This window comes from Pseudophryne corroboree, chromosome 2, assembly GCF_028390025.1.
Source record: "Pseudophryne corroboree isolate aPseCor3 chromosome 2, aPseCor3.hap2, whole genome shotgun sequence".
NCBI lineage: Eukaryota > Metazoa > Chordata > Amphibia > Anura > Myobatrachidae > Pseudophryne > Pseudophryne corroboree.
The window spans coordinates 625541121-626111590 of NC_086445.1; the positions used below are offsets into that span (position 1 = coordinate 625541121).

General features: G+C 44.6%; 2 protein-coding genes, 1 long non-coding RNA gene and 1 pseudogene across 5 annotated transcripts; 2 read left to right on the forward strand and 2 right to left on the reverse strand.

The window, feature by feature from the left end:
* Positions 1–21323: 21323 nt before the first annotated feature.
* On the reverse strand, positions 21324–28688 carry APOBEC2 (apolipoprotein B mRNA editing enzyme catalytic subunit 2). The gene is made up of 2 exons (XM_063954847.1): positions 28385–28688; positions 21324–24661 (listed from the first exon to the last, which is right to left on the reverse strand). Exons 1-2 carry the CDS (start codon positions 28516–28518, stop codon positions 24097–24099), a joined length of 699 nt encoding a protein of 232 aa, XP_063810917.1. The 5' UTR covers positions 28519–28688; the 3' UTR covers positions 21324–24096.
* Positions 28689–198869: 170181 nt separating this feature from the next.
* Positions 198870–339345, reverse strand: BAK1 (BCL2 antagonist/killer 1). Of its 2 annotated transcripts, none has more exons than XM_063957225.1 (6): positions 339243–339345; positions 256875–256983; positions 245171–245303; positions 242004–242147; positions 201489–201669; positions 198870–199353 (listed from the first exon to the last, which is right to left on the reverse strand). In XM_063957225.1, exons 2-6 carry the CDS (start codon positions 256930–256932, stop codon positions 199255–199257), a joined length of 615 nt encoding a protein of 204 aa, XP_063813295.1. In that variant the 5' UTR covers positions 256933–256983; positions 339243–339345; the 3' UTR covers positions 198870–199254. The 2 variants fall into 2 exon arrangements, with proteins under 2 accessions (XP_063813295.1, XP_063813294.1); XM_063957224.1 differs by lacking the exon at positions 339243–339345 and adding an exon at positions 302450–302732.
* A 2036-nt stretch (positions 339346–341381) lies between these two features.
* Positions 341382–487098, forward strand: LOC135051032 (uncharacterized). 2 transcript variants are annotated; one of them, XR_010242001.1, is made up of 6 exons: positions 341382–341451; positions 482458–482521; positions 483661–483709; positions 484847–484983; positions 485109–485324; positions 486996–487098. It is a non-coding gene; the product is annotated as an uncharacterized LOC135051032 (long non-coding RNA). The 2 variants fall into 2 exon arrangements; XR_010242002.1 differs by lacking the exon at positions 341382–341451 and adding an exon at positions 437516–437798.
* LOC135052533 (5S ribosomal RNA) lies at positions 362511–362629 on the forward strand (annotated as a pseudogene).
* Positions 487099–570470: the final 83372 nt, after the last annotated feature.

Consider the following 570470-nt stretch of genomic DNA (forward strand, 5'->3'; position numbering starts at 1 on the left):
GACCTATGATGTCACAATATGTGCCTTTAAAACTTGGAAAATATTATTCCAAACATCCACTTCTCCCAGAGGAAGGCCCTAGAGGCTGAAATGCGTTGGAGCTAACACTGCAATCCAAAAACTGAAAAAGACAAAGCCTACAACAAGCGCACACTACGGAGCAGAGTCCCGGTCACGTGATCGGGGAAACCCGGAAACCAACTACACTGCCTAGCAACAGAAGAAAGACCAAGAGAAGAAGTCGGTGACGAGGTGCGACGGGGAAACAGAAGGAAACAGAAGGTGAGTCTCCGTATGCGGCAGGGGTCACTCTTGAAGTCGCTCCGCAGAGCACTGACAGAGTTTCCCCTTCACCCTAGACAGGTCAGCCTCTCGAACCCTCCGGCTTCCAGGCGTGTCTGAACCAGGACACACCGTGAGAAGCGGAGTGTAGAGAGAAAGACCAGTCCGGAGCAACCGACTTTTCCCTGATTAACCCCAAACACTCCAAACCGTGAAGAAACCCACGACTGGATTTTGTTTTTGTGTTTTGTTTTTTGTTTTAGTTTTTTGCTATTTTTATATTTACACACTTATCTTTTTATATGCATATATATTTTTCAACACGGACTTGAACTTTCCAAGGACAAAAACGAGTGTCAGCAGCTGTGCGGGACGCCGCAGGCTACAACACACACTCAATATACTTTAAGACAAAGAGTTTACCCATAACTCTCCTTTTGAAAAATATTGACAAATAATAAACCAGCACTATCATTAATGACCTTTATGTGGACATTTTATTTGTGAAAATATAACTATTCTGTGCTATTATACACCATTGGAGAAATCCAAAAACCTATTGAATATAATTAACCTAAGCACACTCACAGAAAGTATCACTTTCACTTAGACAACAAAACAAAAAGCTAGGACTGAGCGCTACACTATTGTCATGCCTTCAGCATTTGCTTTGTGTAGATCTGATTACTTTTACTACAGAAAGTTGTATTATTGCCCCATCTGGTGGTCAGTCCCATCAATTAATTTGACCCTCATAGCCTCTTGTAGCCAGTCTTGCAATGCATTCTGGGATGAAGAAGCTGGGATCAGCCTTTCTACTTCCCTCATGGTCCCAGACAGTCATGCTTTACATGGGTCCAACTCTCATATAGCATTCGATGGTGAGTTTGTATATTAAATGTCTCATCTCAACCTGTTTAGCCAGTGAGTAATGTTAGCTGCACTGTAGTTTATACTTGCACATGTAATCACATGTTTGCACAGCCCATGTTATATGTACTTGTGTATATCCATTTTGCTTTTCACATGCATATCATAATTGCATATTCTTGTTTCATTAACAGTTTTACCTCATTATCACATATCATCATATCGTATTGTACATCAAATCAACGCATCATATCTGTGATCCCTTTACTGAATAATAAAACACCGTTCTACAAACACCTCTTCTGAACAGATTATTGAAAAGTAAAGGTGGTTATACTGTAGGCTTCAAATTTGCCAGAAAGGGCTTAGTGAGAGGCTGAACAGTAAAACATCGAATGCTATATGAGAGATGGACTCTCTTACACTGACTCCGTCAGTAAATCATTGCCTGTCAGCAGTGGGGACATATACTGACTTACAGAGCCGTTACACTGCCAGCCACAGCTATCTGCATATGACAGCCACACAGTTTCTATACAGTCTACCAACTATGGCAGCTCAGCAATAGGAGTACCGCCATTTGACTACACAGAAACCTGTACAAGTCAGTGCAGCCACGCTTATAAGGCAACACAACAGTCTCTTCACAGTCAAGCAGCTTCATAACAGTTCAAAGATACTGACTCCTCAGAGATCTGCGACACAGTCTGAACAGTTACTTGCAGACAGCATTACAGCAGTCTCTACACAATCAAACATCTCTACCAGATCACCATGTCACAGAAAACGATATCCTCATACAAAACAAGGTCCCAAGTCTCTGGTTCCTCCAAATCCTTGTCTGTCAGTAATGCAGCCATCATGGCACGTGCAAAAGCGGAAGCCGCAAAAGTAAGGGCTAACTTTGCCGAGCAGGAGATGCAATTAAAAATCGAGAGCAAACGCTTAGAAGCAATCGGCGAGAAGCTCGCTGCAGAGAAGGAGGCAGCGGCTGCCATAGCTGAAGCAGAAATCTTGGAGACTGCAGAACTCCCTGATATAAGAAGAACCAATGTACTTGACACAGAGAATGGATCTCAGGATTCACTGCAACGCACATCAGAATACGTACGTCAAGTCTCAAAAAGGAGTAGCAACCCTCCATCTTTACAAGGTACGCATTCAGACTTCATGCAAACAAATCAAGTACACTCTACAGCGCCACCACCAGTGGACAACAGACCACACATTTGCAAGCAAGAGAATCCTAGACACTGTGAACCTATGAGGGACAACTCTTCCCCACCTCAGATGTCTGAATCTGCAAACTCCAAGAAAGACACAGCCTACTTCACACAGAAGCGGTGTGATACCAACCGTCGGGAACCAGACAACACTAACAGGTATGACTACACACCATATACCTACCGTGTTAATGTACCGACATCTCCAAGAGCCAATCAGGACACATTAGACTTTGCTAAATTTCTCACCCGCCGTGAATTAGTCACGATTAGTATTTCAAAGTTCAATGATCGCCCTGAGAACTTCAGAGCCTGGCAGTCCTCTTTTCAAAATGCTATCAGAAGAATAGACCTTTCACATAGTGAAGAGATAGACCTCTTAATTAAATGGCTTGGGAATGAATCTGCAGAACATGCTAGAAGGATAAGAGTGATTAACATTAACCACCCTGAGAATGGACTTAGGATGATCTGGGATAGACTTAATGAGTGCTATGGCTCACCAGAGATAATAGAGAGTGCTCTGTTCAAAAGAATAGACGATTTCCCCAGGTTACCCAACAAAGGCTATCAGAGACTCAGAGAACTAAGTGACTTACTAAAAGAACTTCAAGTAGCTAAATGTGAGGGAGATTTACCAGGACTTGCCTTCCTTGACACAGCCAGAGGCGTTAACCCTATAGTGCAGAAACTACCGTATAATCTGCAGGAACAATGGATCAACCATGGCTCCAAATATAAGCGGCAGAACAAAGTGCAATTTCCACCATTCTCAGTTTTCGTGGACTTTGTACACCAGCAAGCTATGACCAGGAATGATCCTAGTTTTGCCTTTACCTTGACAAATACTGCACCTATGGTACCTAACCCCCGCAAAACATCAGTTGCAGTTCACAAGACTAATGTGCATTATTCAGATTCTTTCCGCAGGTCTACCAGCTTTAATCGCCAAGAGACCACAGACAAAGATCCAGCCAAGCAATGTCCTCTGCATCACAAACCGCATCCTCTCCTGAAATGCAGAACCTTCAGAGAAAAGTCCCTGGAGAACCGCAAAGCCTTCTTAAAGGAGAATAGGATCTGCTACAAGTGCTGTTCCTCCACATCACACCTCGCCAAGGACTGCAAGGTTAGTGCTAACTGCACAGAATGCCACAACACAGACCACAATACCGCTCTACACCCTGGTCCTCCCCCATGGGCTTTGCAACACAGTTATACCGATACAGAGCATGGCGGGGAGCACAGTGTAGAACAAAAAGACACTGTTGCAGTCACACCAGAAATAACTTCACAATGTACCGAAGTCTGCAAAGATGCCATTAGCGGTAGATCCTGCTCCAAAATATGTTTAGTCAAAGTTTACCCCAAAGGCCATCCAGACAAAGCCGTTAAACTTTATGCAATCCTAGATGACCAAAGTAACAGGTCTCTAGCCAGATCAATCTTCTTTGAGACCTTTAATGTTAAAGGACCCAGCACTCCTTACTCCTTAAGATCCTGCGCAGGGAGTTTTGAGACAACAGGAAGGAGAGCAACTGGCTATCAAATTGAGTCCTTGGATGGGAAGACATGTCTCTCTTTACCAACTATCACAGAGTGTGATGAGATTCCAGACAATAGGAGTGAGATTCCTACACCAGATGTAGCTAAACACCATACACATTTGAAACGCATAGCACATCTGATACCAGAACTGGATCCACATGCCCAAATACATCTACTCATTGGGAGGGATATCCTACAAGTCCACAAAGCCAGAAGTCAGATTAATGGTCCACATAACGCACCTTACGCTCAAAGACTGGATCTGGGATGGGTAATAATAGGAGAAGTATGTCTTGGAGATGTGCATAAACCAGATTCTGTCAACAGCATGCTTACCTGTACTTTAGAAAATGGACGCCCTTCTCTGTTCCAGCCATGTCATAACCATTTACTCATAAAGGAATTACCACACTGTACCTTCATAGACTCAACTAGTGACAACCATATCTGTGACAACTATCAAGATCATCTGGGGCACGCAGTCTTCCAGAGAACAAAGAAGGATGACCAGGTGGCAATGTCCATAGAGGACAAACTATTCTTGGAAATAATGGAGAAAGGACTAGTCAAGGATGATGCCAACAGCTGGGTTGCTCCTCTACCCTTTAGAACACCCAGACAACGCCTTCCTAATGACAGAGAACAAGTACTCAAACGCTTCTCTTCACTTAAACACAACTTTCACAGGAAACCAGAGATGAAAGATCATTTCTTCTCCTTTATGGCTAAAATATTTGAGAATGGTCACGCCGAGATAGCTCCCATTCTTAAAGACACAGAAGAATGCTGGTACCTGCCAATGTTCGGAGTATATCACCCGAAGAAACCAGGTCAGATAAGAGTGGTGTTCGATTCCAGTGCCCAGTTTGAAGGTGTTTCTTTAAATGACGTACTCCTGACAGGACCAGACCTTAACAACAAACTCCTAGGAGTACTCATCCGTTTCCGAAAAGACTCTATTGCCTTCACAGCTGACATTCAACAAATGTTTCATTGCTTTCTTGTGAGAGAAAAAGACAGGAATTTCCTAAGATTCTTCTGGTTCAGAGACAATGACCCCTCAAAAGACATCACGGAGTATCGCATGAAGGTACACATCTTTGGTAACAGCCCTTCACCTGCAGTTGCCATCTATGGACTCAGACGTTCAGCTCAAGAGGGTGAGCTAGAGTATGGTTCTGATGTTAGACAACTTGTAGATAAAGACTTCTACGTGGATGACTGCCTAAAATCTATGCCAACAGCCGAGACAGCAATCAGCCTCCTCAAAAGAGCTCAGGAAATGCTTGCTTGTTCAAACCTGAGGCTTCACAAAATAGCTTCCAACAGCAAAGTAGTGATGGAAGCCTTCCCTTCCCAAGATCATACCAGCGATTTAAGAGACTTGGATTTAGGAACCGATTCCCCACCAGCTCAACGTAGCCTTGGACTCTTGTGGGACTTAAAATCTGACACCTTTACCTTCCAAGTAAACAGCGAAGAAAGACCCTTCACTCGCAGAGGTGTTCTCTCTACTCTAAACAGCTTGTACGACCCCTTAGGATTTGCAGCTCCTGTCACTATCCAAGGTAAAGCTTTGCTCAGAGACCTAACCTGTGAGTCAATTGACTGGGATGCCCCACTGCCTCCCCAGAAAAGAAACTTGTGGCAAGAGTGGAAAGATTCTCTATCTACCTTAACCAACCTCCGCATTACACGTCCATATGCCCCGGTGCCTTCTACAGCAGTACAAAACCAGAGACTATGTGTATTCTCTGATGCCTCAACCCAAGCAATTGCTGCAGTTGCATATCTTAAGACCATGGACATCAAGGGACAATGTCATATTGGATTTGTCATGGGCAAAGCAAAGTTAGCTCCACGTCCAGAACACACAGTGCCCAGACTTGAACTTTGTGCTGCAGTACTAGCTGTAGAATTAGCTGAGCTCATTTCATCTGAGTTACCAATTGGACTCTCTGAAGCAGATTTCTACACAGACAGTAAGGTAGTATTAGGCTACATATGCAACGAGACCAGACGGTTCCATGTTTATGTCAGCAATCGTGTGCTAAGAATCAGAAGATCCACCAATCCAAAACAGTGGCACTATGTATCTACTGCTCACAATCCAGCAGATCACGCTACAAGAGCTGTCCCAGCCAGTATCCTCAAAGACACTACATGGCTCAGAGGACCTGAATTCCTGTACAAGGCAGATTCGAACAATCCTGAAAGTAGCATATTCAAGCTAGTAGACGCAGACTCAGATGTTGAAATTCGTCCACAAATAACTACAATCCATACCGTAACTTCAGATTGTCAACTTCAGCCTCACAGATTCCAAAGATTTTCAACTTGGAAATCACTTGTCAGAGCCATTACCTGCTTAACTCACATAGTCCATTCATTTAAACGCAACGCATCTGTAAGTGTGAATGGATGTAAAGGTTGGCATCACTGTCAAAATGTTTACGCACCAGAAGAAACACAACGATCCAAGAACCTTATCATCCGTGTTGTGCAGCACCAAATCTTTTCCGGAGAGATCAACTGCATTAACAGTGGAAATCCTATTCCCAAAGACAGCACCTTAAAAAAGCTAGACCCTTTTCTTGATGAAAATCATTTATTGAGAGTAGGAGGCCGTCTTCAAGAAGCAAACTTGGAGACAAATGAGAAAAATCCTTTAATCATTCCTGGGAGTCACCACATAGCTTCTTTAATTGTGCAACACTATCACAACGAAGTCAAACACCAAGGACGATTGTTTACCGAAGGAGCTCTACGATCAGCTGGGTTCTGGATTATTGGAGCGAAAAGGTGTGTAAGCAGCACAATCTTCAAATGCATCATTTGCCGTAGACTTCGTGGTACTTCCCAAACTCAGAAGATAGCTAATCTTCCAACAGACAGACTTAGTACAGACCCTCCTTTCTCCAATGTTGGTCTTGATGTATTTGGTCCATGGACTGTCATCACACGACATACTAGAGGTGCGAATGCGAACAGCAAGCGCTGGGCGGTTGTATTCACTTGTATGAGCATCAGAGCTGTTCACATCGAAGTTATAGAATCAATGGACACTTCAAGCTTCATCAATGCCTTTAGACGCTTCATTGCTATCCGTGGCCCAGTAAAACACATCCGGTCCGACAGAGGTACCAACTTCATTGGAGCAGCCAAAGAATTACAAATTAATTCGAACATTGACACTAAAAGCATAGAGAGATATCTCAGTGAGCAAGGTTGTACATGGTCCTTCAACCCGCCTCATTCTTCTCATATGGGAGGTGCCTGGGAAAGGATGATCGGCATGATACGCAGAATCCTTGATTCCATATTCTTGCAAGTGGGAACTGCAAGACTTACTCACGAGAGTTTAACAACCTTCATGGCTGAAGTCTCAGCTATTGTCAACGGAAGACCATTGACTTCAGTGTCTAATGACCCAGAAGACCCACTTCTACTTACTCCGGCCACTCTTCTTACACAGAAGACCGGGATTACCTATGCTCCTCCTGGAGAATTCAATACCAAAGACCTGTTCAAACGTCAATGGAGACAAGTTCAAAGCCTTGCAAACACCTTTTGGGACAGATGGAAAAGACAATACCTTTCTACCCTGCAGTCAAGGAGCAAGTGGCAAGTTGCCAAACCCAACTTAAAACCAGGTGACATTGTGCTCGTCAGAGATTGCCAGTCACAACGCAACGAATGGCCTTTAAGTCTTGTCACCAAGACGTTCCCAAGCAAGGATGGGAAGGTTCGTAAGGTTGAGGTCAAGATCTGTAAGCGAGGAGAGACTAAGTTGTTCCTCAGACCAGTGACTGAACTATTCTTATTGTTATCTGTTTAGAGTTTAAAATATGGTACCAGTGATACCAGACGGGGAGTGTCATGCCTTCAGCATTTGCTTTGTGTAGATCTGATTACTTTTACTACAGAAAGTTGTATTATTGCCCCATCTGGTGGTCAGTCCCATCAATTAATTTGACCCTCATAGCCTCTTGTAGCCAGTCTTGCAATGCATTCTGGGATGAAGAAGCTGGGATCAGCCTTTCTACTTCCCTCATGGTCCCAGACAGTCATGCTTTACATGGGTCCAACTCTCATATAGCATTCGATGGTGAGTTTGTATATTAAATGTCTCATCTCAACCTGTTTAGCCAGTGAGTAATGTTAGCTGCACTGTAGTTTATACTTGCACATGTAATCACATGTTTGCACAGCCCATGTTATATGTACTTGTGTATATCCATTTTGCTTTTCACATGCATATCATAATTGCATATTCTTGTTTCATTAACAGTTTTACCTCATTATCACATATCATCATATCGTATTGTACATCAAATCAACGCATCATATCTGTGATCCCTTTACTGAATAATAAAACACCGTTCTACAAACACCTCTTCTGAACAGATTATTGAAAAGTAAAGGTGGTTATACTGTAGGCTTCAAATTTGCCAGAAAGGGCTTAGTGAGAGGCTGAACAACTATAATTCAACTATTTCTACAATCTGTAGTCCGGTCACCTACAAGTGTTAGCAGCTCGTCCACACTTTGAGAATCTCAGTGCGCAGATAAACCCTATAATAGCATGTTATCACTTTGTCCATCATGGCCAGAGACACACGCAAGCTCGGACTGGGCCACTGGAGAGCTGGTGAAACCACCGGTAGGCCCTCCCAATTCTTAGACATACCCTCTTTTGTGAGAGGGCGGAGCATTCGGCACCAGCACCGTTTACTATATCAATATCAAGGCTGCATTGTATACCCGGCCGTGGGCGTCAGGCTCTATCAGTGAGCACTGCAGGAGCAGCATTAGCATTGATTCCACTACCACTGGAATCAGCTTGATTACTTGAGCAATGGTCGCAGAGGATTCCATCAGCAGTCACTCCCTGTACCTGCACAGAGGCGGCTGCTTCCATCAGGGTGCACCAGCACTGATTCCACTTCCTGGAATCAATGCAGCAACATCAGCGCGGGGAGGAGTCTAACTACAGCAGGTGATGTCCAGTGTCCAGTGAAGTACGCAGTGTCCCTCATGGTGCAGCAGCAGTAATCAGTTTGCTGACATCAGCGGGGAGGAGCCAATCTGCATGCATGGAGCATTCACAGGGGAGCCAGAAAATGAAGAAAAGAAGTTGGATCCAGAAAGCAATGAAGGGACATACATTTAACATGTGTAAAGTATGTGTGAGAATACGTACAGAGTAAATGTGCTAAATAGTTGCTGGTGTCACCCACCTACCTGTCTGCTTATTGCATTACATCCAGCTTTGTGTCTTTCTGCCAGCATCCCTATACCTATCTGTCTGCATCACATGCACATACCTGTCTGCCCAACTGTGTCACATCCACCTACTGCCTGTCTGCATCACAACCACCTACCTGTCGGCCCAACTGTGTCACATCCACCTACCTGTCTGCCTGATTGCGTCACATCCACCTATTTCCTGACTGCCTGCGTCACATCCACCTACATGCCTGACTGCGTCACATCCACCTTTCTCTTACGTCCTAGAGGATGCTGGGGACTCCGTAAGGACCATGGGGTATAGACGGGCTCTGCAGGAGACATGGGCACTCTAAAGACTTTAGAATGGGTGTGCACTGGCTCCTCCCTCTATGCCCCTCCTCCAGACCTCAGTTAGATCCTGTGCCCAGAGGAGACTGGGTACACTGCAGGGGAGCTCTCCTGAGTTTCTCTGAAAAAAGACTTTTGTTAGGTTTTTGATTTTCAGGGAGCGCTGCTGGCAACAGGCTCCCTGCATCGTGGGACTGAGGGGAGAGAAGCAGACCTACTTAAAATGATAGGCTCTGCTTCTTAGGCTACTGGACACCATTAGCTCCAGAGGGTCGGAACGCAGGTCTCACCCTCGCCGTTCGTCCCGGAGCCGCGCCGCCGTCCTCCTCACAGAGCCGGAAGATAGAAGCCGGGTGAGTATTAAGAAGAAAGAAGACTTCAAAGGCGGCAGAAGACTTCAGATCTTCACTGAGGTACCATTGCTCCCACACATACACACACAGCGGGCACTGTAAGGGTGCAGGGCGCAGGGGGGGGGGCGTCCTGGGCGGCAATATTAACCTCAAGGGACACTGGCATATAGATTAGATACTGTGGAGACGGTATATTAAAAAAACCACACCACACCAGTATAAATAATTTGAGCGGGACTGAAGCCTGCCGCTGAGGGGGCGGAGCTTGATCCTCCAGCACTAACCAGCGCCATTTTGTCCGCAGCACATTGCAGAGAAGCTGGCTCCCCGGACTCTCCCCTGCTGAACAAGGTTACAGAGGGCAAAAAAGAGGGAGGGGGGGCACATTTAATTGGCGCAGTGAGTGTAATTATATATATTTATATAAAAGCGCTGTACTAACTGGGATTTTATTCCAGTGTCCGGTGGCGCTGGGTGTGTGCTGGCATACTCTCTCTCTGTCTCTCCAAATGGCCTTATTGGGGGACTGTCTCCATATAGATATATCCCTGAGTGTGTGGGGCTGTCGGTACGTGTGTGTCGGCATGTCTGAAGCGGAAGGCTCATCTAAGGAGGAGGTGGAGCAGATGATTGTGGTGTCTCCGTCGGCAACGCCGACACCTGATTGGTTGGATATGTGGAATGTTTTAAATGCAAATGTGTCTTTATTACATAAGAGATTGGACAAAGCAGAGTTCAGGGATAAAACGGGGAGTCAATCCATGGCTTTGACTGTGTCACAGGGCCCTTCAGGGTCTCAGAAACGTCCGCTGTCCCAAGTAGCAGACACTGATACCGACACAGATTCTGACTTCAGTGTCGACTATGATGATGCGAGGTTACACCCAAGGGTGGCCAAAAGTATTCATTATATGATTATTGCAATAAAAGATGTTTTGCATATCACAGATGACCCCTCTGTCCCTGACTCGAGGGTATGCATGTTTAAGGAAAAGAAACCTGAGGTAACCTTTCCCCCATCTCATGAGCTGAATGAGTTATTTGAAAAAGCTTGGGAAACTCCAGACAAGAAACTGCAGATTCCCAAGAGAATTCTTATGGCGTATCCTTTCCCGGTACAGGACAGGTTACGGTGGGAATCCTCACCCAAGGTGGACAAGGCTTTAACGCGCTTGTCCAAAAAGGTGGCGCTACCGTCTCCAGACACGGCAGCCCTCAAGGATCCTGCTGATCGCAGACAGGAGACTACCTTAAAATCGATTTTTACACATACGGGTGCCTTGCTCAGACTGGCAATAGCGTCGGCTTGGGTTTGTAGCGCTGTAACAGCTTGGGCAGATACCTTGTCAGCTGACATTGATACCCTAGATAGGGATACCATTTTATTGACCTTAGGTCACATTAAAGACGCAGTCTTATATATGAGAGATGCTCAGAGAGACGTTGGGCTGCTAGGTTCGAGAGCTAACGCCATGACGATTTCTGCTAGGCAAGCCCTGTGGACCCGCCAATGGACGGGTGATGCCGACTCAAAGAGGCATATGGAAGTTTTGCCTTACAAGGGTGAGGTTTTATTTGGGGAAGGTCTCGCGGACCTGGTTTCCACAGCTACCGCGGGTAAATCTACTTTTTTACTTATGTTCCCCCACAGCAAAAGAAAACACCACAATATCAGATGCAGTCCTTTCGGTCGCATAGGTCTAGAAGAGGTCGGGGCTCTTCCTTCCTCGCCAGAGATAAGGGTAGAGGGAAAAGAATGCCTGCTACGGCTAGTTCCCAGGAGCAGCAGTCCTCCCCGGCTTCTACTAAATCCACCGCATGATGCTGGGGCTCCACTGAGGGAGTCCGCGCCGGTGGGGGCACGTCTTCGACTCTTCAGCCACATCTGGGTTCAGTCAGACATGGATTCTTGGGCAATGGAAATTGTATCCCAAGGCTACAGGCTGGAATTCAAAGACGTGCCTCCTCGCCGTTTTTTCAAATCGGCTTTACCAGCTTCTTCCCCAGAAAGGGAGATAGTTTTAGCTGCAATTCAAAAACTGTGTCAACAACAAGTGGTTGTCGAGGTACCCCTAGTTCAACAGGGGAAGGGGTACTATTCAACCCTATTTGTGGTCCCGAAACCGGATGGCTCGGTCAGACCCATTCTACATTTAAAATCCCTAAACCTATACTTGAAAAAGTTCAAATTCAAGATGGAATCGCTCCGGGCAGTTATCTCCAGCCTGGAAGGGGGGGATTTTATGGTGTCACTAGACATAAAGGATGCATACCTTCATGTCCCCATATATCACCCTCATCAGGCGTACCTGAGATTCGCTGTACAGGACTGTCATTACCAGTTTCAGACGTTGCCGTTTGGGCTTTCCACGGCCCCGAGGATTTTTACCAAAGTAATGGCGGAAATGATGGTGCTGCTGCGCAGACAGGGAGTCACAATTATCCCGTACTTGGACGATCTCCTGATAAAAGCGAGATCGAGAGATCAATTGCAGAAGAGCGTGTCGCTGTCCCTGAGAGGGCTGCAGCAGCATGGCTGGATTCTAAATCTACCAAAGTCACAGTTGATTCCAACGACTCAGCTATCTTTCTTAGGCATGATTCTGGACATGGAACTAAAGAGGGTTTTCTCCCAATGGAAAAAGCCCAGGAACTCCAGAACATGGTCAGAGACCTGTTAAAACCGAAAAGAGTGTCAGTCCATCAATGCACTCGAGTACTGGGAAAAATGGTGGCAACCTACGAGGCTTTCCCCTTCGGCAGGTTCCATGCGAGGACGTTTCAGTGGGACCTTCTGGACAAGTGGTCGGGGTCCCATCTACAAATACATCGAAAAATAAGCCTGTCCCCCAGGGCCAGGGTGTCTCTCCTGTGGTGGCTGCAGAGTGCTCACCTTCTCGAGGGTCGCAGGTTCGGCATTCAAGACTGGGTTCTGGTGACCACGGATGCGAGCCTCCGAGGATGGGGATCAGTCACACAAGGAAGACATTTTCAGGGACTATGGTCAAGCCAGGAGGCTTGTCTACACATCAACGTACTGGAATTGAGGGCCATATACAACGGCCTACGTCAAGCGGAGAATATTCTTTGCGACCTACCGGTTCTGATTCAATCAGACAACGTCACAGCCGTGGCTCATGTAAACCGCCAAGGCGGGACAAGGAGCAGAGTGGCAATGGCGGAAGCCACCAGGATTCTTCGCTGGGCGGAAAATGACGTAACCGTTCTGTCAGCGGTCTTCATTCCGGGAGTGGACAACTGGGAAGCAGATTTCCTCAGCAGGCACGATCTCCATCCAGGAGAGTGAGGACTTCATCAGGAAGTTTTTGTAGAGATAACAAGTCAGTGGGGACTTCTACAAATAGACATGATGGCGTCACGCCTCAACAAGAAGCTTCGGAGGTATTGTGCCAGGTCAAGGGACCCTCAGGCAGTAGCGGTGGACGCTCTGGTGACACCATGGGTGTTTCAGTCAGTCTATGTGTTCCCTCCTCTTCTGCTTATCTCAAAAATACTGAGAATCATAAGACAAAAAAGAGTGCAGACAATACTCATTGTTCCAGATTGGCCTCGAAGGGCCTGGTATTCAGATCTTCAGGAAATGCTCACAGAAGATCCGTGGCCTCTTCGTCTCAGGGAAGACCTGTTGCAGCAGGGGCCCTGTGTGTTCCAAGACTTACCGTGGTTACGTTTGATGGCATGGCGGTTGAACACCAAATCCTAGCGGGGAAGGGTATTCCGGAGGAAGTCATCCCTACTCTGATTAAGGCTAGGAAGGAGGTGACGGTAAAACATTATCACCGCATCTGGAGGAAGTATGTATCTTGGTGTGAAGCCAAGAATGTTCCTACTGAGGATTTCCATCTGGGTCGTTTTCTCCGCTTTCTACAGAGAGGGGTGGATATGGGCCTAAAGTTAGGCTCCATTAAGGTACAGATTTCGGCCCTATCAATTTTATTTCAGAAGGAATTGGCTTCTCTCCCAAAAGTCCAGACTTTTGTAAAGGGAGTGCTGCATATCCAGCCTCCTTTTGTGCCCCCAGTGGCACCATGGGACCTTAACGTGGTGTTACAGTTCCTAAAATCTCACTGGTTTGAGCCTCTTCAAACAGTTGAATTCAAATTTCTCACTTGGAAAGTGGTCATGTTGTTGGCCTTGGCATCTGCAAGGCGGGTGTCCGAATTGGCGTCTTTGTCTCATAAGAGCCCCTATTTGATTTTCCATGTGGATAGAGCAGAATTGAGGACTCGTCCTCAATTTTTGCCTAAGGTGGTTTTATCTTTTCATATGAACCAACCTATTGTGGTGCCTGTGGCTACGGGTGACTTGGAGGATTCCAAGTCCCTTGTTGTAGTCAGTGCCTTAAAAATTGATGTAGCCAGGACGGCTCGGGTTAGGAAAACAGAGGCACTGTTTGTCCTGTATGCAGCCAACAAGGTTGGCGCTCCTGCTTCTAAACAGACCATTGTAATACGATTCAGCAGGCTCATTCTACGGCTGGATTGCCGTTACCAAATTCGGTAAAGGCCCATTCCACTAGGAAGGTGGGCTCTTCTTGGGCTGCTGCCCGAGGCGTCTCGGCTTTGCAGGTTTGCCGAGCAGCAACTTGGTCGGGGTCAAACACTTTTGCTAAATTCTACAAGTTTGATACCTTGGCTGAGGAGGACCTCATGTTTGCTCAATCGGTGCTGCAGAGTCATCCGCACTCTCCGGCCCGGTCTGGAGCTTTGGTATAATCCCCATGGTCCTTACGGAGTCCCCAGCATCCTCTAGGACGTAAGAGAAAATAAGATTTTAAACCTACCTGTAAATCTTTTTCTCCTAGTCCGTAGAGGATGCTGGGCGCCCGTCAGAGTGCGGACGAAGTTCTGCAAGACTTGTATATAGTTATTGCTTACTTAAGGGTTATGTTACAGTTTTGATCAGTCTCTGGCTGATGCTGTTTTGTTTCATACTGTTAACTGGTTCGTATGTTCCAAGTTGTACGGTGTGGATGGTGTGGGCTGATATTTATCTTGCCCTTGGATTAACAAAAATCCTTTCCTCGTACTGTCCGTCTCCTCTGGGCACAGTTCTCATAACTGAGGTCTGGAGGAGGGGCATAGAGGAAGGAGCCAATGCACACCCATTCTAAAGTCTTTAGAGTGCGGAGCCCGTCTATACCCCATGGTCCTTACGGAGTCCCCAGCATCCTCTACGGACTAGGAGAAAAAGATTTACCGGTAGGTTTAAAATCGTATTATTTCCTGACTGCCTGCGTCACATCCACCTACCTGTCTGCCTGACTACGTCACATCCACCTACTGCCTGTCTCTCTGCATCACATCCACCTGTCTGCCCAACTGTGTCAGACCCATCTACCTGTCTGCCCAACTGTGTCACATCCACCTACTGCCTGTCTCTCTGCATCACATCCACCTACCTGTCGGCCCAACTGTGTCACATCCACCTGCCTGACTGCGTCACATCCACATATTTCCTGACTGCCTGCATCACATCCACCTACTGCCTGTCTCTATACGTCATATCCACCTACCTGTCTGTTCTCTGTGTCACATTCACCTACTGCCTGTCTCTGCATCACATCCAACTACTTGTTTGTCTTGCTGTGTCACATCCACCTACTGCCTGTCTCTCTGCATCACAACCACCTACCTGTCTGCCCAACTGCATCACATCCACCTACCGTCTGCCTGACTGCATCACATCCACCTGCTGCCTGTCTTTCTACGTCATATCCACCTACCTGTCTGCCCAACTATGTCACATCAACCTACTGCCTGTCTCTCTGTGTCACATCCACCTCCACCTACTTGTCTGCCTGGCTGTGTCACATTCATTTACTGCATGTCTCTCTGCATCACATCCACCTACCTATCTGCCCAACTGCGTCACACCCACCTACCTTTCTGCCTGACTGCGTCACATCCACCTACTGCCTAACTCTCTGCGTCACATCCACCTACTGCCTGACTCTCTCTGCGGAAAGAAGGAAGGTTCAGTGTGGCAATAATTACAAATGTGTAAAAACTAGTTGCTGGGTGGAAGGGTATGACGTAATAAGTGTATGTATGTATGTATGTATGTATGTATGTATGTATGTGTATGAGAGAGAGTGGCATTGTGTGTGTATGTTTGTTACATAGACACAGTGTGTGTGTGCGTTAGAGACACTGTGTGTGTGTGTGTGTGTGTGTGTGTGTGTGTGTGTGTGTGTGTGTGTGTGTGTGTGTGTGTGTGTGTGTGTGTGAGACACTGGGCAGGATGTACTAAAGTGAAAATGCAGTAAAAACCCATTTTTTGGGGGGGAGGGAGTTTCCACATTTTTATATGTACATACCTCCGTCTGCTAGGTGTCCGCCACGCAGGATAACGCCAGCTTTTTCTGGCGTTACCCTGTAGAAGACTGTGGGGTCTCCTCCGCAATGTGATGTGAAGAGGGTTCTGTCACAGAACCCTCCCAGCTTCCCCAGGGCCGCCGCTGGTCTGCACATGCGCAGACAGATTCCCGCCCGGGTCATATGCGTATCAATGTGGTAAGTTGCGGGATGTACCATGATCCTTTGGTACATCCTGCCCACAGTGTGTGTGAGAGGCACAGAGTGTGTGTCAGTGACTGAGGGCCACAGACGGTAATTTAAATTGGGCACAGTCCTGTTTCTGGGAAAATTGGAGAATGCATAATATGTGTCCTTTGTGGGGATGGTCACACATGGTCACACCCCTCCCATTGATGACCACACCTACTAGTGGTTGACCACACCCTTTCAGTTGGCCCCTGCAGCTACATGTCCACGGTGGCTCTAGGGTTACCACCTCATCCCTTTAATTCTGGACACATATTAATTACACAGGTTCTGTGGCTGATTAAAACCAGGTAAAATGGAGTCTTGAAGTCAGCCAGCCACAGAACCTGTGTAATTAATATGTGTCCAGAATTAAAGGGATGAGTTGGTAACCCTAGGTGGGCCCTTAATGCCCCAGTCCAACATTGAACACACGTCTGGAAGTACATACTGTTGAAGAAACAATCTCCTCTAAATGCATGTGATAGGTGACTGGGAGTTTCCAAATGGTATTACAATCGAACAGATCAGCAAAGTCTTTTAACTTTGGAACATCTTCTTGTTGAATGCCAAGCACATCAGCACTTAAAGTTATTAACCCGAGGTTTATGCTGTCAAACCTAGGTGTGGTTAAAAATTACTGTGCACTATATGAAACTGCAGCAGTAAATTTGTGGATTACATCGTGGCCATTCCCATGGTTTTGATTACCTGGTCACTGAAAGCAACTGGATTCACAGTGTGAGAGCAGTCAGTAGGTGTTGTGGGGTTTGTACATTGGAGGAGTTCACATGACATGAAGTTATACTTGGTGCCAGTGTAAAAAAATTTTTTGATGGAATTATTTGTCTCCTTATCTATTATGGCCATAAATATTTCACCATTTTTAGCCGTGAGGTCAAATGCTCTCGCAGTGGAGACTGGTGTCTGGGGTGTTTTCTGGTGGAGCATACCAGTGTGAACATTAATGTGGTGGGATGTAGGGAAAAAAGGAATTTATACAGCGCTAATTGACAGAATAGTTTTCACAATATATTTGTTTAATATTCTAAAAAGTCAATTACACAATTAAAAACCATTCAACGCTAAAATATAAATGGAACTTCATAAACGTGTATGTCTCACTAATGTGACCTTGATGTATTTAATGACCCTTTTAATTCTTGCACCAATATTAATAACGTATATACAGTCACTAATTAGGACCAAGTGAGGATGGATCATCCAAATGGATATGTTTACCAAAGCTGTGTTCCAATTGAAAGGCTCCAGTAGATAACTGATTCGTATGGCAACGGCAACAGATAACGGAGTCCTGGTTCACATTGGACAACAAGAACCGATGATGAAGTCCTGATTTTGGCAAGCAGTTCTGTGTTCCAATAAATGAGATCTCCAAGAAGAAAGGTTGTAGACAGCTGCACTGCCGGTACTGGAGTCCTGGTCCACAGAAGGGGGTAAATCCACAAAGAGTCCTGACTGTAAACGTTTAGATGGTGGTGGTGCTGGTCACAATTGGTCCACCCAAGGTCTCAATCTGACGCGTTTCGCTGCACCAGGCAGTTTTATCAAAGGTAAACATATCCATTTGGATGATCCATCCTCACTTGGTCCTAATTAGTGACTATATAGACGTTATTAATATTGGTGCAAGAATTAAAAGGGTCATTAAATACACCAAGGTCACATTAGTGAGACATACATGTTTATGAAGTTCCATCTATATTTTAGCGTTGAATTGTTTTTAATTGTGTATTTGACTTTTTAGAATATTAAACAAATATATTGTAAAAACTATTCTGTGTCAATTAGCGCTGTATAAATTCCTTATTTCCTTACCTTGTTTTTTTAAGGGTTTGACTATCCCTTATCTATACAGCTGCTGGGTCAAGCCACTCGTCACAGCGCCTGAATATATATACTTGTTGTATATATTTTCTGCATTTGGCTGCTGGGATGTGCAGTGTAACGTTGTCTGTCATCAACTTTAGGCTTGAACCTGTACCAGCTGGCAAAATGATTTTGTTTTCCACAAGGATTGTTGTGTTTATAGAAAGCAGGACATTTGTGATGTTCATTGGAATGACAACCACCGCATTTAGTGTTTATTGCTGCACATATTGCCGTTACACTTTTAATGGACTGCTTATGTAGCCTACATATGTGTATAACAGTGTCCAGTGTTAATTCCTTCTCACGTAATAAAAATGCATCAGTACCATCATCATAAGTTCCACACATAATCCTGTCCCTGATGAGCTCACTTGCTAATGCCCCATAATCACGTTTCTTTGCTAGTAGTTTCAATCTGGCAGCACATGGATGCTCTCAGAGGGGCTGTGCACAGAAGGGTTTAAAGTCTGTCAGTCTATTATAGCATTATTCACTGGTAAGCACATTTCATCAAACATTTTTATTAGTGTCTGTGGATCCTTTTGATCCTCCCCCTCTGAAAAGGCAAATGTGTGTGCTTTGTTAAGAGTCTCATCCCCAGCTAGGTTGGGCAAGGTATATGCCCTTTCCTTCTTGGACTTGTCGGAGAGTCCTGCACAGCAGTATAAGCACCATTCCTTTTTTTTTTACTCGAGCCATACAGCCGCGATAATGTCATTGAAAACCAGTGGATTTGTCCGTCCGTGACCTTGTGCCATCACATCGATACTTCTGACTCCACGTAAAGTGGCCTGCAAATCACCACAGGACTCTGGAGAACTGCAGAGTGTATCTTAACTACCTGCAAGTTATGTGGAATAATGAGCCTGATTCCTAGATGTATAGCTGAGCAATAGTATACAACTAATATGCTAATGTTGCAGGTGGCATCTGTAGAAAAAAGATGCCTGGTGCTAGTATCTGTGATCTGAGTGCTCTGTACGAATATGCAATATTGGATCACCATCTGTAGTCGTAGTCCTTAGACATATGAGTAAGCCTCAGCTTACTCAGACTGGGCGCTGGAACCGCTCAGTAGGGGCCAGGAAATCTGCATCCAAACACGCAAAGCCTGAACTTGGCACTCTTACAAAATAGGGATCCCCGTTTTGTAGAAAAGTCACTGTAGCTGCCTCCGCTCTGCCCAGCACCTCAAAACCCAGCAACATGTTAATCATGTTGTGGCTGTAGGAAGACTGTAAGCAATCACATACCCTCCAACATTTTACATTCAAAAACCGTTAAAAATTAGGAAAAAGGGTGTGACCACAGGTAAAGCATAAAAAACTATACTGTACCAGCCAAAAAGGTACAGTTGGAGGGTATGCAATCACGTAGGACTCATTGTGCACAGGGGCATAACGGGACCCGCTCACGCATTCGTTTTACGTACATCTCTGAATCCTGTAGCAGCACTTCCTGTGTCCAGAGCCGGCCTTAGCTATAGGCAGGCTACACATTTGCCTAGGGCATCCAAGCATGTCTAGGGGCATCCAAGCATGTCTCTGCAGTATCTCATGCTGGGAGGGACAGTCTGCAAACTATCTGTTACTTTCTAAATGTATTCAATCAGTACTTGTCAAATAGAATGCAGACAGTGCCCTGAACTCTCTCCGACATGCTTGAATGCCCCTGACTTGTGAGATCTCAGAAAGCAGAAGCCCAGTAACTGCAATTCCTGGACCTGTGACATTTTCACTGCCTATATAAGGTTATTACTGGATGGCTCCTTATGATACCACATGTGTATTTTGGAAGCCTGCTCCACATAAATTTTACATCACCTATACTGCTTGTGCACATGGGGAAGGGGGACCCTGCTATCCTGTGTCCCTTATCTCTGTGCAAACCCCAGGTGTCTGCAGGGATATAACATGGGCAGTGTTCTCCCCACACTATATTTCTCAGTCAGTCCATGCCATAAAATGTCCCTGCCATCCAGCACTGTAACGTGGTCAGTAAGTTGCGTTGCGCTATTTCTATATGAAACGTCAGTGCAGCGTGACTTTCAGATGTGTCAAAGTGGAGAGCAGAGCATATTGCTCACGCAGTATAAAATAAAGGGCATGCAGTTGCCAGGAGTAACAGACACCAGCAAACACACTGAACAATGAAGAGAATGGACAGTTGCTACATGTTTGATACTGGTCTTTTTGCATAACCAGCAATTATGGCAGTATCTGGACTTTGCTGCCATCTGTGTCCAACCAGCAAGCTAAGATAAAGGATGAGGCTTGCAAAGGACGGCATACCCTCACCCTGTGAGGACACATCCCTTGTACGGGCGCCCCTTTATCGGGTGCGAGCGCAAGCACTCACACATCCTGCCACCCCCATCTCACAAAACGCAGTCATGGATCTAGGGAGCTGCATGGGCGCACACACTGACTGCAAGCACACCAGCAAGCAAAAGTAAGTTTTATAAAAAGAAAGGCTACTAGCATTACTATGGTGGGGCATATGTGTAAAGTGAATTGCTGTGTGTGATTATGTGTATTATGGGCATTACTAATGTGGGGCATATGTGTAAGGTGCATTATTCTGTGGAATTTTGTGTATTATTGGCATTACTAATGTGGGGCATATGTGTAAGGTGCATTACTGTGTGGAATTATGTGTATTATGGGCATTACTGTGGGGCATTATGCAGGGTTGAACTGGCCCACAGGGGCACAGGGTAACCCCCCGGTGGGCCCCACTGCCTGAGTGTTGCTGGGTCAGATGCAGAACTAGCGGCGGTGCTAGGGGGAACCAGCCAAAATGTTTCCTTGGGCATCAAATTGGCTAGGGACGGCTCTGCCTGTGTCACAAGTACTTCCTGTAAGACAAGTGAATAGAAACAATGCAATCCACACACAGCATACATCTACAGTCATGTTGTTTTTTCCATTTTGCCAAGTACCCATGGATGCCTATATGGACCAAAGAACCTATCCCAGAGGATTGTGCAAGTTATAAATGGATAAACAAGGGGTGCAGTGATGTTTTATTTCAATAAGCATTTATAAACCACCCCAGGTAACTATATTAAATCATATATGATAACAAACACATTTAGCATACCTATTTTCCAGTATGCTAATATTTTCAGCAGTATGCTGGACATTACCATATGGAATTTAGTAATACTTTACAATATTTAGAGAAAACATAGCATTCACACATGAGAGCTGAGGAATACATATCCTCACCACAGTCTGCTGGTACATCTGTTAGTATATTACTAATTAATTACACATTGCTAATTGGGGAAAAAAACTATTTACACATTTTACAGATAAAATGTCTAAAATATCTCATAGTCTGACTAAATAATTTTTAGTATTTCAGATCTGGGTATGCTTGGGTATGTGGAACATATGTTCAAACAAGCAATTATATTAAAAGATTGAGGAATATAATAATACTTTATAGGAAAATGTTACTATTTTAAATAAAGTTTGGGGAACACAATAGCTATTGTTTTTATACACCAATTTGTTAGTAAGCAGCATGGGAGAGAAACATGGCTGAATATGACCCCAACAAACTCCAATAAACAGAACACAAACGTAAAGTTCTTAATAGTCAACAGCAATTTAATTTGGACAATTTAGGAGAACAAAGAGAAATGTCCACAGCTACTATTACTTTTTTAAACCCCCACAGCATAATAAAACTGAAAATAACATATTATGGTTATTTTACATAATGCCAGGTTGAGCCGCATTGTCATATCCAGTTTAAAAGATGTCTAATAATAATAATAATTATTATTATTATTAATAATCATCATCATCATCATCAGTAGGAGGTATGAGAACATATTTTTACAGTAAAGTTGACATCTGCTGGAACCCAGTATTCAACCATGTAATCTATATAGTATGTACTGCATTCCACTGAGCTATTTTGAAAGATATGTGAATTTAAAAATTTTAGTGGGATTAATTTAAGGCTAAAAGTAACAAGAGTGAGAAGAGCAAACATGAGGTGAGAGGTCAATAAGTACATTTCAAATAGAAGGGAATTACAATATAATAGCAATATCGTTCAAGGGAAGAGAAGAATAGGTAGAAATGAGAGTGAAAAATTGAAGCTAAGAATGTTTTACTAAAGCTAGTAGCTTTAGCATGGTCAGGTTATTGGAAGTAGAAGGCTTTAGATTACTGCTATGGGACTGAGGGATGGAAGGCAATAACTACATGTGTACGGTGTGTGTTAAATAAAGGACAAAGTAACGGAAGGTGCCTGCCTTCCAGGCCAGCCTCACAAACAGCAGTGCAACACTGGACACTGACCCGGTAGATTAGTATCGATTACTGTACCCCTGTGTCCGGCTGTACCCAAAATCCAAGATTTCTCCCATGCTGACCCTCACCTTTGAAATGATCTCCCTCGTTCCATCAGACTATGCCCCAGCCTGTATTCCTTCAAGCGGGCACCGAAAACCCACCTGTTTATAAATGCATATCCATCAACCACTTATCCATGTCATCACGTAGTCTACCTCTAATTCTCCAACTCCTGCTTCCTGTCCTTAGATCCTCTTACATTTGCTCTGTAAAGGGCCCCGTACACTAGAAAGATAATGCCCGATTTCATCCAATTTTGGGCATTCGGGCTGATATATCGGGTGAAATCGGGCATTTTGGATGTGTTTCCGATCCGATCCGCGTTCCCGTGAGGTTCAGATTGGCTCCCCTAGATCGTTAGTGCTGCACTCGTGATATGTCGGTTCCCGCAGGCATGGCTGGGATCGCATACGATATATCGCATGCAAAATGTACCAAATCATATGGAATCGTATGGTACCAGTTCTGGGAAGCTCCCGGGAGAGTTCAAGGGAAATCGCCTCCGACTTCAGCCTCAGACATATCGCTGTAGTGTATGGGGGCCTTTAGTCTCCCCCTTTTCTTTAGATTGTAAGCTCAATGAGCAGAGCCCTCCTACCTCCTGTTGTCATTACCTACTTTTGTTACACACAAGTTATACTCTATAGCTCCTCTTTGGGCTCTCTGTGCCCGGACTACACTCCTTCATTGTTTCTATTTCTTCTCAGCCCACGCTAATAGGTTACCGATCATTTTCATTGCATCCCTTGCATCAGTGGCTGTACTGAGAGTTGTAGTGCTATATGTTACTTGTCTACTTTATTGTATGGTTCTCTGTACTGCACTGTTTTACCCTACACTGTCATTTTGTTTTGCCCTCTGTACAGTGCTGAAGGCCACTTGTGGTGCCCAAACTCCTGCACCGTCTGGCTTCTCGCACCCTATTACATTTACTCCAATATGTTTCTTGGGCTTCCAATTTATTCATTAAATAACTTCTTATGTACACTGAAAGTCTATATAGGCATTTTTTTTTTTTTTTAAAGAAGGGAGTAGTTATTAAAAATAGGCATATCAATTATTATTATTATTATTTATAAAAAAACGCGGGAAAAGGAACACACTAACAACCACTGCACCAATGTAACTCTATATACTTCTTATCCAAGCACTTTCTGCCATTATGCCAATAATTTATAATTAACATCAATTCCCTAATATACATTTGATGAATACTACAATGAAAACATCTCTTTTATTTGAAAAAAAAAACAAAAAACATTTAATAAATATGTCCATGGATGAGAAAGTGATTGAAGCAAGCTGAACATATTTGAGAATCCAAAGTAACACTGTAATAAAAATAAAAAACACGCTACTCCAAGAATATCTGCTTCCCAGCCATACACTGGCATCAGAAGTAGCACCGCTATCTCAATAACTCTCCTAATTTCTCTTCATAATATCTGGCATTCTCTTCTAAATCTTCCCAGGGAATGAAGACTCCTTCTTCACTCTTTTGCTCAACTTCACCTTCTTCATTCAGCACTATGTCTGGCTCCACAAAGTTTTGCCATACATGTGCATAATCACCACCCTTCATCATCTGCAGCTGGCACCCAGCTGATTTGATGGCACGCAATGCCCCTCGAATTTCTGACTCTTCCCACTGGAAGAGACGTGCCACCACCAAGTAAAGTTTCAAAGTCTTATTGCGTTTTAGGCATCGAGCAATGGCGGCAGCACAATTAACGCAGGGACTGGATGATACGTAACAGGTGACGCGTACTGGGCCAGAGGTTAGAAACTGTGGAAGGACATTGGTGAAGAAAGCTTCCTCTGCATGGGCGGAGACATGCTCATCTTCCAGGTACCCCCGAAACACCTGCCCTTCTCCTCGTTCTACAGTGTAGCATAACAGAGTCTTATTCCTGCCAGAACTATACTCCACATTCTTGAACTGGAACATAAAGGAAGAAGCGGGAATGCGGCTCCTGGGAATTATAAATAAGGCAGTATTAGAATTTGAACTTGGCTTTCAGCATGTTGTAATTCTTCTAGAAACTACAGTCATTTGGTTACCAATGGTAATGTCATAGAACCAACATCCTAAAGGGATTTTATACAGTGCTATATAATACGTCTCTTACAGTAATCTTACACAGGGACAGGGACGTGCAGTCAGGGGAGGCAGCGCCTCCCATGTCATAACGATTAAAATAATAAAAAGAAGATATTTATAACAGAGTCTGTGATAAATATCTTCATTTATTGTTTTAATAATGTGTCCAACCCCCCCCCCCCCCCCCCCCCCCATGAAAATGTTGGGCTGGGAGGCAGCGGGAGAGGTGCCTCCCGCTGCTAACATTAAAGTCCGGGCAGCAGGGGGCGGGGTGCAGCGATGGGCTGTGAAAGCCCATTGAAAAAGGATGGGGAAGCGGCACCTTTACTGGTGCCTCAATGACACGGGCGTGCATTCAGCCCCGATGAATGCACGCCCCTATCAGTCCCCCAGATGTGATTGGCCCAGCGGATCCGGTGCTGGATCCGGTGTCCAATCACTAGCGAGCCCCCTTCCCGGCTGCAGCAGGCGCCGTGGGCTGTGTGGGCGCCCGCTGCAGCCGGCGCCGCTGACTGACGCTAGAGGTCATAATTGACCTCTAGTGTCTGAGCGGCGCTACTATGGACTCATGACGTCTCTCCCATAGTAGAGAGGAGCCGGCGGACGGAGACGGAGGACAGCGCTGCAGGAGCGGTAAGTAATAGGGAAGGACAAATTCCATATGCAATGACAATATGCTTTAAGCCAATGTCAAATAACTTTTTATTTGTTATTGACTGCAATATAATCGTTCACCCTCAAGTATTTCTTTTGATGTTATTTTAGGTCATTTGGTGTACATTGCATAGCTCACTTGCAGAGAAATGAATCCACCCATGTGTGCTGCATTGGTCGCTATGCTGAAGGTAACACAGTGCATCTTTTTCTGTGATTGTGATGTGTCCTGCACAGAGCATCTGTCACTGTAACCTCTCTACAGTGTCACAGAAATTTACTAAGATATTTTTAGCTTTGCTGTAGGCATCTCTTATCATCTGTCACTTAACTAATCCAGAATATTTTGCAGCTGAAATAACACTCGTCAGTCATATCAGTGGCAAACGCAGGATTTGCATGGGGGGGTTTCCAGAACTGGGCGGAGCCAATCACGGGGGTGGGGACTGAGGTGACCCAGTATATGCTGGGTCCGTAAAACTAGTGTGTCTGTGTGTGTGTATATATATATATATATATATATATATATCTACACACATATATAGCCTGACCGCCGGCATACCGACACTTATTCTCCCTCGTGGGGGTCCACGACCCCCCTGGAGGGAGAATAGAATAGTGTGGCGCACGTAGCGTTTGGAGCGCAGCGAGCCCGCAAGGGGCTCATTTGCGCTCACCACACTGTTGGTAAGCCGGCGGCCGGCCTCCCGGCGCCGGTATGCTGGTCGCCGGGAGGCCGGCCGCCGGGAGATCGTAGTGAACCCATATACACATATACATAGCATATTAAACATGCGTACAATATATATATATACACACACATACAGTACACATATACATACACATGTATATATATATATATCATGTGTGTGTGTGTGTGTGTGTGTGTGTGTGTGTGTGTGTGTGTGTGTGTGTTTATATGTATGTATGTATGTATGTATATACATGTGTATATATGTAGGCACATGGATATATATGTACTATAATTAAAATAAAGTAAACTTTTATTGCACTTGCAAGTGCCACCAGGAAGACAGCAGGCTGCAGAGGATGCTAGACAGTCATTAATAATACTCATGCAGCTAAAAATAAATAAATAAATAAACATTTTTTATTTTTTTTAAGTGGAGGGGGGTTTCTGGGTACTCGGAAACCCCCCCCCCCCCCTGGGTGCACCACTGCATATAGTGGGATATTGAGTAAAGGCCACAGTACCGGTTTATTTGGGGGGTTGGAATTTTGGTGATATGTTGAAAGGGAGGGAGGTGAACAGAGGTGTTTAGAATATACAATGTTTAATTTGTCTTTGAGGGAAAATAGGCATATTTATCCTCTGTTTTACAAAATAGTAACACGCTTAAGAAAATGAGGCATTCACATGTAGAAAGCTAATCTCATTTATTCCAAAATAATAGGCAATATCACATTTTCAAACTGTGGCATGCAAATGATCCTATGTAATTTGCATTTTTTGCAGACTATTTAAATCCTGCAGTTTTACACCAGTACAATAATAACTGACTAGTAGCATGCAGGGAATCGTGAATACAGAAATGAATAGTAGTTACTGCACTATGTGAATGTGCATGAAAATGAATGAACTGATTAAAATGAATAGTTTTGGCTTGCAGGACATTTATCTAAAATAACATTATTTTCTAGAGCAGAGAATTGTACTTTAGTAGAAAATTGCTATACTGTATGTTAGATTTGTATTTTTGTGTCCACTGTGGCAGGAGCATGTCAGGATTATAAATGGATACATAGCTCCAAAAGTATTTATCTATTGTTTGCTTGGCAGCTGTGTATGAAACTAGAGAGGGTCATTGCTATGGGAGCATTAAAAACAGTAGGGAGAACTTAACTCTGGAAAAAGCGTTAGCAGCAGGGAAGTCATATTTTCCATTGACAATCTTTACTGTGATGTATGTAACTGCATCCCGCTAAAACAAGTAAAAAACTGCAATGCACTTATGAAATCTACGCAATTGATACACTTCTACTGATATACATAAATTTGTACAATCCATGCTGATTAAGTGATGCTGACATCTATAACAGGACTACAGTATGATACTTCCAGAAGTACATTACATAATTGCATACATACGTCCTCATCTGAATGTCCCTATACATGCGTTGTCAAATGCAAGAAAATAAGCAATTGTGGTCCAGATTTATCTGAGTGGATCCCGACAAATTGGAGGAGATCTAGGTGAAGTGATAAAGTGGAAGGTGATAACGCACCAGCCAATCAGCTCCCAACTGTCATTTTTCAAACACAGCCTGTAACATGGCAGTTTGGTGCTGGTTGGATGGTACTTTATCACCATGAAATTTATCACTCTCCGAGGCTTGATAAATCTGGGCCTATATATTTATTCACTTGCAACATAATTTTCTGTGAGTGATGTTTCATGTTATTTGTTTCGAACAAGCATTAATGCAGTTCCTGATCAATTCACTATCAAAATTACTCAGGGTAACATTTTCTCTGCAGACTACTTAATGCTATTTTAATATAATTCCACAATAAAACTTAAACCACTTAGCAGATATTATTTATTTGAATATTTGCACTTGGAAGAGAAGTAGATGCTGCCATGCTGCTTTGCTCAATGTGAAAAGTAATAGCACCACCCAGATTTCTATTGGAACAATGGCCACATAGGGAAAGAAATCTCAAGGATACTAACAAAGCAGTTCTCATATGGGAATGTCACTAGTCAGCATTAATGGAACTTAAAATGCTTTGGTTTTAGAATAAGCAATGTCTCAGAGTAATGTTGGATGAGGAAAAATTAAACTACATAATACTGTAAATGCAATTGTCTTTTATTTAACCATAATACTTTCTACAGATTAAAATGCACGCACACACGCACACACCTTAATAATATAAAAATAGTATAACTTTTAAATAAAGACATTTCTCACTTACCCTTCAACTATCTCAAAAGGGGGCAATTCTTCTTGCTCTTCCTTCTTTGCATTTCCTTCCTCTGGAGTTTCTGAGTTTTGAGGGGGTTCCTGTGGGACCTCAGTAGGCTGGGATTTATTTTGTTTCTGGGCCATGGTGAAGTAAGAGGAAAACTGTGCTTTTACCGATTAAGCAGGCAAATGTGAAAAGAAAGTCAAACTGAGCAGGAAAAAGGAAAGTACCACAGGAGAAGAAAGAGAGAGGGGGATTGAGTGGTTTGGTGTAACTGATAGAGACCAGGCATGAGCTGACAGTGGATCTGGGTGGAGTTCAGCTTTATCCGGGATCTAAATATGGCACATTGGAGTGACAGTGACAGGGTGACCGTTGTGGAATGGACATCCCCCACTACTTGACACTTATGCATTAACTATTGGCAGATAGAAACAAATGCACAGTATGCTTTATTTTTTGGAAAAAAGAACAATCACAACAGACATTACAATTTGCATGTGTGCAATAAGTATCTGAACACTTCTATGTTCTTCTACTGACATTTAGCAGAGCCGTAACTATGCGTGTGCCAGGTGTGCCTGGCACACAGCGCAGTCGTCTTGAGGGCGCAACGGCCAGCAGCTTGTAATGAGTCAAATTGACTCATTACAAGCCACCTCTGCTGTGCTGTGTGTGCCGCTCTGGAGAAGAGGAGAGGAGCAGCTTCGGAGGCAGGGGAGGAGGAGGGAGTGGGACTGGAGCCGAAGCAGCGCTATGTAATTGGTAGTGGTGCCGCTGCAGCAGTCCCTCTCCTTCCGCATTGGCTGCCCGGCACTGCTGTGAATGCTGGGATGTGCTTCCCTCATCCCAGCATTCACAGCGACGTCGGCCAGCCAATGCGGAAGGAGAGGGACAGCTGCAGTGGCGCCATCACCAATTACATTGCGCTGCTGCGGCTCCAGTCCCCCTCCCTCCTCCCCTGCCGGGGATCTGTTGCATGAAGCCTGCACCGAGGAGCCTGAGCCAGCGGGGAGAGATGGTAAGTGTCTGTCTGTCTGTCTTTCTATCTATTCTGTCTTCTGCAATGTGTAAAAAGGGGGACTTGCTGCCGTAATGTGTAAAAAGGGGACTTTGTCTGCCGTATTGTGTAAAAAGGGGGACACTGTCTGCCATAATGTGTAAAAAGGGGGCGCTGTCTGCTGTACAGTATAAAAAGGGGACGCTGTCTGCCGTACAGTATAAAAAGGGGGCGCTGTCTGCCGTAATGTGTAAAAAGGGGGACGCTGTCTGCCATAATGTGTAAAAAGGGGGCCGCTGTCTGCCATAATGTGTAAAAAGGGCACGCTGTCTGCCGTAATGTGTAAAAAGGAGGCGCTATCTGCCGTAATGTGTAAAAAGGGGGCTCTGTCTGCCGTAATGTGTAAAAAGGGGGACTGTATGCCGTATTGTGTAAAAAGTGGGACTCTGCTGTAATGTGTAAAAAGGGGAGGCTGTCTGCCGTAATGTGTAAAAAGGGGACGCTGTCTGCCGTAATGTGTAAAAAGGGGGATGCTGTCTGCCGTACAGTGTAAAAAGGGGACGCTGTCTGCCGTAATGTGTAAAAAGGGGACGCTGTCTGCCGTAATGTGTAAAAAGGGCACGTTGTCTGCCATAATGTGCAAAAAGGAGGCGCTGTCTGCCGTAATGTGTAAAAAGGGGACGTTGTCTGCCGTAATGTGTAAAAAGGGGATGCTGTCTGCCGTATTGTGTAAAAAGGGGGATGTTGTCTGCCATACAGTGTAAAAAGGGGACGCTGTCTGCCGTAATGTGTAAAAAGGGGACGCTGTCTGCTGTACAGTGTAAAAAGGAGGCGCTATCTGCGTAATGTGTAAAAAGGGGGCTCTGTCTGCCGTAATGTGTAAAAAGGGGGACTGTATGCCGTAATGTGTAAAAAGTGGGACTGGCTGCCGTAATGTGTAAAAAGGGCACGCTGTCTGCTGTAATGTGTAAAAAGGGGACTCTGTCTGCTGTAATGTGTAAAAAGGGGAGGCTGTCTGCCGTAATGTGTAAAAAGGGGGACGCTGTCTGCCGTAATGTTTAAAAAGGACACTCTGTCTGCTGTAATGTGTAAAAAGGGCACATTGTCTGCCGTAATGTGCAAAAAGGAGGCGCTGTCTGCTGTAATGTGTAAAAAGGGGGACTGTCTGCCATAATGTGTAAAAAGGGGGACGCTGTCTGCCGTAATGTGTAAAAAGGGGACGCTGTCTGCCGTAATGTGTAAAAAGGGGGACTGTCTGCCATAATGTGTAAAAAGGGCACGCTGTCTGCCGTAATGTGTAAAAAGGGGACTCTGTCTACCGCAATGTGTAAAAAGGGGGACGCTGTCTGCCGTAATGTGTAAAAAGGGGAACTGGCTGCCGTAATATGTGAAAGGGGCTCTACCTGGTGTAGTGGCGCTACTGTGCAATGTAATTTGAATAATGAAGACTACTGTCACTGTAGTATGAATTGGTATTATTTTGTGTCTACTCCCCTTCCCCATGAAGCCACTGCCCCTATCTTGCATGGGGGGGGGGGGGGGGGGCAATGCCGTTTCTTGCACACAGCGCTAAATGCCTAGTTACAGCACTGACATTTAGCATACAAAGACATCATATTCTTTTGTGACACTTTTGTGCAACATGTACCTACTGTATGTTTGGTGGGCGGCAATGTACAGTACAGGCATGTAACAAAACTGCTTGGCTTTGCATTGGTGCCCCTGGATGGTCCACCTTTCTGTATTGTATAGCAGTCCTTAGGATACTGTCTGTAATGTATGACTGTCACTACGTTACTCTGTATAATATTTAGGTAGCTACAATATAGGAAGTAATTCAGAGCTGATCGTAGAAGTGCGAAAAACGCACATCTACAATCAAAATCTCTAAAATGCAGGGGTGTGGGGCTAGTCCGCCCTGCATTTTAGAGATTTTGATTGTAGATGTGCGTTTTTTCGCACTTCTACGATTAGCTCTGAATTACTTCCTATATTGTAGCTACCCAGAGCCGGCCATAGGCATAGGCAAACTAGGCAATTGCCTAGGGCATTTGATATGCCTAGGGGCATCATCAGCTTATGCTGATTAAAATGATATGCGGCATGCCTATATTCTGTATGTAGCATTTCATATGCAGATACAGCCACAGTCTCACACAGTATATAGGCATGCTGCATATCAGTTTAATCAGCAAAAGCTGCTTGTGCATCCTAGCCACATAGCAATGCAAATAAGATGCATTTTCATAAAAAAAAGGTGCCCGACGTTAGCATTGATGCAAGATTTGTGAAGACACATCTGTATCCAAGCAGAGGCAGAGGTCACAGTGTTAGTGGAAGTGTGAGTGATGTGTGCATGTGAGTGGGTTGGTTGTGCTGTAGTGTTCAGAATATGTGTTAGGAGCATTATGTGTGTCATGTAAAAATGCTTTAATAATGTGCAACATATGTGTAAAGGGCCACTATGTGTGTCATTATGTGTATAAGGGCATTAATAATGTGCGGCATATGTGTAACAGGGTACTACTGTATGTGTGTCATTATGTGTATAGGGGCACTAATAATGTGCAGCAAATGTGTAGGGGGCACTATGTGTGTCATTATGTGTATAAGGGCATTAATAATGTGCTGCATATGTGTAAGGGACATTATGTGTAAAAGGGCATTAATAAAGGTTGTCATAATGTGTAAGGTGCATTATGTTTATAAGGACATTAATGTGTCTCATATGTGTAAGTGGCATTACTGTGTGGAATTGTGTATAAATGCATTACTAATGTGTGGCATTATGTGTATAAGGTGCTCTACTATGTGGCGTTGCATATAGAAAGGGCACTACTGTGTCGTCTAATGTAAATAAAGAGCAATAAGGTGTGGTGTAATGTGAATAAGGAGCAATTCAGTGTGATGTAATGTGAATAAGGGGCTCTACTGTGAGGAGTAACGTTTATAAGGTAAAGTGATACTACTGTGGGATGTAATATGAATTATGGACACTATCGCAAGATAAAATGTGAATAAAGTTGCAGCACTCTGTGGCGTAATTGGAATTGGGGTTACTATTGTGTGGCCATGCCCCTTCCCAGCAAGAAGATGCCCCTTTTTGGGCTGTGCGTCAAATGTGCAAACTGTTCCTATTTAAAATATAGGGGGTACAAGGACTGCTATGGGTGAGGGGTGATGGTGCTGGGAAAGAGGTGCAAGGTCAGAGGCAAAACCAGCGGTGGTGCTAGGGGGCACCAGCCAAAATCTTGCCTAGGGCATCATATTGGTTAGGGCCGGCTCTGTAGCTACCGCAATATTATACAGAGTATCGTAGTGACAGTCATTCATTACAGACAGTGGGGGTCATTCCGAGTTGCTCGCTCGTTGCCGATTTTCGCAACGGAGTGGTTAAGGCAAAAATGCGCATGCGCATGGTACGCAGTGCGCATGCGCTAAGTATTTTAGCACAAAACTTAGTAGATTTACTCACGTCCGAACGAAGAATTTTCATCGTTGAAGTGATTGGAGTGTGATTGACAGGAAGTGGGTGTTTCTGGGCGGAAACTGACCGTTTTCTGGGAGCGTGCGGAAAAACGCAGGCGTGCCAGGATAAAACGCGGAGTGTCTGGAGAAACGGGGGAGTGGCTGGCCGAACGCAGGGCGTGTTTGGGACGTCAGACCAGGAACGAAATGGGCTGAGCTGATCGCAGTGTAGGAGTAAGTCTCGAGCTACTCAGAAACTGCTAAGAATTTTCTATTCGCAATTCTGCTAATCTTTCGTTCGCAATTCTGCTATGCTAAGATACACTCCCAGAGGGCGGCGGCCTAGCGTGTGCAATGCTGCTAAAATCTGCTAGCGAGCGAACAACTCGGAATGACCCCCAGTATCCGCAGTCCGAAGGACTGCTATACAATGCCAGGCCCTACCCCCTCCCGCAGAGGTGCAAAAGCAGTGATGCTTTTGCACGTGGCGAGTAGCTCCCTGCCTACGCAGCCTAGCTGCGGGGGCAGGTGGCTACCCGCTATGTTTTGAGTTGCAGTGGCTGCATGTGACATCACGCAGCCACCACAGCCAGCCCCAACATCAATCAGAACACTCATGCTTTGTCCGGACCATGCCTCACCAACGCTGCTGACACGCCCGCGATTACCCCACGACCGCCGCAAGACCACCTCTGCTTGTCAGTCAGGCAGAGGCGATCGCATCAGTGAGATGCTTTCACTTCTCACGGTGGGCGCACGCGCAGTGTGGCTGCTACACATGCGCATACCACATAGGGCTTCAGCCTGCACTCACTGCCGTTGCAGCGACCAGGTCTGAATTAGACCCATAGTCTGTATTGTATGGCAGTCCTTAGGATACTTTATTATAAGTGGTCTTTAGGGTGCTCTCTGTATTGTATACTGGTTATTAAGATGCATTGACAGTCACACAGATGATCTTTGCTTTGTACAGGTGTTACTAGAATGTTCTTTGTATATTACATGATGGTCACAGGAATGTTCTTTGGGGCTGATATGGAGTCTCACACTGCTACGACCGGTGTAGCGTCTCTTGCCGTAGTCATATTTGTGACATCTGCCCTTCCCCTGCTGTATGCATTTGAAAGTGCAAAGACTGAAACTCCCACTTTGAGCATCTTTAGATGCTGTAATACAGCTTAGTGCATCTTCAAACCATCAGAATTTGCACCAGCCCCATGCTAGTTATAGACTCTCCATCAGAGTATGATCTCCCATGTGAGAGACTTAAGGTGCATACACACTGGGCGTTTTTGCCCAGTGTGTATGCACAGAGATGATCGCTGACATCGCTGGGCTGAAAATCGCTCAGTGCATACACACTGAGTGCTTTTCCCCCCTGCCCAGCGATGTCAGCGGGGGTGAACGTCTTTCCATAGCAGGACGCTATGGAAAGCCGCTCACCCCGCCGTTCATGAAGTGGGAGCGCCCATCAGTGATCATCACTCATTGCCGGGGCATACACACTGAGCGCTTTTCCCCCCTGCCCAGCGATGTCAGCGGGGGTGAACGTCTTTCCATAGCAGGATGCTATGGAAAGCCGTTCAACCCGCCGTTCATCTACTGGTAATACCAGTAGATATACGGCGGCCACCGGTAATGAAGTGGATGCGCGCATCAGCGCTCATTGCAGGGGCATACACACTGGGCCGTTTTGAGCGGAAAGCAGCTCAAAACACCAAAAGTGAGCTGCTTTCAGCTCAAAATCGCCCAGTGTGTATGGGCCTTAAAGCTGGCCATACACTAGACCAACTTTCATCCCACCACCCAACTAATTGGTTGGTTGAAATGGAAATCTAATAATGTATGGCAGCAAATGTTCAGACAAGTGGTTGAATCAAACTGATTTAGGAATGCTAAGCACATTTTCAATAGATTTTTGAGACTGTGCATCTCAATCACAGCTGCGTCTTTTGTGAGTACACACCATGGTCACATGTGCTCTAAGGATTTTTAGAGCTTGTTTTTAGCAACTCAGAATCAGACCCTTTGTATTTTAGGTTGGTCACAAGAATGTTCTCTGTATTGTCTCTCTCTATATCTTATGCAGGTAACTAGGATGCTGTTTATTTTGTGTAATGTTTGATAGGGTGCTCTCTATATTTTATTATTTATTAAAATTCACTTGTATAGTGCCAGCATATTCTGTTCCATTGCACTTTACATTTGGGAATATGATACTAATAAAACAAGACTCACAAGCTTGAAATCTATAGGGAAATAGATATATGCGTATACAGTAAGTGCTATATACTGTATATCGGTCCAGCCAGATTACAAAGGTATCTGGTGGGCTATATGATCCGGTCACACAGCAATGGTGGATGTGTGATTGTAGTAAGAGAACATGTATAAAGTTATGTGTGGACTGTGTACAGTGTAGGCCATAAATAGCTTACAAAGGTTATGTGAGTGGTTCTGGAATTTGCTAACCTTGCCTGAAGAGATGAGTTTTCAGGGAATTCTTGAAGATTTGGAGACTAGAGGAAAGTCTTATGGTGTGAGGGCATTCCATAGAGTGAGTGCAGCCTGAAGAAAGTCCTGTAACTGTGAATGGAAGCAGGTAGTGCTATGGATGAGAGAGGTAGATTTGGCATGGGGCCTTATTCAGCTTCACACGCTAAGGCATTATGCAAATTATCGGCCTAGCGTGCACACGCAGGCAGTGTCGGACTGGGGCGTGAAGGGCCCACCGAGGGAATGCAATGATAGTTGCCCATGCTTAGAGGCTTGGCTAACCAGTAGTGCATATTCTGGGCCCCTTGATACATACATATATACAGTTGTGCTCATAAGTTTACATACCCTAGCAAAATTTGTGATTTTCTGGCTATTTGTCAGAGAATATGAATGATAACTCACAAACCTTTCTTTCACTCATGGTTAGTGGTTGGGTGAAGCCATTTATTGTCAAACAACTGTGTTTACTCTTTTTAAATCTCTGACAAATGGCCAGAAAAGCACAAATTCTGCTAGGGCATCTAAACTTATGAGCACAACTGTATATATATAAATATATATATATATATATATATATATATATATAAACAATTGGAATAGGCGGCACTCATAGGACTTTTCAATACTGAAGATAATCAGACCCAGCAGTCAGTGTAGTCAACGTTTCAATTTAGTAGATACATTTTTGTCAGGACATAAATAAAAAACATATACAAGCTCACCTTATAAAGCTTCACCCAGTGCACAGTTCCTGCCGCCGCGTCCCGCGCTGGTCACGTCTGACGTCATCATTGCGCGCCCGTCCCGGGTTTCCTGACGTCAGGTTGCCAGGTTACAGGGAAGCACAGCGGCCAGTGTAAACAAACCCCTCACCATCAGATACTGTAAGGAAATGCGGCAATATTAAGGATTCTATCTATCAAACAAATATGTAATCAATTAAACCGTTAAGGCAGTAATATACATAAATATATTTTTTTCTGGTGATTTTAACTATACCGCAACCACTAGAGTCATATAAAGCAGTGGAGGCTAAGTTGATCGTTCAGTCCATGAGGTTTTACTGTATTCAATTCATGAATCCAGCGTGCCTCATGCTGCAGTAATGTTCTTGCTCGATCACCTCCTCTGGGGCTTTCAGGAACAAAGTCAATCATTTTATACCGTAATGTCGAAAGATTATGCTTAAACTCCTTGAAGTGCTTAGCGACCGGTTGATCAATTTGTTTACCATCCAGTGCTTGACGGATGGCACTTCTATGTTGTGCCATGCGTTCACGTAAAGTACAAATCGTTTTGCCGATATAAAATAAGCCGCAAGGGCAGCGTATATAGTATATGACAAAACGGCTAGTGCAGGTCAGGACATGATGAATTCTAAATTTCTTTCCCGTTCTGGGATGTGTGAATGTATCTCCTGGTTCAAGAAAACTGCAAGTGGTGCAGCCAACACAACGATAGTTCCCTGGCTTCTTGGTTAAAAAATGTTGTGACTTGCTACTCTTCAATGATATTAACTCCGTGATGTCCGTGTGTACCACCCAATCGCGGATATTTTTAGATCTTCTATAACAAGGTAGCAATTTGGTATTCTGCAATAAAGGAAGGTTTTTATCACTTGTGATGATTGGCCAATGTCTCTTAGCTACTCCAGTGATTTCCATACTGGATGTTGAATATTCATTTATAAATGTGATTCTATCTTCTACGTTAACATTCTTGTTCTTTTTCTTTAATAATTCAGATCTTGGAATAGACATGGCTCTATTCATAGCCATACGCAAGGTCTGTGCTGAATACCCTTTTTGCAAGAATCTCTTCGTCATGAGATTAAGTTGTTCACTTTCATCAGCAGAGTTGTCACAGATTCTCCTTACACGCAAATATTGGGAGTAAGGCAAACCCTCTTTTAGTGCTCTCGGATGATGACTTGAAGCATCAAGCAGGGAGTTGCAATCAGTTGGTTTGTTGAAAACTGTGGTGTTAAATTTTCCTTCTTTAATTTTTACATACACATCCAGGAAATTGATACATTGATCACTGATCTCAAAAGTAAACTTGATGTTAGGATCCATCAAGTTGATATCTGTCATCATATTGATTAATTCATCTTTTTCACCATGCCATAACATAAATATGTCATCTATATATCTATAGAACATACCTATTTTGGCAGACAAGTATGGATTACTGAAAAAAATATCTTTTTCTACTGAAAACATGAACGCATTGGCATACGGCGGGGCCACGCAAGACCCCATCGCGCAGCCAAGGAGCTGAATAAACATCTCCCCATTAAACAGAAAATAATTTCTATTTAAAACTAATCTTAAAAGCTCCAGAAGAAAGTCCAGATCTGGTCCCACATATTTGGGGTTGTTAGTTAATAGCCTCCTTGCTGCTTCAATACCTCTAGTGTGTGGTATGTTGGTGTACAGACTTACGATGTCTATAGTACACATCCAACATCCCTCCAGAGAAAACTCTACTTCACTCAGCTTGTTGAGAAACATAGTTGTATCTTGAAGATAGGTGCTTTCTGCCTGAATCACCGGTTGTAAATATATATCAAGATACCGGGATACATCATAAAACAACGAATCTCTTGCCGAGATTATAGGTCTCCCTGGTGGTGAAATGGGATCCTTATGCAGCTTTGGCAATAAGTAGAAAACAGGTGTGCGAGGAGATATTTTCAGCAGGGAAACAGCAGTACTAGAAGAGATATGATTGTTATCAACTGCTTCTTGAATACAGTAAAACCTCATGGACTGAACGATCAACTTAGCCTCCACTGCTTTATATGACTCTAGTGGTTGCGGTATAGTTAAAATCACCAGAAAAAAATATATTTATGTATATTACTGCCTTAACGGTTTAATTGATTACATATTTGTTTGATAGATAGAATCCTTAATATTGCCGCATTTCCTTACAGTATCTGATGGTGAGGGGTTTGTTTACACTGGCCGCTGTGCTTCCCTGTAACCTGGCAACCTGACGTCAGGAAACCCGGGACGGGCGCGCAATGATGACGTCAGACGTGACCAGCGCGGGACGCGGCGGCAGGAACTGTGCACTGGGTGAAGCTTTATAAGGTGAGTTTCTATATGTTTTTTATTGATGTCCTGACGAAAATTTATCTACTAAATTGAAACGTTGACTACACTGACTGCTGGGTCTGATTATCTTCAGTATTGAAAAGTCCTATGAGTGCCGCCTATTCCAATTGTTTATGCATTACTTTTTGGAGGGCACCTAGGTTGATGCTACTTGTAAGGTGGAGTGCCGGGCATTTGTCTGCATATATATATATATATATATATATAAAACAAATACTGCTAGTGCATGCATGATAATGTACCAGATTAATAACACTGTAGAAAGTACACCATACTCCTGTGCAGTATAATGTAACATATGCATAAAGTGTAATTCAAGTGCAAAATCTGATCCCCACGCTCTGCGCGTGCCGGCCAATACGATCGTATTGCATTGATGGGAACGCCTCTGCCTGATTGACAGGCAGAGGCATTTGTGGGGTCATCGGGGGTGGAGATGCAGCATTGCGGGGATATGGCAGCAAAAACAGGGGTGGGTCTGGTCCATTTTCGGGGAGGCAGCGTGATGTCACTGCAATACAAAACATGCCCACCCTGCACCTGCCTTTGCAGCCAGGCTGCACAGGCAGGGGGATATCCTTGCTATGTGGGGTCTGCAGTGCGATTGCAAATTAATTGCAATTGCATCGCCAGAGCCCATTAGCATACTGGGCGGCCTCCAGTATGCAATTCTAGGCAGTTGCAGTTTTGCTAAATTAGCAAAACTGCAACTGATTCTGAATAAGGTCCATAGAGCAGAGGGGTCGATCTGAGAACTATTTTGAAATAAGTGAAGAGATGTATGTGGGTATACAGTAGTTTTGTTAATAGCCTTGAATGTAAATAGAAGTATTTTAGATTAAATTAGGTAAGAAACAGGCAACCAATTTAAAAAGACTGACAAAGTGGAGCAGCAGAAGGCAAATGTTTTACGAGAAGGATAAGTCTAGCCACTGCATTCATAATAGGTTGTAGAGATGAAAGTCTGTTTAATGGGAAATCAGGCAGGAGATTATTGTAATCATCAAGGCGTGAGATAATGGAGTAAATTTACAAAGTTGGGAGTTCTATTTGAGATGGGATATTGGGGGTCATTCAGAGTTGTTCGCTCGTTATTTTTTTCTCGCAACGGAGCGATTAGTCGCTAATGCGCATGCGCAATGTCCGCAGTGCGACTGCGCCAAGTAAATTTGCTATGCAGTTAGGTATTTTACTCACGGCATTACGAGGTTTTTTCTTCGTTCTGGTGATCGTAATGTGATTGACAGGAAGTGGGTGTTTCTGGGCGGAAACAGGCCGTTTTATGGGAGTGTGTGAAAAAACGCTACAGTTTCTGGGAAAAACGCGGGAGTGGCTGGAGAACCGGAGGAGTGTCTGGGCGAACGCTGGGTGTGTTTGTGACGTCAAACCAGGAACGACAAGCACTGAACTGATCGCACTGGCAGAGTAAGTCTCGAGCTACTCAGAAACTGCACAGAGAAGTCTTTTCGCAATATTGCGAATCTTTCGTTCGCAATTTTGATAAGCTAAGATTCACTCCCAATAGGCGGCGGCTTAGCGTGTGCAAAGCTGCTAAAAGCAGCTTGCGAGCGAACAACTCGGAATGACCCCCATTGCCCATAGCAACCAATCAGATTCCAGGTATTATCTTCTAGAAGGTGCTAGATAAATGAGAAGTAGAATCTGATTTGTTGCTATAGGCAAAATCCCATCTTAAATAGAACTCCCATCTTAGTAAATTTTCCCCAATGAGTGCATGAATTAGAGTTCTTGCAGTGCCTTGTGTTAAAAATGGGGGTATTCTGGATGTGAGGCATTCAATTTGCCAGTTGTTGTGATCCCGGCTGTCAGGAGACCGATGCCGGAATCTCGACACCTGCCAGCCACAATCCCCACTCGGGTGGTGGTCCATGCCACCACCCGAGGGGGAAAATAACCCTCTGGCAGAATGAATGTGGGGAACAAAGGACAGGCAGTGTTTATTGTTGTGTTATTCCCAAGAATAGTTTATTAGGTTGGTAATTACTCTTGGCCAGTGTAATCATTATTAATTCTGTTTTTGTAAGACTAAGGTTAAGGGGGTAAGTTGACATCCAAAATGAAATGTCAGTAAAACATTCAGTAACATGGGCCAACACGGAAGATGAAAGGTCTGGAGAGGAATGGTAATTGTGAGTATTATCCACATACATTTTATACTGAATTCTTTAAGAGATGATTAGTTTGCAAAGAGATGTGGTGTAGATTGAAAAAAGCAGACGATCTAGGACTGAGCATTGTGGTAATCCTATGCACAGAGGAATCGAAGAGGAGGTGGATTCAGAGAAAATAACTCAGAAAGAGTGATTTCATAAGTAGGGGGAGAACTAGTATTTGTAATATGGACTTGTGGACAGTTGCACACAGGAGGCTACAGTAACGATGCACAGTCTCTGTAGAGTGTTGGAAAAGAAAGCCTGACTAAAGTGGGTCCAATAAATTGTGCAAGTCAAGAAAGTGTGTGAGGTGGATTTATGCAGGTCTCTTAAGTTGCAAGGAAACTGAGAGATGAACAGATAATTTGAGAGAGATTTAAGGTCAGCTTTGTGTTTATTCAAAATAGTCACTACATTCTTGAATAATGATGGATATACATCAGTAGAGAGAATGAGAGTCATATTTTAGTTATGGTTGGGATGAGCACAGGAGACAGAGCTCTACTGATTTGTGAGGGTAGACCATTAAAATGGGAGGTAGAAAAGTAGAAAGGTTAATAGAGAGTAGATACTTCATCTTCATTTGTGGATCTAGTTGAGAGAAAATGCCTGACAATTCACAGAAGGAATTGAGTAGGTTTCTGGATGAGGAAGGCTATTTCATTACAGACCTTATAAATCTTGTCCTTGAAGTAGGAGGTAAGGTCTTGGGCACTGACAGTAGCCGATGGGTGGGGTATGGGAGGAGTGAGATGCAATATAAATGTATTAAAAGGTCACTTTGGGTTAGAAGCTTGAGCAGAGATGACAGATTGGAAATATGTCTGCCAATATCCAGGACCTTTGAATACAAGTGATAGGTAGTCTTATATGTTCACAGTATGAATTTTGTGCCAGTGATGTTCAAGTTTATGTAAGAGTTTTTGTATGTGTCTTGATACTTTAGAAAGCCATAAGTCTACATGGAGTGTGAAGGGTAGCTGAATCCACTTCATCAAGGGCTATTTCTAGAATTTGGACAAGATGTAGTAAACTAGTCCCAGGAGAAGTGAATGTAGAAATTGATGAGCACAGTCGCTGCAGAGAGGCGGAAAGATGTTGAAAAATAATAGTTAATATTTCTGCAGGTGTGCTAGTGTTCAGTAACAGATATCTTGAAGTAATGGACCCATTGACCTTTCTACAATACAAAGAGCATCCCAGTGTCATACTGTCAAAGTCGGAAAAATATCATGCTACACGTTGCCATATATTCACCCCATGCGCTTGCCCGCTGCACGTGCACATTCTCTCCCGTGCGTGCAGATACTCGCAGCTGCGTGATGGCGCCTCCTCGGCCATGCGCTCGAGCGCGTGGTATGTGCATTTACGGTAGAGTTTGTGTGAGTCTAGCGGGCGACTCAATCGTTAAATAATAAATCCAAATAGTATGTTTTATAGATAATGTTCCCCTTAATAATAACTGTAAGTTTGTTTAATGTAACTGGTCGCTGGACAGAGGAATTCCTCTTTGCATGGTACGAAGGGTCAGACAGGGTTTGAGCAGTTGTGTTTGGTACCTAACTAAAGAACATTTTATTAGGAACAATCCGGTGCTGGTTAGGTAAAGATTAAATCGCTCCTGCGTATAGTTATGTCTATTAGTAGTTTCTGGACATTTACTATATTTGCGGTTCATTATCCATGCGGCAGGAATTCTGAGATTCCCTCCCACCTGAGCAGTTTGATATAGTCACAGCCCACCTGTTCAAACTAACCTATGACCTTTTGTTATAATGCGGAGGGACATTCCTGTGTCCAATGAACAATAAGATTGTAGGGCCCTTTGTAGTACACTGTATGTTGTGTATATAAGGGTCACTGTCCCCAGACCGGCCAGTACTCTCTCTCATCAACATTTATCTCTGATAATTGGAGGACTGGATCCGGTTGCGCTAGCGAGTGTTCCCCATATGGTATGTTTCTCTGTGGCCACTTTGTTACCCATGTAATGTTAGCCGTTCATTCTTAATCTATGTATTTATGTTTGCGATTGTGCCGCTATTGTATATTTATGTGTAGTTATTCTGCTTAGATATTGATGTTAGCCTGTAGTGTATGAACTGTTAACTGTTTTTTTCCCTTTTTACATAGCTAGACATTGTTAGTAAAGGTGTTGGAACCTTAGCAAGGTATCGTGTGTTTATTACATTGCAGAGGGTAATCGGAGCGTCTCAATCGCTCAAGCAGCTTTTATATTAGCAAGGTTAAGCAGCGTTATATCGCTACAGTATTTCAGTAGTAAGGTTTACAGTACAAACTCAATCTTTCAGTGTGTTGCATACAAGGTTTACTGAGTGTCATCCCGTGAGCGTCTGCGCCGCTCGTATTCCCCTCGTGGTCACGAGCGTCCGCTACGCTGTTTGCGTAGGATTACGGTAGTCGGCCGCCTATAGCGTGCTCGACACCAAGCGTTAAGCTGTGAGCGAGCGTGCCGCATGTGCGTCTCGACCACGGCTAAGCGTCCGCTACGCTAAGTGCGTACCCTTACGGTACCCCATACGCCAATTGCGTACTGAGTCTCTTACCCATATATATTGAATTTTATAAGGTAATAAATCGGCATTGTCAATTGGGGCCTCGTCCGTCCTCCACATATCCACACTAGTGCACACAGACTTTATCTGTCAGCAAAGGGCGGGAACGCAGTATCCCTTCGTATCCGTATTGGTGGTGAGGGATACAGTGGTGCTGACTAGATAAGCGTCTGTTACGCTACGCTGTAGGAGTGCTGGGGTGGAATCCGAAACCGGAAGGTAGGAAGGTAAGAACAATATGCTATTATCTTTTATAACTGTTTATTTCTGTTTTACGTACGTACGCACGCACGCACACACCTGCATTGTTGCGACTCACTCTCTTGTTGCCATTAGAATCGATTATTAGACACGTGCTGAGGAAATCTGGTGCTATTTAGTTGAGATTATAAAGGATAATTTTTAAGGGAATAATTGTAAAGGACACGCACACAGCATAGCAAATACTGTGTGGTGTACGGTAAGCGATTACAGTTGAACATCGTTTACATTTATAGAAGCGTGTTAGTTGCGTTGCTGTGGGCATATCTGGACTTTGTGCATACGTGTCACGGGCAACGTACGAGATTACGTACGCAACACAAAGGCATACGCACGTGGCGTGTTTACGCAACGGAGCATACGGATACGCCCACCGAGACTCAAATCACACGATAACATTGTTTTAGTGGGGGCGGTATAGTATAGCCACCTGATAATAGCACAGGTTTGTTCAGTTTCCAAAAAAAAAAAGCTTAGTTAAAAGAGAACCTTTTTCTATTTGCAATACTCAGGGATTGGACTACTGCCTGTATGAAAGGAATTTCTGTACAAAAAGATCAGTGTGCACATGAGTAAATAGGAGTGAGTGTGGAAATAAAGGTATTATTTTGTGAACCCAGAAATCGGGATCCCGTCGGAGACCACATCAGGTGAGTGGACACTTGGTGGCGTGGGACTGGCTTGCCTGCGTTAACATTATACAAGGTAAGAGGAGCAAGTAGTATACGCAGACAAAAGGACTGCGAAGGTTTAAGCGCAGCCCGGGGGGTTTTGCGTAGTACCCATATAGACACAAGTTGAGCTCCGGCTGAAGGTTTCGCAGCCTAAACAACCGATTCCGTTGGTCTTACAGCGTATAAATATTAAGTTCCTTATGCGCAGTGCGACTGGACCGCACGTAATTGTGTGCATTAGTTTGTTACCTTGATACCCATTAAAATTTACTGTGGGATCATAAACGCTATTTGTACATTCTAACGTGATTTGTGTAGGTTTTTGTTATTTTAAGGGAGTTTCGCTGTTCACTCAGGAAATCTCCAACAACCAATACTTACTGGGGAGGGTAGCATACTCCAACACGCCCCAGTAAATAGAGGTTACAAAAAGATCCCGCGAATTGGGTACGACCAGTGGTGGGCACATTGCTGGAACTCGTATTGGCCAATTGGGGCGTAAAGTGAGTGAAGGCACTAGTTGAACTTTCACCGTCGCCTTACCGCGGGCAACTTGGTTTGTTTTGTAAGAACTCGCTGAGACAGCAATATCTGCAAACAATGGGGGCCAATTGCTCAAAGAAGGGACGTCCAACAAGGGTTCACGTTGGTATTTGTTGGCCCAAAGGGTCAGCACGGTATATAATTTATGAAAAATACGGATCACACACACAGGTATTATGCAAAGAATGGGAACGAATGACAGAGGATGATGGGGAACAGTTTGCCCGGGTAGGCAGTTTGAACCCTGAGATATTGCAAAATCTAAGAAGGATAGGTCTAATAAAATCTGCAAAGCAGAGGATTAGACATTAGGATTGTTTACAGGTATGGCAACAGGAAAGTGAAATACAACAGGAATTAGCTCAGAAAGCAAATTCGAATCCTGATAGAAGTCTGATAGCAACGGCACCACCACCGTATATAGTAGGGGAAAAAGTGGCTGCAGAGAATGACATGCGGGTGTACGATAAGGGTGCACTTAACCAATGTAGTAGTGATAAGAATAAAATGAAAGTTAATGCAAATGTTGATACTAACGCTAACCCATGCAAGTTGTATCCCATTTTAAACTTCCCCCAGGAATACGACCAGGAAGATGAGCCCACTACGATTTCAGCTCTCTCTCTAGCGGCCACCATAAACGATACTTCAGTGGGTACCGCCCAACCAGTAAGAGTGGTATCAAAGGCCCATAGTTCAGGGACAGGTGAGGTTGTGTCTAGAGGTAAGTACGGCACTGTACAATATGCTGAAACTGTTGCACCACACACTGTAGAATCAACCCAGAGTGAAGTAATTAATCTTAATCCTGTTAGAGTGATAACAGTCCCCAATGGGAAGACCGACACAAATGGGGTCACACCCATCAGGAATATTGCAATGCACTGTCCCTGGTCCCGAGCAGAATTAAGAACAATTTTGTCTAAATTTCCTGATCCCAGAAAAGATTTAGCCGCATGTCAGAAGTTTATTAAGGACCTGGGTAACTCCACGGAACCTAACAACAAAGATTGGCGGACACTACTGAGGGCATGCCTGCCCTCTAGTATTGACCCTGTGAAATTTATAGCTGACTGTAAATTAGATGAAGAGGTACCCCTTACGGATGAGTATAATCAAGATAATGTAACCAGGATCAATCTGCAGCTGGGAATATACTTCCCAGCTGTGGTAAAATGGAACAAAATTTTCTCCATCAAACAAATGGAAGGAGAAACTGCCTCTGACTATTTCCACCGGGCACTGGAGGAAATGGCTAAATATACTGGGATCGTGGAAATTGAGGCAAATATACACCATAGAGAGGTAGCGGTGTTCGTTTTGATGGACGGTTTAAAGGAGGTATTAAGGAATAGGGTACAAACCACTCAACCTAACTGGAGAGGTATGTCGGTGGCCGCCTTAAGAGAGACTGCTGTTGGGCACGACAGGAACATCACAAGATGCAGGGAGTCACAGGGTGATAAACTGATGGCTATAAGTATCCAAGCCCTTACAACAAGGCCGCCTCAGTCTAAATCTCAGACCCCTGGTGGTAAGCCGTATATGGTAAAATGTTACAATTGTAGTAGGGAAGGACATTTTGCACGTAACTGCACCAGTAACCCACACAATGCATATAAAAACCCTAGACAACGACATGACATACGAGATTGGGATCAAGGACCGCAGAGACGGAGTTATGAGCCACACGCAGGGGAAACAAGAAGGTATCCCCCAAGAAGAGACTGGCAAGTCTCTGATAGTTCCCATTTACCCCCTTCACAGGTAATAGCTGCCAGCGCAATGCTGGGAGGTCACCACGCACCATAGGGGTGGGGCCACACCTGTAATCTGCAGCCAGTGAAATTAATTGCGAGCCTTGGAAGTGAACCCGAGGTCACAATTGATGTAGCTGGTAAATCTCTAAATTTCCTTGTAGATACGGGGGCGGCCAAGTCAGTGATAAATTCGACCGTGGGCATGAGAACCACTGGTAAAACAATTCCAGCCATGGGAGTAACAGGAGTAGTGCGACAATACCCTTTGAGCAAACCAGCAGAGATTACGATAGGGCCTTTGCATACCAAGCATTCTTTTCTGCTGGCTGCATCGGCTCCGACTAATCTCCTAGGGAGAGATTTACTGTGCAAAATGGGATGCGTCATATACTGTATTCCTGAAGGTGTGTTCTTGGACATACCCGAAAACCACGCTCAGGAAGCGCAGGATATGCTAGACTCCCCAACAAGATTAATGTCACACACTGTTGTTGTAAATAGGTGTCCGTCCAAGGTAGAAGAAATGACTTCCCAGATACCGGAGTCACTTTGGACCAAGGACGGACAAGACACTGGATTGATGGCAAACGTAGCCCCAGTAGTTGTGCAAGTAAAAGATGGTAGGATAGCTCCAAAAATCCCACAATACACTCTGAAGCCAGAGGTGGAGTTAGGAGTTTACCCTGTAATAGAGCGCTTGCTACAACAGGGCATTCTGTTAAGAACGTCCAGCACTGCCAATAGTCCCATCTTCCCTGTTAAAAAAGAGTGGGGGGAGGGGTTACAGATTAGTGCAGGATCTAAGGGGGATCAACAAAATAGTTGAGAGTCAATTCCCTGTAGTGCCAAATCCAGCTGTCATCCTTATGCAAATCCCTCTCACTGCAAAATTTTTCACTGTGATTGACCTCTGCTCCGCTTTCTTCTCGGTACCTCTGCACCCTGACAGTCAATACTTATTTGCATTTACATACAGAGGAGTTCAGTACACTTGGACTCGATTACCACAAGGTTTCATAGACAGTCCAAGTATTTTCTCACAGGCCCTGCATGATTGTTTACAGTCTTTCCAACCAGAGAGTGGATCAATATTGATACAGTATGTGGATGATTTACTGCTGTGTTCAGATTCACTGGAAGCGTCCCTGAGAGATACGAAACAACTCCTGTTACATCTTTCAGACACAGGACACAAGGTTTCCAAGGACAAGTTACAATTATGCCAGACCCGTGTGAAGTATTTGGGACACTGTCTAACACAAGGACACCTTACCGCTGATAGAATTCAAGCAATTCATGACATGACCCTGCCACAAACCCAGCAACAGATTAGAACATTTTTAGGAATGTGTGGGTATTGCCGTAACTGGATCCCAGGTTTTTCCATACTAGCCCTACCTTTGCAGGAGATGGTATCATCAAGCAAACCTGATCGGATTTCGCACACAGACGAGTCTGAGATGGCATTTGAGAGACTTAAACAGTGCCTAACGCAGGCACCGGCATTAGGTATGCCTGACTATGGGAAACCCTTTGAGCTGTACGGAACAGAGAGTGCTGGGTGCGCAGCAGGTGTCTTAACCCAGAAACATGGTGATGCCAGCAGGCCGGTAGCCTACTATAGCGCTCAGCTAGATACGGTAGCGCGATCCCTCCCCACATGCTTGCGAAGTGTTGCAGCAATAGCATTGCTAGTAAGTAAAAGCGAAGATGTAGTGCTAGGACACAACCTCACAATTCATACACGACATGCAGTGTCAGCCTTACTGAATTCGGCCCAAACCAGACACGTCTCATCAGCGCGGTTTACAAGATGGGAATTGGCATTGATGGCCCCCGTAAACATCACCATAAGGAGATGCAGCGCATTAAATCCTGCAACGTATCTCCCAGGTGTGCCTGGACAGGCACAAAGGGTGGAGGATGAGAGTGATGGTGAAGGAGGATTTAATACAGGGGATGACACGCATGATTGTATGGAATATTTGACCCAAAATTTCACGGCAAGGCCTGACATCAGTGACAACCCACTGGAAGATGTAGATTTTACTTTCTACACTGACGGTAGTTGTCACAGACAGACGGACTCGGGAGACTTGTGTACTGGATACGCAGTCGTAGATGACCAAAGTACCATAGAAGCAGAACCGCTAGGCCCACCACACTCAGCACAAGTTGCTGAACTGGTTGCCCTAACCAGAGCATGCGAATTGGCTAAGGGCAAGTCAGCCAATATTTACACAGATTCTAGGTACGCCTTCGGAGTAGTCCATGATTTCGGGGCCCTATGGCGCCTCAGAAATTTCATGACGGCAGCTGGCACACCCGTAGCGCATGCAGCCCACATCAAAAGACTTCTAACAGCGATACAGGAACCCGACAGAGTGGCTGTTATCAAGTGTAAAGCTCACACGTACAGCCAAGACTCGGTATCACTTGGTAACAGCCGAGCAGATGAAGCTGCAAAATCAGCAGCCAGTACCCCCATACAGACAGACAGCACACAACTGATGGTATTTAATACTGTAAATACACAGAAATTATATGAAATGCAAAATTTGTGTTCCCCACAAGAAATGGCAGTCTGGAGGTCAAAAGGATATGGCCAGGAGTCCTCAGGACTCTGGACAGATGGACAGGGTAAGCCAGTGGCACCCAGAACATACCTTCCAAGTCTAGCGGAAGCGGCACATGGGCTCACTCATCTAGGCAAAGAAGGAATGTGTAAGTTGGTAAGAGCTTATTGGTGCGCCCCAGGATTTTCTTCCCAAAAGAGCGATGACATGTCTCACCTGCTTGAGGAAGAATATCGGAAAGGCAATACCAACAGAGCCATCCCATATCCCTCCGACAGATGGCCCTTTTCAGGTAATACAAATTGATTTCATACAATTGCCACCTTGTAGAAATTTAAAGTATGTATTGGTCTGTATTGATGTGTTCTCAAATTGGGTTGAAGCTTTTCCCGCGGCCACAAATACCGCTGTATTTACTGCAAAGAAAATTGTGCAGGAATTTGTGTGTAGGTATGGTATCCCTAGAATCATTGAAAGTGATAGGGGTACCCATTTTACAGGTGAAGTCTTTCAAACAATGTGTAAGTTGATGGGAATTAATAGTAAGCTGCACACTCCGTACCGCCCCCAGGCGAGTGCGAAGGTGGAAAGAGTAAACAGCACTATTAAAAATAAATTGAGCAAGGTAATGACTGAAACAGGACTGTTATGGCCTGAAGCTTTGCCAATCGTATTATACAGCATCAGAACCACTCCCAGGGCCCCTCTTAATCTGTCTCCTTTTGAAATCCTGTTTGGTCGACAACCTCATGTTATGATTAACCCCCAGGATGATTTGAAGTGTAACAATGAAGTAACCGTAAAGTACTTGGTTAAGATGAGTAAGCAATTGAGGAATCAAAATGATAATCTAAAGTTGGTGATTCCTGATCTGCCAGACAGTAATTGTCATGACATTGAACCTGGGGATTATGTAATGATACGGAATTCTCTACGCTCAGGTTGCCTTATTGACAGATGGGAAGGACCATATCAAGTCTTATTGACCAGCACAACTGCATTGAAGGTTGCCGAGAGAGAGACTTGGGTCCATTCGCCTCATTGTAAAAAGGTCACTGACCCAGAGAGGTCCCGTGATAAAGAACAGACGGTAGAGGTTGTATCACTAGAGTGTCTGTTCAGGGAGGATTGAGACGACACCTGAGCGCTGAGAATAATAAGACCGGAAGCGTGTCGAGCCAGATTTCCTTTTCCCATTTGTTATTTTCTCCAGTTCCCACCTCCCTCCTATTTTCTTTCCCCCTTCTTATTTTTCTCCTTTTACTCCTCTAAGATGGACTTGCCCCAAGAGACTGTGATCCGGATTTTCCTGTTGACCATGATGTTGACCAGAGCAGTCTGTTTCGGTGAGAGTACCATGGAGGTCGAGAAAGGATCGGGAATGGGTTCTGATGACCAGGATGCAGGCGTAAATTTCCAAGAGCAACATAATCTCCGAGTAAAGGCGAGTATCAGAAAACGATCTGGTAGCATTGACAATAGAAGGAATTGTGAAGGATTGTTAGCTGAAGAGAACTGCACCTGTAGGCATTGTGACAATATAGTTGAGGATGGGTGCATAAAGAAATGTCAGTCCAGTTTTAATGTCCACATGGACCGGCATCCATTGAGTGACTATCACTCCTTAGTGGGTAAAGTGTTAAATCAGACAGACTGTTGGGTATGCTCTCAAGTACCTCAAGGTCATAGCAAATCAGGACTAGTACCATTCCCTTTAACTGTAGGAGAGGTACTTGAGCTAAGTGGTGGGAGGCCGGTGGACAAGAGGTTTAATATCTCTAGTCCTCCTAGTTTGAAGCTCCACCAATATCATGTGGCTAGGTCCTTAGTGTGCTTTAACATTTCCAATCCCCGAAAGCCGGGAAATTGGGAAGTGTCATGGAGTAATCAAACCATGACCTTTTCATAAAGAGCCGACAGAATGCCCATAGACACAGAACTTATACGCCAGATAGCCGACCATGGAAGATTTTTCCGGTATAGGTACACTCTAGGAAGTAGGACCATGCGAGTTGGAGAAGTATCACCAGGATACTGTGCATATATCGTACAACCTGATACATGTACTAGGCAGATAAGAGAGTTAGGGTTAGGAGATTTCACATGGAAAATTTGTAACATGGTAATGTCATATTCTGTCCCATATGTTCTCCCCGATGATGCATATTTCATATGCGGGAGGAAGGCGTATAAGTGGCTTGCCCCAAACTCAGAGGGATTATGTTATATTGGAAAAGTACTGCCTGAAGTAATGACTGTATCCCATAACAAAATGAAAGATATTCACCGCAGTGCCCAAGCTCCTTATACTCATACTCATTACGAGCACATTGTTAAACGGCACCTGATAGAGAGGACAGAGCATTCAGCCTCCGATCTGATCCATGAATCCACCGGGATTCAATTCCTACTCGCGTTAGATATCACTCGTACCGCCAGAGGAGTGATAAATTATAAATATATATCTGCGCTTGCAAATTTATTAGACAATATCACCGAAATGTATGACGACACATTCAGGTACACTGGGAAAGAGTTACAAGCTTACAAAACAGAACTGGTTCAGCATAGAATGATTCTTAATTACCTCACAGCTGTGACAGGCGGGTATTGTGTTACCCTAGCAACTCAATATGGAATAAAGTGCTGCACGTATATCACAAACAGCACGGAGGACCCAGCCGAGGTCATAGGCCAAAAGATGGATGACATTTTACAATTAAAATGGGAGTTTCGAAGGAAACACAATCTCACACTCGCTGCTGTGGGTAATGAGCTGACCAGTTGGGTGTCATTGTTGAACCCACGAAATTGGTTCTCGGGCTTAGGAGAATGGGCCCAAGGTATTATTATGGATGTAGGGAAATTTCTTTTGTGTATTCTGGGAGTCGTCATATTGGTTGGACTGATATTTAGATGCGTTCGGGTTTTAACAAAGTGTAAAAGTAATACCAGAGTGATGAGTTTAAGGAGCGAAGACACTATAATAACAACAACAAATTTGATTTATGACCCAACGATAGAGACAATGTTGTGATGAAAATGTGATTCCACGGTCCATTTCTTTCACCCGTTTCTCCTTTGTTTTCCTCCAAGGTACAAAGACATCCGCTTGGAAGAAGAATTTGACAACCTCTTTTATACAGACCATTGATGAACTATGCTACAAGCCCCAATTTCCCTAGTGACTTTAACTTTTACGATAGCCCAATACGTTAGAGACTGTAACTTTCATGGACACTGGAAAAGCTTTTGTTGCTATTTATAACAAAAGCATCGAGAGACATCAGACAACATGTACATCAAGACAAGACATCAGACAAGACCTCAATCAGCGAATGCATATTAAACTCACATAGTTTACGACTGCATTTATAATAATTGCTTCTTATCTTCACCTCTACAACCTTTAGGTAATGACACACATAGTCGATAGGGAATATAGAAACAGATATCAGCACTCACATACCCCCCATTCATGTATCATCAACTTAATGTGCTCCCCCATTTGTTGCAACCAAAAGCCGAAAAGAGCTCGGTAAAGTTTGACAGCCCATCCACAGACCCGTAATACGGGATAAGAAGGATTCAAATGTATACTTCGCAATACCTCGAAGCTTGATGTAAAACACGTACGGCACGATGATACATGACCCCTCAAACATGGATTCATACACACATGCTTCTACTATCTCACTAGGTCATACCTTTTTACCACCTTCTCCTCTCCTCCCTTTACCCAATCATAAAATGGTATTTACATGATGACATATATTTTTCTTTTTTGAACTGTTTTAGGAAGTGGCAGTTATTGATGACTGCCAAAGGGTGGACTGTCAAAGTCGGAAAAATATCATGCTACACGTTGCCATATATTCACCCCATGCGCTTGCCCGCTGCACGTGCACATTCTCTCCCGTGCGTGCGGATACTCGCAGCTGCGTGATGGCGCCTCCTCGGCCATGCGCTCGAGCGCGTGGTATGTGCATTTACGGTAGAGTTTGTGTGAGTCTAGCGGGCGACTCAATCGTTAAATAATAAATCCAAATAGTATGTTTTATAGATAATGTTCCCCTTAATAATAACAACTGTAAGTTTGTTTAATGTAACTGGTCGCTGGACAGAGGAATTCCTCTTTGCATGGTACGAAGGGTCAGACAGGGTTTGAGCAGTTGTGTTTGGTACCTAACTAAAGAACATTTTATTAGGAACAATCCGGTGCTGGTTAGGTAAAGATTAAATCGCTCCTGCGTATAGTTATGTCTATTAGTAGTTTCTGGACATTTACTATATTTGCGGTTCATTATCCATGCGGCGGGAATTCTGAGATTCCCTCCCACCTGAGCAGTTTGATATAGTCACAGCCCACCTGTTCAAACTAACCTATGACCTTTTGTTATAATGCGGAGGGACATTCCTGTGTCCAATGAACAATAAGATTGTAGGGCCCTTTGTAGTACACTGTATGTTGTGTATATAAGGGTCACTGTCCCCAGACCGGCCAGTACTCTCTCTCATCAACATTTATCTCTGATAATTGGAGGACTGGATCCGGTTGCGCTAGCGAGTGTTCCCCATATGGTATGTTTCTCTGTGGCCACTTTGTTACCCATGTAATGTTAGCCGTTCATTCTTAATCTATGTATTTGTGTTTGCGATTGTGCCGCTATTGTATATTTATGTGTAGTTATTCTGCTTAGATATTGATGTTAGCCTGTAGTGTATGAACTGTTAACTGTTTTTTTCCCTTTTTACATAGCTAGACATTGTTAGTAAAGGTGTTGGAACCTTAGCAAGGTATCGTGTGTTTATTACATTGCAGAGGGTAATCGGAGCGTCTCAATCGCTCAAGCAGCTTTTATATTAGCAAGGTTAAGCAGCGTTATATCGCTACAGTATTTCAGTAGTAAGGTTTACAGTACAAACTCAATCTTTCAGTGTGTTGCATACAAGGTTTACTGAGTGTCATCCCGTGTGCGTCTGCGCCGCTCGTGTTCCCCTCGTGGTCACGAGCGTCCGCTACGCTGTTTGCGTAGCATTACGGTAGTCGGCCGCCTATAGCGTGCTCGACACCAAGCGTTAAGCTGTGAGCGAGCGTGCCGCATGTGCGTCTCGACCACGGCTAAGCGTCCGCTACGCTAAGTGCGTACCCTTACGGTACCCCATACGCCAATTGCGTACTGAGTCTCTTACCCATATATATTGAATTTTATAAGGTAATAAATCGGCATTGTCAATACTTATATCACACAGATATTATCCTATTATTGACTGCCATACAATGCAGATAGTATCCTGGTGACCAATATACTATACAGAGAGCATGCAAATGATAAGTTTGTGATCTGACAAAGGAAAATAAATCTTAATTAAAAAAAATTGAGCTTAGTCTAGTGAATGCAAGATCAAGGCAGTGGAATCACTATAAGTAGAGTTGTCAGCCCACTGGGACAGGCAGAGATAGGAGGTTAAACAGAGTATTTTGGAAGCACAAGGAGAATGTGGACTATCAATAGGAATGTTAAAGTCACGCATGATGACGATGAGGATGTCAGAGAATAATAAATTAGGCAGAAATATGCTCATGAAATTGTTGGTGCCATCAAGGGGGACAATAGATCACAACATTCCAACCCCACCTCTTTTACTGTTTCCAGGACTGGAAGTAGAAATAATTATGTTATATTATATACTTTTAAAATAAATCACTGATTGCATAGAGTTCAAATGAAGGTATAGTGTATGGTGGACACTAGGATGCACTCAGTGTTTTATACTCAGTCTCCAGTATATCAGTAACAAGCATGCTCTCTGTGTTGTATTGTAGTAACTTAAGTGCTGTCTGTATTTATATGATGTTCACAAGAATGTTTTCTGCATTGTATTGTGGCCACTAGGATTCTCAATGTATTGTATTTTGCACTTGAATGCATTGTTTATTTTATTGCTACCTATTGAATCTCGGTCACCAGAGAGCTCTCTGCATTGAATATTGATTGCTAGGGTGTTCTCTATATTGAAGACAGTTAATAGGGTGATCTCTATATGGTATATTGGTCCTTAGGTTGCTCTCTATATTGTATGACAGTAACTAAGGTGCTCTCTGTAATGTATGATGGTCATAGGGTGCATTCTGTATTATATATAAATTACTAGGGTGTTCTCTGCATAGTATATTGCTCACTAGGATACTGTATACATTGTATGGCAGTCAGTACAAGGATCATCTCATAGTGTGTTTCCTAGTGTGATATAAGTATGACACTGGGGTGCTCTTTGTATTGTAGAGAGGTCAAAATTATGCTCCTTGTAGTGCATAATGGTCCTTAGGGTGCTCTCTGTATTGTATTACAGTCACTAGGATGCTTATTTGTTTATGGGTCAAAGGGGCTCTATTTACTATATGTTAGTAACAAGTATGCTCTCTGTACTGTATGTGGTCACTAGGATGTTCTCTGTACTGTATGTAGTCCCTATGATGTAATCCAGGGGCAAATGCAGGATTTGTGAAGGGGGGTTTCCAAAGGGAGGGGGGGGCAAGCATAGGGGGGTGGAGACTGAGGTATTATCCACTCTGTATCTTGCCGTGGTGCCTTCCAAAAGCAACGTAATATACAATATATATATATGTGTGTGTGTGTGTGTGTGTGTGTGTATATATATATATATATATATATACATACAAGGTATGCCCCTGGACCTGCTCATTGTAGTGTGTTATAAAATGAACTGGAGGGCATTTTAATGTTATATAATATCATACCTCCCAACTGTCCCGATTTTCGTGGGACTGTCCCGCTGTCCCACCCGCGGGCCGCAGTGTCCCGCGGTGGGTGGGGGGGAGTTGGGAGGCTCTGTCTCTCGCTGCCCTGCTTCGCCGCGCGTGTGTCCCTCTTTAGCAAACTGAGAATTTGGGAGGTATGTAATATGAACCGGGGCACTGTAATGTGGCACAATATGAACAGGGGAGAACTATATATCATAATATGAATTGGGGATATTGTGCATCATAATGTGTACTGGCAGCTCTGAAATGTGACATAGGGTGAGCTTAAGCACTTCTGCGATTCATAAAAGAAACTAGGGCACTACCATGGGGCATAACATTAAATAAGGCCGTACTATAGTTCAGAAAATGTACTAGGGCACTATTATAGGGCATAAAATGAACAACTGCTGCAGAGAAGTGTCTCTCTAGAAGCATTGGGATGGAGGCCCCTTCAAAATGTTGCTATGGGGCCCACAAAGTATATATATATATATATATATATATATATATATAAATATATATATATCCATGTGTGTCCTGCACTCACATCGAAAAAGGTCTACCTTTGGGGTGCTCCGAGCGGATCCCACTACAGTAGGTGGGTCCGCATACATACACAATAGTCCAGTAGCCTGGGGGGGCACTCTCCTCAAACAAAAGTCCAAAATGTATAATAATTCAACCATTCATGGCTTTATTCGGTCGACGTTTCGATTCTAAAGCAAGAATCTTTATCAAGACAAGCCTCTTTTGTATTCAGCTGTAATTAATCCAAATAACAACGGGTAATAGCTACAAGGAGTAAGACAAGAAAAGACAAAATCAGTCTCCCGGGCCCATACACAAAACAAAACCACTCAAAAACCTATATTGCCCCACTACAGTATGCAAAATGTAGTGAGTAAGGTATCCTAATGTTTAAACACCCGGAAATAACGTGTTAGAGTATGTGCCAATATCAGACCACATCCAATGAACAAACCAACCATCACCGCCAGACAAAATATAAAACAAAATAAAATAAAATACAAATAATACTCACTGGTATAATTTCAACTGCTCCACATCTGCTTTAATTTCAAGGCACAAAATAGCTTAATTCAATGGATCCCACTAAAAATATAAATGTGACCATAAAAAAGATATATATAAGGTCTTATTACGCAGAAATATCACCAACCAGACCTGCTGCTCAATACTCACTAAGTGTCAATAAGTGGACCGATTAGGTCTCCCGGAGGAAGTAAATCTACAGTGTTTGGATCACCCTAAAAGTACATAAAGTAACATCAAAGGGTGCCAAGAATATCAATATATGCACTAATCAACCAAATAGGAAAAAATAAATCCAAGAGTCACTCACCTACCCGGTATAAACACCATGTTCCACATCCTGGAGCTGGAGCAGTGTACACCAGATCGCACAACTGGTATTACCACCTCTCAGCCCAGCTCTTACAAGTGCAACGTGCTGGAACAACATTACTCCCATAGAGAAAAGCGTCTCAAGTCCGCCGCTGACGCCCATGGTGTGCGTTCCACGCACCGGAACCGGAAGTGGTATGCGTTCCACAGGCCGGAAACCCATGTAACTCAAGGACCTGGTGGGAAAACACTGAAAGTCTGTGCACATGAAAGTCCTCAACATTATATACCATATAAAAAATAGAATCCAAATCCAAAAGAACGTATGGCAGCCCATCGTTCTTCCATTAAAGCTGCCTTGGTCTCTGGTAAGAGCGATCAGCCAGTCGCAAGGCATTTTGCGCTGGCTGCCCATAGTCTCGCTTCATTAAAGTATAGGATGATTGACCATATTCCTCATTCCCTACGTGGTGGTAACCGTGGCCTCAAGTTATTGCAATGTGAGGCTAAGTGGATTTTCCGCTTGGGGACTCTTTCACCGAAGGGCCTTAATGAACATTTTGGGATCAGTGTTCTAGCTAGCAGTGTGTAATACTATATATTTGTCTTCTATTTTTTATATGGTATATAATGTTGAGGTATTTAAGCATAGATATTTTTTCATGCTAATAGCTCTCTTTAGATTTTTCATATGGTCTTGTTATATTGTTCTATATGTGATAATACTTAAGTCTCTACACTGGATTGGTATTCCGGTCAGCCATATATTGTACTTTTGTATCTTGTTGCTATGGTGATGGGTTTGGTCACATGACGCCGCACGCTTCTGTTTCAGAGCGGCATGACGTCATTTATTCGCGCGGCCACCGGGTGTGCAGTCCCGCTGCGGCATTCGCGCCACGATGGGTGGTACTGTCTATTTAAGGTAAGCTGTTCTGCTTATTTGTATTATACCTGACGAAAATGCCATTTTAATAAACGGGCATTGAAACGTTGTATTCTAAATACCTCTGCCTTTGTGAATCATTGGAGTGCCGCACCACCCTGTGTCTGCTATCTGCCTTTTGTGAGGGCACCCAATGTACTTTTCTCTACAAGTGGCTGTGCCGGACCCACTCCGTTATATATATATATATATATATATATATATATATACTGGGTGATGAAAAGTCTGTCAGTGCCACTACTTCTATACTGCATATTATCTGTGTATACAGTATGTACTGTATGTGTGTGTAGGTGTATATATATATATATATATATATAATACAGGCATATGTCGGCGGCACTCAATCAGACTTATGCGGCTGTGGTATATTCAATTAGTTTATATGGCCAACATGATGGCCTGGCCCTGAGGACAGGGTCTAACCCCCGAAACATGTTGGCCCAAGAAACTACTTGAATATACCACAGCCGCATAAGTCTGATTGAGTGCCGCCGACATATCCCTGTATTGCATAGTGGAACTGAGGTTTCACCGGGAAGGCACCGCAGCAGCTGTACAACAGAGAGGAGTGCCGGGGCTATTTGCAACATATATATATATATATACTGTATCTATAGTGGTGCATAAGTCTTCAGTCATTCCTATAGTCTGTACAGCCAGTTAGGGTGACAGAGAGATAGAGGGTTGCATGGTTACGGTGACAGGGAGATAGAGGGTGACATGGTTAGGGTGGCAAGGAGATAGAGAGTGACATGGTTTGGGTGACAGGGAGATAGAGGGTAACAGGAGGATAGAGGATGACATTGTTAGGGTGACAGGGAGATAGATGGTGACATGGTTAGGGTGGCAAGTAGATAGAGGGTGACATGGTTAGAGTGACAGGGAGATAGAGGGTGACATGGTTAGGGTGACAGGGAGATAGAGGGTGACATGGTTAGGGTGGCAGGGAGATAGAGAGTGACATGGTTAGGTTGACAGGGAGATAGAAGGTGACATGGTTAGGGTGACAGGGAGATAGAGGGTGACATGGTTAGGGTGACAGGGAGATTGAAGGTGACATGGTTAGGGTGACAGGGAGATAGAAGGTGACATGGTTAGGGTGATAGGGAGATAGAAGGTGACATGGTTAGGGTGACAGGGAGATAGAGGGTGGCATGGTTACGGTGACAGGGAGATAGAAGGTGACATGGTTAGGGTGACAGGGAGATAGAAGGTGACATGGTTAGGGTGACAGGGAGATAGAAGGTGACATAGTTAGGGTGACAGGGAGATAGTGGGTGAAGGAGGTAGTGGGTGACAGGGTACAGCCAGCCTCAACACCACCACCCCATCACAGGGTGCGTCCCAGCAGCACAGACAGCCCTTGCCTCACCAGTAACAGGGAATGCCTCCAACGACACAGGTAGTCCCCCACTCTCCCCACGCTGTCAAAGAGAATGACCCTCAGCGACATAGCCAGCCTCCTGTCCCCCTTACCTCCCGTCACAGTGGACGTCCCAGCTGCATAGGCAGCCTCCTCTCCTTCCCCCTCTCATCACATGGGATGCATCCCAGCAGCACAGGCACAGCCAGCCTCCTTCCCCTCCCCTTCCCCGCTCACCTGTCTGGGCTGCTCAGCGGGTCCACAATCCACATCCACCATACGTTGCGCGAGGAGAGTGTGCGTCACCTGGCCAACCCCGCTCTCTAAGGGGTACATTTACTAAGCAGTGATAAGAGCGGAGAAGTGAGTCAGTGGAGAAGTTGCCCATGGCAACCAATCAGCACTGAAGTAACATCTATAATTTGCATACTATAAAATGATACAGAGCTGCTGATTGGTTGATGGGGAAATTTCTCCACTGGCTCACTTCTCTGTTCTTATCACTGCTTAGTAAATGTACCCCTAAGTCCAATTAAAACTGCCTTGGAGGAGCTACGTGCTGATGCTGCAGCTTCCCCTAGCTTTAGATGCTGCCTGCTGCTAGCCCAGCTGTCTTGGTGCATGGGCAGCATCAACACACAGGCAGCTGCAGCATCAACACAGCTTCTCCGTCTTCCCACAAACAAAATATTAAATAAAAAACCCCGGAAAGCTGCAGCGATGGATTGGCAGCAGGAGGAGGGGGGAATAGGTATTACAAAAAAAAAAAACTGTGTGCGCTTGTGTAGTCTGTAGTGTAGTGACTTTCTGCATTGTATATCAGTTACTAGGGTGCTCTCTGTATTGGAAATTGGCCAGTATAGTGCTCTTTATATTTTACATTATTTATTAGGAGGATTTCAGTATTCTGTGTCAGTCACTATGATGCTCAGTATAGTATGGCAGTCACTAAGGTACTGTTTGTATTGATTTATAGTTATTAGGAAACACTCTATATTGTATGATGGATAATAGTATGTATTTTATATCGATCACTACATATTATGTGTGCTGGGAATTTCTCTGTCTTGTACAGTGATCACTAGGGTGCTCTATGTACTTTATGTCAATTACAGTGATGTTCTGTGGTCTATATTGTGGTCACGATACACTAGGAACATCTCTGTATTGTAAATTGGTCACTAGGATGGTCTTTGTATTGTATCAGTCACAATGATATCTAAATAAGAATGCCTTGTGTTTTGTATAGGAGCAATGGCATATCTATTATGTGTGGTGTGTGCGAAAAACACATGCCCCTGGGGTCCAGGGAGACCCACGCCACACACCCTGCACCCATGTTTTCAATACTTACCCTCCGGAGTCCCGTGTTGGCAGCAGCAGCACTGCAGAAACCCCTGGGAAAATGGCACGGCGGGCATTTACTCTGTTTCATGCATGCACAGTAGGAAAATAACAGGTAAATGCCCACCGTGCCATTTTCCTGGAGACCTGAGCATGCACACTAGACTCTGGAACAGTGCTAAGATGTCAGGTCAGGCTGGAATGTAGTATCTGACCTGAGTGGAGGTGGCAGAGGCCACTAACAGAAAACGACACAGAGGCTGGATATAAGGCCTAATTCAGACCTGATCGCAGCAGCAAAGTCTTTCTCTAATGGGCAAAACCATGTGCAGTGCAGGTGGGGCAGATATAACATGTGCAGAGAGAGTTAGATTTGGGTGGGTTATTCGGTTTCTGTGCAGGGTAAATACTAGCTGCTTTATTTTTACACTGCAATTTAGATTTCAGTTTGAACACACCCCACCCAAATCTAACTCTATCTGCACATGTTATATCTGCCCCCCCCCCCCCCCCCTCCACCTACAGTGCACAGTGGCCCTCATTCCGAGTTGTTCGCTCCTTAATTTTCTTCGCATCGCAGCGATTTTCCGCTAATTGCGCATGCGCAATGTTCGCACTGCGACTGCGCCAAGTAAATTTGCTATGAAGATTGGTATTTTACTCACAGCATTACGAGGTTTTTTCTTCGTTCTGGAGATCGGAGTGTGATTGACAGAAAGTGGGTGTTTCTGGGTGGAAACTGGCCATTTTATGGGTGTGTGCGAAAAAACGCTACCGTTTCTGGGAAAAACGCGGGAGTGGCAGGAGAAACAGAGGAGTGTCTGGGCGAACGCTGGGTGTGTTTGTGACGTCAAACCAGGAACGACAAGCACTGAACTGATCGCACTGGAAGAGTAAGTCTCGAGCTACTCAGAAACTGCACAGAGAAGTCTTTTCGCAATATTGCAAATCTTTTGTTCGCAATTTTGATAAGCTAAGATTCACTCCCAGTAGGCGGTGGCTTAGCGTGTGCAATGCTGCTAAAAGCAGCTTGCGAGCGAACAACTCGGAATGAGGGCCAAGGTTTTGCCATTACAGAAAAAAAAATGCTGCTGTGATCAGTTCTGAATTAGGTCCTTCTCACGGACTCCCTGGGTAGAAGGCTAAACACACTATGACAGTTGGACAAGAAATAACTATGCTAGAAATCTGTTGCTGTGAAGTTAGGGAGCGAGGTTACTGTAGCAAGGAGATAATAACTGCTAAGACTGGTACTTGATTACTGCAGCTTGGAGACAAAAGCTGAGAAGACTGAGAGTTTGTAAACCGTGACTTGAAGTTAATATCTGTGAAGACTGGACTCTGGATGACTGTTACTTGGAGACAATTGTAAAAGCTGGATACTGGAAGACTGTGACTTGGAGATGGCAACTGTAAAGACTGGATACTTGATGACTGTAACTTGAAGACAATAAATGGAGACTGCGTACTTGACTGTAACTTGAAGACAATAACTGTGAAGACTGGGTACTTGATGACTTGGAATTGGAGACAATAACTATGAAGAATGGGTACTTAATGACTTGGACTTGGGGACAATCAGTGGCAAACGTAGGATTTTTAGGGGGGGGGGTGTTTCCATACATCTATATACTGTAATGGTGGCAGCACTCATTAAAACCAACTTTTTTTTAAATAAAACTGAAACATAGAAGTATTTAATACTATGTTTTTTATATGACCGTGAGTGCCGCCGCCATTACAATCCATTTTAAGTCCACATTGGGGGGCACCGGGCAACTATACTATATACAGACCGGAGTGTCGGACATACAAAGTATATATTTATATGCCTATATCTATATATTATACACACATTAATTTATAATAAATATATACAGTGGGATGCATTCGATCTCCTGGCTGTCGGGATCCCAGCGCTCTGCATACTGGCTGCAGGATCCTGACTGCCGGGATACCTACAACTATTCTCCCTCTTGGGGTGTCCACAACACACTGGAGGGAGAATAAACAGCGTGGGGTCTCTTTTGCTCTTTTGCACTCACCCCACTGCCAGCATTCGGACGGTCGGGATCCTGGCGCCGGTATGCTGGGCGCCAGAATCCCGACAGCCAGGATATCGATACCAACCCATATACAGCACAAGCAACACATTCCAGCATCTACCCCCCCATAAACAGAGCATAAGCACCATCATTTCCATAGACACCACCATCCCCCCACTAGCACCACCACTCCTCCATAGATACAGCACAGATAACATGATCCCTCCACAGCACCCAAACCGCCTTTCCCCTCATAGCACCCAGCACAGACACCATTATATTATTCACACACCAGCATCCCCCCCCTTCATAGACAGGGAACACAAGCACCATCATCCCCCCACCATGGACAGCACAGACACCATCATTATTCAAGTCTACCCACCCCCTCCAGTCCCCTCATGCTGGTGAAAGATCTGCAGATACTCCAGACTTTGAGTGCCGTGACCCTACCAGCATAACTACCGGCACCTGCCTTCCCCCCTGCTCCCCGCACATATGTAAAGCACACAGACTTTGCTGCTGCTGAGTACGCTAAGTGTGGGACTAGGGAGTGATGAAAGTCTGTCGCCGCTGCCTCTCAAGCTCCAACCGCGTGAACAGCCTGGGCGGAGCTGATTCCTCTGCATGCAGCCAGCGGCCAGAGTCAGAGTGTATGGATTGGACGGAGGATGCAGCTGCACAGCAAATTACTGCCAGTGCCTCAGCTCGGCCGTTGGATAAAAAAAAATAATTCACACACATCGATGGGCTGTGTGATACATCGCCGGCCAGGGGGGGTTTCTAGGTACTCGGAACCCCCCCCTGGCGTGCACGTATGACAATAACTATGTAGACTGGGTACTTGATGACTGGGAGTCAGAGACAATAACTGTGAAGACTGGAGATTGGATTGCTGCCGGTCAAATACAAGAATTAAGAAAAGGAGATTTATGATAGACTTACCATTGTTAACTCTCTTTCTGCAAAGTACATTGGGTTCCACAGGTAAACATCGGGTGTAGAGTGGATCTTGATCCAGAGAGGCACCAACAGGCTAAAGCTTTAGGCTTTCCCAGGATGCATTGTGGGGCCTCCTCTATAACCCCACCTCAAGGCACTGTGAGCTCAGTTTTGTTAACCAGTCCAATGTAGGAGCAGGCAAAAGAGAAGGCAGATGTTAGTCACATAGAACCACATTCTCATGACAGGAGAAGGGACCAGCGGCTAATGCCATACAAACCCATAGAAGCTAGGTGCGTCAGGGTGGGCGCCCTGTGGAACCTAATGTACTTTGCAGAAAGAGATTTAACAATGGTAAGTCTACCATAAATCTCCTTTTCTGCAGCGGGGTACATTGGTTTCCACAGGGAAACATCGGGTGATGTCCTAAAGCAGTTCCTCAAGGGAGGGGACGCGCCTTAGCAGATATGAGAACCCGGCGTCCAAAGGAAGCATCCTGAGAGGTGGAAGTATCAAAGGCATAGAACCTACTGAACGTGTTCACTGAGAACCACATAGCCGCCTTGCACAATTGTTCAGTGGACGCGCCACGGCGGGCCGCTCGAGAAGGTCCAACAGACCGAGTAGAATGGGCAATAATAGCAGCAGGAACTAGGGGGTAAATTTACTAAGATGGGAGTTCTATTTAAGATGGGATGTTGCCAATAGCAACCAATCAGATTCCAGGTACTATCATCTAGAAGGTGCTAGATAAATGAGAAGTAGAATCTGATTGGTCCCATCTTAGTAAATTTACCCCAAGGAGTCCAGTCTGTGCATTCACCTATGCAGTCATCATTCTAATCCATATGGCCAGGGATTGCTTATTCGCATGCCAGCCATGTTTGTGAAAACCAAGCCATACAAAAAGGGAATCTGATCTCCAGATAGAGGCAGACCTCTGCACGTATATACGGAGAGCCTATATCACATCCAAAGACCGCTCTTTGGAGGACAAACCAGAAGAGATGAAGGTCGGAACCACAATCTCTTGGTTTAGATGAAAGGGTGACACCACCTTAGTTAAATAACCAGGACGAGTTCTAAGAACTGCCCGGTCACGGTGAAATATCAGGAAGGGTGGACGATAGGACAAAGCACCTAGGTCTGACACCCTGCTAGCAGAGGCAATAGCCAGTAGAAACAGGACGTTGACCATGAGCAATTTAAGGTCCACTGACTCAAGAGGTTCAAATGGAGACTCTTGCAGGCCATTCAGGACAACAGACAGATCTCATGGAGCCACAGGAGGTACATAGGGAGGTTGAATCCATAAAACACCCTGAGTGAAAGTATGAACGTGAGGAATAGACGCAAAGTATTTTTTTTTTATGAAACCACACTGACAAGGCAGATATATGAACCTTGAGGGAGGCCAGCTGAAAGCCGATGTCCAGGCCTTGTTGCAGAAAAGCCAGAAGTCTGGAAGTTCTGAATTTGTATGCATCGTAATTCTTAGCAGCACACCAGGTGAAGTAAGAATTCCAGACCCTGTAATGCAGAGCTGGCCAAACCAGTCCTCGAGATCTACCAACAGTTCACATTTTCCAGAACACCTAGCTGGTGCTCAGGTGTAGTCACTACTAATTAAGATGTGCTGCATTCATTCCTAACTGACCATTCTACAGATCTCCGGGAGGACTGGAAAACATGAACTGTTGGTAGATCTCGAGGACCGGTTTGGCCAGCCCTGCTGTAATGTATCCGTGCAAATGCCAGTTTTCGGGCCTTCAGCATAGTTTGGATAACTGATTTGGAGAATCCTTTGGCCCTCAGGAGTGATGCTTCAAGAGCCACGCCATCAAGGCCAGTCTGGCCAGGTCCAGGTAAACACAAGGGCCCTGAACGAGGAGGTCTGGACGTTGAGGAAGTAGAAGAGGACGCTCTCTCGATAGACCCTGCAGGTCAGAATCAATGCAGTCTAGACCACGCTGGAGCGACTAGAAGTAGTATTCCTCCTTCTTGTTTGAACTTCCGTAGTTCCCTGGGCATGAGTCATATTGGAGGGAACACATAGGGCACCTGAAAGTTCCATGAAATTGCCAGTGCATCCACAAATGCTGCTTGAGTATTTCTGGTTCTTGATCCGAAGACCAGAACTTTGTGAATGTATCGAGATGCCATCAGGTCTACATCTGGTAGGCCCCATTTGTCCACTAGGAGTTGAAAGACTTCCTGATAAAGACTCCACTCTCTGGCATGCACGTCCTGACGACTGAGGAAATCCGCTTCCCAGTTGAGGACTCCCGGAATGAACACTGACGATATTGCTGGTAAATGGCGTTCCGCCCAACAAAGGATTTTTGACACTTCCATCATTGCCATGTGGCTTCAAGTGCCTCCTTGATGATTTATGTATGCCACCATGATGGCATTGTCTGACCGTACTTGAACAGGCCTTTTCTTTAACAGAGGCAGGGCGAGAGACAAAGCATTGAACACTGCACGCAATTCCAGAATGTTTATCGGGTGAAGTGATTCCTCCTTGTCCACCGACCCTGGAAAGAGTATTGCTCCAACACCACGCCCCAGCCCCTCAGGCTGGCATCCATAGTCAGTAAGACCCAGTTGGGGATCCAGAAGGGACGGCCCCTGTTGAACTACTGGTCCTGTAGCCACCAGGTCAGTGATACACGAACCTCCGGAGTCAAGGAGATCATATGAGACCTGATCCGATGAGGTAGGCCATCCCACTTGGAAAGGATTAACCTCTGTAGAGAGTGGGAATGAAATTGAGCATACTCTACCATGTCAAAAGTCGACACCATCAGGCCTAGTATTTGCATCACTGAGTGTATCGACACTCTTGGGCAAGAGAGGAAATATCTTATCCTGTTCTGAACTTTCAAGACCTTCTCTGAAGACAGAAACAGCCGTTGACTGTGTGTGTCCAGCAGTACCCCCAGGTGCACCATGCTCTGAGCAGGGACCAGTGAAGACTTCTTCCAGTTGGTGAGCCATCTGTGGGCTTGTAGGAAGTTTACCGGCAGTGGCAAATGACTGATGGGGACATTATGGGAGTTTTCCAGGATCAGCAAGAAATCCTTACTCCCTGGCGATGGAAATGAGCTGTCATCACAGCCTTAAATTTGGTGAAGATCCAAGGGGCCGTGGCCAGTCCAAACGGCAGAGCCTGGAAATGATAGTGAAGGTTGCCAATAGCAAACCGCAGATATTGCTGATGCGATATGACAATAGGTATTTGCAGGTAAGCATCCTGTATATCCAGGGATACCATATAATCTTCGGGTTCCATAGCCAGTACTATTGAGTGCAGTGTTTTCATACGGAACTTGGATGCTCTCACAAACTTGATTTGAGGTTGAGTATAGGCCAGAAAGACCCATTGTGTTTCGGTACTAGAAACAAGGTTGAGTAGTATCCTCTGCCTCTCTGGGATAGAAGTACCGGCACCACCACTCCTGTATCCAGGAGGGAACTCACAACCATTTGTAGAGCTTGCATCTGTAATGGATTTGAAGGGATAACCATTGTGCAGAACTGGCGAGGGGGATGCCTCTTGAAAGAGACTGCATACCCGTGAGAGACAACTTCTCACACCCTTGTGTCTGAAGTGGTCTTTAACCAGACCTGGGTGAATCGCAGAAGTCGGCCTCCCACCCTGGGATCCCCCAGGGGGAGGCTTGTCCCATTATGAAACAGGCTTGTCGTTTTTAGAAGCAGGCTGACGGGATGCCCAGGGCTTCATGGTTTTGGAAGCACGAGATTGTCTCGGGTATGCCTGACCTTTTGCTTTCCCTTGAGGCTGAAAGCAGTGAAAAGTGGTACCTTTTGCCTTCTGTGCAGAAGGAGTAGTGTTATGGAGAAAGGCAGTCTTAGCAGCTGCCAAGTTAGCCACAATTTTATTGAGGTCTTCCCCATACAGGATGTCTCCCTTAAAAGGGAGTACCTCCAAGGTCTTTTTGGAGTCCAGGTCCATCTTCCATGACCTCAACCACGGAATACGGCAAGCCAGGATGGACATAGTCGATGCCTTGGCAGCCAACACACATGCCTCATAGGGTGCCTCCTGAATGTAATAGGCGGTGGTGGTCATGTGAGACAGGTACTGTCTGGCAAGGTCAGATATATCCTGAGGCAGCTCTTCCTCTAATGCCTGAACATATGCTTCAATTTCTTTTTGCAGCCCAAGAGGCTGCTATAGTGGGTCTAGGTACAGCAGGGATGTGCATTCAGGGATGCAGTGCCTCCCCTGTCATTAATGATTAAAATAACACAAAGAAGATACATGACACAGATTTTGGATTCTGAGGAAGCCGCCGAATTTCTGGTTAAAGGTGGGGAAATGCGTTAATCCGACCACAGATATACAAGCCAGTAAAAGCCCTGATCTCCCATGTTATATAGCTACCGGGATTTTGTAATATATGATTGAATGACATGCTGACGGGAGCTGTAGATCAGTCACCACAAATGTGACTATTGCTGCAAAGACACGTGACCGGGTAGATGGAGCTTCACACTGCGGTGGCCATATGTTGGTTACCCTCGGATAGGACCGCTATTGAAAAGGGTTCTGTACCAGCGGTTGTGAGAATTTCACCACGAGTGTGGACCCCATGGATGGGTAACAATATATATGCCAGTTTAAACCCGTTTAAAGCATTGTTTTGGCTGATAAAGTGACTTATACATTTGCTGGTTCAAGCACACGGAAAAACAGGTCTTTCTTTGTCACTGTGCGGCCAGGGCATTTCTATTCTAATGGACACAGTGATTTTTAAAGTATCCAAAAAAGTGTTTCTGCTGTTAATAAAAAATGTAAGCAGACCTTTTGGAACAAGCATGCTCTGAAAAATTTTGTTTTAGTAACAGGTCCTGTTTTGGGGATATTTATACCGGCTGGTTATAAGGAATTTTATATGTATTGTATCAACTATTTATGTATGTATGTATATATATATATATGTGTGTGTGTGCACTGTATATATATATATATATATATATATATATATGTTTCAGATAAAGTATAATAAAGCAGTTTAAATACTGGCGCTCTTTGTCTCCACTTAGTGGAATTTTCTCATATATACTTAGCTTCACGTGGGGTGAGTATACCCACCATAAGAGCAGCCGGGATTTAAAATAACTACTGGTGCTGGGTCAAAACTTTTTTTTTCTCCTCTCTCCTGTCCCTGTCACCCTTGTCCTGTCCCATCCTGGTCTTCCCTGTGCTGGCCCTGTCTCCCCTCCTGTCCCTGTCACCCCTGTGCTGTCCCTGTCATCTCTCTCTGCTGACCCTTCGTTCTGTCCCTGTGCCCACTGTCCAGTCCCTGCCAGTCCAGTCCCTGTGCAAAAAATTACAGTACCCTCTGTCCAGTCCCTGTGCAAAAAATTAGAGTACAGGTCAGTATTTACAGTACAGTATCTTGTCTCCACAGTTCCTGCCGTGAAACATGCCGGTAAAAATCAGCAAATCTGTGAGCCAGATAATTGCTAAGATGAAAAAAGAAAACAAGACAACACAACAGATGCAGGCTTGGCTGAAAGAAAGTGGTGTTGTACTTAATTTACAGACTGTGCGCAATCATGCTTTTATGAGGATGCTCCGCAGATATATAACTCCTTATAAATGCACATGGTAAGTACAGTAGAAGACTGTACATACAGTACTGTACTTTACAGATTTATTGTACAGTAGATCAGTGATGTGCGGTGAGGTCAATGGCTGGGGAGGCACTGGCTTCTCCAGTACATCCCCAGCAGCACAAGAATGCAAGCCTCAGCTCACTTTTTAAGAACAGCAGATACCGTACAGTACATTAGAGTACATTGGGGTGGGCTGCTACTGCAGCCATTGTGTATACAGTATACTGTAATTAAAGAACAGACCCCAAAGTACCCAGACAGCTCCAGGCCTACTAGCACTCTGAGCGAGACCTTTTGAAGCGCCCTCCCCTCTCCCCAATGTGTGCATCGAAGGCACGCGTGGTCCTAGCAAACTGGGCGTGGCCTCGCAACTATACAGTATTCAGTATTATGTTATTAAATTATAAATATATACAGTTTACCGTATTATCACCCCCCCCCCACACACACACACACACACACAATTGGCAGCCTTACACATAATGAACACAGTAGTGCTCCCAGTATAGTGCCAGTTACATGTAATGCCCAAGTATAGTGCCAGTTACAAGTAATGGAACCAGTATGGTGCCAGTTACACGTAATGCCTCTTTTAGTGCTAGTTACACGTAATGCTTCCTGTAGTGCCAGTTACACATAATGACTTGTGTAGTGCCAATTACACGTAATGACCCCCTGTTGTGCCAGTTACACGTAATGCCTCCTATATTATCAGTTACATGTACTGTTCCAGTAGTGCCAGTTACATGTACTGTTCCTGTAGCGCAAGTTACAGTACACGTAATGACCCCCTCTACTGCCAGTTTCCCAAAATGCCCCCTGTAGTGCCAGTTACATGTACTGTTCCTGTAGCGCAACAGTACATGTAATGACCCCCTGGAGTGCCGCTCTTCCCACTCCCCAGTGCTGCCTGCTACGGGGACAGAGGGATAATCACCGGGCGCGGGATGCTCCCACCACAAGCAGCAGGAAAATAGTCAGGGGGAATGAACTAGGGAGAAGAGTTTATTCTAAGTATTGGCAGTTCCCTTGTCCCGATGCCTCGTATGGGTGATTGGACCAGCAGATCCAGCACTGGATACACTGTCCAATTACGCTGAAAGCCTGTCCCTGTCAACGAGGCACTTGTACTAGTGCTACTTCTTCAGTTTTTACAATGGGCTTTTAAAGCTCACTGCTTTGCCCCGCCCCTCGCTATATCCTTGTTCCCATTGTCTATGGGAGGCACTGCTATCTGTCTAATGTATTACAATTATTAGAATACTGTACAATAAAGAAGATACAGTACTTACTGTATGACATACAGTAGAATATGTATCATACAGTAAGTACAGTATCTTCTTTGTATTATTTTAATCATTAATCACAGGGAAGGCACTGCCTCCCCTGACTGCATCTCCCTGCAGTAGATGTTATTTACTGTAGATTAATACTGTATACAGTATACTGTACTACAGTACTGTACTTGACATTGCAATCTCAACAGATTCTATAATTGCTGTATACTGTACAATCATTTTTGTCTGTGTATTACTGTAGGAGAGTCAAAAAGATTGTTGAAGAATTAACTCATGCGGAAGATTAGCATACTGCTGGACAAATAAAATGCATTCTTCATTCAGAATATAATCTGGACATCTCATGAAAGAAGGATGGAGTTTTGGTCAGACAAGGTACTGTAAAATACTGTACAACAACCCTAATTTATTTAGTAATACTGTAAGTCTTTAATAATACATTGAGTGACTGCATTGTCAACATTTCTTTTTGCACAGGATAAATCCCATGATAAGAGATGTTAATAAAAAAAAGCGAGTTGAACAAGCACAACGGTGGATTGACAGTGGTGATTGACAGTGGTGAAAAATGTAATGATGTAATTTTCACAGATGAAGCTTCTGTTTCTATGGAGAGGTTCTCAAGAATGTATTTCTGCAAACGTAACTTTATCTCATTGAAATCACATGCAAAGTTTCTATTAAAGGTCCACGTATCGGGAGGTATATCTCACATGGCTGCTGGACCTATGTGCGTTTTTGAAGGTACTGTACAGTGTTAGTTCTAAACAATGCAGAACAAATAATATTTTTCCATTCCTGAATTGTAAATTACAGTATACAGTACAATACTGAAATGTGTAGTTGTTAATGATAAAAATTTCTTATCTCTGTAGGGATTATGGCTAAGATCTACTTCCAAGAAAAAATAGTAGATAAGTGTTTGGTGCTAGTTATCAGACAATACTATCCATCTGGACATAGAGTATTCCAAGATAATGACCCTAAATATTCTGCTTCTTCAAAATTCATGGAAGAGAGAGAAATAAATTGGCAACGCACACTGCCAGAGTGAGTATTATTCTAATGTACAGTAACAGTATTCACTAATTATGGGCTAAATATGCATTTATTATAGTTGACTTTGTATTGATTGAATTACTGTATTGTACAGTATGCTAATAATTTATTTTTATGTACTATACTGTAGGTCACCGGAAATGAATCCTATAGAAATGGTCTGGGCACAATTGAAGAGGTTTATCAGGTGTGATGTGAAAGCAAAAAATAAACAAGAACTCTGGCTGGGATAAAGATGTTTTGGGAAGAAGTACTGACACCTGCCTAGAGAAATAATTACATAAACCATCTGGACAGAGTCTTGCCTGTCGTCATTGAACTAAATGGTCATGCCACTGCTATGTAGCTTCTCCAGTGCCTCCAGTACCTCTCACTTAACTCAATGTGCCCTTCACTGTCCACCTCACAACACGTCTCCCTCCCTTCAGTGTCGACATCACATACTGTATATTCCTCCCTGCAGTTCCTTAAATATCCATCTCTCAGCACTCTGTACAGTACAGTACTTCACTGAGAAGGGTCTGAGAAGAAGGAAGAAGAACTGCATCGAAGGATGTAAGCTTGTGATATTACTGTATACAGTACAACAGTCTTTGGTATCTCACTACCTGACATTGTCTCTCCCCTGAAACTGTATCTCTCTCCCACCCTCTCTATCTCTTTCCCCTGAAACTGTATCTCCCACCCCCTCTCTTTCTCCCCATGTTACTCTCTCTCTCTTCCCCTCTCATCTTTCTCCATGACACCATCTCTCTCGCTCCTGACTCTTTTATTACATGAAACCCTCTCTCTCGCTCCCTGCCCCTTCTCAATCCCTCCCTCTCTTTCTTTCTTGTTCCTCTCTCTCCTGCATGGAATTTGGTATTGACACCAGCAGGGTGGGCTTTCAAGATTTTGCTATGGGGCCCTCAAAGTTCTACTTTCACCCCTGCCTAACAGTACTCAATTTCAGAACTACAGTATACTGTACTATACTGTAGGCTGTTCTTAAACACAAGATTTTGAGAAACACTTTGTTAAGCATTGTTGTGACATGTGAACATATGAATATTAGTACAGTACTAGTAATACAGTACTGTAGTGTACAGTAACATTCTCAGTGAGAGGAGAGGGGCATCAAAACATTTTTAGGTTATGGTGACAAGATAAGATCTCATTTTGGTGCCCCAAAGTTGCTAAATGTTGTCCCTTCTGTGTTCTATCTAATTAAAAAAAATTGACATACAATAATGTACTGTAGAGTAGGGTATTGTGCACAGTATAATACTACACTATACTGTAACGCACAATATTAACTACCAATCAATATGATAATAAACAGTACAGTACTGCACAGTATCAATCTCTCCAGGGATACTGCACAGTGATGTTCAAATACTGTATTGTAGGGGGTAAATAATGCTACAGTATCAGAGCTCCGTCGGGAGCTCCGGTTCTCACAATCCGATATTTAATACGGGGGGTGCAGCAGCTGCTGGTGGGTCCATTCCGCTTGTTTGCGCTCACTTAAAACAATAGGTGAGAGCAAACAGGCGAGAACGGCAGGCAAAATGACTGTGAGTCCCCAGCGAGGCGAAAGCAAAACATGTACCGTACAGTATCTCACTGAACCATTCAGTTTTTGCCTCACCAGGAGGGGGGGGGGGGGGGGGCAAAAAAAGTGATCCTGCTGAATACAAGAAAGCAATTTCTATAAAACGTGTGAATAGTCCCATTTTCTGAACCTTCTCGCCCCCTCGGCCAGCACTGAACCCCACTTAGTGTACTAAGGGGGAAAATAACACAAAACAGTAAATTAGAAAAGTTTAATAAAACAAAAAAAAACCAGGAAAGAAAAAAAATCAAATGCATTGCAAAATATATGCAAAAATGTGGTCCACCACCCCCCATAAAATTAGCACCAATCACCGGAGTTGCTCTGTGAAAATAAAAACAATGTACAGTATTAGAACAGTAATACAGGTTTGAGTACTGTACAGTATTCTGTACAGCACTTTATCAAAGTTTATGAACAGTATGCATGTAAAATAACATTAGTATTATTATTATTATTACTGTACCCCTAGTCAGTTTGTCTGGCCCATACCGCAATGGGACCTGCTATCCAACTTGGTTGGTACCTGTTTTATGGGAAAAAAGATAAATTACTGTAATTACTGTTAGTTGTACAGTACATTACTGTACAGTACTGTATGTACTGAACTGTAATGTTGATACAGTAGGTACTGAAAGTGCACACAGTTACAGTACTGTACTAATGATCAGGCCAATGAGTCCTGCATGATGTCACAACTGGGCATCCATTTGCATGTGTCCACCTAGTTGTGATGTCAGTCACTGGAGAGCACTGCTGGAGAGTCACTGGAGAGCACCATGCCTGGAGGGGGGCACAAAAGGGATGCTTATACTGTTCCAAGTTCCCAAGGAACTCTATAAAGCACAGTTTACATGACGTCATGATGTTGCACAGCAGAGACATGGGGAGGCTCAGCCACATGAGCAGGGAAAGGCTGAAAGACAAGGGGAAGCTGAGGCACAGTGGGAGGTGAAAGATAAGAGGCACAGGGTGGGGAATAAGGTTTAGAAACAGTGGTAAAATGAGCCTTAACTTAACAAAACTGTCTTACCGGGAAGAGGCGGGTTTGCAAATTCCAGCGGTGGAGGGACTGCAAAAATCAAAACAAAACACTTTTTTGTCATTTTGGGATGATGTAATGTACTGTACAGTACTACAGTATTGTTAGTGTCACTCAGAGGGAATTTTGGGGTAGTAAAGCATACTTTATCTTGCTATGTACAGTACAGGAATGCTTACTTATTGATGGTACAGGGGTGCCGGCAGGAGGAAGTGGATGGGTGGGTGGGTTGGTGGTGGGCTTGTTGTGCCCTCGTCCTGGAGGCCTGTCAATGTGGAAAAATAATAAAACACATTGGCCCCTGTACAGTAGTTAATGTATCAAACACTTTGGCCACTGCATTAACATTGGGGGTCATTCCGAGTTGTTCGCTCGCAAGCGGATTTTAGTAGATTTGCTCATGCTAAGCCGCCGCCTACTGGGAGTGAATCTTAGCATCTTAAAATTGCGAACAATGTATTCGCAATATTGCGATTACACACCTCGTAGCAGTTTCTGAGTAGCTCCAGACTTACTCGGCATCTGCGATAATTTCAGTGCTTGTCGTTCCTGGTTTGACGTCACAAACACACCCAGCGTTCGCCCAGACACTCCCCCGTTTCTCCGGCCACTCCTGCGTTTTTTCCGGAAACGGTAGCGTTTTTTCCCACACGCCCATAAAACGGCCTGTTTCCGCCCAGTAACACCCATTTCCTGTCAATCACATTACGATCGCCAGAACAATGAAAAAGCCGTGAGTAAAATTCCTAACTGCATAGCAAATTTACTTGGCGCAGTCGCAGTGCGGACATTGCGCATGCGCATTAAGCGGAAAATCGCTGAGATGCGAAGATTTTTACCGAGCGAACAACTCGGAATGACCCCCATTGTCCCCAGCAGTAATCAAACAAAAGCATTCATCCCCACAGGAATAAAGCACATTGGCACCCCCACAGTAATCAAACACATTGTTCCCCGTAGTAAGCAAAATACTTGCTATTGTAATTACACATGCAACTTAAAATTGCATGGTAGAAATTGGCAAAGCACACATCTTATGGGCCCTACACATTAATTAATATGTCGCCATGGTGCCTGATGGCTGATACGGCCGACAAGTGACCCGGCAGACAGGGGGATAGGGGTTACTACCCCCGTCACCTGGCCCCATAGGAATGCATGCTAATATGGACGAGATTGTCCATATTGGCCTGCATGTACAGTATAAGCAACCCTGCACCAACGATGAATGAGTACGGGGCCACGCATCGTTCATCGGTGGTGCCTACACACTGAAAGATATGAACGATACTGTATCTCGTTAATTAATGAACGAGATCGTTCATATCTTTCAGTGAAATCGCCTAATGCATAGGGCCTGTTACTGTGAGTATGCCTCTTATTATTATTTTAAAAAATAAACATTTTAGTTTAAATGAATTTAAAAAAAAGTACACAATAAAGAGAGTATAGGATTTACTGGTTGTTGCGCTGGTCCCCGGTACAGCTGTAAAGCTATGGCGCCGGTCTCTCTCCTGAATTATCCTTTGACACCCTGGGTACAAAAAAACTGACAAGTGCCCTTAGACACATTACTGCACATACTGAATACTGTAACAGTTAATAATGGCTGGGGAGGTGCTTAGGTACATGCATACAGCGAGCTCAGTGGGAATGAATACTGTAGTAATGAGTGATACTGTAGTGGGGGGAGGTGCAGAAGCCTGCATTGAGTTTGACAGTGTAGGGACCACTAATTCACAATACCTGTACAAGTACATTAAGCTTTCATTTGAAAACTGTTTATGCTAAGAAATGTCAGGTATCAGTACACAATCTAAAGACAAAATCCATATAGTGTGAATTGGGCCGCAGCATAATGTATCATGACATTGAATACTGTAACAGTAAATAATGGCTGGGGAGGTGCCTAGGTACACGCATACAGTGACCTCAGTGGGAATGAATAGTAATGAGTGATACTATAGTAGGTGGAGGCGCAGAAGCCTGCATTGAGGTTGACAGTGTAGGGTCCACTAATTCACAATACCTGCACAAGTACATTAAGCTTAGATTTGAAAACTGTTTATGCTAAGAAATGTCAGGTATCAGTACACCCGTAGTAAGCAAAAAACTTGCTGCTGTATTACACATGCGGTTTCAAATTGCATGGTAGAAATTGGCAAAGCACACATCTTATGGGCGCTACACATTGATCAATATGCCGCCGAGGTGCCCGATGGCTGATACGGCCAACAGGCGACCCGGCGGCTGGGGGGGGGGGGTTACGGGGGGAGTGAAGTTTCTTCACTCCCCCATCACCCGGCCCCACAGAAATGCATGCTAATATGTACGAGATTGTCCTAGATGTACAGTATAAGCGACCCGGCACCAACGATGAACGCTAATTCGCAATACCTGTACAAGTACATTAAGCTTAGATTTGAAAACTGTTCATGCTAAGAAATGTCAGGTATCAGTACACAATCTAAAGACAAAATCCATATAGTGTGAATTGGGCCGCAGCATACATTAAGCCACACAGAATGCTACTACTGCGGATACTGATTGGCTATAGAGTATAATGTGCTGTACTGGACTGTACTTACTCATCATTAGCAACAGCCTCAGCAAATCCAGCATCCTAGGCTGTCTGGTCACAAGGTCACTCCACCTCCGCTGAAGTGACCTGACGCTGCGGGACCGGTCATATTTCAATAGGATTTCACGGTGGGCTCAGTCATAAGACCGCTGCTTGTCCCTGTTGTTGGCCAGTGGCCGGTCCCACCACCTCAGCAGGATTAGGAGCTCCCCTGGTAAATAGAAGCTGCCACGTGTCACCATTTTCAACAGAGTAAGTCCCTAGTGCATGACACTGGATGCAGTACACATGACAGACAGTAGGATAAACTGTGTGACCCCACTGGGGATCGAACCCAGGGAGCATGCACTACAAGCGCCATACTCTAACCGCTAGGCCACAGCTACCTTTGGTATGAGTAAGCACCCTTGGTGTATATGTGTTTTGACCTGTGTTTGGAGTGCGGTTTCTTCCAGGGCCTGTGTACAGCAGTATATAGCATAATGTGAATGGCAGCACAACAATGGAGACCATCTGGAAGTCTGAGATATTAAATCTGTTTATGCTAATAAAATCCAGAACTTAGAACACAATGTAATGACAAAATCAATAAACCGGCGTGAACGTGAAAAGTGAACGGGCGGCAGCATGGCTGGGGGAGGTGCTTTGGTACAGGCATACAGTGAGCTCAGTGGGAAAGAATACTAATGAGTGATCAATGGGGGGAGGTGCAGAAGCCTGCATTGAGTTGCATACTGTAGTGTGGGGAGCTGCCTGACTGTGAACAATACAGTGTAAATAGCGTCTCATCATACCGTGGCATAGAATACTGTAGAAGAGAATTTTGTTTTTTTCTGATATAAAGGGAAGAAGCGACACACCAAATAACTTTATTGAATGAAATCCAGAACTTAGGTGGTCATTCCAAGTTGATCGCTCGCTAGCAGTTTTTAGCAGACGTGCAAACGCTATGCCGCTGCCCACTGGGAGTGTATTTTAGCTTAGCAGAAGTGCGAACGAAAGGATTGCAGAGCTACGGCAAAGTTTTTTTGTGCAGTTTTAGAGTAATAATAATAATAATAATAATTTTATTTATATAGCGCTCTTTCTCCAACAGGACTCAAGGCGCTTTACAGACATCAAAAACAATGCACATGATACAGAGGATTTGAGTAATACAACAATAGACAAGCAACAAAGACATAAAAGAAAAACCTTAAGCCCACAGAAAGCATAACGCAGGATTGGTGTAGGCATTTTGGGTAATAACTTCCAAGGGTTGTGTATTCCACCCTCATAGGTACCAAGTGCAGCAGCCATCTTGGGCGCTCAGCGTAGGATTACCCAGGGTGGAATAGTCTACCCCTAGAAGAGTAGCTCAATACCTACTCAGCGCTTGCGATCACTTCAGACTATTCAGTTCCTGTTTTGACGTCACGAACACGCCCTGCGTTCGCCCAGCCATGCCTGCGTTTTTCCTGGCACGCCTGCGTTTTTGCAAACACTCCCTGAAAACGGTCAGTTGACACAAAGAAACGCCCACTTCAAGTCAATCACTCTGCGGTCAGCAGTGCGACTGAGAAACTTTGATAGACCCTGTGTGAAACTACATCGGCCGTTGTAAAAGTACGACGTGCGTGCGCATTGCGCCACATACGCATGCGTAGAAGTGCCTTTTTTGCCTCATCGCTGCACAGCGAATGAATGCAGCTAGCGATCAACTCAGAATGACCCCCTTAGTACATTATGTAACAACAAAATGAATGCGGCCAAATCCGACAGTTTTTAGACCCGTTTCGACAATTTCGACAAGCGTGGCGGCACAGCAGTGGAGGCCATCTGGAAGTCTTAATTCTTTGTAAGGCATATGAATATCCTTACAAAGAATTAAGGTTCAGAAAGGGTTGAGATTGCCTAAAGGATAAATAAAAGGGGCAGACTAGATGGGCCAAGTGGTTCTTATCTGCCATCAAATTCTATGTTTCTATGTAAGTCATATTAATGAGATACGGACCCAGTGGTACAGTGCATTATATATTTCTGTCCATTTGATAGCAAAAAAAACAGAAAATCTTTCAGAGATAATAAAGCTAATAAAATCCAGGATTTAGTACACAATGTAATGACAAAATGACTAGCTAGCATGAACAGGTGGCAGCGTGGCTGGGAGAGGTGCTTTGGTACAGGCATACAGTGACCTCAGTGGGAATGAATACTAATGAGTGATCAATGGGGGGAGGCGCAGAAGCCTGCATTGAGTTGTATACTGTAGTGTAGGGAGCTGCCTAGACTGTGAACAATACAGTGTAAATAGCTCCTCATCATACTGTGGCATAGAATAGTGTAGAAGAGAATTTTGTTTTTTATCTGATATAAAGGGAAGCGACACACCAAATAACTTTATTGAATGAAATTCAGAACTTAGTACATTATGTAACGACAAAATGAATGCTGCCAAATACGACAGTTTTTAGACCCATTTCGACAATTTCGACAAGCGTGCCGGCACAGCAGTGGAGACCATCTGGAAGTCATATTAATCAGATACGGACCAAGTAGCACAGTGCATTACATATTTCTGTCCATTTGATAGCAAAGAAACCAGAAAATCTTTCAGAGATAATAAAGCTGTTTATGCTAATAAAATCCAGGATTTAGTACACAATGTAATGACAAAATGACTAGCTAGCATGAATGGGCGGCAGCCTGGCTGGGGGAGGTACTTTGGTACAGGCATACACTGACCTCAGTGGGAATGAATACTAATGAGTGTTACGCACACCAGTGCTAACAGGAGTATACCGGTGTATGAACAGAGAGGGATGCGAGGCAAAACGAACTCACAGACAGTATAACACAACATACACAGGAGGTGATGGAATAACTAATAAACACAAAATGAACGGGGAAGCCCAAAGGCTCAGGAATTGGGTGTCTCCCTAGTGTCAGGAATGCTCAGATGGAATAGAGCGGACAATGAAGCGAGATGTGGTGATTTAACATGTGGAGCACCCAAAATGATGTTGCTAAGAGCAACAGGAAAAGCCCCAAAGGGTTACCAACGGGTGTGGGAATAAACTCCTTGGTCAGAGATAGAAATATAGACACAAGGAGAGTATCCACAATCCTAACCCCCACTTGCAGGGCACAGGTTCAGCTTACTGCCACTAAACTGACACCTGGACGCCCTGCACAGTGAGGGAGGATTAAGCAAGCAGGTCTGAGAGTACAGCCACAAACCTGCTGGGTTCACAGAATAGCAAAAGAACCCCAGCAGGTTAAACAACTGACTCCAGTCTTACTGCTAGGTCGGGATTGGCAGAATGAAGTACCGAATCCCAAGGCCTATTCGCAGTAAGCAACAAGTAAATACAAAGTCACACAGTACTAGCTAACTCTCTGGAACTGACTAACAAACAAAGATTCAGCAGCATTTGCCTAGCCTGAGAGGATGGTTTATATAGCAGGTGCTGTCCACGCCCCACTCAGACCTCACAGACTGTGAGCACAAAACCAGCGCCGGATTCCCTGCCGTGCACAGATCCTGTAACCACTACACAGTAAAAACCCGGACCGGAGTATCAGCTGCGGTCAGGTTACTTCGCTAACACTTGCCTCCCGGTTGCCATGGCGACGTGGCAGTACAGAACAGGAGATCCTAACAGTACCCCCCCTCTGCCGAGGGGTCAAAGAACCCCTACCACCGGGTTTATCGGGGAACTGCGAGAAGAAAGAGCGTATCAGTCTGGGGGCATGAAGATCACAACTGCGCACCCACGACCGCTCCTCCGGGCCATACCCCTTCCAGTGCACCAAAAATGACAGCCGACCCCGAACCATCTTGGAGTCAAGAACCCTTTCAACCACAAACTCCCTCTGACCCCGTATCAGAAGAGGAGAAGGTCTTCCACTGGAAGAAGGATTACTAACCGCCAGTTTTAAAAGGGAACAATGAAATGTTTTATTGATACCCAATGAACGGGGCAGATCTAACTGAAATGCCACCGGATTGATAACCCTGGTGATCTTATAAGGGCCGATGAACCGGGGGCCTAACTTATGAGATGGCTGTCTCAACTTCAAATTCTTGGTGGACAACCAGACAAAGTCTCCTAATTTAAAGCTGCAGGGTCTTCTCCGCTTATCAAAAACCCTTTTGGTCACTAATGACACATACACAAGGGCTTTCTTAACTTTCCTCCAAATACCCCTAAGGGCCAAAACCACAGAGGAACCACCAGGCGTGGAATCCAGGGGGTCAAAAGAATTGGCCTTAGGATGATGCCCATACACACAAAGGGAGGGAGAGATCCCTGTAGCAGAGTGAGCCACGTTGTTATAGGCAAACTCCACCATGGACAGATGAGCAACCCAGTCAGTATGACACTTGGAGACATAACACCTGAGGAACTGCTCCAAGGACTGGTTCACTCTCTCAGTCTGCCCATTAGAGTGTGGATGGTAGCCTGACGACAAGCTCACAGAAATATGGAGATCAGAACAAAATGCCCTCCAGAATTTGGCCACAAACTGGGATCCACGGTCAGAGACCACATCAAGTGGCAACCCGTGGAGGCGCACAACATGCTGCATAAATAACTCAGACAGGCGTCTGGCCGATGGCAACCCAACCAGTGGAACGAAATGCGCCATCTTCGAAAACCTGTCAACGACAACCCAAATGGCTGTCATCCCCGAGGATTTGGGCAAGTCCACCACAAAATCCATGGAAATGTGGGTCCATGGCTTAGATGGAATAGAGAGAGGATGTAATGGGCCGACAGGAACCCCTCTAGGAGTTTTATTTCGGACACAAACGTCACATGCCCGAACCCACTGATCCACATCCCTAGCCACCGAGGGCCACCACACCGCCCTAGACAGCAACTCCCGAGTTCTGGCAATACCCGGATGCCCTGCCGACCTCTTGGCATGGAATTCCAGGAACACTCGCTGTCTTAATTTAGGAGGCACAAACAAGAGACCTACCGGAAGGTCTGGAGGAGCCTGCTCCTGTGCTCTAAGGACTAATGACAAGAGGTCCTGGGTAATGCCCACTTTAATACATGATGGGGACACAATGGGCAATGGCTCCTCGGTGGTCTCTTGGACTGGAGCAAAACTCTGCGAGAGCGCATCAGCCTTGATGTTTCTTGACCCAGGGCGATATGTTATCAAAAAATTAAAGCGAGCAAAAAACAAAGCCCATCGTGCTTGCCTGGCATTGAGCCGCTTCGCTGACTCTAAATATGCCAGATTCTTATGGTCGGTGAGCATTGAGACCACAAACTTAGCCCCCTCGAGCCAGTGTCTCCACTCCCCGAGTGCATCCTTTATAGCCAACAATTCCCGGTTACCCACATCATAATTCATCTCGGCAGACGAAAATTTACGGGAAAAGTAAGCACAGGGATGAAGGCGATTATCAGACACCCCCATCTGAGAGAGCACTGCCCCAATACCTATCTCAGAGGCATCCACTTCTACCACAAAAGGACGCTCTGGATCTGGGTGTCGCAGCACCTTGGCCGAGACAAATGCACTTTTGAGACGGGCAAAGGCCGCTTTGGCCTCACAAGACCAGTGAGCAACATCCGCCCCTTTCTTAGTGAGTGCCACCAAGGGGGCCACTATAGACGAAAATCCAGCGATGAACCGTCTATAAAAATTCGCAAAGCCCAGAAAACGCTGATGCGCCTTCAAACTAGTGGGCTGCACCCAATCCAGGACTGCCTGTACCTTAGAACCCTCCATTTGGAAACCTTCTGAGGAGATAATATACCCTAGAAATGCGATTTGCTGGACTTCAAATTCGCACTTCTCCAGCTTCGCCCCAAGCTGGTGGTCTCTGAGTTTCTGGAGGACTAAGCGTACATGCTTCCGATGTTCCTCCAGGGAATAGGAGAAGATTAGGATGTCATCTAGATAAACAACTAAAAATCTATCCAAATATTCCCTGAGCACATCGTTCATGAATTCCTGGAAGACTGCCGGGGCATTAGAGAGCCCAAAAGGCATCACCAAATATTCATAATGCCCTGAGTGGGTATTAAAGGCAGTCTTCCATTCATCCCCCTCTCTTATTCGGATTAGATTGTAAGCACCGCGTAGGTCAATCTTAGAAAAAATGGTGGCAGTATGAAGCTGGTCAAACAAAACCGAAATGAGAGGCAGTGGGTACGAGTTTTTAATCGTGATACGGTTCAATTCCCTGAAGTCGATGCAGGGTCGCAACGAACCGTCCTTTTTACCCACGAAAAAGAACCCCGACCCAACTGTGAGGGTCTGATAAATCCCTTAGCCAAGTTCTCCTGAATGTACTCTGCCATAGCCTGAGTCTCAGGACGTGACAGGGAGTACAACCTGCTCTTGGGGAGCTTAGCATCCGGCAACAAATCAATGGCACAGTCATAGGGGCGATGGGGAGGTAGTACCTCTGCAACTTTTTTGGAGAACACATCCGCAAAATCTGCATAACATCCTGGCAATCCTGGCAAACTTAGCTGCGAGAGCCTGACTGGAAGGCTCAAGCAACTCCTGAAACAATCACTACCCCAACTAAGAATCTCCCCAGAGACCCAGTTAAATTGAGGGTTATGGGCCCTTAACCAGGGTAACCCCAAAACCAATGGGGCAAAAGAACAGACAGTCACATAGAAAGACAATTTTTCAGAGTGTGTGGCTCCAATAAACAAAGGAATTTGGCTGGTGCAGGAGGTAATTTTACCCTGGGACAATGGTTCCCAGTTTAACCCACAGATCTCAATCTCTGATGCCAAAGGTACTGAGGGAACAGAGTGTTCCAGGGCGAATTGACGGTCCATGAAAACCCCATCGGCCCCACTGTCAACAAAGGCCTCAGTCTTGACAGTTTGACCGAGGATCTCCAAAGTCACCGGAATGAGAAAAGTCTTTTTGGGAAAATCTGACTTCTGGCCTGACAGGATATTTCCCATCACCCTCAGGCCCTGAAGTTTTCCGGCTTTTCTGGGCATGATACTACGACATGACCTTTATTCCCACAGTACAAACACAAACCCTGCTGTCTCCTCCGCGTCTTTTCACGCGAGGAGAGGTGGGTAGCCCCAATCTGCATAGGCTCCTCTGAATATTCCTCAGAGTCTGAGGTTCCCTTGGGAAAAAAGGAAACTGCGGTCTCCCTTTCAAGCCTACGCTCTCTCAGCCGTCTATCCACCCGGATGGATAACTGCATGAGCTGATCTAAGCTATCAGGCGAGGGATATTGTACCAGTTGGTCCTTTATCTGGTCAGAAAGGCCCCTTCGGTACTGGTTTCTCAGGGCTGGGTCATTCCACTGGCTATCATGAGCCAACCTCCGAAACTCCGTACTATAAACCTCAGCTGGCCGTCGCCCTTGCTTTAGGACCGTAATCTGAGCCTCGGCTGAAGCCATCTTGTCAGGGTCATCATACAAAATGCCCAGTGCTGTAAAAAAAGCATCAACACTTTTAAGCGACGGACAGTCAGGCTGCAACCCATATGCCCAGACCTGTGGGTCTCCTTGTAGCAAGGAAATCACCATGCCCACCCGCTGAATCTCCGACCCAGAAGACTGGGGCCTAAGCCTGAAATATAGCTTACAGCTCTCCTTGAAACAAAAAAACTGCGAGCGATCTCCAGAAAAACGATCCGGGAGATTTACTTTCGGCTCCTTAACCCCTAAACTTGCCGCTGCTGCTGCGGGAGCTCCACTAGCGGCCTGCGGGGTGTTCATTTTAATGGACATCTCATTAAATTGTCGAGTCAGGACCTGCACCTGATCAACCACCTGTTGCAAAGTATTTTGAGGGGTATGCTCCATATTCCCACAAAATTTCAACAGGAGTAGGGCTGCTGAATATGTTACGCACACCAGTGCTAACAGGAGTATACCGGTGTATGAACAGAGAGGGATGCGAGGCAAAACGAACTCACAGGCAAAACGAACTCACAGACAGTATAACACAACATACACAGGAGGTGATGGAATAACTAATAAACACAAAATGAACGGGGAAGCCCAAAGGCTCAGGAATTGGGTGTCTCCCTAGTGTCAGGAATGCTCAGATGGAATAGAGCGGACAATGAAGCGAGATGTAGTGATTTAACATGTGGAGCACCCAAAATGATGTTGCTAAGAGCAACAGGAAAAACCCCAAAGGGTTACCAACGGGTGTGGGAATAAACTCCTTGGTCAGAGATAGAAATATAGACATAAGGAGAGTATCCACAATCCTAACCCCCACTTGCAGGGCACAGGTTCAGCTTACTGACACCTGGACGCCCTGCACAGTGAGGGAGGATTAAGCAAGCAGGTCTGAGAGTACAGCCGCAAACCTGCTGGGTTCACAGAATAGCAAAAGAACCCCAGCAGGTTAAACAACTGACTCCAGTCTTACTGCTAGGTCCGGATTGGCAGAATGAAGTACCGAATCCCAAGGCCTATTCGCAGTAAGCAACAAGTAAATACAAAGTCACACAGTACTAGCTAACTCTCTGAAACTGACTAACAAACAAAGATTCAGCAGCATTTGCCTAGCCTGAGAGGATGGTTTATATAGCAGGTGCTGTCCACGCCCCACTCAGACCTCACAGACTGTGAGCACAAAACCAGCGCCGGATTTTCTGCCGTGCACAGAGCCTGTAACCACTACACAGTAAAAACCCGGACCGGAGTATCAGCTGCGCTCAGGTTACTTCGCTAACACTTGCCTCCCGGTTGCCATGGCGACGTGGCAGTACAGAACAGGAGATCCTAACAATGAGTGATCAATGGGGGGAGGTGCAGAAGCCTGCATTGAGTTGTATCAGATGTAAAGGGAAAAAGCGACACTCCAAATAACTTTATTGAATTAAAAATAATAAATAAATACATTAAATAAATAAATAATTGCATGCCCTGCTGGGTATCTAACCTGGGGGTTCACACATTGTGGGCAGACACTGTATTCGTTAGGGCACAGCCAACCATGGTAAGTTTAAGCACCCCTGGTGTATATGTGATGTGTTTTATCTGATTTGCATTTTTTTTTAAAAGTCGGATTGAATCTGCACAGCATGGGGGCACAGCAATGGAGACCATCTGAAAGTCATTTTAATGAGATACGGACCCAGTGGCACAGTGCATTACATATTTCTGTCCATTTGATAGCACTAAACCTCAGATTCTTTCCAAGATAATAGAGCTGTTTGTGCTCATAAAATCCAGGATTTAGTACACAATGTAACGACAAAATGAATTGCGTGAACAGGGTGGCAGCGTGGCATTGTATTTTGTAGAAGGGGACTTTTATTATATAAAGGGAAGTAGCAACACACCAAATAACTTTATTGCATTCAAAAATAATAAATTAATACATTAAAAAAAAATGTGTGTGGATTGTGGTTTTCCGCCAGAGGAGCAGGCAGGTGGCGGCATCTTGCAGACTTCACAGACAGTGTACTACAGTACAGTATACTAAAAATTCTTACTGTATGTGTCAAAACAGCCTAGTCACTATATTATTACAAGTATTCCTCCCTTGATCAGGGCCTGCTCAAGGCCTACAAGCACTCTGAGCAAGAAATTATTAAGCGCCCCCTACCCCCTAATACAGTACACGCGCTCCTGGGAAAGTGGGCATGGCCTTGAAACTTTCTATTATCAAACTATAAATACTGTATATTTTCACACATCCCTCTAGACACACAATAAGCAGCCTTACACATACAGTACTGTAACACCCAAAGTAGGTTTCCTTATATACAGTACTGTACAGTATAATGTCCTCAGTATAGTGTCATATACACATATTGACACCAGTAGTGCAGTGCCAGATACATATACAGTAAATGCCCTTATTTATCAATGAGTGCTAAATTTCCCTATGATTTATATATTGCACCAGCCAATCAGCTCCTAACTTCCATGTCACAGGCTGGATTTGAAAAATTACAGTTAAGAGCGGATTGGCTGGTGCAATTTATCACTCATTGATAAATAAGGGCAAAAGTATGCCCCCAGCACTGCCAGATACTCACCGCCACTGCTTCCACTGGTCCCGGCCGCCGATGCCTCCTCTGGTCCCAATCATAGCTCGCCATCCAGCAGACAATCATGAGCTGCCACCAGTCCGTGAGCTGATTGGCTGACAAACCGGTGCCTTTTTTGACATAACTCTTAGAGCGGCTGATTACCGGCCCTAGGAGTCGGGCACCTCGTGCGCCCGCTCCTATGGAACATGCCTTGAGCTGGCCCTGCCCTTGGTGGTGACTAACTCTAATATCACCTGGTGGTGGCTAAACCTGAAACCCCCCAACACACACACACACACACACACACACACACACACACACACACACACACACGCACACACTCCATGCCCATCCTCCCTTCTTGTAGGGACATTCATGATTCCTGCCGGCAGGATTATGGCATTGGGATGTCGACTGATGTCAGGATTTCAGTGTTTCAACTGTCAAAGTCGAAAAATATTCCAGTACACACATTACGTACTAACAACACACACATGCCCGCTGCGCGTGCACTTGTTCCGCCGTGTGTGCACATATCCGCAATTTGCGTATGGTCGCTCCCGCGATCCTGCGCGTGGTATGGGTATTTACGGCGGAGTTTGTGAGCGCATGGAGGGTTATCAAAACATTACATATTTAATCCAAATAGTGCACATTGTACACATAGCCCCCCTGCACCACATCAGCAAGTATCAACAGTTTAAATGATTCCAGGACTAAGGGATTCACCTTTGCATGATAGGAGGGGACAGACTAAGGTAATAAGGTGGTGTCTGGTATCCAGCTGTAGGGTATTTTAAGGGTAACATTCCGGTGTTGGTTAGAGGAAGATCGCATGTTCCTGCATATAGTTATGTGCAGAAGTAGAATATAGATATAAACTGTATTTACTGTATATTATGTATGCGGCGGGAATCCAGAGGAGACCACCCACAAGAGCAGTTGAGAAAGACATCGCCCACCTTTTCAAATCAACCTATGACCTCTCCTGTAATGTAAAGATGCATCCCTGTGTCCAATGGACAAAGAGATTACAGTATCCATTGTATTGCTTTTGGAAGTAGTGTATAAAAAGCCTGTTGCTGCCTGGCCGGTCAGAAGACTCTTACCGCTATCTACCTGATTAGCGGAGGACTGGGCCAGGAAGCGCATGCGAATATTCTCACGTATGTACATTGACTGTAGCCATTTACTCTGTTGTATTGTAGTGTATAAATTGTATTGTTAACCCCCTTTCAGATATATACTCTTTGGTGTCGGAACCCAGTGTTTAACTACAAATCGGTGTTGTGTCCTCTTTTCCCTGCTAGGGTTTAAAGCGTATTACATTACCTAACTGTATAAGGTTTAAAGGTGTATTGATAAGGTGTGTACGCGCTGCGGGTACTTTGTACCGTCAGCGCTGCATAAGGTTTAAGGTGTAACATCATTGCATTGCATCGCTGCATAAGGTTTAAGGTGTAATATCATTGCATTACTACTAAGGTTTAAAGTATAACTCTGGGTGTGTGCGCGCTGTGGGTACTTTGTACCCCCCGCGCGGCGTTTGTACGCTAAGTCCGTACAAGGTACGGGACTCTGTATGCAAATAGCGTACAAAGTACGTAGAGTGCATATTAAGTCTAGCGGCCGCAGCGGCTCCATGGTAAAAATGTGTTTAAAGGTATAGCTTTATGGTTTAAGATAATATCGACATTATCAATTGGGGCCTAGCAGGTTAAAGCAGACTTTATCTATCAGCAAAGGGTGGACAGGTATCCTACGTGAACCTTTTCCTGGCCGTAGAATACACTGGAAAACCCTATCTTATTGCTGATTAGATGGTAGGAATAAAAAACAGAATGTCCTCAGCGCAAAAAAGGATAATGGAAACTAAAAAGCTTTGATTGTCCAATGAAAGTTTTATTAATAAAAATAAATAAAATATTGGTATGAATCATGCATTAAAAATAACTATATGTGAACAACCTATTACCGGTAAACATAAACAAAGACAGACTACAAGCAACATGTATTATTGTGTGTAATAGTGGGCAGAATACCATAGGATACAGTACTAGTGGATATACACACTTTATATGGTAACTACCACAACAAGAAAAGGGGAGAAAGGCACTGTGTAGCGACTTATTTCCTCTCCTATATTATTTTAATCCCAATATTTATTGGGAAATCCACATCAGGTGATCTTCAAGAATATTTATCTAGATCAATGTCCCATATCTGATGATTCCAAAAAGGGGGACTGAGAATTGTGCACAGTCATAGGTCAATTAGGATCGCAGGGATAATTCCGTAAGTCTTACAGTAGCAACTGTCAATACCTTATAGGGTCTCTCCACAGCAGTTAAAGTGTATGATGTCCGTGCTTATGGTGTCCCAAAGATGGATCTGGTACGGAGTCCGCCGGCGGATACCCTTACACGCCGCTCTTAGCGCTAAGCGGCGTTGTGAGGGATCGATGTGTTCTGCACTCTACGCGTTTCACCTTGGTCAGGCTTCGTCAGGATTGGCAGATGAATCGATCCGTACCCATTCGTCTCTTTATAGGGACCTCACTTAACTCACGGACTTGTTTCTTCCTCCCCTGTGCATTCAATCATTATGTCATTTCCTGGGAGTTTTATTTCTGTGTTCCAATACGTTCCACAGCCGAGGAACTTCCTGTATATGCGTTCCAACACGACAGTTCCTCAAATCCACTGGCTTTCCCCCCCCCTTTTTTTCTTTCCTTTGTCTAAGGAACATAAACCTCTTCTCTCATAACTTCTTTACAATTAACAACAACATAAAACGGTGCCTTTAAAAATTGATAATAAGTAATAGATAATAAATAAGTTGATAATAAATCTAAAAACTTGCTAGTGGACACTAAATATTCATGAAAAAAAGTGGGGGTCCATAGACAACAAAGACCCTTATTCTATATTCTATATGTCCACTAATTAAAATAATACATGATAAAAGTAATGATAGTGATTACCTCATCCTAATGTAGAAAGGGTGTAAGATCAAAATCTACATTTAGTCCCTTAGGGGTGAGAGTGCTCATATGATAGATCAATTTAGTCTCTTCTTTAATTAAATATTCCTCTAACTTCCCCCCTCGCCAAGGCACAGTGATCTTTTTTAGTCCCACAAATTGTAACATGTGCTGGTTACTATGATGTTTCTCTTTAAAATGTACAGGGACACTGTGATCCCTTTTTCCATTCTTAATATTACATAGGTGTTCCTGCACTCTAATATGTAGTTTCCGCTTGGTCTGACCTATATATTGTAGTCCACAGGGACAATATAATAAATACACAATCCCTGTACTGTTACAACTTATTCGGTCTCAAATTTTAAAGTCTATACCGTTTGCAAAAGATCGGACAGTTTCAATAATTCTGGTGGAATTCATTCTAGTTTTCTTGCAAGCCGTACATACACCACACCTGGAGAAACCTTTCTTTCCCCCCTCATTAGATCTTAATTTGGGGTTATGATGACTTTTCACTAGTGTTGATTTTAACGTGGGTGCTCGCCTATAAACTATATGTGGTCTCACTGGGAGTAGTTCTTTCAGGACTTCGTCAGATCGTAAGATGTGCCAATGTTTTCGAATGCTCTCCTCTATCCTACTGTTCTGGGCTGAGAACGTAGTGATGAATAGAACATCTTTCATAGAATTGGAGGTTTTTTGTTTATATTTAAGAAGTTCGGACCGATCTAAATGTCTAGTATCTTCCTTTATTTCTAGTAGCTGTTGTTTATCATACTGTTTATCTTCAAATTTCTGAATGAGGTCGTCTACTTGTACGTCAAAAACTGCATTTTTTGAACAGTTACGTCTAATACGCCTCATTTGTCCTCCCAGAATGTTCTTAATCCACAATCTGTGATGATTACTGTTTGCGTTTAAATAGCTATTACTGTCTGTGGGTTTTGTATATGTTTTCGTTTCCAGTTTGTCATTTTCCACATAGATGGTAAGGTCAAGGAAATGTATCAACTCTTCACTGATTGTACTGGTGAATTCTAAATTCACTTCATTAGCATTGATTTCTGGTATGAAATCCTCCAAATCACTTTTTGTTCCTTTCCAAACAATAATAATATCGTCTATATATCTAGACCAAAGATGTAATTTATCTTTATATTTCTCATTTGACCATATGTTCCGTGTTTCCCATTCCGCTAAGAAGAGATTGGCGTACGAGGGTGCGAATTTCGTACCCATCGCCGTTCCGGTACGTTGAGTGTAGAATGAACCATTGAAGTGGAAAAAATTGTGATTAAGTATAAATAAAATTGATTCCATAATGAAATCTATTTGTTCTTGTTTAAGAGTACCTTCTTCCATAATCCTATTTTTAACGTATTGACATCCAATATCGTGTTGGATACGCCAATCTCTTCTACTAGAAATAAAGGAAGATACTAGACATTTAGATCGGTCCGAACTTCTTAAATATAAACAAAAAACCTCCAATTCTATGAAAGATGTTCTATTCATCACTACGTTCTCAGCCCAGAACAGTAGGATAGAGGAGAGCATTCGAAAACATTGGCACATCTTACGATCTGACGAAGTCCTGAAAGAACTACTCCCAGTGAGACCACATATAGTTTATAGGCGAGCACCCACGTTAAAATCAACACTAGTGAAAAGTCATCATAACCCCAAATTAAGATCTAATGAGGGGGGAAAGAAAGGTTTCTCCAGGTGTGGTGTATGTACGGCTTGCAAGAAAACTAGAATGAATTCCACCAGAATTATTGAAACTGTCCGATCTTTTGCAAACAGTGTAGACTATAAAATTAGAGACCGAATAAGTTGTAACAGTACAGGGATTGTGTATTTATTATATTGTCCCTGTGGACTTCAATATATAGGTCAAACCAAGTGGAAACTACATATTAGAGTGCAGGAACACCTATGTAATATTAAGAATGGAAAAAGGGATCACAGTGTCCCTGTACATTTTAAAGAGAAACATCATAGTAACCAGCACATGTTACAATTTGTGGGACTAAAAAAGATCACTGTGCCTTGGCGAGGGGGGAAGTTAGAGGAATATTTAATTAAAGAAGAGACTAAATTGATCTATCATATGAGCACTCTCACCCCTAAGGGACTAAATGTAGATTTTGATCTTACACCCTTTCTACATTAGGATGAGGTAATCACTATCATTACTTTTATCATGTATTATTTTAATTAGTGGACATATAGAATATAGAATAAGGGTCTTTGTTGTCTATGGACCCCCACTTTTTTTCATGAATATTTAGTGTCCACTAGCAAGTTTTTAGATTTATTATCAACTTATTTATTATCTATCACTTATTATCAATTTTTAAAGGCACCGTTTTATGTTGTTGTTAATTGTAAAGAAGTTATGAGAGAAGAGGTTTATGTTCCTTAGACAAAGGAAAGAAAAAAAGGGGGAAAAAAAGCCAGTGGATTTGAGGAACTGTCGTGTTGGAACGCATATACAGGAAGTTCCTCGGCTGTGGAACGTATTGGAACACAGAAATAAAACTCCCAGGAAATGACATAATGATTGAATGCACAGGGGAGGAAGAAACAAGTCCGTGAGTTAAGTGAGGTCCCTATAAAGAGACGAACGGGTACGGATCGATTCATCTGCCAATCCTGACGAAGCCTGACCAAGGTGAAACGCGTAGAGTGCAGAACACATCGATCCCTCACAACGCCGCTTAGCGCTAAGAGCGGCGTGTAAGGGTATCCGCCGGCGGACTCCGTACCAGATCCATCTTTGGGACACCATAAGCACGGACATCATACACTTTAACTACTGTGGAGAGACCCTATAAGGTATTGACAGTTGCTACTGTAAGACTTACGGAATTATCCCTGCGATCCTAATTGACCTATGACTGTGCACAATTCTCAGTCCCGCTTTTTGGAATCATCAGATATGGGACATTGATCTAGATAAATATTCTTGAAGATCACCTGATGTGGATTTCCCAATAAATATTGGGATTAAAATAATATAGGAGAGGAAATAAGTCGCTACACAGTGCCTTTCTCCCCTTTTCTTGTTGTGGTAGTTACCATATAAAGTGTGTATATCCACTAGTACTGTATCCTGTGGTATTCTGCCCACTATTACACACAATAATACATGTTGCTTGTAGTCTGTCTTTGTTTATGTTTACCGGTAATAGATTGTTCACATATAGTTATTTTTAATGCATGATTCATACCAATATTTTATTTATTTTTATTAATAAAACTTTCATTGGACAATCAAAGCTTTTTAGTTTCCATTATCCTTTTTTGCGCTGAGGACACTCTGTTTTTTATTCCTTGAATTTATTAGTGAAGCTAGGTAGTGGCTTCACTCCTTTCAGCAGCAATTCTGGATTAACTTGCCTTTCTTTAGCGCAGTGTCACTACCCCTTTTCTGTTTGTATGCTGATTAGATGGTGTCTGCTCTGCATGGTTTGTAGGGCTGCAGGTGGGACCCGTAATGTAAATACACAAAGCTATTTTAAAGTCTGTGAATTTCTGTTTGGCGCCAAATGCGCACTCAACACAAGCATACACCTGTACTTTGTGTTTGTATACCTGCTCATATTGTTGCCATAAATACTGATTACTAGATTCATTTAGATCTGTACGGAGAAATTTGTTGCTATTTAGTTAAAACATAGACTAAATATTAAGGAAGTAAACGTAAAACACAAATACAGTTTGGCCTAGTTAAAAAGGTTTATACAGAAAGACAACTGTGTTGTGTTAAGTAAACGATTATAGGTAATATCGCTTACATTTACAGAAGTGTGGGATTTATGCTATTGCGGACGTACGTTTTTTGTACACGTGCCTCGGACAAAGTACGGGACTGCGTACGCAACGTAAAGACATACGCACAGTCGCGTGTTTACGCAACGTGCGTAAGGGTACGACTGCTAAGTACAAATTACACAATAGCATTGTTTAGTTTAGGGGCGAGACAGTTTCCACGCTACAATAGCACAAATTGCTCGGTTTCCAAAATTTAGTTTAAATAAAACTTTTTTTACTGTATTACCTCTGGTACTAAGGCTGTTTATCTGAATTAAAGTTAATTTTCTGTACAGAAAAACAAAAGTATATTTGAGTGAACGAACGTGAGTGTGCAAACATAATAAAGGTGTTGTGGACCCAGGGAATTCGGGATCCCGTAGAAGTGGTACACCGAGTGAGTGGAGACTCGGTGGCGTGAGGCAGCTGACTCATGTTAATATAGATTGAAGTACAAAGGAGCAAGGTAGCAGAGTACCGCAGACCAGAAGGTCAGCGAGGTTTAAAGTACCGCGGCCCAAGAGGTCAGCGAGGTTTAGAGTACCGCAGCCCAGGGGGTTAGCGAGGTTTAGCCATATAGGCTTGTTTTTGATACGCTCTGGCTGAGGTTTCGCAGCCTGAAAAAAATCGATTCCATTGGTCGTACGACGGATAAGTAACAATTTCCTATACGCTGTGCGATTGGACCGCGCGTTCGTGGGTGCAATAGTTAGCGCAACGTGATACTTTTTTTAATGAGCTTTGCGTAAAATCGCGGGATCATTAGCGCTGAATATAGCATACGCAAGCGTGATTTGTGTATAATAAAGGTTTAGGGAGGTTTCGCTGGTCTCTCTCAGGAAATCTCCAACGACCAATATTTACTGGAAAGGGTAAGTTATTCCCAGAAACTTCCACTAAATAGAGGTTACATAGGGGCCCTAGGTTGGGTACATTGCCTGCGCTATCAACAGTGTATGGTAGTACTGGCCAACGGTGGCGTGAGTGGGTGAAAGCACTCGGAGAACTTTCACCGTTGCCTTATATTGAGTATTTTGGTTATTTTTGTAGTGTTAGCAAAAAAGGACAATACCTGCAAAATATGGGGGCCAGTTGCTCAAGTAAGGGACATTCAACCAGGGTTCAGGTTGACATTCCGCGGCCCAGGGGGTCGGCGAGGTACATAATGTGTGAGAAGCATGGACCACACACAGAAGTTTTTTGCAATGAATGGGAACGTATGACTGCGGAAGATAGGGAACCATTCCCTAAGGTAGGCAGTTTTGAACCAGAGGTATTGCAGAATTTAAGGATTAGGATATGTCTGATAAAATCCCGAAAGCAAAGGGTCAGACACACAAACTGTTTAAATTTATGGCAGCAAGAGGGCGATATGCAAAGAGAATTAGCTCACGCAGCAGGTACCAAACCTAGCAGGAAAATGATGGCAACCGCACCACCACCACCGTACATTGTAGGGGAGAAAGTGGCTACAGACAATGGCATATTGGTATCTGATAAGAGTATAGTTGATAAATGTACTAATGCTAACCCGTGCAAGTTGTACCCCATTTTAAACTTTCCTCAGGACTGCGAGCAAGAAGATGAGCCCAGCACGATATCGGCACTCTCTCTAGCAGCCACCATACAGAACACTCAGGTGGGCACGGCCCAACCAGTAAGATCAGTAGTAAGGCCCCCTAGCGGAGGGATAAGTGAGGTCGTGTTGACAGGTAAAACGGTACCATACATTATGCAGAGACAATAGCACCTCAGATTGTGGAGTCAACTCAGAATGATGTAATTGAACTAAATCCTGTCAGGGTGATCGCAGTCCCCAATGGGAGACTGACGCCCAGGGAGTCACTCCCATCAGAAACATTGCTATGCATTGTCCTTGGTCCCGGACAGAATTGAGGACAATTATGTCTGAATTTCCCGATCCCAGAAAGGATCTAGTCGCATGCCAGAGGTTCATTAAAGAATTAGGTAACGCCACCGAACCCACAAACAAAGATTGGCGAACAGTGCTACAAGTATGTTTACCTTCCAATATTGACCCCGCGAAATTCATTACTGATTGTAAATTAGACGTAGAAGTACCTCTCACTGATGAGTACACTCAGGAGAATGTACGACAAATCAATCTGCAATTAGGAGTATATTTCCCTACTGTTGTCAAATGGAATAAAATCTTTTCCATAAGACAAAAAGAAGGTGAAACGGCATCTGAATATTTCCACCGAGCACTGCAGGAAATGGCTAGATACACTGGGGTCGAGGACATTAAGGAAAATGTACATCACAGGGAGGTAGTTGTGTCAGTATTAATGGACGGGTTAAAAGAGACATTAAGAACAAGGGTACAAACCACTCTACCTAACTTGAGAGGTATCTCGGTGGCTGCATTAAGAGAGTCCGCTATCGAGCACGATCGGAACGTCATTAAGCACAGGGAGTCACAGGGGGATAAGCTGATGATAGTAAGTATAAATGCCCTTACAACCAAACCGCATCAGCCAAAACCCCAGACCCCTGATGGTAAGTCACGTTTAGTAGTATGCTATAACTGTCGGAAGGAAGGACATTTTGCGCGGAACTGTAGTTATAAAGGCACACATACGGTATATCGACCCCCTAGACCAGGATATGAACCACATTATAATACACATAATAGGGATCAGGGATCGCATAGGAGAAGTTACGAGCCACACGCATGGGAAACAAGGAGGTACCCACCAAGGAGGGACTGGCAGACCTCTGAAAATTCTCAGCTACCCCCCTCACATACTGTAGCTGCCAGTATGCTGCGGGAGGGTCACAATATACAATAGGGGTTGGGCCACACCTGTAGTCTGCAGCCAGTGAAGTTGATTGCTAGCCTTTGTAGTGAACCTGAGGTCACAGTTGATGTAGCTGGTAGATCATTACCTTTTCTTGTAGATACAGGGGCGGACAGGTCAGTGTTAAATTCAACTGTAGGTATGAAAACCACGGGTAAAACAATTTCGGCAATGGGAGTAACAGGAGTAGTACAACACTACCCTTTGAGTAGACTTGCGGAGATTACGATAGAGCCTTTGCAGACCAAGCATTCCTTTTTGTTAGCTGCATCGGCTCCGACTAATCTACTTGGGAGAGATCTATTGTGTAAAATGGGGTGTGTCATATATTGTACTCCTGAGGGTGTCTTCTTGGATATACCCGAGAATCACGTTCAGGAAGTGCAGGATATGTTAGACACTCCACAAAGGCTAATGTCACACTCTGCTGGTATAGACAGGTGTCCATCCAAGGTAGAGGAAATGATCTCACAAATACCGGGATCCCTCTGGACCAAAGATGGACAAGACACTGGATTGATGGCGAATGTAGCTCCCGTAGTAGTGCAAATAAAAGATGGTAGGATAGCTCCAAAAATCCCTCAGTATCCTCTGAAGCCAGAGGTGGAATTAGGAGTGTACCCAGTCATAGAGCGCTTGCTACAACAGGGCATCCTAGTCAGGACGTCCAGCACTGCCAATAGTCCCATCTTTCCTGTGAAAAAGAGTGGGGGGAGGGGTTACAGGCTAGTGCAGGATCTAAGAGGAATAAACAAGATAGTTGAGAGCCTATTCCCAGTAGTGCCAAATCCAGCTGTCATCCTCATGCAAATTCCCCCTACTGCAAAATTTTTCACTGTCATTGACCTCTGTTCTGCTTTCTTTTCTGTCCCTCTGCACCCTGACAGCCAATACCTGTTTGCATTCACATACAGGGGAGTACAGTACACCTGTACTCGCCTACCCCAAGTTTTCATTGACAGCCCAAGTATTTTCTCCCAGGCTCTGCATGACGGTTTACAATCCTTTCAACCTGAGAGCGGATCAGTATTAATACAGTATGTAGATGACTTACTGCTGTGTTCTGATTCACTCGAAATGTCCTTGAAAGACACGAAACAGCTTCTGTTTCACCTTTCTAATACGGGACACAAGGTTTCAAAGGATAAGTTGCAGTTGTGCCAGACCAGGGTAAAATATTTGGGACATTGGTTGACGCAAGGCCTTAGACACCTTACCGCTAATAGAATACAGGCGATTCGCGACATGACTCTGCCACAAACCCAGCAACAGATCCGCACTTTTCTTGGAATGTGTGGGTACTGCCGAAACTGGATCCCAGGGTTCTCCATACTGGCTTTACCTTTGCAAGAAATGGTCTCTTCAAACAAACCAGATCGGATCTCGCACACAGATGAGTCCGAACTGGCATTTGAGAGACTCAAACAGTGCCTATCACAGGCACCTGAATTAGGCATGCCAGATTATGGGAAACCCTTTGAATCGTACGGTACGGAAAGTGCTGGGTGTGCGGCAGGCGTCCTAACCCAGAGACATGGTGATGCCAGCAGGCCGGTAGCTTACTACAGTGCACAGTTGGACACCATAGCGCGGTCTCTCCCCACATGCTTGTGAAGTGTTGCAGCGATAGCTTTGCTAGTGAGTAAAAGCGAAGACATAGTGTTAGGACACAACCTGACAGTCCATACACCTCATGCAGTGTCAGCCTTACTGAACTCCGCCCAAACCAGACATGTCTCATCAGCACGGTTTACAAGGTGGGAATTAGCACTAATGGCCCCTGTAAACATCACCATAAGGAGATGCAGCACACTAAATTCTGCAACATATCTGCCAGGTGTGCCTGGACAGGCACAAAGGGTGGAGGATGAGAATGATGGTGAAGGAGGATTTAGTGCAGACACTGACACGCGTGATTGTATGGAATACCTGAACCAGACTTTCACTGCGAGACCTGACTTTAGTGACAACCCACTGGAAGGCGTAGATTTTACTTTTTACACTGACGGTAGTTGCCACAGACAGATGGACTTGGGAGACCTGTGTACTGGATACGCAGTCGTAGACAACAGAGGTATCATAGAAGCTGAGCCCCTAGGCCCACCGCACTCAGCACAAGTTGCTGAGCTGGTCGCCCTAACCAGAGCGTGTGAATTGGCCAAGGGTAAGTCAGCCAATATATACACAGATTCTAGGTATGCCTTTGAAATAGTGCATGATTTCGGGGCCCTATGGCGCCTCAGAAATTTCATGACGGCAGCTGGCACACCTGTAGCGCCTGCATCCCACATAAAAAGACTTCTAACAGCGATAGAAGAACCAGACAGAGTGGCTGTTATCAAGTGTAAAGCACATACTTACAACCAAGATCCAATCTCACTTGGTAACAGCCGGGCAGACGAAGCTGCTAAATCAGCAGCCAGCACCCCCATACAAACAAATATCACATCACTGATGACATTCAACACAATCAACACACAAAAATTAATTGAAATGCAAAAGTTGTGTTCCCCACAGGAAAAGGCGGTCTGGAAGTCAAAGGGGTATGGCCAGGAGTCCTCAGGACTCTGGACAGGTGGACAGGGTAAGCCAGTGGCCCCCAGAGCATATCTTCCAAGCTTAGCTGAGGCGGCACACGGTCTGACTCACCTGGGTAAAGAGGGTATGTGTAAGCTGGTGAGAGCCTACTGGTGTGCGCCAGGATTCTCTTCTCATGCGGGTAAGAGAGCAATGACATGTCTTACTTGCTTGAGGAAGAATATTGGAAAGTCAATACCAACAGAACCATCCCATATCCCGCCGACAGACGGCCCTTTTCAGGTAATACAAATTTATTTCATACAGTTACCACCCTGTAGGAATTTAAAATATGTGTTAGTCTGTATTGATGTATTTTCCAATTGGGTAGAAGCGTTCCCTGCTACCACAAATACTGCTACGTTCACTGCAAAGAAAATTGTACAGGAATTTGTGTGTAGATATGGTATCCCTAGAATAATTGAAAGCGATAGGGGTACCCATTGTACAGGTGAAGTCTTTCAGGTTATGTGCAAACTGATGGGAATTAATAGCAAGCTACAAATTTCGTACCGCCCACAGGCGAGTGCGAATGTGGAGAGAGTAAACAGCACTATTAAGAATAAGCTGAGCAAAGTGATGGCTGAAACTGAATTGTTGTGGCCAGAAGCTTTGCCACTAGTATTGTACAGCATCAGAACCACTCCCAGGTCCCCCCTTTACCTATCACCCTTTGAGATTCTTTTTGGCCGCAACGCCATGTAATGATAGACCCCCAGGATGATTTGAAATGCAATAACGAAGTGACTGTAAAATATTTGGTTAAGATGAGCCAGCAGCTGAGGAATCAAAACAAAAATCTAAAGCTGGTGATTCCTGACCTGCCGAACAGTAATTGTCATGACATTGAACCTGGGGATTATGTAATGATTCGAAATTTTCTACGCTCAGGTTGCATCATTGACAGGTGGGAAGGACTGTACCAATTCTTACTAACCAGCACAACAGCATTAAAGGTTGCCGAAAGAGAGACTTGGGTCCACTCGTCCCACTGTAAGAAGGTCGCTGACCCAGAGAGAACCCGTGACAAAGAGCAGAGTGTAGAGAACATCGTATCACTGGAGTGTCTGTTCCGGGAAGGTTGAGAGGCAGTACTGTTGAGATGGCACCTGAGCGCGGAGAACAACAAGACCAGAGGCGGTTGTCGCACCAGTTTTCTTTTTTTCTTTTTTATTATTTTCTCCATCTCCCACTATCCTCCTTCTCTCCTTCCTTTTTCCTCCCCCTTCTTGTTTCCTTTCTCTTCCCTTAACAAGATGGACTTACCCCAAGAGACTGCGTTCCGGGTTTTCCTGTTAACCCTGTTGCTGACCAGAACAGTCTGTTTTGGTGAGAGTCCCAGAGAGGTCGAGAAAGGATCTGGAATGGGTTCTGATGGCGAGGACGGATTTGTAGAATTCCAAGAGCAACACATCACTCGAGCAAAGGCGAGTATCAGAAAACGATCTGGTAGTCAGGGAGTTCGGAGGCACTGTGAAGGGTTATTGGCTGAGGAAAATTGCATTTGTAGGAATAGTGAGAACATAGTTGAGGATGGGTGCATCCAGAGATGTCAGTCCAGCCTTAATATCAACATGGACCGTCATCCATTGAGTGATTACCACTCACTAGTGGGTAAGGTCTTAAACCAAACAGAATGCTGGGTGTGCTCACAAGTACCTCAAGGTCAGAGCAAGTCAGGATTAGTACCGTACCCTTTAGCAATAGATGAAGTACTTGAATTACGGGGTGGGAGACCGGTGGACAAGAAATTTTATATTTCTAGACCCCCTAGTTTGAAGCTCCACCAGTATCATGTAGATAGATCCTTATTATGCTTCAACATTTCCAATTACCGAAAACCAGGAAATTGGGAGGTGACATGGAATAGCCAGACCATGGCATTTTCGCATAGAGCTGATAGGATACCCATAGACTCTGAACTTGTACGCCAAATAGCCAACAGTGGAAGGTATTTTCGGTATAGGTATACTCGAGGAAGCAAGACCATGTGGGTTGGAGAAGTATCACCAGGGTACTGTGCTCATATCATCCAGCCTGATAAATGTACTGAGCAGATGGGAGAACTAGGGATTGGGTTTTTCACTTGGAAAGTTTGTACTATGGTAATGTCATATTCTGTCCCATATGTTCTCCCCGATGAATCCTATTTCATATGTGGGAGGAAGGCGTATAAGTGGCTTGCCCCGAACTCAGAGGGATTGTGTTATGTTGGAAGAGTGTTGCCAGAGGTCATGACCATAACCCATGATAAGATGAAAGACGTTCACCGCAGTGCTCAGGCTCCTTATACTCATACTCACTATGAACACATCGTTAAGAGACACCTCATAGATAGGACAGAGCACGTAGCCTCTGATTTGATCCACGAATCCACCGGGATTCAATTCCTTCTCGCATTAGACATCACCCGTACTGCCAGAGGAATTATAAATTATAGGTATATCCATGCGCTAGCGAACTTGATAGATAATATCACTGAGATGTATGACGACACCTTCAGGTATACGGGTAGGGAGTTGCAAGCTTACAAGACAGAACTGATCCAGCATAGGATGGTCCTTAATTATATCACAGCCGTGATGGGTGTGTCACTTTGGCAACTCAATATGGTGTGAAGTGCTGCACGTATATTACAAACAGCACTGACGACCCCACGGAGATTATCGATCAAAAGATGAACGATATCTTGCAGTTGAAGTGGGAGTTCCGAAGGAGACACAACCTTACCCTGACTGCTGTGAGTAATGAACTGACCGGCTGGGTCTCATGGTTGAACCCACGAAATTGGTTCTCAGGATTAGGAGAGTGGGCTCAAAATGTTATTATGAGTGTGGGAAAGTTTCTCCTTTGTATCCTGGGAGTCGTCATAATTTTTGGTTTGATATTTAGGTGTGTTCGAATTCTGATGCGGCGCAAGCACGGCACAAAATTGATGAGTTTAAGGAGCGAGGGCATTGTTACAGCAGCAGATTTAATTTACGACCCATCCATAGAGACAATGTTATGATAAGGATTGCAAATGAATTCCATGGCCTGTTTCTTTCACCCGTTTTTCCTTTGTCTCCCCCTTTGCCCAGATACACCGATCCGGAAAAGACATCGACCCTACCCAAGAACGATTATGAAAATGTTATGTGAACGTATTTTAGATATGTGTCTTATCTTCATCTCTACAACCTTCAGTTAATGACACACATAGTCGACAGGTGATATCCACATGTACTAGCACTCACATATGTTCCCCCTCCATGTATCATCGACTAAATGTGCACCCCATTTGTTGGAACAAGAAGCCAAAAAGAGCTTGGTAGTGTTTGTTGGCCCACTTACAGACCCTTAATACGGGATAAGAAGGATTTAATGTATACTTCGCAATACCTCAAAGCTTATCTAGAACATATACGGCACGATGATACATGCCCCTCAGACATGGATTCATACATACATGCTTTTTACTATCCCACTAGGTCATACATTTCCCGCCTACAACTCTCCACCTACCATCCAATCATCTGTAGATATTGTATTGTATATTTTTCTGTTTAGTGTTTAGATAGTGGCAGTTATTGTTGACTGCCAAAGGGTGGACTGTCAAAGTCGAAAAATATTCCAGTACACACATTACGTACTAACAACACACACATGCCCGCTGCGCGTGCACTTGTTCCGCCATGCGTGCACATATCCGCAATTTGCGTATGGTCGCTCCCGCGATCCTGCGCGTGGTATGGGTATTTACGGCGGAGTTTGTGAGCGCATGGAGGGTTATCAAAACATTACATATTTAATCCAAATAGTGCACATTGTACACATAGCCCCCCTGCACCACATCAGCAAGTATCAACAGTTTAAATGATTCCAGGACTAAGGGATTCGCCTTTGCATGATAGGAAGGGACAGACTAAGGTTATAAGGTGGTGTCTGGTATCCAGCTGTAGGGTATTTTAAGGGTAACATTCCGGTGTTGGTTTGCGGAAGATCGCATGTTCCTGTGGATAGTTATGTGCAGAAGCAGAATATAGATATAAACTGTATTTACTGTATATTATGTATGCGGCGGGAATCCAGAGACCACCCACAAGAGCAGTTGAGAAAGACATCGCCCACCTTTTCAAATCAACCTATGACCTCTCCTGTAATGTAAAGATGCATCCCTGTGTCCAATGGACAAAGGGATTGCAGTATCCATTGTATTGCTTTTGGAAGTAGTGTATAAAAAGCCTGTTGCTGCCTGGCCGGTCAGAAGACTCTTAATGCTATCTACCTGATTAGCGGAGGACTGGACCAGGAAGCGCATGCGAATATTCTCACGTATGTACATTGACTGTAGCCATTTACTCTGTTGTATTGTAGTGTATAAATTGTATTGTTAACCCCCTTTCAGATATATACTCTGTGGTGTCGGAACCCAGTGTTTAACTACAAATCGGTGTTGTGTCCTCTTTTCCCTGCTAGGGTTTAAAGGTGTATTGATAAGGTGTGTATGCGCTGCGGGTACTTTGTACCGTCAGCGCTGCATAAGGTTTAAGGTGTAACATAATTGCATTGCATCGCTGCATAAGGTTTAAGGTGTAATATCATTGCATTGCATTACTACTAAGGTTTAAAGTATAACTCTGGGTGTGTGCGCGCTGTGTGTACTTTGTACCCCCAGCGCGGCGTTTGTACGCTAAGTCCGTACAAGGTACGGGACTCTGTATGCAAATAGCGTACAAAGTACGTAGAGTGCATATTAAGTCTAGCGGCCGCAGCGGCTCCATGGTAAAAGTGTGTTTAAAGGTATAGCTTTATGGTTTAAGATAATATCGACATTATCACAGTGCTGGGATTCTGGCATCGGTATACCATTTGCTGGAAATCCCTCAGCTGGCATACAGACAGTGTCCTTTGATTTGTTTTATTTCATCTTTGGTATTTTTTTATTATTAATTATAATATGGGGGCATACTGTAATTACAGTATAATTTTTTCTTGGGGGGGTGAACGATTGAGTAGGGATTTTAAATTATGTGTTTTTTTCACAGAACGGAGGCCGTGCTGCCGATGCCAGGTGGATTCACACCCGTCTATCCATGGAGCTGAACCTCTGGAGGGCCCCAGTGGTACCCTCCCTCCCTTGCCAAGTAAGTACAGTACTTAAGTAATGTAAGAATTGTACAGTAAGTAATGTGTGTGTCTCTCTCTCCTCTACAGTCCCTCATCTACTGTACACTAAAAACTCCATTGCTCCCTATTGTACAGTAAAGAATATCCAGAGGTTAAAGTGAGCCAGAACGGGGCGGAACTGTGTTCCTTCAGTTCCATTTGGAGACAGAACCAGTTCCGCCTCCTCCGGCTCACCTAACCCAGGAGACGGCGAGCAGGGAGATGCCGGGCACCCACTGACATTGTGTTACCAGCGAGCGCTCGGTTCTTTCCCTACAACAGCAGCCGGAGGCTGGAGCTCAAGAGCTTCCGGCTCTGGCAGTGTGCGCTGTGTGCTATGAAAGAGACGTCATGATGTCTCTCCCATAGTTCCAAGGAGCGGGCTGCAAGGAAGGATGGTGGCATTTGGAGGGTGGATCTGATGTCACAAACTTGTGACGGCCCTGGCGTTACCCTAAGAAGGATCCGCCATCCACACGCTGCAGTTCTGGGCCCAGGTAAGACAATTGTAATATTGTCACCCACTGCTGTAACCCTCTCCCTCACATCACCCTCTTCCTGTAAACCATTGCTGTCACCCTCTCCCTGGCGTCACCCTCTCCCTGTTACCCACTGCTGTCACCCTCTCCCTGGCATCACCCTCTCCCTGTCATCCACTGCCTCCACTGTCACCCTCTCCCAGGTGTTACCCACTGCCTCTCCCTAGCATCACCCTCTCCCTTGCATCACCCACTGCCTTTCCCTGGTGTCATCCAATGCAACTCCCTGGTATCACCATCCCTGTCAACCTCTCGGTCACTCAACGCCTCTGTCACCCACTGCCTGTAACCCTCTACATCACCCACTGCCACTCCCTGGTGTCACCCTCTGTCTCCATCACCCTCTCACTGTCACTCACTGCCTCTCTCCGTCACCCTCTCCCTGTCACCCACTGCCTCTCACCTGCATCACTATCTCCACATCACCCTCTCTCTCCTGTCACTCTCTGCCTTTCCAAGGCATCACCCTCTCCCAGTCATACAGATATGGCATTACCTTTAAGGATCTGCCACTCAGTGCGGGCCTGTGGTGTCCTTTTCCTCAGCCTCTGCCACCTGTTCACCTGTCTCTGTGTTGGATGTGTCGGCTGTACCCCAGGCTGCTGAAGTTGGAGAGCTGAATTTCTGAACCACACAGTGAAGGAAGAGGCTGCTGTGTAGATGGGAGCCTGTAGGGGCTAATGTTTTTTTTCCCCTGTTGTGTGTTTTTTTGGGGGGGTTCACTATAAAGGCCAATGTATTTGTGTTTTTCTGGGGAAGCCAATGTGTTTTTGTTTTTTCCCTGTCAGTGGCTAATGTGTTTTTTTCCCTTTGGAATCCATTGTGTTTTAATTTAAAATAAAAATTCTTATTGAGGTCCAGTGTGTTTGTCTCTTTTTCTGTGAGGGACAATGTGTTTTATTTATTATTATTATTATTATTATTATTATTTTTTGCTATCGAGGCCAATGTGTTAGTTTTATGCTGTATTATGGCTCTGGGTAGTGTGTGTTTTATATATATGTATATATGTTTGTGTGTATATATGTATATATGTGTGTGTGTGTGTGTGTGCATATATGTGTATATGTAAAAATATACTGTACACGCATGTGTATATATATGTATACACATATATGTGTGTGTGTGTAAATTAGTGATGAGCGGGTTCGGTTCCTCGGAATCCGAACCCCCCCCCGAACTTCACCCATTTTACACGGGTCCGAGGCATACTCGGATACTCCAATATTGCTCGGTTAACCCGAGCGCGCCCGAACGTCATCATCCTGCTGTCGGATTCTCGCGAGATTCGGATTCTATATAAGGAGCCGCGCGTCGCCGCCATTTTTGACTCAGGCATTGGAAATGATAGCGAGAGGACGTGGCTGGCGTCCTCTCACTTTGTTTCAGAACTTTCAGGGGGCTGCAAATATCTTTATTCTGGGGACCAGCAGTATTATAGGAGGAGTACAGTGCAGAGTTTTGCTGACCAGTGACCACCAGTATTATACGTTCTCTGCCTGAAAAACGCTCCATATCTGTGCTCAGTGTGCTGCATATATCTGTGCTCACACTGCTTTATTGTAGGGACTGGGGACCAGCAGTATTATATAGGAGGAGTACAGTGCAGAGTTTTGCTGACCAGTGACCACCAGTATTATATGTTCTCTGCCTGAAAAACGCTCCATATCTGTGCTCAGTGTGCTGCATATATCTGTGCTCACACTGCTTTATTGTGGGGACTGGGGACCAGCAGTATTATATAGGAGGAGTACAGTGCAGAGTTTTGCTGACCAGTGACCACCAGTATTATACGTTCTCTGCCTGAAAAACGCTCCATATCTGTGCTCAGTGTGCTGCATATATCTGTGCTCACACTGCTTTATTGTGGGGACTGGGGACCAGCAGTATTATATAGGAGGAGTACAGTGCAGAGTTTTGCTGACCAGTGACCACCAGTATTATACGTTCTCTGCCTGAAAAATGCTCCATATCTTTGCTGCATTGTAGTATATAGTAGGAGTACAGTGCATAATTTTGCTGACCACCAGTATATAATATATAGGAGTACGGTACAGAAGGCCACTGTTCTACCTACCTCTGTGTCGTCAAGTATACTATCCATCCATACCTGTGGTGCATTTCAGTTTGGCACAGTTTGCTGACCACCAGTATATAATATATAGCAGTACGGTACAGTAGGCCACTGCTCTACCTACCTCTGTGTCGTCAAGTATACTATCCATCCATACCTGTGGTGCATTTCAGTTTTGCACAGTTTGCTGACCACCAGTATATAATATATAGCAGTACGGTACAGAAGGCCACTGCTCTACCTACCTCTGTGTCGTCAAGTATACTAACCATCCATACCTGTGGTGCATTTCAGTTTTGCACAGTTTGCTGACCACCAGTATATAATATATAGCAGTACGGTACAGTAGGCCACTGCTCTACCTACCTCTGTGTCGTCAAGTATACTATCCATCCATACCTGTGGTGCATTTCAGTTTTGCACAGTTTTCTGACCACCAGTATATAATATATAGCAGTACGGTACAGTAGGCCACTGCTCTACCTACCTCTGTGTCGTCAAGTATACTATCCATCCATACCTGTGGTGCATTTCAGTTTTGCAGAGTTTGCTGACCACCAGTATATAATATAAAGCAGTACGGTACAGTAGGCCACTGCTCTGCCTACCTATGTGTCATCAAGTATACTATCCATCTATACCTGTGGTGCATTTCAGTTTTGCACAGTTTGCTGACCACCAGTATATAATATATAGCAGTACGGTACAGTAGGCCACTGCTCTACCTACCTCTGTGTCGTCAAGTATACTATCCATCCATATCTGTGGTGCATTTCAGCTTTGCACAGTTTGCTGACCACCAGTATATAATATATAGCAGTACGGTACAGTAGGCCACTGCTCTACCTACCTCTGTGTCGTCAAGTATACTATCCATCCATACCTGTGGTGCATTTCAGTTTTGGACAGTTTGCTGACCACCAGTATATAATATATAGCAGTACGGTACAGTAGGCCACTGCCCAACCTACCTCTGTGTCGTCAAGTATACTATCCATCCATACCTGTGGTGCATTTCAGTTTTGCACAGTTTGCTGACCACCAGTATATAATATATAGCAGTACGGTACAGTAACCCACTGCTCTACCTACCTCTGTGTCGTCAAGTATACTATCCATCCATACCTGTGGTGCATTTCAGTTTTGCACAGTTTGCTGACCACTAGTATATAATATATAGCAGTACGGTACAGTAGGCCACTGCTCTACCTACCTCTGTGTCGTCAAGTATACTATTCATCCATACCTGTGGTGCATTTCAGTTGTGCGCAGTATATATAGTAGTAGGCCATTGCTATTGATACTGGCATATAATTCCACACATTAAAAAATGGAGAACAAAAATGTGGAGGGTAAAATAGGGAAAGATCAAGATCCACTTCCACCTCGTGCTGAAGCTGCTGCCACCAGTCATGGCCGAGATGATGAAATGCCATCAACGTCGTCTGCCAAGGCCGATGCCCAATGTCATAGTAGAGAGCATGTAAAATCCAAAACACAAAAGTTCAGTAAAATGACCCAAAAATCAAAATTAAAAGCGTCCGAGGAGAAGCGTAAACTTGCCAATATGCCATTTACGACACGGAGTGGCAAGGAACGGCTGAGGCCCTGGCCTATGTTCATGGCTAGTGGTTCAGCTTCACATGAGGATGGAAGCACTCATCCTCTCGCTAGAAAAATGAAAAGACTTAAGCTGGCAAAAGCACAGCAAAGAACTGTGCGTTTTTCTAAATCACAAATCCCCAAGGAGAGTCCAATTGTGTCGGCTGCGATGCCTGACCTTCCCAACACTGGACGGGAAGAGGTGGCGCCTTCCACAATTTGCACGCCCCCTGCAAGTGCTGGAAGGAGCACCCGCAGTCCAGTTCCTGATAGTCAAATTGAAGATGTCACTGTTGAAGTACACCAGGATGAGGATATGGGTGTTGCTGGCGCTGAGGAGGAAATTGACAAGGAGGATTCTGATGGTGAGGTGGTTTGTTTAAGTCAGGCACCCGGGGAGACACCTGTTGTCCGTGGGACGAATATGGCCATTGACATGCCTGGTCAAATTACAAAAAAAAATCACCTCTTCGGTGTGGAATTATTTTAGCACAAATGCGGACAACAGGTGTCAAGCCGTGTGTTGCCTTTGTCAAGCTGTAATAAGTAGGGGTAAGGACGTTAACCACCTCGGAACATCCTCCCTTATACGTCACCTGCAGCGCATTCATCATAAGTCAGTGACAAGTTCAAAAACTTTGGATGACAGCGGAAGCAGTCCACTGACCACTAAATCCCTTCCTCTTGTAACCAAGCTCCTGCAAACCACGCCACCAACTCCCTCAGTGTCAATTTCCTCCTTACACAGGAAAGCCAATAGTCCTGCAGGCCATGTCACTGTCAAGTCTGACGAGTCCTCTCCTGCCTGGGATTCCTCCGATGCATCCTTGAGTGTAACGCCTACTGCTGCTGGCGCTGCTGTTGTTGCTGCTGGGAGTCGATCGTCATCCCAGAGGGGAAGTCGGAAGACCACTTGTACTACTTCCAGTAAGCAATTGACTGTCCAACAGTCTTTTGCGAGGAAGATGAAATATCACAGCAGTCATCCTGCTGCAAAGCGGATAACTCAGGCCTTGGCAGCCTGGGCGGTGAGAAACGTGTTTCCGTTATCCACCGTTAATTCACAGGCAACTATAGACTTGATTGAGGTACTGTGTCCCCGGTACCAAATACCATCTAGGTTCCATTTCTCTAGGCAGGCGATACCGAAAATGTACACAGACCTCAGAAAAAGAGTCACCAGTGTCCTAAAAAATGCAGTTGTACCCAATGTCCACTTAACCACGGACATGTGGACAAGTGGAGCAGGGCAGACTCAGGACTATATGACTGTGACAGCCCACTGGGTAGATGTATTGCCTCCCGCAGCAAGAACAGCAGCGGCGGCACCAGTAGCAGCATCTCGCAAACGCCAACTCATTCCTAGGCAGGCTACGCATTGTATCACCGCTTTCCAGAAGAGGCACACAGCTGACAACCTCTTACGGAAACTGAGGAACATCATCGCAGAATGGCTTACCCCAAATGGACTCTCCTGGGGATTTGTGACATCGGACAACGCCAGCAATATTGTGCGTGCATTACATCTGGGCAAATTCCAGCACGTCCCATGTTTTGCACATACATTGAATTTGGTGGTGCAGAATTATTTAAAAAACGACAGGGGCGTCCAAGAGATGCTGTCGGTGGCCCGAAGAATTGCGGGCCACTTTTGGCATTAAGCCACAGCGTGCCGAAGACTGGAGCACCAGCAAACAGTCCTGAACCTGCCCTGTCATCATCTGAAGCAAGAGGTGGTAACGAGGTGGAATTCAACCCTCTATATGCTTCAGAGGATGGAGGAGCAGCAAAAGGCCAGTCAAGCCTATACATCTGCCTACAATATAGGCAAAGGAGGGGGAATGCACCTGACTCAAGCGCAGTGGAGAATGATTTCAACGTTGTGCAAGGTTCTGCAACCCTTTGAACTTGATAAACGTGAAGTCAGTTCAGACACTGCCAGCCTGAGTCAGGTCATTCCCCTCATCAGGCTTTTGCAGGAGAAGCTGGAGACATTGAAGGAGGAGCTAAAACAGAGCGATTCCGCTAGGCATGTGGGACTTGTGGATGGAGCCCTTAATTCGCTTAACCAGGATTCACGGGTGGTCAATCTGTTGAAATCAGAGCACTACATTTTGGCCACCGTGCTCGATCCTAGATTTAAAACCTACATTGGATCTCTCTTTCCGGCAGACACAAGTCTGCAGAGGTTCAAACACCTGCTGGTGAGAAAATTGTCAAGTCAAGCGGAACGTGACCCTTCAACATCTCCTCATTCACATTCTCCCGCAACTGGGGGTGCGAGGAAAAGGCTAAGAATTCCGAGCCCACCCGCTGGCGGTGATGCAGCAGCAGGGCAGTCTGGAGCGAGTGCTGATTACTGACATGTCGTCTACTGTCACTGCATATGATTCTGTCACCATTGAAAGAATGGTGGAGGATTATATGAGTGACCACATCCAAGTAGGCACGTCAGACAGTCCGTACGTATACTGGCAGGAAAAAGAGGCAATTTGGAGGCCCTTGCAGAAACTGGCTTTATTTTACCTAAGTTGCCCACCCTCCAGTGTGTACTCCGAAAGAGTGTTTAGTGCAGCCGCTCACCTTGTCAGCAATCGGCGTACGAGGTTACTTCCAGAAAATGTGGAGAAGATGATGTTCATCAAAATGAATTATAATCAATTCCTCCGTGGAGACTTTCACCAGCAATTGCCTCCAGAAAGTACACAGGGACCTGAGATGGTGGATTCCAGTGGGGACGAATTAATAATCTGTGAGGAGGGGGATGTACACAGTGAAAGGGGTGAGGAATCGGACGATGAGGAGGAGGTGGACATCTTGCCTCTGTAGAGCCAGTTTGTGTAAGGAGAGATTGATTGCTTCTTTTTTGGTGGGGGCCCAAACCAACCAGTCATTTCAGTCACAGTTGTGTGGCAGACCCTGTCGCTGAAATGATGGGTTTGTTAAAGTGTGCATGTCCTGTTTATACAACATAAGGGTGGGTGGGAGGGCCCAAGGACAATTCCATCTTGCACCTCTTTTTTCTTTCATTTTTCTTTGCATCATGTGCTGTTTGGGGACTATTTTTTTGAAGTGCCATCCTGCCTGACACTGCAGTGCCACTCCTAGATGGGCCAGGTGTTTGTGTCGGCCACTTGTGTCGCTTAGCTTAGCCATCCAGCGACCTTGGTGCACCAGTCATTTCAGTCACAGTTGTGTGGCAGACCCTGTCGCTGAAATGATGGGTTTGTTAAAGTGTGCATGTCCTGTTTATACAACATAAGGGTGGGTGGGAGGGCTCAAGGACAATTCCATCTTGCACCTCTTTTTTCTTTCATTTTTCTTTGCATCATGTGCTGTTAGGGGACTATTTTTTTGAAGTGCCATCCTGCCTGACACTGCAGTGCCACTCCTAGATGGGCCAGGTGTTTGTGTCGGCCACTTGTGTCGCTTAGCTTATCCATCCAGCGACCTTGGTGCACCTCTTTTTTTCTTTGCATCATGTGCTGTTTGGGGACTATTTTTTTGAAGTGCCATCCTGTCTGATACTGCAGTGCCACTCCTAGATGGGCCAGGTGTTTGTGTCGGCCACTTGGGTCGCTTAGCTTAGTCACACAGCTACCTCTTTGCGCCTCTTTTTTTCTTTGCATCATGTGCTGTTTGGGGACTATTTTTTTGAAGTGCCATCCTGTCTGACACTGCAGTGCCACTCCTAGATGGGCCAGGTGTTTGTGTCGGCCACTTGGGTCGCTTAGCTTATTCATCCAGCGACCTCGGTGCAAATTTTAGGACTAAAAATAATATTGTGAGGTGTTCAGAATAGACTGACAATGAGTGGAAATTATGGTTATTGAGGTTAATAATACTATGGGATCAAAATGACCCCCAAATTCTATGATTTAAGCTTTTTTTGAGGGGTTTTTGTAAAAAAACACCCGAATCCAAAACACACCCGAATCCGACAAAAAAATTTCAGGGAGGTTTTGGCAAAACGCGTCCGAATCCAAAACACGGCCGCGGAACCGAATCCAAAACCAAAACACAAAACCCGAAAAATGTCCGGTGCACATCACTAGTGTAAATATATAATAAGGGCACCTGGGCACTTAGTGTGACAAGCGGGCAGCAAGTGCCACTCATGCTGGGACTATATATTTATATCAATAATGCAGGGTGTCCTCCTAGCTTAATATAAACAATAGGTGGCACTCTACAGCCTTATAAATTAGTGTAAATCTGTACCCTGAAGGAAAAACTCACGTCTGTAAATATTAATACAGATTTACACTAATTTAAAAGTCTGCAGAGTGCTGACTCTTCCATTCTACGGGATGCCTTTATACAGTATAAATATATATATATTGATTTAGCTCACCTGCCTGCCTCTTTAATAGGGGCCCCGCTGTCTGAAGTGCCCCGGGCCCCCCATAGGCTTAATCCGGCTTCGCCTGCAGATTCCACCTGGCGAGTTTGCAGGTGCAGGAGGCGACGCCGGTGCTGGATTCTGGATCAGAGCGCAGAGAGAAACAGAGTAACGCACAGATGAGGAAGGCAGGAGACTTCCAGGGACTCAAAGCACCGAGCAACCAGAGTGCTCACAGGAGCATAGAGCAGAAGCACCTTCTAAGAAGAGCAGCATAAAGCACTGGCAGTGTTAGATTCAAATCAAACCCCTTTAAATGGGGAAGCATACTGGGATTGGCTGAGAACCCACTGAAAGCATGTGTTATTGGCTACACTGCGTGCATTGGTTTCCAACATGACAGCTCCTATAACTGCAGACTTACGAAAGAAGGCTCCTTTTCCTTGCTGAGTCCCTGCACATTGAGCTCCAATTCCCACACCTGCCGCCTCCGTCAGCCTCACCGCAGCCGCTCACACAGAGCAGCAACTGGACATCTGCTGCAGCACTGCCATTACCCGGACAGTGAGACCCTGGAACCGGGCATCGACGGAAAGACCCCGGACCCTGACATAATGTCACCTGGTGACCCTAGTGCCCAGCGTCTATTGCTCTTTCGTCTAGAGAGGAGGGGATCAGGACGGAGGCTGCACATGGGCATCCTCGTCTCTTGATGCGCCCCTGTATAGCAGTTATTAAGATGCTCTCTGTATCACTATCATTAATACTGGCATGACAAATATCACTATCTGATGCAATATAGTATGATAGCTGCTTGACTTGCAAAACATTTTGCATGGTGCATTCATAGTATTTTCATTAGTGATGAGCGGGTTCGGATCCTCGGGATCCGAACCCGCCCGAACTTCACCTTTTTTTTCACGGGTCCGAGCGACTCGGATCCTCCCGCCTTGCTCGGTTAACCCGAGCGCGCCCGAACGTCATCATCCCGCTGTCGGATTCTCGCGAGATTCGGATTCTATATAAGGAGCCGCGCGTCGCCGCCATTTTCACATGTGCATTGAGATTGATAGGGAGAGGACGTGGCTGGCGTCCTCTCCGTTATAGTAGAAAAGACTGAGTGACTTATAATTTTGGGGAGGATTGGGGACGGGGAGCAGCTGTTAGGGAGTACAGTGCAGGGTTTTGATTATACCACCAGTGAGTTTAATCCGTTGTTTCTCTGCCTGAAAAAAAACGCTCCACCATATCTGTGCTCACTCAGTGTGCTGCACTGCTGCATATATCTGTGCTGAGTGCACTGCTCACACTGCCTAATTGTGGGGACTGGGGAGCAGTTATAGCAGGAGTACAGTGCACAGTTTTGCTGACAGTGACCACCAGTCCAGTATACGTTTGTCTGCCTAAAAAACACTCCTGTGGTGGCTTTTTTTTTCTTCATACTAGTTTAGCAGTCTGCTGACAGTGTCCACCAGGTCCGTTATTATTATACAGTATATTATATATATATATATAGCAGTACGGTAGGCCACGGCTGTACCTACCTCTGTGTCGTCAGTGCACTCGTCGTCCATAAGTAATATAATACTATACTATAGTATCCATCCATCTACATTGTATACCTGTGGTGGCTTTTTTTTTCTTCATACTAGTTTAGCAGTCTGCTGACAGTGTCCACCAGGTCCGTTATTATTATTATACAGTATATATATATATATATATATATATAGCAGTACGGTAGGCCACGGCTGTACCTACCTCTGTGTCGTCAGTGCACTCGTCGTCCATAAGTAATATAATACTATACTATAGTATCCAATCCATCCATCTACATTGTATACCTGTGGTGGTTTTTTTTTTTCTTCATACTAGTTTAGCAGTCTGCTGACAGTGTCCACCAGGTCCGTTATTATTATTATACAGTATATTATATATATATATTGTCAAAGTCAAAAATATTACATAGAGAGAACATACAAACCACACACACATTTAAGTCGATATACTTGCAAATATGCGCAGCGAGCACAGCAATATATGGAAACACACGCATTTGCTCGGACATGGCACGGAGATGGATTCGGCGCTTGTTTCATACAGTACATGGTTATAATAATGTCAAGCACCAGACATCATGGAGATTTAGAATTGGCTGATGAATTGATGTCATGAATATGTATTATCTGAACAGAACCAGATGCGCCCATCATGTTTGGTATTGAAGCAAGCAGAATGATGTGTGGGTTAGTTTGATGCTGGTTGTGAAGTTGTGGGACATTGCAGCGGATAGATATGATTATATGTATAAAAGCTGAGATCACTTTGTTGAGAACAATGGATGATCAAGCCAACCTTTTACTAAGATTTTCAGGGCTGAACCTGATTAACATATACAAAGGAGAGAGAGAGACCCCTCCCCTAGGAACAGACACACAGGAGGATAGTTCCTGTCTGGGGGGGTTGGGGGTCAGTTTTTGCAGGTGGCCTCAGAGAACAGATGTAATGAAGCTACACTCAGAACAAAGCTCCCAGAAGCATGGCTGGATCCTCACCAGGCACCAAAGGCTAAGTATTGAATTCACATGGCTAGATAAGGAAATATAGACAGATTGCTTTCTGGTTTAAATAGGATATTGTAACTTGGTTGTGTGATTGTTGGGTGTTTGTGTGATAGATCTGGGAATCTGTGATGGTAGCTGGGACATTAGACAACCTGTAGCATAGCATTTGTGGTATTTGTTTGCCTATGGTGATTTAAAATAGATTGTGCTGGTTAGTTATAATATATCTTGTTAATCATAAATACCACCATGCAGTTACGTTTGAACATGTGCTGGTAGCAATGGCAGGCTGAGATGTGTGGTTACATTGTGATCTGGTCTTGTGATGAATATGCTCTGGTTATTGAGATACTGAAGTTGTTTGGAATGTGAAAGTGAATAAGATGGTTCTAGGAAGTTGGATTGAAATTGTGAAAGGTGATTTAGATGGTTTGGAATTGTAAAATCAGAACATATGCATTGTTCTGAGGCTTGGACAGTTTGGAATAAAATGGAGTCTTGTGTCTTCTGCTATGTGATTGTGGGGTAGCAGAGAGTGCCATGTGTTTGGACCTGCAAATCTAAAATGGCAGCTGCCGGGTATTTTCCCCTCCCCCTTTCAACCATGTGGTGCAGTCTTTGGAATCATGGGAGCTTTAATAAAATGGAGTCTAGCTTCTGTCCCATGCGGTATTGTAGGGTTAGGGACTGCCAGTATGGGTAAGGTCAAGTATTTTCTCCACAAAGATTCTCAGCATTGAATAACTGCGCAGCGATTGTTCCTCACATGTGTAAGCTTCGCTGCAACCATATTGATCTTCTTGTTATTGTGAGCCAATCTCTCTCTCTCTCTCTCTCTTCTCCTCTTTCTCTCTTATTTTCTCTTAAATAGTAATTGTATTATATTTCCTGTGTAGTTATCTGGTTAGGTAGTCTATGTTATATTGTAGTGTATGATTTGTATTTGTATTAATTCTTTTGCAAGTATATCATTCATAATATATATATTAGGCGTTGGACCCTGAGCACGGTATCTGTGTATTTCTTATAGTGTTAAGTATTCTCAGAGCGTCGGTGACGCTAGAACAGCTTTAAAGGTAATAAGGTTATACTGTGTTGCATTTACACTCTACCACTACACAGAGGTTTACAGTATAAGTACATTCCTTAAGGTATAGTTAAGGGAGTACCCTTGCGGTACTTTTTGCGCCAATTGCGTACTGTGTTCTTTAACCTTTAACGTGTTTTTAATAAGATAAATATTTAGCTTTGTTAGATGGGGGCTCGTCCGGGATATCACGATCTTAATGATGCACTGTACATTACAAACGCGGCTGTAATTGACCGGCTAATGATGGACATCTCGCAAAATGCTGAAAGAAAAAAAAAAAAAAAAAAAAAACATCCACGTTAATGTATTGTGGTATCAGTAAGACGCTGATAGGAAATTTTAAGGGACAAGGCGTTTCTCATAATATTTAAGATGCTAAAATGTATTTTTATTGTCGCAAAACCAGGTTCAAATGGATCGTATCGTGTTTGATTAAGATTAGATTGTTTATCTGTTTAAGTAGGTTTAAAAGTACATTTAAAAGTTACTTTGGGAGCTAGCATGGTGATTTTCTTTATAGCAGGAGAGGCCGCATGGTCTGTCCACCATTTTGTGTGACCCTCATGGAGGTGGAAGGGGGAGGAGCAGTGGCCATTTTGGGAAGGTCAAATTTTTTTATTTTTTTTTGAACGGCTGATTTTCAGTTGACTCAGGAAATAATCAGCCATCCATTGTCAAAAAGAAATCATCATTTAATGAGTTTTTTAATGCATTTATTTAATCTATATCATAGTCAATCATAAGTAATAGTGATTGGTACTTATATGTAAAATCTATATGCGTGTGCTTACATCAATGTATGTTATTAGATTAAATTTAGAATTGCATTTTCATCTGTGTACTTTCACATATCTCACCTTCCTGTTTGCCATTTGAATTGATAAACGTGCTAAGAGAGATTTGTCGCTATTTAAATAGTTAAAGTGTAAAAGTAATACATTAAGGGGTAAATTGTAAGACACACGCACAGCTTTACCTGAGATACAAGCAAAGACCTGTGTGGTGCTTGGTAGATGATTACAGTTAAAGATCATCTACATTGATAAACGTGCTAATTGTATTTTTGTGGCCAGCGTACACGTGTCTCTAACAAAAGACTGAGACTCGCGAACGCAACACAAAGGCCGACGCACGCAGCGTATATTACGCAACGGAGCGTACGGGTACGCCCACGTAACTCAAATCACAAGTGTTAATTTTTTTCAATGCGATAAATAGCGCAACGCGGTAAATAACGCAAGGCGATAAATCGCGCAAATCTATTCTAACATTCGAAATTTAAATTAACAGATCCTTCTCCTAATTGGTAACACATCTGTACATTGTGTACATTAGTAAACCTGACCGGTACTATTTGTGTACGAAGGTCATAAACGCTATTTGTACATTCTAACGTGATTTGTGTAATTTTTTTTATTTTAAGGGAGGTTCGCTGCTCACTCAGGAACTATCCAACAACCAATAGTTACTGGAAAGAGTAAGTGTTCTTCGGATCACCCTCACAGGTTCCAGTAAATAGAGGTTCAGGTCGCAGGGGCCCTGGGTCGAGTACGCCAGCACCATATCGGTGTGATCAGGTCGTATTGGTCGGCGTGGGCGAGTGAGTGGGGTACTCGGTAAACCGCCACCGTCAGCCTATTTTGAACATTTTGGTTTGCGTAAGGGTTGGCTGAATAAAGCAACACCTTCGAACTATGGGGGCCACTTGTTCAGGTAGGGGGCGATCAACCTCGGTTCGGGTTGATTCAGTGAACCGACCAGTCGGGTCGGCAAGGTATGTAATGTGTGAGAAATACGGAAGTCACACAGAAGCTTTATGTGATGAATGGGAGAGAATGACAGTACATGACGGGGAGAAATTCCCAAGAGTAGGTAGCTTCAGCACAGAAGTGTTAACGAATTTAAGGAGAAGGATATGTCTCATTAAATCAGCAAAGAGACGAATCAAGCATTATGATTGTTTGCAGTTATGGCAACAGGAAAGTGAAATGCAAAGAAATGTAACTTACATACCTAACTTTCATCTTGAGAGGAGAGACATGGCAATGGAGAGGATTATGGTTGCAGAGAAAAGGCACAATGTTGAACAATAAAAACGCACTTAGCAACTGTAGTATAGATGATAAGAATAAGTGTAATAAACATAACAATGATAATTGTAATGCTGTTAAATGTACAACTATTAACCCGTGCAAGTTGCACCCCATGTCAAACTTCCCTCAGGAATACGAGCAAGAAAGTGAACTCAACACGATGTCGGCACCACTTCCAGCAGCCATCCTACAAGACATCCAGGTGGACGCGTCCAAATTGGTAAAGGCAATAATCAAACCCCCTAACGGAGGGTCAGGTGAGGTCGTGTCCACAGGTACGTACAATGTTTTATATCACGCACAAACAAATGTACCCCATATTGTAAGACCAAAACAAGGTGATGTAATTGAGTTTAGTCCTGTCAGGGTGATCACAGTCCCCAATGGGAAGACTGACGATCAGGGAACCGTTCCCGTCCAGGACAGTGCAATGCGCTGTCCCTGGTCCCGGACCGAATTGAGATCAATTATGTCCGAATTTCCCGATCCACGGAAAAATCTAGTCGCATGTCAAAGGTTCATTAAAGAACTAGGAAACTCAACAGAACCCACCAACAAAGATTGGCGGACAGTGCTGAGGGCGTGTTTGCCCTCCGGTGTTGACTCTGCGACATTTATTACTGATTGTCAATTAGACACAGAAGTACCTCAAACGGAGGAACACAATCAGGAATGTATTAAGCAGATAAACCAACAGTTGGAAGTATATTTCCCTGCCGTTGTCAAGTGGAATGAAATCTTCTCCATAAGACAAAACGAAAGGGAAAGTATCTCCAGTTATTTCAATCGAGCACTGCAAGTAATGGCTAGGAACATTGGGATCACAGACATCAAAACATGCGCACAGCATAGAGAAATAGCGGTTAAGGTATTAATGAATGGTTTAAAGGAGGTATTGAGTACAAGGGTACAGACCACCAACCCAAACTGGAGAAATATCTCGGTGGCCGCATTAAGAGAGGCCGCTATTGATATTGATCAAAATATCACCAGATACAGAGAGTCACAAAGTGATAAATTAATGGCCGCAAGTATACAGGCCCTAACCACAAGACCACTCCAGCATAAGCCCCAAACCCCTGCGAGAAATTTAAATGTGGAAGTCTGTTACAATTGTCATAAAAAAAAGGACACTTTGCGAGAGATTGTAGATCAAGAGGAATACAAAAGTCATATCAATCCCCTAGACAACAACATAACCATGATATCCAAGGAAGCAGGGAAGCACAGGGAAAGCGGTTGATGGTGATGAGCATCCGAGCGTTTGAGGAGGCATCAAATCAACCAAAACCTCAGGTCACTGACACTTGGAAGAAGCCCCGGGTTTGTTATCTTTGTAAAGGAGAAGGGCATTATGCCAGCAGCTGTAATAACCCACATAAAGTCAGACCCCCTAGACCCAGAAATGAGCAAAATTAAAACACACACAATTATAAACAGGGACCATATAGGAAGAATTTTGGGCCACACCCATGATATGTGGTCAGGAAAGGTGATCATTAGAACTGATGGTAAGCCTGAGGTAACGGTTAATAAATTGGGAGGTCATTCCCTGAAGACACAGGAATGACCAGGTGAAACGTTGTAAATGTATCTGTGAAATGTTTCTTTTTCTCTCTCCCCATCTCTGACGAATATTGGTAGGATTCAAACATTGCATATATACTTGGTCTTTGCAGAAGTCTACCAAACCCCAGCATGACCTATCCGCATCAATGTATCCTGGCCAGATACAGAAAGTGGAGTATGGTGCTGGGGGGAGGGACTGCGCAAGGAAACCATTAGACATGTAGATATGACAGCCTGATGATCTGACAATGTTTTAAAATGTTTGAAAAATGTTTTTTTTCTCTTTTCCTATTGATGGCTATTGTTGATTTAAGTAATATACACATGCATATAAATTGTTCTCTCTCTTTGTTTTTTTTTTTTTGCTGTTGTTGTTTTCTCTCTCTTCTCACTCATGCTTTCATGTTTTAAAGATGGTATGTCACCCATCAGTTAGACAAATGGTAATGCAAGATTTTTGCTCCTTACAGAAAGATCGCTGGTTTGGAGGGAATATTGCATCACCAGAATGTTCGTTTGGAAGACTGAGAGACAGCACCTTTGAGAAGACAGCAGAACAAGAAGAACAACAAGACGAGAGAACTAATTATCGTAACAAGTTTCTCTCCCCCTCAAACTGATTTTCTGTACCCCATTACAAATTTCTTCTTTTCTCCTCCTGTAAGATGGACTTGCCCCGAGAGACTGTGATATGGATTTTCCTGTTGACCATGACGTTGACCCGAGCAGTCTGTTTCGGTGAGAGTACCAGTGAGGTCGAGAAAGGATCCAGAAAGGTTCCAATGACTAAGACGGAGGTGTAAATTTCCAATAGCAACACAAGCACCGAGCAAAGGCGAGTACCGGAAACGATCTAACAGCCATGTTATTTGTAAAATTGTTAGCTGAAAAGAAAACTGTATCTGTAGGCTCTGTAACAATGTAGTTGAGGATGGGTGCATTAAGAAATGCCAATCCAGTTTTAATATCCACATGGACCGGCATCCATTGAGTGACTATCACTCCTTAGTGGGTAGTGTGTTAAATAAGACAGATTGTTGGGTATGCTCTCAAGTACCTCAAGGTCATAGCAAATCAGGGCTAGTACCATTTCCTTTAACGGTAGGGGAGGTACTTGAGCTAAAGGGTGGGAGACCGGTGGACAGGAGGTTTAATATCTCTAGTCCTCCTAGTTTGAAGCTCCACCAATATCATGTGGATAGGTCCCTATTATGTTTTAACATCTCCAATCCCCGAAAGCCGGGAAATTGGGAAGTGTCATGGAGTAACCAAACCATGACCTTTTCATATAGAGCAGATAGAATGCCGACAGATACAGAGCTTGTACGCCACATAGCCAGTAGAGGAAAATCTTTCCGGTATAGGTATACCTTAGGAAATAGGATTACGAGAGTTGGAGAGGTATCACCAGGATACTGTGCACATATCGTACAACCTGATACGTGTACTAAGCAGATGGAAGAATTAGGGTTAGGAGATTTCACATGGAAGGTGTGTAATATGGTTATGTCCTACTCCGTCCCATATGTTCTCCCCGATGATGCATATTTCATATGCGGGAGAAAGGCGTATGAGCGGCTTGCCCCAAACTCTGAAGGATTGTGTTATATTGGAAAAATACTACCTGAGGTAATGAGTCTAAGGAGTGAGGAAACTGTAATTCCAATGGACTTGATTTATGACCCAACGGTAGAAACAATGATGTGATGAAAATGCGATTTCTACGGTCCGTTTCTTTCACCTGTTTTTCCGTTTTCTCCAAGGTAAAAAGACCCACTTGGACGAGGAGTTTGATGAGCCGATATACAGACAACAGATGGATTAAAGAAGAAGTTTTGACAACCTGATACACAGATTTTTGATGAACTATGCCATGGATCCCCAGTTTCCCTAGAAATTTTAAAATTACGCTAGCCCAACACTTTTGTAAATCTATGGACATTGACAGCTTTTGCTCTCACCTTATGGGCAAAAGCACAAAGAAGACTGCATTCAACAGACACCAAACAAGACCTCAATCGACGAATGTTCATTTACCTGACATAGAATACCACCGCATTTACCGTAATTATGTCTTTTCTTCATTTCTACAACCCTCAGGTAATGACACACATAGTCGATAGGGAATACAGGCACAGATATCAGCAATCACATATCACCCCCATTCATGTATCATCAACTAAAATGTGCTCCCCCATTTTGTTACAACCAAAGCCGAAAAGAGCTCGGTAAAGTTTGACAGCCCATCCACAGACCCGTACCACGGGATAAGAAGGAATTCAAATGTATACTTCGCAACACCTCGAAGCTTGATTTAAAACACGTACGGCACGATGATACATGACCCCCAAGCACGGATTCATACACACATGCTTCTGCTATCTCACTAGGTCATACCCTTTTTCTACCTTCTCCTCTCCTCCCCTACCCAACCATGTAAATGTATTAAACCCTGACATATATTTTTCTCTTTTTGAAATGTTTTAGGAAGTGGCAGTTATTGGTGACTGCCAAAGGGTGGACTGTCAAAGTCAAAAATATTACATAGAGAGAACATACAAACCACACACACATTTAAGTCGATATACTTGCAAATATGCGCAGCGAGCACAGCAATATATGGAAACACACGCATTTGCTCGGACATGGCACGGAGATGGATTCGGCGCTTGTTTCATACAGTACATGGTTATAATAATGTCAAGCACCAGACATCATGGAGATTTAGAATTGGCTGATGAATTGATGTCATGAATATGTATTATCTGAACAGAACCAGATGCGCCCATCATGTTTGGTATTGAAGCAAGCAGAATGATGTGTGGGTTAGTTTGATGCTGGTTGTGAAGTTGTGGGACATTGCAGCGGATAGATATGATTATATGTATAAAAGCTGAGATCACTTTGTTGAGAACAATGGATGATCAAGCCAACCTTTTACTAAGATTTTCAGGGCTGAACCTGATTAACATATACAAAGGAGAGAGAGAGACCCCTCCCCTAGGAACAGACACACAGGAGGATAGTTCCTGTCTGGGGGGGTTGGGGGTCAGTTTTTGCAGGTGGCCTCAGAGAACAGATGTAATGAAGCTACACTCAGAACAAAGCTCCCAGAAGCATGGCTGGATCATCACCAGGCACCAAAGGCTAAGTATTGAATTCACATGGCTAGATAAGGAAATATAGACAGATTGCTTTCTGGTTTAAATAGGATATTGTAACTTGGTTGTGTGATTGTTGGGTGTTTGTGTGATAGATCTGGGAATCTGTGATGGTAGCTGGGACATTAGACAACCTGTAGCATAGCATTTGTGGTATTTGTTTGCCTATGGTGATTTAAAATAGATTGTGCTGGTTAGTTATAATATATCTTGTTAATCATAAATACCACCATGCAGTTACGTTTGAACATGTGCTGGTAGCAATGGCAGGCTGAGATGTGTGGTTACATTGTGATCTGGTCTTGTGATGAATATGCTCTGGTTATTGAGATACTGAAGTTGTTTGGAATGTGAAAGTGAATAAGATGGTTCTAGGAAGTTGGATTGAAATTGTGAAAGGTGATTTAGATGGTTTGGAATTGTAAAATCAGAACATATGCATTGTTCTGAGGCTTGGACAGTTTGGAATAAAATGGAGTCTTGTGTCTTCTGCTATGTGATTGTGGGGTAGCAGAGAGTGCCATGTGTTTGGACCTGCAAATCTAAAATGGCTGCTGCCGGGTATTTTCCCCTCCCACTTTCAACCATGTGGTGCAGTCTTTGGAATCATGGGAGCTTTAATAAAATGGAGTCTAGCATCTGTCCCATGCGGTATTGTAGGGTTAGGGACTGCCAGTATGGGTAAGGTCAAGTATTTTCTCCACAAAGATTCTCAGCATTGAATAACTGCGCAGCGATTGTTCCTCACATGTGTAAGCTTCGCTGCAACCATATTGATCTTCTTGTTATTGTGAGCCAATCTCTCTCTCTCTCTCTCTTCTCCTCTTTCTCTCTTATTTTCTCTTAAATAGTAATTGTATTATATTTCCTGTGTAGTTATCTGGTTAGGTAGTCTATGTTATATTGTAGTGTATGATTTGTATTTGTATTAATTCTTTTGCAAGTATATCATTCATAATATATATATTAGGCGTTGGACCCTGAGCACGGTATCTGTGTATTTCTTATAGTGTTAAGTATTCTCAGAGCGTCGGTGACGCTAGAACAGCTTTAAAGGTAATAAGGTTATACTGTGTTGCATTTACACTCTACCACTACACAGAGGTTTACAGTATAAGTACATTCCTTAAGGTATAGTTAAGGGAGTACCCTTGCGGTACTTTTTGCGCCAATTGCGTACTGTGTTCTTTAACCTTTAACGTGTTTTTAATAAGATAAATATTTAGCTTTGTTAATATATATATATATATATATATAGCATTAGCAGTACGGTAGGCCACGGCTGTACCTACCTCTGTGTCGTCAGTGCACTCGTCGTCCATAAGTAATATAATACTATACTATCCATCCATCTACATTGTATACCTGTGGTGGGTTTTTTTTTCTTCATACTAGTTTAGCAGTCTGCTGACAGTGTCCACCAGGTCCGTTATTATTATTATACAGTATATTATATATATATATATATATATAGCAGTACGGTAGGCCACGGCTGTACCTACCTCTGTGTCGTCAGTGCACTCGTCGTCCATAAGTAATATAATACTATACTATCCATCCATCTACATTGTATACCTGTGGTGGGTTTTTTTTTCTTCATACTAGTTTAGCAGTCTGCTGACAGTGTCCACCAGGTCCGTTATTATTATACAGTATATTATATATATATATATATATATATATAGCAGTACGGTAGGCCACGGCTGTACCTACCTCTGTGTCGTCAGTGCACTCGTCGTCCATAAGTAATATAATACTATACTATCCATCCATCTACATTGTATACCTGTGGTGGTTTTTTTTTTCTTCATACTAGTTTAGCAGTCTGCTGTCAGTGTCCACCAGGTCCGTTATTATTATTATACAGTATATTATATATATATATATATAGCAGTACGGTAGGCCACGGCTGTACCTACCTCTGTGTCGTCAGTGCACTCGTCGTCCATAAGTAATATAATACTATACTATCCATCCATCTACATTGTATACCTGTGGTGGTTTTTTTTTCCTTCATACTAGTTTAGCAGTCTGCTGACAGTGTCCACCAGGTCCGTTATTATTATTATACAGTATATTATATATATATATATATATATATATATATATAGCAGTACGGTAGGCCACGGCTGTACCTACCTCTGTGTCGTCAGTGCACTCGTCGTCCATAAGTAATATAATACTATACTATAGTATCCAATCCATCTATCTACATTGTATACCTGTGGTGGGTTTTTTTTTCTTCACACTAGTTTAGCAGTCTGCTGACAGTGTCCACCAGGTCCGTTATTATTATTATACAGTATATTATATATATATATATATATATATATATATATAGCAGTACGGTAGGCCACGGCTGTACCTACCTCTGTGTCGTCAGTGCACTCGTCGTCCATAAGTAATATAATACTATACTATAGTATCCATCCATCTACATTGTATACCTGTGGTGGCTTTTAGTTGTGCGCATTAAAATATGGAGAACAAAAATATGGAGGTTAAAAAAATAGGGAAAGATCAAGATCCACTTCCACCTCGTGCTGAAGCTGCTGCCACTAGTAATGGCCGAGACGATGAAATGCCATCAACGTCATCTGCCAAGGCCGATGCCCAATGTCATAGTACAGAGCATGTAAAATCTAAAACACAAAAGATCAGTAAAATGACCCAAAAATCAAAATTAAAAGCGTCTGAGGAGAAGCGTAAACTTGCCAATATGCCATTTACGACACGGAGTGGCAAGGAACGGCTGAGGCCCTGGCCTATGTTCATGGCTAGTGGTTCAGCTTCACATGAGGATGGAAGCACTCATCCTCTCGCTAGAAAAATGAAAAGACTTAATTCAATATATATAATATATAAGATTCAATTCCTCCGTGGAGACATTCACCAGCAGCAATTACCTCCAGAAAGTACACGGGGACCTGAGATGGTGGATTCCAGTGGGGACGAATTAATAATCTGTGAGGAGGGGGATGTACACAGTGAAAGGGGTGATGAATCGGACGATGATGATGAGGTGGACATCTTGCCTCTGTAGAGCCAGTTTGTGCAAGGAGAGATTGATTGCTTCTTTTTTGGTGGGGACCCAAACCAACCAGTCATTTCAGTCACAGTCGTGTGGCAGACCCTGTCGCTGAAATGATGGGTTCGTTAAAGTGTGCATGTCCTGTTTATACAACATAAGGGTGGGTGGGAGGGCCCAAGGACAATTCCATCTTGCACCTCTTTTTTCTTTCATTTTTCTTTGCGTCATGTGCTGTTTGGGGAGTATTTTTTTGAAGGGCCATCTTGCGTGACACTGCAGTGCCACTCCTAGATGGGCCAGGTGTTTGTGTCGGCCACTAGGGTCGCTTAGCTTAGTCACACAGCTACCTCATTGCGCCTCTTTTTTTCTTTGCGTCATGTGCTGTTTGGGGAGTATTTTTTTGAAGGGCCATCCTGCCTGACACTGCAGTGCCACTCCTAGATGGGCCAGGTGTTTGTGTCGGCCACTAGGGTCGCTTAGCTTAGTCACACAGCTACCTCATTGCGCCTCTTTTTTTCTTTGCGTCATGTGCTGTTTGGGGAGTATTTTTTTGAAGGGCCATCCTGCGTGACACTGCAGTGCCACTCCTAGATGGGCCAGGTGTTTGTGTCGGCCACTAGGGTCGCTTAGCTTAGTCACACAGCTAGTCAGCTACCTCACTGCGCCTCTTTTTTTCTTTGCGTCATGTGCTGTTTGGGGAGTATTTTTTTGAAGGGCCATCCTGCGTGACACTGCAGTGCCACTCCTAGATGGGCCAGGTGTTTGTGTCGCCCACTAGGGTCGCTTAGCTTAGTCACACAGCTACCTCATTGCGCCTCTTTTTTTCTTTGCGTCATGTGCTGTTTGGGGAGTATTTTTTTTAAGGGCCATCCTGTCTGACACTGCAGTGCCACTCCTAGATGGGCCAGGTGTTTGTGTCGGCCACTTGGGTCGCTGAGCTTAGTCACACAGCTACCTCTTTGTGCCTCTTTTTTTCTTTGCGTCATGTGCTGTTTGGGGACTATTTTTTTGAAGGGCCATCCTGCCTGACACTGCAGTGCCACTCCTAGATGGGCCAGGTGTTTGTGTCGGCCACTTGTGTTGCTTAGCTTAGCCATCCAGCGACCTCGATGCAAATTTTAGGACTAAAAATAATATTGTGAGGTGTGAGGTGTTCAGAATAGACTGGAAATGAGTGGAAATTATGGTTATTGAGGTTAATAATACTATGGGATCAAAATGACCCCCAAATTCTATGATTTAAGCTGTTTTTTAGGGTTTTTTGAAAAAAGCACCCGAATCCAAAACACATTCGAATCCGACAAAAAAAATTTGGTAAAGGTTTTGCCAAAACGCGTTTGAACCCAAAACATGGCCGCGGAACCGAACCCAAAACCAAAACACAAAGCCCGAAAAATTTCCGGTGCACATCACTAATTTTAATTTAATTCAGTAATCAGTTAAGACACACAAAGAAAATAAACAATAGCGCTCTGTGATACAGTAAATAAAATGTATATCATCATACGGTTAATAACCAATACACATCCATATTAAACACAGACCAATTGAACAGTTTGTAAGTTTCAAACTCATGCAAATACAAAAAACCTTTCAAACGTCTGTATAAGCTGTATATTAGGGGTTATTCCGAGTTGTTCGCTCGGTAAAAATCTTCGCATCGCAGCGATTTTCCGCTTAATGCGCATGCGCAATGTCCGCACTGCGACTGCGCCAAGTAAACTTGCTATGCAGTTAGGAATTTTACTCACGGCATTTTCATCGTTCTGGCGATCGTAATGTGATTGACAGGAAATGGGTGTTACTGGGCGGAAACAGGCCGTTTTATGGGCGTGTGGGAAAAAACGCTACCGTTTCCGGAAAAAACGCAGGAGTGGCCGGAGAAACGGGGGAGTGTCTGGGCGAACGCTGGGTGTGTTTGTGACGTCAAACCAGGAACGACAAGCACTGAAATGATCGCAGATGCCGAGTAAGTCTGGAGCTACTCAGAAACTGGTACGAGGTGTGTAATCGCAATATTGCGAATACTTCGTTCGCAATTTTAAGATGCTAAGATTCACTCCCAGTAGGCGGCGGCTTAGCATGAGCAAATCTGCTAAAATTCACTTGCGAGCGAACAATTCGGAATGACCCCCATTGTAAACAGTGCAGTGATTGTCTAAAGAGTAATGCTATACCTCCTCTTAAAATGAGTGGACTGTTTATAAAGTTGTCCAGCATGTTTGTGCAAAATGCAAAAGCAGCTCTTATTTACTCTGCAAGCAAAAGAAGAAGAAAAAATGCACCCATTGCATTGTAACACGGTTTGTCCAGGTGCAACATCCTATTTTTACCTACTCTGAATCAGCTCTACAAAGTATGCTGGCAAATCTCAGGCTCCATAGCTTCTCTAATCTGCACACATCAATGATTCAGCAAAGCTGTGTTCTTAGCTGTACAACAGCTGTGGGGCTGTCAGTGCATAGTGCATGGTGCAGCCAAACTGCTGCTACAGAACATAATATACTGTACTGTAGGTAGAAGCGAGTGACCTTGCACAACAAACATCTTAATCAAGTGTCCTGACTTGTTGTGACGACACTCAGATCTGTTGCTGCAACAAATCTGTTCTCGTTGTCTTGCCCTAAAGAAATAACTACTCTCTAGGTAGCATTTTTTCTGTATCAGTTGGTAATAAACTTAGGGGTCTATGGCCCTCATTCCGAGTTGTTTGCTCGCTAGCCGCTTTTCGCAGCAGTGCACACGCTAAGCCGCCGCCCTCTGGGAGTGAATCTTAGCTGAGCAGAATTGCGAACGAAGTATTCGCAATATTGCGAAAAGATTTTTCTTTGCAGTTTCTGAGTAGCTCGAGACTTACTCTTCCAGTGCGATCAGTTCAGTGCTTGTCGTTCCTGGTTTGACGTCACAAACACACCCAGCGTTCGCCCAGACACTCCTCCGTTTCTCCAGCCACTCCGCGTTTTTCCCAGAAACGGTAGCGGTTTTTCACACACTCCCATAAAACGGCCAGTTTCCGCCCAGAAACACCCACTTCCTGTCAATCACACTACGATCAGCAGAACGAAGAAAAAACCTTGTAATGCCGTGAGTAAAATACCAAACTTTTGAGTAAAATAACTAAGCGCATGCGCTCTGCGAACCTTGCGCATGCGCAGTAAGCGACTAATCGCAATGTAGAGAAAATCGGCAACGAGCGAACAACTCGGAATGACCACCTATATACCATACCTCCCAACATGACCCTCTCCAGGAGGGACAGAATGCTCTGTTTCTGGACTTCCCTCTTAATATATGATTGCCATCACCTGTGCTGAAACACCTTTCCTATCCATTAACCTGTTCAAAACAGGTGCCGGTAATCATACATTAAGAGGGAAGTCCAGAAGCAGAGCATTGTGTACCTCCTGGAGAGGGTCATGGTGGGAGGTATGATATACTAAGCCTTGGATAGAGATAAAGTGGACGGAGATAAGGTACCAACCAATCCATTCCTAACTGCCATGTTACAGGCTGGGTTTAAAAATGACAGGAGCTGGTTGGTAGTTTATCTCTGTCGACCTTATCTCCACCCAAGGCTTAGTAAATAGACTCCTAAATGAATACTTTTGACTGGGTGTGTATATGGGTGGCTGTTAGGATCCCGGCGCTCAGTATATCGGCGCAGGAATCCCGACACCTAGCATACCGACACCTATTCTCCCTCTTGGGGGTCCACGCAAGGGGCTCCTTTGTGCTCGCCCCGCTGTTGGCATGCCGGTGGTCGGGAGCCCGTCGCTGGGAACCCGGACGCCGGCAAATCATACTACACCCATGTATATGTCTGTAATATGTATAACCACCAGCACACACACTTACAACCTTGTAACAAGTGTTTTGAAAACATCTACTTGTTGTGCCTTGCAAAAAATAAAAATTCCTACTTACTGTAGCTATTTGATGAATTAATGAACTTTTGTGGTGTAGCCAAGTCAAATTTAAAAAGACAGTTAAATTAATGGTAAACTACAGAGTGCTTGCTAAACTGTCTGCAAGAGATCATTTAGAGATGGACGCAGAGCACACACTGGGGGTCATTCCGAGTTGATTGTAGCTGTGCTAAATTTAGCACAGCTACGATCATGAACTCAAACATGTGGGGGGACGCCCAGCACAGGGCTAGTATGCCCCGCATGTCAGTGCCGCCCCCCCCCCTCCCCCCCCCCCCACAGAAGTGCACAGGCATTGCACAGCGGCGATGCCTTTGCACTTCAAGAGTAGCTCACGACCAGTGCAGCTTTAGCGTGCTGGCCGGGAGCTACTCATCGCTCCCTGGCCTGCAGAGGCTGCGCGTGACGTCACGCAGCCGCTGCGGGCCACTCCCCGCACGGACCGGACACGCCTGCGTTGGCTGGACCACGCCCATGAAACGGCGGCCAAACGCCGCCGTTTTGCCCCCTCCCACCCAGCGGCCGCCTCTGCCTGATTGACAGCAGCCCTGCTACGGCCTTCGGCCATCTGGCATGCGCCGGCGCACTACGGCACCGGCGCATGCGCAGTGGGCACCAATTCGCTCGGCTGTGATAAAAAGCAGCGAGCGAACGGGTCAGAATGACCCCCACTGTGCGAAAATTTTCTAATGCAGCAGGAGGTGTCTTTTGTAAAAGGACGCCTACTACTGGCTCCTGTAGATGCAGCATCGAATCATCTGCATGTACATGGGTCATCTGAAAAACCCCCAGGTGACTCAGGACATACTTGCCTACATCTCGAATGCCCGGAGAGGAAACTCAGATGGGCGGCGACAGGAGCTGGGCCGCACTAATAGTGCCATTAGGCACTGTCCCCTCACAGGGATAATGTCAGGATTAGCTTGTATTTGCATAGGGGCAGTGCTAAAATGACATGATTAGCAGATAATTGCGTCATTAGGCCCTGCCCTCTCCGCCAGGATTGTATTTTCTCTTCATTTATGTCTCCATTCTGCCCATTTCACTAGGAAGTGGGCAGAATGCGGGAGGGGAGGCCCACTCTTCTGGGGCTGCTGAGGACTACCCAAAAAAACGGGTGTCTCCCACAGGATCCGCGAGAGTAGGCAAGTATGATTCAGTATGGTTGGTATTTTCACACTGCTAGGGCCAGTGAGGTTGTGTCAAAAAGACTCAGACCCTGCCCTTGGCATACCTCACAAAATGGTGGTGGCACATCCATGTTTCTGCTCTCTCCTTGCCCCCAAATGGCCTCAGACTGTCACTCACCTATCGTCTTCATGGTCTATGCCTGTATGGTCCTAGTGTAGTAGCCTATGGACAATGGAACTGAGTCCAGGTTTAAAGTATATCTATGCTTGAGCACAGGTGGATTAAATAGAATCTCGTTTATTGTCAGTAAACTATCTGTACTCGGCCATGGATATCCATTAGGGTGCTTTGAGGACCAAGTTTGGGAATCACTGGCTTAAGGGTTAAGGAGTTTATACTAGAGATGAGCGCCGGAAATTTTTCGGGTTTTGTGTTTTGGTTTTGGGTTCGGTTCCGCGGCCGTGTTTTGGGTTCGACCGCGTTTTGGCAAAACCTCACCGAATTTTTTTTGTCGGATTCGGGTGTGTTTTGGATTCGGGTGTTTTTTTCAAAAAACCCTAAAAAACAGCTTAAATCATAGAATTTGGGGGTAATTTTGATCCCAAAGTATTATTAACCTCAAAAAACATAATTTACACTCATTTTCAGCCTATTCTGAACACATCACACCTCACAATATTATTTTTAGTCCTAAAATTTGCACCGAGGTCGCTGTGTGAGTAAGATAAGCGACCCTAGTGGCCGACACAAACACCGGGCCCATCTAGGAGTGGCACTGCAGTGTCACGCAGGATGTCCCTTCCAAAAAACCCTCCCCAAACAGCACATGACGCAAAGAAAAAAAGAGGCGCAATGAGGTAGCTGTGTGAGTAAGATTAGCGACCCTAGTGGCCGACACAAACACCGGGCCCATCTAGGAGTGGCACTGCAGTGTCACGCAGGATGTCCCTTCCAAAAAACCCTCCCCAAACAGCACATGACGCAAAGAAAAAAAGAGGCGCAATGAGGTAGCTGACTGTGTGAGAAAGATAAGCGACCCTAGTGGCCGACACAAACACCGGGCCCATCTAGGAGTGGCACTGCAGTGTCACGCAGGATGTCCCTTCCAAAAAACCCTCCCCAAACAGCACATGACGCAAAGAAAAAAAGAGGCGCAATGAGGTAGCTGACTGTGTGAGAAAGATAAGCGACCCTAGTGGCCGACACAAACACCGGGCCCATCTAGGAGTGGCACTGCAGTGTCACGCAGGATGTCCCTTCCAAAAAACCCTCCCCAAACAGCACATGACGCAAAGAAAAAAAGAGGCGCAATGAGGTAGCTGACTGTGTGAGAAAGATAAGCGACCCTAGTGGCCGACACAAACACCGGGCCCATCTAGGAGTGGCACTGCAGTGTCACGCAGGATGTCCCTTCCAAAAAACCCTCCCCAAACAGCACATGACGCAAAGAAAAAAAGAGGCGCAATGAGGTAGCTGTGTGAGAAAGATAAGCGACCCTAGTGGCCGACACAAACACCGGGCCCATCTAGGAGTGGCACTGCAGTGTCACGCAGGATGTCCCTTCCAAAAAACCCTCCCCAAACAGCACATGACGCAAAGAAAAAAAGAGGCGCAATGAGGTAGCTGTGTGAGTAAGATTAGCGACCCTAGTGGCCGACACAAACACCGGGCCCATCTAGGAGTGGCACTGCAGTGTCACGCAGGATGGCCCTTCCAAAAAACCCTCCCCAAACAGCACATGACGCAAAGAAAAAAAGAGGCGCAATGAGGTAGCTGACTGTGTGAGTAAGATTAGCGACCCTAGTGGCCGACACAAACACCGGGCCCATCTAGGAGTGGCACTGCAGTGTCACGCAGGATGTCCCTTCCAAAAAACCCTCCCCAAACAGCACATGACGCAAAGAAAAAAAGAGGCGCAATGAGGTAGCTGTGTGAGTAAGATTAGCGACCCTAGTGGCCGACACAAACACCGGGCCCATCTAGGAGTGGCACTGCAGTGTCACGCAGGATGTCCCTTCCAAAAAACCCTCCCCAATCAGCACATGATGCAAAGAAAAAGAAAAGAAAAAAGAGGTGCAAGATGGAATTATCCTTGGGCCCTCCCACCCACCCTTATGTTGTATAAACAAAACAGGACATGCACACTTTAACCAACCCATCATTTCAGTGACAGGGTCTGCCACACGACTGTGACTGATATGACGGGTTGGTTTGGACCCCCCCCAAAAAAGAAGCAATTAATCTCTCCTTGCACAAACTGGCTCTACAGAGGCAAGATGTCCACCTCATCTTCACCCTCCGATATATCACCGTGTACATCCCCCTCCTCACAGATTATCAATTCGTCCCCACTGGAATCCACCATCTCAGCTCCCTGTGTACTTTGTGGAGGCAATTGCTGCTGGTCAATGTCTCCGCGGAGGAATTGATTATAATTCATTTTAATGAACATCATCTTCTCCACATTTTCTGGATGTAACCTCGTACGCCGATTGCTGACAAGGTGAGCGGCGGCACTAAACACTCTTTCGGAGTACACACTTGTGGGAGGGCAACTTAGGTAGAATAAAGCCAGTTTGTGCAAGGGCCTCCAAATTGCCTCTTTTTCCTGCCAGTATAAGTACGGACTGTGTGACGTGCCTACTTGGATGCGGTCACTCATATAATCCTCCACCATTCTATCAATGTTGAGAGAATCATATGCAGTGACAGTAGACGACATGTCCGTAATCGTTGTCAGGTCCTTCAGTCCGGACCAGATGTCAGCATCAGCAGTCGCTCCAGACTGCCCTGCATCACCGCCAGCGGGTGGGCTCGGAATTCTGAGCCTTTTCCTCGCACCCCCAGTTGCGGGAGAATGTGAAGGAGGAGATGTTGACAGGTCGCGTTCCGCTTGACTTGACAATTTTGTCACCAGCAGGTCTTTCAACCCCAGCAGACCTGTGTCTGCCGGAAAGAGAGATCCAAGGTAGGCTTTAAATCTAGGATCGAGCACGGTGGCCAAAATGTAGTGCTCTGATTTCAACAGATTGACCACCCGTGAATCCTTGTTAAGCGAATTAAGGGCTGCATCCACAAGTCCCACATGCCTAGCGGAATCGCTCCGTGTTAGCTCCTTCTTCAATGCCTCCAGCTTCTTCTGCAAAAGCCTGATGAGGGGAATGACCTGACTCAGGCTGGCAGTGTCTGAACTGACTTCACGTGTGGCAAGTTCAAAGGGCATCAGAACCTTGCACAACGTTGAAATCATTCTCCACTGCACTTGAGACAGGTGCATTCCATCTCCTATATCGTGCTCAATTGTATAGGCTTGAATGGCCTTTTGCTGCTCCTCCAACCTCTGAAGCATATAGAGGGTTGAATTCCACCTCGTTACCACTTCTTGCTTCAGATGATGGCAGGGCAGGTTCAGTAGTTTTTGGTGGTGCTCCAGTCTTCTGTACGTGGTGCCTGTACGCCGAAAGTGTCCCGCAATTTTTCTGGCCACCGACAGCATCTCTTGCACGCCCCTGTCGTTTTTTAAAAAATTCTGCACCACCAAATTCAAGGTATGTGCAAAACATGGGACGTGCTGGAATTTGCCCATATTTAATGCACACACAATATTGCTGGCGTTGTCCGATGCCACAAATCCACAGGAGAGTCCAATTGGGGTAAGCCATTCCGCGATGATCTTCCTCAGTTGCCGTAAGAGGTTTTCAGCTGTGTGCGTATTCTGGAAAGCGGTGATACAAAGCGTAGCCTGCCTAGGAAAGAGTTGGCGTTTGCGAGATGCTGCTACTGGTGCCGCCGCTGCTGTTCTTGCGGCGGGAGTCCATACATCTACCCAGTGGGCTGTCACAGTCATATAGTCCTGACCCTGCCCTGCTCCACTTGTCCACATGTCCGTGGTTAAGTGGACATTGGGTACAACTGCATTTTTTAGGACACTGGTGAGTCTTTTTCTGACGTCCGTGTACATTCTCGGTATCGCCTGCCTAGAGAAGTGGAACCTAGATGGTATTTGGTAACGGGGGCACACTGCCTCAATAAATTGTCTAGTTCCCTGTGAACTAACGGCGGATACCGGACGCACGTCTAACACCAACATAGTTGTCAAGGACTCAGTTATCCGCTTTGCAGTAGGATGACTGCTGTGATATTTCATCTTCCTCGCAAAGGACTGTTGAACAGTCAATTGCTTACTGGAAGTAGTACAAGTGGGCTTACGACTTCCCCTCTGGGATGACCATCGACTCCCAGCGGCAACAACAGCAGCGCCAGCAGCAGTAGGCGTTACACGCAAGGATGCATCGGAGGAATCCCAGGCAGGAGAGGACTCGTCAGACTTGCCAGTGACATGGCCTGCAGGACTATTGGCATTCCTGGGGAAGGAGGAAATTGACACTGAGGGAGTTGGTGGGGTGGTTTGCGTGAGCTTGGTTACAAGAGGAAGGGATTTACTGGTCAGTGGACTGCTTCCGCTGTCACCCAAAGTTTTTGAACTTGTCACTGACTTATTATGAATGCGCTGCAGGTGACGTATAAGGGAGGATGTTCCGAGGTGGTTAACGTCCTTACCCCTACTTATTACAGCTTGACAAAGGGAACACACGGCTTGACACCTGTTGTCCGCATTTCTGGTGAAATACCTCCACACCGAAGAGCTGATTTTTTTGGTATTTTCACCTGGCATGTCAACGGCCATATTCCTCCCACGGACAACAGGTGTCTCCCCGGGTGCCTGACTTAAACAAACCACCTCACCATCAGAATCCTCCTGGTCAATCTCCTCCCCAGCGCCAGCAACACCCATATCCTCCTCATCCTGGTGTACTTCAACACTGACATCTTCAATCTGACTATCAGGAACTGGACTGCGGGTGCTCCTTCCAGCACTTGCAGGGGGCATGCAAATAGTGGAAGGCGCATGCTCTTCACGTCCAGTGTTGGGAAGGTCAGGCATCGCAAACGACACAATTGGACTCTCCTTGTGGATTTGGGATTTCAAAGAACGCACAGTTCTTTGCGGTGCTTTTGCCAGCTTGAGTCTTTTCAGTTTTCTAGCGAGAGGCTGAGTGCTTCCATCCTCATGTGAAGCTGAACCACTAGCCATGAACATAGGCCAGGGCCTCAGCCGTTCCTTGCCACTCCGTGTGGTAAATGGCATATTGGCAAGTTTACGCTTCTCCTCCGACAATTTTATTTTAGGTTTTGGAGTCCTTTTTTTTCTGATATTTGGTGTTTTGGATTTGACATGCTCTGTACTATGACATTGGGCATCGGCCTTGGCAGACGACGTTGCTGGCATTTCATCGTCTCGGCCATGACTAGTGGCAGCAGCTTCAGCACGAGGTGGAAGTGGATCTTGATCTTTCCCTAATTTTGGAACCTCAACTTTTTTGTTCTCCATATTTTATAGGCAGAACTAAAAGGCACCTCAGGTAAACAATGGAGATGGATGGATTGGATACTAGTATACAATTATGGACGGACTGCCACGGTTAGGTGGTATAAAAAAACCACGGTTAGGTGGTATATATTATAATAATAATACAATTATGGATGGACGGACTGCCTGCCGACTGCCGACACAGAGGTAGCCACAGCCGTGAACTACCGCACTGTACACTGGTTGATAAAGAGATAGTAGTATACTCGTAACAACTAGTATGACACTATGACGACGGTATAAAGAATGAAAAAAAAACCACGGTTAGGTGGTATATATTATAATAATAATACAATTATGGATGGACGGACTGCCTGCCGACTGCCGACACAGAGGTAGCCACAGCCGTGAACTACCGCACTGTACACTGGTTGATAAAGAGATAGTAGTATACTCGTAACAACTAGTATGATACTATGACGACGGTATAAAGAAAGAAAAAAAATACCACAGTTAGGTGGTATATATTATAATAATAATACAATTATGGATGGACGGACTGCCTGCCGACTGCCGACACAGAGGTAGCCACAGCCGTGAACTACCGCACTGTACACTGGTTGATAAAGAGATAGTAGTATACTCGTAACAACTAGTATGACACTATGACGACGGTATAAAGAATGAAAAAAAAACCACGGTTAGGTGGTATATATTATAATAATAATACAATTATGGATGGACGGACTGCCTGCCGACTGCCGACACAGAGGTAGCCACAGCCGTGAACTACCGCACTGTACACTGGTTGATAAAGAGATAGTAGTATACTCGTAACAACTAGTATGACACTATGACGACGGTATAAAGAATGGAAAAAAAACCACGGTTAGGTGGTATATATTATAATAATAATACAATTATGGATGGACGGACTGCCTGCCGACTGCCGACACAGAGGTAGCCACAGCCGTGAACTACCGCACTGTACACTGGTTGATAAAGAGATAGTAGTATACTCGTAACAACTAGTATGACACTATGACGACGGTATAAAGAATGAAAAAAAAACCACGGTTAGGTGGTATATATTATAATAATAATACAATTATGGATGGACGGACTGCCTGCCGACTGCCGACACAGAGGTAGCCACAGCCGTGAACTACCGCACTGTACACTGGTTGATAAAGAGATAGTAGTATACTCGTAACAACTAGTATGACACTATGACGACGGTATAAAGAATGAAAAAAAAACCACGGTTAGGTGGTATATATTATAATAATAATACAATTATGGATGGACGGACTGCCTGCCGACTGCCGACACAGAGGTAGCCACAGCCGTGAACTACCGCACTGTACACTGGTTGATAAAGAGATAGTAGTATACTCGTAACAACTAGTATGACACTATGACGGTATAAAGAATGAAAAAAAAACCACGGTTAGGTGGTATATATTATAATAATAATACAATTATGGATGGACGGACTGCCTGCCGACTGCCGACACAGAGGTAGCCACAGCCGTGAACTACCGCACTGTACACTGGTTGATAAAGAGATAGTAGTATACTCGTAACAACTAGTATGACACTATGACGACGGTATAAAGAAAGAAAAAAAAATACCACGGTTAGGTGGTATATATTGTAATACAATTATGGATGGACGGACTGCCTGCCGAGTTCCGACTGCCGACACAGAGGTAGCCACAGCCGTGAACTACCGCACTGTACTGTGTCTGCTGCTAATATAGACTGGTTGATAAAGAGATAGTATACAATACATACAACAATATACTACTATACTGGTGGTCAGGCACTGGTCACCACTAGTCACACTGGCAGTGGCACTCCTGCAGCAAAAGTGTGCACTGTTTAATTTTAAATTAATATAATATTATGTACTCCTGGGGGCTCCTGCTATAACAACCTGCAGTGCTCCCCAGTCTCCCCCACAATTATTATAAGCTTTGCCTTTTATACATTGATGTGCAGCACACTGGGCTGAGCTGAGTGCACACAGACTGAGTCACACTGTGTGACTGGCTGCTGCTGTGTATCGTTTTTTTTCAGGCAGAGAACGGATATAGCAGAGAACGGATATATTATATTAAAATAAATAAAAGTTAACTAACAACAACTGCACTGGTCACTGTGGTAAACTCTGTCTGACTCTGCACAATCTCTCTCTCTCTTCTAATCTAATTTCTAATGGAGAGGACGCCAGCCACGTCCTCTCCCTATCAATCTCAATGCACGTGTGAAAATGGCGGCGACGCGCGGCTCCTTATATAGAATCCGAGTCTCGCGAGAATCCGACAGCGTCATGATGACGTTCGGGCGCGCTCGGGTTAACCGAGCAAGGCGGGAGGATCCGAGTCTGCTCGGACCCGTGAAAAAAACATGAAGTTCGTGCGGGTTCGGTTTCAGAGAAACCGAACCCGCTCATCTCTAGTTTATACATGAAGCAGTGAAAAGAGTAGAGAAAAGGCCAGTGGAGAGGTTGCCCTTGGCAACAAATCAGCTTTGAATGAAGCTTTTATCAAGCACATTCTATAAAATGTATGGGAGATGTTAACTGATTATCATGGTAAACTTCTCCACTGGTCTCTTTCTCCACTATTTTCACTGTTTCATGAATAGACCCATAAGTCATCATCTCCTTAAATTGTGGACACACATCAACATACCTGCCAATAGCTCTGATTCATAGACAGGACTCAATTCTGGTAGTCAAAGAGGCTTCTCATGTCTTCCAGCATAGGTGGTCATTCAGGTACTAAATGCGCATGCGTATGCATCACAATGCGCACGCCCGTCGGACAACAACAAAGGGCATTGTTGGTCAGCGGCGGTGCAAAAAATCCGTTTGCACGGTTTGTTCGCAAGGTGATTGACAGAAGAAAGCCATTTGTGGGTGGTAAATGACCGTTTACTGGGAGTGTCTGGAAAAACGTGCCCAAGCGTTTTCAGGGAGGGTGTCTGATGTTAGCTCCGGCCCCGATCAGCCTGATGTGATCGTACTGTAGGAGTAAGTCCTGGGCTGCGCAGAGATTGCACACACTGAATTTTAGCAGCTCGGCGTACACATAGCATTGCACACTTGCACGGCGAATATACACTCCCCCTGTAGGCGGCAACTATCTGAACACAGGACAGCAAAAATCGTGATCAGATCTGAATGACCCCCATAGTTTGAGAGGAATGGTATGTCAATTTTGCAAAAAGGAATTTTGCTAGGTGTACAGTACATCAATAATACCTATAACATTACATTGTTAGAGAGTTGCAAGTGTGGAAGGGCAGTAAAATAGATTTTTTTTTGCACTCTCATGTCTAAAGGTACATACAGTACACATGGAGAGATTTTAACTATGAGAGATTTTGACTGAGCATTTTCCCTTGAACTGGCAGTAGGAGATTCCAGAGATTTTGACTAAATGTGCAAGCAATTTTGGCTATGGGCGATTTTGACTAACTCATTTAAGCAAGGGGATCCTTTTTCTTTTCCAGCGACCTAGCCAAAATTGACTTGCCTGCACAGTCTATTTTTAGCAGCGATAGCGACCTGACGGGGACACGCGTCGCTATCGCTGGCTGTGTACACACAGAGCGATATGCACTAACTTTCTGAGCGATTTTGACTATATAGTCAAAAACGCTCAGCTACATCGCTCTGTGTATGGACCTTAAGCCTTTTTTCTTTGGTTTTATGTATTTTAACAAGAGTCATGCTGCAGGGATTAGAGATGAGCGGGTTCGGTTTCTCTGAAACCGAACCCGCACGAACTTCATGTTTTTTTCACGGGTCCGAGCAGACTCGGATCCTCCCGCCTTGCTCGGTTAACCCGAGCGCGCCCGAACGTCATCATGACGCTGTCGGATTCTCGCGAGACTCGGATTCTATATAAGGAGCCGCGCGTCGCCGCCATTTTCACACGTGCATTGAGATTGATAGGGAGAGGACGTGGCTGGCGTCCTCTCCATTAGAAATTAGATTAGAAGAGAGAGAGAGATTGTGCAGAGTCAGACAGAGTTTACCACAGTGACCAGTGCAGTTGTTGTTAGTTAACTTTTATTTATTTTAATATATATCCGTTCTCTGCTATATCCGTTCTCTGCCTGAAAAAAAACGATACACAGCAGCAGCCAGTCACACAGTGTGACTCAGTCTGTGTGCACTCAGCTCAGCCCAGTGTGCTGCACATCAATGTATAAAAGGCAAAGCTTATAATAATTGTGGGGGAGACTGGGGAGCACTGCAGGTTGTTATAGCAGGAGCCCCCAGGAGTACATAATATTATATTAATTTAAAATTAAACAGTGCACACTTTTGCTGCAGGAGTGCCACTGCCAGTGTGACTAGTGGTGACCAGTGCCTGACCACCAGTATAGTAGTATATTCATTGTTGTATGTATTGTATACTATCTCTTTATCAACCAGTCTATATTAGCAGCAGACACAGTACAGTGCGGTAGTTCACGGCTGTGGCTACCTCTGTGTCGGCAGTCGGAACTCGGCAGGCAGTCCGTCCATCCATAATTGTATTACAATATATACCACCTAACCGTGGTATTTTTTTTTCTTTCTTTATACCGTCATAGTGTCATACTAGTTGTTACGAGTATACTACTATCTCTTTATCAACCAGTGTACAGTGCGGTAGTTCACGGCTGTGGCTACCTCTGTGTCGGCAGTCGGCAGGCAGTCCGTCCATCCATAATTGTATTATTATTATAATATATACCACCTAACCGTGGTTTTTTTTCCATTCTTTATACCGTCGTCATAGTGTCATACTAGTTGTTACGAGTATACTACTATCTCTTTATCAACCAGTGTACAGTGCGGTAGTTCACGGCTGTGGCTACCTCTGTGTCGGCAGTCGGCAGGCAGTCCGTCCATCCATAATTGTATTATTATTATAATATATACCACCTAACCGTGGTTTTTTTTCCATTCTTTATACCGTCGTCATAGTGTCATACTAGTTGTTACGAGTATACTACTATCTCTTTATCAACCAGTGTACAGTGCGGTAGTTCACGGCTGTGGCTACCTCTGTGTCGGCAGTCGGCAGGCAGTCCGTCCATCCATAATTGTATTATTATTATAATATATACCACCTAACCGTGGTTTTTTTTCCATTCTTTATACCGTCGTCATAGTGTCATACTAGTTGTTACGAGTATACTACTATCTCTTTATCAACCAGTGTACAGTGCGGTAGTTCACGGCTGTGGCTACCTCTGTGTCGGCAGTCGGCAGGCAGTCCGTCCATCCATAATTGTATTATTATTATAATATATACCACCTAACCGTGGTTTTTTTTCCATTCTTTATACCGTCGTCATAGTGTCATACTAGTTGTTACGAGTATACTACTATCTCTTTATCAACCAGTGTACAGTGCGGTAGTTCACGGCTGTGGCTACCTCTGTGTCGGCAGTCGGCAGGCAGTCCGTCCATCCATAATTGTATTATTATTATAATATATACCACCTAACCGTGGTTTTTTTTCCATTCTTTATACCGTCGTCATAGTGTCATACTAGTTGTTACGAGTATACTACTATCTCTTTATCAACCAGTGTACAGTGCGGTAGTTCACGGCTGTGGCTACCTCTGTGTCGGCAGTCGGCAGGCAGTCCGTCCATCCATAATTGTATTATTATTATAATATATACCACCTAACCGTGGTTTTTTTATACCACCTAACCGTGGCAGTCCGTCCATAATTGTATACTAGTAAACTATCCAATCCATCCATCTCCATTGTTTACCTGAGGTGCCTTTTAGTTCTGCCTATAAAATATGGAGAACAAAAAAGTTGAGGTTCCAAAATTAGGGAAAGATCAAGATCCACTTCCACCTCGTGCTGAAGCTGCTGCCACTAGTCATGGCCGAGACGATGAAATGCCAGCAACGTCGTCTGCCAAGGCCGATGCCCAATGTCATAGTACAGAGCATGTCAAATCCAAAACACCAAATATCAGAAAAAAAAGGACTCCAAAACCTAAAATAAAATTGTCGGAGGAGAAGCGTAAACTTGCCAATATGCCATTTACCACACGGAGTGGCAAGGAACGGCTGAGGCCCTGGCCTATGTTCATGGCTAGTGGTTCAGCTTCACATGAGGATGGAAGCACTCAGCCTCTCGCTAGAAAACTGAAAAGACTCAAGCTGGCAAAAGCACCGCAAAGAACTGTGCGTTCTTTGAAATCCCAAATCCACAAGGAGAGTCCAATTGTGTCGTTTGCGATGCCTGACCTTCCCAACACTGGACGTGAAGAGCATGCGCCTTCCACTATTTGCATGCCCCCTGCAAGTGCTGGAAGGAGCACCCGCAGTCCAGTTCCTGATAGTCAGATTGAAGATGTCAGTGTTGAAGTACACCAGGATGAGGAGGATATGGGTGTTGCTGGCGCTGGGGAGGAAATTGACCAGGAGGATTCTGATGGTGAGGTGGTTTGTTTAAGTCAGGCACCCGGGGAGACACCTGTTGTCCGTGGGAGGAATATGGCCGTTGACATGCCAGGTGAAAATACCAAAAAAATCAGCTCTTCGGTGTGGAGGTATTTCACCAGAAATGCGGACAACAGGTGTCAAGCCGTGTGTTCCCTTTGTCAAGCTGTAATAAGTAGGGGTAAGGACGTTAACCACCTCGGAACATCCTCCCTTATACGTCACCTGCAGCGCATTCATAATAAGTCAGTGACAAGTTCAAAAACTTTGGGTGACAGCGGAAGCAGTCCACTGACCAGTAAATCCCTTCCTCTTGTAACCAAGCTCACGCAAACCACCCCACCAACTCCCTCAGTGTCAATTTCCTCCTTCCCCAGGAATGCCAATAGTCCTGCAGGCCATGTCACTGGCAAGTCTGACGAGTCCTTTCCTGCCTGGGATTCCTCCGATGCATCCTTGCGTGTAACGCCTACTGCTGCTGGCGCTGCTGTTGTTGCCGCTGGGAGTCGATGGTCATCCCAGAGGGGAAGTCGTAAGCCCACTTGTACTACTTCCAGTAAGCAATTGACTGTTCAACAGTCCTTTGCGAGGAAGATGAAATATCACAGCAGTCATCCTACTGCAAAGCGGATAACTGAGTCCTTGACAACTATGTTGGTGTTAGACGTGCGTCCGGTATCCGCCGTTAGTTCACAGGGAACTAGACAATTTATTGAGGCAGTGTGCCCCCGTTACCAAATACCATCTAGGTTCCACTTCTCTAGGCAGGCGATACCGAGAATGTACACGGACGTCAGAAAAAGACTCACCAGTGTCCTAAAAAATGCAGTTGTACCCAATGTCCACTTAACCACGGACATGTGGACAAGTGGAGCAGGGCAGGGTCAGGACTATATGACTGTGACAGCCCACTGGGTAGATGTATGGACTCCCGCCGCAAGAACAGCAGCGGCGGCACCAGTAGCAGCATCTCGCAAACGCCAACTCTTTCCTAGGCAGGCTACGCTTTGTATCACCGCTTTCCAGAATACGCACACAGCTGAAAACCTCTTACGGCAACTGAGGAAGATCATCGCGGAATGGCTTACCCCAATTGGACTCTCCTGTGGATTTGTGGCATCGGACAACGCCAGCAATATTGTGTGTGCATTAAATATGGGCAAATTCCAGCACGTCCCATGTTTTGCACATACCTTGAATTTGGTGGTGCAGAATTTTTTAAAAAACGACAGGGGCGTGCAAGAGATGCTGTCGGTGGCCAGAAAAATTGCGGGACACTTTCGGCGTACAGGCACCACGTACAGAAGACTGGAGCACCACCAAAAACTACTGAACCTGCCCTGCCATCATCTGAAGCAAGAAGTGGTAACGAGGTGGAATTCAACCCTCTATATGCTTCAGAGGTTGGAGGAGCAGCAAAAGGCCATTCAAGCCTATACAATTGAGCACGATATAGGAGATGGAATGCACCTGTCTCAAGTGCAGTGGAGAATGATTTCAACGTTGTGCAAGGTTCTGATGCCCTTTGAACTTGCCACACGTGAAGTCAGTTCAGACACTGCCAGCCTGAGTCAGGTCATTCCCCTCATCAGGCTTTTGCAGAAGAAGCTGGAGGCATTGAAGAAGGAGCTAACACGGAGCGATTCCGCTAGGCATGTGGGACTTGTGGATGCAGCCCTTAATTCGCTTAACAAGGATTCACGGGTGGTCAATCTGTTGAAATCAGAGCACTACATTTTGGCCACCGTGCTCGATCCTAGATTTAAAGCCTACCTTGGATCTCTCTTTCCGGCAGACACAGGTCTGCTGGGGTTGAAAGACCTGCTGGTGACAAAATTGTCAAGTCAAGCGGAACGCGACCTGTCAACATCTCCTCCTTCACATTCTCCCGCAACTGGGGGTGCGAGGAAAAGGCTCAGAATTCCGAGCCCACCCGCTGGCGGTGATGCAGGGCAGTCTGGAGCGACTGCTGATGCTGACATCTGGTCCGGACTGAAGGACCTGACAACGATTACGGACATGTCGTCTACTGTCACTGCATATGATTCTCTCAACATTGATAGAATGGTGGAGGATTATATGAGTGACCGCATCCAAGTAGGCACGTCACACAGTCCGTACTTATACTGGCAGGAAAAAGAGGCAATTTGGAGGCCCTTGCACAAACTGGCTTTATTCTACCTAAGTTGCCCTCCCACAAGTGTGTACTCCGAAAGAGTGTTTAGTGCCGCCGCTCACCTTGTCAGCAATCGGCGTACGAGGTTACATCCAGAAAATGTGGAGAAGATGATGTTCATTAAAATGAATTATAATCAATTCCTCCGCGGAGACATTGACCAGCAGCAATTGCCTCCACAAAGTACACAGGGAGCTGAGATGGTGGATTCCAGTGGGGACGAATTGATAATCTGTGAGGAGGGGGATGTACACGGTGATATATCGGAGGGTGAAGATGAGGTGGACATCTTGCCTCTGTAGAGCCAGTTTGTGCAAGGAGAGATTAATTGCTTCTTTTTTGGGGGGGGTCCAAACCAACCCGTCATATCAGTCACAGTCGTGTGGCAGACCCTGTCACTGAAATGATGGGTTGGTTAAAGTGTGCATGTCCTGTTTTGTTTATACAACATAAGGGTGGGTGGGAGGGCCCAAGGATAATTCCATCTTGCACCTCTTTTTTCTTTTCTTTTTCTTTGCATCATGTGCTGATTGGGGAGGGTTTTTTGGAAGGGACATCCTGCGTGACACTGCAGTGCCACTCCTAGATGGGCCCGGTGTTTGTGTCGGCCACTAGGGTCGCTAATCTTACTCACACAGCTACCTCATTGCGCCTCTTTTTTTCTTTGCGTCATGTGCTGTTTGGGGAGGGTTTTTTGGAAGGGACATCCTGCGTGACACTGCAGTGCCACTCCTAGATGGGCCCGGTGTTTGTGTCGGCCACTAGGGTCGCTTATCTTACTCACACAGCGACCTCGGTGCAAATTTTAGGACTAAGAATAATATTGTGAGGTGTGATGTGTTCAGAATAGGCTGAAAATGAGTGTAAATTATGTTTTTTGAGGTTAATAATACTTTGGGATCAAAATTACCCCCAAATTCTATGATTTAAGCTGTTTTTTAGGGTTTTTTGAAAAAAACACCCGAATCCAAAACACACCCGAATCCGACAAAAATAATTCGGTGAGGTTTTGCCAAAACGCGTTCGAACCCAAAACACGGCCGCGGAACCGAACCCAAAACCAAAACACAAAACCCGAAAAATTTCAGGCGCTCATCTCTAGCAGGGATATGACTGATCTCTTTTGTGGTCCATCATTTTCTAGTGGTTACAGCATCCCTGTAGCCTGCTATAGTGATTGCAGTGTCTAGTCTGATTATCAAGTAGCAGAAAACTTTTCTAGCCACAGCTAGGTAACACCATCTTGATATGGCATTACCCTATACCAGTCTATGGAGAACATGCGATGAGGATCCCCACTGGGTCATCCTTCATTGCTCATGCAAGGCCCTTGGCTGCACATGTGCTTACTGTCTCAATTCCTTACCGAAGGAATTTTAACTTTCATGGGTACACCAGACTCTGTGGGTGGTATTCAATTATTTTCACTCCGTTCCACACCCGTTCTGTTTCTGCTGGCTCGTGTTGTGTAATCATTTTTGCTCACTACCCCTGGGGTAGCGAGGACACCCAGTTCTTTACGCAGCTAAACCTGACTACTATGGACAAGATACGCGCAATATCTGGGTTTACTTTAGAAAGGAGATTGGGCGTGATATATAATTTGAAATACTGCCCATTATGTTACTAGTTCTGCTCTCTGCTAATAGGGGACGGGGACAAATAGGGGTTAGAGGAGCACATCTCATCAGTCAGTAATAATATGACATAGGTATTACAGTTCAGAGGGTTACTATAGTGTTCCCATGTCTCATGGATGGGTGTGATTTATCTGTGCAACTCCCAAAAATTGACATATCTAATGGGCCAGCTTCTGTTTAATGCAAGTTATTAGCACTGTACTCATCTAGGAACACTATTTTGTTGACTTGCCAACTACTTTATCATGTATTGAATGTATGTCGGGTTATGAATGTAACACCTTATTTTTGGATATGTTTAATGGACTGCTCTACTGGGAAAAGACATCATTCCATCTCTATGCTTTCAACACCTCTGTCGTAATGTTCTGCTTTTGGTTGTAATTAGAGATGTGCGGCGGGCACTTTTCGTGTTTTGGTTTTGGTTTTGGTTCTAATTCCACCTTCGTGTTTTGGTTTTGGCTTGCTTTTGCCAAAACCACCCTTTCGTGTTTTGATTTTGGATCTGGATGATTTTTGAAAAAAATATAAAAACAGCTAAAATCACTGAATTTGGGGGTAATTTTGCTCCTACGTTATTATTAACCTCAATAACAATAATTTCCACTCATGTCCAGTCTATTCTGAACACCTCACACCTCACAATATTGTTTTTAGGCCAAAAGGTTGCACCGAGGTTGCTGGATGACTAAGCTAAGCAACACAAGTGGACAAAACATACACCTGGCCCATCTAGGAGTGCACTGCAGTGTCAGACAGGAGGGCAGATATAAAAAAAAGGCCCCAAACAGCACATCATGCAAAGAAGTAAAAGAATTGCAATGAGGTAGCTGTATGACTAAGCCAAGCGACACAAACAATTGGCCCATCTAGGCGTGGCACTAGGCGTGGGATTGCTTGCCTGGCCCACACACACTCACTGCAGCACTGCATGCACACACAAAAGCATCATTAGCAGCCCCTCAGCTCCAGCTGTCGCTACTGTTGGGATCTGGGAGACTGGTGTGTCTGCAGTCACTGACTCGCCCTCTTGCCTTTCCGTAGTGGTGCAGGGTGGCTCAATGGGAGTAGAAGAGACTGGTGGTTGTGCCAGCCCAGGTGTCAGCTAATGCAACCACTGTCAGTGAGAGGCTGAGCCCTGAGGTCTGCAGGTGGGACTTTTGTCCACTTTCTAGGTCACATGTGCTTAGGGCTGCTCCTGATCAGCACCGGCCGGGCAGAGACAGAGGGAGAGGTGAAGCACTGTAGTGCTACAGCATGACTGACTTGATGCAGGGAGAGTGGTGGGCCCCTGTAATAACCCAGGCCCCATAGCAGCTGCATTCCCTGCTCCTATGATAGTTACGCCACCAGCTATGATCACAGAACACTAAAATCCACGTATTTGCGCATAGAAACAGCTCAGTGTACTGCATTTTTGCAACATTGTGAAAGACACATCTTGAAAGACACATTGTGAAAGACATGTGAAAGACACATTGTGAAAGACACATCTATCTATAATGGGTGCAGGGTATGCAGTGCACACGAGCCCCTGGGTCTCACAGGTCAACAGGTGCAAAAGGTTGACAGATGAAAGGTTGACAGGTGCAAAAGGTTGACAGGTGCAAAAGGTTGACAGATGAAAGGTTGACAGGTGCAAAAGGTTGACATGACAATGATCGACACATGTTTGGTTTTTTTTCCGCATGTTCTCATAACATTTGCTTGATTTACTATCCACATGGACTAAGATTGAGAATAGTAACCTATGGTGAGCACAGCAATAGGGAAGCTAGCCACCTTGCCCGAAGCCTGGCAAGCATATTGAGCCTACAAGGGTCTGCGTTTGTACCGATGGTGGTCGCAGAACATGAAATACAAGATTTGGCCCAAAAAAAAACTTGTCACCCATTTTTGAGTCAACCATTGTCATGTTGATTTTTCTGAACCTGTCAACCTTAACCATTGTTGACCTTTTATACTTGTTGACCTAATGTACATTGATCATATGGGGTCAAGCTATTGATTATGTAGACATATTATACCATACCCTAGACAGAGTAGATATATTATACCACACCTTTCTAACAACTTAACATTCCGAGAATGTCTGACAATGGGGCAGATTTATTAAGCCTGGTGAAGTGATAAAGTGGAAGGTGATAAAGGACCAGCCAATCAGCTCCTAACTTCCATGTCACAGGCTGGCTTTGAAAAATAACAGAAGCTGACTGGCTGGTGCTTTATCACCTTTCACTTTATCACTTCACCAGGCTTAATAAATCTGCCCCAATGTGCCTGGATCCACTCAGCCAGACCTCCAGCTTTAATAGTATCATTAGATATGTTGTTATGCAGAAAATCATGTGCAGTTGTATGAAGGTACAAATACATACATATATAAAATGATCTACAGGAGAGAACAGAGGAGTCACATGGGCATAGATAGTTTTAAACCCGATTCTATCTATTCTAGACAGAGTTGTCTGTTTTGAGAGATCAGTAGATTGGCTGTCCATCTCTTTTCAGCACTATTTCCAGATACAAGCTATGTAACTGAACTGTAAGATCATTTTCTGCTTTAAACCTTGACATTTAATTTAAAACATTCAGTCTATTGCTGTTTGTCTATTTTGTGATTACTTTATGTCATATTTAACCCCATTTAATTAATTACGTTGATATTTTTATTTTAAACATACTGTATTAATTTGCTAGTGAACTCTTATTTTGACAATGCTAAATTTTAAAGCAGATAATGGGGCTGATTCAGGTTGGATTGCAAATTCTGCTAAGCAGCAGAATTTGCAATCCTTGTGATCGCATGCTGGGGGCCGCCCATCACAGGGCAAGGCCGCCCAGCATGCTGACCGCCGCCCCGCCTCCCCTTGATCAAGCAGAAACTGCGATTGCATGGCAATTTCTACTTGATTGCAGAAATTCGGGTTGCCTCCTGCCGACGCAGCTTGGCTGCGCCCGCAGGAACCCCATCGCCATCTTTCTAATTGCCTCTGTCCCCCGCAATGCTCTGTCTGCGCCAAGGAAATGGAGCATTGCAGCCACCCCACCCCCCTGAACGCCTCTGCCTGATTGACAGCTAGAGGCGTTTGTATTTTTCGTATGTGCAGGACAGGTGCAGCTCATGCGCCCGCATCATTATAGTAAGTTTTGCGGTTGGATCGCGATTAGCGATCCAACCTGAATCAGGACCATTGTTAGGAATGTATCAGTGGCTTACCTAAAATATTTGACACCTGAGACAGGTCCTTCATTTGGCACCAGTCCAGCATACCTCTCAACATGTGGTAACATGGACATGCGCTGAGATAAATGGCTCAGGAGGCACTGGATAGTACCAGAGCCAGATTTACACACAATGGGGTATATTTACTCAAACTCGTAATTCTCCCGATTTGGTGGGAGAATAATCACGAATGACATCGAAAGTGTAAAACTGCAACTTTTTGAATTTAGTACGACTAATTTACTAAGCTGCCGTATTCTGCATTTTCGGGTTTTCCAATGTCGATGTCATTCGTTTTTTTAGGCAGTGTTTTACGTGAGTGACTTGTAAAACACTGCCGACTTTAATACAATGAATCTCGGCCGGATCTGAGAGATCCGTGCTGGGCTTCATTGTGCACTTTGTTAAACAAAAAAATAAAGTTTAAATGTTAAAAAAAAATTGCGTGGGGTCCCCCCTCCTAAGGCATAACCAGCCTCGGGCTCTTTGAGCCGATCCTGGTTGCAGAAATATGGGGGGAAAAATGACAGGGGTTCCCCCATATTTAAGCAACCAGCATCGGGCTCTGCGCCTGGTCCTGGTTCCAAAAATACGGGGGACAAAAAGCGTAGGGGTCCCCCGTATTTTTAAAACCAGCACCGGGCTCCACTAGCTGGACAGATAATGCCACAGCCGGGGGTCACTTTTATACAGTGCCCTGCGGCCGTGGCATCAAATATCCAACTAGTCACCCCTGGCCGGGGTACCCTGGGGGAGTGGGGACCCCTTCAATCAAGGGGTCCCCCCCCCCCAGCCACCCAAGGGCCAGGGGTGAAGCCCGAGGCTGTCCCCCCCATCCAATAGGCTGCGGATGGGGGGCTGATAGCCTTTGTGAAAAGTGATTGATATTGTTTTTAGTAGCAGTACTACAAGGCCCAGCAAGCCTCCCCCGCAAGCTGGTACTTGGAGAACCACAAGTACCAGCATGCGGCGGAAAAACGGGCCCGCTGGTACCTGTAGTACTACTACTAAAAAAATACCCCAATAAAGACAACACACACACACACCTTGAAAGTATAACTTTAATACATCCATCCACACCTCCATATACACATACTTACCTTATGTTCACACGAGGGTCGGTCCTCTTCTCCAGTAGAATCCATGGTGTACCTGTAGAAAAAATTATACTCACATAATCCAGTGTTTTCGGCTCCTCGGTAACTCCTTTTGTAATCCACGTACTTGAAAAAATAAAAAAACGGATACCCGACCACGAACTGAAAGGGGACCCATGTTTTCACATGGGCACCCTTTCCCCGAATGCCAGAAACCCACTCTGACTGATGTCTAAGTGGGTTTCCTCAGCCAATCAGGGAGCGCCACGTTGTAGCACCCTCCTGATCGGCTGTGTGCTCCTGTACTGTCTGACAGGCGGCACACGGCAGTGTTACAATGTAGCACCTATGCGCTCCATTGTAACCAATGGTGGGAACTTTCAGGTCAGCGGTTGACCGAAAGTGACCTCACCGCTGACCTGAAAGTTTCTGGCATTCGGGGAAAGGGGACCCATGTGAAAACATGGGTCCCCTTTCAGTGCGTGGCTCGGGTCTCCGTTTTATTTTTTTAATCAAGTACGTGGATTACAAAAGGATTATCCGAGGAGCCTGGTACCCTGGATCTGGTGAGTATAATTTATTCAACAGGTACCCCATGGATTCTACTGGACAAGAGGACCGACCTGCGTGTGAACATAAGGTAAGTATGTATGTATGTTTGTGTGGATGCATGTAATAAAACTTTACTTTCAAGGTGTGTGTGTATTGTCTTTTTTTGGGTATTTTTTTAGTAGTAGTACTACAGGTACCAGCGGGCCCGTTTTTCCGCCGCATGCTGGTACTTGTGGTTCTCCAAGTACCAGCATGCGGGGGAGGCTTGCTGGGCCTTGTAGTACTGCTACTAAAAACAATATCTTACACTTTTACAAAAAGGCTATCAGCCCCCCATCCGCAGCCCATTGGATGGGGGGGACAGCCTCGGGCTTCACCCCTGGCCCTTGGGTGGCTGGGGGGGGGGGACCCCTTGATTGAAGGGGTCCCCACTCCCCCAGGGTACCCCGGCCAGGGGTGACTAGTTGGATATTTGATGCCACGGCCGCAGGGCACTGTATAAAAGTGACCCCCGGCTGTGGCATTATCTGTCCAGCTAGTGGAGCCTGGTGCTGGTTTTAAAAATACGGGGGACCCCTACTCTTTTTGTCCCCCGTATTTTTGGAACCAGGACCAGGCGCAGAGCCCGATGCTGGTTGCTTAAATATGGGGGAACCCCTGTCATTTTTTCCCCCATATTTCTGCAACCAGGATCGTCTCAAAGAGCCCGAGGCTGGTTATGCTTAGGAGGGGGGACCCCACGCAATTTTTTTACAAAAAATTAACACTTTCCCACCCCTTCCCACTGATATACATGCACGGATCTCATGGATCCGTGCATGCCTATCCAATCACGGCTCAAAAAAGCAGGTCTGTTTTTTTTAGCACTTTTTTACGAGTTGTATTTTTTTCACGGCAGTGTTTTTTTTTTTTTTGCTTTGCACTTCTTAGTAAATGCCCGAGATTCATACTTAAACAGCCGCGTTTTGACCGATGGTGTATTCATTCGTATTTTTTTTGTTGGACTTTAAAAAAAATATGAATGCCCTCATCACTGCCGAGATTTGAGTTTAGTAAATTCCCGCGATGACACTTTGAAGAAAAAATGGCATCTCGGTCAAAATCGGGACCTTAGTAAATATACCCCAATATATGAGCCAAAGGGTAAATGTGGGTATTATACACAGGTGCAGCAGTATAAACTCCTGGAAATTTGCTGAGTTTTGTTCAGAGATGTGTTGAAAAGCAAGTGCCTCACCTGCCATATACTTTTTACTCCAGAGTTTTGGCTATAAAAATTATTAGAATAATACAAAGAAGATATTTCTAACATATTTTTTGTATTTTTCATATACTTTATACAGTCAAAACTCTGGTGTAAACGTTAGTATGACTGGAAAGGCTCTGCCTCACCTCACTGCACATCACTGTATGGTAGCATGAATGACTGTGTGGCGCCCAACCAAATAGGGCGCGTTACACTGCAGGAAATGGAACGTGGCCCTAATTACGGCCACATTCCTGTGAGTCTGGGGGCGTGGTCAGCTGGACTGCCCCCAAACTAACCCCCCCCCCCTGCACTGTTTAGACACGGAATGTATTCAGTGTGTAACACCCACCTTCCCCCTCCCCCTCATGGAACAGTGCTGTCTTCAGGTATGAAGGCAGGAAAGTGCTCAAAAAGTGTAGTTGTCCCACCAAAAGCAGGACGATTGGAAGGTATGCTGGTCCCTACATGCCACACAGTGCCCCCCATCAGTGCACACTGCACAGAGTGGCCCTCGAGTACCCTCATTAGCGTTGCTGACGTGATGTGTCACATAATACATGTGCATGCAGAACACAGACCCGTGGCAGCTCCAGTCTGTGAACAGGTGCCGCTTTGCACCTGCTCTCTGCAATTGCAGAGTCAGACGTATCCTGTTTGGGGGGCCCCCAGATGGCACCCCTTGGTCCTGATACTGAGGGTTTACCGACCACCCCTCATTATTATGCCTGCTTTCAATCAAGGCTATTAGAGACCTAGGGGGTTAATCAGACCTGATTGCTCCTCTGCAAATTTGCAGAGGTCTGCGTTCAGATAGCCGCCACCCAGACAGAGTGAAAGCCCACCACAAGCAAATCTGCGTACGCTTTGCGAAAATCTTGGCGTTCGCTGGTGAGCTGCAAATCCGTTTGCACCTCACTCACCATCGAATGATTTTTCCAACCTGTGCAGTCTGTGCGTAGCCCAGAACCTGCTCCTACAGTGCGAAAGAATCCGACTGATCAGGGCCGGAACTGACATCCCTGAAAACACTTGGGAACGCCTGCGTTTTTTCTGACATTCCCAGAAAACATTCAGTTGCCACTCTCAAACACCGGCTTCCTGTCAATCAACCTATGTACGCCTAGCAATCAAAAAAGTTGCTGGATTTTTCAGCTGTTTGGTCTCGCCCATGCGTACTACGGTTCGTATGCATGCGCAGTCAATTGATAATCGCCCGGCTTGTGAATTTGCACAACAGCGATCAGATCTGAATAACCCCCCTAGTTGGGTGTGCAACACAAGCCAGCCCTTGTATAAATATTACCCTCTGAGTGGTGAGTGCATTTAACTGCAATCTAAAGGCCCATATAGACGGGCCGATGCGGGGAGAGATGTGTGCTGAGCGAACCGCTCAGCACACATCTCTCCCGCCGCTCAGCACAGCGCGATCTGTGCTGAGCGTGCGGGGGGAGACGGGGGGCCGCTCACTTCACCCAGCGGGTGAAGTGAGCGACCCGCTAGATTGGCCTGCACGGCAGGTCAATCTAGCAGCAGCAATAGCGATGCGCGTGGCTGCGCATCGCTATCGCTGTAAGGGGTACACACGGAGCAATCAGGCTTATATTCTAAGCAATCTAGTCAGATTGCTTAGAATATCGCTCCGTGAGTACCCCCCTTAATGGAGTGCTGGACATACTGTATACAATATGCTTGGAATATAGTTGACAACGGGCTGCAAACTTAAATATTTTGTTTAAAACATGAACAATATTCCCATGCTTTTATTTGCTAGACACACACAGAGTTGCAGTATATTATTGCTAGCGCCAATAGCGAAAGTCTTTCTGTTTTGTATTCATTTCTAAAATGATTTCAGTGATGTTTCTGAGCATAATTGTAAGAAGTAAAAATGAGTCTAAAATAAAGGTGATAGTACTGCATACCCCTTATTACCACCACAAAAACACTGTGTTTAATCATTTGGCTGGTATTGAAGATCAACATAATGGGCCTTATTCAGACCCGAACACAGCCACGCTTCTGTACACAGCGGCTGCATTCGGGTGGTCTGCACATGCGCACAGGAATGATGCGTCCGCAATGTGATTGACAGCGGTGGCCATTCATGGGGCAGCGGCGAAGAATGGGGGGGAAGGGGGGGGGGGGCGATCCAAATGAGGGCATGTTGTGACTGCTTTTGGGGCGGCTGCGTGAAGTCACATGCAGCTGCTCCGATTGAAAAAATGGCGGCCAATTGCCTGACAGCGCAGCCGGGCTTTGCAAATGCAAATGCGATCCTTAGCAATGCAAATGCAGTAAAAAGTGTTATACACTTCCTCAGGGCCGAAACTAGGATTTTCGTCACCCGGGGCAAGGCATGAATTTGGCGCCCCCCTCCCGCTTCTGTCAAATGGCCTCCCAGCAGCGTGTTCTATTATGTGCCCCCTGTGTGTCCCCATACGTTACATTACATCATTACACTACATGCCCCATACGCTGCACTGCATCACTACACATTGTACTACACCACAAAACATGCCCCTATACACTGCACTACACTAAATACCCTATATGCTATACTTCTCACACACACACACACACACACACACACACACACACACACACACACACACACACACACACACACACACACACACACACACACACACACACACTCCCCTCCCAACTGCAGTTATGAGGAAAGCAATTAGGACCCAGTGGAGTTCAGAAACTTGGGCCCAAAAATGTAGTGCATCAGATGGGGAGGCACAGGGGTTTCAGAGCAGCCAGCAGATCACACAAGTGACTGCCTCAAAATGGTGCCTCAGTTCTCACACTATAAGGCAGTCCAGTAATACATACACTAACAGCGAAAACTGGGGGCAGCCACTGGGGCTGGAGACTCACCACCAAAGCAGGAGGAGGCAGAGAGGACTGCGGGCTGTGCCTCATGGAACTCTGATCAGACAAGCCGTGCACACAGCGGGAGATAGAGCCGCAGGAAGATCCGGACAGAAGACCCGACATCAGGAGGGCTTCATACAGCAGCACGTGAGAGGAAAGTCCGTGGTGGGCAGCAGGAGGGAACTCCTCTCATTCATTCTCTTCACTGCGCTTCCCGCTGTCCCTCCACAGCTGCCTCCTATACCCGGAAGTCCGCTGTAGTCAGATGAGGGAGGGGAGGCGTGAGGGGAGGGGAGGCGGAACATCTGAAGGGCAGACTCGGACACGCTGCCTGCACCCGTGAGCAATGTCTACGGCATCGCTGCTGCAGCGGTAGGTCGGTGACACTCAGGGTGGATGCGCATTGCGCGCCCCCTCAACACCGGCGCCCGGGTCACATGCCCCCTTAGCCCCCCCCCTAGTTACGGCCCTGACTTCCTTGCTGCATTTGCGATTGTAGCACTGCGACTGGAGTTGCAGCCTGGGATCAAACACCGCAACCATCGCCTGTGAAAGTCATCTGTGGCAGCAAACTGAGTAATCGTCAGCTTAATCCAGCTGGCCGTCGCAGGGCAGCTTGCGAGGCCAAGGAAACTGTGCCTCGCAATGCAGTCCTTGACCTTCCAGTCCCAGAAAATGGGGGTGACACATTTCCCGTGTCCTGCAACGCCGGCCACCCCTCCCTCCGAATGCCTTTGCCTGTCAATCTTGTAGAGGTGTTCGCAATACTGCGATGTGATTGCAGGACCTGTTCTGTACATATGCAGAATGGATCCTGCGCATGTGTGGTTTCCCGATTATGTGATCCATACTAAATAACCCCCATTGTTTGGTGGCCCGTCAAAAGAGTTTCCTTAGCATGAAGGGCACCAACATTTAGGATTAAGTTAAGCCACTGTACTGTTAGTAGGGGAACAACAAGTGTGTGATCATGTGCTGTAGTTAAATATGTCCACCAGCTAGACAGTCATGGGAGGTTTCTTTTATTAACAGGGAAACCTGCAGTGTGTAGTCTCCTTGTCATGACAGAAACAAGCCCTGATTGATCAGGGTCAGGGGCTGGCTGGCAACTTTCAGCCTGGGGGCAGACTCAGGCAAGAGGCCCAGCTTTTCACAGGAATGCACCTGTCAGGCAGCCCTGGAACACTTAACTTGCACTGGTCCGGGGGGCAGATGGCACCCTGCCCAGCCAGCCTCTGATCAGGGTACAGCTGGAAGCTCTCTTTGAAGCATACTTGCCAGTGGTGGATTTTAAACTCCCCCCCTTCCCCCAGGTAAAATCTGCCACCCAGCTCAGTGTCAGCGAAGCCAGATACAGTCCTTAACTGCACTGGCTTCACTGTGACTGGCAGTGACTTCCTATTGCAAGTCCTACCTGTCAGTCACAGACACACAAAGCAGTCCCATTAGGAGGTGTTTCCTCCCTCTGGGACTGCCAGACCAGGCCTCTTTTGGCACAGCCCAATCCGGCCAATGCAGTCCATAGAAGTCGGAGGTTTGCACATGCGCAGTCGCACTGTGGCGTCTGCGCATGTGCCGGTCCTAGCACCTGCCAGATCCATTGTGCAGGTGCCAGGACCCGGCTGACAGGCTCTCTTCCTCTCCCGGCAACGTCAGCCCCCCTACTAAATGTAATTAGGATCTGCCACTGATACATACTTTTTTTCTCTCCTCTCCAGGAAAAGCCTGGAAAGAAGACACTACAGGCCACTTCGCCAGACTGTAACATCATTAAGCCCCGTCCCCACCATTGTATAATGCGATAATTCGCTGGTCCGTGGGGAGGGGATAGATGATGTAATTTATATAATTTAGCCCCGCCCCTCCATTATGGCATCACGATACCAGTGATTATCTCCTCATCCTGTCCACTTCACTAGGAAGCGGGCAAGATGTGGGAGAGCCGCCTACTCTTCTGGGGCTGTGGGTGACTACCTAAAAAATTAGGAGCCTCTTGCAACTTCCTGGAGGTTAGGCAAGTATGAGGAAGCATGTAAACGCAAGGTGTCCAACCACACTGAGGGCGGGATGTACTCAGGGGCGTATCTACCCATTAGCCACTACGGCACTCGCCAGGGGCGCCAGCTGAGCAGGGGGGGGCGGCGCCCGGCGGTGCCACCCTCGGCCAATGGGTGGAATCCCTTAAGCCGTAGTGTCTGGCAATACCTGCTGTGCCGAGCTGCCTGTTCATTGCCTGGGATGGAGGGCGGAGGATCGCTCAGCAGGCAGGAGCTGGCAACGGTGTCCGGCACCGCAATGCACTACACTGAAGAAACTGAAAATAAACTACAACTCCAAGCAACCCTTGCTGTTGGGAGCTCCCGGCGGCAAGGGCTGCTGGGAGCTGTAGTTTATTTTCAGTTTCTTCACACAGTTTGGTGCGGTTGCTGACACCGGCGCCAGTTCCTGCCTGCTGAGCGATACTCTACCTTCCATCCCAGGCAGCTCGGTACAGCAGGTATTGCCAGACACTACGGCTATCTGCTGGGATGTTGTGGGGTGGGCACTAGGGCTATGTGCTGTGTAATGAGGCTATGTATATGCTGGGTACCACTAAGATTTTTTTTTACTTGCACCACTAAGTAGTGCGCTGTACTGCACTTCTTTGCACTACTATTTGATTATACTACCTGGCCTTGGGTGGCATTGACTCCTCAGCCAGGCCAGGCACTGCTGATGTCTCATCAGTGTTATAAAAATTACTGTGTGGGCATAATGTGTAAAGGGGACTGCTACTGTGTGGGCATGATGTGTATAAGGGTTACTACTGAGTAGCGTAATTTGCATTGGGGGAACTATTGTATAGTCATGCCCCTTTCCCACAAGATCAAGTCCCTTTTTTGCACATGCACTTTCCCTATTTCAAATATGGGGGGCACCAGTCCTTTACTTTGCAAGGGGCGCCCGGACCCCTAGATACACCCCTGGATGTACTAACGAAAATATGTGGTAAAACTCCCGTTTTCGGGGGGTTTTACCGCTGTACTGAGCCCCGGCCGCCGCGTTTTCAATGCACAGGGTATCGCCATCTTTTGATGGCGATACCCTATAGAAGGCTATGGGCTTCTTACCGCCGGCCACAGCATCCCGTTGCCGCCCCGAGCCGCTGACCCCCCACCCCCCTGCATACCTCCATCTAGGCAGCCTGGACCTGGAAGTCAAACTCCTCTTCCCCCTATCAACACAGCCAGAAGTCCTTCCGGCTGCAGGGAGGAGGAGGAGGCACTCAGGACAGCCTGCTGCTGCTTCCCAGCCTGGGAGGAGTGTGGAGAGCCCACGGATGTGACGGAGACCCCCGCCACACGCCAGAGGCGTCACTCACCTCTTTTACACCCGGTGCGGCAGCGGAATGGGCGTGACTTCGTGGCGGGGGCGTGGCTTCACGCCCCGACCCGCATTTTCGTCACACTGGGGGTCCGGAAAGTGCGGGCTGTCCCTGGAGACTAGCGTGTCTCTGTTGCCTTCTCCTACACAGTGACAGAAGTCGGGTTGCTGCACGTAATGTTACAGTGCAGCATCCGACTCCTGTCACTGAACAGGAGCTGGCACTTTGGTGTCACCCCTCGGCGGGTAACACCTGGGTGCGGGCCGCACCCCCGCACCCACCTTGTGATGCCAGTGCCACACACCACCTCACAGGTATCGCGGGGGGCCTCTGTCACCACATTGTGATGTTAATCGCATATTTTATTACATATGCGATTAACATTGCTGCGATGGGTGGCGAGGGGTGGCGATGTATGTTAACACATCCTGCCCAAAGAGCCTGATTCAGTGTTGCACCCAATGTCGATGTTACCCGGAGTCAGAATTTTTTTGCTAGTGCACATCAACAAAAATCCCTAAGAACTCGGCACATGCGTTACACAGTGTATGTACAAAGGCACTGCTGCAATAGTGAAGCAGGATGTTTGTCAGAAATGTTTTGGAAAAGTGCTGGGCGTTCCTGGGCGGTGGCCAATGGTGCATCAGTGGCGGAGAGATCGTATTCCCCAGCGCACTTTAGCAATGTTCAGATAAGAAAAGTGGGCGTTGCAGGGCTTGCTCAGTCCATTGCACAGCAGTATACAAGAGGATGTTTAAACTGACATTTGCATATTTTCACACTTGAGAATCCATGAGTAATCGCAGCCATGCATGAACTGTGTACACCTCTGAAGAAAGCCTGGTGTAACAAAGTATATGCACACAGGTGAAAGCAGAAAGGAAAATGAGAATTAAACAAGATTAAAATAAGTTTTGTGTTCACATATATTTTATGTTCTTACAAATGGCGTGCTTTTAAACACAAATTGGTAAGTGTGCTTAATCATTTTTAATGTATTTGGACAGCAACAAACTCCCGAAGTACATTTCAGTGACAAGTGCGGGTTTATGTAGCATTACTGTATGTAGTAATACTTCACTTTTTTACGCAGCTATATGGAATGTATGCATAATAGCACTGAACAGTGGATTTTACATATACAGTGTCAATATGGAAATTTACACATTGGAGGCAATATTAACACTATAATGCATTTTAGTCTCAGGAAAGAAAACCAGGATGGTGTTTGCTCAAATATGTGGTCAAGCAGCACTCTGGCAAGGACTGGTCTTGTTTAATGACCCAAAGGATACCTCCTGTCTCTTGTGAGGCTTATCTGTGGAATGAGGCTTATCTGTAGGTCAGACACTCACTTTCTGTGTCCTAATAGGGAAGTGGCAGGAGTCCTAAGGATGCATTTAAATGTCACATTGCTAACCATAGATTATCAGATATGTATTTTGTAATAAAAATAAATTTTCAATACTTTTACTGATCTCTTACAATGTTAAATACTTTTAATGGCATATGTATTGTTTATCATGTAGAAAATCACATGACACATGGCAAATTCTTTTTGTATTGACTGGATGTCTGTTGTTATTGGAAGTGGCTAGATGACAAGAACTCTGTTTCCAGTTTCCACAACATGTCTCAGTAGTGTACAGTATATACTATATATCCAGTAGTGCATGCCTTAATGCCCTAACATTTCAAACTGAACATGATGTCAGTTTATTATTCTATATACAGAATAGCCAATAAATTAAGCTCATATTCCTGCAAGCAGGCCAGGCGACAGGGGAGGTCAAAGGGAACACCCGTACTGGGCCCCAAGCATCAGAGGGGCCCCAAGGATCAGGCAGAAAAAAAGTGACAACAGAGCCTGTTAATTATGTTGATACTGCCGCTCCACTCATCGGGTCAGAGCGGACAATCAGCATGTCCCAATCAACCTACCCCAAGTTCCTCCCCCACAGTCACTTGTCACTTGGTCTGGTCTCATCCCTTCTGTCACTCTCCCTGTCCCTGTATTTTGGCTCATTCCATGTGGTGTAATGTGAATATTGGCACATTCCGTGTGGTGCAATGTGAATTTTGGCTCATTCCGTGTGGTGCAATGTAAATTTTGGCTCATTCCGTCTGGTGTAATGTGAATTTTGACTCATTCCGTGGGGTGCAATGTGAATTTTGGCTAATTCCGTGTGGTGCAATGTGATTTTTGGCTCATTCCGTGTGGTGTAATGAGATTTTTGGCTCATTCCATGTGGTGTAATGTGATTTTGGCTCATTCCGTGTGGTGCAATGTGAATTTTGTCTCATTCCAGGTGGTGTAATGTGATTTTTGGATCATTCCGTGTCGCGTAATGTGAAAGGGGCACCAGTACTAGATAGTATAAGGGGTCCTACTATTGTGGTGCAAAATGTGTATAAGGGGTATACGGTGTGGTACAGTACACTTAAGGACATGCCTCCTTTGAGAGATCACATCCCCTTTTCCAGGGCGTGTGCATAATTACAGCCTTCACCTTTCCATACCCCCACTTCGAAATGTCCACTTTGACCACTGTATGTATATATATATATATATATATATATATATATATACAAAATGTATGAAGAATGCAGCACTCCAGGTGACTTGGAAAACACCACACTGAGGCAGTATAACAGCTTAAATAGCAACGATTCAATGCAATTATAGCATTTTCGTCAGGCTTACAAACAATGAATAAAACACATACGGGAAAAACCTATGAAATTAGTTACGACCTCAGTTGTCATTCACGCTTTGTTGTTTATCAAGTGATATGCCCCTGTGGGCTGTCATATATAGGATAAAATGGAAAGGGCCTTTAAGGAACGTATGACAGCCCACTGGTCAGCTATCAAAGCCTCAATAGCCACGGGCAAAAGTGATCAGCCAGTGGCGCATCACTTTTGCACTACCCGCCACCCTCTTGCCTCCCTGAGATATCGGGTGATTGATCAGTTACAGCCATCTCTCAGAGGGAGTAATAGAGGTTTGAAATTACTACGGATGGAGACACAGTGGATCCAGCTGTTGGATACAGTGTCCCCTCAGGGTTTAAATGACTTTTTAGGTTTAAGCTGTCTTATGTAAGTGACCAGATGAATATGTAGGTTCTAAATGAATACTTAGGTTTAAATTGTTATATGTGAATAAGCATTAGGTCCTGGAATACCATGTAGTTTTATGGTTTAATATACACTGTGATAGCACTAGATATATTACTAGTGAGGATGTGAACATTAATGGTTCTGTGATTGTTATTTTGAAGCCTGTATTCACGAGCGCCCTGTATATTTGTTATTTGCTATGCTGTTGCTATGGTGACGGGTGCAAATGGATGACATTACGCATGACGTAGGCGCCGCTGGGCGGGTAGCAGTCCCGTTTCCGAATGTACGGTGCCATGCACTGGGGTGATGCCGCTATATAGGTGAGTGTTTTATTCATTGTTTGTAAGCCTGACAAAAATGCTATAATTGCATTGAATCGTTGCTGTTTAAGCTGTTATACTGCCTCAGTGTGGTGTTTTCCAAGTCGCCTGGAGAGCTGCATTCGTCATACATTTTGTACATTATGTTTGTGTTGCAGGCATCCGGCGCAGTCACTTGCTGATGGGAGAGCCAGTACCATTGTCTCTGTGTATATATATATATATATATATATGTGTGTGTGTGTGTATTTTGGGGATCCATGTATTGGCACAGGTGGGGATGTTTGGAGGAGGGTCAAGGGGGTTTGGGGGGAGGGGGGCCCCAGAAATATCCGTGTACCGGGCCCCAAGATTTCTGATGCCGGCCCTGCCTGCAATGTATATAGAAAATACAAAGATGATTAAAAACAGGCGCTCTCTAAAGTATTAAAACTTTAAAAATACTAGAAATCCACTCCAATCTTTTGTCGCTCCCTCCAGATCGGTGCCCAAGTGTTAACGTGGGGTTGAAAAGACACTTACATAGCAGTTCAACCTCGCGTTCCTTTAAAGGTATCTTTAAACAGGTCTGGATGAAATTGATCCTATCACAAACAGCGGTCGCACAGAATGACACTTACATTTTGTTTCAGTCTCGAATGCACTGAAAGGTATCTTTCAAACGATCCCCATATGTAATAGGTAGGAAGCAGCCAAACCACCGTGCATAAAAACATACACAGGTTTTATTCATACACTGGAACAAACATAAAAGTTGCAGCAAAAATGTCCCATGGAGGATAAATGTTCGTCACAGCATGGATAACTTCAACGCGTTTCAAGGATTCTTTCCTCTTTATCAAGAAGTGCTGTGAGGGTCCTGGCTTTCCTAAATTTATCCTAAGACGTTTTTAATCACATGACGATCTTGACCAATTCCAGACAGAGTCCAATCTCCACAGGGACGTATAACACCTCGTGCCCCTATACACGTATCTCTGCATTTGCATAATCCAGGCTGAAGTATATTCAATCAGTGTGAACATCACAACAACAAATGTACAAATCAGTATACAGGTAAAACACACCTCATATATACTATATAAAACTCCAATCATATAACTCATGATCACCCGATGTTCTAGCGGTCATACGGACTTTACAATAAAGGTCAATGATAATCCTATATGAGGAATCATACCCGGACTAAATCTGCCCATGTCTGAACAGAAAAATAAAGCTATAATAGGCTATATAACATACCACAACAATGGTGGCCACACGGACTGAGGAAGTTACCTTAATCAGATGTGTGAGTTAATTAAAACACACTCTGATCATCTGGCGTAACCGGCCGGGGAGTATCTGTGTCCGCTACATCGATTGTCCCGATCACATGACCGGAGTTTAAACTAATCACGTGACTCCACAAACAGAATGAATGAATGAAACAGACATTGAGCACTACATAGTTACGGTCTGGGACCTCACCATCAGAAGGAAAACGGTAAGGGTTACCCTACAGAAAGGTGAAACTGAGCTGATAAAGGAAGTAAATAGAAGCACAGTTTTTAAAGAGGCAGCAAAAATAGAAAAATAATGCTACAACAAAAAGGATGTAACCTAAATACCTGATGAGGAGGTCTCATTTACATATGCTTATTCAAAACTATAATTCCCACAAGAATACAACAATATCCGCATATTCAATAGGTCACGGCTCCAAAGACAATAAGTATGCGTGCGTGGAGAATGATCTAAAACTTCATGTCCATTTTCTGTTGGTCCATATGGAATAATTATAGTGTCCATAGTAGCTCAAAAATTTTGAGTGGATAAGATAAGAAGCAAGAGAGAGAGAAAGGACAAAAACATTTTTGTTAGTGATAAATATACTTTTTAACCACCAGTAAAAAAATATATTATATGAACCACTTGATCTCAAACTCTAGATTTAACCCATTAGGGGCTAGGGTTCTAAGCTGATAGATGACCTTCATTTCCTCCTGAGCCAAAATCTTATCAACATTATGCGTTCTCCAATTCCCTTTCACTACTTTAATTCCCATAAAGCTTTTTAAACCCTTTAAATTACAGATATGTTTCTGTTTAAAGTGAGCTGAGACACTATGTGAGTCCAACCCCTTTCTTGTGTTCCTAGTATGCTCGGACAGTCTCTCTTTTAACATTCTACCTGTCCTACCAACATACTGGAGCCCAAAATGACACTCCAGCAAATAAATCACATTCCTACTGCAACAGGTAATGAAATCTTTTATGGGATAAATGGTTTGCGTTTTATTAGACTTATAATCTACAATTTTTCTATCCATATTGCAGCTCTTACACATTAAACAGAAACCACAGCGATATATGTAGTTAGCTAAAATATTTAAAATAAAATGTAAATAATACAAAATAATCAAATTACTCTTGGATTAGCCATGGATTACGTGATATATTTTGAATATATATTATTTATCATTGGCATAATGTTCTTTAAGCTACTTTAACAAGCACTATGTACATGACTTTATAACAATGACAACCAATGTGGAGACAATAGGGATCTTCCTGCAAATCATCGCTATTGTTAAGGATAAGAAGACTGATGCATGAAGTAAAGGAAGCCTGTGAGGTTCAAACAAGTGTAATTAGCGGCTGTGCATTATATACTTAGCAAATATTGTCAGGCCGTATGAGCTTGAATTTACATTCATGAAAACATATGTAGGTAGAAATTAGGGGTTACGCATAGGGGGACAATACTTACTGAAAGACTGCTCCTCAAATGTCTAAGTCTGAACTTTTTCTCGTAAGACGATGCTGGAGTGGATACGTTGTTACTGCCAGGAGCAAAGGACACCACTACACCACCAGGGACGCTCTGCCTTTTGTTGACATGTCATCCATGTATGGTGACATGTTAAATGTCGACGTGGTGGCTGTCGACATTCTAAGCATGTTGACATTTCGTACTTGTCAACATTCTTGTGCCAACGTTGTGCATGTCGACAGGATAGCTGTTGATTTAACATATCACATCCAACTTAAATGATTCCTCTCAGTTTTACTCTATATTTCTGCATTATCTTTGTATACCCATTTCATCTATCATTGTCCCCTATTGGCATACGACCACAGGTTTATAAATATTGAGGTCACAGAGGTTTCAGCTCTCTAACCTTTTGCCAGCTTGTGAAGTGTTAGATGTAATATGTCTCAGTTGGCCTAAGGTGTGCCAAGTCCAGTAGCCTTAGATATGCCAAGTCCAGTATCATAGCACCTGCATGCAATATCACATCAGCAGTTAATACCAGTATGCTCAAGTTTTAGGAGGCATGTTTACCAGGAGAGGAAATACACCCTGTAGTAATTTGCCTGTCTAAACACTATTTGTACTCAGTACCCTTTTACACTTGCAATAATAGGTGAACACAACATCATATTCATAGATAAGCAGGAGAACAGACATGGGGCCTGATTCAGAGATGGAGGCAATGTTGATTTTGTACACAGTGGAGTATAAGTTGCACTGCACATGTGCCATGATGGTCTTGTGACTGCGGTCGCAGAGAGGATTTTTGTAAGTGATTGACAGACAGGGACTGTTTGGGGGAGGTAACTGGGAAGTGGTGACTCAAAAGTAGATGGCGACCATATCCTTACAAGGATATCCTTACAAAGAAATAAGGATCAAATTAGGTTAGAGATAAAAATAATATAAAAAAAAAAAAAAGGGGCAGACTAGATGGGCCAAGTGGTTCTTATCTGCCGACAAATTCTATGACAAATTCTATGACAAATATCTGGGGTGTGCTACCATGGATACGATGGAAGGGGATGTACCTGGCTTCAAGCATACAAGCCTACCCTGGGGTAAATTGTTAACCCTGTCAGACGTTGATGCAGACCGTATTCTGTTTAAAGACAAGCTGGTCAAGTCGGTAAACACGGAGGCACCGGAGCATTTATACCACAGATTGTTGAAATTGAGGAAAAGAGAAACAGATTTTTATTACCACAGAGTTTCCCTCTCTGATTACTACAGGGACCGTAAGATACCCAGATGGTTCAGGATTCATAATATCCCTACTATAGGGAGACACAGTCCTGAATTTTGCTGTAAATGGGCTGCCATTCTTAACAAGGCCTCTTTCGACCTCATCTTACTAGTGATAGAGGAGGCTAATCGTGAATTAATGCTTGTAAGAAATAAGATCAAAGAGATGGAAGCGATTCATAAAGCAAACCTATTAGCCGATGACTCTTGTGATTGGATTGCAAAACTGGAACAACAAATTGAAAAATATAAAAGGGATCTCATAAAGTTCAAAACAGATAAAGTTGAAGTAGTCAATAGGGACTACGAAGAAAACAGGGTCTATGCATGGGTGAATTCTACTAAGGCAGAAGAGAGACAACGGAGACAGAGATTTAGAAGAGGTCCCAGAAGAAATCTGGGGGACACTGAGACATCAAGTTTTGGTCTCTCTTCCAGTAGCGATGCAGAGGCAGCAGGCACAAGCCGCGGAAATGAAAAGGGACGTCCCCCTTTTGGAGTGCGCACACGGGCTCAAAAAAAACAACCAAAAGTACAAGAACAAGAAGGGGAAGGCAGTTTGAAAGAATCTGCAAAGCCTCGTTCAAAAAAGAAGTAAAAGTATACAACCTCTCATCTAGATCTATTTTACCGGCTGAACTAAGTGTCTTGGAAAAGGGACTGAACTTTGTACCGACCAATAAGCATTCAGCTTTTGATGCCATAGTTGACATCAACAAGTTCAGTCGTCAGCTCCGCTTAAGAGAATACTTTGATTCGAAACTTGTGGACATTAATGTACATGAGAACTGTCCAGTAAAACCCAAGAGTTCATTTGACCCTCAGTCTAACAACAATGCCATTAAAGCTTTTTCTAATGCTTTGATTGCAAAAGCAGTTGATTGTGAGAAAACACAACCGGTTGTTATTAATAATTTGTCTCAGGCAGAGAAAAAGGCACTTAAAGATCTTTCCACCTATTCAGATATAGTAGTGCGCCCTGATGACAAGAAGGGCGCACTATTTGTGCAAAGCCTTGATGACTACAAAGCAGAATCCTATAGGCAATTATTGGACCCTGGAGTATATTGTGAGCAGAGTGAAGATCCCACACCAAGATTTAAAGAATGTTTAAAGCGTTTACTAGATGATGCAAGAGAAAGGGGACCTATTACAGATCAGGTGGTGTCAGCTTTTTGGATAGAACATCCGAAGACCCCCATATTCTATACAATGCCAAAGCTGCATAAAAGCATAGACAGTCCTCCTGGCAGGCCTATAGTGTCTGCCAGGGATTCTTTGTTTTAAGAAGTGGCTAAATATCTGGACTTATATTTACAGCCAATAGTGCAAATGCAGGATACATATTTGAAAGATACTAATATGTTTCTGTCCAAACTTAGAGCTTTAGGTAATAATTCGTCATCATGGTTTTTGTGTACAGCTGATGTGGTCAGCCTGTACACTAATATACCCTTAAGTAGGGGGATTGATGCTGTGAGAAACTTGTTGATTGACAATCCTCTTTATACTGGTCCTGAATTATCCTTCTTTCTGGATTTACTTTATATGGCCCTGAGCAGTAATTATTTTTTTTTTTTGATGACAGGTTTTTTGTTCAGACATTGGGGTGCGCAATAGGGAGTTGCGTAGCCGCTTCGTTTGCAAACTCGTTTATGTTTGGGGTGGAGAGGTTGATGTTCTCTGGGAGACAGTTTACGGGGAGCATACACTTCTACATCCGTTTCATAGACGATGTGTTTATGCTGTGGTTGGGGACCAAGGAAGAGTTTGAGCAGATGATGAGCACTGTAAATTCAGAAGATCCTAATATAAAATGTACTTATAATATACAGGAAACATCAATAAATTATTTAGATGTGTTGGTGACGTTGGAAGGTAGCCGGTTAAAGACTTCCATTTATACCAAACCAACAGATTGTAACACCATGTTAGAAGCAAGCAGTTTTCATCCAGTACCTTTAAAAAAAGGCCTGCCCTACTCACAATTCTTACGAGTATATAGGATTTCTTGTGAGGTGGAGGATGAACTATTTCATTTACAAAAAATGAGGACCAAATTTCTTCAACGTGGATATCACAGCAAAGATTTACACAGAGCCATGCAAAAAGCATTAGAAACCCCTAAAATCCTATAATCCAATAGTAGGATAGATAAGACCATTGATTCCCTGATTTGGGTTAATAATTTCACCAATGCTAGCCCTGGTATAATACAAGAGGCAAAACGGCTCTGGCCTGTGATACAACAAGATTCACATTTAAGCTCAATTAAAAACAAAAAGATTTTACCATGCTTTAGGAGAGGCAGAAACATACAAGATAGCATTGTTTGCACTGATATTTCCAGGCTTAAAATACAGGCCAGTAATTTCTTAACTAGGAAACCAGGAGTCTATCGCTGCTTGCGATGTACCACTTGCTCTTATCTAGAGCCTGGTAATTCGTTTGCACACCCACACACAGGGAAATGTATTCCTATCAGACAGGTGCTAACTTGCACCAGTAAATTTACAGTGTACTTTATTCGTTGTCCTTGTGAATTTTTGTATGTGGGGAAGTCCATCCGTCCCTTTAAGGAGCGGATGGCAAAACACAGAAGTGCAATACACCAGGCTCTAGAGGGGAAAAACATTGACCAACCTGTAGCCAGGCATTTTAAGCAATGTAAACACACACTGGCGCAATTACGCTATAAAATGATCGACCAAGTCCCTGAATCTAAACGAAGGGGGGACCTGGGTAGAGTTCTCTTACAAAGAGAATTTTTTTAATTAAACAAAGTACAGCCGCACGGCTTGAATAAATATTTGTCATTTAATAGCTTCATATAAATTTATATAAATTGGTATTTATGTAATTAATTTAATGCTCGTATGCATTTTTATGTATAAATGCTATGATAAACTGTGCCCAATGCAATGTTATGATCATGCTTGTATTTTTCTCTGACAGGTTATGTGATCGTTAATCTGTGTGTGGTGGTTGTCTTGGTGATGGGTTCACTTCCTGTCGATCCGGGCTGGTTGTCATAGCGGCGGCTGCTGCTTGTGACGTCAGCGGAATCCGGAAGACAGAGTGGTTTGACACGCAGCACACTGGTGGTTAGTTGGTGTATATAATGTAAGAATGTTTATCATGTCTGTATTCCTGATGACGATTTTTAAGTAAATCGAAACGTAGAAGTTAAGACAGACTTCTGTTTTTATTACCTGAGAGTACCGCCGACTTTAGAGATAATAGGATTTTGGTACTTACGAGGTAAATCCTTTTCTTTGAATGCATAGGGGGCACTGGAGTACTCTAGGGATATGGACGGTTCCACAGGAACTAGGCACTGAATAAATTAAAATTTGAGAGTACTTCCCCCCTCCATATCCCAGAGTACCTCAGTGTTTTTTTACTGAGCCGTACAGGAGCTATAGAGGTTAACGGAGAATTACATATAACAAACGGACAACAATAAAGTTGACACATAACGTTACTGACAACTATCAGTTGACACCAACCCGATAAACTTGCTAATTTGAACCAGTAGGTGAGAGTGTGTTACCATAAGATCCCCTGAACCTACCACAAGCCAGGTAAAACTGCTCTGGGTGGGCGTCCAGTGCCCCCTATGGATTCAAAGAAAAGGATTTACCTGGTAAGTACCAAAATCCTATTTTCTTTTTCATCCACTAGGGGTCACTGGAGTACTCTAGGGACATACCAAAGTTTCCCCCCTGGGCGGGAGAGCTGTTTGGCACCTGTAACACTAGACGGCCAAAGCTAGATGCTGATGCCGCAAAAGTATCAAACCTGTAAAAGCGCACAAACATGTGCACTGAAGACCATGTAGCCGCACTGCAAAGCTGTGTCGTAGAACTCCACGACCAGCTGCCCATGACATTCCCGGAGATCGTGTGGAATGAGCTGTTACTGATGTAGGCGGCTGTAACCTAACATGAAGGTAAGCCTGACGTATGGTCAGTTTTATCCATCTGGATAAGGTCTGCTTAGAAGGTGGCCAACCCATCTTGGCCGCACCATAGAGAATAACAACGTATCCGTCTTAGGAACTGTAGACGTTCGGAATACATAAACGCGTAATGCGCGTACCACAACCAAAATTCCAGAATCTCCTGTTAACACAGGAACTACTATTGGATGATTGATGTGAAAAGAGGACCCTACTTTTGGCAGGAAAGCGGGATTCCTCTAAAGATCCGCTCTGTCATTATGAAACACTAAATACGGTGGCTTGCATGACAAGGCACCCAAAACTGAAACCCGCCCTGCCGAAGCTAAGGCTAGGAGAGAAATTGTTTCCCAAGTGAGAAACTTAATATCCACTTGTTGTAAGGGTTCGAAACAAAAAGACTATAAGAAATCTAAAACCAGATTCAAGTCCCATGGCGCAGTAAGTGGAGTGAAAAGGAGGCTGTACTTTGAGGACACCCTGCATAAAGGTGTGTACCGACGGCAATAGAGCCAATCTTCTTTGAAAATAAATTGACAACGCAGATATCTGCACCTTTAGTGTGGATAAACGCCGACCTCCATCTCCGAAAACCAAGCTCTCCGAGGCCAATGAGGCGCCACTAGTATGACTGTGACGGACTCTCTTTTGATCCGTTTTAGCAACAGAGGGAGCAGCGGAAAACGGTGGAAACAGATACACGAGACTGTATGGCCACGTGATTGTGAGAGCATCCACCGCCACTGCCTTTGGATCTCTCGTTCTGGACACGTACTGGGGCGTTTGATAATTGTGGTGAGATGCCATCAGGTCCACTTGCGGGTAACCCTACTTCTGGACCAGCATGTGAAACACTTCTGGATTTAATGCACATCCTGGATAAAAATCCCGGCAGCTGAGATAATCCGCCTCCCAGTTGTCCACTCCCGGAATGAATACTGCCGACAAAATCACCACGGCCCAATTGAGGACTCGAGCTACTTCCCGCATTGCCATGCGGCTTTTCGTTCCTCCTTGTTTGTTGATGTATGCGACCACCGTCGCATTGTCTGACTGCACCTGAACAGCCTGAGCCTGCAGCATGTGCACTGCTTGTCGTAGCGCATTGTAAATTGCCCGGAGTTCCAGGACATTTATAGACAGCACTCTTTCGTGATCCGCCCAGAGACCTTGGAGCTGAAATTTTGAACTACAGCTCCCCAACCTCTGAGACTCACGTCCGCCGTGAGAATTATCCAATTCCAGGCGCCGAACCGTTTCCCTGCGGTTAGATTCTGTACTTTGAGCCACCAGAGTAGAGACACCCTGGCCCTTGGAGACCACCTCACCCTGCAGTGAATCTGCAGAAGCGAGCCCGACCATTGATTTTGGCATGCATTGCAGGCAGACACTGTACTCGTTAGGCCACAGCCAACCATTGCGAGCACATCCAGTTAAAAAGGACGTGAGTGAAGTCTTCCAAACTGAAGCGCTTCGAAAGCCGCCACCATTGTGTCTAACAGGCGAATGTACAAATGAACCGAGACTGTGCGAGGCTTGAGCACTAATTGTACCAGATGACGAATGACCTGTACTTCTGTTCGGGTAGGTAAATTCTTTGATTTACCGTATAGAGAATCATACCTAGGTATTGAAATCGTTGAGATGGAATCATTCAGGAATTCGCGTATACAATGGTAGGAAAACAGATTCCCCCCCCCACGTGGTCCGCGATCTATTCTCGTTTGGAACATAGCCAAAGTGGACGTTGTGCGCCACTAGCGAAGCTGAAACGCAAGAACCAACTGCCAACTTCACAGAAGCTGTAGGCAGCAAGAAGTGTAAGGTGGTCTTTATTTAGGGCCAACCTGAACTGGAGCGCCCTGCCACTACAGCCTTGTTACCTCAAATCCTTACCAAAGCAGGGCGAAGCAACAGCCCTACTGCTGTGTAGGGTACACTACGATAGGTAGTTAAACGCCCCATAATTGCAATTGTCTCTCATTGGAAATTGTTCAGCCTTCGCTGAGAAACTGACGTACTGGCCTGGTGCTATGAGGGCTGGCGGCGAATCGACCGCAACAATCTAGCTGAAACAGTAAATTTTTCCCTCTCAGGCAGTACATGCGCCCGCATTCCCCTCAAAGAGGACCGGTAAGGGTCTGTCTGTGCAGTCGAATTTGTCTGACACACTGTGTGACCGACTCTGCAGCGAAGCTGCTTGTTTGATTATGCATTAAACTTAGTGATCATGTACCCCGACCAGTAAGTTACACAACGGAAGTAATCTGTGTATAAACCTGCATTATTGTGCATGTGGTTTCCAGCAATAGTGAATCTTCCTGTAGAGACATGCTGTCAAAAACAATTAATAAATTAAATTCCTAACAACCCCTCATTCCCCCAGAGGCTGAGTGTTGTAGGGCAGCAACCTCCAGCAAAGACCCAGGAAGTAACGTTAAAAATGGTGTCCTACTATGTTTTTTTTTTTAACATTTTTTTTATATATATTACACCTGTTAAACCAGGATCTGAACCAGTGTCCATGCAATCACAATGTTCACTGTGGGCGGGAAGCCTAACCACTTGGCTACAGAGCCACCTGTAAAAATAATAAGCAAAGCTGCTGTTTAAACATCAACTCTGGTGATTAAATGGTTGCTGTAGTGCCTTGCAATCCAGATGGTACCTGAACCCACAATCCCTGGTTTAGGAGGGCAGTGTCCTATCCATTAGGGCACTGGGGATCTGGGGAGGTGAGGCCTGAACTCACAATGTTTGCAGTGCTCAACAGATACTGTTTAATAAGCACTGTGTGCCGACCAACTGCGCCACTGTAGTCTTGCTTATTGCAAAATAGATTTTTTTTATGTCAGCATATTATATATATATATATATATATATATATATATACACACACACACATATACAACAATGTATATTCACACATACTCAGACCTTATAAATATATATATATATATATATATATATATATATATTTTTCATATATGCATACATACACACATACACATATATATTATATACCCATATACATATATCCAGATATATCCTGATTCAGAGGTATAATAATTCTTAGAAGTCTGAAACTAAATGTGACCACTCACAGGCTTAAAAACCTGAGAAGTCTGCTGTTTAACCGCAGCTTAGTTAATGGGTCTCGTATCCAGTGTGGCGTGGCTGTAGATTTAAAAATACCTACAGCACCTTGTATTCCCAGGTGGCTAACCAGGCCCAACACTGCTTAGCTTCTAAGATCAGACGAGATCGGGCGTATCCAATTGTGGTGTGGCTAAGTGAATTAAGCAAAGCTGCTGCAGGTGAGCCTGAACTCACAATGCTTGCAGTGCTCCACAGATACTGTTTTATAATCACCATGTGCTGACCAATTGTATAACACATCTTACTTTACAACAGTGAACAAAGCCAGTATTTGGCTGACCACAGCCATGATTCAGATTTGCAGTCTTTGGGTTAATATCATTATAAACAGTTATGATAAAAATAATAGTAAGAGAAGTGAGTGTAGATCCATGAAATACACTGTTACAGACATGGTAGGGAAACTCTTTTAGTCTTTGCTGGTGTCTTACTCATTATGCAGACAGACAATACAAAATACAACTTGCGCGACTCAGTAAATAGCACTAAGGTGTCTCTATAAATATATATCTGGCCAAGTGCAGTGCACGCCAGCAATATGCCTGATCCCAAATTCCCCTTAACACCCCTGCGACTTCAATGGAGGAGAGATGTAATACAGGAAATTCTGGAAATACAACAGGAAAAACAACAGGAAGCATGGTTAAATATGTCCTCATGCTCACAGTATAACACAAAGTGCAGACTTATAATTATGTAAGCAGATTTAATAAACATACTATGTTGCATTCAAACCTGCACATATAACATGTATCCTGTTTAACAAAGACTTAATAGCCTATTGTAATACATATGCAGTGCTGCTGTATTCTAGTAAACATACTTTCTTTTATCAACAAGAGTTGAACATGAGATTTTATCCAGTGACCCTGACATTTCTGTGTGCAGGGAACATCACTGTGGCAGCAAAGTTACTCACTAGGCTATGGAGTCTGCCTTTTACAAAAACTCTCATTTGTGTGCCCCCCCCCCCAGTGGCGCTGGAAGCGGCGGATGGCGGCTGAAGGCAGCGGCTGGCGGCCACACACACACAGTATCCCACACAGCGGGGCGGCAGCGTGAGCTGACCGCCCCGTTCAACATACCTGGACCCTGTGGAGAGGGCTATGACGGAGCTTCTCTGTAAGTTCCGTCCAGCCTTTACTGCAGGTTTTAGTCCTGCATGTGGTAGTGAGGGAGCTCTTTCAGAGAGGACCGACACACAAAGCTGCTTCAGCAGCTTCCACTATCCCGGACCCTCGCCTTTCTGGAAGGGGGGAAGGGATGTGGAACATTGAAAAATCAAAAATAAATCCAATAATTGTGGAGAAACTCCACAGGCCTAGTTGCTCGGTGAGCACCGAAAAAACACTGAGGTACTCTGGGATATGGAGGGGGGAAGTACTCTCAAATTTTAATTTATTCAGTGCCTAGTTCCTGCGGAACCGTCCATATCCCTAGAGTACTCCAGTGACCCCTAGTGGATGAAAAAGAAATAATATATACATATATAAATGTATAAAGTGATTGGCAGCACACACGGACTCAGAATATGCACTGAGCTGCTTATACATTTTGGTTTAGTCCTTTCAGGCCAGTCCTTTGTAATGCCAGATCTATAAGAAACAAGACTGCAACAATTGCTGACCTTATTGAATCTGCAGATCTAGCCTGTATTACAGAGACCTGGCTAGATGAAAATGCAGCACCTATATTGGAGGCTGTGGTCCCAACAAACTACGCTGTCATCCACAACCCAATACTGGACCGCAGGGGTGGCTATCTACTTAAAAAAAAAGAACTTAAACTTAGGGTCCACCCTATTGAAATTACTTGCTCATTCGAATGCATTGCTGCCCGGAGTTTGACAGGATTAGGTTTCAGAGTACTTCTCATTTACCGGCCCCCTGGAGATGGAAAGATATTTCTACAAGAAACTGCAGACATTGTTGCTGGCCTGGTTCTGGAACATCAAAGATGGCTCATCCTCGGGGATTTCAATGCATGGGTGGATGATGAGCTTTCACGCCTTGGCCAAGACCTCCTGTGCACAATGAATGGTCTGGGCTTCACACAGGTCATTCCTTTTGCCACACATAAAAGTGGTCACACTCTTGATCTTGTCTTTCAGATTGGATTAGAAGTCACCGACCTAAAAATAAACCCAGTCATCTGGTCAGACCACCACTCCCTTTGGTTCTCAGTTGCAACCCCTCAAATAAGATCTCTGCCCGTGGAGTTGACCAGGTATCGTCCAAGGAGGGGTATTACTCCCCAGGCTCTTGCAGCAAATCTGGATCTCTCTGCTATACTCGGTGCCTGTGAAGATCCCTGTTCCCTAGTCCGTTATTATAATAGGGATGTTAGCTGATGCTCTTTTTGGCCGGCTGGCTCTGTGACCAAAAGCCCCGTTGCTGAGGGGGATAGGGTGAGCACACACCATATCACTGCCTGTGAACTGTCAGGTCCAGATAAGGCTGAGAGGGCACGATCCAGCCGGGAGGAATACTTTCTACTGCCTGCATATACAGGTTATATGCATACTTCTTACAGTGGCTTAGAAATTGTTAGCAGCAAGACCGGAGAGGTCATGGGCTAATATAAGTATACATTGTTGCTTGTGTATTAACCAAGCGGCGACATGCGCATGAATGACTGATACTAACATGCATGATTAATCTGGCTATTATTGGATTATATATGCTCATTATAACCCAGAAAGTTAGTAAAATCTGTTATTTTTAAAAGGAGCTAGTCTATTGCTTAAAATAAGTTTTAAGGTATATGGGGTGTTTTTAAGTGTATTTGTATATGATGCTGGCCGGCATATGTAAATTGTGTGTGTAATTTTCCTTTTTTTTTTAAATATCTTTTTATTGAAGCAATGTATATATCAGCAAACAGAATACAATTATCATTAAGGAAGTTGTACATATCATTTACTTATCACAATAAACTATTAACCATTAACACCATCTAGTTGACTTTTGTTTGTGGCGTCCAAGATCAAAGATAAGTAAATACAAACACTGCAGATATTGTACCTAATCTCCGTAGCACAGTGGAGTATCAACATTATAGTACAGTAAAACAGTTGTTTCTGTAAGGTAACTGAATTACCCAATACATACAACAATCCCCACCAAAAAAAAGAGAAAAAAGAAATAAAAATCAATAAAAATAGCATCTGCACCAGTCCCCCCACCCCCAGGACAGAAAAAGAAGGGCACTATAGGGCAATGGGAGCTCCCCCACTACCCTGGTCATGTACCACAGATTATTCGTGGAATTGCGATTTCAGGGGGGCAGACAATGTGGCCACATAACTTTCCCAAACATCAAAAAACTTTTCTGCTTTATTGTCCTTTTCTAATGTCATCCCCACCCACTCCATCCTAAACAGGTAAAAAAACATTTGTTTTGAATAAAGTCAGTGACGGGGGTCATTTTCCTTTTTACAAAAATAAAATCCACACCAGGTGGAATAAGCGCATTCTCTTAAAATTTCTCTCTTGAGTTTACAAACTCCTTTGCAGATAAAATATCCACCATCCAGGCTGGAATCTCTACAGTGCCATCAAAGGAGTGCCAAACTACAAAGCCTGCCAATATAAGCCACCTGCCTCCGTGGACCAGCTTTGAGCCAGTGGATGTAAAGGACACTGCTGAAATTGCTCGGATTTTGCATCCCACCACCTGTGATCTAGACCCGGCCTCAACCAAGCTTCTAATAGGTTGTATGGATATAATTGGTCCTGTCTTTGCAAAAATTGTTCAATGCTCTTTGCAGACAGGCATTTTTCATGGACCCCTAAAGGAAGCAATTCTTAGACCTCTTCTTAAAAAACCTAATTTAAATCCTGACTGCATGACCAACTACAAACCGGTATCAAACCTTCCTTTCCTATGAAAGGTTATTAAGAAAGTGGTTGCGAATCAACTGGAAACCCGCCTGACAACCCATGAAATTTATGATCCATTCCAATCAGGATTCAGGAGAAGACATAGCACTGAAACAGCCCTGGTGTGTGTTAAATGATCTTCTGATGGCAAGAGACAGAGGTGACTGTTCAATATTAATCCTTCTGGATCTCTTTGCAGCATTTGATACCGTGGACCATGGGCTTCTTATTGAGCGACTGATACATTTTTGTGGACTGGATGGCACAGTCCTAAGCTGGTTCAAATAATTTCTCACAGGCAGGTCACAGGGAGTATCGTCTGGAGTATACTCATCACCATCAGTGCCATTGCCATGTGGTGTCCCACAAGGTTCTATACTATCCCCCATGCTTTTTGCAGTATACATGCTCCCGCTGGGTGAAATAATCAGGCGCCATGGCCTGGTCTACCACTGCTATGCAGATGATACACAACTGTACTTGTCCTTTGCACCGGGTACGGATAACCCAATAGCAACCCTAAATGGCGCTCTAGCTAAGATCCAGGAGTGGATGAGCGCCTTTTGTCTGCGACTGAACCCGGATAAAACAGAGGTTCTTATGATAGGACCACAACATTAAAGGACAAGACTGCAGCATAGCCAACCAACTGGACTTACACTTGGGGATTCAGAATTACAAACCACTGATCATGTGCGGAATCTTGGCATTGTCCTGGATGGTGGCTTGACACTTAAACATCAGATATCAGCCACAATCAAATCCTCATTCTTTCACCTGAGGAACATAGCCAGAACCAATCACTTAATTCCCTCAGATGATCTGCCAAGAGTCAAACATGCATTTGTATCATCTTGATTAGACTACTGTAATGCCCTCTACCTTGGTCTCCCAGCAAAAGAATAGCACCGCTTACAGCTGGTGCAAAACACAGCTGCCAGGCTGTTAACCAACCAGTCCCGTTGTAGCCCTATAACACCCATCCTCTACTCCCTTCACTGGCTGCCTGTAAGATGGCGAATCATCTTCAAGATTGACTTACTGAGTTTCAAAGCATTACATGACCAGGACACAAGGTACCTGAAGCAGCTTCTGATCCCATACTGCCCGACTCGATTACTGCGATCTGTAGATGAAGAACTTTTAGCAGTACCTAGAATCTCCCATAATTCATCTGGGGGTCGAGCTTTTAGTCATGCGGCTCCGACTCTATGGAACTCACTTCCCTGCACAGTGCGAGAGGCCCCAACTATAGAATCCTTCAAAAGTAGACTCAAGACTTTCCTGTTTACTCAAGCATTTCCATAGTGTCCCTTCAGTATCTTCATGCTTCTGTATTTTATGGAAAGCTGTTCTGTACTTCATTATTTTCTGTACTATATTATGCTATGTATCTGTTTAGCGCCTTGAGTCCTATTGGAGAAAGAGTGCTATATAAATAAAATTATTATTATTATTATTATTATTATTATTATTATTATTGTAACTGTAGTCGGGAATGTAAATAACATAATAATCTTACCTTAAATTTACAAGATATATACCTAAGGGCTCAAGATGTTAAAGCTCCAAATCACCGGACCTCCATTGACCTCATCCGCAGCCGACCCGGCCGCTGACATGACCCCATAACTCGGCATAGTAAAAAAGTGTTTAAAACCCATCACCATGGAGACAAGAGTAAAAAACAGTTACATAGTAGTTAAACTTGAACGCACTGTAATATATCAGAGGGTTTGCCACATAGTAACAGATATCACTACTGCTAGAAACAGCTGCTGGGCTTCCCCCAGCCTCCACTGTGCAGTGAATGGATGCCACGTGCATTAGTGTGGCATCCATTCACCACCTTAGCCGGCACTGCAGCTCATTCCCCCATCCTCCCAATTTCCCGCAGGACACAGTGGCCCATGGGTGGGACAGCGGGACAGTCCTCGAATAGTGGGACTGTCTCGCTAAAATCGGATTGGTTGGAAGGTATGGTATAGCTGTGTGTGTGAGGGGTTTGCTTAATGCAAGCTTATGGTCAACATCTAAGCTATACATGAATTGTTACCTTTCTCAAACCAGCCACCAGTTCATGAGCCAATCAGAGCTCGCGGACCGGCAGCCAATCAGGAGCCGCCGCTGCCAGTCCGTGAGGTCGGATTGGCTCACAAACCAGTAGCTGGTTTGAGAGCCTACACGCCGTCACCGCCCGACATAGCCGCGCTCTCCTCCCTGCCCTGACCCCCAAACAGCTGAGACATGCCGCCGCCGGACGGAGCAGCAGCCGGACAAAGCAGCAGCAGCAGCAGTGAGCAGCACAGTGGGGTGGGGCATTTGTGTATCTGGCACTGTCGGGGGCATTTGTGTATCTGGCACTGTCGGGGGCATTTGTGTATCTGGCACACATTTTTTTGTGCGCGCACTCAGTACCTCTAAGGGGCATAACTACTGGGGGGCAGGATCATTTTTAAGTTGATAATTTTTGTATGGCCCCCAAAGGATTTTTATAAATATCCAAATGGCCCTTAGAGGAAAAAAGGTTCCCCACTCCTGGTTTAAAAGGAGAGTTATGGTAGACTTAACTCTTTCTGCAGGGTACATTGGGTACCATCGGGGTGTAGAGTGGATCTGGATCCAGAGGCACCAACAGGTAAAGCCTCAGCTGTCCCAGGATGCATAGGGGGCCTCCTCTATATAACCCTGCCTCCAGGCACTTTGAGCTCAGTTTTGTTAACCAGTCCAATGCAGGATCAGGCAAGAGAGAAGGCAGATGTTAGTCACATAAGAACACAATCTCACGACAGAAGAAGGTACCAGTGGCTAATGCTCTGTGGAACCCAATGTACCTCGCAGAAAGAGAGTTAACAATGGTAAGTCTACCATAACTCTCGTTTTCTGCAGCAGGTTACATTGTTTTCCACTGGGAAACATCAGGGATGCCCTAAAGCAGTTCCTCAAGGGAGGGAACGTGCCTTAGCGGATGTGAGAATCCTGCATCCAAAGGAAGCATCCTGGGAGTCGAAGGTATCAAAGGCATAGAACCTAAGAAAAGTGTTCACTGAGGACCACGTAGCTGCCTTGCACAATTGTTCAGCGGACGCGTCACACCAGGCCGCCCAGGAAGGTCCAACAGACTTGGTAGAATGGGCCTTAATCGTAGCAGGAGCTAGGAGTTCATCCAGCGCGTAAGCATGTGTAATCACCAATCTAATCTATCTGGCCAAGGTTTGCTTATCCGCAGGCCAGCCATGTTTGTGGAAACCAAACAAGATAAATAGGGCATCAGACCGTCTAATAGAAGTAGTCCTAACCACATCTAATGACATTTCTTTAGTGGACAAGTCCGAAGAGATAAAGGCCGGGACCACAATCTCTTGGTTAAGGTGAAAAGATGACACAACCATAAGTAAGTAACCAGGCCGGGTTCAGAGAACCGCCCTGTCTCTGTGAAACATCAGAAAGGAGGGGCGATAGGACAAAGCGCTTAAGTCTGAGAGCCTTCTTGCAGAGGCAATTGCCAGCAAAAACAGGACCTTGGTCGTGAGCCATTCGAGGTCCACTGATTCTAGAGGTTCAAAGCGAGACTCTTGAAAGGCTTTCAATACAATAGATAGGCCACTGGGGGGACATAGGGAGGCTGAATACGTAAAACACCCTCTAGGGTATTCAATTATCCGTAAATTTGCGTCAATTTTTCACCCGAAAATTTTCGCGCCAATCGGGCGAAAATTGCCGCAAAAACGCTCAGTTTTTCCACCTATTTAATTCCAAACGGGTTTCACGTGAAAATTCTTGCAGTGAAAAGTGCAGGAGAAAATGGGGAAATCAGCCTGTACCCCAAAAATGCTAAACTAACATAGGAAAATAGAAGAGAAGTGTATTAGAGATCACATTAGAGAGTTTTTGGGGACTTAAATTGTGTGAAATGGCTGTTATATGCATTTTTTTTAAAAATGCAAAAAAATGATAGAAAGCAAGTTTTTTTGAGCAAAATAAATGCTCTCATTAAATTTGGGGTACATGAAAATGGGTATAAGTATATATTTGGGTCATTATAGGGTACTTTAAAAAAAAGTGGAAACAGACCGATTACTCCCATCTGCAAGCCTAAAAACACATGTCCCACTCATAAAGCACCCCAATATACCTGTCCCATACCTTGAACCCCAATTTCCATCACGTTGTACTTTTTCACCCCAAAAATGACATGTCATTATTGGCCAATTAAAAATAATTAAAAACTTCAACGTGCCTAATTAGTAATTAAGGGAGGTGTCCCAGGAGTTCTGTACATATCCAAACATTTTTACCTTAAAATAGTGACTTTTCCCAACTTTTCACCTGCTTCAGAGTAGGTGAAGTGTAATTAGTGAAAAAATTATCACCGATAAATTTTCCCGGAAAATTGAATAGGCTGTAATTGCGTTTCGCGGGAAAAGTCCGTTGTTATCGCTGCTAATTGAATATCCCCCCCTGAATGAAGGTATGAACATCAGGTATAGAGGCAATCTTGCGCTGAAACCATACCAACAAGGCAGATATGTGAACCTTGAGGGAGGCAAGACGAAGACCTAAGTCCAAGCCTTTTCGCAGAAAAGCCAGAATTCTGTAAGTTCTATATCTATAGGCATTGTAATTCTTATCAGCACACCAGGTGAAGTAAGAATGCCAAACTCTGTAATAAATCCGGGCAGAGGCCGGCTTGCGGGCTTTCAGCATAGTCTGAATAACCGCCTCATAAAACCCTTTGGCCTTTAGGAGTGATGTTTCAAGAGCCACGCCGTCAAAGCCAGTCTGGCCAGGTCCAGATAGAAACAAGGGCCCTGTTGTAACAGGTCTGGTCATTGAGGAAATAGAAGGGAACGCTCTGTCGATAGACCCTGCAGGTCTGAGAACCATTGCCGTCTGGGCCACGCTGGAGCGATTACAATCAGAATTCCTCCCTTTTGCTTAAACTTCTGCAGTACCCTGGGCAGGAGTGACACCGGAGGGAATATGTAAGACAGCTGAACATTCCATGGAACTGCCAATGCATCCACGATCGCTACCTTAGGATCCCTGGTTCGCGATCTGAAGTCTGGAACCTTGTGATTGTGTTGAGACGCCATGAGATCTACATCTGGTAGAACCCATCTGTCCACCAGGAGTTGGAAGACCTCGGGACAAAGGTTCCACTCTCCAGAGTGAACATCCTGGCAACTGAGGAAATCCGCTTCCCAGGTCAGGATGCCTGGAATGAACACTGCCGATATTGCTGGCAGATGGCGTTCCGCCCAACAGAGGGTTTTGGACTCTTCCAACATTGCCATGTGGCATTGAGTGCCGCCTTGATGGTTTATGTAAGCCACTATGGTGGCATTGTCTGATCATACCCGAACAGGCCTGTTCCCTTCCGGAGGCAGAGCAAGAGACAGCTCCAGGATATTGCAGGAAGGAGTGATTCTTCCTTGATCCAATGACCCTGAAATGAGTGTTGCTCCAACACGGCTCTCCAACCCCAAAGGCTAGCGTCCTTTGTCAGTAGGACCCAGTTGGGGATCCAGAAATGATGGCCCCTGCTCAATTGCTGGTCCTGGAGCCACTAGGACAGCGACAGACAAACCTCTGGAGTCAGAGAGACCATTTGGTATTTGATCCGATGAGGTAGGCCGTCCCACTTGGAAAAGATCAACCGTTAGAGAGGACGAGAATGAAATTGAGCGTACTCTACCATGTTGAAGGACGACACCATCAGGCCAAGGATGTGCACTGTCGAGTGTATCGACACTCTGGGGTGACGATTGAAGTGTCTTACTCTGTCCTGGAGTTTCATGACCTTGTCTGGAGCCAAGAACAGTCTCTGACTATGCATGTCCAAAAGAGCCCCCATGTGCACCATGCTCTGACCTGGGACCGGGGAGGACTTTTTCCAATTCATCAGCCATCCATGAGCTTGTAGGAAGGGCACCATCAGGGGGAGATGACTGTGGAGCAGTTCGGGTGACATTGCTAGAATCAGGAGATCGTCCAGATAAGGGAGGATTCTGATTCCCTGTCGATGGAGGTGAGCCTTCATAACGGCCATGACCTTGGTGAAAATCCGAAGGGCTGTAGCCAGTCTAAAAGGCAGAGCCTGGAATTGGTAATGTTGGTCGCCAATAGCAAATCGGAGGAACTGCTAATGCGAGATGGCAATAGGAATATGCAGATATGCATCCTGTATATCCAGGGTTACCATATAGTCTCCGGGTTCCATAGCCAGAACTATTGAGCACAGTGTTTCCATACGAAACTTCGATACTCTCACAAACCTGATTAAAGACTTGAGGTTGAGTATAGGCCGGAAAGACACATTGGGTTTCGGAACTAGAAACAGAGTCGAGTAGTACCCTGTGCCCCTCTGGGATAGAGGATCCGGCACAACCACTCCTGTACTCAGGAGAGAACTTGCAACAGTTTGTAGAGACTGCACTTTTAACGGGTCTGAAGGGAGAGCTGTTGTGCAGAACTGGTGAGGGGGACGTTTCTTGAAGGAGACAGCGTACCCGTGAAAAACAACTTCCAGTACATAAGCATCTGAAGTGGTCGTGAGCCAGACCTGGGCGAACTGTAGAAGTCATCCTCCCACCCCGGAGTTCCCCAGGGGGAGGCCCGCCCTGTCATGCAGCAGACTCATCGGATATCGAAGCAGGCTGACGGGCTGCCCAAGATTACTTCACCTTGGGCTTTGAGGTTTTGAGAATGCAAGATTGTCTAGGGTAAGACTGACCTTTTGCTTTCCTCTGAGGCCGACAGGAACGAAAAGTGGTACTTTTTGCCTTCTGAGAAGAATTAGTAGTAGGGAGAAAAGCTGACTTTGCAGCTGCTAGTTCAGACACAATTTTATTTAGGTCTTCTCCAAACAAAATGTCCCCAGTGAAGGGGAGGACTTCCAAAGTTTTCTTGGAGTCCAAGTCCACTTTCCATGACCTTAGCCACAGAATGCGGCATGCAAATACACCCGCCTCAGAGGACACTACTTGTATATAATAGGAAACAGTGGTAATGTGAGACAGGTATTTTCTGGCATTGTCAGAAATATCTTCGGGCAGCTCCTCCTCTAGCGCCTGAACCCACGCCTTGATACCTCTTGCGGCTCAAGAGCCAGCTATAGTGGGTCTATGAACAGCCCCTGTAAGGAAGTATATAGTTTTCAGGCATTCCTCAATACGCTTATCTGTCGGCTCCCTCAGTGAGGTGACAGTGGTAACAGGCAGAGTGGATGACCCCACTAGGCGGGTGAGAATCCACTGGGGACGCAGTCTCCCATATGTGACACAGCTCTGCCGGGAGAGGATAGCGAGCCAAAGCCCATTTGGGAAAAGGGAATTTCTGATGTCCACTAAATGACCAGAATGGGATAATACAGTTTTAACCACCTGTTGCAGTTTAAACTTGTCAGTTTTCTTTGCCACAGTAGTGGAATCCTCATCCTCAGTGATTTGAAGTATCACTAGGGCAGGGACATCTATCAACAAGGGAGAATCCATGTCAGTAACACAGGATTCAGTGTCTGATAGGACCGTATGCTCCCCTGCCTCTACAGATGAGACATCAGAGAGGTTTGTAGATTGTGAGGAAGAAGCAGCCCGCTTAGAGTAACCAGGGACACGCGAGTGACCCGTGGTAGATTTGTAACCAGAGACAGGTTCAATTGCTCCAGTTGGTTAGACAAATTTTCCACACAAGTCGGGTTAACCATAGGGACAATTTGTGGAGGCAATGCCACAGGTGGTCCCATAAGGGGCGTAAGGCACTCCACCAGAGTATCCAGCATTGCAGTGAATGCTTCCCATAGTGGCCCCTGACTAAGTGCAGGTGCTGTGGACTGACTGGGAAATGCATAACAAGCAGTACAGAGATCATCATGTAACATTTTTTCCTCAGACAAAACTGCGGAGCAATCTCTGCATGTAGCAGGAGCTTCCGCAGATTTATCGCCCTTTTTTTTTAGACATTACACAATGTAAACAACGGGACTAACACAGTACAATATAATAGCCAGACAAATATATTAACCTGTGGATGAAGCAACAGGATATAATGTGACTGAAATACAGAAGTAATATGCTATACATATAGATAATATCTGTGTACACTATATTATTTGTCCCAAATGCACCTAGCCCAGGGTATAAAATACAGTGACAGTTATAGCTGGGGAACACTGAAAGTTAAACCACACAGCAGATACAGGCACACAGAGTCATAGGCAATGCAGAAATTATATAGATCACAACAATGCTGCACTGGACTTTTATAATTATATCACATCACGGTCCAGAACGGAGGATATAGCAGAATACTCGTACAAGGGTGGTAATTCAGAGTTGATCGCACCAGCAAATTTGTTAGCAGTTGGGCAAAGCCATGTGCACTGCAGGGGGGTGCAGATATAACATTTGCAGAGAGAGTTAGATTTGGGTGGGTTATTTTGTTTCTGTGCAGGGTAAATACTGGCTGCTTTATATTTACACTGCAATTTAGATTTCAGTTTGAACACACCCCACCCAAATTTAACTCTCTCTACACGTTATATTTGCTCCTCCTGCAGTGCACATAGTTGGTCATTCCGAGTTGTTCGCTCATTGCCGATTTTCGCTATGCTGCGATTTGTTGCTAAATGCGCATGGTACGCAGCGCGCATGCTCTTAGTTATTTAACTAAAAACTTAGCAGTTTTGCTGTTGTTCGTGCGACGCTTTTCAGTCGCACTGCTGATCGGTGAGTGATTGACAGGAAAGGGGCGTTTCTGGTTGGTAACTGAGCATTTTCCGGGAGTGTGCTAAAAAACGCAGGCGTATCAGGGAAAAACGCGGGAGTGTCTGGAAAAACGGGGAGTGGCTGGCCGCTCGCTAGTTCCGAGTTGTTTGCTCGCTAGCTCATTTAGCAGCATTGCAAACGCTAGGCCGCCGCCCTCTGGGAGTGTATCTTAGCTTAGCAGAATAGTGAACGAAAGAGTAGCAGAATTGCTACTAAATATTTTCTTGCAGTTTCTGAGTAGCTCCAGACCTACTCCTAGATTGTGATCAGCTCGGTCCGTTTAGTTCCTGGTTTGACGTCACAAACACGCCTTGCGTTCGGCCAGCCACTCCCCCGTTTCTCCAGACACTCCCACGTTTTTCCCTGACACGCCTGCCTTTTTTAGCACACTCCCGGAAAACGCTCAGTTACCACCCAGAAACGCCCCTTTCCTGTCAATCACTCACCGATCAGCAGTGCGACTGAAAAGCGTGGCAAGAACAACAGCAAAACTGCTAACTTTTTAGTTAAATAACTAAGCGCATGCGTGCTGCGTACCCTGTGCATGCGCATTTAGCAACAAATCGCAGCATAGCGAAAATCGGCAACGAGCGAACAACTCGGAATGACCACCATGGTTTTGCCCAACTGCTAACAAATTTGCTGCTGCGATCAACTCTGAATTAGGCCCAATATACTCTCCAATGTACACCTTTTCTCAACTAACGCTGTCTCTAAGACATGTAGGATACTTAAGTGAATGTAAAGTCCCAGCTCTGTATACAGGCGGCTTTACATGGGAGACCTTACAAGCTGCTGCTGCTATGCTGTAAGATGGCACCCAGTGTCTCAGTGAGGGAGTGAGGGAGAGTGAGGTAGCTCCAGGGCGGGAAATCTGCAAGGAGATGGCGCCCTGTGCCGGGGGAGAGGCTACAGGTCAAGTGCCGGCTCCCCTATGCTGGACTTCCACCCCAGGTACTGTAGAGCCTTACTAAATGGAGTTAATACACCATACCTGTGCTCTGAATGCCCCGGTGGTCTAGTGGGGTCCCTGCCCAGGAACAGCATCCACGCCAATGCCACGGTCCATCTCCCCAGACCGCGGACGGAACGCAGTTTAATGGCGGGTACCGTCTGGGAGACCCTCTTACCTCCCCCCTGTAGCAGCCATGCGATCCAGGAGAGCAGTCTGCGACTGTGCCCAAGTCGTGCCGCCGCAGGTACCCGGGAACCAGGCCAGCGTGAGTGTGCGGCACCACTTGGGAGGTGATGGAGCTGCAGCACTGAATGTCACTATGACTTAGAGGGCTGCCAGCCCAGAAGAAAAGTCATTTTCAAAAGCTTTCAGGGCTGCTCAGCGCAGACTCCCTGTTCAGTGACCTGCTGCTGCAGGCACCAACTTCAAAACTGAGCTCACAGTGCCTGGAGGCGGGGACAGCTACAGCTATGCATCCTGGGACAGCTAACGCTTTACCTGTTGGTGCCTCTGGATCCAGATCCACTCTACACGCCGATGTTTCCCTGTGGAAACCAATGTAACCTGCTGCAGAAAATAAGATTTTACTCACCGGTAAATCTATTTCTCGTAGTCCGTAGTGGATGCTGGGAACTCCGAAAGGACCATGGGGAATAGCGGCTCCGCAGGAGTCTGGGCACAACTAAAAGAAAGCTTTTAGACTACCTGGTGTGCACTGGCTCCTCCCACTATGACCCTCCTCCAAGCCTCAGTTAGGATACTGTGCCCGGAAGAGCTGACACAATAAGGAAGGATTTTGAATCCCGGGTAAGACTCATACCAGCCACACCAATCACACCGTACAACACGTGATACCATATTCAGTTAACAGTATGAAACAAAACTGAGCCTCTCAACAGATGGCTCATAACAATAACCCGTTATTAAACAATAACTATGTACAATTATTGCAGACAATCCGCACTAGGGACGGGCGCCCAGCATCCACTACGGACTACGAGAAATAGATTTACCGGTGAGTAAAATCTTATTTTCTCTAACGTCCTAGTGGATGCTGGGAACTCCGAAAGGACCATGGGGATTATACCAAAGCTCCCAAACGGGCGGGAGAGTGCGGATGACTCTGCAGCACCGAATGAGAGAACTCAAGGTCCTCCTCAGCTAGGGTATCAAATTTGTAGAATTTTGCAAACGTGTTTGCCCCTGACCAAGTAGCAGCTCGGCAAACTTGTAAAGCCGAGACCCCTCGGGCAGCCGCCCAAGATGAGCCCACCTTCCTTGTAGAATGGGCTTTAACTGATTTAGGACGCGGCAGTCCAACCGCAGAATGCGCCAGCTGAATTGTGCTACAAATCCAGCGAGCAATAGTCTGCTTAGAAGCAGGAGCACCCAGTTTGTTGGGTGCATACAGGATAAATAGCGAGTCAGTTTTCCTGACTCCAGCCGTCCTGGAAACATAAATTTTCAAGGCCCTGACTACGTCCAGCAACTTGGAATCCTCCACGTTACTAGTAGCCGCAGGCACTACAATAGGTTGGTTCAAGTGAAAAGCTGATACCACCTTAGGGAGAAACTGGGGACGAGTCCTCAATTCTGCCCTATCCATATGGAAAATCAGATAAGGGCTTTTGCATGACAAAGCCGCCAATTCTGAAACACGCCTGGCCGAAGCCAAGGCCAATAACATGACCACTTTCCACGTGAGATATTTAAGATCCACGGTCTTCAGTGGTTCAAACCAATGTGATTTTAGGAAATTCAACACCACGTTGAGATCCCAGGGTGCCACTGGAGGCACAAAAGGGGGCTGAATATGCAGCACTCCTTTTACAAATGTCTGAACTTCAGGTAGTGAAGCTAGTTCTTTTTGGAAGAAAATCGACAGAGCCGATATCTGCACCTTAATGGAGCCTAATTTTAGGCCCATAGACACTCCTGCCTGTAGGAAGTGCAGAAATCGACCCAGCTGAAATTCCTCTGTTGGGGCCTTATTGGCCTCACACCAAGCAACATATTTCCGCCATATGCGGTGATAATGTTTTTGTCACAACTGAGGGCCTGAGCTGACGGGAGGCAGCCTCAGTTGTAGGGGCTGAGATGTACCGGAACCTGGGAGGTTGTATCAGACCCCTGGACATGTAAGTAACATGAATAATAACTGCCCGAAGGCGTGACCACGACAACTTGGATAAAAGTCAATGATGTTTATTATGACAACTCCGCAACACAGCAGCAGTAAAAGAAAACATAAAAGTCAGCAAAGAATAAATACAGTTCCTGGGTACTACAGGGTGGCAGGAGCCACAGGGCACTGGTAGTGTGAGATAGTTCTTATAATCTTCTAGATGGAAAGTCCTTACCAGGCCCGACTGTAGCAATGGAGATAACCCAGGATTGTACCAGCTGGTGTTCCAGGAAAAGCTGGGTTGCTGAAGATAAAACGGCTGCTGTGGATACTGGCTGGAACCAGACTGTTGTTAGCACGGAGTGGATACTGGCTGGAACCAGTTAAATAATAAATGAAGCTTGAGAGTGATGCAATATGAATGAAATGTAGAACTTGAGAGCGGAGAAATAATAATACCGGTGGAGAGTGGTAAAGTGTAGAAAGGACACCGGCCCTTTAAGAGAAGCTGTACTCTGCTGGAAGCAGGTAATGTTGTAGCTGGAAACAGATGAATCCACAATGGATCGGAGAGTCAGGCTACACCGCAGGTGGAATGCTGGTGCGGGTCTCTATGGTGGAAGTCTTGAGACAGGAGCTGGAACCTGGAAGACAATCACAGGAGAGAGACAAACAGGAACTAGGTTTGACAACCAAAGCACTGACGCCTTCCTTGCTCAGGCACAGTGTATTTATACCTGCAGCAAGGAAGGGATTGGCTAGGCAATTATGCAGATTATCAATACTGAGAACAGATTGGTGGAAATGATCAGCTGACAAAATCCAAGATGGCTGCGCCCATGCAGACACTTGGAGGGAAGTTTGGTTTGTAATCCATGTGGTAATGAAAACAGTAATGGCGGCGCCGGCCACCGGAGACAGGAGGCGCCAAGCTGACAGGTGCACATCCAACCACGCGGACACAGCGGAGGCCGCGGCTGACGTAATCGCCACTCAGACACTCTGCATGCAGAAGCTCAGGGACGGCGGCGGAGGCCGCGGGAGACGCCATGCCAGGTGTAATATGGCGTTTACTGTGACCGCGTCTCAGAGTGACAGGAGAGGATACAGGAATGTAAACATCAGGATAACAGATGGGATCCGGTCCTGGAGCGCTGAGCCAGCCTTAGGAGGCATCTGATGGGTAAGAAATGGCGTCCAGATACCCGGATCGTGACAGTTTTACAGTTACATCTTTCCTGGCTTTAATCAGCGTAGGAATGACATCCTCCGGAATGCCTTTCTCCTTTAGGATCCGGTGTTCAACCGCCATGCCGTCAAACGCAGCCACGGTAAGTCTTGGAACAGACAGGGCCCCTGCTGCAGCAGGTCCTGTCTGAGCGGCAGAGGCCATGGGTCCTCTGAGATCATCTCTTGAAGTTCCGGGTACCACGCTCTTCTTGGCCAATCCGGAACCACGAGTATTGTCCCTACTCCTCGTTTTCTTATTATTCTCAGTACCTTTGGTATGAGAGGCAGAGGAGGGAACACATAAACCGACTGGTACACCCACGGTGTCACTAGAGCGTCCACCGCTATCGCCTGAGGGTCCCTTGACCTGGCGCAATATCTCTCTAGTTTTTTGTTTAGGCGGGACGCCATCATGTCCACCTGTGGCCGTTCCCAACGATTTACAATCAGTGTGAAGACTTCTGGATGAAGTCCCCACTCTCCCGGGTGGAGATCGTGTCTGCTGAGGAAGTCTGCTTCCCAGTTGTCCACTTCCGGAATGAACACTGCTGACAGTGCTAACACGTGATTTTCCGCCCATCGGAGAATCCTTGTGGCTTCTGCCATCGCCGTCCTGCTTCTTGTGCCGCCCTGTCGGTTTACATGGGCGACTGCCGTGATGTTGTCTGATTGGATCAGTACCGGCTGGTTTTGAAGCAGGGATTTTGCCTGACTTAGGGCATTGTAAATGGCCCTCAGTTCTAGAATATTTATGTGTAGGGAAGTCTCCTGACTCGACCATAGTCCTTGGAAGTTTATTCCCTGTGTGTCTGCCCCCCAGCCTCGAAGGCTGGCATCCGTGGTCACCAGGACCCAGTCCTGTATGCCGAATCTGCGGCCCTCTAGAAGATGAGCACTCTGCAGCCACCACAGTAGAGACACCCTGGTTCTTGGAGACAGGGTTATTAGCCGATGCATCTGAAGATGCGATCCGGACCATTGGTCCAACAGGTCCCACTGAAAGATTCTGGCATGGAACCTGCCGAAAGGAATTGCTTCGTAAGAAGCCACCATCTTTCCCAGGACTCGCGTGCAGTGATGCACCGACACCTGTTTTGGTTTCAGGAGGTTTCTGACTAGAGACGACAGCTCCATGGCTTTTTCCTCTGGGAGAAACACTTTTTTCTGGACTGTGTCCAGAATCATTCCCAGGAACAGTAGACGTGTCGTCGGAACCAGCTGTGACTTTGGAATATTTAGAATCCAACCGTGCTGGTGTAGCACCTCCTGAGATAGTGCTACTCCTACCAACAACTGCTCCTTGGATCTCGCCTTTATTAGGAGATCGTCCAAGTATGGGATAATTAAAACTCCCTTTTTTCGAAGGAGTATCATCATTTCCGCCATTACCTTGGTAAACACCCTCGGTGCCGTGGACAGACCAAACGGCAGCGTCTGGAATTGGTAATGGCAATTCTGTACCGCAAATCTGAGGTACTCCTGGTGAGGATGGTAAATGGGGACATGCAGGTAAGCATCCTTGATGTCCAGGGATACCATGTAATCCCCCTCGTCTAGACTTGCAATAACCGCCCTGAGCGATTCCATCTTGAACTTGAATTTTTTTATGTATGTGTTCAAGGATTTCAAATTTAAAATGGGTCTCACCGAACCGTCCGGTTTCGGTACCACAAACAGTGTGGAATAGTAACCCCGTCCTTGTTGAAGTAGGGGCACCTTGACTATCACGCGCTGGGAATACAGCTTGTGAATTGCCTCTAGCACAGCCTCCCTGTCCGAGGGAGTTGCTGGCAAGGCTGATTTGAGGAAACGGCGGGGGGGAGACGCCTCGAATTCCAGCTTGTACCCCTGAGATACTACTTGAAAGATCCAGGGATCCACCTGTGAGCGAGCCCACTGATCGCTGACATTTTTGAGGCGGCCCCCCACCGTACCTGGCTCCGCCTGTGGAGCCCCACCGTCATGCGGCGGACTTGGAAGAAGCGGGGGAGGACTTTTGCTCCTGGGAACTAGCTGTTTGTTGCAGCCTTTTTCCCCTACCTCTGCCTCTGGACAGAAAAGACCCGCCTTTTCCTCGCCTGTGTTTCTGGGTCCGAAAGGACTGTACCTGATAAAACGGCGCTTTTTTAGGCTGTGAGGGAACATGGGGTAAAAATGCTGACTTCCCAGCTGTCGCTGTGGAAACGAGGTCCGAGAGACCATCCCCGAATAACTCCTCACCCTTATAAGGCAAAACTTCCATGTGCCTTTTGGAATCTGGCTGCATCCCCTGTCCACTGCCGGGTCCATAAGCCTCTCCTAGCAGAAATGGACAATGCACTTATTTTAGATGCCAGCCGGCAGATCTCCCTCTGTGCATCTCTCATGTATAAGACTGAGTCTTTTATATGCTCTATGGTTAGCAGAATAGTGTCCCTGTCTAGGGTGTCAATATTTTCTGACAGGGAATCTGACCACGCAGCGGCAGCACTGCACATCCATGCTGACGCAATAGCTGGTCTAAGTATAATGCCTGTGTGTGTATATATAGACTTCAGGATTGCCTCCTGTTTTCTATCCGCAGGCTCCTTCAGGGCGGCCGTATCCGGAGACGGAAGTGCCACCTTTTTAGACAAACGTGTGAGCGCTTTATCCACCCTAGGAGGTGTTTCCCAACGTGCCCTATCCTCTGGCGGGAAAGGGAACGCCATTAGTAATTTTTTTGAGATTATCAATCTTTTATCAGGGAAAGCCCACGCTTCTTCACACACTTCATTTAATTCTTCAGATGGGGGAAAAACTACGGGTAGTTTTTTCTCCCCAAACATAATACCCTTTTTTGTGGTACCTGGGTTTAAATCTGAAATGTGTAACACCTCTTTCATTGCCTCAATCATGCAGCGAATGGCCTTAGTGGACATTAGATTAGACTCATCGTCGTCGACACTGGTATCAGTATCCGTGTCGACATCTGGGTCTGCCATCTGAGGTAGCGGGCGTTTTAGAGCCCCTGATGGCCTTTGAGACACCTGGGCAGGCACAAGCTGAGAAGCCGGCTGTCCCGCATTTGGCATGTCGTCAAATTTTTTGTGTAAGGAGTCGACACTTGCACGTAATTCCTTCCATAAAACCATCCACACAGGTGTCTGCCCCGCAGGGGGTGACATAACTTCTACAGGCATCTGCTCCGCCTCCACATAATTTTCCTCCTCAAACATGTCGACACAGCCGTACCGACACACCGCACACACACCGGGAATGCTCTAAACAGAGGACAGGACCCCACAGAAGCCCTTTGGGGAGACAGAGAGAGATTATGCCAGCACACACCAGAGCGCTATATACTTCAGGGACTAACTGAATTATGTCCCCTATAGCTGCTATAATATTTACTGCGCCTAAATTTAGTGCCCCCCCTCTCTTTTTTACCCTGTTTCTGTAGTGTAGACTGCAGGGGAGAGCCAGGGAGCTTCCTTCCAGCGGAACTGTGAGGGAAAAATGGCGCCAGTGTGCTGAGGGGGATAGCTCCGCCCCTTTTTCGCGGACTATTCTCCCGCTTTTTTAAGGATTCTGGCAGGGGTAATTATCACATATATAGCCTCTGGGGCTATATATTGTGATTGTTTTGCCAGCCAAGGTGTTTTTATTGCTGCTCAGGGCGCCCCCCCCCCCCAGCGCCCTGCACCCTCAGTGACCGGAGTGTGAAGTGTGTATGAGAAGCAATGGCGCACAGCTGCAGTGCTGTGCGCTACGTTGGAGAAGACAGAAGTTTTCATGCCGCCGATTTTCCGGACTTCTTCTTGCTTCTGGCTCTGTAAGGGGGACGGCGGCGCGGCTCCGGGACCGAACACCAAGGCCAGTTCCATGCGGTCGGTCCCTCTGGAGCTAATGGTGTCCAGTAGCCTAAGAAGCCCAAGCTAGCTGCAAGCAGGTAGGTTCGCTTCTTCTCCCCTTAGTCCCTCGTTGCAGTGAGCCTGTTGCCAGCAGGTCTCACTGTAAAATAAAAAACCTAAAATATACTTTCTTCTAAGAGCTCAGGAGAGCCCCTAGTGTGCATCCAGCTTGGCCGGGCACAAAAATCTAACTGAGGCTTGGAGGAGGGTCATAGTGGGAGGAGCCAGTGCACACCAGGTAGTCTAAAAGCTTTCTTTTAGTTGTGCCCAGACTCCTGCGGAGCCGCTATTCCCCATGGTCCTTTCGGAGTTCCCAGCATCCACTAGGACGTTAGAGAAATACATGTTCTTCACTCATTTAAAAAAAATTACAATTTCTTTGAGTGGTTTTTTGAAAAATGGGGTGGAAGAGGTATCAGCACACATTGTGTGTGCTGATACCGCTTCCCACCATGTATGACAGTGACAGGGGAGCTATGCGCCCCTGTCCATATCGGCACTGCTATCTAAAAGACAGCACTCCGATGTGCAGGGCAATGTATGCTGACCGTTCCGACACCTACAGCTATCGATTTTGACAGCTGCATGGTGTCAATGCCATATCTCCACAGCAGGGACAGCTCTGTCCCTGGTTGTGGCAGGTGTCAGCTCTGAGATGCTCACGGGAGATCTTGCGTGAGTAGAGATCTAACCCATGCCCAGTGAGCCGGCCTGGGGAGCGAAACAGCGCATCAGCCTAGTACTGATGCGCTGTGGATGCCTGGCAGGGATCACAGGAGGAAGGGAGTTTTCACTCCACCTCTCCGGCAGCCGAGATGTTCTTACATCTCGGCTCTAGTGCTTCCCGCTTCACCTAGGCAAAGAGGCGAGCGGAAAGAGCAATACCAGCACAATACCTTTCAGTTTCATACATCTGCCATAGGGATACGGTCGTTAGGTCGACCCAACTTAGGTCGACACTCATATAGGTTGACCACTGAAGGTCAAAATTGCCATTAGGTCGACATGGCCTCTAGGTCAACAGGTCAAAAGGTCGACATGAGTTTTTCACTTTTTTATTTTTTTCTTACTTAACGATCCACGTGGACTACGATTGGAACGGTAACCTGGGCCGAGCACAGCGGTTGCGGAGCGAGGCACCTTGCCCGAAGCATGTGAAGGCACATGGTGCAATAATTTTGGCTCCCCGTCACTTTACGGAGAGCACGACACCAAAAACAGTAAAAAAACTCATGTCGACCTTTTCACCTATCAACCTAGTACATGTCGACCTAACACCCATGTCAACCTAATGGCAATGTCAACCTTCAGTGGTCGACCTAATGAGTGTCGACCTAAGTTGGGTCGACCCAACGACCCATACCCCTGCCATAAATGTACTTTAAGAGCCTACTGTTTAAAAACATAAATACTGTCTGGAACCATCTTTAGAAGTGTTATTTGTAATACAGACAAGTCTGTTGACATTTTGTGTAAAATAATTAGACAGCCAATTGTTTACACCTAAAATGAAAAGTTTTTAAGTGGGTTTACTTTTAACGAGTGTGATTATACATTTTTGCCCAACTAGGTACCATTTTAAGATGCAGTAATTTAACGAATGGGGATTATTTACTATTACAAGCCTCGGCTTCCTGGCATGTTTAATCCCAAATTTCAATGGGCAATGCTTTTAACAGCACTATGCCCCTTGTTGATAAATTAACCCTTGAGCCTGAAGGGTTAATTCTACTAAGCTGCTGAAGACTCAAGGGTTAATACTACATGCAGAGGATTAACCCTTGCAGCTACATGCTTACCTTGTCACCATTTGTGGCATATTTGTTTTCAGGGGCTATTGCAACTATTAAAGTATGACCCCAATGTATGTAGGAGGGTTAGCCGTTGTAGCCTATAGGCTACAATTCACAAAATTTACCAGGAGAGGAGTCCTCCTGACAAAAATTGACCAAAAAGATAAATACACATAATTTGGGTCTTTTTCATTCCTATTGTATTTTTAACATCAACAGCATTAATGTCCAGCAATTTCCATTCAATTGTGTTCTCCAACATAGGCCAAAGGTTAGCTGGCTAAACTAAGCAAAAGAGAAGCGGCACAAACACGGCAGATATATCTATTTAAAAATGATTACACATACGTAACATATTAGCAATAACCAATCGAACCAAGTCGCAAGTACTTTCAATAGAAAATAATCCAAAACAGAAATTTCCTAAGAATCGCATGGGGAATATAATTTCTCTAAAGTAGCAGTTGTTAACAAAAAAGAAAAAGAAAAAACCTAAACTATGTGCAAAATAGCAACAGCAGACATGGAAGCCTCCTGCACAGTTGCACATGCCTATCCTCAGTTCCCAATCGGTATCTCCTTTTTGGAGTCCCTGGCTTAGATGATTGGTGCTCTGTGCCCATGTAAAGCCCCGATCAATCAGCCTTTTTGTTGAGCAAGTTCTCCAAATTCTCCCAATATATAAAACAGCCTTCTATACCTGTGAGTTGGATACAGTGCGGGTCTGATACAGTGCGTGTCACATACAGGACAGCACGGGTTAGGTACTGTGCAGGTTACAGTACGGGTCAGATACAGTGCAGGCTACAGTGCGGGTCGGATACAGCGTGGGTCAGATACAGTGCAGGGTGGATTCAGCGAAGGTCGGATACAGTGTGGGTTACAGTGCAAGTCAAATACAGTGTGGGTTTGATACAGTGTGGGTTACGGTGCAGGTCACACATAGTGTGGGTCTGATACAGTGCAGTTTTGGTTGGATACACCAATAGTGCACTGACTGTGATAGGGTGCCGGCATTGTCCCCAGTGCAGGGGTGCTGATGGTGTCCTCAGTGCGGGAGTGTCGGCAGTATGGGGGTGCTGGCGTTGTTCTCAGTGCACGTGTGCTGGTGGTGTCCTCAGTGCGGGAGTGCTGGCAGTGTTGGCAATGCATGAGTGCCGTCATTGTCGGCAGTGCGGGGGTGCCAGCGGAGTCTTCTGTGCCAACAGTGTCAGGAGTGCGGGGTGCCAGCCATGTCCTCAGTTCAGGAGTGCTGGCGGTGTCATTTAACCCATTATTGAAGTTTTTTAGAAATACAGTATACACCAGAAAACTTACATATCTTTATTGGGCAAATGATGCTATTTATACCCCTCCAAGTGCATGATTATGCGTTGGAAGGGCTTTACCAGAGGTTTTGCACTCAGGGGGTAATTCAGACCTGATCGCTAGGCTGCGTTTTCTCACAGCCTGCGATCAAATCTGAGCTGTGCATGCACCGCAATACGCAGGCGCAACGGACTGCAGCAACGGGGAACGCCAGTCAGCGACGGGATGGTGTGAAAATTTCCGAATGTACCGGCGATCGCAAGGAAATTGACAGGAAGGAGTTCGCTTGTGGGTGGCAGGAAAAACGCAGGCGTGTCCAAGCGTTTGCAAGGAGGGTGTCTGACGTCAAATCCGGTCCCGGACAGGCTGATGTAATCGCAGCGGCTGAGTAAGTCCTGGGCTGTGCAGAGACTGCACAAAATCAGTTTGTACAGCTCTGCTACACATGCAATCACACACTTGCACGGCTAAAATACACTTTCCCTGTAGGTGGCGACTATCCGATCGCAGGGCTGCAAAAATCGCTGCCTATCGATCAGGTCTGAATTACCGCCCGAGTCCCTATATATTTACCTTAAAATAAAGATTTTCCCTGCCTTTTAACCTACTCAGGGTTGTACGCACCAAAAAAAAAAAAAAAATGAGAGTTTCATCAGAAAAAGAAACGAGAGTTTGAAATTGAATTGCAAATGAAGTTCGCAGGACCCAACTCGCACCTAATTTAATTGACCCTATTCACTTAATATTTAATGATTACTTGGTATAATACTTTTTAACAACAATAAATATACAAGTAAGAAAGACTTTGTTTTGTAAAAAGGGACCTTTATTAATAGTTTCTGTGCTAAATGGCTTTTCCTTGAACAGCTCCAAGATATCCCATAACAGTTAACTCTTTAATCCCTGAGACAATAACGGAAATTTGTATCAATAATAGAGTAACAAATCATGCAGACCTTGTTGGTGATAATAAAAGGTTTGATATAAAAAGTGAAATGTCCTTATAGCTCAGGTATAAAACAGCAAGTCTTTCAGGTGTAAATAAGAGACATATGTGGCCTTTGGTGAGAAATATCCACAGGTTGTTTAGGAATTGAACCCTTCTTTGCTGCAGAATTCCTTCTCATATCACTTTCCAATGATGGAGTAACATACTCCAATGTTAACTTTTCAGAGTGCAGTACTCATGTCACGATAAACGTTTAATCACAAACTGCAGGATAAGGACAACTCCCAATGTCATGAGTACGTATTTCACGCTGTTATTTGTCAGTTTAAGAACAGCAGCCTGGGTGGAATACAAACAGAAGGTAGAATATATATTAGACGATATACACATTAACCCTTCTGATTACGTCATGTTCCTTTAAGCTTTTCCAATTTAAGTAATGTTATAAATTAACGCCTATACAAAAAACAGCATATTCTAAGCATCAGATTTGATGATGTTTTGTAAAACGATCATGCAGCAAACCTGCCACAATTCTGCCAGAAGAAATGCAGCATAAACTGGGGACGACCAGCCATGTGCTCATAGCACCAGTGCTATTTCCCAAAATGCTGGACAGTGGTTGCGGGGTTAAAAAAATACATATACAAAACAACAATTTAATATTCCTCTTTAGTGGTGCAATATAGGTCCCAGTGGACCTATCATGACCCATTTTTAGGGTTGTCAGGGCCCACTGGCACTGTATTTATTATAGTACAGTGTGTACTGGATTACAATAAATATAGTACACATTGGTGGTCATTCCGAGTTGATCGCTCGTTATTTTTTTCCCGCAATGGAGCGATTAGTCGCTAATGCGCATGCGCAATGTCCGCAGTGCGACTGTGCCAAGTAAATTTGCTATTAAGTTAGGTATTTTACTCACGGCATTACGAGGTTTTTTCTTCGTTCTGGTGATCGTAATGTGATTGACAGGAAGTGGGTGTTTCTGGGCGGAAACTGGCCGTTTTATGGGTGTGTGCGAAAAAACGCTGCCGTTTCTGGGAAAAACGCGGGAGTGTCTGGGCGAACGCTGGGTGTGTTTGTGACGTCAAACCAGGAACGAAACTGACTGAACTGATCGCAGTGGCAGAGTAAGTCTGGAGCTACTCAGAAACTGCTAAGAAGTGTCTATTCGCAAATCTGCTAATCTTTCGTTCGCAAATCTACTATGCTAAGATTCACTCCCAGTAGGCGGCGGCTTAGCGTGTGCAAAGCTGCTAAAAGCAGCTTGCGAGCGAACAACTCGGAATGACCACCATTGTGGTTATAAAAACACTTTGGGGGTCATTCCGAGTTGATCGTAGCTGTGCTACATATAGTCACGCAGCCGATGCGGCCCGCCCCCTCAACGGTCCAGAAACGCCTGCGTTGGCCAGACCGCTCCCCCTAAACGGCGGCTTTATGCCGCCGTCCAGCCCCCTCCCGCCCAGCGACCGCCTCTGCCCCAGAGGCGATCGCTAGGCAATGACGGCTGCCATGCGCCGGCGCACTGCGGCGCTGGCGCATGCGCAGTTCTGACCCAATTGCTGCGCTGCGACAAACTGCAGCGAGCGATCAGGTCGGAATGACCCCCTTTGTACTGTGTAGCTCTAATCACTAGTTGTATTGTTCCAAAAAATGTTAATAGCAACAGATTAAAAACCAACAGGTATGAAAAACCACTTGAAACAATGGCTTCTAGTGGTTTGGGCAGGAAGGGGGCACAGTGGTTAGCATGGCTGTCTCATATTGCTGGGTTTCTGTGTAAAGTTTGTACTCGTGTATGTGTGGGTTTTCTGTGGGCTTTCTAACTTCCACACATCAACGACATACCAATAGGTAAATTGGCTTGTGATGATATTAACCCTAGTGTGTATTAGAACATATATAGGCATATGTATCAATGCTTAGAGAGAGATAAAGGTGGTCATTCCGAGTTGATCGTACGTAGCAACTTTTTGCTGCTCTTGCGATCAACTTGACGCCGCCTATAGGGGAGTGTATTTTAGCATAGCAGGGCTGTGATTGCTTGTGCAGCCCTGCTATACTAAAACAGATTCCTGCAAAACAAGATCAGGGTTCGCTGCGTGCGAACGGGTCGGAATGACCCCCAAAATACCAACCAATAAGCTCCTACCTGTCAGTTTTCAGGCTGTGTTTAAAATATGAGCTGATTGTTTGGTACTTTATCTCTCTCCAAGCTTTGATAAGCTTTGATACATATGACCCATAGAATGTAAGCTCCACCGAGATAGGAACAGAATTTAAATAGATTTTGAATAGTAACTATATAAAATCTGTTCATATTCTGCACATGTTATATCTGTGCCCCCTGCAGTGCACATGGTTTTGCTCAACTGCTAACAAAATTCCTGCTGCGATCAACTTGGAATTACCCCCATAATACGGATGTTGTTTTTTTACCCCTTATACCCCAATAAATCACTTACCCAACCACCTTGTCTAACTATCCATCGTGCCATGCTACTCTCCACCAGATATCTAGCAAGCCATTGGCCAATTATCCGTAAAAATCCACGCTGTCCATTCTTCCAAATGTAAACAGCCATCCTATACCCAAAGCCAAGGAGTGTTAAAACTCGTCCCCAGTTCATTCCAGTCTCAAAAACACTGCAAAAGACAAGTGAAAATAATACATTTAAAGCTTACAGTTCCATGCACTGGAAAGAATAATAATAATAATAATAATAATAATAATAATATAAAGTGATTAAAGAAATAGGATTAAGGTAACACAGAATACTTGAATTAAATAAATGACAAATAACTCATTTTTAAATACTGTAAAAATGTAATAGGCATTAATGCAGTAGTATTCAGAAATGCTAATGATATATTATAAAATAGAAAAATGAAGAAAAGCCCACTTAGTGAGTTCTACACCAGTTTCCATAGCGTGTCTTGCATGACATCAATCTAGGTATGCCCAGAGAGGCTGTAAATGCACCTACTCGGATTGCATGATTCTACCTCTTGTGTCTGCATAGGTGGAATGAGGGCATTCTAATATACAGTAGGCAACTTATTTTTTACACAGTTTATAAAAAACTACAATCAGCTTATCTTCAAGAGGTTTACCTCTGAACCATACATAGGGAATATATTTCAACAGCCCAACGTATACTGTACATGTTCAAAATTAATCTGGAATATGGAAGACTTCATCTTACTCCTGACTCCCTAGCATGTATTTGTGCCAATTTCAGATATTAGAATATGGGCCCAGAAAAGAAACTGTTATTACCATTTCCTAGGCTGATATCTGAGGGTCCCCTCTTTCCAGGGGTACCAGATTTTTGAAAATCGGCCTTGCTTAGAAGTTGGGCCCTGAGATACCCAACTTCTAAGCAGTGGCCCTATCCAAGCCTGTTAGTTGCTCTTCCCAGCCAGATATCTTGGATTCTGTCTGACTTAGAGTTTTTTTGATGGTATACGACAAAAGCGGAGACTCTCCCCTTTAAGTGGACCTTGGCAGCTTGTTTCTACTATGCCCAGAATCAGAGATATCAGCCTTCCAGCAGCTGGTCCATGCTCCAGCTCTACACGCCGGGTATGCAGTTTTATATTTTTGTTGGTGGATTTCTCTGGCTCCTGTACTCTGATTCCCAAGTCCCCAGTACCTCCTGAAATGTGGGATTCTCTAGTGTTTAATTCCATCGAAAGCTAAGAAATCAATTTCCAGGAATTGGAGATATCTGCAGTCAAGCAAGCTGCCTCCCACCAGAAAATGATGAATATTAAGCCTACTCCACTATCCACCCCTCCCCTGGGTATGGAACACTGCCACAGCACCCTGTAAGTCATGTGCCTGGGGGGTAATTCAGAGTTGATCGTAGCAGCAAATTTGTTAGCAGTTGGGCAAAACCATGTGCACTGCAGGAGTGGCAGATATAACTAAAATAGTACTAGGCTAAAATAGTACTGTTCACATTCTGTCAACACTCACAATGGTATTATGTCAGTGTGTAGACATTGTGAAAGTTACTTGCCATCTGTTGCACGTGCTGAATGTCGACAGTCTGCATTTTAACATACCATACCCACCCAGTGGCATATATTATACCATTATGTAGGTGTTTAAGCAGGAGGCAGTAAATTTACCAGTTGTCGGTATCCCGGCTGTCAGTATACCGACCTCGGAATCCTGACACCTAGTGTAATACCGGCGGTCTGAATCTGGACCGCCAGCTGGAATCCCCACTTGGTTGGTTGTCCATGCCACCACCGAATGAGGAATATAACCCTGTGGCGACCACTGGGCCCGAAGAGTGGCGAGCGCAGCTTCGGGCCCTGATCGCCGGGATCCCGATAGCCGGGATATCATACTGATCCTGTTAAAGCTAAACATGGAAAATTGTTTCTGTCCCAGGACCAGACTGCCCATCTGGCACTTCTGGCAAATGCCAGAGAGGCTGGTGGGCTGGTCCTGTTACACAGAGAACCAGGAAGGCCACGCGCAGTGCAGCCTCCGGCACTCTGGTCTGGCCGCTCCCCCGCCCGTCTCCATGGAAATGGTGGCGTGCTGAGAGTCCACGCCCCATGACTTGCAGCCCCCCCCCCATCTTCATGGAAATGGGGGCGTGCCGCGAGTCCAGGCCCCACTGACTCGCGGCACGCCCCAGTCTGCGGTGTTCATGCACATGCCAGGGACGATTTCTGCCCCCAGTCCATCTCTGTTCTGTCCCCATAAACCTGGAACCTGATTCCCTAATCTGACAGCACCACTAATCCGCTGATCGGTTCCGTCGATCAGCGCTCATCGATAAATGGCGATCCATCAGGGAATCTAGGAAATTACACGTTAAAAATCCCTGATTTGCCGATCTCGATTGTTTGTGGTCAGGATAGGGGTATCAGGATTTTTAAACATGTTTAATATTCCTGATTCCCTGACCCAGGCGTTGGGGGATCAGGATATTGCAGCAATCCGCTGCTGATGTATGGGGGCCATTAGAGAAGGTTAATGGCTGTCTTGCTACATTTTGCATTGTAATTTATGTAGGCAGCTTTACATAGTGTACAATTGCTGCTTCATGCTTATGTTTTCCATGATAAATGTTTACAAAGATTTTCTGTATTCACTGTTAGTTCCCCAGTGTGGGGTTAATTTATAATTAAAAAAGACTATTTTCTTTTTGAAGTTTAACCAACACATTAAGCTCAGTTTGCTATAAGGTGTATTTTTGCTTCAAATGTTACTTACAGCGCTAGGTCCCTCTGGGTACACGCGAATCAACTTCAATCCTGTCATGATTAATCTAACTCTCTGCGCAGCATGAATATCAAAGAAATTCTGTAGTATTCTCTTCTCATTTTAATTCTGATGTGATGCTCACTGATACCCCCTGCTGATTACATGTTCCTTGTAATTGTACCTATCAGAAGTCTAAGTCAATATTATACATAATACCTGAATCCGGTTAGGAACCACATATAGAAAAAAAAGTGTAGAGCATGATATTAAAGATTGAAAACTGTATTTTTTTCTGTTAAATATCAACGCAATAACTACCCCTCCTCCCCCCTCAAAAAAAAAATCCTAAACATTTATTTATTAAAATAATGGCAGGTATCGTTAAACATAATGTTAAGTAGAGGAATGATAAGAAAACAGAAAGGTGGACAAAAAGACAAACTGTTGTGCATGAAATTACCTGAAGCTGAAGTAGAAAGTCTAACCCATAAAGAGGGCTTGGAGGCAGGAGAGAGAGAATTGAAAGGTTAGGTTATATAAACCAACATACCCCAGATTGTACACAATGCACATCATATAAAAGCCTATAAAATCTTTGCTCTGCCGCTGTCCTGTGCTTTGTTTCTGTCCGACCGAGTTCTGTGAACTGTATGGTTGCACTCACTGCACCTGTCATTAGTGTTTCAATTTATTTGTTTGCATTTTAGCAGCAATTCTGTTGCAAGGATAGTCGGGCAATAGGAAGAGTGCTGACAGTGCTACAGGTTTTCCAGTTTTTTATTAGGGGTTGATGTATCAAGCAGTGAAAAGAGCAGAGAAGTGGACCAGTGAAGAGGTTGTCCATAGCATCCAATCAGCTTTGAGGTAGCACTTATCAAGTATCCCCTATATAAGGATAGGTGGAAGCGGATTGGTTGTTGTAGGAAACTTCTTCACTGGTTCACTTCTCTACCTTTTTCACTGCTTGATACTTCATCCCATTAGCCCATTTATGCTTGCATTGGCTCCACAGCTAAGACAAAGTCATCTCCAGGAATCCATGCTCCATCCCCATAATGCTCATTTAACTCCAGCTACATTTTACAGGTGCCATAGCTATTAATAAATATAAATTATTTGTCAAACTCCATGGCAGTCGTTCATAAAGAGGTTACAAACTTAGGGCCTAATTCAGATCAGCAGCAAATTTGTTAGTTAATGGGCAAAACCATGTGCACTGCAGGTAGGGGGTCAGATATAACATTTGCAGAGAGAGTTAGATTTGGGTGTGTTATATTGTTTCTGTGCAGGGTAAATAATGGCTGCTTTATTTTTACACTGCAATTTAGATTTCAGTTCGAACACACTGCACCCAAATCTAACTCTCTCTGCACATGGTATATCTGCCCAACCCCTGTGCAGTACACATGGTTTTGCCCATTAGCTAACAAATTTGCTGCTGTGATCAGATCTGAATTAGGCCCTTAGCCAATAAGAGACCGGAAATGGAAACATCCCGGAAGGTATATAGGGGCAATGTATTAACCTGGAGAAGGCATAAGGAAGTGATAAACCAGTGATAAGTGCAAGGTGATAAACGCACCAGCCAATCAGATCCAATATGCAAATTGGCAGTTGGGAGCTGATTGGCTGGTGCGTTTATCACCTTGCCCTTATCACTGGTTTATCACTTCCTTATGCCTTCTCCAGGTTAATCCATCTGCCCCATAGAGTGACTCCTGTTTTTCTTCAGCATTCCATAAGTGTCTCCTATCTCTCAACTGAATGAGGCAAGTGTATTTGAGTGTAGTGTGATGTAGGTTTTTTATTTGTATGAAGTGATTTGCTTGTTCCCAGCAAGCCCAAAATGGTACCTGCAATGCACATCTAAGAGTGCAAGGAAGGATGGGGAGGCTCCCTGAGACACTAATTGCTAATTGTAAGTAGCAAAAGCAGTGCTGGAGATTCAGCCCACTTCTTCTCGGAGCATGTCTCTTCCAGATTGCCCCTTTGTGGTGACCGGTGGGAAGTTGTGTGCATACTTATACTCTACTTTGCAGAGAAGTACAGTGTCAAGGAGGATTTATGCACCATGGAGTCTGCGTCTACCCCATAAATCAAATAAAATAACTCTTAGAGTTTATATACTTGGAAACACAATTCTCTAGGATGCTGCTGGAGGTAAGAAAACTAGAGAAAACTCATCATGATGTTCGTGAAGCATGTGTATGTGTTTTGGCTCTTTATATGTAAAAATAAAGCTGGGTACACACTAGAGCAATGGGCATTAATTCCGACTGTCAGCCAGATTGTGTGTACACACTGGAGCGACTTTAATGAAGGACGGATCTGTCATGTTCTGTCCTTCAATAACACACTAGAGGATTCTAGCGATATTGCTTGGTTTGATGTACAGCACATCAAAGTAAGCCTCCGTCTCTAGCCAATCCCTGTACACACTGAGCGATGTAGGTGGTATGTCATTATGAAATGGCATATCATGCCGACATCGCTCCAGGGGGTATATGTACTAAAATTCGATTTTGGGAAGCACTTTATGAATCTTTAAAATCGATTGAAATCAATTCTTTTCTAAACTTTTTGAAAAATCCCTTACTAAAAATCTATTTTGCATTCAAGTTTTGAATCGAATTCAGTGTGGATTCATGTTTGGAAGGGATTTAGAATTGGATTTATGAAATACCTTCCTAAATCGAACCTGAAATCCCCATTGAAATCCACAGCAAAATCGAATGTAAAATCGAATAGAACTTCCTCATTGCTTCCTATTGGTCCAAATGTATCACATGTACACTAATTAAAGGGAAAGCTCTCTTCTTTACTAGGGTGGCCAATCCCGGGATTGGAGGGATCCCAGGATTCCAGCCTAAAATTGGCCGGGATTAAATCCCGGGATTGGAGCTTCCAATTCCAGGATTTTCGGGATTAGCCACCACTTTAGTATTTTCTATGTTGGGCAGAGTTCCCCTGCTCAGCTCTCCCTTGCTCACTGTGCAGTGTGACGTGAAGTCAGAGGTCACACTGCACAGCTAGCCGCCAGCCTGCTGGACCTCACCTGCAGCCCTGCACTGCCCGCCCACCCGCTGGACCTTACTGCCGCCCTGCACGCAGACTTCACAGAAAGTGACCAACCCTCCCGTCCAGGTTTTGGGGAGTTATCTGGGCTGATCAGGGCAGGGGGGTGGGACACATTGAAAAGCAACCAATCCTGGGTATCCTGGGATTAATCATTTTTCAATCCCGATTCCCGGGATTGAAAAAATGGACCGGAATTGGCCATCCTACTCTCTACACAGTTTTATACATGAAAACAGAACTGATGATTTAAATTTTGTGTGTGTGTGTGTGTGTGGGGGGGGGGGGGGGGGGGGTATACATACAGATGATCTAGTTGGGAATAAATTTACTCCTAATCTGCCTTCCTGCCTGCCTTCAATTTTATGTGTTCACATAGTCACTTTTTGGTAAAAAAAAACACTGCCTGCTCCCTGTTTAGTTCATCATTTGGGGGGAATGTTTTTTTGGGGGGGGCGCGATTATGCAATAGACAGCAGCAGAGCACCATGTCGAACATTTTTGCAAATTATACAATAATATGCCTTTCAGAAAAAAATTGTAAAATTTTTTTCCAAAGATGCATTCTGTCATGGATTGGGTGGCTATATGTGCCTCTTTATACTTATGCTCAGCAGGTGTTTGTGAATTTAACACTGGAGTTTGAAGCCAATACCAACAGCCATAGCCTAAATAACCTTTTTTTGGTGGGAGGGGAACAAATTAGGACAACACAGTAACACTTACTGTCAGTTGCTTTATTAGCACATACTGGTATCTTACACAACCACCCCTCTGGCATTTGTCCATATTTTGCAGACAGGGATGAATTGCTGAGGATGTAGGTATTATGGGCTGAATCAGGATAGCCAGTTACTTCACTCATGTTTTTAAATTTCTATATATTTTTCAGCCAAATTGCACAATATTGCTATCTATTTCATAATAATGGAATAAGTTTAATGTCTGTAAGTGTAAATACGTGCACTATTCAACTCATTAAGCTGCTGATGGTGCTCTCATTGATCCTCCAGGGTTATCTCAGTGAGGTGGTGATTCGCACTGTGTAGGTAGGTGCATAACATACCATAACCTTGGGCATGCATTATTGCTACTTCTACAGTGCCCTACATGCTTTTTTGTACTTAGAAAGTCATCACTATCAATTTCCTATCATTAGAATGGGTTTAGAAGCCAAAAGCGAATGTCTAACATCATTCTAAACATTTATGGATCTGATGTTTGATTTGGAGTTTGAGTTAGAGTTAGATTTCAAATCGAACTTTAGTAAATTAGGGGATTTCATGTTAGTCAATGTTTTTCAGAAATTCAATTTCTATTGGGATATGAGTTGAATCTGCCTTTAGAATCGATTTGACATTCAATTTGGTCTTTAGTAAATCTGTTCAACCCAAATCGAATGGAAATCAAATTTAAACAGAATGCCAATCCCTTGAATCACCAATATTGAACCTTAGTAAATTTTGCTCCAGGTGTATACCCAGCTTAAGAAACCCAGAATCAACCTCCTAAACCAGAGGTTCCCAAACTGTGTGCCGTGTCTCCCTGGGGTGCCTCGGGACACTTGCAGGGGTGCCCTGGGTTGGTGGTCCAGGACCAATTCAAATTATTCATGGTCAATATAACAGGCAAAACCAGTGCTGGTGGCTGCCAGTCATAAAATATGTGGCCAAACAGAAGCAAATCTTGTCCCTCACCACACAACTGACCCTAAGGATGACATATAAACGCGATCTACTTAATGTAATATTTCTTTCTAAATTTCTCAACAAGAAATTTTTGGCCTAGGGGTGCCGTGAAAAAAATTCTGATATTCTAGGGCGCCGTGATTCAAAAAAGTTTGGAAACCACTGTCCTAAACATAATATTTCCTGAATGATAACATAACACAGAACAAGTCTATGCCTAAGAAAGATATAATAAATATATAGGGACATATGAGACCTAGATCAATAAGCGTGGAAATAGAAGATGTACATCCTGGTACCTCAGGAGCAGTGAGTCACCAAGTTCTCTTATTAAATTTAGTTGGTCATCAAACAAAGAGTCATGGGAAATTAGACCGTTATTTAATGTTGAAGTTAGAAATGTTTTACCTAAATATATTAACAAAACCATGAGGCTAAATAATGCCTCAGCCCTTGCTTCTCTCAATATACAGTATTTAGTTATCATCAGAGAAATGGCAGACTGTTACTACTAGTACATCAAGATTTTAAAGATCATTTATAATGACGATTATTCATTTAACAATGGGAACAAATGAACAAACAGCAATTTAATATTAAGAGATATGTATTGTCTTCAGGATGAAGCTTCTAAACAGTGCTTAGTGCATAAAATTGATTCAGCTGTTGCCAGCCTGCCTACAAAGACAACTATTCCATTAGAAGATAGAGACCAATTAAAAGATCCTTTGGAAAGAAAAATCAATTCTTCAGAAACATTACTTACAGCCACCTGATATTAATGTGTCTGATGTGGAATTGTTAATGAAGCAAATCGAAAAAGCGTCAGGATTAGGAAACGTAATAGTGATGGGAGATTTTAACTATCTGGAGATTAATTGGAGAAATGTTTTATGTAATACTGCTAAATACACTAAATGATCACTACTTACTTCAACTAATCGAGGAACCAGCTAGGTAAAATGCAATTTCAGACCTGGTATTAAAAAACAATGGGGAAATTATATCAAATATATTATAGTAGGGGAGCCCATGGGAAACAGCAACCACAATATGGTCAATTGCAATATCAGTTTTCACAAGCAGCCCTATGTAGGCTCAACTAGGTCTCTGAACTTTAGCAAATCCAACTTTGACATGATGAGGGAAACTTTAAGGGACATTGACTGGGAAATTTTGTTTTGAGGCAAGAATACTACAGAGAAATGGGAGATATTAAAACCATTGCTCGCTAGTTATACTTGTAAATTCATTCCCATGGGCAACAAACGAAGGAGTAATAACTCCAAACCAATGTGGCTTAACAAAAAGATTAAGGAACTAATGGCCAAAAAAGAGGTGAGCATTCAAAAAGTATGAACCGAACGAAAAGGCGGAGTCATTCCTGAACTATAAGGATTGTAACAAAATATACAAAAAAAGAATGTCTAAAATAGAAACAGAAAAGCTAATAGCAAAGGAAAGTAAATCAAACCCCAAAAAGTTTTTTAAATACATCAACCGCAAAAGATTAAAGAAAGAGAGTATAGGCCCTTTAAAAGGTAAGTTGGGCGTCCTAATCAAACATGAATATGAAATAGCGGAAAAAATAAATGAGTTTTTCTCATCTGTATTCACAAGAGAGGACCAGATGGTGGGTTTTAAGTGAAGAAGTAGTTTGTGACCAATTAAAAAAATTAAGATTAATAAGTCACCTGGTCCTGACAGAATTCACCCAAGGGTTCTCATGGAGCTACACTCCGAATTAGCAAGACCCCTATATTTGATTTTCAATGACTCTCTTACATAAGGGCAAGGTTCCCAAAGACTGGCGTATAGCGAAAGTAGTGCCAATATTTAAAAATGAAAGTAAATCTGAACCAGGTAATTATAGACTAGTAAGTCTTACATCTATAGTGGGGAAAGTACTGGAAGGTATTTTAAGGGATAAAATACAGGAGTTCCTTGAAGCCCAGGATAGATCATGTCAAACTGACTTAATAGGCTTTTATGAAACAGTTAGTGCAAATCTAGATCAGGATAAAGAGGTGGATGTAATCTTTTTAGACTTTGCTAAAGCTTTTGATACAGTACCTCACATGAGACTTATTTATAAATTAAGAGAACTGGGGCTAGGAAGCACAATATGCACTTGGGTTAGAAATTGATTGGATAATAGGGAGCAGTGAGTGGTGATAAATGAAACTTTTTCTAAATGGACTGAAGTACTAAGTGGTGTGCCACAAGTGTCTGTACTTGGACCACTCTTGTTCAACATTTTCATATATGATCTAGAAGTAGGTCTAGAGAGCATGGTGTCAATTTTTGCAGACAATACCAAACTGTGTAAGGCTATAAATTTGGAGGGGGATGCTGAGTCTCTTCAGAACGACTTATTTAAACTGGAAGCAAAATGGAGAATGAGGTTCAATACAGACAAATGTAAGGTAATGCACTTTGGTAGCAAGAACAAAAATAGTACCTACATACTAAATGGGAAAAAACTAGGGGATTCTGTACTGGAAAAAGATTTAGGTGTTCATATAGATAACAAACATAGCATTAGTACCCAAAGTAGGAATGCAGCAAATAAGGCAAACAAGGCATTAGAATGCATAAAGCGGAGAATTGATGCAAGGGATGAGAGTGTTATACTGTACTCCCATTATTCAAATCACTAGTGAGGCCACATCTCTAATACTGTGCACAATTATAGGCACCATATTACAAAAAGGATATCCTGGAACTAGAAAAGGTTCAGAGACAGGCGACCAAATTGATTAAGAGGATGGAGGCGCTCGAATACGAGGAAAGGCTTGGCATGTTTACACGGGAAAAAGGAGATTAAGAGGGGACATGATTAACATTTACAAATATATAAGCGGACAATACATAGAGCTACAGTAGCAATAGATTTGTTTTTGTTAAGATCATCACAAAGGACACGAGGACACCCGCTTAGGTTAGAGGAGAGGAGATTTTGCACACAGAGACGGAAAGGTTTCTTCACAGTAAGGATTTAGAATTCCCTGCCTGAGAGAATAGTAATGGCGGACTCGGTCATTGCTTTTAAGAATAGGCTAGATAAATTCCTAATGGATAAGGATATAGAGGGCTATGGTGGGTAAATCATGCACTATAGTAATAAAAAAAAAAAATAAGAGCAACAGACATAATGGCTAAACATTTACGACAGTTAAAATTAGTCCTAAAATTATTACAGTGTAGGAGATCACTAACAGGTTGACTCGACAAATTGCCTTTTGCAACCTCAGAAACTACGTTACTATGTTACTATATATAATAGTCCTATACAGCTAGTAGTCTAAAGGAATATCATACACGTGGGTGGCACTCGATATACCGGCTGTTGGGATCGCAGCGCTCAGCATGCTGGTGCCGGGATCCTGACCACCGGCATACCGACAACTATTCTCCCTCTTGGTGTGTCCACGACACTCCTGGAGGGAGAATAAATAGCTTTTGCTCTTGCCCAGGCTGCCGGCATTCCGGCGGTCTGGATCCCGTCATTGGTATGCTGGGCGCCGGGATCCCAACAGGCAGCCAGTCATACTACACCCATACACATATATGTAATAGTCCTATGCAGTTAGTGACCTAAGGGAATAATATATACTTATATATAATACTCCTATACAGCTGGTAGCCTATGGGAATAAACTATATATCTATTAGTCCTATACAGCTAATGTCCTAAGGGGATAATATGCACATACATATAATAATCCTATACAGCTAGTGTCTTAAGGCTGGGGTTCTTAAACATGTTCCTCAAGGCACCACAACAGTCTAGGTTTTAATACACACACACACACACACACACACAAATAAATATATATATATATATATATATATATATAGACAGTCCTATGCAGCTATTGACCTGAGGGAATAATATACATGTATATAATACTAGTGCTATAAAGCTAGGGGCCTAAGGGATTATTATACATGCACACATATATATATATATATATATATATATATATATACGAATCAAAGTGTCCGCACTCTTCATTCAGAATAAAAACTGGGGGGTGGGGCGTGGCCTGACTGGAGAGACGGCTGGAAGCAGGGAATCAGACCTCCTGCTCATTCTCTAAAAAACACCACATCCAGCAGAAATTTTTTCCCCCATACTACCCTCATAACTCACCTAGTAACTCAGGGTACCTGTGTGTCTGGTCGCGGAGCCGGGGGATCGTTTTTACGGTCTCTGCATGTTGTGGCCTACACCGGGTGCCGGAGCCGCGGCATAGATTTTCACGCCTGCCCGCCGGGTAGCTCCGGGAGACGCACTGACGCCGGGACTGCCCGCGACCACGGAGACACCTTGGTCGGTTCTACGGCCGGCTGGGAAGCCTATGAGACCCCCCCTACATCGCGCCTGAAGCCCCGTGAAGCGGAGATCGTGACCCGGCGCTCGGGGACAGAGAGAGCCGCGGGACCGCACTTCCGGTGCTGCGCTGACACGGATCTCCCTCAGACTGCAGTGGCCTTCATCTGAGGTGGTGACATCTTCCCTGCACCCCTCTCCCCCTGGAAATACCATCTACAATAACGGAGTGAGGTAGAGGAGGGTCGTGGAGGTGAGGGGGTATATAAGTGTCATACCTGTATGTGCGGCTGGGGGTGAGCACTCTTTCATACAATCAACCACAGGAACACCACAGATCTGCCATACCCTACCTCCCCTCATCCTCTAATGATTATAACTTTGCCCTACGACTGATATATTTCGGGTCGCATCATAGTGAGAAAGATTACTCTAACTACTTCTACTGTTGATCCTAAGAAATAACGCTATTTCTCCAGTCCGTTGCCACAAAGTGAATTACAACTTTCACCCCCCCCCTCCCCATCGCCACGTGTGTGGGAGGTGAGTGAGATTTACTCAATACCTACTAATTTCTCTCCAGTTGGCGTGCTTACACGGTGATGCCGCAGGCCGGATTGCCGTTGTAATTGAAATACTACATTACAGATATTATTTACCACGCTCTCTAAGTCTCGCTGCCACCATATATATTGGCGATAGCAATTTTCTGCCTGGTAAACACAATTGCATTTCACTGACAACTTGGTGAACTACACCCGCTCTCAGTTTTCCATCAATGGATACATTTCACAGCGTCATGTGAATTCGCACCGCCCGCAACTGTGATGTAGATCTCTCCCTATCTGTATAACCAACGGCAAACCATATCACCTGTCTGACCCTCATGAGCTCATAATTACTATTATGGACAAATTCTTAAAATCTTCCACACCAAAACCCCAAAGATATAGGAGTGGCAGTAAACGCGGAGAACCAAGCACCACCTCTCCACCATTGTCCTCCCAGCCTGTCAGTATAGACATCGCGGCTGAATCACCGCCTATCATGGCCCCAAAAGCTCCCCCTGCTCCTCCTTCCTATTCGGAAATAGTTAAAGCAATTAAAGAAACCGTGGAGCCTTTATTACAAGCTCAGGCAGACAAATTTATGACTGCAGTATCAGACCTGAAATCAGAACTCGGCTCTATGTCCCGCAGAATCTCGGTGAACGAGAATAGGATTGGAGTTAACTTTAAGGAAATTGAGGACCTTAAAGAACAGGTCGTATCTTTAACAACTACGCGTCAACATATGATGATGAAGATGGACGACCTAGAAAATCGTTCGAGACGTCACAACCTGAGAATTGTGGGCCTTAATGAATCACTGAAGGGCCCTGATCTTCTAAAATTCCTCCTCTCCGATTTTCCAGTCCTCCTGGGTATCCCCGAAGAACTCTCTTCATTGGAAATCGAACGAGCCCATAGACTGGGTCCCCCACGTGACTCTAACCAATCTAGACCCCGCACGGTTATCTTCAAATGCTTAAACTTCAGGCATAAAGAACTGATATGGTCTGCGGCCCGAAGCAAAGGCCCACTTCAATGGGAAGGAAAACGGCTGTTCCTCTTTCAGGATTACTCCGCGGAAGTCTCTAGAGCCAGGAGAGAAATGTCTCCGATATGCTCTCACCTAGTGAAAACCGGTATCCGATTTGCCCTTCTTTACCCTGCACGGCTGTGCATTTTTACCCCACAAGGCCCGAAAGATTTCACTTCGGTGGACTCGGCTAAAGGCTTTATCACGGAGCTTGGCGGACCCACGAGGTCGCCCTCGGCCTCACATCCGTCCTCTCCAAGCAAAGCGGATGATAATGATTTATACCTGATACCGGGACTTAGTCCATGTTCTTATACTGGTTGATATGAGGTAGTTTAGATTTAACTCCTATCATGACCACTTAGAAAAGCACTTCTTTTCTATTCGGGTCATTGGGACGTTTCTTTAAGTCTATTATCTTCATATTGCCTGTTGGTTATTTTATTATTTCTATTGTTCTACATTGCAGCGGGTTCACGCTGAAAGTTTATGCTGATATATGCTGGTGTGGACGCTCTTATATGTTCTCTTTATCTTCACCTTTGTCTTTACCTTTCTCTCTTCTTTCCGACTTCTTTTACTTTACTCTCCGTTACCTTTTACTTGCAGATGCTTAGACGGCTGGGGTGGAGATTGTTTATCTTTATGATACTCTGGATTACTTGTATACCGATGCTTCTTATCACAAGACCTCTTACTATCCTTCTATATTCCCTTGATGATGTTATAAATGTCACAACTTAATATAATATCATGGAATGTTAGGGGTATCAACTCTCCTATCAAACGGAGACGTATCCTTACCTATTTAAATAAGATAAAAGCTGACGTCTCTATGTTACAAGAGACACACCTGACCCCTCCTGAACATGCTAAACTTGCCATGCTTAGACAAGAAGTGGTAGCATCTTCTTCATTCTCTTCTAAGGCAAGGGGGGTAGTTATCCTTATCCGTAAGGGGGTGGTGTTTGACATACATCATCAGATTATCGATCCTCTAGGTAGGTACATTATCTTAGATATCACCTTGGAAGGCACCAGATTAACCTTGTGTAATATCTATGCCCCGGCTGTCTATGATAGATCATTCTACCTGGAGATAACGAATATTCTCCGCCCATACTCGCATACCTCTCTCATTGTTGGAGGAGATATGAATATGGTGTCCTCTTTGGTTTTGGACAGGAAGGGTACCTCGTCTCAGAGGACCCGACTACCCAAGATCAACCTGGATTATATGTCTGCACAGCTGGGACTGATTGATGTATGGCGTCTCCATAACCCTGTAGAATTGGAATATACTTACTACTCTTCATCCCATAATTCCTTCTCACGTATAGATTATTTCCTTGTCTCCACCGATCTGTCCCCCAGGATCACTGAGACAGCTATTAACCCTATAACTATTTCAGACCACGCCCCTATTTCACTTGTACTTCAAGGTAGACTCACTTTAGGTACTAATTCACATTGGAGATTCCCTGCCAAGATGGCGGCTTCTCCGGACTTTAAAACCATGTTGATGAATTCCTGGGACTCCTATGTTCTTAACAACTCTGACCATACGTCTGACCCTGCCTTATTTTGGCAGACTGCTAAAGCTGTTCTGCGGGGAGATATAATTGCATACATGACGAAATATAGACGGGACCAAGACGCCACATATAGGGCAGCACAATCTACACTCACTTCCTCATTTCAAATTTTTAAATCCTCACCTACATTAGCTAACAAGCAGAAATACAGAGACGCTAAGACTCAGTTTGATCATACTCTGACACATATGGATAATAGATTCCTTATAGCAGGTAAATATAAATTTTTTCAATATGGAGATAAGCCGAGCCGAATGCTTCCAACTTACTTAAATCCGATAAGGGACCCCAATATGTGACAGCTTTGAGGGATTCGACCTCAGCTGTGCAGACCGAAGGGAAGGAGATCACTGACATCTTCTACTCCTTTTTTAGCGATCTCTACTCTCATAGTAACGTTGACCAATCTACCAAAACCTCCTTCTGGGAAACATTACAGTTGCCTCAGATTTCCCCGGATCAATCAGATTCCCTAACGGCCCCGGCCCCTGTTACTGTCACTGAAGTGACGGAAGCTATTAAAGCCCTTAAACCGCTGAAGACCCCAGGCCCTGATGGTCTATCTGGGGAATTCTTTAAATTACTCTCCCCTAAAATAGTGGATTCTCTAACAGCCTTTTTTAATTCTATTTTTTCCAACCTTACTATCCCACACTATTTTAACTCGGCCCTGATCCGGGTTATACCCAAACCTGGCAAAGACCCGCTCCTCCCGTCTTCTTACCGCCCTATCTCCTTACTTAATGTGGACTACAAATTATTTACTAAACTGTTAGCAGATCGACTAAAATTCATCTTGCCTGAAATAATCCACACGGATCAAACCGGTTTTTATCTCGGGCAGACACTCGGTGACCAATATCCGTAAAGTCCTAACAGTTCTACAATTCCTGAGGGGGGTGGAGACGGGTGGCCCCGCTTTCCTATTATCATTGGATGCCGAAAAGGCATTTGATCTGGTGACGTGGGACCACCTGTTTGAGACACTCCGCCGTTTCGGATTTTCCGACCGATTTGTGGCCATTATACACACCATATACCATAATGCATCTACACAAGTCTTCACAAATCGATATCTGTCTCAACCCTTAACGATTCACCAGACAGGGCTGTCCCCTATCCCCTCTGCTTTTTGCGGCAGCATTAGAACCCCTGGCTGTAGCATTGAGACAATTACCGGCCTTCTCGGGGATATCAGTAGGAAAGAGGGAAGTTAAGCTTGGACTATTTGCAGATGATATGATCTTATTTGTCTCTAACCCCCGCACCTCGATACCTGCCATTTTTGACACCATACACTGTTTTAGTGCCTTTGCTGGTTATCGTATAAATACCCATAAATCTGAATTACTCCCTCTGACTAACATAGCAGACCCTCTTCTCTATTCCGACTTCTCTTCCCAATTCACGATGACCCCTACTAAACTAAAATACTTAGGTATTTATATTCCCTCTGAACTCTCCCGGTTATATTTATATAATTATACACCCATTATTCAACAAATTAAAACACGATTAGAATCCTGGAAAGACCTCAAACTTTCTCTGTTGGGCAGGATAGTGGTGATAAAGGCTATTATCTTCCCAAAACTGGCCTATCTACTTCAAATGCTCCCCGTCAAAAAAAAAATTCAAAACCACGCATGCCCAAAGCCCGAACTTATGTTAACAAACGAAAAGGCGGACTGAGTATGCCCAATGTAACGATGTTTGCTAGATCAGCACTATTTAAGTTTGCCTCAGATTGGCTCCTACGGTCAGACCTATTCACGAACCTGGAACTGGAAGAGGCACTGTTCTCTCCTTACTCCCCTGCAGCATTGCTTCACACACCGAGCCCCAAACTACCCCAGGAAGTTAAGACTAATATCTTATTTTGGGACACTTATAGGGCCTGGACCTCCATCCATAAACTATTTCGTACTGACCCGTATGAGTCACCATACATACCCTTATGGGGTAACCCCAATTTCCCCTCCTCTTTAGATAACCGTCATTTTTACACATGGAAATGTAAGGGGATATACACTATTAGAGATGTCTTTGATCCTGGTGGACACATGCTCTCCTTCATGCAATTACGTGACAAATTCTCTTTACCCCACTCCAACTTTTTCATGTTTCTCCAAGTGCGCCATTATTTCAACTCTCTCAATGACCCCTTAGGTAAAGTGGCCTCTACTCGAACAATTCTCGACACTCTCACGTTCTGCAGACACAATCCCTTCAAAATTCGATATCTTTACAATGAACTGATTGAGGTGTCAGCCCCCTCTTGGTCCTCTCTTTCGGATTCCTGGCAACGGGAACTCCCAGGGGCACCTGAGATGGACGGGGTCTCTGCAAACACTGACCTAGTTCTCAAGGCTCTAAAATCCACTACATTACAATAAATACATTTAAGGATAGTAAATAGGATGTATATATCCCCCTCCCAAAGACAACACTTTCGCCCGGGTGAATCGGGCACTTGCCCTAAATGTCTAAACCAATCTCTGGTTATGTGGGAAAATTAAACGATTCTGGTGTAAGATTCTCCAATATTTATCCCAACTACTCAAAGTAATTCTTCCTGCAGTGGTGGGCCCGCTGCTGTTCGCTGACTTCTCGCCCTGGCTGTCACAGTTTGACCTCACCCCGGTGATCCCTCTACTGACTGTGATGGTTACGGTGGCAAAACAGGTGATACTGAGGCATTGGATATATAAAACTGCCCCAACAGTGGGAGAATGGGAATCCGCTTTATTAGACGTACTATTTTGTGAGAGACGAATGGCCACTTTCCAAATTGAAAATGGAGTTATGCTTTTCCATAAAAAATGGGGAATTTATATAGAGAGTTTGCCCCTGGATAGACGTGAATGTATTTGGAGGGTATTCCGGGACACAACGTGGTACTGGACTAATCGGATAGCGGGAACTATTATTTGATCTTCTATATTTTAAAGGGTAGGGTTACTGAGTAGACCCCACTTATAACATCGACTCTCCAAAGTTATGGTAATGCACACTACAGTGCTCACCCCAAAGCCACGACTCCATCTTCTCATCCAGATTATTCTCCTGACTAACTCCCCCCCCCCCGGCAATATATACACCATCTATATACAGTATCTCTGTATTATTTTTTCTTTCTTTTTCCTTTCCTCTCTTTACTTTCTATCTCTACTCTTTTCTTTCCTGTCTCTCTTTCTCGCTAACAGCTGTGATATTTAGTTTATATATTATGTATGTTGCTTGATGTTGGAGATAGTGGTACACCTTGGTGGACCATACCCCCTACTATTGTTACTAGACAGCTGCGTTGATATTACTCTATGTGAAATGTTTTTTCTTCCTTTCTCTCTTACTACAAAAAACAAAAAAGCCAGACAGCCTTTACTTTTCTGCATTTTATTCTTTATTGAATTTGAATATTTGTCACTGCTGAATACCTCTTTAAATTGATTCCTGGTAACTTATGTTGTGACTCTACGGCTGTCTAATAAAGAAATGTAATAAAAAAAAAAAAAACTGGGGGTGTTCCAGTCAAGACATAGAAGGAAGTCCTAGATAATTTTAGTGCAATAAAATTCACAGCATAGTGATGCTTGAATACATACTGATGACATTTCGGACCATAACGGACCGTCTTCAGGACATAGCAGAAGGAGAGATGTGCATGGCAAGCAGTCAGAGGAAGGAATGATCACCATCACCAGTGTCAGATGTAAATACCCTGCTCAAATAACTGCAAATCACACCCCACGGTGCAATGCATCATGGGATGCCCACAGACCAGGAAATAGCCAATAGCACTTCAACTGTTAATTAAACATGTTAAAAACAGTAAGAACATCTTAATGCAATCAAATAAGCTTAGATGCCTGCAAACCACCGTCGCAGACAAGCGTGAACATCCCAAAAAACATCACCATCTCTGGCTCCGTGAAACCGAAAGTCCTATGTGCTCCACCGGCCAGTGCGTTCCACTTAAATTAGGCTTAATAGGTTAGACCAAACTAGGCAAATCTGCTACTGAAAGGTATATGAGTAATATCAAAGAATGTAAACAAGAGGAGTAATCAAAGCTGCACTAAAAATACCCCAGTGCAAATAGGAGACAAGTATAAATAATATACATATCTCAAAAACGCACATATATACAAAGTAGTAAGAAAAAACATATATACAACAGAAAGAAAAAAGAAATATAGAAAAATGTGCATCTGGTCATTTCCAAAACCAAATAATAAAAAAACAAAAAACTGATAAATGTTAAAAAAAAATCCTTGTTATTTCAGAAAGATATTATATGTGATAGATTCATTCAATCCTGTTGAAATGAGAGTGTCCAGCTGGAATATCCACTTGGCTTCACATTTGCATAGTGCAGGTTCACGGTCTCCATCTCTATGTGGCTTAGGTACATAGTCCACAAGCATGCAATTAAGGCTGGCATTAGAGTGTCCTAATTGTAGAAAATGGGCAACTACCAGTTTATCTGATTTTTTTTTGTCTGCAGTGGTAATCTAATGGATGATCTATGATTAGCCATCCGATCACGGAAACATCTCTTAGTCATGCCCACATAATAAAGGCCGCATGGGCGACCAGGACATAGATGACAAAGTCCATCATACAGTGTAACCTGTGGCAAATAGGGATCTTTCTGCTGCTCTGCGGATAGACAACTGCGGACCCAGCCAAAAAGGATCTACATGTCATGCAGCGATAAAAATAGAAGAGGTACTGGCGCCGGCTGTTATTTCAGATAATAATGGACAATTAGACCAATGCTTATCTTAAAAGATGCAAATATAATTTATTACACATTCATAAAAAGAAAAATTTGTTCAGCTCGTAATTAGATGAACCAAAGCATTTGCTAAAAAGGCTGGAGAAACTTGTTAAGATATAGGATACCACTGGTCGTCCCTTCTAAGTGCAATGTCCACATGTACCCGACTAGGGCTCTTATTCCACAAAGCTCACAAGTTTAATGGATGAATAAATAGTTTACCAAACTTGTTTCAGAAAAGTCCCCTAGTAGCGAAGAGCCAAATGGCAAACAGGGATGGATACAGGTTGGTGAAGAAACTTGCGTTGGAATTTTATCCAGTGGGAACGAAAGAGTCCATGAATATTGTCGGAAGTGTGAAAGAGGGGATGCCGCACTTGTGGTCCTATAGGAGAAATCTCAACGCGTTTCACTGGTCTAATGGCTGCCAGCTTCCTCAGGAGCATGCTCCTGAGGAAGCTGGCAGCCATTAGACCAGCGAAACGAGTTTGGTAAACTATTTATTCATCCATTGATCTTGTGAGCTTTGTGGAATAAGAGCCCTAGCAATTGCTTTGGTTCATCTAATTACGAGCTGAACAAATTTTTTCTTTTTATGAATGTGTAATAAATTAAATTTGCATATTTTAAGATAAGCATTGGTCTAATTGTCCATTATTACCTGAAACAACAGCCGGCGCCAGTACCTCTTCTATTTTTATCGCTGCATATCTAGAAGGGAATTGACCTCCCTATACAGGCTGCCGTTGACAGCGCACTCTCTTTTATTTTTTCTTTGTTGTCTACATGTCATGCAGTCTGCACACTTAAAGCAACCATTTTTAGGTTTTGGCAACCAGTTCTCTTGCTGTATAGTAGGTTTCAGCGTAGGCTGCATCAACAATTTGTGGAGGTTGGGACCACGCCTATTGGCACATAGTGGCGGGTCGGAGCCCATACTCTTGAGTGCTGGATTAGATGAAATAAATGGCTAATGCTTCGTCATAATCTTACGAACTTGATTAGCTGCCACATCATACGTACTGGTAATGATTAGCTTAGTTGGATCAATACACTTTTTGTGTTCTGTATGGCATTGCAAGAATCTCAACTGGGCCTTAGCAAGGAATCTGTGTAGGGTGGTTGGTAAGTAGCCCCTTTGTAAAGACCGTTCAGACATATCGACAATCTGTAATTCAGCAGTTGCCGAGGTAGCATTATTTCACAAAAAACAAAGGATATAGGAAGGACCTCTCTCAGAGGATTCGGATGGTGACTTGAGGAGTGCAAAAGTGTATTACGGTTCGTACTCTTCCTGTAGAGCGTAATATATATATATATATATATATATATATATTATAACAGCAGGACCTGGCACAGCCACATACAACAATAGTAAGTAGGGTACCCTCACCTAAATAGAATAGTAAGTTCAGCATGACAATCCTATACATAACAATCCTATACAGGAAATAATCTCTCTCTCTCTCTCTCTCTCTCTATATATATATATATATATATATATATATATATATGTATATATATACAGGTTGAGTATCCCATATCCAAATATTCCGAAATACGGAATATTCCGAAATACGGACTTTTTTGAGTGAGAGTGAAATAGTGAAACCTTTGTTTTCTGATGGCTCAATGTACACAAATTTTGTTTAATACACAAAGTTATTAAAAATATTGTATTAAATGACCTTCAGGCTGTGTGTATAAGGTGTATATGAAACATAAATTAATTGTGTGAATGTAAACACACTTTGTTTAATGCACAAAGTTATAAAAAATATTGGCTAAAATTGGCTAAAATGACCTTCAGGCTGTGTGTACAAGGTGTATATGTAACATAAATGCATTCTGTGCTTAGATTTAGGTCCCATCACCTTGATATCTCCTTATGGTATGCAATTATTCCAAAATACGGAAAAATCCCATATCCAAAATACCTCTGGTCCCAAGCATTTTGGATAAGGGATACTCAACCTGTATATATATATATATATATATATATATATATATATTAGTACTTTACAGCTAATGGCCTAAGGGGAAAAATAGGATTTTAATACCTACCGGTAAATCCTTTTCTCTTAGTCCGTAGAGGATGATGGGGACTCCAAAAGGACCATGGGGTATAGACGGGATACGCAGAAGACATGGGCACTTTAAGACTTTAAATGGGTATGAACTGGCTTCTTCCTCTATGCCCCTCCTCCAGACCTCAGTTATAGGAACTGTGCCCAGGGAGACGGACATTTCGAGGAAAGGATTTTTGTTAACCAAGGGTGAGACACATACCAGTCCACACCACAACACACCACACCGTACAACATGGCATTCAACTAACCAGTTAACAGCATGAACCAAAAAAATCATCAACAGGCTGATTGAACCAAAACACAACCTTTGTGTAACCCAAGCAATAACTAATAACAAGTACTGCAGATAGAGTCCGCACTGGGACGGGCGCCCAGCATCCTCTACGGACTAAGAGAAAAGGATTTACCGGTAGGTATTAAAATCCTATTTTCTCATTCATCCTAGTGGATGCTGGGGACTCCAAAAGGACCATGGGGTCTATACCAAAGCTCCAGACCGGGCGGGAGAGTGCGGATGACTCTGCAGGACCGATTGAGCAAACATGGAGGTCCTCATCAGCCAGGGTATCAAACTTGTAGAATTTTGCAAAAGTGTTTGAACCCGACCAAGTAGCTGCTCGGCAAAGTTGTAACGCCGAGACACCCCTGGCAGCCGCCCAAGACGAGCCCACCTTCCTAGTGGAATGGGTCTTTACCGATTTCGGTAACGGCAAACCAGTCATAGAATGAGCATGCTGAATCGTATTACAAATCCAGCGTGCAATAGTCTGCTTAAAAGCAGGAGCCTCAATCTTGTTGGAAGCATACAGGACAAACAGCGCCTCAGTTTTCCTGATACGAGCCATTCTGGCTACATACATTTTCAAAGCTCTGACCACATCGTGAGACTTTGAATCACCCAAAGCTTCAGAAGCCACAGGAACTGCAATAGGTTGGTTCATGTGAAATGAAGAAACCACCTTAGGGAGAAATTGTTGACGAGTCCTCAACTCCGCTTTATCCACATGGAAAACCAAATAGGGGCTTTTGTGAGACAAAGCCACCAATTCCGACACCCGCCTCGCGGATGCCAAGGCCAATAGCATGACCACTTTCCAAGTAAGGAATTTCAGCTCAACCTTTTGTAAAGGTTCAAACCAATGTGACGTAAGGAACTGTGACACCACGTTAAGGTCCCATGGTGCCACTGGGGGCACAAATGGAGGTTGGATGTGCAGCACGCCCTTCACGAAAGTATGTACTTCTGGAAGCGAGGCCAATTCCCTTTGAAAGAAAATTGATAAGGCAGAAATCTGCACTTTAATAGATCCTAACTTTAGGCCCGCCTCCACACCAGCTTGCAAAAAATGGAGAAACCGACCCAGCTGAAATTCGTCCGTAGGGGCCTTCTTGGATTCGCACCAAGACACATATTTTCTCCAAATACGGTGGTAATGCTTCGCCGTTACCTCCTTTCTAGCTTTTAGTAGAGTGGGGATGACCTCTCCGGGAATACCCTTACGAGCTAAGATTTGGCGTTCAACCGCCATGCCGTCAAACGCAACCGCAGTAAGTCCTGGAACATGCATGGCCCCTGCTGTAACAGATCCTCTCTTAGAGGAAGAGGCCAGGGATCTCCTATGAGCAATTCCTGAAGATCCGGATACCAGGCCCTCCGTGGCCAATCTGGAACAACGAGTATCGCCTGAACCCCTGTTCTTCTTATGATCCTTATCACCTTTGGGATGAGTGGAAGTGGAGGGAACACATAGACCGACTAAACACCCACGGTGTCACCAGTGCATCCACTGCTATCGCTTGAGGGTCCCTTGACCTGGAACAATACGTCTGAAGCTTCTTGTTGAGGCGAGACGCCATCATGTCTATTTGAGGAAGTCCCCAACGACTCGTCACTTCTGCAAAGACCTCTTGATGAAGACCCCACTCTCCTGGATGGAGATCGTGTCTGCTGAAGAAGTCTGCTTCCCAGTTGTCCACGCCTGGAATGAAGACCGCTGACAGAGCGCTTGCATGTTTTTCCACCCAGCGAAGAATCCTTGTGGTCTCCGCCATCGCCGCTCTGCTCCTTGTTCCGCCTTGGCGGTTTATGTGCGCCACCGCTGTTATGTTGTCTGACTGAATCAGGACGGGTAGGCCGCGAAGCAGATGTTCTGCTTGAACCAGGCCGTTGTAAATGGCCCTTAATTCCAGAATGTTTATGTGTAGACAAGCTTCTTGGCTCAACCATTTTCCCTGGAAATTTTCCCCCTGTGTGACCACTCCCCAACCTCGGAGACTCGCATCCGTGGTCACCAGGATCCAATCTTGGATCCCGAACCTGTGACCCTCTAGGAGGTGAGAACTTTGGAGCCACCACAGGAGAGAAATCCTGGCCCTGGGAGATAGGCATCTCTTCCTGTGCATGTGTAGATGGGCCCCGGACCACTTGTCCAACAGGTCCCACCAGAGCTGGATTACGGCTTTGGGGGGCCCGGGAATTTAAGACTGGGGGCCCACATTCAGATGTGGACAGAGTAGCTATCGCTGCTGCTTACATAAAAGCAGCAGCGATAGCACTAATGTGGTAATGCAGCAGTAGGTGTAATGCCTCCAGCTGCATTACTGATATGAACTATGTCCAAGGATGGGGCTTAGTTGGTCACAATACCGATGGTTATATCCCGAACCCCCTAAATCCCGACAAGCATTGGCTGGCTGCGTGACTCAAGGGGTTGCGCAAGCTGGCCACCACAATACCTTCCAAGTGGCCAGGAAATATCCATCCTCTGACAGAGATCCTGGCCTACTGTGTCCCCGGAGACACGCCTCTGTTTGGAGAAATGGAGGCCGTCGCTGCCCCAAACGGCATCAGACTGTCAATCACTTACAGTCTGATGCCGTCTTATCTCCGGCGCCACAGACCCGTACTGCGCACATCACTTCCCCAGCCTCTGAGCTGCCCCCAGCATCATTCACACAGCAGGTGGGAGCGTTTTCCTCCTGTACCTTTTCTCCAGACCACATGTGGGACAGTACCCGAAAAACAGGACAGTCGCACCAAAACGTGATGGTTGGCAGGAAATGCATGCATTCATACTCATACACACTAATATATATATATATATATATATATACACATATACATACATACATATATATATATATATATATACACACACAGTATATATATATATATATATATATACACACACACACAAAAGCATACATACAGTCTCACACGTATACACATGCATATATACTGTTACACACACACACCTACATTCACACAGTCACACACATTCACAAACATAATCACACACTTATACACATATATACATTTGTCACACACAGTCAGAAACATATACACCTACCACAATCAATCACACACTTATACCCATATTATACATATACTGTAGAGTGCTCCTCTCCTCCCTCTTACCTCACTATCACACACTGACCTGGTGGGCTGTGGGCACATGTCTGTAGCTGCTCCTACTGCCTTCTCTCCTCCCTCCTCTCACATGCTGCTTTTAGTGAAACTGAAAGCAGTGCCGTGTAGCCCCGCCCCCCGGCTCGGATTCCACTCCTATGCCCTCTCCCTCTTCTTTAATTTATGCAGCTTGCGGTGCACTTTGCACTGCAGCTGCACACTGAACTGTGGTGCCCCTAGCAGCAGGGGGGCCCAGGGTAATGTACCCCCTGTGACCCCCCCTTAATCCGGCTCTGGGTCCCACTGAAAAACTCTGGTATGAAACCTGCCAAACGGGATGGCCTTGTAAGCCGCCACCATCTTCCCCAGCACTCGAGTGCATTGATGAATCGACACTCTTGCCGGTTTCAGAATTCCCTTGACCATGTTCTGGATTTCCAGAGCTTTTTCGAACGGGAGAAAAATTCTCTGTAGTTCCGTGTCCAGAATCATGCCCAAGAACGACAGCCGTGTTGTCGGAATCAACTGTGACTTTGGCAAATTTAGGAGCCAGCCATGTTGTTGCAGAACCGTCAGGGAGAGCGCAACATTTTTCAGCAACTGTTCCTTTGATCTCGCCTTTATCAGGAGATCGTCCAAGTACGGGATAAGACTGCATCTGATAGTGAGGCGTTTTCTTCTGCTGTGTAGGGACAAAAGGCAGAAATGAAGACTTACCCACGGTAGCTGTAGAAACCAGGTCCGCGAGACCTTCTCCAAACAAAACTCCACCTTTATAGGGCAGAGCTTCCATAGACTTTTTAGAATCAGCATCACCATTCCATTGATGAGTCCACAACGCCCTCCTAGCCGAGATTGCCATGGCATTGGCCCTTGATCCCAAGAGGCCAATATCTCTCGCAGCCTCCCTTAGATAGACTGCAGCGTCCTTGATATGACCCAGCGTCAAAAGCACACTATCCCTATCCAGGGTGTCTAAGTCAGATGACAAGTTATCTGCCCATTTATCAATCGCGCTACTCACCCATGCCGATGCTACGGCCGGGGTAAGCAGCGTACCTGTAGTGACATAAATAGATTTCAAAGTAGTTTCCTGTTTACGATCTGCATGATCTTTAAGGGCTGCCGTGTCAGGGGACGGTAGCGCCACCTTCTTGGACAATCGCGCCAGAGCTTTGTCCACCGTGGGAGATGACTCCCACCCTAACCTATCCTCAGAGGGAAACGGGTATGCCATAGAAATTCTCCTGGGAATAAGCCACTTTTTGTCAGGAGCTTCCCAAGTCTTTTCAAAAAGAGCGTTAAGTTCATGAGAGGGAGGAAACGTTACCTCAGGTTTCTTTCCTTTAAACATACAGACCCTCATCTCATGGACAGCGGGGTCCTCAGTGATATGTAACACATCCTTTATAGCCACAATCATGTACTGAATGCTCTTAGCCAGTTTGGGATTCAACTTGGCATCATTATAGTCGACACTGGAATCCGAATCCGTGTCGGTATCTGTATCTGCTATCTGGGTAAACGTACGCTTCTATGACCCTGAAGTCTGAGTTTGTGACAAAACATCTTCCATAGATTGTCTCCATGCTTGGTTCTGAGTCTCAGATTTGTCTAATCTCTTATGCAACAAAGCCACACTTGCATTTAAAACATTCCACATAGCAACCCAATCAGTAGTCGGTGGTGCTGACGGAGTCAATCCCACAGTCTGTTCTGCCCCCGCACCAGCCTCCTCCTGGGAAGAGCATCCAGCCTCGGACATGTCGACACGTGTACCGACACCCACAATCACACTGAGCTATATGGGACAGACCCACAGTAAGGCTCTTCAGAGAGACAGAAAGGGAGTTTGCCAGCTCACACCCAACGCCGTACCCGGTCTGAAAGAATTTACAAACCCCAGACCTAGCAGCGCTTTTATATGTAAATCAATACAACACCAAATATGCTGTGCCCCCCCCCCCCTGCTTTTGCGCCCTGTTACTTGATACAGAAGTGAAGGGCCAGGACCAGCGTCTCTGCAGCTTGCTGTGGAGAGAAAAAAGCGCTGATTAGAGCTGGAGGACGAAGCCCCGCCCCCTACATGGCGCGCTTCTGTCCTGTGTTTATTTATACTGGCGGGGGTCTGTATACAGTGCCTATGCACTGTATACTGTAATGTCAGTGCCCAAAATGAGGTATAATTGCTGCCCATGGCGCCCCCACTGCGCCCTGCACCCATATAGTGTCGTTGGTGTGTGGGAGCAATGGCGCGCTGCGCGGTACCTCCGAAGATCAGAAGTCTTCTGCTGCCTCTGCAGTCTTCTTGCTTCTGCTACTCACCCGGCTTCTCTCTTCAGGCTCTGTGAGGGGGACGGCGGCAGGTTGAGTATCCCATATCCAAAATGCTTGGGACCAGAGGTATTTTGGATATCGGATTTTTCTGTATTTTGGAATAATTGCATACCATAATGAGATATCATGGCGATGGGACCCAAGTCTAAGCACAGAATGCATTTATGTTTCTGGAAAGTATGCTCAGTTTTTTTGCTATTTTTGCAAATGTATTAAAAATAAAATTCTAAGAAATCACATATACATAAGTATTCACAGCCTTTGCTCAATACTTTGTTGAAGCACCTTTGGCAGCAATTACAGCCTCAAGTCTTTTTCAATATGATGCCACAAGCTTGGCACACCTATCTTTGGGCAGTTTCACCCATTCCTCTCAAGCTCCATCAGGTTGAATGGGAAGCGTCAGTGCACAGCCATTTTCAGATCTCTCCAGAGATGTTCTATTGGATTCAAGTCTGGGCTCTGGCTGGGCCACTCAAGGATATTCACAGAGTTGTCCTGAAGCCACTCCTTTGATATCTTGGCTGTGTGCTTAGGGTCGTTGTCCTGCTGGAAGATGAACCATCACCCCAGTCTGAGGTCAAGAGCGCTCTGGAGCAGGTTTTCATCCAGGATGTCTCTGTACATTGTTAAATTCATCTTTACCTCTATCCTGACTAGTCTCCCAGTTCTTTCCGCTGAAAAACATCCCCACAGCATGATGGTGCCACCACAATGCTTCACTGTAGGAATGGTATTGGCCTGGTGATGAGCGGTGCCTGGTTTCCTCCAAATATGACGCCTGGTATTCACGCCCAAGAGTTCAATCTTTGTCTCATCAGACCAGAGAATTTTGTTTCCCATGGTCTGAGAGTCCTTCAGGTGCATTTTAGCAAACTCCAGGCCAGCTGCCATGTGCCTTTTACTAAGGAGTGGCTTCCGTCTGGCCACTCTACCATACAGGCCTGATTGGTGGATTGCTGCAGAGATGGTTGTCCTTCTGGAAGGTTCTCCTCTCTCCACAGAGGAATGCTGTAGCTCTGACAGAGTCCTGGTGGTTCCGAACTTCTTCCGTGTACGGATGATGGAGGCCACTGTGCTCATTGGGACCTTCAAAGCAGCAGATCTTTTTCTGTACCCTTCCCCAGATTTGTGCCTCGAGATAATCCTGTCTCGCAGTTCTACAGACAATTCCTTTGACTTCATGCTTGGTTTGTGCTCAGACATACACTGTCAAGTGTGGGACCTTATATAGACAGGTGTGTGCCTTTCCAAATCATGTCCAATCAACTGAATTTAGCACAGGTGGGCTCCAATTAAGCTGTAGGAACATCTGAAGGATGATCAGTGGATCAATTTTGAGCCTTATGGCAAAGGCTGTGAATACTTATGTACATGTGATTTCTTAGTTTTTTTATTTTTAATAAATTTGCAAAAATCTCAAAAAATAACTTTTTTCTCGTTGTCATTATGGGGTATTGTGTGTAGAATTTTGAGGGGGAAAAAATGAATTTACTCCATTGTGGAATAAAGCTGTAACATAACAAAATGTGGAAAAAGTGAAGAGCTGTTAATACTTTCCAGATGCGCTGTGTGTGTGTGTGTGTGTGTGTGTGTGTGTGTGTGTGTGTGTGTATATATATATATATATATATATATAGATATATTATATGATTATATGGTGTGTGTGTGTGTGTGTGTGTGTGTGTGTGTGTGTGTGTGTGTGTGTGTGTCTGTGTATGTATATATATATATATATATATACATATATACACACACACACAAGCTGAACACCCGTGCTTCGCTATGGAATTTCAAGTATAATCACAAACATTTTGTTGTATGGGAATCTGTAGTCTCTGTGTCTTATTTTCTGGACAACAGGAACTGGTTCATTTATAACAGAAGATCATCAATTAGACTTACAACTGGACATGCTCCGCCCGCCACTGCCAATCTTTGGCAAGCTGCACCTCCGGGCGGGCCTTCCCCGGATTGATGCTGTCAAAAGGCTGGCGTTGATATGAGTAATCCGCCTCCTTCTCTGCCCCGTCCCGCCTCTGATGCTGCCCTACTCAGTGCTGTAAATGCTGGGACGATAGTCCAAGCTCCGCCCACTGTATGTTAAATATGTACGGTTTGCAGGGATAGGCTGACTGTATTACAAAGGGCCCTAGGTCTCCTTGCTTAGCTTCACGCTCTCCTTAGGGCTCCTCCTTTGAGGTAAAAAGGTAAAGATTTTCGCACAACACTTAAGGTCACTGGGAGAGCTTCCTTTAATGCATTTAAGAGACAAAATATCTATCTCTCCTTTCCTTCTATTGATCTCGGAGAGGTTCGTCAATGTTTAGTTCAAGTGACAGGTTAACCTCTGATAATTGAGACACTATCCTCTCCTGACTGGAAATAGCTATATATTTTTATATATATATATATATATATATATATATATATATATATATATATATTTACATTTTATTCCCCTAGGTCATTAGCTGTATAGGACTATCATGTATAAATGTATATTATTCCCTTAGGCCACTAGCTGTAAAGTGCTATTATATATATGCGTATATTATTCAAGATTTGTATATAATAGTATATTAAGTACTATTTTATATATATATATTATTTAATATACACACAAATATATAATAGTCCTGATCCTCTGTTGCTATCTATGCAGTGATGGTGTTGTTTTGCTGTATAGGCTGTTTTCCTTGATAAAGCTCCCAGATTGGGACTGAAATGTCGATATCTTTTGTGTATTTGGTATGTGCAAAAATGATTCAGTGAAATCTGCGTGTTATTGGCTGCAGCAGCACTGTTTTCACATGAAAATGGGGCTGCTTTCGGGGGTTTGGTTTTGCCTGCTTGAGGCAGGTGAAACAATATTACTGATGAGCTGCTCGCTGGCTTATCAGGGCTACTGAGATAGCCCCTGGTGCACTAATTACCCACGGTCATTAGGATAGGATACCGCCCATTATCTGCTGGGTATGATATCTTCTGTAAATGCTCAGTTTGGAAGGACTATCCTTCAAGCAATACTCAATAAAAATAATTTTTGTTGCAAATATTTACATTTAATTGAAGTTATTGATTAGAAGTAACCCACCCTCTATTTCATGTTTTGTTTAGATATGTCCCATTCATTATAGCTGCCATGGAGCTTAAAAATGACATAGGTGCCTATTGCACATAACTGATTTTTAGAGACACCACTCAACAGTTTGCCATCAGGTATTTGTCTAAAGGCCCCCCTACGTCAGCAATCAATTGGGGCAATTTGGCGTTTTGCAGATGATTGTGTAAATACATCTGAAATATATGGGGTTTACATATCGCAGATTCAGACCAAAAATCGATTGGGATTGATAAATCAGGTTGTTCAAGATGTTGTATTTCACAGATCAATTGGGGCTGTAGATTGCAATTGTATGGTAACAATCAGCAGATTTGCAGGCCGTTTCCACAACTGATGAGCCATTCATGATTAACAGATCTGTACTTGCTGAAAATGATCTGCAAATCACTGAAAAATATCTGTAATGTGTGGGCATAGATTGGCGGATTGGGGAATCTTTAAATCTGGGGAAAAAATCTCAGAATCTGCAAACTGTTTTTGTTTGTGATAGCTGATGTATGCGGACCTTTAGACACAATAAAGATATGCCAATATGGTGTTTAAAAGTATAACAATTTATTCACAACAGATGAAATACATAGAAAAATGAATAATAACAAATACAGCTTCTCATTAGAAAGGGTTACAGTTAGAGATGAGCGGGTTCGGTTTCTCTGAAACCGAACCCGCACGAACTTCATGTTTTTTTTACGGGTCCGAGCAGACTCGGATCCTCCCGCCTTGCTCGGTTAACCCGAGCGCGCCCGAACGTCATCATGACGCTGTCGGATTCTCGCGAGACTCGGATTCTATATAAGGAGCCGCGCGTCGCCGCCATTTTCACACGTGCATTGAGATTGATAGGGAGAGGACGTGGCTGGCGTCCTCTCCATTAGAAATTAGATTAGAAGAGAGAGAGAGATTGTGCAGAGTCAGACAGAGTTTACCACAGTGACCAGTGCAGTTGTTGTTAGTTAACTTTTATTTATTTTAATATAATATATCCGTTCTCTGCTATATCCGTTCTCTGCCTGAAAAAAAACGATACACAGCAGCAGCCAGTCACACAGTGTGACTCAGTCTGTGTGCACTCAGCTCAGCCCAGTGTGCTGCACATCAATGTATAAAAGGCAAAGCTTATAATAATTGTGGGGGAGACTGGGGAGCACTGCAGGTTGTTATAGCAGGAGCCCCCAGGAGTACATAATATTATATTAATTTAAAATTAAACAGTGCACACTTTTGCTGCAGGAGTGCCACTGCCAGTGTGACTAGTGGTGACCAGTGCCTGACCACCAGTATAGTAGTATATTGTTGTATGTATTGTATACTATCTCTTTATCAACCAGTCTATATTAGCAGCAGACACAGTACAGTGCGGTAGTTCACGGCTGTGGCTACCTCTGTGTCGGCAGTCGGAACTCGGCAGGCAGTCCGTCCATCCATAATTGTATTACAATATATACCACCTAACCGTGGTATTTTTTTTTCTTTCTTTATACCGTCGTCATAGTGTCATACTAGTTGTTACGAGTATACTACTATCTCTTTATCAACCAGTGTACAGTGCGGTAGTTCACGGCTGTGGCTACCTCTGTGTCGGCAGTCGGCAGGCAGTCCGTCCATCCATAATTGTATTATTATTATAATATATACCACCTAACCGTGGTTTTTTTTTCATTCTTTATACCGTCATAGTGTCATACTAGTTGTTACGAGTATACTACTATCTCTTTATCAACCAGTGTACAGTGCGGTAGTTCACGGCTGTGGCTACCTCTGTGTCGGCAGTCGGCAGGCAGTCCGTCCATCCATAATTGTATTATTATTATAATATATACCACCTAACCGTGTTTTTTTTTTCATTCTTTATACCGTCGTCATAGTGTCATACTAGTTGTTACGAGTATACTACTATCTCTTTATCAACCAGTGTACAGTGCGGTAGTTCACGGCTGTGGCTACCTCTGTGTCGGCAGTCGGCAGGCAGTCCGTCCATCCATAATTGTATTATTATTATAATATATACCACCTAACTGTGGTATTTTTTTTTCTTTCTTTATACCGTCGTCATAGTGTCATACTAGTTGTTACGAGTATACTACTATCTCTTTATCAACCAGTGTACAGTGCGGTAGTTCACGGCTGTGGCTACCTCTGTGTCGGCAGTCGGCAGGCAGTCCGTCCATCCATAATTGTATTATTATTATAATATATACCACCTAACTGTGGTATTTTTTTTTCTTTCTTTATACCGTCGTCATAGTGTCATACTAGTTGTTACGAGTATACTACTATCTCTTTATCAACCAGTGTACAGTGCGGTAGTTCACGGCTGTGGCTACCTCTGTGTCGGCAGTCGGCAGGCAGTCCGTCCATCCATAATTGTATTATTATTATAATATATACCACCTAACCGTGGTTTTTTTTTCATTCTTTATACCGTCGTCATAGTGTCATACTAGTTGTTACGAGTATACTACTATCTCTTTATCAACCAGTGTACAGTGCGGTAGTTCACGGCTGTGGCTACCTCTGTGTCGGCAGTCGGCAGGCAGTCCGTCCATCCATAATTGTATTATTATTATAATATATACCACCTAACTGTGGTATTTTTTTTTCTTTCTTTATACCGTCGTCATAGTGTCATACTAGTTGTTACGAGTATACTACTATCTCTTTATCAACCAGTGTACAGTGCGGTAGTTCACGGCTGTGGCTACCTCTGTGTCGGCAGTCGGCAGGCAGTCCGTCCATCCATAATTGTATTATTATTATAATATATACCACCTAACCGTGGTTTTTTTTTCATTCTTTATACCGTCATAGTGTCATACTAGTTGTTACGAGTATACTACTATCTCTTTATCAACCAGTGTACAGTGCGGTAGTTCACGGCTGTGGCTACCTCTGTGTCGGCAGTCGGCAGGCAGTCCGTCCATCCATAATTGTATTATTATTATAATATATACCACCTAACCGTGGTTTTTTTTTCATTCTTTATACCGTCGTCATAGTGTCATACTAGTTGTTACGAGTATACTACTATCTCTTTATCAACCAGTGTACAGTGCGGTAGTTCACGGCTGTGGCTACCTCTGTGTCGGCAGTCGGCAGGCAGTCCGTCCATCCATAATTGTATTATTATTATAATATATACCACCTAACTGTGGTATTTTTTTTTCTTTCTTTATACCGTCGTCATAGTGTCATACTAGTTGTTACGAGTATACTACTATCTCTTTATCAACCAGTGTACAGTGCGGTAGTTCACGGCTGTGGCTACCTCTGTGTCGGCAGTCGGCAGGCAGTCCGTCCATCCATAATTGTATTATTATTATAATATATACCACCTAACTGTGGTATTTTTTTTTCTTTCTTTATACCGTCGTCATAGTGTCATACTAGTTGTTACGAGTATACTACTATCTCTTTATCAACCAGTGTACAGTGCGGTAGTTCACGGCTGTGGCTACCTCTGTGTCGGCAGTCGGCAGGCAGTCCGTCCATCCATAATTGTATTATTATTATAATATATACCACCTAACTGTGGTATTTTTTTTTCTTTCTTTATACCGTCGTCATAGTGTCATACTAGTTGTTACGAGTATACTACTATCTCTTTATCAACCAGTGTACAGTGCGGTAGTTCATGGCTGTGGCTACCTCTGTGTCGGCAGTCGGCAGGCAGTCCGTCCATCCATAATTGTATTATTATTATAATATATACCACCTAACTGTGGTATTTTTTTTTCTTTCTTTATACCGTCGTCATAGTGTCATACTAGTTGTTACGAGTATACTACTATCTCTTTATCAACCAGTGTACAGTGCGGTAGTTCACGGCTGTGGCTACCTCTGTGTCGGCAGTCGGCAGGCAGTCCGTCCATCCATAATTGTATTATTATTATAATATATACCACCTAACCGTGGTTTTTTTATACCACCTAACCGTGGCAGTCCGTCCATAATTGTATACTAGTATCCAATCCATCCATCTCCATTGTTTACCTGAGGTGCCTTTTAGTTCTGCCTATAAAATATGGAGAACAAAAAAGTTGAGGTTCCAAAATTAGGGAAAGATCAAGATCCACTTCCACCTCGTGCTGAAGCTGCTGCCACTAGTCATGGCCGAGACGATGAAATGCCAGCAACGTCGTCTGCCAAGGCCGATGCCCAATGTCATAGTACAGAGCATGTCAAATCCAAAACACCAAATATCAGAAAAAAAAGGACTCCAAAACCTAAAATAAAATTGTCGGAGGAGAAGCGTAAACTTGCCAATATGCCATTTACCACACGGAGTGGCAAGGAACGGCTGAGGCCCTGGCCTATGTTCATGGCTAGTGGTTCAGCTTCACATGAGGATGGAAGCACTCAGCCTCTCGCTAGAAAACTGAAAAGACTCAAGCTGGCAAAAGCACCGCAAAGAACTGTGCGTTCTTTGAAATCCCAAATCCACAAGGAGAGTCCAATTGTGTCGTTTGCGATGCCTGACCTTCCCAACACTGGACGTGAAGAGCATGCGCCTTCCACTATTTGCATGCCCCCTGCAAGTGCTGGAAGGAGCACCCGCAGTCCAGTTCCTGATAGTCAGATTGAAGATGTCAGTGTTGAAGTACACCAGGATGAGGAGGATATGGGTGTTGCTGGCGCTGGGGAGGAAATTGACCAGGAGGATTCTGATGGTGAGGTGGTTTGTTTAAGTCAGGCACCCGGGGAGACACCTGTTGTCCGTGGGAGGAATATGGCCGTTGACATGCCAGGTGAAAATACCAAAAAAATCAGCTCTTCGGTGTGGAGGTATTTCACCAGAAATGCGGACAACAGGTGTCAAGCCGTGTGTTCCCTTTGTCAAGCTGTAATAAGTAGGGGTAAGGACGTTAACCACCTCGGAACATCCTCCCTTATACGTCACCTGCAGCGCATTCATAATAAGTCAGTGACAAGTTCAAAAACTTTGGGTGACAGCGGAAGCAGTCCACTGACCAGTAAATCCCTTCCTCTTGTAACCAAGCTCACGCAAACCACCCCACCAACTCCCTCAGTGTCAATTTCCTCCTTCCCCAGGAATGCCAATAGTCCTGCAGGCCATGTCACTGGCAAGTCTGACGAGTCCTCTCCTGCCTGGGATTCCTCCGATGCATCCTTGCGTGTAACGCCTACTGCTGCTGGCGCTGCTGTTGTTGCCGCTGGGAGTCGATGGTCATCCCAGAGGGGAAGTCGTAAGCCCACTTGTACTACTTCCAGTAAGCAATTGACTGTTCAACAGTCCTTTGCGAGGAAGATGAAATATCACAGCAGTCATCCTACTGCAAAGCGGATAACTGAGTCCTTGACAACTATGTTGGTGTTAGACGTGCGTCCGGTATCCGCCGTTAGTTCACAGGGAACTAGACAATTTATTGAGGCAGTGTGCCCCCGTTACCAAATACCATCTAGGTTCCACTTCTCTAGGCAGGCGATACCGAGAATGTACACGGACGTCAGAAAAAGACTCACCAGTGTCCTAAAAAATGCAGTTGTACCCAATGTCCACTTAACCACGGACATGTGGACAAGTGGAGCAGGGCAGGGTCAGGACTATATGACTGTGACAGCCCACTGGGTAGATGTATGGACTCCCGCCGCAAGAACAGCAGCGGCGGCACCAGTAGCAGCATCTCGCAAACGCCAACTCTTTCCTAGGCAGGCTACGCTTTGTATCACCGCTTTCCAGAATACGCACACAGCTGAAAACCTCTTACGGCAACTGAGGAAGATCATCGCGGAATGGCTTACCCCAATTGGACTCTCCTGTGGATTTGTGGCATCGGACAACGCCAGCAATATTGTGTGTGCATTAAATATGGGCAAATTCCAGCACGTCCCATGTTTTGCACATACCTTGAATTTGGTGGTGCAGAATTTTTTAAAAAACGACAGGGGCGTGCAAGAGATGCTGTCGGTGGCCAGAAAAATTGCGGGACACTTTCGGCGTACAGGCACCACGTACAGAAGACTGGAGCACCACCAAAAACTACTGAACCTGCCCTGCCATCATCTGAAGCAAGAAGTGGTAACGAGGTGGAATTCAACCCTCTATATGCTTCAGAGGTTGGAGGAGCAGCAAAAGGCCATTCAAGCCTATACAATTGAGCACGATATAGGAGATGGAATGCACCTGTCTCAAGTGCAGTGGAGAATGATTTCAACGTTGTGCAAGGTTCTGATGCCCTTTGAACTTGCCACACGTGAAGTCAGTTCAGACACTGCCAGCCTGAGTCAGGTCATTCCCCTCATCAGGCTTTTGCAGAAGAAGCTGGAGGCATTGAAGAAGGAGCTAACACGGAGCGATTCCGCTAGGCATGTGGGACTTGTGGATGCAGCCCTTAATTCGCTTAACAAGGATTCACGGGTGGTCAATCTGTTGAAATCAGAGCACTACATTTTGGCCACCGTGCTCGATCCTAGATTTAAAGCCTACCTTGGATCTCTCTTTCCGGCAGACACAGGTCTGCTGGGGTTGAAAGACCTGCTGGTGACAAAATTGTCAAGTCAAGCGGAACGCGACCTGTCAACATCTCCTCCTTCACATTCTCCCGCAACTGGGGGTGCGAGGAAAAGGCTCAGAATTCCGAGCCCACCCGCTGGCGGTGATGCAGGGCAGTCTGGAGCGACTGCTGATGCTGACATCTGGTCCGGACTGAAGGACCTGACAACGATTACGGACATGTCGTCTACTGTCACTGCATATGATTCTCTCAACATTGATAGAATGGTGGAGGATTATATGAGTGACCGCATCCAAGTAGGCACGTCACACAGTCCGTACTTATACTGGCAGGAAAAAGAGGCAATTTGGAGGCCCTTGCACAAACTGGCTTTATTCTACCTAAGTTGCCCTCCCACAAGTGTGTACTCCGAAAGAGTGTTTAGTGCCGCCGCTCACCTTGTCAGCAATCGGCGTACGAGGTTACATCCAGAAAATGTGGAGAAGATGATGTTCATTAAAATGAATTATAATCAATTCCTCCGCGGAGACATTGACCAGCAGCAATTGCCTCCACAAAGTACACAGGGAGCTGAGATGGTGGATTCCAGTGGGGACGAATTGATAATCTGTGAGGAGGGGGATGTACACGGTGATATATCGGAGGGTGAAGATGAGGTGGACATCTTGCCTCTGTAGAGCCAGTTTGTGCAAGGAGAGATTAATTGCTTCTTTTTTGGGGGGGGTCCAAACCAACCCGTCATATCAGTCACAGTCGTGTGGCAGACCCTGTCACTGAAATGATGGGTTGGTTAAAGTGTGCATGTCCTGTTTTGTTTATACAACATAAGGGTGGGTGGGAGGGCCCAAGGATAATTCCATCTTGCACCTCTTTTTTCTTTTCTTTTTCTTTGCATCATGTGCTGATTGGGGAGGGTTTTTTGGAAGGGACATCCTGCGTGACACTGCAGTGCCACTCCTAGATGGGCCCGGTGTTTGTGTCGGCCACTAGGGTCGCTTATCTTTCTCACACAGTCAGCTACCTCATTGCGCCTCTTTTTTTCTTTGCGTCATGTGCTGTTTGGGGAGGGTTTTTTGGAAGGGACATCCTGCGTGACACTGCAGTGCCACTCCTAGATGTGCCCGGTGTTTGTGTCGGCCACTAGGGTCGCTAATCTTACTCACACAGTCAGCTACCTCATTGCGCCTCTTTTTTTCTTTGCGTCATGTGCTGTTTGGGGAGGGTTTTTTGGAAGGGCCATCCTGCGTGACACTGCAGTGCCACTCCTAGATGGGCCCGGTGTTTGTGTCGGCCACTAGGGTCGCTAATCTTACTCACACAGCTACCTCATTGCGCCTCTTTTTTTCTTTGCGTCATGTGCTGTTTGGGGAGGGTTTTTTGGAAGGGACATCCTGCGTGACACTGCAGTGCCACTCCTAGATGGGCCCGGTGTTTGTGTCGGCCACTAGGGTCGCTTATCTTTCTCACACAGCTACCTCATTGCGCCTCTTTTTTTCTTTGCGTCATGTGCTGTTTGGGGAGGGTTTTTTGGAAGGGACATCCTGCGTGACACTGCAGTGCCACTCCTAGATGGGCCCGGTGTTTGTGTCGGCCACTAGGGTCGCTTATCTTTCTCACACAGTCAGCTACCTCATTGCGCCTCTTTTTTTCTTTGCGTCATGTGCTGTTTGGGGAGGGTTTTTTGGAAGGGACATCCTGCGTGACACTGCAGTGCCACTCCTAGATGGGCCCGGTGTTTGTGTCGGCCACTAGGGTCGCTTATCTTACTCACACAGCGACCTCGGTGCAAATTTTAGGACTAAAAATAATATTGTGAGGTGTGAGGTGTTCAGAATAGGCTGAAAATGAGTGTAAATTATGTTTTTTGAGGTTAATAATACTTTGGGATCAAAATTACCCCCAAATTCTATGATTTAAGCTGTTTTTTAGGGTTTTTTGAAAAAAACACCCGAATCCAAAACACACCCGAATCCGACAAAAAAAATTCGGTGAGGTTTTGCCAAAACGCGTTCGAACCCAAAACACGGCCGCGGAACCGAACCCAAAACCAAAACACAAAACCCGAAAAATTTCAGGCGCTCATCTCTAGTTACAGTACATACTAGTGTAGATGGGGCCTAATTCAGATCTGATCGCAGCAGCAAATTTGTTAGCTAATGGGCAAAACCATGTGCACTGCAGGGGGGCAGATGTAACATGTGCAGAGAGAGTTAGAAAGCAGCCAATATTTACCCTGCACATAAACAAAATACCTGCAGTGCACATGGTTTTGCCTATTAGCTAAAAAAATTGCTGCTGCGATCAGATCTGAATTAGGCCCATGGACTTCTGAGAAAGACACACTTTATGGCATGAGGGGAAAGATGGAAATTCCCGGGCATGTCACCTACATCTTGTAATGTGGTATCCCTCAGGTTTCATTAGGGTAGCAGATGGCTGTCTCATCCACCAATGCACTTCGGACAATGTACCCCTTTTTCACACAGTAACCTTTTCTAATAATAAGCTGTATTTATCATTCATTTTTCTATGTATTTTATGATTTTTATGTATGCTTACCCTTCTGTGTGTTTTTGCTATCAGTTCTGAAGGGGTGGTGATCCTATTTGGACTCCGTGCTGCTGGATCGAGAAACATATGGTGTACATATTCTCTTCAAGTTCAATCTCCCTCTCATTGCAGCAAAAGAAAAGTGGGCAAGACTCCAGGAACCGCATGGACCTCCACTACCTCTACCACCCAGATGCCCATTGACTGAGTAAAATGGGCAGACTGGGTGGCTGATGAAACATTGAATTGTGTCTTCATAGCCACGTTCCCCACTATACAATGCCAGTAGTCTCGGCTATGATTATGCAAACATGCAGTCACGTATCCACCCAAAGCCTCTAGCACACAGTGACTCCCCATCTCCACCCACCCGCAAGGGGCTCATTTGCGCTCGCCACGCTGTCGGTATGCCGGCTGTCGGGCTCCCGGCGCCGGTATGCTGGTCGCCGGGAGCCCGGCCGCTTGCATACCATATTACACCCCCTTGGTGTACAGCATCACAAGTGCAAGCTACGTCCGAGTCACAGAAGTAAAGCATGTGCACCAGAGAAAAGAAGCAAGTTGCATTTACTCTGAATAAAGCCCACAGTACACATCTAGCCTCATGACTGGTCCAGTACTTCATATAAAACCACTAAATGCTATAGATATAGGGAAGCACACACTAAGGTTTGGCATATATATCCCCATTTCCCCTTCTTTGTAGTACCTGGAAGCAATTTTTTTGAAGTAGTCATAAGCATTTTCTAAGTTGGGATTCAGGTCTTTAAGGACAGTATCAAAGTATTCCTCATAGCGCTTATTCAAGTCATCACCGATCAATGCTAGTTTTCTTCCAACTTCGTCTATATTGCTGTAAACAAATAAAAAGGTTAAAATCATATTTTGCAAACACAAAGAGATGTGTTCATTCAATACATTTTCAGCAATGTACTAATAATCCTCATTTATCTTGTCCCTTATAATGTTCTTGTGATGATTTGCTTCTACTATACACATGTATTTTTGCACAGACACAGTAAACGCTTACACAACCCAAGTACAAGTCAATACACAGGACAGAAGAAGCATGTAATGAACAGAATCACTGCCATCCATCGTCCCGTTCAAAGTGGCTTTTGGTTCTGCTTCCCACCGCCAAAGCTGCAGCTATCACTCTCTGAGCTCTCCTCTGCCAGGACTTGATCAACAGCACAGCAGACCAGAGTCAGAGCAAAGGCTATGGGGTATATGCAATTGCAGTCAAATTCCGTCTGGAATTCGACTGTTTTTTAATTCAACACAATTCAACAGTCAGACACCCTCCCGCCGGGACCCAAATTCGACATATTCAATAAAAAACGGATTCGACAGTCCCGCTGTCGAAAAACGGACCAATTGACAATAGTGTGCGTCCTGGATTCGACTTCATGGACGGCACAAAAGTGTTTAAAAAAAAACCTGAAAAAAAATGCGTGGGCTCCCCCCTCCTAAGCATAACCAGCCTCGGGCTCTTTGAGCCAGTCCTGGTTGTAAAAATACGGGGGGGGAAATGACAGGGGATCCCCCGGATTTTAACAACCAGCACTGGGCTCTGCGTCTGGTCCTGGTGCAAAAAATACGGGGGACAAAAGAGGGGGTCCCCCATATTTTTCACACCAGCACCGGGCTCCACTAGCTAGAGAGATAATACCACAGCCGGGGGACACTTTTATACCGGTCCCTGCGGCCGTGGCATTAAATCCCCAACTAGTCACCCCTGGCCGGGGTACCCTGGAGGAGTGGGGACCCCTTAATCAAGGGGTCCCCCCCCTCCAGCCACCCAAGGGCCAGGGGTGAAGCCCGAGGCTGTCCCCCCCATCCAAGGGCGGCGGATGGGAGGCTGATAGCCAAGTGTCAAAATAAAGAATATTGTTTTTTGTAGCAGAACTACAAGTCCCAGCAAGCCTCCCCCGCAAGCTGGTACTTGGAGAATTACAAGTACCAGCATGCGTGGGAAAAACGGGCCCACTGGTACCTGTAGTTCTACTGCAAAAAAAATACCCAAATAAAAACAGTACACCCACACCGTGATAGTATAACTTTATTACATACATGCACACCGACACACACATACTTACCTATGTTGACACGAAGGCTCGGTCCTCTTCACCAGTAGAATCCACGAGTTACCTGTAAATAAAATTATACTCACAAAAATCCTGTGTAGATCGGTCCTCTTCTGCTTGTAATCCATGTACTTGGCAAAATAATAAAAACGCAAAACCCGATCCACGCACTGAAAGGGGTCCCATGTTTACACATGGGACCCCTTTCCCCGACTGCTGGGACCCCCCCGTCTTTTGTTCCCCGTATTTTTTGCACCAGGACCGGACGCAGAGCCTGGTGCTGGTTGTTAAAATACGGGGATTCCCTGTCATTTCCCCCCCTGTATTTTTACAACCAGGACCGGCTCAAAAAGCCTGAGGCTGGTTATGCTTAGGAGGGGGGACCCCACGCATTTTTTTTCAGGGTTTTTAACCCATTCCCACCCCTTCCCACTGAAAAACATGCTCTGATCTCTCCATATTATTTTAGTCAGTAAAGAAAAAAAAGTATTCTTTTAAAAAATCTATTAAATAATACTTGTGGCTTCTAAATAGACAAACCAAGTAGATAATCCCTTCTAATATACATAGATATGCTATTAGCAATAAAAAAAACACAAAAAACATGTTTTAAAATTTTTTTGAGATCACGCCAGCAAAATGAGGCGGACTGAAATTGACGAAATGACTGTCGAAAAGCACTGTTGTCGAATCAACATTCTTCAATTGAATATACTTTTGTTGAAAAGCCGCATTTTTAACATTGCAGACATGTCGAATTTGACAAATGTCGAATTGCAAAAAGTCGAATCTGAAACGGCCGTTTTTTTTGTCGAAAAGTACTGTATTGCATTGTCGAATCAGTTTTTTTTGTCAAAAATGCCCCGTTTTTCGACATTTGCGGCAATTCGACTACAATTGCATATGGCCCTTAGACCACACTACTACAGTAGAAAGTAGGGGACTTGAACGGTTCACAGTATGTAGAGCAAGATTATTGAATTTAGGATTAGAAATGGACTGGTAGCAGTGCAATGGGGAACAGGGTCATTTTTACTCTGTATAAACTATTTGATTGTAACACTGGATTTGGCAGAAATTGAGCTTCATTTTACCTCTTCAAGTCTGGCATTTATTGGGATCCCTTGCCCAATATAAAACAAAACTACAAACACACAAAGTGATAGATGATAATCACGATGTGCCTTTATTCTTATGATTATAAACCTGGTTAAATATGGCAGTATTATACTAAGCAATACTTAGCAGTATACAAATATATATAACTGTATTTTAGGGGAAAACATGGAACAGTTTTACTTAATGAAAGTGGTGGTTGCAATGGTGCAAAGTTAGTCTACATTTGCTTAAAGCAAGTGCAATAGACAAGAATAGTGCACACATGCACATAGGAGGTCTGCTACAGATCTAGTGTATGCAGTGCCATCACAAAGCAACCTAACTCGCCACTGGAACAAAGCAGGTGATGGCTGCAACCATTGCCCATACAAAATCTAATAGAAAAACCTTTGTCTTCTGACCAGAAACATCTATGGTTGCCAGCCATCTGTTTCTGTTGGCCACCCATAGCACCATTTGCCACAAAACATAGTTTTACAGATCAGGCCCTACCTAATTTACATGATTGCACTAATCGGGCCTTACCTAATATTTAAGAAATATCTCATGGCCTTAGAAATCTTCCATCTTATTATCCCACTTCATCAATGATAACCAGCATATTACACTGAATTTCATTTCTTTGTGTCCTAAGTGCTTAATTATCCTCTATGTTATATCAGAATGGTACCCGTCTCTTTGTCTTGCATCCTCTAGTTCACTATCAAGTGTTGCAGAATCCTCATCCTCTTCTCTCCTCAGCTGAGTCATGTGAAAGGTGTAACTCAGAAATACAGCTTCTGTCTGCTGACTCACCTGCTCCTCTGCAAGAAAAGAGAATGCAATAGTGAAAATACATTGTACTTGGCATCGCGCATCTAGCATCAACATGTTACAATTGTTAATGCAATTCTATTGCTAAATATTATGTAAAACAGAGAGCAATATTTTATATTAACAGCTCTTTATATAGCGCACACATATTCTGCAGGGGATATACAGAGAATATTTTGTCATTCACTTCAGTCCCTGCCCTAGTGGGGTTTAGAATCTATGGGTTTATTTACTAAGCCTTGAACGGAGATAAAGTACCAGCCAATCAGCTCCTAACTACCACACCACAGGCTGGGTTTGGAAAATGACAGTTAGGAGCAGGTTGGCTGGTACTTTATCTCCATCTAATGCTTAGTAAATAGACCTCTATATTCCCTATCATATGTTTGAAGCCAATTAACCTACCAGTACCAGTTTTTGGAGTGTTGGAGGAACATACATACTCCAAACAGTGCCTTGGTCAGGAATTGAACTCATGACCTCAGAGGTTGTGAATGCACCCCCAAAATGTATTAAAAGGAAGACTGTGAAAAAAAATCAGATTTTCACTCCTTAGTAACTGCCACTATTTTGTCAAGCTTCTGATAATAATTTAGATTAACACACTAACACAAAACACCATGTGATGATGGCACTTTAATTGCTTACTTGTCCCACCACCGGATGTCCTTGCTCATGCAACGTAATGAGATCTCATGCATAAGCAACGCAGCCATACAGGAGCATTACGTGTTGCCTTACCACTTGGCTGATATGATACAGGAAGAACAGAGATCACCGGAGACATGATTACCATAACACCTCTCCGGTGCCTCTCTTTTTAATACAGTTCAGTAGTAAGTCATCTTGCATTGCTGTGATAAGTGGAAATGGGGGATTTCCTAGGTCCATATTTAGGGGCAAGATAGCGGTGCTGTCGCCCAGTGTGTAGGGCCTGGGGGTGGCACGTCACGGCCCCACGGCATCTGCATTTGGAATGACACCCTGTAGCCAGTAGCGCTACTGCAGAGCTGCCCGAAGCTTCCCAAGAAGACGAGATGAGATAAAGGGTCAATCTAATTGTGGGCAATATTTTCACTCCTGCAAGTTATTGCGGCAATTGCCACTCTATGGTAGCTCAGACTTGCACAATTTTTTTTGTAGCCCCAAAGAGCTGCTTACAACTCTGTGCACACGTGGAGGGAGACCGGGCTGCGAGACGTGGTGCCACGCTTTTGCAATGGCAACTTGTTCACGCTGTGTGTCCACGCTTTTGCAATGGCAACTTGCACCCTTCACTCGCAATTGGATTGCCCCTAATAATATTGTTGCATCACTCAAAGCTAATGTTATTTCAAATAAGCAGAAAGTCCCATGGAAAATAATGGTATAATAATATAGTTACCATGACACATGATTCTCAGTGAAGATAACTACAAACACCTGAGTTTACTTTTTAAGAGCAATTACCATTTGTCAATAATAGGGTGGCGGTAATCAATTGTATTGTGCACCCGATCTCCCGTCTAAAGTGACTGGAGATTGTGGGCGCAATTTAATTGTTTTTTGTTTTTCACATTGATCGCGCCAGTAGAAGTCAGGTTTTGCAGTGTAAAGCAGCTAAACCCAACCAAAGTGCTGGGCGTGATCGCAAAAAAAGCCGTTTGGGTGGCCAAACGGGTAACTTTTGCACATCTCAGCTCGAAATCCCCAGCTGAAATGCAGGCGCTGGTAGCCATCACATCCAAATGGAGCAACAATTGAATTGTTCCTCTAGGCGCCATCTAGTGGCTACCGGCGCATGCAACATTTGAACTTCGCCCATAGAATATGTCTGTTAAATCTAGAGATGAGCGGGTTCGGTTCCTCGGAATCCGAACCCGCCCGAACTTCAGGGTTTTTTACACGGGGCTGAGCAGGCTCGGATCCTCCCGCCTTGCTCGGTTAACCCGAGCGCGCCCGAACGTCATCATCACGCTGTCGGATTCTCGCGAGGCTCGGATTCTATATAAGGAGCCGCGCGTCGCCGCCATTTTTCACACGTGCATTGAGATTCATAGGGAGAGGACGTGGCTGGCGTCCTCTCCGTTTATAGAGATTCGAGAAGAGAGTGAGACAGTCTCACTAGAGAGAGACACAGTAGTAATTTTGGGGAGCATTAGGAGGAGTACTACTACTACTAGTACTTGCTGAAGTGAAGTGATAGATAGTGTGACTGTATTGTATTATCTGACTTGTGGGGGAGACACTGACAGTGGGGAGCAGTTAGAGTCTGAGAGCAGGACTCAGGACTCAGGTGTACATACTACATATAACGTACAGTGCACACTTTTGCTGCCAGAGTGCCACACCAGTATAATATATATTGTGATTGTATGCTTAGGAGTACTACTTGCAAGTTGCTGATAGTGTGACCAGTGACCTGACCACCAGTTTAATAATCACCACCAGTTTAATTAATATATATATATATATATAATTGTATATAATTAATATATATATAATATTATAATTGTATACCACCTACCCGTGTTTTTTTTTTTTCTTTCTTCTTGATACATACTACTATAGTAGCTTACTGTAGCAGTCTGCGGTGCTGCTGAGCTGACAGTGTCCAGCAGGTCCGTCATCAGTCATTACATAATAAATATATATACCTGTCCGGCTGCAGTACTAGTGATATTATATATACATATATATATTGATTTCATATCATTATCATCCAGTCTATATTAGCAGCAGACACAGTACGTTAGTCCACGGCTGTAGCTACCTCTGTGTCGGCACTCGGCAGTCCATCCATAATTGTATACCACCTACCCGTGGTTTTTTTTTTTTCTTTCTTCTTGATACATACTACTATAGTAGCTTACTGTAGCAGTCTGCGGTGCTGCTGAGCTGACAGTGTCCAGCAGGTCCGTCATCAGTCATCATTACCTAATAAATATATATCTACCTGTCCGGCTGCAGTACTAGTGATATTATATATACATATATATATTGATTTCATATCATTATCATCCAGTCTATATTAGCAGCAGACACAGTACGGTAGTCCACGGCTGTAGCTACCTCTGTGTCGGCACTCGGCAGTCCATCCATAATTGTATACCACCTACCCGTGGTTTTTTTTTTTCTTTCTTCTTGATACATACTACTATAGTAGCTTACTGTAGCAGTCTGCGGTGCTGCTGAGCTGACAGTGTCCAGCAGGTCCGTCATCAGTCATCATTACCTAATAAATATATATCTACCTGTCCGGCTGCAGTACTAGTGATATTATATATACATATATATATTGATTTCATATCATTATCATCCAGTCTATATTAGCAGCAGACACAGTATGGTAGTCCACGGCTGTAGCTACCTCTGTGTCGGCACTCGGCAGTCCATCCATAATTGTATACCACCTACCCGTGGTTTTTTTTTTTTTCTTTCTTCTTGATACATACTACTATAGTAGCTTACTGTAGCAGTCTGCGGTGCTGCTGAGCTGACAGTGTCCAGCAGGTCCGTCATCAGTCATCATTACCTAATAAATATATATCTACCTGTCCGGCTGCAGTACTAGTGATATTATATATACATATATATATTGATTTCATATCATTATCATCCAGTCTATATTAGCAGCAGACACAGTACGGTAGTCCACGGCTGTAGCTACCTCTGTGTCGGCACTCGGAAGTCCATCCATAATTGTATACCACCTACCCGTGTTTTTTTTTTTTTCTTTCTTCTTGATACATACTACTATAGTAGCTTACTGTAGCAGTCTGCGGTGCTGCTGAGCTGACAGTGTCCAGCAGGTCCGTCATCAGTCATCATTACCTAATAAATATATATCTACCTGTCCGGCTGCAGTACTAGTGATATTATATATACATATATATATTGATTTCATATCATTATCATCCAGTCTATATTAGCAGCAGACACAGTACGGTAGTCCACGGCTGTAGCTACCTCTGTGTCGGCACTCGGCAGTCCATCCATAATTGTATACCACCTACCCGTGTTTTTTTTTTTTCTTTCTTCTTGATACATACTACTATAGTAGCTTACTGTAGCAGTCTGCGGTGCTGCTGAGCTGACAGTGTCCAGCAGGTCCGTCATCAGTCATCATTACCTAATAAATATATATCTACCTGTCCGGCTGCAGTACTAGTGATATTATATATACATATATATATTGATTTCATATCATTATCATCCAGTCTATATTAGCAGCAGACACAGTACGGTAGTCCACGGCTGTAGCTACCTCTGTGTCGGCACTCGGCAGTCCATCCATAATTGTATACCACCTACCGGTGGTTTTTTTCTTTTCTTTCTTCTTGATACATACTACTATAGTAGCTTACTGTAGCAGTCTGCGGTGCTGCTGAGCTGACAGTGTCCAGCAGGTCCGTCATCAGTCATCATTACCTAATAAATATATATCTACCTGTCCGGCTGCAGTACTAGTGATATTATATATACATATATATATATATATATATATATATATTGATTTCATATCATTATCATCCAGTCTATATTAGCAGCAGACACAGTACGGTAGTCCACGGCTGTAGCTACCTCTGTGTCGGCACTCGGCAGTCCATCCATAAGTATACTAGTATCCATCCATCTCCATTGTTTACCTGAGGTGCCTTTTAGTTGTGCCTATTAAAATATGGAGAACAAAAATGTTGAGGTTCCAAAATTAGGGAAAGATCAAGATCCACTTCCACCTCGTGCTGAAGCTGCTGCCACTAGTCATGGCCGAGACGATGAAATGCCAGCAACGTCGTCTGCCAAGGCCGATGCCCAATGTCATAGTACAGAGCATGTCAAATCCAAAACACCAAATATCAGTAAAAAAAGGACTCCAAAACCTAAAATAAAATTGTCGGAGGAGAAGCGTAAACTTGCCAATATGCCATTTACCACACGGAGTGGCAAGGAACGGCTGAGGCCCTGGCCTATGTTCATGGCTAGTGGTTCAGCTTCACATGAGGATGGAAGCACTCAGCCTCTCGCTAGAAAAATGAAAAGACTCAAGCTGGCAAAAGCAGTAGCACCGCAAAGAACTGTGCGTTCTTCGAAATAGCAAATCCACAAGGAGAGTCCGACTCCAATTGTGTCGGTTGCGATGCCTGACCTTCCCAACACTGGACGTGAAGAGCATGCGCCTTCCACCATTTGCACGCCCCCTGCAAGTGCTGGAAGGAGCACCCGCAGTCCAGTTCCTGATAGTCAGATTGAAGATGTCAGTGTTGAAGTACACCAGGATGAGGAGGATATGGGTGTTGCTGGCGCTGGGGAGAAAATTGACCAGGAGGATTCTGATGGTGAGGTGGTTTGTTTAAGTCAGGCACCCGGGGAGACATCTGTTGTCCGTGGGAGGAATATGGCCACTGACATGCCTGGTGAAAATACCAAAAAAATCAGCTCTTCGGTGTGGAAGTATTTCAACAGAAATGCGGACAACAGGTGTCAAGCCGTGTGTTGCCTTTGTCAAGCTGTAATAAGTAGGGGTAAGGACGTTAACCACCTCAGAACATCCTCCCTTATACGTCACCTGCAGCGCATTCATAATAAGTCAGTGACAAGTTCAAAAACTTTGGGTGACAGCGGAAGCAGTCCACTGACCAGTAAATACCTTCCTCTTGTAACCAAGCTCACGCAAACCACCCCACCAACTCCCTCAGTGTCAATTTCCTCCTTCCCCAGGAATGCCAATAGTCCTGCAGGCCATGTCACTGGCAATTCTGACGATTCCTCTCCTGCCTGGGATTCCTCCGATGCATCCTTGCGTGTAACGCCTACTGCTGCTGGCGCTGCTGTTGTTGCTGCTGGGAGTCGATGGTCATCCCAGAGGGGAAGTCGTAAGACCACTTTTACTACTTCCACCAAGCAATTGACTGTCCAACAGTCCTTTGCGAGGAAGATGAAATATCACAGCAGTCATCCTACTGCAAAGCGGATAACTGAGGCCTTGGCATCCTGGGTGGTGAGAAACGTGGTTCCGGTATCCATCATTACTGCAGAGCCAACTAGAGACTTGTTGGAGGTACTGTGTCCCGGGTACCAAATACCATCTAGGTTCCATTTCTCTAGGCAGGCGATACCGAAAATGTACACAGACCTCAGAAAAAGAGTCACCAGTGTCCTAAAAAATGCAGCTGTACCCAATGTCCACTTAACCACGGACATGTGGACAAGTGGAGCAGGGCAGGGTCAGGACTATATGACTGTGACAGCCCACTGGGTAGATGTATGGACTCCCGCCGCAAGAACAGCAGCGGCGGCACCAGTAGCAGCATCTCGCAAACGCCAACTCTTTCCTAGGCAGGCTACGCTTTGTATCACCGGTTTCCAGAATACGCACACAGCTGAAAACCTCTTACGGCAACTGAGGAAGATCATCGCGGAATGGCTTACCCCAATTGGACTCTCCTGTGGATTTGTGGCATCGGACAACGCCAGCAATATTGTGTGTGCATTAAATATGGGCAAATTCCAGCACGTCCCATGTTTTGCACATACCTTGAATTTGGTGGTGCAGAATTTTTTAAAAAACGACAGGGGCGTGCAAGAGATGCTGTCGGTGGCCAGAAGAATTGCGGGACACTTTCGGCGTACAGGCACCACGTACAGAAGACTGGAGCACCACCAAAAACAACTGAACCTGCCCTGCCATCATCTGAAGCAAGAAGTGGTAACGAGGTGGAATTCAACCCTCTATATGCTTCAGAGGTTGGAGGAGCAGCAAAAGGCCATTCAAGCCTATACAATTGAGCACGATATAGGAGGTGGAATGCACCTGTCTCAAGCGCAGTGGAGAATGATTTCAACGTTGTGCAAGGTTCTGCTGCCCTTTGAACTTGCCACACGTGAAGTCAGTTCAGACACTGCCAGCCTGAGTCAGGTCATTCCCCTCATCAGGCTTTTGCAGAAGAAGCTGGAGACATTGAAGGAGGAGCTAACACGGAGCGATTCCGCTAGGCATGTGGGACTTGTGGATGGAGCCCTTAATTCGCTTAACAAGGATTCACGGGTGGTCAATCTGTTGAAATCAGAGCACTACATTTTGGCCACCGTGCTCGATCCTAGATTTAAAGCCTACCTTGGATCTCTCTTTCCGGCAGACACAAGTCTGCTGGGGTTGAAAGACCTGCTGGTGAGAAAATTGTCAAGTCAAGCGGAACGCGACCTGTCAACATCTCCTCCTTCACATTCTCCCGCAACTGGGGGTGCGAGGAAAAGGCTCAGAATTCCGAGCCCACCCGCTGGCGGTGATGCAGGGCAGTCTGGAGCGACTGCTGATGCTGACATCTGGTCCGGACTGAAGGACCTGACAACGATTACGGACATGTCGTCTACTGTCACTGCATATGATTCTCTCACCATTGAAAGAATGGTGGAGGATTATATGAGTGACCGCATCCAAGTAGGCACGTCACACAGTCCGTACTTATACTGGCAGGAAAAAGAGGCAATTTGGAGGCCCTTGCACAAACTGGCTTTATTCTACCTAAGTTGCCCTCCCACAAGTGTGTACTCCGAAAGAGTGTTTAGTGCCGCCGCTCACCTTGTCAGCAATCGGCGTACGAGGTTACATCCAGAAAATGTGGAGAAGATGATGTTCATTAAAATGAATTATAATCAATTCCTCCGTGGAGACATTGACCAGCAGCAATTGCCTCCACAAAGTACACAGGGAGCTGAGATGGTGGATTCCAGTGGGGACGAATTGATAATCTGTGAGGAGGGGGATGTACACGGTGATATATCGGAGGATGATGATGAGGTGGACATCTTGCCTCTGTAGAGCCAGTTTGTGCAAGGAGAGATTAATTGCTTCTTTTTTGGTGGGGGTCCAAACCATCCCGTCATTTCAGTCACAGTCATGTGGCAGACCCTGTCACTGAAATGATGGGTTGGTTAAAGTGTGCATGTCCTGTTTATACAACATAAGGGTGGGTGGGAGGGCCCAAGGACAATTCCATCTTGCACCTCTTTTTTCTTTAATTTTTCTTTGCGTCATGTGCTGTTTGTGGAGTGTTTTTTGGAAGGGCCATCCTGCGTGACACTGCAGTGCCACTCCTAGATGGGCCCGGTGTTTGTGTCGGCCACTAGGGTCGCTTATCTTACTCACACAGCTACCTCATTGCGCCTCTTTTTTTCTTTGCGTCATGTGCTGTTTGGGGAGTGTTTTTTGGAAGGGCCATCCTGCGTGACACTGCAGTGACACTCCTAGATGGGCCCGGTGTTTGTGTCGGCCACTAGGGTCGCTTATCTTACTCACACAGCTACCTCATTGCGCCTCTTTTTTTCTTTGCGTCATGTGCTGTTTGGGGAGTGTTTTTTGGAAGGGCCATCCTGCGTGACACTGCAGTGCCACTCCTAGATGGACCCGGTGTTTGTGTCGGCCACTAGGGTCGCTTATCTTACTCACACAGCTACCTCATTGCGCCTCTTTTTTTCTTTGCGTCATGTGCTGTTTGGGGAGTGTTTTTTGGAAGGGCCATCCTGCGTGACACTGCAGTGCCACTCCTAGATGGGCCAGGTGTTTGTGTCGGCCACTAGGGTCGCTTAGCTTAGTCATCCAGCGACCTCGGTGCAAATTTTAGGACTAAAAATAATATTGTGAGGTGTGAGGTATTCAGAATAGACTGAAAATGAGTGGAAATTATGGTTTTTGAGGTTAATAATACTTTGGGATCAAAATGACCCCCAAATTCTATGATTTAAGCTGTTTTTTAGGTTTTTTGGAAAAAAACACCCGAATCCAAAACACACCCGAATCCGCCAAAAAAAATTCGGTGAGGTTTTGCCAAAACGCGGTCGAACCCAAAACACGGCCGCGGAACCGAACCCAAAACCAAAACACAAAACCCGAAAAATTTCCGGCGCTCATCTCTAGTTAAATCTGAATAAATTCTTCAGTTATATTAAATAACTAATTCCATATTATATACTATACTGAATATTGCATACTAATTTAAAACTCTAAAGGTGGGTACACATTAGCCGAATTCAGCCTAAAAAATAAACGATAATGACATAAATGTTGTTATTATTTATTTTTAGGTTTATATCGTCCAGTTTGTATAGGGGTATTATTGGTGAACGGTGAATGATGCGCGCTCCTGCACGTCATTCAGCGATCACCAATATTGAGCTGACATGCAGCTCAACCCGTCAATGTCGGGCTGAGCTGCATGTTCGGGAATGTTGGCGGTGACGTCACTGAACGTTATCGTTGAATATATGGGTGTATTCAATAACGATCGGAAGCTGCCATCTTGTCGGAAAGACGGCAGCTTCTGACAGAAATAGGTCGGAAGGGGTTCCGACCTATTCAATAGGGGATGATTCCCGACTTGTCAGAAAACACGTGAATCGGCGGAATAGCCGCCGATCCGCATGCTTCTGTCGGAAATGGGGCCAAATCCGACAGGTTTTAGCCCCCTTTCTGACAAACTCAATCCGACTTGAAAACAAGTCGAATTGAGGTGAGGAGACAAGCGGTGCTGTGGGCGGCTGGGGGAGCTGAGATCGACGGCCGTCCGGCCAGGCACCCCTCTCCCTGCAGCGCCTCCCCCATCGCTGCAGACATGTCCCCCCGCCGGCCACCGATCTCTGCTCCCCCTGCTGCCCGCAGGCACCTCTTTCCCTGCAGCGCCTCCCCCCGCCGCCCCAGACATGTCCCCCTGCAGCCAGCTCCGGCCGCCAATCACTGCTCCTCCGCTGCCCAGCTTACCCCCGCCACCGTCCCACTCACGGCCGTCGCCATCTGCACTCCTGGCCGCTGCTTCAGCGCATCCGCTGACAGCAGCGGCAGGACAGGACCCTGTGTACGGCCAAATCCAACAGTCGGACTTGGCCGTCCACTGAATAGGGTTTGTCAGATCTATTCCGACAACTGTATGTCGGAATGGATTCGACTCTTATTGAATATACCCCTAAGTCGTTCATCGCCGGCATTTAAGCATCGACTAGTGTGTACCTGCCTTAAGGGCTATTACACACGCTCCGGGCAGCGCCGGGCGGCAAAATACCGGACAGCTTTTTGCCACGGCCGTGCTGCTGAGACACATGCAGAGCAATGTGTGCATTCACACGACACGGCCGCCAGGTTGCAGCCGGAAATATCCACTGAAAGTCCGGCTGCCGCGTCGGGGCCATGCCGTGTGAATTCACAGGCAGTGAGTTAAGTGTGTGTTTGGGCGCTTTCACACACAACAGGTTTTTTGTGCCGTGCTGCTGCTGCGGCGCATGCGCACAGCCTTAAACACGGCACAAAACCGTTGTGTGTGTAAGGCACTGACGGATGGCAAAAAGTCGGACAAAGTTTGTCTGGCTTTTTGCCATCCAGTGAAAACTGGGTAGTGTGAAACAGCCCTAACAGTAGTACACAACAATGATGTTATTTAGCAACAGACAAACATAGTTCTGTGTTTGTTTATTATGTTGAAATGAAAAATCACAACATATAAACAATACACAATAATAATATTTAACTAGTCGCATATTTGTACACAATACAGTACAATTATTTATTTATTTATGAATAGTTTCTTATGTAGCGCAGCAAATTCTGTTGCACTTTACAATTGGAAACAGTGATAAAACAAAACTGAGCAATAACAGTCAGAGGTAGGAAGGTCTTATTCGCAAGCTTACAATCTATAGGGTAATGAAGTGTTACCTACAAAAGGGAGATTCATGTATTTACAGTCAGCAGTCTTTAGCAAGAAATGAAAATTGCAGTTAGCTATAAACATGCAGCAATCTGAAACATCTTTCTATGCAAATTAATTTGCTAGTTGCATCTCTATAGTAAATTTGGAGTTTTATTTTAAGTATAAAAAGACTACATTTTGTAAAAATGTGATCAACTCTATATGTGGCCCTTAATGTACAAGGTGGAATAAGTGGGTGCAATTCTGAGGAGCTTAAAAGCAAACTTTCAGTACTGATAATTTTTTGGCATTCATTGGGGTTAATTCAGACCTGATCGCACAGCGAGTGATCAGGTCTGTACTGCGCATGCGTATGCGCCGGCGCGTCAGACGACTGCACTGGCCATCAGTGCATAGCGACGGGATGGTGCGAAAAAAGTGATCACACGGGCGATCGCAAGGTGACTGACAGGAAGAGGCCATTTGTGGGTGGCAACTGACCGTTTTGTAGGAGTGTCTGGGAAAACGCAGGAGGGACCAGGCATTTGGAGGGAGGGTCTCTGACGTCAGCTCCGGCCCCGATCATCGCAGCGGCTGAGTAAGTCCTTGGCTGAGCAGAGACTGCACTAACTCATGTTTGTGCAGCTCTCCAACAAATGCGATCACACACCTACACACACCATATACCCTGTAGGCGGCGACTACCTGATCACAGGGATGCAAAAACGCACCCTAGTGATCAGGTCTGAATTACCCACATTTTGTATTTAACATGGAGTCCTTTATATGCCTAGCGGAATGAAATATACTCCCATTATCTGTTGCATTTACCACTTTTTCTATCAGTGCCTTGATCACTCAGTGCTCTCGCTCATGTTATTTATTGAATTACAGGTGACTTACCATCTACCTGAAGCACATCTCCATTATCTTTTGACTCTCTTCTTCCCCCAGTCGCCATGACTGATTGATGAAGCAACAGGAAGGGTAGGTTCAGTGTAGTTCTAGGATCCTGAAATGTAAATATACTGTAAGTAAGACAGTGGTTCCCAAACTTTCTTGAATCACGGCGCCCTAGAGTATCAGCATTTTTTCATGGCACCCCTAGGATAAAAGTTTTTTTTATAGCTACATTTGGAAAAAATATTCAATCAAGTAAATTGTGCCTACCTGTCATACTTAGGGTTAGTTATGTGGTGGTGTACAGTAGTGCTTCTGATTGTCCCCATGTTTTATGATTGGCTGCCACTAGCACTGGTTTTACCTATCACTTTGACCATAAATAATTTGATTTGGCTGTGGACCACCAACCAGAGGTAAGAGCTAGCACCCTTGGGTGCCTAGGCACACAGTTTGGGAACCACTTATGTAAGACATAAAAAGTAAATCTAGGTATGGGAACCTACAGTTAGTTTTGTCTAAAAAATACAAAATGCACATTTTAAACTTATTGGACAAAAGATAAATGGGCTACTAAAATAGAATATGTTTTCTTTTTGTTACTCTATGATTTGGGGACTCTTACAGAGTTGAATGCAAGTCCGTTTTTAGATGGACCTTGCTTGCATAATTCATTAAATAAAAATATATAGGGAGCTTGTTTTGTTTTTTTAATTGTATGCCGAGAAATATGACAAATATAGAACGCAGGCCTGTATTATAAGCTTTATGACAGTAAGGCTAATTTATAGACATGATTAATTTGTTTAAACCATTTATTAGTTACAGTCATTAGTATTTTGTGATAATATTAATTTTAGATGTTTTAAGCTAAAATGAAGAAGAGTATTTTTTAAATATATCAACAGCAAAAGATTAAAGAAGGAGAGTATAGGCCCTTTAAAGGACAAGCTGGGAGTCTTAATCAAAAACTATAATGACATTGCAGACAAATTAAATGAGTTTTTCTCATCGGTATTCACAAGAGAGGACCAGATGCAGGGATTAATACACAATTGCAACAGATGATAATGTCTCATTACTAAGTGCTTATTTAAGTGAGGAGGTAGTATGTGACCGATTAAAAGAAATTAAGATTAATAAGTCACCTGGTACTGACGGAATTCACCCAAGGGTTTTCATGGAGCTTCACTCCGAACTAGCAAGACCGCTATTTTTGATCTTCAATGACTCACTTACAACAGCCATGGTTCCCAAAGACTGGCGTATAGCGGAAGTAGTACCAATATTCAAAAAGGGACGTAAAGCTGAACCAGGTAATTATGGACCAGTTAGTCCTACATCTATAGTGGGGAAAGTACTGGAAGGTATTATATTAGAAGGCACTATATTAGACTGAATAGGAGGGAACCAGCACTTAGATAATAGGGAGCAGGGCAATTGCCATAATAAACAGATCCTTATTCATAAGAAAATGCAAGAGCGTGCACCAATTCAAGTGGAGGAATACCATGTTACTATACTATGTCAATACCACTAAAAGAAAAATTACTATGACTATTACCATCTCTATTAGAGTTCCATCAGCAATGTAGGGCCCATATATATGTATATGAACAATTGGGGCGATGTGATATGGGTATATATATAACAGAAAAAATATAGTTTCTGTATATGAAGCTCTGATTATATTGAGAGCACATAATTCCCAAATGGGTAAAGATCCAACTCATAGAAGGGTCATATATAGGGGTAAAATTAATTGTGTCCTTTAATAATTCATATTTTTATTATTATTATTATTATTATTATTATATCTGTACTTTTTTTTTACGGTATTCACTTATTAGTTATTGTGTTTATTTATTTATATTTTTATGTAATCCCTGTAATTTTTTGTGTATATTTAGATTTACATTTTATGCTAAATATTATATTATTATTTAAAAAAAAAAAAAGTATATATATATATATATATATATATATATATATATACACAAACAAAAAACCCAGCACTCACCAAAGTAAACTCACTTATCCTCAACAATTCAATAAATAAATGATGGGGGTTTAGTTAGTGGATTGGCCAATGCACGGAAGCCTGCATACCGATCTCCAAGGTACCCCACCTTCATGCAGGTCCTACACTATCACTATGGCAAACTCTTATTAACCGTGGCCACTAGCTTTCTCGTGCACCCCTGTGTGGACTCTATTATCCTGAACCTGTCTCAGCTGTTCCTTAGCAATCATCTCTGAGCCAGTGCAAGGTGACTAGTGTACCTTTAAAAGCCATAAAGGGTGTGGCAGGTACACATTAAATCTAGCAGGCAGATGATGTGTGTAACAGCAGTGAAGTAGTCAGGTTTTAAGACTCTGTGATAGTGTAGGACCTGCATGAAGGTGGGGTACCTTGGAGATAGGTATGCAGGCTTCCGTGCATTGGCCAATCCACTAACTAAACCCCCATCATTTATTTATTGAATTGTTGAGGATAAGTGAGCTTACTTTGGTGAGTGCTGGGTTTTTTGTTTGTATTTATTTGAGCGATGTGGTCATGGGCTACATGCACCCCGCCCTGTAAGTGGTAAGTACAGCTGTGTACCCTGCTTTTGTGGTGGAGAGTGCTGTGTTACATGCACCCCGCCCTGTGAGTGGTAAGTGCATAGCTGTACCCCGCTTCTGGGGTGGCGAGTGCTGTGGTTTTCTCTCTGTGTGTATACGATGGGGTTAATCTATGGTTAACTCTTATTAACCGTGGCCACTAGCTTTCTCATGCACCCCTGTGTGGACTCTATTATCCTGAACCTGTCTCAGCTGTTCCTTAGCAATCATCTCTGAGCCAGTGCAAGGTGACTAGTGTACCTTTAAAAGCCATAAAGGGTGTGGCAGGTACACATTAAATCTAGCAGGCAGATGATGTGTGTAACAGCAGTGAAGTAGTCAGGTTTTAAGACTCTGTGATAGTGTAGGACTTGCATGAAGGTGGGGTACCTTGGCGATCGGTATGCAGGCTTCCGTGCATTGGCCAATCCACTAACTAAACCCCCATCATTTATTTATTGAATTGTTGAGGATAAGTGAGCTTACTTTGGTGAGTGCTGGGTTTTTTGTTTGTATTTATTTGAGCGATGTGGTCATGGGCTACATGCACCCCGCCCTGTGAGTGGTAAGTACAGCTGTGTACCCTGCTTTTGTGGTGGAGAGTGCTGTGTTACATGCACCCCGCCCTGTGAGTGGTAAGTGCATAGCTGTACCCCGCTTCTGGGGTGGCGAGTGCTGTGGTTTTCTCTCTGTGTGTATATATATACATATATATTTATTTCTTTGTATATAATATTTACAAACCTTAGGAACATTCTGGGGAATATATTCCTTGGGGTACCCTAAATGATGAGAGGGTAAAAATATATATATGATTGCATCTCTTTCTCTATGTGAGAGATTTTATATCTGAAGGCTTGGATTACTATACCTGTGTTTGCATTAGAATTCCACAGAACTTATACACAGATGGGAGGCATTACAACTAATATCATAGTAATTAAGTTGGGAGACTTTTCCGCATATATAGATTTTACATTTTATATTAATTTATTTATGATACATGTGTTTAATATAATTAGGATGTTTTGATAACATATACATCGAGATTTAAAGGGTGAGAAATTGTATAGAACTTTAATGAACTAAACGTAAGTGCATACAGCTGAAATTAATTGACAAACAGAGCCAGCTATAAAAGAGGATCAATTGAAGTAGTGTCAATCTTGAGGAAGTCCCAAGGCATTGTGGGACGAAACGCGTTGATGCCGCACTCCTGAAATCGTGCACTGGTGTTTTCATCACAGGAAACCGAAAGCGCCCACTACCGTCCACTGTCAACTCCGCTGCTTCACTTATCCGAGAGAGGTGGTGTGCTCCCGCCACCGCAGGCAATTCCAGCATCGCAGTTATCTGGCCGATTAACCGATAAGAATATCGGAGCCTACGGTGATCACTTTCTAGTTGGGAGCCTGCAGTTCCACCCAATTGGATATCCCATCCCGGCGCATATCACATGGGGCGGTGACGGCCTCACCACCGGGTGAAAAAGGGACGGACACGTGATCCAGCAGGGAGGATCAGTGGTAAATTTACACACCGCTTTCAGTACCTTACTGAACTGTCTTGACATTGCAGCCGGGACGCCGGCATACAAAGTAACTATTTCCGTGACTTCAGCACTTTATCCATATAAGTTGTTGCTTTTGCGGCTATTTAAACAGCCACACGTATTCTATGCTGACTAGGGATTGTCCCCTTTTTTTATGCATGCATGTATGTTTATGTGATATTTTAGCTCATGTTTTTATATGTGTTAGGTAATAAATGTATTTTTTGTGATATCTGCAGAAATCTCCCGATTTCATCACTGATTTATACAGAGCCACTTCTCTATATTTTTATAAGTTTACATTTTCCTTTATTTATTTTAAAACTCATATTCTTATTAAAGTAAAAACCAGTAATACACAGCGCGATGTTTTAAACATCCTCTCAGGTATTCTAAGGGACAGTATACAGAAGTTCATTGAAGCCAATAAGGTCATTAATAGGAACCAACATGGATTTGTGAAGGATAGATCATGTCAAACAAACTTACTTTTATGAAACGGTTAGTGTGATCCTTGATCAGGGTAAGGATGTCGATGCAATCTTTTTAGACTTTGCTAAAGCTTTTGACACAGTACTTCACATGCAACTTATCTATACGTTACAAGAACTAGGGCTAGGGAGCACAATATGCACTTGGGTCAGAAATTGGTTAAATAATAGGGAGCAGCGCATTGTGGTAAATGGAACTTTTTCAAATTGGACTGAAGTACTGAGTGGTGTGCCGCAAGGGTCTGTACTTGGACCACTATTGTTCAACATTTTATTAACGATCTAGCAGTAGATCTGGAGAGCATGGTGTCAGTTTTTGCAGACGATACCAAACTGTGTAAGGTTATAAATATGGAGGGAGATGCTGAGTCTCTTCAGAATGTCTTAGTCTAATTGCAAGCATGGGCAGCAAAATGGAGAATGAGCTTCAATACAGACAAGTGTTAGGTAATGCACTTTGGTAGCAAGAACAAAAATAACACCTACATACTAAATGTGGTATAATTAGGTGATTCTGTACTGGAAAAAGGCTTCGGTGTTCACATAGACAGCAAACTAAGCAGCAGTATCCAAAGTAGAATTGCAGCAAGGAAGGCTAACAAGGTATTAGCATGTATAAAGCGGGGAACTGACGCAAGGGATGAGAGTGTTATACTCCCATTATATAAATCCCTAGTGAGGCCACATCTTGAATACTGTGCACAATTTTGGGCATCATACTACAAAAAGTATATCCTGGAACTAGAAAAGGTTCAGAGGCAGGCGACCAAACTAATTAAGGGGGTGGAGACGCTGGAATACGAGGAAAGGCTTGCAAGGCTTGACATGTTTACACTGGAAAAGAGAAGACTAAGAGGGGACATGATCAACATTTACAAATATATAAGGGGACAATACACAGAGCTAGCTGGGGATCTGTTTTTGGTAAGATCAACACAGAGGACACGTGGACACCCGCTTAGGTTAGAGGAGAGGAGATTTCGCACACAAAGACGTAAAGGTTTCTTCACAGTAAGGACAATACATGTTTGGAATTCCCTGCCTGAGCGAGTAGTAATGGCGGACTCGATCAACACTTTTAAGAATGGGCTAGATAAGTACCTAATGGATAAGGATATACAGGGTTATCGTGCGTAGTCACGCACTATAGTTATTTTCCACCTCAAAAACTACGCTATGTTACTATGTATGCCCTTTGGTATTCAGTTGTTGGAATTACTTAGCTAAATGATCTATAACATTGTACTATCTTTTGGGGCAAATTTATCTCAAACTAAAACTCATTGTTATTCAATTTGCTTTTAATTTAAATTGTTTTCTTGTATATTTTAATGATATTTTCATTTCATTTATGTATACTGTTTTCCACTTTGTATGTGCAGATTCTAAACTTTTAAATAGAGTTGTATTATGCCCCATAAATTATATCTAATACTGTAAACAGTTAATTGTACAATTGAAATAATCAGATATTTACTAATTAATAGATTATCATGATTTGTACATGTGCAGTTAAATAGTATTATCCCGCAGGCCTATTTCTATATTGTTCTTCTGAAGACATTATCATTTTGTAAGTGAAGAAATGTGTCATAGTTTTGTAGTGACATTTATAACACTTATATTGGCGAGTGACATACACTCACTGGAGGATAACAAACATTACACTGTAGCAAAGATAGCATTAATGGGCCTAATTCAGACCTGATCATAGATGTGCTAAATTTAGAACATCTACAATCAGCTTCCATGACATGCGGGGGGACACCCAGCACAGGGCTAGTCCGCCCCATATGTCAGGCCCTCCCCCTCCCCCCGCACAAGTACAAAAGCATTGCACAGTGGTGATGCTTTTGTACTGTACGAGTAGCTCGCTACCAGTGCAGCTCCTGCACGCTGGCAAGGAGCTACTCATCGCTCTCCGGGTCTCACAGCGGCTGCGTGTAACGTCACGCAGTCACCATGGCCCGCCCCCTCCCACCCAGCGACCCCCTCTGGCTATCAATCAGGCAGAGGAGATCGCAGGGCTGAGACGGCTGACGGCTGTCTGGCATGTGCTGATGCACTGCGGCACCGGCGCATGCGCAGTTCAGGCCTGATTGGCTGCTGTCCGAAAATGCACAGCAGCGATCAGGTCTGAATTAGGCCCAATGTCCCATCTAAAGACCACCATGTGATGGAAGACTCTCCTGTGAGCCATGAGTAATACTGCTTTCCTCACCGATGTGTTGCCCTGTTAGATGACTGCCATTGTTCAACTCAGGTTATTTCATGTCTAGTTACAGTACATTACAATATATTAATGTAGGTGCTTCAACTTTATTTCATGTATACAGTATAACAGAAAGCTTCTATTTGATTATTGAGCTGTGCTATTTGGTTCATATTTTCATAGTTTTTTAGGTTCTGGGATCTAAGGGCTCTAACCACTGCACTACTGTGATGTTCAAGTATTCATTTAATTTAAGATTTACAAAGTAAGGGATGGCAAAGGCAGATCTCCTGAGCACAGGTAATGAATAACAGGCATGGGTGTCAAAACGGGTGTACTGCGTCATGGGGCACCATCTAGAATGACCACTGACAGTGTTAGGATGGAGATAATCCCCTTTTGCGCCTGCTCCACCTCTTCCGACCCCATAAACCTACTCCACCCACCTCCAGGGCCTTCCTTTTATTCCATTACACTATTATCTGTATTACCCATAGTGTCCTTTATGCTGTTTTCACATAAATGTGTGCATATATGTGTATGTATATGTAAGGTAGATTCATAGATAGATAGATAGATAGATAGACAGACAGACAGACAGACAGACAGACAGACAGACAGACAGACAGATAGATAGATAGATAGATAGATAGATAGATAGATAGATAGATAGATAGATAGATAGATAGATAGGGGCTGACATTCAGCGATTTAGGGGCGACAAAAATCATTTATATCTTGCCCCGCCCCCCAACATAAAAATGGTGTGGCACCCCTGATAATAGGTAAAGCAATAAGGAAACACAAGAGAATCTGGAAAATACACTGATTAAGCTGTAAGAATCTGCCATTTTAGTGATTAACAGTATATCAGGAAGTTTCTGGCACAGATAACAAATTCACAGTATGGGCAATATCTCATAATATAGTACAGAAATTAAGGGCAAAACCCAACTTGCAACAAACACAAGTTAGATAAGCAAGTGAAACAACGAGACACCTCAGTGCAAATGAGGAAGAACTAGTAAATTAATGGACACAGCCCAATCTTCAATAGCTTGTACTTTACTCAGATCCATAGAAAAATTGGTAGAGCTGTCCTTTGCGATACTTAGCACATCTGTTAGTACACATGCGATTAGCAGCAATGTGTGGCGGGATGTACAGCAAATGTCTAGTACATCCCACCCACAGAGTGCACACTGTAGAGCTCCTCCGTGCTGCTGCCCTGCTGTGTTACTATGATGGCTACTCTGCCCCTGGAAGCACACTGAGGGGGCATCCTATTAGTCACAAACATTTTTCAGAAGTGAAAAAGGGGGTGGGGGGAAGATTTCTCCTGAAAATGTATTACACGCACGTGATCGGGGGGGATTTTTATTGCGGATTATCCCTGATAAGTGCCGGCATTAGGGGTAATTGGATAGCCCCGGGTGAGGTAATTAGCTGCAGTAATTTACCGCCCTGAGTAGTAATGTAAACTGGATGGTATAAGTAGCTGCTTGAAACAACCTGAATGTCCCAATGCACATAGGAAGGGTGTGTGTGTGTGTGTGGTGGGGGGGGGGACTACAGCATACATAGTCACTAGAAGGAATACCCCCATTCTACACACACAGACTTCCTTCTCTCCAGGACATGCTGTCACCACCTGCAGTCCATGTCCCTTTTGCACTTTTTCACTCACTCTGTTCCCCCAGCTCTCAATACCCACCAATACCTCTCTACACTACCCCGACACCTCCATGCTTGCATTAACCTCTCTGTATCCCCCCATCTATCACTACCACTTTGCACTACTCCTGTGACTTACCAATACCATTCTGCACTATCCCTCTATACCCTCCTTGCCAATACTCTATGCATTATCCCCCTGACCCCACAATACCCAAAATTACCTCTCTGCATTACATAACTGATTTCTTCTTAACTAGCACTGCTGTACAGCTCTACAGCCCTTACATAAATTACCCCTCCATGCCCAGCATTACAACACTGACCACTCCATCAAGCAGTTATCTTCTTCCAGATAAAACTAGGTTGAAGCAAGGGTGCAGGGTTGGCCTGCTGTTTACTTATACTCCATTCACACCGCACAAATAACCCCGTATCAACCCGGCATATTGCCGGGTCGGCGTGCGGTGTGAAAGGGGCAAAGCCGAAATCGCGGGTCGCCTGGCCTGGCAATTCAACCCGGGAATAAAGCAGTGTTATACCTGGGTTGAATACCGGGTCATTGGCTGCGTAAACGAGCTCCCGGGTCGATGCGACCCGGAACCCGTTTACTAGATAGGGAGAGGCGGCGCAGAGATGAGCTCATCTCCCAGCGCCGCCTCCACCGCCGCCCACCGCCGCCGGCTCCGCCTCCCCTCTGCTATGGCAACCCGCCCGTCTTATTGCCGGGTCGGGAATGCCTGCAGCAGCTGCCAATGCCGGATCCCACCCGGGAAGAACCCGCTTCCAATTCCCGGGTGGGATCCGGCATTGGCAGTGTGAAAGGGGTATTATAAACAAAACATACCTATAGCTCAACCCTGAAAGCTGTTATATTCAAGGTAGAAATTGGTGTAACAATTATAGCTTAATTTAGTGAATAGATGTCGTGTAGTGATGTAGTGTGTGCGTGTGTGCGTGTGTGTGTGTGTGTGTGTGTGTGTGTGTGTGTGTGTGTGTGTGTGTGTGTATGTGTAGGGTGGGGAATAGTGTAGTGATATAGCATTCTCTAAACAACTGGATGCGGTATCCGAAAATGAGGCGGAGCCTTACAGCACCCCTATTTGCATCACTGTGTGTGGGCGTGCCCAGCACTCTCCGAGATGCTGGTTTGCCCCCAGTCTCTCCCTGCACTGTGCTTCCCCCACTTCCCCCCATCACCGCAGGACATTGTCGCCCAAGGGTGGGACATCTGCAAACTCCGAGAAAAACAAAGCTGTCCTGCTGAATGGCTATAGTGTTGGGAGGTACTGCAGTAATGTAGTGCTGGGATGCAGTGCAGTGATGTAGCACAGTGATGTAGTGTGGGCATGTAGTGCAGTGATGTCGTGCTCGAATGTAGTGTAGTAATGCAGTTTGGGGAGGTAGCATAGGTATATAGTGTGGGAGACTAGTGTGGTCATATAGTGCAGGGAGGATGACTAGTGTTGTAGTGTGAAGAGGTAGTGCAGTGATATAGTGGGCAACACCCCTCCTTCCTGCCCGGAAGCACTTCCCTGTGGAGCTAATCACACCCCATGAGGCGGCCAGGGCCGGTGCAAGGTCTCTTGGCACCCTAGGCTAAACTTCTGCCTACTGCCCCTTCCCCCTACCTGCCCTTCAGGAGAAAGGCATACTGCTGCTCACCCCCACCCCGTCTGTTGTATGGCTGCTCCCTTCTCCTCAGTCTGTGTGGGCTCCTGCTGCCCCCCACCACCCCTCTTTTAAATGTCGCCTGTTCTATCCCCTCCTCCATCTGTGTGCATGCCAACTGCTCCTCCCCCCCCCCCCCTCTCCCCAGACTGCTGCTCTCCCCCTCTTTTCTTATTAAATGCAGAGAGTGCACTGTGCAGCCACCTTACCTGCAGGCTGCGATGCAGAGTTGGGACTGAGTAGTCTGTGAAAGAGCCTGGAATGAAGAGCAGCACCGCATGTCACCCCCAGCCAGGACTCCAGGAGCTGTCAAAGTTACTGCCTGTGCCAGGTGGAGTTGGATGCTGCAATACAGGAGCTTGGCAGTCGCGGTTACTGTAGAAAATTGTGCCAGGGGGATTGCAGCTGCTATGAGATGTAGGACCACACTACCTTTTTCATGCAGCTGTAACAGGCCGCCCCTTCAGGTCCTGGCGCCCCTAGGCAGCTGCCTAAAGCTGCCTAGTGGAAGCTCCGGCCCTGGAGGCGGCACACATTACTCTGGTACTGTTCAAGTTAAATAAATGCTGTGTGTTTTGGTAGATATTTGAATCCAAAGGGTATTCTGACTCCCAGACTGCATGTAGGAGTTGCTTCAATTAGGGGCAAATTGCAGATGATGCTGGTGATGTGCTATAGCAAAAGCATTGGAACCCTAGCAATGGTACCCTATATCACCTAGCTCTCACCGCCATGGGCAACTTCCTCACTGGCTCACTTCTCCACACTTTTCACTGCTTCATGAATAGACCCCTTAATCATCTAAATTGCACTTCCTAAATCAGCCTCTAAATTGTGTATTTCAGTTTACAGTCCTAGTGATACATATCAAAATATGTGATTTTGGGGCCCATAGAATAAGACAAGCATATACTTAAAACTATAGTGCAAAACTAGTTCAGTAGGAAATAGAAAGTGTGAACAACAAACATCATAAAACTGAACTAATTATTTATTTGTAAGCACGGGCGTCGGAACAGGGGGGGCAAGGGGGCAGCTTGCCCCCCCCAAATATGACAGAGGCGCAGGGGAGCCGGCGCTGCTCGCTCAGCAAGGGCATACAAAGCAGGGAGGCGCTCTCCCTGCTTTGCTTCCCTGCTGCTGCGCCTGTCAAACTGCATGACAGCTAGTGGCAGCGCTGGCCCCGTGTAGCGCCGCTCACTCCCCCAGTGAGCCCACACACTGCTACGCTGCTGCCGCCGACTTCCCCTGCTGCCGATACGTTTTGGGGGCGTGGCCTAATCGCGGGAGGCGTGGCCACGCCCTTTATGGAAAAAGTGGTGGTGGTGGGGGAATCTGTGCAGTGCCTGACCCCTTACTGAGTCCCCAGCCCTGGCTCAGCCCCTCAGCCAGGGTCAATTTGAGGGGGGGAATGTGATCAGTGTGATCACCCCCCCCCTCCCCTCCACACACACCTATACAGGAAAAGGTAGGGGCTGAGATAGAACATCAGCCTATCTGCCTCACTGCAGCACAGCACACTGCAGCATGTGCTGTGCTGCCAACATGAGAGCTTATGCTGCTGCCCAGTAAGGAGGGAGAGGGGTGGGAGTGCAGTGCACCAGGGCCCCCGGCAGACCTCTCTATCAGTCCCAGGTCTGGGTAATTAGTACCTGCTTCATCCCCCCACTCCTCTCGCCGTCACTGACGACATAGGATGGAGCCACTGCTGCTGGAGTAACGGAGCCTGCGTGACACCGGAGGCGGAGAAGAGAGCGGAGAGTCAGCGCCTGAGCCGGGACCTCCTGCAGGTACTGGGGCCGCACTGTGGAGGGAACGAGGGCTGTACTTGGCATAGGGGGTTATTCAGAGATGAAAGCAGATTGCTGCATACGCAGCCAGATCTGCATTCATCTCTGCACATGCTGAGGGCCGCCCAGCACAGGGCAAAGCCGCCGAGCATGTGTAAGGCTGCCTCCCGATGCATCCGCAATTAGATTGCGGACACATTTGATCTAAGGTTGTGTTGGCTGGCTGCGCTGTCAGGCGGTCAGCAGACGTTTTTATTGGGGGAGCGTCTGTGTGTGACGTCATGCAGCCGCCCCAAAAATGGTCCCGGCCTGCCCCCCTTTTTCCGTCACCACCCTGCCTTAATCCCGCTACGCTGTCACCTGTCAATTACATTGTGGTTGCATCCATCGGAGAAGCGACCACAATGTGTATGGCCTCACGCCCACTGCACATGCGCAGTTTGCTGCCACCAACAAACTGCGCTACGGGCCGCTTTTGCGGCGGGGTCTGAATGACCCCTATGATGTGTATAATGGGCTGTACCTGGCATAATGTGTATAATGGGCTGTACCTGGCAAATGTGTATAATGGGCTGTACCTGGCAAATGTGTATAATGGGCTCTAGCTGGATAACGTGTATAAGGGACTCTACCTGGCATAAGTGTATAAGCAGCTCTACCTGGAATAACATGTATAAGGTGCTCTATTGTGGCATAACGTGTATAAGAGGCTTTTACTCTGGCATAACTTGTATAAGTGCCTCTCCTGTGTGGTGTAACGTGTATAAGGGTACTACTGTGCAGTGTAATGTGAATAACGGAAACTTCTGTGCGGTGTAATGTGACTAACGGACACTACTGTACAGGGTAATGTGAATTGGTACTATTCTTTGGCTCTATATTTTTTTCGTGCACCTTCGGCGCACACTGTCCCTGTTTTCAGCATGGCGGGTACCAAAGGAAACTTTCGCCCTGAGCTCCTCAAGGTCTAGAACTGGCCCTGTCATCAATTTTTTTTTTTAAACTATCTTTTTCTTTTCAAATGCAAAATGCCCCCAATTCAATACAGAGTAGGTGGCGCCGAAACATACCTTTGCTCAGGGCACCATGGCACCTAGCTATACCTCTGATAAGGAGTACTACTGTATGTGGGCATTGTGTATAAGGGATAGTACTGTGTGGTGTAACATGTATAAGTGGCATTACTGTGTGACGTAATGTGAATAAGGGGCACTATTTTGTGGCATAATATAAATCAGGTGCACTACGTTTGGGGTAATGCGAATAAGATTGTAATACTGTGTGGCATAATTTGAATTGCCTGCAGATCCACGCGGGCGGCATCTCCTTTAAAAACAGCTACCGCAGGGTGCTGTGTCCTCCTATCTTTGTTGTGTCCTAGCCACCGCCGGCTGTCTTTCCTTCACAGTTGCATTACTGGGAGGAGGCGTGGCTATGGTCCCGGGATGTCCCAGCCTGTAGCAGGCTGTTTTTAAAGGAGATGCCGCCCGTGTGGATCTGCAGGTAAGCGCTCATCCGCACAGCGGTGGGGGGCTAAAAAGGTAGAGGAGGCCGGCACCAGGGGGCGCCAAAATATTTTTTTTATACGCCCCCCCCCCAACCTAAAAACATTCCAGCGCCCCTGTTTGTATGTGCAGGATTCATTTCTAAAATGAAGTCGGAGCTCCAGTATATGAAATCCAGTGAGATGCAACCCACATAATCAAATCCTTATAATAGACAAGTGTAGGGGGAATTACAAGTATATAGTATCCCGTCTGTAGCCAGAAATACCAAATGAGTAATGAAGTAAAATTTGTAGCATGGCCATTTTCATCCCTGCAGAGTGGATTGCACATACGTCCTATATATACAGTTTGAACTATTTATTAGGTATTTTTACTGTCTGCACCATATATAAATATTTTGATTAAAGTCATAGTTGGATTAACCATTTCAAAATTGTCACGCTGATGTATCAAGCAGTGAAGAGTGGCGAAGTAGACTGGTGGACAGCCAACCAGATTCTACCTAACATTTTATAGAATGTACGTGATGAATGGTACTTATAATCTTAGTTTGATTGCTATGGACAATTTCTCCACAGATTCACTTCTCCATTCTTTTCACTGCTTGACACATTTGTTCTTGCAGGTGAAACTCCATATGACACTTTCTTTATTAACCACTATTTACATTTTGTCTTTATATTTTATGCAGTGCTTGGGAATTTTCATCATTCACATAGGTTTTTGTCCCAGTTGAGATTAAAATTGCTAAAGCATACTAATGTACATGCACACACTAGGTCCTAGGATAAGTTTTGGCAGAAGCCAATTAACACACCAGTCAGTATGTGTTTGAAGCTTGTGATGGGAATATACTGTACACTTGTCTTCGGATGAGACTCTGCACTGATATACTGGTTACTGGAATTAACTATGTCCACTACTGATTGTGTGCATTGCTGCTGCAGGAGACTTATTGCAATACAGTATTATAGCAGCATCTAAAGTGGAAGGATCTGATACACTGGGTTATAATTATAGTTGGTTCCAGGTTGATCCAATCCATTCAGGAGCCAGCTACAATATTAGCACAATACGTAGGCACTGAATCAGCATTATACCACATCTCCAACAGATTCTCAGTATAAACAGAGTAATGGGTAATGCTGCGGCTCTCAAAGGAGGACCTGCACCATGAACCTGAGCACACATAAATTGTTATTCAATTAACTTTTATATGTACAGTCTATTCCATCTTGATGGCAACATAATTATTTGGCCTTTAACTTAATAAAGAGGAACTCATTTATATTCTTGCCTAGGAGAGAAAAATGAATACAGCAGGGATATGTTTTGGCATGATAAAAACTATTTGAGACCCTACCTCGCTCCAGCCTGCTATATGAAACAAAATATTGCCATACAATATCACAGTAGTTCTCAAACTTTTTTAAATCACCACACCTTAGAGTATCCAAAAAAATTTTCATGGCACCCCTAGTCCAAAAGTTTCTTATTCAGAAAAAAATAAAATGAAGTAAAATGTCTTTATATGTTACCCTTTGGTATACTTGCGTACCCTCCCGGAACGGTTGGGAGGCTCACGAAAATTGGATGGCGCTCGCGGCCTCCTGGAAGAGTGGGCAGTCTCTCGATTATGTGTCATGCACCCACACCACTCCCGCAGCACACTGCATATGCCAGCTTACCCTTCCACAATTGTCATGGTCCGGGGGTCCAATGACATGAATCACTTCATCATGACCCCGCCCCCTGCCTCGTTGACCCCGCCCCTGCCTGCATCATGACCCCACCCCCTGTTATGCTGGTAACCTTGGCATTATGTAGCGGTGGCGGGGCCATGATGACAAGACCACACTGTCTACCCCCCAGTTCCGACCCGGAGGGGCAGTCAAAATGTCGGCATATATGTCCTTAGGTTGGTTATGTGGTGAGGGACAGGATTCATTGCAGTTTGTACACATATTTTAGGACTGGAAGTCACAAGCACTGGTGATCATAAATAATATGAATAAGTCCTGGATAAGCAACCCAAAGCACCCCTACAAGTATCCATTGGCACCCCATGGTGCCATTGCACACAGTTTGGGAATCACTGCAATATCATATACTGGCAACCAGAATAGGGTTCTCCATAGTATACTGGTCTCCAGATAGTGGCTTTGCATGAGATCAGTGGTTCTCGTGCCATAACACCCTGGGGTGCCTCGGGACACTTTGATTCAGGTCCAATTTAAATTATTTATGGTCAATGATGTAATAGGCAAAACCAGTGCTGGTGGCTGCTAATGATAAAATATGTGGACAAACAGAAGCAAATCCTGTCCCTCGCCACATAACTGAGCCTAAGGATGACATATAAACATAATTTAATTAATGTTATATTGTTTTCTAAACTTATCAATAAAATTATTTTGGCCTAGGGGTGCCGTGTATAAAATTCTAATACTCTAGGGCGCCGTGATTCAAAAAAGTTTGGGAACCACTGTCTTAGATCATAGTAAATTTGAGCTGTGTTATATTTTCTAGAGTACATGGGTTTAAGGCAGGGGTGGGGAACCTCCGGCACGCGGGCCGTATAAGGCCCGCAAAGCAGTTTGTTCCAGCCCACTTGCTGCTGTGTGTCAGCCAGACACGCTAACCCTCAGTCTGGCAGCGGCATGTCTCAGCTGTTAGGGCAGGGAGGAGAGCGCAGCTATGTCCAGCGGCAGTGGCGGGTATGATCTCAAACCAGCCACTGGTTTGTGAGCCAATCAGAGCTTGCGGACCGGCAGCCAATCAGGAGCCGCCACTGCCAGTCCGTGAGCTCTGATTGGCTCACGAACCGGCGGCTGGTTTAAGGTCCTACATGCTGCCACCGCCGTCTGACATGGCTGCTCTCTTCTCCCTGCCTGGCCCCTGACAGCTGAGATACACCGCCTCTGCACTAAGGGGCGCTCTACTCCCCTGATACACAGCAGCAGCGGTGAGCAACACAGTGGGGTGGGGGGGCTTGTGTGGGGCAATGTGTATCTGGCACTGTGGGGGCATTTGTGTATCTGGCACTGGGGGGGTATTTGTGTATCTGACACTGTGGGGGCATTTGTGTATCAAGCACTGTGGGGGCATTTGTGTATCTGGCCCGGGGGGGGGGGGGGCATTTGTGTATCTGGCACTATGCGGGCATTTGTGTATCTGGCACTGTGGGGCATTTGTGTATCTGGCACTGTGGCGGCATATGTGTATCTGGCACTGCACTGGCATATGAGTATCTGGAACTGCACTATTGGGGGCATATGTGTATCACGTCCCATTTTAATTGGCCACACCCATTTTTTGGCGCGCGCACTCAGTACCACTAAGGAGCATAACTACTGGGGGCATAACTACTGGAGGGCAGGGTAATTTTTACATTGATAATTTTTGTATGGCCCCTGAAGGATTTTATAAATATCTAAATGGCCCTTGGTAGAAAAAAAAGGTTCCCCACCCCTTGTTTAAGGTAATTGAACCCCATTGATTCCATACCCATTGACGTGTCTTTACTAGTGGCTATATTAGTAGTATAAGCATGTAAACATTGACACCGGTGGTTAAGGGCCTTATTGACTCAACTATAATAACTATGTTTCCATTAGCAAAGACTCACTGTGTTTGCCGAAATCAATATTTTCACTATAACAAATTTCTGCTAGTAATCCATCATAGCTTGTCTGCAGCCACAACGCAAAACAATCACCAGTAAGTGATAGAAATAGCCACAGAGTGTTCTGTGCACGACACATGTACTGACAAGCTTGTTACCACTAATTATTGCTGCTGTGCTAAAGCAGATAAACCTGTTCTGTAACATGCTGATCTGACATATTTTATCTCTAAAAATATACTGAGAATATAATATGTTGCCAAAGACTAAAAACATTTATTTATAATACAAAATAAATAATTCTGTCTCAATGAGGCTTAATCTTACTAACAGCCCTTTCATACATCTCACCCAAATTTGCTGGGTCTTTCAAGGCAGCAAATTCCCTGGTCTCAGCCCCGACCCTGGTAAAGAGCAGGGTGCGGGACCCGGGACTTAGTGCCGGGTAGTTTTCATTTGCACAAGCAGAAATCCCAGGCTAGTGTCCGTTGAAAAAAATCCAGGATTTAGATGCATGTGAGAAAGCAGTATAAGTAAGATCTTTTTAAAAATCACTAAGATTGCAATAACAGACCAGGGGGGATATTCAATTACCCCGACAGCAAGTAGGGTGTAATGTATCGCCGCCAGGGGCTATCTAATTATCCCCGATAAGCCGGCGCATGCCGTGGCTTATTGGGGATTTTGTTTCACCTGTCTCCGGCAGGCGAAGCAAAATCCCCGATAACAGCCCCGTTTTTGGATGAAAACGGGCCCATTTCACCTGAAAACACACAGGTTTCACTGAACCTGAGTGTTTACGGGTGTAACTGCACTTGTTACCGGTCGAGCTATTCAAATAGCCTGACCGCAGCACCCAAAGAAACATTGGGTTTTTTTACTCCGGATGGCTCTTTGGGGCAAATTGAATATCCCCCTTACTAGAGATGAGCGGGTTCGGTTCCTCGGAATCCGAACCCGCCCGAACTTCATGGGTTTTTTCACGGGTCCGAGCGACTCGGATCTTCCCGCCTTGCTCGGTTAACCCGAGCGCGCCCGAACGTCATCATGACGCTGTCGGATTCTCGCGAGGCTCGGATTCTATCGCGAGACTCGGATTCTATATAAGGAGCCGCGCGTCGCCGCCATTTTCACTCGTGCATTGAGATTGATAGGGAGAGGACGTGTCTGGCGTCCTCTCCATTAGAATAGAGATAGATTAGATAGAGAGAGAGAGATTGTGCAGAGTCGCAGACAGAGTTAGTTTACCACAGTCAGTGACCAGTGCAGTTGCTAGTTAACTTTTATTTAATATAATATATCCGTTCACTTCTCTCTGCTATATCCGTTCTCTGCCTGAAAAAAAAAACGATACACAGCACAGTCAGTCACACAGTGTGACTCAGTCTGTGTGCACTCAGCTCAGCCCAGTGTGCTGCACAGTCATCAATGTATAAATTAAAAGCTTATAATTAATTGTGGGGGAGACTGGGGAGCACTGCAGGTTGTTAGCAGGAGCCAGGAGTACAATTATATTAATTAACAGTGCACACTTTTGCTGCAGGAGTGGTGACCAGTGCCTGACCACCAGTATAGTATTGTTGTATACTACTAATATCTCTTTAAATATCAACCAGTCTATATTAGCAGCAGACACAGTACAGTGCGGTAGTTCACGGCTGTGGCTACCTCTGTGTCGGCACACGGCAGGCAGTCCGTCCGACCAGAATTGTATTATTTATTATTATATACCTACCACCTAACCGTGGTTTTTTTTTCATTCTTTATACCGTCATAGTGTCATCCTAATTGTTACGAGTATACTACTATCTCTTTATCAACCAGTGTACAGTGCGGTAGTTCACGGCTGTGGCTACCTCTGTGTCGGCACACGGCAGGCAGTCCGTCCGACCAGAATTGTATTATTTATTATTATATACCTACCACCTAACCGTGGTTTTTTTTTCATTCTTTATACCGTCATAGTGTCATCCTAATTGTTACGAGTATACTACTATCTCTTTATCAACCAGTGTACAGTGCGGTAGTTCACGGCTGTGGCTACCTCTGTGTCGGCACACGGCAGGCAGTCCGTCCGACCAGAATTGTATTATTTATTATTATATACCTACCACCTAACCGTGGTTTTTTTTTTCATTCTTTATACCGTCATAGTGTCATCCTAATTGTTACGAGTATACTACTATCTCTTTATCAACCAGTGTACAGTGCGGTAGTTCACGGCTGTGGCTACCTCTGTGTCGGCACACGGCAGGCAGTCCGTCCGACCAGAATTGTATTATTTATTATTATATACCTACCACCTAACCGTGGTTTTTTTTTTCATTCTTTATACCGTCATAGTGTCATCCTAATTGTTACGAGTATACTACTATCTCTTTATCAACCAGTGTACAGTGCGGTAGTTCACGGCTGTGGCTACCTCTGTGTCGGCACACGGCAGGCAGTCCGTCCGACCAGAATTGTATTATTTATTATTATATACCTACCACCTAACCGTGGTTTTTTTTTCATTCTTTATACCGTCATAGTGTCATCCTAATTGTTACGAGTATACTACTATCTCTTTATCAACCAGTGTACAGTGCGGTAGTTCACGGCTGTGGCTACCTCTGTGTCGGCACACGGCAGGCAGTCCGTCCGACCAGAATTGTATTATTTATTATTATATACCTACCACCTAACCGTGGTTTTTTTTTCATTCTTTATACCGTCATAGTGTCATCCTAATTGTTACGAGTATACTACTATCTCTTTATCAACCAGTGTACAGTGCGGTAGTTCACGGCTGTGGCTACCTCTGTGTCGGCACACGGCAGGCAGTCCGTCCGACCAGAATTGTATTATTTATTATTATATACCTACCACCTAACCGTGGTTTTTTTTTCATTCTTTATACCGTCATAGTGTCATCCTAATTGTTACGAGTATACTACTATCTCTTTATCAACCAGTGTACAGTGCGGTAGTTCACGGCTGTGGCTACCTCTGTGTCGGCAGTCGGCAGGCAGTCCGTCCATCCATAATTGTATTATTATTATAATATATACCACCTAACCGTGGTTTTTTTATACCACCTAACCGTGGCAGTCCGTCCATAATTGTATACTAGTATCCAATCCATCCATCTCCATTGTTTACCTGAGGTGCCTTTTAGTTCTGCCTATAAAATATGGAGAACAAAAAAGTTGAGGTTCCAAAATTAGGGAAAGATCAAGATCCACTTCCACCTCGTGCTGAAGCTGCTGCCACTAGTCATGGCCGAGACGATGAAATGCCAGCAACGTCGTCTGCCAAGGCCGATGCCCAATGTCATAGTACAGAGCATGTCAAATCCAAAACACCAAATATCAGAAAAAAAAGGACTCCAAAACCTAAAATAAAATTGTCGGAGGAGAAGCGTAAACTTGCCAATATGCCATTTACCACACGGAGTGGCAAGGAACGGCTGAGGCCCTGGCCTATGTTCATGGCTAGTGGTTCAGCTTCACATGAGGATGGAAGCACTCAGCCTCTCGCTAGAAAACTGAAAAGACTCAAGCTGGCAAAAGCACCGCAAAGAACTGTGCGTTCTTTGAAATCCCAAATCCACAAGGAGAGTCCAATTGTGTCGTTTGCGATGCCTGACCTTCCCAACACTGGACGTGAAGAGCATGCGCCTTCCACTATTTGCATGCCCCCTGCAAGTGCTGGAAGGAGCACCCGCAGTCCAGTTCCTGATAGTCAGATTGAAGATGTCAGTGTTGAAGTACACCAGGATGAGGAGGATATGGGTGTTGCTGGCGCTGGGGAGGAAATTGACCAGGAGGATTCTGATGGTGAGGTGATTTGTTTAAGTCAGGCACCCGGGGAGACACCTGTTGTCCGTGGGAGGAATATGGCCGTTGACATGCCAGGTGAAAATACCAAAAAAATCAGCTCTTCGGTGTGGAGGTATTTCACCACAAATGCGGACAACAGGTGTCAAGCCGTGTGTTCCCTTTGTCAAGCTGTAATAAGTAGGGGTAAGGACGTTAACCACCTCGGAACATCCTCCCTTATACGTCACCTGCAGCGCATTCATAATAAGTCAGTGACAAGTTCAAAAACTTTGGGTGACAGCGGAAGCAGTCCACTGACCAGTAAATCCCTTCCTCTTGTAACCAAGCTCACGCAAACCACCCCACCAACTCCCTCAGTGTCAATTTCCTCCTTCCCCAGGAATGCCAATAGTCCTGCAGGCCATGTCACTGGCAAGTCTGACGAGTCCTCTCCTGCCTGGGATTCCTCCGATGCATCCTTGCGTGTAACGCCTACTGCTGCTGGCGCTGCTGTTGTTGCCGCTGGGAGTCGATGGTCATCCCAGAGGGGAAGTCGTAAGCCCACTTGTACTACTTCCAGTAAGCAATTGACTGTTCAACAGTCCTTTGCGAGGAAGATGAAATATCACAGCAGTCATCCTACTGCAAAGCGGATAACTGAGGCCTTGGCATCCTGGGTGGTGAGAAACGTGGTTCCGGTATCCATCATTACTGCAGAGCCAACTAGAGACTTGTTGGAGGTACTGTGTCCCCGGTACCAAATACCATCTAGGTTCCATTTCTCTAGGCAGGCGATACCGAAAATGTACACAGACCTCAGAAAAAGAGTCACCAGTGTCCTAAAAAATGCAGCTGTACCCAATGTCCACTTAACCACGGACATGTGGACAAGTGGAGCAGGGCAGGGTCAGGACTATATGACTGTGACAGCCCACTGGGTAGATGTATGGACTCCCGCCGCAAGAACAGCAGCGGCGGCACCAGTAGCAGCATCTCGCAAACGCCAACTCTTTCCTAGGCAGGCTACGCTTTGTATCACCGCTTTCCAGAATACGCACACAGCTGAAAACCTCTTACGGCAACTGAGGAAGATCATCGCGGAATGGCTTACCCCAATTGGACTCTCCTGTGGATTTGTGGCATCGGACAACGCCAGCAATATTGTGTGTGCATTAAATCTGGGCCAATTCCAGCACGTCCCATGTTTTGCACATACCTTGAATTTGGTGGTGCAGAATTTTTAAAAAAACGACAGGGCCTTGCAAGAGATGCTGTCGGTGGCCAGAAGAATTGCGGGACACTTTCGGCGTACAGGCACCACGTACAGAAAACTGGAGCACCACCAAAAACTACTGAACCTGCCCTGCCATCATCTGAAGCAAGAAGTGGTAACGAGGTGGAATTCAACCCTCTATATGCTTCAGAGGTTGGAGGAGCAGCAAAAGGCCATTCAAGCCTATACAATTGAGCACGATATAGTAGGTGGAATGCACCTGTCTCAAGTGCAGTGGAGAATGATTTCAACGTTGTGCAAGGTTCTGATGCCCTTTGAACTTGCCACACGTGAAGTCAGTTCAGACACTGCCAGCCTGAGTCAGGTCATTCCCCTCATCAGGCTTTTGCAGAAGAAGCTGGAGGCATTGAAGGAGGAGCTAACACGGAGCGATTCCGCTAGGCATGTGGGACTTGTGGATGCAGCCCTTAATTCGCTTAACAAGGATTCACGGGTGGTCAATCTGTTGAAATCAGAGCACTACATTTTGGCCACCGTGCTCGATCCTAGATTTAAAGCCTACCTTGGATCTCTCTTTCCGGCAGACACAGGTCTGCTGGGGTTGAAAGACCTGCTGGTGACAAAATTGTCAAGTCAAGCGGAACGCGACCTGTCAACATCTCCTCCTTCACATTCTCCCGCAACTGGGGGTGCGAGGAAAAGGCTCAGAATTCCGAGCCCACCCGCTGGCGGTGATGCAGGGCAGTCTGGAGCGACTGCTGATGCTGACATCTGGTCCGGACTGAAGGACCTGACAACGATTACGGACATGTCGTCTACTGTCACTGCATATGATTCTCTCAACATTGATAGAATGGTGGAGGATTATATGAGTGACCGCATCCAAGTAGGCACGTCACACAGTCCGTACTTATACTGGCAGGAAAAAGAGGCAATTTGGAGGCCCTTGCACAAACTGGCTTTATTCTACCTAAGTTGCCCTCCCACAAGTGTGTACTCCGAAAGAGTGTTTAGTGCCGCCGCTCACCTTGTCAGCAATCGGCGTACGAGGTTACATCCAGAAAATGTGGAGAAGATGATGTTCATTAAAATGAATTATAATCAATTCCTCCGCGGAGACATTGACCAGCAGCAATTGCCTCCACAAAGTACACAGGGAGCTGAGATGGTGGATTCCAGTGGGGACGAATTGATAATCTGTGAGGAGGGGGATGTACACGGTGATATATCGGAGGGTGAAGATGAGGTGGACATCTTGCCTCTGTAGAGCCAGTTTGTGCAAGGAGAGATTAATTGCTTCTTTTTTGGGGGGGGTCCAAACCAACCCGTCATATCAGTCACAGTCGTGTGGCAGACCCTGTCACTGAAATGATGGGTTGGTTAAAGTGTGCATGTCCTGTTTTGTTTATACAACATAAGGGTGGGTGGGAGGGCCCAAGGATAATTCCATCTTGCACCTCTTTTTTCTTTTCTTTTTCTTTGCATCATGTGCTGATTGGGGTGGGTTTTTTGGAAGGGACACCCTGCGTGACACTGCAGTGCCACTCCTAGATGGGCCCGGTGTTTGTGTCGGCCACTAGGGTCGCTAATCTTACTCACACAGCTACCTCATTGCGCCTCTTTTTTTCTTTGCGTCATGTGCTGTTTGGGGAGGGTTTTTTGGAAGGGACATCCTGCGTGACACTGCAGTGCCACTCCTAGATGTGCCCGGTGTTTGTGTCGGCCACTAGGGTCGCTAATCTTACTCACACAGTCAGCTACCTCATTGCGCCTCTTTTTTTCTTTGCGTCATGTGCTGTTTGGGGAGGGTTTTTTGGAAGGGCCATCCTGCGTGACACTGCAGTGCCACTCCTAGATGGGCCCGGTGTTTGTGTCGGCCACTAGGGTCGCTAATCTTACTCACACAGCTACCTCATTGCGCCTCTTTTTTTCTTTGCGTCATGTGCTGTTTGGGGAGGGTTTTTTGGAAGGGACATCCTGCGTGACACTGCAGTGCCACTCCTAGATGGGCCCGGTGTTTGTGTCGGCCACTAGGGTCGCTTATCTTACTCACACAGCGACCTCGGTGCAAATTTTAGGACTAAAAATAATATTGTGAGGTGTGAGGTATTCAGAATAGACTGAAAATGAGTGTAAATTATGGTTTTTGAGGTTAATAATACTTTGGGATCAAAATGACCCCCAAATTCTATGATTTAAGCTGTTTTTTAGTGTTTTTTGAAAAAAACACCCGAATCCAAAACACACCCGAATCCGACAAAAAAAATTCGGTGAGGTTTTGCCAAAACGCGTTCGAACCCAAAACACGGCCGCGGAACCGAACCCAAAACCAAAACACAAAACCCGAAAAATTTCAGGCGCTCATCTCTACTTAGTACTGCTGCATGGCCTGCATCCGCAAAACAGGAAAGGAAGAGCTTATTGCTGGCAACAAGTGTTACTGCCCGTTAAGAAGTCAAAATGATCTATTTTAATTAGACAGCTAAAGCCTCTCCACAGGGAATAGGCAATGGTCCAGGCATGCCTGTTTTACCTAATGCACAGCCTGCCTTTACCCATATTGTCACAATGTGTCACACCTTAGCCTTGCCCATCCCCACAGCACTTGTCACTGGGAACCAACAATACCTTGTCAAGTGACACAGCATGCTGGGGCTTTCTAATTATTCAGTACATAGGAATATGTACATAGGAACATAGGAATATGTACTGGTTCATCAGTACGTTCTCTTTCTTAAATGGCTGTACCGTTTCCTGTTAGCATTTGCTACTTAATATACCTATGTTCCCAGAATGTAAATGAGACAAAGATGAGTTACACAGGCAAACGGTATCCGGCCTTTAGGTTGACAACACTTAGGTTGGCACTCATTAGGTCGACCTCTAATGGTCGATATGCATTAGGTCACTATGGTCATTAGGTCGACATGGTCACTAGGTAACATGGCAAAGTTCGACCCATGAAAAGGTCAACATGAGTTTTTCTTTTTTTCTACTTTTTCATACTTTACGATCCACGTGGACTATGACTGGGAATAGTAACCTGAGCTGAGCGTAGCAGTAGGAGAACGAGGCACCTTACCTGAAACATTGCAAGCAAAGGGAGGCCTGCGAGGGGACACGGTGCACTAATTGGGGTTCCCGGTCACTTTCCGAAGAAAACTACAACAGAATTTTTTTTTTAAACCTCATGTCGACCTTTTCCCATGTCGACCTAATGACCATGTCGACCTATTTCATGTGCCGACCTAGTCACTGTCGACTAATAGTGGTCGACCTAATGACTGTCGACCCAACGATCCACACCCCAGGAAAAAAGTTGAATAAAAAAGATGTCCCCAAATCACTTTATTTTTAATTGTACATTAATATGGAATATTCCTTATAGTTAACTGATAATGGCATTATTTTCATCTTACATGGTGAGAACAGGATCACCTATAAAAAATTGTCAGGCCTTGCATGAAGGATGACTCCCCTGTTCTATTTAGTTCTAATGTGTATGGAATCAGTTAGCCACTAAACACTAGTGATGTGCACCGGAAATTTTTCGGGTTTTGTGTTTTGGTTTTGGATTCGGTTCCGCGGCCGTGTTTTGGATTCGGACGCGTTTTGGCAAAATTTCCCTGAAATTTTTTTGTCGGATTCGGGTGTGTTTTGGATTCGGGTGTTTTTTTACAAAAAACCCCCAAAAACAGCTTAAATCATAGAATTTGGGGGTTATTTTGATCCCATAGTATTATTAACCTCAATAACCATAATTTCCACTCATTTCCAGTCTATTCTGAACACCTCACACCTCACAATATTATTTTTAGTCCTAAAATTTGCACCGAGGTCGCTGGATGACTAAGCTAAGCGACCCAAGTGGCCGACACAAACACCTGGCCCATCTAGGAGTGGCACTGCAGTGTCAGACAGGATGGCAGATTTAAAAAATAGTCCCCAAACAGCACATGATGCAAAGAAAAAAAAGAGGTGCACCAAGGTCGCTGGATGGCTAAGCTAAGCGACCCAAGTGGCCGACACAAACACCTGGCCCATCTAGGAGTGGCACTGCAGTGTCAGACAGGATGGCAGATTTAAAAAATAGTCCCCAAACAGCACGTGATGCAAAGAAAAAAAGAGGTGCAATGAGGTAGCTGTATGACTAAGCTAAGCGACCCAAGTGGCCGACACAAACAGCTGGCCCATCTAGGAGTGGCACTGCAGTGTCAGACAGGATGGCAGATTTAAAAAATAGTCCCCAAACAGCACATGATGCAAAGAAAAAAAGAGGTGCACCAAGGTCGCTGGATGGCTAAGCTAAGCGACCCAAGTGGCCGACACAAACACCTGGCCCATCTAGGAGTGGCACTGCAGTTTTCTAGCGAGAGATGAGTGCTTCCATCCTCATGTGAATCTGAACCACTAGCCATGAACATAGGCCAGGGCCTCAGCCGTTCCTTGCCACTCCGTGTCGTAAATGGCATATTGGCAAGTTTACGCTTCTCATCAGACGCTTTTAATTTTCATTTTTGGGTCATTTTACTGAACTTTTGTAGTATACTTTACGTCACAGAGGTAGAGAAGTGTACTACTGTACCGTACTGCTATATATATACTGGTGGTCAGCAAAATTCTGCACTGTCCTCCTACTATATACTGCGCAAAACTAAAATGCAGCACAGGTATGGATGCATAGTATACTTGACGACACAGAGGTAGAGCAGTGGACTACTGTACCGTACTGCTATATATATATATACTGGTGGTCAGCAAAATTCTGCACTGTCCTCCTACTATATACTGCGCACAACTAAAATGCAGCACAGGTATGGATGCATAGTATACTTGACGACACAGAGGTAGAGCAGTGGACTACTGTACCGTACTGCTATGTATATATACTGGTGGTCAGCAAAATTCTACACTGTCCTCCTACTATATACTGCGCACAACTAAAATGCAGCACAGATATGGATGCATAGTATACTTGACGACACAGAGGTAGAGCAGTGGACTACTGTACCGTACTGCTATATATATACTGGTGGTCAGCAAAATTCGGCACTGTCCTCCTACTATATACTGCGCACAACTAAAATGCAGCACAGGTATGGATGCATAGTATACTTGACGACACAGAGGTAGAGCAGTGGACTACTGTACCGTACTGCTATATATATATACTGGTGGTCAGCAAAATTCTGCACTGTCCTCCTACTATATACTGCGCACAACTAAAATGCAGCACAGGTTTGGATGCATAGTATACTTGACGACACAGAGGTAGAGCAGTGGACTACTGTACCGTACTGCTATATATATATACTGGTGGTCAGCAAAATTCTGCACTGTCCTCCTACTATATACTGCGCACAACTAAAATGCAGCACAGGTTTGGATGCATAGTATACTTGACGACACAGAGGTAGAGCAATGGACTACTGTACCGTACTGCTATATATATACTGGTGGTCACAGCAAAATTCTGCACTGTCCTCCTACTATATACTACAATGCAGCACAGATATGGAGCGTTTTTCAGGCAGAGAACGTAGATATTTTCAGCACACTGAGCACAGATATTTGCAAGCACACTGAGCACAGATATTTGCAGCACACTGAGCACAGATATTTGCAGCACACTGAACACAGAAACTGAGAGAACGCAGCCACGTCCTCTCGCTATCATCTCCAAAGCATGAGTGAAAATGCCGGCGACGCGCGGCTCCTTATATAGAATACGAATCTCGCGAGAATACGACAGTGGGATGATGACGTTCGGGCGCGCTCGGATTAACCGAGCAAGGCGGGAAGATCCGAGGCTGCCTCGGAACTGTGTAAAATGGGTGAAGTTCGGGGGGGTTCGGATCCCGAGGAACCGAACCCGCTCATCACTACTAAACACTATCATTTATATATAACTATCCCATTAAAAATATAATCTTCCAGGGGTTTTCATACTGCCATTACTGCCATGTTGGCATGCTAAGTTCAACATACCTCTTTCCACGGGTGTAGTATGGTATGCCGGTAGTCGGGCTCCCGGCGGCCAGCATACCGGCGCCGGAATCCTGACCGCTGGCATATCAACAGCTGGGTGAGCACAAATGAGCCCCTTGCGGGCTCGCCACGCGCGCCACGCTATCTATTCTCCCTCCAGGGGGGTTGTGGACCCCCAAAAGGGAGAAAAGGTGTCGGTATGCCAGGTGTCAGGATTCCAGCGCCGGTATACTGTGCGCTGGGAACCCGACAGCCGGCAAACTGAAGACCACCCCTTTCCACATTGTCATTATCAAACTTGTGACTCGTGGCAATAGATACAGATTCCCCCCGAGTTAGAAGTCCCCGGATGGGTTGTCATTTCTGTTCAGCAGACTAATGTCCTTATTTATCAATGAGTGATAAATTTCACTGTGAGTGATAAATTGCACCAGCCAATCCGCTCCTGTCATTTTTCAAATCCAGCCTGTGACATGGAAGTTTAGAGCGGATTGGCAGGTGCAATTTATCACTCATAGTGAAATGTATCACTCATTCATAAATAAGGGCATAAATGTCATTGAGCATCCATGCCATTGCATAACCTCTACTACCACTGACGAATTCTGCTATAAGTCTTTGTCATGGAGAGTAAAATAAAAATAGCTGCTTTACATCCAGTGGCAAAATCTCCAAACATTCTGTACTTTTGGCAAAATGAAGCAATTACATTTGTCCCAAAGTCTCCAGCAGATTCTCAGTCCAAATGAGTATAGGGTAATATACCGGAATGGGGTAATGCTGCATCTTGTGGGGAGGAAGACCTGTACCCTGACACTGCACACTAGTGTAATTGTTAAACATACTCATGTTGATATTACATCATTCTTAAGTACCATCTCAATAAAGATACTTTGTTATCTGAAAGTGCACACAGCGAAAGATCATGTTCATATTACATTATTCTTAATTATAATTTCTATAAAGATTATGGTAGTCTAAAGCAAAATATGGAAATATTACTAGGGCTGTATATACAATTTAGTCTTTGATTGGCCTAGGCCCAAGTTCAAAATGAGGAGGCTGAACTAAAGCTTTTTTTTATTTCCTGATTGACATATTCACGTCTAGATAACTACCAATCCAGGCAAAAGTAGAAAATTTGAGGTGTTTATTGAAGTGTAATGCATGACTTGCAAGGATGTCAAACACGTTCATTAAGGTACAGTAGGGCTGAAAGACGCAAATGGTCTATTGATTTGTTGAGAAATAAAATCATCTGATGGCCTTCCTTGAAGCTACCTCTCAGTTACTGGGAGAAGGCTCATTAATACACCATAGAAGACAATTTGGTCTTAGATCTTGGTCTGTAGTGAAATGATAATTAGTAATGTAGAATATGAAACTTTTTTTAATACAGCATGTTCCAAATATATCTAAAAATGTAAGAACAAAATCTGCAAGTTCAAACATTGACCCTGATGCAGGTGGTGGTGGAACTGTGCATGTGCAGGAACCATACTGCGCATGTGCAGGAATAAGTGCTGCATGATCGCTCGCAGTCCCCCTAAGGCCCTTTTGTGGGACAGAGCAGGGATGTCGACAGGGATCATTCTACAAAATGCGGGCGCATCGACTCATTTTGTAGGTGTGCCAAGCCCTGGTTCTGCGTCATCAGATGCAGTCTTCGTGGACCTGGCAGAGTCCAGGCTTTAGCTTATACAGATGACCGAGGGCTCCAACAATTTCCAACCTGATTCTTCAGAAGCAGCACTCAGATCACAAAATCTGACAGTTGACGTCTCTATGCATTAGAATACTAGAGCCAGATGTACTAATCCTTGAAAAGTGAAAAATTGATAAAGTACCAACCAACCAGCTCCTGTCATTTTTCAAACCCAGCCTGTAATATGGCAGTTAGGAGCTGATTGGCTGGTACTTTATCACCGTGAAATGTATCACTTTTCAAGGCTTAGTACATCTCCCCCTTAGTTGTATGATATTGCACAGCAGCTTCCCTGCGTCTGTACAGTCCCGTAAATATCTGAATCAGTGTTAGGTTCCTGGTGCTCAGAACAAGGGAGATGTTATGAAGCGAGTCCAGAGCACCAGGACGTAATGCTGGGAAAGGGGAATGGAAAGGGAATAGCCCCTGGCGCCCTATCTCCGTTGTCTCGCCCGTGCTGTCAGTACACTCTTGCGAGACTATGGTTGCTTGAGCCCATGGCAGCCGCGTTTGAAGGGCGGATTACGTCTGCCCAACTTCGATGCCCCCTCAGGTCTTAATGAGAGACAAATAGTGAACCGAGACAGGGTGATAACAAGGGGCCCTCTGACTAAACAACAAGGCCAGGGGCTACTAACAAACCTAAAACCAAAGTATGTGCGGCTTGCCGCCAAAGGAAAAAAACAACAAAGGAAATGCTGACCACACGCCGACACAATACTTTTGTGTACCGGCGGTGACAGCATAAGCAGAACCCTCTGCAAAACACCAGTGACAGAAATAATAAGGGAATACAGCGGCCTAGGCCGACGGACGCGGCAGTGCCGCTACTCACGGAACCGGTACGAATACTGGCAAACGGACAGGAACTCCCAATGCTGCTGACACAGACTCTCAGAACAGGAGGACAGGCAGAATCCCAAACGACAGACCGGTGGACACCAAGAAGCCAGAAACTTGACCAGGCACAGGCAAAGGTACTGGACCTCAGGACAGGAACGCCTCACGGCAGGACACGGGATCAGACATAGGAATCGACACAGGGACTGACACAGGAATCGACACAGGAAGCTCAGGAACTAGCAGGAACCAAGCTCAGAACTCAAGCAGACTGGAAACCCAGAAATATAACCAGCGTCTGTAAATAGCACTGAGCCAGCATATAACAGAGAGGCCTAATTAATAATCTCATGCAGCTGCCCTGTTGCATGACTCCAAACTGACAAGATGCAACTAGCAGCCAGGTGAGGCTGAACACATGGGAACAAGCTGCAATTACACAGACTCACCAGCGGCAGCAACCAAGAGTACTCTTAAACAGAGCAACGGGAAATCCTGGCATGCGAAACAACTAATAAACATAAAATACCTAACTGACATGCAAAACAGGAATGAGCCACAGCCGTGGCTCATAACAGTACCCCCCCCCTTGAGGAGGGGTCAAAGGACCCCAAAATACAGACTATCCAAAACAAGGGATACAAAAAAAAACCTGACACACTGGTCTAACAGACACGAAAACAGAAACAAGCTGCAAGCACAGCTTGTAACAGTGCCCTCCCCCTGACGGTGGCCACTGGACACAAGATAAGGAAAAAAAATATTTATTTTTTTTTTATATCAAGGCAAGAGTCAAAAATTATTTCTTTTTCTTCTTCTTCTTTTTACAAAGCTCTTTAGGTCTGACCAAGGTAATTCCCCAAACATTGTCTGAACTGATGGTACCACCCAGCAAGGCTGCGTTCAAATCAGAGACAGGTTTCTTATCCTTGGGAGCTGAACTTTCTGGCAAAGTACTATTATTAGAAGAAGAAGAAGTCAGAAAAGCACATCCTGCAGTCAAAACAACGGGCTGGGACTCTTGTGCCGAGTTTACAGTATTTAGTGGACTCTCAGCAGACAAGACGGGTGACTTAGAGGAACCTGAACCAATTTCTTTGGAACCATATCTTTTAATAATTGCATCACTGAATGCTGGGGGATCCTGAAGAATGGGATCTTCAGCTTTCATTAGGCTGGTCGCCCACTCAAAAGGCTCTCCTCTAAAAGAATAAATCAGATAAAGCACAATGTTCTCTGAAGTGATGCCCAGAAATGGTCTAGACAACATAATAATGTAATAGTGTTTGTAAAGCGCCAGAAATTGGGCTAAGTCCCCATCAAAGATTATGGATGTTGAGACATCAGAGTCAGGATCTGTTTCCTTCCCATCTGACTGACTGGAGTGCTTTGCTAGGACTTGGTCACTATTGACCTTACTCGAGGCTGAGACTCTCTGAACCCCACCCGGGGCAGTGACTTTCTGAACCCCACCTGGGGCAGTGACTTTCTGAACCCCACCCGGGGCAGTGACTTTCTGAACCCCACCCGGGGCAGTGGCCTTCGGGAACCCCGCTGGGGCAGTGGCCTTCGGGAACCCCGCTGGGGCAGTGGCCTCCGGGAACCCCGCTGGGGCAGTGGCCTCCGGGAACCCCGCTGGGGCAGTGGCCTCCGGGAACCCCGCTGGGGTCAGCACCTCGGATTCTTTTACTGGGACCGAGCCGTCGGCCTCCCCCACTGGGACCGAGCCATCGGCCTCCCTCTCTGAGTCGATAATTATCGAAACTTCTCCCGGGACTATGACTTCCGGGACTTTTGCTGAAGCTATAACCTTCAGGACCTCCACTAATGCTACACCTCTTAAGTTCTTTCCTGGGGAAGCGACCTCTAGACCCTTCTTAGAGGCTGCATCTCTCGAAACCCCACTTGGGGATATTACTTCAAAGATCCCTTCTGGGGATTTGCTTCTCGAGTTCCCTTCTAGAACTATGGTTTCAGATACCCTTTCTGGGGTTGCGCTCTTCAAGTCCCTACCTGGGGTAACAGCTTCTAAGACCCCTTCTGGTATGGAAACCTGAGCTATAATATTTGATGTCCCTCTATAAGCTAGAGCATCGGGTACTGCTCCAGCACTCTGGGCATCGGGTACCACTCCAGCACTCTGGGCATCGGGTACTGCTCCAGCACTCTGGGCATCGGGTACCGCTTCAGCACTCTGGGCATCGGGTACCGCTCCAGCACTCTGGGCATCGGGTACCGCTCCAGCACTCTGGGCATCGGGTACCGCTCCAGCACTCTGGGCATCGGGTACCGCACCAAGATCCTGAGCATCGGGCACCACTCCAGGACCCTGGGCAACGGGCACCACTCCAGGAACCTGCAACTCTGCTTCAACAGGAACATCAAGAGAGGAGAGAAACATTTTCTTTTGATTCCTGAATCTATAATGGGGCTCCCTTGCCCAAGGACCCCAATTATAGGACAGAGAGCTTTTTAGTGTGGGTTGTGTGACAAGTACCTCTGCCACAGTAGAGACAGGAGTAGGTCTTGTATCCTGACTCAACTTGGCCAGAGGGCAAGACTCGTCACCACAGTTTGGCTTGCGCAACTCACAGGTCTGCAGATAGTGGCCTAAACCCCCACAATATAGGCATAAGTTTAAGTTTCTGCGACGCAGACGCTCCTCTTCTGAGAGCCTGGGCCGCAGAAAACTTTTAAACCTTTTCTCTTCAATTAAACCAGAGGATTCTCTTGTCACCATACTGTGAACAAGAGTCCCTTTGGAGATAGATGTACTTTCAACGACTTCTGGCAAGATGAGCAAGATTTTAGTCAGAAGGTTTTGCAGTTGCTTAAATGATTGCTGCAAAACTTCTAGTCGCTCTGGTCTCAAAGCACTGAAAGCAGAGTTCAGGGCCGAGAGAGATGCCTGTAGGGCTTGCATAGTAGACATAGGAGGATTTAAAACTAGACAAGACAAGACAAGGCAAGACTAGACAAGGCAAGACTAGACAAGGCAGGACTAAATTTTTGCTAAACAAAACAAGACTGGTTTTTTGTTGTTGTTTTTTTTAAACACCGGACTGGATTCTAAACACCGGACTGGATTCTAAACACCGAATTCTAGACTAGACACTGACTGGGCCAAAAAAGAAAAAAAAGTTTTATTTCTTTTTTGTGGTTGGGCTGGTCATAATGTTAGGTTCCTGGTGCTCAGAACAAGGGAGATGTTATGAAGCGAGTCCAGAGCACCAGGACGTAATGCTGGGAAAGGGGAATGGAAAGGGAATAGCCCCTGGCGCCCTATCTCCGTTGTCTCGCCCGTGCTGTCAGTATACTCTTGCGAGACTATGGTTGCTTGAGCCCATGGCAGCCGCGTTTGAAGGGCGGATTACGTCTGCCCAACTTCGATGCCCCCTCAGGTCTTAATGAGAGACAAAGAGTGAACCGAGACAGGGTGATAACAAGGGGCCCTCTGACTAAACAACAAGGCCAGGGGCTACTAACAAACCTAAAACCAAAGTATGTGCGGCTTGCCGCCAAAGGAAAAGAACAACAAAGGAAATGCTGACCACATGCCGACACAATACTTTTGTGTACCGGCGGTGACAGCATTAGCAGAACCCTCTGCAAAACACCAGTGACAGAAATAATAAGGGAATACAGCGGCCTAGGCCGACGGACGCGGCAGTGCCGCTACTCACGGAACCGGTACGAATACTGGCAAACGGACAGGAACTCCCAATGCTGCTGACACAGACTCTCAGAACTGGAGGACAGGCAGAATCCCAAACGACAGACCGGTGGACACCAAGAAGCCAGAAACTTGACCAGGCACAGGCAAAGGTACTGGACCTCAGGACAGGAACGCCTCACGGCAGGACACGGGATCAGACATAGGAATCGACACAGGAATCGACACAGGAAGCTCAGGAACTAGCAGGAACCAAGCTCAGAACTCAAGCAGACTGGAAACCCAGAAATATAACCAGCGTCTGTGAATAGCACTGAGCCAGCATATAACAGAGAGGCCTAATTAATAATCTCATGCAGCTGCCCTGTTGCATGACTCCAAACTGACAAGATGCAACTAGCAGCCAGGTGAGGCTGAACACATGGGAACAAGCTGCAATTACACAGACTCACCAGCGGCAGCAACCAAGAGTACTCTTAAACAGAGCAACGGGAAATCCTGGCCTGCGAAACAACTAATAAACATAAAATACCTAACTGACATGCAAAACAGGAATGAGCCACGACCGTGGCTCATAACAATCAGGCCCACTGTCTGATATTACCAGACAATATTTATTAATTAACAGTTTCTTATCTTGCGCAGCAGATTTCATTGTGCTTTACAATTGGAAACAGCAATAACATAAAACAAAACAATTGGAAACAATAGTGAAAAAAACAAGACTGGGAAATAACAGAAAATCATAGCGGTAGAAAGGCCCTGTTGCAAACTTACAATTTGTAGGAAAGTAGGCACTGATACACTAGGATAGGTGTTACTTATTGCATAAAGGGCCACCAGATTGCAAAGGTTCTTGGTGGGTTGTATGATATGAACACACAGCAATGTTGGCCTGGGGTCAGGAGGATGGGAAAGTGAAGAACGAGAAAATATGTGAGGGTATGAGTGGACTCTACAGTGGGGAAGAAATTGGATAGGAACGTTTATGAAGGTGCATTTTCAGGGAACGCTTGAAGGTTTGGAGACAAGAGGAGAGTCTTATTGTGCGTGGTAGGGCATTCCACAGAGTGGGTGCAACCCACAGAAACTCCTGCAATCGTGAATGGGAGCAAATAATAAGTGTGGATGAGAGACTTAGTTCTTGTGAAGAACGAAGAGGTTGGGTAGGAAGATATTTTGAGATAAGCAAAGAGATGTATGTTGGTGTAGTTTGGGTAATGGTCCTGTGTGTGAGTAAAATAATTTTATAATGAATTCGGTAGAATACAGGTAACCAGAGCCGGATTAAGGCTTTGGGGGGCCGGGGTATTTAAGTCTTCCCCACAAACTAATCATAATATATTTACACACACGTGTATATATATATATATATATATATATATATATACACACACACACACTTCCTTACTTACTGTCCTATGTTGAACTGTCTGCCTGCACACAGTGTAGTGACTGCAGCATGCTCCTCCAACAACATATTCGTCGGTGCGGACGTGCTTGGATGCCTGCTATCTCCTCTTCATCCCAGACCAGCTCCTCCTTGCAAGCCGCGCGGACAGTCACTTATACTGAGAGCTGGTGCAGGCTTGCATTGTGGATGGTCACCAGCAGCAAAGCACAGCATAGCAGTGTGGCGCAGTCAGTATGACGGTTCTGTTAGTGCCTGCTGTTGCATCGCTGCAGATTGGTGTTTAAAATCCGATCTGTGGTAAATGGCAGGGGGCCCTCTTAGACTGGGGGGCCCAGAATACTTACTCCTGTGACCATTTTTGCAGTGTCTTGTGTAAGGTATGGTCGTATTTTGGATATGTTTTTTAGATGCATGTAGCAAGATTTTGAGACAGATTGAATGTGGAGAACAAAAGGACAGTTCAGAGTTGAGGATGCCACATAGGGGGTCATTCCGAGTTGATCGTAGCTGTGCTAAATCTAGCACAGCTAGGATCATCTTCCCTGACATGCGGTGTGACGCCCAGCACAGGGCTAGTCGGCCCCGCATGTCAGTGCCGCCCCCCCCCCCCACACACAAATACAAAAGCATCGCACATTGGCGATGCGTTGGTATTTCTGGAGCAACTCCCGGCCAGCGCAGCTCCTGCGGCTGGCCGGGAGTTGTTCGTCGTTGCCGCTGGCCGCAGCGGCTGCATGAGAAGTCATGCTGCTGCCACTGGCCGCCCCCCAATGGTCCGGCCATGCCTGCGTTGGCCGGTCCCTAAACGGTAGCTTAACGCCTCCGTTCAGCCCCCTCCCACCCAGCGATCGCTAGGCCACGACGACTGCCATGCGCAGTTCTGACCCGATCGATGCGCTGCGACAAACTGCAGTGAGCGATCGGGTCAGAATGACCCCCATAGGAAGCGAGCTTCTGTAGTAATACTGATTGTCGAGTTATCAACAGTGATAGCGATATCAGGTTGGTAACTACTACTGGTCAGTGGAAGTATAATTAATTCTGTTTCGGAAATTTTATGTTTCAGTTGGCGATATGACATCCAAGAGGAAATGGCAGAAAGGCATTCAGTGACACGGACCAATACAGATGGGGACAAATCTGGGAAGGATAGGTAGATTTGAGTATCATCCGCATACAGATGATACTGAAATCCAAAAGAATTGGTTAGTTTGCCAATAAATGTGGTATAGATTGAGAAAAGCAGGGACCTAAGACTGAGCCTTGCAGTACTCCATCTGATAGAGGTAGCGAAGAGGAGGTGGTTTCAGAGAAGCGAACAGTGAAAGAGCTACTATATAGGTAGACTGAGAACCAAGGTCATGAAGACCTAAGTATTGTAGTGTTTGTATGAGAAGATATTGTTCAACAGTGTTAAAAGCAGCACAGATCTAGAAGAAGAATAAGTGAGCAGTGGCCTTTGGACTTAGCAGTGACCAGATCATTCACTACTTTAGTCAGTGTTGTGTCTGTGGAATGTTCAGAACAAAGGGGGTAATTCCAAGTTGATCGCAGCAGGAAATTTTTTAGCAGTTGGGCAAAACCATGTGCACTGCAGGGGGGGGCAGATGTAACATGTGCAGAAAGAGTTAGATTTGGGTGGGTTATTTTGTTTCTGTGCAGGGTAAATACTGGTTGCTTTATTTTTACACTGCAATTTAGATTGCAGACTGAACACACCCCACCCAAATCTAACTCTCTCTGCAAATGTTATATCGGCCCCCCCTGCAGTGCACATGGTTTTGCCCAATTGCTAAAAAATTTCTGCTGCGATCAACTTGGAATTACCCCCAAAAGCCTGATTGAAGTGGGTCCAATAAGTTGTGAGTTAAGAAAGTGTGTGAGGCGAAAGTAGGCAAGTCTCTCACGTAGCTTGAAGGGGCATGAGAGCTGAGAGATGGTACGGTAGTTTGAGAGAAAGTTTGGGTCAGAATTTAGATTTTTTAGAATGGGAGTAATCACTGCATGCTTAAACGGTGAATGAAAGATACCAGTATAAAGAGAGAGATTAAAGATTTAAGTTAGGGTTAGGATGTGCACAGGAGACAGAGCAATACATGTATAGCATACATTTAACAAAGGCACAACCTTCCACCTTTGTTAGTTTAACCATTAGATTCTTAAATTTATATTGTACATTTTTATACCATTTGTCTATATTGTCTAGTGCTAAAATACCTGCCTAAGAAACAATGTTTGCAGCACCAACTGAATTTGAAACTTAAAATGAGAGAGACAGAGGACAGAAACAAACTCCATCCTTCACAAATAATTGTCTGCCATTCATAGTCAATTGCAGAAATTGCAAATTACCTTTAATAGATTATGCAAAAAATTCTATTTAGTATGTAATAGACCTGGTAAGATGTTGGCCCACAAATTGTGCGCTCAACAGGCTAGAAAAAGGATTTCTCTAACGTCCTAAGTGGATGCTGGGGACTCCGTCAGGACCATGGGGTTTAGCGGCTCCGCAGGAGACAGGGCACAATAATAAAAGCTTTAGGATCAGGTGGTGTGCACTGGCTCCTCCCCCTATGACCCTCCTCCAAGCCTCAGTTAGATCTTTGTGCCCGGCCGAGAAGGGTGCAATCTAGGTGGCTCTCCTGAGCTGCTTAGAATAAAAGTTTAAGTTAGGTTTTTTATTTTCAGTGAGTCCTGCTGGCAACAGGCTCACTGCTACGAGGGACTTAGGGGAGAGAAGTAAACTCACCTGCGTGCAGGATGGATTTGCTTCTTAGGCTACTGGACACCATTAGCTCCAGAGGGAGTCGGAACACAGGTCTCACCCTGGGGTTCGTCCAGGAGCCGTGCCGCCGACCCCCCTTGCAGATGCCGAAGTTGAAGAGGTCCAGAGGTCCAGAAACAGGCGGCAGAAGACTTTCAGTCTTCATAAGGTAGCGCACAGCACTGCAGCTGTGCGCCATTGTTGTCAGCACACTTCATACCAGCGGTCACTGAGGGTGCAGGGCGCTGGGGGGGGCGCCCTGGGCAGCAATGTATTATACCTTTTTTATGGCTAAAATACATCACATATAGCCCTTGAGGCTATATGGATGTATTTAACCCCTGCCAGATCTCACAAACTCCGGGAGAAGAGCCCGCCGTTTTAGGGGGCGGGGCCTATTCTCCTCAGCACACGGCGCCATTTTCCTGCTCAGCTCTGTTGTGAGGAAGGCTCCCAGGCTCTCCCCTGCACTGCACTACAGAAACAGGGTTAAAACAGAGAGGGGGGGCACTTATTTGGCGATATGATTACATATGTGAAAATGCTATAAGGGAAAACACTTGTATAAGGGGTTGTCCCTGTATAATTATAGCGTTTTTGGTGTGTGCTGGCAAACTCTCCCTCTGTCTCCCCAAAGGGCTAGTGGGGTCCTGTCCTCTATCAGAGCATTCCCTGTGTGTGTGCTGTGTGTCGGTACGTGTGTGTCGACATGTAGGAGGACGATGTTGGTGAGGAGGCGGAGCAAATTGCCTGTATTGGTGATGTCACTCTCTAGGGAGTCGACACCGGAATGGATGGCTTATTTAGGAATTACGTGATAATGTCAACACGATGCAAGGTCGGTTGACGACATGAGACGGCCGGCAAACAAATTAGTACCTGTCCAGGCGTCTCAGACACCGTCAGGGGCTTGTAAAAACGCCCATTTACCTCAGTTGGTCGACACAGACACAGACACGGACACTGACTTCAGTGTCGACGGTGAAGAAACAAACGTATTTTCCTTTAGGGCCACACGTTACATGTTAAGGGCAATGAAGGAGGTGTTACATATTTCTGATACTACAAGTACCACAAATAAGGGTATTATGTAGGGTGGGAATAATCTACTTGTAGTTTTTCCTGAATCAGATAAATTAAAGTGTGTGATGATACGTGGGTTTCCTCCGATAGAAAATTATTGGAGGTATACCCTTTCCCGCCAGAAGTGAGGGCGAGTTGGGAAACACACCTTAGGGTGGATAAGGCGCTCACACGCTTATAAAAACAAGTGGCGTTACCGTCTCCAGATACGGCCGCCCTCAAAGAGCCAGCTGATAGGAAGCTGAAAAATATCCTAAAAAGTATATACACACATACTGGTGTTATACTACGACCAGCAATCGCCTCAGCCTGGATGTGCAGCGCTGGGGGGGCTTGGTCGGATTTCCTGACTGAAAATATTGATACCCTTGACAGGAACAATATTTTATTGACTATAAAGCATTTTAAGGATGCATTTCTATATATGCGAGATGCGCAGAGGGATATTTGCATTCTGGCATCAAGAGTAGATGTGATGTCCATATCTGCCAGACGATGTTTATAGACACGACAGTGGTCAGGTGATGCAGATTCCAGACGGCACATGGAAGTATTGCCGTATAAAGGGGCGGTCCATCGGACCTGGTGGCCATGGCAACAGCTGGAAAATCCACTTTTGTTACCCCAAGTCACATCTCAGCAGAAAAGGACACAGTCTTTTCAGTCTCAGTCCTTTCGTACCCATAAAGGCAGGAGGGCAAAAGGCCAGTCATATCTGCCCAGGGTTAGAGGAAAGGGAAGAAGACTGCAGCAGGCAGCCCATTCCCAGGAACAGAAGTCCTCCACAGCTTCTGCCAAGTCCGCAGCATGACGCTGGGGCCATACAAGCGGTGGGGGGTCATCTCAAGAGTTTCAGCACGCAGTGGGCTCACTCGCAAGTGGACTCCTGGATCCTACACGTAGTATCCCAGGTGTACATTGGAAATTCGAGACGTCTTCCCCTCACAAGTTCCTGAAGTCTGCTTTACCAACGTCTCCCTCCGACAGGGAGGCAGTATTGGAAAAAAATTCACAGGCTGTATTCCCAGCAGGTGATAATCAAAGTACCCCTCCTACAACAAGGGAAGGGGTATTATTCCACACTATATTGTGGTACTGAAGCCAAACGGCTCGGTGAGATCTAAAAGATTTGAACAATTACATACAAGGGTTCAAATCAAGATGGAGTCACTCAGAGCAGTGATAGCGAACCAGGACGATATGGTGTCACTGGATATCAGGGACGCTTACCTACAAGTCCAAATTTTGCCCTTCTCACCAAGGGTATCTCAGGTTCGTGGTACAGAACTGTCACTATCAGTTCAGACGCTGCCGTTTGGATTGTCCATGGCACCCCGGGTCTTTACCATGGTAATGGCCGAAATGATGATTCTTCCTAAAAGAAATATGGACGCTTTCCTGATAAGGGCAAGGTCCAGAGAACAGTTGGCGGTCGGAGTAGCACTATCTCAAGTAGTTCTACGACAGCACGAGTGGATTCTAAATATTCCAAAATCGCAGCTTTTTCCGACGACACGTCTAATGTTCCTAGGAATGATTCTGGACACAGTCCAGAAAAGGATGTTTTCTCCCGGAGAAGAAGACCAGGGAGTTATCCGAGCTAGTCAGGAACCTCCTAAAACCAGGAAAAGTATCAGTGCATCATTGCACAAGGGTCCTGTGAAAAATGGTGGTTTCTTACAAAGCGATCCCATTCGGTAGATTTCACGCAAGAACCTTTCAGTGGAATCTGCTGGGAAAATGGTCCGGATCGCATCTTCAGATGCATCAGCGGATAAACCTGTCTCCAAGGACAAGGGTGTTTTCTTCTGCGGTGGCTGCAGAGTGCTCATCTATGAAAGGGCCGCAGATTCGACATTCAGGACTGGGTCCTGGTGACCACGGATGCCAGCCTGAGTGGCTGGGGAGCAGTCACACAAGGAAAAAATTTCCAGGGAGTGTGATCAAGTCTGGAGACTTCTCTCCACATAAATATACTGGAGCTAAGGGCAATTTACAAGGCTCTAAGCTTAGCAAGACCTCTGCTTCAAGGTCAGCCGGTATTGATCCAGTGGGACAACATCACGGCAGTCGCCCACGTAAACAGACAGGGCGGCACATGAAGCAGGAGGGAAATGGCAGAAACTGCAAGGATTCTTCGCTGGGCGAAAAATCATGTGATAACACTCTCAGCAGTGTTAATTCCGGGAGTGGAAAACTGGGAAGCAAACTTCCTCAGCAGGCATAACCTCCACCCGGGAGAGTGGGGACTTCAGCGGGAAGTCTTCCACATGATTGTAAACCGTTGGGAAAAACCAAAGGTGGACATGATGGCGTCCCGCCTGAACAAAAAACTAGACAAATATTGCGCCAGGTCAAGGGACCCTCAGGCAATAGCGGTGGACGCTCTGGTAACACTGTGGGTGTACCAGTCAGGGTATGTGTTCCCTCCTATGCATCTCATACCAAAAGTACTCAGAATCATAAGAAGGAGATGAGTAAGAACGATACTCGTGGTTCCGGATGGGTCAAGAAGGACTTGGTACCCGGAACTTCAAGAGATGCTCACGGAAGAACCGTGGCCTCTACCTTTAAGAAAGGACCTGCTCCAGCAGGGGCCTTGTCTGTTCCAAGACTTACCGCGGCTGCGTTTGACGGCATGGCAGTTGAACGCCGGATCCTGAAAGGGCATTCCAGATGAAGTCATCCCTACCCTGGTCGAAGCCAGGGAGGATGTAACCGCAAAACATTTTCACCGCATTTGGCGAAAATATGTTGCGTGGTGTGAGGCCAAGAAGGTCCCTACAGAGGAATTCCAACTGGGTCGTTTCCTACATTTCCTGAAAACAGGACTGTCTATGGGCCTAAAATTAGGGTCCATTAAGGTTCAAATTTCGACCCTGTCAAATTTCTACCTGAAAGAACGGGCTTCAGTGCCTGAAGTTCAGACGTTTGTAAAAGGGGTACTGCATATACAGCCTCCTTTTGTGCCCCCAGTGGCACCTTGGGATCTCAATGTTGTTTTGAGTTTCCTAAAGTCACATTGGTTTGATCCACTCACCACTGTGGAATTAAAATATTTCACATGGAAGGTGAAGATTCTATTAGCCCTGGCTTCAGCCAGGCGTGTGTCAGAATGGGCGGCTTTATCATATAAAAGCCCTTACTTAATTTTTCATTCTGACAGGGCAGAATTGAGGACTCGTCCTCAATTTCTCCTTAAGGTGTTTTCTGTTTTTCACATGAACCAACCTATTGTGGTACCTGCGGCTACTAGGGACTTGGAGGACTCCAAGTTACTTGACGTTGTCAGGGCCCTGAAAATATATGTTTCCAGGACGACTGGAGTCAGAAAATCTGACTCGCTGTTTAGCCTGTATGCACCCAACAAGATGGGTGTTCCTGCTTCTAAGCAGACGATTGCTCGCTGGATTTGTAGTACAATTCAGCTTGCACATTCTGTGGCAGGCTTGCCACAGCCAAAATCAGTAAAAGCCCATTCCACAAGGAAGTGGGCTCATCATGGGCGGCTGCCCGAGGGGTCTCGGCTTTACAACTTTGCCGAGCTGCTACTTGGTCAGGGGCACACCCTGACTGAGGAGGACCTGGAGTTCTCTCATTCGGTGCTGCAGAGTCATCCGCACTCTCCCGCCCGTTTGGGAGCTTTGGTATAATCCCCATGGTCCTGACGGAGTCCCCAGCATCCACTTAGGACGTTAGAGAAAATAAGAATTTACTTACCGATAATTCTATTTCTCGTAGTCCGTAGTGGATGCTGGGCGCCCATCCCAAGTGCGGATTGTCTGCAATACTTATACATAGTTATTGTTACAAAAATCGGGTTATTCTTGTTGTGAGCCATCTTTTCAGAGGCTCCTTCGTTGTTATCATACTGTTAACTGGGTTCAGATCACAGGTTGTACGGTGTGATTGGTGTGGCTGGTATGAGTCTTACCCGGGATTCAATATCCTTCCTTATTATGCACGCTCGTCCGGGCACAGTATCCTAACTGAGGCTTGGAGGAGGGTCATAGGGGGAGGAGCCAGTGCACACCACCTGATCCTAAAGCTTTTATTATTGTGCCCTGTCTCCTGCGGAGCCGCTAAACCCCATGGTCCTGACGGAGTCCCCAGCATCCACTACGGACTACGAGAAATAGAATTATCGGTAAGTAAATTCTTATTTAAACAGATAATTTTGCCGACAGCTGTCACGATTGCAAACCCTTTGGCTATAGCAAATCAGTTTGCCAATTATTATACCCAACTATATAATCTTTCGCCTTATCTAACTATTCCCTAACCTTCCTTCACATCAATTAAGTCTTTCCTGTCGAATGTAGACCCTCTTTAACTGATGAACAGCTAGATGTATTGAATGCCCCCTGGACTTCTTTAGAGATAGAGATGGCTATTAAGTCGCTCCTGAGGGGTAAAGCCCCAGGCCCTGATGGTTTTATCAATTATTTTTTTAGATCAATTTCAGAACCGTTTTATCACCCACTCTACTTTCTTAGTTTAATGAAGTGACCAAGCATTAATTAATGGAGATATTGTAAGCACCTTAGAGCAGGGCCCTCTTCACTCCTGTTCTCACAATCTTCTTCTCTTGCACTTCAATTACAGCTCTCTGCTACTCAGTGACTGTCTATACCTGCATCTCCTCTTCTCGTGACTGTTCATCTCGTCCAACAGCTGCCCGCCCCCAGTAGTACGCCGATTACGCCTTCTCAGCTGTAGTGTGTACTGAGAACTGTGGTGCTATTTGTTACCTGTGCTCTTTTTTAGTTTTCTGTGATATTAAGTTCTGTATAACCTGTATTGTTCTAATGTGTGTTGTATGTATGGCGCTGCAAAACACTTGTGGCATCTTATAAATAAATAATTCTAATAATAATAATAATATTAAATTATATGCTTAACTGATTGCTACCCACCTTAATGTTGATTTACCTTCTTTAATTCAGTCTGACCAAGCTGGGTTTGTGCCTGACAGACAAGCATCGGATAATACCTGTAGGGTGTTTAATCTGAATGATTCTCTACCTGCTACCGGGGGTATTTGTTACTCTCGCTCGATGGTGAAAAAGCATTCGACAAACTAAACTGAATGTATATGCAGACAGTCCTCCATAGATTTGGTTTCCAAGACCAAATATTAACAACCATTTCAGCTCTATATAGTTCCCCATCTGCACAGGGTTCAGTAATGGCTTCCTGGTGGAAACATTCCCAATCACTATTGGAACCTGAAAAGGTTGTCCTCTTTCGCCCCTAGTTTTCATTTTAGCTAGAGAGCCTTTAGCAGCTAAGATCCACATGGAGAAGGAACCCATAAGCTTTGTTTATTTGTGGACAATATCCTTCTCTATTATACTGATTCTATCTCCTAGTTTAATTCACTCAGAAGTGCATATTAAACTAATAAATAGGTTATACCTTACACCTGATATAAGGTACTTAATAGAGAGCGCTTAAATTCCAATCACATTTATTAGATATATTAAAAAGTAAATATAGATAAAAAATAATCACATTTATATACATAAATTATACATGTATGGCACTTAAAAAAGCTGAAAGACACCTCAATTGATACTGATAAACTGTATGGCTCCAAAGTATTCTTAAAGTTCATAAATGTATAGGCAGTCCATAGCCATATATTATGTATCTTAGTAGGCTAGTTTGGCCAGAATTACATGATATCCAGTTATTTATATATCCTAGGAATTCTGTGTGTATAAGGATATATACACTGACTATAGCAAATTTGCTGTTATTGAGAGTCCAGATATTTAAATGGATACAAAAGCTGCAGTTATTAGATCCAAAATATCCTGATGTGTGCACTCACCAGGACCCGGTATTACCCATTTGCCGCTCTACTTCACTTTTATACTGCTGGCGTAGTATGGGGTTTATACAATTTACAGTGACCGGTAAGGTCAGTGCAATGTTTTCACCTCACCTCGCCGCAGGCTGGAACGTGATGCATCTTATTGAATGGAGCGGCCGACGACTGTGGCTATACACCGCAAGCTGTATCTTTAGCCGGAACAAAGCTGGATATGTGGTCTCAGTCTGCTCGAGCCAGAACAAACCAAATGTGGTAGGACAGCCCCCCGGCTGAGATCACCTGTCATACGGCTGTGATGTGCCCGTGTGTAGCTGGATATCTGGAACAGGTGGAAGCCAACAGTCCAAAACAATCAGTTTACTCTCAGCACCAGTGCCAGTTTCCTTAACATGTTTCTCCGTTATAGCATTAGAACGGTTTCATCAGAAGGTATGTCCCTGTGGTCCACATTCTGCTTTTTAAACAGAGTCTCCTCCAATAGTATGATCCTGCTCATTATAGGGTACAGGTGTGCCACAGGTGTCACATGCATATAGAATCTCATACCTAGATTAGTATTCGGTTTAACAATATATTCTAAAAGCCATATTCCAATTAATTATAATATAATAGTATCTTACAAATAGTAATAAATAAATTACATACATGTTCATCATTAAGAATTAGTTATTAAAAAAGACTTCATATCGATATTATCAATGGCAACGCGTAAACTTAAAACAGCTAAATCTAATTGCAGCTAGTCTGCGAGACAAATTGATGTGAGACATCACTTTTTATTAATAGCCATTATGGCCAAATGGTCAGAGACGCCGACCCGCAATCCCCCAACCCGGGTTCAAAACCCATTCTCACAATTATTTTTAATTTTTAGTTTACCACTATATTTTATTTTCAGAGAAATTGTTACTACATCACTGTTTTTGTTTCTTTTGTGGTTATTATCACATCCATTTTTCTCTGCATTATCACAATACTCACTACCTTTGTCTGGTCTAAATACAACCACCGCCATAAACCTAAAAAACACCCACATCTCATTACTGGATACTATATCTCCACTTATTTTAAAGAGTATGTTATTTTATTTAACTCATTACTTTCCAGATTAGGATCTGAGGGTAATGAATACTGAAAATATTCTAAAGAAGGTCCAATATAGCAAACTTCTTCTCTAGAAGACCCAACCTAAGATAGAAATACTACTTGATCTTTACCAGAGAAGTTTTTATATAGATAATAGCTCTATAGCCACAAGGAAGATTTTAGGAAAAAGTATAGAAGAATAGAAAGACTCTATAAAGAAAAACAGAACAGCAAAAATTAATATGAAATTTTTTTATTTTATTTTTTTTGTATAAATTCCCGAGAGGGTTAAGAATATTTAAGTCATGCTCATTTAAAGACAATGCTGATCTAGCAGGGAAATGGAACAACACTCTGGATCAGTGTTCCTTCTCCCTGATAGATCTATTGATTGAATATCAGGAAACAAAAGTAAAAGAGACATCCCTTGAAATAGGTAAAATACAGAAAATGTTGACACCCTTTAATATTTCAGCGATTTAGATTACAAATTAAATCAGAAAATAGAATCATTTGAACAGCAACTTATATCCTCAAAGAATCAGAAACTGATCAGGGACAATCTGGATTATGAAAGAAATTAAGTAAGATCATATAATAGAAGGTTCAGAATTAACCCAGGACAAGATAGCCCGAATAATTACTTTAAAGGGAGATATGGTCCTAATATAAATAAAAACAAGTTTAATAGGACCAATGGATTTGTGGAAAAAGGTAAAGAGATGGAGAGACAGGATCAAAAAAGAAGTTACAGTCCAAGAAACACCATGAGAACAAGAGGCCCACAGCCAAATTCTAGTAGTACCCGCCCCAGCACAGAATATAATCAGAAGGGGGCGAGACCGAAAAATAAAGATCAGATATCCCATATAAATAGGGATACATCAAGTTCCTCCTCTGGTCCTTTTTTAGAGAAGGATCTTTACCCTATTTGGAAGAGTCGGAACAAATTTTAAGTTCTGGATCAAGACTCTCCAAAGAGAAAAGATCGGGAAGAAGAGGATGCAGAGGAGGAAGCAAAAAACATCACCAAAAGCGCAAGAAGAGATTGAGAAATAGAGGGTTATTTAATTTATCCTCAAGAATACTTAGTGAGAGTGAAAAATCAGTTATTGCAAAAGGTTTGAAATATGCTCCTGCACAGGGGCCTGATCTATTTGAGCTCTTTATAGAGCTAAACAGGTTTACTAGGGATTTATGCAGGAAAAGATATTTTGCAAATAAGGCCCTTAAGAATGAAGATACTCAGACATTCCCAATATTATTGGATATAACAGATCAACCAGTCCTAAATGCACTTATAGAGTTAGAACGGGAAAATGATAAGGAAGTTAAAATATTTTATATAAATCAGAAAGCTAATAATGAGTTCAAGAAAAAAAATCAGAATTCTACCCTATGCAGTATAAGAGTGGAATGATCGAAACATTCTATACTCTTACTTTGGATGGGTTGAGAGAGATCTGTGGAAAGAAAAATAAGCATAGAGACAATCTGCACAAAAATGAATGGAAAGCCCTTAGAAACCTTATGAAGGACAAATCTATAATAATCAAGAACGCAGCTAAGGGAGGAGGGACGGTAGTGCAGGATATAGCTGATTATGAAAAGGAGGTGTATAGGCAGCTTGGAAATAAAAATTTTTACTCCAAATTATCATATAATCCCACTTCTGGGTTTATGTGTGAATATAAGACACTTTTGGACGAAGCACTGGCAAATGGGGAGGTGTCCAAACAGGAATTTCTTTATTTATTTGAACCACATCCTATTATACCCACTTATTATCATTTACCAAAAATACATAAGTCCCTCACTGCACCTCCCGGGCGTCCCATTATTTCGGGTATAGGGTCCCTCACCACTAAGTTATCATCTTTTGTTGATTCTTTTTTACAGGCACATGTGGTCTCACTCAGATCCTATATTAGAGACTCTATGCATTTCTTGGAATTATTATCTACCATTGTGTGGCAAGAAAATTATAACTTTATCACTTGTGACGTGGAGTCACTTTACACGAATATTCCACACAAAGAGGGAGTGGAGGCAGTTGAAAGCTTCCTTCTCTCTGATGATCTGAGTGAGGCCAGACGGAAATTTGTTTTGGATGCTATCACTTTCACCTTGACTCACAATTATTTTACTTTTAATTCACAATTTTTTTTGCAAATCCTTGGTATCGCCATGGGCACCAAGTTTGCCCCCAGCTTTGCCAATCTTTACATGGGCAGGTTTGTGAATCTTCTCATCTGGCCATGTGCAGCTGGGGCGGGCTTGGTGCTCTATGGCAGGTACGTAGACGATATGTTTTTCATTTGGGAGGGAGATCTGTGTTCAGCACATAGATTTGTGGAATATTTGAATCAAAATCAGTTTGGATTAAAACTCACCAGTACAATACATGATACTAGAGTTTCCTTTTTGGACATTGCCCTAGAAGTGAATTATGGTCATATAACCACATCTACTTTCAAAAAAGAGGTGGAATGCAATACATTTTTAAATTATTCTAGCTGTCACCATTTACCATGGCTTAGAAACATACCAAAAAGCCAATATATGAGACACAGACGCAATTGTACAGATATTGCAGAATATGATCGACAAGCTCATGATCTCACCCTTGCACTTATAGAACAAAACTATCCTGAGAATTTGTTGAATGAAGCAAGGGAACAAGCTAGAGAGAGAGACCGAAAATCACTGTTGACCGTTAACAACATTAATCCCATTCCTCCTCAGGAAAATATTGAGCTTAGATTTATAACTAAATATAATTCCAGCTCAAGAGAAATCAAATCCTTGATTAAGAAAAATATGTCCGTCTTGAAGGCAGATAAACTATTAGTACCACTATTAGAAGTAGAACCGAAGATTGTTTTCAAAAAAGCGAGAAACTTGCAGAGTTATCTTACCCCCAGCCATTATGTGGGTACATCTCAAGCAGTGAAAACAGACAAGACATGGCTTAACCATATTCCTCTGAAAAATGGCTGCTTTAGATGCGGTCGTGTAAAATGTATAACATGTAAACATATAATACATAATAGCACACACTTTCGCTCGACAACCTATAACACTGTATTTGAGATTAAGGGACATATTGATTGTAACGCCACATACGTGATCTATTTGATCACATGTAGATGTGGCGTGCAATATGTGGGTCGTACCACTAGAAAACTTAACATCAGGTTCCTAGAGCACAGACGAAATATATTGAAGGGTACAAGAACACACAGTCTATCAGCACATATCAAAAATAAGCATCAGGGTAGTCTGGATGGTCTAGAGCTACAGGGGATTGAACATATACCAATAACAGCCAGAGGAGGTGATAGATATAATAGATTAAGTAGAAGAGAGGCATTTTGGATTTTCTCTCTAGGCTCTCTATCTCCGCTAGGTCTAAACGATAACATAGAAATGAACAACATATGAAGTCCAAACTGTACATCTTGGAATAATAAGAAAATTCTAATAATGGGTGAGATAGAATTTGGATAGATAGATGTTGTTACATAGCTGCTTTCGGCTTCTGAGTCTCATGCGGTTTTCTCTTTGTATCTTCTTGTTTGGAAAAGGACACTTTTAATTGGGAGGGTTTAACATCATGTCCTAACATTGATAAGTAGTATTTATAAAAAAAAAAAAAATTAATATTAATTTTTGCTGTTCTGTTTTTCTTTATAGAGTCTTTATTTTCTTCTATACTTTTTCCTAAAATCTTCCTTGTGGCTATAGAGCTATTATCAATATAAAAACTTCTCTGGTAAAGATCAAGAAGTATTTCTATCTTAGGTTGGGTCTTCTAGAGAAGAAGTTTGCTATATTGGACCTTCTTTAGAATATTTTCAGTATTCAATACCCTCAGATCCTAATCTGGAAAGTAATGAGTTAAATAAAATAACATGCCCTTTAAAATAAGTGGAGATATAGTATCCAGTAATGAGATGTGGGTGTTTTTTTTAGGTTTATGGCGGTGGTTGTACAGTATTTAGACCAGACAAAGGTAGTGAGTATTGTGATAATGCAGAGAAAAATGGATGTTATAATAACCACAAAAGAAACAAAAACAGTGATGTAGTAACAATTTCTATGAAAACAAAATATAGTGGTAAACTAAAAATTAAAAGTAATTGTGAGAATGGGTTTTGAACCCGGGTTGGGAGATTGCGGGTCGGCGTCTCTGACCATTTGGCCATAATGGCTATTAATAAAAAGTGATGTCTCACATCCATTTGTCTTGCAGACTAGCTGCAATTAGATTTAGCTGTTTTAAGTTTACGCGTTGCCATTGATAATATCGATATGAAGTCTTTTTTAATAACTAATTCTTAATGATGAACATGTATGTAATTTATTTATTACTATTTGTAAGATACTATTATATTATAATTAATTGGAATATGGCTTTTAGAATATATTGTTAAACCAAATACTAATCTAGGTATGAGATTCTATATGCATGTGACACCTGTGGCACACCTGTACCCTATAATGAGCAGGATCATACTATTGGAGGAGACTGTTTAAAAAGCAGAATGTGGACCACAGGGACATACCTTCTGATGAAACCGTTCTAATGCTATAACGGAGAAACATGTTAAGGAAACTGGCACTGGTGCTGAGAGTAAACTGATTGTTTTGGACTGTTGGCTTCGACCTGTTCCAGATATCCAGCTACACATGGGCGCATCACAGCCGTATGACAGGTGATCTCAGCCGGGGGCTGTCCTACCACATTTGGTTTGTTCTGGCTCGAGCAGACTGAGACCACATATCCAGCTTTGTTCCGGCTAAAGATACAGCTTGCGGTGTATAGCCACAGTCGTCGGCCGCTCCATTCAATAAGAAGCATCACGTTCCAGCCTGCGGCGAGGTGAGGTGAAAACATTGCACTGACCCTACCGGTCACTGTAATTTGTATAAACCCCATACTACGCCAGCAGTATAAAAGTGAAGTAGAGCGGCAAATGGGTAATACCGGGTCCTGGTGAGTGCACACATCAGGATATTTTGGATCTAATAACTGCAGCTTTTGTATCCATTTAAATATCTGGACTCTCAATAACAGCAAATTTGCTATAGTCAGTGTATATATCCTTTTACACAAAAAAATTCCTAGGATATATATACTGATATATACTGGATATTAAGTAATTCTGGCCAAACTAACCTACTAAGATACATAATATATGGCTATGGACTGCCTATACATTTATGAACTTTAAGAATACTTTGGAGCCATACAGTTTATCAGTATCAATTGTGGTGTCTTTCAGCTTTTTTAAGTGCCATACATGCATAATTTATGTATATAAATGTGATTATTTTTATCTATATTTACTTTTTAATATATCTAATAAATGTGATTGGAATTTAAGCGCTCTCTATTAAGTACCTTATGTTTGTATATTGACTATAGTTTAACCCTAAGCTATTAAGTGGGAGCAGCTTGTATAATTGCCTGGTGATTAGTATAATTCTTAGCCATTTATTGATGAATTGGTGATCTAACCACTAACTGTTGCGCCTGGATTTTTGTTCACTCACTGGTACACGTGGGAACATCAGAAAAATTCTGGTGTTTCCCCTGGTACCTGTGAGCACACAAAATATATATTTTTGTTGTTTCTTACACCTGATAGGCTTCACATGTTTTGACCTTCTGCCAAGTACTGTTGGCGGAATTGTGGTGAGGTGGGTGATGTGTTCCATAGTTTTTTGGCCTTGCCCCAGCCTTTATAATTTTTAGAAAGAGGTTTTTCTATTGATAAATAAAGTATTAAATAAATCCTTAATACCATCGCCTTCTCAGGCTTTGTAACATATACAGTACTGTATATCCTGATGAGGTTCAATCTCATCAAAGATAAGTACTTGGCCATGTTTGTAGAGCAGCCCATGTTGCACTAACTAAATCCTGGAAACAACCTCTTCCCCATCCTGTTCTAAAAGTTTTAATAAGATCCACTTTCACTTCCTTATGGAGAGTGAATATATGCCGTTATGAAGTCGATGACATGGCATGAATACGTGACGGAAGGGGAGGGTGCTCAATTTATCTCTTAATCATCTAAATCCAACCTCTCCAATTTAGCTTAAATGAAGCTGTTTCACCTTGACATCCTTTATTTGTTCCATATGGGCTTGCTTTTTGTTATAATTCAACTCAATTTTAGGGTATTTGCACTATGTATAGTTTTAGTCATTACATAAAGAATGATTATATACTGTATTGTGTGAATTTACGGCTGCTATTATTTTGGATGGGATGATGAAGTTCTTATGGGATGTGATGTCAACAAATTAATTCAGTTTTGGTTGTGGAGTGGGTGACAAAGTCAAGGGCAGAGAGTGAGGAATGGGAGGTGAGGAGGCAGTGCAAAGGAGGAAGTTGAAAGTGGAAAAGAGACAATGGAGGATTGGGAAGAAATAAGGATTTTGAAGCAAGACAGTTTTGTTGGCAGTTCAAGAACACTTTTGCAGGTATCTGGTGCATTTGGAATGGCATGGTTAAGGCATGGATCTGAGTAGTGACCAACGGAGCAACAGAGTCTACAGCAAAAGTTAGGGAGAAATTGTATACGGAAACAGCTTGGCCAGGGCAGTAGAGGGATAAGTAACAGAAAGAAGATGATGGTCAGAGAGAGGGAATACAAATCTAGAACCACACAATAATCTTTCACTGGTAAACTGAATATCTTTCACATACAATTTGTCTCGATCAGTTTGAGTCCAGAAAAAAACGCTGCAATTCAGACAAAATTACAGGGGAAGAAAGATACATTTACATTCTTTTTAAAGTGATGGTTATCATCATTGCCAGTCTACCAATGGAAAATATATTGAAATAATTCCTAATATTGTAAATGGGAAGAAATATAGTTATAAAACATATTTTCACATTGTATAAACCGATCAGTTGCTTGATTAGTGGCACTAGAATTTTCTGGAGACATGATTACAGTTAGTTGCTAGTTTAATTACTGAAAGACGGTATGATCACATCATACTGTAACTGATAACCAGTTCAATACCCAGCCAGCCAATGCTTGTCATTTCTATACAGCTGGCTACTGGCAGGTTTTTAGTCTCTCATAGAGGCCAATTTGGGCAGTTTTAGTGATGATGAATAGGCCCCATAGTCATAATTCACTACAGGAAGATAGGATAAAAAAAATATTTTGTTTTCCACACTATTGCTGCTAAATGATCCACTTAACAGAAGTTAATGGATGGCTCACCTCTACATAAGTCAACTTCTATTCAAGAGAATACACTTACAGTACCTACGTATAAGCTTTAAGATTTTTAGAACTAGCATCATGCTTGTGCTGACACATAATTTAAGACTATTGAGTGTATTAATTAATCTTAAAATGACATGGAAATAGCTGTTTCCACATGTGTTAGGCGATTTTAAGAATCCCTGCAATCTAACACATGCATAACATAGGTTATATAAAGTATCTCCTGCATTACACAAACTAAAGCTTCTGACCATAGTCCTCATTATTCTCAAACAAGAATGTGGTCTTGGCCAATTTATCAAGTTCCAAAAAGCAAAGCTTGGCTCCCAATGGCTGAACCCAAGTTCAGTTGGTGTTAGCCAACCTGTAATCTACATATCAGTCAAAGTGAATTAGCCTATACTGTATGTTTAAACAAGTAGGTAAGCTGAGATTGAAAGCAGGGTTGGCTGGTTTAAACCACCTTGGCTTAAACCAAATGTTTTTGTTTTTTAAACCACTCTGTTTTTTGTTTTTTTTTAAATACGCTGTGACTACAGCCACAACACTGTGACTTCTTAATAAAGCCTATTGTAAGGAAATCCCTGGTATTATTCCACATTCTTGTTGCTTGTGGTCTTCATCTAAGTAAGCTGAACCAATGCAGTAAATCACACACACAACAAAGATATTGGGAGGTGAATCAGATAAGAGAGGTGCTAAATCTGCCTAGCGTCAAGCTTCTCCCCCAACATTCCCATAGGACAGGAAAAAAACACAGTTAACACTAACAGTCTTAAAGAGTAAACAACGCCAACACATTAAACAGGCAATACACAGAAAAACACCTCATGGTTTAATCTACATGTTTACTTCAATTAAAAACCTAATGTATTTCCCATTATTAAACAACTTCTGACTGCTCAATCATCTCCAGCTAGTGTAGAAATATTTTTTTATTCTTTTGGTTTTGTTCATTCGAAGCTTCGAAACAGGCTGGGAACTGAAAAGGCATCTAAACTAGTGTTTTTATTAAAAATGTTTAATGCCAGTGACGTATCCAGTGCTAATGCTTAACTCCATCTTTTTTGTGTCTGTGCGTTTCTCTGAAAAGTACTTTTGCATGTTTTAATTACATTTTGTCTAAAATTGGTTTTATTGAAGATTTCAAATAAATCATATCAAAGCCTAATAACTTTGGATTGTTAATGTTAGAAAGCATTAAAACATGGTTGCTCAAGGTTTCTAATACATAGCAATGTTTCACAGTATTTTAACAAACAGGATTACATTTTTTTTTCATTAACACGTTAATGAAAAAAAAAATTGGTTTCAAAAAAACGGTTTAAACCAAAAAAAGCTTTTTTGTGTGTGTTTTTTTTTTTAAACTGTTTCCCCCCCCAACCCTGATTGAAAGTAAAGTTGCAGTGAAAGTAGGAGGCTGCCAGGTGGGAGGTGCTATTATCTGTATGGCACTGTAAACACATTATAGTGACCAACGCCCCAATAATAACATTGTAAAGTGGAGGCAGGGTCAAGATGAAAGGATACAATGTCATCAAGCCCCTCAGAGAGACCCCTTCACTTGTGAGCATTCAACCGCTGTACCCTGAAAGCGCTACTTTTTTACACAGAATAAAAAATTGCCCTAACAATTGGCTTTCAATCAACCTCAACATGTGAATCATTGAAAAAGGGTAGCATTTATGGATAAAATACCCCTTAATTAAAATTATGTTGATTAAATTGTGAATCTGAAGGAAAGCTAAGAAAATAAGAATTTACTTACCGATAATTCTATTTCTCATAGTCCGTAGTGGATGCTGGGACTCCGTCAGGACCATGGGGAATAGCGGGCTCCGCAGGAGACAGGGCACATCTAAATAAAGCTTTTAGGATCACATGGTGCGTACTGGCTCCTCCCCCTATGACCCTCCTCCAAGCCTCAGTTAGGTACTGTGCCCGGACGAGCGTACACAATAAGGAAGGATCTTGAATCCCGGGTAAGACTCATACCAGCCGCACCAATCACACCGTACAACTTGTGATCTGAACCCAGTTAACAGTATGATAACAAAAAACGAAGTAGCCTCTGAAAAGATGGCTCACAACAATAGTAATAACCCGATCTTTGTAACAATAACTATGTACAAGTATTGCAGACAATCCGCACTTGGGATGGGCGCCCAGCATCCACTACGGACTATGAGAAATAGAATTATCGGTAAGTAAATTCTTATTTTCTCTAACGTCCTAGTGGATGCTGGGACTCCGTCAGGACCATGGGGATTATACCAAAGCTCCCAAACGGGCGGGAGAGTGCGGATGACTCTGCAGCACCGAATGAGAGAACTCCAGGTCCTCCTTAGCCAGAGTATCAAATTTGTAAAATTTTACAAACGTGTTCTCCCCTGACCACGTAGCTGCTCGGCAAAGTTGTAATGCCGAGACCCCTCGGGCAGCCGCCCAAGATGAGCCCACTTTCCTTGTGGAGTGGGCCTTTACAGATTTAGGCTGTGGCAGGCCTGCCACAGAATGTGCAAGTTGGATTGTGCTACAGATCCAACGTGCAATCGTCTGTTTAGACGCAGGAGCACCCATCTTGTTGGGTGCATACAATATAAACAACGAGTCAGATTTTCTGACTCCAGCTGTCCTTGAAATATATATTTTTAATGCTCTGACAACGTCCAGTAACTTGGAGTCCTCCAAGTCGCTAGTAGCCGCAGGCACCACAATAGGCTGGTTCAAGTGAAAAGCCGAAACCACCTTAGGGAGAAAATGAGGACGTGTCCGCAGTTCTGCCCTGTCCGAATGGAAAATCAGATATGGGCTTTTGTATGATAAAGCCGCCAACTCTGAAACTCTCCTGGCTGAAGCCAGGGCCAATAGCATGGTTACCTTCCATGTAAGGTATTTTAAATCTACCGATTTTAGAGGCTCAAACCAATGAGATTTGAGAAAATTCAAAACTACGTTCAAATCCCACGGTGCCACTGGAGGCACTATTGGGGGTTGTATATGTAGTACACCTTTGACAAAAGTTTGTACTTCAGGCACTGATGCCAATTCCTTCTGGAAGAAGATTGATAAGGCCGAAATTTGAACTTTAATGGACCCCAATTTTAGGCCCATAGACAATCCTGCTTGCAGGAAATGTAAGAATCGACCCAATTGAAATTCTTCCGTTGGAGCCTTCTTGGCCTCACACCACGCAACATATTTTCGCCAAATGCGGTGATAATGTTGTACAGTCACTTCCTTTCTAGCCTTAATCAAGGTAGGAATAACTTCCTCTGGAATGCCCTTTTCTTTTAGAATCCGGCGTTCAAACGCAGACGCGGTAAGTCTTGGAACATACAAGGTCCCTGCTGAAGCAGATCCCTTCTTAGAGGTAGAGGCCATGGATCCTCCGTGAGCATCTCTTGAAGTTCCGGATACCAAGTTCTTCTTGGCCAGTCCGGAGCCACCAGTATTGTTCTTACTCCTCTTTTCCGTATAATTCTCAGTACCTTTGGTATGAGAGGCAGAGGAGGGAACACATACACTGACTGGTACACCCACGGTGTTACCAGAGCGTCCACAGCTATTGCCTGAGGGTCTCTTGACCTGGCGCAATATCTGTCCAATTTTTTGTTGAGGCGAGACGCCATCATGTCCACCTTTGGTCTTTCCCAACGGTTCACAATCATGTGGAAGACTTCTGGATGAAGTCCCCACTCTCCCGGGTGAAGGTCGTGTCTGCTGAGGAAGTCTGCTTCCCAGTTGTCCACTCGCGGGATGAACACTGCTGACAGTGCTATGACATGATTCTCCGCCCAGCGCAGAATCCTTGCAGCTTCTGTCATTGCTCTTCTGCTTCTCGTGCCGCCTTGTCGGTTTACGTGGGCGACTGCCGTGATGTTGTCCGACTGGATCAACACCGGCTGACCCTGAAGCAGCGATTTTGCCAGGCTTAGAGCATTGTAGATCGCTCTTAGCTCCAGTATATTTATGTGAAGGGACGTCTCCAGGTTTGACCACACGCCCTGGAAGTTTCTTCCCTGTGTGACTGCTCCCCAGCCTCGTAGGCTGGCATCCGTAGTCACCAGGACCCAGTCCTGTATGCCGAATCTGCGGCCCTCTAACAGATGGGCACTCTGCAACCACCACAGGAGAGACAACCTTGTTCTTGGTGACAGTGTTATCCGCTGATGCATGTGCAGATGCGATCCGGACCATTTGTCCAGCAGATCCCACTGAAATGTCCGTGCATGGAATCTGCCGAATGGAATCGCTTCGTAAGAAGCCACCATCTTTCCCAGGACTCTTGTGCATTGATGTACTGACACAGTTCCTGGTTTTAGGAGGTTCCTGACAAGTTCGGATAACTCCCTTGCTTTCTCCTCCGGGAGAAACACCTTTTTCTGAACCGTGTCCAGAATCATTCCCAGGAACAGCAGACGAGTTGTCGGGGTCAATTGAGATTTTGGAAGATTCAGAATCCACCCGTGTTGCTGAAGCACTACCTGGGTTAGTGCTACACCGACTTCCAGCTGTTCTCTGGACTTTGCCCTTATCAGGAGATCGTCCAAGTAAGGGATAATTAATACGCCTTTTCTTCGTAGAAGAACCATCATTTCGGTCATTACCTTGGTAAAGACCCGAGGGGCCGTGGACAAACCAAACGGCAGCGTTTGAAACTGATAATGACAGTCTTGTATCACGAACCTGAGATACCCTTGGTGTGAGGGGTAAATTGGGACATGCAGATAAGCATCTTTTATGTCCAGGGACACCATGAAGTCCCCTTCTTCCAGATTCGCTATCACTGCTCTGAGTGACTCCATCTTGAACTTGAATTTCTGTATGTACAGGTTCAAGGATTTCAGGTTTAGAATAGGTCTTACCGAACCGTCCGGCTTCGGTACCACAAATAGTGTGGAATAATACCCCTTTCCCTGTTGTAGGAGGGGTACCTTGACTATCACCTGCTGAGAATACAGCTTGTGAATGGCTTCCAAAACCGACGTCCTTTCTGAGGGAGACGTTGGTAAAGCAGACTTTAGGAACCGGCGAGGGGGAGACCTTTCGAACTCCAACATGTAACCCTGAGATATTATCTGCAGGATCCATGGGTCCACTTGTGAGCGAGCCCACTGATTGCTGAAAATCTTGAGTCGACCCCCCACCGCTCCTGAGTCCGCTTGTAAAGCCCCAGCGTCATGCTGATGGCTTTGTAGAACCCGGGGCGGGCTTCTGGTCCTGGGCAGGGGCTGCTTGCTGCCCTCTCTTACCCTTTCCTCTGCCTCGCGGCAGATAAGACTGTCCTTTTGGTCGCTTGTTTTTATAGGAGCGAAAGGACTGCGGCTGAAAAGACGGTGTCTTTTTCTGTTGGGAGGGGGTCTGAGGTAAAAAAGTGGATTTGCCGGCAGTTGCCGTGGCCACCAGGTCCGAAAGACCGACCCCAAATAATTCCTCTCCTTTATATGGCAATACTTCCATATGCCTTTTGGAATCCGCATCACCTGACCACTGTCGCGTCCATAAACTTCTTCTGGCAGATATGGACATCGCGCTTACTCTTGATGCTAGAGTACAAATATCCCTCTGAGCATCTCGCATATAAAGAAAAGCATCCTTTAATTGCTCTAGAGTCAATAAAATACTGTCCCTATCCAGGGTATCAATATTTTCAGTCAGAGAATCCAACCACACTACCCCAGCACTGCACATCCAGGCTGAGGCTACTGCCGGTCGCAGTATAACACCAGTATGTGTGTATATACTCTTCAGTGTAGTTTCCAGCCTCCTATCTGCTGGATCCTTGAGGGCGGCCGTATCAGGAGACGGCAACGCCACTTGCTTTGATAAACGTGTGAGCGCCTTATCCACCCTAGGGGGTGTTTCCCAGCGCGCCCTAACCTCTGGTGGGAAAGGGTATAATGCCAATAACTTTTTGGAAATTAGCAGTTTTCTATCTGGGTTAACCCACGCTTCGTCACACACGTCATTCAATTCCTCTGATTCTGGAAAAGCTACAGGTAGTTTTTTCACCCCCCACATAATACCCCTTTTTGAGGTACCAGCAGTATCAGAGATCTGCAAAGCCTCCTTCATTGCCGTGTGGCCCTATTGGAAAATACGTTTGTTTCTTCACCGTCGACACTAGATTCATCTGTGTCGGTACCCGTGTCGACTGACTGAGGTAAGGGACGTTTTACAGCCCCTGACGGTGTCTGAGACGCCTGAGCCGGTACTAACTGGTTTTCCGGCCGTCTCATTTCGTCAACTGACTTTTGTAATGTGCTAACATTATCACGTAATTCCATAACTAAAGCCATCCATTCCGGTGTCGACTCCCTAGGGGGTGACATCACCATTACCGGCAATTGCTCTGCCTCCACACCAACATCGTCCTCATACATGTCGACACACACGTACCGACACACAGCAGCCACACAGGGAATGCTCTAATCGAAGACAGGACCCTCTTAGCCCTTTGGGGAGACAGAGGGAGAGTTTGCCAGCACACACCAAAAGCGCTATAAATGTATATAAACAACCCTAGAAGGTGTTGTTTTTGATATAAGCGCTTTTAATATATCAATATCGCCAAATTATGCCCCCCTTCTCTTTGTTACCCTGTTTCTGTAGTGCAGTGCAGGGGAGAGTCCTGGGAGCCTTCCTCACCAGCGGAGCTGAGCAGGAAAATGGCGCTGAGTGCTGAGGAGAATAAGCTCCGCCCCTTTTCCGGCGGGCTTTTCTCCCGGGTTTTAAGAAAACTGGCCTGGGTTAAATACATACATATAGCCTTAATGGCTATATGTGATGTATTTATTTTGCCACTAAAGGTATTTAATATTGCTGCCCAGGGCGCCCCCAGCAGCGCCCTGCACCCTCCGTGACTGAATCAGTGAGACGTGTAGCAACAATGGCGCACAGCTGCAGTGCTGTGCGCTACCTTCATGAAGACTGAGGAGTCTTCTGACGCCTGCTTTCCGGACCTCCGTCTTCAGCGTCTGTAAGGGGGATCGGCGGCGCGGCTCCAGGACGAACCCCAGGAGGACCTGTGTTCCGACTCCCTCTGGAGCTAAGTGTCCAGTAGCCTAAGACTCCAATCCATCCTGCACGCAGGTGAGTTGGAAATCTCTCCCCTAAGTCCCTCGATGCAGTGATCCTGTTGCCAGCAGGATTCACTGAGATTTAAACCTAAAAAAACTTTTTCTAAGCAGCTCTTTAGGAGAGCCACCTAGATTGCACCCTTCTCGGACGGGCACAAAAACCTAACTGAGGCTTGGAGGAGGGTCATAGGGGGAGGAGCCAGTACGCACCATGTGATCCTAAAAGCTTTATTTAGATGTGCCCTGTCTCCTGCGGAGCCCGCTATTCCCCATGGTCCTGACGGAGTCCCAGCATCCACTAGGACGTTAGAGAAAATGAAGACCAAAGAGCATGCTAAGAAAAATAATGATAATGTTATAGACATGCACAACATAAGGAAAGGTTACAAAATAATATCCAAGTGCTTGGATAGCCCAGTGAGCACTGGTGGATCAATTATGAGGAAATGGAAGCTGCATCTTACTACATGCAGGCATGGCTTTAACAAAGCTGCCCTCAAACCTCAGGGGTCTATTTACTAAGCCTTGGGCGGAGATAAAGTGGACAGAGATAAAGTCTCAGCCAATTAGCTCCTAACTGCCATGTTACAGGCTGTTTCGAAAAATGGCAGTTAGGAGCTGATTGGCTGGTGCTTCATCTCCCTCCACTTTATCTCCGTCCAAGGCCTAGTAAGTAGAACCTTCAGTGTCAGAGCAAGAAAGAGATTTGTGAGCAAAACTACAGAGAGGTCAGCTATCACTTTGAAGTGCTACATGTTGAGAGTTAAGGGATTTACTGCACTGCCTCCAGGGAGGCTTCATTCCCTGTACCAAGTTGGCCACTGACCTAAGGCCCAGATTTATCAAGCCTTGTAGAGTGATAAATTGCACAGTGATAAAGTAACTAACCAACCAGATCCTAACTGCCTACAGGCTGTGTTTGAAAAATTACAGTTGAGAGCTGATTGGTTGGTGCTTTATCACCGTGCAATTTATCACACTCCAAGGCTTGATAAATCTGGGCCTAAGTACTGTGTATGTGCGGCACCATCTTGTCACTGTGTTAGAGGACCACAGTGGGAGACTAGTTTTGCACTTAGATCCATACAGACCTGTGCTTACCTGCCTTCCAGAAGCATTTCCAATAATCCTGCACTGCTCCATAATAGCCACAAACTGTATGATGCCCTGCTACACTCAATCTCCACTCCATCTACCAGTCAATATAATGGTGCCCATACACTTGTGAGATAATCGGTGCTAACCTTCGATTTCAACCGCATCTGTGAGAGAAATCAAAGGATTGTATGCACATTTTAGGTACCTTTCGACGCGATGCGCGGGCACACCGGTCGAATCTCACGTCTCAAGATAGTATGTGCTGCACTTAACATTTATCGAATTGCAGTACGATCGCATGTGTTTTTAAAAACACATGCTATATATCGCACTGCGATGTGCGATGGGCACCCGCTGGGAGCGGATGGAGGCTGCTCCCACTCGGTGGTGACATGCCCATCACATGATTAATATGCAATCTATCACATGATCGCATGGTAATCACTTTGGCAGTTCAGGTGAGATGCCCCGCGATGTCGCGTCGCGGGGCATCGCACAAGTGTATGGGCATCATAACAGTGATTACAACTGTACCTGCTTTACTAACAATAAAACCACTCCATGTTTAACTGGGCTGTTCGTTGTCTCAGGGCATCCGTTGGTGTGTACAGAAACTCTGATAAATAATCAAGCCTGTCACACATATTTCCAACATTAGAGTTCAGTGGCTAAAGGGCCCCATACACTAGGGAGATGTATCTCAGCAATGACTTCCATGCAATTTTCCTGCATCTGTCCGGGAGCTTTCCAGGAGGCCTGCAATTGCGATTTCATACTTGAGTGTATTTTTACATGTGATTTATCTCAGGCAATCTAATGTTATCAAACCTATTTCCATGCAATTGAGATAAATCTCACGTGCAGCACGTGTGATCTGCGATTGCGATTGGTGACACACGGGAGCGCGCAATCGCAAGAAAAGTACATGCAATTTGACATTTTTCATGCTATCCATCTCAGGAACTCATCACAATTGCACAAAAACGTGCAATATCGCACTAGTGTATGGGGCCCTTAAGACTGAAGTGAAGGTGCACCATCAATTATAACAAGAGCTCTGTCCTGTATGGGAGGGTGGCTTGGAAGAAGTATTGGTAAAGAAAAAAAAAACATCAAAGCACATCTGAGGGACCCAGCTAAAATAGTGGTTAAGGTTTTGTGTCATATGACACAAAATTAAGCTTTTTGGTCCCAAATGAAAACATTATTGGATAGATTTATCAAATCTTGGAGAAAAATAAAGTGGATAGAAATAAAGCACCAATCAATCAGCTCCTGTCAGTTTACAGGCTCTGGCCCAAATGTATTAAGCCTTAACAAGAGGTAAAGTTGAGACGCATAAGAACAGAAGTGATAAATGACCAGCCAACCAGATCCTAACTGTCATTTTTCAAACACAGCCTGTGACATGGTAGAGGAAGCTGACTGGCTGGTCATTTATTACTCCTTATGCATCTCAGATTTATGTCTTGTTAAGGCCTAATACACTTGGGCCTCTGTTCGAAAAATGACTGGAGCTAAATGGTTGGTACTTTCAGGTTTATGTATTAATCCTTTGAGAGAGATGAAGTGGAGAGAGATAAAGTACACACCAGCCAGCCTTTCAGGGAGATAAAGTAGAGAGAGAAAAAGTGTCAGCCAACCAGCTCCTAATTGTTGTTTTTCAAACACAGCCTATGACATGGCAGGAGTTGATTGGCTGGTACTTTATCTCTCTTTATTTGATCTCTTTCCCAGCTTAGTAAATAGACCATGGGCCAGATGTAATGACGCCCAAGATCGCCAGAGGTGCGAGATGCCTGCCAATCTCTGATCTTTTTTTAAAGGGGCAATCACTTACAAGGCAAATTAATGACTTGTAAGTGATTGCTCCTTTAAAATACGTCCAAAATACGTCCAAGATCGTCCAGGAACCTGTGGTGATCAGCCTCTGGTGATCTTGGGCGTCATTACATCAAGCCCCATATCTCTCTCTACTTTATCACTCTCCAAGCTTTATTAAATATAGTCCTATTGGGCAAATGTATCAAAGCTTGGAGAGAGATATAAAGGGGCAGCTTTAACAATGAGTGATATTCTTGTTATCACTTGGGGCCTAATTCAGATCTGATCACAGCAGCAAATTTGTTAGCTTATGGGCAAAACCATGTGCACTGCAGGGGAGGCAGATATAACATGTGCAGAGAGAGTTAGATTTGGGTGGGGTGTGTTCAATCTGCAATCTAAATTGCAGTATAAAAATAATGCAGCCAGTATTTACCCTGCACACAAGGGCGTAGCTACCATAAGTGCGGGCAGTGCAGCTGCTATGGGGCCCAGAGCTGAGAGGGGCCCACCTTCCCTGTCAAAGTTATATGTGTTATATACATTTTTTGCCATTGAGTGGTGTGTAAGGGTCCTTTCAAAATTTTCCTTGGGGCCTGCAATATATCTAGGTATGTCCCTGGACCCGCTCATCATTGTAGTGTAGTATGACATGAACTGGAGGGCATTTTAATGTTATATAATATAAACTGGGGCACTGTAATGAGGCACAGTATGAACGGGAAGCACTACAGGTATATATCACAATATGAATTGGGGGTACTGTGCAGCATAATGTGTACTGGCAGTGGCAGCTCTGAAATGTGACATAGGGTGAACTTAAGCACCTGGATTGCACCTGAATGAGGTGGGGGCAGCGTTGCTGGGGGGAAGGATGGTTAGAAGGTTGGAGGAGCTTTTAAACTAGGAACCTGGGGGGGAGGGTTTAGCTAGAATCTACGGGACAAACAGGGAGAACAGTAAAGATCGGGGTAAGGAACAATTTGGGGGAGGAGAAGGGGGAGCAAAAGATCAGCAGGCAAGAGTATCTGCATGGGTATTGACACCGGATTTACGGACACTGGTATTTTCCGTGATATTCCAAATTTATTACCTACAGATGAGTATTTATTACCTACGGATGAATATTCCACAACAATACAGAATATAGAAAAGGATGTCCAAAGTATAAGGGAAGATACTAGCAGCAGGGGGCGGGACTTAGAAAGACTTATTACGTCAAATAGTGCTAGTAGAGAGGAAGGAGGTATTAAATATGATGGGGGTGGTAATGGAGGGAGGAGATTAACAATAGGTAAGAGTAATTCTAGAAGGACACATCTAAATACAGATAAGATACCTTTAAAACAAACCGTCAAGGGAAACACTAAGCTAAAATGTATGCTTGCGAATGCAAGAAGCCTATCGGGTAAAATGGGAGAATTGGAATGTCTTGTATCAAAATTCCAATACGATATTATAGGTATTACGGAAACATGGTGGGACGACTCTCACGACTGGGTTGCGTTTTTGGAGGGTTATTCTTTTTTTAGGAGGGATAGGGCTACCAAAAGGGGAGGAGGGATATGTCTCTTCGTTAAACCATCTCTTAAACCATGCATAATGGATACAATCTACAAGGGGATAGGAGATAACGTGGAGTCACTATGGGTTGAGATCACAAGTGAGGGCACTGAAGCAAAGAAACTAGTCATTGGCACGTGTTGCAAGCAACCGGATATCAGCATACATGAGGAGGAACAACTCTTACAGATGGGGGACATCCTAGTGTTAGGAGACTTTAACTATCCTGATATAAACAGGAGGAACGATTCATGTTTAAAAACTAGGAGCAGCAGGTTTTTAAATACATTGAAGGATCAATTCCTGACTCAATTAGTCGAGGACCCAACTAGAGGTAAATCTATTCTGGACCTAGTTATTACCAATAATGTGGACATTATATCAAACATCAAAGTTGGGGAGACCTTGGGAAACAGTGATCACTACATGATCACTTTTGACATCAGTTTCAAGAAAAATATGTCAGGAATCGACTTACCAGGCTGACATCCGTCCGCCGCTGCGGACTCCGTCCTGGCTCCCTGCGGTCACCTGTCGCCTATGCCCCTGCCATGGGACATCATCAAGGTCCTGGGGGCACTCCTGAGACAGCGGGCGTGTAGCGCGCCGCGTCCTCGCTAGGCCGCGGCATGGGCGCCGCCATGACAGTCTGCAAACAGCCAGTATACTGCGGCCAATCCGGTGCTTGGCCGCACCCACTTTTCCTTCACTCACCCAATCCCTGTGCACCATGGGGTACATAAGAGGCTACAGGTTCAGTCTACAGGCATCCTGGACTTTGTGTCTTTCCAGCGACCTATGTGAAAGGATCGGTTCCTGTTTCTCCTGAGTTCCTGGTTCTCTGCTAAGAACTTGTACTCCTGGTTACTCTGCACTCTTCCGTGGAACTTCAAGGCCCAGCAATACCTGCAACCTGCATAAGGCTTCACACTCATCACCACCTTGTGTGCTTCAGCCTGCAGTTGAAGACTGACTCCAGGTGTGTTCATTCCTCCACCTGTGACACAGCTTGCTGCTGCCAGTGCCTCATCACCTGCACTGTGAAGTCAGACTCCTGCTTATGCTCAGGTTTGCCATTTCCATCTACTGCCTCAAGTTTCCTGTTTTAAAACCCTGCACTGGTTTCCAAGCCAGAACTATTTCATAAACATTTGTTCTTCTGATTATATATTTCCGGATATTATTTCTCAATTCATCTGTCATCCATTGCCATAGACTTTCAGTTACCATACTGAGTGATTGACTTTTCATCTGTTATTATTGTTTCTGCTTCAATACTGTTATTATCATCTGCCTAATAAAATACCATTGCGCTCATGCGCAGGAACGTTATCCAACCTCCTCGTTTCCTTCCTTCTACCTCCACTGACCCACTAGCGCCCCCTCCGGGAACACAGACCAAACACAATCTGACAGTAAGTCCAGGATCGATGGACTCGGATGGTGGACGGAGTGTGGGGTCAGAGGCCTTGCAAGATCTGGTCTCCCGTCTGGATGGTCAAGAGGTTGCGCAGCAGCAGATGCTTCACTTCCTGCAAGGGATGTCCTCCCGATTGGATACACTGCAGCAATCCCTGCCTAGTGTACTCTCACCTACTGTTCCTGTTACTCCAGCACCTGCCAGTGCTGTAAGTTCTTCTATGTCGGCTGCATCAGCTCCAGTGTCACGTCTGCACCTGCCCGTGCCGAGCAAATATGATGGCAGTCCTAAACTATGTCGCGGGTTTCTCAATCAGTGTGAAATACAGTTTGAGTTATTGCCACATAACTTTCCCACGCCAAGGTCCAAGGTTGCCTACATCATTTCCTTGCTCTCTGGATCTGCTCTGAGTTGGGTGTCTCCCCTGTGGGAACGTGCTGACCCTCTGATCAACAACTACTCAGACTTCGTGTCAACCTTTAGACGGATCTTTGACGAGCCTGGTCGTGCAACATCAGCTTCGGCAGACCTGATCCAACTTCGTCAAGGTAACCGAAGCATGGGACAATATGTCATCCAGTTCCAGACGTTGGCTGCAGAGATTCAGTGGAACAACCAAGCTCTGGTAGCAGCCTTCTGGCACGGACTCTCGGATCGGATCAAGGACGAACTGGCAACCCGTGACATTCCTGTTCAACTGTCTGATTTAATCTCCCTGTGCATTAAGTTGGACTCTCGCATCCGCGAACGCAATAATGAACGCGCTCGGAGTGAGCCTCGCAGATCAAGGTTCATACCTTCTGTACAGTTCCAGTCTCCCTCTTCTGACGAGCCTATGCAGATAAATAGGTCCCGCCTAACTCCTGAAGAGCGGGCAAGAAGAATACGTGAGAGACTCTGCCTATACTGTGCTGCTGCGGGCCATCAAATTAACTCCTGCACGATGCGTTCGGGAAACGCCAGATCCTGACTTGTAAGGGAGGAGTCAAGTTAGGATCTTTCAGTCAAGCTCCTTCTCAACAAGATCTCATTCTTCCAGTGACGCTAGAGACTTCCGTTGGGCTCCAGTCTGCGTCAGCATTAGTGGACTGCGGTGCTGCAGGAAATTTTATCACCCAAGCTGCGGTAAATAAATTTTGCCTATCTACCTGTGAACTTTCTTGTCCAGTGTACATTACTGCTGTGGATGGTAGTAGAATCTCCAAGGGGAACATTTCACATCAAACTACCCCAGTGGTTCTGGGAGTTGGATTTCTCCATTCAGAACTGATCAAGTTCCTGGTCATCCCTCAAGCCACCCAGGAGATTGTCTTGGGCATGCCTTGGCTCCAGCTACATAACCCGCAGTTTGACTGGACAACGTTGCAGCTTACCTCATGGGGTTCACACTGTCATCTATCCTGCTTAGCCCAAGTGTGTCCTATTAAGTCTACCGAAGTAAAGACACAGCTAAGTCTCCCAGCAGCTTATCAAGACTTCGCAGACGTCTTCTGTGAAAAGGCTGCTGATATTCTGCCGCCCCATAGGGAATGGGATTGTCCCATCGATCTCCTTCCTGGCAAGAAGCCACCTAGGGGGCGCACCTACCCTTTGTCTGTCCCTGAAACTGAGGCGATGAGTAATTACATCAGAGAGAATCTTCAGAAAGGATTCATCCGTCCGTCATCATCACCCGCTGGTGCAGGTTTCTTCTTTGTCAAAAAGAAGGATGGAGGACTGCGTCCATGCATTGACTATCGGGGTCTCAATGACATTACCATCAAGAATAGTTATCCTTTACCACTCATTATCGAACTTTTTGATAGAGTTAAGGGGGCCCGCATCTTCACCAAGTTAGATCTCCGCGGTGCCTATAATCTCATCAGAATCCGGAGTGGTGACGAGTGGAAGACAGCTTTCAACACTCGAGATGGCCATTATGAATACCTGGTAATGCCATTTGGGTTGAGTAATGCTCCAGCGGTATTTCAACACTTTGTGAACAAAATTTTTCGTGATGTCCTGTATAAGTACCTCGTTGTTTACTTAGATGATATTCTTATCTTTTCCCAAGACCTTCCATCTCATCGCCTACAAGTCTGTGAAGTTCTCCGACGTCTTCGTGAGAACCGTCTCTACGGGAAACTATCTAAATGCACCTTTGAAGTTCCCTCTATACCCTTCCTGGGTTATATAATTTCCGGATCGGATCTTCAGATGGACCCGACAAAATTGGAAGCTATTGCCAATTGGTCCATTCCAAATTCCCTCAAGTCTATCCAGCGGTTCCTGGGTTTCGCCAACTACTATAGAAAATTTATTCGAGGATTCTCCACTCTCATCGCTCCTATTACCAACCTGACTCGGAAAGGGGCAGATCATTCCAACTGGTCAGAAGAAGCCTTGGCAGCCTTCCGGAAGATCAAGCTAGCCTTTATGTCTGCTCCAGTGCTGTCGCAGCCAGATGTCAACAGACCGTTCGAGTTGGAGGTAGATGCCTCTACAGTTGGGGTTGGAGCTGTTCTCTCCCAGAAGGGATCTGATGGGAAAGTCCACCCTTGTGGATTCTATTCTCGCAAGTTTCTTCCTGCAGAAGCTAACTACTCCGTGGGAGATCAAGAGTTACTGGCAATTAAGCTGGCTCTCGAGGAATGGAGATATCTCCTAGAAGGGGCCAAACATCCGTTTAACATCTTCACGGATCATAAAAACCTGCTATATTTAAAAGCAGCTCAGTGCCTTAACCCTCGCCAGTCCAGGTGGGCTATGTTTTTCTCACGTTTTAATTTTAAGCTTCATTTCCGCCCAGGTTCACAGAATGTGAAAGCCGACGCATTATCCCGATCCATGGAATCTGAAGAGGGAACATCTGACTCTGTGCCACATTCCATCCTGAGTCCCGTGGTTTTCGCTGCCTCTCAAGTCTCCCAAGCTCCTCCTCCTGGTAAGACTTTTGTTTTCCCAGAACTCCGTCCCAAGTTGCTATCTTGGGCCCATCAATCCAAGTTCACTGGTCATCCTGGTGTCCTGAAGACATTCAAGTTCCTTTCTGCGTCATATTGGTGGCCAAAGATGAAAATGGACATCCAGGATTTCGTGGCATCCTGTCCTAAATGTGTGCAGCACAAGACTCCTCGTCAGTCTCCAGCAGGTCAGTTACAACCCTTGTCTGTCCCTAGTCGTCCTTGGTCTCACCTGTCCATGGATTTTATCACTGACCTTCCTCCTTCTCAGGGACATAATACCATTTGGGTTGTAGTGGACAGATTCACCAAGATGGCTCATTTTGTTCCTCTCCAGGGTCTCCCTTCTGCCCCGAAACTTGCCCAAATCTTCCTACAGGAGATTTTCCGCTTACATGGTTTACCCTCTGAAATAATATCTGATCGGGGGGTACAGTTTGTAGCGAGGTTTTGGAGGGCCCTCTGTTCTGCCATGCAGGTTAAATTGAAATTCTCGTCATCATACCATCCTCAGACGAATGGGCAGACAGAGAGAGTCAATCAAGAACTTGAGACTTTTTTAAGGTTATATGTGTCATCTTCCCAGGATGATTGGTTCAATCTGCTCCCATGGGCCGAGTTTGCCCATAACTTTCGATACCATACTGCTACTGAAACGACACCATTCTTTGCAGTATATGGGCAACATCCCCGTGTACCTGAATTCCAAGAACTCCCTCATATGGATGTTCCTGCTGCCACTACTGCTCTGACTCAGTTTTCATCCATTTGGAAAAAAATTCATGTTTCCCTCAAAAAGGCCTCCAGTCGATACAAGATCTTCGCCGACCGCAAGAGACGTGCGGTTCCCCATTTGAAACCTGGGGACAAGGTTTGGTTATCAACCCGCAACCTTTGTCTCAGGGTCCCATCCATGAAGTTTGCACCACGCTTCATTGGTCCTTACCCTATCGAGAGTGTCATCAACCCAGTGGCTTACAAGTTGAAATTACCATCTTTCCTTCGTATACCTAACGCTTTTCACATTTCTCTCCTCAGACCTTTAGTCCTAAACCGCTTTCAGAATACTCTTCCAGTAGGTCCCAAGGTTCGAACTCAGCGGGGCGTGGAATTCGAGATCAACAAGATTCTGGACTCCCGTTGCCGGTATGGACGTCTCCAGTACCTGGTCGATTGGTTCGGTTATGGCCCAGAGGAGAGAAGCTGGGTGAATTCATCTGATGTCCATGCTCCTAGGTTGGTCCGTGTCTTCCACAGCACTCATCCCTCCAAGCCACGTGGGTGTTCGGTGTCCACCCCTAAAGGAGGGGGTACTGTCAGGAATCGACTTACCAGGCTGACATCCGTCCGCCGCTGCGGACTCCGTCCTGGCTCCCTGCGGTCACCTGTCGCCTATGCCCCTGCCATGGGACATCATCAAGGTCCTGGGGGCACTCCTGAGACAGCGGGCGTGTAGCGCGCCGCGTCCTCGCTAGGCCGCGGCATGGGCGCCGCCATGACAGTCTGCAAACAGCCAGTATACTGCGGCCAATCCGGTGCTTGGCCGCACCCACTTTTCCTTCACTCACCCAATCCCTGTGCACCATGGGGTACATAAGAGGCTACAGGTTCAGTCTACAGGCATCCTGGACTTTGTGTCTTTCCAGCGACCTATGTGAAAGGATCGGTTCCTGTTTCTCCTGAGTTCCTGGTTCTCTGCTAAGAACTTGTACTCCTGGTTACTCTGCACTCTTCCGTGGAACTTCAAGGCCCAGCAATACCTGCAACCTGCATAAGGCTTCACACTCATCACCACCTTGTGTGCTTCAGCCTGCAGTTGAAGACTGACTCCAGGTGTGTTCATTCCTCCACCTGTGACACAGCTTGCTGCTGCCAGTGCCTCATCACCTGCACTGTGAAGTCAGACTCCTGCTTATGCTCAGGTTTGCCATTTCCATCTACTGCCTCAAGTTTCCTGTTTTAAAACCCTGCACTGGTTTCCAAGCCAGAACTATTTCATAAACATTTGTTCTTCTGATTATATATTTCCGGATATTATTTCTCAATTCATCTGTCATCCATTGCCATAGACTTTCAGTTACCATACTGAGTGATTGACTTTTCATCTGTTATTATTGTTTCTGCTTCAATACTGTTATTATCATCTGCCTAATAAAATACCATTGCGCTCATGCGCAGGAACGTTATCCAACCTCCTCGTTTCCTTCCTTCTACCTCCACTGACCCACTAGCGCCCCCTCCGGGAACACAGACCAAACACAATCTGACAAAATAGCTATAAGGGAGCAACCAAATCATTCAACTTTAGAAAAGCTAACTTCAATATGATGAGACGGGCACTAAACGGCATTGACTGGGAAGAGTTGTTTCATGGCAAGAACACTTCGGAAATGTGGGATGCTTTAAAAGGGTTGCTTGAAAGCAATATTCACAAATTAATTCCAATGAGCAGTAAACGCAGGCGTATTAAGCACAAACCAATGTGGCTTAATAAGGAGGTCAAAGAAGCAATGGCTAATAAGAGGCATGCTTTTAAAACATTTAAATCTAATGGAGAGGAGGAGTCATTCCGGTTTTACAAGGAATGCAATAAAAGATGCAAAAAGTAATAAGCTACTAAAATTGCAAACGAAAAGCAAATCGCTATAGAGAGTAAAACCAATCCTAAAAAGTTTTATAAATATATAAACAGCAAAAGGTTGAAGAAGGAGAACGTGGGCCCATTAGAAGATGAATTGGGATTATTGACAAATGATGACAAATTAACAGCAGAAATATTGAACAATTTTTTTTCGTCAGTATTCACCAGGGAGGATGCACAGGTGACAGTAGTGCTTAACGACAGTGAAGGTAATGACTCTTGGCTAGGTACCTGTTTAAGTGAGGAAGTAGTCCTGGAGAGGCTAAGCAAGATAAAGATTAATAAATCACCAGGCCCAGATGGTTTTCATTCTAGGGTTATTATGGAGCTTAGGACACAGCTAGCAAAACCCCTATACCTGATTTTCAATAGTTCGATTAGATCAGGCATGGTACCAAAGGATTGGCGCATAGCTGAGGTAGTGCCTTTATTTAAAAATGGAACTAAAAATAATCCTGGAAACTATAGACCAGTTAGCTTAACCTCTATAGTGGGTAAAATATTAGAAGGCATTTTGAGGGATAGCATAGAGGAGCACCTACAGGCATCTAGGTTTATTACTAAAAGTCAGCATGGGTTTGTAAGGAACAGATCATGTCAAACCAACTTAATTAGCTTCTACGAGGAAGTGAGCAAGAATCTTGACCATGGAAAAGCAGTGGACGTGGTTTACTTAGATTTTGCAAAAGCTTTCGATACAGTGCCACATAGGAGACTGGTCCACAAATTAAGGGAACTTGGCCTAGGAAATACTATTTGTACATGGATAGGTAATTGTCTGGATAAAAGGGTACAACGAGTAGTGGTCAATGGGCACCAGTAGTCAGCGGAATACCACAAGGGTCCATTCTTGGCCCACTGCTGTTCATTATATTTTCAATGATCTAGGAATAGGCCTGGAAAGCACAGTGTCAATCTTTGCAGACGACACTAAACTGTGTAAGGTAATTAACTCAGAAACCGATGTGGAATCTCTACAGAATGACTTAGTTAAACTGGAATTCTGGGCATCTAAATGGAAAATGAGGTTCAACATAGAAAAATGCAAAGTTATGCATTTTGGGACAAAAAACACACTTGCATCCTACACTCTAGATGGAGAAAATCTAGGGGTAATTATGGTGGAAAAAGATTTGGGGGTGCTCATAGACCATAGGCTTAGTAACAGTACACAATGTCAAACTGCAGCAAAGAAGGCAAGTAAAGTGCTTGTGTGCATTAAACGGGGCATTGAGACCAGGGATGAGGATGTAATTCTGCCGTTGTACAAATCATTGGTATGCCCACACCTGGAATATTGCTTTCAGTTCTGGACCCCATATTACAAAAAGGATATCGGGGAACTAGAAAGAGTTCAAAGACGAGCTACTAAACTGTTAAAGGGTTAGAGACACTGGAATATGAGGAGAGGCTTACTATATTAAATATGTATTCACTAGAAAAGAGGAGACTAAGAGGAGACATTATTAATATCTTCAAATATGTAAAGGGTCATTACAAGGAGTTAGCAGTGGATTTGTTTATTAAAAGAACTCTGTTTAGGACGCGAGGGCACTCACTGAGGCTAGAAGAGAGAAAATTCCGTACACAACGTAGGAAAGGGTTCTTCTCCGTAAGGGGAATAAAGATTTGGAACTCACTGCTGGAGAAGGTAGTAATGGTAGACTCTGTAATTGCATTTAAAAATGGATTGGACAAATTTCTAACAGGAAAACGTATCAAGGGCTTTAGCATTTAGCATATTGACATTAATATTCTGGGAGTGGTTGGAATCATTGCTGTAAATCGGTACTAAACCATTACTTCGGCATGCACATTATAATATGAACAGATTAAGCAGAATACAGGTTGAACCCGATGGGCATTTTGCCTCTTTTCAACCTCACTGACTATGTAACTATGTAACTATGAATTGTGGGTAATGTGCAGCATAATGTGTACTGGCAGCTCTGAAATGTGACATAGGGTGAACTTAAGCACTACTGCAGTTCATAAAAGAAACTAGGGCACTACTATGGGGCATAACATTAAATAAGGCTCTACTATGATGCATAAAATGAACTAGGGCACTATAGGACATAAAATTAGCAACTGCTGCAGAGAAGTGTCTTTCTAGAAGCATTGGGATGGGGGCCCCTTCAAAAAGTTCTGGCTACGCTCCTGCCTGCACAGAAACAAAATAATCCACCCAAATCTAACTCTCTCTGCACATGTTATATCTGCCCCAACTGCAGTGCACATGGTTTTGCCCAACTGCTAACAAATTTGCTGCTGATATCAGGTCTGAATTAGGCCCTTGTTATGAATGTAAGCTCCTAACTGCCATGTGTTTGGAAAATGACAGGAACTGATTGGCAGGAGCACCATTTACCATATGCAACTAGTGATAACAAGAATATCAGTTGTAAAATCTTCCCCATAGTACCAACCAATCAGCTCCTAACGGTCATTTTTCAAACACAACCTAAACTGACAGGATCTGATTGCTTGGAACTTTATCCATACCTCCCAACATCTGACACCCATAAAGAGGGACATCTTCACGCACGTAGCGCGCCCGCCCGAAAAAGGGCGTGTCTATGGGAAAGGGGGCGTGGTGTTGCGTGAGGACCCGCTATCATGAGCCACGCCCCATTTTCTTCACTGAGGGGGCATGCCGAGCGCTCTGTGAGCTGCTGGCATGCCCTCTCTCCCTCTGTCTCCACTGAATAGACACTGTGCGCGTGCGAGTGCAGGAGCCTCCCAACTGCCCCACCACCACCGCGGGACACTGCGGCCCGCAGGTGGGACAGCGGAACAGTCCCAAAAAAAGGGACTGTCCCGCGAAAATTGGGACAGTTGGGAGGTATGATTTATCTCACTCCACTTTATCTCTTTGCAAGCTTTAATACATAGGTGTGGTGCAAACCTAACAGTGGGCCTAATTAAGACCTAGTCACTGTAGCGGCAGCGATCGCAGGCTGAAGCCCTGTGAGGTGTGCGCACGCTTGCAAGGCAGGCCGCGGCGGCTGCATGACATCACACGCAGCCGCTGCAGCAAAAAACTTGGCGGGTACCCGCCTGCCTTCGCAGCTAGGCTGCGTAGGCAGGAAGCTACTCTTCAGGTGCGAAAGCATCACCGCTGTGCGATGCTTTTGCACGTCTATCGGGGTGGAGGGGGGTAGGGCCTGGCATGCGGGGCGGACTAGCCCTGTGCTGGGTATCCCCCCGCATGTCAGAGATTTTGATCGTAGATGTGCGTTCTTTCGCACATCTATAATCAGCTCTGCATTTCCCCCACTGTCCATTCCTCAGCAAACACCATCTTAACTTATGGGACTGACAACATCATGTTGTAGGGAGGGATGCTTTTCCTCAGTAAGAACAGGGCATCTTTTTTAAACTGAAAGATTTATAGGAGTTGTTGTAATAATATACTGCTTTTACTGTTATTGTCAAATTATTTTTACATAGAATTTTGTGGAGTAATCCCTGTATTCTTGTAAGAATCTCTCTAAAGTAGAGATTGCCTGCCTTGAGTGGGTATTTACCCATTACACTTTTGTTATTTTTGCATATTTCGCATTGCTACCATAAGATTTAATACTATTTTTATCAATATATGTGTGTCTGTTTTTTGAAGACATTGTGAATAAGAGTCTTTTTATATAACCATATTAAAAAGTTAAGTTTTACTTTAAACCCTTTACACCATTACAGGGGATAGTCTCCTTTCCGAAATCTCTCCCAGTGTGGATTTCTCCATTACAATACATTAAGACCTCAACCAGCAGTTTTTCTCATAATGGCCCTCATTCCGAGTTGTTCGCTCGCTAGCCGCTTTTAGCAGCATTGCACACGCTAAGCCGCCGCCCTCTGGGAGTGAATCTTAGCTTAGCAGAATTGCGAACGAAAGATTAGCAGAATTGCGAATAGAAATTTCTTAGCAGTTTCTGAGTAGCTCCAGACTTACTCAGCCATTGCGATCAGTTCAGTCAGTTTCGTTCCTGGTTTGACGTCACAAACACACCCAGCGTTCGCCCAGACACTCCCCCGTTTCTTCAGACACTCCCGCGTTTTTCCCAGAAACGCCAGCGTTTTTTCGCACACGCCCAGAAAACGGCCAGTATCCGCCCAGAAACACCCACTTCCTGTTAATCACAGTACGATCACCAGAACGATGAAAAATCCTCGTTATGCCGTGAGTAAAATACCTAACTTTTGTGTAAAATAACTAAGCGCATGCGCTCTGCGAACCTTGCGCATGCGCAGTAAGCGACTAATCGCAATACAGCGAAAATCGGCAACGAGCGAACAGCTCGGAATGACCCCCAATCTCCATTATTGCAGGCACTGGGGTATTTGCAATGGGTGCAGTGTGTGCGGTGCACATGGGCCCCTGGGGTCTAGTGAGGCTTACACCGCACACCCATTTTTAAATACTCACCTCTACGGAGTCTCCACTGGCTCACTTCTCCACAATTTTCACTGCTTCATGAATAGAGTCTAGACCCCTGAACTACTGCTATTGTGGATTTTCTATTGACTATTACTAAAAGACAAAAATATTCTCTAATTTCACAAGCATTACCAGTGCACAGGTTTTCTTCCCCTGTTCCCCTTCCTTTCCCCAGCATCAGATTTATAGGAGTGCAAGACAAACTGCATCAGTCTGCTAGAAAACTAAGCCTTGCAGCAGGAATAGTGTTTACATACAACAAAATGGTGAACGTTCCAGATCTCCATCCCACCATTCCAGATCTCAATCCCACTGTCAGTCTGTGGCACTATTTGAATATTACAGTCTAGAAGCACCATCCAACCAACCTGAGCAACCTGGAACAAAGCTGCAAGAAAGAACAAAAATTATCCCCAGAGTGCAAATCTGGTAGAAACTTACCCCAACAAAAACATACCTCCCAACTGTCCCGATTTTGGCGGGACAGTACCATTTTTCCGGGACTGTCTCACCCGCGGGTTGCAATGTCCAGCAGTTGGGTGGGCAGTTGGGAGACCCTCTCACCAGTGGCAGAGCTGCAGTGAATGGACGCTGTGTACATGCGCACAGCATCTATTCTCCCAGAGAGAGGGAGGGAGAGAGGGAGACATCTCACAGAGCGATCAGCATTTTCTCCACAGTGCCAAAAAATGGGGATATGGCCCACGATCACAGCACTTCTTTGATGCCATGCCTCCTAACCGAGAGGCCACGTCCTCTAATTTCAGACTCGCGCCTTCAGCTCATGTCGGTGTTCCTCCTTCCAACTTTCTAAGGTTAGGAGGTATGCAAATCAGTGTTGAATTTCCCTTTAGGCACATGCGGCACATACCTAGAGGTGCCAGTTGCTGGAGGGTAGCACTTGGATGCCTCTTAAAAAGTGGGAGGCACATATAGAAACTGTTGTAATTCCTACACCGTTCCCCTGATTTGAATGTAAATACCCTCAAATTAAAGTGGAAAGTCTGCAGTTAAAGCACATCTTGTTTGTTTCATTTCAAATCCATTGTGGTGGTGTATAGAGCCCAAAATATGAGAATTGTGTCGATGTCCCAATATTTATGGACCTGACTGTATATTAATTGTTCTATGTGAGCAGTGCTTCAAAGAAAACATTTTTGTATTTTCATTTTAAGAATCCCTGCAATTCAATCAATCCCATAGCTCCCAACTTTTAAGCGCTATGATGCAGGACTGAATAGGGGGTGGTGCCTCACTTGAGAAGGGGCGTGGCCTTAGGTGGGTGGGTGTGATCTCGCATCACATCTCCATTTCATCATTTTGGGGGCGTGTCAGCAATGCCCGAGCAGCTGGGAAGCCCCCATATACTCACTGCAATGCACAGTAGCGCACGCCATCTATTCAGAGATCACCCACGACTTTGCTGTGCAGAGCAGCAGTGATTACAGGCTCCCTAACCTGCACCACCACTCGCAGGACACTGCAGCCCACGGGAGGGACAGCAGGACAGTGTCCGAATAGCAGGACTGTCCCGCTGAAATAGGGACAATTGGGAGGTATGAAATCCCTAATGTAGATTATATCAGTTATCTACTACATTAAGCAAAGTAATGCTTCAGACCACAGTGCCCATTTTCAAAAGGGGGGTACACACGGAGAGATCCGTGTTTAAAATCTAAGCAATCTGACTAGATTGCTTAGATTTTAAACACGGATCTGCCGTGTGTATACCCCCCCCCCCAGTGATAGCCGTGCATCGCTATCGCCGGTGCACCATTGTGTGAAGTCAGCGGCCCCCCGTCCACCGCCCCCCCCTCGCTCAGCACATCGCGTATAATATATACACTGTATATCAGGGCCGTTTCTTGGGGCAGGCGAGCAGTGCAACCGCACTGGGCACCCGCCGCGGCACTAACTGTGGCTCCCTGCTTCCCCCTCCTATTTCTCCCCGAGTATCCCGCTCGGGGGGCGGAGTTTCTCGGAATGACGCGGTTGCGCCGTTACGTCACGACACAACCCCGTCACTCCGCGAAACTCCCTCCCCCCGAGCGGAGTACAGAGGGGGATCCAAGGCCCTCATTCCGAGTTGATCGGTCGCAAGGCGATTTTAGCAGAGTTGCTCACGCTAAGCCTACGCCTACTGGGAGTGTATCTTAGCTTCTTAAAATTGCGACCGATGTATTCGCAATATTGCGATTACAAACTACTTAGCAGTTTCAGAGTAGCTTCAGACTTACTCGGCATCTGCGATCAGTTCAGTGCTTGTCGTTCCTGTTTTGACGTCACAAACACACCCAGCGTTCGCCCAGACACTCCCCCGTTTCCCCGGCCACTCCTGCGTTTTTTCCGGAAACGGTAGCGTTTTTTCCCGCACGCCCATAAAACGGCCTGTTTCCGCCCAGTAACACCCATTTCCTGTCAATCACATTACGATCGCCGGAGCGATGAAAAAGCCGTAAGTAAAAATACTATCTCCATTATAAAATTACTTGGCGCAGTCGCAGTGCGAATATTGCGCATGCGTACTAAGCGGAATTTCACTGCGATGCGATGAAAAATACCGAGCGAACGACTCGGAATGAGGGCCCAAGTTAGGAAGAGGGAAAGGCCGGCGCGAGGAGTGACTGGTGAGGCGGGCCGAAGAGCGGTAATCGCCCCTGTAAGTATTCTCTCTCTCTCTCAATGTGTAAAATGGGGACACCTGCCGTAATGTGTGAAATGGGGACTCTTGCCTGCCGTAGTGTGGGGATTTAATGTATCAAGGGCATTGCGGTGTGTGGCATAATATGGTGCAGGGGGCATTACTGTGTGGGGCTTAATATGGTAGAAATTTTTTTTCCTGTGGTGGTCGTGATCTGTTGGAGCAGGGTCAAAAACTGGATTGTGAGGTAGTCTTTTCAGACGAGGCCATGCCCATTTAAATGAGGCCAGACCCATTTAGATGAGACCACGCCCCCTTGCCGCGCAAGGTTTTTTTTTATCTAGGTGTGTGTGTGGGGGGGGGGCGACATTTTTTATGTCATGGGGGGGCGCATTTTTAAATCTCGCACTGGGAGCCAAATTGGCTAGAAACAGCTCTGCTGTATATACACACACACACACACACACACACACACACACACATTTGCTCTTGCATAGCAAGCCTGCAGATTCAAACTATATGAAGCTACTACAAAACCGTTGCAATTAGGCCAGGCTTTTTCTAGTGTGCCGCGACCAGTTGCAAGGTGTGCCGCGGAGCCAGAGCAGCTTCCTGCACCTTCAGAGTGAACTGTTGGCCCGGGCTCTTCTTAGAGGATCAGTCGTGCTCCGGCCATGACCTATGCCTTGATGACGCGGCAGTGTGATATCATAGGTCACGGCCGCCGCGTCTCACCACCCAGCCAGCCCACCCGCCTGCATACACATCTTCCAGTTCCCGCCTGCATCCACAGCTTTCCTTGCCCACCCACATCCACACCTGTTCGACCGCCCGCTAGTCAGTATTCGCAGCACTCCACTATGAACAGCCCCCGCCACTGAGGGACAGAGAGGAGGACAGCTGTCCAGTAGGGGCTAATATTTTTTATTTCTCCTGTGGGGAACAATAGGATTTATGTGGGGAGAATAAGGATTTATGGGGGGAACAATGTGAATAATTCATGTGGGGAGCAATAGGATTTATGTAGGGAGCAACATGATTTATGTAGGGAGCAATGTGATTGTTTTTTCTGTGTAGGCCAATGTATGTGTGGATTTGTTTTTTACTGTGAGGGCCAATGTGTGTTTGTTTGTTTGTTTTTTTCCTGTGGGTGAACTGATGGTGTGCCTTGGCAATTTGAAAATATTGTTCGGTGTGCCGCGAGTAAAAAAAGGTTGAAAATCACTGAATTAGGCAGATCTATGTAGGGGTCCAGCCACACACTACATAGATCTGCTCAGTCACTCACAATGCTGATTATTTCTCTGACAATTAATTTGCAAGCGTCATATCCAGGATTAGAACCCACAACCTATTACACTGGAAGCATGCACCTTAGTGATGGAGATATCTGCTCTTGCATAGGAAGTATGAGAATTCTAAATTCTATATGAAGTTACTTGTAATTGTCAGAGAAATAACTTCATATAGTTAGAATTCTCATGCTTCCTTTATAGGGGCAAATAGCTTCATCAGTAAGGTATCTGCTTCCAGTGTATCTGTAATAAAGAGGGTGTGATTTGTAATGTGTAGTGACTAGTGGGGAAGTCGGCTACGGAAGAGATACCGGCTGCTGTCAATTAACTTAATTGATTAATGTCGCTGAACACATGGAACAGGAGGAGAGCTGCCCCCCTTCAAAGCAGGAGCCCGGCGGCAGCTGACTCCGTTGTCTCCCAGAGTTCTGCCTCTGCCCCTAAGTCTGTTGTCACAGTTTCAATTTGCCTCCCTCCTGCAGTTGTACAAGGTTGCACTTTCTAGCCGAATTTAATTCTAATTGTAAATGGGCTTGTAGAATCAGTGAACATGATGATCATAGATACTCGTCATCCTTAAAAGTAGATGAAAATATAAATTTTCACCCTTTTTATAAAAACTTTGGTGCTGCTCCCATTCATTAAAACTGTAACGCAGGAGAGTTCACTGAAATCTCCTGCTTACCTATCATCCCTGTTCAGTGGATAGTGGTCCCCATACACAAGTATGAGAACCTCATTCATCAATCTCCGAAAATACAGAATTTTCAGAATTTGATTGTGAGAATGGAAGCCATCTTCCTATGGCTATCAGTAACGGGTTGCGAAGAGATATCCATCCGGACGTCTGCGTTTTCCTCCACAAGCGTGAACTACAGTCAGGCCTGGCAGTGTAAATTTTTCACTGCTACAATATTTTATTAGTGACGATAGACATTGTGGGGACAGCTGATCTTCGCATCAGCTGTTCCCGCACCAGAGCAATGTTGAATAGCTTCAGTGATATTGTATCCACCGTGTTAAGTATTTTCAAGTACAGCAGAAGATAAATATGTTCTTCATTATTTTGCTCAGATAAATGTTACATATACAGTATAACACTGTTTATTAAAAAAATTGTGAACATGATCCTCAGGTCTCAAACATAATTATTATATATTAGCCTATAAATTATTGCAAAATTACAACAAAACATACATAGTTTAATAAATGTCTATGAAAATATGTAATATGAAAATATTTACATCTGCAATGCAAAGTTGAACAGACAACACAATCTATGATTTACAGCAAACCGTTGCAAGCTTATTTTATACTGCTATATCTCACATGTATGAAAACTAAGTACAATAAGTGTTCTTTAAGCACATCCTCAGATTTGTTACAAAGAAAAGAGTAAGCCTGAGGCTGGACGATGTTACTGTCTAACAGCTGTACTAAGCTTACATTCAGAGACCGTCTGCAATTCATTCAACTGTTGCTTTAGTATTCTGTGCTGAAAGTGTTGTGCAGAATATGAAATAAACTCTATAGAGAATGCCGTGTAAGTCCTTAAAATCTTGCAATGGCTTTGGCCCATAGAACCGAAAACTCAATGTCTCTCACACCCACTCACCCTGTGGATCCTTCCTTCCACTAACCGGTGGTCTGAGTTTAGATGGAAAACAGATTTCTGAAGCCTTGCTCTGACTTCTTCCTGGAGGATGGCATAAAAAGGGCTGGGCTAAGAGTTAACTAATTCAGCTTCAGTGAGGCTCGCAGCACATTGTTTAGCTGACACTGTAGGAAGAGGAGTGTCCTTGACAAGAAAAGCACTGGGTTTAGAGGAAATAGTGTATGACTAACAATGCAGCTAAATAACATGAGCTGTAAAGAAGACAAACACCAAAACAGACATGTTTCTGAGGCAGAAAAACAAAGTCTGAAGTTTCAGCAACATTGTTTTGCTTTAGGCCTTGTAAACGGGTTCCTCTCTGCACACGTCTGGTCTTATAAGAGCTGGATTCAGTTTCATTTATGTGTCATGTAAATTGTATTGCACTGTGCATATGCACAAGTGGCAGCAGGGGCGGATTAGGGGTGAGGGCGCCCCTAAGCACGACAGTAATGGGTGCTCCTGCCTGCCTAATTTTACCCTTTTTATTGATTGGTTATAAGCCCTCATTTGATGATTGCCAATTTAATAGAATAATAAAAAAGCCACTAACTATGAATTTTTTTTTAATTTTTAATTATGTGTACATATATACTAAGTGGCACAACCTACAGGGGCAGTACTTGCATGTCCTGCCGTTTACACTTTATTCAAGATGGCATATGGTACAGTACAGTGGAAATATTTTGAAGTTACTGGTACTTTTTGGGCTGACGTTACCATCACAAGCATTCAAGTGCCACCCCCTAACAAGTGCCAACCCTAGGTATGTGCCACACCTGCCTAATGGGAAATTTGCCACTAGGCAGCAATATTATGAGCTAAGTATACCTAAAACTTGCATCTCCACACCCCAAATGTTCTGCGCTTACACAGGAAAGCAGAGGTGCGCACATAGGGCCTTATTCAGGTTTGTTAGCAAACCAAAAAAGTTAGCAATTGGGCAAAACCAAGTTGTACTGCAGGTGGGGCAGATATAATATGTGCAGAGAGATTTAGACTTGGGTGGGGTGTGTTTTAAACCGAAATGTAGTATAGATATTAAGTAGCCAGTATTTACCATGCACAGAAATAATATCATACACCCAAATCTAACTCTCTCTGCACATGTTACACTTGCCCCACCTGCAGTGCAGCTTGGTTTTGCCCAGTTGCTAAATTTTTTGGTTTGCTAACAACTCTGAATAACCCCCATATTTTAGTTGCAAGTAACATCTCAAATGTGCCTCTTTTGTAGCCATTGGTGCGATCACTAAGCTTTCCATGCCAGTACAGGTTGAGTATCCCATATCCAAATATTCTGAAATACGGAATATTCCGAAATACGGACTTTTTTGAGTGAGAGTGAGATAGTGAAACCTTTGTTTTTTGATGACTCAATGTACACAAACTTTGTTTAATACACAAAGTTATTAAAAATATTGTATTAAATGACCTTTAGGCTGTGTGTATAAGGTGTATATGAATCATAAATGAATTGTGTGAATGTACACACACTTTGTTTAATGTACAAAGTTATAAAAAATATTGGCTAAAATGACCTTCAGGCTGTGTGTATAAGGTGTATATGAAACATAAATGCATTCTGTGCTTAGATTTAGGTCCCATCACCATGATATCTCATTATGGTATGCAATTATTCCAAAATACGGAAAAATCCGATATCCAAAATACCTCTGGTCCCAAGCATTTTGGATAAGGGATACTCAACCTGTACTATCATTTGTTATATATAGAGTTAAATGCATTTATGCGTAATGTAACTCTAAATAAGGATGGATGTGTTAGACTTTCTTGTCTGTGAATGTTTGCATGGACACAAGTTTTTGTTTTTTTTGCATCACAAGTTCAGCTTTCCAATAGTAACTTACTGACCTATCTTAAGCTTCTATTCATAAAAAAAAGAATAAAGCTGTTAAAACCCATTTTAATGGGAGCATGGAGCTCAGCAATCCTCCCCTATTCTTTATGAAGTGGCAGGAGCTGCCAATAATAGCAAGTGCCTCTTCAGTCCGTTACTCCTCCTCTAAAATGTAACTGACAGTTGCAGTTAGTAGCTGCTGACACATCAAGCAAATTAGACAGCTGATGATATGTACTGACCACAGCAGAACATGCAGGCAGTAGAGATGGGCAGAGTTGCTGAGTTCTATAAGGAAGCTCAGAAAGGGTATTTTTCTGTTTGCTCCATACACATGATGGGAATGTTTTGTGCACTAGAGGCTGGGTAATGCTGACAAATGTGTTAAGTACTGAATCTTCATTCTGGTCATGTTGAGTAAAGATGTTTGGCAGTGCTTTTACAGTACATGCTGTGTACTATTGGTATGTTTGGCAAACCAAATTTCGTACTGTACATTCTGTATTGTTGGTTACTTTAGGTATTGTTTTTCATTGCTAGGATGTAAAACAGAATACAGTAGTGTTCTGAATGTATTATGATGGTAACAGTCCCTTAAGGTGGACATCAATAAGTGCAAGCCACCATTGGTCCAGGAATGAGGTTAATTGACATGCTGATCCCTCTCATGTTGCCTTCTGCACTGATTTGTCCCCCCCCCCCCATCCTGCTCACCTTACATCATATTGATGGTGTCCATGGGCGGGATGTACTAATGTACATCGCCGCCCATCGCCACCCTGCACCACGATGCTGATCGCATATGTACTAACATGAGCGATCAGCATTGCGGAGGACAGCTCTTCCGATAAGAGCTGTCCTCCGCGATGCACATCGGCAGCCTGACTTCCGGAATTCGGCCCCAGAAGTCAGTCTGCGCATGCGCGGGGTGACGGGGGTAGCCGCAGGGCATGCTGGGAGGGATCCGATCGGATCCCTCACACAGCGCCGCGGAGAGAAGCCCATAGGCTTCTATGGACTATCGCCAGCTAAAGCTGGAGAATCCCGCCGCGGCGCTGACCTGGCGGCCGGGGGATAGTACATCAGGAAAAAGCGGTAAATAGGGGGTTTACCGCATTTTCCGCTTAGTACATCCCGCCCCATGTGAGGTGATATGTGTCATAATAATTCATCACCTACCTTTAACCTTTATATACAATAAAATTGGGTTACCACAAGAGAAGAACTAAGATATCACCAGGCGGTCTACCCTTCATGATTATATAGAATTGCTGTCCTTTTTGCACCTTTGAGGGTATTAACAAGTTGTATATAATTTTTGTTCTAATAAGGAGTCTGCAGAATATCCTCTCATAAACCTATTCCCCTGATGAAGTCCTTTTAAGGATGAAACGCATTGGGATTAAAGAGCAATTCCCCTTAACTTAAATTGAACATCAGTTTCTTGAATATCATCAAAAGGGGATTGTCATTGCATCTGTTCTGTTACACGTATTGTGAGTTATTGCCTCAAGTTGCATTTGAACTGTATTTTAATAAATTTTATATTTATTTATAATTGGTTGCTGGATATAATTTGAATTTTAACAGTATAATTTTCAATTAGTGCGCCCTCAACTCTATTGTTGTTATTATATCTATATCTATATATAGCTATATATATTGTGACAAGAACACGGGAATAGTGTTTGAGGGCAGGTATGTTTGTCCCAGGTTCTTGTCTTACATGTATTAGGAAAATGTTTTGTTTTGTCAGAACCTTTTCAGTTTATTGGAAAAGCTGGATAAGGGCCCTGAAATAGAGATAGGGCAAGTTCCAGACATTGGGCCCAGTTTGGGTCTTTGGCCTCACAGAGGGCTAATCAGGGTTTCAGCTGTGTAAGTGGGTTATAGGGCTGCTAGCCTGATTAGTGTGTGCAGACTGCCTGGGAAGACTGCAGGATCTCTGTGAGAGAAACACGCTTCCTTATACAAGTGAACAGTGCTGACTGGAAAACTCTGTGTTTTTTTGTTTAGAGACAGTTAGGAACGTCTTGTGTTTAGTTAGTGCCGGACAGGCAAGGTATTTTCTTTTGATGTTTGTTTTGTTTTCTGTTTAATAAAACTGGTTGTGGCCAGTTGCACCATAAAAACTGGACTTGTATGACTTCTCAACTGCTACCATCTACCCCAAGAAACGAGGTCCGGTTCCCCTACAGTGTTACAACTTGGAGGAACTGCTCAAAGCCTTGCTGCAAGCTACAGCGGCTCAGCAGGGGGCCATCAGACAGCAGCAGGTGGCGATGGAGGAAAACTGGAGACTACAGCAGGAGGCCAACAGACAGCAGCAGGTGGCAATGGAGGAAAATTGGAGGCAACAGCGTCAGGATAGAGAGGCCTTAGCAGAAGTGGTGCAGAGCCTTGCAGCCCGGATTGGAGATGTGGCCGTCAGTGCTCCGACCAGCTCTAGTTCTATACGGGCCAGTCACTTCCTGCAGAAAATGACAGAGGCTGATGATGTGGAGGCCTACCTGACCACGTTTGAAAGGACTGCCGAGCGTGAGAACTGGCCGAAAGCACAGTGGGCCAGTCTGCTGGCACCTTTTCTGTCAGGTGAGCCCCAAAAAGCGTACTTTGATTTAAGCCCTGCTGAGGCTCGGGACTATGATAAACTAAAGACTGAGATCCTGACCCACCTGGGAGTCACGCTGTTAGTACGAGCACAACGGGTGCACCGTTGGGTGTAGGCCATGGAGAGGCATCCTCGCTCCCAGATGCACGACCTTATTCAGCTAACAAAAAAATGGTTACAGCCAGAGACATTAACTGGTCCCCAGATGGTTGAAAGAGTCGTCATGGATCGCTATTTGAGATCTTTGCCCGTGGTCCTGCGCAAGTAGCTGAGCCATGGAAACCCGGATACTGCTGACCAATTAGTGGACATGGTAGAGAGGTACTTGGCTGCAAAGGAACTACTGATGACCACCCAGCAACCCATAGATCCTCGACAGCGCCCTTCCGTAAAGACTGGTAAGACTGTTCCGTGGGAAAACGTTGCAGGGCGGATAAGAGAACGCAAGGCTGGAGAGACTGTAAACACTGTCCCTGGAGACAGGCCAATGGGGCTAGAAAGGTCTATGCTGCCAAAACGGGTTGATAATCGTGCGGTTAAATGTTTTAGGTGTCGTATGCCAGGTCATGTTATTGCCAATTGCCCAGTCACGCAAGAACCCATGCAATGTGATGTTGCCTTTGAATGTTGCAGAATGTCTTTCTGTGCTAGGTTAGCCTGTACTGTGGTACCTTCACCTGAGCTGGAAAAACAAATGTGTGACGTGTTCTTAGAGGGTAACCAGGTAGAGGCCTTGCTAGATTCAGGAAGTTTAGTTACCCTCGTGAAAGCTGGGTTAGTGAACCCCTTAAAGGTCCAGCAAATACCTATTGGGGTAACTTGCATACATGGGGAAACCCAACATTATGTCACTGCTGAAGTGAATATAAAAACTTGTTGTGGGTCAGCAATTGTTAAAGTAGGACTGGTCCCCACCTTGGTGCATGAGGCCATAATAGGGAGGGATTTTCCTCATTTTTGGAAACTGTGGGAATCACGTTTATCAACAGATATGAGAAGTAAAGAGCCAGTTGATAATCACGGTGAATTTATGGATGTACGTGTGTCTTCGGAACTTTCTGACCCTTTGCCTTTTGCTAGCTTGGCTGGGGAAGTGACAGATGGGGAGTCCAGTGAAGACCCTCTTGCTGGGAACAGAGACATAGTAGTTAGAACTGATTGCGTGCCTGACCTGGAGGTAAAGAAGGATCTGTTTGCATCTGAACAGTTAAAGGATCCTACCTTAATAAAGGCTAGAGAGAATGTTAAGATTGTTAATGGGGAACCTGTGGTACCAGGTGACAGGGTTACGTATCCCCACATGGCCATCTGTAATGAGCTCTTGTACCACATTGTCAAAAGGGGTGAGGATGTGGTGGAACAGCTGGTAGTTCCCCAGCCTTATCGGAGAACGGTACTAGATTTAGCTCATAGTCACGTTACAGCAGGACATTTAGGGGCAGAAAAAACCACTGAAAGAGTTTTACAAAGGTTCTTTTGGCCAGGGGTCTATAAAGAAGTGTCTGAATATTGTTCTTCCTGTCCTGAATGTCAGTATCATGCCCCTAGACCCCATTTCAGGAGCCCACTAGTTCCCATGCCTATTATAGAGGTCCCGTTTGACAGAATAGCCATGGATCTCGTGGGGCCCTTGTTAAAGTCCGCTCGGGCCATCAGTATATCCTGGTAATAATGGACTATGCCACTCGATATCCTGAGGCTGTCCCTTTACGCACTATCACAACCAAGGCGATAGCTAGGGAGCTGGTGCAGGTTTTTAGGAGAGTGGGAATACCAAAAGAAATTTTGACTGACCAAGGTACTCCATTTATGTCAAGGATCATGAAAGAATTGTGCAAATTATTTAAGGTCACTCACCTCAGGACGTCCATTTACCATCCCCAAATGAGATGGGTTGGTGGAAAGGTTTAATAAAACAATAAAAAGTATGTTAAAAAAGTTTGTTGATAAAGATGGGAAAAACTGGGATTGTTTGTTGCCCTACTGGTGAATGGCCACCAGAGAAGTTCCTCAGTCCTCTACAGGGTTTTCTCCATTTGATTTGTTTTATGGTAGACACCCCAGAGGGCTGTTGGACATTGTCAAAGAGACGTGGGAAGGACAGCCTACTCCTTATAGAAGCGTTGTTGAACATGTAACACAAATGCAGGATAGGATTGCAGCCGTGGTACCTATTGTCAGAGAGCACATGGAACAGGCCCAAAGTGCTCAACAGAGGGTCTATAACCGGAGTGCCAAGATACAGGAATTTGTTCCCGGAGATAGAGTATTTGTTTTGGTACCCACTGTGGAAAGCAAGTTCTTAGCTAAATGGCAGGGTCCATTTGAGATTAGGGAAAAAGTGAATGATGTTAATTCTAGTGATGAGCGGGTTCGGTTCCTCGGAATCCGAACCCCCCCGAACTTCAGCCTTTTTACACGGGTCCGAGGCAGGTTCGAACCTTCCCGCCTTGCTCGGCTAACCCGAGCGCGCCCGAACGTCATCATCCCGCTGTCGGATTCTCGCGAGGCTCGAATTCTATCGCGAGACTCGGATTCTATATAAGGAGCCGCGCGTCGCCGCCATTTTCACACGTGCATTGAGATTGATAGGGAGAGGACGTGGCTGGCGTCCTCTCCGTTTATAGAGAAGAGAGTAGAGAGTTAGAGACGCTATTTAGTATTTACTAATTTTGGGGAGCATATTAGGACTGGAGTACTACTACTTGCTGATAGTGTGACCATTGACCACCAGTTTAATTAATCCGTTCTCTGCCTGAAAAAAAACGATACACAGTGTGACACAGTCACATACCATATCTGTGCTCAGCCTCAGTGTGCTGCATCATCATATGTAATACTGTATATCTGACTGTGCTGAGTGCTCACTGCTCACACAGCTTAATTGTGGGGGAGACTGGGGAGCAGTTAGAGCAGGAGTACATAAATAATATATTTTAAGTACAGTGCACACTTTTGCTGCCAGAGTGCCACACTGCCAGTGTGACTGACCAGTGACCACACTGACCACCAGTATATTGTGATTGTCTGCTTAGGACGGAGTACTACTTGCTGATAGTGTGACCAGTGACCAGTGACCACCACCAGTTTAATTAATCCGTTCTCTGCCTGAAAAAAAAAACGATACACAGTGTGACACAGTCACATACCATATCTGTGCTCAGCCCAGTGTGCTGCATCATATGTAATACTGTATATCATTATCTGACTGTGCTGAGTGCTCACTGCTCACACAGCTTAATTGTGGGGGAGACTGGGGAGCAGTTATAGCAGGAGTACATATTTTAAGTACAGTGCACACTTTTGCTGCCAGAGTGCCACTGCCAGTGTGACTGACCAGTGACCACTGACCACCAGTATATTGTGATTGTCTGCTGACCACCAGTATATTGTGATTGTCTGCCTGAAAAAGTTAAACACTCGTCGTGTGGTGTTTTTATAAACGCATTCTGCAGACAGTGTCCAGCAGGTTCGTCATTACATAATATATACCTGTCCGGCTGCAGTACTAGTGTGATATATATATATAATTTAATTTTATCTCATTATCATCCAGTTTATATTAGCAGCAGACACAGTACGGTAGTCCACGGCTGTAGCTACCTCTGTGTCGGCAGTCGCTCGTCCATCCATAATTGTATACCACCTACCCGTGGTTTTTTTTTCTATCTTCTTGATACTAGTAGCTTACTTTAGGAGTCTGCAGTGCTGACAGACAGTGTCCAGCAGGTCCGTCATTACATAATATATATACCTGTCCGGCTGCAGTACTAGTGTGATATATATATATATATTTTAATTTTATCTCATTATCATCCAGTCTATATTAGCAGCAGACACAGTACGGTAGTCCACGGCTGTAGCTACCTCTGTGTCGGCAGTCGCTCGTCCATCCATAATTGTATACCACCTACCCGTGGTTTTTTTTTCTATCTTCTTGATACTAGTAGCTTACTTTAGGAGTCTGCAGTGCTGACAGACAGTGTCCAGCAGGTCCGTCATTACATAATATATATACCTGTCCGGCTGCAGTACTAGTGTGATATATATATATATATTTTAATTTTATCTCATTATCATCCAGTCTATATTAGCAGCAGACACAGTACGGTAGTCCACGGCTGTAGCTACCTCTGTGTCGGCAGTCGCTCGTCCATCCATAATTGTATACCACCTACCCGTGGTTTTTTTTTCTATCTTCTTGATACTAGTAGCTTACTTTAGGAGTCTGCAGTGCTGACAGACAGTGTCCAGCAGGTCCGTCATTACATAATATATATACCTGTCCGGCTGCAGTACTAGTGTGATATATATATATATATATTTTAATTTTATCTCATTATCATCCAGTCTATATTAGCAGCAGACACAGTACGGTAGTTCACGGCTGTAGCTACCTCTGTGTCGGCAGTCGCTCGTCCATCCATAATTGTATACCACCTACCCGTGGTTTTTTTTTCTATCTTCTTGATACTAGTAGCTTACTTTAGGAGTCTGCAGTGCTGACAGACAGTGTCCAGCAGGTCCGTCATTACATAATATATATACCTGTCCGGCTGCAGTACTAGTGTGATATATATATATATATATTTTAATTTTATCTCATTATCATCCAGTCTATATTAGCAGCAGACACAGTACGGTAGTTCACGGCTGTAGCTACCTCTGTGTCGGCAGTCGCTCGTCCATCCATAATTGTATACCACCTACCCGTGGTTTTTTTTTCTATCTTCTTGATACTAGTAGCTTACTTTAGGAGTCTGCAGTGCTGACAGACAGTGTCCAGCAGGTCCGTCATTACATAATATATATACCTGTCCGGCTGCAGTACTAGTGTGATATATATATATATATATTTTAATTTTATCTCATTATCATCCAGTCTATATTAGCAGCAGACACAGTACGGTAGTCCACGGCTGTAGCTACCTCTGTGTCGGCAGTCGCTCGTCCATCCATAATTGTATACCACCTACCCGTGGTTTTTTTTTCTATCTTCTTGATACTAGTAGCTTACTTTAGGAGTCTGCAGTGCTGACAGACAGTGTCCAGCAGGTCCGTCATTACATAATATATATACCTGTCCGGCTGCAGTACTAGTGTGATATATATATATATTTTAATTTTATCTCATTATCATCCAGTCTATATTAGCAGCAGACACAGTACGGTAGTCCACGGCTGTAGCTACCTCTGTGTCGGCAGTCGCTCGTCCATCCATAATTGTATACCACCTACCCGTGGTTTTTTTTTCTATCTTCTTGATACTAGTAGCTTACTTTAGGAGTCTGCAGTGCTGACAGACAGTGTCCAGCAGGTCCGTCATTACATAATATATATACCTGTCCGGCTGCAGTACTAGTGTGATATATATATATATATTTTAATTTTATCTCATTATCATCCAGTCTATATTAGCAGCAGACACAGTACGGTAGTCCACGGCTGTAGCTACCTCTGTGTCGGCAGTCGCTCGTCCATCCATAATTGTATACCACCTACCCGTGGTTTTTTTTTCTATCTTCTTGATACTAGTAGCTTACTTTAGGAGTCTGCAGTGCTGACAGACAGTGTCCAGCAGGTCCGTCATTACATAATATATATACCTGTCCGGCTGCAGTACTGGTGTGATATATATATATTTAAATTTTATCTCATTATCATCCAGTCTATATTAGCAGCAGACACAGTACGGTAGTCCACGGCTGTAGCTACCTCTGTGTCGGCAGTCGCTCGTCCATCCATAAGTATACTAGTAGCCATCCATCTCCATTGTTTACCTGAGGTGCCTTTTAGTTGTGCCTATTAAAATATGGAGAACAAAAATGTTGAGGTTCCAAAAATAGGGAAAGATCAAGATCGACTTCCACCTCGTGCTGAAGCTGCTGCCACTAGTCATGGCCGAGACGATGAAATTCCATCAACGTCGTCTGCCAAGGCCGATGCCCAATGTCATAGTACAGAGCATGTAAAATCCAAAACACCAAATATCAGTAAAAAAAGGACTCAAAAATCTAAAATAAAATTGTCGGAGGAGAAGCGTAAACTTGCCAATATGCCATTTACCACACGGAGTGGCAAGGAACGGCTGAGGCCCTGGCCTATGTTCATGGCTAGTGGTTCAGCTTCACATGACGATGGAAGCACTCAGCCTCTCGCTAGAAAAATGAAAAGACTCAAGCTGGCAAAAGCACAGCAAAGAACTGTGCGTTCTTCGAAATCCCAAATCCACAAGGAGAGTCCATTTGCGTCGGTTGCGATGCCTAACCTTCCCAACACTGGACGTGAAGAGCATGCGCCTTCCACCATTTGCACGCCCCCTGCAAGTGCTGGAAGGAGCACCCGCAGTCCAGTTCCTGATAGTCAGATTGAAGATGTCAGTGTTGAAGTACACCAGGATGAGGAGGATATGGGTGTTGCTGGCGCTGGGGAGGAAATTGACAAGGAGGATTCTGATGGTGAGGTGGTTTGTTTAAGTCAGGCACCCGGGGAGACACCTGTTGTCTGTGGGAGGAATAGGGCCATTGACATGCCTGGTGAAAATACCAAAAAAATCAGCTCTTCGGTGTGGAAGTATTTCAACAGAAATGCGGACAACATTTGTCAAGCCGTGTGTTGCCTTTGTCAAGCTGTAATAAGTAGGGGTAAGGACGTTAACCACCTCGGAACATCCTCCCTTATACGTCACCTGCAGCGCATTCATAATAAGTCAGTGACAAGTTCAAAAACTTTGGGCGACAGCGGAAGCAGTCCACTGACCAGTAAATCCCTTCCTCTTGTAACCAAGCTCACGCAAACCACCCCACCAACTCCCTCAGTGTCAATTTCCTCCTTCCCCAGGAATGCCAATAGTCCTGCAGGCCATGTCACTGGCAATTCTGATGAGTCCTCTCCTGCCTGGGATTCCTCCGATGCATCCTTGCGTGTAACGCCTACTGCTGCTGGCGCTGCTGTTGTTGCTGCTGGGAGTCGATGGTCATCCCAGAGGGGAAGTCGTAAGATCACTTTTACTACTTCCACCAAGCAATTGACTGTCCAACAGTCCTTTGCGAGGAAGATGAAATATCACAGCAGTCATCCTGCTGCAAAGCGGATAACTGAGGCCTTGGCATCCTGGGTGGTGAGAAACGTGGTTCCGGTATCCATCATTACTGCAGAGCCAACTAGAGACTTGTTGGAGGTACTGTGTCCCCGGTACCAAATACCATCTAGGTTCCATTTCTCTAGGCAGGCGATACCGAAAATGTACACAGACCTCAGAAAAAGAGTCACCAGTGTCCTAAAAAATGCAGCTGTACCCAATGTCCACTTAACCACGGACATGTGGACAAGTGGAGCAGGGCAGGGTCAGGACTATATGACTGTGACAGCCCACTGGGTAGATGTATGGACTCCCGCCACAAGAACAGCAGCGGCGGCACCAGTAGCAGCATCTCGCAAACGCCAACTCTTTCCTAGGCAGGCTACGCTTTGTATCACCGGTTTCCAGAATACGCACACAGCTGAAAACCTCTTACGGCAACTGAGGAAGATCATCGCGGAATGGCTTACCCCAATTGGACTCTCCTGTGGATTTGTGGCATCGGACAACGCCAGCAATATTGTGTGTGCATTAAATATGGGCAAATTCCAGCACGTCCCATGTTTTGCACATACCTTGAATTTGGTGGTGCAGAATTATTTAAAAAACGAGAGGGGCGTGCAAGAGATGCTGTCGGTGGCCAGAAGAATTGCGGGACACTTTCGGCGTACAGGCACCACGTACAGAAGACTGGAGCACCACCAAAAACGCCTGAACCTGCCCTGCCATCATCTGAAGCAAGAAGTGGTAACGAGGTGGAATTCAACCCTATATATGCTTCAGAGGTTGGAGGAGCAGCAAAAGGCCATTCAAGCCTATACAATTGAGCACGATATAGGAGGTGGAATGCACCTGTCTCAAGCGCAGTGGAGAATGATTTCAACGTTGTGCAAGGTTCTGCTGCCCTTTGAACTTGCCACACGTGAAGTCAGTTCAGACACTGCCAGCCTGAGTCAGGTCATTCCCCTCATCAGGCTTTTGCAGAAGAAGCTGGAGACATTGAAGGAGGATCTAACACAGAGCGATTCCGCTAGGCATGTGGGACTTGTGGATGGAGCCCTTAATTCGCTTAACAAGGATTCACGGGTGGTCAATCTGTTGAAATCAGAGCACTACATTTTGGCCACCGTGCTCGATCCTAGATTTAAAACCTACCTTGGATCTCTCTTTCCGGCAGACACAAGTCTGCTGGGGTTCAAAGACCTGCTGGTGAGAAAATTGTCAAGTCAAGCGGAACGCGACCTGTCAACATCTCCTCCTTCACATTCTCCCGCAACTGGGGGTGCGAGGAAAAGGCTCCGAATTCCGAGCCCACCCGCTGGCGGTGATGCAGGGCAGTCTGGAGCGACTGCTGATGCTGACATCTGGTCCGGACTGAAGGACCTGCCAACGATTACGGACATGTCGTCTACTGGCACTGCATATGATTCTCTCCCCATTGAAAGAATGGTGGAGGATTATATGAGTGACCGCATCCAAGTAGGCACGTCAGACAGTCCGTACTTATACTGGCAGGAAAAAGAGGCAATTTGGAGGCCCTTGCACAAACTGGCTTTATTCTACCTAAGTTGCCCTCCCACAAGTGTGTACTCCGAAAGAGTGTTTAGTGCCGCCGCTCACCTTGTCAGCAATCGGCGTACGAGGTTACTTCCAGAAAATGTGGAGAAGATGATGTTCATTAAAATGAATTATAATCAATTCCTCCGTGGAGACATTGACCAGCAGCAATTGCCTCCACAAAATACACAGGGAGCTGAGATGGTGGATTCCAGTGGGGACGAATTGATAATCTGTGAGGAGGGGGATGTACACGGTGATATATCGGAGGATGATGATGAGGTGGACATCTTGCCTCTGTAGAGCCAGTTTGTGCAAGGAGAGATTAATTGCTTCTTTTTTGGTGGGGGTCCAAACCAACCCGTCATTTCAGTCACAGTCGTGTGGCAGACCCTGTCACTGAAATGATGGGTTGGTTAAAGTGTGCATGTCCTGTTTATACAACATAAGGGTGGGTGGGAGGGCCCAAGGACAATTCCATCCTCTTTTTTCTTTCATTTTTCTTTGCGTCATGTGCTGTTTGGGGAGTGTTTTTTGGAAGGGCCATCCTGCGTGACACTGCAGTGCCACTCCTAGATGGGCCAGGTGTTTGTGTCGGCCACTAGGGTCGCTTATCTTACTCACACAGCTACCTCATTGCGCCTCTTTTTTTCTTTGCGTCATGTGCTGTTTGGGGAGTGTTTTTTGGAAGGGCCATCCTGCGTGACACTGCAGTGCCACTCCTAGATGGGCCAGGTGTTTGTGTCGGCCACTAGGGTCGCTTATCTTACTCATACAGCTACCTCATTGCGCCTCTTTTTTTCTTTGCGTCATGTGCTGTTTGGGGAGTGTTTTTTGGAAGGGCCATCCTGCGTGACACTGCAGTGCCACTCCTAGATGGGCCAGGTGTTTGTGTCGGCCAGTAGGGTCGCTTAGCTTACTCACACAGCTACCTCATTGCGCCTCTTTTTTTCTTTGCGTCATGTGCTGTTTGGGGAGTGTTTTTTGGAAGGGCCATCCTGCGTGACACTGCAGTGCCACTCCTAGATGGGCCCGGTGTTTGTGTCGGCCACTAGGGTCGCTTAGCTTACTCACACAGCTACCTCATTGCGCCTCTTTTTTTCTTTGCGTCATGTGCTGTTTGGGGAGTGTTTTTTGGAAGGGCCATCCTGCGTGACACTGCAGTGCCACTCCTAGATGGGCCAGGTGTTTGTGTCGGCCACTAGGGTCGCTTAGCTTACTCACACAGCTACCTCATTGCGCCTCTTTTTTTCTTTGCGTCATGTGCTGTTTGGGGAGTGTTTTTTGGAAGGGCCATCCTGCGTGACACTGCAGTGCCACTCCTAGATGGGCCAGGTGTTTGTGTCGGCCACTTGGGTCGCTTAGCTTAGTCATCCAGCGACCTCGGTGCAAATTTTAGGACTAAAAATAATATTGTGAAGTGTGAGGTGTTCAGAATAGACTGAAAATGAGTGGAAATTATGGTTTTTGAGGTTAATAATACTTTGGGATCAAAATGACCCCAAAATTCTATGATTTAAGCTGTTTTTTAGGGTTTTTTGAAAAAAACACCCTAATCCAAAACACACCCGAATCCGACAAAAAAAATTCGGTGAGGTTTTGCCAAAACGCGGTCGAACCCAAAACACGGCCGCGGAACCGAACCCAAAACCAAAACACAAAACCCGAAAAATTTCAAGTGCACATCTCTAGTTAATTCCAAAGTATACCAACCGGGAAAGAGAAAACCCGAACAAATCTACCATGTTAACTTAATCAAACCCTGGAAAGATAGGTTGTCTCTGTCAGTGGAGCCTTGCCCTTCGGTGTTTTCACCTCGGTTGCTTCCCACAGTAAAGGTGTCAGAGACATTATCAGCTGATCAGAACAATCAGGTTAAAGAATTTCTCATCCAAAATAGGGAGATATTTTCAGAGCTGCCTGGCCGAACGACCATAATAAAACATGACAGGGGTCAGGGTCCATTTAAAGCCATATAGGATTCCTGAAGCTCAGCGAGAAGCTGTTTCTAAAGAAGTTAAAACCATGTTAGAACTTGGAGTCATAGAGGAATCTAACAGTGAGTGGTCCAGTCCCATAGTTCTCATCCCGAAGCCAGACGGTAGCATACACTTCTGTTATGACTTTCGTAAGTTAAATGAGGTGTCCAAGTTTGACGCATACCCCATGCCCCGTGTGGATGAGCCTATAGAAAGGCTGGGAACAGCCAGGTTTCTCACCACGTTGGACCTGACCAAAGGTTACTGGCAAATACCTTTGTCTGATAGCGCAAAAGAAAAAACAGCCTTTTCGGTTCCGGAGGGGCTGTACCAGTATAAGATGTTACCCTTTGGGTTGCATGGTGCTCCAGAAACCTTTCAACGGGCGATGGATAAAATTTTGAGGACCCATAGAAAATATGCAGCTGCCTATTTGGATGATGTGGTAATTCACAGTACAGACTGGGGGTCCCATTTGGTTAAAGTACAAGCAGTACTGGACTCAATCAGAGAGTTAGTTAACTGCTAACCCAAAGAAGTGCTGCCTCGCAATCGAGGAGGTCAAATACTTGGGCTTCACCATAGGCAGAGGTCTGATTAGGCCCCAATTGAATAAAATTGATGCAATTCAAAACTGGCCTCGTCCAGTGAATAAAAAACAGGTAAGGGCTTTTTTGGGAATAACTGGGTACTATAGACAGTTTATTCCCAATTTTGCGACCACAGCAGTGCCATTGTCAGACCTTACCAAAGGGAAGCAGTCAAATATGGTGAAATGGAACCCTGATGCAGAAAAAGTGTTCCAAGTGTTAAAAGTGGCTTTGTGTTCACAACCTGTATTGATAACACCAGATTTTTCAAAATAATTTGTGGTACAGACAGATGTTTCAGAGGTAGGGATAGGGGCTGTGCTGTCGCAAACCAGAGATGGGGATGAACACCCTATCATTTATTTGAGTAGGAAACTCAATGAGCATGAAAAAAGGTATGCCATTGTGGAAAAGGAGGCTTTGGCCATTAAGTGGGCACTAGATACCTTGAGATATTACCTCTTGGGTAGACAATTCAGACTAGTGACAGATCATGCCCCTTTAAAATGGATGTATGTAAATAGACGCAAGAATGCTCGTGTAACTAGATGGTTTCTAGCATTGCAGGATTTTAAGTTTACTGTCGAACATAGACCGGGTACACAATTGGCCAACACAGATGCATAGTTCCGCATCTTCTGTTTGGGGGCTACAAGTGTTCCGGCCCCTAGGTCGAAACAGGGGAGGGGGATATGTGACAAGAACACTGGAATAGTGTTTGAGGGCAACTATGTTTGTCCCAGGTTCTTGTCTTACATGTATTAGGAAAATGTTTTGTTTTGTCAGAACCTTTTCAGTTTATTGGAAAAGCTGGATAAGGGCCCTGAAAGAGAGATGGGGCAAGTTCCAGACATTGGGCCCAGTTTGGGTCTTTGGCCTCACAGAGGGCTAATCAGGGTTTCAGCTGTGTAAGTTTGTTATAGGGCTGCTAGCCTGATTAGTGTGTGCAGACTGCCTAGGAAGACTGCAGGATCTCTGTGAGAGAAACACGCTTCCTTATACAAGTGAGCCAAACAGTGTTGACTGGAAAACTCTGTGTTTTTTTGTTTAGAGACAGTTAGGAACGTCTTGTGTTTAGTTAGTGCCGGACAGGCAAGGTATTTTCTTTTGATGTTTGTTTTGTTTTCTGTTTAATAAAACTGGTTGTGGCCAGTTGCACCATAAACTGGACTTGTATGACTCCTCAACTGCTGCCATCTACCCCAAGAAACGGGGTCCGGTTCCCCTACAGTGTTACAATATATATATATATATATATATATTAACAACAAGGGAAAAAAATAGCGCCACTTGTGGTATGTAAACCTTCACGATTGTATATAATAAATGTCCAAAAATTACACTCCCTTGGTACAAAGGGTGTCAGCCGGCCCCTAAATAAATACAGCAGTGGTAAGCTGCTGTGAAAAATGTTATGGAAACCAAGAATATGGGCACAGGCGACCAATGGTGTCTGTAGTAAAGGAACGTAAAATGATTTTATATAAAAAAGAGCATATTTATTTTACATGAATAAAAAAACACTGATATCCTTTGATAAAAAAAGGGGTGCTTAAGCATAAAAAATTCATAGAAAATTGCATAAAAATACATAAAAATATACGAACAGATAAAAAAGTGGAGAGTTATCTAAAAAGTACAAGATTCACATCAATTTAAAATGAATGTGTAAAAAAGTGCTTATCTTAGGTTCAGGAGGTTAATCTGGGAGAGATCATAGAATGCCCAACGCGTTTCGTCCTTCAGGACTTCATCAAGGGTAGTGTGGTGCTGGGACTGGGCTTGTATTTATACCTCTATCAATTAGGAGACTATGTGTGACATCACTTCCTCTTACAGTGATGTTTAGGGAAAACAGAGATCTAAGTGTGTTTCAAATTTAAATAATTTATATATGAGTACTGTAAACATTTCTAGACAGAGCTGGTCCATGACATATATTTAAAAAACGAGTAGTTTTAATATGTATAAATGATAAGTTTATGCTGTACTGGCAGTGGGTACTTCCGCCCCACTTCCGGTTGAGCAACGGGCTCTACTGCGCTTGCGTCCAAATGTCCGGAGTCGCCGGCGGGCTCCTCTGCGCATGCGCCCGCTTCCGTTCTTGATAGTGAATGAATGGAGTCACGTTACTACCGTGACGCGTCCCGGCCGCGTCATTGTGTCACGAGTTGGAACCCGGAAGTTAGGTGTGCTGTGCAGAGCTTGCTGGACTCGTAAATTTCTGTTAGGTCGCACGTCACTTCCTATTTAGGATTGTATTCAACGGATGGTACCCAGGATGTTTGTTGAGACGCACGTGAACCGCAAACGGTGTTACAGATAGTTTTGTTTCATAGTGGGTCTCTATGTTTCATTCATCAATAAAAATGTTCTGTGTGTCTCTCTTCATTTTGGGTCACAATGATTATTAGTTGTCCCGGAAAACATATGAAAAAATAAAAGTATATATGCGTTACCATGCAATCATGACACATTTATCAATAACCAGATGAGTTTTAATTTAAATGGAGAAAGTAGATTGAAGTTAACATATAATCATGACTGATTTATTTAGGACCAAAAATATATTATTTTCTATATTATTAAATGGACCATATGACTAATGAGGTTAATACGAGGTGTTGATAAATTAATAGTTATAGTGCAACATTAAATGGACATCCTTTTATTAGAGGTGTGGGTGCTACATTAAGGTGTTTAAGTGTGCTAAACACAACTACATATTTAGTGGTAGCATGGTGACGGTCAAAAAAGTGTCTAAAGGGTTATATTAATAAGTGGTGATATAATAGGTTTACAGCTGTTTCACTGGTTTAGGAACCCTCATGTGCATACAATGTCTCTACAGCACCTAGTCTTCTCCGGAGGTCACCCTCCTTGATACTGGCCAGGCCCATAAAATGCTTAGCTTCCACGATCAGACGAGATTGGGCGTACCATTTTGGTATGGCTGTAGTCAACTTAGCACCAGTTCACCAGAGGTTTTTTCACAGCTGAGGTAACCCTAGAAATAAGAAGAATATAGCGCCATTCTCAAACACCACTGTGTTTATTAGGGGGAGAGGGGTGGGGGGTGGGTGGTATACAAAGATAAAGAATTTAGAGCTCAAAGAAATGGGGAAATTTCATAGCTTTCGTTGAAACCAGTCGGATGCATCGTCTTCAATTGGAAAATCCAAAACATTTCTCTTCTTGATAACAGATTCGCCAGGTCTCCGTTTCTTTCGCCCAGTGCTACGTGTTCTATGGCTTTGTATGTTAAGGCCTCTGGATTGGAGTTATGGTGTGACAAAAAATGTTTGGAAACTGCATGTGTTTCCACCTTATTTTTAATATTCCGTATGTGCTCTTGGATTCTTAGTTTCAGCTGTCTTTTCGTCTTCCCAATGTATTTTTTACCACAGTCACATTCCAGGAGGTAGATGACAGATGTAGAGTTGCAATTCATATATTCTTTGATCTTGAATTCTTTTGCATCACCTGTTGCAGAGAAAGTCTTCCGGCATGGGTGTAGGTACTTACAAATATTACAATGTCCACACTTATAACTACCTACACACCTGATAAGGGATTCTTTTTTATTTGTAACTGATCTTAGCATGCTTGGTGCCACTAAGTCCTTTAAATTTTTGGACTTTTTGAATATAATTTCAGGTTGAGGTGGTAGTATGTCTTTTAGAACCGGGTCCATTAGTAAAATATTCCAATGGGTTTTCATTGATTATCGGATGGTTTTCTCGTGTCTGCTGTAAGTTGTGATAAAAGCAGTGGAGTCCTTTTTCGGTTCCCTGTTCTTATATGTTAGAAGGTCATTTCTCTCCAGGGTGCTTGCTTCGTTTACCGCCTTATCGATAATGTTGGTGGGATATTTCTTTTCCAGAAATCTATTTCTATATTTCTCGAGTTGGTTGTTGCATTCCTCTGTTTCGCTACAATTCCTTCTAATTCTATGAAACTGGGAATAGGGAATGTTATTTTTCCACTGTTTTAGGTGATTGCTCCTGTAATCCAGATAGCTATTGGTGTCTACTGGTTTGATGTAGTTCCTTGTGACTATTCTGTTTTCTTTCCCCACAAGGATGAGGTCCAAGAATTCAATTTGTACCCGGTCCACTTTGGAAGTGAATGTGAGATTCAGGTCATTATGTGCCAGATATTCTTTAAAAAAAGTATTAAAATCTTCCAGTGTACCATTCCAGATCATCAGGATATCATCAATGTACCGCTTATAAAATACAATAAAATTCTTAAAGGGGTGATCGTTATAAATGTGAGTTTCTTCCCATCTTCCCATAAATAAATTTGCGAAGCTTGGCGCAAAAATCGTCCCCATAGCGGTTCCGCACCTCTGTAGATAAAAATTGTCCAAAAATTTAAAATAATTGTGGGTTAAAATGAAGAACATGATATCACAGATGAATTGTCTATGGGAGTCAGTCAGGGAAGGGTCCTTGTCTAGATATTCTTTACATGCTGCTACGCCCTTTGAGTGTTCGATACATGTATAAAGTGCTTGTACGTCGATTGTTACCCACAAATAAGTGGATTTCCATTCGATGTCTTTAACCAAATTGAGTACTGCGGTTGTATCCTTAAGATATGATGATAGCTGGTTCACATATTTCCTGAGAAAGACGTCTGCATATTCTGAAAGATTCGAAGTAAGAGAATCAATTCCGGCAACTATCGGTCTACCTGGTGGATTTGTGATTGATTTATGGATTTTTGGTAGGAAGTAAAATATTGGGGTAACGGGGTAGGACTGCATTAAAAACTGGTACTCCTCCTTTGTTAAAATGCCGGTGCGTAGTCCATTTAAAAGTAGTGATCTTAGATCCTCCAAAAAAATCTTCTTTTGGATCTTTCTGTAGGAAGACACCCCCAATGAATACAAATTCAGAACAGCAACCAAAAACAGATTCTCAATACTACAAGGAAGAGGATCCCAGAGTGATAATGATTTTTTATCCCCAAGCACAGGCACAAGACCAAAGGACAATATGAAGAACCAGATAAAGGAAGATATCAGACATGCCTCCCCCCTAAAAAGACGCTTCACAGAAGAAGAGGAAGGCGGGGCGGCAGGAGGAAGAGAACTCAAAAAATGGACATTCCAACACCAAAACCACTGACCAAGGACATCTTTAACCTCTCACAACATACTCTCTCACAACCTGAAATTTCCCTACTAAATAAAGGTCTATCATTTGCCCCAACCAGTGGCATGAATAAGTTTGAAACATTCATAGATCTCAACAAGTTCGTACGAAAACTAACCTTGAAACGACATTTCTTGAAGAAAGAAGATGCCATTCTTAGAAATTATGATAATACAACCACCCAATCAAAATCAGGCTTGAAACCACCATCAAAGTACTACCCATTGGAGTCCAAAGGACACCATCTTAGTATCTTCTATGATCTAGTCAAAAAGGACCTCTGTGATACAGAAATAGAACCAATTGTGGAAAAGAATCTCACCAACAAAGAAAGAGAAGCCCTAAAGAAATTACAAAAGAATACCGAGATCATCATCAAACAAGCTGACAAAGGGGGGGGTTTAGTGATCATGGACCGAGAAAAGTATATAACAGAAGCCAAGAGACTACTGGATGATACTAATTCTTACAAAATCCTACAGAAAGATCCAAAAGAAGATTTTTTGGAGGATCTAAGATCACTACTTTTAAATGGACTACGCACCGGCATTTTAACAAAGGAGGAGTACCAGTTTTTAATGCAGTCCTACCCCGTTACCCCAATATTTTACTTCCTACCAAAAATCCATAAATCAATCACAAATCCACCAGGTAGACCGATAGTTGCCGGAATTGATTCTCTTACTTCGAATCTTTCAGAATATGCAGACGTCTTTCTCAGGAAATATGTGAACCAGCTATCATCATATCTTAAGGATACAACCGCAGTACTCAATTTGGTTAAAGACATCGAATGGAAATCCACTTATTTGTGGGTAACAATCGACGTACAAGCACTTTATACATGTATCGAACACTCAAAGGGCGTAGCAGCATGTAAAGAATATCTAGACAAGGACCCTTCCCTGACTGACTCCCATAGACAATTCATCTGTGATATCATGTTCTTCATTTTAACCCACAATTATTTTAAATTTTTGGACAATTTTTATCTACAGAGGTGCGGAACCGCTATGGGGACGATTTTTGCGCCAAGCTTCGCAAATTTATTTATGGGAAGATGGGAAGAAACTCACATTTATAACGATCACCCCTTTAAGAATTTTATTGTATTTTATAAGCGGTACATTGATGATATCCTGATGATCTGGAATGGTACACTGGAAGATTTTAATACTTTTTTTAAAGAATATCTGGCACATAATGACCTGAATCTCACATTCACTTCCAAAGTGGACCGGGTACAAATTGAATTCTTGGACCTCATCCTTGTGGGGAAAGAAAACAGAATAGTCACAAGGAACTACATCAAACCAGTAGACACCAATAGCTATCTGGATTACAGGAGCAATCACCTAAAACAGTGGAAAAATAACATTCCCTATTCCCAGTTTCATAGAATTAGAAGGAATTGTAGCGAAACAGAGGAATGCAACAACCAACTCGAGAAATATAGAAATAGATTTCTGGAAAAGAAATATCCCACCAACATTATCGATAAGGCGGTAAACGAAGCAAGCACCCTGGAGAGAAATGACCTTCTAACATATAAGAACAGGGAACCGAAAAAGGACTCCACTGCTTTTATCACAACTTACAGCAGACACGAGAAAACCATCCGACAATCAATGAAAACCCATTGGAATATTTTACTAATGGACCCGGTTCTAAAAGACATACTACCACCTCAACCTGAAATTATATTCAAAAAGTCCAAAAATTTAAAGGACTTAGTGGCACCAAGCATGCTAAGATCAGTTACAAATAAAAAAGAATCCCTTATCAGGTGTGTAGGTAGTTATAAGTGTGGACATTGTAATATTTGTAAGTACCTACACCCATGCCGGAAGACTTTCTCTGCAACAGGTGATGCAAAAGAATTCAAGATCAAAGAATATATGAATTGCAACTCTACATCTGTCATCTACCTCCTGGAATGTGACTGTGGTAAAAAATACATTGGGAAGACGAAAAGACAGCTGAAACTAAGAATCCAAGAGCACATACGGAATATTAAAAATAAGGTGGAAACACATGCAGTTTCCAAACATTTTTTGTCACACCATAACTCCAATCCAGAGGCCTTAACATACAAAGCCATAGAACACGTAGCACTGGGCGAAAGAAACGGAGACCTGGCGAATCTGTTATCAAGAAGAGAAATGTTTTGGATTTTCCAATTGAAGACGATGCATCCGACTGGTTTCAACGAAAGCTATGAAATTTCCCCATTTCTTTGAGCTCTAAATTCTTTATCTTTGTATACCACCCACCCCCCACCCCTCTCCCCCTAATAAACACAGTGGTGTTTGAGAATGGCGCTATATTCTTCTTATTTCTAGGGTTACCTCAGCTGTGAAAAAACCTCTGGTGAACTGGTGCTAAGTTGACTACAGCCATACCAAAATGGTACGCCCACTCTCGTCCGATCGTGGAAGCTAAGCATTTTATGGGCCTGGCCAGTATCAAGGAGGGTGACCTCCGGAGAAGACTAGGTGCTGTAGAGACATTGTATGCACATGAGGGTTCCTAAACCAGTGAAACAGCTGTAAACCTATTATATCACCACTTATTAATATAACCCTTTAGACACTTTTTTGACCGTCACCATGCTACCACTAAATATGTAGTTGTGTTTAGCACACTTAAACACCTTAATGTAGCACCCACACCTCTAATAAAAGGATGTCCATTTAATGTTGCACTATAACTATTAATTTATCAACACCTCGTATTAACCTCATTAGTCATATGGTCCATTTAATAATATAGAAAATAATATATTTTTGGTCCTAAATAAATCAGTCATGATTATATGTTAACTTCAATCTACTTTCTCCATTTAAATTAAAACTCATCTGGTTATTGATAAATGTGTCATGATTGCATGGTAACGCATATATACTTTTATTTTTTCATATGTTTTCCGGGACAACTAATAATCATTGTGACCCAAAATGAAGAGAGACACACAGAACATTTTTATTGATGAATGAAACATAGAGACCCACTATGAAACAAAACTATCTGTAACACCGTTTGCAGTTCACGTGCGTCTCAACAAACATCCTGGGTACCATCCGTTGAATACAATCCTAAATAGGAAGTGACGTGCGACCTAACAGAAATTTACGAGTCCAGCAAGCTCTGCACAGCACACCTAACTTCCAGGTTCCAACTCGTGACACAATGACGCGGCCGGGACGCGTCACGGTAGTAACGTGACTCCATTCATTCACTATCAAGAACGGAAGCGGGCGCATGCGCAGAGGAGCCCGCCGGCGACTCCGGACATTTGGACGCAAGCGCAGTAGAGCCCGTTGCTCAACCGGAAGTGGGGCGGAAGTACCCACTGCCAGTACAGCATAAACTTATCATTTATACATATTAAAACTACTCGTTTTTTAAATATATGTCATGGACCAGCTCTGTCTAGAAATGTTTACAGTACTCATATATAAATTATTTAAATTTGAAACACACTTAGATCTCTGTTTTCCCTAAACATCACTGTAAGAGGAAGTGATGTCACACATAGTCTCCTAATTGATAGAGGTATAAATACAAGCCCAGTCCCAGCACCGCACTACCCTTGATGAAGTCCTGAAGGACGAAACGCGTTGGGCATTCTATGATCTCTCCCAGATTAACCTCCTGAACCTAAGATAAGCACTTTTTACACATTCATTTTAAATTGATGTGAATCTTGTACTTTTTAGATAACTCTCCACTTTTTTATCTGTTCGTATATTTTTATGTATTTTTATGCAATTTTCTATGAATTTTTTATGCTTAAGCACCCCTTTTTTTACCAAAGGATATCAGTGTTTTTTTATTCATGTAAAATAAATATGCTCTTTTTTATATAAAATAATTTTACGTTCCTTTACTACAGACACCATTGGTCGCCTGTGCCCATATTCTTGGTTTCCATATATATATATATATTATATATATATATATATATATATATATATATATATAGTAAATGTGGGAGCTGTTTGATGTGAAGGGTGCAGTGTAGTCGTGCACTTATCTCTCTCCACCCAATCTCCTATTCAGGCCTCTGCGATGTTGCAATCCTGGAGTGTAGGTCAGATGACTTTCTAGAAAAGAAAAAGAGATGAGGGTTGAAAAACCACACAACAGTAAGCCATGAACAATGAATAGGACCTTTAGTAGGTGAATCAGTTTATCACCATCACTGGCATAATGTAGATGCGTCAGACACCGGGCTGTCACCTATTTTTGCCCATAGCTGAGATGATGATTGCCAGTCAAGCACAACTAACAACCTTAGCCGACCTGCAGGAAATGTACTCATCTGCATCAGAAAGACTATGGGGAAAGACACACCAGGGTACTTGCATGGGCTTTCTCTGGGATCCCCTTCTGTGTGAGGCATGTGCCTAATGTTCCTGTTGGAAAAATGGGGGGTAGGGGTGGCGCCAATTCTCTTTCTGGCACAGGGCACCAAAAAGTCTAGTTATGGCTCTGTATTTTGCTATAGCTATCCAGATGGTGTATGACACCCACCTAGCTTAACTTGTAACAACAATACCTGGGCCCAGAGGCGGATTGGCCATAGGGTTTACAGGGAAGATTCCCGGTGGGCCGACGCACCCGTGGGGCCTGTTTTGTTTGAGGACGTGGTCCTTTTCATAGACATAATGAATAAGAAGCAAAATAATTTGCATATATGAATATTACTGCCACTTAGCCTGTGATTGCAGATGATCTAGTGTATGCTCTGTCTGCCTGCTTGGCTGACATATAAGATTGAGTGAATAGTGATTGGGATACGGTTGGTGTAATAAGCAAGAAAATATATATTTCTAAAGAATTATATAGTTTCCTAAATTCTGAAGGTGTATCATAGAATGTGCTCATAATATTTAATTTTATTTCTTTTTAACTTCCCTCTTGATGCTGGACATGCCCACTATCTGGAAAGTCTTGGGGGGAGGGTGCTGCTGCCATGGCCCATGGCTAGACCTTACACCTCTGGTGCTGCTCATGTGGGGCCACTAGTACAAATTTTTCCAGGGCCGCTTTTTGTTCCCAATCCGCCCCTGCCTGGGCCCTATAAAACTAGCTGGTTCTAATGTAAATAAAGTGCACTACTCCGGCTACTTAACAATACAAAGGTGTTCTGCTATTTCATATGTAAAACACAATAAAGTGGAGAATATGACCAATGAACAAGCACAACAGGAAAACAACAAACTCTAACAATACTCTGCAAAACACTATGACAATAGGGAAGGAGAATAAGGAAGCAGAATATACTTTTATTGTATAGCCTACTACACATATACACAGGCGGGTCTTCTTGTTGGGCTTGTAACACAGAGCCCAGTGCTTTAGATATCTTTTGGGGCCATGCAGCCACAGGACTAGCACCTGATGTGAGGCTCTCTCCTAATCAGTTGTAACTCATATGTAGGGCCTCTTGTCCAATGTACCATGGGCCTAGCACCTGGTAATCAAGGGGCAAAACACTCTGGTCGTCTAAGGTTACAAGTGGTGCCCCACTGAGGCTTTTCCTAATCTAGTCAACATTGCCAGGCACAGAGGGGAACCCCATATGCCAGCCATTCCACATAAGAGAAAGTGCCACACCTACACTGACCAAGCACTGGAACCTCTATTGATGGCTGTTTGTATACATTGGTGTATCTATAATGGGTGCAGTGTGTGCAGGCACATGGGCCCATGGGTCCATGGGGGCCCACACTGCACACCCTGCAGTCATGTTTAATTACTTACTGTACCTCTCCGAAGTTAGGTTTAGGCTGCCGGGGGAGGGTTAGGGTTAGACACCCCCGGGGAGGGTTAGGGTTAGGCCGCAGGGAGCGGTGGTTAGGTTTAGGCACCACCGGGGAGGGTTAGGGTTAGGCTGCAAGGGGGAAGGTTAAAGTTAGGCTGCAGAAGGGAGGGTTAGGTTGTAAGGGGGGAGGGTAAGCATGCTTAACCAACCCCTGTCGGGATTCTGGGAATCAGGATGCCAATGTCGGTCTTATGACTGCCAGCGTCCCATCCACCAGTATTTTCGTATCACACCCTGAACATATATCATAAGCAGTTGTGAAGAGGAGACTTTGATCCAGCACTTCTTATCTTTTATCTCAGAGATTACTATGTACTGTATCAACATGGTAGAAGAATGTCCATAGTCTGACAACCATTTTATTGTTCTGAGTAGCAACTGTGATATGTTTCTTATTGGTTTTATCCTGTAAGTGTCCATTCAGTTATTTTCTAAATATGTTAGTGCATAAGTAAATACACACAAAATAAAAGGCACATAGAGCTGAACTCCGACCTTTTGACCTGTTCTCCATTCCCCTCAACTGGTAGCTCACAGAGTGGAGGTAGAAGTGGAAGGTGTGGGGAGAAACAGTGGTTATTGATACTTAACCCCTCATTAATTAAAGTTAGGAGTAAAACCAGCCAAAAGGGTGATGCTAATTTGCACATCAACAAACCATGGGGTCATTTAGAGTTGATCGCTAGCTGCCGTTGTTTGCAGCGCAGCGATCAGGCTAAAAATCGGCATTTCTGCACATGCCTATGCACCGCAATGCGCACACGTGATGTACGGTTACAAAGCCCATTGTAGTTGTGCACAGTTTCTAGCGAAGTTTTTAGTCGCACTGACGGCCGCAAGATGATTGACATGAAGGGGGCGTTTCTGAGTGTCAACTGACTGTTTTCAGGGAGTGTTTGCAAAAATGCAGGCGTGTCTGAAAAAACGCAGGCGTGGCTGGGCGTTCGCTGGGCGGGTGTATGACGTCAAATCCGGACACGAATAGGCTGAAGTGATCGCAAGCGCTGAGTAGGTTCAGAGCTGCTCAGAAACTGAACAAACTGTTTTTGCAGGTCTCGGCTGCACATGCGTTCGCACTTCTGCTAAGCTAAAATACACTCCCCAGTGGGCAGCGGCATAGCGTTTGCACGGCTGCTAAAACTAGCCAGCGAGCGATCAACTCGGAATGAGGGCCCATGTTCTATGTAAAGAATGTAAATATAATTTCAATCTGTCTATATAGCTTAAAGTTCCCCCCACCCTCCCACACAGTGCAACATGATTATTAGCTGCAGTACAAAATTAGCTTTACTCTAAAATTAGTCTCTTTGTATTCCATTTGAGACATTGGTTGGTCCTTTGTGTTATGCTGCTGAGGGTGAAATGTTTCGATACTCCATCTGTTTAACAGAATAAATTGTTCCAATATTTTGAACAGATCCATATATGACTGGTCCAGTTATGACCATTATACCAAAACAGTTTAAAAAAACAAAACAATTTTCAAGTAAAGTTTATATAAATAAAATATTAAATGTTTCACCACTTTATAAAATAACAAAAATGTAACTCTTGTTTTCTTCTTTCTTGGCTACTGTAGTCCAAACAGAAACTAAAATCTTAATGGCCACAAAATAAATATATATATATATATATATATAAACTTCCAACGGCGGCACTCCGGACAGGTAAATGAATTTCAAACAGACTGCATATCTTTGGCAACGATATGCAGTCTGTTTGAAATTCATTTACCTGTCCGGAGTGTTGCCGTTGGAAGTTTGTATGAGACACGCCATTCGACATGATCTCTGGAGGGCACCCGGTAAAGTTATAAACTTGTTCTCGTGGAGTGCCAGATTTTGGGATATATATATATATATATATATATATATATATTTATTTATTTATTTTTTAATTAAAAAGTTTCCTTAGGACTGTTTCTTAACGTTCCATGTGTACAGATAATAAACAATAAAAAATAGTTTAGGATAATGTGTAAAGTTTGTGTGTGTGACATCATGCACATGTGAAGCATTTTACATGTACAGCAGGGGTGTCAGAACGTTTTTAGTTTGGGAGGGTAAGATTATATTTAGAGATGTGCGGCTGGCACTTTTTGTGTTTTGTGTTTTGGTTCTAATTCCACTTTCGTGTTTTGGTTTTGGCTTGGTTTTGCCAAAACCATCCTTTTCGTGTTTTGGTTTTGGTTTTGGATGATTTTTGAAAAAAAACATAAAAAACAGCTAAAATCACATAATTTGGGGGTAATTTTGATCCCTCGGTATTATTAACCTCAATAACATTAATTTCCACTAATTTCCAGTCTATTCTGAACACCTCACACCTCACAATATTGTTTTTAGGACTAAAAGTTGCACCGAGGTCGCTGTATGACTAAGCTAAGCGACACAAGTGTGCGCACAAACACCTGGCCCATCTAGGAGTGGCCCTGCAGTGTCAGACTGGAGGGCAGATATTTAAAAAAAGGCCCCAAACAGCACATGATGTAAAGAAGCAAAAGAGGCGCACCGAGGTTGCTGTATGACTAAGCCAAGCGACACAATTGTGCAGCACAAACGCCTGGCCCATCTAGGAGTGTCAGACAGGAAGCCGCTTTTCAAAAACTAAACCAAAACAGCACCTCATGCAAAGATGTAGGAGAGGTGCAATGAGGTAGCTGTATGACTAAGCCAAGCGACACAAACAATTGACCCATCTAGGAGTGGCACTGCAGTGGCAGACAGGAGGGCAGATATAAAAAAAAGGCCCCAAACAGCACCTCATGCAAAGATGTAGAAGAGGTGCAATGAGGTAGGTGTATGACTAAGCCAAGCGACACAAACAATTCTCATTGGAATCATACAGCAATATCACTGGAATTATACGGCAATATCACTGAAATTATATGGCAGTACCACTGGACATATACGGCAGTATCACTGGAATTATATGGCAGTACCACTGGACATATACAGAAGTGTCAGACAGGATATTTAAAAAAATAGTCCCCAAACAGCACAGAAGAAAAAGAGGTACAAGATAGAATTGTCCTTGGGCCCTCCCACCCACCCTTATGTTGTATAAACAGGACATGCACACTTTAACAAACCAAGAATTTCAGCAACAGGGTCTGTCACACGACTGTGGCTGAAATTACTGGTTTGTTTAGGCCCCCACCAAAAAAGAAGCAATCAATCTCTCCTTGCACAAACTGGCTCTACAGAGGCAAGATGTCCACCTCATCCTACGATTCCTCACCCCTTTCACTGTGTACATCCCCCTCCTCACAGAGTATTAATTCGGCCCCACTGGAATCCACCATCAAAGGTCCCTGTGTACTTTCCGGAGACAGTTGCTGGTCAAGGTCTTCCCGGAGGAATTTATAATTCATTTTGATGAACATCATCTTCTCCACATTTTGTGGAAGTAACCTCCTACGCCGATCGCTGATAAGGTTACCGGCTGCATTAAACACTCTTTCTGAGTACACACTGGACGGGGGGCAACTTAGGTAAAATAAAGCCAGTTTGTGCAATGGCATCCAAATTGCCTCTTTTTCCTGCCATTCTGACATGCCTACTTGGATGCTGTCACTCATATAATCCTCCACCATTCTTTCAATGGTGACAGAATCATATGCAGTCACAGTAGACATGTCAGTAATCGTTGGCAGGTCCTTCAGTCCGGACCAGATGTCAGCTTTCGCTCCTGACTGCCCTGCAACACCGCCAGCGGGTGGGCTAGGAAATCTTATCCTTTTCCTTGCAACCCCAGAGGCGGGAGAAATTGAAGGAGAAGCTGTTGACGGGTCACATTCCGCTTGAGTTGACAATTTACTCACCAGCAGGTCATTGTACCTCTGCAGACTTGTGTCTGCTGGAAAGAGAGATACAACGTAGGCTTTAAACTTAGGATCGAGCATGGTGGCCAAAATGTAGTGCTCTGATTTCAACAGATTGACCACCCTTGAATCCTGGCAAAGCGAATGAAGGGCTCCATCCACAAGTCCCACATACTAAACGGAATCGCTCCGTCTTAGCCCCTCCTTCAATTTCTCCAGCTGCTTCTGCAAAAGCCTGATGAGGGGAATGACCTGACTCAAGCTGGCAGTGTCTGAACTGACTTCACGTGTGGCAAGTTCAAAGGGTTGAAGAACCTTGCACAAGACGGAAATCATTCTCCACTGCACTTGAGTCAGGTGCAACTGCATTCCCCCTCCTTTGCCTATATCATAGGTGGATGTATAGGCTTTAATGGCCTTTTGCTGCTCCTCCATCCTCTGAAGAATATAGAGGGTTGAATTCCACTTCGTTACCACCTCTTGCTTCAGTTGATGGCAGGGCAGGTTCAGGAGTGTTTGCTGGTGCTCCAGTCTTCGGCACACAGTGGCAGAATATCAAAAGTGGCCCACAATTTTTCGGGCCACCGACAGCACTTTACACCCCTGTCATTTTTAAAAAAAATTCTGCACCACCAAATTAATTGTATGTTCAAAACATGGGACGTGCTCGAATTCACCCAGTTGTAATGCACGCATAATATAGGTGGCGTTGTCCGATATCACAAATCCTCAGGAGAGTCAAAGTGGGGTAAGCCAATGCAAGATGATGTCCCTCAGTTTCCGTAAGAGGTTGTCAGCTGTGTGCCTCTTACGGAAAGCGGTGATACAAAGCGTATCCTGCCTAGAAACGAGTTTGGATTTGTGAGATGCTGCTACTGGTGCTGCTGTTGCTGTTGTTGCTGCAGAAGGCAATACATCTACCCTGTCAGCAGTGGGACGCGTCGGCTCCCGGCCATTGCTAGGCAACGGGTCCGGCGCGCCACTTCTGCCTCTGGTTCCCCAGCTGGTTGCATGGCAACCTGGGACGCCAGGCGGCCACCCTGCACAGCGGTCCCGGCGGTTGCTAAGCGACCGGGGCACTGTGCGCCGCATGCCCAGAAGCAGCTGGCGCAATCAAGACCCGGGGGCTGGGCTGCCTGATTGGTCTGTCAGGCCTTTTAAGGGAGTCAGACCAAGGCTGCCCCGCTGGTTATAGCTTCTTGTGGAGCTGCTTCCTGCCCTGGAGTGTTCCTATCCTGTGATCCTGTGATCCAGTAGTCCTGAGTCCTGGTGTCCGGAGCCTGTTATTTGGAATCTGTCCAGCTTTCCAGTCCTGTGTGCCAGTGTCTGTGGCTTTGGGGTTCCTGTTCACCTGAGTGCACCTATACCAGTGTTGTGAGTAGCGGCTTTGCCGCACCTTACGGCCTTGGCCGTATTATTCTCTCTATTTTGCTTTGGCGTTTTCTGTGGAGGTTTCCACCATCGCTGTCCTCGCCGAAATACGACGGTGTCGTGTTTGGCATCTGGACAGCGTCGCTCTTGTTACTGTTTGTCTTGGCGGCCGCGCCGCACATACATTTGTTGTAGTGTTTAGTAGTTTCCCCTTTCTCTGTGTTTATGTTTAGTTAGAGGTTCCCCTTGTTCTCTCCCCATCTCGGTTTACGGTGGGGCATCGGAGTTGGGCAGACCTAATCCGCCCTTCAAACGCGGCTGCCGTGGGCTCAAGAAAACATAGTCTCGCAGGCGTAGACCGACCACGTGGGGGAGACAACGGAGTCAGGGTTTCCATAGGGGTTGCTGCTAAACTAAACTAACTGCCGCATCATGTTCCTGTACTTGGAGCTTATACACCCTGTCTTTTGAGTACCAAGTACAGTGAACGTAACATACCCAATGGGCTGTCACAGTCATATAGTCCTTAGTCTGCCCTGTTCCACTTGTCCACATGTCTGTGGTTAAGTGGACACTGGATGCAACCGCATTTTTTAGGACACTGTACATTCTCTGTATCGCCTGCCTAGTGAAATGGAATCTAGATAGGATTTGGTATCGGGGACACAATACCTCCATCAATTGTCTAAATCCCACTGCACTAATGGCGGATACCGGACACACGTCTAACACCAACATAGTTGTCAAGGCCTCAGTTATCCGCTTTGCAACAGGATGACTGCTAACATATTTCATCTTCCTGACAAAGGACTGTTGGACAGTCAATTGCTTACTGGAAATAGTACAAGTGGTCTTCCGACTTCCCCTCTGGGATGACGATCGACTCCCAGCAGCAACAACAGCAGTGGCAGCAACAGCAGCAGGCATACCACTCAAGGATCCTTTGGAGGAATCCCGGTTAGGAAAGGACTCCTCAGTCTTGCCAGTGGCATGGCCTGTAGAACTACTGGCATTCCTGACTGAGGAGGAAGTTGACGTTGAGGGAGTTGGTAGTGTGGCTTGTAGGAGCTTGGGTTCAAGAGGAAGAAGGGATTTAGGTGTCAGTGGACTGCTTACGCTCTTACCCAAAGTTTCACAACTTGACACTGACTTCTGATGAATGTGCTGCAGGTGACGTATAAGGGAGGATGTTCCTAGGTGGTTAACATCCTTACCACTACTTATTACAGATTGACAGAGGAAATACATGGCTTGACACCTGTTGTCCGGATTTGTGGACAAATAATTCCACACCGAAGAGGTGGCTTTTTTTTGTATTTTGCCCAGGCATCACAATGGGCTTCTTCATCCCATGGACAACAGGTGTCTCCCCTGGTGCCTCATTTAAACAAACCACATCACCATCAGAATCCTCATCGTCAAATTCCTCCTCAGCGCCAGCAACACCCATATCCTCATCCTGGTGTACTTCAACAGTGACATCTTCAATTTGAATATCAGAAACAGGACTGGGGTGCTCCTTCCAGCACATGCAGGGGGCGTGCAAATGGTGGAAGGAGCCACCTCTTCCCGTCCAGTGTTGGGAAGGTCAGGCATCGCAACCGCCGACATACTTGGACTCTCCTAGGGGATTTGTGATACCATCTTAGAACAGTTATTTGCTGTGCTTTTTCCAGCTTAATGCTTATCATTTTTCTAGCGGGAGGATGAGGGATTCCATCATCATGTGAAGCTGAACCACTAGTCATGAACATAGACCAGGGCCTTAGCTATTCCTTGCCACTCCTTGTGGTAAATGGCATGTTGGCAAGTTTATGTATCTCCTCAGACCATTTAAATTTATTTTTTTGGGTCTTTTTACTGACCTTTGGCTTTTTGGATTTTACATGCCCTCTACTATCACATTGGGAATCGGCCTTGGCAGATGACGTTGATGGCATTTCATCGTCTATGTCATGACTAGTGGGAGCAGCTTCAGCACTAGGAGGAAGTGGTTCTTGATCTTTCCCTATTTTATCCTCCAAATTTGTGTCTCCATTATTTTTCTGGAGTTTTATAACACAATATGCGGCACAGGAGAGCGTACCTCTACACCACACAAACCCTGTAAAAATTATTTTGATTAAATATTAATAACTCCTTTATTTGGAGTAAATAATATACAGCACAGGACAGCACCACTGAACTTAAATGGCAGCACCACTGGAATTCCCCATTAGGCACGCGAGGCACGTGCCTGGAGACGGCACTTGTTTGGGGGCAGCATTTGGATGCTTGTGTTGGTACTTTCAGTCCTAAATGTACCAGTATCTGTAAAATATTTCCATTGCACTGTACCATATACCATCTTGATTGGAGTTTAAATGGGTAGGACATGCACATACTGCCCCTGTAAGCTGTCCTACCTAGTACATATGTATACATACAGTGATTAAAAATAAAATGTCATAGTGGCTTTTTTTGTTATTCTATTAAATTAGTTATGATCAAATGAGAGTATATGACCAATAAATGAAAATAATAAAACTACGCAAGGGTGGGGAAGGAGGGTGGGCAGAGGGCGCCCACACCCCTAAATCTGCCCCTGGGGGTAGGGTTAACATACTTACCTGACTCCTGTTTGGATTCTAACCATCGGGATGTCACGGTCAGTATTCTGACCGCCGCCATCCCAAACGCCAGCATATCATTCCCAACCCGTAAGCACGGGGCAGGGGTTCAGCAGGTAGATGAAAGGGAGATGTGTGGGGGCAACCTCCACTCCAAACATCAGACAGAGCACCACCATCAGCAAGTTCTTGCACATGCTACCCGGAACTGCAAGCAGTTCCCCGTATCCCGGCTTCCCCATGGCGATCTTCCACAGAGACAGACATATCTCCAGCAAGGACACCAACAGCAGTACCAAGCTCTCACTGAACTGCTGCTCTGCAGGACGGAAGGACGCGCACTCCAGTCCCATATTGCTGGTCAGGCTGGGGTCCACCCCTCCTTACAGCCAGTCCGAGTAGCGGGCCATGCATTCCTTGGTCAACAGCACTACTCCACTCCACTGCCTCCTTCCTGGCGGAACATAAAATGAGCTGCCCGGGTGTCTCAAGTCAGTCAAGCTGGGAGGGGGGAGCATCCCGTGCGGCGCTGCCAGAGAAGAGAATGAGAAGGATACAGTGATTTCCACACCGTTTATCCAGTAGATATCCAGTGCTCCCAGTGCTGGAATGAGCGGGCTCAGAAACTAGTACACAAGTGTGGCAGCAGTATTTAACCTAGCCGCCCGCTGCTCTTCTGCCCCAGTATCGGCGCCTCTCTCATGTTTGGGGGGAGCAAGCTGCCCCCCCTATTCCGATGCCCCTGATGTACTGTACACCTGAATACTGTAAAATTGCCTTTCAATTAAGCACAGCCTTTTGGGCCAGAAATGCTACTTTAAAAACTTTGTAATGCTAAAAAAAAAAAAAGCAACAACAACAAAGTATATGAAAAGGAATATATGTTATTGTTGTATTTTTAAACACCAGTGAGCAAGTCTGAGGCACCTGAACAATTCAGCGTTCTTGTGACAGACCCATGCTATGTAACGATATATCATGCCTGCGCACACCCCTCATGATCCGCCTTACGAAGGCACAATTTATTGTTATAGTATCAATGTTAGCGAACTGCGTTGTACAAAGCATTGTCTTATCTGTACAGCACATCATATGGGAAGATGCGACCACACAATTCATCAAATGATGAATTGGGCAAACACACTATATGATGGATTGCAAGATTGGCCAGTATATCTTATAGTGTGTGTACCCAGCTTTACACATCTGAATGACTGAATTCAGCTGTTCACTATGTTTTTGTCCTAATTTCCTTGTATTTGTTATTTAAAGTGAAATTTTGCTTAAAAAAAACAACCCCATTTTTTAAATTTCATATATCTTCTCTTTTATGAATTGCACTCATATGTATAGGATAATGATATGCTTGTCCCCAATATTGATCATAATCCCAGTTCATAGAAGTACTGTGTCACCCTTTCATTTTATAGTATTGTCCCCTCAAACATGAAGGGCTAGTAGTCAAGCTACCACTGGCAGTGATAGTGTAATCCAGTGTAGCCCAATTTCTGTCCACAGGGAACCCTAACAGTGCATGTTTTTCAGGTTTCCTCACAGAATAACAAGTGAAGTAGTTAGTACCTGTGGACCTTATATAATGTGTCAGTTAATAATGAAAACATCTGTGCTGAACCATAGAATATGGAAAACATGCACTGTTGGATTTCCCTGAGGATTTGGGATGAGAAACACTGACGTTATCACTTCATTTAAATACCTTGGCTGCATGCCTGTCTGGTACTGTGATGCTGATATTAGAGTCGTCTCATGTAATAAATAATACATAATATGGCTAAAAGTGCTAGTAGTCAAGGGCTGTAATAAACTGAAGCCTCTAGTTTGAATCCCAATAACCATTGGTAGATTTTACCTATGTGCTGCAGGACTGCAGCCCCCCAGGTAAAGTCTGCCACTCCTCTCAGTGTCAGTGAAGCCAGATGCAGTCCGCACTGACTTCACTGTGACTGGCAGTGACTTCCTATTGGAAGTCACACCTGCCAGTAACAGACACACAAGGCAGTCCCATTCGGAGGTGCTTCCTCCCTCCGGGACTTCCAAAACACGCCTGTAGGAAGCCACTCCCTGCGTTTCACGCAGCACAATCCGGCTTCTATGAGCTGCAGCCGGTGCAGTCCATAGAAGCCAGGGGTTTGCGCATGCACAGTTGCACCACGGCATCTGCGCATGCACTGGTCCCGACACCTGCCAGATCCATTGCGCAGATGCCGAAACCTGGGGCTTCTTGTCTCCTATTCGGGATGGGAGTAGCGATAGCCCCCTGCCTAAAGTAAGTAGGAGCCGCCGCTAATGGACATTACTCTCAAGGTCCCCCTTATCTAACTCAGTGCCAGAGTACCATTTCTGTCTACTTCTAGCTAGAGATGAGCGGGTTCGGTTCCTCGGAATCCGAACCCCCCCCGAACTTCACCCATTTTACACGGGTCCGAGGCAGACTCGGATCCTCCCGCCTTGCTCTGTTAACCCGAGCGCGCCCGAACGTCATCATCCCACTGTCGGATTCTCGCGAGATTCGTATTCTATATAAGGAGCCGCGCATCGCCGCCATTTTTCACTCGTGCTTTGGAGATGATAGTGAGAGGACGTGGCTGGCGTTCTCTCAGTTTCTGTGTTCAGTGTGCTGCAAATATCTGTGCTCAGTGTGCTGCAAATATCTGTGCTCAGTGTGCTGCAAATATCTGTGCTCAGTGTGCTGCAAATATCTACGTTCTCTGCCTGAAAAACGCTCCATATCTGTGCTCAGTGTGCTGCAAATATCTGTGCTCAGTGTGCTTTATTGTGGGGACTGGGGACCACCAGTATTATATAGTAGAAAGACAGTGCAGAGTTTTGCTGACCAGTGACCACCAGTATTATACGTTCTCTGCCTGAAAAACGCTCCATATCTGTGCTGCATTGTAGTATATAGTAGGAGGACAGTGCATAATTTTGCTGACCAGTGACCACCAGTATATAATATATAGCAGTACGGTACAGTAGGCCACTGCTTTACCTACCTCTGTGTCGTTAAGTATACTATCCATCCATACCTGTGGTGCATTTTAGTTGTTGTGCGCAGTAGTAGGAGGACAGTGCATAATTTTGCTGACCACCAGTACATAATATATAGCAGAACGGTACAGTAGGCCACTGCTCTACCTACCTCTGTGTCGTCAAGTATACTATCCATTCATACCTGTGGTGCATTTAAGTTGTGCGCAGTATTTATATAGTAGTAGGACAGTGCATCATTTTGCTGACCACCAGTATATAATATATAGCAGTACGGTACAGTAGGCCACTGCTCTACCTACCTCTGTGTCGTCAAGTATACTATCCATCCATACCAGTGGTGCATTTTAGTTGTTGTGCGCAGTAGTAGGAAGACAGTGCATAATTTTGCTGACCACCAGTATATAATATATAGCAGTACGGTACAGTAGGCCACTGCTCTACCTACCTCTGTGTCGTCAAGTATACTATCCATCCATACCTGTTGTGCATTTAAGTTGTGCACAGTATATATATAGCAGTAGGACAGTGCATAATTTTGCTGACCACCAGTATATAATATATAGCAGTATGGTACAGTAGGCCACTGCTCTACCCACCTCTGTGTCGTCAAGTATACTATCCATTCATACCTGTGGTGCATTTAAGTTGTGCACAGTATATATATAGTAGTAGGACAGTGCATCATTTTGCTGACCACCAGTATATAATATATAGCAGTACGGTACAGTAGGCCACTGCTCTACGTAAAATGGAAAAAGCTATGCGCTCAGGTGGGTAGCACTGCACTTGGTTGTCAGCAGCCTCTTGAAAAAGGGAATTGCCAATCCCTTAAAACAAAACCAATAAAACAATTAACAAGTGGCGCTGGACAACCAGAGTAAATTAAAACATTTATTTTCTTAAATGCATGTAAAAATTACAACAACCTCCCGGGGGTAATAAATCTTAAAACATCACAATGTCTGGATTAACACTGAATGAGCCTAATTAATAGCATATAATTAATTTGTAAATAACACCTGGAAGGTAAACAGCCTTTTATGGGTTATGTATATGCACACTAATATTACTAATTGATAGAACAAAAGTCACTAGCAACTGTTTTCTATTAGCCAATTGCAAAAATGTAAGTTCATGACAGTGGGTAGCTATTGCAGAAAAAAGACACGTGTATATTAATAGCTGTGTGCACACAGTTACCACTGGGCAGGAGCTCCTACGGTCTCTGCTCCCTGGTGCTGTCCCACAGTCCGGATGGAGACACTCACCAGAGCCTCAGTGGACAATCTGGAAGCCGTGCCGTGCGGGGTATCTCAATGCGCCGTCCTAGCCCAATTCACACCGTCTCCGGTACCTCCGTGCTTTGCAAACGGGGGCTATTAGCTGGTATATCCGGAGTTGAATGGGGTAAACGTTCCTGGTGTGTGTGACCCACAAGGAGCCTAACTTCTATTAGGCGGGCATCCGACAGGGGCTCCGTTCGCCGATCTGTACCGGACTTGGAGAGGCGGCTAACGTAGCTTCCACCGCTCAGCTTAGCGTGTGCGGTCTGGCTGCAAAAGGTGAAGAGATGCAGCATAGATGTTCCCAGTCGCAGTGGTGAGCAGTGGATCCAAAAATGCAGGGCTTGTCGCTGTTATGTGTAAAAGCTCCCCGTAGCTTTAGTGTATAGGTCCTTATGATAGGAAGCCTGTATCCTTAACGCGTTTCAACGCCAGCAGGGCGTCTTTCTCGAAAGGCAGGTTTTGTTCTATCAATTAGTAATATTAGTGTGCATATACATAACCCATAAAAGGCTGTTTACCTTCCAGGTGTTATTTACAAATTAATTATATGCTATTAATTAGGCTCATTCAGTGTTAATCCAGACATTGTGATGTTTTAAGATTTATTACCCCCGGGAGGTTGTTGTAATTTTTACATGCATTTAAGAAAATAAATGTTTTAATTTACTCTGGTTGTCCAGCGCCACTTGTTAATTGTTTCACTGCTCTACGTACCTCTGTGTCATCAAGTATACTATCCATCCATACCAGTGGTGCATTTAAGTTGTTGTGCGCAGTAGTAGGAGGACAGTGCATAATTTTGCTGACCACCAGTATATAATATATAGCAGTACGGTACAGTAGGCCACTGCTCTTCCTACCTCTTTGTCGTCAAGTATACTATCCATCCATACCTGTGGTGCATTTAAGTTGTGCACAGTATATATATAGTAGTAGGACAGTGCATAATTTTGCTGACCACCAGTATATAATATATAGCAGTACGGTACAGTAGGCCACTGCTCTACCTACCTCTGTGTCGTCAAGTATACTATCCATCCATACCTGTGGTGCATTTTAGTTGTTGTGCGCAGTAGTAGGAGGACAGTGCATAATTTTTCTGACCACCAGTACATAATATATGGCAGTACGGTACAGTAGGCCACTGCTCTACCTACCTCTGTGTCGTCAAGTATACTATCCATCCATACCTGTGGTGCATTTTAGTTGTGCGCAGTATATATAGTAGGAGTACAGTGCATAATTTTGCTGACCACCAGTATATAATATATAGCAGTACGGTACAGTAGGCCACTGCTCTATCTACCTCTGTGTCGTCAAGTATACTCTCCATCCATACCTGTGGTGCATTTAAGTATATATAGTAGTAGGCCATTGCTATTGATATATTACTGGCATATAATTCCACACTTTAAAAAATGGAGAACAAAAATGTGGAGGGTAAAATAGGGAAAGATCAAGATCCACTTCCACCTCGTGCTGAAGCTGCTGCCACTAGTCATGGCCGAGACGAAGAAATGCCATCAACGTCATCTGCCAAGTCCGATGCCCAATTTCATAGTAGAAAGCATGTAAAATCCAAAAAACTAAAGTTCAGTAAAATGACCCAAAAATCTAAATTAAAAGCGTCTGAGGAGAATCGAAAACTTGCCAATATGCCATTTACGACACGGAGTGGCAAGGAACGGCTGAGCTCCTGGCCTATGTTCATGGCTAGTGGTTCAGCTTCACATGAGGATGGAAGCACTCATCCTCCCGCTAGAAAAATGAAAAGACTTAAGCTGGCAAAAGCACAGCAAAGAACTGTGCGTTCTTCTAAATCACAAATCCCCAAGGAGAGTCCAATTGCGTCGGTTGCGATGCCTGACCTTCCCAACACTGGACGGGAAGAGGTGGCACCTTCCACCATTTGCACGCCCCCTGCATGTGCTGGAAGGAGCACCCCAGTCCAGTTTCTGATATTCAAATTGAAGATGTCACTGTTGAAGTACACCAGGATGAGGATATGGGTGTTGCTGGCGCTGAGGAGGAATTTGACGATGAGGATTCTGATGGTGATGTGGTTTGTTTAAATGAGGCACCAGGGGAGACACTAGTCATGGCCGAGACGAAAAAATGCCATCAACGTCATCTGCCAAGTCCGATGCCCAATTTCATAGTAGAAAGCATGTAAAATCCAAAAAACTAAAGTTCAGTAAAATGACCCAAAAATCTAAATTAAAAGCGTCTGAGGAGAATCGAAAACTTGCCAATATGCCATTTACGACACGGAGTGGCAAGGAACAGCTGAGGCCCTGGCCTATGTTCATGGCTAGTGGTTCAGCTTCACATGAGGATGGAAGCACTCATCCTCCCGCTAGAAAAATGAAAAGACTTAAGCTGGCAAAAGCACAGCAAAGAACTGTGCGTTCTTCTAAATCACAAATCCCCAAGGAGAGTCCAATTGCGTCGGTTGCGATGCCTGACCTTCCCAACACTGGACGGGAAGAGGTGGCACCTTCCACCATTTGCACGCCCCCTGCAAGTGCTGGAAGGAGCAACCGCAGTCCAGTTCCTGATAGTCAAATTGAAGATGTCACTGTTGAAGTACACCAGGATGTGTTGTATGGGTGATGTAGGGGTGTTGCAAGTGCTGAGGAGGAAATTGTCAAGGAGGATTCTGATGGTGAGGTGGTTTGTTTAAGTCAGAAACCCGGGGAGACACCTATTGTCCGTGGGACGAATATGGCCATTGACATGCCTGGTCAAATTACAAAAAAAATCACCTCTTCGGTGTGGAATTATTTCAACAGAAATACTGACAACTGGTGTCAAGCCGTGTGTTGCCTTTGTCAAGCTGTAATAAGTAGGGGTAAGGACGTTAACCACCTAGGAACATCCTCCCTTATACGTCACCTGGAGCGCATTCATCAGAAGTCATTGACAAGTTCAAAAACTTTGGGTGACAGCGGAATCAGTCCACTGCCAACTAAATCCCTTCCTCTTGCAACCAAGCTCTTGCAAACCACACCACCAACTCCCTCAGTGTCAATTTCCTCCTTAGACAGGAAAGCCAATAGTCCTGCAGCTCATGTCACTGTCAAGTCTGACGAGTCCTCTCCTGCCTTGGATTCCTCCGATGCATCCTTGAGTGTAACGCCTACTGCTGCTGGCGCTGCTGTTGTTGCTGCTGGGAGTCGATCGTCATCCCAGAGGGGAAGTCGGAAGACCACTTGTACTACTTCCAGTAAGCAATTGACTGTCCAACAGTCCTTTGCGAGGAAGATTAAATAAATAAATGTATGTAGGGAGCGCTTGAATTAAATAAATAAATTGGTGTGATATCTGTGATGTGTGCAATACCTGTAAAAAGAAAAGGTTAGATAACTTTATGATGTTTACGCTCCTTTTAGGAGTGTTTTGTGGTAAGCAGCAGTTCATGCAGGTGAGTCAGCGGCGGGTCCCGTTAATTGCCGGCGGCTGGAGCCGCAAATGGTCATATGTCTGAAACAGCGTTCACTACCTGTCCCTGACTACTGACCTTTGTAAGGTGTTATTCTCCTCTGCTGGCCGGCTGGTTCCCTTGCTCTTTGCCCTCGGGTAGTGTTGTTTCGTGCGCCCCGTTACAGCTGCGGCGCTGATGTTAACCAGTCACTTCCCTCTCTGTCTCACGAATGAAGACGGTTTCCACTAAGCGACCAACGCGTTTCGGGCTATTTCCAGCCCTTTGTCTAGGAAGATGAAATATCACAGCAGTCATCCTGCTGCAAAGCGGATAACTCAGGCCTTGGCAGTCTGGGTGGTGTTAAACGTGTTTCCGGTATCCATCGTTAATTCACAGGAAACTAGAGATTTGCTTGAGGTACTGTGTCCCCGGTACCAAATACCATCTAGGTTCCATTTCTCCAGGCAGGCGATACCGAGAATGTACACAGACCTCAGAAAAAGAGTCACCAGTGTCCTAAAAAATGCAGTTGTACCCAATGTCCACTTAACCACGGACATGTGGACAAGTGGAGCAGGGCAGACTAAGGACTATATGACTGTGACAGCCCACTGTGTAGATGTATTGCCTCCCGCAGCAAGAACAGTAGCGGCGGCACCAGTAGCAGCATCTCGCAAACGCCAACTCGTTCCTAGGCAGGCTACGCTTTGTATCACCGCTTTCCATAAGAGGCACACAGCTGACAACCTCTTACGGAAACTGAGGAACATCATCGCAGAATGGCTTACCCCAATTGGACTCTCCTGGGGATTTGTGACATCGGACAACGCCACCAATATTGTGCGGGCATTACACGTGGGCAAATTCCAGCACGTCCCATGTTTTGCACATACATTGAATTTGGTGGTGCCAAATTATTTAAAAAACGACAGGGGCGTGCAAGAGATGCTGTCGGTGGCCCGAAGAATTGCGGGCCACTTTCGGCATTCAGCCACCGCATGCCGAAGACTGGAGCACCAGCAAACACTCCTGAACCTGCCCCGCCATCATCTGAAGCAAGAGGTGGTAACGAGGTGGAATTCAACCCTCTATATGCTTCAGAAGATGGAGGAGCAGCAAAAGGCCATTCAAGCCTATACAGCTACCTACGATATAGGCAAAGGAGGGGGAATGCACCTGACTCAAGCGCAGTGGAGAATGATTTCAACGTTGTGCAAGGTTCTGCAACCCTTTGAACTTGTCACACGTGAAGTCAGTTCAGACACTGCCAGCCTGAGTCAGGTCATTCCCCTCATCAGGTTTATGCAGAAGAAGCTGGAGAGATTGAAGGAGGAGCTAAAACAGAGCGATTCCGCTAGGCATGTGGGACTTGTGGATGGAGCCCTTAATTCGCTTAACCAGGATTCACGGGTGGTCAATCTGTTGAAATCAGAGCACTACATTTTGGCCACCGTGCTCGATCCTAGATTTAAAACCTACGTTGGATCTCTCTTTCCGGCAGACACAAGTCTGCAGAGGTTCAAAGACCTACTGGTGAGAAAATTGTCAAGTCAAGCGGAACGTGACCCGTCAACAGCTCCTCCTTCACATTCTCCCGCAACTGGGGCTGCGAGGAAAAGGCTAAGAATTCTGAGCCCACCCGCTGGCGGTGATGCAGGGTAGTCTGCAGCGAGTGCTGACATCTGGTCCGGACTGAAGGACCTGCCAACGATTACTGACATGTCGTCTACTGTCACTGCATATGATTCTGTCACCATTGAAAGAATGGTGGAGGATTATATGAGTGACCGTATCCAAGTAGGCACGTCAGACAGTCCGTACGTATACTGGCAGGAAAAAGAGGCAATTTGGAGGCCCTTGCACAAACTGGCTTTATTTTACCTAAGTTGCCCCCTCTCCAGTGTGTACTCCGAAAGAGTGTTTAGTGCAGCCGCTCACCTTGTCAGCAATCGGTGTACGAGGTTACTTCCAGAAAATGTGGAGAAGATGAGGTTCATCAAAATGAATTATAATCAATTCCTCCGAGGAGACATTCACCAGCAATTGCCTCCAGAAAGTACACAGGGACCTGAGATGGTGGATTCCAGTGGGGACGAATTAATAATCTGTGAGGAGGGGGATGTACACAGTGAAAGGGGTGAGGAATCAGACGATGAGGAGGAGGTGGACATCTTGCCTCTGTAGAGCCAGTTTGTGCAAGGAGAGATTGATTGCTTCTTTTTTGGTGGGGGCCCAAACCAACCAGTCATTTCAGTCACAGTCGTGTGGCAAACCCTGTCGCTGAAATGATGGGTTTGTTAAAGTGTGCATGTCCTGTTTATACAACATAAGGGTAGGTGGGAGGGCCCAAGAACAATTCCATCTTGCACCTCTTTTTTCTTTCATTTTTCTTTGCATCATGTGCTGTTTGGGGACTATTTTTTAAATCTGCCATCCTATCTGACACTGCAGTGCCACTCCTAGATGGGCCGGGTGTTTGTGTCGGCCACTTGGGTCGCTTAGCTTAGTCACACAGCTACCTCATTGCACCTCTTTTTTTCTTTGCATCATGTGCTGTTTGGGGACTATTTTTTGAAGTGCCATCCTGTCTGACACTGCAGTGCCACTCCTAGATGGGCCAGGTGTTTGTGTCGGCCACTTGGGTTGCTTAGCTTAGTCACACAGCTACCTCATTGCACCTCTTTTTTTCTTTGCATCATGTGCTGTTTGGGGACTATTTTTTGAAGTGCCATCCTGTCTGACACTGCAGTGCCACTCCTAGATGGGCCAGGTGTTTGTGTCGGCCACTTGGGTCGCTTAGCTTAGCCATCCAGCGACCTTGGTGCACCTCTTTTTTTCTTTGCATCATGTGCTGTTTGGGGACTATTTTTTGAAGTGCCATCCTGTCTGACACTGCAGTGCCACTCCTAGATGGGCCAGGTGTTTGTGTCAGCCACTTGGGTCGCTTAGCTTAGTCACACAGCTACCTCATTGCACCTCTTTTTTTTTTTCATCATGTGCTGTTTGGGGACTATTTTTTTGAAGTGCCATCCTGTCTGACACTGCAGTGCCACTCCTAGATGGGCCAGGTGTTTGTGTCGGCCACTTGGGTCGCTTAGCTTAGCCATCCAGCGACCTTGGTGCACCTCTTTTTTTCTTTGCATCATGTGCTGTTTGGGGACTATTTTTTGAAGTGCCATCCTGTCTGACACTGCAGTGCCACTCCTAGATGGGCCAGGTGTTTGTGTCGGCCACTTGGGTCGCTTAGCTTAGCCATCCAGCGACCTTGGTGCACCTCTTTTTTTCTTTGCATCATGTGCTGTATGGGGACTATTTTTTTAAGTGCCATCCTGTCTGACACTGCATTGCCACTCCTAGATGGGCCAGGTGTTTGTGTCGGCCACTTGGTCGCTTAGCTTAGTCACACAGCGACCTCGGTGCAAATTTTAGGACTAAAAATAATATTGTGAGGTGTGAGGTGTTCAGAATAGACTGGAAATGAGTGGAAATGATGGTTATTGAGGTTAATAATACTATGGGATCAAATGACCCCCAAATTCTATGATTTAAGCTGTTTTTGAGGGTTTTTTGTAAAAAAACACCCGAATCCAAAACACACCCGAATCCGCCAAAAAAATTTCAGGGAGGTTTTGCCAAAACGCGTCCGAATCCAAAACACGGCCGCGGAACTGAATCCAAAACCAAAACACAAAACCCGAAAAATGTCCGGTGCACATCACTACTTCTAGCCCACTAATCCATCTCATCCTTCAAGCAAATAAAGATACTTTTCTTATTGTCTTAAACCAACATCCAAAGTTCTACAAAGGAAGCTGTCTATGGCAGCGGTGATTCTTACTTACTTTAAGTAAGGGGCTACCGCTATCCCCAGCCCAGAGAAGAGCCATGGAGCCCTGGTTCCCAGCACCTGCGCAATGGATCCAGCAGATGCCAGGACCAGCGCACGTATAGACGCTGCAGTGTGACTGCGCATGTGCAAGCTCCTGGGGTCTATGGACAACATTGGCTGTAGACCATAGAAGCAGGATTGGATTGCACAAAACACAGAGAGTGGTTTCCTACAGGAAGCTAGCTCTTTGTTTATTGCAGCCTGGTCGCGCAGTCCAATGGGACTGCATTTTGTGTCCGTGACAAGTAGGACTTCCAATAGAAAGTCATTGCCACTCACAGTGAAGCCAGTACAGTCACTGACTGCATCTGGCTTCACTGATACTGAGAGGGGCGGCAGATTTTACCTGGGGGTGCTGCAGTCTTGCAACCCATAGGTGAAATCCACCACTGTGTCCATTCACAATTACTGTATAATTAGGAAATGTAACTCAATGCTAGATGTTCTTTTAAAACAAAAATAAAATGTAAAAGCAAATATGTATAATTTATAGAGATGAGCGGGTTCGGTTTACCGAGATCCGAACTCCCCCCAAACTTCACGTGGTTTACACGGGTCCGAGGCAGCCTCGGTTCTTCCCACCTAACACGCAAAACCCGAATGGGGGAAAACGTCATCATCCCGCTGTCGGATTCTCGCGAGATTTGGATTCCATATAAAGAGCCGCGCATCGCCGCCATTTTGACTCGTGCATTGTCGATTGAGTGGAGAGGACGTGGCTACGTTCTCTGCCTGAAAGCTCAATATCTATGCTCAGTGTGCTGCATTGTGGTGACCACCAGTATATATAGTAGTACAGTACAGTAGGCCATTGCTGTATCTTGCAGCTCCGTGTCAGACTCAGTTCTAGTATCCTGATCAGTGCATAATATCTGTGCTGCATTGTGGTGACCAGTATATAGTAGTACAGTGCTGCATTGTGGTGACCACCAGTATATAGTAGTACAGTACACTAGGCCATTGCTGTATCTTGCAGCTCCGTATCAGACTCAGTTCTAGTATCCTGATCAGTGCTCAATATCTGTGCTGCATTGTGGTGACCAGTGTATAGTAGTACAGTGCTGCATTGTTATGACCACCAGTATATAGTAGTACAGTACAGTAGGCCATTGCTGTATCTTGCTGCTCAGACTCAGTTCTATTCTCCTAATCAGTGCTCAACATCTGTGCTGCATTGTGGTGATCAGTATTATGTAGTACAGTGCTGCATTGTGGTGACCACCAGTATATAGTAGTACAGTACAGTAGTCCATTGCTGTATCTTGCAGCTCCCTGTCAGACTCAGTTCTATTCTCCTGATCAATGCTCAATATCTGTGCTGCATTGTGGTGATCAGTATATAGTAGTACAGTGCTGCATTGTGATGATCACCAGTATATAGGAGTACAGTAGGCCATTGCTATATCTTGCTGCTCAGACTCAGTTCTATTCTCCTGATCAGTGCTCAATATCTGTGCTGCATTGTGGTGACCAGTATATAGTAGTACAGTGCTGCATTGAGGTGACCACCAGTATATAGTAGTACAGTACAGTAGTCCATTGATGTATCTTGCAGCTCCGTGTCAGACTCAGTTCTAGTATCCTGATCAGTGCTCAATATCTGTGCTGCATTGTGGTGACCAGTATATAGTAGTACAGTGCTGCATTGTGGTGACCACCAGTATATAGTAGTACAGTACAGTAGGCCATTGCTGTATCTTGCAGCTCCGTGTCAGACTCAGTTCTAGTATCCTGATCAGTGCTCAAAATCTGTGCTGCATTGTGGTGACCAGTATATAGTAGTACAGTGCTGCATTGAGGTGACCACCAGTATATAGTAGTACAGTACAGTAGTCCATTGATGTATCTTGCAGCTCCGTGTCAGACTCAGTTCTAGTATCCTGATCAGTGCTCAATATCTGTGCTGCATTGTGGTGACCAGTATATAGTAGTACAGTGCTGCATTGTGGTGACCACCAGTATATAGTAGTACAGTACAGTAGGCCATTGCTGTATCTTGCACCTCCGTGTCAGACTCAGTTCTAGTATCCTGATCAGTGCTCAAAATCTGTGCTGCATTGTGGTGACCAGTATATAGTAGTACAGTGCTGCATTGTGGTGACCACCAGTATATAGTAGTACAGTACAGTAGTCCATTGCTGTATCTTGCAGCTCCGTGTCAGACTCACTTTTATTCTCCTGATCAGTGCTCAATATCTGCGATGCGTTGTGGTGACCAGTATAGTAGTACAGTGCTGCATTGTGGTGACCACCAGTATATAGTAGTACAGTACAGTAGACCATTGCTGTATCTTGCAGCTCCGTGTCAGACTCAGTTACATTCTCCTGATCAGTGCTCAATATCTGTGCTGCATTGTGGTGACCAGTATATAGTAGTACAGTGCTGCATTGTGGTGACCACCAGTATATAGTAGTACAGTAGTCCATTGCTGTATCTTGCAGCTCCATGTCAGACTCAGTTCTATTCTCCTGATCAGTGCTCAATATCTGTGCTGCATTGTGGTGACCAGTATATAGTAGTACAGTGCTGCATTGTGGTGACCACCAGTATATAGTAGTACAGTACAGTAGGCCATTGCTGTATCTTCCAGCTCCGTGCCAGACTCAGTTCTATTCTCCTGATCAGTGCTCAATATCTGTGCTGCATTGTGGTGACCACCAGTATATAGTAGTACAGTACAGTAGGCCATTGCTGTATCTTGCAGCTCCGTGTCAGACTCAGTTCTAGTATCCTGATCAGTGCTCAATATCTGTGCTGCATTGTGGTGACCTGTATATAGTAGTACAGTGCTGCATTGTGGTGACCACCAGTATATAGTAGTACAGTACAGTAGTCCATTGCTGTATCTTGCATCTCTGTGTCAGACTCAGTTCTATTCTCCTGATCAGTGCTCAATATCTGTGCTGCGTTGTGGTGACCAGTATAGTAGTACAGTGCTGCATTTTGGTGACCACCAGTATATAGTAGTACAGTACAGTAGTCCATTGCTGTATCTTGCAGCTCCGTGTCAGACTCAGTTCTATTCTCCTGATCAGTGCTCAATATCTGTGCTGCATTGTGGTGACCAGTATAGTAGTACAGTGCTGCATTGTAGTGACCACCAGTATATAGTAGTACAGTACAGTAGTCCATTGCTGTATCTTGCAGCTCCGTGTCAGACTCAGTTCTATTTTCCTGATCAGTGCTCAATATCTGTGCTGCATTGTGGTGACCAGTATATAGTAGTACAGTGCTGCATTGTGGTGGCCACCAGTATATAGTAGTATAGTACAGTAGGCCATTGCTGTATCTTGCAGCTCAGTGTCAGACTCAGTTCTAGTATCCTGATCAGTGCTCAATATCTGTGCTGCATTGTGGTGACCAGTATATAGTAGTACAGTGCTGCATTGTGGTGACCACCAGTATATAGTAACATAGTAACATAGTATTTGAGGTTGAATAGAGGCAAATTGCCATCGTGTTCAACCTGTTTTAAGTTGTGATGATTCTACATACTTGCTAAATAATGTTTTATGACTAGTTAGCTACTATAATTCATGTTACCCCTGAATTAACCACGTTGATATTTTAAGTATTATAACCTTGGATAGCTTTTTCATTCAGAAATGTATCCATTCCTTTTTTAAATCCAATTACAGAGTCCGCCATTACCACCTTCCCTGGCACGGAATTCTACATCCTGATTGCCCTAACAGTGAAGAACCCTTTCCTCCGTTGCGTTCGGAAATTTCTCTCCTCCAGTCGCAGCGCGTGCCCACGTGTCCTAAACTGTGTTCTTTTAATAAATAATTCCTCTGATAACTCTTTGTGATGTCCCTTTACATATTTGAAGATATTAATAATATCTCCTCTTAGGCGCCTCTTTTCTAGCGTATACATATTCAGCCTAGTAAGTCTTTCCTTATAGTCCAGTCCTTCTAGGCCTTTAATCAATTTAGTAGATCGCCTTTGAACACTTTCGAGTTCATTTATGTCTTTTTTATACAATGGTGCCCAAAATTGAACACAATATTCCAGGTGCGGACGTACCAATGCCTTATACAGCGGCATGATTACATCCGAGTCCCTTGTCTCAATTCCCCTTTTTATGCACGCTAGCACCTTGCCTTCTTTACTGTGTTTTGACATTGTGTACGGTTATTAAGCCTATTATCAATGAATACCCCCAAATCTTTTTCCAACTCTGTTTCCCCTAGGCGTTCCCCATTTAATATGTAGGATGCAAGTTTGTTTTTAGTCCCAAAGTGCATAACTTTGCATTTGTCTGTATTGAACCTCATTTTCCATTTAGACGCCCAGAGTTCAAGTTTAGATAGATCATTCTGCAAGGACTCCACATCCAATTCTGAATTAATTACTAAATTAGTTTAGTATCACCTGCAAAGATTGACACTGTGCTTTCCAGGCCTATTTCTAGGTCATTGATAAATAAGATGAACAGTAGTGGTCCGAGTACGGACCCTTGTGGTATTCCGCTTACTACTGGGGACCAGGTTGAGGATTTCCCGTTGACCACTACTCGCTGTACCCTGCTATCCAACCAGCTGCTTATCCATGTGCAAATAGTTTTTCCTAGGCCAGTCTCCTTTAATTTGATCATCAGTCTCCTGTGAGGAACTGTATCGAAGGCTTTTGCAAAATCTAGGAAGACCACATCCACTGCTTTTCCTTGATCAAGATTATTGCTCACTTCCTCGTAGAAGCTTATTAAGTTAGTCTGACATGACCTGTCCCTCACAAACCCATGCTGGTTCTTGCTAATAATCCTAGCGGACTTTAGATACTCCTGTATGACGTCCCTTAGAATTCCTTCCAATATTTTCCCCACTATAGATGTTAAACTAACTGGTCTGTAGTTTCCCGGAATATTTTTGGATCCCTTTTTAAATAATGGCACTACCTTAGCTATACGCCAATCCTTCGGTACCATGCCTGATCTAATTGAACTATTGAAAATCAAGTATAGGGGTCGTGCTAGTTGTGAACTAATTTCCATAAGAACCCTCAGGTGAAGTCCATCAGGACCAGGTGATTTATTAATCTTAATTTTGCTTAGTCTCTCCTGGACTACTTCTTCGCTTAAACAAGTATCTAACCATGAATCATTACTGTCACAATTGTTATGCTCTACTCCCACCATCAGTTCTTCACTGGTGAATACTGATGAAAAGAATTTGTTCAGTATTTCCGCTTTTATTTTGTCATCATTTATCAATTCTCCTAATTCATCTTTTAATGGACCTATATTCCCCTTTTTTAACCTTTTACCGTTTATGTATTTAAAAAACTTTTTAGGATTGGTTTTACTCTCTATAGCGATTTGTTTTTCATTTTCCATTTTAGCTGCTTTTATTGCTTTTTTGCTTTTCTTATTACACTCCTTGTAATACTTGAAAGACTCCTCCTTTCCATTAGATTTAAATGCTTTGAAAGACCGCTTTTTTTATCCATTTCTGCCTTAACCTTCTTGTTAAGCCACATCAGTTTGAGTTTAATACTCCTGCGTTTACTGCCTATGGGAATAAAGTTATGAATATTGCTATCCAGCAACCCTTTTAAAACATCCCACATTTCCGAAGTGTTCTTGTTATTAAACAGAACCTCCCACTCTATGTCGTTAAGTGCACATCTAAGCATACTGAAATTAGCCTTCCTAAAGTTAAAAGTTTTGGTGGAACCCCTGTAGCTATGTTTCCTGAAACTGATGTCGAATGTGATCATATAGTGATCACTGTTACCCAAAGTCTCCCCAACTTTAGTGTTTGATATAATGTCCACATTATTAGTAATTACTAGATCCAGGGTAGTTTTACCCCTAGTTGGGTCCTCGACTAATTGAAACAAGTAGTGATTCCTAAACATATTTAAGAACCTGCTGCCCCACGCTTTAGCACATGAATCGTTACTCCAGTTTATATCCGGGTAATTAAAATCCCCAATGAAAAGGATGTCCCCCAATCCCGCAGCCGTTTTGATTTGCTGCAATATTTGTTCTTCCTCATGTACGCTAATATCCAGTTGTTTGTAGCACGTGCCTATGACTAGTTTTTTTGCATCAATTCCCCCACTTGAGATTTCTACCCATAGTGACTCCACATTATCGCCAGTCTCCTCATAGATAACCTCCTTTAGGTATGGTTTAAGTGATGGTTTAACATAAAGACATACACCTCCTCTTTTGTTAGCCCTGTCCCTCCTAAAAAGAGAATATCCCTCCAAGTTAGCAACCCAGTCGTGAGAGTCATCCCACCATGTTTCCGTAATACCTATAATGTCATACTCAGCCTTTGATGCTAACAATTCCAATTCCCCCATTTTACCTGCTAGACTTCTTGCGTTTGCAAGCATACATTTTAGTTTATCGGTTCCTTTATTTGTTTGTTTCCCTAAAGATTTCCCATCCTGGTTAACTAGTGCATACGTAGAGTTACTGATACAGACTGTTCTCGCTCCCTCTCCAACCCCACCGTACTTAGTATTGCCCACCTTACTTTTCTCTTTGGTCAACCCAATGTTCCCATCTAAAATCGCCGCCCTGACATAAGTATTTTCCCTTAAGTCCTGTACAACATTTTCTATAGTCTGTAATGATGACACAAAATTGTAATTATTTAATGCTTTAGCAAAACCTTTCTTAACACCCTTAATAGAACCCATGTAAATACCCTTGCCGGCTGCACTTTCCCTCCCCCCTTCTCCACCCCCATTTATCTCACTACCACCATCCCTACTATACTCGCTGCATGACCCATCGTTTCTAGCTAAACCCTCCCCCCAGGCTCCTAGTTTAAAACCTCCTCCAACCTACTAACCATCCTACCCCCCAGCACTGCAGCCCTTTCCTCATTCAGGTGCAATCCGTCACGAGAAAAAAGATGGCGCCTGACTGAGAAGTCCGCCCAGTGTTCCAAGAACACAAACCCTTCTTTCCTACACCAGTCTCTAAGCCACACATTTACCTCCCTAATCTCCCTCTGTCTCCCTGGGCTAGCGCGTGGCACTGGTAATATTTTGGAGAAAATTACCTTAGATGTCCTTTTTTTTTGTTTCTAGCCTAAGTCCCTATAATCTTTCTTAAGGACATCCCACCTACCGCTAACTTTGTCGTTGGTGCCAACGTGCACCAAGAAGGCCGGGTCTTTCCCAGCCCCTCCCAACAATCTATCTACCCGGTCCGCGATGTGCCATACCCGAGCACCCGGGAGACAACAGACCGTACGGCGATCATGGTCCCGGTAGCAGATTGCCCTATCTGCCTTCCTAATGATAGAGTCCCCTACCACCACTATCTGCCTGGGTGCCTCTCTAGCTTTCATCCCATCTGAGCCAGAGGGACCACTCCTCCGGTTGCTAGAGGGAGCAGTCTCCTCCGTCTCCGTCATTTCATTGCTATCATCCACCGAATCTTCGTCCAATCGGGCAAATTTGTTCGGGTTTGATAGATCCGAAATGTCGTGCCTTCCCCTCTTTTTCTCCCTTCTAACAGTGACCCAACTGCCTACCTGATTTTCCTCTTCTACCAGTGACCCCTGCTGCAACTCCTCCACCGCTCTATCTAAACTTCGCTCGAGATTGTAAATATCCCTCAGTCGCGTAACGGTCTGCTCTAGATCAGTTACCTGGGCTTCCAGGGCAACCGTTCCCTCACATCTCGTACATATGTATTCGCCCTGGGTCGGCTGCTCCAGGTGCGCATACATCTTGCACGACACGCACTGAGTGAGACTCTCAATCACGGCCCCTCCCATTGTTTGAGAACTTAACTCCCTATTACCTTTCGAAAGTACAATAAAGAGAATAAAAACCAACTAAACAATACAATCAATACACAATAAGTAAGTAATCAATACTTATCTGAGTGGGACCTCTCCTGCGGCACCGATACTCCACCTAGCAGTTGCAGTTGTTCCAGCTCACTGCACCTCCTTTTCACTCGGCTTCCAGCTCCTGCAAAAAAAATAAAAAAATGCCTCTCACACACGTACAATCACAGCCCCACTGCTACTCCAAGTAAGAGACCCTCTCATTCACTCACAAGGTCAGCCCCTTGCTGCCTCACCAGAAGTTTAATGGTATTGCAAATATGTGTATTCCTGATTGCGCATTATAAAACTCACCTTTTTCTGTATTCTAACTCACCTTCTGCTGATCCCAACTCACATACACTTACAAATCCAAGCTACACTTTGAAATACAAGCTCCCTTACAATGAGCAAGCTCCAATGAGTCTGATCACTGATTATATAGGCTCAGCCAGCTGCTTTAATCAGCCCCTCCTCCTCCTGATTACTCACACCTGATTCAACCCCCTACCCCTGGCTTTCTCCGCACACCTTCTGCTGATTCCAACTCACATACACTTACAAATCCAAGCTACACTTTGAAATACAAGCTCCCTTACAATGAGCAAGCTCCATTGAGTCTGATCACTCATAGTAGTACAGTACAGTAGGCCATTGCTGTATCTTGCAGCTCCGTGTCAGACTCAGTTCTATTTTCCTGATCAGTGCTCAATATCTGTGCTGCGTTGTGGTGACCAGTATATAGTAGTACAGTGCTGCATTGTGGTGACCACCAGTATATAGTAGTACAGTACAGCAGTCCATTGCTGTATCTTGCAGCTCCATGTCAGTCTCAGTTCTATTCTCCTGATCAGTGCTCAATATCTGTGCTGCATTGTGGTGACCAGTATATAGTAGTACAGTGCTGCATTGTGGTGACCACCAGTATATAGTAGTACAGTACAGTAGGCCATTGCTGTATCTTGCTGCTCTGTGTCACTTCTATTCTCCTGATCAGTGCTCAATATCTGTGTTGCATTGTGGTGACCAGTATATAGTAGTACAGTGCTGCATTGTGCTGACCACCAGTATATAGTAGTACAGTACAGTAGTCCATTGCTGTATCTTGCAGCTCCGTGTCACTTCTAGTATCCTGAACAGTGCTTAATATCTGTGCTCAGTGTCAGTGCTGCATTGTGGTGACTAAAAGTCCAGTATATTGTGCTGCATCTTGCTGCTGTAGGGTGCTGTGGTAGTGTCCTGTCACTGTGCATAGGTCATCATCATTCCAGTCACAGTGGTATCAATCTAGTGGTATCTAATTCCAGACATTACTGCCATTTAATTCCAGATATATTACTGGCATATAATTCCACACATTAAAAAATGGAGAACAAAAATGCGGAGGGTAAAATAGGGAAAGATCAAGATCCACTTCCACCTAGTGCTAAAGCTGCTGCCACTAGTCATGGCAGAGATGATGAAATGCCATCAACGTCGTCTGCCAAGGCCGATGCCCAATGTCATAGTAGAGAGTGTGTAAAATCCAATAAACAAAAGTTCAGTAAAATGACCCAAAAATCTAAATTAAAAGCGTCTGAGGAGAAGCGCAAACTTGCCAATATGCCATTTACGACACGGAGTGGCAAGGAACGGCTAAGGTCCTCTCCTATGTTCCTCATGACTAGTGGGTCAGCTTCACATGAGGATGGAAGCACTTAAACTCCCGCTAGCAAAAGGAAAAGAGTTAAGCTGGCAAAAGCACAGCAAAGAACTGTGCGTTCTTCTAAATCACAAATCCCCAAGGAGAGTCCAATTGTGTCGGTTGCGATGCCTGACCTTCCCAGCACTGGATGGGAAGAGGTGGCTGCTTCATTTTTTCCCGCCACTGGAGCTGTCAGGAAAAGGATAAACTTTCCAAAACCACCCACTGGTGGTGATGCAGGGCAGTCAGGAGCGATAGCTGACATTTGGTCCGGACTGAAGGACCTGCCAACGATTACTGACATGTCGTCTACTGTCACTGCATATGATTCTGTCACCAATGAAAGAATGGTGGAGGATTATATGAGTGACAGCATCACAGTAGGCATGTCAGACAGTACGTACGTATACTGGCAGGAAAAAGAGGCAATTTGGAGGCCCTTGCACAAACTGGCTTTATTTTACCTAAGTTGCCCCCCCTCCAGTGTGTACTCCAAAAGAGTGTTTAGTGCAGCCGGTAACCTTGTCAGCGATCGGCGTAGGAGGTTACTACCAGAAAATGTGGAGAAGATGATGTTCATCAAAATGAATTATAATCAATTCCTTCCGTGGAGACATTTACCAGCAATTGCCTCCAGAAAGTACACAGGGACCTGTGATGGTGGATTCCAGTGGGGACGAATTAATACTCTGTGAGGAGGAGGATGTACACAGTGAAAGGGGTGAGAACTCGGACGATGAGGAGGAGGTGGACATCTTGCCTCTGTAGAGCCAGTTTGTGCAAGGAGAGATTGATTGCTTCTTTTTTGGTGGGGGCCCAAACCAACCAGTCATTTCAGCCACAGTCGTGTGGCAGACCCTGTGGCTGAAATGATGGGTTTGTTAAAGTGTGCATGTCGTGTTTATACAACATAAGGGTAGGTGGGAGGACCCAAGGACAATTCCATCTTGCACCTCTTTTTTTAATTTTATCTTTGCATCATGTGATGTTTGGGGCCAATTTTTTTAAGTGCCATCCTGTCTGACACTGCAGTGCCACTCCTAGATGGGCCAGGTGTTTGTGCCGGCCACTTGGGTCGCTTAGCTTAGTCATCCAGTGACCTCGGTGCAAATTTTAGGACTAAAAATAATATTGTGAGGTCTGAGGTGTTCAGAATAGACTGGAAATGAGTGGAAATTATGGTTATTGAGGTTAATAATACTATGGGATCAAAATGTCCCCCAAATTCTATGATTTAAGCTGTTTTTGAGGGTTTTTTTGTAAAAAAACACCAGAATCCAAAACACACCCGAATCCGACAAAAAATTTGAAGGGAGGTTTTGCCAAAACGCGTCCGAAACCAAAACACGGCCGCGGAACCAAAACCAAAACACAAAACCCGAAAAATGTCTGGTGCACATCACTAATAATTTATAATCTCACTCTAGTGTCACGAAGATGCTTTTCTGGATGATCTCTGCTTCTTCTGGTATTTACTGTATTTTGAAAAACCTACCTCTTGTCCCGCAGACTTTGATTCCCCATTTAGGCGCCAACCTATACCCTCTTTTTTTATCTCAGTGGGCTAGTAGTCACGTTATACATTAATTAACCACATATAGGAGACTCTCTGTTGCATTTGCAAACCAATATATATGTAATATCAATTCTAAATTATTTCACTAGTTAATATATTTTTGTCTGGGACAGACTGATACTGATTCTGAGTTGGGAGCAAGAAATAAGCAAGTATTGTAACTTTGTAAATGAGCAAAAGGGATCAGTGTGAATCACTGATGGTCGGGATGCCGGCTGTCAGTATACAGACAACGGCACTCCGGCCGTTAGTATGCCGGCAGCAGGGCAATTGCAGACAGTCCCTTTGCAGGCTCGCTGCAGTCACCACAGGTTATAGTCCCACTCTATGGGTGTCGTGGACACCACAAGTGGGAATAGACCTGTGAGCCGGGATTCCGGCTGGCGGCAATGTCAGCGGTCGGGATTCCGGTGTCAGTATCCTGACTGCCAGGAACCCGACTGCCGGTAATTTAACTGCATCCTAAGCAAAACCATGCTGCACTGCAGGTTAGGAGATGTAACATGTACAGAGAGATTAGGAGGGTCATTCAGACCTGTTCGCTGGGCAGAGATTTTTGCAGCCCTGCGATCAGATAGTCGCCGCCCACTGGGGGAGTGTATTTTAGCTGTGCAAGTGTGTGAACGCATGTGTAGCAGAGCTGCACAAGCCAGGGACGTGCGGTGTGCTAAATGGCTCAGGAGGCACTGGCTAACCCCAGACCCAGATTTGCATGCAATATATGAGCCAAAGCGTATATCTGGGAATTATACACAGGTGCAGCAGTATAAACTCCTGGAAATTTGGTGAGTTTTGATTAGAGATGTGTGGAAAGGATACACAGGTGAGGCACTGCCATAGAATTTTAACTCCAGAGTTTGGGCTATAAAAATTATTAGAATAATGGAAAGAGGATATTTCAAACAAATTATCAGTATTTTTCATATACTTTATTCAGTCAAAACTGGTTTAAACATAAGCATGACAGGAAAGGCTCTGCCTCACCTGCCTCACCCCACCGCACGTCACTGGCACAAACTGATTTTGTGCAGTGTCTGCGCAGCCCAGGACTTACTTAGCCGCTGCTATTACTTCAGCCTGTCCAGGACCGGAATTGACGTCAGACACCTTCCAACGCTTGGACACACCTGCGTTTTTCCAGACACTCCCTGAAAACGGTATGTTGCCACCCACAAACGCCCTCTTCCTGTCAGTCACCTTGCGATTTTTTTGCACCATCCTGTCGCTATGCATCGATCCCCGGTGCTGCGGTCCATCGTGCCTGCGCATTGCGGTGCATACGCAATTCGGACCTGATCGCAGGCTGTGAGAAAATGCAGCCTAGCGATCAGGTCTGAATTACCCCCTACATGTGGGGGTGGAGCGTGTCCAAACGGAAATGCAAATTTGCTCCTCACTCAGAATCAGCCCCACTATGGGTCAGATTTAGAAGTGCATGCAGCGGCGATTTCTGATAAAATGCGTCTTGTGGTTAGAGATGCCTCCGGCACCTCACATCCTCCGCAGATGTAAAAAAGATTATACATCGTAAACAACGGTCGCACCTTGGCGCACCATCAAACACCTGAGACAGTCTATGCTGTATCAAAATGTGCCTCTCAAATAAGACACCAGGCCCTCTCCAACGGCCTACGAATTTGCAATGCAACACTAGGGTGTGCCCAGAAAATGGCCCAGACACTCCTATGTTTTTCTAGCCACTCTCTGTTACCTCTCCCAAATGCTGGCTACTTGTCACTCACTATGAGAAGAAATCCTCTCTGCGTCACGCCATTGCTACTCCATCACCACATGCGCACTAAATGACTTTGGTGCAATCGCAAAACATTGCTCCACTGCATCCACAATGAACTTAGCAGGGGTAGGGAACATTTTTCCATTTGGGTGTCCGACATTCAACATTACAAGCTGCAAAACATCTGTAGTGCCACCATAATTACAACATATAAAAAAGTAATACAGGTTGAGTATCCCATATCCAAATATTCCGAAATACGGAATATTCCAAAATACGGACTTTTTTGAATGAGAGAGAGATAGTGAAACCTTTGTTTTTTGATGACTCAATGTACACAAACTTTGTTTAATACACACAGTTATTAAAAATATTGTATTAAATGACCTTCAGGCTGTGTGTATAAGGTGTATATGAAACATAAATGAATTGTGTGAATGTGGACACACTTTGTTTAATGCACAAAGTTATAAAAAATATTGGCTAAAATTGCCTACAGGCTGTGTGTATAAGGTGTATATGAAACATAAATGCATTCTGTGCTTAGATTTAGGTCCCATCACCATGATATCTCATTATGGTATGCAATTATTCCAAAATACGGAAAAATCCGATATCCAAAATACGTCTGGTCCCAAGCATTTTGGATAAGGGATACTCAACCTGTAGATGGTATATAAAAATGTTATTAGCTTTACGCGCATTACTTTTTCGAAGCTAGTTTTCGGAGGATAGGTTAATCATTTGTAATCTGGATATGTAGACATGCTTGAGAATATTGTTGTTATTTGCCTGTGAGCAGAAGTAACTGTGGCTCACTAGAGGTCCTGGCTTTGCTAGGTATTCAGGCCATTCTTGGGTCTGGAGAGGGTCTACTGCACCAAAAAGGAAAGGAAGTGGAACTTGGGTGGATTTGCAGTACAGTGTACATAGTAGGAGAGGGATATAAGTTCTCAAATTCAGAGGCAGAACTCAGGGAGGCAACGGAGTCATCTGCCGCCGGGCTCCTGCTCTGAAGGGGGGCACCTCTCCTCCCATTCTGTGACACCAGTGAATTAAGTTAATTGATAGCTGCCGCTGTCTTTTCAGTGGCCGACTTCCTCACTGGTCCCTGCACCTTACAAATCACACCCTCTTTATTATCCTGAATATACACATTTTACAAGTGTCACACCCAGGATTAGAAACCACAACCTATTACACTGGAAGCAGACACCTTACTGATGAAGCTGTTTGTGCCTGTATAGGAAATATGAGAATTTTAACTATATGAAGATATTTCTCTGACAATTACACGTAACTTCATGTAGTTAGCATTCTCATGCTTCCTCTACAGGAGCAAATAGCTCCATCAGTAAAGTGTCTGCTGTTAGACACACACACACACACACACACACACACACACACACTTATCTTGATATAGGAAATAGGGGGGCACCAATATTTATCTTGCCTCCGGGCAACTGGGACGAACTTCCGCCACTGCTCAAATTTACAGATGTAGCCACCTTTATCTTGACTGTTTCTCAGCCGAGACGGGCGTTTAGCCACGCTAAGGCGATAGCTGAGTTTAATCACAGGCAGGCGCGTTGAGACGATCTAGATACTCATCATGCATTACACATCTCCACCACTGTGTGGCTAATGCTCCACTAATCCAGTACTTTCGATCGTACAGTATAGCGGCGGATTGATCTACAGCTCTGGCAATACTGTAGGCGTAACGGGAGGCGGTGGAAAAAGTATGGAGTACAGTACTGTATGTGTATGGAGACGCAACTACAGTAATTGTGTAAAAGGAAGAATGTACAGTACAATGTATAAACACCGTGCTTTTAAAATATATGAGCGTCTGAGTTCGCTAATGCATAATGGGAATGGAGGACTAGCAGAAGGCGGAGGAAAACACCGTGCTTTACAAATGCGAGCGTCCGAGTCCTCTAAGGCATAAACCAACAGCAATGGGGCGGGGGCCGGGCGCTGTTTGCAGTACTTTCACACATGAAATTAGAAATCTCTCATGAGGCGTCGTGGGCTAGGGGTGAAGGCTCCCACCTCCCTCACTGGGGGTCCAGGGTTCGAGACATGATGTGCTTTCTTTCTTTTTTTTTTTTTTTTCTGTAATAATGCACTGTATTATTTTATTTACATTGTAAGACAGTCAATGGAAGGATGCACACAGGTTTCACATAAATCAAAGTACATCTGCAGGAGCGATTCTTTACGCTAAATGCACCCAAACAGCGTGAATGAAATGAGTGTATTCTGACGCTACCAACTAAGCAAAACAGTACTGTAGATCTTCAGCGTTTGTGCATTGCACAGGACCTGAATTTCCTCCCTGTGCAGGCCCCCAGGGGGGAAGGGCGATGGGGGTAGGGGGGAGACGATGGAAAATACTGTGCCTTTGAAATGCAATTACAGTACATGAGCGTCCGAGTACACTACGGCATACTGTAAACCAACACCAATGGGAAGGAAGTGCCAACCTTATTTTTAATGTGTTCCCGTGACATTCACTTTAACATTTTTTTTTTTCTCTCCAATACAGTACATCCAATGGAAGGATGCACACAGGTTTCACATAAATCAAAGTACATCTGCAGGAGCGATTCTTTACGCTAAATGCAACCTACAGTACGGTACTGTAAGTGAGCAAAATAGTACTACAGTGGGCGTTTGTGTATTGCACATGACCTGCATTCCCTCCCTGTCTACTGCATGATCTGTGCAGGCTCCCATGGGGGAAGGGCAACAGGCTAGCAGGAGGCGGAGGAAAACACCGTGCTTTACAAATGCGAGCGTCCGAGTCCTCTAAGGCATAAACCAACAGCAATGGGGCGAGGGCCGGGCGCTGTTTGCAGTACTTTCACACATGAAATTAGAAATCTCTCATGAGGCATCGTGGGCTAGGGGTGAAGGCTCCCACCTCCCTCACTGGGGGTCCAGGGTTCGAGACATGATGTGCTTTCTTTCTTTTTTTTTTTTTTTTTCTGTAATAATGCACTGTATTATTTTATTTACATTGTAAGACAGTCAATGGAAGGATGCACACAGGTTTCACATAAATCAAAGTACATCTGCAGGAGCGATTCTTTACGCTAAATGCACCCAAACAGCGTGAATGAAATGAGTGTATTCTGACGCTACCAACTAAGCAAAACAGTACTGTAGATCTTCAGCGTTTGTGCATTGCACAGGACCTGAATTTCCTCCCTGTGCAGGCCCCCAGGGGGGAAGGGCGATGGGGGTAGGGGGGAGACGATGGAAAATACTGTGCCTTTGAAATGCAATTACAGTACATGAGCGTCCGAGTACACTACGGCATACTGTAAACCAACACCAATGGGAAGGAAGTGCCAACCTTATTTTTAATGTGTTCCCGTGACATTCACTTTAACATTTTTTTTTTTCTCTCCAATACAGTACATCCAATGGAAGGATGCACACAGGTTTCACATAAATCAAAGTACATCTGCAGGAGCGATTCTTTACGCTAAATGCAACCTACAGTACGGTACTGTAAGTGAGCAAAATAGTACTACAGTGGGCGTTTGTGTATTGCACATGACCTGCATTCCCTCCCTGTCTACTGCATGATCTGTGCAGGCTCCCATGGGGGAAGGGCAACAGGCTAGCAGGAGGCGGAGGAAAACACCGTGCTTTACAAATGCGAGCGTCCGAGTCCTCTAAGGCATAAACCAACAGCAATGGGGCGAGGGCCGGGCGCTGTTTGCAGTACTTTCACACATGAAATTAGAAATCTCTCATGAGGCATCGTGGGCTAGGGGTGAAGGCTCCCACCTCCCTCACTGGGGGTCCAGGGTTCGAGACATGATGTGCTTTCTTTCTTTTTTTTTTTTTTTCTGTAATAATGCACTGTATTATTTTATTTACATTGTAAGACAGTCAATGGAAGGATGCACACAGGTTTCACATAAATCAAAGTACATCTGCAGGAGCGATTCTTTACGCTAAATGCACCCAAACAGCGTGAATGAAATGAGTGTATTCTGACGCTACCAACTAAGCAAAACAGTACTGTAGATCTTCAGCGTTGTGACGCTCCTTCAGCATTGCCCCATAACCTGCACAAGGGTTCAGGGGCGGCGGCCATTTTGCCAGTGTGCTACAGTATGTCATCGAGTCCGGTGTACCATAATATGCATACTGTGTATTTTAGCTAGGGGATTGTGACGCTCCTTCAGCATTGCCCCATAGTCTGTACAATCTGGACTATTACTTGCTCCGTAGCCTAGGGCCTCTGTGGGGCAAGGAGTCATAGGTGGTAGCCATTTCTATTCAGTCTGCCCAGCTACAGAATTGTATGTGTACTGTGTACGGAGCATAGTACCTTAACCTGCATAGAACCTGCACATTATGGTACACCGGACTCGATCGCATAGAACCGCTCATGCAGCTACTGTATGCCCTGGTTTACAGTATGTGAATAAAAAAAATAATAAAGTGTCTGAAAAAAACTACAGTAACATGCATTCGTACTTAAGGAATCGAACCCTGGACTCTGAGTATAGGAAGCGAAACACTTCACCACTTCGCCGCAGACAAATGTATAAATCCGTTGGTTTTGATTATGCTGTAATGGCTACGGGATTAGGACGATAACATACTGTAGAAAATTCCTAATCTTGAGAGGCAATAGTGAACTTGTAACACACATCCATTTGCGACAGTGTACACTACTGGTTTTACAGTACTGTGTTTTGTCTGCGGGACTTGGACGCTCACATACAGTATTCATAAAGTATTGTAGATGGATCATATACTGTATGCTGTACTACTGTATTTGCGTCGGTGTCGTACTGTATATACAGTACTGTATTAAATAATGCAGCGTAATGAGTACAGTATTTGCTGTATGCAGCGTAATGAGACGCCTTAGTAAAGTAGTCCTTATTATGTATGTCAGTATTGTATTTTACGGGAGACCACACGCATGCGCAGTGGTGATTGTAAAAAGCGACATCTGGTGGCTGATCGCAGGTATTACACGTAAAGGTAACGCCAAACGTCAAATGTCTGTCTCCGTGCGATTAGATAGCCTCTCTGTGGCTAGGCGCGCCTCGCTACGCCACAGTACGCTGCGTATGGTCGAACGGGACAACCGCCGCGGCCACTCAAGATAAAGGTGGCTACATCTGTATATGGAATGAATCAGCTTGGTAATTGTTTAGAGCTAATTTGCAAACCTAACATCATGCAAAGACTGCTAGTACCTGATGTAGGAGTTGGGTATAAACTACTTTAAGCTTTGTAAGAAAGTGTATTGTTAATTTTGTCATGCTGCCAACGTAAGCAAATTTTTGTATAATAGTGCTTTCACTTGGATTGGTGGATAAGGATCAGTGCTGCAAGTAGGGTGGTATGGGGTGGTACAGAGTACCATTAAGAAATCTGGTGGTGGTACTCAGTACCACCAGCCCACCGCTGGGGCATAATTTATATGGGGCATTTTTGTCTGCGGGACATAAAATGGTGTCAGTGGCATAACTGTGTGTGGCATAATATGTAATAGGCATTATGGTGTGTGGTATAGTATATAAGTCATTACAGTGCGTGGCATAATGATTAATGGGCATTACAGTGTGTGGCATAATGTGTAATGGTTGTTACAGTGTCAGGCATAATTTGCAATGGGCATTACGGTGTGTGGCATAACGTGTAATAAGCATTATGGTGTGTGGCATAATGTGTAATGGGCATTACGGTGTTTGGCATAATGTGTAAGGGGCTTTACGGTGTTTGGCATAATGTGTAAGGGGCATTTCAGTGTGTGGCATAATGTGTAATGGGCATTACAGTGTTTGACATAATGTGTAAGGGGCATTACGGTGTTTGGCATAATGTAGACATGCCCCTACTTTCATGCCACTCCCCTAGTTTTGTGTGACCACGCCCCTCATGACATGCAACCATGCCCATTTTTACTATCAGTACCACTAAGATAAAATTTCTAATTGCACCACTGATAAGGAGCCATTCATTTGTAAGTGCAGAACAGTGCAGGCATGCATACACAAGTTGCCCCAACCATTTGCGATTAATCCAATTTTGTCACTTCTCTTTATATAAATATTTTTCAGTAATATCTCCATGAGAACTATGTAGACGCTGTTTCTAAAGGCCACGTAGATTGTCAATTATTGAGAAACTGTGCAGGACCCATTCTGCACATGTGCAGAACGGGTCCTGAGTGATTGCACGCAGTCCCCCTTTTGCCTCTGCCTGATTGACAGGTAGAGGTGTTTGGGGGCAGTGCTTGGGCGTGCATGGCCAGCATTTCTGGAAACAGGGGGGGGGGTGTCATCCCCATCTTCCAGGAGTGGCAAGGCCAGGGTCTGTGTCGCTGAACGCATACTTCCTGGCCTCGTACCACACCCTGCGACGGCCAGTTTGAGAAAGCTGGCAGCTGGCCCTCTGCAGGAAACATCATGACTATTGGTCACATTGTTGACCCCAGGCTGCAACCACGGTCACAGTTCTGGAATCGCAAATGCAGTGAGGATGTGTCTGACACCTCGTTCTGCATTTGCATTTTCAGTGGACGCATTTGCAAAGACGCTTGTGTGTGGATTTGCAAATCCGTCTACTGCTGAATCAGGCCCTATGTCTTTAAAATTCAGTTTTCATTTTGGTAACCATTTGTATGAAGCAAGGTATCAAAACCATTATTGTAATTTGCAACCTGTCTTCTTGCCAAAAAATTGATTTTAATGTGCGGTTTTTATTTTGATCAACTGCATGGTTTGAAATAATATATATTTTTTTTAAATCAGTTTTGAAAATGATCACTAAATCCTAACCCCAGTATTCGTAATCACATAATGCAGGATCCAAAACTCACAGAAGACTGCAATCCACACAGCACAGGACAATATTATCGTCTACAGCAGGGGTGGGGAACCTCAGGCCCTAGGGCCGTATAAGGCCCTCAAAGCCACTTGATCCGGCCCGGCCAGGCTCATCTAAACGAGTAGAGATGCCGAGCACCCGCTGAGATTTTACCACCAGCGGGCGCTCCAGCTCCTCAGCAGCAGCCAGAGGCAGGAGCTCACTCCTGAGCTCCATCTTCTGGCTCAGGCAGTGTACATGTGTGGCTGTGCGGCGCTATGGGAGAGACATCATGACATCTGTCCCATAGTTTCGAGGAGAGGGAGGGCAGCGGTCCGGAAGCAGGAGCAGGGCTGGTGAGCATTGTGGTTTTTTTTCTTTCTTTTAATGTGTGTGTGTGTAAGCGGCACTAATAGGGGGCATATTTAATGGGGCATAACTGCAGGGGGCATAACTACAGATGGCATATTTAATGGGGCATAACAACTGACGGGGCATATCTAATGGGCCAAAACAACTGACAGTGGGCATATCTAATGGGGCATAACATCTGACTGGGGGCAAATCTAATCGGGCATAACAAGTAACTGGGGGCATAACTATTGACTGGGGGCAAGCTAATTTTTAAGTTGATAATTTTTGTATGGCCCCTGAAGGATTTTATAAATATCCAAATGGCCCTTGGTAGAAAAAAGGTTCCCCACCCCTGCTCTACAGAGTACATAAAAAACTTAAGTACTTTAGGAACCGAAACGTCCATTGGAATGGTGATAATTAGCAGGGCCGGTTCTACCCCTTGTGACGCCCAGTGCGAGAGTTTCCACTGGCGCCCCCCGCCCCCCCCGTGGCAAAACAGTTAGTGTGCGGTTGGGGGCTTCATAGGGGAGGGGCGTGGCCAGTTATGCTCCCAGTAGCTGTGCCCCCCAGTTTATTTGCCCCCTGTCGCTGTGCCCTCTCTTTATTTGCCCCCTGTTGCTGTGCCCCCTCTTTATTTGCCCCCTGTTGCTGTGCCCTCTCTTTATTTGCCCCCTGTCGCTGTACCCCCTCTTTATTTGCCCCCTGTTGCTGTGCCCCCTCTTTATTTGCCCCCTGTTGCTGTGCCCCCTCTTTATTTGCCCCCTGTTGCTGTGCCCCCTCTTTATTTTCCCCGTCGCTGTGCCCCCTCTTTATTTGCCCTCTGTCACTGTGCCCCCTTTATTTGCCCCCTTTCGCTGTGCCCCCCGCTTACAAACACACACACAAAATAATAAAAAATAAGATTTTACTTACCGATAAATCTATTTCTCGTAGTCCGTAGTGGATGCTGGGGACTCCGTCAGGACCATGGGGAATAGCGGCTCCGCAGGAGACAGGGCACAAAAGCAAGCTTTTAGGATCACATGGTGTGTACTGGCTCCTCCCCCTATGACCCTCCTCCAAGCCTCAGTTAGGTACTGTGCCCGGACGAGCGTACACAATAAGGAAGGATCTTGAATCCCGGGTAAGACTCATACCAGCCACACCAATCACACCGTACAACTTGTGATCTGAACCCAGTTAACAGTATGATAACAATGAAGTAGCCTCTAAAAAAGATGGCTCACAACAATAATAACCCGATTTTTGTAACAATAACTATGTACAAGTAATGCAGACAATCCGCACTTGGGATGGGCGCCCAGCATCCACTACGGACTACGAGAAATAGATTTATCGGTAAGTAAAATCTTATTTTCTCTAACGTCCTAGTGGATGCTGGGGACTCCGTCAGGACCATGGGGATTATACCAAAGCTCCCAAACGGGCGGGAGAGTGCGGATGACTCTGCAGCACCGAATGAGAGAACTCCAGGTCCTCCTCAGCCAGGGTATCAAATTTGTAGAATTTTACAAACGTGTTCCCCCCTGACCACGTAACTGCTCGGCAAAATTTTAAAGCCGAGACCCCCTCGGGCATCCGCCCAAGATGAGCCCACCTTCCTTGTGGAATGGGCACTTACAGATTTTGGCTGTGGCAGGCCTGCCACAGAATGTGCAAGCTGAATTGTACTACAAATCCAACAAGCAATAGTCTGCTTAGAAGCAGGAGCACCCAGCTTTTTGGGTGCATACAATATAAACAGCAAGTCAGAATTTCTGACTCCAGCCGTCCTGGAAATATATATATATATATATATATATATATTTTTAGGGCCCCGACAACGTCTAGCAACTTGGAGTCCTCCAAGTCCCTAGTAGCCGCAGGCACCACAATATGTTGTTTCAGGTGAAACGCTGACACCACCTTAGGAAGAAACTGGGGACGAGTCCGCAGTTCTGCCTTGTCCGACTGGAAAAACAAATATGGGCTTTTTTAAGACAAAGCCCCCAATTCTGACAATCGTCTGGCCGAGGCCAGGGCCACAACATGGTCACTTTCCATGTGAGATATTTCAAATCCACAGATTTGAGCGGTTCAAACCAATATGATTTTAGGAATCCCAACACTACGTTGAGATCCCACGGTGCCACTGGAGGCACACAAGGGGCTGTATATGCAATACTCCCTTGACAAACGTCTGGACTTCAGGAATTGAAGCCAATTTTTTCTGGAAGAAAATCTACAGGGCCGAAACTTGAACCTTAATGGACCCCAATTTGAGGCTCATAGACACTCCTGTTTTCAGGAAGTGCAGAAATCGACCTAGTCGAAATTTTTTCGTGGGGCCTTCCTGGCCTCACCCACGCAATATATTTTCACCACATGTGGTGATAACGTTGTACGGTCACCTCCTTCCTGGCTTTGACCAGGGTAGGTATGACTTCTTCCGGAATGCCTTTTCCCTTAGGATCCGGCGTTCAACCGCCATGCCGTCAAACGCAGTCGCGGTAAGTCTTGGAACAGACAAGGTCCCTGCTGGAGCAGGTCCTTTCTTAGAGGCAGATGCCACGGTTCCTCTTGGAACAGACATGGTTCTTGCTGAAAGCAAATCCCATCTTAGCTCCCGAGGCCATTAGTCCTCTGTGAGCATCTCTTCTTATAATTCTCAATACCTTGGTTATGAGAAACAGAGGAGGGAACACATACACCGACTGTTACACCCACGGTGTTACCAGGACGTCCACAGCTATCGCCTGAAGGTCTCGTGACCTGGCGCAATACCTGTCACGTTTTTTGTTCGGGCGGGACGCCATCATGTCCACCTTTGGTCTTTCCCAACGGTTCGCAATCATGCGGAAAACTTCCCGATGAAGTTCCCACTCTCCCGGGTGGAGGTCGTGCCTGCTGAGGAAGTCTGCTTCCCAGTCATCCACTCCCGGAATGAACACTGCTGACAGTGCTAACACATGATTTTCCGCCTAGCGAAAAATCCTTGCAGTTTTGACCACTGCCCTCCTGCTTCTTGTGCCGCCCTTTCTGTTTACGTGGGCGACTGCCGTGATGTTATCCCACTGGATCAATACCGGCTGACCTTGAAGCAGAGGCCTTGCTAAACTTAGAGCATTATAAATTTGCTCTTAGCTCCAGTATATTTATGTGGAGAGAATTCTCCAGACTTGATCACACTCCCTGGAAATTTTTTTTTTTTTTTTTTCCCTGTGTGACTGCTCCCCAGCCTCTCAGGCTGGCCTCCGTGGGTACCAGCATCCAATCCTGAATGCCGAATCTGCGGCCCTCTAGAAGATGAGCACTCTGTAATCACCACAGGAGAGACACCCTTGTCCTTGGATATAGGGTTATCCGCTGATGCATCTGAAGATGCGATCCGGACCATTTGTCCAGCAGATCCCACTGAAGAGTTCTTGTGTGAAATCTGCCGAATGGAAGCGCTTCGTAATAAGCCACCATTTTTACCAGGACTCTTGTGCAATGATGCACTGACACTTTTCCTGGTTTTAGGAGGATCCCGATTAGCTCGGATAACTCCCTGGCTTTCTCCTCTGGGAGAAACACCTTTTCCTGGACTGTGTCCAGAATCATCCCTAGGACCAGCAGACGTGTCGTCGGAACAACTGCGGTTATGGAATATTTAGAATCCACCCGTGCTGTCGTAGAACTACTTGAGATAGTGCTACTCCGACCTCCAACTGTTCTCTGGACCTTGTTCTTATCAGGAGGTCGTCCATTCTCTTTGACGACGAATCCTCATTTCGGTCATTACCTTGGTAAGGACCCGGGGTGCCTTGGACAATCCAACGGCATCGTCTGAAACTGATAGTGACAGTTCTGTACCACGAACCTGAGGTACCCTTGGTGAGAAAAGCAAATTTTTGGGACATGGAGGTAAGCATCCCTGATGTCCCGGGACACTATATAGTCCCCTTGTTTGCTATCACTGCTCTGAGTGACTCCATCTGAATTTGAACCTTTGTAAGTGTTCAAAAAAAATTTTTGATTTAGAATCGGTCTCACCTAGTCTTCTGGCTTCAGTACCACCATATAGTGTGGAACAATACCCCTTTCCTTGTTGTAGGAGGGGTATTTTTATTATCACCTGCTGGGAATACAGCTTGTGAATTATTTTCAATACTGCCTCCCTGTCGGAGGGAGACATTGGTACAGCAGACTACAGGAACCTGCGAGGGGGGAAACGCCTCGACATTCCAATCTGTACCCCTTGGATACTACTTGTAGGATCCAGGGGTCCTGTACGGTCCCAGCGTCATGCTGAGAACTTAGTAGAAGCGGCGAAGGGCTTCTATTCCTGGGAATGGGCTGCCTGCTGCAGTCTTCTTCCCTTTTCTCTATCCCTGGGCAGATATGACTCTTATAGGGACGAAAAGACTGAGGCTGAAAAGACGGTGTCTTTTTCTGCAGAGATGTGACTTAGGGTAAATAACGGTGGATTTTCCAGCAGTTGCCGTGGCCACCAGGTCCCATGGACCGACCCCAAATAACTCCTCCCCTTTATACGGCAATACATCTTTGTGCCATTTGGAATCTGCATCACCTGACCACTGTCGTGTCCATAAACATCTTCTTGCAGATATGGACATCGCATTTACTCTTGATGCCAGAGTGCAATATCCCTCTGCGCATCTCGCATATATAGAAATGCATCCTTTAAATGCTCTATAGTCAATAAAATACTGTCCCTGTCAAGGGTATCAATATTTTTAGTCAGGGAATCCGACCAAGCCACCTCAGGTCTGCACATCCAGGCTGAGGCGATCGCTGGTCACAGTATAACACCAGCATGTGTGTGTATACATTTTAGGATATTTTTCAGCCTCCTATTAGCTGGCTCCTTAAGTACGGTCCTACCTGTAGATGGTACCGCCACTTGTTCTGATAAGCGTGTGAGCGCCTTATCCACCCTGAGGGGTGTTTCCCAACGCGCCTTAACTTCTGGCGGGAAAAGGTATACCGCCAATAATTTTCTATCGGGGGAAACCCACGCATCATCACACACTTCATATAATTTATCTGATTCAGGAAAAACTACAGGTAGTTTTTTCACCTCACACATAATACCCTTTTTTGTGGTACTTGGAGTATCAGAAATATGTAACACCTCCTTCATTGCCCTTAACGTGTGGCCCTAAAGGAAAATACGTTTGTTTCTTCACCGTCGACACTGAAATCAGTGTCCTTGTCTGGGTCTGTGTCGACCGACTGAGGTAAATGGGCATTTTACAGCCCCTGACGGTGTTTGAGACGCCTGGACAGATACTAATTTGTTCGCCGGCCCTCTCATGTCGTCAACCGGCTTACAGCGTGTTGACATTATCACGTAATTCCATAAATAAGCCATCCATTCCGGTGTCGACTCCCTAGAGAGTGACATCACCATTACAGGCAATTTGCTCCGCCTCCTCACCAACATTTACCTCATACATGTCGACACACACGTACCGACATACAGCACACACATAGGGAATGCTCTGATAGAGGACAGGACCCACTAGCCCTTTGGGGAGACAGAGGGAGAGTTTGCCAGCACACACCAAAACGCTATAATTATCCAGGGACAACCTTTATATAAGTGTTCCTCCCTTATAGCATTTTAATATATGTACATATCGCCAAATCAGTGCCCCCCCTCTCTGTTTTAACCCTGTTTCTGTAGTGCAGTGCAGGGGAGAGCCTGGGAGCCTTCCCACCAGCATTTCTGTGAGGGAAAATGGCGCTGTGTGCTGAGGAGAATAGGCCCCGCCCCCTTTTCGGCGGGCTTCTTCTCCGGAGTTTTTGATATCTGGCAGGGGTTAAATACATCCATATAGCCTCAAGGGCTATATGTGATGTATTTTTCGCCATACAGGTATTATACATTGCTGCCCAGGGCGCCCCCCCCCCAGCGCCCTGCACCCTCCGTGACTGCTGTGAGAAGTGTGCTGACAACAATGGCGCACAGCTGCAGTGCTGTGCGCTACCTGATGAAGACTGAAAGTCTTCTGCCGCCTGGTTCCGGACCTCTTCATCTTCAGCATCTGCAAGGGGGGGTCGGCGGCGCGGCTCCGGGACGAACCCCAGGGCGAGCCCTGTGTTCCGACTCCCTCTGGAGCTAATGGTGTCCAGTAGCCTAAGAATCCAATCCATCCTGCACGCAGGTGAGTTGAAAATCTCTCCCCTAAGTCCCTCGATGCAGTGAGCCTGTTGCCAGCAGGACTCACTGAAAATAAAGAACCTAAAAACTTTTTCTAAGTAACTCTTTACGAGAGCCACCTAGATTGCACCCTACTCGGACGGGCACAAAAACCTAACTGAGGCTTGGAGGAGGGTCATAGGGGGAGGAGCCAGTACACACCATGTGATCCTAAAAGCTTGCTTTTGTGCCCTGTCTCCTGCGGAGCCGCTATTCCCCATGGTCCTGACGGAGTCCCCAGCATCCACTAGGACGTTAGAGAAACAATACTTACCACTGCCCCGCTCCTGCTTCTTCTGCTGCTCCGTCAGTCGGGCTGCCCGCTCCTCTCTATGGGAGAGACGTCAATGACGTCTCTCCCATAGCGCCGCACAGACACTAGAGGTCAATAACGACCTCTAGTGTCTGTGCCTGGAGCAGGCTGCAGCGGACGCCCACACAGCCCACGGCGTCTGCTGCAGCCGTGGAGCGGGGAGCGGAGTGCGGGCAGGCGGCGGTGCCTTCGGGGTGACTGCGGCCGCGCCCCCAGGCCGCAGCGCCCCGGGCAAAGGCACTGCTTGCCCGCACCAAGATCCGCTCCTGATAATTAGCTGCAATCTTTGTTCTGAATTGAAAGAATGAAATTAACTTTGTTATTCCTATTTTCAATTACAGCACAGTATCTTTCCATTTTCTGCCTGGCTAATGCATTTCGGGCCTGATTGCAGCAGCAAATTTGTTAGCTAATGGGCAAAACCATGTGCACTCCAGGTGGGGCAGATATAACATGTGCAGAGAGAGTTAGATTTGAGTGGGTTACATTGTTTCTGTGCAGGGTAAATACTGGTTCCTTTATTTTTACACTGCAATTTAGATTTCAGTTTGAACACACCCCACCCAAATCGAATTACCTCTGAGGAAGTCGCTGAGATCTAATAAGCGGAGGAACACGTTAAGAGTACGGTGGTCTGGTGAGGGCAGGCTGGTGTAAGCAGGCTTAACTTATTGAGGAGAGGAGATTGTTTCCTACCTATCGGGGAGAAGGAGTTCCGTCACCGAGCACGCTATACACAGATGCGGTGAGCAAATACCGGAATCAGCATACCTTAAAACCCATGTTTAATTGGAGCATCCACTCCTTAACTATCGCCTGAAGCCAAATCGGAGGCTCTATTTGCTATAGTTATTGAGCACTATATGCTGGTATAGCATGAACTTGTCGTGGCTTATGGTATCTTTCTTTTAAATTGAAGCTGAGGCTGGATATGCAGATATGCAATGTATTGTTTTAGTATGAATTTTTAAAACACTCTTTTTAACATTACATTACTTAAATTAAAATCCTTTTAAACTATATAACCGTCTAGCATTAGGGCTGCCATCAGGAATTATGGGGCCCGGGACTGGCAAAATAGGCAGCCCCCACCCCCCCACCCCTTCCCAACACACACAAAAAAAAAAAAATAATTAAATTTATATATGTATATATATATATATATATAAAATGTATTTTATTTTTTTAAGGAAAAAAAAAATATCCCCAGACTTTTGCCCCCAGCACCATATTATGCCCCACACAGTAATTCCCCACACAGTATTGCTCCAGTACCTGCACACTGGGGAGCTGCTTGTTGTCAGGGGTTGTGCTTGCCCACCACCCCCCTCCCTGGAGCCGCTGGAGCCGCAGCAGACTGTTCAGCAGCCTGCTTTAAGTAAAACTATTGAAAATGTCCCTTCCAAAATGGCCGCCGCCTCGAACGAGACAGTTATTAAAGATACTAGAGCCTCCTCTAGTATCTTTAATAACTGTCTCCTCAGAAGCGGCGGCCATCTTGAAAGGGACATTTTCAATAGCCTGCAGGAGCCGGGCAAACAACGGGCAAAAAAAAGAGAAGAAATCTTTTGCTGCGCCTGTGTTTAACAATAAGCTAATCAATCTAAATAAAATGAACCTGGAACTGATAGTGTAGGAGCACGTTCGCCACTATAAGGAGATGTGCGATACTCCTGTGAACATAACCAGCTAAAGAAATTAATAGAGGTGCTCATGAAATCCACACACCATAATTTCACAGGTTCAGTAACAACCAAAGAGTCAAATGAATTTGTAAAAAGTATATGTATTTAATATTCACAATAATCTAATAAAAATACCATTTAATAAAGACAATTCATAGATAGTATTGATCGTAGCTTTCTGGTTTGCCACATGCATAAATTTAAAAACACACGAATTATCTAAGCTATTGCAATTGTTGTTTGTAACGTTAGAATTTCACTGAACTGGCTGATTGAAAGTTCAAATGTAACAATGTGTTACAATCCTTGGGAAACACTGTTGCCACAGCTGCTGAATGTAATTCCTGAGTAAGACACAGTTACTGCATATTTAAGAAGTAAACTTCAATGCAGATTGACAGCATATGTTGGTTGTATATGAAATAAATTACCTCGCCATAAGGGCTGGTGGACCCGAGCGTCCCCGGGTGAGTCCAGAACTTGCCCAGGAGATGGTGAAGCTGGAGGGTACGTGGCGTGTCTGGATGTGTAAACCAACCGCTGGGTTGAGCTCAATTGACCTGCTGATGGTCACCCGGGCAACACTGGCAGCGGCAGGAGGACAGACGGCGGACAGAGGACGGATGGCGGCAGGCAGGCAGCGGCATGAGCGGTTTGGGCTCTCCCCTCACTGTTAGAGAGGCCGGGCCTGGGACAGCTGTGCCTGCAACACCCCCTGATGGCGGGCCTGTCTAGCATTATCATATTGTTATAACTTCAATATAAGCGCTGGTTTTACATATATTCATTCTTTTGCACTTAGTGTCTTTAGGGGATTCACAAACCCCTTTTTTCCAGCTGCTACTAACAGACAGTGCACAAGGCACACCTCCCCTCTTTTTTCCCTGCTTAGTATTTGTTGTTGCTGTGCAGTGCCGCAGTCATGAGTTGTTTTACAAATTTTCATGGTCGTAATGATAGGAGGCAATCCTATGTTTCACAGTGGACAGAACCGAATATTGATTGCTCTGTATCAAATAAAACCAACATGTTTAAGGACTTCTATAGATTGGAGGACCTATTAAAAGCAATATATATATATATATATATATATATAATATTGACAAAAAAATGGACCCTAGAGGACCAATGTTATTTAAACCATCTATATTTCATATATTCAATGGCATTGATGAAATTCATTATCAGATACAAAGCAACAAAGGTTAATATTATTGAAAAGGAGATCGATTTATTAAAGAAAATTCTAGATAAACATAAATCTGAGGAAGGTTTTTTGGAAAAAGATAGGGTGATTAACGATGGAGTAATTAGATATGAGAAGGAATTGTTGTTAACTAAACAGAAGAAATTTAAAAGAGATCTAAATGACTATAACGAAAATAAAGTCAGATCCTATAGGAACAGAGACATATGGTACATACAGCATAGGGGGAGGAGAGACAATGGGACCAATAATGGTAATGATAGAAACAACAGATATATTAACCATAAAAATGGCAGCCTCCAAAGAGATTTTTCCCATCCTAACAAATACACTCCCCTAATGGATAATAGAGAGGAGGTCAATTATTTGCCCACTAATTCTGAAGAATCCAGAACCAATCAGAAAGATAGACCTTCTAGACTGAGAACTAATTCTAGGAGCTATGCGCCCAAAGATTATCAACACAATTCCAGAGAGGATTTTTTAGGGGCATGTCCCAAGTCCAGAAATTGGGAATTGACACAAAATTAGGCCCCCAGGGACACTCCAAAGAGACAAAGAGAACCAAGTATCGAGGTAGGAGAGGAGGTAAACGCGACAAAGAAAAACTCCAGACATATGTAATAGAACAGGATATTACCAAACAATGTATATTTAATATATCAGACAAAATCCTAGATAAGTCACAAATGTCTTTACTATCAAAGGGTTTAAAATTCTCCCCTACCAGTGAACCGAACATCTTTGAATTATATGTGGTTTTAAATGGATTTTTACGCACACACTGCCGCAAAAGGTATTTTGCTAGGAAAAATTCCAATGTAAAGATAATTCTAGCCCCATAGTTTTGGATTCCAGTGATGACATAATGTTGTCCACTTTAGAAGCTCTGTGGGAGGAGAATAATACAATAATACCAATGGAAAGAATATATGATCTAAATAGGGAACATACCAACCAATTTCTGCTAAAAGCAGTAGCATTGAATCCTTTTACAAAATTACTTTGGAGGACTTTGCGCATTTATGTTTAAAACAACAAAATTCAGCTGGTTCAAATTCAAATCTTACCAGACAGGAGAAAATAGTTTTGAAAAAAATGAACCAATGATAATACAATAATTATCAAGGAGGCAGACAAAGGCAGTGGGGTAGTAATAATGAATCGTAGTTATTACATTGATGAAACACATAGACAACTCAAAGATCCACAACTCTATAGAATTTTGGATCGTGACCACCGCCTACCAATTAGAACTTAAGTACCTCCTGGATTCTGCTTTGTCTTCTGGGGTCATATGCAGGGAGGAACACGGTTTTCTTTATTCCAAATATCCTGTCACACCCACTTTTTACTTCTTACCCAAAATACACAAATCCCTCACGTCACACCTCCTGGTCGCCCAATCATTTCTGGGATGAATTCCCTTACATCGAATCTATCTCACTATATTGATTTCTTCTTACAATCTTGAGTGACCACACTGAGGTCATATATAAAGGATACCACTCATTTCCTGAATTAAATACAACACATCCCATGGAGGGATAGTTTGTTTAGTTGCGGTGGGCCGCGCCGGCTACTGGCCGTTGCCAGGCAGCTGGCCGTTGCCAGGCAGCTGGCCGGCGCGTCACTTCCGCCTCTGGCTCTCCATCCCTGGCTGGTTGCGTGGCAACCAGGGATGCCAGGCGGCTGCTCTGCACTGCGATCCCAGCGGTTGCTATGCAGCCGGGACGCTGTGCTCCGCACGCCCTCGTACAGGTGAAATAATCAGGGTCCGGGGGGCTGGGCTGCTGGATCTCTCTCATTGGTCTGCAGGGCCTTTTCATGGGAGCCACGACAGTCCATCCCCACCAGTGATAGCTTCCTGTAGAGCCTGTCTTCCTACTTCTGGTGTATTCCTGCGTCCAGCTTTGGTACTCCAGTATCTTGTGTCCTGTTTCCCGAGTCGGGTCTTAGGGATCGTTTTTCTGCTGTCTTCCGAGTTGCCTCCCTGAGGAGTGGTCTGGTATCCGAAGCCTCGGAGGTCCGGTCGTTCCCTGCGCACATCTTTCGTGGTGTCGTGAGTAGCGCCGCTGCCGCACTTGTTGGCTGAAGCCGTACTTTCTTTATTTTTGCTTGTCATTTGTGCGGAGATTCCCGCATTGCTGTCCTCGCATTATTATGACTGGGTCGTATTTGGCAGTTAGGCTGCATTACCTTATTTGTTGTTGTTCTGGCGGCCGCGCCGCACATAACTGCTTTGTTATTTTGTTAGTATTCTTCTCCATTTTCGTCGTATCCGCTTTAGTTAGTTTTCCCCTTGTTATCTCTTGTCTCGGTTAACTCCTTGTCATCAATTAAGACCGGGGGGCATCGGAAACTGGGCGGACCTAATCCGCCCATTCAAAAGCTGCTGCCGTGGTCACAAGAAACCATAGTCCTGCAGGCGTTAATCGACCACAGGGAAGGACAATGGAGTCAGGGATTTTCATTAGGTGTAGCTGCGTGCCCCAGTTCACTCGCAGCTTCACGCATCTGTACTCGGAACTCTTCTGCTGCCACCCGATCCCCTGAGTTCCCAGTACACAGACCATAACATTATCACCGGCCAATAAAAGAAAAACAGGATGGCCTTGAAAGGTTTTCCCCATGAATCCCTCAGTGCAAGGTCAGAATCACAGTCAAGTATTGGCTAGCCAGATCCAGAACCTCACTCAAATGGTGCAGGATCTTTCTCTGCGGGTTAGGTCTCCGGAAGACCTTTTACGAGCTTCCCTGAGTGTAGCCCCTGAACCCAAGATTCAGGTAACCGAAAATATTTTTTTCATTTTAGAGAGAGTTGTAAACTTTACTTTCGCTTAAGGTCCCAGTCCTCAGGTTCAGAAACTCAGCGGGTGGGCATAGTTATGTCTTTGCTTCAGGGAGACCCTCAAACTTGGGCTTTTGGGCTAAAATCTGATGATGCAGAGTTACTTACTGTGGATGCCTTTTTTAAATTGTTAGGTTTGTTGTACGATGAATCTGATAGAGAAGCATCTGCAGAGAGCCATTTACGTGCGTTAAAACAGGGTAAGTATCCCGCTGAGGCTTATTGTACTGAGTTTCGGAGGTGGTCGAACGACTGTGGCTGGAATGATCCTGCTTTGTGCGGTCAGTTTCGCCTCGGCTTGTCAGAAGTGATCAAAGATAGCCTCATTCAGTACCCAGTTCCAGAGACTTTGGATAAGCTCATGGAGCTTGCTATTAAGATCGACCGCCGCCACCGAGAGCGGAGGACTAAACGAGGCGCTAGTTTTAGGCCTAGTCCGTGTGTGTATGCTCTCCCCGAGGACGTTGAGGAACCCATGCAAGTGGGTCTGTTCCGACTTTCCTCTGAAGAGAGAACCAGGAGATTAAATTTAGGGCTCTGCTTATATTGCAGCGGCAAAGGACATGTTGTGCGCAGCTCCCCGAATAAGCAGGGAAATGCCCTGACCAAGTGAAGGTTGAGGGGCTTCACTTGGGTCTCCAACTCGTCTCCTCACAGGATTCCTTATTAGTTCCTGCCGAGGTATCATCAGGGAATCAAAGTTCTTTTGTCTCGTCATTTATTGATAGCGGAGCTTCTGGGAACTTCATGGATCTTACTGGGGCTCAAGCTGTAGGAGTTCCGCAGCTCCAGCTCAGTAGACCGATTACAATGCGCGGTCTGGATGGTGGCCCTCTCTCTAATGGGGTAATTACCCATCAGACCCCACCATTGCATTTGACTTTGGGTGCATTACATTCCGAGAGGATTTAATTTTTTCTCACCCATTGTCCAGCCGTGCCTCTAGTCTTAGGTCACCCCTGGCTTGCCATCCATAATCCAACCATTGATTGGCAATCTGGGGAGATTTCACGGTGGGGTTCCAACTGCTTTAGGAGGTGTATTTTTCGTCCGATACGGGTCGCGCCCATTGTTTCAGAACTTATTCCATCAGTTTACCAGGACAACGCAGATGTGTTTTCCAAGGGTAATGCGGACGTCCTTCCACCCCACCGTTCTTATGATTGCATCATTGACCTCGTTCCTGGTGCTACTTTGCCTAAAGGGAGACTCTATGCACTGTCTGGCCCAGATACTAAGGCCATGGATGACTATGTGCAAGAAAGTCAAAAAAAGGGGTTTATTAGGCCCTCGAAATCCCCTTTGAGTACGGGGTTCTTTTTTGTTAAAAAAAAAGACGGATCTCTTAGGCCGTGCATAGACTATCGGGCCCTGAGTACGATTTCTGTCAAAAACACTTACCCCTTACCTTTAATTTCTGTGTTGTTCGATGAACTCCGCACCGTGGTAATTTTTTCTAAAATTGATCTTAGGGGAGCTGTAAAGATATAGGCAGGGGCTAATACTGTATTTGTGGTGTTTTAATCTTTATAGCGTTTAATGTACTTTTTATTACTTCTGTTCCCATGTCTCTCTGGCTTGTGTCACTATTACCCCATGTGTGTGTTCATCCATTAGCCTATATATTCTGTACTATAATCTTACCCAGGTAAATACAGGTGTGCTGTGACCTGGCACCTAGTGCTGCCATGTTATGTTATTGTAGGAGGATGCCAGTCTGGTAGGAGGTTATTACAGGTTATCATTGCTATGCCTATTGAGTCCATCCTGTGATCCTTATATCGTCACACAGGAAATACATTTGAGGACCAGGTAATGTCTCTTTGAAGCTTCTCCTCCACAGGGGACAATCAGGACTTAATCCAATTTCCCTGTCATTGTCCCTTCTGTTTACTGTCCTCTGTTCCATCCTGGTCTCTGACAGACATCACGGAGCCTGACCCAGCATGTGGTCAGCAGGAGAAGGCCAGCTGTGGGAGGAAGTAGGGAAATACCTGAGGTGGGATACCACCAATCAGGAACCTGCGTCTCCTCCCCAGGTGAGCGCTGCATGATGGGCATTTGGAAGGTTTTAAAAGGGGTTGCGCAGGTCAGCTCCGGATGTTAGTCGCAGGACTTTGGCTAAGGGGTGATTCTCTGCCAGGGTACCTTGTGGAATGCATCAACAGTGCTGTGTGGACTTATATGTACTTACTACTGCATGGACTAATCTGCTATCACTGCTGTGTGGACTCAGTGATAGTTCTGCTGTATGGACTTGTTTATCTGGAACTTCTGCACGGAATTGCTGTGGACCTAAATCCTCTACTGGGACTTACTATCTGGACTGCTACCTGTATACTGTTTCTGGGCTATATTTACGTCTGTTTCCTGTGAATTATCTATTCCTGTGTGCTGTGAGAAATAAACCATCACTTTGGTTTCATCGGCTCTGTGTCTGAGTGATTAGAAGAACCCCGTATCTTCACAGGAGCGTACAACCTCATCCGAATAAGATCTGGGGATGAGTGGAAGACGGCTTTTAGTACACAGTCCGGACACTATGAATATCTTGTGATGCCGTTCGGTCTGTCTAACGCTCCTGCGGTGTTTCAGGACATTATAAATGATGTCCTCCGCGACTTCCTGGGGAGATTTGTGGTAGTTTATTTGGATGACATCTTAATTTATTCAGAGTCTCCGGAACAGCATTTTCTCCATGTTCGGCAAGTGCTTCAGAAATTGTGGGAGAATCACTTGTATGCCACGTTGAAGAAATGTGATTTTCATGTGACAGAGGTGTCCTTTTTAGGATATGTTATTTCTCCGGAGGGGTTTTGTATGGAACCTAAGAAACTCCAGGCAGTCTTGAATTGGGCTCAACCCACTAACTTAAAGGCAATTCATAGGTTTTTGGGTTTTGCCAATTATTATAGACGTTTTATTCAATCTTTCTCCGAGTTGGTTGCTCCCATTGTGGCATTGAAAAAAAAAAGGCGCTGATCCTTCTAAGTGGTCGCCTCAAGCTGAGCGTGCCTTCCAGGCTTTGAAACAGGCCTGTGTCTCTGCTCCCATCCTTAGACACCCCAACTCTGATCTTCCTTTTATCGTTGAGGTAGATGGCTCTGAGGTTGGGGTGGGAGCTATTCTGTCTCAAGAAGACCCCGAGTCTTTGGTATCGCATCCCTGTGTTTTCATGTCCAAAAAATTCTCCTCTGCAGACACCAACTATGATGTTGGTAATAGAGAATTGTTAGCGGTCAAGTGGGCTTTTGAGGAGTGGATGCACTGGCTTGAGGGAGCAAAGCATACCATCACTGTGTTTACGGATCACAAGAATTTACAGTACATTGAGTCTGCTAAACAGCTTAATTCCCGACAGGCTCACTGGGCGCTGTTCTTTACCCGGTTCAAGTTCATCATCACCTACAGGCCCGGTTCTAAGAACACCAAGGCCGACGCCCTGTCATGCTGTTTTCTTCCTGTTCACGATAACCATTCTCCTGTTACTCCTATTATCCCAGCATCCTCTATCCGGACTGGCCTCACTCAGGATTTACACACACAGTTAGTTCAGGTTCAGCAGCAGGCTCCCAGTAACACTCCCACTGGTCGTCTCTTTGTTCCAGAGTTCTTGAGAGGCAGTGTCCTTGCCGAGTTTCACGATAACAAGGTTGCTGGCCATCCTGGGGTTGCTAAGAAGTTGGAGTTACTTTCTCGCTTGGTGTGGTGGCCTAATCTTTCCAAGGATGTTAGGGAGTTTGTTCTCTCTTGTCAAGATTGTGCTAGGCACAAGGTGTCCCTGGTCTCTGCCAGTTGGGCAGCTCCTGCCTCTAGCCATTCCAGACAGGCCATGGTCACACATGGATTTCGTGGTGGATCTTCCACTCTCTTCTGGTTTTCAGGTGATCTGGGTGGTCGTAGATCGTTTTAGCAAGATGGCCCATTTCATTGCTTTACCCCAATTGCCGTCTGCTCAGGTTTGGCTGTTTTGTTCCTCCGCCATATTTTCTGGCTCCATGGATTACCAGTGGAAATTGTCTCGGACCGGGGTCCGCAGTTTATTGCTCGTTTCTGAAAGCTCTTTTGTGACTCATTAAACATGAGATTCAGTTTAACCTTGGGATACCATCCACAGTCCAACGGGCAGACGGAGCATGTTAACCAATCACTGAAGCAGTATCTGCATATTTATACTGCCAAGCTTCATAACAATTGGTCGAATTATCTTCCCCTGGCCGAGTTTGCTTACAATAATGCCTGTCATTCATCCACAAAGGTGTCTCTGTTCTGTTCGGTCCTGGGCTTTCATCCTAGAGCCAGTTCCTTTACTCCTAATTGTCCTTCTTCTTCCTTGGCCTTAACTTCTCGCCTCAGGGCTATTTGGAAGAAGGTACACCTGGCTCTTAAGAAAGCTGCCATCCGGGAGACATTTTTTTAGATAGATTCCGACGTCCATGCAACTTTAAGGTGGGAGACAAGGTGTGGTTGTCAACCCGTAACATCAGACTCCGACAACCTTCAGCTAAATTGAGACCCAGATCCATCAGGCCATTTCGGATTGTTAAAAGCATCAATCCAGTTGCTTTTTCGGCTGCAATTGCCGAAATCACTTAAAAATTTCAATATCTTTCATTGTTCTCTGCTCAAGCCATATGTCCTTTCCGGGAAATTCCCTCGGAGAATTATCCGGGGTAGACCTCCTGTGGATGTTCAGGGCCAACAGGAGTTCCTGGTAGAAAAGGTTTTGTATTCTAAATTTTCCCATGGTCTGCTGTATTTTCTGGTCCATTGGAAGGGGTACCGTCCAGAGGAAAGATCTTGGGTCCGGGACAAGGATTTGCATGCCCCTAATCTAAGAAAGATGTTTTTTCAGGAATTTCCTCATAAACCTGCGTTTAGGGGTTCCTTAACCCCTCCTAAAGGGAGGTACTGTTAGTTGCGGTGGGCCGCGCCAGCTCCCGGACATTGGTAGACAGCGGGGCTGGCGCTTCACTTCCGCCTCTGGCTTTCCATCCCCGGCTGGTTGCGTGGCAACCAGGGACGCCAGGCGGCTGCAATGCACTGCGATCATGGAGGTCGCTAAGCAGCCGGGATGCTGTGCACCATGCTCCCTCAGACAGGTGAAATAATCAGGGGCTGGGCTGCTGGAACTCCTCTCATTGGTCTGCAGGGCCTTTTTATGGAGCCACGACAGTCCATCCCCACCAGTGATAGCTTCCTGTGGAGCCTGTCTTCCTGCTTCTGGTGTATTCCTGCGTCCACCTTTGGTACTCCAGTATCCTGTGTCCTGTTTCCCAAGTCTGGTCTTAAGGATCATTTTCCTGCTGTCCTCTAAGCTGCCTCCCTGAGGAGTGGTCTGCTATCCAACGCCTCGGAGGTCCGGTCATTCCCTGCGCACATCTTTCGTGGTGTTGTGAGTAGCGGCGCTGCTGCACTTGTTGGCTGAAGCCGTACTTTCTTTCTTTATATTCGGTTGTCATTTGTGTGGAGATTCCCGCATTGCTATCCTCGCTTTATTTGGCAGTTAGGCTGCATTACCTTATTTGTTGTTGTTCTGGTGGTGCGCCGCACATAACTGCTTTGTTATTTTGTTAGTATCCTTCTCCATTTTCATCGTATCCACTTTAGTTAGTTTTCCCCTTGTTCTCTCTTGTCTCGGTTAACTCCTTGTCATCAATTAAGACCGGGGGCATCAGAGTCTGGGTGGACCTAATCCGCCCATTCAAAAGTGGCTGCCGTGGGCACAAGAAACCATAGTCCTGCAGGCATTAATCGACCACAGGGAAGGACAACGGAGTCATGGAATTTCATTAGGTGTAGCTGCGTGGCCCAGTTCAGTCACAGCTTCACGCATCTGTACTCAGAACTCTTCTGCTGCCACCCAATCCCCCGAGTTCCCAGTACACAGACCATAACATTATTATGCCTTTCTCACATTGGATGTCAGTTCATTATATACACATATCCCACATTCATTAGGATGTGATGTAATTTCCAGATGATTGTTACTGGACAATGACCTCAGTGTGGAACACCAGACCTTTCTTCACCAATCTATCAGTTTCATCCTATCACATAATTATTTTCTGTTTCTCAACACCTTTTATCTACAGGTGATGGGTACTGCCATGGGGACCAGGTTCGTGCCCAGCTACGCCAACCTATACATGGGTGAACTTGAACAGACCTATGTATGGAAGGGGGTGCTGAGCGGGTGAGCCTGGTCTTCTATGGCAGATATATTGATGATCTTTTTATCATTTGGGATGGGGATCTTTCTCCCATTATTTCTTTCGTCACTGCCCTCAATTCCAACACTTATAATTTATCCTTCACCTTCACATATCAAAAGAACCGTGTGGACTTCCTGGATGTGACCCTAGAATTTTATCAGGATAAAATAATCTCCTCCAATTTTAATAAATCTGTTAATACAAATTCTTAACTACATTACAAAAGTTCTCACTACACACCTTGGAAAAGGAATATCCCAAAGGGTCAATTTATGGGCTTAAAGCGTAACTTCAGTAATCATGACACCTTTGCTACTCAAGCATTGGAATTGATGAAGTCTTTCAAGGAAAGAGGCTATCCAGATAAACTCCTTATACATGATTATAATGAAGTATACAACATGGATAGGCAGAATTTACTGACCGAAACTTTAACCCAAAACCCGAAAAGAATCAGGGACACTGAACAAGATCTTGCTTTTATATGCAAGTACAATAAAAGTGCGAACGAAATTAGAAAAATAATTTCCAAAAATTACAGAATTTTGAGACATGACAATATCCTAAGAGACATCATACCCAATAAACCATGTATTATCTATAGAAAAAACAAATCTCTTAAGACCATCCTAGCCCCAAGTCATCTAAAAACTTTACAAAACAAAGCATCAGAATTAGATGGATGCTCTTGGTTACCACAGAGGCCATGTGGCTTCCATAAATGTGGTAAACAAAGATGTACAATGTAATACAGAATAATAAAAAGATCCTTAATGCGCTCAAAGTCAGTGGCAGCCCTTAGTCCCACAGAAAACCTTCACCGTGGTTTTAATAGACAATATTGACAAAAATGGTGAAACCAAGTGGCGCCACTTTACACAACCAGTGATAATAAAATTTGCTTACACAATAATGGTGTGGCAAATAATTCCAAATGCCAGATGAATGATCATACACTTCACCTTGGAAAATGAATACTGCAGATGGGGGCGCTAGTCTTTGCCACTTCCTGCTCCCAGTCACTTCTCAATATGTTGTTTAGTTGGCTCTATTCCACACTGCCATTGCTTCCTGATTGGTAGACTGCCACTGATTATTGGGCTCCCAGACCTTGATATTGATCCAGAACTACTTGTTCTTGATGAATGGTCCCCTAGTCACACTGTACAGGTGGCTCCTGTTGGTTTCCCAGCTCCTGACCGCCCCTGCCCAGGGAGCTTTGCGCAACATCCGGTACAGAGACACAGGGCCCTGTGTCTCTGTACCGGATGTTGCGCAAAGCTCCCTGGGCAGTGGACGTGATTTGCTTGGGCTCTCTGTTATTCAGCGGTCGCCCTGAATTGAACAGGATATTCCGGGACTTCAGTGTGCAGGTCACAGCAGCTCCAAGGTCTGAAGGGGCAGGAGCGGTCAGGAGCTGGGAAACCAACAGGAGCCACCTGTACAGTGTGACTAGGGGACCATTCATCAAGAACAAGTAGTTCTGGATTAATATCAAGGTCTGGGAGCCCAATAATCAGTGGCAGTCTACCAATCAGGAAGCAATGGCAGTGTGGAATAGAGCCAACTAAACAACATATTGAGAAGTGACTGGGAGCAGGAAGTGGCAAAGACTAGCGCCCCCATCTGCAGTATTCATTTTCCAAGGGGAAGTGTATGATAATTCATCTGGCATTTGGAATTATTCTATTATCACTGGTTGTGTAAAGTGGCGCCACTTAGTTTCACCATTTTTGTCAAAGATGTACGATGTGTTGCTATATGCAGAAAAAATCACATCAGTTATTTACCATCTTCAAAGGAAGTTTACCAAATAAACTCGATTATAAATTGTGATTCTAAATATGTCATATATCTGCTAACATATGAATGTGGGTAACACTATATTGGCAGAACAACGATATTTTACATATTAGATTTATGGAACATAGAAGAAATATAATTAAGAAAAGCAATTTACACGGTGTACCCAGACATTTTAACATACAACACAATAGTGATCCATCAAGTCTGCAAATTGTGGGCCTGGAATCAATTAGCTATACTGCCAGATGGGGTGATAGGTATAATAAATTGTGTGAAAGGGAAGTCTTTTGGATGCTGAAATACAATTCTCTATATCCAGATGGTCTTAACGAAACAATTGAGTTAAACTGTGTGATATAGTTCATAAATAAAGGTTACAGTTCAGACAAAATATGTATGACCAGAGTGGTCAGGAGAAGATAAACATAATATAACGTAAAATGTCTTATGGTCTATGCCTATGATTATCAAAATAGTTATATGTATATATCTTTAGGGATATCAACATCTCTTCCTTACATTATCCTTTATATGCAGAAAGATGAGATATATTCATATTATTATTGTCGCTTTTTATTGCCTTTTCCTCCCTTTCCCTGTTGTTGTCTTTGTATGTTTTTGTTCTGTACATTGGTTCATGATAGGGTTAATATGTTTATACTTCATGGATACATAGACCTTATCCATTACTGTTACAAGTGTCTACATCTGGCGCTCCCTTCATGTGTGCTGTGGTTTCCATGGAGATGTGACGCCGGGGTCTGGAACGCTTCAGGGTTTGCGCATTGTGAGACATTTCCCCCTGGGAGGGACAGGCCTTGGCGCGCTTCTCTTTTGGAAGACATCGCACACAGGGGAATTGGTCAGCTTTCCCCATGGTTGTTGTTGTGTGGCTGTGTCGGCAGGTGCTGCGGACTCCGGGGTCCGCACTTTAAAAAGCCACTCCTAGTACATTTATCCCATGCAAGGGCACCTCCAGGACAGTCTGGGCAACAATAAATAAGGTTATGTTTGTTTTGTTTTTAAATAGTACACAACTGGGTATATCTAAAGGGAAATGTTCTACTACATATATAAAATGATTTAAAAAAATAAAAAGCACACATTTAGCTTCTTAGGTACTAATTAGTTTCATTAATTTGCAGAAAATAGCACAATATAGAGATACTATTTATGTTGCAGAGTGAAAGCAACTTTAACTTGAAAAAATAAAATAAATTATTATTTTATTTTGAATATATTGGCAAACTTGAGTTGTTTCCAAGCCTTGATCTGAAAATCTATTTTCTATTTGCTTAGCATAAAACAGAAATAGAAATAACGTAATGACCTTTCATTTTTCATTTGACTGCACATTTCATCCCAATAGACCATCTGTACATTTCGGTATAATGATTTATTTAGGTGAGAAGTTTTCCTATACAGTATTAGTAATCAGTGACATTTCAGAAACCAGCAAGTACAAAGTGCGATTGTACCAAAGTGTGAATCAATTTATAATTTAATTAAACACAAATTACTGTAGAGTTTTTATTTAAATTCACCTACCTCCTGCTGCCAAATGGCAAACAGTACATGTTGTATTTGCATTCTCTAAGCTGATCTTACATAATGGTCACAAGGAAAGAAGTAAGGGCCAGTCTAAAATCCACCCCAGTGCAACCAGAGATGCAAAAAAGTCAAATCACCTTTCTCTTACGTCCTAGAAGATGTTGGGGTCCACATGGAGGAGCCGGTCACAGCTAGGGGAGCTCTACAGAGCTTTTCTAGTAAAGTTTAACTTAGAGTTTATTATTTTAGAGGGAGGCTGCTGGCAACAGCCTCCCTGCAGTGAGGGACTAAGGGGGGGAGCAGTGTCTGCCCTGCGAGGTCTGAGCCACTGTCTCCGCTGACTGGACACGGAGCTCCAGAGGGGTCTGATCGTTATCCGCCACAGGGGACCGCTCGCCCCAGCAGCATGCCGCCAACCCCTTACAACGGGGAGCTGGTGTGAAGATGGCGGCAGTGGGGAGGGAGCGCAGTATTAACTGCGCTCCTGGGTAGGCTCAGCGGTACATGGTGCGGCACTGTGAGGGGCTCCCTGGGCCAGCGCTTACCCCCTACACTGGTCCAGAAGCCTTTCGGGGTCCTCGGATCTCAGCCAGCACTAATTCCTCAGGCCAGTATAATCCATGAAGAGCGGGAAGACAGCGCCATTAAGGGGGCGGAGCTTTTCCTCAGAGCGGACCCAGTAGTGTTTTAGCACCATTTTCCTGCCTGCACAGCGCTGAGAGGAAGAACAGGTCCCTCCACAGCAACTCCAGCTATCTATATACAGTTCCAGGGGGTTGTAGAAGGGAGGGGAGGCTGTAATAAGACTGTGTGTCCTTAGAAGGTGCACAGTCAGTGCTGACAAGGGGTCTCCCTTTGCTAAAAGCGCTGTGTGTGGGTTGGCTCCAATCTCTGTGTCTCTCTTGCCATTCTTGGGGGGGAAACTCTGTCTGCCCTCACCTGTGTGTGTGTGGAGTGTTTGGTGGTCTCCTTTAGCTATGTCCAGGGACACTGTGTCATATGCTGCAGAGGATTTATCCTCCCAGGATGATCCCATTCCATGTAATCAGAATAGCACTGGTTTAGCACAGATACCAGCAAGGGAGCCTGAGTGGTTTTCCTCTATCAAATCTTGGATTTCTCAGATTTCTGACAGGGTTGCAAGCAATGAATCTGCAACCCAGGTATTACAGAGCTCTATGGTAGTATAGCCGGTTTCTGGTACGTCAGGAGGCCCCGCTATATATCACCACAAACGTGCGCTTGTGCATGTCACACAAGACGACACGGATACCGATTCTGATACCACAGACGGTGATGGGGATGTGTTGTGGGGGTCCGCATCTCTTGCAAAGGGGGTGCAATTGTTGATAGAAGCTATCAGGGATGTGCTGAATGTTAATGATACCACACCTGAGCAGGTTGAGGAGGCTTTTTTCACTGAAAATAAAAAAGCTTCCCTAACCTTCCCTGCGTCAAAGGAATTGAATGCTATATTTGAGAAAGCATGGGTAAACCCTGAGAAAAAATTCCAGGTCCCTAAAAGGGTCCAGGTGGCTGCCGATTGTTGACGCATCTGTGTCCAGACTCTCAAAGAAGGTGGTTTTGCCTGTTCCAGGATCTACTGCCTTAAAGGAGCCGGATGATAGAAAAATTGATAAAATGCTTAAATCAATGTACACTGCTTCAGGGGCCATATTACATCCCACTATTGCTACCGCATGGATTGCAAAGGCAATAGTAAAGTGGTCGGCTACCTTACTTGAGGATTTAGATACGATGGACAGGGATGATGTTGCATTATATTTAGGCAATATACATGATTCAGCAAGTTTTATGGTAGAATTCATGAAAAACCTTGGTTCCATGGCTGCGGGAATATCTTCCATGTCTGTTTCAGCTCGTTGGGGACTTTGGCTGCGCCAGTGGTCGGCCAATGTGGAATCCAGGTCAGGCTCTCTTTGGGGAAGCTCTAGACGCGTGGACATTCACGGCTACAGTGGGTAAGGGTCCGTTTCTTCCCTCAGCAGCACCTGCTCCGAAGAAATCCTTCTGTTCATCTGCAACGCAGTCTTTTTGGCCTAACAAGCCTAGAAGGGCCAGAATGTCCAATACCTTCTTTAGGGGAGGTCGAGTTAAGTCCAAGACACCTGCAGCTGCAGGTTCCCAGAAACAAAAAGCCTGCTTCAGGTACGCCAAAGTCCTCTGCATGACGGTGGACTGCGCGGCCTGGAGGGGGTTCACTACGGCTGGCCGGCGGTCGGGCTCCCGGCGACCAGCATCCCGGCGCCGGGAGCCCGACCGCCGGCTTACCGACAGCTTGGCGAGCGCAAATGAGCCCCTTGCGGGCTCGCTGCGCTCGCCACGCTACGGGCACGGTGGCGCGCTACGCGCGCCACACTATTTTATTCTCCCTCTATGGGGGTCGTGGACCCCCACGAGGGAAAATAATTGTCGGTATTCCGGCTGTCGGGCTCCCGGCGCCGGTATACTGAGCGCCGGGAGCCCGACCGCCGGCAAACAGAAGACCACCCCCTGGAGGTGGGGCCAGTGGGAGCGAGACTCAGACACTTCAGTCAGGTCTGGGTATCGTCCGGCCTGGATCCCTGGGTGATAGATATTGTATCCCAGGGATACAGGCTGGAATTTCAAAGTCTCCCTCATCGCTTTTTCAAATCAGGCGTACCAACTCTGTTGGCAGACAGCACTGTACTACAAGACGCTGTCCAAAAACTGGTGGAGGCACAGGTCATTGTGCCAGTACCATCTCACATGCAGAACAAAAGTTACTATTCGAACCTTTTCGTCGTACCAAAACCGGATGGTTCGGTCAGGCCCATTCTGAACCTAAAATCATTAAACCTCTTTCTAAAGGAGTTCAAGTTCAAGATGGAGTCTCTCAGGGCGGTGATATCAGGTCTGGAAGAGGGGGAATTCCTGGTATCCCTGGATATCAAGGATGCGTACCTCCACATTCCTATCTGGCTGCCACATCAGGCTTATCTCCGTTTCGCATTGCTGGACTGTCATTTCCAGTTCCAGGCCCTGCCATTCGGCCTCTCAACAGCACCAAGGGTGTTTACCAAGGTGATGGCAGAAATGATGGTTCTCCGCAAACAGTGGTGAGAGTGTGAACATCATTCCATATATGGACGATCTGCTGATAAAGGCATTGTCCAAGGAGAAGCTGCTGCAGTCCATTGTACTCACAACACACCTCCTCAGGAGTCATAGTTGTATTCTGAACCTTCCAAAGTCACATTTGGAACCAACCCCCGAGGTTGCCCTTTCTGGGAATGATCCTGGATACAGAAGTGCAGAAGGTGTTTCTTCCGCAGGAAAAGGCGTTGGTGATACAAGCTATGGTCCGAGATGTCCTGAAGTCAGCCCGGGTGTCGGTTCATCAATGCATTCACCTATTGGGAAAGATGGTGGCCTCTTACGAGGCTCTCCAGTACGGGAGGATCCATGCTCGGACCTTCCAACTTGATCTCCCGGACAAGTGGTCAGGATCTCATCTCCACATGCACCAGAGAATTCGTCTGTCGCCAAAGGCCAGGATCTCACTCCTCTGGTGGCTCCAATTGCCTCACCTTCTGGAAGGCCGCCGCAGGTTCGGGATTCAGGACTGGGTCCTTCTAACCACAGATGCGAGCCTTCGGGGCTGGGGAGCAGTCACTCAAGGAGTAACCTTCCAAGGACGGTGGTCAAGCCTGGAAGCCGGCCTGCCTATCAACATCCTGGAACTCGGAGCCGTCTACAACAGTCTTCTTCAGGCCCCCTCTTCTAAAAAATCGGGCCATTCAAGTGCAGTCGGACAACGTAACAACAGTGGCTTACATAAACCGACAAGACAGAATGAAGAGCAGAGCGGCAATGTCAGAGGTGACAAGAATACTCCTCTGGAAAGAAAAACACGCGTTGACGCTGTCAGCCATCTTTATTCCGGGAGTAGACAACTGGGAAGCAGACACGATCACCATCCAGGGGAGGGGCGTCTCCATCCAGAGGTGTTCAAGGAAATAACAGACCTTTGGGGATTACCCCAAATAGACATGATGGCCTCTCGTCTCAACAAGAAGCTTCGGCATTATTGTTCCAGGTCGAGAGACCCACAGGCAGTGGCAGTGGTGGCCCTGGTGTCTCCGTGGGTGTTCCAGTCAGTGTACGTGTTTCCACCACTCCCACTTATCCCAAGAATCCTAAAGCTCATAAGGAGAACAAGGGTTCATGCGATCCTCATTACCCCAGACTGGCTAAGAAGGGCTTGGTATGCGGACCTTCTGAATCTACTGCAAGAAGATCCGAGGCATCTTCCTCTTCGGGAGGACCTGCTGCAACAGGGGCCATTCCCCTATCAAGACTTACCGCGGCTACGTTTGATGGCATGGAAGTTGAGCGCCTGATACTTGCTCGGAAGGGCATTTCCGAAGAAGGTCATTCCTACCCTGATACAGGCTAGGAAAGGGGTAACGTCTAAACATTACCATCATATTTGGAAGAAATATGTCTCTTGGTGTGAATCCAAGAAGTTTCCTACGGTGGAGTTATAACTTGGACGTTGTCTCCTCTTCCTGCAAGCAGGTGTGGATATGGGCCTGAGGTTAGGATCTGTGAATGTTCAGATTTCGGCCCTATCCATTTTCTTTCAGAAACAATTGGCTGTCCTCCCTGAGGTTCAGACTTTTTTGAAGGAAGTTCTGCACATCCAACCTTCCTTTGTACCGCCTACGGCGCCTTGGGACCTTAACGTGGTGTTGCAGTTCCTCCAGTCGGATTGGTTGGAGCCTCTACAGGAGGTTGAGGCCAAATTTCTTACATGGAAGGCGTTCACGTTGTTTGCCTTAGCTTCTGCTAGACGCATGTCAATTACATCAAAGTCCTTGGATGTCGTAAGGGCTCTGAAGATATATGTGAAGAGAACTTCTCGTCACAGAAAGTCGGACTTTCTGTTTGTCCTATATGATCCCAAGAAAATTGGGCATCTAAACAGATTATTTCTCGCTGGATTCGGTTCACTATCCAGCACCCTTATTCTACAACAGGACTGCCGTGTCCAAAATCTGTCAAGGCCCACTCTACTCGTAAGGTGGGGGTCTTCCTGGGCGGCTGCCCGGGGTGTCTTGGCAGTGCAACTTTGCCAAGCTGCAACTTGGTCTTGGTCGAACACGTTTGCAAAGTTTTACAAGGTCGATACTTTGGCCTCTGAAAATCTGAAGTTCAGTCAATCAGTTCTGCAGGAGCCTCCGCGCTCTCCCTCCCATTCTGGGAGCTTTGGTACAACACCCATGGTACTAATGTGGACCCCAGCATCCTCTAGGACGTAAGAGAAAATAGGATTTTGGTTACCTACCGGTAAATCCTTTTCTCGTAGTCCGTAGAGGATGCTGGGCACTCGCCTAGCGCTTTGTTTTCCTGCAAACATTATTTGGTTCAGTACAACTTCACTTTAGTTGAGTACTGCATTGTTACTTGGTTAGTAATGTTTCAGCGGTTGCTGAGTGTTCAAGCTTCGTTGGCTTGACGTGCCTTGTATGTGTGAGCTGGTATGAATCTCACCACTATCTGTGTATAATCCTTCTCTCGCAGATGTTCGTCTCCTCGGGCACAATTTCTAGACTGAGTCTGGTTAGAGGGGCATAGAGGGAGGAGCCAACCCACACTCTCAAACTTTTAAAGTGCCAATGGCTCCTGGTGGACCCGTCTATACCCCATGGTACTAATGTGGACTCCAGCATGCTCTACGGACTACGAGAAAAGGATTTACCGGTAGGTAACCAAAATCCTATTTTCTATGCTTTGTAGTGATGGGTTGGTTATGGGGATCCTGCCAGTCACCACACCGTCGACGGGATCCTGAGGTTTAGAATGCCGGCGGGGGGTGAACACAACGAAGCCCCTTGCAGGCTCGCTGCACTTGCCACAGGTTCTATTCCCACTCTATGGGTGTCGTGGACACCCATGAGTGGGAATAGTTCCTGTTAATCGGCATGCAGGCGTCATTATTGTGACAGCCTGTCTCCTGACTGCCAGTCACATAACTACATCCCGTTGTGACTATGTCCCCATTAACGTACAATGCACATATACAGTATCTGTTCATGTGCAAGTGGATAGCAGTTACAGATGGCTGCAGATTACATTGGCTGGGACAGTAGTCAGCTGACTTTACTGAACATGGCGGTGCCCATATCCAGTCCCCCCCCAGCGGGAACCAAGACACGTAGGATGCCAGCACAGCTTGCAAGAAGGCAGTAGAAGACATGTCGCCCAGGATAGGGAAGGAGGTCCGTCGACACGAGACTCCTAGAACTCAGCACTGACGGCCCTGACATCAACTAGATTGGTAAGTTCTTGATCTGAGGTCTCTGTGTAGCCGCCTGACAGTACCCCTTCCTTTTTAAGGTGGCCTCTGGACACCTCTTAGGCTTGTGGGGATATTCAGAATTTAAAATCCGAACTAGGCGTGGAGCATGAACGTCAGCTGAATTTATCCAAGCTCTCTCTTCTGGACCGTATCCTTTCCAATCAATCAAATACTGGAGATGTTTGTAGCAGGAATCATGAATCATTACACTTCAAATTCTACTACACGTTGGGTTTGGACTTTAGGTGCCAATAGAAGGAAGAATTGGAAACAATTCAAATTGGCAAAGAATGGCTTTAAGAGAGAGATATGGAAGGAGTCTGATTCAGAGAAAAGTGGGTAGGTTAAGCTTGTAGCTTCTATTGAAAAGGAACCGATGAATCATGGAGCAAAGTTCATTGAAGGGACACGTAGTCTCACATTTCGGGTTGACAACCATACTTGATCTCCAGGTTTTAAGCTCGACACTGCTCAATGTTTTTGATCCTTGAGTTCTTTGTATCTTGCTGAAGACTTCACCAAGACTGAATGTACCTCATTCCAGATTTTTGTGGAGTGACTAACTTACTGCTGGAAGATTACTGGTAAGATTGGAATTCAGGAACTCATGGATGGAGATCATAGACTGGCAGGAAACGAGTGGAATTTGTAGAGGAGTGATAAAAAATTGTTGTGGACAAATTCTGCCCATGGCAGAGACTCCAAACAGTCATCTTTCGATGAGGAGACATATAAAAGTAGTAAAGTTTCTAGATCCTGGTTCACACGTTCAGTTTGCCCATTGATTTGCGGGTAATACGATATGGAGAACTTTAGCTTAACTTGTAGCGCAGAACATAATCGTGCCACGAACTGAACTTCTTTGTCTGAGACAATTTCAACAAGTAGACCAGAGTCAAAATATATCATAAATTAATAATTGGGCTAGACTGAAAGTGGAGGCAAACACGTTTAAAGGAACAAAATTATCCATTTTTGAGAAATGGTCTACAATGACTCAGACAGTATTATGTCCCTTTTACGGTGGTAAATCTGTAATGAAATCCATTGAGAGGAGAATCCAGGGATGATGCAGGGTGGCATGAGACTAAAGTAGTCCTGCTGGCGGTTGTCCAGATTTTACGTTGAGCACATTTGATACAGGATGAGACAAATTACTTAAGATCTGATCTCAAAGTAGGCCACTAATAGGCTCTTTTAATAAGTTATATGGTTTTCTGAACTCCTGTATGCCCAGAGAAGTGGGAGGCATAGGCCCATTGAAGAAATTTCTTCCATAACTTTGAAGCAATTAAAGACTTTTGTGGAGGTGGAGAATGAGACAAGCCTACTGAGACAAAGGTATCTGGATTAAGAATAGGATTATCCTTAGACATTGTTACTTCGGGTTTGGAATACATAGAGCAGAACAGAACATCAGATTTACAATTCTGTACCCTGGGGCAAAAGGTTAATATAAAAATATAAAATCTTTTAAAATAACATCACCCCCCGAGATTGCCTGGGGTTAAGACATTGGGTGGATTTTAAGTATAACAGATTCTTAAGATCAGCGAAGATTGCTACAGGATACCTAGTTCCTTCAAGGAGGTAGCGGCACTCTTCCAGTGCCAGTTTGATAGCAAGTAATTCTTGTTCGCCAATATAATAGTTTTTCTCTGCCGTAAGCAATTTTCAAGAAAAATGCTTACAGGGATATAGATTCCCATCATCAGACCATTGTGATAGTATGGCACCAACACCTTCAGTGGAAGTGTCCACCTCAAAAATAAAAGGACAAGTGGCGTCTGATTGTCTCAACACTGAAGCGGATAAGAATGCTTGTTTCAGGAGCTGGAAGGCTGTGTGAGCTTCTGCTGACCATTGGGCTGTATCAGCTTCTTTGTGTATGAGAGCAGTGATGGGGGCTACTACAGTAGAAAAGCCTTTGATCAATTTTCTGTAGTAGTTAGCGAACCAAAGGAATCTCAGGATAGCTTTTAAAGAAGTAGTTAAGTACCAATCAAAGATTGTCTGTAGTTTTTCTGGGTCCATTTAAAGATCATATGCAAAGATTATGTAGCCCAAGAAGGGTATAGAGGATACCTCAAAGACACACTTCTTCAATTTACAGAATAATTGATTGGTTTGGAGTCAAAAAAGTACTTCCTTAACCTGCACATGATGGTTAACCAGATCCTTTGAAAAAATCAGAATGTCATCTAAGTAAACTACAACACATTTGTAAAGAAGATCTTGAATAATATCAATAAAAAGTGGTATACAGCTGGAGCATAACATAACCAGAATGGCATCACAAGATATTCATAATGTCCGTCCCTGGTGTTAACAGCGGTTTTCCACTCATCTCCAGTTTGTATTCTAATGAGAATATAAGTGCCGCTCAAGTTGAGTTTAGTAATTAACGGTAGCACCCTTAACTCGATCGAAGAGTTCCGTATTTAACTACAATGGGTATCAATTCTTCACTTACCTTTATAATCAATACAAGGACGCAGTCCACCATTGTTCTTCTTTACAAAGAAAAAAGCTGCTCCTACAGGGGAAATCTTTTCTTTAAATTCTCTTCAATGTACTCTGACATTTTTTGGATCTCTGGTAAGGACAAAGGATAGGTTCAACCTCTTGGCGGGTTTTCCCAGGAATTAAATGTATTGAACAGTCCCATTCTCGATGTGGTGGTAAAGTGTCTACTCACTGCTGGCTAAAAATGTCAGAGAATTGCTGATAGGCTGATGGTAATGACTTAGAGATGTCAGAGGATCAAACTAGAAGAACTTTCTGGACACAAGTTTCAAAATAGGACGGACAAAATGTTACAGTATCTGAAGTGTCGTCCAATCTAACTGCAGATTGTGCTTCTGCAGCCAAAGAAGACTGATAATGCAATCATTAGAGGCATTAGAAATTACCAAGAAAGCTAATTCTTCAGAATGAATAACTCAGATACTCATATTTTCAAAGGCTTAGTACACTGTGTGATAAGTCCCTCAGGTATTCTACTTCCATCAACAGCTGTGAGCAAGATTGGCCAGTTTAGATCAGGGGTGGGTAACTGGAAACGTTGAACATAATCCAAAGTGATGAAGTTTGCAGCTGCTCCTGAATCCAGAAGAGCAAAAAGGAACTTGGGACTGTCTGGATGCTCAAAAGCCACTGAAATAGTGTAGTCAGAGCCTTGTGGAAAATTTGATACAACCCCCAAGGTAACTTCTCCGCCATAGTTTAGGAACTGTACTTTCCCAGATGTTAAGTACAAGCCTTGACCAGATGTTCAGAAGACCTGCAATACATGCATAAATTCTTGCGGTGTCGACGCTGACATTCTTCAGGAGAGAGGGACCTATTGATCTGCATAGGTTCTTCACCAGGTGCCATAGGAGGACTTGAGTGGGAATGGTATGAGACTTGAACATTCACTCTGAGTCTCTTCTGCTTCCTTGATGCAAACAAAGAATATCCACTACGCTAAAGAAGTCCTTCTGGGTTCATCGAACATTCTACAGAAGATAGTGATGAATTCCTCAGAAATAGGCAGAAGAGGACCTGATTTTTCCCAGCGTGGAGAAACCCATTCAAAAGCCTGTCCAGATAGTAGCGATATTATGTAGGCCACTTGGGTCCATGCAGTTGGGAAGTAAGCAGGTTGCAACTCGAAGTGGATCTCACACTGATTAATAAATCCCTGACACATTTTGTGATTTCCAGCAAATGTATTAAGCAGTGATAACTGTGTGGCACCCCACTGATTATAGCTGTCTAACCAGCCCAAGAAAGGGTTAATGCAGTTTACAGCCAGCAGCCCAGAGGCTGCAGGTTATACAATGTTGCTAGCTGCAGAACTCCTGATAGGGTTCTCTCAGGGCAGGAAGCCCAGATTTGGAATGTTACCCTGGATATAGAACTTTGCCCTGGATCAGAGAAGGGCTTAAGATAGCTCTTGCATAGTGCTGGGTCTGAAGTGTGAGAGGTGCTGGGGTTTTGGAGGAGCGCAGCTGCCACCAAGAGTACAGAGGAGCAGAGCAGCAATGGAGCAATGCATAAGGAGCTCCGTGCTGTGAGAGGGCCCTGGGCTGCCAGAGAGTGAGGGGAGCAGTGATCAGAGCAGCAGTTGGGACCAGAGGGATGCGTTCTGAGCACAAGCAGCAAGGGGGGTGAGCCGGAGGCATACACAATGGAGCCATGTATAAGGAGCTACGTGTCATGAGAAGAGACACGGACAGTGACACCCTGAATGGTGGGCGGAGAGAGAGAGGCACATGAGGTAATCACACAACACTTGAACATTAGGATGCATCCAGCTTGGCAGCACACAGAGATCTGTCAGGATAGTCTTGAAATTTCACAGTGACTCTCATCTTTTACAACCTTCACTTTTGCCCAGCCCATCCACGAGGCAGGAACCCGACAACTTTCAGACTCATTCATTAATGCTTTGTGATTCAGCATATAAACTGTACCTGCATGCTGCCTAATAGTCTGTAGCGAGAGAGGGGCAGGATTTGTACTTTTCAGTGAGAAAGTGTACCAGACAGCCTCAGGGGACTGAACCCTTTGACCCCAACAATCATTACAACAGGGACCCTGGAAGTAGGGTCAGCTTCACCCGAGAGGAAGTGGAAGTATGTTACTTGCTGCTTGTCAAACTGTCAGTAAAGTCCTTTCTAAGTGTCTCCGTCAGGACCTGAATTACCTTTGGCCTGTTCAATAACAGAATAGTGAGAAAGTACTGTGCTTTTGTTGCTTCTACTGAGAAATGGAACTGCATGATTTATAATGCATAGTTTGAATCATTCCCATTGATCACTGCTCCTGCATATTAAAGTGTGTCTGTTATAAACTATGTTCCCACCTATAACCTGTAAATACCTTCTGAATGGTCACTGCTTGTGCAGTGATTGTACTGCATCATCTTCTGCTAATAACAGTATTCAGCTACCTGTCATCTGCCTGCAATGTGAATGTGAACCAGAACTGTGCTGTTGTACACATCCATTTAGCTCATTGCACAACTGCAGGCTCTGTATTTGCAGCTATCACACTGAGAGATTTCGCTTCATTATTATGACTGCGTTTCTTGCTTACATCTGCATGTGTTTAGAGAACTATATCCTATAGCTCCTAAACCTTAAGTACTGCTTCCCCAGGTACTAGACAGAACCACAATTGGTTTCAGACTGCCACCTGATGGACATAATCAATTCAAGGGAACACTTTCAGTCTTACAGTTAACTGTAGTCTATTACACAGTGAAATGTCAACTGACTTGCATTCTATTATTTCATATAATTATTATTATGCATAAATTGATTCTCTAATGTTGTATTTGATTTATCATGCAATGATATTCGTTGATATACTGATTGCACAATACATTTCTCTCCAAACTTTAACCAAAGTTGAATCTACAGCAGGGATCTTTCTTTCCCTGCTTATTAAACCCTGAGGGGCAGATGTATTAAGCCTACATAAGGCGTAAAGAAGTGATAAAGCGGTGATAAGTGCAAGGTGATAACGTACCAGCCAATCAGCTCATAACTGTTAATTTACATATTGGAGCTGATTGGCTGGTGCATTATCACCTTGCACATATCACTTCTTTATGTTTTCTCCAGGCTTAATACATCTGCCCCTGAGTCACCGTCCTCATGTGTGGTAACTTTGTGGGGGTTCTTGGGGTTTCCCTGTCTTTCTGCCTAAGGTTTCAGCTGTGAAGTTTGGCGAGAGAGTCGACTTCAGCTGAGGAGTTCAGGTACGACCACCAATACCACCGACACGCTACCTGCCTCCTCACATGTTACTACAACTTGGTGCCGGCAAAAAGGATTAAAGTAAGTTCTCCAGCTTCAGGCAGCATGATGTCGGAAGTTGGAACCTCAGGAACTGCAGTCCCCCATGTCGATCACAGGCCAAATTAGGCTACCTGCTTCACCCAGCGACAGCGGAGGAATATCACCTGTGACGCAGATAATGGCAATTACAATGCCTATTACTTTAGGGCCTGTGAGATACACATTCCAGGCACTAGCTTCTTTAAAGAATTTAAGGAGAAGTTAAGGTCATGGTCCGATGAAAAACGAAAGTCGGCTAAAGGAATTGTGAATAAACTAACTGGCATTTTCAACCTGCAAACCGTGGCTGTCCAAAAACAGCAACCTCAAGAATCTTTGTGGGAGTTCGCCTTAGGCCTGCAGGAGAATATGCGGGCAATTCAAGCTCAGGACCCGCAATAGGTAGAGCAGGTGGATGAGATGCTGATCAACTTATTACAGATGGGTCCTCCATTATCTTGGCTGTTTCTGCACCTAGACAGAGCTTTAGTCACGCCTAGACGATAGCTTAGGTTGCTGAGTTTAATCACGGACAGGTGCATTGAGGCACAACTAGATACTTATCATGCAATACACATCTCCACCACTGGGTGGCTAATGCTCCACTAATCCAGTACTTTAGATCGAATAGCGGCGTATTGATCTACAGTACAAGCTCTGGCAAATGGTCAGTGATGACTGTAATGTTAATATACAGTCCTGTACTACATACTGTACACACAGATGGTGACCAATGGTCAGACGGAGAGAGAGAAAAAAAACAGTTTATACAGACGCAAATGAACATGTTAAAACACTTGTGTATGCAGATGCAACTAATGTGTGAAAGGAATTATGTTGCTCATTGACTTTAAAGTATGTACACTGCACTAAATGAGCATCCGAGTCCCCTAACAGCATAAACGAACACCAATGGTAAGGAATCGCTGCTTGCATTACTCTTACACATGAACTTGTGTATCTTCCATGCAGCGATGTGGGCTAGCAGTGAAGGCACCCACGCTGAGAATCCTGGGTTCGATTCCCAAAGTGTCAATCTATATTTTTTCCCCCCTGACATTCACTTTATTATTATTTTTCTGTGTATCCATTGTAATACATTCAATGGAAGGGGGCACACAGGTTTCACATAAATCAGGGTACATCTGCATGAGCGTCTGATTCTGCTATCTAAAATACACAGCGGTAATGAGCACCCATAGGTATACCAATAAATATAAATGAGTGTCACTTCCGGTTCCGGGTGCATGGAGTGAGCAGCACAGGCTCACAGCTCCGCTCCGTGCCCGGCTTCTCTGACCCTTTTCACGGCTACTATAGCCTCCAAACCTCCCCCACACCCACAGCTACTCATACACGATGGACAAGTATGTCACATCCTCACAGCTGCCGCGCTTGCAGCAGCAGGAGCTGCACCAGATCAAACGAGGCGCGGACCCTGTAATGGTGCCGGAGGAAGAGTCACACACCGCCACACCGGCTTCAAAGAAAACTGTCACTGGGGCACTGGACACTGCTGGTTTGCCCTCCCAGCACCCCCGGGACAGCCTGCTGCTTTATGGAGACCTCGTGGATGCCATTACCTCCGCGATGGGGCCGCTACTGACTAAAGCAGTAAGTGACATTACCACTCAGATGCACCACTTGTCTACCAGGGTTACCACTGCTGAAAACAGAATAGGCTCGGTGGCACATAATCTAGCTGATTTGCAATGTGAAGTTAAAAGGTTGGAGAAGGAGAATTATTCCATTATCAATAAAATGGAGGAAATCGAAAATCGCTCACGGCGTAACAATATAAGGGTGGTGGGGCTCCCTGAAACGATTAAGGGCCACTTACTGGAGCAATTTGTTGCACACACCTTGTCACAACTGCTGGGCATACCTGACCTATCCAAAGATATGGTGATTGAACGGGTCCATAGGATAGGCCCTCCTCCACGCCCTAATGACTCGCGTCCCAGAGTCACTATTTTTAAATGCCTCAGCTACACACACAAAATAGAAATATGGAAAGCTTCCAGAAAACAGCCCGTCCTTAAGTGGGAAGGCACACAACTCCGACTATTTCAAGATTACTCCGTGGAACTCACGAAAGCTTGCAGAGCTTTCTCCCCTATTTGTACACGCCTGATTGCAGATAGGAAAAAAGTTGCCCTTATTTACCCTGCCAAGCTGCGTCTGTTTGAAAAGGACAGGCACTTTGATTTTTTTGTCTCCTGCTGATGCTGAAGATTTTCTCTGTGCTAGAGGCCCGACTTCAGATCAGGATATAACGGACCCTACCTGACTACCTTGATCCTCCTGCCACCTGCATCCACGGCGGACGTATGGTGTTACTTATTACTCAACTTCACTTCCCTCCCCCCCCCCCCAGCTACTCTGGTTTCTCTTACGATGTGTCCTCTCTGCAGCCCTACACCTCTCCGGTTCCTCGAGGACTCTTTTGAGGTTTCACATGACAACTAGACGGGCATGACAGGAGTTATTATCTGGGTTCCTACAAAAGTATTTTACTGTATCTGATGTTTTTGTTTTTATTTGCTCCCAGAAGTTATGTGAAAGTGCAGTATGATTGTTGGATGCACAATGCGTATCGTGGTTTGTTGTTTTTTCTGTGTTTCTATGTGTCTTTGTGTCCCCACCCTATCGTGTCTTGTCCTCTTCCTCCACCAGTCTTTCTTCTTATCATAAATGTTTGGATGCAATGCTCAGGTGTACCTACTCTCCACACTGGTATTATACAACATGTCTGAGATTAAAATAGGCTCTTTTAATGTGGGGTGTTTTAACTCTCCCGCAAAACGCAGGAAGGTTCTCTTATATTGTAACAAGTTGAAACTAGATATACTTTTTATTCAGGAGGCCCATTTAGTGCCGATAGAAATGTTGAAACTCCAAATGCTAGGTTGGAAACTGTTGGCTAGTGCATCATATACGTCTAAGTCCAGGGGAGTAGTTATAATGTCACGACGTACATTACCATGTGAACTGACAAAAGTGGTATCAGATATTGAAGGTAGATATGCTATTGCTAACGTTTCACTTCACTCCCAGCCCTACACGTTGTGCAGTGTCTATGCCCCGCCTGTCTACACTACCAAATTCTTTAGTACACTACTTGCTGAACTGACGCCTCACATGGGAGGGGAACTGATAGTATGCGGGGATTTCAATCTTGTTTCTGACAAATACCTTGACAGATCCTCTGCCCCCAAGAAATCATTTTCTTTACCAAAGTTTGGGATCCCTCAATTTCTATCCCAATTATCCCTAGTTGATGCTTGGAGGGCCGTCAACCCTACCACCAGGGAATACACTTGCCTCTCCTCTGTTTATCACACTCTATCGAGAATCAACTATTTAATGGTCTCCCAGACTTTGTTCACAAGGGTATCAGACGTCGAGATTGAGCCGATATCATTATCGGATCACTCCCTGCAGCGATTTTCTTTGCGTGTCTCTGATGAACCGTCTCCCAGACGGATTTGGAGATTTCCTTCACGTTTATTGGTCTCTCCTGAATTTCAAACTATGCTAGTCGAATGCTGGGAGGAGTTCTGCTCCAACAACCAATCTCACGCAAGCTCCAACCCTCCTCTATTCTGGCAAACAGCGAAATTGGTCTTGAGGTTCGCAATTCTCTCATACAGTGTATATGGCTAAACTAAACAAAGCCTATGCTTCTTCCTACCTCAGGTTGCAAAATCAACTGTCCTCTACTTACTCTGCTTACTGCCGTAGCCCTACTGTGTCCAATAAGCATAATTACAGCCTATGTTAAAGTTCTGCCTAAACCGGGCAGGGATCTCACCAACCCAGGATCTTATAGGCCGATATCACTACTGGATTCGGACTATAAGATCTTGGCGAAAATACTAGCGGACAGGCTTAAAGTGGTACTACCATCTATTATTCACCCGGACCAAACGGGGTTCATTGTGGGCAGACACTCTGTGGTCAATGTGAGGAAGGTCATTGCTGCTGTCCAACATCTCCAACAATCTGTTGACTCCTCTCCTCCAGGTGTCATTTTATCCCTAGACGCCGAGAAGGCCTTTGACCTGGTGCTTTGGCCCCACTTATATTCCACCATGGCCCGATTTGGTCTTCCCCCAACTTTTATTTCCTATGTCAAATTGCTATATTCCACCCCACTTTCACAAATTATTTGCAATGGCCAAATATCAGACTATTTCCCCTTGTACAAAGGCACTAGACAAGGGTGCCCTCTGGCACCCTTGCTCTTTGCCATTGCCATTGAGCCTCTGGCTATTCTACTACGTAACTCAACTGGGTTTCATGGGATCAGGATTGCTTCGAATGAATTAAAGGTATCACTGTTCGCAGATTATATGCTGCTATTTATTACTGACCCCCTGACCTCCATTCCCCACATTATGGCATTGATTGATGAATTTGGTAAATCCTTAGGGTATAAAATCAATGTCAATAAATCTGAACTTCTACCAATAGGCAAGTACTCGCTAGATCTTGCTTCCTCCCCGATTTTTTCACAGTTTAAAATTAGTACTTCAATGATTAAATACTTGGGTATATCTATCACTAACAAAATTGAAACATTATATAAGGCCAATTTCACCCCGGTGATACAAAAGATAACCACATTAACGTTATCCTGGGATGCGCTTAAATCAATTATCTTCCCTAAACTGTTCTACACTATCCAATCGTTGCCACTTGCTTTGACTAACAGTGATATTTTGCGAATTAACTCCTCTATTTCCTCCTTTCTTTGGAAGGGCCAACGGGCTAGAATTGCGCTCCCCAAGCTAATGCTTCCTCGGTCACTAGGAGGGCTGGGTATACCAGACTTTAAATCTTATATCGTGTCAGTATTCTTTTTCTTTTTGGGGATTGGTTGTTGGACAGATCTACCTACACTGATATAAGTTTGGATCAAGCAGTCCTTTCACCTTATTCACCCTCAGCACTGCTGCATCTCCCATCCTCAGTTATACCGAAACATATCTATTCTAATGTACTTTTCCATGATACTTATCTCCTATGGATTAGTTTAAATAAGAAATTGAAGAGAGACTTTCGTTTCTCTCCTTTCCTTACCCTTTGGGGCAACCCTGCTTTCCGCCTTCAATTTGCAGTCCGTTGCTCCAAGTCTGGAAAAGTAAAGGTATCGCCCTTGTGAACAAAGTCTTTGACCCAGGGGGCACGGTTTGCACGTTTGCTGACTTACAACGCCGACATCACCTCCCCAACAGCCACTTCTACTTATACCTACAGGTGAGGCATTATGTTCAGTCACTCCCCTATGCTCAACTCACTGACTCTATGGCACAGGGTTCCCATATTATCCTGAAAGTTTTACTTCATAGAACCTCTGCACAGTACAAACTCTGTCACTTATACCCTTACTTAGTAGAGGCCAGGATTGATATACCTTCATACTCACATAAATTACTCACTCAATGGACATTGGATTTGCCCACCATTTCCAGTATCTCAAATGATCTTCTAGTGCAATATAATAAATACACTAAAGGTTTACACTCCGCCTATCTACAGGAAACGCACCTTAGATTTTTCCATAGGGCATATATCTCCCCTGCCCAGCGGAAGTATATGGGGGGCGGGGACACTGGGTCCTGTACTAAATGTACTATGCAAAATGCCAAGCTATTTTACTGTTTCTGGGAATGTTCTAAAATACGTAGGTTCTGGTGTAAATTAACCTCCTTTCTGAGCTCTATCCTTCATGTGCTCCTTACTCCCAACCCTGAGGCTTGCCTTTTGCTCCACCTTCGCGAATGGCAGTTTGGAAAGCACTCTCCTCGCTGCATACCGCTTATTGTCCTCATACTGACTCTCGCTAAGAAATTGATACTAATACACTGGACCAAGAAATCTGCACCCACGCTTCAGGAATTGAAGGTTCGACTTCTAATGTTCTTGTACTTTGATATGCGCTCTCTTTTGCTGAACGAAGTCTTCTCATTGAGGACTTTCCACAACAAATGGGACTTATATATTCTTACCCTGGATGCTGATTCCATACATACTATTTCATCTTATTTTGGTACTCGTGACTGGTCGAAAGTGAAGCTCTGCCTCGCTCCTTAGATTATCCCCTTCAGTTCCAGTTACCTGAATGTGGTTTATTTATCTTAGAAAATGTTATCATGTTATTTGACCTTCCTGCTGAAGGAACCCCATACATGTTTGCAGCTATGTGAAATGGTACCCATGAGCTTTCTTTCTTTTATCTTTCTTTTATCTCCCTTTCCCCTCTACCTATCCTTGTCTTATTCCTCTATGTGTGTGTCTTGTTTGTGTTTATGCTTATTATATGTTATTACTAGAATGGTCAGAAATGTAATGATTATTCTGATTTATTGAATTTTGTCGACCGTTGTACTCCTGACCTTGATTGTTCACCACCCCTTGATAAAAACTTCAATAAAATGTTATAATAAAAAAAATATATAAATGAGTGTCTCCTGGTGCAATTAACTGCTCGAGCAACACAATACTGTAGATCATCGGCGATAGAAAATCTGTGTTGTACTTTATGAGAAGGGATCACTGCTACTGTACCATTTACACACCTACAGTATCAATGTGACTGCAGTTCTCTATGTGATTTTCATATACAGTGTACTGTATTGTTATTGTGTTGCACATTTATTGTAACTTGACCTCCCTCTCTGTCTACTGTATGAACTGTGTAGGCTAGCAGGGGGAAGGAGGATGGGGGTAGGGGGAGGCAGTGGAAAATACTGTGTTTTGCAATATGAGCATCCGAGTCCCCTAACGGTATAAACGAACACCAATGGGAAGGAATCACTGCTTGCATCACTTTTACACATGAACTTGTGTGTCTTCCATGCAGCGACATGGGCTAGTGGTGAAGGCTCCTGCCTCCCACGCTGAGAGTCCCGGGTTTGATTCCCAAAGTGCCAATCTATATTTATTTTTTACCCCTGACATTCACTTTATTTTTTTTTCTGTGTGATTAATTGTAATACATTCAATAGAAGGGTACACACATGTTTCACATAAATCAGGGTACATCTGCATGAGTGACTCATTCTGCTATCTAAAATACACAGCGATAATGAGCACCTGTAGGCATATAAATAAATATAAATGAGTGTATCCTGATGCAATTAACTGCTCGAGCAACACAGTACTGTAGATCATTCGCGATAGAGAATCTGTGTTGTACTTTATGAGATGGATCACTGCTACTGTACCATTTGCACATCTATCAAAGTGACTGCAGTTCTCTATCTGATTTTCATAAACAGTACAGTATTGTGTTGTACATTTATTGTAATCTGACCTCCCACCCTGTCTACTGTATGACCTGTGTACTGTGCAGGCTCCCACGGGGTAAGTGGGAAGGGGGTAAGGGGAGGTGGTGGCTAAATACCATGTTCTGCAATATGAGCATCCAAGTCCATTAATGGCATAAAGGGGAGGGGGAAGGGTGAGGGGGGAGGGGGGATTAACCAGGGGAGTTCAGAGACACTGTTGAAAATATTAATTGTCTGTCGAGACCCAAAAAAAGAAACAAAAAAATCAATAAATAAAAATAATGTGTACAGACACAAACGAACATGTTAAAGCAATGGTCCGCTGATGTTCGGTTTATGTGAGCTACTAAATTAAATTCAATTAAAATGGGGTTAAAGCTTAAAATCTCCGGTTCTGAGGGTCCAATCTGCTCAGAATCGTATAGTATGGAAGGGGAGACAATTAGCTTCTAGAAGATACTAACCCCAAGTTTCTGTGACCCCCACAAGGCTCATGGCAAGTGTCAGAACCCATGGTGGGTATGAATTAATGGGCCCATTATAGTCTATGGGAAAATGGGTCCACTTTGCATCCTGATATCTCTGGTTCTGGGTGTCCCAGAGACTCGAGGACCAGTACCATACAGAAGAGGAGACTCTTGGTTTTTGGAGAACACCAACCACTAGTTTATGTGACACTGCACAGGGAAACGGCAAGCAACCGTGTGTTGGGTCCTCTCCAGTTGTCCGCCCAGCTTACATGGGATGCAGGGTTTCTGTCTAGATAGAAAATACTAAGAGACGCTAAGCACTGTGGTTTGGCATCCAGGAACTTAGGGAGGAGCTTTTATCTCTCCCCATTATACTTAGAAAGATAACACTTGTCGCTGTAGCCATTACAGCAGAGTACGTTACAAGCTGTTCATGCTATTTAGTACTCAAATAGAAAATACTGTACAGAGATACTAAGGATGGTTATTTGGCATCCAGGAACTTAGGGAGGAGCTTTTATCTCTCCCCAGTATACTTAGAAAGATAACATGTGTCGCTGTAGCCATTACAGCAGAGTACGTTACAAGCTGTTCATGCTATTTAGTACTCAAATAGAAAATACTGTACAGAGATACTAAGGACGGTGATTTGGCATCCAGGAACTTAGGGAGGAGCTTTTATCTCCCCCCATTATACTTAGAAAGATAACACTTGTCAGTGTAGCCATTACAGCAGAGTACGTTACAAGCTGTTCATGCTATTTAGTACTCAAATAGAAAATACTGTACAGAGATACTAAGGACGGTGATTTGGTGTCCAGGAACTTAGGGAGGAGCTTTTATCTCTCCCCATTATACTTAGAAAGATAACACTTGTCACTGTAGCCATTACAGCAGAGTACGTTACAAGCTGTTCATGCTATTTAATACTCAAATAGAAAATACTGTACAGAGATACTAAGGATGGTGCTTTGGCACCCAGGAACTTAGGGAGGAGCTTTTATCTCTCCCCATTATACTTAGAAAAATAACACTTGTCGCTGTATGTTACAAGCTGTTCATGCTATTCAGTACTCAAGTGCAAAATACTGTACAGAGACGATAAGCACAGTGATTTGGCATCCAGGAACTTAGGGAGGAGCTATTATCTCTCTCCATTATACTTAGAAAGATAACACTTGTCGCTGTAAGTTACAAGCTGTTCGTGCTATTCAGTACTCAAATGCAAAATACTGTACAGAGATTCTGAGCACGGTGATTTGGCATTCAGGATCTTAGGGAGAAGCTTTCATCTCTCTCCATTATACTTAGAAAGATAACACTTGTCGCTGTACGTTACAAGCTTTTTCATGCTATTCAGTACTCAAATGCAAAGTTTTTTTTCGACAGCATCTCTGAACTCTGCTGGTTAATACCCACCTCCCTCCTCACCCTTCCCCCTCCCCTTTATGCCATTTAGGGACTTGGATGCTCATATTGCAGAACACGGTATTAAGCCACCACCTCCCCTTACCCCCATCCCACTTCCCCCTTCCTACCTGGGAGCCTGCACAGTTCATACAGTAGACAGGGAGGGAAGTCAGGTTACAATAAATGTACAACACAATACTGTACTGTTTATGAAAATCAGATAGAGAACTGCAGTCGCTTTGATAGATGTGCAAATGGTACAGTAGCAGTTATCCCTTCTCATAAAGTACAACACAGATTCTCTATTGCTGATGATCTACGGTACTGTGTTGCTCAAACAGTTAATTGTGTCAGGATACACTCATTTATATTTATTGTTATGCCTACAGGTGCTCATTAACACTGTGTATTTTAGATAGCGGAATGAGTTGCAGATGTACCCTGATTTATGTGAAACATGTGTGCACCCTTCCATTGAATGTATTACAATGGATTACACAGAAAATAATAATAATAAAGTGAATGTTAGAGGGGAAAAAAATATAGATTGGCACTTTGGGACTCGAACCCGGGACTCTCAGCATGGGAGGCAGTAGCCTTCACCGCTAAACCATGTCGCTGCATGGAAGATACACAAGTTCATGTGTAAAAGTAATGCAAGCAGAGATTCCTTCCCATTGGTGTTCATTTATGCCGTTAGGGAACTCGGACGCTCATATTTCAAAACACAGTATTTTCCACTGCCTCCCCCTACCCCCATCCCACTTCCCCCCTGCCAGCCTACACAGTTCATACAGTAAACAGAGAGTTACAATAAATGTGCAACACAATACTACAGTATACTGTATATGAAAATCACATAGAGAGATGCAGTCGCATTGATACTGTAGGTGTGTAAATGGTACAGTAGCAGTGATCCCATCTCATAAAGTGCAACACAGATTCTCTATTGCCGATGATCTACAGTACTGTGTTGCTCGAGCAGTTGATTGCGTCAGGATACACTCATTTATATTTATTGGTATGCCTATGGGTGCTCATTACCACTGTGTATTTTAGATAGCAGAATCAGATGCTCATGCAGATGTACCCTGATTTATGTGAAACCTGTGTGCACCCTTCCATTGAATGTATTACAATGGATTACACAAAAAAAATTTTAATAAAGTGAATAAAATATAGATTGGCAATTTGGGAATCAAACCCAGGACTCTCAGCATGGGAGGCGGCAACCTTCAGCGCTAGCCCACATCGCTGCATGGAAGAAACACATGTTCATGTGTAAAAGCAATGCAAGTGATTACTTCCCATTGGTGTTCATTTATGCCGTTAGGGGACTCGGACGCTCATTTAGTGCACGGTACATACTTTAAAGTCAATGAGCTTCATTATTCCTTTCACACATTAGTTGCGTCTACATACACAAGTGTTTTAACACGTTCATTTGCGTCTGTATAAACTATTCACACAGTGATTTGGCACCCAGGATCTTAGGGAGGAGCTTTTATCTCTACCCATTTACTTAATACTACGGTATTTGGACGCTCACATATCCCTAACATCAATAGACCATACTGTACCTGTAACATGTTCATTTGCATCTGTATATGCTGTACTATTTGCATCTGTACTGTATATACTGTTATATAGAAACATAGAAACATAGAATTTGTCGGCAGATAAGAACCACTTGGCCCATCTAGTCTGCCCCTTTTTTTTTTTTTTATATTATTTTTTATCTCTAACCTTATTTGATCCTTATTTCTTTGTAAGGATATCCTTATGTCTATCCCATGCATGTTTAAATTGCTCTACTGTCTTAGCCTCTACCACCTCTGATGGGAGGCTATTCCACTTGTCCACTACCCGTTCTGTGAAATAATTTTTCCACAAATTTCCCCTGAACCTCCCCCCCTCCAGTCTCAGTGCATGTCCTCGTGTCCTTTTGCTTCTCTTCATTTGGAGAATGTTTCCCTCCTGGACTTTGTTGAAACCCTTGATATATTTGAAAGTTTCTATCATGTCCCCCCTTTCCCTTCTCTGCTCCAAACTATACATATTGAGATTTCTTAGTCTTTCTGGGTATGTTTTGTGATGTAGGCCATGCACCATTTTAGTTGCCCTCCTTTGTACAGTTTCTAATGTATTAATATCCTTTTGAAGATATGGCCTCCAGAACTGAATACAGTATTCTAGATGAGGCCGTACCAATGACCTATACAGTGGCATTATTACTTCTTTCTTTCTGCTGCTGATTCCTCTCCCAATGCAGCCAAGCATCTGACTAGCTTTCCTCATTGCCTTGTTACATTGCTTACCTGCCTTTAAGTCATCTGAAATAGTAACTCCTAGATCCCTTTCCTCCTCAGTAGTTTCCAGTATAGTGCCATTAATACTGTATTTAGCTTTAGGATTTTTGAGACCCAAGTGCATGATTTTGCATTTTTTGGCATTAAACTGTAATTGCCAGACTCTTGACCATTCCTCTAGTCTACCTAGATCCTCAATCATTTGTTTTACCCCACCTGGTGTGTCTACCCTGTTGCATACCTTTGTGTCATCTGCAAAAAGGCATACTTTCCCTTTAATGCCATTTGCAATGTCACCAATAAGTATATTAAAAAGCACTGGTCCAAGTACAGATCCCTGGGGTACTCCACTGGTAACATTTCCCTCCTGTGAATGCACTCCATTTACCACAACTCTCTGTTTTCTATCCTTCAACCAAGATCTTATCCATTCAATAATCCTAATATCCAATCCCAAACTTTCAAGTTTATTTAGCAGTCTGCGATGTGGAACTGTGTCAAAAGCCTTACTAAAGTCTAGATAAGCTATATCCATGGCTCCACCTTTATCCATCACTTTAGTCACACAATCAAAAAAGTCAATAAGATTTGTTTGACATGATCTCCCCCCAGTGAATCCATGCTGTTTGGGATCCAGTAAATTGCCGGATTTGAGATAATCTACTGTAGGACATACTGTAGCATAATGTAGCGTAATGAGATGTACCAATGAAGTAGTTCTTACGCTGTAGCTCAGTATTGTATTTTAATGGAGACCACATGCTTGCGCATTGGTGATTTTAAAAAGCGACATCTGGTGGATGATCACAGGTATTACACTCAAAGGTAACGCCAAACGCTTTGTGCGCTTCCCTTTGTCTAGGCACCCATCCTTGCACCCAGGCACGCTGCAAATGCCCAATCACAACGAACTCCTCAGCCAGCCAAGATAACGGAGGACCCATCTGTAATTGAAGACGTGAGAGGAGAAGCAAGAGCCCAGTTAAGGATGTGGAGGTGACAGAATCCGTTATGCACCTTTATTGAATTTGAGGAAGCCATACTGGATATACTTGGGCTAAATCAAAATACTAAGGGGGTAATTCCAAGTTGATCGCAGCAGGAAATTTTTTAGCAGTTGGGCAAAACCATGTGCACTGCAGGGGGGGGGCAGATATAACATTTGCAGAGAGAGTTAGATTTGGGTGGGTTATTTTGTTTCTATGCAGGGTAAATACTGGCTGCTTTATTTTTACACTGCAATTTAGATTGCAGATTGAACACACCACACCCAAATCTCTCTCTGCACATGTTATATCTGCCTCTCCTGCAGTGCACATGATTTTGCCCAATTGCTAACAAACTTGAAGCTGCGATCAACTCAGAATTACCCCCTAAAACGAGTATTGAGCATTTTCAGATCAAACCAAGAGTAGGAAGTATGAGGAGGCCCAATCCTACCAGTTGCCAGAACCCCTGATGCCTAGGGGGATGGTCACTCAACAAGCACATTCTGGTCAGGATCCCATCGGGACTCTTACAAACGCAGTTGCAGAGATGATGAAGGAGATCAAAGAGATCTGGCTAGAGCAGTCCGAAGCAAAGTGCAGTGGATAGCGCCGAGATCAAGGTGGGAAGAGTTGGCAAGGCTGAGATGTTTTCCACGGGAATCAGGACGATGGCCCACCAATCAGTTTGATACTCAGGGGAGGCCAATATGTCGGCCTGGCAAACAGACTGGACATATTGGAAGAAACTGCAACAGTGATCCTTTAAACGATGCAGTCCCGAGGAGAGGGACCGACACTCGGAAAGAGATACGCCTCTAGGTCTATCGATGCAGGGGTGGTGGCCTCGATATGGCAGTGAGTGTCAGCACTTGAAGATCCAAGTCAAGGCGGTGGAAGCGTCAGTTCTCCTGGATACTGGATCTCATGTGACTACCATACAGCTTGCTGAATTCCAATGACATTGGGATGAACAAGAGATTGTAACCCCACCAACTACATGGATACACTGACTGGCCAGCAATTGGTATTAGATATAGTTCCATGGCTACTGGGAGGCTGACTTAATCTGCGGCATTGCCAAGCTTGAACAAGGGTGTCTCATTACCAACATATACAAAGAGTACTTACCCCCTCTTTTACTAGGGATGAATGTCCTGAAGAATTGTCCGGATTAATTAGTGGAGGCTCTTAGACTTGAGTTTCGGTCTGCAGCACTGAAAAAGCGAAAGACTCTGCAGCAGACGGTGCAATTGCTCGAGGGGCACAAGAGGTTCACTAACACTAGAAGGGATGCTGGCAAAGCCAGAACTACTGACCATTGGCCCATTATTCTGCGACCTAACTCAGAGCATGTCATATGGTGCAAGGCAAGGATCGGCCCAGGTAGGCGAAACTATGAGGCAATCACTGAAACATGTGATTCTGATGGACAACAAACATTCGGGGTGCCATGGACACTAGCGGAAGTGAAGCACGGAAGAGTGCCAGTTCGGGTGTTAAACCCACACAGCTGCCCGATTCAACTGTTGAGACATTGGGCCTAATTCAGATGTGATCGTAGCAGCAAATTTGTTAGCAGATGGGCAAAACCACGGGCCTAATTCAGAGTTGATTGCAGCAGCAAATTTTTTAGCAGTTGGGCAAAACCATGTGTACTGCAGGAGGGGGGGGGCAGACATAACATGTGCATAGAGAGTTAGATTTGGGTAGGGTGTGTTCAAACTGAAATCTAAATTCTGAGACAGAAATCTAATAGATTTCTGTCTCAGCATGTCAGCATACATTTGAACAAACTATTATTCTGAGTTTAACTCTATCAGTCCCCTCTTTTTGTTCACATTACTACATTCTAAATAACGTACATTTCCCAACATCAATTAGCCCCATAGTGACCCATTTGTCATGGATTAGAAACCCTAGTGAATTCTAAGCAGTGGGAACAAAGATCCAATAGTGTCACTATCCCAGTTTCCAATCGTATCTACATACTATCTACTACTGGATCAATCCCTATCTTACATAACTATTTCAACACAATTAGTATATGTATGTATATGTGTACTGTATATATATACATATATATATATATATATATCTCAATCAAGCCTTTTAGGTTAGCAGAGGCATATACAGAGTAGTTACTGTTAGTAAAGCATTCATAGCATTTGTGTAAGACGCAGATCATCTGTATTGTTTGCAATCAATTGTGCAGACTTACCAGAGACTGTTTTCATCACAGCTGTTAGCCTAATGTACTTAAAAATGTTTACCAGGCAATGGTTATAACTGTATCTTCCAGGTCCTGTTGCTTAGCCACAAGAGGTGTCTTATTCAGAGTGTCTAAATACTTAATCCTGCCGAAGGGCTTAGCTGTGGGTGAGATGTCTGCAAATAGGTGTTCTGCAGTGCCACTTAATGTGGGTCCAATCCTTGTCCCCCGTGTTTCTTTAGGACAACCTAGTCACCAGGCTCAAGGTCATGAGTTTCTCCTGAAAAATTGGTATCTGGAATAGAGGCAGAAACTTGGTGGTGTATTGTTGTTCTTGTTGAAAGTGGATGACATACTTGGTGATGTTCAGTTGTTATATCATGCCCAATCTCCTGTTAAAGTGACTGGAGATTGTGGGTTGGTATTCAGTTGATCTTTTTTATTGCATTTATCATGCCCATAGAGGTCAGGCTTAGCTGTGTAAAGCGGGTAAACCCAACCAAATTAATATGCACCACATGAAAAGTCCCATTTGCTAGCTCAAACAGATCACTTTTTGTGCATTTCAACTCCCCACCCCCTGGGGGGGCGTGAGCTGAAATGCCAGTGCCAGCAGCCAATTGTGCCAAAAGGGAGCAACAATTGAATTGCTCCTTTGGGTGCCACCTAGTGGCTGCCAGCATGAAAAACAATTGAATCTTGCCCACTGTGTCAGATTTGCATGTTTATGCTGCAATTACTGAGGGAAATAACATCCTGTTCTAGCTGGAGACCCAAACAGCATCTCAAAGGGGGAAAGTGTATGCTTCCCACTGGGACTATGTCTGACCGAAAACAGTGCCAAGGATAAGCATTCCAACCAATTCCTTTAGGTTTCAGCCATTAGTTTCTGCAATTTCAATGAAAGTGTCTGATTCAGTTTATCCACTCTGCCACTGCTTTGGGGTTGATATGGGTTATGTAGGGTCTGTGTGATCCCCGGGTCTGCCAAGAAGTGGTTTAAATTTTCCCCAGTAAAATGTGAACATCTGTTACTCTCTATTACCTCAGATACCCCATATCTGCAGACTACTTCAACTATCAGTTTCTTTGCTACAGTTTTTGCTGTCCTGCAAGGCCAGGCCTCTGGCCAGCTAGAAAAGAAGTCTGTGCATACCAAGATATACTCATAGCCTGATACTTTGTGCAACTGTAGAAAGTCAATCCGTAATTTCTGACATAGCAAATATGTCATAGGGGTAGTCTTAAGAGGCACATAAACTGTTTTCCCTGGGTTATGCAGGGCACAGATTATACAGCTCATGGTATAGGCCTGGCTGTCTGTGAGAACCCAGGAGCTAACCAATATTTGTTCAAAGTATTGACCACAGTGTCTCTGGAATTATATGCTTTCCCATTAAATATCTGAGTCATGACTGGGTAGAGTGAGTGGGGCAGGAAATGGCACTGGTCCACTATCCAGTTCCCTTCTCTTTCCTTTGCTCCTAGTCTTTTCCAGGATGCTATTTCCTTCTTTGGAGCTTGCGCTTGTGTTTTCTGCAGTAGGCAAGGGTTGAATAGTTCTACTGATACTGTTGACCTGTTAACTGGGGGTGGCTTCAGGGCGGACTCCTTTGCTGCCCCATCTGTTTATGCATTGCTTCTTACCTCTATAGTATTGTCTTGGCTATGTGCCTTTACCTTTATAATGGCCACCTGCCTAGGCTACTGTAGAGCAGCAAACAAGGATCTAATGCAATCTACATGTTTAATAGGCTTACCAAATAATTTCATAAAATCTCTACTCCATATTGGGCCATAATCATGAGCGATCCCATAAGCATATCTCCAATCAGTATACATTTTCACTGTCTGTCCTTCTGCATATATACAGGCAGCTGCCAGGGCCTGCAGCTCAGCATCTTGTGCTGATCTGTAAGTTGGTAGAGCCTCCTTATTGAGAATATTAGTTTCTGTCGTAACTGTATAACCTGTGTGTGGCTCAATCCTCATATAATAACAACATGACCCACCAACAAACAGGTGAAGGTCAGCATTCTGAAGAGTCAAGTCTGCCATGGTGGGAATGCCAATTGTCTCTAGTTTCATCGCTTCAAGACAATCATGGTCACCAGAGAAAAAGTTGGGATGTTTGAGTATCCTACCTCATAGGTATCTCCTGCACTGCAATCTGTATTAGTATCACTTTTCCCCTTTAATGAATCCAGTGGTAGTAAAGAAACTGGTTTCAAAATTCAACATCTTTAAACTGTGATATTGGTTGGTGTGAGTAATGCCACTTCATACTTGGTGAGTCTGGCAGCTGCGAGGTGTCTGGTTTGTCTGGTTTGGGATTGATTGAGTATTTCAGTGACTGCATGTAGTTACTGTTTTGTAAGTGGGTACCCTAAGACAATATTTTCCACTTTGTCTATAAGTATGGCTGCAAAAGCAACAGCATGGACACACAAGGAACTATCTGTAAAAAGTTGCCTTTATTTTCCCTCATATTCCTGTGTGAGTACACCCTTGGAATGGCCTGCTTTTTTATGACAGAAAAGTGTCAAGTGTTTTCTGTAATCAGGAAATGCCAAAGATGGGGCACTAAGAATATCATTCTTAAGTTGTTCAAAGGTTTGACATTGGTTCTCTGTCAAATCTATATTTCCTTGCTTAAAATCTCCTTTAAGATCATCATACAGTAACTGAAGTTCTGTGATGCCTTTCGAATAAACACCCTACAATAGGTTATGAGACCTAGAAATGCCCTGAGTTGTTTTAATGTCCTAAGGAGTGGCAACTGTAAAATGCTTATTCTCTCTTTAGATGCAAAGTGCTTGGCTCTAGCTGAAATACAATGGCCTAAGTACTGGACTCAAGTTTGTACCAATTGTAGTTTGTCTTTAGATGCATTGCATCCATTCTCTGCTAAGAATGTTAATAGTGAAACAGTGTCCTGCATACAATCCTGTTTAGTATCTGAACAAAAAAGAAAGTCATCAACAAATTGTATGAGCAGTGTGCTTGTATTAAAGCAGAGGTTCTCAAACTCGGTCCTCGGGGGCACACACAGTGCATGTTTTGCAGGTAACCCAGCAGGTGCACAGGTGTATTAATTACTCACTGACACATTTTAAAAGGTCCACAGGTGGAGCTAATTATTTCACTTGCGATTCTGTGAGGAGACCTGCAAAACATGCACTGTGTGTGCCCCCGAGGACCGAGTTTGAGAACCTCTGTATTAAAGGGTGCTATTCTTTAAGGAGTAGTGACATGACTTCAGAAAAGGCTGATGGTGATGAAGCCCCACCCCGTGGAAATCTAGTTCTACAGTACTGTTTGTGTATGTGAAGGCCAATCCTTCAGGAGAACTGAGAAGAAAGCATTTGCCAAATCAATGACTATAAACCATTCTGATGTAGTAGGAATTTGGTTAAGAAGTGTGTGAGGATTGGGCATGATAGGGCTAGCTATCACAACCCTTTTATTGACTTTAACCTGGTGTTGTTTTCTTTTTAACTGTGAACGAGGGTATGTTCCATGTGGAGCAGCAAACCATCAGTACTCCAGCCTGTACATATTCTTATACACACAATTAAGCTAAAGCAAACCAAACAAACAGAGCACTGTATTTAAGCATTTATTAAAAAATATTCACATTACTTAAAATATATATATATTTATCAGAATAGCAGCATAACCTATCAAATTGCTTAATCTAATGTGGTTACCAGTGATAATAAAAACATCCAGTCCTTAACATTCAACATGTCATATCAGATGGATATAAGGTGCATTCAACAAGTAGAAGTATGAATCTCACTCCAACTGAGATTTTTAAATGTTGTTTTGCAGCACCTTATGTTGAATAAATATGTTGAGTGCCCAGATTTTTCAAAGGTGTTGGGATTCCCAATATACTGTATGATGTTTCACTCATCCAATGGATAAAGCTGGTATGAATAGATTTTGGTGCAGACCCGCTCCCATCAGTGTTATGCTCAACCTCCCATACCCTCACACTGTCTCCAGTATTATTGCAAGGAGAGTATTATATAGCCAATGTGATAGAGCATACTCACATGTCCCTAGATTAGGGAGATATTTAGGATTTTCTAGATGTCAGTGATTGTGCAGATGGAGTCCATGTGCGGGAGGCAGAATGCGGAGGTGCTCCAATCTTAAAAACAATTGCAGGTATCAAACAGGGTGGTGTCCAGCTCAGTATGAGAAGTATGTCAGGACTGGAACAATAAATAAAACCCTTGACCGGTTCTCCATGCTCATGTGTGGACAGTTTCGTCAAACCTTCTGAAGAAACTGTCCACACATGAGCACATAAAAACCTGTTAAGTTGACTGGCCATGTCTCTGACACTAGCACCTGGGCTACCACTGACATCTCCAATCAGGGTAATGAGGATTAGAGGTAATGAGGGTAATGAGGAAGACTTCCTGTCTCTACTTCTGGTTACTGACTCCCCTGTTACCTGGGGTTGGTTTGATTCTGTTCTCAGACTCATAGAACGCATTTCATCCTCTGTGTCAACAATTTCCATTTCCTATTTCAGTCTTATTGCTGTTTCAAGCCACTGACATACTTGTTTTTGAAAGTCTCTGCTTCATATCTAATCTATATCTTACATCATATCTTATCTGGGTCTAAGGTGCCCTGTGTCAACAATCCTCACCTTTTAAATAATTTCTCCTTTCACTTCAAAACCCAATCACCATGTGCCATGCGCATTACATCCATGGCAGTCTGTGGCCTCTCATCTGATGGGTAATTTTATATATTTCCCATAGTCGGTAGACTATATTAAGATCCAGGATCTAATGCGATAGAGAACAATGCACTGTGCGGTAATCTAGTGGAATTATTTATGACTGTATCCCACCATTTCCTATGTCACTGGCCAGTGGCAAAAAGTAGCAACAGAATGGTTATGTAAGAATCCCTTGGGTTCACCTTCGGATCTATTCTGTGGAGGATGATTGACCCACCCGATAACTGAGTCAGAATCACAGTACAGACACATTGACTACAACTCATAGGGTAATCTCCTTACACATTCTGGTGCCAATAACTAAGTCCAGGTGGGGTGTTCACTAGCTAAAATGTAAATCCAAATATCCATAACCACTAACACTGCCCATGCAAATGTGCAGACTCTACCAGTCCAATGAATCCACTGTTACAATTGTATATAGCTTTGCACCTGCAAAAAATAGACACATAGACTCATAGACACATAACTCTTTGGTGAGAATGTGTGGAAATATATGGTATATTCCTGCCTCTGCATGTCAGCATTATTTTGAACAAACCACTATTCTGAGTTTAACTCTATCACAGTATAACAATAAATAATGTTGTTTTGGGCAATGATTTTACACAGTATATATATGTATATTGTGACAAGAACACTGGAATAGTGTTTGAGGGCGGGTATGTTTGTCCCAGGTTCTTGTCTTACATGTATTTTAAAAATGAAAACTTCTAGGAAAATGTTTTGTTTTGTCAGAACCTTTTCAGTTTATTGGAAAAGCTGGATAAGGGCCCTGAAAGAAAGATATGGCAAGTTCCAGACGTTGGGCCCAGATCGGGTCTTTGGCCTCACAGAAGGCTAATCAGGGTTTCAGCTGTGTAAGAGTGTTATAGGGCTGCTCAGTGTGTGCAGACTGCCTGAGGAGACTGGAAAATCTCTGAAGAGAGAAACACGCTTCTTTATGCAAGTGAGCCATACAGGGTTTACTGGAGAACTGTGTTTTTGTTTAGTGATAGTTAGGAACGTCCTGTGTTTAGTTAGTGCCGGACAGGCAAGGTATTTTCTTTTGATGTTTGTTTTATTTTCTGCTTAATAAAACTGGTAGAAATAACGATGATTAAGATCGCTTGAATATTTAAATTATATGTTGAACGCACATACCTGTAAAAAAGAAATTGGTTAATATCAATGTTACAGCTCTTTTGTAATTAGGTGGTGAAACGGAGATTATTAGCGGTATTGGCTTCCCAATTCGGGTTAGGGTGGACAGTCTCTGTATGCGGGTATTACTATCCCTACTATCCCTACTTGTACCTCTCGCGGCTTGATGTTACAGCATAAGCGTCTGCCGCAGATGTAACTGGTCCCGTCTTTCCGTTGCTACGGCCGCTCCGGCTTAGTCTCTTCATGCGGCTCTCTTGTTTCGGAGCGTGCCAGCGTTTGCATACAATGGCGGGAGGTCCTCCGTTGTGCACCACAAACTGGACTTGTATGATTCCTCAGCTGCTGCTTGCTGCCATTTACCCCAGGAAACGGCACCTTGTACCCTTACAGTGTTACTGCATACAAAGAAAAAGGTTGCAGGTGCACAATTCAAACATTACCAATTTATTAATAATAATCATTGCAATAAAATTTTGCATTTTGAGCGAGGTTCTTCACATAGTTATGGCCATAAGTAACGGCTTGCCCACCGCATCCAGGTGACCTCATTAGTCGGGCAAGTCCCTAACATTTTGGGAGGTACAAATCTAGGGTGCGGAACACCCCAAAAATGAAGCAGCCGAGTGACCCCAGGGCAACACAAAAGTGAAAAAATATATAGTGAAAAAGTGAAAATAGGTTAGTGAGAGAGGTTGCTGAAAACAGCAGGGGTAAATTAGTGAGAGGTAATGAAGGGAGAGATAAAGTAGTGAGAGGTAAAGTAGTGAAAAGTGAAGGTAGGAAATGAATTACATTGAAACAAAACACACGATAGGGATGAAAGTAAATATGAAAATAAGTGTTAATATGTGTTGCTCCTGAGGCAAAACAGCCACAACAGTCCAGGGGGACCCACACCCCGGAAATGCACCCGCATCTTATAATTCAATATACATTTGTGCAGGACTCACCTTGCTCTGCATGCAGTCTAAGAAATGTCAGGAACCTGATTAAAACCAATATATAGGACAGGTGGGCGTGGGTGCTACCACCAGGCAGAAGGGATCTCTGGCCTTCTAATATGTATGTAAATACACAGCATTAGGTATACAAGGGAGGGGTCCTGGGGTGCACACCGGTAATGAGAGGTGCGACCCTTCAGAGACCTTTCAGTAGAACTGCATACAAAGAAAAAGGTTGCAGGTGCACAATTCAAACATTACCAATTTATTAATAATAATCATTGCAATAAAATGTTGCATTTTGAGCGAGGTTCTTCGCATAGTTATGGCCATAAGTAACGGCTTGCCCACCGCGTCCAGGTGATCTCATTAGTCGGGCAAGTCCCTAACATTTTGGGGGGTACAAATCTAGGGTGCTGGATTATTGCAATGATTATTATTAATAAATTGGTAATGTTTGAATTGTGCAACCTTTTTCTTTGTATGCAGTTCTACTGAAAGGTCTCCGCAGGGTCGCACCTCTCATTACCGGTGTGCACCCCAGGACCCCTCCCTTGTATACCCTTACAGTGTTACAACTTGGTGGAGAATGAGAGCATTCCGTTGGTGCATAAGTGAAAGCAGCAGCTTTATGAGGCCTGCAGAAAATGGTGGTTTATGCAGATACAGCCCAGTGTGAAGTTGCTGAGACTCACCCCTGAGGGTTTGATATATGTCCTGGGTGAAAGCAGCTACAAAGCCGCCTGAAAAATCTGTTGACATGGAGGAACTGCTTAAAGCCCTGCTGCAAGCTACAGCAGCTCAGCAGGAGGCCAACAGACAGCAGCAGGTGGCAATGGAGGAAAATTGGAGACTACAGCAGGAGGCCAACAGACAGCAGCAGGTGACAATGGAGGAAAATAGGAGACTGCAGCAGGTGGCTATTGACGAACTTTACAGGCAACAGCGTCAGGAGAGAGAGGCCTTAACAGAAGTGGTGCAGATCAGCTCTAGTTCTATACGGGCCAGTCACTTCCTGCAGAAAATGACAGAGGCTGATGATGTGGAGGCCTACCGGACCACGTTTGAAAGGACTGCCGAGCGTGAGAACTGGCCTAAAGCACAGTGGGCCAGTCTGCTGGCACCTTTTCTGTCAGGTGAGCCCCAAAAAGTGAACTTTGATTTAAGCCCTGCTGAGGCTCGGGACTATGATAAACTAAAGACTGAGATCCTGACCCGCCTAGGAGTTACGCTGTCAGTACGAGCATAACGGGTGCACCGTTGGGTGTACGCCATGGAGAAGCCTCCTCGCTCCCAGATGCACGACCTTATTCAGCTAACAAAAAAATGGTTACAGCCAGAGACATTAACTGGTCCCCAGATGGTAGAAAGAGTCGTCATGGACCGCTATTTGAGATCTTTGCCCGTGGTCCTGCGCAAGTGGGTGAGCCATGGAAACCCGGATACTGCTGACCAATTAGTGGACATGGTAGAGAGGTATTTGGCGGCAGAGGAACTACTGATGACCACCCAGCAACCCATAGATCCTCGACAGCACCCTTCAGTAAAGACTGGTAAGACTGTTCCGTGGGAAAACGTTGCTTTGTGGTTAAGAGAACGCAAGGCTGGAGAGACTGTTAACACTGGCCCTGGAGACAGGCCAATGGGGCTAGAACGGTCTATGCTGCCCAAACGGGTTGATAATCGTGTGGTTAAATGTTTTAGGTGTGGTACCAGGTGACAGGGTTATGTATCCCCACATGGCCATCTGTAATGAGCTCTTGTACCACATTGTCAAAAAGGGTGAGGCTGTGGTGGAACAGCTGGTAGTTCCCCAGCCTTATTAGAGAACGGTACTAGATTTAGTCACGTTACAGCAGGACATTTAGGGGCAGAAAAAAAACGCTGAAAGAGTTTTACAAAGGTTCTTTTGGCCAGGGGTTTATAAAGAAGTGTCTGAATATTGTTCTTCCTGTCCTGAATGCCAGTGTCATGCCCCTAGACCCCATTTCAGGAGCCCACTAGTTCCCATGCCTATTAAAGAGGTCCCGTTTGACAGAATAGCCATGGATCTCGTGGGGCCCTTGTTAAAGTCCGCTTGGGGCCATCAGTATATCCTGGTAATTATGGACTATGCCACTCGATATCCTGAGGCTGTCCCTTTACGCACTATCAAAACCAAGGCGATAGCTAGGGAGCTGGTGCAGGTTTTTAGTAGATTGGGAATATCAAAAGAAATTTTGACTGACCAAGGTACTCCATTTATGTCAAGGATCATGAAAGAATTGTGCAAATTATTTAAGGTCACTCACCTCAGGATGTCAATCTACCATCCCCAAACTGATGGGTTGGTGGAAAAGTTTAATAAAACATTAAAAAGTATGTTAAAAAAGGTGGTTGATAGAGATGGGAAAAACTGGGATTGTTTGTTGCCCTACTTGTTAATGGCCATCAGAGAAGTTCCTCAGTCCTCTACGGGGTTTTCTCCATTTGATTTGTTGTATGGTAGACACCCCAGAGGGCTGTTGGACATTGCCAAAGAGACGTGGGAAGGACAGCCCACTCCTTATAGAAGCGTTATTGAACATGTAACACAAATGCAAGATAGGATTGCAGCCGTGGTACCTATTGTCAGAGAGCACATGGAACAGGCCCAAAGTGCTCAACAGAGGGTATATAACCGGAGTGCCAAGATATGGGAATTTGCTCCCGGAGATAGAGTTCTTGTTTTGGTACCCATTGTGGAAAGCAAGTTCCTAGCTAAATGGCAGGGTCCATTTGAGATTAGGGAAAAAGTGAATGAGGTTAATTACAAAGTATACCAACCGGGAAAGAGAAAACCCGAACAAATCTACCATGTTAACTTAATCAAACCCTGGAAAGATAGGTTGTCTCGGTCAGCGGAGCCTTGCCCTTCGGTGTCTTCACCTCGGTTGCTTCCCACAGTAAAGGTGTCAGAGACATTATCAGCAGATCAGAACAATCAGGTTTTAAGAATTTCTCATCCAAAATAGGGAGATATTTTCAGAGCTGCCTGGCCGAACGACCATAATGAAACATGACATTGTCACAGAACCAGGGGTCAGGGTCCATTTAAAGTCATATAGGATTCCTGAAGCTCAGCCAGAAGCTGTTTCTAAAGATGTTAAAACCATGTTAGAACTTGGAGTCATAGAGAAATCTAACAGTGAGTGGTCCAGTCCCATAGTTCTCAACCCTGAAGCCAGACGGTAGCATACGTTTCTGTAATGACTTTCGTAAGTTAAATGAGGTGTCCAAATTTGACGCATACCCCATGCCCTGTGTGGATGAGCTTATAGAAAGGCTGGGAACAGCCAGGTTTCTCACCATGTTGGACCTGACCAAAGGTTACTGGCAAATACCTTTACCTGATAGCGCAAAAGAAAAAAAAGCCTTTTCGGTTCCGGAGTGGCTATACCAGTATAAGATGTTACGCTTTGGGTTGCATGGGGCTCCAGCAACCTTTCAACGGGCGATGGAAAAAAATTTGAGGCCCCATAGAAAATATGCAGCTGCCTATTTGGATGATGTGGTAATTCACATTACAGACTGGGGGTCCCATTTTGTTAAAGTACAAGCAGTACTGGACTCAGAGAGGCAGGGTTAACTGCTAACCCAAAGAAGTGCTGCCTCGCAATGGAGGAGGTCAAATACTTGGGCTTCACCATAGGCAGAGGTCTGATTAGGCCCCAATTGAATAAAATTGATGCTATTCAAAACTGTCCTCGTCCAGTGAATAAAAAACAGGTAAGGGCTTTTTTAGGAATAACTGGGTACTATAGATGGTTTATTCCCAATTTTGCGACCACAGCAGTGCCGTTGTCAGACCTTACCAAAGGGAAGCAGTCAAATATGGTGAAATGGAACCCTGATGCAGAAAAAGCGTTCCAAACATTAAAAGTGGCTTTGTGTTCACAACCGGTATTGATAACACCAGATTTTTAAAAATAATTTGTAGTACAGACAGATGCCTCAGAGGTAGGGATAGGGGCTGTGTTGTCCCAAACCAGAGATGGGGACGAACACCCTATCATTTATTTGAGTAGGAAACTCCATGAGCATGAAATAAGGTATGCCATTGTGGAAAAGGAGGCTTTGGCCATTAAGTGGGCACTAGATACCTTGAGATATTACTTCGGTAGACAATTCAGACTAGTGACAGATCACGCCCCTTTAAAATGGATGTATGTAAATTAGTGATGTGCACCGAAAAGTTTTCGGGTTTTGTGTTTTGGTTTTGGATACGGTTCCGCGGCCGTGTTTTGGATTCGGATGCGATTCGGGTGTGTTTTGGATTCGGGTGGTTTTTTTACAAAAAACCCTCAAAAACAGCTTAAATCATAGAATTTGGGGGTCATTTTGATCCCATAGTATTATTAACCTCAAAACCATAATTTCCACTCATTTCCAGTCTATTCTGAACACCTCACAATATTATTTTTAGTCCTAAAATTTGCACCGAGGTCGCTGGATGAATAAGCTAAGTGACCCAAGTGGCCGACACAAACACCTGGCCCATCTAGGAGTGGCACTGCAGTGTCAGACAGGATGGCACTTCAAAAAATAGTCCCCAAACAGCACATGATGCAAAGAAAAAAAGAGGCGCAATGAGGTAGATGTGTGACTAAGCTAAGCGACCCAAGTGGCCGACACAAACACCTGGCCCATCTAGGAGTGGCACTGCAGTGTCAGACAGGATGGCAGATTTAAAAAATAGTCCCCAAATAGCACATGATGCAAAGAAAAAAAGAGGTGCACCAAGGTCGCTGGATGGCTAAGCTAAGCGACACAAGTGGCCGACACAAACACCTGGCCCATCTAGGAGTGGCACTGCAGTGTCAGACAGGATGGCAGATTTAAAAAAAATAGTCCCCAAACAGCACATGATGCAAAGAAAAAAAGAGGTGCACCAAGGTCGCTGGATGGCTAAGCTAAGTGACACAAGTGGCCAACACAAACACCTGGCCCATCTAGGAGTGGCACTGCAGTGTCAGACAGGATGGCAGATTTAAAAAATAGTCCCCAAACAGCACAGGATGCAAAGAAAAAAAGAGGTGCACCAAGGTCGCTGGATGGCTAAGCTAAGCGACCCAAGTGGCCGACACAAACACGTGGCTCATCTAGGAGTGGCACTGCAGTGTCAGATAGGATGGCAGATTTAAAAAATAGTCCCCAAAAAGCACATGATGCAAAGAAAAAAAGTGGCACAATGATGTAGCTGTGTGACTAAGCTAAGCGACCCAAGTGGCCGACACAAACACCTGGCCCATCTAGGAGTGGCACTGCAGTGTCAGACAGGATGGCACTTCAAAAAAATAGTCCCCAAACAGCACATGATGCAAAGAAAAAAAGAGGCGCAATGAGGTAGCTGTGTGACTAAGCTAAGCGACCCAAGTGGCCGACACAAACACCTGGCCCATCTAGGAGTGGCACTGCAGTGTCAGACAGGATGGCACTTCCAAATATAGTCCCCAAACAGCACATGATGCAAAAAAAAATGAAAGAAAAAAGAGGTGCAACATGGAATTGTCCTTGGGCCCTCCCACCCACCCTTATGTTGTATAAACAGGACATGCACACTTTAACAAACCCATAATTTCAGCAACAGGGTCTGCCACACGACTGTGACTGAAATGACTGGTTTGTTTGGGCCCCCACCAAAAAAGAAGCAATCAATCTCTCCTTGCACAAACTGGCTCTACAGAGGCAAGATGTCCACCTCCTCCTCTTCCTCCGATTCCTCACCCCTTTCACTGTGTACATCCCCCTCCTCACAGATTATTAATTCGTCCCCACTGGAATCCACCATCTCAGGTCCCTGTGTACTTTCAGGAGGCAATTGCTGGTGAATGTCTCCACGGAGGAATTGATTATAATTCATTTTGATGAGCATCATCTTCTCCACATTTCTGGAAGTAACCTCGTATGCCGATTGCTGACAAGGTGAGCGGCTGCACTAAACACTCTTTCGGAGTACACACTGGAGGGGGGGCAACTTAGGTAAAATAAAGCCAGTTTGTGCAAGGGCCTCCAAATTGCCTCTTTTTCCTGCCAGTATACGTACGGACTGTCTGACGTGCCTACTTGGATGCGGTCACTCATATAATCCTCCACCATTCTTTCAATGGTGACAGAATCCTATGCAGTGACAGTAGACGACATGTCAGTAATCGATGGCAGGTCCTTCAGTCTGGACCAGATGTCAGCACTCGCTCCAGACTGCCCTGCATCACCGCCAGCGGGTGGGCTCAGAATTCTTAGCCTTTTCCTCGCACCCCCAGTTGCGGGAGAATGTGAAGGAGGAGCTGTTGACGGGTCACGTTCCGCTTGACTTGACAATTTTCTCACCAGCAGGTCTTTGAACCTCTGCACACTTGTGTCTGCCGGAAAGAGAGATACAACGTAGGTGTTAAATCTAGGATCGAGCACGGTGGCCAAAATGTAGTGTTCTGATTTCAACAGATTGACCACCCGTGAATCCTGGTTAAGCGAATTAAGGGCTCCATCCACAAGTCCCACATGCCTAGCGTAATCGCTCTGTTTTAGCTCCTCCTTCAATGTCTCCAGCTTCTTCTGCAAAAGCCTGATGATGGGAATGACCTGACTCAGGCTGGCAGTGTCTGAACTGACTTCACGTGTGGCAAGTTCAAAGGGTTGCAGAACCTTGCACAACGTTGAAATCATTCTCCACTGCGCTTGAGTCAGGGGCATTCCCCCTCCTTTGCCTATATCGTAGGCAGATGTATAGGCTTGAATGGCCTTTTGCTGCTCCTCCATCCTCTGAAGCATATAGAGGGTTGAATTCCACCTCGTTACCACCTCTTGCTTCAGATGATGGCAGGGCAGGTTCAGGAGTGTTTGCTGGTGCTCCAGTCTTCGGCACGCGGTGGCTGAATGCCGAAAGTGGGCCGCAATTCTTCGGGCCACCGACAGCATCTCTTGCACGCCCCTGTCGTTTTTTAAATAATTCTGCACCACCAAATGTATGTGCAAAACATGGGACGTGCTGGAATTTGCCCACATGTAATGCACGCACAATATTGGTGGCGTTGTCCGATGTCACAAATCCACAGGAGAGTCCAATTGGGGTAAGCCATTCTGTGATGATGTTCCTCAGTTTCCGTAAGAGGTTTTCAGCTGTGTGCCTCTTATGGAAAGCGGTGATACAAACCGTAGCCTGCCTAGGAACGAGTTGGCGTTTGCGAGATGCTGCTACTGGTGCCGTCGCTGCTGTTCTCGCTGCGGGAGGCAATACATCTACCCAGTGGGCTGTCACAGTCATATAGTCCTGAGTATGCCCTGCTCCACTTGTCCACATGTCCGTGGTTAAGTGGACATTGGGTACAACTGCATTTTTTAGGACACTGGTGACTCTTTTTCTGACGTCTGTGTACATTTTCGGTATCGCCTGCCTAGAGAAATGGAACCTATATGGTATTTGGTACCGGAGACACAGTACCTCAATCAATTCTCTAGTTCCCTGTGAATTAACGGTGGATACCGGAAACACGTTTCTCACCACCCAGGCTGCCTAGGCCTGAGTTATCCGCTTTGCAGCAGGATGACTGCTGTGATATTTCATCTGCCTCGCAAAGGACTGTTGGACAGTCAATTGCTTACTGGAAGTAGTACAAGTGGTCTTCCGACTTCCCCTCTGGAATGACAATCGACTCCCAGCAGCAACAACAGCAGCGCCAGCAGCAGTAGGCGTTACACTCAAGGATGCATCGGAGGAATCCCAGGCAGGAGAGGACTCGTCAGACTTGACAGTGACATGGCCTGCAGGACTATTGGCTTTCCTGTCTAAGGAGGAAATTGACACTTAGGGAGTTGGTGGTGTGGTTTGCAGGAGCTTGGTTACAAGAGGAAGGGATTAAGTGGTCAGTGGACTGCTTCCGCTGTCGCCCCAAGTTTTTGAACTTGTCACTGACTTCTGATGAATGCGCTCCAGGTGACGTATAAGGGAGGATGTTCCTAGGAGGTTAACGTCCTTACCCCTATTTATTACAGCTTGACAAAGGCAACACACGGCTTGACACCTGTTGTCCGCATTTCTGTTGAAATAATTCCACACCGAAGAGGTGATTTTTTTTGTATTTTGACCAGGCATGTCAATGGCCATATTCGTCCCACGGACAACAGGTGTCTCCCCGGGTGCCTGACTTAAACAAACCACCTCACCATCCGAATCCTCCATGTCAATTTCCTCCCCAGCGCCAGCAACACCCATATCCTCATCCTGGTGTACTTCAACAGTGACATTTTCAATTTGACTATCATGAACTGGACTGCGGGTGCTCTTTCCAGCACTTGCAGGGGGCGTGCAAATGGTGGAAGGCGCCACCTCTTCCTGTCCAGTGTTGGGAAGGTCAGGCATCGCAACCGATACAATTGGACTCTCCTTGGGGATTTGTGATTTAGAAGAACGCACAGTTCTTTGCTGTGCTTTTGCCATCTTAACTCTTTTAAGTTTTCTAGCAGGAGGATGAGTGCTTCCATCCTCATGTGAAACTGAACCACTAGCCATGAACATAGGCCAGGCCCTCAGCCGTTCCTTGCCACTCCGTGTCGTAAATGGCACATTGGCAAGTTTACGCTTCTCCTCAGACGATTTTGATTTAGATTTTTGGGTCATTTTACTGAGCTTTATTTTTTTGGATTTTACATGCTCTCTACTATGACATTGGGCATCGGCCTTGGGAGACGACGTTGATGGCCATGACTAGTGGCAGCAGCTTCAGCACGAGGTGGAAGTGGATCTTGATCTTTCCCTATTTTACCCTCCACATTTTTGTTCTCCATTTTTTAATGTGTGGAATTATATGCCAGTAATATATCAATAGCAATGGCCTACTACTATATATACTACGCACAACTGAAATGCACCACAGGTATGGATGGGATAGTATACTTAACGACACAGAGGTAGGTAGAGCAGTGGCCTACTGTACCGTACTGCTATTTATTATATACTGGTGGTCAGCAAACTGTGCAAAACTGAAATGCACCACATGTATGGATGGATAGTATACTTGACGACACAGAGGTAGGTAGAGCAGTGGCCTACTGTACCGTACTGCTATATATTATATACTGGTGGTCAGCAAACTGTGCAAAACTGAAATGCAGCACAGGTATGGATGGATAGTATACTTGACGACACAGAGGTAGGTAGAGCAGTGGCCTACTGTACCGTACTGCTATATATTATATACTGGTGGTCAGCAAACTGTGCAAAACTAAAATGCACCACAGGTATGGATGGATAGTATACTTGACGACACAGAGGTAGGTAGAACAGTGGCCTACTGTACCGTACTGCTATATATTATATCAGTGCCGTAACTAGACATTTTAGCGCTGTGTGCAAGAAACAGCATCCGCGCCCCCCCCCCATGTTAGTTACGGACATAAAAAATAGGGGTGGGGCTTCATGGAGCATCCATTAGTCACATAACTCCGCATGGTAGCGCCCGTTACTCACACTACACTGCACAGTAGCGTCTGTTACTCACATCACTCTGCATGGTAGCACCCATTAGTCACATTACACCACATGGTAGAGTCCATTAGTCACGTTACGCAGCATGGTAGTGTCCATTAGTCACGTTACGCAGAGTGGTGGCGTCCATTAGGGGCAATACACAGTGCGATAGCTTCGGTCAATTTCATTACACAGCACTGTAACGTCCGTCGGCCACATTACACAGCACGGCAGTGTCCGTCGCCACATTATACAGTACAGTAGCGTTCATCGGCCACATTATACAGCGCGGTAGCATCCGTCGGCCACATTGCACAGCATCTGTCGACCACATTACACAGCACGGTAGCATCCATCGGCCACATTATACAGTACGGCAGCGTCCGTCGGCCACATAACACAGCACGGCAGCATCCGTCTGCCACATTACACAGCACGGCAGCATCCGTCTGCCACATTACACAGCACGGCAGCATCCGTTTGCCACATTACACAGCACGGCAGCATCCGTCTGCCACATTACACAGCACGGCAGCATCCGTCGGCCACATTACACAGCATCCGTCGGCCACATTACACAGCACGGCAGCATCCGTCGGCCACATTACACAGCACGGCAGCATCCGTAGGCCACATTACACAGCACGGCAGCATCCGTCGGCCACATTATACAGCACGGCAGCATCCGTCGGCCACATTACACAGCACGGCAGCATCCGTCGGCCACATTACACAGCACGGCAGCATCCGTCGGCCACATTACACAGCACGGTAGCGTCCATCAGTCACATTACACAGCCAGCAGCATCCGATAGTCACAGACAGCAGTACTCAATGTGTGTGTGTATACACAGACACACACACACACACACACACACAAACATACAAACACATAAGATTAATGTATGTGCAGTTTTTGGAGTGTTTTGGGTTTTGTTTTACAAATCTTTACACTGTATTGTACACCGTGATTTGTTTTAAAAATCACTGAGACACATTCCAGGATGAGTAAAATAGACCGGCCTTGTGGTTAATGTTATTTAGTTTACTGCCCGAAACAGTAATAAACACATAATGGACAGTAAATAATACCTACATGATAAAAGTCTGCACGAGGGACGAAGAGGAGGAGAGAGACTTCACTCCTGTGAAGCCAGCAGCAGCCGTCTATGAGATGAGTCATCTCCAGTACCCGGCAGTGTTTGCACAGTGCTAGAGCAGGAGGAGGGGGGCGGACCGAGCAGAAGGGGACTGAGTGTGGGGAGAGAGCTGCGCCGCTGCCTGCTGTGACTAATGTAATGTATATTAGCAGCGCTGCCTCCGCTATAGTTTACTGCCCGAAACAGTAATAAACACATAATGGACAGTAAATAATACCTACATGATAAAAGTCTGCACGAGGGACGAAGAGGAGGAGAGAGACTTCACTCCTGTGAAGCCAGCAGCAGCCGTCTATGAGATGAGTCATCTCCAGTACCCGGCAGTGTTTGCACAGTGCTAGAGCAGGAGGAGGGGGGCGGACCGAGCAGAAGGGGACTGAGTGTGGGGAGAGAGCTGCGCCGCTGCCTGCTGTGACTAATGTAATGTATATTAGCAGCGCTGCCTCCGGCAGGGAAGGTGCCGGGCACAGCGCTACTAATATTACATTACACTACAGCGGGCAGTGCTGTAGCTGATGAGGAGAAATGAGTGTGGAGCGGATGTTGCGCCCACAGCCTAACTGCGCTGTGTGCGAAGTCCCCTTCGCACACACGTAGTTACGGCACTGTATTATATACTGGTGGTCAGCAAACTGTGCAAAACTGAAATGCACCACAGGTATGGATGGATAGTATACTTGACGACACAGAGGTAGGTAGAGCAGTGGCCTACTGTACCGTACTGCTATATATTATATACTGGTGGTCAGCAAACTGTGCAAAACTGAAATGCACCACAGGTATGGATGGATAGTATACTTGACGACACAGAGGTAGGTAGAGCAGTGGCCTACTGTACCGTACTGCTTTATATTATTTACTGGTGGTCAGCAAACTGCGCAAAACTGAAATACACCACAGGTATGGATGGATAGTATACTTGACGACACAGAGGTAGGTAGAGCAGTGGCCTACTGTACCGTACTGCTATATATTATATACTGGTGGTCAGCAAACTGCGCAAAACTGAAATACACCACAGGTATGGATGGATAGTATACTTGATGACACAGAGGTAGGTAGAGCAGTGGCCTACTCTACCGTACTGCTATATATTATATACTGGTGGTCAGCAAACTGTGAAAAACTGAAATGCACCACAGGTATGGATGGATAGTATACTTGACGACACAGAGGTAGGTAGAGCAGTGGCCTACTGTACCGTACTGCTATATATTATATACTGGTGTTCAGCAAACTGTGCAAAACTTAAATGCACCACAGGTATGGATGGGATAGTATACTTGACGACACAGAGGTAGAGCAGTGGACTACTTTACCGTACTGCTATATATATACAGTTATACTGGTGGTCAGCAAAATTCTGCACTGTCCACCTACTATATACTACAATGCAGCACAGACATGGAGCGTTTTTCAGGCAGAGAACGTATAATACTGGTGGTCACTGGTCAGCAAAACTCTGCACTGTCCTCCTACTATATAATACTGCTGGTCCCCAGGCCCCACAATAAAGCAATTAGCACATTGAGCACAGATATTTGCAGCACACTGAGCACAGATATGGAGCATTTTTCAGGCAGACAACGTAGATATTTGCACTTGCAGCACACTGAGCACAGATATTTGCAGCACACTGAGCACAGATATTTGCAGCACACTGAGCACAGATATTTGCAGCACACGGAACATAGAAACTGAGAGGACGCCAGCCACGTCCTCTCACGATCATCTCCAATGCACGAGTGAAAAATGGCGGCGACACGAGGCTCCTTATATAGAATACGAATCTCGCAAGAATCCGACCACGGGATGACGTTCGGGCGCGCTCGGGTTAACCAAGCAAGGCGGGAGGAACGGAGTCTGCTCGGAACGTGTAATAAAAAGGTGAAGTTCGGGGGGGGGAGGTTCGGATCCCGACGAACCGAACTCGCTCATCACTAATGTAAATAGAGGTCAGAATGCTTGGGTAACTAGATGGTTTCTAGCATTGCAGGATTTTAAGTTTACTGTTGAACATAGACCGGGTACACAATTGGCCAACGCAGATGCATTGTCCCGCATCTTCTGTTTGGGGGCTACAAGTGTTCCGGCCCCTAGGTCGAAACAGGGGAGGGGGATATGTGACAAGAACACTGGAATAGTGTTTGAGGGCAGGTATGTTTGTCCCAGGTTCTTGTCTTACATGTGTTAGAAAAATGAAAACTTCTAGGTAAATGTTTTGTTTTGTCAGAACCTTTTCAGTTTATTGGAAAAGCTGGATAAGGGCCCTGAAAGAAAGATAGGGCATGTTCCAGACGTTGGGCCCAGTTCGGGTCTTTGGCTTCACAGAAGGCTAATCAGGGTTTCAGCTGTGTAAGAGTGTTATAGGGCTGCTGGCCTGATCAGTGTGTGCAGACTGCCTGAGGAGACTGGAGAATCTCTGAAGAGTGAAACACGCTTCTTTATGCAAGAGAGCCATACAGGGTTTACTGGAGAACTCTGTATTTTTGTTTAGTGATAGTTAGGAACGTCCTGTGTTTAGTTAGTGCCGGACAGGCAAGGTATTTTCTTTTGATGTTTGTTTTATTTTCTGCTTAATAAAACTGGTTGTGGCCAGTTGCACCACAAACTGGACTTGTATGATTCATCAGCTGCTGCTTGCTGCCATTTACCCCAGGAAACGGCACCTTGTACCCTTACAGTGTTACAATATACACAGTTCCGGCACACACAATATTAGTATATAGTATAACTTGACCCAGTGCCAACACAAACAGTACTACAGATCCTGCCGGGGTGCGGCACTCAGGGCACATTGAAATAAATAATCAGCGAATTAATAAGGTTTATGCTGATTATTAATTTCAACGTGCCTTGAGTGCCGCACCCTGGGGGAGGATATATATATATATAGATATATATAGATATAGATATATAGATATAGATATAGATATACAAAGTGATAGTCCACACAGGTTTTGCTGACCACTGGGCTGTACAGTAGTTTAGCATTAGGTGTGATATTCTGGAAATCACATGCATAAAGTATTCATAATGTCCTGCAACCCTGCTTCTAGCTATCGCTGGTCACCTAGCTATTCACGGCTAGGTTGTCCTGCATCAGTCCCCATGACCCAAATATAAGCCTCCTCACTGGCAGGGGTGTATCAAGGGGTTTGAGCGCCCCTGGCAAAAGTAAGGAACTGGCGCCCCCCACCTCCCCCACCCAGGGACACAAAGGGGGGGAGTTACAGATAGGCTGAGGTCAGGGACACTGAGGGAGAATTACAGGGAGGGTGCAAGCAGGGACACTGAGGAGGAATTACGAGTAGGGTGCAGGCATGGACAATGAGATGGAATTACGGGGAAGGTGCAGGCAGGGAGACTGAGGGAATTACGAGTAGTGTGCAGGCAGGGACACTGAGGGGGAATTACGGTTAGGGTGCGGGTAGGGACACTGAGGGGGATTACGGTTAGGGTGCAGGTAGGGACACTGAGAGGGAATTACGGGGAGGATGCAGGCAGGGACACTGAGAGGTAATTACAGGAGTGTATGGGCAGGGACACTGAGGAGGCAGTTACAGGGATGGTGCGGGCAGGGACACTGAGGGGGAATTACAAGGAGGGTGCGGACAGGGACACCGAGGGGATATATGCACACATACATACAGTTAAAAAACCCTTTCTAGGTGTGATGGCACTACATGTCCCAGCAAATCCAGTTGACAAGGTGTGCTTGGAGTTATAGTCTCAAAACAGCTGGACAGGCAGTCACTGGTCTAGATACCTCTCCATACAGAGCTCTTTGTAACCTGTGATCCAGACTGCCAAGATAGACCATGCAGTGCAGCTACGGTACAGCAGAAAATGTACAGGTATGCTCAGGCTGCACTGCTGACTGGTGCTGATTGTAGTGGCTGTTGTTTGGTGATAGATCACGTGGGACCAATGAAAAGTGGAGCGGATGAGGAAGAGGAGGTTCCTTGCCCCCTCCCTATACCTGGCTGGAAGTGCCCCGCTCCCTGGCTATATTTACTATCATTGTGACCGTAGTCACAGAGAGTGTCCGAGTGCAATACGCTTCTGAGAGTCCGGCAGTGGATAAGCACTGCTAAGGTATGTACTCAGTGAGAACTACTATGTCATTCTACCCCCTGGTGCGGGTGGCACTGACGGGCATGATGATCTGATGCAATTAAACATTTAATGATTTGCAAGAAGATGGAAAGTGCCTGCTTTCTGTACCATGGAATGGATAGATAGATAGATAGATAGATAGATAGATAGATAGACAGACAGACAGACAGACAGACAGACAGACAGACAGACAGACAGACAGACAGACAGACAGACGGATGATGGGTGCAAACTAATTATGACATCCTGCAGCAAAAGGTTATTAAGCTGCTGCTGAGCAGCACATGTTCAATTGAGTCACCTTGCACTTGGAGTACAGAGGTATGTTACTGTCATTTTGACACATAAAATGGGTCCTGAAACATTTGACTACTCAAGGTATTTAAATCTGTGTATCTGTGCCATGAGTGCCATCCAGTTTTCTGATTTACTTTTGGTTAGCCATCGTTCTGTCAGGGAGGGAGCACCAGACCAAGTAACAATTACATATTTTTGCATATGGACAAAAGTTTTCAGATGCCTGACCATTACACCAACAATTTATTATTTATTTATTTATTACCAGTTATTTATATAGCGCACACATATTCCGCAGCGCTTTACAGAGAATAACAATGAGACTGTATTCAAATACATATATGTTACTATGGAGTTAGCCCTCCTTTTGCAGCTATAACAGCTTCCATTCTACTTGGAAAACTTTCCATGAGATTTTGGAGTGTTTCTGTGGGAATTTGTGCCCACAGTCTCTCTTTCAGTTCATCTAAAAGGTGCTTGATGGGGTTGAGGTCAGGGCTCTGTGCAGGCCAATCAAGTTCTTCCACACCAAACTCCTCAAACCATGGGGGTCATTCCGAGTTGTTCGCTCGTTATTTTTTTCTCGCAACGGAGCGATTAGTCGCTAATGCGCATGCGCAATGTCCGCAGTACGACTGCGCCAAGTAAATTTGCTATGCAGTTAGGTATTATACTCACGGCATTACGAGGTTTTTTCTTCGTTCTGGTGATGGTAATGTGATTGACAGGAAGTGGGTGTTTCTGGGCGGAAACAGGACGTTTTATGGGTGTGTGCGAAAAAACGCTACATTTTCTGGGAAAAACGCGGGAGTGGCTGTAGAAACGGAGGAGTGTCTGGGCGAACGCTGGGTGTGTTTGTGACGTCAAACCAGGAACGAAACTGACTGAACTGATCGCAGATGCCGAGTAAGTCTGGAGCTACTCAGAAACTGCTAAGAAGTGTCTATTCGCAATTCTGCTAATCTTTCGTTCGCAATTTTGATAAGCTAAGATTCACTCCCAGTAGGCGGCGGCTTAGCGTGTGCAAAGCTGCTAAAAGCAGCTTGCGAGCGAACAACTCGGAATGACCCCCCATGTCTTTATAGTCCTTGCTTTATGCACTGGTGCACAGTCATGTTGGAATAGAAAAGGGCCTTCCCCAAATGGTTGCCACAAAGTTGGAAGCATAGCATTGTCCAAAATGTCTTGGTATGCTGAAGCATTATGGTTGCCCTTCACTGGAGATAAACAGCCCCATACCATTATCCCTCCTCCACCAAACTGTTGGAACAATGCAGTAAGGGAGGTAATGTTCTCCCAGCAGCCGACAAACCCAGACTCGCTCATCTGACTGCCAAACAGACAAGAGTGATTTGTCACACCACAGAATGTGTTTCCACTGCTCCACAGTGTCCAGTGTCGGTGTGCTTTACACCACTCCATCTGATGCTTAGCATTTGACTTGATGATGTGAGGGTTGCATGCAATTGCTCGGCCATGGAAACCCATTCCATTAAGCTCCAGCCACACAGTTTTTGTGATTACATTAATGCCAGTGGAAGTTCAGAACTTTTCAGTTATGGAATCAACAGAGCGTTGATGACTTTTACGCACCAATGCGCCTTAGCAGTCATTGACCCCACTTTGTGATTTTATGTGGTCCTCTGCTTCGTGACTGAGTTGCTGTTGTTCCTAAATGCTTCCACTTTCTAATAATATCACTTACAGTTGACGATGGAATATCCAGCAGGGATGAAATTACATGAACTGTCTTATTGCAAAGGTGGCATCCTATCACAGTACTACACTTGAAGTCACTCAGCTATTCAGAACGACCTATTTTGTATCACAAATGTTTGCAAATGAGTGCTTGATTTTATACACTTGTGGCAACGGGTCTGATTGAAATACCTGAATTGACATGTGTGGCCAAATACTTTTGTCCATATAGTATATATGTATACATACTAGCTGTTCTACCCTTTCTTTGCACGGGAGTTTCTTATCTTCACGGTTGTAAATATAAATGAGTGTTAAAAATTTGGTGTACATTTGAGAAATCTTAATGTAAGTAAATATTAGTTAGTATTATTAATACTTGGCGTTACCCGAAGAGCACCCGTAGCAGATACGGTAAAAAGTGACAGGACTGTTTGATCCCCTTAGGGAGGTTTATTAAAATTCTGATTATGTAGTTTTCCTATTTTTCACCTGAAGAATACCTATGGTTAAATTTCAGCTTCCTAACATGTCGCAAAGTAAGAGAATTAGTGATGAGTGAGTGAGTGAGTGAGTGAGTGAGTGAGTGAGTGAGTGAGTGGGTGAGTGAATAAGTGAGGGCTTGCACATTTATATATATATATATATATATATATATATACACCCACACACATGCTATGGGTGTGGTATGACTGACCACCTGTCGGGATCTTTGCGCTCAGCATACCGGCACCGGGATCCCGACCTCCCGGAATGCCGGCAGTGGGGTGAGCGCAAAAGAGCCCCTTGCTGGCTCACTGTGCTCGCCACTGTGACACCCAAAAGAGAGAATAGTTGCCGGCATTCCGGCAGTCGGGATCCCAGCGTCAGTATGCTGTGCGTCGGGATCCCGACAGCTGGCCAGTTGAGTGCCACCCCACACACTCACACATACATATATTGCACTGGTCAATAAAAGATCAAAGTTGATACAAGATTCATGGTGACTTCCATATTTTGGTCAAACACATTTTCATCTTCTCATGATCACTGTTTGCTGTTAGCGCTCGCTACAGTGTCCTGTTACAGGCTGCTTACAATTTATTAACATCTCTGGTTGAAATGATGGTATGGAAATGCGATGCGATAGTTTGTAAGCCAGGTGGCCATCTAGACCCAGAAACTTTAGGGATTGTAACAATGTGAAATACATTTTATATTGCTTCTGAACACCATGTGTACTCTACCTTCACGCTACCTCCTGTGTTAAATAATTTTTCGTAATCTGTTCCATGCTCATACATCTGTCTAATGTCTCATCTGTATTTGTATCAACCACCCAGCTCATTTCTGCCATGTTACAGGCTGTGTTTGGAAAATGACAGAAGCTTTTTGGTTGTACTTTATCTCCCCCTTAGTCTGTCACATTCCCCATGTTCTCCTATTATCCCAGGTTACCCCCTCTCTCACTCTCTTGGTTCTCTCCCCTCCACCACTATGCCTTCCATACCTTACCTTCTGCTCCTCTCTGGATATCTGTTGCTGTTACAATTTTCATCATGGTGATAATGTAGGCTAATGACCATTCACTAGTTACCAGCCCGTCAAAATAATTGAACAACATAACAGAAATGTCAGCACCGGCGGCTGAGGGCGCCCAAACGGAGCAACACTTGAATTGCTCCATCAGGCACCATATCGTGGCCGCCAGAAAGCAAATCACTTGAATTCTCCCATAGAGGTAAGGAGCAGCATTAGCTTTTTATTATATGGGATTACAGAAATACCTTCTGCAATGATACAATATTACTATTGTTAACTGTATCAATGCTATGTTTTAGTAGGTGACATTTGACAGAAAAAGAGATGCTTAGCTAGCCACTACAGTATTTGTATAATCACAGACACATGAGGAAGACAAATAATTGTTAGTCGGTACATTTAAACATAGCCTCAAACTGAGGGGGTAATTCAGACCTGATCGTAGCAGCAAATTTGTTAGCAGTTGGGCAAAACCATGTGCACTGCAGGGGGAAGGGGGGGGGGATAAAACATTTGCAGATACAGATGTATCCACCGTTATCTTGAGTAGTTTTCTGTGCCTAGTCACAAAATGATTTAAGAACAATACATCAGGGGATTAAGTCATTACAGCAGGGGATTAAGTCTGATTGGCCAGTCACAGTTAATCCTATTAACCGTCAAGATAAATGTGCATACATCTGTAGAGTTAGATTTGGGTGGGTTATATTGTTTCTGTGCAGGGTAAATACTGGCTGCTTTATTTTTACACTGCAATTTAGATTTCAGTTTGAACACACCCCACCCAAATCTAACTCTCTCTGCACATGTTATATCTGCCCCCCCTGCAGTGCACATGGGGGGTAATTCCAAGTTGATCGCAGCAGGATTTTTGTTAGCAATTGGGCAAAACCATGGGGGTAATTCCAAGTTGATTGCAGCAGGAATTCTGTTAGCAATTGGGCAAAACCATGTGTACTGCAGGGGAGGCAGATATAACATGAGCAGAGAGAGTTAGATTTGGGTGTGGTGAGTTCAATCTGCAATCTAAATTGCAGTGTAAAAATAAAGCAGCCAGTATTTACCCTGCATAGAAATAAAATAACCCACCCATATCTAACTCTTTCTGCACATGTTATATCTGCCTCCCCTGCAGTGCACATGGTTTTGCCCAATTGCTATCAAAAAATACTGCTGCGATCAACTTGGAATTACCCCCATGGTTTTACCCAACTGCTAACAAATTTGCTGCTATGATCAGGTCTGAATTACCCCCTGAGTGTGAAGATCATTTTATACTGAGAAAGTAAAAATGTTCATTTTAGAGTTCCTATAATGTTCTATAGCGGTATTGTATGTGTTTTACATAATATCTATGTTTTGGCATAGTGATAACAGCTTATTGTGACAAAGAAAGTGATATAAAATGTTAATATATGTGTTAATCTAACCACTTCAGGGCATCACAACTTAACACTTATATTTACACTTTGTATTTTGTCTGTGTATGCTTTCTCACATATGTTTCACTCTTGTAACACTGAGTAGCTGCTTTCCCTTATCTAATACTTTTTAACATGTCGCTGCTATCTTTCATTTCGTGTGATGCCCTGGGGAGGGAGAGGTTGGCTGGGCTTCTCTTGGTGTGCCCTGTGCCCCAGATGTGAGCCTCTAGAATGTTAGGGACTTGACTGATAAAGCGGGGACCTGGACATTGGTGGGCAAGCCCATATTTTAATATTTTTTATTTTTATGCTAACAACCTCTTATATGATATTTAATTGTTATAGTTATTTCAATTCTGAGTAGTAATGATTGCACTTGCATCCCCATTTTTTCTATTTATATTCCATGAGTATACGCATAGGTAGGAGAGAAATAAAACAATACCCCCTATTCCACACATATGGTCACCTGAGAAAAGTAACTCCCTGTTCTGCACCATATGTTAAATGTCTAGTCTAAATGCCCTGAAATTGCAGATAAGAATTATTCTATTAAATGCACCAGACTGGAATATATTTATCCATTGCTTATCATCTATTGTCAAAGTACCACTGCACATTCTGGTGCTGATACAGAGTTGAACATACGCTCATTTATGAAGTGTATCTTACATGAATCCGCACTGCACACACTCTGAAAATAGATGCACATAAGTACAGGTGATGCAGAATCAGGCTCATATTCTTATGCATACCACTGCTGTAACCATTGGGTTGAGTTGCTGTCAACTTCTTGTCACTTTGCACCAGTCTTGCAATTCTCCTCTGACCTATCTCATTAAAAATGTTTTTCACCCATTGAATTGCTTCTCATTGTATTTTTTATTTTATTTTACACACCATTCCCTGTAAACTCTAGATATTGCATTTGAAAATTTCAATAAATCATCAGTTTCTCCTGCGTCTGACCCTAACAAACAGTGCACTGTCAAAGTCATTTAGATCACTTTTCTTCCCATGGTAAGTGGTTTGGAAAACAATAGAACCTCTAGAATGCTATAGAATGCTTTTATGAATTGGGTTGCTTCCACATCATTGGCTGATTAGATATTAGCATTAATGAGCAGGTGCACAAGAGTACCTAATAAAGTTATCAAAGGTATATGTTTGTGTTAAGCTCTATTACACTTTTAACTGAGAAGCAAAGGCCATATTGTATCCTACACTATTCACTATACTTTAGTTCATGCTAAATTATTAACTCCAAGCTTTCTGAGGTATGTAACATTATTGTTCAGGTTATCACCAGAGAACAGGGACATAGCCAGCACTGTGTGGGCCCCTTAACAACATTTTGGAAGGGCTCATTGCCCCTTCTAGAGAAACACCTCTCTCTCCACAGCAGTTATTCATTTTATGCCGCATAGTGGAGGCCTATTTATAACATACATACATACATACATACATACATACATAATACCATAAAGTGTAGCCATTTAATATTATGCCATATTATAGTGCCCCAAGTAAACTATATGACACATTGTACTGCCCCCCAGGTTCACATTATGCCACATAGTGCCCCAATCATGCCACACAGTGCATAACTGGATATTCTATGAACCTAGTTGACAGTCAATCCCCAGAGATGGGCCTTAAGCCTCTGGGCTCCATATCAATGGCACTCCCTGCACCCACTATAGCTACGCCCATGCTATTTTACAGCAAGGATGCTTTGTAGCAGTCTTCGTATTGTATACTGTACTGTGTATGGTGGTAGGTCTGTACTGTGAGGGTTTATGCTTAATATACAGGCTACTTTTCTAGCTGGTTCACTAAGTTTCTTTCTTTACAGTTCCCCACAGCCATCCATTTAGCAATATCCTGCTCCTGGGTCAGCCACCTGTGACACAAGTGAGGTGAGTGGGGCTATTGGAATAATGGGCAAAAGCTTCTATACAAACATAATAAAAGATGTTTCTTATACACTCTACAGCACTTTAGATGTGTCCTCATACATTGTGGCTTCAGTTCCTCTCAAAGTACCACTTCCTAGGCAACTCAGCTGAACCAAGCGTCTTTCTCGTAAAAAAGTGCATCTTATTCACATAAATTAAACTGGAAGCGGCAAACTTACTTTGCTAGATTGCACTGATCAATGTGATGTGCAACATTTGTACATCTACGTATGTGCGAGTCTGAGTCTGTATACAAAGTGCTATGATGCTGCAGCCGTGGCTTTTTCTCATGCCGGGTTCTGTTGTGCTTCATCTGCAGCTTTGTACATGTTTAAAACCAATTGCTGTGTGGTTGAAGTTGCATCCAGCGCTCTAGTACACTGTGAGAGGTGTTTTGCTGCATCAGCGATGTGCAGGGCCAGATTAACAATGGGGTGGATGGAGCTACAGCTACAGGCCCCAGATAAAAATAGGCCCATCAACATGACAGCCTGATGATGATAAACTGCCCAGTTGGTCACATGGTTTCCATAAATGATAAGAATTTAAATTATAATTCTAATTTCCTCACAAAGTGATTTTTTTTCCTACTTTTACTAATTTTGGGAGACATTGGGGATTATAGTGTAAGGAGTGTACATGCCCATATGTTACTGGCCACACCCACACAACATTAGCCACACCTCCTCAACTTCTCACAATAGGCCCTCGATCATTTTCAGCACCAGGCCCATGTGGATCTTAATCCGGCCCTGCAGATGTGAATAAGATGCAAAAGTTGAGCTGCTACACCTCTCAGAGCAGCTCAGTCGCATTGGGCACCTTGTGTCATATGGCGTATTAATGCTAGGTGTATAAGAACATATTCATATTCAGAGCTATAACTAGATATCTAAGCACCTGGGGCAATAAGGAAAACTGATATACCCCCTGTGCAATTTAAATATACCAAGCAAAAATATAATAATTCTTTCATTCTTAAACTCCTTTGATATTTGCTCCAACCCTTCGGATCTGAGTTATGACTCTATAACTATGATTATAAAATACTACGTACTGTATTTTGATTGCATTTGCTGCTTTATTTTTTCAAACATTAGTGACCGAAATATGGGAACACCAATCATCGGACCATCGAGCGGCTGCCAGGTACACAGTGGGAGGCTGAGGGGGGTTCATTTAAATTTTCTGGATGGCTTAAATAAATATCATTTTTTTCTGCCAAATCTATGCCTCAGTGCCTATATATGTAGGGTAATAATTGCTACTGGGAAGCCAGGCCAAGCTTTGTGTTTGCCTACAATTAACTATTCCCAGCTATTTACAACAATGTAATACAGGTTGAGTATCCCATATCCAAATATTCCGAAATACGGAATATTCCGAAATACAGACTTTTTTGAGTGAGAGCGAGATAGTAAAACTTTTGTTTTTTGATGGCTCAATGTACACAAACTTTGTTTAATACACAGTTATTAAAAATATTGTATTAAATGACCTTCAGGCTGTGTATATAAGGTGTATATGAAACATAAATGAATTGTGTGAATGTAGATACACTTTGTTTAATGCACAAAGTTATAAAAAATATTGGTCAAAATGACCTTCAGGCTGTGTGTATAAGGTGTATATGTAACATAAATGCATTCTGTGCTTAGATTTAGGTCCCATCACCATGATATCTCATTATGGTATACAATTATTCCAAAATACGGAAAAATCCGATATCCAAAATACCTCTGGTCCCAAGCATTTTGGATAAGGGATACTCAACCTGTATCTAATATAACAAGTAAATGAGAAATAATATAGACTTGAATGGCAAATTTTTCTCATAGTACTCCAAAATGCTTAATGCAATGTCTTACAAGATATCAGAGACTGAATTATGTTTGTACATATTTATTTGTATGGTCGTAGTCAACATAAAATATTTTTTTAGATCACTACCGAAAAACAAAATATATTCCAGAAAGTTAGACACTTTCTAGAATATTATATGGTTTATTGGTAGCTGCCAAAACATCTGTCATTGTTGTAGAATACATTATTTCTTGTGCACCTTCTAGGTCTACAGTTTAGAATTCTATTACATTTATTCTCACTTATGCAATCATTTAAAATAATTATTTCTCAATATCCATCTCTCCCATTGGTCCTGTCACAGTCAATGCATTGTTGACTAATGGACAGTTATGACGTAAGCATCATTTATATGTGCCAGATTACCGGACTACTTCAGGGTAACAGCTATACCGTGAAATAAAATAACTTTACTTCTTGCAGTTACTGAGTATCTCATATTTGGATGTATTAGAAAATGGACCACAAGTTGAAATCATGGAAGACATCACTAATGAAAATAGGGCCAATATGGCTAATGAGCTAATAGATAAGGAATACCCTGAAGTCGCAGCAAACAGGTATGTGAGAAAATTGCGTGATGCAGGATTATATTATAGAAATTAAGAAATAAAATTTAAGACTTTTATAAAGGCTAAGAAAAAGAATCAAAGGAAAACAACAACAAAATAAATCTTATCCCCAGGGGATAACAAAGGCCTTGGAGGAGGCAAATTGGCATTGCCAACCCCTTCACCTTCACACCTTGAAGCAGCTGCACCCCATGTACTGTCTGCAGTTCCACTGTCAGGAAGCAAGGTTTCAGGAGCCTATTAGAAAGGAAAATATTTCATATAGGGAACATTGAGAGGACCATGATATAAACAGATGGCCTGCAATGACATGACACAGAAAATAAAAGGTAAACATTACATTAGAAATGTGTGATACATAAGATACATTCCAATGATAATACATTTGTGTCTATATTGTGTCCTCTGTTACCATTTTACAGTGTGTTATCACCAGCTTTTGACCCCGATGCTGCATGTTTTTTTCTTCTATCTCCCTCTCTCTCTTTCTTACTTTCTCCTCCTCTTTCTCTCCAGCACCGCTCCTCTATGTCTCTCTCTTAAGCCTTCCTTTGTATTGTTCTGTTTTCCTCCCCCTCTTTCTCTTTCTTACCCCTGTGTGTGTGCATCTCTGTTTCTTTCCTGCCCTTGCTCTTCTCTCCCCCCTATCTCTCTTTTATTAGACGGTGGATCTAACACACATGCTCATGTGTCTTTATTCTCATTCTTAAACTTTAAGGAGGGTTAATATAATTATTTTGTATTGGCTTAGTGGAAAGCACTGGCCTGGTTGCAGGATGCTCAGAGTTTATGGAATTTTATTTAATAAGATTAGGTGGTAACCTCTCACCGTGCACATTTGGACTGACGTGCAAGTTTGCGATCCAATGGTATGACATATTGGCCCTCATTCCGAGTTGTTCGCCCGCTAGCTGCTTTTAGCAGCATTGCACACGCTAGGCTGCCGCCCTCTGGGAGTGTATCTCAGCTTAGCAGAATAGCGAACGAAAGTTTAGCAGAATTGCTACTAAATAATTCTTTGCAGTTTCTGAGTAGCTCCAGACCTACTCACAGATTGCGATCAGCTCGGTCCGTTTAGTTCCTGTTTTGACGTCACAAACACGCCCTGCGTTTGGCCAGCCACTCCCCCGTTTCTCCAGACACTCCCACGTTTTTCCCTGACACGCCTGCGTTTTTTAGCACAGTCCCGGAAAACGCTCAGTTACCACCCAGAAACGCTCCTTTCCTGTCAATTACTCACCGATCAGCAGAGTGACTGAAAAGTGCTGCAGATTCCACAGCAAATCTACTAAATTTTTAGTTAAATAACTAAGTGCATACGCCCTGCGTGCCTTGCGCATGCGCATTTAGCAACAAATCGCAGCATAGCGAAAATCGGCAACGAGCGAACAACTCGGAATGACCCCCATTATACAGATTATGCTTTGCATACATTTTTTTCTTTACAGCTTTAATATTGTACTTTTTTGGGATGTCCCCATGTTTTCTTCTCAGTATGTGCACTGTGCCTTTTTACTTTCTTCCATACTGTTTTGGTTGTGGATAATGGTGGAACTCTCTGGAGGTAATATCACTGATATTGGTGGAAGGGTCAGAGTTCATCTACATAAAATACCAAAATGTCTGTAAGAATGTTCAGATTTAGTATAAAAATACACTAATCTGGTTATGCATTGCATCAGTATGGTTGTAGGCTTCAAATGAGAAATACATATTACCTTACATAAGATAATTCTTTGTAATACTTACCGTACTGACTTACTACTCAGTTACGATATAAAACATCGGCAACAAATTCCCATTTCACCCTAAAGTATGTCTGCATGGGCTGCATTGGTTGAGGAAGGAGTAAGTCAATGTTGGGTCACGTACTATAGGAGTTCTGAGGAGAAAACATTGTTATTGCAATAAGCAACTTTGTACTGACAGTACTTTCATTTTATAGCTGTAGATATATGTACCAAAAATTTAATTGGATTTTCCATTCCTTTTTCTTTTAGATTGATGACTGCAAGAATTGATACCAACTCCTCTTATATTTTAGGATTAATTATTCAGTATCTAATATTCAATTATAATTAAAAATATATAAAAAGTCTAACAAGTACAGCTGTTGATATATGAATGTTTAATTGTATGTATTAAATATTTTAAGGAATAATTTGTTTATCATAGCAATTAAAGTATTACATTTGGGAAAATGTAAGCTAAGGAATGAAGTAAATCTTTGGATTCTCTGTGTGTTAAAATAATGACAGCCTTTGTTGACTCCTATGAAACATAATCCAATTTCATAACTTGTGATGTTTCTGGTTTAGCTGATCTTAAAGTTAACATTGAGATGAACAACTTTGTAAAGACATTTCATAGAAAGTTGTCAGGCCATTTCGTACCCATGCATAGTTTCAGCAGTGCAGTCATAGAGATCAGCTTTTGCGTCATACACAGAATACAATTTTGCGTTATTTTTGTAAATTCACATTCATTCTGCTGAGTGCAGTTGTTGTGGTACTGTATGACTGGGAATAATTAAGGTCAAATTACCGTAGGGAAACATTAAATGTGGCAAAATAGGGAACAAGGCAAATATGTTAATGAACATTTATTAAATTGTGCACCTCTCTAGTAAACCTATTACTTTGGTAACATACAAAGTATTTGTTTCTGCTGTTTGATAGTGGAAATCAGAACTCTGATCTATTTAAAACAAGGATTTATAGGCAGTTCCAGAATCAGAATTAAAGAACTGGGAAATAAAATAGCCCCAGACAGAATTAAGAGTAGTCGGGTTAGTTAGACAGTAAGGCATTTCAGTAAAAAATAGTTGAGGCAGAGATACAAATGAAGGACAAGCCAATAACAGTACACATATAGATTATGGCTGAAGACAGTATGCTGCAGGAAACATTAGCAATTAGAATACTAGGCAGGAGCACAAAATATCTGTCCATTAGATAGCAACTGGGCCTACTGTATGTTACATAGGAAGTCAGGTAGAGCTAATATAGGATTGCACACATCACAAGAAAAGCATCTCACACATACATACATACATACATACATACATACATACATAGACACACATTTCATATATATATTATATATACAGTGGCATCACTAGGGTTGGTGTCACCCAGTACACCTATTCAACCTGTCACCCCCATCTCTAGGCTCACAAAAGGGGGTTTGACATTTTGGGGGCATGACTGCATGTATCAGCCTTGTTCTTGTCATGCTGGGGAATTGTCCAGCACTCTGGAAGCTGCTGGAGAGCCCCCAGCCTTTCCTGGCACAGTGTGGATAACACGTGCCAGAGTAGCTCTGCTATTTTGGTGTCACTTTCTTAGATGGTGTCTCCTGGTGCAGCCCAGACTCCACTAGTGATGCAACTGTGTCTATGGGTCAGGATTGTCATTCTAGTACTAGCAACACTGGCACTAGAACTACTGTATTTCAATGTCTTCTACTAACGGACACAACATTCATGTGGGAAGAAGAAAGTATAAGTGAGACCATTCCAAATCCATACATCTTGCTCAATGTCAAATGAAACAACAGCTTGTAGTGATGTGACTGGCAGCGGAGATGTAATTGATAATGAATGTGATTTGGACAAAAATAGGAAAATAGCTAACATTCCATGCACAACCCGCAGCGGCAAAGAAAGGCTCAGACCATGGCCTCTTTTTACTCTACATGGTACTACTAGTAGAAACAGTCCAAGTCAATAGTGAGTGGTCATCAAAGTCATGCATCTCCTGTACCTCACCACTAGCATCTAGCTCTAAATGCAGTACTAGTAGTGTGACTGGTGTCACCTCCAAAATAGACATATCCATAACTGAAAGTAACTAAACAAAGGCCAAAGAACAAAATGAGTGTCACAGAAGAATACAGACGAGAGTTCAAGGATGTCCATCTAGATAGATCATATTTTTAAACTGATAATGTTCTAGCAGCATCCTCGTGCAATTACTAAATCATCTGAAAATGTGAGTATGAGCCGTATTGAGAAAGATTGAGAAATAGAGGTGGAAATTGAAATCTTGTTAATTTGCAACAGGATAAGGACGATAATTGTTGATCAAACAATGAGAATGATGATGATGATGATGATGATGATTGTGTTGTATGTGAAAAAGATGATGATGATGATGGTGATGAATGTTTCCAAGTAAGGCAGCCACCAGCGGTCACACCTCATGCCCATGATAATTGCTTTGTTGTTGTTCTTGGACAAGAGACCAAAAAGTCCACCTCTCTAGCTGTGTAACTATTTCTACCCCAACCCAGACAATGTTTGTCAAGCCATCTGTAGCATTTGTGACACCAAAATAAGTTGTAGTAGGAATGTTAACCATCTAGGCCCTTCATTATTAATATGCCATTTGTGGAAAAAACATGAAATGGTTCACCCCAAAAAGTTAAATCACAAGCAATAAGCAGTCAAGTAGCAGCAAAATTCTCTTTCCAATCTTCACCACCAACACCCTGATCATTGATCTCCACAGGAACAGTCTTAGGCATGACTATAGTGTGTGAAAGGGATGTCATTGCTATGGAGCCCAGAGGCTATGGGGGCATAATATGAACTGTGGACACTGTATATTATAATGTGAATTGAGGATGGTGTTGTATAATGCATACTGGCAGCCCTGCAATGTGTCATCATGTAAACTACGTAACTCAAGTGGTGTAAAAAATAAACTATGGCACTACTGTGGTTCAGAAAATGAACTACAGCACTATTATGTGGCACAAAATATTAATTGCTGTGGAGAGGCATTTCTCTAGAAGCATTGGGATACAGTTGTGCTCATAAGTTTACATACCCTAGCAGAATTTGTGATTTTCTGGCCATTTGTCAGAGAATATGAATGATAACTCACAAACTTTTCTTTCACTCATGGTTAGTGGTTGGGTGAAGCCATTTATTGTCAAACAACTGTGTGTACTCTTTTTAAATCATAATGACAACAGAAACTACCCAAATGACCCTGGTCAAAAGTTTACATACCCTGGAGATTTTGGCCTGATAACATGCACACAAGTTGACACAAACAGGTTTGAATGGCTACTAAAGGTAACCATCCTCACCTGTGATCTGTTTGCTTGTAATCAGTGTGTGTATAAAAGGTCAGTGAGTTTCTGGACTCCTGAAAGACCCTTGCATCTTTCCTCCAGTGCTTCACTGACATGTCTGGATTCTGAGTCATGGGGAAAGCAAAAGAATTGTCAAAGGATCTGCGGGAAAAGGTAATTGAACTGTATAAAACAGGAAAGGGATATAAAAATATATCCAAGCAATTGAGAATGCCAATCAGCAGTGTTCAAACTCTAATTAAGAAGTGGAAAATGAGGGATTCTGTGGAAACCAAATCACGATCAGGTAGACCAACAAAAATTTCAGCCACAACTGCCAGGAAAATTGTTCGGGATGCAAAGAAAAATCCACAAATAACTTCAGCTGAAATACAGGACTCTCTGAAAAAAAGTGGTGTGGTTGTTTCAAGATGTACAATAAGGAGGCATTTGAAGAAAAATGGGCTGCATGGTCGAGTCGCCAGAAGAAAGCCATTACTACGCAAATGCTAAAAAGCATCCGCTTACAATACTCCAAACAGCACAGAGACTAGCCTCAAAACTTCTGGAACAAAGTCATTTGGAGTGATGAGACCAAAATTGAACTTTTTGGCCACAACCATAAACGTTACATTTGGAGAGGAGTCAACAAGGCCTATGATGAAAGGTACACCATTCCTACTGTGAAACACGGAGGTGGATTGCTGATGTTTTGGGGATGTGTGAGCAACAAAGGCACTGGAAACTTGGCCAAAATTGATGGCAAGATGAATGCAGCATGTTATCAGAAAATACTGGAGGAAAATTTGCACTCATCAGCCGGGAAGCTGCGCATGGGACGTACTTGGACGTTCCAACATGACAATGATCCAAAACACAAGGCCAAGTCAACCTGTCATTGGCTACAGCAGAATAAAGTGAAAGTTCTGGAGTGGCCATCTCAGTCTCCTGACCTCAATTTCATTGAGCCACTCTGGGGAGATCTCAAACGTGCAGTTCATGCAAGACAGCCCAAGAATTTACAGGAACTGGAGGCTTTTTGCCAAGAAGAATGGGCAGCTTTACCATCTGAGAAAATAAAGAGCCTCATCCACAACTACCACAAAAGACTTCAAGCTGTCATTAATGTTAAAGGGGGCAATACACGGTATTAAGAAATGGGGTATGTTAACTTTTGATCAGGGTCATTTGGCTAGTTTCTGTTGTCATTATGATTTAAAAAGAGTAAACACAGTTGTTTGACATTAAATGGCTTCACCCAACCACTAACCATGAGTGAAAGAAAAGTTTGTGAGTTATCATTTATATTCTCTGACAAATGGCCAGAAAATCACAAATTCTGCTAGGGTATGTAAACTAAACTTATGAGCACAACTGTATATGCCCCTTCAATACAATGCTATGGGACCCGCAAAGTTCTGGTTACACCCCTGGGAACAGTATTAAGTAGATAAATTGCTGTATCGCTAGATAAAATGCAATCTGACTCCTGTAATACAATCCAAAATTCCCAAGAAGAATTTCTGGGCACTAGGGCAGCTGCTGTTGGGGGTAGATTATCATCTAAGAAGGGTAACCAGTGTAAGTCTAGTTTCCATCAGCTGTCTGTCAAACAATAATTTGAAAGGGGAAGCAAGTATAACAACCATCATTTTATTGCACAGCAAATCACCCAAGCCACGACAGCTATGTTGGCACTTGATCTACATATAATGTCTGCAATATGTGCAACAGGTTTCAATCTCATAATTCCATTTCTCTTGAAAAGCAATCTCACAGCTATACAGGGAGGTCAAAGCCAAAATCAGTACTTCCCTTGAAAAGAACACTGAAGTCACTGTCCATCTAACTACAGATGCGTGGACAAGTGGCACTGGTCAAACAAAGCAGAAAGTAACGAGGTAGAATTCCACACTTTAAATGCTTAAGTGACTGGAGGAACAGCAGCAAGCCATCAAGAACTACACATCTAACCATAATAAAGGGAAAGGGGGGGATGTGTTACCTTACTGCTGCACACTGGAGATGTTCAGTTGTATGCAAGCTAAAGATGTGCGCTGACCCCCGTGATTTGGTTTTTAATCTGCATTAACTTTGTGTTTTGGTGTTTGCCAAAAATGCCCTAACGTGTTTTGGATGTTTTTTGGTTGTTTTTTGTAATTGATAAAAACTGCTAAAATCACATAATTTAGGCCTTTTTTAATTCCTACAGTATTACTAAACTCAATGACATTCATTTCCAATAATTTCCACTCAATTTTGGCCACCTTACAGCTTACAATATTCTTCATTAATATTGGGCAAGGCTGGCTAGCTAAACTAATCAACAAAGCAGCAGCACAAATACAGGGCATGTATGTCTGTTTAAAAATATGTTGCAAATTAGTAATGCAAACACTGTCCCTAATGAACCCCAAAAATACAGCCCGTTATGAAAAGAAAAGTGGTGTAAGATGAAATTGTCCTTGGGCCCTCCTACCCACTTTTATGTTGGATATTAAAAAGGACATGCACTGTTTAACAAACCAAGCACACCAGCGACAGGGACTGTCACTTTTGTGGTTGAAGTGCTTGGTTTGTTTGGGTCCCCAGAAACCAATTTTTTGGAAGGACTACCTCTGATCACTAATGAGGAGGTTGAGGCCAGTATTTGAGTGAAAATAATCCCACACTGAAGTGGTGGATTTTTTGGTTTTATGCCCAGGCATTACAATCACTTTCTTTTTATCACGGGCAAGAACTGCAGCCACTGGATGTCTGCCTTACACAAACAATATCATCACATCCTCATTCTCAGTGTCAAATGGTAGTAGTACACGCATATCACCTCACCCTGTTTCACTTCCACACAAGTATCCTCCATCTTCATTTGTACTGGTCCCCACATGTGCAGATAGTGCAGAAATGGTGGAAGGAGGCGAAAGAGATTCCTCTATGAGGACAGTGCGGGAAATGTCAGACTCACACATAGCTAACGTAGACACCCTTAGGCTTTCCTCAGGGATGTGTGATGGTTCTGAAAACACAATTTGTTCAACTACCTTAGTGGTTTTCATTGACACCTGTTCTAGACTCTTAGTGAGAAGGGTTAACATTGTCATGAGAAGCAAAAGAAGATGCCTCACTGACAGTTGCAGAACCATCACTGATAGATAAAGGCCAAGGCCTGAGAGTTTCCTTGTCATTGCATGTGGTGAATGGCATGATGGCAATATTATGTTTTTCTGCACTAAACTTTCCCTTTATTAGAGGTGGGTATTCTTTACCACTGTAAAATATATATTTTTTTATTTCAGATGCCCTGACTGTCCTTGGGCATTAGCTTTAGTTGATGACTTTGAAACTAGTAGTGTCATGACTGGTGTAACTGGCAGCAGGTGCAGTGTTAGTACAGTATTTGGTTGCTGCTCCTGCTTTTTTCTCAACAGATCATTATCTATATCGATGAACAGACAGAAGTAGTACAAAGTATAGAACAATATTTTGTTTTAACCTTTGTTTACTTTGCAGCTCACACTGCGTGGAGCCACAGCACTTTTATATGTACATGAATAAATGCACTGAGGTACAATAGACAGAAGAAGTAGTGTAAACAATAGAACAATATATTTATTTTGTTACTATTTTTTTCACAAATGACAGCTCACATTGTGGGGTATCACAGTGCTTATATATATGTGAACAAACACAGTAGTGTACAGCACACATAACAATTTGTACAAAAAATATATATTTTTTAATCTTTTTTAAGTGACACCGCTTATATTTGGAGTGAACACAGCATAATACAGCAGCAGACACTGATTGGACAGTACAATGGAGACAGCACAGCCCACCAGCCACTTACTGGAGTATACAGACAGTGGACACAGCGGACAGTGGACACAGCACAATGGAGACAGCACCACACAGCAGCCACTGATTGGAGTACAGGTGAAAATTAGAATTTTGTGCAAAAGTTCATTTGTTTCAGTAATTCAACTTAAAAGGTGAAACTAATATATTATATAGACTCATTACATGCAAAGTGATATATTTCAAGCCTTTATTTGTTATAATTTTGATGATTGTGGGTTACAGCTTAAGAAGACCCCAAATCCAAAATCTCAGAAAATGAGAATATTACATAAAATCAATAAAAAAAGGATTTTAAAGACAGAAATGTCGGCCCTCTGAAAGGTATAATCATGCATATGTACTCAGTACTTGGTTTGGGCCCCTGTTGCATGAATTACTGCCTCAATGTGGCGTGGCATGGATTCTATCAGCCTGTGGCACTGCTGAGGTGTTATGGAAGACCAGGTGTTTCAATAGCGGCCGTCAGCTCTTCTGCATTGTTCAGTCTCATGTCTCTCATCTTTCTCTTGGCAATACCCCATAGATTCTATGTCGGGTTCAGGTCAGGCAAAAGAGAAAGATGAGAGACATGAGACCAAACAATGCAGAAGAGCTGAAGGCCGCTATTGAAGCATCATGGTGTAACATAACACCTCAGCAGTGCCACAGGCTGATAGAATCCATGTCTGCCACATTGAAGCCACTGACTGGAGTGTATGGATGGACACAGAATAATGGAGACAGCACAGCCCAGCAGCCACTTGCTGCAGTGTATGGACAGTGGATACAGCACAACACAGCAGCCACTGACTGGAGTGTATGGACAGTGAACACAGCACAATGCAGACAGCACATCCCAGCAGCCACTGATTGGAGTGCATACCTCGCAACATGACCCTCTCCAGGAGGGACAGAATACTCTGCTCCTGCACTTCCCTCTTACTGTATGATTGCCATCACCTGTGCTGAAATACCTTTCATGTTGAAAACAGGTGATGGCAATCATACATTAAGGAAAAAGTCCAAAAGCAGAGCACCGTTTCCCTCCTGGAGAGGGTCAATGTTGGGAGGTATGGGAGTGTATGGATGGACACAGTACAATGGAGACAGCACAGACCAGCAGCCACTGACTGGAATGTATGGATAGTGGACATAACACAATGAAGACAGCACAATGCAGCAGCCACTGACTGGAGTGTATGTTTGGATACAGAACAATGGAGACAGCACAGCACAGCAGTCACTGACTGGAGTGTATGGATGGACACAGTACAATGGAGACAGCACAGCCCAGCAGTCACTGACTGGAGTGTATGGATGGACAGTACAATGGAGGCAGTACAGCCCAGCAGTCACTGACTGGAGTGTATGTATGGACACAGTACAATGGAGACAGCACAGCCCAGCAGTCACTGACTGGAGTGTATGGATGGACAGTACAATGGAGGCAGCACAGCCCAGCAGTCACTGACTGGAGTGTATGGATGGACACAGTACAATGGAGGCGTACAGCCCAGCAGTCACTGACTGGAGTGTATGTATGGACACAGTACAATGGAGACAGCACAGCCCAGCAATCACTGACTGGAGTGTATGGATGGACAGTACAATGGAGACAGCACAGCCCAGCAGTCACTGACTGGAGTATATGGATGGACAGTACAATGGAGACAGCACAGCCCAGCAGTCACTGACAGGAGTGTATGGATGGACAGTACAATGGAGGCAGTACAGCCCAGCAGTCACTGACTGGAGTGTATGGATGGACAGTACAATGGAGACAGCACAGCCTAGCAGTCACTGACTGGAGTGTATGGATGGACAGTACAATGGAGACAGTACAGCCCAGCTGTCATTGACTGAAGTGTATGTATGGACACAGTACAATGGAGACAGCACAGCCCAGCAGTCACTGACTGGAGTGTATGGATGGACAGTACAATGGAGGCAGCACAGCCCAGCAGTCACTGACTGGAGTGTATGGATGGACAGTACAATGGAGACAGTACAGCCCAGCAGTCATTGACTGAAGTGTATGTATGGACACAGTACAATGGAGACAGCACAGCCCAGCAGTCACTGACTGGAGTGTATGGATGGACAGTACAATGGAGGCAGTACAGCCCAGCAGTCATTGACTGGAGTGTATGGAGGGACATAGTACAATGGAGGCAGTACAGCCCAGCAGTCATTGACTGAAGTGTATGTATGGATACAGTACAACGGAGACAGCACAGCCCAGCAGTCACTGACTGGAGTGAATGGATGGACACAGTAAAATGGAAACAGCACAGCCCAGCAGTCACTGACTGGAGTGAATGGATGGACACAGTAAAATGGAAACAGCTCAGCACAGCCTAGCAGCCAACACAGCAGTGTGGACAATTAGAATTGACACAGAGTCACTGCCACGGGGTCCTTATATAAAATCCAAAATCAACGAGAATCCGATGCTGGGATGATGACGTTTGCCTCATTTTGGAATCCGGGCGAGGCAGGAAAACATGAGCCGCTGCTCGGATTTCCTCAGATCGGCAAGGATCAGGTGGGCTCGGATTTCTGAAAACCGAGCCTACACATCTCTAATGCAAAATACTAAAGCTATTTGAAAGTGTAACGCATAAGTGACCTCTTACACTGCCAGGATGAGGCAAGTCATACCACTAATTGAACTACTTGAAAAAGCATTTAGACAAGCTGAAGGAGTATATGATGAAAGCAAGTGATTCTGCCAAGTATGTTGTCCTTGTACTGTAGATCAATAGCTTCATTCCCTTTGCAATGACTCATAGGTGTGCAAGATGTTGCAAAATGATGACTACTATTTGTCAACCTTACTTGATCCTATGTTTATGACCTATGTCATTTCTTTTTTTTCCAAATGACCCAGATCTTCAGACATGAAAAGAGATCCTTGTGAGAAAGTTGACAGACCAAGGGCCTCATGTTTGTATGGAATTGCACAGCCACAAGAAAGTGGCTGTGCAATATTGTGTAATTGAAATTCTAATGCAGCAGGAAGTGTCTGTAGGAGATAGATGCCTCCTGTTTGCATTAGTGAGGATCCGAGTACTGTGTCTGAGGATGCAGCCTCGGATCACAAGGCTGATCACGAGGCTGCAGGATGGCCGTTGAATCCGGTCACATGGGTCCAGGAAGTCTGTGTTCGACGACGCAGACCCTGGACTCATCATGCCTACAAAATGGGGACAATGCATTAGATTACATAACACACAGTTAGATAACACACAGTTATGCAGGTGAGCAGCACCCAGTCACTTCAGAATATCTGAATGGTGTCCAATACACTATGTATGTGACTGTAACTGTTGGTATGCTTAGACTGTCACATCTAGACTGTTCAAGCTCACTGTCTAATGGAGCTACACAGTCAGTTTCTAAAAAAAATAAAAAATCCCTTCCTATGGGTTTATTTCAAATTAGATTTAGTTCTGATTAGGATTAGCATTTGTTTAAATTAGTTATACTTCTTGAATGCATCCCTCTGCATCCTCCTCAGGTAAAATATAGGCGGTGAGCCCCTGTTACCAGCTGCATATGTTATGAAGCTTCTCCTACATCCAATATTTTGACTATGATTTGGTCCTATAAGGGCCTACTGCTCATTTGCAACAGGATGGAAATGTTTATGTTGTTATCTTTAATAAAAGAAAGTTGTTATGTTTGGAGCAATAACCAGATCAAATATGCCGCATTAGATGACAGCACAAATTATACCTGTTCGCTGATAAAACTGTTCCGTTTGAATTGTTATGTGATTAGTAAGTAAAGTTCGGACCTTTATACACAGAGAGGGGTGATGCCATGACAACACACAGTGATTTTACCTCTGTAGATGCTACATAGGTTATAGGATGTTTGTCTACCACACAGAGCATGAATAGCCCATTTTGCAGCCTCTCACTTTACTGCAGAGTGTCATCCATGGGGGAGTGCAGGAGTACTTGACTCCGGTTCCATTATCTGTGACAAAACCCCCACCACCACCCACTCCATCATTTACGCACAAGTGATGATTCAAATGTTGGCGTTTGGGATGAATGATTTTCAGACTCTGTGTATGTTGTGCGCCAATATTTTCTACACTTCACCACATTGAGATCCATCATTGTATTATATGTTCCTTTAGTTTGGTGAGTATCAGGATTCATATAAGTACATGGTTTCTGTATTGTGCTTTACTGCTTTTTTAATAAATTTTTGTTAAGCAAAAAGAAAATAATCTTACTTTATGTACTCTTACAGATATGTTGGGTTTTTTTTCTCCAAGAAATGAAACTTGTGCTTTCCTGACAATCATCAAACTACATGTGTTTTTAATGGGCAAAGTTATTTAATCAAAACAGATAGAAGGGTAACAGCACAAAATCTGCATAAATGTGTTTGTTTCTGAAGCAGCACAGAGTTCTATAAAACTATACCCTAACAATATTTGTTACAGTCAATAAAGTCTGGGCACGTATTCAAGATCTCCCCTTTTACTGCGGTATAATCTGTCCAAGCATTTGATGGTATAATACTGTTTTTTTAATATTCCAGGACTTTATAAGGGCTGGTATCGAAATACCGGTGGTTGGGATCCCGTCAGTCAGAATCCCAACGATCAGAATGCAGACGGACCTGGGTAAGCATTTTAGCCCTAAATCTATCTGTACTCCAAACACTAACCCACTCCTCCTGCAGCCTAACCCTAACCATTCCCTCCACAGCCTAATCCTGACCCTCCCATTAGTGCCTAACTTTACCCCTAATTCTAACCCTACCTCTAATACTCACCTTGAGCATTGTGAGAGCTAAGATTCTGACCTTCGGGATCCCAACCTCTGGGATCCTGCCTACATCCCCTTTTTAAATAGCAGATAGTGATAATGGTATGAGTAGATACAGCGCATTTAACTGCTAAACATTCTTTGTCCAATACCAATTTGTGAGTTTCATACGGATAGAACTTCAGGCTAATTATCAAGATTTGGCACCCCGGAATAATGGTGTGTGTGTCCCTTGAAGAAAGCAGCAGGAGAAGTGCTGGCAAAGGAGGAGTTAAGTGTAGCCCATGGTCTGGTCACGTGGTCTCAGGGAAGAGAGTGAATTAAACATTGGCAGCAGGGAGAAGCAAAGTTTTTTGGGGAAAAAGAAGGTGGAGTGTTGTTGGAGGAAGGAGGTGCTTGAAGGCAGGGGAATGCAGAACAGAGCGGTAGCTAAGTTAAGAAGACGGCCACAGGAAGCTGGGCGGTGAAAGTAGCGCTGCTAACGGAGAGCAGCAAGGTGTTGCCAGAAAGCCAAGTGCTGGAGAGCGGGCATTGAGACGCCACAGCTGGGGAACAGATGCCGCCAGGCCTTGTGAAAAACACAGATGCGTGGCCATCTAGAGAAATCAAGGAGCCATTCAAAGCAGGTACAGCCAGCATATACCTCCGTTCCCTAGCTCTGAATGAGTACTGTAAGAAACTGTCAGCTCAGCCACAGGCCAGTGTACCTTTCTGCCACCTTTGTTACAGACTGAACAGTATTTAAATGGCGCGATCAGCAGCGCCATATTTTGCAAGTTAAAGCCTGAGGGTGTAGTATGGTATGCCGGCTGTCGGGGTCCCGGCGCACAGCATGCCGGCGCCGGAATCCTGACCGCTGGCATACCAATAGCATGGTTAGCGCAAATGAGCCCCTTGCGGGCTCACTGCGCTTGCCACGCTATCTATTCTCCCTCCAGGGGGATCGTGGACCCCCAAGAGGGAGAAACGGTGTCGGAATGCCGGCTGTCGGGATTCCAGCACTCGTATACTGTGCGCCGGGACCGCGACAGCCGACAAACTGAAGACCACCCAAAGCCTGAACAAGAGATGCCTAAAGACTGAGTTTAATGTGAATCCAAAAGAGATATTTGTGCCTAAATACTGAGTTTAATATGAACCCAGAAGGAGATATTTGTGCTTCATAGGTGGAGTTTTATGCAAGGACTGGGAGACAGTTCTTTCTAAAAGACTGAGTTACTTATGCACATACAGATCAAGCCCTACAACTGAGAGAGACTGAGTTTGTTCTATCTCATTGTGAGTGGGTTGCCATTGTAAGGGGCCCTTACCATTTTCTCTAGTTATAGCCTCTTTGATTAAACGTCTAAGCATCACTGATATTTTTCTAACCCAGGATTTCCCCAAATTATCAAATTCCCCCATTGACATGCTGTGGCACAGTAGACTTCAACCAGAGCTCCAATGATATTTGCCTGTGAAGATATTTGTTACCTTGGCTTGGGAGAGCACAAACTTTGTTATTTAGGATTACTGAGTATATTGCTATAATTCTTCTTGTCATCACATTATAGAATGGAACGCACAGAGTCTAATGTGATTTCATGATTCCAATGATTTTTTGTTAATTTGTGAATCCAATTTTTCTTCATCCAGATTCCAATTACTCTTTATTTGATTCAAATTACTTGTCTTTTGCATATTGGATTTTTTTTGTGGTGTGAACTGTAGTGAATTGCATGTTCCTATTCTTTTTTTTTTTTTGCTTGCCAAAGTCTTCTTTTTGTGATTTACAACCAAAGTAACGTAATTTAATTAATCAATCAATCATTCTAAATCCAGAGTTCATTGCAGATCAATAAAAATATTTCCTGTTAGAATTGCCGACTGACTTGTGATTCGTATTAATCTATCCTACCTCACTGAGCATGGTACTAAGAGACAAGGTACGGGGAACAACATTTTAGGGGAAAGGTCTGTCACCAAACACCAAACACCTATGACACTTCTCTCACCATGTCTCTTAGACATACCCTGCCAACCCAGGGGGGTGTTACAAAAACCCACTGTCCTACACTCACTAAAACTTGACACAAGACCCAAACCCACATCAGAGGCACCCATTTACAGCATAAACTGGCAAAGTCAGAAGCCCATAAAATAGGACCTTCACAAAGGATCTGTTTAATAGCATAAAAAGACAGCCAGACATTTAGGGGACCCTATCAATTTATTGGGGATGATGTCATCTGTAGGTTCGTTACAGGAATCACCATAAAAAATCCAAACATACACACAAATTGTTACACCCATACCTTTGCTAAATCTGTAAATTCCCAATAAGTATGTAATTATATTGTATGCTGCTGGTGTCATTTACATTTCTCCTCACACATCTTTAAATGTACCATTATTAGTACCATATAATTTTGCTGCCAGCAGATGGCAATATCATCCATAAAATATAAACTATCAGTGAAGTCTTTGCCATGAAAGATATATTCTGACAAACATTGGTAATTTAGAGGGCTATTCATCATAACTTAATTATGTATTATTAGCAGCTTTTTCTTTAATAGGGCCAATTTTAAGTAACAGGGCCATTCATGAAACTAGTAACACATGAGATATAACTGATAGCTCCTGGTTACAATTTTCCCCTGATAATTTCCACAGTCCCCATACTTTAGTAAGTAAAATTGTAATTCATCAAGTTCAGAAAAAGCATTTTTGTGAGTGTTACTGTACACCATCCAGAGATGGCATACAGTCAGGTGTAGCAAGGCGCCATGGTGCCCGGAGCAAGGATATGTTATGGCGCCCCCTCCCATGTACTGAATTGGGGGCCTAGCCAACATGTGGTGTCATGTTACATTTGACAATAAACAATATTTAAAAATCCTAAATTGGTGACAGGGCCAGTTATAGATCTTGTGGAGCTCATGGCAAAAGTTTCCTTTGGATGCCCCCATGTTTAAAATAGGGTCTGTGTGTACCAAAGCCTTGCAACAACAATATAGGGATATGGCAGTACAGACAGTGTAATGGTTAGCATTGCTGCCTCACAGCACTGAGGTCAGGGGTTCTATTCCCACCATGGCCCTTTACTGTGTAGCATTTGTATATTCTCCCTGAGCTTGTGTGTGTGTGTGTGTGTGTGTGTGTGTGTGTGTGTGTGTGTGTGTGTGTGTGTGTGTGTGTGTGTGTGTGTTAAGGAATACAGATTGTAAGCTCCCATGGGGCAGGGACTGATGTAAATGCCAAAATATTCTCTGTAGTGCTGCGCTGCGGAATATGTGTGCGCTGCATAAATAACTGATAGTAAATAAATAATGGATTCATTGGGAAAGTGAGTGGCCACAGAGTAGTGCCAATTCACATCACACCACACAGTAGTGTCCATTATTCACATTACACAACACAGTAGTCCCCTTATACATGTTATGCCACACAGTAGAGCCCCTTATACACATTACACCATGGTTGAGCCCCTATGGAAGTGGCTGTATTTAACTATTTGTTTAATTCAAATAAATTAAAAACATTATATATGTATCGACTGACCTGACCTCACAACCACCCATATTCTCAAAGCCCCAAAGCTGAGCCCCCCCGATCTGATAATCTCTCAATGCCTCAATGAAAATAACACCCCAAATGTGACCCCCCACAGACCTGACACCCCCCAAACTCTCAGTGAAAATAATGCACCAAAATCCCCCCCCCCCCCCCCCCCGATTTGATAATCCCCCAATGACGCTATGAAAATAATACCCTAAATCTACCCTCCCAGACCTGATAATCCCACTACGCTTTAATGAAAATAATAGGCCAGAATTGCCTGAGGGGCAGAGAGCTGTGCCGCAGCAGCCTGATGAGCAGTGGGCTGCGGGAAGAGGGGCTGGTGGGCAGCAGTGCACCCTTTAACTTTTTCAGCACCTGGAGCTCGCGCTCTACCAGAGCCATCCTCGCTACACCCCTGCATACAGCACGCAAATTTCTGCAAAAGCAACCATTTAAGCACTGCCAACCTTTCATATATACCCTTTTCAGACAGAAATGTCTGAATTACCCCTGCTTTTAGCCATCATTTCAGTTACAGGTAGTTTTGCTGGTTCCTGCCTGACCCCCTTTTCACATAGACAAGCAAATTACCAGGTCAAGAATTTATACCTAGTAATTTGAAGATCAAAATGGGTATTTCATCTGTGTGAAAGGGTCAACCCGGATCAAAATTCCTGGGTCCCCAATCCTGGTAAATTCCTGGGAATTTCAACCCGGATTGATCCTTTCACACAGAAAAAGGACCCGTTTTTATTGACAAATTACCGGGTAGAACTTCTTTAACCTGAAATTTTCCTTTCTGTGTGGAATGGGTATTACCAGTGGTTAAAGTGGGCCGGAACGGGGCGGAACTGCATTCCGACACTTCTAATTGAAGGCGGAACCAGTTCCGCCTCCGCCCGGCCACCAAAAAGTGAAAGCTTCAGGACCCTGCTTTACTTTAAAATTCAAATCTGCATAAGCAGCTTCCAGCCAATCTCTCCTCCAGCTTCAGAGCTAATCACGGCTTGTGAACCGCCAGCCAATGAGAAGCTGCAAAGTGGCATCTTTTCATTGGCTGAAGGTCCGGCGATCCGTGATTGCTTCGAAAGAGCGGCCCCTTTTGAATTGCAGGCAGTGCGCCAGGTAGCCGATCTGTGACAGTAATGTCAGGACTGTCTGTCGCAACTGCCAATAACCGTGACCTGATGCTCCAGGCACCGACGAGGGGGGGATGTGGAGGACGAGGACGAGCAGGGAGATTAGAGCAGCAGGGGATGAGATAGCGGGGCCACGAGGATGATGAAAAAGCCGGAGGCAAGATGGGCGGAGGGGATGCCAAGAGAAGCAGGGGTTGAGATAGGTGTGGGGATGATTAGAGGAGCAGGGGGTGAAATAGGTGGGGGGATGATGAAAGGAGCAGGAGTGAGACAGCAGGGAATAATGAGAGGAGCAGGGAGTGAGACGGCAGGGGCTAATGAGAGGAGTAGGGAATGAGACAGCAGGAGATAATGAGAGGAGCAGGGAGTGAGATGGCAGGGGATGATAAGAGGAGCAGGAGTGAGACGGCAGGGGATGATGAGAGGAGCAGGGAGTGAGGCAGCAGGGGATGATGAGAGGAGCAGGAGGGAGACGTCAGGGGATAATGAGAGGAGCAGGGAGTGAGACGGCAGGGGCTAATGAGAGGAGTAGGGAGTGAGACAGCATGAGATAATGAGAGGAGCAGGGAGTGAGACGGCAGGGGATGATAAGAGGAGCAGGAGTGAGACGGCAGGGGATGATGAGAGGAGCAGGGAGTGAGGCAGCAGGGGATGATGAGAGGAGCAGGAGAGAGACTGCAGGGGATGATGAGAGCAGCAGGAGGGAGACGGCAGGGGATGATGAGAGGAGCAGGGAGTGAGACAGCAGGGGATGATGAGAGGAGCAGGAGGGAGACGGCAGGGGAGGATGAGAGCAGCAGGAGTGAGATGGCAGGGGATGATGAGAGGAGCAGGAGATGGCAGGGGATGATGAGAGGAGCAGGGAGTGAGGCAGCAGGGGATGATGAGAGGAGCAGGAGGGAGACGGCAGGGGATGATGAGAGCAGCAGGAGGGAGATGGCAGGGGATGATGAGAGGAGCAAGAGTGAGATGGCAGGGGATGATGAGAGCAGCAGGAGTGAGACGGCAGGGGATGATAAAAGGAGCAGGAGTGAGGCAGCAGGGGATGACAAGAGGAGCAGGAGTGAGGCAGCAGGGGATGATGAGAGGAGCAGGAGGGAGACGGCAGGGGCTAATGAGAGGAGTAGGGAGTGAGACAGCAGGAGATAATGAGAGGAGCAGGGAGTGAGACGGCAGGGGATGATAAGAGGAGCAGGAGTGAGACGGCAGGGGATGATGAGAGGAGCAGGGAGTGAGGCAGCAGGGGATGATGAGAGGAGCAGGAGAGAGACTGCAGGGGATGATGAGAGCAGCAGGAGGGAGACGGCAGGGGATGATGAGAGGAGCAGGGAGTGAGACAGCAGGGGATGATGAGAGGAGCAGGAGGGAGACGGCAGGGGATGATGAGAGCAGCAGGAGTGAGATGGCAGGGGATGATGAGAGGAGCAGGAGATGGCAGGGGATGATGAGAGGAGCAGGGAGTGAGGCAGCAGGGGATGATGAGAGGAGCAGGAGGGAGACGGCAGGGGATGATGAGAGCAGCAGGAGGGAGATGGCAGGGGATGATGAGAGGAGCAAGAGTGAGATGGCAGGGGATGATGAGAGCAGCAGGAGTGAGACGGCAGGGGATGATAAAAGGAGCATGAGTGAGGCAGCAGGGGATGACGAGAGGAGCAGGAGTGAGGCAGCAGGGGATGATGAGAGAAGCACGAGGGAGACGGCAGGGGCTAATGAGAGGAGTAGGGAGTGAGACAGCAGGAGATAATGAGAGGAGCAGGGAGTGAGACGGCAGGGGATGATAAGAGGAGCAGGAGTGAGACGGCAGGGGATGATGAGAGGAGCAGGGAGTGATGCAGCAGGGGATGATGAGAGGAGCAGGAGGGAGACTGCAGGGGATGATGAGAGCAGCAGGAGGGAGACGGCAGGGGATGATGAGAGGAGCAGGGAGTGAGACAGCAGAGGATGATGAGAGGAGCAGGAGGGAGACGGCAGGGGATGATGAGAGCAGCAGGAGTGAGATGGCAGGGGATGATGAGAGGAGCAGGAGATGGCAGGGGATGATGAGAGGAGCAGGGAGTGAGGCAGCAGGGGATGATGAGAGGAGCAGGAGGGAGACGGCAGGGGATGATGAGAGCAGCAGGAGGGAGATGGCAGGGGATGATGAGAGGAGCAAGAGTGAGATGGCAGGGGATGATGAGAGCAGCAGGAGTGAGACGGCAGGGGATGATAAAAGGAGCAGGAGTGAGGCAGCAGGGGATGACGAGAGGAGCAGGAGTGAGGCAGCAGGGGATAATGAGAGGAGCAGGAGGGAGACGGCAGGGGATGATGAGAGGAGCAGGAGTGAGACGGCAGGGGATGATGAGAGGAGCAAGAGTGAGACGGCAGGGGATAATGAGAGGAGCAGGAGTGAGACGGCAGGGGATGACGAGAGGAGCAGGAGTGAGACGGCAGGGGATGAAAAGAGGAGCAGGAGTGAGACGGCAGGGGATAATGAGAGGAGCAGGAGGTGAGATGGCAGGGGATGATGAGAGGAGCAGGGGGTGAGTTTGGGGGTGGGGGTGGTGAGAGAAGCAGGGGGTGAGATGGGAGAGTAAGAGAAGCTGGGGCTGAGATGGGAAATGAGAGGAGCATAGAGTGAGAGGCTCGGGGAGAGATGGGAGAGTGAGAGGCACAGGGGTGAGATAGAAGCAGTGGCAGAAAGGGTAGCAGGGAGTGAGAGGTGTAGGGGTTAAGTAAAGGAAAGAAAGATTCAGGTGATCAGACATAAAGGTATATAGGGAATACGGGTTGCCTAGGATGAAGATATGGGGGGTAATTCCAAGTTGATCGCAGCAGGAAATTTTTCTAGCAGTTGGCAAAACCATGGCCCTCATTCCGAGTTGTTCGCTCGCAAGGCGATTTTAGCAGTATTGCACACGCTAAGCCGCCGCCTACTGGGAGTGAATCTTACCTTCTTAAAATTGCGAACGATGTATTCGCAATATTGCGATTACACACCTCGTAGCAGTTTCAGAGTAGCTTCAGACTTACTCGGCATCTGCGATCAGTTCAGTGCTTGTCGTTCCTGGTTTGACGTCACAAACACACCCAGCGTTCGCCCAGACACTCCTCCGTTCCTCCGGCCACTCCTGCGTTTTTTCCGGAAACGGTAGCGTTTTTTCCCACACGCCCATAAAACGGCCTGTTTCCGCCCAGTAACACCCATTTCCTGTCAATCACACTACGATCGCCGGAGCGAAGAAAAAGCCGTGAGTAAAAATCCTATCTTCATAGCAAATTTACTTGGCGCAGTCGCAGTGCGGACATTACGCATGCGCACTAAGCGGAAAATCGCTGCGATGCGATGAAATTTACCGAGCGAACAACTCGGAATGAGGGCCCATGTGCACTGCAGGGGGGCAGATATAACATTTGCAGAGAGAATTAGATTTGGGTGGGTTATTTTGTTTCTGTGCAGGGTAAATACTGGCTACCTTTATGTTTACACTGCAATTTAGATTGCAGATTGAACTCACCACACCCAAATCTAACTCTCTCTGCACATGTTATATCTGCCTCCCCTGCAGTGCACATGGGGGGTAATTCCAAGTTGATCGCAGCAGGATTTTTTTAGCAGTTGGGCAAAACCATGTGCACTGCAGGGGAGGCAGATGTAACATGTGCAGAGAGAGTTAGATTTGGGTGGGGTGTGTTCAATCTGCAATCTAATTTGCAGTGTAAAAATAAAGCAGCCAGTATTTACCATGCACAGAAATAAAATAACCCACCCAAATCTATCTCTCTCTGCACATGTTATATCTGCCTCCCCTGCAGTGCACATGGTTTTGCCCAACTGCTAACAAAGTTCCTGCTGCGATCAACTCAGAATTACCCCCTTGGATACAAGGAGAGTGACAAAGGAAACAAGAAAGCAGAAAGGACACATGGAAGTCATAGAGGTGAGCAAAGGTTGTACATATCCTGACACATTGCGCATTTCTAAATTTAAACACATTATAAAAATACCTATAGATTCGGTGGGGCACTACTACTACTGTGGGCATTGTGTGTATAAAAGGGCACTAATATGTGGGGCAATGTGAATTAGATTGTGCTACTGTGAGACGTTATTTTAAATTGGTACTATTGTGCGGCCACGCCCATTCCTAGTGAGGTCACACCCCCTGTTTTGCAGCGTGCGCCTTTGGCGCGCGGGTGATGAGTTCCCCCACCTCTCCAGGACCACTTTAAGCCCTGGGTATTACTGACCTTTTGTACTAGATGTTTTTGTATCTGTCGACCTAATGCATGTCAACCATATGATGTCCACCTATTGACTATCTATTATCCTGATACCGTGAAAACCATTTTAATTAGCAAAATCTCAATCAGAATGCTGATAAAAGGGCACCAAGTCAGCTGCAGCACTCTTTCTGTTGACAAGCAGGGCTGAGGCAGGCTATTCAATCCTGTGGACATATTTATTTATTACCAGTTATTTATAGAGCGCACACATATTCCGTAGCACTTACAGAGAATATTTTGCCAACTCACATCAGTCCCTACCCCAGTGGACTTGTAATCTATACTCCCAATCACATGTACACATTCATACTACGGTTAATTTAGTTGGGAGCCAATTAACCTACCAGTATATTTTTGGATTGTGGGAGGAAACCCACGCAAGCACGGGGAGAATATACAAACTCCACACAGTTAGGACCATGGTGGGAATTGAACCCATGACCTCATTGCTGTGAGGCAGTAATGCGAACCATTACACCATCCGTACTTCCCTGGGGGGAATTATTTTGGTTTTTTAGCAAACAAAAAAAGCACACTAATGGGCAAACATCATGCTGCACTGCAGGTGGGGCAGATGTACAATGGGGGTCATTCCGAGTTGTTCGCTCTGTATTTTTTTCTCGCAACGGAGCGATTAGTCGCTAATGCGCATGCGCAATGCCCGCAGTGCGACTGCGCCAAGTAAATTTGCTATGCAGTTAGGTATTTTACTCACGGCATTACAAGGTTTTTTCTTCGTTCTGGTGATCGTAATGTGATTGACAGGAAGTGGGTGTTTCTGGGCGGAAACAGGCCGTTTTATGGGTGTGTGCGAAAAAAACGCTACCGTTTCTGGGAAAAACGCGGGAGTGGCTGGAGAAACGGAGGAGTGTCTGGGCGAACGCTGGGTGTGTTTGTGACGTCAAACCTGGAACGAAACTGACTGAACTGATCGCAGATGCCGAGTAAGTCTGGAGCTACTCAGAAACTGCTAAGAAGTGTCTATTCACAATTCTGCTAATCTTTTGTTCGCAATTTTGATAAGCTAAGATTCACTCCCAGTAGGCGGCGGCTTAGCGTGTGCAAAGCTGCTAAAAGCAGCTTGCGAGCGAACAACTCGGAATGACCCCCAATGTGCAGAGAGAGTTAGATTTGGATGGGTTATATTCTTTCTGTGCAGGATAAATACTGGCTATTTTATTCTTACACTGCAATTTAGATTTCAGTTTGAACACACACAGGACCAGCTCCAGGCCTACTAGCGCCCTGAGCAAAAAAAACCTTGAAGTGCCCCTCCCCATGCACGTGCCGAAGACGTAAAAGTGGCCGTGGTCTCGCAAACTTATATTATCAAACTATAAATAAATACATTTTCATACCCCCTCTACACACAATTAGCAGCCTTACACATAATGGGGGTAATTCTGAGTTGATCGCAGCAGGAACTTTTTTAGCAGTTGGGCAAAACCATGGCCCTCATTCCGAGTCGTTCGCTCTGTATTTTTCATCGCATCGCAGTGAAATTCCGCTTAGTGCGCATGCGCAATATTCGCACTGCGACTGCGCCAAGTATCTTTGCTATGAAGATAGTATTTTTACTCACGGCTTTTTCATCGCTCCGGCGATCGTAATGTGATTGACAGGAAATGGGTGTTACTGGGCGGAAACACGGCGTTTTATGGGCGTGTGGCTGAAAATGCTACCGTTTCCGGAAAAAACGCAGGAGTGGCCGGAGAAACGGGGGAGTGGTTGGGCGAACGCTGGGTGTGTTTGTGACGTCAAACCAGGAACGACAAGCACTGAACTGATCGCACAGGCAGAGTAAGTGTGGAGCTACTCTAAAACTGCTAAGTAGTTTGTGATCGCAATATTGCAAATACATCGGTCGCAATTTTAAGATGCTAAGATACACTCCCAGTAGGCGGCGGCTTAGCGTGTGTAACTCTGCTAAATTCGCCTTGCGACCGATCAACTCGGAATGAGGGCCCATGTGCACTGCAGGGGAGGCAGATATAACATGTGCAGGGAGAGTTAGATTTGGGTGTGGTGAGTTCAATCTAAATTGCAGTGTAAAAATAAAGCAGCCATTATTTACCCTGCACAGAAACAAAATAACCCACCCAAATCTAACTCTCTCTGCAAATGTTATATCTGCCTCCCCTGCAGTGCACATGGTTTTGCCTAACTGCTAAAAAATTTCCTGCTGCGATCAACTTGGAATTACCCCCAATGCCCACAGTAGTGTTCCTTACACATAATGTCTCCAGTATAATGTCAGATACACATAATGGCCCCAGTAGTGCAGTACCAGATACACATATGCCCCCAGTAGTGACAGATACACATTATATGCCCCCAGCAGTGCCTGATACACATATGCTCCCAGCAGTGCAGTGCTAGAAACACATATGCCCCCAGCAGTGCAGTGCTAGATACACATATGCCCCCAGCAGTGCCACATACACATTATATGCGCCCAGCAGTGCCAGATACACATATGCCCCCAGCAGTACAGTGCTTGATGCACATATGCCCCCAGCAGGGCCACATACACATTATATGCCCCCATAGTGCCAGATACACATTATATGCCCCCACAGTGCCAGATACACATTATATGACCCCACAGTCTCAGATACACATTATATGCCCCCACAGTGCCAGATGCACTTTATATGCCCCACAGTGCCAGATACACATTATATGCCCCACATTGCCAGATATACATTATATGCCCCCACAGTGCCAGATACACATAATATTCCCCCACATTGTCAGATACACATAATATGTCCCCACATTGTCAGATACATGTGTCCCCACAGTGCCAGATACAAATAATATGCCCTCACATTGTCAGATACACATGTCCCCCACAGTGCCAGATACACATAATATGCCCCCACATCATCAGATACATGTGCCCCCACAGTGCCAGAAATACATGTTACCACAGTGCCAGATACACATAAAATGCTCCCACAGTGCCAGATACACAGGTGACCCCAGCACTGTGGTGCTAGATACACATATGCCCCCAGCAGTGCCACATACACATTATATGCCCCCATAGTGCCAGATACACATTATATGCCCCCACAGTGCCAGATACACATTATATGACCCCACAGTCCCAGATACACTTTATATGCCCCCACAGTGCCAGATGCACATTATATGCCCCACAGTGCCGGAGACACATTATATGCCCCACATTGCCACATACACATTATATGCTCCCACAGTGCTACATACACATTATATGCCACCCAGCAGTGCCAGATACACATATGCCCCCAGCAGTGCAGTGCTAGATGCACATATGCCCCCAGCAGTGCCACATACACATTATATGCCCCCATAGTGCCAGATACACATTATATGCCCCACAGTGCCAGATACACATTATGTGACCCCACAGTCCCAGATACACATCATATGCCCCCACAGTGCCAGATGCACATTATATGCCCCACAGTGCCAGATACACATTATATGTCCCACATTGCCAGATACACATTATATGCCCCACATTGCCAGATATACATTATATGCCCCCACAGTGCCAGATACACATAATATTCACCCACATTGGCAGATACACATAATATGTCCCCACATTGTCAGATACACGTGTCACCACAGTGCCAGATACACATAATATGCACCCACATTGTCAGATACACGTGTCACCCACAGTGCTAGATACACATAATATGTCCCCACATTGTCAGATACATGTGGCCCCACAGTGCCAGAAATACATGTTCCCACAGTGCCAGATACACATAAAATGCTCCCACAGTGCCAGATACACAGGCGTCCCCAGTGCCAGAAACACATAAAATGCTCCCACAGTACCAGATACACATTATATGACCCCACAGTCCCAGATACACATTATATGACCCCACAGTGCCAGATGCACATTATATGCCTCACAGTGCCAGATACACATATGCCCCCAGCAGTGCAGTGCTAGATGCACATATGCCCCCAGCAGGGCCACATACACATTATTTGCCCCCATAGTGCCAGATACATATTATATGACCCCACAGTCCCAGATACACATTATATGCCCCCACAGTGCCAGATGCACATTATATGCCCCACAGTGCCAGATACACATTATATGCCCCCACAGTGCCAGATACACAAAATTTTCCACCACATTGTCAGATACACATAATATGTCCCCACATTGTAGATACATGTGTCCCCACAGTGCCAGATACAAATAATATGCCCTCATGTTGTCAGATACATGTGTCCCCCATAGTGCCAGATACACATAATATGCCCCCACATTGTCAGATACATGTGCCCCCACAGTGCCAGAAATACATGTTCCCACAGTGTCAGATACACATAAAATGCTCCCACATTGCCAGATAAACAAGTGACCCCAGCACTGTGGTGCTAGATACACATATGCCCCAGCAGTGCCACATACACATTATATGCCCTCATAGTGCCAGATACACATTACATGCCCCCACAGTGCCAGATACACATTATATGACCCCACAGTCCCAGATACACATTATATGCCCCCACAGTGCCAGATGCACATTATATGCCCCACAGTGCCAGATACACATTATATGCCCCACATTGCCACATACACATTATATGCCCCCACAGTGCCACATACACATTATATGCCCCCCAGCAGTGCCAGATACACATATGCCCCCAGCAGTGCAGTGCAATATGCACATATGCCCCCAACAGTGCAGTGCTAGATACACATATGCCCCCAGCAGTGCCACATACACATAATATGCCCCCATAGTGCCAGATACACATGATATGCCCCCACAGTGCCAGATACACATTATGTGACCCCACAGTCCCAGATACACATCATATGCCCACACAGTGCCAGATGCACATTATATGCCCCACAGTGACAGATACACATTATATGTCCCTCATTGCCAGATACACATTATATGCCCCACATTGCCAGATATACATTATATGCCCCACATTGCCACATACACATTATATGCCCCCACAGTGCCACATACACATTATATGCCCCCCAGCAGTGCCAGATACACATATGCCCCCAACAGTGCAGTGCTAGATGCACATATGCCCCCAACAGTGCAGTGCTAGATATACATATGTCCCCAGCAGTGCCACATACACATAATATGCCCCCATAGTGCCAGATACACATTATATGCCCCCACAGTGCCAGATACACATTATGTGACCCCACAGTCCCAGATACACATCATATGCCCCCACAGTGCCAGATGCACATTATATGCCCCACAGTGCCAGATACACATTATATGTCCCACATTGCCAGATACACATTATATGCCCCACATTGCCAGATATACATTATATGCCCCCACAGTGCCAGATACCCATAATATTCCCCCACATTGTCAGATACACATAATATGTCCCCACATTGTCAGATACACGTGTCCCCACAGTTCCAGATACACATAATATGCCCCCACATTGTCAGATACACATGTCTCCACAATGCCAGATACACATAATATGCCCCCACATTGTCAGATACACATGTCTCCACAATGCCAGATACACATAATATGCCCCCACATTGTCAGATACACGTGTCCCCCACAGTGCCAGATACACATAATATGCCCCCACATTGTCAGATACATGTGCCCCCACAGTGCCAGAAATACATGTTCCCACAGTGCCAGATACACATAAAATGCTCCCATAGTGCCAGATACACATAAAATGCTCCCACAGTGCCGGATACACGTGCACCCACAGTACCAGATACACATAAAATCCTCCCACAGTGCCAGATACACAGGTGCCCCCACTGTGCCAGATACACATAAAATGCTACCACAGTGCCAGATATGCATGCCCCCCAGTGCCAGATACACATAAAATGCTCCCAGTGCCAGATACACAGGTGCCCCCAGTGCCATATACACATAAAATGCTCCCACAGTGCCAGATACACAGGTGCCCCCACAGTGCCAGATACACATAAACTGCTCCCACGGTGCCAGATACACAGGTGCCCCCAGTGCCAGATACACATAAAATGCTCTCACAGTGCCAGATACAGAGGTGCCCCCAGTGCCAGATACACATAAAATGCTCCCACAGTGCCAGATACACAGGTGCCCCCAGTGCCAGATACACATAAAATTCTCCCACAGTGCCAGATACACAGGTGCCCCCAGTGCCAGTTACACATAAAATGCTCCCACAGTGCCAGATACAGGTGCCCCCCCAGTGCCAGATACATATAAAGTGCTCCCACAGTGTCAGTTACACAGGTGCCCCCAGTGCCAGATACACATAAAATGCTCCCACAGTGCCAGATACACATAACATGCTCCCACAGTGCCAGATACACAGGTGCCCCCAGTGCTAGATACACATAAAATGCTCCCAAAGTGCAAGATACATAGGTGCCCCACAGTGCCAGATACACATAAAATGCTCCCACAGTGCCAGATACACATGTTCCTCCACAGTGCCAGATACACATACCCCCTGTAGTGCTGCTCACCACTGCCAGCTTCTCCTGCTGCCACCTCCGCCGCTGCTTCTCCGGCGGCCCCCTGCCTGAAATCAGCCACCGGTCCATCAGCCAGTCAAAGCTCACGGTCTGGCAGCAGCTGCCGCTGCCGGTCTGTGAGCGCTGATTGGCTGATGGACTGGCAGCTGATTTAAAATTGCAGCCGGCTACCAGTCACCCTCAGGAGTTGGTGGACAGCGTGGCCGCTCCTAAGGAACGTGCCTGGGGCCGGCCCTAAACACACCCCACCTAATTCTATCTCTCTCTGCACGTTACACCTGCCCCACCTGCAGTGCTTTTTTGTTTGCTAACAAACCTTGAATAATGCCCACAAGTTATTTCATGTGGTCTTCCCCAGCTTACTGAAAGGGCCCAGGAGCAAGAAACAGAACAGAGGACGCAGCAGGTAGGGGTGCCGCAGAGCCTGTATAGGTCTAAATTCTTCTGTTGGTGGTTGAACCTCAATGCAGTGTCTGATGACAATGTCATATAGATGTTCCACCTCAACCAAAACAACTTAGTGAAACTGTATGACCTCGTCAAACTTCAGCATAAGCTAGAGACTGCATAGTCACAACACTTATCAGGCCTACAGTGGTAAGCAGGATAGGGCTTTGGTCAGAGCCAGCCCTAGGCATAGGCAAACTATGCAAATGCCTAGGGCATTTGGTATGTCTAGGGGCATCAGCAGCTTCTGCTGATTAAAATGATATGCAACATGCCTATATTCTGTGTGTAGCATTTCATATGCAGATACAGCCACATTCTAGCACAGAATATAGGCAGGCTACATATCATTTTAATCAGCAGAAGCTGCTTGTGCATCCTAGCCACATAGCAATACAAATAAGATGCATTTTCATCAAGAAAAGTCACCCGACGTTAGCATTGAGACAAGATTTATGAGGAAACATTTGTATCCAAGCAGAGGCAGAGGTCACAGTGTTAGCGGCTGTGTGAGTGGGTTGGTTGTGCAGTAGTGTTCGGCATATGTGTAAGGGGCATTATGTGTGTCATGTGTAAAAATGCATTGATAATATGCAGCAAATGTGTAAGGGGCACTGTGTGTGTCATTATGTGTATAAGGTCATTAATAATGTGCGGCATATGTGTAAGGGGCATTATTTGTGTCATTATGTGTATAAGGGCATTAATAATGTGCAGCATATGTGTAAGGGACATTATGTGTATGAGGGAATTAATAAAGGTTGTCATAATGTGTAAGGCTCATTATATTTATAAGGACATTAATAATGTGTGTCATATGTGTAAGGGGCATAACTGTGTGGTATTATGTGTATAAATGCATTACTAATGTGTGGCATTATTTGTATAAATTGCTCTACTGTGTTGCATAACGTATAAAAAGGGCACTACTGTGTGGTCTAATGTGAATAAAGAGCAATTCAGTGTGGTGTAATGTGAATAAGGGACACTACTGTGAGGAGTAATGTATATAAGGTATAGTGGTGCTACTGTGTGATATAATGTGAATTAGGGACACTATCGCATGATAAAATGTGAATAAAGTTGTAGTACTGTGTGGCGTAATTTGAATTAGGGGTACTATTGTGTGGCCATGCCCCTTGCCAGCAAAAACACACCCCTTTTTGGGCTGTGTGACGACTGTTCTTACTTAAAATACAGTGGGTAAGAAACTCAAAATAAGGACTGCTATGGGTGAGGGGTGATGATGCTGGGAAAGGGGTGCACTGTCAGAGGCAGAACTAGCGGTGGTGCTAGGGGGCACCAGACAAAATCTTGCCTAGGGCATCATATTGGCTAGGGCCGGCTCTGGCTTTGGTGATTGGCAACTATTTTACTGTAAGTAGATGATGTGTGTCTTGCCTTCCTTGTAAATTAATGTTTGATGTCACCTGTGGTGAACTACTTATTCAAGGTGTTTCAAGACAAGTGATGTCCTGTAAAATGAAGACTGAAGTCCAGGTTCAAAGCATTTAGCCCGTCCTTTAATGTGTCCTGTTGGCAGTTCTGAAAGAGCATTTAACATCCAATTCATTTAAAGTAGTAAACAAGGTAATAACATAGTAACAATCTATTTGAGGTTGAATAGAGGCAAATTGCCCATCGTGTTCAACCCGTATTAAGTTGTGATGATTCTAACATACCTGGTGAAGTAATGTTTTATGACTAGTTAACAACTATAACTCATATTACACCCAGATTAACCACGTTAATATTTTCATTCAGAAATTTATCCAATCCTTTTTTAAATCCATTTACAGAGTCCGCCATTACCACTTTCCCTGGCAGGGAATTCCAAATCCTTATTGCCCAAACAGTGAATAATAATAATAATAATAATATCTCGTCTTAGGCGCCTCTTGTCTAGTGTATACATATTCAACCTAGTAAGCCTTTCCTCGTAATCCAGTCCCTCTAGGCCTTTAATCAATTTAGTAGCTCGCCTTTGAACCCTTTCGAGTTCACCGATATCTTTTTTGTACAGTGGTGCCCAAAACTGAACACAATATTCCAGGTGCGAACGTACCAATGATTTATACAGCAGCAGGATTACATCCAAGTCCCTTGTCTCAATTCCCCGTTTTATGCACGCTAGCACCTTACTTGCCTTCTTTACTGCGCTTTGACATTGTGTACGGTTATTAAGCCTATTATCAATGAGTACCCCCAAATCTTTTTCCAATACTGTTACCCCTAGACGTTCCCCATTTAATATGTAGGATGCAAGTTTGTTTTTAGTCCCGAAAATGCATAACCTTGCATTTGTCTGTATTGAACCTCATTTTCCATGTAGACACCCAGAATTCAAGTTTAGATAAATCATTCTACAAGGACTCCACATCTAATTCCGAATTAATTACCTTACACAGCAAAGATTGACACTGTGCTTTCCAGGCCTATTTCTAGGTCATTTAGAAATATGTTGAACAGTAGTGGCCCGAGTACGGCCCCTTGTGGTATTCCGCTGACTACTGGGGACCAGGTTGAGGACTTCCCGTTGACCACTACTCGCTGTACCCTGCTATCCAGCCAGTTACTTATCCATGTGCAAATAGTTTTTCCTAGGCCAATCTCCTTTAATTTGATGATCAGTCTCCTGTGAGGTACTGTATCGAAGGCTTTTGCAAAATCTAAGTAGACCACATCCACTGCTTTTCCCTGATCAAGATTATTGCTCACTTCCTCGTAGAAGCTAATTAAGTTAGTTTGACATGACCTGTCCCTCACAAACCCATGCTGGTTCATGCTAATAATCATAGCGGTCTGTAGATACTCCTGTATGCTGTCCCTTCGAATTCCTTCCAATATTTTCCCTACTATAGACGTCAAACTAACCGGTCTTTTTAAATAATGGCACTACCTCAGCTATACGCCAATCCTTCTGTACCATGCCTGATCTAATTGAACTATAGAAAATCAAGTATAAGGGTCGTGCTAGTTGTGAACTAAGCTCCATAAGAACCCTCGGGTGAAGTCCATCAGGACCAGGTGATTTATTAATCTTAATTTTGCTTAGTCTCTCCCGGACTACTCCTTCACTTAAACAAGTATCTAACCATGAATCATTACTGTTCCCTTTAAAAATCTACATGACTTGCCTATGTCAGATCAAGAGGATCAAACACACCAGCATACAATGTTTTTGCTATGAAATATGTGAAACAAGCACACTGTTAGGGTGTCTGTTTGTGGTGCATATAATTTACATGGTTATTTGTGCAAACATTAGACATGTCACTTTGAGGTCAAGTATGAGACTGTACCAATTGTAAAGCGCAAAGGAATTTGCTGCGCTATAAAAGAAACTGTTAATAAATAAATAATACTTGCCCCACACACTAATATGTCAGTGTATTACAATATTATACCTTTCAACATGACCCTCTCCAGGAGGGACACAATGCTCTGCTTCTGGACTTTTCTCTTAATATATGATTTATGGCACCTGTGTTGAACAGGTTAATGGATAAGAAAGGCATTTCAGCACAGGTGATGGCGATCATAAATTAAGAGGAAAGTCCAGGAGCAGAGCATTCTGTCCCTCCTAGAGAGGGTCATGTTGGGAGGTATGTTTTTCCCTTCTTTGAAGGTTTGTTATGTATGTTATAATTGTATGAGAACAGATTTTCAAAGTGTAATATAAAATCAATGAAACAAAGAACAGGTTGTTAACATATTTTATTCTGTTAACACTAGCATATAAAGTTGTTAGTGGCTTTGTGGTAAAATGATGTTGCAAAAATTAAATGCCTGAAATAGACCACAAACAAAAATATTAATAACTGAGCATGTTTTTCCCAACATACAAATACATACCAAGACGTGCATTTTTTTTTCAGCATACAAATATACCAAGAAATTAGTAATTTGTTTTCAGCATACAAATATACAAAAAGAAAGTTATTGTCAGCATACAAATATACATATACAAATATACAAATATACAATATAAATTAGTATATATTTTTTTTACAGCATATAAATACAATTGTAGAACATCTAATTAACCATTATTGTGAATGTCTCCTTTTAGGTGGCTGACTAGAGGAGGGTGAATAGTAGCTTGGACATGCAGTATCACTTCTGGACTGGTGCAGGCCCCATGCCTGGGTAGCGTTGGTGCAGGTGAGGGGATTGAACTGGTACTGGTGGTACTTGTTGCCTCAGGCAATCGACTATCAATTTGTGCCCCCAATGACATAATGTTTTGGTTCATGTCACTAATAACATTTGTGTGTGTTTGGAACTTTCTTAAAAAACTTTCATGAAAAGTAATGTTTGCATTTGTTTATGCCTCTAACACACGATTCAAGACTTCTCGTCATAATTTCAAAATTAGCATTTACATTTGTATTGAGCTTACTAAAATTCTAATTTAGGAGCAAAAAACTGCCATAATGGCAGAAAGGCTGTTATCACTCTTTCACAATGACCCTCATTCCGAGTTGATCGCTCGCTAGCTACTTTTCTCTGACGTCCTAGTGGATGCTGGGTACTCCGTAAGGACCATGGGGTATAGACAGGCTCTGCAGGAGACTGGGCACTCTTAAAAGAAAGATTAGGTACTATATCTGGTGTGCACTGGCTCCTCCCTCTATGCCCCTCCTCCAGACCTCAGTTAGTATCTGTGCCCGGCCAGAGCTGGATGCACCCTAGGGGCTCTCCTGAGCTTCCTAGAAAAGAAAGTATTTGTTAGGTTTTTTATTTTCAGTGAGATCTGCTGGCAACAGACTCACTGCTACGTGGGACTGAGGGGAGAGAAGCGAACCTACCTGCTTGCAGCTAGCTTGGGCTTCTAAGGCTACTGGACACCATTAGCTCCAGAGGGATCGAACACAGGCCCAGTCCTCGGTCGTCCGGTCCCGGAGCCGCGCCGCCGTCCCCCTTGCAGAGCCAGAAAAACGAAGAGAAGTTGAAAATCGGCGGCTGAAGACTCCGGTCTTCATTAAGGTAGCGCACAGCACTGCAGCTGTGCGCCATTGCTCCCTTAGCACACCACACACTCCGGTCACTGATGGGTGCAGGGCGCTGGGGGGGGGGCGCCCTGGGCAGCAATTAGATTACCTTACTTGGCGAAAAGCACATAATACAGTCTGATAAACTGTATATGTGCATTAACCCCCGCCATTAAAGTACATAGAAGGACAGAAGCCCGCCGCTGAGGGGGCCGGGCCTTCTTCCTCAGCACACCGGCGCCATTTTCTCTTCACAGCTCAGCTGGAAGGAAGCTCCCCAGGCTCTCCCCTGCAGTATCCTGGTACACAAAGGGTAAAAAAGAGAGGGGGGCACATAAATTTAGGCGCAAAACTGTGTATATAAGCTGCTATAGGGGAAAAATCACTCAGTATAGTGTACATCCCTGTATTATATAGCGCTGTGGTGTGTGCTGGCATACTCTCTCTCTGTCTCTCCAAAGGGCCTGGTGGGGGAACTGTCTTCAAATAGAGCATCCCCTGTGTGTGTGGTGTGTCGGTACGCGTGTGTCGACATGTCTGAGGTAAAAGGCTCCTCTAAGGAGATGATAGAGCGGATATGTGTGTGGGAGGGTGTCTCCGTCGACAACGCCGACACCTGTTTGGATATGTGTAAGTGCTGAGGTAAAATTATTGCACAAAAGGTTAGGGAACAGAAAGGAAATCTACCCTGGTCTGTCCCTATGTCACAGAGTCCTTCAGAGTCTCTCTATGTTCACTATCCAAAATAACAAAGTATCGACACGGAGTTTAACTCCACTGTCGACTACGATAATGCAAAGTTACAGCCAAGAGGGCTAAAAGATATTCAATATATGATTATTGGAATAAAAGATGATTTGCATATCACTGATGACTCATCTGTCCCTGACACGAGAGTACACATGTTAAGGGGAAGAATGCTGAGGTAAATTTCCCTCTTCTCATGAGGAAAAAGAGCGGGAATCTCCAGACAAGAGACGGCAGCTTCCCACAAGAGAATTCTCAGGCTGTATCCTTTCCCCACTAGGGCCAGGATGTGTTGAGAATCTTCCCCTTGGGTGTCCTGTTTGCACTAGCTATTCTCAGGGATCCTGCAGATAGTGTGCACATTCTAGTATACTACCCAGACCGGCGATTGTGTCGGCATGGGTTTATAGCGCTGTGGCAGCGTGGACAGGTACCTTAGCAGAGATTGAGACTCTAGTATGCATATAAATATTTTAAGATGCTGTCTTAAGTGATAGATTTATAATTGTAAAGCATGCCCAAAGGGACATGAGTATACTGGGTCCTAGAGACAAAAGCTATGTCGATTTCTGCTTGACGTGTCCTGTAGAATATACATTGGACAGATGATGCCGACTTAAGAGGCATATGGAAGGCTGAGGATTGGGTGGAGAAAGGTTCCCGGGCCTGGTCTCCACAGCTATAGCTGGTAATTCTGATATTTTGCCTTATATTCCTGCACAGCCTAGGAAAGCACGACATTATTAAATGCAGCTTTTCGAATAAAGAAACAAGAAAGTCTGAGGTGCGTACTTTCTTGTCAGAGCCGGGGGCAGAGGAAAGAAGCTGTACAACACAGCTAGTCCCCAGGAACAGAAGTCCTCCCCGGCCTCTACAAAAATCCACCGCATGTCGCTGGGGCTCCACAGGCGGAGCTAGGCCCGGTGGGGACACGCCTTCGTAAGTTCAGCCACAAGTGGGTTCACTCCCTGTTAGATCCCTGGGCAATAGAAATTGTATCGCAGGGATACAGGCTGGACTGTGAGAAGATGCCCCCTCACCGAGGACCCGGCGGGCTTCCCCCCAAGTGAGGGAGCCAGTGTTAACTGCAATTCGTAAATTGTATCTTCAACAGGTGGTGGTCAAGGGTCCCCTCCTTCAACAAGAGGGTGTTATTATTCGACCATGTTATAATCCCGAAACCAGACGGTTCGGTTAGACCCATATTGTATTAAAATCCCTGAACATATACCTGAAAAGGTTCAGGTTCAAGATGGAATCGCTAAGAGCGGTCATTGTAAGCCTGAAATGAATCGGGACATAAGGGATGCATACCTTCATGTCCCCATTTATCCACCTCATCAGGCGTACCTCAGAATTGCGGTACGGGATTGTCATTACCAATTTCACCAAGGTAATGGCGGATATGATGGTGCTCCTGCGGAAGCAAGGTGTCACTATTATCACATACTTGGATGATCTCCTCATAAAAGCGAGATCAAGAGAGCAGTTGCTGGACAGCGTATCACCTTCTCTGGAAGTGAAACGTCAACACGACTGGACTCTATATATTTTCCGAAGTCGCAGTTGGTTCCTACAGCTCATCTGCCTCGCCTAGGCATGATCCTAGACACAGACCAGAAGAGGGTTTATCTCCCGATAGAGAGAGCTCAGGAGCTCATGACACTGGTCAGGAATCCATTGAAAACCAAAACAGGTGTCAGTGCATCACTGCACTCGAGTCCTGGGAAGGATGATGGCATCATACGAGGCCATCCCCTTCGGCTGGTTCCATGCAAGGACAATGGAACTTACTGGACAAGTGGTCCGGATCACATCTTCAGATGCATCGGTTAATCACCCTATCCCCCAGGGCCAGGGTGTCTCTCCTGTGGTGGCTGCGGAGTGCTCACCTTCTCGAGGGCCGCAGATTCGGCATTGAGGACTGGGTCCTGGTGACCACGGATGCAAGCCTCCGAGGGTGGGGGGCAGTTACACAGGGAAGAAAATTCCAAGGTTTGTGGTCAAGCCAACAGACTTGCCTTCACATCAATATCCTGGAACTAAGGGCCATATACAACCAGGGCCGGTTCAAGGGCGCATAGCGCCCCGGGCAGGAAAGGGGGCGTGGCCTAATACAGGGGGTGTGGTCAGTTACGCCCCCTGTACATTCTAGCACCGCTTGAATGCTGAGCGATGCGCGATGACGTCATCGCGCACCGCACAGCAAAAGGTCCTCTCCACGAAGGGAAACTAGACGCTATGCGTCTAGTTCCCTTCGTGGAGAGGACCTTTGCTGTGCGGTGCACGATGACGTCATCGCGCACCGCTCAGCAAAGTTACTCTCCACGAAGGGAAACTAGACGCCTAGCGTCTAGTTCCCTTCACAGGGGACGGCAGCGGGCATTTGAGGCGGACGGGGGACACAGCGGGCAGCAGTGGCGGATCTTGCCACGGTGCGGCGCCCTCCGGAGGGCGCCAGCGCCCTCCGGAAGGCGGCACCCCGGGCAAAAGTCCTGCTTGCCCGTGGCAAGATCCGCTACTGTATACAACGCCCTAAGTCAAGTGGAGTTCCTGCTTCGCGACCAACCGGTTCTGATCCAGTCAGACCGCAGGGGCTCATGTAAACCGCCAGGGCGGCACAAGGAGCAGGGTGGCGAAGGTAGAAGCCACCAGAATTCTTCGCTGGGTGGAGAATCAAGTAAGCGCACTGTCAGCAGTGTTCATTCCGGGAGTGGACACGACCTCCTCCCGGGAAAGTGGTGACTTCATCAGGAAGTCTTCACGCAGTTTTGCAAATTGATGGAAACTGCCTCAGGTGGACTACATGGCGTCCCACCTCAATAAAAAGATAAAAAAGGTTTTACGCTGGGTCAAGGGACTCTCAGGCGATAGCTGTGGTCGCACTAGTAACACCGTGGGTGTTCCAGTCGGTCTATATATTCCCTCCTCTTCCTCTCAGACCCAAGGGCTGAGAATTGTAATAAACGGAGGAGTGTGAACAATATTCTTTGCTCAAGAAGGACTTGGTACCCGGAACTGCAAGAAATGCTCTCAGAGGACCCATGGCCTCTGCCTCTCAGTCAGGACATGTTGCAACAGAGACCCTGTCTGATCCAAGACTTACCGCGGCTGCGTTGGACGGCATGGCGGTTGAACGCCGGATCCTAGCGGAAAAGGGCATTCCGGATGCAGTTATTCCTACGCTGATAAAGGCTAGGAAAGACGTGACAGCAAGACTTTTTCACTGTATATGGCGAAAATAGGTTGCTTGGTGTGTGGCCGGGAAGGCCCTACAGAGGAATTCCAGGGGGGTCGATTCCTGCACTTCCTACAGTCAGGAGTGACTATGGGCCTAAAATTAGGATCCATAAAGGCCAAGATTTCGGCCCTATCCCTTTTTCTCTCAAAAAGAACTGGCTTCACTGCCTGAAGTTCGGACGTTGTTACAGGGGTGCTGAATATTCAGCCCCTTTTGTGCCTCCAGTGGCACCTTGGGATCTTAACTTGTGTTGGATTCCTAAAATCCCACTTTTTTTGAGCCACTTAAGACCGTGGAGCTAAAATATCTCACGTGGAAAGTGGTCATGCTTTTGGCCTTAGCTTGGACTAGGCGTGTGTCAGAATTGGCGGCTTTGTCATATAAAAGCCCATATCTGATCTTCCATATGGAAAGGGCAGAATGGAGGACTCGTCCCCAATTTCTCCCTAAGGTGGTATCATCGTTTCATTTGAACCAACATATTGTGGTGCCTGCGGCTACTAGGGACTTGGAGGATTCCAAGTTGCTGGACGTAGTCCGGGCCCTGAAACTTTATGTTTCCAGGACGGCTAGAGTCAGAAAAACTGACTCGCTATTTATCCTGCATGCACCCAACAAGCTGGGTGCTCCTGCTTCAAAGCAGACTATTGCTCGCTGGATCTGTAGCACGATTCAGCTTGCACATTCTGCGGCTGGACTGCCGCATCCTAAATTAGTAAAAGCCCATTCCACGAGGAAGGTGGGCTCTTCTTGGGCGGCTGCCCGAGGGGTCTCGGCTTTACAACTTTGCCGAGCTGCTACTTGGTCGGGTTCAAACACTTTTGCAAAATTCTACAAGTTTGATACCCTGGCTGAGGAGGACCTTGAGTTTGCTCATTCGGTGCTGCAGAGTCATCCGCACTCTCCCGCCCGTTTGGGAGTTTTGGTATAATCCCCATGGTCCTTACGGAGTACCCAGCATCCACTAGGACGTCAGAGAAAATAAGAATTTACTCACCGGTAATTCTATTTCTCGTAGTCCGTAGTGGATGCTGGGAGCCCGTCCCAAGTGCGGACTCTCTGCAATACATGTATATAGTTATTGCTTAACTAAAGGGTTATTGTATGAGCCATCTGTTGAGAGAGGCTCAGTTATTGTTCATACTGTTAACTGGGTATAGTTATCACGAGTTGTACGGTGTGATTGGTGTGGCTGGTATGAGTCTTACCCTGGATTCCAAATCCTTTCCTAGTAATGTCAGCTCTTCCGGGCACATTTTCCCTAACTGAGGTCTGGAGGAGGGGCATAGAGGGAGGAGCCAGTGCACACCAGATATAGTACCTAATCTTTCTTTTAAGAGTGCCCAGTCTCCTGCGGAGCCCGTCTATACCCCATGGTCCTTACGGAGTACCCAGCATCCACTACGGACTACGAGAAATAGAATTACCAGTGAGTAAATTCTTATTTTAGCAGCCATGCAAATGCATAGTTGCCGCCCACGGGGGAGTGTATTTTTGCTTTGCAAGAGTGTGAACGCCTGTGCAGCCGAGCGGTACAAAAACATTCTGTGCAAAACAAGACCAGCCCTGTAGTTTCTTATTCTGTGCGATGATTGCTGCGATGAAGGTCCCGGAATTAACGTCAGATACCCGCCCTGCAAACGCCTGGACACACCTGCGTTTTTCCAAACACACCCAGAAAACGTTCAGTTGCGATCGGCTGTGCGAATGGAATCATCGCTAGAAGCAGTGCAAAACAGCAATGCTCTTTGTACCCGTATGCCGCGCGGGCGCATTGCGGCCCATAGTTTTGCTGAATTTTTAAATGATCGCTACACAGCGAACAACGGCAGCTAGCGATCAACTCGGAATGATGGCCAATGCCTGATAATTTGTGTCTCATTTCTGTGTCCATTACCATTAGTACCACATGCCGGTCGTTGAAAGTAGCCATGGAGGGGAGGATGGTAGAGGCAGCATCAGCAAGTATATTTGCTGGTGGTTTTTGTAAGTCTGGGCTGGGTGGCCTTAGTGTTTGTGATCATTGTGGTGTGACCGGAAAACATCTCTAATGTTAGCAATACATTTTGCTGTTTTCGGTTTCCTCAGGACCATCAAGTGACTGTAATGTTGGGGACCAAGAATCTTGACTCTTTGGAACTAAAGGAAACATTAGCTCAGTATGTGTTAAATGATAACATACAAGGGTACACCCAGCAGACTGACCAATTGTGGACTATGGCTCAAACAAACATAGTTTAAAAATCAGACAGGCCCCCCACAAACAACATAAATCAGGTTGCCAGTCCAAAGTGCAGAGGTGTGGTTTTGTGCATCAAATGTAAACAGTATGATGAATGATTCTTTTAAAATAGTAAAAAAGTTGGCCATTTGTGCAGCCGAACATAGCTAAAATGTAGATTAACCGAAGCATTTCTCAAGGAGACATGAAAAAATGTTTTTTTAGATGCAGAGTCTTGCCTATGCTAAACTTCTCCACTGTGGAACTTCACAACTTTCTATTAAACCTCAGATATGGATCCATTGTCAGGATTTGGGATATTTGTGTAGCTGACTTTGGGGGTCATTCTGAGTTGATCGCTCGCTGACGATTTTCGCAGCGCAGCGATCAGGTAAAAAAACTGCAAAACTGCGCATGCGTATGCACCGCAATGTGCAGGCGCGTCGTACAAGTACAAAGAGGTTCGGTGCTGGGTGATGGCTTTAGCGAAGATTCCATTCGCACAGCCAAACGCAAGGTGATTGACAGGAAGAGGGCGTTTATGGGTGTCAACTGACCGTTTTCTGGGAGTGTTTGGGAAAATGCAGGCGTGTCCAGGCGTTTGCAGGGCGGGTGTCTGACGTCAATTCCGGCACCAAAAAGACTGAGGTGATTGCAAGGGCTGAGTAAGTCCAGAGCTACTCTGAAACTGCACACAATGTTTTTGCTGTGCTCGGCTGCAAAGGCGTTCGCACACTTGCAAAGCAAAAATACACTCCCCCGTGGGCGGTGACTATGCGTTTGCACAGCTGCTAAAAGTAGCTAGCGAGCGATTAACTCAGAATGACCCCCTTTGTCTCAGAACTGGATGAAGTTGGGTTGGATTATGTAAAGCTGGAGGGTTTTATATAGCTTCTTCGCATTCAGGTGATAGTGATGGAACCACAGAGAAGGTACAATACGGTTGGTCATGGCCCCCTGTCTGGGTCACCTGTGCTAGCACTAGAAAGTGAGAATGGGAATCGGTCTAGGAACTGATGACGAGGTATTTCAGACTGGTTCCGATGACTTAAGACTTGAAACTGGTTCTAGGCTGAAGTATACAACAAATAGACTAGAACTCGGATGGTCTGGAGAGTTGTACAAGTACTGGTGGATAGGGATATCAGACTTGGAGCGAGGATCAGGAATCTGGAGTATCGTACTTGCACCGATGGTCAGGAATATCGGACTTGCACAGATGGTCTGGATGTATTTACTCTTCATGCCTTTATCCACATTACTCTGCCGTTGTCTTCACCCTTTACCGTTTGTCCATATTGTTTATTTTATTGTGAAAAGCCAGTCTAACGAGGAAATGCTTTCTTTCATGCAACTATAAAATGTTGTTAAAGAAGATAAACCTGACCATTGAAAACTATTTATTAACACAATTCACTAGATTGGTTAAAACTTCTACTTTGCACGTTCATAAAGTTTGAGTTTACTCACATTAAAGTCACTTTAACATAAATCTCAACTTGACAAATTTTAAGAGACTCTCCATAAGTTCAGACAAGAAAAAATAGACAGCATTATTGGGACTATAAGGGGGAACAGCCAACTTGCCTGCATCCCACTTAAACCAGCTTACAACCTTAGAAGTATACTCAAAGGCAAAGTATGGATACATTTCTGGTCACAGCTTTATTTATTTTACAGCATTAAAAATATAGCAGGGCACCACAAGAAGCAAATGACAGGGCTAATTTGCATCATCCACCAGATTTTGTTTTGGGATGTGCCCCACCTACCCAGTAGGCACCACAGTTATACCCCCTAGGGAACCCACCCCGTGGAGAATATCACACTCACCTGGCATGCAGCCCATGGGCTCAACCATTCAAAGCTGAGCTAGGCTTGTGGCCATTCAAAGACCAATGTCAACATCTGATAAATTTCGCCCAATCCCCTGAACATACCCCTGTATTATTGACAATGTCCCTATGTTGTATGACACGAAGAGGTAAGCAACTTTCTAATGACTGTGTTTACTTTCTTCCAGGCTCTCTTGATACCTGCCCTCTTCCAGGACCAGTACCATGTCAGCCTGGGGATGACACTTGACCAGATAATTTTCAGAGCACTCCAGCACCTCTTTACCGATGCTTGTATTAAGGCAAGGGGCTTTAATATGCCCAGGTTGTGGCCCCCTAGATGCAACACTGTCACATTTGGTTGGACTGCTACTAATAAAGCCTTTCTTAGTTCATACCACTTCATCTCCCACTTTCCAAACCAAAACACTTTCCTGGTTATGTGGGAATGACAAACAATCCATATTCACCTCCCTTCATTGTGCTCTGTCAGGGAGGGGAATTTGTATATAGTTATTTAGTTAGTGCTACCAAGCTGTGAGCCTGTAATAAGCCTTGTTACTGTTAGACCTCTACCTCCCTAACACTTTGATGTCCTTCACTGGGTACCCCTCGCTAGCTACTGACAATGCAGCACTTATCCTAAAAGAATGGGTACTGAATTTTCCCACTTCCCATTCTAGGCTTCCTATACATTTTTTAAAGACTGTCGTAAACTGAAACTTGGTTAGCAAGTACAAGTCCAAGTGGGCAAAGAACTGTCCCCTTCTCTTGGTCTGATATCTCAAAATGCCCTGATAGCCCTCACCGGGCATACTGTCATGTCTGACTGTACGCATCTGCCCAGGGCAGGCTACAGGCACGTTCCTTAGGAGTGGGTGTGCTGGGCACTGACTCCTAAGGACGGCCGCAATTTTAAGTCAGCTGCCAGTTCATCAGCCAATCAGAGATCGCAGACCAACAGCGATGGCTCCTGAATGGCTGCTTGGCCGTGAGCATTGATTGGCTCATGATCCGGCGCCTGATTTGAGATGCAGGCCACTGCACCAGACTGAGAGGCAGTAGAGGTTTACATTGCGTTCTCCTCCCATCACAAGCAGCAGAAGCAGATCCCACCGGGAGGCAGTGGTGGTGAGCAGCACTACTGGGGGCCTATGTGTATCTGGCACCGTGGGGGCATATGTGTATCTGGCACTGTGGGGGCATATGTGTATCTTGCACTGTGGGAGGAATATGTGTATCTGGCACTGTGGGGGTATGGATATGTATATCTGGCACTGTGGGGGCATGGATATGTGTATCTGGCACTATACTGGGGACAGTTATGAAAATATACACATTTATAGTTTGATATAATGTAAAGATGTGAGGCCATGCCCACTTTCCAAGGAGCGCGCACGCATTGAGGGGAGCTCTTCAAAATTTCTAGCTTAGGGTGCTAGTAGGCCTGGAGCCGGCCCTGCATCTGCTCTTGCCAATTTGCCCTATCTTGGACTTTTGTATCTTACACAATTCCATGTACTCCGCTATTACATTAGAGTTTGCTACCAACTCACTCACCCTGAATTCCCAGCTAAATGCCCTAATGGACTGTTCTACAAAAGTTCTCTCACCTGCATCACTGTATACAATTGGCATTGTGCCAACAATGGCTTTTCTATGGTCACCTGTTCCCTAATGTCTGGCTTATTTTTCTCTGCCATGGCCCAACCCTTCTTTTTTGTGCACAACACAAAGGTCTTCGTCTAATCCTTCTTTCCCTCCAGTTTAGCAAAAAAGGAGATGCTAGACAATGTTGTATTAATCCTGGCCCTGGATCACTGGCATAAGAGCAGTCCTAGCAGCCACCATGGTGGCATGGGGGCACTGGTTATGCAGATTCCCATACGGACTAGCCGTCCACATTTAAATCTGCTTAAAATATCTCTCCAAAAATGGCCACTGCCTCAGAGGAGACAGATACTAGAGGTCCTACTTGACCTCTAGCGTCTGACAGGGAGCACAGTGCTATAGCACTACCCAGAAGTGCTGGTAGCTCTCAGTGCTGGTGCCACTGGGAGAAGATGCAGCTTTCTGCAAAGCTGCATCTTCTGCCATGAAACCCCTAACAACAAGCATGACACCCCTGACAATGAGCATTACACCCCTGGCAACGAACACGACACCCAGAGCATGAAACCTCTGTCAACGAGCAAGGAACCCAGACCATGAAACCCCTGACAACAAGCAGATAATTTAAAAGTAATTAGAAGCCTTACTGAATGTGTAATGGACATTAAGGTATGTGGTCTTTGCTGCACATGTAAATAACTGCAATGCATGGTATTGCAAGGCTACTTTTAGCCAAATTCTCACGCCATTGAATTGCAAAATGATTTCCTTCCACACTCCCAGGTCATCCCTAAGGTCCTTGGAAAAGCGTAGTGCCTTTTCTTTTTGCTGGCAGTGCTTGCTTCAGCCACCTTTTAAAGATTCTGCCCATGACATGCAAAGCTGAGCCTCCCTAACAAGGACTACATCTACAGAATGGGAATACAAAATTCCCCCCAGCATGCTCTGGAGCTCTTGCAGCAGCCGCCTGCAATGGTTTGACTGCAGTGGTACTGTAGGCAGAAAATTGTCTAGATAATGTGCTATGGCCTCCAACCCTGTGTGTTCCTCAAAGCACCACTGCAAGAACGAGCTAAAAGAATTAAAGAATGTGCACAATATTGCGCAACCTATGGACTCGCACTTGAAAAAATATCTGCAGTGCAAACCCATGAGCCTGAAACTTTCCAGATGCAGGGTCCGTAGCCTTAAAGTTGATTTATTGTTCAGCTTTGCCATCAGGGATCCCTTGCTCTACTTCTTGACTATTTTGACAGATCAATCAAATGACTGGTACTGCACTGATCTATATCCAGAGAATGGCTTATTGAAGCTCCTTTAGGATAAGATAGGTGCTGAATGAGCCTACACTTCCCATGCACTTTCTTTGGGACCCGCCCAAGAGGTGAAATAAATGAATCTGGTATGGAATAGGTCCTGAAAACCATCCTGTCTAGAGTAGCTCTTTTTAAATTGTCATGGACCACCAGTGGTTGATGTCTGGTGAATTTTACATTTCTGCTGCTCCCAGTAGAGGGGACATCTTTTGTTATTGGGCTTCTGAACCTTTCCCTGAACCCTGTCTGCAACAGCTTGGCTTCATAAAGCTTAGAGTACTAGATAGCCACTCCCAGGTCTTGCTCAGGTACACTGGACAAATTGTGTTTGCGAGGCCCTGCTGCTGGGGGCAACTTTTGTGTGTACAACTAGTCCTTTTCCTACTGCAGACCTTCAGAGTGGTTTCAGTGCATAATGCGCAGATATGAGGATGTTGTTTGTATCAACACCAATGGAAGCAGCTCTTGGCCATGAAAAGAAGAAGGCCGTTGTGATGCCTGGGCATAGGACTGACAAATCTACCTCTTATGTGTGGAATTATATTTACACAAATCCTGACAATTGTCAATCTATCTGTAGCATTTGTAAAACCACAGTAAGTAGAGGTAGGGACGTTACCCGTCTAAGAACCTCATCCCTGTAAAATAATTTGCACCAAATCATAACAAGTTTTTGACAAAATCAGAAACTGGTGCTAAAAATATAACATGCAGTCCAAGATCAGATAGGTCCCTTCTCTCAGGGCCGGATTAAGCCTTGGGGGTGCCCGGGGCACTTAAGACAAGGGGGCCCTGGTGGAAGGAGGGATGTATATTAGATTGTGTATACCTCCCAATATGACCCATCCAGGAGGGACAAAATCCTCTCTACCTGGACTTCCCACTTAATATAAGATTGGTGTGACCTGTGTTGAACTATTTCATTGATCAGAAAGGTGTTTCAACACAGGTTATTTCAATCATAAATTAAGATGAAAGTCCAGGTACAGCGCAATTCTCCCTCCTGGAATGGGTCATGGTGGGAGGTATAGATTGTGTATATTAAGTTTAAACCAATGGAGTATATTAGATTTTAATTAATAGTTTAATAATGCCTGTGTACTGTTTATAGCTCCACCTAATTGAGAGACAACTCTTTTATAAAATTGACTGTATTGTAACAAAGACAACTTAACCTTAAAATACACAGAAAAATAAAATGTATATTTTATCGTATCACATGCAAGAATAGCAGCAGCCGCTGTATTAATTGCACATTAGGACAGGACCCAGGAGGACTCCCTGTGTGTCTCTCACTCTAGACCCTCATTAGATAATGGGTTACACAGGACCCAGACACCCAGATGGGGAGGAGTAGAAGCTGTGATCCCTGTGTCACTTACAGCTCTCTTCACCCTCCTAACTCTCCTCTGTCGGAAAGCTCCATAGGTAGTTCATGAAACCTGATACTCCTGTGTCTCTGCCTGCACTGCATACTGTCCTGCTCACATTCTGGCTACTTGATTCTGCTCCTGCATAAGAGAGAAAGGTAGTGATGTCAGTGTGCTCTGGCCGTGGGGCCCCCTGACAAAGGGGGGCCCGGGGTACAGTGTGCCATGCAACCCCCCCTTAATCTAGCTATGCCTTCTCTCAACTAGATTCCAGCACATGCAATCTCAACCGCAAACACCTTATTCTCAACTATCCTCGGTAATGATAGGAGGTAGTCCTGCATCCAGTTTGTTAATGTTAGATGACTCCTCCACTGTCCAGGATTCCTTCGAGGAATCCTTCAGTGTAGGCCTGTTGCTGCTGGGGATGGATCTTCATCCCAGAAGGGGAACAAGAAGACTAGTATTTAGAAAAAAAAAAACAATTGACTGTGAAACAATCCTATTCAAGGGGAAGCAAGTATGAATGCTCTCACCCAATAGCACAGCAAATAACTGACGCCATAACGACTATGCTAATATTGGATATGCATCCAATATCGGCCATTAATGCAGTGGGTTTTATACAGTTAATTGAGGTCCTGTGTCTCTGCTACTCTGTGTATCACTGGCTTCACTAAGGGGGTCATTCTGAGTTGATCAGTCGCTGCCGATTTTTGCAGCGCAGCGATCAGGTATAAAAACAGCAAAAATATGCCCCGCAATGCGCAGGCGCATCGTACGGGTACAAAGAGGATGGGCAAAGGATTTAGCAAAGAATCCATTCGCACAGCCGAAAGCAAGGTGATTGACAGAAAGAGGGCATTTATGGGTGTCAACTGACCGTTTTCTGGGAGTGTTTGGGAAAACGCAGGCGTGTCCAGGCGTTTGCAGGGCGGGTGTCTGATGTCAATTCCGGCACCAAAAATACTAAGGTGATCGCAAGGGCTGAGTAAGTCCAGAGCTACTCTGAAACTGCACACAATGTTTTTGATGCGCTCGGCTGCAAAGGCGTTCGCACACTTGCAAAGCGAAAATACACTCCCCCGTGGGCGGCGACTATGCGTTTACACGGCTGCTAAAAGTAGCTAGCGAGCGATCAACTCGTAATGACCCCCCCAAGAGTCATACAACTGACAACCTCTTCGAAAAACTAAGGGATGGAGGAACAGCAAAGAGACTTTCCCTGAGACAGAGGCCTACTACTTTAGTGAAACTGGTCTTCAGGAAAATGGCTACTATCACGTTCCCAATAATTATTTGTGGCACATTGATTTTGTTTTAAACACCACCAGCTCTGTGCCTGCTTGTAGAGCACAAGGGAAGCGGAAGTAGAGTAATTTCTCTGTGCCTTTTCATAACACACTCTACTGGCATAGTCGATAGGCTTCTGATTCGGTCCCCATGTCACTGACAGCCTGCCAGGAGTATTCAGCCAGATAAGTGCTCGAACATGAGCTTGTGGTCCACCATGATTCAGCCTCTTCAGCAGGCCCCCTGGGACCTGGCGGGCCCTAAGTGGCATCAATGGTAGCATAATGGTGAATCAGCTACTGGCAAGAGTCACCACCAGCAGAGGAAGATTACGAGACCCCAAGGTGAGTAAGAAGAGGTATAATGACTGCCGAAGATGTACCAAAAAGAAAATGACAAAGGGGATCCACCACTAAAGAGGAACTGGCGGGGAAACTGTACTAGCCATTCAATGACTCACCTGCAAGAGAAGATCAAAGAGAAGATGAATCCAATCATGATTTTCTGCTTGAAGGGGATGATTGAAGCCATGATGTCATCATTAGAGAGCTAATGATTTTTTGGATTTCTTTTATTTTTTTTTATTTTTTTTTACATTTTTTATTAAACTTATTTATTTCATTCTTTGTAGAAAACCAAGCAGCAAGAGCTGCCAGTGGAGCAACTTCCCAAACTTCAGCACCTCAAGTGCAAGGAACACAAGAAGGGACGATACCATCAGGGAACCAATACTTGATTAGGCCTGTGGCATCGGCATTGCAGCATAGCAGGCATCATGGTAAGTATTTATACACTTGTGATTTGTGGGGGCAATGGGGTGACACTGCTATGGGACATAGTATTCATGCTAGATTGTTTTAGCAGGGCTCTGCGCCCTGCCCAATTTTAAAGGGGAAAAAGCACCTACCTCTTTAGTGGCACCCTGCTATAACAGCTTGCCCACTGCCTTGCTTCTGCCGCGTGTACAGATGCTGTGCACACAAGCAAGGCATCTATTCATTTTAAAAAGAGAGGTCATGGGAAGCCCAGCACCTCCGTAGGTGCTGAGCATGTCCCCATCACTGATGCCAATGGCTGGTGCATGTCCCAATTATTGACGTCCAGGCAGCCGGACCGCTTGCAATAGTGACCGTGGTGGGGCGATTCCACCTTTTCGAACATACTGCCCTGACACCCCTCCACCTTGCCCTTCCCGCATCCTAGCAGGAACACTAGGGCACAGTGGATCTTTGCATTGTAATGTAGTCTTGTAGTGCTTATGCACTATTTTTTGTTTCTTTTTTAACCAGTTTTGTGAACTTTTAAAAAAATTTATTATTTTGTTTCCACAGAATAAAATGCAGCTAAAAAAGATGACCCAAGCAAGAGAAGGATACTGCGTGTAGCATGGAAACAAGTCTTGCAGGATAGAACCAAGCCACTCTTCAGAGGGAGCCATCTAGACAGTGGGGGAGCCAGAAACTTTACACCATCCAGGCTCGGACTGGGCCACCGGGGAGCAGGTGAACTCACAAGTAGGCCCTGCTGAGTATTAGCCATGCCCTATTTTGTGTGAGGGCGGGGCTGCACTCTCCTCCCCGGCTCCCGTCCCAGCCACAGTGGCAGCAGCCAGCAGGTGATCCCGGGCGGCGACGGTGATTGCACAGTCGGACTGAGGGGAGGAGAGGCGCACGCTGTGCTCTCCTCCCCAGCCACAGGACCTGCAGCCAGCAGGTGATCCCCAGGCGGCGGCGGTGATTGCACAGTCGAAATTAGGGGAGGAGAGGCGCATGCTGCACTCTCCTCCTCAGCCCCAGGACCTGCAGCCAGCAGTTGATCCCCGGATAGCAGCGGTGATTGAACCCTTATACTTTGTGCTTAGATTGTGCTGTGTGCTGAAATGACATACATATAGTGTGATGCATGGAACAAGTGAGATTTCAGTTATGTATTATAAGAGATATATAATATTTATGCTATTGGTGGTTCTCTTCTGGCTCCTCCTCCTTTCCCCACCATCTGCAGTCCAGACCAGCCACATCTTCAGTCTATGCCACCTCTTTTCCACCAGCTTCACCTCTAACTTCTTCATAGCTGAACTATTTATTCTGATAAAATGTAAAACCTCCTCAGTTCTTACAAGGCAGGTCCATTAGCTTTGGGTAAAATTGAGCCTAGTGTGTTTGTGTGATTGTAAGTTGCAGTCCCTGGGGTAAGGACTAATGTTAATGATAAAAACATTTTCTATAAAGCCCTGCATAATATGTTGCCACTATATAAAAGTACAGTCGGACTGAGGTGAGGAGAGCTGCGCTCTCCTCCCCGGCCCCCAGCCACAGAACCAGCAACGGGAGCAGCAGCAGAGTCCAGGCAGTGGCAGAGGTGAGCAGCACTGTGTGGGCAGCACCTGTGTATCTGGCACTGTGGGGACAGTACCTGTGTATCTGGCACTGCACTACTGGGGGCATCTGTGTATCTGACACTGCTGGGGTCATATGTGTATTTGGCACTATTGGGGGTGTATGTGTATCTGGAACTGCACTACTGGGGGGTTTATGTGTATTTGGCACTACTGTATGTATCTGGCACTGCTGCCGACATATGTGAATCTGGAACTGCACTACTGGGGGCGTATGTGTATTTGGCACTATTGGGATGTATGTGTTTCTGGCACTGATGGGGACATATGTGTATCTGGCACTGCACTACTGGGGGGCGTATGTGTATTTGTCATTATTGGGGGCGTATGTGTATCTGGCACTGCACTGCTGGGGGCATCTGTGTATCTGGCACTGCACTGCTGGGGGCATCTGTGTCTGGCACTGTACTCCTGGGGCGTATGTGTATCTGGCACTGCACTACTGGGGGCATCTGTGTATCTGTCACTACACTACTGGGGGCGTATGTGTATCTGGCACTGCACTACTCGGGGCATCTGTGTATCTGGCACTGCACTACAGGGGGCATCTGTGTATTTGGCACTGCACTACTGGGGTGTATGTGTATTTGGCACTGCACTACTGGGGGCATATGTGTATCTGGCACTGCTGTCGGCATCTGTGTATCTGGCACTGGACTACTGGGGTCATTATTTATATCTGGCACTATACTGGGGTCTTTATGTGTATCTACTGTTCTCTCTCGGTGTAACCCATGTGCATATACTACTGCTCTCTCCCAGTGTAACCCAGGCGCATATACTACTGCTCTCTCCCGGTGTAACCCAGGCGTATATACTACTGCTCTCTCTCGGTGTAACCCAGGCGCATATACTACTGCTCTCTCCCAGTGTAACCCAGGCACATATACTACTGCTCTCTCCCGGTGTAATCCAGGCATATATACTACTGCTCTCTCCCGGTGTAACCCAGGCGCATATACTACTGCTCTCTCCCGGTGTAACCCAGGCGCATACACTACTGCTCTCTCCCGGTGTAACCCAGATGCATACACTATTGCTCTCTCCCGGTGTAACCCAGGCGCATATACTACTGCTCTCTCCCGGTGTAACCCAGGCGCATATACTACTGCTTTCTCCCGCTGTAACCCAGGCGCATATACTACTGCCCTCTCCCGGTATAACCGAGGCGCATATACTACTGTTCTCTCCTGGTGTAACCCAGGCACATACACAACAGCTTGAAGTGGGCAGCGAGGTAGAGCTTTTATATACTATGCTAGGTTGCGCCTTTAATGGCTGGCCACTCCTCTATGGTCACTTGGACACACTCCTTCCAGCATATGGTAATGCCCCTTACTGGGCCCCTGTGATTGCATTTCCCTGGTGGGACCTTCACGCCTCAGTCCGACACTGACACCATCAGATCTGCTCCTGACTCAAACACCTCTGTTTGAGTCCACCAGACTGTCGAAGAGACTTTTGAGAGATTTGAAAGTAAAATAATTTCCAAATTTGATATTCAAAAATGTGCAGAATAAAGGGAGAAATAGGCACCAAGGTAAGTGAACTACGTGTTTTAGACTGGTAATAGCAACACAAATCTTAATACCCCCCTCAACTATAACTGAATGGCAGCTTTTCACAATAAGGTGTGTGTTAGTGACACACACTAGTGGTAGTACATTGGAGTGAATATAGCGCCTAATGGTGTGGAAAAATAATAAAAAAATTGGGATACAAAGATACACTTAGATGCCTTTATATTAAAGTCTTCAGCCAAATGACTATGGTGGAATTCAAGTTATATGCAAAACAAACCAAGAACAATAAAAACTAGAGATGAGCGGGTTCGGTTCTCAGAGAACCGAACCCTACCGGAATTCACCATTCAAGTCCGGATCTGAGTCAGGCTTGGGTTTTCCCGCCTGACTCGGATACCAGAACGAGGCAAAACATCATCGTCCTGCTGTCGGATTCTAGCGGGTTTTGGATTCCATACAAGGAGCCGCGCGTCCCCGCCATTTTCACTCCGGCATTGGAGAGTGTAGAGAGAGGACGTGTCTCCGTTCTCTCAGTGTCCGTGTCTTGTGCTGTATTTGTCTAGTCACAGTGGTTGGGTCCTCCTGCTGCCATATGTCCATTGCTGCTGTGTTTTGCTGCATCAGTTCAGTGGTGGTGTATTGTGCTGCATCAGTCCAGTGGTAGTGTCCTGTGCATCAGCCATCAGTCATTCCTGTGACCAGGCAGTCACAGTGGTATACGCTGCTGCTATATGTCCACTGCTACAGTATTATAATAATAAAAATAACAAGACCTTTACAGTGTTGCTGTGTTGTCCTGCAACAGACCAGTGGTAGTGTCCTGTGCATCAGCCATCAGTCATTCCAGTGACCAGGCAGTCACAGTGGTATACGCTGCTGTTATATGTCCACTGCTACAGTATAATAATAATAATAATAATAATGATAATAATAATAATAATAATAATAATAACAACAACAAGTCCCTTACAGTGTTGTTGTGTTGTCCTGCATCAGACCAGACGTAGTGTCCTGTTCATCAGCCATCAGTCATTCCAGTGCTGCATATTGTGTTATATAACTCCAGAAAAATAATGGAGAACAAAAATTTGGAGGATAAAATAGGGAAAGATTAAGAACCACTTCCTCCTAGTGCTGTTGCTGCTGCCACTAGCCATGACATAGATGATGAAATGCCATCAGCGTCGTCTGCCAAGGCCGATGCTCACTGTGATAGCAGAGAGCATGTAAAATCCAAAAAGCCAAGTTCAGTAAAAAGACCCCAAAAAAAAGAAATTTAACTCGTCTGAGGAGAAACGTAAACTTGCCAATATGCCATTTACGACACGGAGTAGCAAGGAACGGCTGAGGCCCTGGCCTATGTTCATGACTAGTGGTTCAGTTTCACATGATGATGGAAGCCCTCATCCTCCCACTAGAAAAATTAAAAGAGCTAAGCTGGAAAAAGCACAGAAAAGAACTGTGCGTTCTGAGATGGTATCACAAATCTCCAAGGAGAGTCCAAGTGTGTCGGCGGTTGCAATGCCTGACCTTCCCAACACTGGACGGGAAGAGGTGGCTCCTTCCACCATTTGCACGCCCCCTGCAAGTGCTGGAAGGAGCACCCACAGTCCAGTTTCTGATATTCAAATTGAAGATGTCACTGTTGAAGTACACCAAGATGAGGATATGGGTGTTGCTGGCACTGAGGAGGAAGTTGACGATGAGGATTCTGATGGTGATGTGGTTTGTTTAAATGAGGCACCGGGGGAGACACCTGTTGTCCGTGGGATGAAGAAGCCCATTGTGATGCCTGGGAAAACTACCAAAAAAGCCACCTTTTCGGTGTGGAATTATTTCTCCACAAATCCGGACAACAGGTGTCAAGCCATCTGTTGCCTCTGTCAATCTGTAATAAGTAGAAGTAAGGATGTGAACCACCTAGGAACATCCTTACTTATACGTCACCTGCAGTGCATTCAGCAGAAGTCAGTGTCAAGTTGTGAAACTTTGGGTAAGAGCGTAAGCAGTCCACTGACACCTAAATCCCTTCCTCTTGTACCCAAGCTCCTGCAAGTTCCCTCAACGTCAACTTTCTCCTCAGCCATGAACAACAGTAGTCCTGCAGGCCATGTCAATGTCACGACTGAGGAGATCTCTCCTAACCGGGATTCCTTGGGAGGATCCTTGTGTGGTACGCCTACTGCTGCTGTTGCTGCCACCGCTGATGTTGTTGCTGCTGGGAGTCGATCATCATCCCAGAGGGGAAGTCGGAAGACCACTTGTACTACTTCCAGTAAGCAATTGACTGTCCAACAGTCCTTTGTGAGGAAGATGAAATATGACAGCAGTTATCCTGTTGCAAAGCGGATAACTGAGGCCTTGACACTTATGTTGATGTTAGACGTGCATCCGGTATCCGCCATTAGTGCAGTGGGATTTAGACAATTGATGGAGGTATTGTGACTCCGGTACCAAATCCCATCTAGGTTCCACTTCACTAGGCAGGCGACACCAAGAATGTACAAAGACGTCAGAAAAAGAGTCACCAGTGTCCTATAAAATGTGGTTGTATCCAGTGTCCACTTAACCACGGACATGTGGACAAGTGGAACAGGACAGACTAAGGACTATATGACTGTGACAGCCCACTGGGTAGATGTATTGCCTCCCGCAGCAACAACAGTAGCGGCAACAGTAGCAGCATCTCGCAAACACCAACTCGTTCCTAGGCAGGCTATGCTATGTATCACCGCTTTCCATAAGAGGCACACAGCTGACAACCTCTTACGGAAATTGAGGGACATCATCACAGAATGGCTTACCCCAATTAGACTCTCCTGGGGATTTTGTGATATCGGACAATGCCACCAATATGGTGCATGCATTACATCTGGGTAAATTCCAGCATGTCCCATGTTTTGCACATACAATTAATTTGGTGGTGCAGAATTATTTTAAAATGACAGGGGTGTACAGGAGATGTTGCGGGCCACTTTCGACATTCTGCCACTGCGTGCCTAAAACTGGAACATCAGCAAATACTCCTGAACCTGCCCTGCCATCAACTGAAGCAAGAGGTGGTAACGAGGTAGAATTCAACACTCTATGTGCCTCAGAGGATGGAGGAGCAGCAAAAGGCCATTAAAGCCTATACATCCACCTACGATATAGGCAAAGGAGGGGGAATGCCCCTGACTCAAGCGCAGTGGAGAATGATTTCCGTCTTGTGCAAGGTTCTCCAACCCTTTGTACTTGCCACACGTGAAGTCATTTCAGACACTGCCAGCTTGAGTCAGGTCATTCCCCTCATCAGGCTTTTGCAGAAGCAGCTGGAGAAATTGAAGGAGGAGCTAAGACGGTGCGATTCCGCAAGTATGTGGGACTTGTAGATGGAGCCCTTCATTCGCTTTGCCAGGATACAGGGGTGGTCAATCTGTTGAAATCAGAGCACTACATTTTGGCCACCATGCTCGATCCTAGGTTTAAAAGCCTACGTTGTATCTCTCTTTCCGGTCAGACACAAGTCTGCAGAGGTGCAAAGACCTGCTGTTGAGTAAATTGTCAACTCAAGCGGAACGTGACCTGTCAACAGCTCCTTCTTCAATTTCTCCCATCACTGGGGCTGCAAGGAAAAGGTTAAGATTTGCTAGCACACCCGCTGGCAGTGATGCAGGGCAGTCAGGAGTGAAAGCTGACATCTGGTCCGGACTGAAGGACCTGTCAACGATTACTGACATGTCTACTGTCACTGCATATGATTCTGTCTCCATTGAAAGAATGGTGAAGGATTATATGAGGGACAGCATCCAAGTGGGCATGTCAGACAGTCCATATGTATACTGGCAGTAAAAAGAGACAATTTGGATGCCCTTGCACAAACTGGCTTTATTTTACCTAAGTTGCCCCCCCCCCCCCCCTTCCAGTGTGTACTCCGAAAGTGTTTAGTGCAGCCAGTAACCTTGTCAGCTATTGACATAGGAGGTTACTTCCACAAAATATGGAGAAGATGATGTTCATCAAAATGAATTATACATTTCTCCGGGAAGACCTTTACCAGCAATTGCCTCCAGAAAGTACAGGGGGACCTGTGAAGGTGGATTCCAGTGGGGACAAATTAATACTCTGTGAGGAGGAGGATGTACACAGTGAAAGGGTGAGGAATCGGAGGATGAGGACGAGGTCGACATCTTGCCTCTGTAGGGCCAGTTTGTGCAGGAGAGATTGAGTGCTTCTTATTTTGGTGGGGGCCCAAACAAACCAGTCATTTCAACCACAGTCGTGTGGCAGACCCTGTTGCTGAAATGATTGGTTTGTTAACGTGTGCATGTCCTGTTTATACAACATAAGGATGGGTGGGAGGGCCCAATAACAATTCCATCTTGCACCTTTTTTTCTTCTTATCACCATGTGCTGTTTGGGGACTATTTTTTTAAAGTGCCATCCTGTCTTACACTTCCGTATATATCCAGTGGTACTGCCATTTAATTCCATTGATTTGGACGTATAATTCCAGTGATTTGGACGTATAATTCCAGTGATTTTGCCATTTAATTCCAGTGATTTGGACATATAATTTCAGTGATTTGGATGTATAATTCCAGTGGGAATTGTTTTTGTCGCTTTGCTTAGCCATACCGCTACCTCATTGCACCTCTTCGACATCTTTACATGAGGTGCTGTTTGCGGCCTAGTTTTTGAGAAGTGCCATCCTGTCTGACACTGCCGTATGAGTCCACGGGTACTGCTGTATTAGTCCTGGGTACTGCCGTATAAGTCCACCAATTGCAGAATTTTTTTAAAATGACAGGGGCATGCTGGAGATGCTGTCAGTGGACCGAACAATTGCGGCCCACTCTCGACATAAAGCCACTGCGTTACACTACTAGATGAGGCAGGTGGTTGGGTCGCTTAGCTTAGTCATACAGCATCCTCGGTGCACCTTTTTTTCTTCTTTGCATCATGTGCAGCTTGGGGCCTTTTTTTATATCTGCCCTCCTGTCTGCCACTGCAGTGCCACACCTAGATGGGCCAATTGTTTGTGTCGCATATAGCTACCTCATTGCACCTCTTCTACATCTTTGCATGAGGTGCTGTTTGGGGCCTAGTTTTTGAAAAGTGCCATCCTGTCTGACACTGCAGTGCCACTCCTAGTTGGGCCAGGTGTTTGTGCCACACACTTGTGTCGCTTGGCTTAGTCATACAGCAGACTCGGTGCATCCTTTTTTCTTCTTTGCATGATGTGCTGTTTGGGGCCTTATTTTTTATATCTGCCCTCCTGTCTGACACTGCAGTGCCACTCCTAGATGGGCCAGGTATTTGTGCTGCACACTTGTGTTGCTTAGCTTAGTCATCCAGCTACCTTGGTGCAACCTTTTGGCCTTAAAACAATATTGTGAGGTATTCAGAATATACTGGAAATGAGTGGAAATGAATGTTATTGAGGTTAATAATACCGTAGGATCAAAATTACCCCAAAATTCTGTGATTTTAGCCGTTTTTATGGGGGGGGTTTTCAAAAATCATCCAGATCCAAAATCAAAACCAAAACACGAAAGGGTGGTTTTGGCAAAACCAAGCCAAAACCAAAACACGAAAGTGGATTTAGAACCAAAACCAAAACACAAAACACGAAAAGTGCCAGCCGCACATCTCTAAAATAGTGTAACCTGTTATGGTGCAAGGAATGGTTGTGCATATATACATTTTTCTCATATAAAGGAACTGTATTTAGAAACTGTTGAAAGTTCCAAAAAAACAGTGTAGAATGTTTTTATATATAAAAACAATAATTTAATCAATATAATATTCCAATTGGCAACCGAAAGGTATTGCACGTACAAGATAAAAAACAATTAAAATCTTATCTGCCCAAACATTGGGTCCAGAGACAACCGGTTCCTTAATCACAGATATTCCAAACGGTAACCAATAGGTAGAAAACGTACAAGTAATAAGTTAAAAGAAAAACTTGTGGACTTTATCAAGGGGATGGTTAAGTGTTTGCCAAATCTGCTATATATAGCAGATGGAACAGGAAGTATACCATTACCTCACTTCCTGCTGTATAAACAGGAAGTGTACTGTTGCTTCACTTCCTGTTGTGTGGACAGAAAGTGTACTATTACCTCTCCTTCTGTGGTATGAACAGGAAGTGTACTGTTACCTCACTTTCTGTTGTAAGTGATAATTAAAAACATCATATATATCATAAAGAAAGTCTATAAATACATATAGTGGTAAAGAAGTGAAAGAGGTATCCATGGAAATATGGTAGCTAAGAAGGAGTAGTGATCAGAAGTGTAAAAACCCTCAGTGGAACGCATATGGCATGAAATGCGTCCCTTCTGGTGTTATGATTCCAGCACTCTGGTCAGAGGAGATCTTATGGCAAGGACCGGAGCACTGGAACGGAATGCTGGGGAAGGGAGCAGGACAGGAAAATAGCCCCTGGCGCCCTAACTCTGTTGTCTCACCCGTGTTGTCAGAAATCCCCTGCGAGACTATGGTTTCTTGAGCCCTTGGCAGCCGCGTTTGAAGGGCGGATTATGTCTGCCCAACTTCGATGCCCCCCGGTCTTAATAAGAGACAAAGGGAAACCCGAGACAGGGTGATAACAAGAGGCCCTCTAACTAAACAACCAGGCCAGGGGCTAAGCAAACTCAAAACTATAATATGTGCGGAGAAACCGCCAGGGAAAAGGACAACCAAAATATCCACTTGTCCAATTCTCCTACCCGGCACCGCCGAGTACCAGAGAGGACTTGTGGAAGCGGAACCCTCTGCAAATGCTCCAAACACAAAATATAAAAGGTAAGCGGATAAGCCGCAACACACGGCAGAGCCGCAACTCACGAACACCACTGGATATAAAACGGTGATCAGTCAGGACTCCAGGGAACCAAACGACCTCTTGGGATGAGAAGACAACTCCCGAATACCAGACTTCTGAGGACTGGAATGACCGGATACAGCAGGACTGGAAACAGACTCTCAGCAAACAAAGGCAGCATGCAGGAAGCTATTACCGGCGTCTGTGAGAAGCCCTGGGAGTGTATTTAACAAGGAGTCCTCCAATCAGCTGCTAAAGGCTGATTAGAATAAATGCCGTGCAGCTGCCTTGCTGCACGGCCCGAAAGCAGGTGAATATCTAATTTCCTAAAGCCTAGCAACGGGGAACGCGGTCCGCCAGTGGCGTCCCCGTTAATAGAGTCCGTGCGGCTCAGCGCGCCCGGCGTCTAGCGTTGCTAGGGAGCCGGCGGCTGTACGTGCACGGCGTCTCTAGTTGCTAGGCGCCGGGCCGCGCAGACCATCAAGCGGACTCCGGCGCCTAACATCTGGTTCCAAGTTCTAGAAAACTATCTATTTACCGATGATCGGTAATAAATACAAATGAGGTGGCCGACTTGTGGGAGTGCTATTGTGCCTGAATAGAGTTGTAAAGTGCAAAGAGTCTGTGGAGCGGGAACTTGTAATGGTGAAATGCAAGTGGATTGCAACACGTGACTTTCGGTTTCAGTGTTCTAGCTTATTAAGTGATAAATGTGAATGAATATTGTTCTAATTCAATGAACTTTGCCCTGCCCGCTTCGTAGCAGGAACACTAGGGCACAGTGGATCTTTGCATTGTAATGTAGTCTTGTGCAAGGTAATATAGTTCTTATGCACTATTTTTTGTTTCTTTTTTTTAACCAGTTTTTGTGAACTTTTAAACAATTTTATTATTTTGTTTCCACAGAAGAAATGGCAGCTAAAAAAAAGATGACCCAAGCAAGAGAAGGATACTGCATGTAACATGGAAACAAGCCTTGCAGGATAGAACCAAGCAGCTCTTCAGAGGGAGCCATCTGGAAAGCGGGGGAGCTAGACACCATCAGATCTGCTCCTGACTCAAACACCTCTGTTTGAGTCCACCAGACTGTCCGAAGAGACTTTTGAGGGATTTGAAGGTAAAATAATTTCCATTTTTTGATGTTCAAAACTGTATATTAAATTATGGTTAGTAACTTTCAATTTTATTTCTACACAAATAGAAAGCAGGATTCTGGATCAAGGTACCTTGCACTGCGGGGATCTCAAGAAACTGGATCAGACAGTCCAAGAAGACAAGGTATAGGAATGCCAGAAGATACACCACTGGAACCAATATTAAGCAGGGGGACTTCTAGTGGAACTGGCTCTTACTACTTACTACTGTCCAGATTTGCTGGAAGAAGACGGTGATGAAGAAGATGATGTGACTGATGACACTACAATAAAAGGCACTGATAATATATTTTCAACAATTTTTATTTTAAACAACTTGTTTTAAATTGTTGATAGCATCAAAATTTCAAGTCGTGGATAATCTTCAGTGAGGTCAGACCCTATCAACAGTCAAATGGGTCCAGAACCTGGCCAAGGACATGGAGTGTTTATATAACAGCTTCAGGGTGCTTGTTAACTGAAGACTGGAGCAGATGAACAAGACCCTTGGCAGGGTGTTGGACACAATAAAAAATAAAAAAGAAAGAAGACCAGACAGGAGGAAAACACTACTTTAAGAGAGATGATGAAGAACATTGATGAGAAGCGGGACATCATGGTCATCTGCCTCAGCAAGCTTGTGGACAACATGGCATGTCAATCAAGCAGCCTTTACAGTTACAGATGGCTGCCAATGCAACCCTCATCATCACTTCTCTTCACCTCATAGACAGAGACTTTGCCAACGAGGACACATAGATACCAAGCTCCTCTAGGACCTTATGGACATCTATCCCAGATATTTGGTATGGCCAGGAGGCCCAATGAAATCCCAGATACCAGCCAGGGTTCCAAATATACCCACTGATATCACCACCTCCAACGTCGCCCTCCAAACCTGCACCAACACCGCCACCCCCCGCCCTTTCATCCAACAAATCCAACTTCAGCTCCTACCCCACCGGAAAGAAGACAGGTGGAGGAACAGGGCCCCCTTGGCTGAGGATGACGGTGATATAATTCTGCTTTTTTTTTTCCCTTTAAATGTTTTAATTTAACATGCTTTCTTCCACAATAGATTTTTATTTTCATAATTTGTTATTTTTCTTAAAATTGTTTTTATTATTTAACCTGCAATATTCCTCCACCAGCAGTTTAGCATTACAAAGGAGAGTAAAGCATGTGTAGGTAATGCATACAAGTATATGTATTGAAGTGGTTGATGATGATGCTCCCATATTGGTTACAGTTGCACATGGACCATAAATGAGCAAACGGGCACCCACATTTCTTTTCTTTCTTTCTTTTTTTTTTTTTTTACAAATATTTACTTATTTTCTAGGGTTCTGTAGTATATACTTGATTTTGCATGTTTATCTTTTCTTCTCCCTTAAGCTGTCGCTATATCAGACCTGCTTTCCTCCAACCATTGAAATGACCGACTGTCCAACTAATCCCACACCTAACCTTTTTTTTCATCAGACGAGCAAACCTGCCAACTTTTTAAGCACACCAGACAAGTTCTTTCCAAATTGTGATGTCACAAAAGTAGCTGGACAGGTCCTGCCTATTTCTTTATGTTTAGAATATACAGTGTGTGTGTGTGTGTGTGTGTGTGTGTGTGTGTGTGTGTGTGTGTGTGTGTGTGTGTGTGTACGTGTGTGTGTGTGTGTGTATATATATATATATTTTTATATATATATATATATATATATATATATATATAGCAGCTCTCACTGTCTCTGCACAATATACCCCTGCTAGGCAAACCTATATATTCTGCTATCACGCACTTTTGAAACTAGAATGATCTTGGCACAATATGTGTTTCTGGCCAAATCGGAATCACACATCGGCTGGATTGTTCAGTGTGTACACGAGATTGCACACTTCCGCAGGTTGCATTCAACGTCTTCTGGTTGGCCATGCTAAACAATATTGGGTACTTCTCTGGTAACTCAACTTTTAGATATTTTTATACTGCAGTATAAATGATCCCAATACAGTTAATGTTCCAAGAGTTTAAATGATAATTATTCTTGCTGCCCAAACTTTCCATGTTATTTCCATAATGTTTCTGGAGTGATATTTAGCTGAAGTACATAGCAATACCTAATGTAAGCGTTAATGGCACTAAAAGGAGTCTCTATTGCAGGGCTGGGCAAACCAGTCCTCGAGATCTACCAACAGTTCACATTTTCCAGACCACCATGCTGGTGCACAGGTGTACTCATTACTAATTAAGATGTGCTGCATTCATTCCTAACTGACAATTCTACAGATCTCCAGGAGGCCTGGAAAACATGAACTGTTGGTAGATCTTGAAGACCGGTTTGGCCAGCCCTGCTCTATTGCTTCTTAAACTGTCCTATCTGTCTAGTGGAGACAGAAATCTGGTAACGTATGAGAGCAAACGACAATCAAACCATTTGCTCCCAAACATTGAAAAACAGACTGTGGTCGTTTGATTTAACAAATTTATCTGAACTATTGTTTTTGTCCATTTTCCAGCATTTGATTTTCATCTGCTCCCATGCATTACCAGATTTTTGTTCCCATCAGATAGATTAGGTAGTTAAATCTTTAGGTGTGTACCCAGCTTTAGGGTGATGCTGAGATTTTTTCCAGAGAGTTATGTAAAAAAGCTTCCTTTTTTAAAATGCTTCCTTACTTAAAAAGCAAAAATTTTTGCTAAATGCTTGTCATTGAGGAGTGGTTATACCTTCACTTCAAATGTACTGAATCTGGGCACTGAACCAACATAAAACAGTGTAACTTTTCAATGGCTCTCTGTACAGTATATACTGAGACAGGTGGAACAGACGTCCCTTTACAGAGCTCTTTATTAATGTCCTAAGCTCTTTTCCTGGGAAAATTCCTGCAAAGTTATAGTATCAGGGCCGGCGAAGGGGGGATTCAAAGGGGACACTTGTACTGGTCGTTTGCTGGGTGAGAACCTGCTGTAATCTTGTTAGTCTTGAAAAAGGCTCAGATGGAGCCGAAACGTCGACACCTTTTGCTGACATGCTGTTAACTGTCTCTATGTGAGACACACCAATAAAGTTTTCATAATCAAGGAAGTGGTGAGTGCCTGTATCTTTTTTGGATATATTTTTGGATTTCTTGTGAATCTCTTATGGAGCACCGCCCAGGTTGCAAATTGGAGCAGTGAGTGTGGACTTTCTGGATATATATAAACATAGATATACAGTGCATCCGGAAAGTATTCACAGCTCTTCACTTTTTCCACATTTTGTAATGCTGCAGCCTTATTACAAAATGTAATACATTTATTTTTTTCCCTCAAAATTCTACACACAATATCTCATAATGACAATGTGAAAAAAGTTTTTTTAAGATTTTTTTAAAATTTATTAAAAATAAAAAACTAAGAAATCACATGTACATAATTTTTCAAAGCCTTTGCCATGAAGCTCAAAATTGAGCTCACGGGCATCCTGTTTCCACTGATCATTCCTACAGCTTAATTGGAGTCCACCAGTGGTAAATTCAGTTGATTGGACATGAGTTAGAAAGGCACACACCTGCCTATAAAAGTTCCCACACTTGACAGTGCATATCTGAGCACAAACCAAGAATGAAGTCAAAGGAATTGTCTGTAGACCTCCGAGACAGGATTGTCTCGAAGCACAAATCTGGGGAAGGGTACAGAAAAATATCTGCTGATTTGAAGGTCCCAATGAGCACAGTGGCCTCCATCATCCAAAAATGGAAGAAGTTCGGAACCACCAGGACTCTTTCTAGAGCAGGCCGGCCATCTACACTGAGCAATCAGGGGAGAAGGGCCCTAGTAAGGGAGGTGACCAAGAATATGTCAGTGCTACAGCATTCCTCTGTGGAGAGAGGAGAACCTTCCTGTAGGAAAACCATCTCTGCAGCAATCCACCAATCATGCATGTATGTAGAGTGGACAGACGGAAGCCACTCCTTAGTATAAAGTAGAGATGTGCGGCTGGCACTTTTCGTGTTTAGTGTTTTGGTTTTGGTTCTAATTCCACTTTTGTGTTTTGGTTTTGGCTTGGTTTTTCCAAAACCACCCTTTCGTGTTTTGGTTTTGGATCTGGATGATTTTTGAAAAAAACATAAAAACAGCTAAAATCACAGAATTTGGGGGTAATTTTGCTCATACAATATTATTAACCTCAATAACAATCATTTCCACTCATTTCCAGTCTATTCTGAACACCTCATACCTCACAATATTGTTTTTAGGCCAAAAGGTTGCACCAAGGTAGCTGGATGACTAAGCTAAGCGACACAAGTAGACAACACAAACACCTGGCCCATCTAGGAGTTGCACTGCAGTGTCAGACAGGAGGGCAGATATAAAAAAAGGCCCCAAACAGCACATCATGCAAAGAAGAAAAAGAATTGCAATGAGGTAGTTGTATGACTAAGCCAAGCGACACAAACAATTGGCCCATCTAGGCGTGACACTGCAGTGGCAGACAGGAGGGCAGATATAAAAAAAAGGCCACAAACAGCACATCATGCAAAGAAGGAAAAGAATTGCAATGAGGTAGTTGTATGACTAAGCCAAGCGACACAAATAATTGGCCCATCTAGGCGTAGCACTGCAGTGGCAGACAGGAGGGCAGATATAAAAAAAAGGCCCCAAACAGCACATCATGCAAAGATGTAGAAGAGGTGCAATGAGGTAGCTGTATGACTAAGCCAAGCGACACAAACAATTGGCCCATCTAGGAGTGGCACTGCAGTGGCAGACAGGAGGGCAGATATAAAAAAAGGCCCCTAACAGCACATGATGCATAGAAGAAAAAAAGGTGCACCAAGGTTGCTGTATGACTAAGCTAAGCGACACAACCACCTGGCCCATCTAGTAGTGTCATGCAGTGGCTGAATGTCGAGAGTGAGCCGCAATTGTTCAGTTCACTGACAGTATCTCCAGCACGCCCCTGTCATTTTAAAAAAAATCTGCAATTGGTGGGCTTATACTGCAGTACCCCAGGACTTATACAGCAGTACCCCTGGACTCATACGGCATTGTCAGACAAGATGGCACTTTTCAAAAACTAGGTCCCAAACAGTACCTCATGCAAAGATGTCGAAGAGGTGCAATGAGGTAGCTGTATGACTAAGCCAAGCGACACAAACATTTCCCACTGGAATTATACGTCCAAATCACTGGAAGTATTTGGCAAAATTACTGGAATTATAAGTCCAAATTACTGGAATTAATTGGCAAGATCACTGGAATTAATAATTACATGTCCAAATCACTGGACGTGATTGGCAAAATCACTGTAATTATACGTCCAAATCACTGGAATTAATTGGCAAGATCACTGTAATTAATAATTATACATCCACATCACTGGAATTAATTGGCAAAATCACTGGAATTAATAATTATACGTCCAAATCACTGGAATTAATTGGCAAAATCACTGTAATTATACGTCCAAATCACTGGAATTAAATGGCAAAATCTCGCTATCGCCTGCTTAGTGAAGTGGAATCTAGATGGGATTTGGTACCGGGGACACAATACCTCCATCAATTGTCTAAATCCCACTGCACTAATGGCGGATACCGGACGCACATCTAACACCAACATAAGTGTCAAGGCCTCAGTTATGAGGGCTTCCATCGTCATATGAAGCTGAACCACTAGTCATGAACATAGAAAAAGGGCCTCAGCCGTTCCTTGCCACTCCGTGTCGTAAATGGCATATTGGCAAGTTTACGTTTCTCCTCAGACCATTTACATTTCTTTTTTTGGGTCTTTTTACTGAACTTTGGCTTTTTGGATTTTAAATGCCCTCTACTATCACAATGGGCATTGGCCTTGGCAGACGACGTTGATGGCGTTTCATCGTCTATGTCATGGCAAGTGGCAGCAGCTTCAGCACTAGGAGGAAGTGGTTCTTGATCTTTCCCTATTTAATCCTCCAAATTTTTGTTCTCCAATATTTTTCTGAAGTCATATAACACAATATGCGGCACAAGAAAGCGTAAATAATATATATATAGTCCAAAAAATATTTTGGCATTGAACATGTGCCATTAATGTTGAGGAGGAGGGGTGACAGGGCCAGAGTTCTGTTAGAAAAAGAGACCCGGTGGATCATGAGGTTGGATACCTCCTGGCCCCGGGGTCTCAATTACAAAATTGGAATGTGTTCTGTTAAAGTTCATTCCCTATAGCTTAATATGTACTGATCTTTTCCCTGTATAGTCATTAAATAGGGTGTGACAGTTATTTTGTGAGGTAAGGATAATTTATGGCTCTGTGTATCAGTGTTCTGTAGGAGCTTGTCGATCCTTTGCCCATTACCCACCATTGGTAGGGGGTTCTTTATTTTTCTTTATTTTTCTGTATATCTTTCTCTACATTGTATCACTTAGTTTTTTCATGTATAGTTTTAATGTTTGTATGTTGGTATTTTAATATATGTATGTTTTGTAGGAGGAGCACTGACGGCCCATCCCCACACTGTTCCCGACAGACGAGGAAGTGGCTACAGGACCCCGTGGTTATGTGGCTGAACCTTGGTGAAACGCAAGTGGCGGATCACCATGGTTACAGTGATGGGACAAGCGGAAGTGACCGGCGGCATCGCACCCGGAAGTGAGGACGCGTGGTGAGGATGCGGTGGCCGATGGGGGAATATAGGAGGGTATGTGGTTTATGTGTGTTTGTTGTATTGGGCCTGAAGAAGGGGCTGATGCCCTGAAATGGCTATTGCCCATAATACAAGTTTGCTGTTTTATTATCATTGCCTCCAGTGCCATTCTTTTTGGACTTTGTACATTATATTGCGATCTGTAAAGGAGGAACGTTGTTTTGATAGCAAAGGAGTGCCAACTGACGTGGAGATCTTTATAAATATATATATAATTGGGGGGCAGAAGTGACATCACACAGGGGTGCGGCCTGCATCCAGGGTGTCATTGACAGGAGCCGGGTGCAGTGACAGGAGCTGGGTGCTACAGTGTGATATTCACCTGCAGTTCTCAGTTCCTGTTACACATGAAGACATGAAGAGTCGGCATTGTACTCAACCCAGTCTCCAGGAGCAGCCAGACTCTCTGGGGATGCTGGACACACCCCTGGAGTGATGAAATGGAGAACCCCACAAAGCCACACCCACTTTTTGGACGGCCGTGGGGGGGAGCAGTACAGAATGCGCACCGGCTGTCACCACACCTCTGGGCCCCAGAGATATCTCTGTACTGGGCCCCAAGATTTCTGTTGCTGCCCAGGGATAGTATATGCGGAGCTAGGTGTCAGAACTGCAGGTAATGCTATTGAGCAGGACACAAATATTAGAGATTGGAAGAGTTTAATCCATTTTACAATTATGTTGGCTATGTTCAGCAGAAACCAGCCTAAAGCTAGATACACATAGACATATTTTTTTGGTTGGACAATTTTTCAGGCGATTGTAGGCACCAAAATCTGAGCTACACACTAAAATATTTTTTTTTAAGTTACCAATTTTCTGCCACATCACACTGCATTTGCATATGACTGCCACAAGGAGGATAACATAGTGACAGGGAAACATAGAAAATATGGGTGGATTACTAAGAATGCACACACACTGGTCAATAAGATTGTGGCCGAGGGGGGAGTGGCCTGGCAGCACTAGGGAGCGGTTGCACTTTCTCAGGGCTCCCTCTGTATCTCCTCATCTAATCCCCCTGTTGGCATCTACAGCTTTGTCTGCCGCCCTCCGTGCTCCCCCACCCTCCCTGGTACCTGACTGTACGAGCTGCTGGCGGCCGCAGAGCCGGGGGACTGCTCACCCGTTCCCTGTGGGTTGCGGCCTTGGCGTGCCTCTGGCCCGGGGACTCACGTACGGAGCTCGCCCTCTGAGACGCGGACGTCCCGCGAACGCACGCCTGCCCTCCTCCTGCCGCTTCCTTACCACCTGCAAGTCTCTCTGGTCCCTTGGGGTCTCCGGCGGACGGAGCTCTGGCCCAGGGAGGATGCCTGCACAGCCTGCATCTGCTAGAGGGCTGTCTCCTGGATGCTGCGGTGGACATTTTGGATGTCCGGGATCCAGCTGCACTCTGTCAGAAGCTGCTTTCTGTGCCCCTGTTGGCTAGGTGTGGGGAGTCTGGGGCCTTTGTAGTGCGTTGCCCTTATTTTCCCCCACTGAAAGGCCCCCTGACAGGACAGAACCTGCCCTCCCTGCCAGCCCTGCACTCCCTGATATTCTTCCTCCTGCTACAATACAGAGCCTCAGCTGCACCATATCTCAGACCCGGTGCCATCTATCATCTTTTATTGGAATCTGTGCCGCTTCATTATAAGCACCTGGGATACAGGAGAGGAGCCACCAGTGCAGGACGCCATACAGCGCCTTGGATAAGGGAATCCGCTACTACGTGAGTAACACCGTTGTGTTAAACTTATCTTAAAGATCACTGAGCTGTTGCACCTGGACATCTGAATCACATTCTGCTAGGTGGCAGACGTGCCACGGGACGGCGCTGTTGGTGCTGTTTTCACCTGTTGCACGGCTCATTGCCCTCATTTCCAATTATCTCGCTCCGTCACGTTGAGATGTAATGCAACTACCTCAGGCGGCTTGCTCCTACAGGTCTCTGCCACGTGGAACTTTGCTATGCCCCTATACCTCTTTGTGATGTAGCTATCTAGATTATCCCCTTCGCTGATGTGACCCTTCTTAATCTACTCTCTGCGTCAACCACTATTGCATGTGATATAGGGGGTAATTCCAAGTTGATCGCAGCATCAAATTTTTTAGCAGTTGGGCAAAACCATGTGCACTGCAGGGGGGACAGATATAACATGTGCAGAGAGAGTTAGATTTGGGTGGGGTGTGTTCAAACTGAAATCTAAATTGCAGTGTAAAAATAAAGCAGTCAGTATTTACCCTGCGCAGAAACAATATAACCCACCCAAATCTAACTCTCTCTGCAAATGTTATATCTGTCACACCTGTAGTGCACATGGTTTTGCCCAATTGCTAAAAAACTTGCTGCTGCGATCAACTCAGAATTACCCCCATAGCTCTATCTCTCGTGACCTCACATGGAAAAGTTCCTGGTGTCCACACCTATGTCCTCCTCTGGTCCTACTCCGGGCGCTCGCGGGGACACATACCACAGAAAATCTGACTGCTCCACCACTCGCTCTCGCTCTCAACGGAAACGTACGGGCACTGAGGTTACTAAACAGCCTAAAATGAAACCTACAGATATTGCAGTGGTGCTGGGGCCTCTCCTCAATGAAAAGCTGGCAGGCATTAAGGAGGCCATAGACTCCACCTTGACCCAACTGACCCAACATAATGGCCGTTTGGATGATGTCGAGCAGAGGGTTTCATCGTTGAAGGATGACCTACAGTCCGCCCAGACCACCATAGAGGCCCAAACTAAGGAAATTAAAGGCCTCACTGATAAGCTCGATGACTTGGAGAATCGGAGCCGTCTAAATAACCTGAGGGTGGTGGGCATTCCGGAGTCGGTAAGGGCCATGCGTTGCTGGACCTTCTTTCTACCTGGTTGCCAGAAAAATTAGACATGGACCTTCACGGCTCACCTTTAGCTATTGAACGGGCTCATAGACTGTGACCTACCGCAAGTCGGAAAGTCTGCTTTATAAGGGCAAGGGATTGCTTATATTCCAGGACTTTTCCACCTATGTCGCTAATAGATGCAGAGAGTTCGCCCCATTGTGCAAATGACTATTTAAAGACAAAGTCAAGTTCTCCTTGCTATATCCGGCCCACCTTAGAGTTTTTGTTAATGAAAAACCGCTTTACTTCGATGACCCATTGGCGGCGAAGGCCCATTTTACTCCTCCTGATACTTGACTATTGAGTCCTTCTTAAAGTTTGCTCTCCTTTTTAATTGTTATCATCTATGGGTCACATGGTGTTAAGGGTATGGTGTTGGCATGCCATCAACGTATTTCATGTTTGTTAGTTTGATGTTAATGTTTGTTTATTTTTGTTGCTATTTTGCCTGCTGGGATGATAGGTCTCGATCCTCCATAGGTTTGCCCCTCCTTGCTCGCTGGGACTGGGAGGGACACCGTTTTACCTATATATTTTTGACACTATATTCTCCGTCTATAGGAATAGGGTAGTATGACTGACCATACTGCTCCTCAACCTTCTGGCCCGGTAGCTGCCCCGCTTTTTGAGTTTAATATAAGTATATGTTTGTTTATTTTTGTTGCTATTTTGCCTGCTGGGATGATAGGTCTCGATCCTCCATAGGTTTGCCCCTCCTTGCTCGCTGGGACTGGGAGGGACACCGTTTTACCTATATATTTTTGACACTATATTCTCCGTCTATAGGAATAGGGTAGTATGACTGACCATACTGCTCCTCAACCTTCTGGCCCGGTAGCTGCCCCGCTTTTTGAGTTTAATATAATATCCTGGAACGTAGAAGGTCTCAATAGTCCCATCAAACGCAAAAAGGTACTCACACACATCTCCCGTATGAACCCTCATGTTGTGTTTTTACAGGAGATACATTGGGTACGTGAGTCCTCTATTTCCTTGAAGGCCCCTTGGATTGGAGATTGTATCTCTGCTCCTTATGACAACAAAACCAGGGGTGTTGCCATTCTTTTTCATAGAATCTCCGGTATTCTATCCTTAAAAAATGTATTGACCCTGAGGGTAGATTTATCTTGTTGGATGTCTCCATTGGTATATACATTTTTGAACCTTTATGCACCTACTGGATCTAATAATCTTTTTTTTGCAGATATTCTTCAGAAAGTTTTGTCTTGGGGTGGTCAGAATTTGATTTTAGGAGGTGACTTCAACACGGTCGTCGATCCATCCATGGACAGATCCGGGGTGAGTACTAAGAGACCCGGACCATCTCCTACTCTTCTTATCTCTCTTTGCTCCCAACTTACTTTACTAGACCCTTGGCGCATACATCACCCTCTCCAAAGAGACTACTCTTTTTACTCACATCCACACTCCACTCATTCTCGCATTGACTATCTATTCTTATCTAAACACCTTTTCTTTAAAGTTTCTCAAACTTCAATCAAGGACATAATTATTTCAGACCATGCCCCCATAACTTTGTCCTTACATTTAGCCTTACCTCACTGTGTCTCCAAATATTGGAGATTCCCGGCATATCTTATACATTCTGAGGATTTTTTATTACATCTTAAGCATACCTGGCTTAACTACGTTGCTGACAATTTGGAACAAGAGCCTAATGTTCCACTTTTTTGGGGAGCCTCTAAGGCTGTCCTCAGAGGACATATTATTTCTTATGTCAACTCTAAGCGTAAGAAATGTAATTCTAAATTGCAAGAGCTAAGTGTGGCACTCACACTTGCCTATCGTGCTTATATACACTGCGATAGTCCAGCTCACAAGGAAACGTACCTCATGGCAAAACAGATATATGACACTTTTCTCACCGAACAAGCACAAACAAGTTACAACTATGGCAGGAATAGGTTTCATAGATGGGGAAACAAGTCAGGGAAGCTTCTGGCCAATTTAGTCAGAGGACCTCGGAACAAAACATGGGTCGATGCATTGAACAGTTCTGGAACTGTTCTTTCTAACCCCAATGATATCTGTTCGGCTTTTATGCACTTTTATAAATCTCTATATACGGTAGGCACTGACAATGCATTGGATGGCCAATCTTTTTTGAATGAAACACAGTTACCGGAGCTTACGTCGGAAGAGCGGGACCTGTTGGATGCTCCTGTCACCAATGATGAAGTTCAGGCTACCATTAAGTCCCTCCCTAATGGAAAGAGCCCTGGTCCTGATGGCTTTAGTGCCGAATGTTATAAGTTGCTAAATGCTGATATTCTTCTGGTTCTGACCAAGTTATATAATCATATCCTTAAGACGGGAGAGACTCCTCTTAATTTTAATGAGGCAAGACTCATTGTACTTGCAAAACCCGGTAAGGATCCCACCCTGGTGGGGTCTTACCGCCCTATCTCACTCCTCAACCAGGACTTTAAAATCCTGACTAAATGAATGGCTAACAGATTGCAGACTTGCTTGCCCCGCCTGATTTCTCCTGCACAGATGGGGTTCGTCAAGGGTAGGCAATCCACATGGGGAATAAGAGCAGCCTTAGCTGCAATATCTCACACTCACTCCTGTCAGGCCAAAAGTAATATTATTTTAAATCTAGAGGCAGAAAAGGCATTTGATAAGATCGCCTGGCCTCATCTGACTAGAGTACTTGCCCACCAACGATTTGGCTCATCGTTCTGTAACTTGGTGCACACCATTTATACTAACCCTGTAGCGCAAGTCTTAGTTAATAATGTGACATCCGCCCCCTTCACGCTGGAAAGGGGCACTAGACAAGGGTGCCCTTTATCTCCCCTTCTTTTTAATCTGGCATTGGAGCCCCTTATAAGATATATTCTGTTGCATAGGGATTACAAGGGCATTGCCGTGGGTACTCAAGAACTGCGGGTGGTGGCGTTCGTTGATGACCTTCTCCTCTTTATGTCCGACCCCTGCCTTTCAATTCCACAGTTGATCACAACGATTGATCGCTTCTCTTCCTTTGCAGGATTTTCTATTAATTATGGGAAGTCGGAGGCATTGCCAGTTTTTGGTCAGGCGAGAACGGGTTGGGGGGACACCTTTCCTTTTAAATGGGCGACTGCTTATATAACTTTTCTAGGCGTAGCGCTTCCCTCTCATCCCTGTCATTTGTACCGATACAACATCACCCCGGTCTTGCACAAGATTAAGACTGAGCTTGGTCTTTGGCAAACCCTTCCTCTGAACCTGCTGGGGCGCTGCAATCTGTTCAAGATGGCCAGCTTCCCAAAACTTCTCTATGTCTTACAGATGACTCCTTTATTATTATCCAGTTCGGATCTGTCCTCATTGAATGCCTCCATTACCAAGTTTATCTGGGCTGGCAAGCGACCCCGGATCAGTATTAAAAAGTTATCCCAAACGGCACCTAGAGGTGGAGTTAACCTACCCAATATCAAACATTATGACCTTGCCTGTCTTCCCCACGTTGCCTTGAACTGGCTTGGAGATAAAAACTATTATACGGATTCCACTCTGGACTCTCAATTCTGCGCCCCTCTATCCTTTAGTTATCTTCTTCATGCCCGGCCTTCCAAATTGACCTTGAATATAACTAATAATTTGTTACTATTCCCTATCATACAGGCGTGGAGGATGGCGAGGAAATCTCTTAAGCTTCAATATTTTTATTAACTTTCGCTGTCCCTAGTCCCCTAGTCGGTAACCTGGAGTTCCAGGAGGGGAGGGCTTCGAGACCCTTCACTACCTGGTATTCTTCTGGTATCCGTAACCTGCGCAACTTACTTAATGCCTCCCACCTCCCACTATCTTTTGCAGAAGCGAAGGACAAATATGGCTTACACCCTCGACAAGAGTTCTCTTATTTCCTGGCAGTCCACTATCTTAAAACAGTTTTACCCAAATTGACAAACTCTGACTTTCTTGATCCCCTTACCACACTTCTCCACTCTGGTTCCTACTCCATCTCGACTATATATACACGTATTCGTATAGAGATTGACCCAGAGGCGGATCTTCCGGAACTGTCTCAATGGTCCTCCCATGTTTCATCGGTCACCCCAGATTACCTCTTAGACCATTTCCAGTTGACTCTGAAACTTATTCCGGCTAGTTCATACCAAGAAATGGCCTACAAAATGCTCCATAGGGCTTATATTTTGCCTAAACGCCGGCATTTAATGGGCATCTCGGAAGAGGCGAGATGTACTAAATGTTTCACGGATGGGGCGGATCTTCTGCATTGTTTTGGGGATTGTAGTTTGGTGAAAAAGTTTTGGCATGAGGTACATCGATATGGAACTACGGCCCTTGGCATATCTTTCCATTGCACTATATCCTGGGCACTATTTGGTTATTTAGCGGATCAGGCAGACATCCCTTGGAGCAATAAAAAAACTTCTTGTGATATTGTCAGCGGCTAGTAGGAAAGCAATTCTTCAACAATGGATTCATAACTCAGCCCCCACCCTCTCAATGGTCACATCTAGATTATTTTTCCTATTTACTATGGACTGGCTGGAAGGCATCCATCCATAAGGAAACACTTACTCCAAATTTATTACAGTGTTGGGACAACTATATTCAGACACTTCCTGTGACTACTAAACAGGCAATTCAAAATTGCTTCCGGTCTACTTCATGGTATCTGCTTCACACTATAGACCATCCAAACCCCTTAGGCCTTTGAATATTATACCTTCTTATTTTCCTTCATTTCTAGTTCTCTTTCTACTTCTTTCCATTTTCTGTGATATACCGGGTTAATTGGGAGATTGAGCTCCTGGATTTGGAGATATCTCTATGGATGGATCGACGGCCCGTGATTTCTGGCAGGTATTAAGTTTCTTCGGTGTTATTTTTATTTTCTACTCTAGTTATTGTGTTTATATCTGGAGAATTTGATGCGATTTATCTGTAATGGTGGAGTACTATCACTCTATATTTATATATATCTCTCTTTTTTCTCTCTCTCTCCCTACATTGTACTCATAAAGTTTATTCTCTGCTATTTCTTGCTACACACACGTTCCCTTTATTGGAATGTTTAAATGTTTTATTTGTGGAAAATTTTGAAAATGTGCTTTCATCTCTCCTTGTTCTATCGTGAGACTGAATGTTGTATATCTTACGGTCCTCTAGAGGGACGATCTTATGTTCGCACTGTTATACCTTACTGTCTCAATATTCTCTGTCTCGAATTGTTATGTTTCCATTTTTGTAATATGAGAGATTGGAATAAAAACATTTTGAAAAAAAAAAAAGATTGTGGCCGAGATTTTTGGTTTGGGACCACAGATCGGAAAATCGATCGTTAGTGTGTGTGGGCAAGGTTTTTCAGAATTACCGTCGAAATGCTGAAACTATCATTTGTACACACTATACAATAACTTTGCTCATTCTCCCGATTATTGCCACATTGAGCCAATCATTGTATAGCGTGTACTTAGCTTCACACTAAGCTCACCTGTCCTGAGTATTACTTAGGGTGCATACCTCCTCTTCTCTACCTCTATCAGTTGGAGTACCGCAAGGCTCAGTCTTAGGTCCTCTGCTTTTCTCAATCTATACCTCCTCTCTTGGTAAACTAATCAGCTCCTTTGGATTTCAGTATCATTTGTATGCTGATGATACTCAAATCTACCTATCCTCCCCAGATTTGTCACCACCAGTATTGGCTCGTGTCACTGGATGCCTGTCTGCCATTTCATCTTGGATGTCATCTCGCCACCTCAAACTCAACATTTCCAAAACCGAATTAATTATTTTCCCACCAGCTAAGAGTAGTTACCAACCTGATATCTCTATAACTGTTGACAATGCAACTATCCACCCCACCCCACAAGCTCGTTGCCTAGGTGTCACCCTTGACTCTGAACTGTCCTTTGTTCCACACATTCAATCTGTCTCTAAATCATGTTACATGCACCTTAAAAACATATCCAAAATACGCCCTTATCTTACACAAGACACTGCAAAAACTCTAATTCATGCACTCATCATCTCCCGCATTGATTATTGTAATAGTCTCCTTACTGGTCTTCCCAAACATAGGCTATCACCACTTCAATCCATTTTAAATGCAGCTGCGAGGCAAATCTTCCTCGCCAGACGTTCTTCATCTGCTGATCCGCTCTGTCAGTCCCTCCATTGGTTACCGGTATTCTACCGTGTCAAATATAAAATACTTTTACTTACATACAAGGCTATTAACCAAACTGCACCATCATACATCTCCTCACTCATCTCAAAATATCTCCCTACCAGACCTCTCCGCTCTGCACAAGATCTGCGTCTCTCATCCACATGTATTACCTGTTCCCACTCAAAATTACAGGACTTTACCCGGGCTTCACCCACTCTGTGGAATGCACTCCCACGCACAATAAGACTCTCCTCTAGTCTCCAAACCTTTAAACGTTCTCTGAAAACTCATCTCTTCAGACAAGCCTACCAAATTTCTGACCCACACACATAACCTTCACAGCTTCCCTATCAAGTTACATCCCCTCTGTACAGTCCACATAAACTCACATTTTGTCTTCCAACATTGCTGGGTGATCATATCATATACAACCCATTAAGAACCTAGCAACCTGGGGAACCATTATGTGACAAGTAGCATCTATCCTTGTGTATCAATGCCTATTTCCCTATAGATTGTAAGCTCGCGAGCAGGGCCTTCCTACCTCTGTCTGTCTGTCTGTCTTTACCCAGTTTTGTTCTATAATTGTTGTTCTAATTGTAAAGCGCAACGGAATATGCTGCGCTATATAAGAAACTGCTAATAAATAAATAAATAATACACATGGTAAGATCCTTGCTATGCCCGTTGTTGACTATGCGATTTCCGTTGAACTCCCCCAAAGCCCAGATAGTGTAGATTTTGACAATCTGTACTTTCGATTTTGTCTGTGTACGATTTTGACTTATTGCCAATTTTGACTATACTTTGTACTAGATAGTACACTAGAAGTCAAGATTGACTTGCCTGCACAGTCTATCTAGCCTTGCGATACCGACACCACGGGACCGTGCATCGGGATCGAATTGGGACCGCAAGCTTTCAAACACCTTGAGATGTGCACTAACTTTCCTTAAGATTTTAACTATATAGTCAAAATCTTACAGATATATCTCACCCCGTGTATGCACCTTTAGCTAAGTTTTCTCCTCCAATCCGTACAGTAATACTCTGTCACTGGAAGGACAGGTAACTCCTCCTGTCCAGATGGCTGCAAAGTCTGAACTGCTTCACGGCGGTTACTGAGGTTGGAGACCACCTTCCTCTCACTGCATATCACTCAGCAATGTAGGTCCCAGATCACCATCTCTCCACACATCCTCCATTGGCGGTAATACAGCAGCGTCTGTTCCCACCTCTCTACCCATTACCTCAGACTGCACTACCCAACTGCTGCTCACTCTCACCTGTCATGTGCCTGACACTGGTCATATGACTTGCCCTTGACCTCTTCAGCAGCTGCAGAGGCTACTGGGAATTATCTGCCTGTAAAACGACAGAAAGTGCTATTGCGTAATGCACAGTGTCAGACATAATACATTGCATAGTGGGTTATTTCATTTTGTACTTAAAGTCTGCAGCCCAGGACTTACTCTTCCAGTGCAATTGAATTCTGCTGATCGGCATTGGAGTTGACGTCAGACACCCTCCCTTAAAATGCTTGGGCACGCCTGCGTTTTTTCTAGACACTCCCTGTAAATGGTCAGTTGCCACCCACAAACAGCCTCTTCCTATCAATCACCATGTTTACGCCCATGTGAATGGATCCTTCGCACCATCCCGTCGCTAACCGGCAATGTCCGGTGTAGCTGTCTGACACGCCTGCGCATTGTGGTGCAGACGCATGCGCAGTTTGGACCTGATCGCCCACTAAGCAAAAACGCACAGCTGCGGATCAGATCTGAATTACCCCCTTGGTTTTGCCCAATTGCAAACTTTTTTTTGGGTTTGCCAAAAACTCTGAATAACCCACGAAATCCCTCACTTCCTGCTTCTCGCAGGCTTTTACATTTATGGGGTAATTCAGATCTGATCGCAGCAGCAAATTTGTTAGATAATGGGCAAAACCAGTGCACCACAGGTGGGGCAGATATAACATTTGCGTGTATTGTAACCAGTATATATTCTGGTTATAATAGAGGCATTACTATATATTGTTATTAAATTAAGCGCATTACTATATATATTTATTATACTGGAGGCATTACTATATATTTCCATTATACTGGAGGGTTCACCATATATTTCTATTATACTGCAGGCATTACTATATATTTTTAGCCTTGCCTCCAGAGTGCAAAGAAAAGGCCACGCCCCCTCACAACACATGACCACAGCCATTTTTCAGCACTCAATATCACTAAGAAAATATTTTTACTTGATCGCTTTTGAAAAACCTCTTATCTAAGGCTGGGTGCACATCTAAATCACTGGCAATCTTGATGATTGTCGGGGAGAAATTCTTTGTCCCAGACCATCTGAGACTGAAGGTACTCAGTGTGCAATGTTATGATATGAATGACGAAATGATAACTTGGTCCGTCCTCAAATTAACATGCACCATGGCATTGTTCATTTAGCACAATCAAAACAGATGTATTTTTTTATGACCCACGGACGTGCTCATTCATGCACACGCACTAACAGTATACACAATTTGTTTTTCCAATATGACAAATTGTACCGATATCGTGAGAGTGTACCTGGCATAACATGTCAGTGAACCAGATAGTAGAATGGTAAGTAGTAATACGCTGTTGCCCATACCTTTTCACAGCCTGTTCTTAAGTTAATTGTTCCACCAATAAAAACCCTCACATGCAGCCCTGTTTTTCACTGATTAGACAATCGAATACAATGGCTAATCTTTGAAAACTTGGACAAGTGTCTAGAGGATCACCGTGAGGACAAGTGAGGGTTTCTTAATACATACCATACAGTTTTATTTAAAAATAAAAATAAATACAAAATATCAATTTTACTAATAGTTTTTTCTTTATTAGTACAGGGGCTTCAAAGTGACTGTCAGAGGTTACTGGTAACAATAGACCGGTAAGTTTGACATCTATAGTGGGGAAAATATTGGAAGGTATAATAAAGAATAGCATACAGGAGGACTTGGAGACCTCCAAGGTTATTAATAGGAACCAGCATGGTTTTGTGAGGAATGGGTCATGTCAAACTAACTGAAATAGCTTCTATGAGAAAGTGCGCGATAAGCTTGACCAGGGAAATGCAGTGGATGTGGTTTATTTAGTTTTTCCTAAAGCCTTCGACACAGTGCCACACATAAGGCTGATTGTAAAATAAAGAGAGCTTGGTTTAGGAATCACAATTTGTACTTGGGTAAGTAAGTGGAAGGGTAACAGGGAACAGTGAGTGGTGGTTAATGGGATGTTTAACTACCACTTGCATGGTTAAACATCCCATTGTGCACCGGGACGGTTGCACACCAGGAGCAACCATCCCGGTGTGAATACATCTGTGCAAGATGTGTGCGAACAGTTGCTCTGGAAGCTCTGGTAACTGATCTAGAGCAAATTGTTACAAGACTGAGGGATATTCACAATCTCTAGCAAAACTTAGATAGAATGGTGGAGGAGTTGCAGGGAGGGACACCGGTAGAGGAGGACAATCAGGTAGCCAGCTGGGTCACGGTTAGAAGGAAGAAAAAGAGGAGGAGGTAGGACATCTCTGAACTGCCCAACCCCAATAAATTCACCTGATTGGATGAAGATACTGTGGATGGCAGTGAGGAAATGACAGAGCTGGAGAATACCGTTCCTTCTAGCAACCGGAGGAGAAATCCCTCTGGTGCAAAAGGGACAAGAGAAAGCGAAGTACCTAGTCAGATTGTGGTGGTAGGGGATTCTATTATCAGGAAAACAGACAAGGCAATCTGCTACTGAGATCGTGATCGCCGTAGAGTCTGTTGTCTCCCGGGTGCTTGGGTATGACACATTGCGGACCGGGTAGAAAGATTGTTGGGAGGGGCTGGGAATGACCTGGCATTCTTGGTGCACATTGGCACCAATGACAAAGTTAGTGGTAGGTGGATGTCCTTAAGAAATATTATAGGGACTTAGGTCAGAAATTCAATGCAAGGATATCTAGGGTAATATTCTCTGAAATATTACCTGTGCCACGTGCTAGCCCAGGGAGACAGAGGGAGATTAGGGAGGTAAATGTGTGGCTTAGAGACTGATGTTCTCAGTCAGGCATCATCTTTTTTGTCGCAATGGATTGCTCCAGAATGAGGAGGGGGCAGCGGTGCTGGGTGGAAGGATGGTTAGGTTGGAGGAGATTTTAAACTAGGTGCCTGGGGGGAGGGTTTATTTAGAAACTACAGGTCAAGCAGTGAGAATAGAAACAATGGGGTAGTGAACTAATTGGGGGTGGAGAAGGAGGAGGGAAAGAGCAGCCATCAAGGGTATTAATGAGGTTATTACCAAGGGTATTGCAAAAACACTAGCTAACAACAATTATGGCTCATCAATACTGCATATAGAAAATGATGTCCCTAGCATAAGAAGGAATACTTACCTTAAATGTATGTATGTAAATGCTAGAAGCCTTACAGGGAAAAACTGAGAATTGGAAGTCCTTGCAGCAAACAAACAGTATGATATTATAGGCATTACTGAAACTTGGTGTGACGAATCTCATGATTGGACAGTCAATCTGGAGGGATTTACGCTGTTCAGGAGAGATAGACTAAATAAACGGGGTGGAGGGGTATGTCTTTACGTAAAGCCTATTTTTTAAATTCTGAAATATGGAAAGATATTCATGAGGGGACTGTAAATACTGTTGAGACTTTATGGGTAGAATTTACATGCAGGGGAAAAGGAACAAAAAAAGATAGTATTATGGCTATGCTACAACTGGTTTTAATGTGTCTGATGAGGAATGGTTATTTAATCAAATTGAAAAAGCGTCAGGATTTGGTGACGTAATAGTGATGGGAGATTTTAACTATCCGGAGATAAATTGGACAAACAACTCATGTGACACTGCTATGGGTAATAGGTTTTTAAACACAGTAAATGATCACTACTTACTTCAACTAATCAAGGAACCAACTAGGTATAATTCGATCTTAGACCTGGTATTAACAAACAATGGGGAATTGATATCAAATATTATAGTAGGGGAGCCCATGGGTAACAGCGACCACAATATGGTCACATTCAATATCAGTTTTCATAAGCAGCCCAATATATAGGCTCAACTAGAACTCTAACTTTGACATGATGAGGGAACCTTTAAGTGACATTGAATGGGAAATTTTGTTTCAAGGAAAAAATACTGCTGAGAAATGGGATGTATTTAAAATGCTGCTCAATAACTATACTCGTAAATTTATTCCCATGGGCAGTAAACGTAGGAGTAATAATTGCAAACCAATGTGGGTTAACAGAAAGATTAAGGAACTAATGGCCATAAAGAGGAGAGCATTAAAAAAAATACAAATCAGATGGGAATGCAGAGTCATTCAAGTGTTATAAGGATTGTAGCAAAATATGCAAAAAAGAAATAAGGGCGGCTAAATTAGAAACGTAAAAGCTAATAGCAAGGGAAAGCAAATCAAACCGCAAAAAGTGTTTTAAATACATCAACAGCAAAAGATTAAAGAAGGAGAGCATAAGCCCTTTAAAGGACAAGCTGAGCGTTTTAATTAAAAACGATAATGACATAGCGGAAAAATTAAATGAGTTTTTTTCATCTGTATTCACAAGAGAGGACCAGATGCCAGGATTAGCACATAACCTCAGCAACGATAATGTCCCACTGCTAAGTGCTTATTTAAGTGAGGAAGTGGTCTGTGACCAATTAAAAAAATTAAGATTAAAAAGTCACCTTGTCCCGATGAAATTCACCCAAGGGTTCTCAGGGAGCTACACTCCAAACTAGCAAGACCGCTATTTTTGATCTTCAATTACTCACTTACATCAGGCATGGTTCCCAAAGACTGGCGTATAGTGGAAGTTGTGCTGATATTCAAAAAGGGAAGCAAATCTGATCCGGGTATTTATAGACCAGTAAGTCTTATGTCTATAGTGGGAAAGGTACTGAAAGGTATTTTAAGGGATAGTATACAGAAGTTCCTTGAAGCCAATAAGATAATTAATAGGAACCAACATGGATTTGTGAAGGATAGATCATGTCAAACAATCTTATTAGGCTTTTATGAAACAGTTGGCGCAAACCTAGATCAGGGTAAGGAGGTGGATGTAATCTTTTTAGACTTTGCTAAAGCTTTCGACACAGTACCATACATGACACTTATCTATAAGTTACAAGAACTGGGGATAGGAAGTACAATATGCACTTGGGTTAGAAATTGGTTAGATAATAGGGAGCAGTTGTGGTAAATGGAACTTTTTCAAAATGGACTGAAGTACTAAGTGGTGTGCCAAAAGGGTCTGTACTTGGACCACTATTGTTCAACATTTTCATTAATGATCTAGCTGTAAGCCTAGAGAGCATGGTGTAAATTTTTGCAGATGATACCAAACTGTAAGGTTATAAATTCGGAGGGACATGCTAAGTCTCTTCAGAATTACTTATTTAAACTGGAAGCATGGGCAGCAAAATGGAGAATGAGGTTCAATACAGACAAGTGTAAGGTAATGCACTTTGGTAGCGAGAACAAAAATGCCACCTACATACTAAATGGGGTAAACTAGGGGATTTTGTATTGGAAAAAGACTTAGGTGTTCTCATAGATAACAAACTTAGCAGTAGTACCCAAAGTAGATTTGCAGCAAAGAAGGCAAACAAGGTATTAGCATGCATAAAGCGGGGAATTGATGCAAGGGATGAGTGTGTTATACTCCCATAATATAAATCCCTAGTGAGGACACATCTCGAATATTGTGCACAATTTTGGGCACCATACTATAAAAAGGATATCCTGGAACTGGAAAAGATTCAGAGGCAGGCAACCATACTGATTAAGGGGATGGAAAAACTAGAATACGAGGAAAGGCTTGCTAATCTAGGCATGGTCACACTGGAAAAGAGGAGATTAACATGAGACATGATTAACATATCCAAGTTTATAAGGGTACAATACACAGAGCTTGTGGGGGATCTGTTTTTGGTAAGATTAACACAGAACACGTGGACATCTGCTTAGGTTGGAGGAGAGGAGATTTCGCACGCAGAGACGAAAAGATTTCTTCACAGTAAGGACAATACGTGTTTGGAATTCCCTGCCTGATAGAGTGGTAATGGCGGACTCGTTCATTACTTTAAAGAATGGGCTAGATAAATTTCTAATGGGTAAGGATATACAGGGTTATGGTGGGTAGATCGTGCACTAATTTGTTTTTAAAAAAACAGCTGTCATTCCCAACATATAAAGTTAGTGCTAAAAATAATATAGTGTAGGAGACCACAAATAGGTTGAACTTGATGGACAAATTGTCTTTTTTCAACTTCTGAAGCTATGTTACTATGTTTTCCAACTGGGCCTCAGTATTCAGTGGAATACCACAAGAATCTATACTCAGGCCACTATTGCTGAACATATTTATTAATGACCTAGGAGTAGGTCTGGAAAACAAAGTGTAAATTTTTGCAGATGATACTAAATTATGTAGGGTAATTAATTCAGACATGGATGTTGAGTCTCTACAGAATGACTTATTTAAACTGGGAGTTTGGGCAGATAATTGGAGATTGAGGTTCAGTATAGACAAATGCAAAGTTATGCACTTTGGCACTAAAAATAAACATACAACCTAAACATTAAATGGGGAAAATGTAGGGGAAACTGTAGTTGAAAAATATTTGGGGGTGCTCATTGATAACAGACATAGTAGCAGTAACCAATGTCACAGGGCAGCAATGAAGGCAAATAAGGTGTTAGCATGCGTAAAATTGGGAATTGAGATAAGGGATGAGAGTGTAATCCTACCACTGTATAAATCATTGGTACGGCCACACCTTGAATATTGTGTACAGTTCTAGGCACCACACTATAAAAAAGGTATCTTGGAACTTGAAAGTGTTCAGAGGTGAGAGAGGTGAATTGAGCTTAAGCAGTTATCAGCCATTTTGTTTAAGTAGCAGCCATGTTGAAGTGAATAAGAAAGATGCTTTGGTAGGAAATCATAAGAATGCTGACATTTCACAGTTAGTACGTTCTGTGAGAAGCAAGGTCGTAGCTATAGTCTTGAAAATATGTTATAGACAGTTTCTCTTGTGTTTAGACTTCTTGTGAAGGACACGAAGGAGGGTGTCAGCTAGAGAGGAGTTCTGAGAAGAGATGCATTATTGTTTTAATATGTGACGTGTATCAAGTGTTCATGCAAGTAGCTTTTTGCTATATAACGCCCTGCTGATTAAATGAGCTTCAGTCTCATCTTGCCGACATAACCCTGTGTGTTGTCTGCTTTCTGGGATTCTCAATCGATTGGTAAACAAATGGTAACGAACAGATAATTGAAGGGACTTGATAGGAGAAGGCTTATCTCCACAGTACATGGGGGCTCATACAGAGAGATGAATTGAGCTTAAGCAGCTTTTCTAGTGATAGAAAAATGTATTGGTGATACATTTCTGTATTGTCTTGATAAATTACTGGTTAATTATGTACCAGGAACCTATCAAGTGGTGTATTCTAAGTCTCTGTCATCCTTACCCTTTGGTCCCAGAGGTATAGTTAGTGAAGGAAACTTTACTGATTATATAACGTTTTAACCAGATGGTATAGAATTAGGTTAAGACACTGAACACTCGCATACTCAGCCTTTTCAAATCCAGTACAGCCAGGGACTGTGTGTCCATTTTAATATAAGGCGGCTGTAGTTGGCACTTAACATACAAGGTTTGGTAATAGTGGTATCAGTTTTTCATAGAAAAGTATACTAGCTGATACAGTATTGCAGTTTGTTGGTGGGGCTTATCCCTATTGTCTGTGATTGTCCACCTATTAATCATTTGTCACCAGAATTTAATCCTGTCTGTTCAAAGAGTTTAACATTATTAGAAGACGTTAAATCTGTCATTGCTAAAGATAATTCATTCGCATATAAAAAGACATATGACTCAGTGTAGAGTCAAGTCAGTAATAACAGAATTTTGGTTTGTTGTGTCAGAGGATTAAGATCCAAGTGGTTTGCTTCATTTGGTCCTTTTTGTTGATGAATACAGAAAACACTTAAATAATATTAGTGTGACGTTTAAAACTGAGGTATCTTCGCTAGAAAACACTTATTATTATGAGTGTGATGCTTTAAAGAGTAAGTCTTTTAAGCTGCGGTATATACTGACTTTTGTTTTTTGATACTGCGCAGTACAAGTAAAGGTGCAGCCCCGAAGGATTTCGCAAAGTGAATTGATCAATCACGTGAAGGGACAGCACAGTGAGCCCCTGGAAATCGTCAGTGCTAGGGAAGGAAAAATAGGCACTTATTGGTGCAATTTGTGTAAGGGGCAAACTTCCCAGAGGAAGGGAAGTGTTGACTAATGAGGGAAATTTGAAGCAAACAACAAACACTGGATTGATAAACAAGGTTTTACTGACACTGTTAAGACTTTGACAAACCGTTTCAGGGACATAAGATTCAATACATCACCTGTATGAATAAGAAGTTAAAAGCGTATACAGATGTCGACAGAAGACGTATGCTCAGAGTGTTTGTGTGTGGCATTTATATTATTTATTTTGAGAACTATTTTGTTTTGTGCTGAGCCAGGAGTGTGGGGAAGCACTACGGACTCAGTACAAAGTGTTTATATATTGATGGGGTGTCACTTTATTCCAAAACCAAGTGATA

Coding starts and splice junctions, on each gene's coding strand:
- APOBEC2 (XM_063954847.1), bottom strand. CDS start 28,518: ATGGCCCAGAAACAAAATAAATCCCAGCCTACTGAGGTCCCACAGGAA. Junction 24,662..28,384: donor CCTTTTGAGATAGTTGAAGG/GTAAGTGAGAAA, acceptor TATAATTCCCAG/GAGCCGCATTCCCGCTTCTT.
- BAK1 (XM_063957224.1), bottom strand. CDS start 302,476: ATGCATCACGTTCCAGCCTGCGGCGAG. Junction 201,670..242,003: donor TTCAAAAAAATTGCTTCCAG/GTACTACAAAGA, acceptor TGTCTTTTGCAG/TGTTTTTGAGACTGGAATGA. Junction 199,354..201,488: donor TAGTTAGACAAGGTGGTTGG/GTAAGTGATTTA, acceptor TATTCCACCCAG/GCTGCTGTTCTTAAACTGAC.